This window comes from Prinia subflava, chromosome 4, assembly GCF_021018805.1.
Source record: "Prinia subflava isolate CZ2003 ecotype Zambia chromosome 4, Cam_Psub_1.2, whole genome shotgun sequence".
Taxonomy (NCBI): domain Eukaryota; kingdom Metazoa; phylum Chordata; class Aves; order Passeriformes; family Cisticolidae; genus Prinia; species Prinia subflava.
In genome coordinates, this window is record NC_086250.1 from 6,179,295 (window position 1) to 6,702,991 (window position 523,697).

Here is a 523,697-nt window from a genome sequence, read left to right on the forward strand (position 1 = left end):
GCAGTTCTGACATCTTTGTTTTTGCCATTGAAGAGGGGAACCAAATGATTTCCAGTCCACTGTTCCTCTACACAGTACAAAGGAACATTCACAGGTTCAACAGAGGGCTGTGTCCCACCAGCCAACTCCAAAACTTCCATCCACAGCCTGATCACCCTCACAGAGCACCCAAAAACTGGAAAATATTTGAGGGAAAAATGAGAATGTGAAATCTCCCAGCCAAAATGCAATGAAATAGATGTACCCTTGGTGTATATATATTTTTAGATAATCTACAGGCTTTGCCTATTGGCTTGTGGTTCTCACAGTGTTCATTCCTTCTCAGGGGTACAGATACAGGACAATACAGGAAAGAAATCTGAGGTAGTTGATGCAATCACAGCCAAACTGGCATGCCATTCATACCTTTCTGTGTCCTGGGAATACTTTTCTCATGAAGACGTGTCATCATTCTGTGGGATGGAGGCAGGCCGCCCATTCAGAAATCATCTGAATTTCAGCCAAGGCAGTAAACTTGAATTATTCATGAATGCCTGTTACCACACTTGCCTTTTGCCTTTTTTCTTTTTTTAAGACAAGTGGATAAAATCTCTTTGCTTTCTTCAGCACTCTAGCTCTGGACAGCTGGAAGTCTCCAGTGCAAATCAGCAATAATTATGCAAGTCACAGACTAGATAGATAATCATGTGAAATTTATCAGGTATATATGGGTGTCTATGGTCAGGGTGTCTTTGTGCTTTATACAGGAGTTTTTAGAATGTGCTTGGTCAGCAATAATGAACAGAAAAATCAGTCTGCAAAGAAAAAGGCATTTCTAGAAAATTGGGGTTTTTTAAATAAAAGAAAAAATGGCATATATTGCATGCAGGTGACCCATAAAACAGATATAGCCATTTACTTTTAATGCAATTCTTCTGAAATGCACTGGACCCATAATTATATATTTCAGTTTATAAGTTAATGACACGGGAATTTATCATCAATAATATGGATTTGTTATAACCATTATTTCTGTGACCCAAACCAAGGTATTTAATATTTTTATTATAAGTCACAGTCTCTATTAGTGTATTTGCTAGGTGTGTTGTAGCTCAGAGTGGCAGCCAAATGAATACAGGTTTGGATCACAGACTGCAGTTCAAAATCTGTGTATTGGTGAGTGTATGCATAAAGGCATCCCCACTCACCCTGCCAAATTAAAGCCTATCAGAGTTGCTATTCCTCAGCAGTTACATATTACTGTGACTATTTAATCTGTTTAATTGTTTCAATTTCATAGTGTGTTAAAACTCCTCCCTTTTAAAACATATTCGCATTTTACATGGGAGACATGCCTGTCTTTGAGTTGTCCCTGACAACCTATCTGCAGTCATTTCATTCTTTATTTCTTCATGATTACAGTTGTTATTCCAGTTTTCACTCTTTACTCACTGCTTTAATTTCATGCTCATCATTTAGGTATTGTTGATATCTAATAGCATGATCACTGCTCTGTTGTAAATAGGACAAGAAATATGAGACGTCTTAAGGAATTTATAATTGAAATTAGGTTGACAATCACAGTCACTGCACTGCATTCCAAAGTAATCCTCCCTGGCTCTGTTTTCTTTTTCCCCTTCTGGCTTCCAAATATTTCACAAACTGAATTCAATTTAGAGCTCTGGCTCTGTGGTTCATAGCTGCTCACCAGATCCCTTCTGCAGCTTTTGCAGCCTTGTCTTTGCTGGGTGTTGATGTAAAGAGTTGAATATCGCTACATGGAGACAAAAAAATGTGGTACCCAGGCCACATAATTCCCATTCCCTCCTGGATATCCACCTCTGATTTGATGTGCTGAGGGGAAGGGCAGCCTTGTCCTCCCAGGCCTCTCTACATCCCACGTGCTGGTCAGCAGCCTCACTGGCAGGACATCACCTCACTTATCTCAGAGACAGTGAGATTTTTTTTCTTGTTTCTGCAAACTGATCTGATTCAGCCCACGGCTGCAAAATCTGTATTAGATCCAATGAACGTAGTGGGAGAATATAGCCAAGGGAGGAGAGGAAAGGTGAGGAATAATATTAAACCACACCACTGAGTTGCACTGATATCATTAACATCATCAGTAGATTTAAAGGCAATTGTTCTGATGAGTTCCTCCTAAATCCTTGAATAGGAGACTAGAATATGGAAAAGTAATTAATAACAAGTGACTAATGTGCTTATTTACTTATTTGTAATAATTTTTTCCAGACTGCAAGTTCAAGTCAAAGATACAAGTAGACAATAAAAGGAAAGATTGTGTAAAGTGTATGCCATTTCTTTTGGAGAGCTCATTGTATGAAACACATATCTTTTATAATTTTAATTTCAAACAGGGAAAACAAGACTTTCCTCATTTTGTAAAAAGCAATCCTTTCTTTTGGCACTTTTGAAGGTTTTGTATCAGTCAGTATTCTTATTGCTATGTAGATTTCATTCATCTCACACTTGCCTCTCTTCAGGTAAGGAGGTATGTCCTCAGGTCACGTCTGCATCCCTAGCCATGAACAGTTCAGCTCTGCAAGCAGATCAGTATCAGTATTCCTATTCATGATAATATTTCTTCTTTGCTTTTCTCAGTTTGTGGAGGTTTTTTTGCATAATCTAATGATAAACAGCTTAGATGAAGAATTCGTTGACTTAGGAGAGTTTGAAGGACCCCTACATAAAGTGATGTAGGTCTCTTAAAAATATATATCCTGTTTCTTTCATCTGCAAATCTGTCTGAAAGAGGGCTGCCTCAGAGAATGTCTGTGAATAGAGCGAGAAGCAAAACCTGGCACATGTAAAGAACTAGTGAATGTGGCAAAGATTTAGCATTGTCACTTGCCATATGGGCATGCCAAGTAAAGAACTGCAGCAAAGTGTTTCTTTTGCTGTGGGGGAGGCTTAGGACAAAGACCTTAATTGGTTTCTCTTCTGTTGCATTTGAAGTTTCAAGCGTGAAGATCTGTTTATGTATTTATTTATTTGTGTTAGAAAATTATTTCTGAAGCCCACTGCCCTCACTCTTTACTTGTCTCCTTCTTTAAGTGAGAGAAAAGCAGGTAAATATGGATCAAATTATTATTTCACTGTGATATCATTAAAATTTCCACTCTGGCTGCAGATGGCTTAAGGTTTTGCAGCCTAATTTTTGGCAGCAAGAAAATGGATCAAAAGGCCCCTTTTTTCACATCCACAGGTAATGCTTCAATAATCTAAGCAGCTTCTCATGTAATCTTTTTTTTGTTTGTGATGAGCATCATATCCTCAGACTAGCAGAAGGAAAAAAGCCCTAGCAAACTGTCCTGTACATTCTACACAAATCTTTCTGAGGCCAAAGAGATGTAAAGATTAGACATATGTTAGGAATCCCAGTCAGGAATCTGTTTTCATCCTGTGCCCAGAATTGCCTGAAAAGAAATTAAATGGAACACCATAGCTTCTCTCTTCAACTTTTTCTTTGCTTGGAATTGTAAATGCAAGCAAATATTTTGCATTTTTAGTGTTTTTGTGCAGATTCCTGAAGAGGGAGAGGGTGTGGTGAAGTAAAAGCCCCTCAGAATCTGAGTTGAGGATTAAGGAATTTCAAGTGATGAGACAAGGTGAGATCTCAGTTAATGCCACAGTACATGGAGAAAGCTCCAGGAGAGCTGCACTCCTCAGTGCATCATTTTACTCCCCAAAAGGGGAAAGGCTTATCAAAGGAACAGTGTTTACCATCCCCTGGGCCCTGGACAAAGCCCTGTTTGGTTTACAGATATATTAGTATCTCTTGTAGCTACACCAGTCTTGGAACAAGATTTGTATATTTTTATACTAAGGTTTAATAAGTCTTTTATATTGGTATGATGTTCTTGCTTGTGTGTTTTACAGGGCCAAAATGCAAAGTCTGCAGCAGGTATTTTAACATTAAGTGAACCAGCTGACAGGAGCAAGGTGTGGAATGTGTAATGGAGTTATGTTCAGATTGCTACAATGCCCACCCTTAGAAAGATGAAAAGGTCTCTACTACTTGTACTCTTTGCCCTCAAAATTTTGACCTCAATTAATGATCAGGAGTTTGTGTCAATAAACAATAAATTGAACAAAATAAAAATCCCCTGTGTTGAGGCTTTTGCCACTGGTCTTACTGGAGGACCTGAATACTCAGATGAAAGAGAAGAACAAAGGGTCAAAAGAAAATGTTTGGATAAGAGATCCTGAGTCCCAACTAAAGAATAAGAGAGAGCAAGGAAATGTGGCAAGGATGGTTATGGGGTTTATTACTTTGTGTAGACCATGTATTTCTTGGCCAGAGTCAGGAAAAGCAGTACTTTTTCAAGGTTCACATGGCATTTTTGGGTGTGTACCTATGTGACTGCACACCTGTGTTTGTGCCTATAATGCATCCAAAAAGGTAAAAAAGCCAAACACAACAGTTGTGTGTCTGGGGCTGGAGTGTGTCTGGGTCACTGCAGAGCTGCACCTGGTGATGCCAGTGTAGTAGTTCCCTCACTGATCACCATTTTAATGGTGGGATACCTCAAAAAAAGAGATGTCTTTCATCTAGCTATGAACTTTTTCAACTTCCAGTCAATGCAGTTTGTAGAACTCTTTGCTACTGGGTTGATTATCCGTTTAGTATCACAGGTCTCCTCTGTTGCAGGCTGTTAGATCACTATCAGGTCTGCTCAAGTGCTTATCTTTTGTGATGGAATGAGGACAGGCTTTCCAGTCCTCAAGTCACACATTTCATTGTTAAACCTTATTGTGGCCTCTTTGAAACGTGGTCATGGGCAGATAAACTGCTGGATTGTAAATGGGAAAGTGGAAAGTTGAGAGACCATGATCTTTGACTATTTTCATTTTTGTTATTGAAGTTATCTTTTCCTGAAGTCTGTGTATTTAAAATACACAGACTTCAGGAAAAGACAACTCCAATAGCAAAAAATTTCAAAATATTGAAAATTTATATTTTCAGTAGAAAATACCTAAATTAGACTAGAAATATCCATGGTTCTTAGACTTGTGTCATACAATGTAGGCATGTTTTCCTATGAAGATTTTTAGAAGTGGGTAGGTTTTTTCCTACAAGAGCGAGGAGCTGTCTGGGTCTATTTAGTGCCTTAAAATTTCCTGGTCCTTCACAGCACTTTAGCTGAATGATTTTAGGAAAGTTTAATCAAATTGGCTGCTTTTAGCATGAAAAGTCAGTTTTTTGAGTCATCCCTTCCCCACCAGGAAATGCAGCCTCTGTTACTCACTAGCTGCATAGGCAGCATAAGCACTACTCCAAATAGGGAAGCAGCTTAAGCTGAATGTTTGAGGAAGCTGGTGTGAATTTTCCTTTCTGGATATGGCTGCATGGAATGGTGCAGTGCTGTGAAAAGATATTCTTTCAATGCAGAGTCTCACTGAAGGCAGTGGGTTTCTATTTACAGACTGTTTGAAACATCACGTCCACAGCTTTGGCTGTTAAAAACACAGATATTCACTATAGCCTAGGTTGAAGGAAGATTAATATTTTTTATATGCACACAGTAATGCAGCTGGACTTTATTATTCTGAATTATTCTACATGTACACGTTTCTCTGTCAATATGAACTACAACAGAAACCCACTGGAGCAACTGCAGAGCATGAAAATACTAGAAAAACATCAAACAATATATTTCTATCCTAAAGCTCTAATATGTTATGTGGTGTGTATTTGGAAAATGAGGTATTGCAATGTAAGGCCTATCCTGCTTAAGTCAAATTGCTGTGACAAAGAAGAAAAGAAGTGAGAATGAAGAATTAAAATTGGCTTTTCTGAAGCTCTTCTGAGCTGGAATGAGTATCAGCAATATGATACTTGAAAGTAGGGAACTGCCAGGGTCTGCCTTGTTGGAGTAGAGGAACTTCACAAAAAATCTCTCCTGAATGTCACAAAGTTGCATTTACTATTCTGGTATATTGTCATGAATGTGTCTTAGATGCAAAAATGTTATTTGTTCTCTCCATTTCCTCTGCAGAGTCACTGTGGTGGGAGTAGGATCAGGCATTCGTTAAATATTTTGTTCTGTGCTCTGCCTGCATCTCCCTCTCTCATGCTCCCTTTAATCTTTCTAGGCAATTTTCTCTTTTCTTACCGGGGTGACTGAAATGATCCTTTGAAGCAACCAGCTTTGACGTTTGGAAAAAAGAATTAAAAAACAAAAGAATGCTCTAATTAAGGAAAACATCAGTTAAAGCTGAGAAGAAACCTAAGATTTTGATCAGTTCTTTCAAGTGTACCTGACAACTGCACAGCATTAGCAGAGGGGCTCATTAGAGGGTGCTTACCCAAAGTCCAGATGAAGGAGCAGAAAGTGAGTGATATGCAGTGACTGCTGTGTGGAGGAAAATCAAATATTTGCCACCCTTTGCATAACACAGGTTGTGATCTACTGCCCAAAAAACTTTTCTAGTTCAGAAAAAGAGAACTTTGTTTACAGTGGGGCTATTTAACTCTATTTCAGAAGTGAAAATGGGCTCGAAAGGGTGTATGTTCTCCACAGTTGGTTTCACTGAGAATCAAATCCTCCGGGTCCACGTGCTGGCCCATAGGTGTGCTTAATTGTACTTGTAATTAAAATATGGCAAGATTAAGAGAAAGGGTTTTCAAGGCCATTTTCTACTTTATTCAAGTGCTTTGTTCTTCCCCAGTTTTATCCCTGTTGCAGGGCTAATACTGATACCTTGATGCTCACAGTGTGGAAGGCTGAGGAAATTCTGAGAGTACAGATTTCACCTCGTGTCCCCATGTTTTGTGGCCACCTGCTGCAAAGTGCTGAATTTGGATGTTGTGAGAGCTGAGTCAGCCCTTCTGCACTCAGGATTCCCCCAGCTCATTGTGGATAAGCAATTTCTTTTCTTACGAAAATTATACACATTGTAGTGAGATTTTGTGAAGGGTCTCTGCAGGGCTGGGGAGGATATCAGGGGCCAGCAGTGCCTCAGCCAGACAGTTCACAGAACCCATAGCAGTAGAGAGTTAAAAAATGAATAATTGTAGCATGCCCACACAGCCCTTTGAAAAGCTGCTGAACTGGAATTATATAAATCACTTGCATTGTTTTACTCGCTTTCCTTTTTTTTGCTGAGTGAGGAATAATTTTCTACAGTGAGGTTGTGTGCTGCTGAGGCTTTTTGCAGATACTTTCTTAATTAATTTAGTGGTTTTGGGTGAAAATGCTAGAAAGATGGGTGGAACTCACAGAAGCCCCTAGTTTCAGCCAATTTTGGGTGTATCCACTTCCTGGAATGAATGGTCTTCATTTAGTTATAGGGTTTCTTGCTCTGAGCCTGTAGACAGTTAATTAACTGCATCTTTAAAAATACAACCACAAGCCTTCCTACTGGAGATCTGCACGCCCACAGGAGGCACAGTGGATTAAATGAGCACAGAGGCAGAAGGTGACAGCACTTTGGTAGTCCCAGAAGTTTATTGACTGCATTTATAATGTGCCTGTGCTGGAGAAATAAATTTTGAGAAGTGATGGTGGGAAGACTTCTCCTGCAAGAATGCATGGGTTTTATCCTTCAGTGGCTGTCATCAAACACCATCCCAGGGAGCCAGGCAGCTTTTGCCTGGCTGATTCAGGTGTTTCTCCTCAGATACTGCTGCCCTTGCCTGGCTTACACGTGGTTTTAACACACTTTCTAATGGACTGCAGCAGGAGCCTCCTCAGTGTGGAAAGACTCCTGACTGTTTTGGGGGGGATTGATGGGTTCTGGTGTCTTCCTGCTCCCTCAAGGGCACCTTGCAGAAATTGCTGGTGCTGAGCAACAACCTTTTCCCCTGGGCAGAAAGATGTGTTTATGGACAATGTGTTTTTCTGAGGACAGCAGCTGAGACAATTCCTGACTACCATGGCCATCAGACACCACAGTGCTTGTGCAGGTGGAACAGCTTCTACCCACGTTGCAGTTATCATGGTGATGCTCCACAGATCTCCACAGCATAGCTGAGATGTGGATGCCTGTGTGACAATTATTTTCTCATGCACAAGTACAGCATAGGATAAATAAAGGTGCTTTCTGGAAAAAACGTGCTCTGAAGTACTGAAACCCTGAACTGTTAGCAGAACAAGGAAGAGACTGTTCTTTACTTCTTCAGTCATCAGGATTCTGCTGACAATTATTTTTGCATGCACAGCACACACACACACAGTGACTGACCATACATTTATGCAGCCTCCTGAAAAAATGAGGATTGTGCTGGTGTGTGATTCTGCAGCCCTATCTGATGCCCACCGTGACAGGAAATAAGATCTAATAGGGTATGTCTAGTTTTAGCTTTATAGCACACTCCCAGAACATTTACTGGCAGCAGATACAGTGATACCATTTTAAAGCTGACTCCTTTGATATCTTCCATCAGATCTGAAAAAGAAGTCTGTTCCCAACAGATATTTGTTGGGGCTTTTTGGCTGAAGCATCTTCCCAATCTTTTGACAAATTCAATGTCTCAACACTCTGAATCTAACACCCACCATCCCATAAATACTGTCAAAGCAAGTGGCTTTCTTTAGAAATGCCCTTTTTCCAAGTTTGGGATGCTGCAAATTCCTCTTTAGATGCATTAAGTCTAGCTTGTGGGAGGATCTGATGATGTCTTCACTTTTTATCTTCATCTGTGTCAGATCAATTGCTCCTGCCCTGTAGCCTTGAGAGCTGATCCCCTCTGCACACACCTCTGTGGCCTGCCTGTGGCTATTCATGAGGCTGGAAATTGAGTTTCTTGGTGCTGGTGCTGGTCCTGGAAGCTGTCACAAGCACAGGCTGGAAAGTGAAGTCATGTCACCATGTAGTGATCAGAGAGTAACAAATATTATTGCCACCTGCTGACTAAGAGTGACAGTTCTGTGTGACAGACAGTGTGCATTTAGATTGTCCTTGCTTTGTAGATTATCTCCCTGTAAGAGGAGAATAGATGGGTAAGAGGTCTCTTAAAAAAGAAAGGATGCTCCTGCCCTTAGGGGACAATTGAATCTGGCCAAGGGAGAGAGATTGATGGATCCTGGGGTAAACCAGAGGAAGCAACAGCAGCAAAGCAGCAATTTGCAGCACAGTGGGGAAATGAAAGGCTGCTGAGCAAAGCTGTGAGCACATTCCAAGCTCTGCTTATGTAAGAGAAAATCTCTTAGAGAGCTGAGTGTGCATAGCTGCAACCCATAAAAAACCCCTAAAAGACAGCTTGAGAGCAATGGTCTGCTTTTCTAGGACACAATGGGCAGGGAGAGATTTGTTTATAAACCTCTTAAATTATTCCTCTGTCCGAGTGAATCCTAGACACTTGTCATCATCTGATCTAGAAAATCAACAAGTCAGGTTTTTGGTGTAGGGAAGACTAAACTTGAACACCTTCTAGCTTGTCTTTGAGGAACTCCCTGTGAAAGAAAAGGTCAATGGATTTCTATAAAAGCTAGGTCTAGTCTGGAATTCCATCACACAGTCTGGTGGTTTTCATAAAATTAATTAGCAATCTGCCTGCATTGACAATAATTTTTAATAGTAAATGACACTTTGTTCTCATGTTACCAAAATTTTTGGGAAATCACGGGACTGAACCATCAGTTCACCATAAAGATAAGGTGCTTTTCCATCCTCTGTGCCTTGTCCCTGCAGGTCTGCCCTGAGGGCCTGGATCTTTGCACAGCACTTGACACCTGATCATCTCCTCCATCACGGTATTGTACACCTCAAACACTGAAATCCTGCTTAGCTAAGATGGTTTTTTTTTCTCATTTTGGAATATTTTGGGGTGGGTAATGCTTTCCTCTGTTCTGAGGGGTAGAAGGCACTGGCAAGTGCCTGGAGAAGTGGTTACAATTAAGTGTGTAAACCTTTCCTTGTATGGCTTTTGTCCTCTCCACCTCTGTTCCACTGGCATCTCTTGGGGCACAAACTGTTTTGCACTGTTAGAAGAAACCACAGAAAGGGGAAAATAGGTACTTCCCACAGGAAAAAAAAAACCAGACATTAATACTACACAGCTGAACCTGGAAAATGTATAACACTTTGAAACTCTTCAGTGGATTTGTAGCTGTTCTAACCAGTGTTCTACATCATGGAATCTTCTCCTACATATTATTCATTAAACAAAGGCATTTATTAGAGCAGCATGTGGCATAGATAACATCTCTAGAGCAGAGGAAAGAAGCTCAAACGAGTCTTTAGAACACACCTTGCTCTTGTGTGAATGGCAGGTACAACACAAGCCTGAGGCGTGGGTGCAGGATTCCCACCATGGGAGCTGGTAGGAGCCAGCAAATGCCCTTCATTTGCTCCCACCCACCTCATTCATCTCTGCCTGTTGCTCTTGCTTTTCTGCCTCATTTTTCTTGGATGCTGCATGCAGCAAATTTCCAGCTGCTCCTCGAGGGCAGCTTTTAAAATCCAAACCTTTCACTCTTTCCTTGGGGGCTCCTGAGTGTCTCTGATTTTCAGGGGTCCACCCCAAGGTACAAACACAAAAGCCATCCTGGCTGCTGGGTTTACATTCAGCATGTAGGAGACTGCAGAGTCACTTGGAAGACGTTTCAATTGCAAAGCTAAAAGTAGGTTGAAAAACCCAGTTTAGATAAGAGCAGGAAGGCTATACTTGTAATCTTGTGTGTTTTGGCTGCTGGGTAATGGTCATATTGGAGCAAAGGCCTTCTCCAAAGAAATCAAATCACACAGGCAGCATTTCTGATGACACACAGGCCTTTCCTGCAGTTATTTGGATAGGCTGTTCATTTTTCTGTACTGATAAGCATTTTTCTCTTTTAAATTTCTTTGAACTATCTGTCCTCAGGATATCAGCATAAAGAAGTGCCTTAATAACTGTACCTTGCTCCACAATCAAGGATGTTTCTCTCACACAGTGCTGTTCTTTGCAGATGTCCTGATGTTTTGACTAGGAAGCTGAGTTGCTCACGATGGCAAAGTTGTCCTTTAGGCAGGAATGCTACATTCCTGTCTATGTATGTACTTATCTGCATGGATATGACTTAGCCTTCTGAAAATATAAAACCTACACACTTTGGATCTTAATGGAGTATTAAGTTACCTACTGACATTCTGCTTTGTACATCTTCCAAAGTCTTCAGCTGCTTCCTGAAGGAACTAATGCTCATGAACAGCTGGAATTTTCTCAGTCTTCCATTACTGCTCCTCTCCCTCACAGTGAGTTGGTCAAAGGTGTCTGTGCTAATGCTTCACTGCTTTATGGAGCCAGTAGAGGCCAGCAGCCTAAGCCCAAAAAACTTCTAACCTTCAAATATGTAAGATTTGTATTTGCTGTTGGAGAAAGGTCAGCTACAAGGTGCTGCTGCAAACAAGTGTTATCCAAAGGATAAATGAGGTAGGACAGAACTGAACAGTTCTGGGCATCCAGTAATTATGGGAGCAATATATCTGGATACATTGAGAGATCTAACACGACGGGGTTTTTTTAATTTGGAAAAAGTAGTGGCTGTTCAACAACAAATAGGATATGCTGTTGAAGTCTTAGAGAAATTTCAGCTCTTTTGTGGTAATTTTTGGAAAGAATTGTTTCAACAAACAGCAAATATGTAAGGATTTATGACTGCATTGCTTTTAGTCTAGCATCAGAGTCATAATGTTATTTATTAAGGTCATTTTGGTGAATGGATTTTAAAGAAGATATTATCATTCCCTACACCATTACTAGTGTGCTGCTATTAATATTTAAAATCTATTACATAGGGCTACTGCAAGTTTGTTCTTCAGGGTATTAAAAATAGTACTTTAAAAAAAGCAGATTCCCTTAAGGAAGAGCCTCAGCAGCAATAAACAAATTGTTCAAAAAAACAAATTAAAAAATATAAACCAAAAAATATTAGAGTATTAAAGTGGTAATCCCTGCAAATGATACATGTGGGCTCTTTAGCCTAAGAGACCACTAGCACTTAAACTTTTAATGATATGAGATGTAATCAGGGTAATGCACCAAACACTGGCATGAAATGTGGCAACCCCTTAGTAGCAAGGCCAACAGCAGTCCAAATTTATTAATCACCTAAAATCTTAGAAAGATGCCCAGAGAAATCCTATAACCAATTCCCTGGACGTGAGTGAGTGACTGATTTGGAAGGGCAAGAGCATGACAGCAAGAAACCACCTGCATCAGGATGTGCAGCAGAGCACTGCAGAAACAGCTTTCACCTCCTGCAGCACTTCAAAACTCAAATGATTACCTTTTGTCTTTTTGATTTAGTTTCTTTTGTTGGTTTTTTTTTGGTTGGGTTTGGTTTGTTAGTTTGTTTTATTAGAGCTGCTCTGCTTTTGAGGAGGTCATGAGCCAGTGTCCTGGCTGGCAGAATGCCAGTAACTGCTGACTAGGGAGAGGCAGAACAATGTGGTCCTGTGTGGAACACGAGGGAGGTTTGGGAAATGAAAGGACAAGGGGACAGTGGTGTGTGCAGCCCTGCTGCAGGGTGAGGAAAAGTCACCCTCTCTCCACAGGCCCTGCCAGTGTGGGTGGGAATGGGGTGAGAGGGCAGCAAGAGCTTCTTTGGGAGATTCCTTCTGCTGGTGGAGCTTGTGCTAGGGGCTCACAGGATTCACCTTGTCACTGTGCAGTTTTCTCATGTCTAGCAGGAAGGTCATGAGGCAAGAGCCTGTTTGTCTGCCCAGTTCATAGTGAACAATTCACTCCAAAATTAATAGTTCCAAAGAAACGACAGATGGATCCCCCCTTAAGCAGCCAGTGACTGCTGTAGTTTTGTTCCTACAGATGCTGCGTGAGACCTGCCTGCAAATCCATCATTGCATCAAAGCAGGACTTTGGGTCCCTGGCATTCTGGACAAGCATTTCCAGCCCTCAGGTGCATTCTTTGTTCTTAGAGCAAACTCACTGACCGGGATCAAAAATTTCAGATCTTCCTAATGAATGCTTCACTCAAAAAATTACCCAATCCAGGTTAGTTTACAAGATGAAACACGGGAGGATCCTTCTGCCCCCTGTGGTTCACAGTCCACTCCTGTCTGGGATGGTGGGTTTGTGGCTGTGGGCCCCTGCCAGACTCCACTGTGTGGGTGAAGCAGCACCATGTGCAAAAGGAGCAGAGATCCCAACCAGCATCTCTGCAGAGTACTGCAGTGCTGATACTACGAGTTGTGCTCAGGCTGACACTGCCCTGAATGGCATTGTCAAAGCTGCTGGGTTTTGAAATGTCAGCTGAACCTCAGTTCCTTTTCCTCTTCTGCTGATTGTCAACTTGAAACTTCTGGCTTATTTCATATATCCTCCAACGCTGGCCAAAACAACTCCAAAATAAAAAGGGGTTCTAATGTTCAAATCTCCTTGTGCTGAACCTGTGGTGATGGCCACCTACTGCTGTACTTAGGTTTAACTTACCAGGACACCTGGAGATACCTTGATGCTGGGAAGTTCTTGGTCCTCTGAGAAGCAACAGGAGACGTGATAGAGGATGTTTCAGACACATCAGTGGTACATCACTGATTTATTACACATCCTTCAGCAACTCACACCACCTCTTTTGTTGTAAGTAAGCTTACATGCATTTTGATGTTTTAGCTATCGCAGCTTTTTTGCAAAATAGTTATCAGCATCTCAGCCAGATGCTATGATGGAGCCAATTAATTAACATTAGTGAAGCATTTGGTAGTCTTGGATAAAAGACACTACAGAAAAAAACAAATTATTATCCCTTTGCAAATCAAAATTCCACTCCATTCCTAAATACTTGTATTATCTTTGGCTGACAGCAAAAACCAAGACAGAGTTGCCTGAAGGCATCATCTGAAAATCAAAGATTTTTCCTTTTCAGATGAGAAAAAAAGAATTCCATAGTGAACAATTTTGCTAGCCAAGAAACAAGAGAGGTTTCCATGCTAAGGTGGCAATTACTTTGTGGCTAGAGAAGGGAAGAAGCCTGAGACAAGCACCCAACTTCTAAGCTATTCAGGCTATAGAGGAAACCAAAGTTCTCCATGAAGAACTAAAAGTTAGAGGTTTTTATCTCAGTTGTCTTACAGGTGAGAAAATTATTTAATCACTTATTTCTGCCTTGGTTGCCTCAGTGGGTTCCCTTTCCCACTCATTGTGACTGTACCTTTGTACTACAAGCTCAATTTAAAATTTGTGATCATAGATTGTCTTGACATCCCTTGAGCTTCTCATCTTCAACTTCCCTGACAACAATCACTAGATGCAACAGTAGGGACAAGTAGAACACTGTAACTGTGTCCAATATAGTAAATCTGGCCTTGTATTCATTTTAACCAGCTGGTGAAAACTGAGCTGTCTCTGCTCTTACTTCAAGAGCTTTTGAAAAATGACTGGTTGTGAGTTTTTGTTCTTGCAGATGGAGGGAAATAACTGCCTCCAGTAATACCTGTGGGATGAATTTGCCTGGACTGGGCATGCTATGTCTTAACCAAGGCCACTCTGGCAGTCATATTGTTCCACAGTGTGAGATGGCACTTTTCCACAGCCTTTACCCAGTATCAGGACATCAACCTTTTTCCATTAACTCATCCTTCCTGCAGCTCTGTGGTTTCCTGTGCTTGTTCTGGTGTGAATTTCCTTCCATCCACTACTTTGTTATGCAGCTTTTACTTCAGGAGGCAAGAGGTTTGCCTTTGTTTTGATAATTGGGACCTGCTAAGGACACAAAAATGCATTACCAGCTGTCACCCTTCATTTCCCAAAGCTCTACAAACTCTTTCTTCTGCCATAGCTGAGACATCTGAAAAATATGCATCTCAGCATAGAGGCATCAGTAAACGTTTGAATTAAAATTAACTTTACCAATCTCCTATCTCTGGCAGCCTGACAATATGAGCACCAACATGAGCACCAATATGAGCATGGATGACCATGTTTCTTGAAGACCTGCCTTGAGCTTGGCAGCCCAGCCCAGCATGACTTCTAGAGATGTTCTCACTGCTCACCTTGGACCTTACAGGCTGCCCTGGTCATTAACAGGGTTGGCAGGGGAAGAATGAATGCTTGGTTCCTATGTACAGATAACTCTCCACCAGGGAGTTTTGCTGTCCTGGGAACTGGGCCTGACTGCAGTTATAGCACTCCTAATCTGCTTCCTGATGCATTTATACCCATGTGGAAGTGACAGGGAGCAATAAAATCAGTTGATGCTTTCTCTGAACTATTTTTCTCTGTGTTAGAACTGTTTCCAGTGTAGCTGTGCTGTACTAAACTCTGCCCATCATCTCTTGCACTTACACTAGCAGGAAGGGTAAGTATGCAGATTAGACCCAAGCAGGAAGATGTTGCTAGTGATGATTTTTTTTCGAATGCAGCTGGATTCATTTGAGTGGTAGCAAAGTATTCTGACTGGTGTGACTCCACCTGGCACCAGGATTTATTTGAATTCTTTGATGTTTTTTCCTGACGTGAAAACGAAATATTTCTCACACCAAGATACCATATTGGGGTGGTATTTCACCAACCTAGCATAATCACAAATTAATCTAGCAAAGTGAGGCTCTGATCCCATAAGAGGTTCCTAACAGAAGTTTAGTGCCCATGCTAGTTTTGTTGGAAGCCAGCTGAGCTGAGGAGAGGTACAGAGCTCATTCAGCTCTAGCTATGATCCTGTAGTCATGACTAAAGTTCACTGTAAGTACCAATTTCTCTTGGGCTTTTGTTTACCTGTAGTTTTTGAAGCAAAGCTTTTGGAAAGCTTCCAGAGAGAATGTAACCTGTGCATTTTTGCTTTGTCAAATAAACAAATGAATGTTTTGGGGGCTTCTGATGACATATTCAGATACACGCTCCTACCAAAAAAGTATGGCCCAATAGGGATTCTGTAACATTTGCATCAAAGACACAACTCAGGTTCCTTTGCATCATACATAATTGTGTTTTGATCATTAGGTTTAGATTTTATAAAACAGAGACAACTTAAAAGAAAACAGACAGTGATGAAAATGTCTCTTGCACGGGCTTCAGCTTGTCCTAGGGACCTACTGTTTGATAAAAATGCCAGATTTGAAGAAGAAACTGCTTCTCAATTCTAAGACTAACTCTTCCTTGCGTTCAGGCACAAGGACAACCAGGGAAATTCCTCTCATTCCTCCACTGAAGATTTGGAAGGGCAAAGTTGTCTTCCTCAGATTTCTGGGTCATTTGAGGTGATGAAAAATCATGGCCTACTTTTATGCTGGATTGTAGCTTTATGGCTTACATGACTCTTGGACTGTTTAGTCATAAACTTGGTTGTTTCACCATTTAATCATGAAAGACGTCATTAATTTGGCTGGTATATATGATCACCCAATAACAACTCACACACTGCTGCTGTTTTCTTTGCAGGCAGGAAATAGAGAATTACTGCTTTTAAAGTGTAATAATTTGCCCTGGACATTGCCAAAGTGGACTGCTTTATATGATCCTTACTTCTCCTCTATTCGATTCCTTCATATATCATCACCATTTGAAGTTATTCTAGCTGAAGTGCAAACTGAACCGAATTGTTATGGTAAGAGGTGATGTCCAGCTTCCACTGGAAGACTGAGAAGCACAAGCAGTCCCTAAGACTAAGTAGGTTGAAACCTGTGGTACTGTGATGTGATATAGTGGCATTAACACGCAAATACAGCTGTCACTTGAACTTGCTTCTGGCGCTGTCATTTCCTCCAGCAGGACAGCTCTGAAGCAGGTATGAGACCAGTGCCTGCCAGTTCCCCAACCAAGCTATGATTGGATGCGGCTGAAAGTCAAGGTGAAATTCATTTTATAAAACTTACTTTGGTTTAAACGCTTGCAAGTTTAAAATCCCATAGCTCAGATCAACACTACCCCTTCCAGCCCTGGCGAAAGCACCAGTTTTGGATGATACAGGGCCCGTGAAGCACACCCCGGGCAGTGCCACGCTGCACTGTCTGCTCCAGTGGAACCCTGGCCGGGAGCGCTGCACACCCGGGTGTGTGTGCCACTGGAAGAAGGTGCGATGCTTCCTGGTGACCTCCCAGCTCCTGCAGCACTGGAGCCCCTGGAGCAGCATCATTTCTCCTTGACACGATGAACGCGCTGCCGCCCGCACCTGCACCTTCCTCCCAGGCACGGAGTGTCTGTGCGGCCGCTGCTCCCTTGTTCCTCTGCGCCTGCACGGGGAAGGGGCCATTGGCCGGGCTCGTTCCGCAGGACAAACCGGGGGCTGCACCACGAGCCCAGCGGTGCGCGGCCGGCCGTGGCACAAGACCCGCCGTGACCCGCTCCGGGGCTGCGGGGTGCCCGCGGCGGCCCTGCCCGGCCGGGGCTGGGCGGACCCGGCGGTTCCGAGCTCCCGGTGCATGGCCCGGTTCCTCCCGCCGCCCCTCCCGGCGGCGCGGGGCCGCCCCCCGGCCCGCCCGGGCCCGCCCCGCCGGCGTGGCCGCGCATTGTGCGCCCGCCGCTGCCCCGGGCGCAGCTCGGGGAGTGGTCGCGGCCCCTCAGGACCCCCGAGCCTCGCGGGCCGGGCCTCGCCTCCAGCTCTTCCCGCCGAGGCACCGAGCGGGGCCGGGCGCGGTGAGTGGGGGCCGTGCGGGAAGCGGGCGATGCCGCGGCGGGTCCGCCAAGCCGCGGCTCGCCCCGCAGAGCCGGGCGAAGGGGGAGCGGGGCTGTGCTCGGCCCCGCCGCGGCGGACGCGGGTGGCGGTGCCCGGGGCTCGGGGAGCGGCTCCGAGCAGCCCCGGGCCCGGCGGCGGAGGAAGGTCGGGGGCTCTCGGTGAGAGCAGTGGGCGCGGGGGGCTCCCGGCTTTGTGTGTGGCTGGGAGCTGCGGTGAGACACAGCCCGGCTGTCTTCGGGAAGGTCCCTGGGAATGCTGGAGCTCGGGCTCGCAGGTTTCGCTCCCTGCGTGAACATTCAGTGTTTGTGCAGACACTGCTCTCCTTCTCTTCCAGTCTGGAATAGCGATCTCAGGTAACTGGAGTTGGCTGTAGATGTGATTCCTGTGGTCTGTCTGCTGTAAGCTTTATTCACGCAAGAAAGATACGCATGCATGAGGAACATATTTTTTTGCAGAATGATTTTGCATGTTTCCACCCCGAAGTGCACAGGCTCCGATGGCTCCTGCAGGAGATGGGCTTGTCCCTTTCAGCGTGTGTGTGTCTGTGTGCGGTCGCTGTTAGTTTTGGCAGCTCCTGAGTGATCATTGGTAAAGGTCGGGTGTCTTCGTGTTCTTCAGGAATGCTTTAGGCTGGATGGGTGCCTGTGTTTTGATATCACAGAAGTAACAGGAGAGAACAGCCTTAAAAAGGGTTTAAGGAAATTGTCTAGCATTCCTAATGCTTATCATTTCCAGCTAGCATACTTGTAAGCAAGTCATGGTAAATTTCAGGAAACAATCAGGTTTTGCATTTACTAGCATGTTGATGAATAATAAAAGAGAGGTCTAAAGCTAAATTTTGGTACTTCATTTAAAATAAATTCTTGTCATTCCCTCTGTCTCTTGCACCTGTTACCTTTAAGGAAAAGATGATTATGAGGTGATGATTAGGCAGCTTTCTTACAACTTTAATTAAAGTAATAGTTCACTATAGGCCAGCTGTAGAATAATGGACCCATTGTCATCTAGTACGTATTTGAATGTAGAGCTGTGGTACTGCCTGGCAAAACTGTTCTTTGTCTGTAACTTCTCCCGTAGCCACAGCAGAGCAAAAACTTCATTCTAGTCAGGTGAATACAGTGTATAAATCTAGTTCCTTTTATTATGAAACATGTATTGACAGGGATTTCATATCTATAATATACATCGTTGATTCAATGACTTAATGCTTCATCTCACTGTTTCTTATTAATAATCTAATTAGGGGAAAACTCTGGAAGGAATATGGAATTAAGACACAGTCCCAGTGGAACTCGCTAAAAAAGACATTGCAGAGCAGACAGAGTGTAAGAGGAATTTCCAGAAGTACTTACTCATCACTCGAGACACAGCCAGATTTTGAACACTCCTAGCTTGCATTGAGGCTCCAGAGTTAATTCCTAGATTTTCAGGTCTTTCCAATGTTCGAACTTTTATATCCAGGGTGCTTTGGGAGCCAGTGAGGGAAATGCGTCTGTTGGAAGCGAAATTCTCAGTCTTCAATGCGTAAGAAAATCACACCCTGAGCACTTAAAAATACCTGATCCTTGAGTTGCAGTCATAACTCTTACCACTTCCATTCTGGAGGCACTTCCATTTAATTTTTACAACAGATAGAATTACAGCTGTAAAATCTAGCCACAATAAGACATGCCAGTAAAATTACTTTAATTATTTCTTTTTGTAATGCAGAAGTTGGGATTGAATAGCTCTGTAAATACAGCAGTAGAACGATATGTGGCACTTAACCTCTGAACAGAGGTAATAGGTGATGGTTAAAAATAGTATTTCCTCTTTCAACAGTAGAGTTAAATATGGATATTAACTGCAGCAAATAGATTGGTCCAGAGCTTGAGGCTCGGATCATTCATGCTTGCTGACCTGGCCTACTTCCTTCTTTTCCTTTAAAGTATCACTTTTGTATGTGCATTTGATAATAAATCACACATGCAAATCAAAAAGCTGTTCTTTAAAGTGCAAATTGGAGCTTGTTTTGCTGCACCATGAAGGAACATGAAGGTAATTTCCAGAATGTGTTTTTCTGGTGCCATGTAGCTCAGCACAAACTGCTGAGCCGTGTTGGGGTTGTGCCTCCATTTACGTGAGTGGCTGCTCTCACACGTGGATGACAACACCCTTGCACCAGGGGAGAACTGCTGGGTCTGGTTCTGATCATTTAACACTGATTGAAGTGGTTCAATGCACTGCTCAATAAATGCCTTCATAAAAAGGTCAGTGAAAAATTTGCCTCTCCAATAGCCCTGTCACAGCCTCTCAAGGAACTGTTGAATTATGAGAGCTGGTGATTATCTGACTGCATCTGTGGCCCAGGACTCATTGACACTGAGCATAAAGAAGAAAAAAAAATGACAAATGCTCGTCCAGAGGCACATCCTCTCAGAGGATTTGCTGTCCCCCAGTTTCATAGGATAAGACTGGTGAGTTTGAGGTGTGGCTGAAAGAGTGATTAATTAGCTGGTGCATATTTAGCCCTTGGAAGGTGGAAAATAATGTTTGATGATGATTTGAATTAAGTGCTATTATTCCCTGCTATTAAAGAAATTCCTTGCCTGCTCTATGTCTCGAGTTGGAGCTGTAGGCAATGTTAAAGCATTATTTGAGCTGTGGTTTAGTTTTGTTTAAAGAGAAGAGTGAGGGAAAGTCTTTTAAACAGGAAAAAATAGTAGGTAAAGATTTTCTTGTTTAAGCCTTTTTTTTAGTAGCAGCAAATCTGTATATATGGGAATGAGGAGAAGGGAGTGAAATGGAACCGAGCGAGGAGCTGTTGTGTGAGGTAAAATTTTGACATTGTTCTCTTACACCATCCTGGAAATACATTTGCATTTAAAATTTCCAGGCAAACCAAGCCGTAGGACCAGTGCAGAATGCCAAATGAAACCTGACAGCTAATTGAAAACGCCACACAGTGGTGCTGGGCATTCCTCTGCTCAGACAACTGAGTTGAAGATTGTTTCTTTTAATGATTACGGATCTGAAACGAAGACTGGTTCTGAAAACAAATGGCATGTCAATTTTATTCTACGATATTTTCACTTGAAAGATGTTTACTTTCTGTCACATTACCCACAGCTGCTTGAAAACTCATAGGAACTGTAAAGTCCAAATCCCTTTCTGCCCATCAGATAGCCACAATGTACTCCTTTGTGTCACTCAGGCTGAAATTCCATCTGCTTGGGAGGCTGCTGAGCAGATTGGGGCACGGTTGTGATCCCAAAGATACTGGGTATCACCACAGAGGTACCTTTATGTTGCTTGTGCAGGCAGACAGAACAGCAGCTCTTTTGGAGAATGTGGTGATGCATTTCCTGCTCAAGAGTAAAACTTGCTTCTGCTCAGGAGTAGTGAGATGTGGAAGCCAGGATGGCAACTGGGGAAGGAACGTCAAAGGAGCCATGAAAGGCATCAGAAGAGATGGGTGGGTTTTACCTTGTCATGTGCCAAACTTGGGTGCCTGCAGTTATTGGCAATAAACTGTCCTTGTGCAGACAGACCAACGATGCAGAACAATCTGAGGAGACTGAGGGCTGGAAAGAGAGAAGAAAATGATTGATAGGTTAATGTGTGTGTTGGGTGTGAAAGAGTACCTGCAGTCACAGGGCTGGAATAAATCTGGGGCCTGTGCTTGGCTGTGGACAGTACAGACAGCATGGTGGTCCACGATATCCCAGTTAGGAACAGAAGGACAACAGGCTTTGCATATGCAGTGTGGAGGCATTTGGCTCCCTGGCATAACTGTAAGGTGCTTGCCCTTGGAAAGTTTCTGAGGGAATGGAAAGAGCTGATTAGGAGAGCAAAGTGACTGATTTCTGAGGAATGAATAAAAATACTTAATCTAGATTATCTGAGAAGCAAAGACTCCATTGATTTCAGATATGATTACTCAAGAAACATAATCTCTTAGCCTTTGCAAGAGGTTGTGATTAGACGTAATGGGCTGCAAAATAGAAGGTAACTTGAACATCAAGAAAAGCTGTTTGCAATGAAGCTAAATAATCTTCCATGAAAAATGGTGGTAACTTTGGTGTTGTGTAACACTCACACAGAGCTGGGAAAAATGTTCTGCGGGGCTGGTCATTCGGAGTCACATCTTCCCTGGCTGAGCTGTGCCTGGGGATTAGGGTGGAGGTTTTGGAAACAAAGCTCTTTAGTCTGCCAGGTCAGCTCCTCTGTTGGGAGTTGGCTGCTAAGCCCCCCTCTGTAGTCTGCTAGAAGAGCAGTCATTCCCTGGTAGCTTGGATTTGTACGGATGAATTAATAGGTCTCATTCCATCTTTAGCCTCTGATCCAGGAAATACATGAGCATTTGCTGGCATCTGGCACGTCTGCTGTTATTCTGTAAAACAAACGCTGCAGCATCTTGAATTCTGTTCTGATCATGTGGTGAGGGAATATGGGAAGAGGCAAGTGATGGAAGGTGCTCCAGCAGTGAGCACAGCAGGCTGGGCCAGAAATATTGCTGGGTTTGCATTGACTTTGTTCATTTGTGTTCTTGGACCCATGCTGAATTCTCCTCTTAAAGAAAAGCTGAAAAGCAACAGGCTTGGGGTGTTTTCCTGTTTTAAGTTTCAGCCATTACTGGCAAAACCTCTAATGGATAGTCTTGGAGAGTAGTTGCCTCTTCCTTTTCCGAGCCTAGTAATAGGCACAACTTGTTGCTGTAATGTGAAGAGCCATTTCAGAGGGTTGTGCAGCTCTGGGTTTTATGGTGTTACTGCACAATCGTGATACTGTTCTGTTTCTCTCTTCAGATACAATCAGAAAAGTCTGATCAGACCATGGAACAGTACAGTGTATGATAACTTGTGTCTCCTGGGTGATTTGCTGTTGTAACAGGCAATCTCTCCTCCACTAAATTTCTTGTATCCCACAATAAACTAAGAGTTTATATAACTCAGACGTGCTCTTCCTGCAGAACTGGAGTTACAAGGGCTCCAAGATGGTATATTGCTGCTAGATAGGGAGGAGTATGTTTATTCTGATTCGTAGTGGCTTGATTTAAAAATTGACAGTTTATCTGTCTTCATCACAAATGATTTATTGAAGGGCAGGCAGGTAATACACGGACAAGCATTTACAATGCTGGTTTAAGGATGAGCCTCTTTCAATTAACTGTAACTTGAGTCACAAAAGTTCCTCATCTGGTAACTTGGTTTCAAGGGAAGATTTTCACTTCCTGAATTATCCATTTGTAGTGAAGATTTAGAAGAAAAGAAACTCTGAGATTTCATTGTCTTGGTTGCAAAGGAAATCAGAAAGCTGAGAGAAGTTAAGCCACTTCCAGAAACTGTGTTAACCCAGCTAGGATTTGCTCATCCAGCCCCTCCGAAAGCCAGTACTGCTGGTTTTCCTTTCAGCATTATATTAACTTTTCTTCTTGTAAAATACTCTGCTAAGGTTCTCTCCAGGAAGAGTGGAGGGCCACTTCTTTTCCTTTTTTTAAGTACTGTTTTTATCTAGAGAAATACCAGAAAACTGATTTGATTTGGTGATTATCAGGTAAAGAAATTTCACCTCCTAAATTCCCTTTAAAAGGAATACCCGTTGTTGTCTGCTTATGTATGCCTTGGGTCTATAGTAACAATTAGTTTTTAAAATATGGGCCCTAAGAACTTCAATGCAGAGTCTCCATGCACTCCTGACTCCTGCGCTGATGGTTACCATGACTTTGTTGGCATGGCTTTGCTTGTTTGCTTTGCTGGGTTTTGTGGTGTTTTGTTGGGGTTTTTTTAAAATATATTTTCATATTTGCTGTGGAGGACTAGGCAAAGGCTGCTGTCAGCAGGTTATCAGATGTAACAGATGATTTGTTTGGACTGGCACAACAAAGCCACTAAATAAGGTTCCTGGTATAAATTATCCTGTAGTGTATCCTATTGTTAAAGGGTAGGATTTTATTTATTATTATTATTATTCTTTCCTGGAATTTTGTCCCATTTATTGCCTAAGAGATGGTAATGACTGGTACTTAAGAGAGAGAAAAAGAAGTGGCCTGGGTGGGAGGAATGGTGCAGTAACTTCAGCAACTCTTGCAGCTGAAGAGTTTTCTCTTGTAAGGGCAGAGATCCCAGAGATTTTGGCTGGGGGGCTCGGCTCCTTGCGCCCTCACTCTCGGATTGGAGGGGAAATGGCCGGTCTGTGGTTGCTGTGGGAAGAATTTGCTGTCACCGTGGAGCTCTGTCTTTTACTGCTTCTGGAGTGAGGCTTTGCTTGTAGGAGCAGCCAGTGAACTGGGGCCTTATCGAACACCCAACTGCACTGGGAAAGACCCTCACCATCCACTCGGGTGCCTCAGGGGACCCTGAGCCCTTGGAGGGAGCCTCTCCCGCCGTGCTCAGGAGCGCGGCTGCCGCTGCCCAGCCCCGCCGCTTCTCTGCCACCGCTCCGGGATTGTCCCCCACGGTGACCCCACACGCTGCCTGCGGGGACACCGCGGCTCCTGCTACAGCCGCGCAGTTTCTGACACGTTTCCTGGGCTCTGCTCGTCCCTGCCGTTGCAGCCGCCGCTCAGGGGTTCCTGCTGCAGCCGTGCCGCCGTCCGGAGGGGCGCTGGGCGCTGCCCCGGGGCTTTGTGAGGGAAGCGCCTTTCCCGCCCCGCCCGCCATCGCCCCCTGCAGGCCGGGGAGCAGCGCAGCCCTGCCCGGCCGGGAGCCGGCAGCGCCCCTGGCGGCCGAGAGCGGAACTGCGCCCATGGGGAGAGCGCGGGGCTGGGTTTGTGTGCTGTGTTTGCCTTGGCGTGCACACACACACCAGGGAAGAACTGGCATTCCTTGTCCCAATCCTTGCCTGAAAGCCCCTTCATCTCAAAGTCATAATAATTCAGAGGGAAGGGGGTCACATTTTCCATTCCAAGGGAGGTTCCCACCTTCCTTGGCAGATACCTGGCCTTTAAACCGGGACACCCATCAGTGAAGTCTGAATCAGTCCAGTTCACAGTGCCAGGAATAATACATTCTTGTGGTAATTCTTGCATCCCTGACAACAGAAAGTATTGGAAAATTTGAGAGAGACTTTGTTCTTATAAAATATCCAAGCCAGTTTTGTGTAACTGAGCAGGAGCTTGGAAAGTTCAGATAAGAAGCCAGATGTTGGCCCAAATTATTGAGATCTGCTTGCTTGAATCAAATTTGGCATTACAGCATGCTTCCCAAATTAATTTTGTCATGTATAATTCCAGTGTGAATTGATTTTCTATTTTATTCTGCATGACTTCTGTTCATTTATCATTATTAAGTTATTTCCTGGAGATACTCAGGCTTAAGTATGTGCTTGTATGACTACTATAATTGTCTGCAGTTACACAGACAGAAAATATTAATCCAGGTTAAAAGGTACATTTTTCCCATCTAGTGTATACTGTCTTTCAGTCACTGTTTCTCAGTTTACCTGAATATTTGATTTGAAGAATTATCCCAGCCACGAATAAGATACAAGGTTTAGCTTGTATCTTATTCTCATGTACAGTAAATTCTTTCTTTTGCTGTTTTTAACATTGGTAATACACTCCTGGCATGATCTCTTTTAAAATTTTTTTGCTGGGAAAAGAGTATGCAAAAGAATATTTATTAGCTGATTTAAATTCAATTAACTTCATTTCCCTTTCATGGAGTTTTTAACAATGCTTAATTAGAGATGTAACTGAATTGCAGAGCTATTACTTCCCTCATCGAGATCTTTCCTGAATTCTCATGAAGGTTTCTTGATCATTCACACTTTAATCCCAGCCTTTGTAATTATTTTGTAGCATATGGCAAGTCCCATAGATGCAAATTCTATTAATCTTTGTCATGCTTATTTAACAAATCGTTCCAGTTCCTCATTTATCTGCCTTGGTATCTATTGTTTATTGGTGATTTTTTTCTGCCTTTAAATTCCTGGGTTGAGGCTTTAAGACCACCCTGCGCTAGGCAGAGTATAAACACAAAGCAAAGTGCATTCCCTGCACATTAACACTTTGGTTTTATGGCTAAATGAGGGAGATTCCTCATGACTGCCTTGTACTCAGACCTCTACAGACACTCAATTGCCACTTCAGCAGCATTTAGAAAGTAAATTAGGAAAAAAAAATTAAAATTGAGCATCACTGTTGCTGAAAAAATTCTTGTGCTTGTTAGAAGATGCAAGAATTTAAGTTTATAAAGGCTACCTATCATCTGCCTGCATAGACAAAAATCTGATGGTCTTGCCTCTCTTCTCTTCCTTGGTTTTCCTCTCATTTAAGCAAATGGGCTGATAAATGCTTGGAAGTTGTGCATCCCTCCTATTAGCCTCCTTGTTTGTTTGCCTTCTTTCAACAGCTTCTCCATTCACAGTGTTAAGCAACTACTCCATTCAAAGTGTTAAGCCCAGGAGAAGAAAAACACTTAAAATTTGAAAATACTCTAACCTCATGTAATCCTGTGAAGAGGGGTGTCCTGCTTCCATCACAGATAGTCAAACTAGAAAGGTTCCTATCTTGTCCTAAAGTCTGTTATAGCAAGATGAATGATAGAAGTACACTGAAATTGCAAATTATTGCATTGCTGAACACAAACTCCTGTGTGTGGAGCACTCTGAACCCTTTGAAGACTTGAGCCTGGGCTGTGATTTTGTGGGCAGCAGGGGTTCAGAGGCAGAGCTTGTGGGTGTCAGAGTGGATAACTGAGCTAGGCTCTTCCCTAAGCATTTCTTAAGCATTCCTTGGTTTTGCTTTGGTTTTCCACGTGAAGGCACAGATGTACATGGATAAACGTGCAGACACACGGCGTTTACAGAGTGAGCATGACAGCTGAGCCACTGCCCTCAAACCAGCAGCCACCGCTCTGCTGGGCGTGCAGCGTGCCCTCCCTAGGGCCTGGTGTAACCTTGGCTGGGGAATTGAGTGGGATACACTCCCAGGAGCACACATTTTGTACCTAGATGATGTATTTCTTGTACTGACACAGCTGGTGGAAAATGTGTATGAGGCTTGCCATTTGTTCTGGCCAGGAGAAGGCCAGGAGAGGGCAGGTCCAGCCAGACCCTGGGTGGCCTTTCTGTGGTGATCCCATCAGCTGCTGGGAAGATTGGATGCAGCTTTAAATTCTGACACATACACTTGGGTGCTGCTTGCTTCGTGCTGTTACAGGGAATGCAGAGAATGCTGCATGGCTGTGAAGGCCAGTGGAATAGCTGCCACATCTCTTGGGATTCCTGCTCCATCCACCTGAGCTTTACAAACCCTGGTGAGATGGATCTGGCAGAGCCTTGAGGAGCTCACAATGGCTTTCTGTCCACAAGCCCTGCTGAACAATATGTACATAACTTGGGGTGGTGATCTTTGGGTATGACCCAACTCCTTGTGTCTGGGCTGTGGTTTGGGTTAGCCACAGTGATTTAGGAGACCTCCTGGAGGGGCGTGAAGGAGCTGAGGTAGCTCAGTCATTGCTACTCTTTTGGCTGGCTGCAGTGCTCTGTGCATGCATTCAAAGATCCCAGAAATAAGCAAGTAAAAGCCTTAGCTTTGGTTCCCCTTTATTATTTTTTTTTTAACTCCTGCATCTGTTATGATGCACAATCTTCTGCTGCCTCTACACATGAGACAGCAGTGGAGCAGATTTTTTAAGCTGATAAAGAACAGGAAAAAACTGTGGATTTAGTGAAATTTGAAGACAGTTCATACCACTGAGCAGCACAGTGTGCTGTGCTGGAATAAAGTGCTGCAAGATGGTGCCCTTGGTCAGGATTTGCAAAGTCATAGGGGATATTTGAAGCTGTTTAAGAGAGACTTGCTTTGATTATGCTTTTAAAACACTTTCTTCTGCTGACTACAGCAAAGCCCTTATCTTCCTACCTTGGGAACAGAAATCTTTAGGATGTGAGTGCTGCAGATCCTGCTCAGACCAATATTCAGTTTTGTTCTTGATTTATGATGGTTTTGGCTTACTGTGAGGAAGTTAAATGGGTTGTGGCTCTTTGGGTGGTGACAGGAGGTGTCTGGGAGTAGTGACTCCAGCCCCGATGCAAACAGATCTCAGTGTTCAAGTCTTGTTTTGCAGCTGCTGAGGGGGTGCAGTGGACCAGGGCTTGCACTGTCCTTTTCCTTGGGTGAATTCTGGAGGAAACTGGGTAAGAAATCAGTGAGTGTGGGGAAGTGGAGTGATGCCTTTGCATCTAGAATAGCCAAAGGTGTTGATTGTTCAGCACTGAGTTTGTGGGTACAGCAGCACCATGTGCCCTCTCCTTTGGAGCTTTTCCGTGTCGACAGTGCTATCTTGTGCTGTAGCTGAATCCTGCAGCACTGACAACCATGCCTTAACTGTCCTGCTTCCCATCTCTCCTTCTTCCCCACTCTCTCACATTGCATTTCAGTTTCTGCCATGTAAGAACCTGTAGTGGTTTCATGTTCTCCAATTTCTGTTTCCCAAAATTAGTGTAGTGGTCTGAGTGCCCATTAGAATTATTTACTCTTTTTCTGCTGTGAGATAGGATTAGGAGAAAAGCAAAGCAAGCTCAAAACTTAAAAAGTATAAAGACAGGTTTATTAACAAAACTACAGGAAAGAAAAAAATACACATTTAAACATGTGTATGCCCAGAGGTGTGTCAACTTTCTACTGCTTTAACTAGATATCAATATTCAACCCTAGTTACTGATTAGGTGTTGTTATAACTTCCTAGAAAAGTCACTGCCTGGCAAAACCACCACAGAACTGTAAATTACTACAGTAAACCTATTACTCTTTCAGGTTATATTTGTCTGTTGCCCATTTTAATAAATGGAACTGTGCGACAGCCTAAAAGATAAAAACATTTGAATTAAAGTACTGGCTCGTGTTGGAGGCTTTTACTTTGTACTAAATATAAGAGCAAATATTGCAAACCTGAAGAAATACAAGGGAAATATTTACTGCATCCTTTATGCATGGAATAACTCAGGGAAGGCTGCAGATTGGCCAGCCCTGCTGAACCTCACCTGGATAAAGTGCAGTGCAGCTCTCTGGTACCTCAGTGAACGATGGATTCTGGCACAGCACAGCTGGATGCAGCTGGGACCTTGTCCCAGTGAGGGACAGTGGCAGCAGGAGACAAGGACAGAAAGGATTCCCAAGAAAACCTGGGTCTTCTGAAGTCAACATGAAGCTAAAGCAGTTTCAAAACTCACCAATTGAATCCACCACTACACATCACTTAGATATGACTCAAACCAGAATCTACTCTGTGAATTTGGTTTTTTGTGCTTTTCTAGGGAAAGGGAAGAGAGAACTTTGATTTTTTTTTTTTTTTACTAGTCTCCTTTTAAAAGCTCATGTTTCTTGTGTTTGGGAAGACTCAGTAGCCCAATTTCCTTCCAGTACTCTAAGATCTCACCACAAACTGTGTGTGTACACATATGGATATACACGCACACACAAATATTTACATTTAAGCCAGACATTACAATATTTGAAGCTGATTTACAGGATGTCTTCAGAGTATTGAAAAGAACATGGGAATATTCTTGATTTCCCATAATGACATGGTTCTTATTCAGCCTTCTCTGAGGGTAGGGTTGGAGAGTGGGGGAAGCAGCTGGGTGGAGATAGCAGCAGCTTTTTAGTACGTGCTACCAAAAATAAATTAGGATTTTCTTTACATGGAGACACAGTGCTTAAAAAAAGAAATAAATCCATGCATTTTGTTTCTCTTCAAGTTCTCTGCCTGAAAATAGTTTGACTAAACCTTTGGGGTGTAGATGTGGTATTTCTTTTCAATCTCCTCTTGTGCTTTTTCTTCTCGCTTGAGGGTTCATTGAAACGGAGAACAGAAATATGGCCTTTATTTCAGTTATTTCTGGTTCAGCCACCAAAACGCCTTCGTGTTTGGGCCTGAAGCCAGTCTGGCTAATGCCATCTTGGGGAAAGAGCCTTCCTCTTGTGGGAATACCAGGCCTGGAGGTCTTCTGGTTCCACAGAGAATATCTGTGCTCAGACAGAAACAAGCAGAGCTTTTTACTGAATCAAAACCCCTTGACTCTCTCTGGTGTGTGTGCCTACTGCCTCCTGCAGTCTGCTCTTAGCTGTGCTTTCCTGGCTCCCTGGCAGTGTCTCTCCTGTCACATTTCCATGAGCACAAAGGCTTCTGTGTTCATCTCTCATTTTGCAGGTGATTTCACATTCTCTTCCAGCCTTTATCTGCCTCCTTTTTCTCAGTTTTGTCCCAAGGTGAAAGTCAAATTTGGTAAAGATGAGAAACAAATATGTATAAGAGAGATTGACCCAAGTTTTCAAGGCTCAAAGATTACTATGAAGGGAAATAAAAATGCACTTTCACCCTTCTTTAATTTTCTTGTATTTTTTTTAATACCATGCCAGATCCAGCCCAACCTGTTTCTGTTACTGTAGTAGGACAGGCAAGGCAAGAGGGCCTCTTGCATTTTTTTTCTTTAGCAAAACTTGAAGATGTCAAATCCCACTGCCTTAGGTAGCTAGCATATTAAATCAGCTCTTGAAGCCCTGCCTACAGAATGCTCCAGCCCTGAAGAAAATGGACTTGGAGGGCTGGGAGGGAGGGAGTGTTCCCTTTGTTTTGATTTGTCTTTCACTTTTGAGGGCTCCTTTAGTTTTGCCTGTTTTTTTTTTTTCATTTCCTTGGGTATCACTGTCATGACAGAAATGTAACCTTTTAGAAAGACTGTCTCTCTTCTGCCCTTAAATTAGCAAGTGAGAGCTACCAAACATCATCCCATCAGTATTTCTGCAAAATCAGGATATTTCTGGTGTGTATATAAAATAAACAAATGGAAGGAAACCCCAGGATTTAATTGCAGTCATACAGTATTCATAGTAGTCTTTCAGCTTCTTCTGGGGCCTCAGAATTAATTTTGAGGCAGGGAACTAATTTTTTAATTACCTTTAAGTAAAGTGCTGCTGAGGAGTAAAAAAAGCTGCTTTGGTATTTAGTGAGATGCTGACTCAGCATGGCATAAATGGAGTCCACCAGCCTTTTGTGACGTCTTGTAATGTCTTTTTCTCCCTCATTGTTTGAAAATGAAGGGATATAGGAGTTTTGAGGTTTGTTTTTGAGTCATCTGGCTTCCTGCTGTGAGATTTTGTGGGAACGCTTTCGCTGTTCTTTAGTTACCCATAAATGATTGTGCGTAGAATGTGTCCTGGGAGAACACGTGCTTCTCTTTTTGCTTAATGCTTAATTATCTTTCTTTGTGCTGCCTTCCCACAGCATCTACCTCTGTCACATTTTGGTCTGCGAGTCTGTGACTGAGGTTCCACAGTTTGAGAATAATGCAAAAAAACCCCAATAAATAAGAATTCTAAATCTTTCAATACAACTGCTTTTATGCTGTTTGGAAAATGCTTAGGGGCCTGTTCAATAAAACCTGGGGAAAAAATTGCCTGGCTTGCAGTTAATTTTTACTGAGGTGTGATTGTCCTTGAAGGTCAGAGAGTTTTCCCTGAATTAAAAGTCTAAGAAATGGTTCTTAGGTTTGTGCAGGCTTTTGAGCACCTTTCAGATTTGGGGTTACTTTTGGGGGGGTTTCCCCTCTTAGTTTGCTTTGTCTGGACCCTTGGCAGCTTCCCAGCATTGTTCCCTGACCTACTGGGAAGGAGTGGAGATAATGCAACAGAGATTGGGCAATAGCATTTTGTGAAGGGTAGAGCTCTTAGTGGTTGGTATTGTCCACCATCACAGATTCAACAGGCTCCCCAGTATGCCCCGATACCCAGCTTCTTCCTCCTCTTCTAATTTTTTACTATTATAATTCTGTAAGATTTTTCAGAGTTTGGTTTCATATGTAGCTAAATCTTCTGGTTGGGTTGTGCCACTGGATCTAAAATCTGAATTGTGTTGTTCTTTAGTTACTTGTCATGTTGGATCTCTGGTGTTTCCTCTGTTTTCATGGAAGATTGGAAACTCTTCAACTGTATGTATCATCTTTTGCTGAAGAAGCAGTTTTGTTGAGACTTTAAATTACTTCTACTACTCTCACAGGGTTGTCCTGCTTGCAGCAGGGCAGTGGAACTAGTGTTTAAAAAGCTCATGGGTTTGTGTTCTTCTTGCCCCATCAGAAAATTGCTTTGAGGCTTTTGATGGATGACTCAGATAAGGCACTGCAAAGGTGCTGCTCTGCCATTGACTTTGCAAACTGCTGCTTCCAGTTAAAATATGGAGAGGCCCTTTTGCCGTGGCTGTTGGTGGTGCCCCTCTGCCAGCAGTTAGTCTGGCATGTGTCTGCTTGGCAGGACAGAGCCAGCTGAGGTAAAATCAAAAAGCTCAGGTTAACCTGTGGATAGGAGAGGCTTCAGTGAGGGTGGCTGGTTTTGTTCTGCTGTGGCTGCTCCTCTTCTGGCCAGGCAGGAGGGATCCCTGGGGTGGTGACTGCTTTAACCCTCCTGCTTGCACAGGGTGACAGTGTCCAAGCAGAAGCTTAGACTGGTTTAGAGAAATCCATTTAACTGTTCTGGCAGAGCTGGAGGGTTCCTGTGAGCTTGGATAATTTGTTAGTGTGCAAAATGTTCACCTTTACATTCCTCTCCAAATGGTATTGTTTTTCTGTCAGCTCTTTTCCTCTCTTTTGCCTGGTGAGAGGCTGATGCTTGAGGCTGAGTGTTGTTTTTGTCCATGTGCCTTCCTACAGGCTCACAAAGCTCACAGAGTGGTGTGTTACTTGCTGGAGGCCTGTGTTCTCTCAGGAGGTCGTGACTCTGCTGGAAACACAATTCACCCATCCATTCGTGTGTGAGAATTTCAATGGTCTTGGAAATTTTGGTAGAAATGACAACATGACAGTGAAAGTCTCTGAGGCCAACCTGGCAAATGAAAATGGGGAAGCAGAAGACACCACCACACAGACAGAAAAGGGTTTTATTTTAAAAAGGTTGAAGCTGTGTAGAAGTTCAGCCAAGCTGGCAACCTGTTGGGTGGTTCAAGATAAGTTGTTGCTTTATCAAATGAAGGAGAATAGGGAAGAAGTCTTAGGTTGTTCTATATTAATGAATTTGGGTTCCTTTTATTACCCTCTTTCTCCGGTAAGGTAATGTATCTTTAATTCATCCAATACCAGTCTTGTCCTCAAGATGATCCTGAGGCATTTGTGTTTGTGTGCCCACAGCCATGGCAGCTAGATGCCAGTGAGGATCTGAGAGCTTCCTTCAGTCCTCCAATAAATGCCCAGTGCCAACTGGCACGATCCAAGGATTAGTGGACTTGTCCATTAGGCTTTTCTCTGATGAACCACAGTCACTCTGCAGGAACAGCTCCCAAATCACACTGCCCTCTGCAACAAACAGGGATTTCTCCCTTGATTTCTTTGTGACCAGCATCACACCTGCCCTGCCATTTGTCTGCTGGTGCCAGAGCAGCTGTGCAGCAGCAGCTGCTTTCTGTCTGGGCTGAGGACAGACTGCTGCTACAGAGACTGAGGGAACAACTGGACCAAAAACATCATTTGCTCTTTAAGCACACTGAGGTCCAAGTAGATCTCCTTCCCCCCACTGAAAGAACTGAGGGGGAGAGGGGGGTCTGGATAAAATAAGATGATGGGAGGGAAGTAAAGGGAGGAGAGAATTGAGCTGCATCCTCGCCATCTGTCTGCTTGGAGTGGTGCAGCTGCTCTGCAATTTGACAGGTTGCTGTCTCTCCACTCAGTGCAGACAGCCAAATGACTTGTATTGTGAACACAAATAGCTGAAGATTAATACCACTAAATAGCCTGGTCACAAAATCTGCCCCGAGGCAAAGCCTCTGGCTGCTTGAAAACCTTAAGAATCCTCTCCCTCTCGATTCGATTCGCACTTCACTTCAGAGACTTACACAATTTGGGAGCCAAACATTTCATCACACATGCTTTTTTTCTGCATCAAATCCTGTGTCTTTGTAGCACAGTCAGTTTTGGAACATTGGTAGGTTACCTAGAAACAAAGGGGAATGGCCAGTTGGAGTTACAGTGGTACTACTGCTGTGCTTAAAATTAGTTAAGGATGTGTTTAAATGCTTCATTAGCTCCGGGTCTGTCTGCTACCCAGGGCTGCACAGTTCCTGACAGTCCCAGCTCCAGAGATATGTGGAAGATGCTCTCCTTTTCATTGTGAAGGAAATGCTCTTTGCATGAAGTGCTGTGGAAAACAGGCAAGCTTGAACTGCAAGGTAACAGACACAAAACTACACAAAAATTTGAAAGGTATAGTGTGCTCTTTGGCTGTAAATACCTGTGTTGAAATATCAACTGGGCACTCAAGAGGTATCTGAGGGATTCACCCAGGGCAAGGAATGAGGAATTCACCCAGGGGTTTACTTGTCCTCTCCCAGAGCCACAGGCTCTTTGAGGTGGTCTCATGACAACCTGGGTCCCGATCCAGTACTGTTGACATCCATAGAAGAATACTTTGTGTACCCAAGCTAAAAAAAAAAAAAAATCCAGCACAGCACAATTTTGGATACTTCTCTCCTGGTGTTATTAATGATGATAAAGATTTTCCAGAGATGAGTCACTGGCAAGTGTCCCTTCCTGAGCCTGAAGGACCATTCAGGTAGTTGTTAATCCCTGAGAATAGCTCTGCTACTGAGTCATTACAGGAAATATGAATATGGTTTAGGGGCTCAAGGTGTCTCTCATAACTGTTCAGAGAGATCATGATGGGATGGCAGTCTTTACATCACATATGTTTGCAGTGTAGGACTATAAATTAGTGATGGTAGGAGCACAAAAAGATAGCTAACTTGAATTTAAGTGCTTTTTGTGATGGCTGTGTAATTGCTGCTACTTCTCTTCAGCTTTTTTTTTTTTTTAGTTTATTTCCCACAAAACCATTCCCTACACACTGCCTCCAGCACACCAAGTCCTAATTTTGGTGCTTATCCAGCCTCTGGCTGGTTTCAGTTATGGAGAATCAGTGGAGCCATGAACTTGCTGACCTCTGTGTAAGTCCAAGCCCTGTACTCACACCAGCCCAGACTTTGTGAACTAAGAGATTTAAAAGATGAGAGACCTGCTCTGTCTCCTCTCAGTCATTTGTTCTCTGATGTCCAGGCATATCATCCTCACTGGAGAGGAGGCAAAAGCTTCTTTTATATCCTTTTCTCCTGTTATTCTCAAGGGGTTCTCAAGTGTGTGCTCTGAGAACGGCAGCAGATGCAGGCTGTGTTCTCATATTTCTGGGTTTCCTGGGGAAACTTTTGACTAAGCAGCTGCCATCTCATGCAGAGTCAGAATCTGAGTCTCAGAATGTGGTAGAAATGTCAGAGGAAATATAAGAAGTTGCTGCCCCCAGCTATTTGCTGCCTTTCTTCAAAATCTGCAAGGCTGCTGGAGCAGAAAGTATCTTACTATTACATCTGGCAGCTTCAGCGAAGCTTCACCTCCCTTGGCAGCAGAGCTGATACCACTGGATTCTCACAGCGACAGTAAAACACAGCCCCTCAACCATCCTTGCTTTGGTAGGGCAGGAGGAGGGGCAGAAGGGATAGTAGTGGCATCAATTTTTAAAATTCTCTTTGCAGACTTGAAAGCCATCTCTGATGAGCTTAGCATGAAGTGCCCACTTAATATTCTTACTCGATTTTTCCTGTTTCTCTCATGCTATTAAATGCAAGTGACAATTACTTCTGTTTTCAGGATTCATGATGGTAGAGTACTGTCCATGTAAGGATTGAACTCTTTTTATTTTTCCTTTTTTTTTTTTTTTTTTTTTTTTTTTTTTTTTTTTTTTTTTTTTTTTTTTTTTTTTTAAGTTTCCCTGTACTCATAGTAGCCCTGGAAATTGAGAATTACAATGTTTTCCTTTCCTTTTGCCCAATCCCTGCCATCCACTCAGAGTTTTTGTTTGCTGCTGGGGTCTTCTGAGCATCTCTTGTAAAACTCTACTGCAGATTCTGCATATGCCTCTATTTGGTGCCATTGCTGGCATTGTCAGGCTCTGTGATCCCCACCATGGAAATAAGCAAGCCCATCTCTGCTCTGAAAATAGAGCAACGTGAGAGGTGAATTCCTGAAAGGTGGTGTGGCAGAAGCCTGGTGGTTTGGGTAGAGATGTTTGTGATAACCTTGGTGAGCCTTAGAGCATGTTCAGCAAAGTCTATGGAAGTGTGAAAAGAGACAGATAAAGTTGTCAAGGGGGTTTGTGGGTTGTGACTTAGTAATTCCTTTTTGCCGTGCAACTCTAAATTCCTGCTGCACTGGAGGCCACTCCTGGCTCTGCTCTGCTGTCAGATGCCTCTCTCCCCATCTCCTCATGCTCCTTCCAAAGCTTGCTTGCTGCTGGCCGTGCCAGGAGCAGTGGCTGGGATGAGATGGGTGAGGTTTGTTTCTCTGAACTGTCTGTGAGTCCAAGCTGCCCAGAATCCATCACTGTCAGTCTCCTTAGAGGGTTGCCATTGTTCCTAATAGGAAGCTGCTGTTCCTGAAGATGTTTTCCACATGGGCTCTGACTCCTTGGCAGACAGGCTGGGCTCACTGGGTGAGGATGACTCCGGGCAGGACCTCCCCACCGTGCGGGAACTGCTTATAAATGGGAGGACAAATTGACATATTCCCTTTTTCTTTTCCCACCTCCCACAGCTCTTGGGAATGAGGAAGGAAGCCAATAAAAATGTTGATGTTGGCATTTTAGTCAAAGGAAGATGAAGTGAAATGACATTGGGGGGGGTTAGTTTGTTTTTTAGTTTGTTTGTTTGTTTTTAGGTTTTCGTTTTGCTTTGTTTTTTGTGGTGGGCAAGGAAATATTGCTGCAGAGGTAGTGCTAGGCTGCTCACAAAAAAATCCTGCCTGGATTTGTTCAGTTTTCAAATTCAGAGGAAAAAACAGTTGACAGGTTTTGTCTCTGAGATTCCTAAAGTGACTGAGCCAGCTAAGGAGACCCAGCGGGTTCTCAAGTGAAATTCTTACAAAATGACCTCGTTTACACTCACTGCATCCTCTAGCAGTAAAACCCTTTAAATTCTATTTCAAAAATTCATGAGTTCAAGTGCTTTCATGGAAGCAAAAGAGGAGAGACCTCTCTGTTTTGTCCTGAAAGAGCTCATGGAGAGTTCAAAGGGAACTTTTAGTGTCTACTTATGCTGCACTCACCCATCCAAGAGAACTTCTCCTTGAGTTAACCTGAAGCTTTAATGTTTTATTGATATCACTGTGGGATGTTGACTTTAATGTGAGACCTGTAAATGGGCAGCCTGTAAACCAAGGCACTAATACATCAAAGGTGAATTTAACTTCAAATTATGCACACTGTAAGTAGGATTTTCTAGCCTTTTCCTGCTGAAATTGTTCAATATTTTTCTATGATTTTCATTAAGGCCGAGCTAAGGCAGTGCAGAAAGATTTAAAAATCTGAGTCTATAAAGACATTTGTGAATTTGAGGAACATTACCACCATGGGTTTTTTACCTGTTTTGTTGAATTGTAGCTCACCCCTTGAAAAATGTGTTACTCTTGTACCTCTGGGATTAAATTCACAGCCTGCTTGCAGTGTGAAAATGCTGGCAGTGATGCAGTTGCCTTTGGGAGCTTTGCTTGTGAGGTGTTTTCACTTAGCTGAATGTGAATTAAACTTGGGGTGCTGTGAAATGCAGCTCACTTGGTGCTCTCTGCAGAGTGGAACATCACTGCTCTCCCCCACGTCAGCAGGGATCTGTGCATCATTGTCCTGTGATCAGTTAGTCCTTAAGGTTTAAGAGTCAGTCTATGGGAAGTGAAGAGTGAGAGAGATTCTAAATATGAAATCCTGGAGCTGTGAGTGTGAAGAGAGCTTTTAAGTAGGAACCTTGAGTATTGAAAAAGTCATCATCTGAGATAAGATGGGGGATATTTTGATGGTTTTATCTGTATTAATATTAATCTTGTAATCAGCCCCATAAATTTTCATTTTTGTTTTTAGTACGTTCTAGCTTTCTTTGTCTCCAGAGTTAATTTTGACACTTTTTAACGCAGAGCTTGCTATAACTTTTTCATCTGGCTTCTTTAAGAGTAGCACAAAGGATTTTCAGAATTACTTCCTTTAGGTTTTGATCTTCATTAGTTTATGTCCTCAGAGATATAAAAGCAGATTGTGTCACTAATGCAACACAAAAGAAAGTCAAAATACATGCAACAGAATACATGCAACACAAACAGGCTGTGAGCAAAAAGAATCTGCTGTGAAATGTCAGCCTAATTATTTGTCTGAGGTACCATGTTGCCCTAGGGAAAGTCAACAGGGGCTTTTCTATCTTCTCTAGCAGAACTCATCAGAATCCATCCTTTAGTTGTAATTTGAATTTTTAGTAAGGACTTTAATTTCATTGAAGTAAAGTATTGTTTCGAAGGAGAAAGGTCAAGGATGTAAAGCCCAAAGACATACTGTCATCTTTTTATCTCTGGTAAAAAAAGAGAAGGAAAAGTCTTTCATAGGTTTGAAAGAAGAGTGAACCATGGTGCTTGGGAGGCCAAGCATAGGCTGAACCATGTGGTTCTTTTTGTTGGTACCAGTTGTAGTTACATGGTAAGGGAGGAGAACACCAGGAGTACAAATGGCCATTGAAATAAAGCTCAGTTAACTCGAAGGAAAATCTACATGCATGTAACTTGAAGAATAAAGCCAAGAGTGTGAATGGTGCAATTTATACTGACGATTTTATATTTATATTCACTCTTCCCATGTTCTTTTATCCACACTTGTGGTCGATTGAGCTGAGCTGGCAAAATTTTTTAAGTAGTGACCAAGGCCTTCTCAGTCCCCAGCCATTGATACACTGCCCTGCCACTGCAGCCCCAAATTAAAATTCTGTAGTAGGAAAAGGTCCATAATAGAGCCACAGTGGGTTTTAACATAACAGACCCTAATCACATCACCCTGCCAGGCTGATTAGAGTTTAATTGCAATCACCATTTGCAGCCAGAGCACACTTCCCAGCCAGCAGGGGCCAGGGCTTGGCCAAAATCTCCTACAACCAAGTCTGTGTTCACGTCAGTTGGGAACATTTCTTAAAATGCTCCATTTCTTGCAGAAGGGTTATGTGGAAGTGTCTACAGCAGTTGGTGTTGAACAGATAGCACAAGCACCTCAGTCATCTGTTTTTAGCTGAACAATACTGATGGTGTCAGTCTCATATTGCCCAGAGTCCATATTGTGAATCAGCTGTGGCTGAGGCCTGCTGCCCAGGCCTGAGCATCCCTGGTGTGGGATTTCTCACACCATCAGAGCAGTTTTAACATACTCATGCAATGTCCAGCGGTGTCCACAGGAATTGTTGTGGCGTGGCTGTGTTTGTACTCTGTGTTTTTGCACCACATCCCTCACGTTGGTTTTGTTCATGTGTTATGTCCCACATGCTGCTGGGAGTTTGCCTTCCCTGCCTTGGCCCAGTGCTCAGGACACCAGTTCAGGGCTCTCCTAGCTGAGAGTGATTTCTGCAGTTCTGCAGCTCTCTGCTGAGCTGCTCGTGTCTGTGCTCCTGAATGCATGGCAGGCAAAATGCACTGACTTTGCTCAATGTTCTGACTTCAGCTAACACCTCTAAGTGTGCCTAAAATAAGTGGTAACAGGATGAAGCTGATCCCCGTGGAGCAGACAAAGGGGGGACTATAATGGGATTATTCCATTCTCTCAAGTGCAGGAAGATTAATTTGAAAATACATATTTTAAACACATGCAGTCACATCCTTGCAAAGTGAGTATGAAATGTCAAAAAACAAAAGCAAGAGTGGTTTGTACCCAGGATGAACTAAGCCAAAAAGGACATAAATATATTTGTAGTTAAATTTAGCAGTGTGTTAGAGTTGGTACTAATGACTGTGCAAAGTGCAAGACATGAAGGACTGTACTCAGAATGTGGATGCATGTGAATACCACTGTGTTTATGGTATATGTATGTATGTACATATATGTACACACATATCTATGTATGTATGTGTTTATATATACACATATACATACGTACATACATATATGAATTTCCTAATAGTGTTCTATATTTATTGACCAGTTACTTGCCAAAATAATCTTTAAATTACGAAGCTGTTTATGTTGGGGTTAGAAGTCACCTAATTCTTAATTCTGTGCTTCACCTGTTTATCGACTCTGAGGTTGTTAACTGTGTTAATAGTTACCTCAGAGGGACACTTTAAGACCAGCTCAGGGCTGGCAGTGATACTGTACCCAGTGATACTGAAGCCCTAAAGAAAGAATTCCCAATATTTCTAAATTATGCTTTTAAGACTTTCTTTGGCTTTTCAGCACATCTGCTCTGCAAAGCTGATCACAGCAGATCATGCAGCATATTTCAATCCTTTTTCTGTCACCTCCTTAATGTTGGGACACAGAACTGCTTGCACTGTCTGTGCCCTTGGAAGCTCTCCTGCCTTCTTTAGAGATACGTGTAGCTTTTAATGTTAGTGCCAATTAATTCCTCCCTGTGAACAAAATAAAACAGAAAAGGGAAAAGTGCAAGAAGAATTGAGTCAGCAGTGAGCTAGAACAGCACTGATTATTGTGCTTATTTTACTTCTGTGTGTGTCATTATGGGTTTATTAGGGCACTCTTGAAACATATTGTTGCAGAGCAATATTTACAATACTGATCTTTTGTTCATCTTTTGTTGCAGAGGTGACTTTTTTGCAAGGCCCTGACTTTTGTCAACCAGTTTGTATTGCCTGTCAAGAATTTTCATGTTGACTCTTGGAAACCTGCTGCAGAGTCTTCCCTGTTTACTATTCAGTCCTGTTCTCTTCTTCCTTTAGCAGGTAAGCACATGTTTCTGCAATACTAATTCCAACTGGAAAATGTTTCCAAACTCAGACACCTGGAGAGTTCAGTTTGTGGGACTCAGTAGGGTTAACATCTCTCCTCCAAAATTTCTGCCACAGGAAAATACCTGAATAATAATGCAGTACTTTGGTGTCTTTAGCATCAGTGCATGTCAGTCTGCTTCCATCTAGCTTTAATGCAACTCAAAAAATGCCATGTGTGAACTTTCAGCTGGGAATCCATTTACAGCTGAATCAGGATTGTGAGCGAGCAGTACAGAAAATTGCTTGAATTGTTGCTATCTGAGAGGAGCCTCTAAATAACTCTGTGTCCTTGAGGGAAAAAGCCCTGAAGAGGAGAGCCAGAGTGGGTGATGGAGAAGCTGGGGTGTCACCCACCACAGCAGCCTCAAGCTGGATGAGAGCATTCAGCTGCTGTTCACCCAGATCACAGTCAATGCTGCAGAAACAGATTTAGAAACTGCCCTGGCTGGCTGTGCACTAAAGCAACAAGGGATTCTCAAATGACCCATATATGATTTTTATATATATATATATTTACATGGGTGTTGCAAGAAGGGACACTGAACAGCTGAGCTGTAGGAATGTCTTACACAGCTGCAGCTTTTCTGCAGGGGGACCTGACCAAACCCTTAATATTCATTGTTAGAATTGGATTTGTGTTGAAGATTCAAGGTTTTTAGGAAGAAAAGCATTTTTAATGATTTCTTGGAATCGCTTTTGTTAAATGCTAGTCATCAAAGGAGAGTGTGTATGGTGGTGTGCAAGTGCATTTATGTGAAAGGAAAGTAAATGTGCTTACTCTGTCTTTGATGTTGTCCTGTTTTCCTTTTAACATTATCATCACATGTGGAAACTCTTGTTTTTTTCAAAACAACTTAGAAATTTTCCCAGAAAACAATTGTCGGTTTCCTCCTGCAAAAGGATTTTCTTTCTGAATGTATAGAGATTTATTTACTTCATCACTAAATTGCAGAATCTAACCTCTGCCATGGCTTCGGCTTTTTTCCTGTGTTTTTAAAGGAATGAAGTCTTTTCGAAAGGGTTGGCTTTTGAAAACTTTTATTTTGATTTACTTGGTGGTAATGTATGCTTTCTTCTCACTCTGTATGGAGTGGGAATGGTGGGAATTCCTGTTCTGTGCTGCTTTATTGCAGTGCTAGCTCAATTTTCCTACAGTGTTACTTGGTCTCATCCCAGGAAGGGACTTGAGGATCATCTTGTTCCAATCCCCCTGCCATGGGCAGGGACACCTTCCACTAGAGCAGGTTGCTCCAAGCCGTGTCCAGCCTGGCTTGGAACACTTCCAGGGATGTGAAACCTGTGTGACAGCTTTCAGAGCTGCAGCAGAATTTATCTTGTTCTGTAAACTGGGCACAGATGTTTCAAACTGAGAGAAAAATGAGCCCACTCACTTTTACTTGTGCTGCACTTTTTGTCCCTTAGGATTTCGAGGGTGCTGTCAGGTACTGCACCTGGATTCCCTGACATGTGAGTTGAGGATGTCACTAGCAGAGAGGGGGCATTGTACAATGGAAGCTTGATAGTCCCAAGTCATGAGGAGTCTGGGCATTGCTTTTCTCTTCAGAAGTGATTCACCTGGAAAAGTGAGGAAAGGATTACTCAGGCAGGAAGTCCCTGCTTCCTCTGCCTGCGTTATTTCAAGCATACCCAGAAAGTTTCTGCTCCTGAACTTTACAACCCTCCCTAAAACAAATGCCCACATCTGCTCTTAGCTAAATTAACAGTCTACTGACTAATCTGCTACCAAACGTGAGTTCTGTCAGCTGCAACTCCAAATACAGCTCCTAGGAAGATTCAGCCACTGCCAGCAGAATTAAAAGCTGCTTTCATGCTTCACTGAAATATTTTAAGTGTTCGCTGTGTAAAATCTGTCTTTGGTTTGTTCATTGTTAAACTTTTCATTCTTGGTATTCTAAATAACTCAGAGTAAACAGAGACACATGTGTGAGCCCTCTGTTCTTAGTGCAGCATTTGCAAACTATCCTATTATAAACTGTTTATAGATTGCCATGTAGTCTGTAACCTTACTGTGATGGACGTTTCCACCATGTGAGGAGACATTCTTAAGCATTATGCCTTGAGCAACTCACCAGCACCCTGACAGAGAGTTTGCTGACTGGAAATATCAATGTCTTTTGAAAAATCCCTGCCTTCCCACTGCAAATCCAGTACTTTATAACCACTTGGGTTATTTTCTTTGCAAATATGCATTACTTGGCTGGCAATATAGTAAACTTTAGGTGATGCTACAGTTTTATTGTATTCAAATTTTATATTCCAACATACTATTAGAGTTGTAAGTGTTACTTGCTCTTCATTGTGATATGCTATAATTTAAATATCTTAGGAGTCTGGCTGTACTGTAACAGGAGTAATAAAAATAGGTATTGAAGGCTTCAGGCCCCCATTAGTTCACATCTGCAGGCCACAGCCTTTGTAAGTGTTTGTACATGGGCAGTATATGTACATAGGTTTGTACATCACTTTCTGGATGTGTCTTGTGTTGTTTCATGGAAATGTCACAGGTTTCAAATCCAGCACGTGCAGAAGCCTTGGCATGTCAGGGTCAGTCAGAAATGGGGAAGTGACACATTTGCTCTCCTCATGAGGAGACAGAAGTCAGCAGGAGAGTGTTGAGATAATAAAGGAGGTTAGAAGGGTTCACTGTGTCACAGCAGAGGAGCACTCATTTTTACAGTAATTAGTATTATGGGAAATTCCTGGCAAAATTGTAACTGCTCCCTTTTTCGCCTCCTTCAAATACAAAGAGGAGAGCCCAGCAGTAATTTCATTTATTGTTTGATTGTTGTTCACTGATGGAGGGTGTAACTTGAGCTGAAGTCTCCTTAAAATTCCATTTGATTCCCTAGCCAGAAGATGTTCTTAGCCAGTCCTTCTGTTGAGGTCATGTAAGCCTTTGTCCTTTTTCTCTCAATGCCTTTGGTCAGCAGCAGATTCTCCTAGAAATACTAATTTAATATCTCCCAACTTGAAATACCAGCTGAGCTTGTACCAGTGGTAGCTCTCAAAGATTTCTTCATCCAGGGTCAGAGCATGTACTTGAGGAAATTAAACATTCATTAATTGGATGCCAGATTATTTACACTTGCATTATGATCAATCAGGCAAAAAAGACACATTCATGTCATCTAATTTTGGTATTTACAGCTTGGAATACCATATCTACATCTGAAGTACTCACATTATAATCTCTCTGTAACTGGTGGAGAGAACAGGCACATACCCAGCATGACTTTCCTGACCAGGCTGAAATATCCTTTAAAGGATGCAATGCATTGCACCCTGAATGTGCCCAGTTTTCTCCAGCAGTTACAGAATGAGATCTGGGTTTTCCTGTACATTTTCAAATAGCTAGAGCTGAATGAGCTTAAAAAAAATGAAGACCAAACTGGAATGACAGAACTTTACCTCAAGAGTGTCTTAAATGCACCTTCCAGTTCTGACCTCCCAGGCCACTTCACTGCTGTTGCTGTGGTCATGAGTGTCTTGTCTTTCCTCATAGCTCTTACGGAGAATTTAACCAAAAGGAAGAAAGTAATTTAAATGCTGTTTCCAGTTTTCATCCCTTTACTTATTTGCCATCTCATGAATACAGGTAGTAGTAAAGTGTAGGTACAAGCATAAATATTCTGTCTATAGATCTACCTGTTAATACTGTGTAAAATAATTCTACTATATTACAGCTTAAGTCTTACTTTTGTTACATTGAATTTTGCAGTAAGTAAAGAAAGGTGAAAGTAGTACCTTTTATTCCTCTTCCGTTTTCTCCAGGAGGACAGGTCATGTCACTGAGGTCTGAACAATCCTCCACAAGTTAAATAATGAGGATTACTGAAATAGGGCTTCAAAAAAATGTGATATGGGCTGGAAAATTGTTTGGGTTTTTTATAATGTCTTTAGAACTTGTGTTCTGAATTTGAACTGAAACTTCTAGCTGTTTAAATGCCTGGCATTGATAACAAGATAGCATTTCTTGATAAAGGTATTAAGAAAAGTGTGAAATGCAAGTGAGTCCTGGTTCTATTTTCATTAAACCTCTCAACTAGGTCTTAAAGCATCTAATAGTTTTGGATGCTTTGGTTTTGACTTCAAAGTTTAGTCCCTATCATAGGGAAGGAGAGTTATACACTCTTAATAATTCAGCCTTTAAAATTAAGGCTTCTATGCTGTTTATTGGTTTGTTGTTGGGAGTTTTTTTTAAACACTACTGTGTTCCAGCAATAAGTTGGAAAGCCCTTTGCCTTTAAAAAGAATTCTTGAAAACATTTGAACCAAGAAGATATTTTTGTTGAAAGCATTAGATAGGAAACAATACACTACAGTAAAACACCACTCAAACTTTCTATTTTATTCCAGCAGAATAAGTTTAGATGTGTTTACATTTCAACTGACACGCTAAATTCTTTTACAAAACAAGAATTCAGTCAATGAATCAAAAACCTGGATTCAAATTCTTTGGGCCACTTGTAATCAAAAGTTCAGTTCTGGATACTCTCCTTCCTCAGAGAGTTCAGATCCAGATCCAAAACTGTCTCTTGGAACTAATCTCTGTAACAGATGACTAACAAAACCAACATAATGACATGCACATAAATACATGTACATATGTCCTTTTTAACATGTGGAGGATTAGATGAGGGCCAGGATTGTTTTAGATTTATTTAATGAAAAAGTGATTTGAGTGCTTCCCCTGTCCTCCTCCCTGACTCCTCCAGTGTGCTCAAATATTTGTGCAGCACAGACAAACATTGCAGAAAGCAAGACTGTTTTATTTATTTTTAGCAAGAAGATAAAAGTTTTGGTTTAATTTCTTCCTCCTGTGTTCATCAATCAAATTAAACAGATGACCTAACAATTGATGCAAACAAATGGCATCCAAAATTGCACACAGCTATGATTATAATCCCACAGAAGGTACTTTTGCATTTTCTTTTCTTTCCATATGCTGGTGATTGACTCCTTAGAAGGGATTCACCCCTTTCAGGAGAGAGAGAATTGACTGGTTTCCTGAGCTTTTAATTCTGCGAGTAGAAATGTGTTAACTCAATTGGAAAAATATGAACCATGCCAAAACATTACACAGGATGAAATTAATTCCAATTCTGACCATTCTGAGACTGAGGGACGAAAAAAAGGAAACTTTCCCCCCTCCCCCTTTTCTGTCTTTTGACTGATGCCCATCACTGCCCCTTCCATGCCAGCTGGAAAACCCAAAGAGGGGCATCTTTTATTAAAAACCTCACATGATGGACAGCCGTTGATTTATAAACCTTTGGGAGAGTTAAGCTGTTTTCCCCTGTGAGAGGCTCATCAAAGAGTTAAAATGCAGTTAGAAGCAGTATCCTAGGGAGCACGTGTTCACAGACAGGTACATGTTTTACTGGGGATTTTTGTATTTTACATGACTTTTTCAGGGCTCTGTCCCCGCTCACCTGAGGGGACACAGCCCCAGCCCAGCTGCCCTTCCAGGTGCCTCATCAACTCAGGTCTCACTGTGTTCCAACCTTGCACAGATGGGCCTGGAATGAAATTTTAGAAAAAGTAGGCTGACACAAATGGTTTTGCCAGATTTTAAGAGTCAGGGTGAGCAAAGGCTGCAGTTTTTCCACAGGACCGAGCTTTGTCCATCCTCCCGTGATCCTCCCCTCACCGTGAAATGCCAAGTTGGTGAAGTTTGGTGTAAACCTCTTTGTAGAGACCAAAGTATCTCAAAAGGACTTGAAACAGAGATTTGAATGTGGAGATTACCACACTCCAGGCTTTGCCACTCATAAAAGGTTTTCAGTATATTTCTTTTTTCTGATGATATTCCCAAAATGGAGCATGATCCATGGGAAGCAGTTCAAATAAATGCTGCCTGCAAGTCTGAGGCTATCTGGCCTATAACTGTTTGTATGGAGGAGTTGTGCATTCTAAAAACATTGCTTTTTGTACCAGGATCCCAGCAGAACATCCAGGAGCCTTGCTTAAGTTAAGTCCTTCAGCTTTTCTGTTTCAGAGTGTGGGAGCTCAGTCTGAGTGATCTTTAAAACTGCTGGCCCTAGAGCAGCCACCCTGGAAGACCCTGGACGGCTCAGAGCTCCCAGTGCCATGAGGCCTGAAATGTTTATGGTCCCAGCAGTTTTCTGAGGGGCACCCAAAAAAAGAAGAAAAGGGCATGCCTTTAGAGAGCTTGAACTGTTTTGCAATGTAAAGTTACTATAGCCCAAATTTGGAGAAGAGATCATTTGAAATGATGCCTGGTGAACTCAATAGCAGGACTCATCAGGAGAGAGAAACAAAGGACATATCATAACACAGGTGGAAACACAAAGATCTTCCAAATCACGCTTCTGTTCTTCCACTGCATCCCCCAGTAGCTTCAGGGGGCTGGTGTTTATGCTGACTTTTGAGAAGGAGGAGTACCTCAATTAAGTATCTAGTTGTTGCTACCTTATGGGGAAAAAATGTTTTCTGTAAGGAAATGTAATGGAATGTGCTTTACCTCCTCGATAATGAGGCTTTCCTCCTAGGTGATAACTCAGATGTTGATAGCATGTTGTGTCTGATTGAAGGCTGAGACTGGCTAATGAGCTGCAGTGACAGTGAAGAGTTTTTCCAAACCTTGCTGTGGAGTCTAAAAAATTCCATCACTCTGCCATTTGAGATAGATTATTTCCCAGAGCGTCCTGAGAAAACACTCAGAATGTGATAAAACTTGGGAGGTCGTAGTACTGGACCTGCTGACCTGGTGAAATGAAGATTTAAAGGTACAAGTGTAAAATAATTTGTGCAATTAAGGCGCTTTATACTCTGGCTGTTTCCACTGCCCAGTATCTCAGTCTGCAGGGACTGTCTCAGCATAGAAAGTGTGAAGGATGTGTGTGTGAAGGATGGCAAGAAGTCCCCGTTTTTAGGTTCCTGTGAAAGTTCCATCATACTGAGTGCTGCAGAGTCCAAGTGCACAGATAGATGTTGCAATTTTGGATTGTCTTTTAAATCTCTCTGGTGATTTTTCCATTCAGGATGATATCCTTGTGAGGCAAAGGGAGAATGACAAATTCTCTAAAAGAACCCATTTGTATTGAACACCAGGCTTTTGTTGATTCTTGCAGGACTACAGGATTTGTTCCAAAGACCTACAGTACCATGCAAATAACAGCAGTGTAATACCACCAAAGATTCCCCCAGTTTGCAGAGCTGGCTCTTGTATTGCTCAGGTATTAAGTAACCTCCCTGATGTAGGCACAGGAGGGGACAGTAATCTCAGGGCACAGTTCATGTTTCTAGCCATGCTCAGGGAGAACATTACACAAGCAATAAATACAATGGCTTGGAGAGAAATACAGTTTATTACTTGTAACTAACAGCTGCCCACCAGTACAATTCATTAGAAACTCAGTGAGTTGCCCAAGTGGGTTCTTTATCTTGGTGACCTTCCAAGGCAATCAGAGCCTTCTTGGAAGACCTTGAATCATAAATGTTTGGATATAAGAAAATAGCACTGTGCAGCACATGCTTCTGATCTCTCAGGGTTCACAGATTTGGAAGGCACGGTACCATATATAACTGTAGAAGACAGCACTGAGACACTGTAGCTGCTGCATCAAGGTCGTGGTGTTCTGGGAACCAATTAAAATTATGCAAGATAGGCACTTTAGGAAAGAATACACATAGAGCTCAGGAAGGCGAAAAATTATATGTATTATGAGCTCAGATACTTTGTAAGATTAATTCTCCACTATCTTGTGATCTTGTAATAAGAGCAAAAAGCATTTTAAGTGTTTGATTTAGTTATTGATCAGAACTCTTGAGACCTTACTTTCTAAATCAAAATTTAACGTCTGACTTCCATTTAAGAGCAAAGTTTTGACCTGTTTGGAGTATACACTGGTTACAATGGGTTGTTAATTCACTGAGTGGGCAACAGTAATACCTGAAACAGGTACATTTTCACTCAGACCACATCACCTTTCCTGGGGGCATGTGAGTGGAAGGTGGTAATGCCAGAGGTCATGTAATCCAGAGCGTTGGTCCTCACTTTCTCCAGCAGAAACATTGCATTTATTTGGACCACTGCACTGTCTTTAATTCCCTTTACAGAGAGAATACTACAAGCCAGGAGAATTGATTTATCATGGAAAGCTTGATCTTTTGGACGGGGGTGTAACAGGCCTATTCCTGTCCTAACTCTCTCCTAGTGCCTTTATCCTGAAGAACAAGACAAAAAAGATTTAGCTGTCTGCTGTATTTTAAGATCTGCTTGTATTGCTATGCTCTGTAGAACCAAAAACTGCTGACAAAGGTGCTGGGATTTTATGGATGCTTTCAGCAGGTGCGGCTCAATTCACAACCTGTGTTAGATTATGGGACTGGGGTCTATATCTGAGCTCAGGGCCCTGTTTTGGTGGCTGAAGAGCAGAGTGAACCCCCCAAGTGAACAGGTTAAAGAAGAGCTCACACTCCAAACAGGTGCACTGAAGCCTTGCTTCCCTGAGAGCCAGGTGAAGAGCGGTTCAGAAATACTGTGTTAGTACCAACTAACTATTTTCCTTTCCCTTTACATTTAAAAACTGCCTGAGGAAGAATTAGCTAGCCAAGAAAGACAAAAAACAAAGAGGGAGTACAAAAGCAAAGGGTGAAGGAGAAGCAGGAAGGGAGCAAGGTGGGAAGGCTGAGGAGCTCAGTGTACAGGTAATAAATGTCATCCATCAGCAGACTGGGAAAAGAAACTAGAAATGGATGGTTGGTGCAGTCTGGATGGTTCTTTGCTCAGATGCAGGCCTCTCTGCTGAGAAAACCTCCTTGGCACACTCATGCTGCTCTGCCTCACACTGAGAAACTTCTGGAAGGGAAGGTCCAGGAAATGGGCGCAGGTTGTCTGCAGGTTGCCGTGGCATGGGTGGCCGTGTTTGGGGAAGCCAGTGTGTCCCTGAGGCAGGCAGGGGACCTGCAGCAGCCGTGGGTTGCCTGAAGGTCAGGTGTGGAGCTTTGCAGAATGGACTGTTCCCTGCAGAAGCAGCAACAGGGGCAGAGCATCCCTTCCTAGCCTAGTCAAAGGGCTCTTCTTGGAAGGAGATACTGTCACGAGCATTCCTTTGTCACAACCTAAAAGACAATTCCTCCATGAATCCCACATGGAGGAGAGGGGGCAGAAAGCCCAAGTCTGTCCAAAGGGAGACAGCTGTGGTCATGCAGGCATGGTGGGTCACAGAAGTACAGGAGGTGTTCCAAAGGTTGGGAAGATGTCTAAGTAAGGCCAAGTCCTCTCTTACAAATCAGTGCTTGGCTGTGCTGATGGCAGAAATAAGATAAAGGACTAGCAAAACCAAGACTGTCCTAGGAATAACCTCGATAAACAAAAAGGTGACCTTGAGAATGCCTTTATCGCCAGAGGTTGCAGAGAGCCAGTGGGATGGAGGAAGAAGGATGTAAATAGACCCTGTTTGGTTTCATACTTTCTTTACTCTCTTTATTCTTTGTTTTCTGATGATAAAGGTACTTCATGTAAAAAAGGAATTGATGAGTCATAAGGTTTACAACTTCATTTCCTCCTGGCTCTTTTTATTTTTTCCTGATGCTCACATCTCCTTCCTTTCTGCCTCACCCCTTGTCCGCCAGCATGGCAGGATGTGCTGTGCCTTTAAGAAGGCTGTGCTGTTGTGTCAGAAGATTAATTCCTGAGCTTTGGCATGTGTCAAGACATGCCTTAAGTTTTGTGGTGTAGTTTGTGAAAAACTCAAATGGGTTTTTCTAGGGAGATTTTTAACTCCTTTCTGCCACAGAGACACTTTACCATTCCCTTCTTTGGTTGTGAAGTGTACAGCACTCAGCATCACTATAGGAAGTTCTGGGAGATAAAGCGAGGTAGTGGGCTGCTTTTTTTCTTTTCCAGTTATTATTTATCGAGTTGTTTTGTTTCTTGGCAAAGCTCTGAATGGTAAATAAAGCTGAGATGGCAAATTCTCTTACTGTTTATATCCTCCCATTGGTACTGATACCACTGCAATGCTCACCTGTCATTGCAGTAGCAGAGTGGTGTAATCTAAAACTCATTGACCCAAAGCAGTCACAGCTTTATTATGAATTTCATATATTGTGAATTTCTTAATGTTTCCCATTGTGAACATTACTTTTTGCCTTTTTTGCCCTCTCATCATGGTCAAAAAGAAACTTGTAAGTAGACAGTACAATTAAACTGTAAAAATTAACATAATATTATGTAAATGAAATGTAAGTTTCTTTTAAGGTTCTTTTTCTTTTTTTTTTTTTAGCAAATCTCATTCTTTTGAAACGAAGTGTATACTTGGGGAGGACTGCCTGGATTTTTTTTTTCTGATGTTTGCTAGGCACAGCAATACGGTCTTTAAACCACAGGTCCCAGCAAGAATGTTGCAGACATAACTGACATATCAGGAGGTAACTGTGGAGTAACCCTTGAGATTTTAAAAGAAGTGTTTGATATACGGTCCTGGATCTGTATGTCAGCATGGTTTTCTAGTAAAAGCATAAATCCTCTTGAAGTTCCAGCTTGTGTTTATCTACCTCTATATTGTTTTAGGCCCTGAAATAGAAGTAAGTCCAGGTAAGCAGAAATTCCCCCACGACTCTGGCGGGTGTGGGACTTGCTGTGCAGTCACTCGCAGGATGTGGGCCCCACAGATCAAAGATTTCTTTCTAGTAAAGACAGGCCTGTTCTTACAAGGAGAAATGTTGGAGGGGAGGAGAAGGAGCTAGGGCTGCAGTGCCTTCCTCACTGAGGTGGTTGTGTGGCTCTGATTAAACTACTTAACCTTTGAGCTGCAGGTTTTGTGTGAGCTGAATGGTGGTATTAGTGCCACGTACAGCATGCTGGGTTTAAATGAATTAACCTACCAGTACTTTACAGTCTCGGCTCTGTGATTGTGCTGAGTGCAGTTGTTCTATTTAAGAAGCTTGTAGGGCTCCTTACTGAGCCTTTGGGCTCCTTCCAGTCCTCCCAGTATGTCTGACAGTGCTCTCATCCCTCTCCATGGCCAGTGGTGAGCAATCTGAGCCGCTCTGGAAGCGGTGCTGGATTGACAGCACTTCACCAGGGGCTGCAGGAGCACAGCTGCAGCACAAGCCCTTCCCAGGAGTTGTCTCCTGCATTGCTCTCCGGCCACCTGAGCCCCAGAAATCCCCAGCTGCTGTTCCCTGCAGCATCCACTCATTGCTCTGCTGGAAACAGAGGTCCAGATCTCCTGATGTCTCTGCCACCTGCTTGTGGGGTGGCCTGGGCAAGTCACACCACCCACCTCTCCCTTCCTCACTCGCTGAAGTGCAGATTTTATCTTCTCCCTTCATACCCAAGAACTGCTAAGGCCAGGTTAATGAATGACATGAAATCAAGCGTGTCCGTGAACTCACAGCATGGTATAAATATGAAATATTACTCTGCGATTATGGGTGGAGGTAGCCCTTGTTGAAAATCATTTATTTTATCATAAATCAACATTTGGTCAGGTGTAATCATAGAAAGGAGAATGGAGTGTAGACAAAGCCTGTCTCCTGTTACAAAATTTTCAGGAGATTGGAATGCTGGCTCACTTGTGGTTTTGGTACATGTGTTGACTCTGTGTCTAGTACTGGTTACTGAGATTGATGGAGTGACTTATAAATAGAATGTCTTCTACAGGTGTAGTATTTCATCATACAGACAGAATCAAAGAGTTAAAAAATCCAAGGATTTAATCCAGTATAATCACATCTTACAAATCTGTCAAATTCACAGAAAGCGAGAAGCACAAAAGCAAATGAGCTAGGTAGAAGAGGAAATTAGAGGGAATTACATTGCCGCTTGTTTATCTAAGTAGTTGTTTCACTTCACAGGGCAGACAAACATTTTTTCTGAGCCCATAGCAGAAGCTTAGGCTGGGTTATGTTCCCCTGCTCTCCCCAGCCATATTGTCCACAGAGATGGAGAGCCCTTCATCCATCCTTTATTTTAATAAAGCAGCCTTCTGCTGGAGCTGTGCTTGCTCCATCATTTGTAGGCTGTAGAAGACATCTCATCCCTTAGAATATGGAGATAGATATATATATATTTATATAGTTGTATGTGTTTTCCTTTTGCTGCCATATACATAATGAATTGTTGTTTGTTGGAAGGATTTAAACATCAGGAAGAGACTGGGGATAGTAATGCTTTTGTCCATAGGTTACATGTGGGGCTGCAGGTCCCTTCCAAAGTGAAATGTTACATGACATCTACTATGATGCTCGTTTGTATACTTGAGAATTTTGGTATAGGAAAGGCAATTAATACAATGCAAATTCAAGCAGCTGGATGAAACCACTATGGCTAAAACTGGCACAAGATAAAAACAGATTTATTTCTCTAAGTAGTTCTGCAATTGGTTCCCATGGAGCTAACACCAAATACACATTTTGGAAGTAAATATTTATATACAATAATCTTATCTGACTTTGGTTGAATAGTGAGAGGAATTGGTTTTTTACTAAAATGTATCAATATGTGATTTACATAGGGCAGAGCTCTCTGTGAGAAATTGAGTTTTCCTGTAATGTCAGTTGTGTCCTGTTATTTGGACACCAACAAATCTGGTTGTAGCCCGAATCTAGACAATAGGCTATCACGGATGAAAAGAGTAAGTAGAAAACAGCAAGAAAGAAAAAAAAAAAAAGAAAGGATAAGTTCTTCTCTTGCAGCCCTTTTGCAGTGAGGTTGAGGTTACTCTGCAAAGAGCTTTTATGGCTTTTACCAGACTGCAGATCAATGCTGTAGCAACAGAAGAGCAGTTCTTATGTTCTGTCTCAGTCTGTTGCAAACTATCCCAGAAGATTAGCCAGGCACTCCTGGAAATTACCCAACTGCACATGAGTGACAGTGAACCAAGCGTGGGGTGGAGCCTTGTAGCAGCATATCCTTCAGCTCCACTGCTGCAATCAGAGAGAGATTTTTCCTTTGAAGAGAAGACACCTGGAGCTTTTGTAGAAACTTAGTGCAGCTGTTACCGCAATTTAAAAATAAAACAAAACCAATGAAAGGCAGAGACAGGCGAAGCATCTGGCTCTGCTGTGCGCCACCAAAAATTCCTCCAAATGCTAAACCCCAGACCATCACTTTCATCGTGCAGTTGTGTTGCTTGTGAACCCCTTGTGTGTGGCTTTGAGCCAGAGCAGCCTCTGAGGGCGTGGATGTGGAGCTATGAGTGAGAGTGTGAGTGTTCAGTGTCGTAATGTGCCAGGGCACAGGCGATTATGAAACTTCTCAGTAAAGTCTCAGTGCGTCACTATTGGCTGCTTGGCTTTGGGTTTTGTTTTTTCTTTTTTTTTCCTGTCTGTTGTCCTCCAGTTTCGTTTCCGTTTGTGAGTGCAGGAAGAGGGGGAGAGGTTGGGAAATGCTGCGAGACCCCCCCAGGCTGCTGGAGAAGCAGAGCAGTTCCCGTGACAGGTGGAGCAGCGCAGTGCTGAGCGAGATTCCTGGGACATGGTGCCCGGGGCCACGGGGAAGGGAAGCCTTCACACTTGGGACAGCTGTGGTTGCGAGGGGCCCCTTCAGTGTGCTGTAGCAGCAGCCAGAAGTTTGCCTTATTTTTTGAAAGGACTGGAGAAATTATTAACCACAGTTGATGACGTCAGAGTTGATCTGATTAAAGGTTTGTTTTCTTGCTGGCAGAGGTGTGCTCCGTAGAGACTGGTTCTCTCTTCTTTTTTTTTTAAGTTTCTTTTTTGAACAGCAAACGGAGGGAAGCGCTCGCACTGCCGCTGCTGCCGCTGCTCCAGCCGCGCGTGTGTGTGTGTAAACAGGATGGTGTATCTGTAGCTGCCACACGCAAACACACATTTGACCATGAGGACTCTTCGCAGGTTGAAGTTCATGAGTTCGCCCAGCCTCAGTGATCTGGGCAAGAGAGAGCAGGCAGCCTTGGATGAGCGGGGGACCCAGCAGCGCCGGGCCTGCTCCAACGCTACCTGGAACAGGTAAGGTCACACAGCTGGCTGTGTCCTGGCACTGTCCCCGTGCTCAGTGGCTGCTCCGTGGGTGCAGGCTGGGCTCCTGGTGCACACACTGCAGCTCCCACTCAGATCAGCACAGGACTGCCTTTTTTCCCCTTGCTCCTAATCTTTCTCTGAAGGCTGGTACCAAAGAGACCCTGCCTTCCCCTCAGCCTTTGTGACAGAGAGTGACTTGTTTCACAGGGTCCAGCTACAAACACATCTTTGTGTCTGTCTACATATTCTCATTCAAAGCTTATTTGGCTTAAGTTTATTTTTTTTTAATTAATATGCACAACTATTAAAACACTTTTTATTTGCGTATCTATGGCTGTTGATGGTAGTTGATATAGTTATGACAAAGTCTACTAAGTTTACTCATCTTAGTACAAATAGCTGTGTGCGTGTATGTACACATGCAAGCACCTGCACTTTGGACAGGGAAAATAAGCCCTGATTGTTTTGTTTATTGTGTTTATACATTTTAATTCTTTGGCTGTTTTACAAGAAAACCTATGCAAACTTTATGCTGTGAATGTATCAATTAGCTCAGCTATTCAGAAAGCATCTTAATGTCCATTTTGGTGACAATCTTAAATGATGAATCTAAGTCTCTAAATTGTTAGGAATTAAATTATCAGGTCATTAATGAAGATGAAATGTCACCTTCTGGATCACAGCTTGGAGAGTGTCATCTGTAGTATTTTATAATTGTATGGTAGTACAACTGTAGGAAGAAAAACACCAGTGATCTACAGACACATTTGCTAAAATTCTGAGAAAAATAAAATATAAAAAATATCCTATCTTCTGTCCTTCTCACCACTCAATTTGTGGTTTCATGTCTGTACTAAGAATTAATTGTTGAATGCCAGCGGTGCACTAAACTCTGAAACCGTGCTGATCACAAAAGAGACTGAGTTTCTTCTCATATATTGTGCTGTTTGTTGGACCCTGGGCTGATGTGTGGGTGGACAGTGATGGCAGTTCAAGGCTAGACTGGGCCATCTAGAGTTGTGCCTGCTGGGACTTTATTTGGCCAGTAACCCTAAGGGAAGCAGCAGAGAGTAAGAGTCTCTTGGGTGGGGATCAAGGTGACAGAACAGAGTCCCCAGAGCCTTTTTGAGATGGTGTGCTTCCAGAGGTTGTTGGCAGGGGTTAGCTTTTCCAGGTCTTGCATGTGGGGAGGGAGCTGTGGAGGCAGATGTGAATGGAGAGCAGGTCAGGCACCTGCCTTGCTGGGAGGCAGAGAGTTCCAGGCTTGGGGCTGCTGATATTCAGACTAGAGGATTTTGCTAGTTGAGATGAAGCAAGAGTTTGTTACTTTCAATTTGGACAGGGCAGGTACAGCTCTGGCTAGAAGAACTTGCCAGTCAAGGAGCTGGACACCTCCCCATTTAATCCAAACAATTGCACAACTGTCCCATTGCCTGTTCTCTAATAGGTGTCTGTGAGTTGTCCTGTCACTGCTTTGCATGAACTCAAACCCAACCATGCTCTCCACCCCTGGGCTGCCTTTTCCCAGTGTGTGGATGTCCAGGCTGTCCCTTTGGCGTTGTGCTCCCCTGAAATGCCTGGGAGCACCAGTGGGGTTGTTGTGGAGGTGTAAATCAAGTGGGCATTGTCATGTGCCTGCACCAGCAGCTGCCTGGAGCTAGGGCAGGTATTGCAGAGAGGAGCCACTCGCACTCCATGGGCAAAGGGAAGGCTCTTTATTTCTTACTTAGTGCAAGGCTTTCTTCTGAGTGAAAGAGGGAGTGAGGGTAATTCTTCTTTCAGGCTCAAAAAGACTTGTATCATCTCTTGCTTTTAGTAAACTCAGATATTCTACAGGCTGTAAAACCGGGTCTGTATCCTGAGAAGGTCAGGTCTTAAATGATACTGAATTAGATGGATTAAGACATTATCCACTGTAGCCTCTGCCTATCACCAGTGCATGCCCATCTTGACATGTCTATCAGGGTCTGGTCTTGAGGGAATCTGTGTTCATCTCTCCTGGGGAGACTGTAATGTTCATGGACATCTAAAGTTTGACTCACCAGAAATCTGGTCTGGGTTTTTAAAATCTTGGGCTGTGGAATTTGTTTTATTTCTCTGCTGCAAAATTGAAACAACCCAACACAGGACACTTTGCATACGTTGGTTTACAGGAATATTTTCCCTTCCAAATTAAATGATTGCTTGTGTTGTTTCATTCTGTGTAAGCCTAAGAGCTTGCTGATCAAGGAAGCACCATCAGAGCTTTCCCCTCTCACCAAGCCTGGCTGTTCTATATTTAAGTGTCTGCTGTTTTCTTGCCTAATGTTAGCAGCTGTGCCTGGGTGTGGCATGTGTGTATCTGCTTTTCAAAGGAGCTGTGATTCAAGTTCAGGAGAACTGAAGTGGGGAGAGTTGAAGCACAGCACACGTCGGGTTGGGCTCTGCACAGACTGGCTGATCCCGTGCTGAAAGGCAGATCTTTGAGGCAGAGCAAGGATGCTGCCCCTGGCCATGCCAGCGATGGAGAAGCTGAAGTGCTGCTAGTGAGGTCTTCTGCAGGACAGCAGCTTCTGGAGGAGGGGCTGCCCTTTGGCCCTTGTTCTGTGTGTGGCCACCGTGGTCCAGTGATGTCCCCTCTGCCACCTCCGCCCCCTTCACAGCAGTCTCAGCTCAGGCTGTTCATACCTGAGAATTCTTTCTGCATTTTGACACCGGGGAGGACAACCTGAGGGAGCCTAATTCAGCTTACTGGGGGAATGTGGCACTGTGGTGGTAAGGAAGATCAGAATGAAAATGCAGTGAAACTTCTCAGCACTGTTACATCAAAGGGAAATTGGTGCCAAGCTGCTGTCTGCTATTAGGCAAATGAGACTTTATACCGTGGCTTTTTCCGAGCTTGCTTTCCCATGAACCCCAGATCTGTGCAGCAAAACACAGTCGGTGCAGTTAACTAGCAACCAACAGCAACACAGCGGAGCAGTACACTTCATTACAGCTCACAGAATTTGCATTGGATTAAAATAGTTCAGATTTTTTCACTAGCACTGTCTTCAGTTCCTGTTCTCCCCCTCAACCCCCATTTCTGCTTCAGGCAAAAAATGAGGGCTGAATGCTGACTAAACCAATTGGACTGAGAAACCCCTGAGTCTGAATCCTGAGCTCACACACCAGGGGGCCCACTCAGGCCAAATAAAATCCGCGGCAGCGTTTTCATTCTGACTGAGCTAGCACAGACTGCCTAATCAGGAGCTGATACTGTCTGAGTTGTGCTCTGGGAAAGCCTCCAGTCAAAGGCTCTTAGATCCTCTTTGATGTAAGAAAATACGGAAAATTCACAGAGACATGAAGGAATAGGAGATGGCAAAGAAAAGGGGAAGAAACAGGTATGTTGCTTGTGACATTGGTGAGATCAGCAGTAAATCTGAGGAGACATACCAAATTAGAAAGGATTTTATTGCCTGGGCTAATTTTTTACAGCGTTGTAATAAGCACAACAGCTTGCTGTAAAATAACTTTTACAGCCATGAAAACCGTATTTCGTCTCCTAATTTAAGATGAATGTTTTTCAGATCACAGGAAGGCTTTTCCAGTGGAGAAAATATTCCAGACCAGCATTTTTTTCTCTTTCTTCTGTTATTCAGTTTTTATTTAGAAATATTTTAAAATATTTCTGCCTGTCTAAGGATCACCCTTTTTTCCCTGACCCTTTGTTTGAAGCCCTCTGTGGAGTGTTTGGTGCTCTGTGTGCATGGGGGGCAGACAGAATCTCACTGTGGGGTGGTGAAGGAGCCCAGCCACCACTGCTTTCCATAGAGCATTTTCCAGCCATGACTGCAATAACAGAAGGTGGTGGCAGCTAATTGCTGCTGCCTGTAGTCCTCCAGAATAATTTATAACTCCCTGAATGCAGGAAATCAGTCTTCTTCATCCTCTAGTCCATAGAGATATTAACTCTTAGCAACAGCTCTGGGAAATCCCCTCACCTGTCTGTCTAAATTTCTTGGTTTGTAAGAGCAGTGATTATAGTTGGTGAGGTGAGTCAGCTAATGGCTCCTTAACTCTTGGAAGAGGGAGTTTTCCAGACCAGCTTATTTTCACTTGTATGACCAAGTGCTTAATTGCAGCCTATCCCTCTTTGCAGGTTGCCTTACCTTGGGTAGAAATTCCTGGAACAAGTGAATTAGCATCTGCAGGCTTATTTTGGAAGGGTCAAGGCCTCATGGAAAGCTGGTGGAGTTGCAGCTGGACTGAAGCTGTGCTGAAAATGGGCTCTTCCCAATTGGATTGAGCTAATTCAGAAAAATGGTGTTTTACTCTGGAGCAAGGGTGTCTTCAAAGAAGGTTTTGATGCAAGCATATCAGGTTAATTATTGTTAATTAGCTGTTCATGTAACTGTGCAGAGGAAATTTGCCCTGACTAATTTAGTCCCTTTTGAAAGTGAAAATGTTGTCTTTAACTGCCTGGTAGTCAGAGGGTGTGATTATTCACACAGCATTGTTTTTTCTTCTGGGCTTCACCTGGAGCACTGGGAAGGGAAGAATTTGCAAACACTGCATAAAAATCACTGTGGTATTTTCACCTGTGCTGTTTGCACACAAAGGCAGTGACTGCTTTAGAGAACTAAAATTATCTGTGTGATGTTTATGGGATGTTGACGTTGGCCAGTCCTGCTGCTTTGCCAGGAAATGCCAAGCTGGGGGGGCCATGGCCACGGTTGAAACACACAGGAGATCAGGACTTAAAAGAGTTGCAAGCCCAGCTTCAGAGTTGTTCCTCATATTAGTTGTTCCTCATATCTTCCTGTTTCTGACCTGGTAGAAAACTATTTTAATTGCAATAGTTTTTTCCATCTTGGCTTTCAGATGTCAGTGAAAGAAAAATTGTGGGTGGTACTGGAGGGAGCCAGGCTCGGACCCCAGTGGTGTCTGGATGGACAAATAGCAGCTCAGGGGAGATGCATGGAGGGATGTTTTGGTGGTATTGAGCTCTGTAGGCAGTAGCCTGTAATTGATGGATACTATGCAAAAATCAGAATAATCCACCCCACTCTGCCCACCTTGACCCTGCCTCTGTTTGGCTGGCTGGGAGTGCCATCAGCCAGCATGCAGCTCTGTGCTCCAGGGATTTACACCTTCCAGATCCCTTCATGGTGAAGCTAAGGGTGGGGAAGTCTGTGCTGTGTGTGCTGGAGCTGCCATTCCCAATGTTTTGGTCAGCTAGAGCCACCTCCTCCTCTGGAGGTTCAGTCAAATGTGGAATGAGTTCTCTTTCGAAAGGGATGAAGTTGCTTAGGCTGCTGAGTTGATTTTTGTGGCTGTGAGTTGTAGGTAATTTTCTTTGGTAATCCGTAGCTACTGTGGGATAGATAAGTACAACACTGCTGGAGCCATCTGACATTTTGTCATTCTAAAGGCAACCCCCCAAAAAAACCTGGTCTCTTCAGTTTTCACATCCTATTTCCCCTCCTCCACCGAGCCTGCTCTGTAGAGCTTTTTGGGCTCTACTGGACTCTTTTTTGTTTCCTGCAGTAGAGTGTTCCTGTGCACACACTTACACACAAAGCAACTACAGAGAAGGTGTTCACAGTAATATTACTGCATGAGTGTACCCATTATTAACTTTCATGTTGTAAAAGAATTACAGAAGAGAGTTCACAAGGCATTTTGAGTTCAGGTTAACTATTGCAATATAAGTTTAATTATGTACATTACTGACTAAAGCCTCAATGAAAGCTGGTTGCAGGCACAGGTGAAGTGATCCACCCACTTCAAGCATCTTGCAGGACTTTTGTGTGTAAGCAACAGCTCAGATTTTCTTTACACCAAAAGGTTGAACCATTCTGACCAAATCTTTTTAAACAATCACTTGTTATAGAAACCCCCTGATTTAAGCAAGGTCTGGGTTTGCTTTTTTTCATTAGCAAGACTTGTTTTCCAGACAAGGATATTGACCCTCACTACAAGGGAGATCCAAGGCAGATTAAAAGTTCACTGCTAAGATGTTTTGTGTAGATGCTATATGTATTAGCATATATATATGTGTCTGCTATACAGACCATGAGTTAAATGCTCACAACCTGTCCTCTTTAATTCTGGTTTAAAAAGCTTGTTCTCTCTTACTCCTTTGAGGAATAATAATGGACCTGTTAAGCTGGAGAGAGAAGACCTCTCCCTCAGAAAGAGATAGAGCATGTTGCTTTTTAGTAGAGATGTTTAGTCATTCTTCCCTGCAGAAGTCTGGCAAGGAACATTGCAAAGTTCATTTCTGAACCAGAAGAGCGTGTAAAGACTGCTTGTTTTATTCACTACATTAATCCTACTTCCCATATTACTCATAATATTAAAAGAGCCAAGTCACTTCACTGTATACCAGAGACATTTATCTGCCAATTTTCAAGTAATCATAAATTGAGTGTGTCTGTATGAGCCAGCCAAAATAATCTGGGTTAGATAGTGAATGTATGTCTGTGCTTGTGGGTGTGGGGTGAAAGAGGGACTGCTGTGGCAGCAGTCGTGTGTAAGGCCTTGGAAACCTCTTCAAAGGAGCAAAAGCGAGAAGAGGATCACAGTTCTCACATCTCTCTGCACCTGTGTTTGTCCACAGCGGGTCAGACCCTTCACCTGTCACTTTTAGTTTCCTTTTTCCTTAGATGAGGTGGCTGAGCTTTTCTGATGGTGCAGCTGTTGCTGTTGCATGCCTGTATTTTGAACCTCTCAGTGAAGTGTTGAGTTTACCTCCCAACCAGTCCTCTGCTCCCAGCTGTCCTGTCCTGGGCCTGGGAGAGTTTAACGTGGACACTGACATTCCTGAGGCACTCTCTGCTGCTGGCACAGCTCCTGCAGTGACATCTCCTTGCACAGGGAGCAGCCCTGGGCAACTGGATGTGGCCCTGGGTGAGGCCAGAGCTGACCAAGTCTTACAGCACCTGAAGGGAGCCTAGAGGAAAGGAGAGAGACTTTACAAGGACATGTGGAGACAGGACAAGGGGGAACAGCTTCAGATTGACAGAGAGTACGTTTAGATTGGATGTTAGGAAGGAATTCCTCCCTGTGAGGGTGGTGAGGCCCTGGCACAGGGTGCCCAGAGAAGCTGTGGCTGCTTCATCCCTGGACACATTCAAAGCCAGGCTGGATGGGTCTTGGAGCAATCTGCTCTTGTGGAAGGTGTCCCTGCCTATGGCAGGGGGTGGGACAGGATGATCTTTAAGTCTTTTCCAACCCAGAGCATCTGTGATTCTTTGATAGGCTCTTCCACCAGTAGGAATCAAGCTTCCTCCCCCTGGAGACTTTAGGAACAGATACTGACCACCTTTAGCTCCTCTTCACAAGACACAGCAACCCTACACCCTTGTACCTCCAGGATAGGCAGATCTGGTCCCTGTCCTGCTTTCCAGAGCTCTAAAGCTGATTGCTGCTGCCTTGCACACACTCCAGGGCAATGGAAGCTGTTAATTGTCTCTGCAGTGAGCCATAGAGATAAAAACTATACTCTCAAATTCTTCAAATGCACTTAATATGTGAATGTGTTAAAAGTTATAGTTGACATAATTAAAGTACTTCAAAATATTGGCCTAAGTTTTTGAAATCACTGATTTTAAATGTGCAGCTGTTGAAGTCACTGAGTTGGAACAAATCAGAAAGAACTGATTTTCAAAGATGTTATCTATTTTCTAGGCAGTAATTTCCTTTTAAGCATCAGGGATGGGTAGAGTACCAAAAGGTCCTGAAGTGTCTCAACAGAAATGCTAGGATAATTGTGGAGGTGATGCCCTTCTCGAATCTTACTGGGTGCTAATGACTCATCCTGTCCTCTTGCAGCATCCACAATGGAGTGATTGCAGTATTCCAGCGTAAGGGTCTCCCAGACCATGAACTTTACAACCTCAATGAAGGAGTCAGGTAAGAGACTCGCTGTGCAGGATGTTCTCAGCACATGCTCAGCACTGTTTGCCAGCCCTGGCACTTTACAGCTTCTGCAGAGTGTTAAGGTTTTCCTCCCAGTGGCAGTTTTGACCAGCACAGTCCATTTTACCTCAGTAATCGCTGCTGCTGCTGTGTGTCAACATCTCACTGTGGGCCAGAGCTGATCCCTCCTTCTGCAGAATGAATTCAGCCCTGAGCAGAGGGGTTTATTTCAGAGTCCCTCTTGAAGTGCTGGTTTCAAACTAAGCAAGGGAAAACCTGCACCCCTCTAGTGATTCAGCCCTGTTGCAGGGCAGTGATGCTGCCATATCCAGAAGTGCTGCTCTCAGGTGCTTCCCTTGCATCCGTGGAGGAGATGAAACCTCCAAGCACTCAGTGAGACATGGCAAGGAAAGATGTCCTGCCTGGTGGTCCCTTAGATCTACTGCTCCTTCCTCACAGCATGGAAGTGTGTGAAGTGACAAAGCTGTCCTGTCAAACACCATGGCCTGAGCAGCACTGTTGATGTTTCCAACTTCTTTCCCATATTCTGATGATACTGTCTGCAACAGCCTGTCAGCCAGTGAGATGTGTAATGGGAACTTTCTTCCCTTTAAAAAAAAGTGAAAATCCTACCATTTGAGTTAAGTTACAGCTGAAAAGAAAATTTATCAAGTTGATATCTGAATTTACAGCACTTCACATTTTACTACTTTCTCAGCACTTATTATTACTTATCAAACTCTCTGAATGGCAAGGGCAAGGTAGCAGATCTCCTTAACAGAAATTTGTCCAATGTTTTATAAAATAAATGGTGGAAAAGAATCTGCATTTATGAAAGACAGCTTATTACATTCCCTAGCTGTATTCAGATATGATCCTTAGTTATTCCCTTTCCCTTGCTGCTTATTGCTACTCTGTGTGGACACTGGAGTCTGACTCTGCAGTGTGTTCCCCAGAATATCTAGATATTCTGGGTTTATCTGTCCCAGTCTGATTCCCAGTCTGGGATAGTTGGCCTAGTCTGGTTCCTTTAATTGTGAAAATATTTTGAGAAAAGTCCAGCCAGATGCTATTTGGCCTGTGTTTGCTCTTTTTGAAATTAAAATATACTTACTCTTCAGTTATTTCTTATTTGGCTGCTGAGAAAATGACATACAAAAAATAGCTTTTCTATGATGTCTGTCAGTTAGCATGATCTATCAATCATGTTGAGTTACTTACTGGAATAATGGTTAATCATTATTATTGTGAGTGCTGTTAGGATTCTTCAGCTGTATCTGAGTGACAAAAAATGGAACTTCTGGACTGAGATTTCTTGGCCCAATGGTTTTTATTAAAGGAAATGGATCAAGGATGAAAAAGAAAGTGCAAGTCATGTCTTGGATCCAGTTTTGTTGTGGGTCTCTTTTAAATGAATATATCCAAGGAATATCAAACACCAGTGTTGTGATCTGGCCTGAGGGCCACTAGAAATCACTATTTCCCTAGAAATTAATTAAGTAGCTTGGAGTATCTGTATTATTAGGGATTCAAAAAGCAAGATGCATGAATTGTGCTGTCAGTTCTTCTGCCCTGTAAACAGAGATGCTAATGTAGGCATGGAGCTGCCTGGTGTGGTGCACTCCAGTGCATACAATTACCCACGAGCTGGTTGCTTGATTTCAGTTGAAAAGTGGAAATGTGGTGGATTCTTCTTTTGTCACAGAGCTGGGTATTGGATAAATAGAGCACACATTTTTATTTCTTGACCTAAATACCAGAATTTATCAATAGAACCTAAAATGCTAAAGGAGAAGGCAGTTGCACATCACCTCTTCAAGACTGTGAGGAATCCATCTGGAGCTGCTATCTTGAGGAGAGGATAGAAAATAAAGCAAAATCTGTCAGCATAAAGTAACATTATTTTCTTTGAAACAGTGGCACAAAGAGATACATGAGAACAAATTGTCACTCTCATAGGAAAATTCAAATCTGCAACTTTCTTGTTAGTTCAAAAATGGTGTAGCTGTGTTCAAAGTAAGATGAATTGGCGTCATCACTTGTGATCTAGAAAAATTTCACCTCACAGGACAGCAAATCTCCACTTGGAGTGAACCTGCTGCAATTTGGCTGTCACAGCCTTGTTCTCCCTGACTTCTCCTAAGGCACTGGAGCCTGAGCAGCCTCTGAGTGAGGAGGGTTTACCCCCTGCCAGGGGCTTGCAGTGTCACTGGTGAGAGCAGAGTCTCAGGGCACTGCTGGACCTGTCCTCTCCCCACGCTGCAGCCACCGAGGGGGTCTGGTGGTCCTACAGTCCTTCATGCCAACAGCAGACCTATGGATGATGCCTCAGCTGGCTTTCAGAACTTTTGTCCATAAATAGTTTGTCCAAATTAATCAAGTTTCTGGCTGAAAAGGACTTTGATGCTTAGGAGCATCTGAAAATGCCCTTCCTTCTGTTTATTTTTTATTTAATTTCTGCCTAGACTTTCCAGAGCTGTGAGGTCAGTGTGGACATGTGCTTAAGGATAAATAAACCATATTTCAGCCTCCTCAGGACTGACATGCTCCTCTCTTCCCTGATCTTTCAGGTGTTTTCAAGAGGCTGTGCTGAAGCATGTGTTGTAAAAACATCAGAATCAAGTCCTGTAGACTTTCACAGAATATAGGGATATGCTGGGTTTGGTTTGATGTCTCTTTGTTTACTATTTAAATAATTTGATTAATCAGTTGTCAGTTAAAGATATAACACAAAGGGATAGACAACGTGCTGTTGAATATGTAATTCACATAATTACCCTAACTGAAGTGGTGTTTAGATTTTAAGTCACATTTGACATCAGTTCTTCATGAGACCTGACACGGTCACACAGGTTTTCAAAAGAGATTTGTTCAGAAAACCCAGCTGGGACAATGTTTCTGTAAGGTCTGAGCTGTTGTTTATGCACCTCAATAGTGACCTGACTGAAGAGAAGTATTATTTAGCATCCAGCATGTGAGATTTAAATAACACAGCTTTCTAGCCATGTGGTGAATTCTACCTGGATACAAGCAGGCTTATGGACCGAGCTGAATTCAGTTTCTGAATTTGAGAGTTTGTGGGATTTTGTTTCCATAGGAGTCAGTTGCTCTCTGGAATTGCTTTGTAGGTTTTAGTGGAGAGGAATTGTGAAAGGCAGAGATAAACTATTAAATTCCTACCTGCCCTTTCATTGAAAACATATAAAACTTCAGCTGTCTTGAGTCTCCTGAGTGGATGTAGGATGGAAAGCATCCTCTTTTCATCAGATCTTATTTTCCTTTCATATATGCAATTGGGGCATCTAAAATGACAGCAAATATTTTTCAACACTCAAAAACGCTGGTTTGAGTCAGTATTGTTGACCTTGTTTGCTCTCTTTGTAGTCCTTAATGACAGTCTCTATGCTCATACTAAAGTAATTTGCTTTTAGTGACTTCCCCCTCATTCATGCAGTGCACAGCTAATGTGATTTGCTGATAACACAGATCCTTTTCTTGCTCTTTTTAATACAGGCAATTACTGAAAACAGAACTGGGATCATTTTTCACTGAGTATCTGCAGGTAGGCCTGTGTTTTCTTTATTTAAATCCAACTCTGTTTTATGCTACTGAGAAAAATAATTTTGCTCACTCTTAGTGATGACCTGGAGACCCTTGAAACCATTCAGAGATCTCCACTGACTTCTCTGTGTTTTTGAAATTAACAGATGAATGAGATTTGGATTTTATATACATACATAGAGTTAGATAGTGGAAGCCCAACCTGTCACTGTGTTTCTGTAGGTCATTGCTGTCTTTCTCGAGGTTTCAGACTTTGTTTCAGACATTGTTTTTAGCTTAAAATTGAGGTCCTTGAGTAAACCAGTGAAGTTCATTGCGGTTACTAGGAAAGACTTTCAGAAGTAAGTACTACTGTCTGTTGAAGCAATATTCTTTCTGCTTCCTTAAGTATGTGTTTTGTAGGTCAGTCATTTGAAGTTTGAGAAGCACCCTGTACTGCACAAAATACATCCTTTGTCCTGAAAACAGCAGGTGATTATAGCATCATTTCACAAGTGTCCCAAGTGATTTAAGTAAGATGGACACAGCAAGAGTCCTTTGATGGTTAATTTTTAAAATAAAAGACCCCTTTCACTGTCTAAAATTAAGGATGAACAAAATGTGAAGGATGATGGCTGAAGGGAAGTACAGAACTGAGTAAATGTAGTCTGTATTTTATTTACAGAATCAGCTGCTCACAAAAGGCATGGTGATCCTACGGGACAAGATCCGGTTTTATGAAGGTAACTTGGCTTTTATCGTGGCTGTGTTTGTCACAGTTTCAAATGCACTCTGGAGGCACTGGATGCTTTCCAGTATCTTCCTGGGACTGTGGGTTAGCATGTCCCAGTCCATCCCTACAGTTTGCTGTTGGGTCCTGCCTTGGTGCTCTCATTAACCTTCATAAAGGGGAGGTGATTGCCTAGAGCAGCATTGAGGGGGTCAGGGAAGGGTTGCCTCCAGCAAGGACACTTCCTTCTCCTTCAGTTATATCCTGCTCAGGGAAACTGAAAATAGCCTGAGATAGGTAATAAACAAAAAACTAAGCATAAAGATCCCAGTTAGTTTAAGTAGCTAAGTCTAAAATAATGCTGTAGCTTGTTTTAAGAGTAATTCTGGAGTCATGCTGCCATAAATGAGGTCAGGCACTGGTACAGCCTGGCCAGAGCTTCTCCAGATTCCACTGGGGAGGATTCCAGACGGCTCCAGCTGGGGAAGGAGTGGACATGGAGGTGGCTTTGTTGTGAGGACCACAGGGAACTCTCCCCATAGCAAATTCTAACTGCACTGCTTGAAAGTTAGAGTAAAAATTAGAGCCTTAACATGATTTTTCTTTCCCATAGATCTTGGATGAGTTTTTCTATGTAAGTGGGAAAGGGAACAGTGGAAAAGCTACAAGGGATCAGTTTGAGGGGATGCTTTATTGAGCATCTCCACAGATGTGGTTTGCAGCTTGAAAGGCAGGAGGGAGCACCTTTGGGTGGGGTAAACTCCTCTGCAGGAGTGCTTCCACATTTAACCTGGTGTGTCCTCCCCTTGCTCTCCTCCACAGCCCTGTCCAGCAAGTTTTACTGCAAGAGGAGGATGTAACCTGGGCTATTTTACTCTTCCGTCTTCACAGGGTTTTCCTAAGTAACCTCAGACTCTTGAGTTCATTAACACCATTAGATGAGTCACCTGAAAAGACACAAACACAGAAGGATGTGATACACCAGAATGGAAAGCTGATTCCATGCTGCTAATAGTAGCTGCTACATGATTCATCTTAGCATACAGTAGCAGATTCACATTGTTTCCTGCATGTTTTACTTTTTGCACCTGGCTGATTACAACCAAAACTCTTCACTAGTTTGTTTTGTGTTTTTGCAGGGCAGAAACTACTGGATACCTTAGCTGAAACCTGGGATTTTTTCTTCAGTGATGTCCTGCCCATGCTGCAGGCTATTTTCTATCCTGTGCAGGTGAAAAAATTACTGTATTATCATAGAATCTTGAAAAACTGGAAAAAGCAGCTGTACAGGTTCATCAGCAGACTGATGCAATCCTTAATTCTCTCTCCTTGGACCAACCTCCCAGTGCAGCTGTTCTCTTTATTCATGCAAATAAGTTACTTATGCAAATGGTTTGAAGTGCTTGGGTGGAAACGATGAAGGAGAACTTTGAAAACGAAAGTGGAGTGCAGGGAGGGCTGGTTATTCCATCTGCCAATCACACTGAAAGTCAAAAAAGGTTATGAATGATAAACTGAAGGGTTGCACAGTGAAATACGTGCAGTTGTGTTGATTTAAATATATGCATCTCCTTCTCTGCAATGTGAACTTTGTCTTTGAAGTATCTCTGCTTTTGAAAAGGAATTGTATTTCTGAGATCAAATTCTATGCTGTGGTAAGTGGACAGCAAAAGTCAGTGGAGTTTGACCAGTTTAGATGAGCACAGATTTTGACTCCAGTAATTTTAATTTTAAATACACAGTAGGTACTTGATCTTCTAATGTAGTGATAACCAGAGAGAATTGTTTATCACTGAAGTCTCAAGAAAATCTGTACCAGACAGGTTTAAGTCATCTTTGCAGTTGCTAATAGATGCCTACAGATTTTAGTGGGAACTTGATGCCTGAATATATTTGGAGAAACTTTGGAAACCTTCTCCCATTCTTTCAAGTGGACTTTATGCCTAAAATGATTGCCCAAATGTTAATGATATTACCATCTGCATCTTCAGACAGTTACAGGTATGAAATCTGGGTTTAGAGGAAAAGCTGCTATTTCACACTGAATTTTATTGTGAAAGGGAAGAGCTGAGAAAACACACAGGGCTGCTTCACCCAATGTGTCACCAGTAGAAACTCTAAAACAGTAGAAATAAGATGTTATTGAACACATACTAGAACACAATGGGAGATTTTTCCATGTGCCCTGTAATTTAAATTCAAGATATTTGGACACTTAGAGGTATAGATAGGCTCTAAACCTCTCTTTATGAAGCACTTGATTAAATTAGAACTTGTTAAGTTGTTTTTGAAAATTGCACCAAACATCCCTATTAGCTGTTGTGTTTCTGAAGCCTTTGAAAATATTTTGGTAACACAAGTCTTATTCCCCATCAGATGGAAATAATTACTTGAATTTCCAAAGGAACTTTGAGGGTTTAAGAGTCCAGTGTAAATTCAAATAGATCTAGTTGCTCATATTCTAAGGTTTCTTCCAAAAGCCCAACTGGTGCTTATGTGCTCTTGTTAATTCTATTAATTAGCAGCTGAAGCAGATTTGGGGCCTCCTTTACTTCAGTTTAAATAATTTAGAAAGTGAAATGGAATGTGTAGGGTTGGGCCAGGCTTCTTTATTCCAGACTTCAGTCAACACCAGTTGAATACCAAACCTTCCATGTGTACGGTCATGTCTACCCAAGGAAAAAACCCTAATGCCAGAAAGAGAATGAATTTCACACCTCTACGTTAATCTCTGTAGACAGAGCTGGAGTTGTATCCTTCAGCTGGGAGTTGTCCTCAGTGAGAAGTTATTGTTGAACTGAGAACAGATGGCTTTGGAAATGCAGTGTGAAACTACAGCTCTGCTCCTGCCTTAAGTGAAGTCTCTTCAAATTGTATAGAGGGGAGGATCCACAGGTGGGCTGAGTCAGCATTCCTGCCAAATTTGAAGACAGTAAACAGGGAGTACTCAAAATCTTACAAAATAATGGAAATTCAACCAATCTGCAGCCCTGTTTTTTTTTAAACTTATGATACATTTAATTTGTGATGTAAAATAATTTAAAATACAAAACACTCATATCTCATCCAGCTCTCATCCCACCCCAACCCTTCATCCTCTGCACACACATTCAGACCATCCGTAGAGTTCATTACTGCCAAATCAGATTTACTGTGCAGACTTGGGGATGCTCTCTGTCCTTTGTTATGTTTCCTTTGTGTTTCATTTAGGTTTACCCTTCTTGTAATCCCTCAGGAGTGGAGGAAGGAATGTGAACAGAGGATTTTGAAACTCATTTTCACACCGCTCATGATCTGTCTTGATTCCTTTGTGTTTCCAAGGGAAAGGAGCCCTCGGTTCGGCAATTGGCTCTTCTGCATTTTAGGAATATAATTACCCTCAATATCAAATTGGAAGATGCATTATCCCGTTCCAGAGCCAGAGTTCCACCATCCATTATTCAGATGCTGTTAATACTTCAGGTAAATTGGTCACTTTTCTCAGCCTGTCTTTCTGTTCTGCATTGCTGAAGTCTTCCTAAACAGTCTCTGATTTTGCTCATTCATTGAAAACTTCTTACCCAGAGTGCCAGAGCTTCTGTGCTCCTGTGGTCATAATATCTAAGTCCTAATATTCTAGTGTCTAAATATCCTAATGCCTAGTGTCTAAAAAATCTTACAAACCTAATACCTAAATTATCAAATAGTAGAATAATAATATTATACTCTGTATTAATATAGAGTCATATAGTATATGTCATATATATGTAATGTAGTATAGAAGATCTAATAATATAATATAATGATAAATAATGTGACATAATAGTATAATAAAATATAATAATTGTAATGTAATAATTAAACTATCTAATTATCTAATATCTGAACATCCTAATATCTAAAAGTAAAGATGCTGTAAGATCAAGAGAGTGTGAGAGAACAGACTTGTTTTGCAACTAGGCCTTGAAACATGAAGTTTTGCAAGCTGACAAGTGTGTGGTGATGTGATTTCCATTAGATGCTGTGTGCTGCTGGATTAGCAGGTCAGGATATGAAGCTTCACATCTGGAATAGGCCTCAATGTGAATATACAATTAATACAATAATGGGTGCATCGTGGTCATACTTGGTCACTGGAACCAAATCCTAACGAAATTGGTGATACAGAAACATTAGGACACATGCTGGTGTTTGCCTTCAGTGTTAGATTTTTTCTGTCTGTGTGTGTGTAGTAGAAGTAGGAGAAACAAAATGAAAAATTCAAGGCAAGAGACAATTTTAAGATATTTTATTTGCTTAATTAAAGAAAAACATAAGGTATGGTGGAGAAGAGGAATGAGGCAGAAGAGAAAGAGAGAACCAGGGGTGAATTTTTAAAGGGTGAGGAAATTGAGATTTTCATGACTTCTGGTGTTTTTATAAATGTTTCTTTGCTCTTCATTGCGGTATGAATTAGTTCTGTATCTGAAATTGTTTTGAAGAGTAGGATAATCTAATGAGGCCAGTTTTGAAAATGGAGGAAAGGAGTAAGATTCTGTCTGCTGGGTCAAGAAATGGGATTTCACCTCTCAGTGAAATCAGTGATATCTCAGCCATCTCAGTGTCCATTTACTGGAGTGTTTAATGGTGGGTTTAACCTGATCATCTCAGAAAAAGATCTTTATCATACAGGAACGTCTGCTTGGTCTTGTGTCCCTTCTCATGGCCCCCACCTTCCAGAGGCTTCTGGAAACCGCTGGCTGATTGTGACACAATCAGCAGTATGGGAATCTCATGGAATCTGGTGTCTGGAGAGAGGAGAGGAGCCTCAGGGAAAAGCTGGAGCAGGCACATAAATGTGTAATGATGCATCAAGGAATTCACATTCCATGAACCCAGCTGGGTTAGCAGACACCAGACACTCCACAGAGAGAGCACCACTGCAAAAACCTTCTTCACAGGAATGTTCTTAGGGGTGAGGTAAACTGCCCATTCTAGATCAGGCTTCAGCAGCATTGCTGCTGACAGGTCTGCAAGCTTTTTGTGATTACTTCAGGAAGTCTGTGTTGACTCCAGCAGGATCTGCTTTGAATGGATCCAGTGGTAAGCTGGCAACGTGCTGATTTTTTCTTTGCAAATCTGCTTTTTTCAGCAGCCCAAAGTGTTAACAGTGTGGATGCCTGTTCAGGGCAAAGGGTCAAATCCATTCTTGCTGCAAAGCTGTTCATGGAAATCAATAACCAAGTGAGAGGGAATTTGCCCCTGGGTGTTTATTTCTGCATGCTTGGCCTATGGTTGTGTGCTGGGGATGGTGAAAGTCTTTTCTCAGCAATAGTTCTGCTAATCTTGTGGTTTAAAATCTAATGGGAGTTGTGGGAAAAGGTCAGAAGAAAATCTGGGAATTAGCTATTTACATACTTAGTGGTGTTAGTCAGTAGTCAGAATTCAGAGCAAAGACTTTTTTCTGAACTTGAATGTCATGTTAAACAAAAGCAAATTTTATACATTAGTGACATAATGGAATTTTGTCAATTTAGTTGAACTCCATGTGTTAATAGGGTTGGAAGAGAACAATTCAGCTGTCCAGCTTGCACATGGTGGTCTTGTGGGCTTTGATTTCCTGGATTGAGATACGATGTCTTGATGGGGATGTTGTCTAATCCTGATTTGTGTCCCCTGTGAATACTCTTCCATAAGAAACTTGGTGACTGGAGCAGACTCCCATGGATAGAAGATGATGCCAGTGATGTTGGCTCCGAACTGAGTGTCAAACTTAGTGCTGAAATTTCCTGTTTCTGTCCTTGACAGCCTCATGCAGCTGTGTGATGTAACTGAGGAATAGCTCATGTTCTTTAAGACAGCACTTGAAATGCCAGAGGTTGAAATGCACCACTCTGTTCTGTTAGACTGGATTAAAGTGGCAGAGCTTTGGGAACTGATGCAGAGTGTGTCTGGTATTATGTTTTAGCTTCTCATGGTGTAAGGGAAAGCTCTGTTACTTTGTCAAGAGAAGACACTTTCCTTATTGTACAGAAAGGGAAATTTTTTAAAGACTGCTCCATTTAAAGGAGCAGAGATCAGTCCTCAGGTTAATTATTAAATTTGGGTTCTTCAGTTCAACAGAGCTGCTTCTCACCTGGTGTATAACCTGGTGTAATGACAAACCAGCAATCTTTCAGGAAAGAGAGAACTCTGGGAGGAATGAGCTTGCTGTTCTGTCAGTCAGTGATAGTTCTATCACAGCTCAGAAAAAGGGCCTTACCTCAGTCAAACCTCAGTCAAACCAAGTTGCCAGGGTAGCCTGGCTCAGTTACAAAGCACAAACTGCAATGTTAATCCTTTGTGGCTGTCCACAGGCAGCTCAAGCTGCAGTGCCTCCAGGATGCTCCTCTTTAAGTTGCAGGGAATTCAACAGCAGAGTTATGGGTGAAGGAAATAAAAGAGCTAAAACTGCTTTTCAGCACAGAATGATGCACAGGAGCTCAGTTTGGGTGAAATGAGGGTACTGGAGGGAGAGGGGTAAACAGAGGAAGAGTTTAGAAAAGAACTTTCTGAACCAAAGGCAAAACTACCACTATCTGACTTGCTTCCCAAAGTATGTTGTCCGAGATTACTATGGCTGCTGAAATTGGAACATCTTACCTCCAGGTATCTCTCCTGAGGTCTGAGAAAGCCGAAAGAGAAGAATTAAAGTGTGTTCATCTGCATTTTTCAGTTAACATCAGGATTATCTGAATTCACAGAATCCCTCAGGGTGACCTGACATATTTGAAAAACTGAGAAGAGCCCAACACAGGATCTGTTGTGCTGAGGGAGGAGGCCTCACAAAACATAACACAATATCTCTCATGCTGGGGGATGAGGCCTCACTCAATAAAAGTTCTGAAGAAAAAACTAAAACCTGTGGTTTCCTCTCTGGCTCCCTGTGCTTCGCTTGAACTCTCTTGCCTGTTGTCTCTCTCTCTGTTAAGGAAGACAAAACAAATACATAAAGCTGCCCAGGGTGACCTTTTTGTTATTTTTGCAAAGTTCCTTCCATTTTAAAGGAGTGGAAAAGTACATTGCCAGATCTGAAAGTAAAATGCAGAGAGTGCTCTTTTTCCATCTCAGCAGCCACACATCAACCTAAGGACAGCAGAGTGGTTAAAAACAAAACCTTTGCTATCAGAAAGCTGCAGCTGTAGAGGTGCTGTAACACTGTGATGCCACTTGCAGTCAATTCTTTATGGCCACGGGTCTTCATAAGTGGTGCTTGCTTTTGGGAGGTTTTCTTACTAATTTTCTTAGAACTGAAGCACACGTTGAACAAAGTGGTGTGGGTGTGAGGTTTCCACATGCTTTTAGTTTCTCTTTACCTTTGTCTGAGTTCTTGGTTTAGAAGACACAAAAAGAGGAAACCAATAAATAAATGTATTGTAGAGTTTATTTAAATATAAATCACCATAACAAAAACCTATGCTTTCTCTGGGTTGTGCATAAATTTGGATATTTCTTCCTTCCTGCTGAAAGGGTGCTATGTTTGTGTTGTTTACATCAGCCCCATAAAGAGTCAGGGAAGAAATCTTGCAGCCAGGACACAAAGGGAAGAGCCCTCTGTTCTTTGTGTTCACACATGCAAAACTGAGAATCTGGCCCTCAAGATTCACACTTCAGAGTGTTTTGTAAATACGTTTGTTTTTGTGCAATATTCTCTTTTTCTAGTTTATTTATTGCCTCTATCAGCAAGTGCAGTTTGCAGTAATTAAATTGACACAGGTTTGTTACCCTGGAATGAATTTGTCTTGCTGGGATTTTTAACAGGGCATATAGCATCTGATGAGGAGCGCTTGTCATATTTAATTTTGAATTTCTTCATACTGTTGTGTCTCTAGGGGCAGGGGTTGGGGAGCAGTGGTGGTTACTCCAAACCATTCCTGACTGGCAGGGGCTTGTTCAGTAGTAACTGCAGCACAGCCTGTGCTTCTGCATCACAGAGCTCAGGAGTTCTACACACATCCTTTCTAACTAAGGGCAGTGGAAGTCAATGGCCACCTGAAAAGAGATTTTCTTTTCAAATCGAGTACTCTCCAAGACCAGCTCTCAACATACCTGACAACACCATGTGTTGCCAGTTTTGTAAACTTAAGCAGTGGTAAAACAGGAAAGCAACATAAAATGGTACAGTTTTCCTTTGTTATATGTGAACCTGTCTCATGAACACCATGTCATAGTAATTGAAATGTGCATCTTGTCCCCCATCTTCAGCAGAAGGATGGGTTTTTTGGAACACAACCATAACTTTGTCCATACCAATTAAACACAATTATTTTTGAAGGCAGTTTGCATTGTGCAGATTCCCTTTGGGTGTTACACTCACGGTGCATTTTAAAAGTACCTATAATGAGGTTAAGTGTCAGTTCTATGAAGGATACCAGTTACTTAACCAAAGCCATGTCTTCAGGCAGAGGTGGTTAAACTAAAGTAAATGTCTCCTGGAGTTTGCCCCTAGTGATGAAAGCAATCTATTAAAACCACTACAAGTACACTGCTAGGCAAACCTTTAATCCTTACCAAAATAGAGTGAAATCAGTAAAATCATTCTTAACTTGAATTAGCATGTAATTCCAGACCCTACAACTTTGCTGAGTAAAAGAGGGAGAAGGTTTTAACTAATGGCATTCATCTGTACAGATGTCTTGTGGACATTTGGGCTAGTAGACTAAATCTGGCATAAAAGATAACATAGAAATTTTAGCTGTTGAAAAACTCTGAGCAGGGAGTGCTCCCACAGTGCAGGAATCCTTTGAGTCAGGGTGCTTTAATACTGTAATTCATGAGTTGTCTACAGGAGCAATAGAAGAAAATTAATTAAGCCTCATTAGAAGTCTGTATGGGCACTCATTCTGAGAATTAAAGGAGTAGGAATGGAGGCAATTAATGATGCTTCAATTCTCCATCAGAGCCTAAGCATAATTTATCTTAACAGATTTCTGGTTTTAATTCAGTTAGTATAATTTCATTTCCCTGAATGACCCCTGGTAGACAAAGGCACAAGGGAACAGTGGCTTTTGAATTGCCCAGGGCACGACAGGTGGGATCCTCAGGAGGCAGCAGCACTTTTGGACTGTTATCACAGACCACGGAGCTTTGAGCCGTCCCAGGTGCCACCAGCACCTGGTTGTTGTAAGAATTCTGAATGCTGCTGAATTTTGCCAGAGTGTGGCGTTGCCACGTCCTTGGCAGGTGATGGACAAGGGCGGGTCAGCCCTTCAGAGCCACTCCTGATGGCTAATCCTAATCCACAGACTGTTTGTGTTTGGGGGGTGCACGGCTGTGAACTCAGATTTTGTGTGCTGCTTTTGTTTGCTTTCTCCACACATGGGGTTGCTGAGAAAGTCCAGATCCCATCAGTTCCTTCCCAAGTATTTTGAACTGGCAAAGATTTTCTAATTGAAATGGAATTGTTATGCAGGAATGTGCTGCTTTCAGCAAAGCTTTTGCAACAAGCAAGGAGGGCTGCCTCAGGCCCAGGCTTCCAGGCTCCAGGATTCCTAAATTTGTGTTCTGGGATTGATGGAAGCTCAGTCTCCTCAAGAGTAACTGCAAAGTGTCAGGGTAGACAGCTGATCTGCTGCTTTCTGGCTCACAGGGATGAGTTCTGGTGATGAAAATGGTGTTGCTACCAGAAATAGCAAAATTTTTAAAAAATCCAGAAGGCACAGCTGACATGTCTGCTCAGTCTATTCAAGTGTATTTCAGAAAAGAAGAAAATTCTTGGAGTAGGTTCAGTCACCTTGGAAGGGTGAAGCACCTTGGAGGATGTTGATTAATGATTTAAAAGGGGAATGTGACTGAAAGGCAATGTCAGAAATCCTCACAAGTGGGTAATCCTCACAGTCAAGGTAATGTTTGTGACTCTTCAAAAGCTTTACTTGGATGTCTCTTGAAAACAGTCTGGATGTACTGAGGGAGGGCTATGCCATCCTTTTTTCTCTTTGAGTAGCTGCCTGAAAATAAACGTATGATGGATTTTCTTAAAATAAATGAGAAAACACACAAGGCTGGGTAAAAGTCTTGAATGCTCAGCCTTAAAAGTAATCAATTCCCCAGCAGTGTTAGATGAGCCTAAAGTGTATAGATCAGCAACAGCTTCAGGAGGGAGCCTAAAAACACGGGAAGATTTATTCTCTTGGACATTCAACATCACATCTTATTCTTTGGCAACTCATATGTGATCTCTGCATGGGGCTGCACATGCATTTCCATGCATGTCTGTATTTGCCTGTGAGTGCAGATAAACAAAGTCCAGCTCAAATGTAAACAGCTCTTCAGGTACACTCCTCTTCGTGTTGATTCATTTGTTCAGTTGTTGGAAAGTCAGTATACAAACAGACCAAAACTTATAAAAGTGTGAGACCTCGTGACCGGTCGTCCATTCCGTGACCATTTTGGGTCCATCTTGGCTGTAGCCCTGGCCAGGCTCTTGTGTTGCCCAAGGTGGATCCTTAAAGGCCTTTCAATAAATACCTACTTTATTCTCTTAGCTCTGTCTAGTCTCTGTTCCAGGCCAGCCTTCCCAAGGCATCACTTTTCAGTGCTTTGTTCCATAAAGATGTTTAGTTCCTTTTCTCACGAGTACAGGCTGACCAAGCCAAGGTCAGGGTTTGGGGAATTTGGCAGTATTGTGAGATGATTCAGTGTGTACAGAGCTTTGGCCACCTACTCTGCGAGGTTTCACCACACACACAACAGATACTATTCTGTGTCTGCCTTGTGATTTTTAATTTCAGTTTTCTCTGGGAGTGGTTGGGCAGCGATCGTTATCCAGTATGTGTCAGGTTATCACCATTGCCTGTGTGTTGCTTTCTGTCATAGTGAGCTTTCCTTTTCTCCAAGGAATCTGCTGCTTTTGAGCAGAAAACAGTTACATTTCTCAGCTGTTTGCCTGTGTGGTTAAGCCAGGGCAGTACAGGAGGGCAGGACCTCACTTTGCTTTCAGAACTGATCCTGTAAATGCTTCTGGCAGTGTTTCCTTTCATGTAGCACCAGGTCAGGACTGTTTCAGCATTTTGTTGGTAGACAAGGGTGAGCCCAGCCAGCAGGGGCTCCCCTGGTGTCCCCATATGGAGGATTCTCCAGCAGACTGAAATCCAGAGTGTTTTATGTGGCCATGAGCTGAGCCACACACAGTCACTTCTTGTCCATGGGCAGAGGACTTTGCTCTTCTGTTCCATTAAGTCACCAAGAGTGATCACTGCTGAAATGACTTGGTTAAATAATCCAGAAGTCTGCCTTTTCCTCCTTTCTTTCCTGAGCTCAGAAGCTGGTAACCTAAGCACCAGGACACGCTGTGCATCCCTTAGTGCTGTGTCTGTTACTGGCAGGGCCTGGGGCTTGGGTCCAGAAGGTCTGGTTTGTTTATTCCCCTGGGTCTGGAGGAACACAGATTTTATTTATGTTTTATTTTATTCTTTTTATTTTTCATTTAAAAGCTATCCAGCAGTTTGTCAGTTGAAGCAGAAGACAGTCCTTTGCACCAATACTTACTCATGTACACATGCTGAGCAGCTGAAGTGTTAAAGCTCAAGGTGAGTGCTCCAGCCTTTAATCAATGACCAGTCATTGATTTAGCACATCCATGAGTTTTAGATGGGCATGAAGTACTTCCTTCATTGTGTCCAGTTTTTAGGGTACCTTTAGACACTAGAGATACTTTTCAATGTGTAGTTTTTTAGGTAAATAGTCTTCTAATAGTCTGTGCTAAAGAGGAAAGTGAAAAGCAGCTGAGCAATACTGCCATTTCTATGTGTTACAAGTGGTGGATACTATTAGTCAGAACTGGAAAACACAGAACTGTGACCTTTTATAAGTACTCAGTGAAACACTGAGTTACTGCTGGTCAATTGAAAGCAGTTTGTGTTTACAGTAGTTGTTTATGGTGAGTTTCATACGCAGATGAGTGAGGAGTTACTTGAGACAATGTGTGTGCAGCTGTCCAGCCAGAACTGAAGCAGCCTCTGGTGAAGGTGAATGCAGAGAGGCTTGTGCAGCAGAGGAGCTCAGCAGATGACTGGGGGCTTGCAATGGACTGAAAGAGGAGCTCGGGATGGATGTGGGGTACTATGAAACAGCAGATGTCAAAGGGGTGAAGCAAAGGCTTCAAATGGAAGGGATCAGGCATGAGAGGTTCCTGATGTGATGGCTGGATGGAGATCCAGCTAAGGCCCTGAAGTGGAGTTACATAAGTCAAACATCAATGGAAAGCAGCTGGGTAGCAAGAACAGACAGCAGCCAGATTTGTTTCTGGTCTCTTGCCATATATGAGACATCCCTTTGAGGTGTGCCTGATGGCCAGAGGATGTGATAGCTTTAGCTGTACCCCTTTTGTCTCCAGCTGTTGTGTGTCCTGTGCTCAGTTCTCTGGTCTGGTGCATTGCAGGATTTTTAGGGTAAATCATTTTTCTGTCAGTGTAACCCACCAATTGCCAAGATTTCAAGGCAGTTGGATGGGATGGTGAATGTACCATTCTTCTGCCTGTGACCACCAGAAATACTTAAGAAAAAAATTTCATCTTTGTTCTACATAGTGCTGTGCTAGCAAGTACTTGTGAACAGGCTGCAATTCCCAGAGCCTGGAACACCTTCTCCCCCTCCTTCCTCACTGACCTTGGTGTCTGCACTGTTGTTCCTCTCACATCTTCTCACCTCGTTCTTCTCTGGCCACAATTATAACCGTGCAATGACCTTTCCGTTTTTCTTGCTTCCTAAATACCTTATCACAGAGGTGTCACCACCATTTCTAATTGTCCCAGCCTTGACCAGTGGTGTGTCCACCTTTGGAGCTGCCAGGGACTGGCTGTGCCAGACATGGAGGGAGCTTCCAGCAGCTTCTCACAGAAACCACCCCTGGGATACCCACCCTGTTACCAAAGCCTGGCCATGCAAACCCAATACTGCTGTATTTTTTTATTGGTCTGTCTGCACAGGCTATCAATGGTGGGCATTTGCCATCTCTTTGCTCCCTAATACAGGTAGAAAGGAGATCTGCAGCTTCACATCCAGTTTTTGGGGTGTAAAAAGAGAGAGAAATAAGCAGCAAAGGATGCACAAACCCAACTCTCATTCTTCCATGTGCCATGTTTCCATGAGACAGGAACATAACACACCCCACCTCTGCTCAGAAGAGTGTGGGATGCCTAAAATTCTGTATCCTAATTTAGTCAGGCTGTCTAATGACATGTACTGAACTATCAGCAGCCTAAATAGTTTTTCATGGCTGTCATTGTCTTTGGTGATTGTTTCATGTCTGGGTTTCTTACCAGAAAAACTTTTATTGCAGTGCCACCCTCAAGTGTAGCAGTGGGGCCCATGCACGTGGCCGGTTCAGCAGATGGGGCAGTGCCTTCATAAAGCAGACACATAAATAACCTGTGGTCTTTAAGGATGTGGCCCTTCTGGGAGTGCTTGCATGTTTACATATCAAAACCAGTCACACACAGGGCCCCTTTAATGCATTTAAACTACTACAGAATTTTTTTGATTTCAAAACCATTTAATTAAGGTTAATGAGGTTTAAGACTTGGGTACTGTATTTCTTGCAGTAATACATGTCTCTGTTCTTGATAAATGTCTTCCATTTGCAACAGTAGTTAGATATTCAGGACTCAAATCCCCATTACCCCCATGCCTTCACAGGAGGGCAGACTTGTGTCATAATATTGCATTATAATCCCTTCCAAATGGAGACATAATGAGGTGATTCTTGTTGCATTTGAAGCAGTGTGACCAACGTGAGGATTTGATCCAGCAGTGCCACTCTTCCAAAAGTACTAAGGTGCTTGCAGATATTTGATATTGAGTTATTTTGGCCCTCAACTGCAAAATAAATAGGTCAGCCAAGGCCTTTGAAAGGAATTTAATAGATACATCTCACACTCACAGAGAAGCATGAAACTCTGCTGCTGAAATGAGATTGGGTTCATGAAAGATCACAGTTATCTTTTAAAGCAAGTTTTTGCAGGTCTGCAGAGCAAATATTGCATTAAAGATACTGGTAGAATCTCTGTATTACTGATAATGCTCCAAGTTTTCCTTTTTTCTCCAATTTGTGATGGAGCTTCTTGTAAGCTAAGCAGTCAGCCTTATGACTTTTGCTTTCTTGCTTCATAGTGACATACTGAACTAGTAAGGCATTGAGCAGTATGCACAAGAGGCATAAGCTGCCAAAATAATAGGAAAATATTTATTATTATTATTTTATTGGTGACTTTTAAGTTCTGTCATCATTTTTTCAGAAACTGTTGTGACACATATAACCATCCGAGTTGGCTTAACTCTAAAGCTTGCTTAGTTTGCTTAGTTTGCCTTTATAAGCATAAATAACTTAGAAATTTGGGGAAGGGTCTAAAAAGGACTTCATATACATACTAATGTAGGTGGTTGTACAGATGTCTATACATACTTATCCATCTATTAATCAATCTTTACGTACAGATATATGAAACATTTATAATAACTGTACTTTCCTCCATTCCTGAACTTCTAGCAGAAGTGCCTTTCTACTGAATTTGGTGTTATACAAACAGTTCATTGCACATGTGGCACAGGAGATGGGTTAGAAACCTCTGCTGGGGAGTCAGGAGTTTAAATGCTCCCTTGGGCCTGGCATCTAAATCAAAACAAGTTTCTTCCAGGCTCCTAAAGCTTGCTCTGAGCCTGCACACATTTCTCTAGTGTTCAGTTCTCAAGGCTACCTGGGCTGGGGTGATTCATAAATAAGTGACAGTGTCATTAGATCATATCCAAATCTTAGATTGGGAAGGCTGAAATTGTCCTTCCTGAACTTTGGGATTTACTTGTTGTTTTTGGTTACCAATAAACAGTTCTCAGATACAAGGTTGTCTCTTGACCTAGTTTCATTCTAGAGCTTCTGTTTTTAAAAGAACTCCTCGCAGTTCCCCACAGTGGAACATGACAGGGTTCTTTCTCCACAGCTGATACTTAGCTACGTGTCTTTCACAAGCATAAAAAATGCTAAAATGGTAGAAAAGCAAACAAAGCTCTACAGCAAAGCCCGGGCATGTGCAATGCTACATATCACTGGTTTCTGCTCATGTATGTCACGTTTAGGAGACCAGTTCCAGAGGTGTTTAGTGTGGGAGCCTGGAGCAGGATGTCCTAAGCCCTGGCCTTTGTGTGATGGGATTGTGAATATGTAGTAAGGTAGCAGGCGTATTCCCTTTCTGAGGGCTTGACTAAATCCCAGCAAGAAACCCTGGAACAGATCTCAATAGGCCAGTAATGACTTGGAAATAATATGTGCACCTTCATTAAGTCTTCTGAATTATTCCAGTGTTATTTTTGTCTGGTGCTATAGCTGTGGGCTCATTCTGCTGTTCCTTGGATGCTTTCAGATCCACTGGCTATGCCTTTGTGTTCAAATTTGTATTTGTGGCTGTCCGAAAGTCTTTCAGGACATAGCACATCACTGAAGATTGTTATTTGTTGTTTAAAAACTGCTGGACTGGAATTCAAATTCTACCCAAATTCAAATTCTGTCCCAATTTGAATTCTCTGTTGGCCATAATAAATTTTCCATTCATAAACTTTTATCAAGTGATGAGGCAGCACTGAGGCAGTGCAGCAGCCAGGGGGTGGAGTCAGCCATTCAGAAACACATCGAGAGTCACCCTAGACTGTGGGTGGTGAGTGGTACTGAGCTGTGAACACATCCTGAACCTCAGGATCCTTTCACATGCGGAAGGAAGTGTTGCAGTTCTGCTCATCTGATCTTTATATTGCTCTCCAGAGGCTTTCAATGAGTTTCTGTTTATAATAACTCAGGAATACATCATAAAATCTAAACTCTGGCAGAGTTCTTGCTGAGTATGGCATTTAGGATCTTAATTCTGTGACATGATGTGTCGGGCACGTGGAAAATGTGGATTTCCTCTATATTGTGAGAGGTATCCTACTCACAGGTGTATGGGGCTGTGCTCAGACCATGCAGGAGCATGCACTCTGCAGTGGTAGGATGAAGGGAAGATACAACTCTGCAAGGTTTTTCAGTCACCTCTGCAGCCTGACAAGTCTGCTTGTGGGTGGAAGTGCAGAGTTAACAGCTAAAGGCTAAACATTTTGCCTGTGAATGACTCTTTACCATGCTAATTATAATGTGACTTTTACCTGTAAAATGATAGGAGCCAGGGGAGGCATGAGGAAAGAGAACAAACTTCTTTACTGTGAATATTGGTTGTTGCAAATATCCTGGAAGAAATATTTCTGAGGGTCTCAGTTCCACCTTTTTTCTTGATGCTGTTGGTATTGGTGAGCTGGCAGTGACACCCTGTGGTACCAGATGCTACCATTCAGAAAGTCACTGTAAGACTGCAATAGCAGAAAGTCCAGGGGTGTTTTTAATTCCTCTTCACAGATCGTGTCCTCTATGCTTCCCTGAGTGCTGTGCACTGAGTGGGATGTACTTTCCTGGATCTAAATGTCCTGGAAGTAGCTCTGGTCTGATTCACATCTCTTGGCTTTACAGAAGAGGAATCAGCTGTACCAGCAAACCAGGATCACATTGCAGGGCACCTTTGCTTTCACTCAGTGAAAATGCTTGTTCTCTGCTTGCCCTGGTGAGCCAGGATTGGAGGGGGCAATGCTCATCCTGGGTATTTCCTCTTTTTCAGGGGGTTCATGAGTCGAAGGGTGTGACTGAAGACTATTTGAAACTGGAATCCCTGATCCAGAAAGTTGTTTCTCCTTACCTGGGCACGTACGGTCTGTACTCCAGTGACGGACCCTTCACGCACTCTGCCTGTATCTTGGGTAAGAACAGCACAGCACAGAGGACTCCCCAAAGCCTTGCTCCATGCAGGGCCTGCACAAGAGGTGACTGCCAGTGCTTACATAAGCACATCAGGCTTCTTTTCTACAGCCATGCTCTTTGCAAGGTGCAAGTGAAACTTGCAGTGGCAAAAGATGAAAACAGATCTTCATAAGGGTGCTCAGTTATAAAAATCAGTACAATTAATCTAGAATGTGTTTAGCATTTCTATTCTACCTTTTAACAAGAGAGCCTTAACACAGGATGCTTTATGGACAGTGAGAGGAATAAGCAAGAAGCCACTTCCAAAGTACTTAACAGTTCATTTTCATTAGTGTTCATTAGTACACAAAGATCGTACAAGGCTGTTAAAATTAGGGAAGAGCATAGGAATTTGTCTTAGAGAAGACTAACACATAAGCCTTCAAGCATATAAAAGCTTTCTGCAGAGTAGAAGGTAGTAAGCTGTTCTCCATCCCAATGGAGATAAGAAATACAGAGTGGGCCTCACATAGCAGGGAGAATTAATATTATGTGGAAGGAAAAATCTCTAATTTCACATTAATTGCCTCTGGAGGTTATTGAATCTTCACTGCTGAGACACTTTTTACCCATCACGTACATCAGCATCCATTAGGAGCAAGGGGGAAATGTGGGCTGGCCTGGTCACAGCTTGAGTTCCCTTCAGCTTAATTTCTGATTCCTGGAGCTCTGAAGCCCTTGGTGATTTCTGTGAAGGCAAGATTTAGCCAGGATGAAGGTGGAATATCCTACATAGCAAAGCAATCTGTTGAAAATACAAGGGGGATACTACCAGTGTAAATGAGAAAGGAACTGTGGTAGTACCTGAGTATTACAGTATAAATACTGGGATGGCCTGATAGAATAGAGCAGACAGGAGGGAAAATAAGTTCAACTGTGCAGTTTCATTGTAGCAAATTCAATCCATTTGCTTGTCAGAAATGGTCAATAAAGTAGTTGATTTTCCATTGAAGCTGAATGGCAAAATGGTTGTGTTGCAGGAGTTGTTTAAGAAACAAATGAGTTTTACATGAATAAACAGAGGCTGGTTATTTATGGAAAATGGTTCAGGATTACTGCTTTGTATTCATTGTTTGCCATTAAAAGGCCATAAGCCTTTTTAATTTAAATGGAGCGCCAAATTGACATTTTCTAAACACAAGCTTTTGTATGTCAAGATAGAAAAAATTCACCCAAAGAGAATAAAGCACCAGTGAAACAAATTGTTAGTAAATAAATGTCTTACTACATGACTGCAGAAGACAGGAATGTTTTGGTGGGCTGGGCACATCCTTTTGCTGCAGTCTGGGTTGTAGATGTAGCAATACTCCTGAAATGGGTCTTAGTGTAGTCACAAGGGAGCTCAGTGTGTCAGTGGCTGCTTCTTTTAAACTAATGCATCTAATTCTCTTCAACTATTTTGCTAGCATGTTGCATGTTGTGACCAGAGTTCATAGCTCCTGGAACCTTTTCTGTTTGCCAGCTCCAACTCCTAACAAAGAAAAAGTCCAAAAATGGACTTGGATCAGATGATTTCACTGCTGAGGCAGACACAACTGCAAAATACAAGCTTAAATACAGAAATTGGCTTTTTTAGTAGTACAGCATATGATTGGAATTCCAGATAAGCAGATAATTTCACAATAGCATAATTTTAAGAGATTGGAATATGTAGAGGAAATTGCAGAGTTTGCAGGGAACATATACCAGCATCCTGATTTAAAGCAGACAGTTTAGTTGCAGTGGCTCTGGTTGACTTCTAGAGGAGAATTTGATCCCCTGCTCCAGTCGTGCCTCTTTCATGGGATGGCAAACTGAGAGTAACAGAAAGAAAGCTTCAAAAGTGAGACTTGTTATTCACACCACTTTTTCTACTAATAGCACAAGAAAGTCTGAGCACTGAGGCCTGCACAGAGTTTGAGTGGTGGTCGTTTTGCTCATGGTGGTCATTTTATTCACATTCCAGGACTAAACCACTGCCAGAGAGGAAGCTCTGTGCTCACTTGCTGCCATCTGCTGCTTATTTTTTGGGAAAATCCCACTTGATTGATAGCATTCAGGCAATCACTGCTGGACTGAATGCAGATTTGCTCCCCCAAAAAGAGGTTTCGGTGGGCTGTACCTCTAGTTAACATTTTCAAACACTCTTGATGCTCTCCTGGGTGTAGTCTCTGAACAATACTTTGAAAGTTTTTCCAGAATTAGTAGAAAAACTGCATGTCTTAATCCTCATGCTCCAAATTTGAAGGGAGCATTTATTTTGCTCCCTTTTGCTCCCTATTCATAATTCATAAATCATGAATTTATTTTCCCAGGATGGATAGAAAAGTTAAAATTCGGCTACTAGAAATGAGTAATTACTTTTGTAGGCTGAAAAAGAACAAAATTGCACTTTCTGTTCTTGTCTAAAGGAAGTCTTTACAACTGTATATCAACTCTCCCACTGTATTTACTGATTTACTTCAGCTTCTGAAGATGTGTGAATATAAGAGACTCTTAGTTATTATTTTTAAAGATAGATTTGGAGTCTTCAGTGCGCTAAAGAAAATCAGTGAATCTATAAAACCAGCAAAATGTCTTCTAGAAAAGTTTCATTTAAGAAAAGCTTATGCCTATTGAGGCCCTCACATTTCTTTTGAGCACTCAGAGTTACCAGTACTGTAAGAGGAGAGTTTGCAGTTGAGGAATTCACATTTCTTTTGAGCACTCAAGAGTTACCAGTACCATAACAGGAGAGTTTGCAGTTGAAGACCTCACATTTCTTTTGAGCATTCATAGTTACCAGTACCATAACAGGAGAGTTTACAGTTGAGGAATTCACATTTCTTTTGAGCACTCAAGAGTTACCAGTACCATAACAGGAGAGTTTGCAGTTGAGGAATTCACATTTCTTTTGAGCATTCATAGTTACCAGTACCATAACAGGAGAGTTTACAGTTGAGGAATTCACATTTCTTTTGAGCACTCAAGAGTTACCAGTACCATAACAGGAGAGTTTGCAGTTGAGGAATTCACATTTCTTTTGAGCATTCACAGTTACCAGTACCGTAAGAGGAGAGTTTGCAGTTGAGGCCCTCACATTTCTTTTGAGCACTCATAGTTACCAGTACCGTAAGAGGAGAGTTTGCAGACCCTGCTGTGGCTGTTTGTTTGCAGAGAAGCGGTTCTTCCGGCGCTCCAGGTCGGGTGACATCCTCGCCAAGAACCCCGTGGTGCGGTCCAAGAGTTACAACAACCCGCTGCTGACGCCCGTGGCCGAGTACGAGGCCGAGAGCATGGCTGCCAACGGCACCGGCATCCGCAGGCACTCCGTCTCGGAAATGACCTCCTGCCTGGAGCTCCAGGGCTACTCCAACCTCACCACCATCATGGACAACGGTTCCAAGGGCTCCGTGACAGCCATGAAGAGCTCCCTGCCCGGAGACCAGGAGAGGCCCGGCGCTGGGAACGTTTGCTCCAGCAAACTCAGCTCAGCTGAGCAGCAGAAAGGACTCTTCCACTCCATCGGCGACCCACACAGGGCTTTTGAGCTAGACAGAGACACTTCCTTACTTCCAGCTCCCTCTTCCAGCCCTGAGAACATAGTGGATCAGATTTTGGAGTCCATCGACTCTGATTCTGAAGGCATTTTCATTGATTTTGGCCGAGGCTGTTCCAATTCATCGGCATACAACGTGGATGTGAACAGACAGAGCATCGTGTGAAGGGTATTAGGAGACAGACTGGGGTTTGATACTATATATGAAAGTTACTGAGGCTGTGAGTCGGACTATGGGCAAGCTGTGTGTGCCTGGGCAGAACCTCTGCCAGGTCATCATAGCTGTACTGAGCAGACACAAGTTCTTAGCAGGTGGGAATCTGCTGAGGGGGAAGCAACTCCAACCACTTCTCCCCATCCCTGTCACCGTGCAGGTGGATTTCCTATTTCTTTATAAACTTAAGGGTTCACAAACTCACAAGTGTCTGGTAAAATACTGTTAGTGCAGCTGGCAGTGTTTGTTCAGGAAAACAGCTCTGCAAATAGCTGTGCTCACTTCTAATTTTTAAAGAGATTTCCTGCAGATGATGGGTTGTTCTCTGAACTGTAACACCTCAGCCAGAGTAGAAACATATCCTTTAAAAAACAAACAAGCAAATACAAAAGGCTGTGGGCTTTCATGCCACAGAATACAATAATAAAGAAGTCTTTTAATCTTTTTCTTGTACATCCTGTATGCACTCCTTTGCCTAATGATGAGGTAGAGTTCTTGAAGAAAGGCAAATAAACAGAAATATGCTTCCTGATGTGACACAATGCCTGGTGTCTCATTTTCTGTTTCACTGTTTCCTCAGCCAGTACCTTATGTCTGGGACAGTTGTCTCGAAATCAGCTTTCAAGGCTGTATTAATTTGCTCTGAATGTGGCACTTCTGAGAAATCTGTACTGTCAGCTCCTGAAGCACCTGTTGTATGGAGAGATTCCATCATAATTCAACTCACTTGTTTCCTAAATAAATGAAAATATGGCCTTTCAGGGGAAGTCCTCATTACATATTTTTATTTCTGTAGAAATACAATAATGCATTTGCTGTCAGCTATGGTTTTGGGCAGTGTGAACCTTGCAGCTCTCCTTACCCTGAGCACACCCAGCTCTTTGATTTTCCCTCACCATAACATGGTGGTGCAAGAGCTGGATCAGTAGTTTTGCAGAGGATTGATGCATGTGACACTAAGGTGCAGCAGAAATCCTGCTGCACAGTACAGTTTTGATCAGGGGTTTTGCAGTGAAGGCTGTTCCATTTTATGTCTGTGCTTTGATGGAAGGAGTCAGTTCATATCTCCTTGTCTGCACAGCAGACACTGCTCTGGTCTTGCCAGTGCCTGGTGCTTTGCTCAGGGACTGTCCAGCTTTGCTCTGTACTTGCACTGCTGACCCCAGCATTTGCCACTCTCTTCCCCAGGCTTTGATAATGTTTCTAGACTCAAAGCTGTACTTCTGACACAGTTTCCTTTGGCCTCACTGTGTGTTAGCTCAGTCTTTTGCTACCACCCTTAATGGCTTGCTTGCACTGAAGAACAAATTTGGTATTTCACTTTTTGCATTTTCCAAAAGTTGTTTCTTAACTTTTGTGTGTGGGCAGGGGTTCTTGGATGGTAATGCTGCAATTTTAGTGTATTGTTTCAAATGCAGCAGATGTGTCAGTCTTAGTTTGGGTTGTAGGAGTATTCAGATACAGCCCCAAGTCACTGCTAAACAGTTGCATATATAGGAAGATAAGGTTGGGTTTTTTTTCCTTATCCTTGAAATAGTCATATATTTTCCTCCTACATGTTACGCAGAGTTCAGGAATTCATGTGTGGAGCGTGGGGGGGTTTTTTAACTGATTTTTTTCACAGATGATACTTTAAATCAAACCTGTACTCTTTCTTCTCTTCTCTTGGCATGCACCAGAGTTATTCCTCTGGCTTTTCTAATATAGATGACTATACTGTTTTTATTTCTTCTGCTGTACAGTAACCCTGCTAGCCAGCTCATTGGGACACTCGGTGACACAAGCTGGCTTTATGGAGATGCTCCCTCAGAAGTGTGTCAGTGGCCAGGCTGCATATGCTTAAGAAGTGAGACACGGGGCTGACTCAAATGGGCTATGCAGTTTGGTCTTTCCATTGGAATTTCTTTTTTCCCTTATTAATCTAGCTGCTGTTGCCTTTTTGACCAACCTTGTTGACCCTACGAGCTACAAAGAAAGACCTCCACCATAATATTGATGGGGTTTGGGATCTGTTTCTTGGGCTCATTTTTGCATGGCCAAGAACTGTGGGAGGTGAATATGGGAAGGAGATGATCCCAGAGTTGAGCATTTCCTTGGATATACTTTGCAGAAGACAATTTCCCATCCCATACAGTCAAAAGCGTTTATCAGCTTCCTTCAGCAACACCTTGTACCCCTTGTCTCCAGACTGAACCATATGTAAGTACTACACAGAGTAAGGTAATTCCTGCATGCTTCTCCTCACAGCAGAGATTTTTCAGGAGCACCAGGTAAGGTTTGCTCAAGTCAGTGCCACAAGATGATGCTTTCCCAGAGTGGGAGCCCAAAGGTAATTCTCAGTTATGAGATCCTTCTCCATCCTTCACTGGGTAAGTCAGGCTTCAGAATAGGATTTTCAACATTCTGTATCTGTGGGATTTCTATGGCCTCACCTCTGTGATTCCTTGTATGGGCAGTGGTAACAAGCCTATACCATTTCCTATTGGGATGAGAATCCTGCAGGTCCAATTTGCATCTCTCCATGTGCTCTCCAGGCCAAAATGCCTATTAGTAGCAAAGCTAATACATCCACATTACAGCCTCCAGAATCTAGCCCTCAGAAAATTAACATATTTTAAATGTTGATTTGTTACTGATGGTGGCAATGCTAAATGCCTTTTAGAGGGTGAGTCCCTCCTCGCTGAAGAGCTGCTGTGGAAGTAGTGTGCTCCCTGGTCTTGGGTGGTTCTCTTCTGGGACTTGTTTGCTGCTCCAGAGCAATGTGCTGCTGGTCCTGGTGCCAGTGTGCTCGGCACCACAGAGATATCAGACTCAGACAGATATTGGCAAGGGTTGTACAGTTCTATGAGGAGCTATTGCACCTCATGGAATTGATTGATTCCAACAACCCAGTCCTGAGCCTCTCTAATCAAAAAACCCATGGATCTTTTATGCATCTCTTTAAGATCACTCATCCATAGACATTACTGCTTCTCTGCAGACTGTGGCATTTTAGGCTCTTTTTAGCCTAAAATGCTCCATTTTAAGCTCCTTTTAGGTGCTTCCTGGTTTTGCAGTGGATTAGTTTGTACAGTATCACTATGTTACTATCCAAACCAGCCACTGGACTGCACCATTGCTCCAAATAATGCATCTGGAAGCAATGCAGCTCCTGTGAGCAGAGGAGCCAGGTCTTTATGTAAAACACCTTTGTATTCTTGCTTTCCAAAGCCCCTCTGATGAACTGCAGCAACATGCTGAGCCTGCTACAAGAAAATCAGTCCTTGGTCAAGCTTGTGTCTTCATTTGTGGGCTGATGGAGACAAAACACACAACCACCTTAGCACCCTTTGATTTCATCAGGCATTGATTCCTGTGGCATTAATTGCTCATTTGAAGGACCCTGGTGGGAGGAACAAACAGCAGAGGGGCAGTACGGAAAGGCAGAGTCCTGGCTGCCCAACACACCTATCACAGCAGGGCCATCTCCTGAGGTGTTGGGAGTGGGGGTGTGGAAGGCCCCTTTAATGAACTGGAGGAAATAATTCTTGCAATAGTTGTCGTGCTCCCACCCCACACACCGCCCCTCTCACTCCGAGTGTGCCTGGAGCTGCTGATGCCTTCCCTGGCCCAGCCCAGGAGCTGAGCTGGGCACTGCTGGAGCTCAGGAACAGAAATCCCTTTCTGCAGGGAGATCCCTTTCCCCAGGGAGATCCCTTTCCGCAGAGAGATCCCTTTCCGCAGGGAGATCCCTTTCCGCAGGGAGATCCCTTTCCGCAGGGAGATCCCTTTCCGCAGGGAGATCCCTTTCTGCAGAGAGATCCCTTTCCGCAGGGAGATCCCTTTCCGCAGGGAGATCCCTTTCTGCAGAGAGATCCCTTTCCACAGGGAGATCCCTTTCACAGAGAGATCCCTTTCCACAGGGAGATCCCTTTCCACAGGGAGATCCCTTTCCACGGGGAGATCCCTTTCCATGGGGAGATCCCTTTCCACGGGGAGATCCCTTTCCACAGAGAGTTTCGATGATCCCCCTGAAGATTCTGACTGGGGCTCCCACATGTGGCCTCTGCCTCAGGCCATGAGCAAGGCAAGGCCTCTACAATCAGTGCTCAGGTCCACCAGTGGGTCTCCTCTGGAGTGTGGCAGAGACTGAAATATTATAGTTTATGACTTAAACATTTGCATGAAGGACTTTTAAAGCTGTGTTACAAAAGCTGCAGAGAAGACCACCGCACCCTGGGCAGCCCTCCTGACTGAGGCCTACCCTGCTGGCTGGTGAAGGTAAGATAAAGTCACAGCTCAGGCCTCACAAAGCACAGCCTAACACCTTCAGGGAGGAGACCACAGCCCCAGGGCTATCAGCTGCCAGGCTGGAACAGGCCCTTGCACCAAAGGGTGGGGGGAAAAGTCCTTGGGTGTGTGTTGGAAAACCTCTGGCCAGAGGCAGTGGCTGCCCATCCTGCGCTGCGCAGAGGAGCCCAGCTGAGGGGCCCTTCACAATTATGTATTTGCCATTTAGTCTTTCATTTCTATCCAGCAACTTCACAAGAGCTGGAAATTTCTATTCTCTGTGTTAATCATCAGGTGCTGTGCCTCATGCTCTGTGTGGTGAGCAATCAAAGCATCCCTGCACACCATGCTCATGTAGAGAGCTTCCCCCTGTTCTGGGCTCTCAGTGCCACAGCTCTGTGCTGATTTCAGCTCCAGACAATGCCCCGGTGTTTCTAACTTGGATGATGCTGCCTTGTGCCCAGCACACTGAGCACCCTGGTGCTTGTCCGTGTCAGTTTGCCTGTGCAAAATAAAGATTAGTGTGTGGAGATAACACAGGCTGCACAGAGGGGGAGAGATCAATGCTTGATTCCCTTTTAGATTCTCTCCTGTGATGTGCTACACGGCCCTTCCTCCAGCCCTTTAAATCAAAGTACTGAGTGTTGGGATTATCCTTGTGTGAGGCCATTTCTTCTATACAGGCTCTTTTGAATTGATAGAAGACATGGTAAAAATGTCTTAGTGCCTTTGGACAATGACAGGGGAGGGGAAAATATTTTCTGTCAGTATTACAGTGTATGTCAAGTAACAAACTCAAAGAATTTGCTGACAACTCATCACTTGGAGGATTTGTGTTGGGTTTTTTCTCGGTGTGAACTGGGAGGAAGGAGCAAATGCAATTCCTATCCAGAGAAGAAAAGCAGAACAGCAATTGCCCGAATTATAATTGGTCTAACATGGTACAAATGACCTGTATTTCCTTTGGCCTTCCTACTGAAGAGGCTCCAGTAGCTGTTGGTTGTCATTCTTCAAGTACAAATTACAGTCTTCTGGTACTGGATTGATGCAAAAGAGACTGTATTCAATCTGTTTTAATTATCCAGTTCATATCGTACTGTTTCCTTACGTAGCCCATTAGCCAAAGCTGTTGGATGCTGCAGCTGACTTGGCTTTTGGAGGTGAGGCAAGTGACTCTTGCTTATGGAAACAATAAATTGATTTACCAGTGTTCAGCTATGTTCAGAATTTTGTAGGGTGATCTGTGCCCTCAGTAATCTCTCTGGCTCATGAAAGGAAATGGGTAAAGGCTCTAAATTGAAAGAGGGGTGGTAAAATATCTGTGCTCAGTTTATGGGAAGCACAAAGATGAATATATACTTATATACCAGACTACAGACAGGCAGGAAGGCTAAAAATGCAACAGAAAAAAAAAAGGGAAGAAAATTAAGACAGAAGGATCCAGGGTTACATATTTATGAACTGGATGGTATTATTTAATTTAAATAGTTTTTTACCACTTGAGAGAATCTCATTTATGTTCTTGTCTTGCAATGATACTTCCTTCACACTCCTGCAAGATTTTTTCCTCTCCAAAACCACAGTGCCAGTGACCTTGCATTCAGGAAATACCAGCTGAGCCTTTTTTAGCCCAGTGTATATAGCTGAATTCAGTGCTCCTAATTTTTTTTCAGCTTTGTTTTACAAGGTTTACAGACATTGAAATGTTACAGCGTATTTAAACACTGAGATCAGTTCAATTGTCCTTACCCTTTTTTAACACAGTGTAAATTCTGCTTTGTCAGGCTGGGGTATGTGAATGTGTGTGCGTGAGAGGAAATTCAATCAGCTTCAGTGCTGAGAGCAGCAGATTATTTTTTGCTCTTCTCAAAGCAAGTAGCTGTGGTTACAGTTCATACACACACACACAAAAAAAAAACAAACCCCCAAAAAAAACCGAGTACAAGCCCTTAATATGTGTCAGGCTCTGGATTTCCAGATTTCTGCTTTGACATCTAACATGGACAGAACTGTGTGGTGTTTTTAAATCTGTATCTTGGATTTTTGTGTGACATTTCCAGCCACAGATATGGTCTCTGGGTGGTACTGGTTGCTAGCAGCTCACTTTACATTCACCAAGTGGATCTTGCACGGCAGCATTTTTAATGAAGAAAAACAAAATCTGTCTCAAAATGCTGTAGCAAAATTTTGTGTACTGAAACCATCCCAGACCACATATAATTTGATACATATGAATTGAGAAAAAGAATCTTCAATTAATGTACATATTTTCTGAAATAGATAGTAATGACAGGGAACAAACTGTACTTTTGAGACATTATAATTTTAGGATTCTAAATGTTCATTTTTAAATCTTGAAACATAAGGGGCAGTACAAATGTTATTACTTCTTTATTTTTTGCTGACAGTATGAGGTTTTATGGGGAACATAGCCAGAAAATGGAGATGGGGTTGAATTACAGGGCTTGCCTACTAGAAGAAGCTCAGGACCTTTAATTCCCATTCCTGGAAATGCATGCATTAGCTTCCTAATTCAGTTATCTATTTGCCATCACCTTGCCTTGCCTGTTTAGCCCACAGGTTATTTAGGTTATAAATGTTCTCTGCCAAGTACTTTGCATGGTGAGGATCTGTCCCTGAGTGCTTGTTAGGTGCTGCTGTCCTGATGTTCATTGAAAACCTTATGTCAGCTGAGGATGTAGTTATTAGCACTAATTAGTGTAGCTAGGCTTGCTTCACTTGATCAACAGTCTCCAGTGTTCAAGAATCACTTTATTTGTAACAACACTTTGTGCAACATCTTTGTACAACCTCTGACATCTGCCTGAGGCATTTGCAATGTCATCAAAAAGCCACCTCTAACTTTTGATCACCCTGATGATGCACTATGAGTTCCAGCAAAGAAATTTAGTTTTCCTAAAATTAAATTTTTAACTAACTTTTAGGTTTCAGAATAATGCTACCTTTCATGGCATTAAAATTACTTTGCTTCAACAAATATTCCTGGAACAGCAATATGTGAGCAGAGATTAATGCTTTGCATAGTGGGACAAGTAATTTCAAGTCTGCCCATGTCTTGCCAAAAATAACAAAGCTAAATGAAATTGATAGTCTGGAAATGACAGCACTCTCTTCACTTGCTAAATGCTTTTTCCTAGCTCTGAATGCCCTCTCCCACAAGCCACGGAGTCCTCAGCGAGTCACATTTCATCTTTTGCAAGGAAAAAAAGATTCAGAGACATGCAGGCTGGTCCTTTTAAACCATTAATGAGAGACAAAGTGTTAGCATAAATGAATGGGACAAACCCAGTATTTCACAAGGGCCTATCAAGAATAGATACGCTTCAGGTTTAAATAATTACAGACCCTTTTCTGTTCATAGTTACTTAAATTACTTGAAAGATGGGGGAATTCAGCACAGGAGGCTCTGTCTAAATATAATTGATGATGAGTTACTTAAATAGGCTTTAGGTCTGTTCTTCAGTTTTCAGTGCATTTCTCAAGGTGACTGATGGTAATTTACAGGGGTAGCAGCAATTCCTCAAAAGCTGGAAGCACCATTGATTTTGACTTCAGTTTTCGAGTAGGGAATTGCCCATCTCATCTCTGAAGTTTTCAGCTGCTGGGTCTTCACTTTGAGATGGCAAGATAGTCAATGACTCAATCTCTTTTTGATAAAGCTGCTGGGCAGGAGCTGCTGTAGCACTATTTCTAGAAGTGGGGATTTTCAGATATCTCAGATATAATGATTTTCCCATGCAGAGGACTTAATATGCATGTCTTATTTAGCACCAATATCCAAGTGGCAGCAGATCCAATAGACACCAATAGAGGGTCTTGGCCAGGATGGATCAAATGTAAAGTCACACAAGGAAAAATATCAAAGCCTACAAGGCAAATCTTGAATGAAAAGCTGATTGGAATTCACCATGGATTAGCTGTGTAGGCTTAGGTATTTTAGCACCAAGTGGAAGGTTTATTTGCACAAGTTTGGAGACTTGATCTCTGTTTTGGCCTTTGTTGCTGGGTGCTGAGGAATTTACCTATTTTACAGTTTCTAAGGACACTGTAAGGGTATGGTAAATAAGAAAAGCCTTAAAGAATGAGGACCCTTTCCACCTTTGTTAAATCCTCTTCTGTTCACTTTCGTTCACCAAAAAGCTCTCTGGGAAGGGTTCAGCTACAGGCTGGATGGCTGGAGAGTGGGGTGGTGGCTCCTGGCGTGTGAGGCAGTGTTTGGCTGGGGCGGTGCAGGGACACCGCCTGGTCAGAGCTGTTGGGTAAAGGGATGTGTGAGCAGTGACACCGCAGTGGCAGACAGCCAATGTGTGCTTGTTCTCGTTAAGTTTTGGTTAAGTTTTGGTTAAGGTTAGTGTAGACAGTGATTTCCCCAGGGAAGAGGAAAACCTCGGCTTAAAGCCCTGGGAAATCCCTTTCTAAGTACAGTAAGCAAGAGGCTTACTCCCATGTTCCCTCAGTTCAAGTATGCAAATTGCTGCTAGAAGGTTCCTAGTTCGTTGTGTCACCATAGGTTGATTTTTGGTGCAGGGATTTTAATATTCCTAATCGTTCTCCCCTATTGGAGCCTTCCCTCAGACCCCACCTTAACTTCTCCCCACACCAGGATGTGTAAATACGCCTGTCTGACCCTGGACCCTGCCTTTTACTCTTGTTACTGCCTTTTTCCAGTTCTCTCCAAACGTAGTGTACGCCTTATTGTTTGTTATTTTGGCATTATTAAAATTCCATTTCTGGACATCTGGATCAAGGCTGCCTCTCTCTATAAAGTCGCTGAGAGCTGAGTCTTGAGGAAACCTAAAGGGCTCAGACCCCTGGAGGTTTCATGTCAGAATATAAAAAGTCTCAGTTCATTACAATAAATGATCTTCGTTGGGGCAACCAAGGAAGTCTCTGTGTTTGTTCCTCTTTGCTATGTAAGGGGTTCTAAAACCACCCCTAGCTGCAGTAAGCAGATCTGCAAAATCCATTCTCTTCAGTGCAATGATGTTTATCACATGTACTGTTCAATTGCTTCACAGTGTACCAACTACAAAGCTATTTGTTGTTATCTGCTATCACTGGCAATCCCAGCTATCTTTATTGGAAACTCCAGGTATCTTTATTGCTGGAATCAACCTTAGGGAAAAAAAATTGTTACCGTACAGAAAAATGCAGGCAGACATACAGGATAGGGAATATTAATGGCACACAGATGAGCCTTCCTTGAAGCCAAAAAGCTTTTTACAAGTTACTTATCATAACTGTATTGAATTGGAGATTTTTGGTAGGATGAGCTGGAAAATAGTACTTGACCTGCACTCTCTGGAAGACCGTCTAGTAAAATAACATAACTCATTGCTGCCTCTGCCATGCTGCTTTATTTCTGCATGTTTCTTGGACTGTGCTTTCTTGGGCTCCTGGTTTTCTTCTCTTCTGCATTTGTGAAGATCCCAGCAGAGAAAAGCTGAAGGCTTGAGTTCCTCCAGTGCATATAAAGAAATAAAAGACTATAGCCCAGAGACTAATACCATCTACAGAATATGTAGAATTTTCCTTGTAGTTTTGGGACTCTCTGAAGAAAGTTTCTGCATAAGTAGAGAGATTTCCAAAGAATTTCTAAGCACTATGCACCTTTCTTTTAATTCTTCCAGCTTTATTTCCAAAGGCTTTTGGCTTTTTCATGTGCAGTGGTTGCTCATAGTAATAACCCCTAAGAGAAAAGGCAGCATAAAAGTATATTTTTATTCTGAAAGTATAACAGATGCTTGTAATATCATTGCCCTCTCTACAGGGACTTCTGTACGCTGATTCCTTGCTACTCTCAGCATGTTAACATCCAGGAGCAGAACGTTGTTTATGGAATTTATAATGGAACCAGGGATTCCAAAAATTGATCCACAGGGTCTTATAACTACAGGAGCTCCAAACTCTACGTTATCCATCTGCCTTGACTTTGCTGGTTTTCAAACTCTGTTTGCACTTACAGCCTATTTGGAATAATTTTCACTTGGTACATCCTTACAAAGAGACTGTGGAGAAGAATTACTATTTGCCAAGCACTGATGTGTTTGGGAATATTCAGCACAAGCTTTTGTGTGGTATTTAAATGAATGAGTTCTTTTGTCACCCTTGAAATATGCATCCTCGCTTTGGCAACCTCTGTGTGGTGGAAGGTGTGCAGTGCAATGAGATGCACGAGGAACAAGAGGCAGGCAGCAGGGCATACATGATGAATGAGAAAAGTAAGTCATTAGGAAAGCCTGGAGTAAAATCAGGAGGGGCAAAAAGAAAAATCTCACATGGTTGAGGAAGGAAAATGGGGTTGGTTTCATTTTCTTCTGTCTTGGCAGATGTCTGGGACTGCTTGCAAAGGCTTAGAGGGAAAATGTGCATGCAAAATGCAGAAATTCATGAAAAAGCATGAACTTCTCATTTCCAGTGTTCAGTTCTTTTATGACATTATTTTATCTTCTCCGGCTCCCTGTTATTTTCCACTGATTTCTCAATCCTTCCTATAAATAAAATGTACCAACCCCATATTCACACCACCCTTCTGCCAGGCTCTGTAGCTACAATTATTTTGCTCCTTCTTCCCCATGAGCTCTTTGGCTATAAAAGATGATTTTCAGTCACAGAATCTCTCTCCCTATATTCCTCGTTACAGAGAAGAAGTAATAATTTTGCTTTGTGTTTGGAAAGGCAAAAGCCAGCCATCATGTTACAAAGTAGATTGCATAAACTGGTTGACTTTCAAAGCCTCTTTCTCCATAACATTTTACGAAGAGGAAAAGATTTCTCGTGTCACACCACAGTTTAATTGACACAGACCACATCTTAGGCAAAGTCCCTGACCATTCAATTACCATATAAATAAGAATGTGCATATCTCCCCTCATATCAGTATCTTGCTTTTTTGTTGTTAACAAAAATATGTTAATAACCAAGAGCAGGTTTTCATTTGAATAAGGACATAACGCTTCTGTGAATTTCAGATGGTGGAATAAGGCCTTTTTTAAAAAGTTTACAATTTCCCTGGAGATCACAAACTATCAAGGGAAAAAAAAAAGGCAAGTGGGAGACTTCAAACCTCAGCACCTGATGGGTGCTGCTGTGGTTTACAAATCTGTTTAGGGAGATGAAACATTCAAGTCCTCTGCTGTCTTTTGTTCAGAAGCCTGTCATTGATGGGAGAGAGGAAAAGGCCCAGGGGTGTGTGATTTAGTATAGATCAGGCTCGTTTTTCCTGCCTTCTCCAGCTGCAGGTGATCCTTGGCAAAAGGCCAGAAGCAAGAGAGGTTTTCCCAAGATTTGTTCATGTTTAAATGAGATTTCCCAGAGGCGTGTTCAGCTTTCTTGAGTGGATTACCAGGGTGTCAATATTCAAAACCAGCCAGCTGAGTGGTTCCTCCATGCCCAGAGGAAGCTGCCAAGGTCCCCACAGGGAACCACTTCTGCAGCTCCTGGACCCCCTCCGCAAGTAAAAAACAAACTACGTTAAACCACGACACTCCTGCGAGAGGCTTTGTTGTCTCGCTTCATTCTTCAGCAGTAGTAGTAAAACCCATTTGCTAGATAGTCAGTGAATTCCAAAATATCCTGCTGCACACCGGACATCAAAATGGCTTTGACCCAGCTAAAAGATCAGTAACACTGCAGTCAAAATGAGAATAACAGTGGGCAACAGCATTAAAGCAATCGAGAGAGGTCTCTGATAGTGTGTGGTGTGGTTCAGTAGCAGCCCCTAGGCTCTTCCCCTGTTCTTAAGGGAAGCTCCCCATTTAAATAGGATTTGCAGTTCAAATCACATTTCCTATTTTAGAATGCAATATGAAGGCAGTAGTATGCTCCCCACACCTCATTTCTGAAATAATTTAGATTTGAACACTGACTGCTTATCAGGAGTTTTGAGCATGACAGGGAAGGTGAGAGAGTGGTTTGAGGCTGGACTGTGTCTCAGGGCAGCATCCCAGCCTGTGTTTCTGTACTGAGGAGCACAGAAGGGCTCTGTCAGTGGTGCCTGGAGACAGAGCTTGCTGTTAAAACTGCAGACAGTTCTGAATCAGCTGTTAAAAAATCAGCTTCCACTAGGTGGGAGGCTCTCCATTCTGTTTGCTCCTCATCTCTTTGCCCACCTCTCTGAGTCTGGGACCTGAAAGCCACTGGGCTTTGAGTGCACCCCCATGTCACCTGGAAAAGCATTGCATCAACAATTCACTCTGCAAAAGAGCATCTTCTCCATCTGATTTTCTAAAGGGATACTTTGCACACCTGTCTGAAAAATCCAAACTGTTAATTCTTGCCTCCAAATAATATATATGTTGAAGCCGAAAGCAAGAAAAGGATCAGGCTTTTCTCAATAATGATTTGTTTGTCCCAAGTGAATTCCTCAAAGTATCTATGTCTTTCTATCCCTTTCACTGTAAAATAAGAATCTAACACCATTTGTCTTGCTGGAGAGGAAAATAATGTATGTTGTATATACAATTGCAGTGGTGCTGATAGAGGAATGTGTAAATAGATATGCTTGTATTTGCTGCCATCAGCCTTTGTGCAATAAAATATGCAATTTTCTAAGTTGTGGTGTAACAAAAATACCTGCTTCATTAGACTGGAAGGTTTTCTTGTTAGTGGAATAAGGTTTAGCTTAACCATCTTTATCAAATTGAAAAAATTAAGTTAAGCGAGCATGACATTGATATAGAAGTAAAAAATCACGTTAAGAAAATCCAGTTTGAGTTCTCTGTATATACCTTGTGGGATTCCTAATTAAATACATCATTTTGAAAAGCAGAACACATTATTACATAATAGTGTACAGAGAAGTTTCAGTGTCACAGATAGAAGTCAACAGAAGCCATATGGAAAATGAATGGGATTGTCTCGCTTTGTTGCCCATTATCATCTTGTTCAAGTTCCATATGGTGATTGAGCTCTATTTACATAACTTTTATGTGTAGGCAACTATGTTATTTGAGCTGTTAACCAATTAATAAAAACCTACTGCCATATGTGCTGATTCTACTGTTCACTGTTGTATTTGCATTGGAAACTGATCTGCGAACTTTTGTTCTCTGTTCTCTTCTCCCTCTGGGTGCTCAGGGTGCAGCGTGGACCAGGATGCGCTACCTTGTTGCTTTTGTTGATTAGTGTTTTGCTACCTTGAAGCAAGAAGTTGGGGTTTTTTCCCTTCCCCTATCCTGGATGCTGTACCTGGAATCCCCTTGGCAGGTTTTATTTTGTCTTCTTGTTGTTGTTTTATTATTCCCTTGAACTTTTTTGGCTTTGGGTTTTTTTCAGTCTGTCTGGGGAGTCGCTGGGGGGCTGCCCCAAACCCAAGAAGCTGAACCAACATGAGAAAGGACACGAAAACCCCCCAGTGCCTCCCCTCCCTGAGACAGAGCAGCCATCATCACTGCCTCCTGGCCATACAGTCTGGTGAGGGGTTAAGGTTTTGGAATTTCAGTATCTAGCATTTATTCTGTCCTTTTCTGTGCCTTGTGGGCACCCTTTTGTTTGTTTGTTTGTATATGGTTTGGGGGTTTTTTCACTTTCACGCACTGGTATTTGTTTCTCATTGGCAAAAGGGATTACTGGGGTCCTTTTCTTTAGAGGAAACACTTATTTCAGAGTGTTTTCTGCTAAATTTGTCTCCAAACCGAGACACTTGCATATAGAAACTGCATTCACAGTCATGCTTCTAAATTGTCCTTATTGAGAAGGAGCTCTTGATACAAACAGATGCAAAACTTTGGTAGAAATTCAAGTGGAACCTGAAACAGGCTGGTTCTCCTCTGTCCATAACATGGGAATAAATTCTCATTAATGAACTCAGGTCAGAAAGCAAAGTTTAAGTCAGTGCCTTACAAGTAATTCTGGTAAAGATGAGGCAGGAAGAAACTGATGAAAAGTTTCTGGACAAGGGCTGATGAAAATGGTGAAAAGAACCTTGAGATTGTTTGTCACTTGTTAAAACAAAGGGATTTAAGTTTCACAGTTTGGTTGAAGACCAGATCTTTTATGAGTTCCATTAAGATCCTCCTGAGGTTTTGAACAGGTTTTGAAATGTCTCCCTTCAAGGAAACGTGGCTTTTTGGACACATCTGGTGTGCATCCAGAGGCTGGGAGTGTTGCTTTGGGCCAGTAGGCTTCTTTCTGAAGCCTGTGCTTGCAGAAGGTATTTCTCAGAAAAATCTGTAATCTTTCTCCATTCATCCTTATTTATCTATGCACTCCTGGAATTACAGCCATGTCTGCCAAAGCAGCAAAGGTATTTGTAGAGCAGTGCTTCCTGTGGGTCATACCACACACCTTTGCAGTTATTCTGTGCCTCATAATTAGCATGTTTGAAATGACAATGTGGGTGATTTGCCAGAGTAAATTGTCTTGCTGCTAAATTCAGTGATGCTAAGCAAGTAAATGAGGATTTGGCCCATATTAGCATTTATTTCTTTTAAGAGGGAATGACTTTGAAAAGAGCCTGTGGTTTCACAGGACTGCTATTAACACGGCTCACTAATGATAATTACTGTGGAATTTCCTCTTTGAGGAAATCCAACTGTGAGTTCATAAACGTGTCAAAGCAATGGGGAGGAAAAACAAAATTCAAACAACTTTTCAGTCCCTTAAACTTTGCTTTTGATTTACAACTTTTCTTCAGTGTTCATTTTTATTTTGTAACAATGAAAGTTGCCTGAATGGGGGAAGTATTACACAAATAAGCCCAGAAATGAAGCAGTTCTACCTCATCTGTAGTGATGTATATTATTTTTTACTCTAAGTGGTGAAACGGGATTTTTTTTTCTCCTTTTAAATTAATGTTTTTGCTTTATTGCCCATACAGTAGTAATGCACTGCCATTTTAGAAATTTGAGGTGCATTGAAAGAGTACTGGAGGTTCCACTGGATCTGTGTGTTTATGTTGCTGATACATTATGCATTGTTAATAAAAAAGACACAGTGATCCATTCTAGGTCATTTTGCATTAGAGGGGTCTCATTCACAACTTTAGAGAAAGTAACTTTTAGCAATAGTGAATTATGTTCCTTTTTATGAATTGTAGCTTTAGGGATGCCAAATAGCATGCATTTGGTTCTGGTTAATTTGAAATGAAAAGCTTGAATATCTGCACAGTGTAGGTCAAAAGAGGTAAACCCTCCCATATAGTACTCTTTTATTTTGAACAAAAATAAAAACTGTGTGATTTCCTAAGCCTAACCTAGTGCGATGTCCCAGCCTTACTCACAAATATAACCTTGCTGTTTGCATGAAGTCAGCTGGCCTCACTGCTGTCTCAGAGATGGCACTGTGCAAACTTACTGTACCTTGAGAGGAAGCAGAGGTGATCTTTTACCAGGTAAAACCCTGCAGCCTGATGCCATCTCACTGTTTTTTCAGTAAAACTTGCTTTTAGTGTCCACAGTCTAGTCTATACTTAGCTTTACATCCTACCTACAGAATCCTGATCATCTGTCAGCACAGTTAAAAACTAACACAAGTGGTACACATCTTGCACAGACATTGTGCCAAAAGATGAACAGCTGAGTTGGCACTGACATCCTCTAGCAACAACCCTACAGCTCTTAGAGTCATTGCTGCCCTGATTTGAATGAGACCAGGAGCTCCCTCTTCCAAATTTCTAGATAATCTCCTTTTAAAAACTGAGCTCACTACCACAGTATGCAGTTCACGTAAAGCCACCTTTAACAAGCTGTTTACTCAGACATACAAATGGGTGCAGAGGAGATGAGGTGCAAAAGGGAGAGTTTCATGCTGCCTGAAGATTGTAGAAGTACCTTGGTCCAGCTAAAAATCTGGACTTGCCTTCCCCCCCTCCCATTTGTGCTATTGCTCTGAGGAATTAAATGTCACTCTCAGTAAGGATCTCACCATGGTCTTCATCTGAAAGTAAGCAGCCTGGAGTCTCACATCATTTGGGGGCTAATTAAGGAAGTGGCAAAGTCCATGGAAAGAAATCTTTTTAAAGACCAAACCAATGCTAGAGAAAAAAAAAAAAAAAAAAAAGAAGAGCTCTCTCTGTGTTCTGTAGGATGAACTTTAACACTTTATTCAGCCATGAACATCTACATTTCTGTTTTGAGGTGGCAGTTGGGTGCAACTGGAGATGAGCAAAATGATTTTATTTTAAATCAGTAAGATTTATTCTAAGTCCATTCACTGGACATGTTCATGAAGAGGAGAGAAGCAGCAGCATTCTTCAATTGCACTTTTTAAATTGCAAAGTGTTAATACAATAAAAATGAAAGCTTAAAGAAATGCATTTAAAATGGAAAAGGTCTTTGCAAAGCAAGGCCAGAGCATTCAGGTTGGATACAAATATCTCAAAGGCATGGTTGTAAGGGAAACTGGGAACTAGGCAATCTGTGTGGTTTTGCAGAAGAAACCAGTGAGGTGAACTTTGAAATAAAAGCCACACATTTGGCTTTCTGGCCTAAGGGGTTAGTCTAAAATAAACCACAGGCATGCTGGGCTTTAATTTCAGGTCAGACCTAGTGGCCACAGCGGCCCAAGAAACACTGGAAAGTGTAGAGGTTTTGTGTGGGACATGTATGAGGTGAGATGTGGACTGATCCAAGCAGTTACAGCCTCTTTTTCTGACCTCATTAGTACACAAAGCTTTAGAGCAAATGCTGAAGGAAAACTGATTAAAGATGTGGAAATACATGAAAACCTAGTTAAAATGCAGCAGTACTTTCACTAAGATAGAACATACCAGACTAGGCCAGTATGATAAAGTCTGATAAACCATTCTCTTAGACAATGTAAATACAGTAGATGAAAGCTATCTGGGCTTCAATAAAACATATGAGAGGTTGCCACATGAGAAAACATTAATTAAGATGGAGAGATGTGGATGAATGTAAGAAATGAAAAGTGAGGATAATAGCATGTGCTGAAAGAAGTGTCTTGGTGGAAGGAGGTTACTAATGTGGTTCCATAGGGACCAATCTCAGAACTAATCTTGGTTAAAATTTTATTAGTGACCTTGGCAAAAAACATGTGTTTGCTAATGAAATTTGCTGACAACATAAACCCAAGAGCTGCTGTTACAACAGATAAGGATTGGAATACCTCATGGAAAGAATTGGATGAGTCTGCAGAAAGAGAAGCTACATGCAATTTAATGGAAGAAATGCAAAGTCGTGCCCCTAGGAGAAATTCCTTTTAATTTTAGTGAAGTGGGGTGAAGAGAACAGACAGAAGAAAGAAAAAGCATTGCACAAACTAATTGCTCAGTCTGCAGTGCCAGTTCTATCAGATGGGCACAGGGAACTGTCTGGGTGGTCACACTGCAGCCACAGCCTCCTTTTCTGACAGCTGCCACCAGCAGAAGCCGGGGGATGTAAGTTTGGCAGGATTTTCCTGGAGCAGTGGAAGCAGCTGACATTCCTGATGTGGTGGTGCCGTGGCCTTGTGCCTCTAATTGTAGGGGTTTATTCCCTTCCCATTGATTTATCTCAGCTGATTTCCCATTCTTTTACAGGCAATTTCTGAGTGTGAAAGTGAGTCCCAGGGAGTGTAAAGAAAACAGCATCATACTGGTGAAAGTGTGGGACAGAAGAAAAACTTGGGGAGTCTTTTGTCAGGATGATGATGATGCTTTGGACCTGCCCTAACTGTGGGGGGACATGAGTAGACCTGGAGAAGCTACTGGTGTCACTCACCGACACAGAATGAGACACGGAAAAGGGTAAATGTCCTTTTTTTTTGGCACAGGCTGGCAACCGCTCCCCGGGCAGACGGGGCAGTGCCAGCTCTCCCTGCAGCCCCGAGTGCCCTCCTGGGACGAGTGACCCACGGTGGGTGCCCGGGGCTCCGCACCGCCGTGCTCATCTCCCCGCTGCAGTCTGGTGGCGATGCTGCAAAAATCGCTACGTGATTTATTCCCCCACCCCCGAACAACCGAGAGGCAGCAAGAGGAGATCAATCCCCACACCCTGCTCTCGGGTTTCCCGGCCGCAGGCGCTCGGAGGGCGGGGGACCGAGCCCCGCCGCCTTCCGCCGCCGCCCCGGGAAGCGAAAGCGAAAGGCTGGGCCGGGCTCTGCTCCGGCTGTCGCTGCGCAAGCCGCACCTCTGTGAAAGGTAAAAGGCAAAAGGCAAGAGCCGACGGGCTTCCTAGAGGGAGAGGGGCTGGGAGGGGCGCGGGGGCGGTGGGACCCTGGGGGCTCCTCCAGAGAGCGCTTCGGACACGGGTGTGGATACCTGGATCTCCATAGGGATGCGTCGAACCAAGCACTTGGTACTTCTCGTCTGGGCAACCTGCGGCTGCCCTTTTACCCTAACGCACTTTTTTTTTTTTTTTTTCTTTTTTTTCTTTTTTTTCTTTTTTTCTTTTTTTTTTTGGATGTGAAGTGCCCTCTCTAAAAGCGAACTAACCATTTGGGTGGGCTGGGATCCGAGCCCACCCTTTGCCCCGTGGAGCAGCGGCTGCACCCGGCGGTGGCACAGCCGGGCTTTCGGTGCCTTCCTTCTGCAGGACACCTGATTCCTGTTATGACCTTTGAACCCTATTATTGTGGGCCACAGTAAAGATCAATGCTGTAGTAGATGGTATATGAGGCTGTTACTTCACACCGATGGTTTCATTTGTGCTTGAGAACGGAGTTGTGGTTATTTGCTCAAGAATACGACAGCTGAACAGGATTCTGTACACTGAGAACATGTTTGGTGGGTTTGATTGTGGGTAGGTGAATTTGCACTCTTGTGGATATTCCCACTTTGCAGGACAGCTCTGTGGGACAAAAAGTTTCTGCGTATTATTCCTCTTGCAGAATTTGAGCTTGTGTTATTACTCTGACAAGGGACAGGGAATGGAGTGACAATTGCAGTAAGCATTCCATGGTTGTCTGGATGTGGTACAGGTTGTGCATCATGAGACTGAACATTCTAAGCCATAAAATAGCTCTTGAAGGATATCTCCAGCAATGTATTGATATGCTGTGCTTTTGGGGTTCTGTTTCCTCCTCGTTGTTGATAAGTCCCTTGAAAATTATTTCTCTTCACCCCCACTATAATGGATATTTATATATAGTTATTGCACTTTTCAGCACTCTGTATGTGTGGATCATATATTTGGCGTGTAGTTAAAATCCATATTGTTGTGTGTATGCATAAGGAGCTGAATTTATGTTGTATGTGGAACATTTCCAGATGTCTGAGCAGTGACTCCGCTGTTTTGTCACAAGTTTTCCAGGCAGAAGGTGACACAAAGTTTAGTTAAGGCTGATTTAATTCCTGGGGGAGCTGTGGTAGGCTCTGAGTACACACTAAAACCGGTTCCTCTTGTTTGCTGCCTTAGCATTCCTGCAATTCCTGCCATCCAGCCCCCTTCCCGAGACACCCTGGCAGAAATCCACCAAGGGCTGAAACCGTTCAGGCCGGACAAAAGAGATCAAGCCTCTCTTCCCACTCCTTCCCGGCAGGGAAGCAGCCCATTCCCGGTAGGATGCCTTTTCCCTTCCCGCAAGGGTAGCCGAAGGGACAGCCAGGATTCCCGTCCAGGCTGCAGTATTTTGTATTGATGTCTTTGCTGGCGATTTAGCTTTCCTTTTCTTTTTAACACCGGTAAAGCTCTTGGCCTCTCACTCTCTGAGCTCAGTGATGGCTCAGCTTCTCCTCAGCACTTGAGTAAGTCCAGCCTGGATGGGCACAGAAGTAAAGCTCCTCGTGGAGCAGGAGTCAGGGCCACTGAAAGGAGGAGCCTTATTTCAGACACCAAAGCCATTCCCAAGCAGGTGTGACCCCTGATTCTTGGAACTGTTTTGTCATCTAAGTGTGATATTTGCCACTGAGGTGTTACAGACCTTCAGGATGCTGTCTAAAGAGGCTATTTTAGCCTCTAATCGAGGAGTTTGGTAAGAGTTCTCTGAGTAGATTGGAGTCGGTCACTGATGTTTCTGTAACCAAATCAATTACTTTTTAAAGTTGCTTTGACACAGGTAAGTTATTCCAATATCTTCAGACAAAAATACACGGTAATGCTAGGTGTAACTTTATTAAGTGAAATGAAACAGAGTTTCTTGTATGATTTTTTTAATTGTTAGAGCAGGAATTCAAAAAGTAAATAAGCATGAGGAGATACAAGCTATATTTTTGGTTCTCCTGGGCTGAATAATTGTTTGATAGTAGTATTGCCAGAGGAAATTTCTAAACAGTATTTTTTTACTCCCCTATGAACTTTAAACAATTAAAAAAACCCAAAACAATATGCAGAGAGACATGAAGTCATTGTCTTCAAAGCTGACTGAGTATTGTTTTTTATAGGTTTTAAATTTAAGAGATTTTTTTTTCAGATAAATTGTTCAGTGATTGTATTTCACTAGTTTTTTTATATCTTTGAAATTAACCCTGTAGAAGACTTTGGGCTGCCTCTTCCATATGGGTCACAAAAACCTCAGGGAATACTTGGCATGATGCTGCAGGATCATGATGATAAAGGTGAATATCAGAGCTTCAGGAAGGACTTAGTTGTTCTGTGACACAGGGTGACATCCCCTGACACAGTGAGACATGGTGACAGCATAGCCCACTGAAGATAACATGTAACAATTTACATCATATTCCAAGTCTATGCAGAGGGACTCTTCACAACCACCCCCCAAAATCTGAACTAAACCTTAAGCTCCTTAGAGAATTCTCAGCTGGAATTTTACTGAGCCATCCCAGGCTCACTCTGATGAGTATGGAGGCTTGAACTAAGTGTGAAAATGGATGCACAGGAAAAAGTTTAAAGGTTATTTACGAGGAAATTGGGTTTTTTCCCCTGTTTTTCCTGTTGCTGCCCTATCACACACACGTTTACTAAAATTTTTCCAGAGATGCCTACCATCTGAAAAGCTGTAGAGAAACCTCTGTATGAATGTTAAAGAAAACTGGTTACGTATAATTTGTTAGACCACTGACTGTAAGGTCTATAAATGCACAATAATGTGCACGTTGAGAATCCAGTGTATTGGATGCTCCATCTTGAAATACTCCATGGGGTCTTTTGTTACATCACTAAGAACTAGAGAAGATTCACAATATAAATGTAACGAGTCTGTTCTTAATTTTAAGAAGGCATTGAATTATTATGAATAATAATAGTGTATTACCTGCCATACAGATAAAGAAGCCAGAACGAAAGTGTTTTTGTTCACAAAGTCTGCACGTCTTTCCTGTCATTGTTCACTATTTAAATGTGTCACATGAGGCAGAAGAAAAGCACAAAATTATTATGTTTGCTATATACATAATCTTTCATGTGTTTACACGTACTAAATATATAGAAGAATTGAAGAAATAGGAAAAGTCAGGAGTTTCATGGGATTCTTTATCTCAGTCTTACTCTCTGTTTTGGTCAATGTTACTAATGAAAGTCTGTAATGTCAGGTGAGCTTCCAATTTAGAAGCTGTCCCAAACTGTGGAAGCCTCTTGCTTGTGAAATCCCACCCACAGAGCTGTGTCCAGCTCTGGGGTCCCAGCACAGGAGGGATGTGGAGCTGCTGGAGTGAGTCCAGAGGAGGCACCAAGTTGATCCAAGGGGTGGAGCAGCTCTCCCATGGGGAAAGGCTGAGGAAATTTGGTTTGTTCAGCCTGGAGAAGAAAAGTTTTGGGATGAAGTTATTGTGGCCTTCCAGTACCTGAAGGAAGCAAAAAGAAAGATAGAGACTATTTAAAAGGGCCTGGAGTGACAAGGCAAGAGAGGAATGTGTTCAGCCTGATGGAGAGTAGGTTTAGATTGGATGTTAAGAAGTTTTTTCCTGTGAGGGTGGTGAGGCCTTGTCACAGGTTACCCAGAGAAGCTGTGTCTGCCCCACCTCTGGAAGTGTTAAATGGTCCAAGTGTTGGACAGGGCTTGGAGCAACCTGGTCAGGTGCCCTGGCCATGGCAGAGGGTGGGATGAGATGAGCTCTAATGTCCTTTCCAACCCAAGCCATTCTGGCATTCTGTGATTCTGTGAAATGTAAAATTGTTTTTGAATTTTTCTTTGGTTGTAATTTCAAGGCATCTATTAAAACCTAGTAGGGGATGTGATTTGAAATGCCAAGATTCTGAGGATGGGATGCACTGGTGTGAGTAGAGTGGAAAATTGAGGTGGACTGCATTATGGGAGGATTTGGTTTCAGAGTTAAAGTTGAGGCAGCAGTTGTTGCTGCTGGATTATATGGCAGGTATTGAAGAAATGAACTGGTTTGGGCCCTCCTGAGCTCTTTGACCCTGACAGAACAATCACTGAGTTATTTGGAACACTCACTGGCTGCCTTGTCAGCTCAATGGACACTGTCCATGGAACTCTTTTAATAAAGCATTCCCATGCTTTACAGCATGACATTTCCTGCACAGTAAGTTATAATAACAAACTGTCCAGCTTGCAAATATTTCATCTTAATACTTGTGAGTTAATGGAGAAATAATGGCTTTGGGCAAACCAACAGCTAGCTGGGTCTTCAGTGCCTTGGTTTAGAAACAGTCTAGTGCAAAAGAAGGATGACAGGTGTTGTTATCATCATTTAGATTGATTTTTGAATTGAGATTTATAGCTAAACATGGGCTGTATGATCACCATATAAAATGGCTTTTGGAACTCTGGTACTTTACATTACTGTTTTGTTTTGTGCAGCTGGTAGGTGGAAGGGATGCTGGTAAGCTTGGGTATTTTGGCAAGAACTAGAAACCTGGATCTGTGTTGCATAAATATAAGAAGAATGGGAATTTATTTTAAAAGCCCTAATTTATTCCACCCAGAGGAATCCCCAGTGAACAATTATGCAATTAGAAGAACCCTTTTTATCACAATACACCAACCCTTTGTCCAGTAACTTGTCAGAGGAATTCAATTAAAACCCACAATCTTAAAAATATACTTGTCTGCAACTGAAAGTACGTAATCCCCTGAGATGGAAGCTAGTTAAACAGGAGTTCAGCCCAACATAATTCTGCCACATTAGTGTGTACTACAGTATATTAATTTGGAGAGCAAGTTCCATAGATGACTGATCATTAGTGTTTATTATGATTACATTATAGTAATTTTGTTTAGTCAATAAGCAGTTATGCTGAATCCAAAAAATGGTGTCATGTGTTTATTGCAACAATTTATCCATGTTCAGATAATTTTGTCCTAATGATAGAGCAAGTTTACATAAGGCTTTCTGTCAACTGGTTATACATCAGGCACTTCTTTTTTTTTACCTCATGTGCTTGTACTGTGCCAGATGAACAAGTGTATGTGATAAAAAAAATCTGCACTGTTTCAGACAACAAAAAAGTATTTCCTAAACCTTTTTGCTAGTAATGGCTGGAAACAGTCCCTTTACTTTAGTCCTTTCAGAATTCATATTCATTGAATATGAATTCAATCCAGATTGACATATGAATGCAAATTGACATGTTAATTTAAGTTTTTTTGCCTTTTTCTCTTACATTTAGACATAATATTTTTTCATGATAGCCTTTAAACCAGGAAAGTTCTTGTATTATTTCTGTGACATTGTAGTGATACTACATAGCACAGTATTATTTTTTATGGAGAACTGGCAGTTTTAACAAATATGGTTTTTTTACTGATTTTAATAATTCTGAAAGAACAGAGGTGTCAGTATAATGTGTAAGAACCCAAACAGTGTTAAATTTTATGCACATGATAAATGCTAACCAGTTGCAGGAATATTTCTAAATATTTTGCTCTAAACATTACCATGACATTTTTCTTTGCTCGGTGATAAGGTCATCAATTTATATAGTTCCAGTGAAGAATACCTATTATACTTTTAAATTTGATTGAAACACCCTTGCACAGTAGTATAAACTTTTGTAAATGTCTTACTTTGGAAGACAGGTGTCCGCCAAGGAAAGCAGGAATGGAGAATATGACCCCCTCCTCCCTCCAAATTATTATAACTTTGAAATTAATTAACATGGGCTTTCAGGCAAAGACATCGAAAAAGATCTAAGTTATTTTACTAGTATTTGTATGTGTAATGAGGCAAAGAAACAACAACGGCAGCACCAATTAACACGAGCAGAGAACCCAATGAAGTCTCTTAAGCGCTCTCCCCGCGGGTGCAGTTCCGCTCTCGGCCGCCAGGGGCGCTGCCGGCTCCGGGCCGGGCAGGGCTGCGCTGCTCCCCGGCCTGCAGGGGGCGCTGTGGGCGGCGCTGAGGGGGCGCGGCAATGGCGGCTTGGCTGGAGCGGGACGGGAAAGGGCCCTGCTTCACAAACCCCTCAGGGACAGCCGATCCCGCTGCCACAGCAGCACTCTCGGAAGTGGCAAGCTGGAACGGCAGGAATGAGCAAAATGCCCGGGTGGTAGGTGAGATTTGTCAGAAACTCCACAGCTTTAGCTGGAACTGCAGGATGTCCAGGCAGGCAGGGGGTGCGGGGGCTTCAGTGTAGTGAAAAACCCGGAGCAGTGCCAAAGAAATGGCGGGGCTGGGCAGTGGCAGCCCAGTTCCTGAACACGGCAGAGAGAGGCTCCCTTGGAGAGAGGGGAAAGGGGCTGGGGGATCCCGGGGTTTTCCCCGAGGTACCCGAGCAGATGGTGAGGGGTCCTTCGGTGAGGTCGGGTGTTAGTAAGGCCCGGTACAAGGGCCGCTCTGCTCAGGATAAAACAAAGGCAGCAGGAGATGGAACCCCGCAGTGGTGGCGAATTGTCCCCACAGCGATCGCAGCATCTCCCCTCTCCCACTGCTGGCAGCTGCACCCAGCCCCTTTCCCCCAGCTCTTCCCAGAGAAACCCCCAGGTAAAAAGAGAGAGTAGCCAGCTGCATCCCTCCCCTAAGCTGTGGCAACTCTTTTGTCTCTCTTAAGTACCCGGTTATTGTCTCCTAGCAACACGTATGGGGGGAAATTCCCTGAGAGAAATGAGCAAAAGGAAGAATCCTAAACCCCGACAGTAAACTTGCATTGAACTTTTCAAAATAGTAATCCTTTCATTTTAAATATTGATTTCCCAACCTGCGCAGCATCAACGTTCAAATTCTTTGGGTTTTTTTTTTAAGTTGTCAAATTATTTCAGCAGAGAGAGGCCAAAAGAACCAGAGATCTGTGTGTGCTTCCGCTGTCAGTCTCGGTGTCTATTTGCTGATTTTCACCCATATATTGCCAGCAAAGAATGACAAGGCAGTAAAGAATATGAAAAGAAACTATGCCAAATAGCTGAAACCAGCTGATAATGAGAAACACAGACTTGGGGTTTGGTAGACATTGGGTAGGAAATACACTGAGGAAAAACACTATTTAGGGCAGAAAACCTAGGGGAAGACAAGGAGAATGTTTTGAAAACATTTTTCATGAGTGCATTATGCACTCAGCTCATGTATTGCTGTGTTTATAGATTCTGTAGCAAATTTCCTGCAGTATTATAAATAATAAAATAATCTCCTGAAAGCCCTTTACCTGGTTTTGTATCTGATACCCCTTAGCAGATACTGGCTTTACACACAATTCTCATCCTATCAAAATGTAAATTGCAGACTGATGTTACACGGTGAGCTGTGTCAAGCCAGTAACAAAGAATATCAGTGAAAGGCAAGAACATCGCGGGGAAAATGAAGAGAAACCACACTATTTACATTTGAAGAAGAACATATCTGACAGCTGAGTGAACAAAGAGAATAGGCATTAAAGACGCCTATGCTTTGACAAATGTTGGAGGAATCTCTTGCCTTTGTTTGGACTCGCTGTAGATGGGAGTTCATTACCAGGCAGTTCTGTGTGCGGCTGCCTTCATTTCCGCTGAAGTAACAATCCTTTAGGGATGTCAGTAAGTAATAACCTTGCCTCTGGAGGAATACGGTCTGCAATATTTTGTAAAATACTTCCAAATTTCTATTATTAATAACAGCTTTGTAGTTTGGGTCTTTTCAGGATTTTTTTTTTTAATTGCCTTTCTGGTGGGATGTGGTTGGGAAGGCGCTAAATCACTTCAGTAGAGACAGTGATAGGTGGCATGGAACACTGTTAAGGAGATTATGTTATCTCCCAGGAACAGAGAATGCTGCGGTCAACAGGACACCAGTTTCTGAGGGTGTCAGAAACTAAGTTTGCCTCCTAACTGGAACCTTTCTAATTGTCACCCCAAGGGAACAGTAACCTGAAAACCAGGCAGATGGCTTCTTCCCCATTTCCCTTATTTTTTGACTCCATGTAAATAGTTGCCAGTTTCACAGTAACTTTTTGTGTTAAACATTTGTACATGTTTTAACACTATTATAGTTGCTCTCACTTGTACAGTAACTTTGCTGTTCCAAAGCCAGATGTTTTTCAGCAGCTTTCAGGGGAGATTTAAATCTGCCCCCTCTAGACTGAGCCACTACTAACTATAGCATTAGCAATTAGTATGAAGGAGAAATTGTGTTTTTTCCTGTGCTATGCATTGAAGGATTGTATTTATTTGTTTTCCTTCGAGCAGCGGCTGAAGGAGATGGCTTTTTTTCCCTTTCTTCTGTAAATTTGTTGTGTCTAGGTAAAGCCTTACAAAACAAGGACCTTGTTACCCGTGTAAAAGCATGGCTCAGGCGTGTCACTGTTTACCTTGACTTTGATAAGGCTTTCTGTTCTCTTGGGAAAGGTGCATGCTAGAGGAATGACTAGAGCCATAAACACCATGTGTCAGTGTTTTTTCCTTCCCAGAACGCTGGGAGGTGGCACCTTGGAGTGAAGGGTGATAAGGGCAGAAACTCTGCTCTAGTGAGTGCTTGGTGGTGTGGCTGTTTTGTCTTTCCTCCTGTGCATTCCCAAGACTTTCCTTAGACTTTCCCATACTAGAAACATGCAAATACTGGAGTATGTGTAATAAAGATGGATCCTGCTGGAAGAAGCAATGGTCTCTGTTTTTTTTCCAAGCTGCTGCAATAAAATTCATTGAGACCTTCATTTCTCACATCATCTGACAAGCATTCTTGTGTCAAAGATACAGCCTAAATTTTATGACTTATGATGCCATTTATGGTTTATGGTTTAAATCCAGTGGACTGGAAAGGCCTGGTATAAATAGGTCCTTCAGAAGGAAGGTAAAGCCCCATTTCCTTGTAAGAGCTTTTGGAAACACTTGGTTGGGATGATGTCCATGAAGCTCAGATATATTGAACATGGACTTTGTTCTGAAAGTACGAATTCACAGGTCCTTGAAAACTTCTCAAAGTCCTTAAATTCCTGCAAAATGTAAACATTCTGTTTAGAAAAAAATGAGAAAATGTTCAGATAAGATAGAAAAAGTCCAATTTCCTTATTTTATCCTTACTTCCTTATTTTGTAGCTTGTCTTCATAAACAGTTTTAAACTTTGCTTATTCAAAGTAGATATTTATGTCCCATTTATTCCTGACCATCACAGATGCAGATAAACAGATAATAAACCACGTACTTATGAGCAAACCATCTCACTTACTAAATCCTCTACAATACCTGCTACAGATTAGTTGCCAAAAAAAAATACATTATCACACCAATTCCTAACTGTTAGTCTTGGAAATACCTAAATATCAATATCAATAATAAACATTAAGTACTCATTGAAGTATCAATCACTGTGCATTTTTAATAATAATACAAGTCTGATCCAGATTTGCTTTATTTTTAAGAATATCATTGCTCACTGAAAAATGGAATAATGTTCTTTCTATATCATCATCTACATCAAGACATAAAAAGTTTTGTTTTTAGGAGTGAATTAGTTGGAAATTCTGATATTTGTCATTAAAGGTGTGTAATACAGAACAAATCCCCCGGAATGAGAAGGGATCAGTTTATTCAAACTCTTTATTTTTATTAATAGCTTTTATTTTTTTAGACTACAGTTTAAAAATAGTTTTATAGCACTCTTGTAGTAAGAAAATGGTAGCCAAATGTCAAAGAGGTTTTTCCTCTACAACAGCTGGGCAGTAGGATTTCTGGGGCACATTTTTTGTTTTCTTTTGCTGTTTGTGTAGTGTATAAAATTTGCAACGTTGTGATGATAACTTCCTTTGTTTATATTTGCAGGGCTGACCCAAGGATCATTTCGTCCTCCAAGAATCTGTTTGCAAAGTTTGCGTGGATTTGTTCCTAAGGGGAAACATGTCTGAGCTTGACTATGAGAAATTAGCTGAAATAGGTAAATATTTTTATATTTCAAACTGCATCTGTGTAGAGTTACAAGTGATTTAATAGAGTATCTTCATTAAATGAGAGTCTTCTCCCACATTCTGTAGTGTTTCTTGGAGCAGTCCAGTATCAGTTCCAGCTTCTGTACTGATGTGTGCCCTATCAAAGCCATTAGGGTGGAAGGTTTAATACATAATTCACTTTTGTGAATTGCTGTAGCTGTTCCTAGTGCAACTCCAGGCTGTTGGAACATCACCATTGTCACATGTTGTGGCACAAATGGGAGCCATTACTCCAAGCAGACAAAAATGGAATGAGTACAGAGCATTCCATGTTACTTCCAGTGATGTTAATAGTGTGGAACAATGGGAACCAAGGCATTGGGGGAATCATTTGGAATTGTTTTTCCCTTGAATTTTTGAAGTTGCCAGGCTGAAGCCCAGAGCTAGGGTCTTCCAGATGTTGCCCAGCCTGCCTTGATCTCAGCCTCCCTTTCCCCATCCCTTCCCTTTGCTCTGATTTTACCACTTTGTGGCTTCCAGGAGCAGCCAGCTGACATTTGTACTTCTAGGGACCGAGACTAAATCCATGGAAAGCAATTTTCATCCTCAAACTTGCCAAGCTGTGGCTCAGGCTCCTCACACTAAGCTGGGTTGAACAGCACTCTGATGGTGTGAGTAGTAACAGAGCCTGTGGAGCAATGAACTCCTCTGTCATTTGCAGGAGGAAAATAGAGCTGAGGTCTCCCTCAGTGTGAAACATTGAATCTTCTTTTTTTTTTCTGATGTTTATAATAAAAAGTCTTTTGAGCTCCACTCCCCTTGTTCAAACAGAGGGGGAAAAAAGAAAAAAAAGGAAAGAAAAATAATATATAAAGAATTATCTCACTAAGTTAGGGCTATCTAGCTTTTCAGCAGGTATGGTTAATATTGGGATTTCTGCAGACTGTGAATAAATGTAGTACAAATAGGTGTGCATGTTTACTTTGCTTCTCTGGATCTTTGGAACATCTCAAAGTCAGATTCATTCTTTCTTTCATATTTTTGAACATGCACTCCATGTTTAATAACACAGCTCCCACTTCCCATCCCCACAGATGAGCAGCTACTATTTATTTTTCTCTTTTCTCTTTGAAACTTTCTTGCCTTAGGTGGTTACAGTGCCCAGGTATGAAGGGAAAAAAAAAACTTAATAAACAAAATAGTGCTTTACTTAAATATTTTTATGAAGAAAAAATTGTGGAATTTATCTACTGTATTATGTTTGTATTATTATTCTTCCCAGCTCTTGGGAAAAAAAAATTCAGTAAAGTGAAAGACTACTTTGCCCGTTAAGGTTAGTGTAGCTTTTTATATATGATAAGCTTTTAAAGGTAGGAAAACAGACATTTTGTAGATAATAGGAGTTTAAACATTTTTGTGTATTTGAGGAGAACTCTAATGGTGTCTCTCTAAATGCAGATTTTTTTCCTTGTAGGACTGCTGATTTATTTTCTGAGAAGGCTTTTGTGTGAATTCAGACAAGGAAATTTAAAAGTAGTACACATGTTGCTGACTCCTTTGTGTTTTGGAGATGCCACTAGTAGCATTTTTCATCCTTGTGAAAAGCATTTTTGGTACAAATCATGTTAAAAATGAGACAATAAAGCTCTCATATGGCTGTTTGCAGGACAGAAAGATACTGAGAAATTGTGAGTGGAAAGCATTCCAAAATATTTAATACGAGTTTTTCTCTAACACTTGCTAGCTACTGGCACATAAATCTGGCTGAAATCATTATTTATTTTCTCTGCCCTAGTGTGCCTTGCTTGCTGGTCAAGGAACATGAAATATGCAGATGATGAGAAGACAAAATGTTCTAGTACTTTTTAACGTGACACTAATAATGTTGTAGATCATAGAATAATGGAATGCCAGATTGGAAGGGGACGTTAAGGATAATGTGGTCCAACCTTCCTTAGCAAAGGCACAGAGACAAAATGGCCCAGCACCATATCCAGTTGACTCTTTAAAGTGTTCACACTGATAGGTAAAAATGTTAATTGTACCTTGATAAACCTGCAGGATAAAAAGAGGTGGATGATATATAGGTGGTGCACCATAAAAAATTAGTTTTTCTCTTTACCTGTGTCTTCTGTTAAGCCACCAAGACACTTGTGTATTAGTTATTATTACTTATCCCAGATTCTGTTCCTTTGGATATGTACTTAGTATGAGCTTTTTTGAACCTTATAACAGTTTGGCAAAAACTTGGGTGTGAAAAAAACCCAACCAAACAAACCTGAAAAAGATTGATTAACACTGTGCCGCTCTTTTCAGTATTGAGTAGATTTTAATTGCACTATCTAGTCCAGAATCTCCTGAAGATGGGAGAAGGCTGCCCATTTTACTGGGATTCTACTGGGCTTTTAAGCAGAAATTTACACCCTTGCTTGGCCTCTAGCTGGAGTATATACTGGATGGACATTTGGCTGAAAGTTGAAAGTTAAAAGCATTTCAGGAGGACAGTGGATTTTGGGGGAGGCGAGATGCAGATTTGTTTGCAGTTTGCCACCTTTGTGCAAGCTGTGACTCTGCTCTGGAGAGTGTTCACGTGAGGTGTTAGTGTGGAGTGGCTGTCAGTGTATGGCAGCACGCTGAAGCTTCAGCTTCTCTGCTTGGGCAGCCTTGAAATAAAAGGCAGGAAATTGTAGATGGATCCACGCAGATTAAGGGAGTGTAAAAAATGATCACACACCACCAGCAGTCATGGATAGCAAGGTCTCAGCATGCCAGCTGTCCATTCATAGAGATTTTTGTGAGCATCAGAGGAGATACTAATCTTAAGGAGTGTATGAAGGTAGAAATGGGGAATTGATGAGTTTCTTTTCCCACACAAGAGAAAGCATAAAGAACAAGAAACTGATTTGTGACTGCAATGAGTAGTAATAAAGGCCTGTGGTTTTGTCAAACTGAGCGAAAATTCAACCATTCAATAACGTGTCAGAGGCAGAAGTTTTTCTCTGTTCATGAGCACTGAAGTGTGGTCTTGCTTGCTCCCTTAGAACTGCAGAAAGATGAGATGGAGGATACACGCTCAGAACAGGGAGAAACATTTCTGCCTCCAGCACCCGAGGATCCTGAGCTGAATATCAATCACCCGTACTACGATGTTGCAAGACACGGCATCATCCAGCTGGCAGGTATGTTTGGAAACTCCTGTGTTTTATCTTACCACACACACTATCACCTTTTTCTTACTGTACTCAGGCTGATACATAGGAATCATGTCCATGCTTTCAGCTTTCACCCTGAAAACAGCTGACTACTAATGTGTGAACTTAGTGCACTCATCTGTAGATGAATTATGAGCAGGTATTTGAAATTAAACTTGCTTTAAAATATAACTTTAATAATATCTTATGATCTAAGGCCTAACCGTGACTGTAACACCTCTGTACTTAATTTGTGATAAGCTGTTTTGTTTGCTTAGTCATCTGAAGAGTTGTGCAGGCACACTTAATCATTTTTGTTGTCTGCCCTGCAAATGCTGTACAACCAAAGAGATATCGGTTAAATATGTAAAAACTAACAAAAGGCAGAAGGGAAACAGTTGATATAAATTTTAACTGCATTTATCACCTGGATTTCTGTTGTGATTTGGAGAGAAGTTATGGATACATAGCATATTTCAATATTGAATCCTTTAATGTTTACAGTCACTATTTTTAAAATATTCTGGCACCTCTTTAAAGTGTGCATTGCCTATGTTTTTTTTCCTTTTGGCTTAATTTTGATATAAATATGCTTGATAAAATAGCATTAATAACCACAATCCTAAATGAAAGAAATTAATACAATAAGAAATAAATAGTGATATTTAATCTTCATCCTAATGATGTCTAACACGGTGTTATATTGTATACACATTTTGTATTTTATACTTTAGGTTCATAAGCCTAGGTTAGGATTTTTCAGGAAGATGATGAACCCAGGTTATAATATATAGATACCTTGCAGATATTGAGCCATAAACAGGATGACTCAGGTAAACATCAATTTTAGCAAAAGCAGTGCTCTAGGGCAGTGAAATCTGTGGTAATTTGACTTGTGACTGAGAATGGGAAGAGGATTTTACCCATAATTAAGTCCAAACCTTTGGTGTACTTCTGCTTTAATTTCACTGGTGCAAATTTTGCCTGAAATGTTGGATTACCTCAGATGGTTTTGTCCTTAGCACTGCAATCTTTTGTAGAGAAAGAAAATTCCCTGGCCATGTTTAAGCCCTCAGAAGGGTTGATCTTACCTGTAATTTCAGCCAGAAACAGTTGATGGGGGTTTGCCAGTCTGCTGAACAAATAAATGCAAAGCACAAGCCAGTGCTGTGCTTCAGACTCATGTGGCTGCAGCCTCCAAAGTATGTGGTATGGAAAAAAACCCTTTGAGGAAGATAATAAAAATAAGTAGCCAGCCAGAAAAAAGAACAGGAGAAAAGAGTTGGCCAGCAAAGAAGTCTATGTTTTGTCTAAAACTATAGGACTGGAGTAATAAATACCAAAATTCAAGCTGAGATAAATATTTAGAGGATGGTAAAGCAAATAGGAAAAGGTTCTTAGGTTTTTAAACTTAAAAAAAAGAAGTGATCTGTGAAATAAGAGTGGTGTGGCTATCAGAGATAATCCAGCGTAGCTGTCAAGCTAAATTATTTCTTTATCATTTTTTCTCAGTAAAGACAATAATGTGGATATCATTAGGAAAGCTTTTGAAGTCCCCTGTGTGATGTTCATCTGAAATTTTACAATATAATTCTTGTCACTTGGGAAAGACATGTCCAGGTTGGAGCAAAATAGAGAACACCAATGTCAGGGGACAGACAGAAGGAGTGACCTGTGTAGAAGAGTAGAGCAGGGGCTGGGAGGGAATGTGGTTATTGCCTGGAGTCCTTTGGGATGATACATGGTGCTGAAGGAGAAGCACTGCTGCAGCTGAGTGATGTTGTCGCAAGAACAAATTCGTGCAAATTGAAAATGGCTTTCAGACTGGAATTGAGAAAATGGGTTGCTAGTTGTCAAATCAGGGAGCAGGAGGAGCATGAAACAGAAAAAACCTAACTGGTTTTTAAGCTAAAGCTTGACAAATCAGTGGAAGGATTATCTAGTGCACTTCCTTGTGATTACAGAGGATTGGAATAGATAATGCAGAAGATGTCTCCCTGTCCATGTCCATATGTGAAAAGTAATTGCTAATCTCATCTCTTTGCTCTCCTCCTTTGGCACCTAAATAGATGCTGTGCTGTCATGACTGTTGAACTGGACAAGGCAAATACAGGAATTTTTTTTTAGTGTGAAATATGTCAGGTGAGAACAGCCATCTCTTCTGAGTTGAATGATGGAAAATGTGTGTTTGCAGTGCTGGAAAGTGTTTTGTTTGTGCAGATCAAGTAGTTTAATCACTAGTACAAGTTAGCATGGTTAACATGTCTGAAGCTGTTCTACCCAGTGGTCATAAAAATGCTCATATGATTTTATGGATTCATTAATTGATTCTGTTGCAGTTTAACTTCCCCCATTTTGCTCTTTTTTATTTGTTTATTCATTACAGCTACTTAATTGGAGGTGAAAGGGGAAGAACAGAACTATAAATAATAACCCCAGTTCTTGACTTTCTTGTACTCCTACTGATACCAAAGCCAAACTTCAATGTTTCAGTGGTAAAAGAAGCAAGATATTAAATATCCTTTACTTGGAACATGGAAATTAGACCAAGAATGTATCAAACGTGATTAATTCAGGCTAACTGTTTTCTGGAATGTTTCTGTATTCCTCTAAAAGGAATGGTGTCATTAATGGAGATACAAGTTAAAATCTTAACAGTTCACTGTCTTCAGTGCCAAGTGACCTTTAGTATGAGCATGACATAGCCTCTGTTTGGCTTCCTATATATGGAAACTTTCCATATGGAACTCGGCTGTGGGGTGGGCATGGCACAAACACCAGCCGTGTGTGTACAGTGTGGGTGAAGCTGTCATGAGTCAGAGAGCAAATGAACTTGAGTGCAGCAATACGTGCTTTATCAGAGGGGCTAAGGGATGTGCACCTACAGATCTTTAGGTTGGGCAAATCATTCTTGTGTGCCTTGTGTGTTGTGTTTTAGTGTGATCTTAGTGTAGTAGTGCTTCTCAAAGGGACTATCTAAGAAAGTTGGTTAATAATATCCAACATATGTGTGTGACAAAGCACATGCTCAAAGTGCTTGTGTTCTAATAAATTCCAAAAATAAAGCAGGAGGAGTTTGAAAATGTAATTTCCAAGACTACTAGGGAAAGCAGGCCTGTTTTCTTCCACAGCTGAGTGCTCCAGGAGGACCCAAGTGTTCCCAGTCTGGAGCTGAGCAGCACCACCACCACTGGCATAGGACTTTCTGAGCTTTGCCTTGTCATTGCCCAGCTTTCTGCAGGTAACGTGACTGGGCAGTGAAGTCTCACAGGATGTTCTGGGTAGTAACAGGAGAGAGAGGGAGCCTCAAATATCACAAGATCCACACCATTCTTTCAGATACCTGAGGTCCCACAAGTAACTGAGTATTGTCTTTACTGACTGTTTTGTTCACCAGGTGATGACAATTCTGGAAGGAAGGTGATTACTTTCAGTTGCTGCCGCATGCCCCCGTCCCACCAGCTCAACCACACAAGGTTGCTTGAGTAAGTTGCTTTTAATCCCCTGCATGGACTGCTTTACACTTTATATAAGAATTTCTGTTAGCTTGCTTCCAGGGGAATGAGCTTTCAGGGAAGAGAAGCAATAGGCAAGGAGTGAAATCAAAAAAAGGATGTAAGACCTACTAGTGTTAATATTAAGTGAATGAGATGTGGATTAAACTGCCAGGTAACTCACCTGGAGTGTCTACAGGAAGAATCAATTCACTGTGTACTTGCTGTCTTGATTTTATTGACAAATTCTTGCTGTAGTTAAAAAATATAATTCATTATGTGGACCAATGAAAGAGGAATTCTAGTAATTTAGTGCTGTGCACATATGTCTTCATCTATAGCTGTGTTTGCTTTGATTTGCTATACTTTACCTAAATCACTCAGGAAGAGTGTTGTTTAGTTATTTGCATCTTAGTGGGTTTTCTGTTTTATAAAATTACCTGCATTACGTTCAGTACATAGTGCTTAGCATTTTTATATGTAATTTTTGGGGTTTTGTGTTAAAAGGGGTTGCGAATATGTAAATTAACAACATTCTTCCTTAAAAAATGGCTGCAGCAAGGTACCAGGACATGTTTGTCACTGCAAGGAGATCTGTTTTGTCCTGAGAGTCCTGTCCTTATTAAGCATTTTAAACCTATTTGGAGTTCTTGTACAGCCTCTATTGCCAAAATGTTTGAGTGCCTTTCAAACACCACCATTGGAAAGGACAAAACGCTGTTGTTTAAACTTCTCAGAATTGGAGAGGGATTAAAAGACAGGTTACTTAAGAAATATTTTTGGGAGCGTGTTGCTTCATTTTTTATGCTCTTCACAGCACATTTTCCTGTGTCTCAACCCACATCAAGTTCACTTGGAAAATCTGTCCTAAGAGAGAACTGAAGGCAGGTATTGAATGTGAAGGCAGCAATACAGCTATCAAGTGATCTGGTTTTAAGTTATTATATTCAGATGTTGAATTCTGAGAAAAAGCTGAAAAAGCTGTAGGAAAAGAGTAGGCCCTGATTGCTGGGTATTTTGTGATGAAGTCACTTAAAGAATTGATTTGGTAAAGCTTTTATAATGTCCCTGCAATTTTGTTACAGCCTTGGAACAGGTAATTGACTGTAGAAAAATACTGGTTATTGTATGCTCCCAAAACACTCTGTTATTTTTAAAAATGCATGTTTTCTGGATGAAATGTAACAAGGGATTTACATACTGCAAAATAAAACACAAGGCACTCTGTAACAGTATCCCTTTAGGTATATTTTAATTTCAAACTCTTAAAAATAAGTCTTGATTGACTGTCACTACTATTTTTTCCATTAAAATACCACTAATACTTAAATCACGGATCAAAACAGCATTATATTAATTGCAGTGGCAATCCTTTTTGCAAGATACTTGCAGTCTAAGATTTACACTGAGGGAAGAAGATAAATGAGACTGTGGGAGTACAGGGTAAGAAGTGAAGAGCTTTTCTATGCAAAGGGAGATACTCAGAGTGTTCTTCATATTTGCAGATAGTCACAGCCCAGTAAATGGCACCTGGAACTATCTCCTTCATTAAATGAAAATCACTCAAATACAATTAAGAGCAATAGTTGGGGCTGTTGCAGAATAAGAAGACAGCACTGAGAGTACCATGAGAAATTTGAAATCTGACACAGCAAGAAATGAGGCTAGATTGCACTTCTTCATCATTGCTTTATTTGAGTCACTGAGCTGTGTAATAGGCCATCCTGTGTTCTCAATTGTAGAAGAAAGGGAATGAAAATAAACTATACTGAAAAAGAATGAATACACAGCAATCTGCTTATAAAATGTGCAGTATGATTTCAAGATGGGATAAATAGTGTAGTTCTTTAAATTAATTTTAAGGGATTTAAATTAAATTTAAGGGAAATGGTGTACAAGCTCAGCCCTCACAATGCAAACAAGGGAAAGACAAATACATTCAGGAAGAGCAGTTTAATTAGGTGTAATGGATTTTTCAAGGATTTAGAAAATTTAAATTGAGAGGAAAGCCCAAAATGTATTCTTTATTGTTTTGAAAATGCAAAGTGACATTGTTTGTCTAAAAGGAAGGACTTTACAAAGGCTGAGTAAAGCAAAATGAAAGTAGCTTTTAGTTAAAATGCATCTCTTAAAACATTTCTTGGCAAACACAGTTCCATATTGTCTTCATTTTTAAGTGATTCATGAGCACTGTAGTTTTTGTAACTAAATATTTTGTTTAAAATTTCAAGTATTGATATGATGTGGAACTACTTACCACTAGAGCAAGATTAACTTCTTAGATAAATATTTTGAAACATGAATTTGCAGTCACGAGCATTCTGTGCAAAAACAGCACATTTTCTTTCCCAGTTACTGCTTCAAAAATCTCATCCAGTAAACTGTCTTAAAAGCAAAATGTTATCTTTCTCCTCAGGTACCTAAAGTATACTCTGGACCAGTATGTAGAGAATGATTATACGGTTGTCTACTTTCACTATGGCCTGAAGAGTCTGAATAAACCATCTCTGAAATGGTTACAAACAGCCTACAAGGAATTTGACAGGAAGTAAGTCTCTAAAAGACTTGATTTACTCTCTATAAAAGATTGTGTAATGTCTATAAACTAACTTCCATGGAGGATCTGCCCTGATCCACCCACAATTAACTGAGTTTACTTTGCCATTGCAAATTCTTAAAATTTTGTCAGTGCTGTTGGTTCTTTTGTTAAGTGTCTGCCAAAGGTATGAAAAGCCATGGGAACAAAACCAACACCTGTGGCTGGATGTACCTGAGCTTTGGAGTACTAATGGCTACAGTTCAGGACTTCATGAAGTAGTTGGTTTGGGTATAGTTGAGGCCAAAGCTCTTGGATAAATTGCATTTTAATAGTGGAGACCAGAATTGTGATGTGTGTTCCCTGAATGTGTGAAGTTACCAATGGAGCTGTCAGTCCCTGTTGAAGTCAATTCAATACTTTTGAATTTTACTTGTCAAAAGTAAAGTCTTTTACTTGTCTCCATGTTGTAACTTGTTTGTAAATTGGCCTCAGGAAGGCAACATGGCTGAATATGGGCAGTACAATGTATCTGTCCTTTCTGGGACTGGGTAAGGGAGAGGAAAGATCTGTTATATTTTGTCTTTGACAAGAGGTTTGGACTGCAGTACTGGGTTTTGACATGCACTAACAATTCCAGAACATTGCACTGTTCTCCTTTTGGGAGATTCTTAAGCTAAATTTAGAGTTGTGTTATGGGGAGAAGCAGTACAAGATCAGTGTCTTTTTTGTTGGTTTTTCTGTTGCCTACAAGTGCATGGTGAGACTCTCATTTATTGCAAAATTCTGTCTCTATTCCCCCACCCTGACCCAGAAAACTGAACCAATGGAACACAGAGGCTCAGGTCACCAGACAGAACCTGTCATTTTATTAATAGCTGGAACTTCTTGGCATACTGGCATTGACAACTCAAAGCAAAATTCCCAACCCTACATGTATGGGGTACTGTACTGGCCAGAGGGAAAAAACCCTACACAAAAATAGCCCTTTTCCCACTTCTGGGGTCAAAGGAAAGGGAGGACAGATGAGAGTACAAAGGATGAGAGTAATTAGCCAGCAGCATGAAAGCAAATGTTGAATAGGAGTGGTTTCAAAAGAATAGGTCGTGCTTTGAAGGTTCACAGCAGAGGCTCAGTAAAGTCTTCTGGATGTTGTAATCTAGGAAACTGAAGAAGATAAACTTCAAGGTGCTTCAAGGTGCAAAACAAAACAGAAATGTTAGTAAAGCAGCTCAGGTGTTTTGCTTGTTGGTTTTTATTGTGGATTTTGGGCTCTTAGGCACAGTAGTGCCAGCTGCACAGGGATAGTTGTTTGCTTGTGTGTGGCAGTGGCTTTGTGAGCACACAGAGTGCCTGTTTTGTTCACAAGTGTAGAGGCCCTATTAAAAGCCAAAAGGAAAAATTCATGTAATTCCTGAGCTTCCTGATTCCCTTTTCTCCCTCTTAGCATAACCTGTTACAGGAAGATTTTTCTTAGGAGTTCATGATCATATTTTTCCCTGATAATTGTCCCTACTGGGAAGCAAACTTGGCAAAGTAATAAGCAAAAATCTATATATAAAAGCAGGATATTTCAATTTCATTTTGCAATACTATTGAATAAAAGAGTCTTTTTGTGCCCCCTGGTTTCCATTTCAGTTTCAGCCAACTAGATTCTATTGTTTAGGTATCATGACATGGCACTGTAGAAGCAAGCAAAACAATAATGAAGGAAAGTTTTGTTTCATACAAAAGGGACAGTGCAATAGCAAACAACTAGCAGTTGGCTTCACCTTTAGTAATTACTAGCAAAGCAGGACAAAATTAGTGGTAAAATTAAAGAATTAGGTATGAATTCTGTATCTGAAAATTTAAATTTTTTTTCCAACACGAAAGTCCTGCAAGCAGAAAAGGATATGAAAAAAGTAACATTTTTAATCAAAGAATTTTTTATAGATTCTTCATTCTCCTATCAGTATTTTTTTCAAATTGCCTGATTTCTATTCTGTCTCCCTGATATTAAATCTGTGAGGCAGCAGACAATGGTTAGGAACATAATAGTTAATTTGGCTTATTGTCAAAACTGACCACTGTTTAAAATTGACTTTTGGTTGGTTGATTTGGGTTTTTTTCCTTTTACATTCAATTTCTTCTGAATTAGTTCTTTTTCATGTACTTGAAAAGAATACTGTGTAATATGCCTGTAATAATAACTTCCCATTCAATTGCAGCTATTCAGTTCTACCATCTCCAGCATTTAACATTTTTCTAACAATTTCATTTTCTTTTCCTAGGTATAAGAAAAATCTCAAAGCACTCTATGTTGTCCATCCAACCAACTTCATAAAAATTCTGTGGAATATCTTTAAACCTCTTATAAGGTACTTGGCATTCATTGAACACATTATTCCCATTTAGTTCAAGGATGGTTTGTTCTCTAATAAGTTGCTTTTAAAAAGGCTTGAAGTAAAATATGTCAGGTAACAGCCCAATAGCCATTTAAACTCTTGAACTAACAAGCAAGGTGAACTTAAGCTTGGAAATGAATAGGGCTGAGTTATTTTCTTTCTAAGAAAAGGGAGCCTAAATTCCTAGTAGTTTTACTGGTATGTTAAAGTAAATATCACTTTGAAAGCATGGTTATTGTGTGGACTATGAATGACTTTTTGTGTTTGACAGCACTTAGGGAAATGGAACTGTGTGCATGACTGGAGTTACTGGGTGATGCAGTAAAGTGCATGATGAATGATTAACTTTTGGGCTGATCAGAAGTGTTGGGATGAATAGGACTGACACTACTTGTGTTCTCAGAGATAGTGGATAATCCCTGAAGTGCCCACAGGAATTTGAAAAGGAGGATGTAATGGTAAAGGTGAGGTATTTTACTGGGTATTCTTTTCCTTTGCCTGGTAAAAATTGGTGCTACCTCCAAGGAACCACCAGCAACAGGCAGACACTACTAAGTGCAAGAATGGTGGTGCTTGCTCAGCTTCTGTGTCTCAACTTTTGTCACTTTCAAAGAAATTCTGACATTTTTCAGATCATATTATGAATATTCTTGGGGCTACAGGATGGAAACAACCAATCTTGAGAAGCCAGGATGAACCAGCCAAAAATTTCCACTAGAGTAACTTGCAATCGATTCAGTTTCTGAGTGCTAGAAAGCAAATTAAATTGAAAGGGGAAATTTAACTTCTAGACAGATCAGGACAACTAAGGGGCATGTGAAAATTTTTTAAAAGTAATTATAGCTAAAAATCATTTCAGAATGTGCTGTTCTTGCAATAATAAGACCAACACTGTGTCTTTATTTTAACTGGCAGTAAAATAAACGTCACTGATCCAGGACACAGAGCAGTGGTGGGAAAAGTGTGGCAGAAGCAGGATGTCCAGTACCTGATTGTGTCTCAGGAATGGAGATTTATTTTTGTTATTGGTTTGTTTATTCCTGATTTGCTTTAGGATGGATATGGAAACTTCCTAGGAAAAAAAAAAAAACCCAAAAATTAACAAAACCCAACAATTAACCCAGAAAAATTCTTGGTGGACATGACAATACTCTGGTGAAACCATTTTCTTTCTCAGAGTTAGCTGAGAGCTCCTTAGGATCATCTCCAAGCAGATGCTTTTGGGGCACCAGTGATTTTCAGCCTGTGCACGGTAATTCCCTCAGTGGAGCCACAGGTGGACAACAGTGGTGCTGTTTGACTTCCAGCAATAATTGCCTGCTAATTCTTAAAAAATATGAGTTTACAAGTGCCCATTGCAAATACTCGTTTACCCTGGATCTTACTGTGTCTAAGAGCTTTTTTTTTCTTGGGAAGTATGACACACTGGCAGCTGAAAAATGAGTGATCCTGATACATTTAAACATTCATATCTAGCACAAATAATTCATACCAATGCCTGTCATCTTAGACGTGTCCTCATCTTGATCTTCAGATCCCCCTGTTTTCATCACAATTGGTTGTTTGTGTTTGTACTGGACTTTTGCCACTGTGTACCTGGATACTTGTTCTGAGTGTAACTTAGTAACACTCTACTCTCTGTTGTATAAATCTGTGACCAACAGCAATAAAGCTGTTTGTACGCTGGGACTGACAAAATAACTAAAAGTATGAGTAAACTCTGAAAAGATCCGCAAGCCAGAAAGCAGGAATCAGCTGAAGCTAGGGAAAAACCTTCTTTACTACTTAAAATGATTTAATAGCCAACCATGCCTTTGCTTTTCAGGTTGACTGTAGTTTGAATTTGTCAAAAAAGTTTGGGTTACTAAGTGTGAAACAGCCTGTGTACAATTTGGCTAAATTATACTTTCATCCAAGACTAAAACTTATTTCTATTGTTAATTTACTAGAGTAGTACAATTTAAAAATTTTTTGTAGTACCTTTTCATTCCAGTTTAGACTAATCTTGTCTTGGCAAATCATTATGGTTAGTGTCAATATTAATCCAGTTCACAAAAATAAGGGAGAAAAATCATCTAGACTTTCTGTTTCCTAGATTTGCTGAATTGTAGCCCAGACTCATTTGTAGATAGTGTTGCCAATAAAAATAGCAGATGTAAAATAGATTTTCTTTTTAAGAGGCATGCAATTATTTTTCAGTGGTCTGTTAGTACATTTGGTACCTGTTAGCACATGGCCTCTACTTTTACATGACAATGTATTTGCTAACAACTGGACAAATGATAGAGTCATTTGAAGGAAATATTTTGGCATACCTTCATTTTTGTAGTATTTAAGATAATGTAAACTTGAAATTTTTCAAGTTCCTGAAGTTGATTGATCTTCTTTCCAGTCCTAAAAGAAACGAACAAGAAGGTAATGTGTTAAGTCAAGGGTATTTTCTCCGAAGTGCAGGATAACTGTAAGAAGACCATATTTGTGTGAGCTAACAGAACCTGTTATGAAAATAATATAAATTCGGGTGGCAGTGTTGCTGTAGCATTTTTAAGGAGCAGCACTTATTCCTAATTGCCCATGACTTTTTTGCATATTGTGGGTTCTGTGCCATGTCCTCTATTACCAGAGGTGATTAGTTACAGAGCTGTGTGCTCAGCTGGGGCTTAGAGAGGATGTTGGAAGTTTGGGCTCTTTTGGATAAAACACACTCTGGGTAGCTCTGAAATTGTGCAAGCCTAGAGTGAAATTCCTCCTGTGTTCCAAACTTCGTGTTAGCAAAATTCAGAGGAGTGACTCTTTGTTCCATGTACCGCTAGAGGGAGCCTGTGCATGCGGGTTGGACAATCCAGGGATAAATTCATCCATGACAGAGTTTTTCCCCCAGTTTTACTATGAAAGGAAGTTGCAGCAAAGTACACTTTTTACCATCAGCACCTGCTATTTTTCTGGACACTACATTGCAGTCCAAATATTTTGTGTTGTGGAAAAATAAGACTTTAATTTAGATCATATGTATAAACACGTCCCTGACTCTTGTTGGAACACCTTGGCCCGTATGGTCGTGTATTCTGGCTGAAAGTCAAAACCTAACTGATGATACTTGGAGCTTCAAATTCAGAAGTCTGTTTTGTACAACTTGTAAAAAAAAAATACTGTTCCTGGTGTTTCATAGAAGCTGTCCAGCCCATTTCAAAAGTGGTAAAGCTGATGGCCCAGCACTTCAAGGGTATACACTATCAATGCTTTGAAAATTTTACCTGTTGCTTAACTACTCTGTAGTTTACTTCTGCAGCCCCGTTATTTTGTCTTTTTGCAGAGTGGAATACCTACACAATACAAGCATGTTGTTCTGTTGGCTGGGTAACATTCTCAAAGGTTAACAGTTCTTTTAGTGAGCTTTCTAATGCTGTGTGAAACCTAGTTTCCAGTGCCTTTTAAAGAGATGTTTTTCATATCTGTGCAAATCACAAAACATTCAGATGAAAGTCAGTTATTTTTATTCAAATCAGACTCTCAGGCATGCACTGTATGTGTTTGATCATATGAAATGAAATATATCTTATGTCTCCTGCTGCTTCAATTACAATCCAATTTTGAGTTGCATCAGCACTTACATTTTTGTAGAATTAGAAATGAAACCCTTTATAAATCTTCCTCCCATGCCAATTTTTATATTACTGTGTGATTTTTTTAATTTTTTTTTTTAGCCACAAGTTTGGGAAAAAGATCACCTACTTGAACTATTTACATGACCTGGGACAACATCTCAAATATGACCAGTTAAATATCCCTCAAGAAGTCATCCGGTACGTGGCAAATTTAATATACATTGCCTCACTTTTTTTCTCAGGTGGAGCTGCATCCTGATCACTGTATTCAAAAAAAACCCCTATTTCTTCAGTGATTAAAAATGTCATTTACCTGTTTATGCTGGGTTGGATTTCAGAATTGAAAGCTGCGTTGCCATCTCAGACGTACTGAAGTGCATTAGGCATTTAGTTTTCTGTAGATTTGGAAAAACTCCATCTCTGTCATGGAGCATTTTCTTAATATGATTGCTACTTCTTTTGGGAGTGTTAGCAAAACCAATCTATGTCATTGCTGCTTGTGAGTATCATGCCATTTTCTTGGGCAACACTGTAACCCTGACTTCTTTCCTTACATATTGCAACAGACTGACTTCCTTTTATGAAGGGCATTCCCAGCCATCAAAGTGTTGATTGATTTTAAACTTTATGGATGTATCTGTTGTTAGTGGATCCATTATGTTTCTGTGGTGTGTATTAGGGAGAGGTATTTGAGGGTGGATGGGAGATGAAAAGGAAAAGAACTGCACAGGGCTGGCATAGTCAGGCACCAGTATTAGTATCAATAAGTCTTTCTAACATGGTGCTTTACATGGAAATGCTTTGATGTACTGACAGAAAGTGATTTTATGTCACTGCTGAATGAAAGTAACTGGAAGCTTTGATTATGATTGTTACTGATGCCTGGTGGCTTTTTACACACCTTTTGTGTAAATAAGGGATAACAGAAAATACCTTAGAGCTCTGAGGTTATAAATTGGATGGCATGGTTGCCAAAGAAAAGAGAGTTGTAATTTGAGGAGCCAAAAATGTTTTTGCTGTTAAATTATAGTGTGATTCTATTTTTTTGACACATTTATTATTATCCTCCGCTGGCTGAAGCAAAAAGACTCTTCTATATCTTGTTTAAGTATTCCACCACAAATACCACTTAAAAAATTCCTCATGCTGAAATTCTGTAAGACAAGGTTCTGTAAGAGCTGCAGCATGTACACTCTTGTCAGGAGATCAGCATCATGAGCAATACTTGCAGCTGTTCACATATACAGTCTGTCACCTGCAGTGCACAGAATGTCACTGAAATCTCGCTTTTTTTGCAGACATGATGAAAATCTTTGGAGGAAACACAAGGGAAAACCTCCACCTGTGGTTAAGGTTCCTCCACCACGACCACCTCTACCTACCCAGCAATTTGGAGTCAGCCTGCAATAGTAAGCCATAAGATTCCTAAAATAGGTGATTTCTGTACCCTGTAGCTTCCTGTAATGTACCAGAATATTCACCAGACAGACTGCCTGCAAATAATTTTTTATCTGTTTAGTTTCTCCTTCTCTTTAAAAAGACACTAAACTATGAGGCCAGACAACAAGTTTTATGAATTCAGGACAGATCTCACAGTCCTTGACCTGTCTGATTTTCATGTTACAGTATCTTTAGGGTAGTCAATGCTGTCATGTTTGCACAACTTTCTCTGGTTAATCCAAAACTTTTCTTCCCTGTGTTACCCCCATCCACTCAGGATGCAAAATCTAAATTTAAAATGGCTGCATTTGCTGTCTTTAAACCCATAGAATCACCCTCAGCTGTTTGTGGACAGCAAAAAACAAACACACACCAAATTGATTTAATCTTATGTGTCTATCCATCTTTACTTGCATTTGCTTGTCTGGGATTTAAACGTGTACTTTGTATTAGGCACAGATGTGAAGTGGAAAACCTTCCTCATTGTGAGCTTCTGTGAGGACTCAGTAATTTGGTCTTTGCAGCTTGAATGTGGTAACAAGTTGTCCTGAAACTTCCACTGAAACTTCACTAATTCCAACAATAAGTGAGCTTAGTAAAGGCATTTAAATCATCCAAAGTTGCCTTATAGGACAACTTCAAAATAAGGCATGGGGGACCAAAACAGGTTATCTGTTACTCTATTTTAATTCTCTATGCCTACAGGTATAGACCTGACTTGCCCAGTTTGCTGAATGACAGTCTTCCTATAGCATTTTGGAGTGGCTTGCCTGTTTGCCAAATTGCGCCTTTGAAGGTTTGATCTCACCTTAAAAACAGTGGGATTTCCTTAAAAACATAAAATAAGACAACAGAAATTTATGTTCATCTTCGTGGGATTATCAGACAAAACAATCCTCCTGAGGAAGTTATGTCCACACTGAATTTTTTGCTTACGGTGACACGGGAATCCTGCTCAGGTTTGGTGTGTGCTGGTGAATGTGTCACACTGAGTGGGTGGGATGGCTTTGCACATTTGCTGCTCATTGTGTCCTGCTCTAACTGGCCAATACAAGCTTCTTATGTGCAGATAGGGAGGGGAGCAGCAACCACAGTGAGGTAGCTGAAAGGTTAATCAAGCCTCACCCCCAGTCTTGAGCAGGGGGAAATGGCAGGGAATAGCATGGAAACACAGGAGGATTCCTTCTGTGAGGCACAGAAAGATTCCTCCTTGTTTGTAGGTCCCAGCTTGTAGTGATCAGAGACTTTCAGAGAGAGTACTACAGCACTATGGAAATGACTCTGTTACTCACCAGTAGATCCTGCTTTCATAAACCCAGACATTTCAATGTTCATGCACTGTGTTGCTACAGCAAGACTAGTTTCCTGCTTTGTCTTCACACAAAAAAAATGCAGAGCAGGAGGAATTAGCTATTCAGAATCCATCTACTTCTGTTTGCTCTGCATGTCAAGGTGAAAAATAGGATTTTTCTTTTAAAAGCCATTAGTAAAGATTTTATGTTTAAAAAGGCAAGGAAATGATTAGAGGACCCTCTGCCTTTGTAGATCAGATAAGTACAGTTTAAATGTATGAATGAACTGTCCTATATTCCAACAAAGAAATTAATCATTGGCTCTATAGGCCAAGCAGCGTCATTGTCCTGTGCTGGATGTTCAGCAAGCACTAAACCCCTGTTGCTGCACCTGATTGCCTCTCTCATCAAGGAAGGTCACAGCTGAGCTCAAATACAGCCCACAGAGTTGACCTTGACTAGCTATTGACATTGTTCTGTTTTATCTGGTTAGCTTTTAAATCTAAAATTAAATATCATTTGTGAGAAGAAAGGAAATGTTTTGTTTTTCTTTTTAATGCCATGGATGGGGGAAAGGGGACAGAGAAAATGTTCAAAATTGCCACAACTGTACAGCTTTTGCGTGTTAAATTGTTATCATAAACATTTCCAAGTGCTTTCTTTTTGGTCATAATCTCTCTGCTTGTCCATGCTGTGTATGCATGACCAGGGAGGAGAAATGCATTCTAAAGCAAACCTCCATGGGCCTCAGTGTCGCGGTGCCGTTACTAAAGCCCCTTGGCTTCACCCCGAGCCAGCCCAGGCACCGGAGCAAGCGGAATCCGAGCCGCCCCTCAGCGGAACGAAGGGGTCAGCCCTGTGGGTTCTTGTCCCTGGGAGAGGCCGGAACGGCAGTAGGATAACTGAAGCGACGCGCTAAGAGCGAGAAAGGAGGATCCAGCCAGCCAGACAGAGGAACCACAACTTTAATCCAACATAGCACTGTCCAGACCGAAGTGGAACCAGGCTGAACTGGAACTGGATCCCGAACAAAGAAATGCACCAGCTTATATGCTTTCGGGGTAGGGGAGGAGAAATGGGAGTCCCTCTTTGCGGCAACCAATGGAACCTTGACACTTGGGAGATAAGGGGAAGGGTTGCAAGCCTTGAACCAATTAGGGGATAGGGGAGGGATAACACAGTGGCGGGAAGAGGGGAAAAGGTAACATGTGACCAAAGGGGAACTTATGAATTTCAATTAAGGGGGGGTGTACAGAACATACAGCATTGTACAGAACATACAATATAGGACCCACCAGCCTTTCATCTTTTCCACATATCTAAATCCTTCCTACTTGGTAAACCACCCATATATCTTTCAACTTCTCTCTGCCTCAAAACCCTCTTTCCTATATCCTTCTTTCAGCACCCTCTCCTTCTTCCTTAAGTCTCTCTCTTTAAATCCTCTCCCTCGTCTGTCCTTCTTTTCCCTGTCACAGTCCTTCACAGCACCTGCTTGTTTCTGCTTACACTGTCCCAACTTTCTTTGTGGAGTCCAACTGAGGTTTAACATACTGAAATGGGGAAAGTCCAACCATCCACACCACCACATCTCCCCCTTTTCTTTTATTTTTGACCCTGTGAGTCCTATCCCAGATATCCGAATTGAGGGGGGTCCACCAGGTGTTCAGAACGTGGGTATGATTCTGCAAACCACTGCTGTTGAGTAGGCCATTGTTCTCGAGGAAAGCTGCGCACTTCTTCCACGATGATTTCAAGCTGTTCAGCCTGCTCGTCCTCATCAACGAAGCTTTCCTCCTCCTCCTTGAACACTTCTGGGCCTACTTCAACGGCTACTCGGTGGACTTCAGCTTTGAGTGGTGATGTGGAGGAAGAAATCAAATTCTGCAACATCTTTTTCATTAGTCCAAGGCTGGCAATAGCAACAAAAAGCACAAAAACAATTAACAGAACAGTTCTAAGAATCGATCCCGTCCAACCCGAGATCCCCCATCCCTTGAATAAATTACTGAGCCAGTCCCCGTATTCTTGTTTGATGTCTCCTATCATGTTTTCCATTTGTTTGAGTGCCTCGCGAGTCCCCTTGGCCCTAGATGTCAAATTAAAGCAGCAGAGCCCCTCAAACTCCTCACACGAGTGACCGTGGAGGAGCAGGAGGTAATCGATGGCTGCACGATTCTGGAGGGTTGCCTGCCTCGTAATTTCCTCATCTTTCAGGAGGTTTGATAGGGCCCTAGAAGTCAAACGGGATTGCTTAGCTACCCAACATTCCAAATGGCCTAATTCTCCGAGGGTCTTAGCAATGGCGACCCACGGCGCAAATACTGTGATTGCGATGCCTTTAGATCTGCTCCAATGGATAATTTCCTCATCGCAATCGTCTGCCAATTTTTTGAGAGAGTAGTCTTCTCTCTTCTTTCTAGAGTGTGCCAATAGATGTGCACCATTTGTAGAATTTTGTGTAACCCAATCCAAAATTTGTGATTTGTTGGGTGAAAACAATCCGAGGGTCCCAAAGGTGCACGGGCCTCCGGAGAGGTGAGAGGGGATACCTGCCCATGCGTGGTCTCCGCAAATCAAGAATGTTCCCCTGGGAAGTTGGCGGGGATGGGCAAAGACTTGGGCTGATTTTTGGGGAGGGATTGGAGGATAACTAAAGGACACAGCGTTACACCAATGAGTATTAAAATGGGCTTTGGAGGAGACAAAATGACGGTGGTGACGCTGGACGTGGTCGTTACGGATATGAAAACAAGATTCGGCTCTGGCGGAACCTAGAAGCTCCAGCTCCTGAGGCTCGTTTTCTAACTTTGGAAGACTTTTAATATAATTGTACCACGCGACGATGTAATGGGCATGCTTTAGGTTATGCTCCATTTTAGCAGCTTCTTGTCTAAGTTTTTGAGCATAACCTAGAAGCATCTTGGGCATCTCACGATCTTTAAATGGGATCCCCACGAGGCAGGATGCCATGGGATTCGCGGCACTCGCTTGGTTGAGACATATGTGGTCTTGGCCCAGTGATTTGGCCAAGACAGCCCAGACGTTCTGTTGCGGCTGGGGGACAAGCCACGCCTGGGCGATGGTCAGGAGACTGGCAAAGAGGACGGCTGAACTGATGGCAGTCTTGGCGCTCATGGTTGGACGGATCTAAACAGAAACTCAGAAAAACAAATCGTTACAAAGTGGGAAATCACAGAAAAAGGGGTCCTCCCAGCCTTCTGACTGCTCCTCCTCTTCCTCTGAGTCACTGGACTCACGCCTTCTGCGGCGGAGAGCCGCGGAGGCGACTTGAGGCTTTTCGTTTTCTCGGACTTTTGTTTTTCTTTCGATATAAGGCTTTACCCATCTGGAGGGTATCCACTTCGGCCCGGCATCAGTGGAGACGCAGGCGTACCCGCGCCCCCACGTCAAAAGCGTCAGTGGACCCTCCACTTTCCCTGTTTCGGGAAACCTTACGGTCACCGGCGGATGCTGCTCACTCAGGTCCCAGTCGCGGTTGCTATTGAAATGCCGCACAACGGGCGGATCTGGTTTTTCATAAGAACAATTTAGGAAATTTAACACATAAAGTGCCCTTGCCAATCTGATTGATGGAGTTTCAACCTTCAGGACTGGTCTTTGCTGTTGAAGGACCCGTTTGACGTTCTGATGGGTCCTTTCAACAATGGCCTGACCCGTGGGGGAGTGAGGGATGCCCGTTTTATGCTCAACTCCCCATTGCTGCAGGAAATCTGCAAGCTCCCTGGAAGTATACGCAGGGCCATTATCTGTTTTAATTTCCTTGGGGATGCCCATGAAAGAGAAGGCCTGAATGAGGTGTTGGATGACGTGGGAGGCCTTCTCCCCTGCGTGTGCGGAGGCATAGACTACACCCGAGAAGGTGTCAACGGACACATGCACGTACCGGAGTCTCCCGAACGCCGCCACATGGGTGACGTCGGTCTGCCAGATTTCACAACTTCCCAGCCCTCTGGGATTGACTCCGGCGTGCATGGTCGGCACGGAGTGGGATTGACACGATGGGCACGAAGCCACAATCGCCCTGGCCTGTTGCCGGGTGATACGAAATCGGCGGACCAGGGCTGGTGCATTCTGATGGAACAAAGCATGGCTGAGCTGTGCCTGTTGAAATATGTCAGGCAGTGGGGTCTTTGTCACAGGAGCAGCGAGAGCATCTGCTCTCCTGTTGCCCTCTGCAACAAACCCTGGCAAATCGGTGTGCGATCTTGTGTGCATCACGTAGAAGGGGTGCTCTCGGTGGGACACAAGCTTTATAAGCTTCGAGAGCTGCGCATAAAGCGCGTCGTTGGAAACCTGCTGTAATACTGCCTGATCAGCTCTGGACACTACCCCTGTAACATAGGCAGAGTCGGTAACTATGTTTAGCGGTCCGGGAAATCTCTCCAATGCCCTGACGACTGCGGCCAACTCAGCGACTTGAGGCGAACCCTCAACGATTTCAACATCACTGTCCCACTGCTGAGTTTCGGGATCCTCCCAGGTCATCACTGACCTGTGAGAAGCTCCGGACGCGTCTGTAAAAACGGTCAAGGCCTGGAGTGGTTTTACACTTCGGACACTCCTCAATGCCAATTCAAAATTTCCATCCAGATTGAACAATTTGTGGGCCGGCCGATGAATTGAAATTTGGCCCGTAAAAGAGTCTAGAGCGAATTGTAGAGCTTCATTATTTTGAAGCAGAGTTTCCAACATGGGTTTGGTGATCTGGCCCGAGGATAATTTGATGGGGAGATGGATGCACTCAAAGTCACAACCGGCCAACTCGCAAAGGCGCGTACGTGCCTTGCGGATCAGCTCAGCCATGATTTCTTGTGGCCTCGTAAGTCTCTTGGGCCGGTGGTGGCTAAGAAAGACCCACTCTATGATCAGCAGTGGATCTCTCCCCCCGTGGCCCTTGGTGTCATGCTGTGTGGTGTTCGAATCCCACTGAAAAATGACCCCAAAAAGATGCGGGAGCTTACCCAGCACCACGAACCGAAAGGGTAAGCCGGGGTCACATCTGTGCGCCTGGCGTGATGACAACGCCTGTTGTACCTTCTCCAGTGCTTTCCTTGCCTCCGCGGTGAGCGCCCTGGGAGAGCTAAGCTCATCTCCCCCCTTCAATAAATCGAAGAGGGGTGCTAGATCCTCCGTGGAGAGACCCAGCCAGGGCCTCACCCAATTCAACTCTCCGCAGAGTCGATGGACATCCGCAAGGGTCCGGACTGATGTCCGGATAGCCAATTTTTGGGGAACAATGGTCCGCCGTCCGATTTCCAGCCCCAGGTATTTCCAGGGTGGCATCCGCTGAATCTTCTCTGCTTGCAGCTCAAACCCTGCAGCAACTAACAAATCTGTTACGCGTGTGAGGACTCTATCCAGTTCGCTTGTTGTTGGGGCGCAAATGAGGATATCATCCATGTAATGGTGGATGATAACCTCCTCCGCGGCTGCGCGCACAGGACGCAGCAAGGAAGAGACGTACAGCTGGCACATCACTGGGGAGTTCTTCATACCTTGGGGAAGAGCCCTCCAGTGATACCTCTTCCTTGGGGCCGCTCGGTTGATGGTAGGCACCGAGAAGGCAAAACGCGGTGCGTCATCCGGATGTAGGGGAATTTGGAAGAAGCAATCCTTCAGATCAATAACTGCCAGATTCCAATTTCGGGGCAGCATGGCAGGGGATGGCATTCCTGGTTGGAGGGATCCCATGTCCTCTATAACGTTATTAATTTGTCGAAGGTCGTGAAGGAGGCGCCAGCGCCTTCCGTCACTCTTTCGAATGACGAAGACGGGCGAGTTCCAGGGGGAATTCGTTTCCACGATATTACCCTTCTGTAACTGCTCCTCCACGAGCTCCTCGAGCGCCTTTAATTTCTCCTTGGATAGCGGCCACTGGTCAACCCACACTGGATTATCCGTTTTCCAATTCAGTTTGAGGATTGGGCGCTCCTCAGTGACCGCTAGGCAAAAAACCTGAGGGGGGTCTGGGATACTAATTGTGACCCCCCATTGGGACATGAGCTCCCTACCAAGCAGGGGCCGTTCATATTTGCAAACGAAAGGGCGCGTATATGCCAATTGCCCTTTCGGCCCCGTGAATTTCACCATGCGCGCTGATCTCTTAGCCGATTGAAAACCCCCTACTCCGGAGATATTCGCCGGCGCGTCCTCCAAGGCCCAATGTGACGGCCACTCCCGGGTGGGAATGACCGTGACATCCGCTCCTGTGTCAAAAAGAAGACCTTTATTAACGGACTCATCCCCAATGGACATCGTACATTGTATTATAGGTTTTTCTTCTGTGATCCGATGCACTGCGTTGACTGAAAGTGGCCTTTCCTCAGGGTAAACCTGATACTGATCTGGCCTGGTGTGTGGAATTGCCTGGGCCACTATTTGTCCCTTTGGGTGGAAAGCTGGGGGATGAGTGGAACGCAGCCAGACATTGAGGAACCTGGGGTCACCCTTATAGGTCCCCGGGTATACCTCAATGTCTTGCGGAGTGTATTTACAGTCCCCAACAACAATGAACTTACCTTTCCTTTGAAACGGCCAGTCCAGAAGGTCTTCGCAATCCACGCGAACTGGGTACCAGCTGGTATCTCTGAGGTGCGCACTGTGAGTGAGCCTCAACCTGTAAGGTTTACAAAATGGTGTTAACGTCAAGTCCGGGAAAGTTCCCTCCTGGGAAGGGTAAAGGAAATGCCAGTCCGAGATAGTTGTCTTGGTCCAGTGACCCCCGAAGGCGTTGACTGCCTTCTCTTCTGCACTGCCCACCCTGTTGGGGTCATCATGCCGGGTGGGCCCGCACTCCCCCCCTAGTTTTTTGAATTGTGTTGGGAGTCCTCCTGCTGCGGCCGAGGCTTTGCCAGCAAGTTATGCGGGCATTGGCTCACAAAATGCCCTTTTTCATGGCAGAGGTAGCACTCGACCCGTGCTCTGGCTGGGTTCGACGCTGCCGGCTTGCGGGCCTGTGGGCGACGAAGAGTCGCATCTTCCGCAGCATGCACCTGCCGAGTTCCCTGCTTGCTTGCGGTGGTCATATGTTGAAGCAGGAAAGGGACCTTTTGCTGGCAAACTTGCAGCATCACCTGTAGAGTCCGTGGGGGTTCTGGAGGGAGACTTAAAATCGCTTGTTTGCACACATTATTCGCATTAGCAAAAACAATCTCCTCCAAAATTCTCTTACGGGCAAGCCCGTCCGTCACTTGTATTTCTAAAGCCCTAGTCATCTTGTCCACGAAATCTACAAATGATTCTGTGTCCCCTTGCCTAATCTGGGTGAACGGCGGCAGGGGTGCACGAGGCTGCATCGTGAAAAAGGCTTTGCAGGCCAGGTCTCGCACCCTAGGCAAAACTGCTGGTGGAATGAGCAGTGCCTGAATTTGAGGGGACTCGAAGGAACCTTCTCCTCCCAGCAATTCAACAGTAAGGGGATTACCTCCTTCATCAATTGCTGGGAGTGGCAGGTGCGGCAGCTCTTCCCGCAGGGCTTGCCTAAATGCAGCAAGCCATAATTCAAATTCAGCCGGTGTCATCAGGCAAGAAAATAATTGCTTTAAGTCTGCAGGAAGGGTTGTCGCAGCTGCTAAGTCTGCCTGAAGGAGGCCGCGGAAGTACGGGCTCTCTCTCCCAAATTCTTTGTGCGCCTTACATAAATCTCGAATTATAGTTTGTGAAAATGGCTGCCAATTCGGTTTAGGTTCGCCACCCCCGCGAGCCTTTCGGTAGGTGACAGGCGCAGCTGAGAGATGCACTTCCTGGTTTCCATCGCTGTTGTCTTCCGGTTCCCTACCGTGGGAACCGGAAGAGGCAGCGTGGGAACTACCATTCCAAGATGGCCTCCTTCCGGGGTGGGGAGAAGTGCCTGGCTCCGCCCCTAGGGCGGGCCAGGGGGCAGGAGTGGGAGGAGTGTCAGCGTGGGAAAAGGGAGGGACCGAAGGCGGGGTTTGGGCGGCCACAAAGGGAGGAGACATCGGGTATGTGGGAGGAGCCATGGGTGGAGCAAGGGAGGGAACAGAGGGGGCGGGTGTGGGAGGGACCAAGGGGTAAAATGGGTTGGGCAGATAAAAGGGGTTGGGCGGGTATGAAGGGGTTGGGTCAAGGAAGGGATTGAATTTCGGGGGAGGGGGACGCGGGGGAGGGGTAGGAGAACGGCGCGAACGGGCGCCATCTTGTGTGTCGCAGGCGCCATCTTGTGGCTCCTGTGACGCAGCAAGATTAAATCTAACTTTTGGTCGATAACGTAGGGAGACAGGGGAAGGGCTGCGTCCCCGGGCCGCTTGTCCAGGGCGACCCGAGGATTCCTCAGCAGTCCGGACAAGACTGCTGAGGCTGGGGGACCGGGAGTTCTGGCGAGAGCCTGGGCTGGCAGACCTAGGGTCTGCGGCTCTCCTCAGAATTCCCTTCCGAGGAACACGGGGATTGGGAGAAGGGGAACGGGAAACTGGGGCGGGCGGTCGCGTTGGCTTTTCATGCAGGGGAGAGCTGTTAGCGATCGTTTTAAATTTGACAATCAAAAACATAAAATCTTGGGGACATTTATCCGAATTGGCCGCTTTTTTTTCGATCGCCTCCCAGTAACGGGGGTTCCTCACAAGCTCCTCAGACGTGTTACTGAACTGCACGGAAAGCCACCGCACCAGCCTTTTTAACGAACCGCGGGAGAACTGAACCTTGTTCTCCTCCAAAACTCTAACAAGAACATAATAAACTCCTTTCTGGGTGGTCGAAAGCGAGGCACCCATCTCGCCGGTGTTGAAAAACCACCCTCACCCAAGACCGGACCAACTAAATCTCAAACAGAAAACCGTAACTGCCGCAACTTAAAAACCGGGCAACCCTGCACTCGCTAAAGCCACCGATCCTCCCGGCGCGCGGCACACGCAACGTCCCCAAAAATCCGACTCTCCCCCAGCTCCGAGCCTCCCTCGAGAGCTGGCAGGAGTACTCGAACGAAACAAACCCGAACGAAAAGAACTAAAAACCGCCTGGGCACGACCAAACCGGGAGCGAAAACGAAAGCGTTAACCCCCCGGTCCTGCGCAGACTTCTCCTCGGAGCCCTCCCCCGTGGCTTGGAGAGGGGGTCCTGATCGCGCGCCCCCGACGGAGGGTACTTACCTGCGGTCTTGGGGAACCCTCAGCGCACAGAAGACTTCGCCGGGAGTGCTGCCGACGAAGCTGCCTCCTGGATCTGCGAGGAGCGCTCCTCCGAAGAGGCTGCTCGACTCGCAGCGGTGGGACCGCCCTGGATCTGAAACTCTTCGGTGCTCGCGCCTGGTGCGAGCACCGCCAATCCTTCCGGGGACCACAAAGAGGGAAGACAAGAGCCTCCACGGAAACTCAAGGCTTCTCCTCAGGGTCCCATCTGGGTCGCCAGCCACCTGTCGCGGTGCCGTTACTAAAGCCCCTTGGCTTCACCCCGAGCCAGCCCAGGCACCGGAGCAAGCGGAATCCGAGCCGCCCCTCAGCGGAACGAAGGGGTCAGCCCTGTGGGTTCTTGTCCCTGGGAGAGGCCGGAACGGCAGTAGGATAACTGAAGCGACGCGCTAAGAGCGAGAAAGGAGGATCCAGCCAGCCAGACAGAGGAACCACAACTTTAATCCAACATAGCACTGTCCAGACCGAAGTGGAACCAGGCTGAACTGGAACTGGATCCCGAACAAAGAAATGCACCAGCTTATATGCTTTCGGGGTAGGGGAGGAGAAATGGGAGTCCCTCTTTGCGGCAACCAATGGAACCTTGACACTTGGGAGATAAGGGGAAGGGTTGCAAGCCTTGAACCAATTAGGGGATAGGGGAGGGATAACACAGTGGCGGGAAGAGGGGAAAAGGTAACATGTGACCAAAGGGGAACTTATGAATTTCAATTAAGGGGGGGTGTACAGAACATACAGCATTGTACAGAACATACAATATAGGACCCACCAGCCTTTCATCTTTTCCACATATCTAAATCCTTCCTACTTGGTAAACCACCCATATATCTTTCAACTTCTCTCTGCCTCAAAACCCTCTTTCCTATATCCTTCTTTCAGCACCCTCTCCTTCTTCCTTAAGTCTCTCTCTTTAAATCCTCTCCCTCGTCTGTCCTTCTTTTCCCTGTCACAGTCCTTCACAGCACCTGCTTGTTTCTGCTTACACTGTCCCAACTTTCTTTGTGGAGTCCAACTGAGGTTTAACATACTGAAATGGGGAAAGTCCAACCATCCACACCACCACACCTCAGCAGAGAGAAAATGAAAGGGAGAGGAAAAGCAAAGGGAGAGACATCAGCCAAGAACACCTAATGACATTTCAGTACTGTGTGTGAAGGCCTTGTGTGGGACACTGTCTGCTGTCTAGAAATGAGTCACTGGGTGTGTAACATGTTCAGTAACTGATCATGGATCCTACAGTGAGATCTCCTCCCTGGCACTGTGTTTACTAGAATAGATCTCTCAGGAATCTGACATTGCTGTGATACAACTGAGATCGGTGAATCATTTCCAGAAGCTGTGCTGAGCACTGTAGAAAAGCTCTGTTATGTTCATCACTTAAGCAGAAAGTAAGAAAATAGCTCATAGCACTGCCCCATCCCCAGTGACAGTTTGTGTTCTCCAGCTCATCCCACCGACCTGGACAAGGCAGGAGAAACATGGATTGCAGGATCCAAAAGTAGAGGACAGAGGTGTCATTTCATTGATCTTTGAGCTGATTAACATTAACTGAAGGAATGTCCCAGTCATTTTATGTCACTTTAGGTCCAGTGAAGTGAAAGCTGTGTCCCACAGTGTGAAATGCTCTGAAAATACAAATCCCAGCTCACCCCAGTGCTGCAGGAACGGAGCAATCCTTTGCATGTGACTGTCAGGGAATATCCTGTTCTATTTTAAAATACCATTTTTCTTGAGATCCTTGTTCATTTCACTGAGAACAGAACCTTTCCTTCAAGGGAAACTGGAATCACGTAGAAAATGGTAGAAGTGCAGAAGCTGTGCAACTGTACCTTTTCTTTTTCCTAGAAAAAAGAAATATGATGTGTAGGGTTTACTATTACAAATTATAGTCTAGTTATTTATTGTACCTTTCTGACAGATATACTAGTTCTCAACAGGAGCAAGTGCTGTAAATAATCAGTTTACTATTTATACTCTGAAACAGGAAACACATTTATGGGTAACAATAATAATTAGAGAACATTTTTAAAAAGCTGCTGGGTTGCTATTTGGTTCCTCTGGAGTGAGCAGCTGTAAGAAAGCAAATGCAATCAGTGCAGCTTTAGAGAGGCTGAGAATGGGTTCCATGAGCTTAAATTGTCAATAATAAAGATGTAACAGCTTCCATGCACATTAAAGTCTTGATGATGTTCCCATTTAAGTGAGTTAGGCTTTTGCCTAATTTTAATAAAAGCTGCTCTGAGTGTTTAGGGTTTAAATACATGAAATAAAATCCTTTGACACACAAGCAGTATGTCAGAACTCTCCTTTTAGAAAAGCTAAAATTTATGTGCATTTTTCCCCCTTACCTTGATTTGCTGCAGGCTTTTCCTCACTGACATCCAGAATGTTGGCCTCAGTACTGATCTCATCTCCCACCCCTGCTCTTCTTTAGTCCCTTACTGGGAGATATAATTTCACTGGGGGTTTTTCAACTTTGCTTGCTGTGCAAAGAGACCCTAGAACTTCCTTCCTGGTGTGGTTTATTAGCAAGACTCGTTTATTAATGGGGCTGCACAGTCACTGCGTGTTTTGTTCCACGTTGCTTCTCCGAGGATTGGGTCATGAACTTGTCCTGGTGGCAGGAGCTTCTCTCATGAGTTAGGTTTTTTGTGGAGTACTCACAGCCTCAGGTTCAGCTCTCAGAGGTCTGTGATGATGGGGAATGCTGAGGTGGGACTTGGTCTTACAGGTCAGGTCAGAAACATTTCTTCTGGCCATTATCATGTTATCATGATGCTGCAGAGAATCATTGCTGCAGCAGGTCTGGAACTGTTTTGTATTGAAATTAATGGTGCCTTGCCAATGTGTAAGAACAAGAAGTTGGATCATTTCATCTAAATATTACACTTGCAAGCAGCAGCAAATAATTATAATTTCTAATGTATGAAAGACCATACTTTAGGATTATCCAAATTAAATTAATTCCTTGGCTGTTAGTCTTTTCTTTCCTGCAAGTGTGTTGCATACATTGTAGAATTTATTTGGTCAAATGTCTGAGATTGTCACATTGTGAACGTGGTTTGTGAAATTTGGCTATATTTTTAAAGCAAAATTTCTGTGTTTGTTTACAGCAAGGAAAATTCCCCTTTCCTAAACAGTTACATGTAGATACAGCAGTGTCCACAAAGTGATATTAACCCACACACAGAGCATCATTGAATTTTATACACTTTAGATTCTGATATGGGTATTTTGTTGAAAAAGAGCAGTTAGTGGACTGATTTTTAAAAAGGTTCACAGAAGAGCTTTGAGTTTATGTCATCCAAACTTGACAGAGGAGTAGAGCTTTCCCAAATACTGCCGGATTTTAAAAATCATTGCTTGAAAGAATAGAAGACATTCAGTTTTGTCTTGCCTTTGGTATGCTGGTGCAGTTAGTGTTTAGGTGATTAGTTATGAGCTACTCCTTACCTTATGAGGAAATATGGGACAGAGTGGTGAGGGGAGGATATGCAAACACTCTGTAGGGGAAGTGAGGTTGTAGTTGGTATAAGGAAATAATCTTTGATTACCAAGAGTGGAAAGAGGTAGGACATAGGATAGAAATCCACAGCAGCGAAGAACTTCATTAGTTCTGCAGCTTCCTTTTAAACAGCAGATTGGTCTAATATTTGAAATAGTAGAGAGAGCTCTGGGAGGTGTATCAACGTGTTTATAACAATCACAAAGCAGCTTGCAGTGTTTTCTGTAGCATATGGGGCAGTGATGCACAAACTGTAGTATGGGAGAATCTGGATAGCAAAATAGAGATACAGGCTTTAGTGCCTGGGAAGAGGCTGGAAAAGGAAGAGGAGGAAAAAGGAAGGGTAGGATTGGGTGGGCAGTGAAACTGGGAATGGGAGAGACTGTACTGGTTGGTGACAGCATTGTCTCCCTGGAGTGATGAATGGAACCAAAATATTTGATGGCTTAATCACCAAATAGCATGAAGTGAATTCCTGTGTCAGTTTATGAGTAAGAGGCAAAACCACAGAGAGATTCAGTATCCAAGGCATGATCTTGCTCTGAGTCTTCTTGTTGGAGGATCCCCTGTATGCAAAGCTGGGAGTGACCAACCTCTTGAGATGGAGACCCAAAGTTAACCAATCTACTTATCTTAACTCTTGACAAGCATGGGGAAAAAACCAAATGCACGAAAGAGAGATTTGACAATTTCCCTATCCCTCCATGCTGACTTAGTTGCTGTAACATTCCTTTTGAAGTAGTTTTTACATGTAGTATAAACACAAAACGTAATACTAGATTGCTCTTTCCTTGCAATGATGTTATAGAAGTTGTATCAAATACATAATATCAATTAGTTTATATTGATAAAGTAATTAGTTAGCCTAGACAGAAAGAGAAGAAATCACAGTACTTGGAAAAGAAAAAGGCCTTAAGAAGCATTATTTTCTGCAGGTGCAACTTCAGCTGGTAGCACAAAGTCTACTTTAAAATCTGAGGTTGGTCAGCTATTTTGTTGTTGATTACTATAAAGTGTAGCAGAATGCTCAGCAGATACTGACCCTCTCTTTTGCCAAACTGCCAAAACCCTTTTTTTTTTTTTTAATAAGGAAGATAATTACAGAATTTTCTGTTATCTAGATCCAAAAAATGCTTGATATTTTTGCCTCAACTGTTCACTTACGAAAGAGAAAGAAACCTAATTTCAAATAATTAAAAGCATTCATAATCTCACTGCATCGCTTTGCCTTCAAAATAAACAGTAGAATATCCTTTTAATTATACATACATTGTGGCTTAAATAGAAACAATGACAGAGAAAAATCTGCATGATGAAAGTTTCCTAAACTTGCAGCATCCCTTGACCAAGACTTAACGTGAAGCATTTGCTGTGAACTCCTTCCTTGCCTGGAAACTCCTTCCACCAACAGTGTCCAAGCAAATCCAATGAGAGGTGCCCCCATCAGCCTGCTGAGCTTAAACACAGCTCAGCTGGGACATGCCAAGGCCAGGGAACTAAATTAAGCAAAACCAGTCTCAAGCAGGGAGAAAGTTAGCTTGGAATATCACTCTGCTGCTCTGTCCTTGCTTCCCTTTCAGCCCAGCAAGTAGCACTTATTTATTTCTGGGCACAGGGGCAGTTACACAGCTTTCCTGGCATGAAATAAGTGTTTAGGAATGGCTCTTTGGATAGAAATCCAAGTCACTTGTCTCAGTTTTTGAGTTTTATTCAGTGCCTGTTAGAGTTCTGAAGAAATCTCTTCTCTGGTACAGATGCCTTCACTTGTGAAATTTAAAATTAAATGTATATGTGCTCTTAGATTTCTCTCAGGTTTTTGCTCAGACTGTTCTGTCTTTTGTGTCTTTGTCTATAAATGCCATTTAAAGGGTGTTACTTTTTCTTTTTTTTTTCCTCCCTGACAGTATAAAGGACAAAAATAAAGGCGAACTAATCCCCCCAGTAATGAAGGAAACTGTATCCTATCTAAAAAGTAAAGGTGAGTTCTGTGTCAAAGGAGAATGGGTTTTTCTGAGCAAGAACAATAGTATGAAAATATGTAACACTCTGTGCCTGAACAGCAAGGATTGCAATCGCAAATGTTATAATATGCAACATATATGTAACATATAACATATGCTAATGATATGTTTATATCCTGAGAACTGCAGTGGCAATTGGGTGCTGCCATGAGAGGATGGAAAATAATGATTATCAGATTATTGTATGATTAAAAAAAAGTCTGATACTGTCTTCTTAAAAACTATAAACTCAAACCAAACACTAAACAAGTTTTTTTTTCTCTTAGGATTAGTTAGGAAACAGCAAATCTGAGTGTCTTGAAATATGCATCATAAACCCATATAATAATGTTTGAATTAAGTAGAATCTCCAATAAAAATCAATGTATTCTAGTTTTTGCTTTCAGTATTCAAACTATGTGTGTTTTAATATGGGTTCATTTTAACTATTTCCACCAGGGTTTGGTCTGAGTTTCAGTTTATTTAAGTGATAAGTTACAAACATTTTTAAAAACTTGCACTGAATAGGCTTCACAATTGTGAACACAAAAGGAGGCAGGCAAAAAATCACATTGCAGCTCAGCTTTATTGCTGATTTTCAAGGGAAATCCTGGCTTCCATTAGGTCAGTGTGAGATAATACGTATATAATTGAGGACAGACTAGATTGATATTTGCCCTCATTGCTAGGCTATGCTCTTTTGTGTTTTAGTTTATCTCAGGGTAAATAAGAACATTAAAAAACTGATCACTTTATTTTGTTGTGTATTTCACATCTTAAATGAACCCTATCAGTGATGGATATGGGAGAATAAGGGAGATATCCACTGCACCTTAGAGTGTGCAAGTAGTGGAGCATCTTTGGGGATGCTTGTGTACAAAACAGCTGGCTCCTTGCCCCTAAAAATTGCTGATTTAACTTTAAAATACCTTCAGCAGCCAAGGCCAAGTGCTGCAGTGGGGCCAGTTCTGCTGTTAATGGTGAAGAGTTCTGCAGTAGGCAGAGAGTTCCTGATAGACCTTTTGTAATACCTCAGGGTCCAAATTCAGGATTTCCACTCAGACCCATAAAGTTCTTTGGATGTGCTGTTTCCAGAGTGTGCTGATTATGAAAACTTTGCAGAGATATCTTATACCACATTTTATGGTTGAATACAGGGAATGTAAATAATTCACCATTAAGAATGTTGAACGTGAGTGAGTAGCTTTGCTGTAATTATAATAGTAAGAGGATAATTAGAGTTTGTGTAGCATATCAGTGCATGTCCCATCTGCAGATGAAAGCCAGATTTTTTTGTGTGTTTTAAATTGTTATGAAACAATCATCCTTCCATACATTTAGTTTATCTTAATAGGCAAATACCTTTTCCTTACTAATCACAGGAGTCAAGAGAGCTATAATGAGGATGAGCATGGCATTAACATTATTACCTCTTACATCTGTTATTACCTAGAAACTGAGTGAGAAATAGCCACTAAAATGTTAATTAAGTTAAACTTTTGCCTGTGTATACTTGTACTTTCTTGGGCCCATTTAAAGATTTTAAAGAAACAGGAAGTTTATGACCATCATTATGTTGTGTTAGTGGCCAATAACTATTTATTCTTGCATTGATCTGCCATAAAATCTGTATGTCTTGCTTTTGTTCTTTCTGGGTGTTCTGTCTCATCACTGCTGCACCACTTTCATACTCTTCTCCCTGAACAATTGCTGAGCCAGCTCAGATACCCACAGTTTTCTGAAGCAGCACCACCAAATGAGCAGAAGAGAAAAAAAAAACCAACACAAGTTATGATGGTTATTTGTAAAAAAAACTCATCTTCATCACTGCAGAATTTCTCCTAGATGAAACATTTGCCATTCTGAAAGCAGCAGTCATCCTTGAGTTTTCTCCAAACCTTGTCCACCTTTGGCTAAAATTTCATCTATTCAGTGCAGCATCAGCACAGCCTGGAAGGGATGGACTCCAGTATGATGAGACTTCTTGTCCTACCTTGTGCATCTTCAGAAATCAGTGGCATAGTAATGCTGCCCACCAATACATTCAAGCACTTCTTAGCTGAACTATTTTTTTCCCCAGCTCTCAATCCCTCTGTGTCCTTAGGAAGGAGGGTCCAGGGCTCTATCAATGTTATTTTCCAGCCAAGCCCAGGTTTGCTCAGAGCTGTGATAGATCCTATGATAAAGAGATTTCCACAAACCACATTTCTGAAGAGAGATTCCTTGTCAGATAGAGTGTTTTTTGACATTCTCAGCCAGCTGATGCTTGAAAGCCAAGTACCTGCCATGCCAAGGTGATAGACATGCATTTTTGCACTTGATTGTAGGTGTGCAGGTATCTGTTGTACCTGCTGTCTGCTGTGATTTGAACTCTTCTGTGAATCTGGAATATCTCAGTTGTGCCATCTCCATTGAGTGCTGGCCCTGTGGGTTGCTGACAGCCCTGGGAGGGTGACTGGCAGCATTCTTTGCACTCCAGACGTGGCCGTAAGCACAGTGAAAGCTTCGCCTCGTCTTCTGGAAGTGACAAAAATTCACTGTCATTGCCCTGGTTCATTTGATTTTGGCAGAGTTTTCAGCCTTGCAGAGTTAGCAGGAAGTGGGATTTGGTTTTCACCCAAGGTGCAGTAGTTCCATGCAGTAGTTCCACTCTTTCTTCCATTGCTACATTTTCACATCTGTGTACTTGAAATAAGTTTTGGAAACTCTGAGTTAGATCACAGAATCCTGCTTCTGCAAAATCCTGCTCCATCAGCACAGTTAGGATTTTGTGAAATATCCGTGACCCTGTGGCATCTCTTCAGCCCATTCTCCACTCTTACTTCTTGAGCAGCTCTGGTGCAGGAGCTGTGCTGCTATTCAGGATAGGCACCTGCAGTGACAGAAGGAATTCAGATGCTCACTCTTTGCCATTTCCCTTCTGAAAGCAGACAAATTAACAAAGGTTTTTGATGCCAGCAACCCTCAAATCAAGGATGATTGAAAGAATAAGAATGTAATTTTCTTGTCTGCCATTCTTTGACAAGTTTCCAACAATGTGACAGCATGTGTTTCTTTAATTTATCTTTATCAGTTTTGATTTTCTGTGTCTTTTTTTTGTGGGACAACAAAAAAGGGGGGCAAGTAGGAGGAGAGCTAAGCATTTTTAGCAACAGTAAATAAATGCAGAGTGTGACACAGTTGTGTCACAGCGCTGTGAAATTTCATCTACTGTGGTGAAAGCCATCTTATTTCAATGTGGAATGAAGTGCGTGCCTGTTCATTTATGATTACTAACATTTAAATAATTACTTTCAATTGCATTCTCAATCGCAGTATCACTTTATTGAATATAGATGGCTTCTTCACTAGTCATATACTGCATTTTTCTGTATGGCACTTAATATTTAGAATAAAATTTCACTCTTTTTGATCTGAGGAGTTTAGTGCAGGGTAGTAAAAGTCCATTGCTCTCTGTATCTGTTTTTCTGGTGAAGGGCAGGGGGCAGTTTGTGTGATCACCTCACCACAGGCTCTGCAGTGTGACAGAATCTGGTGACACGCACTGTTCATCAGAACTCCTGTCCCTCATCCCCTCGCAGTGCTCTGGCACTGCTACTCCAGGGTGGATATTCTGCAGGGACTGTGTTATTCGTGCTATTCATGGCAAACCAGCTCAACTTGTACACACAGAAGAAAAAGTCTTTTTCCAGAGACAGCTGTTAGGGATCATGCTGTAAACAGGTTTTGATCGAAGAACACTGCTAACAAAAGTTGAGTGCTTCAAAATTATTTCTTGATGGGACAAAAATGAATGCTTTGATTGGATTGCCTTCAGGCAATTTTGTTTTCTCATCCCGTGACTCAGGTGGGTTTAGCATGCATTTTGTCTGCAAAAAAGAAGACACAGTGATTAATTTTGTTTTAGTCTGTGTGAGTTGTGTTGGCTTAATTAGGGTAGTTCTAAGGTCTGGGTTGTTTTTCCCCCAGTGTCTGAAAAGGGAGATTCAGGGTTGGAGAAGGTGTTTCCAGGCTTGTAAGGCTGTGTACTTTTTCCAAGCTTGTAAGACTGTGTTCTATTCTACCCATCACATTGGAATATCCAATGAGAGGCCTCAGGTCCCTTTCTTCCTTTTTGCCTTGGGGTGACTTTATGATACTGTATCCCCTCTTGTCTGCTTTATGCCTAGAAATGGGTCCCATAACTTTAGGCTAGGGCTGGGAGAGGGTGGGGAGGCAGGAGAATTCTTTTGGTGGTCTGTGCTCAAACACAGAGATTCCCCCACACTCACTCTCGGTCTTTCTCAGGAGAGGGACAGAGAGAACACAGGCTTTGCTTTTAGCTAGCTTCTTTTTGTTAGCTGAGGCAAGAAGTTTTCCCTGGGACTGTGGCTTCTTCTTCTGGAAGAGTTCAGCTTAGTCTGATGCAGAATCCCAGAACACCACCGGGAGCTCCACACCGCAGCTCAGGGAGGCTGCAGGGACACCACATCCAGCTCCAGACCTCAGGAGAAGCTGAGCAGAACTCCAGACTCTGCCAGCTTTCTCCACAGGGAGGAGGTTTTACTATCTAACATTATTCATTCTTGTCCCCGTGCACACTCTCACTTTCCACCAAGAAATTCTTGTCACAGTGGTGGGGGAAGGGTATGGCTAAACCTATTTCTCCAGAGGAGACACCACTTTCAGGATGTTTCCTCCCAACCTGTCTCAAACTGAGACCTTTCCCATCGCTTGTTATGAGACCCTTGTTGGGGGCATATTCTAAAGCTGTTTTCATGTTGTGTGACAAATGCCTTCTCTCAAAGGGAAGCTTTCCTGTGACCAGCATAAACACAGAGAGCACTAAGAGCAATGAAGAGATTTACAAACTTCTAAAGCAAAGTGTCCTTTTCAGTTCATGTTTTTCCCAGTTCATCAGTGCACCCAGGGTCATTGTTTTCCCCCATCAAGAGCATAATTGCTGTTTACTTATAGTTCTATTTAATAGAGACTTGAAGTTAGGACCTGGATTGATTTAAGAATTGCTCTAATTTCTTATTTCCTGGTCTGAGCATCTTATAGGCAAAAAAAGAAAAAGAAAAAAAGAAAGAAAGAAAAAGAAAGAAGAAAAAGATGTGACCCTTGCTGTTGCAATTCATTAACTGTAGAAGAAGATGGCTTTTTCTTTTTCCCTGAGAATAGCACTAACCTACATTTAATTATTTGTGCTGTCATTTAGCTGGGTTGCCCACAAATGTAAAAAGCACTGGGTATATTTACTTTGGTAGCTGGCTTGTTGCCACGTGTGATCAAACAAATTGCTGTGTATTGATTCAGTTTCACCTGGCATGGTAAATGCAGATATTGCCTGTATCCCAGCTTTTTGCAGATGAAGATAAAAGTTGCTTTTCTCTCTCCAAAAACATAACCAGCAAGAGCTTAGTGTTATGTACCATTACAGTAACGTTGATGGGATGCAGAGCCAGACAAGTACAGCTGCTGTCTGTGCTACAAATAAATGTCTTTAATAAGACTCTTGAAAGCTTAGCCAATAAAGGCATAAACCTGTTAATAATTGATATTTATTACACTGTAGTCCTTACAGCGAGATTCACATCAGATAAAAACATTAATTATTAACCCAGTTCCTGCAAACCAAATTGGAAGTATTTATGGATATCCATTTTCTGAAAGAGTTGTTTGTACAGAACACCTCTAGTCCACTGACAACCAGCATAAAATTCTGCAGATTCTCAGGAAACAATTGCTGAGGACAGCGCCTTGACAAGCTGGCAGTTCCCAGCTGCTGCTTCCCAAACTGTGTTTTTAGACAGGGTGTACTATAAATTTAATGAAACAGTTTTACTACAGTGATGTTATTTGCTGTAACTTTATTTAAGTGAAATACAATCTGATGGAGAATAAAGCCAGGGGTCAAATATATCATACTCGGTTCCTTTAGTAACCACACATGTTAAAAAGCTTAGATATGGGAGTTTGAGATGTCATACTCCTTCCAGAACTGAGGGCATGGGCTAAAATTTTAATACTCAATTCAGCAGGCAAGGGCATATATTCCTAGGAAGTAACTAGGGGCTGTGTTCAGCTGAACTCCAGCCAAACCTCTAAATCTGGTCAGTGGAGTGCTTTCAAACAGAGCTTGAGGTCCTTGGCAAAAGTGCCTGAAACTTGTCTGTGAAAATGTACTTCAGTGGTATGATATCAGTTCTTTTAGTTTACTGACCTAAATTCATGTGAACAATACTAGAGGATGGGTTCATTAAGGAGTTTTGTTAAAATTTACTGATTTTTCATGTATGAAGTGAGTGAATTTACAAGAATGATTGCGTATCCTTCATTAATGTATAACTCAATTTTTCTAGAACACAGTAAAGATTCTTGATCATGCAAACAACCCCATGTGCACTTTAATTGAAATACTTGAATATTTCAGTCTGGCTAACCACCTGCATGAAAAAATAAAAAAAATCAATCTGGTCTTCCTCACTTATATAGAAACATAGAGTAGTGCCTCCAAGGCTGTGGGTAGTCTGCCAACCTTCTCAAAACTGCAATTTTATGTTTTGTCAGACCAGAATAGATTAATATTTTAGATGACTCTGCTTCCAGTAGGAATTTCCAGTTCAGGCAACATGTGAGTGAAATTACATTATGTGTTGGTGTGAGAAACAGTGTAAACTGGAAAGAAGGAAAGGGAGAGGGAAATGAGAGTTTTATCCAACTCAAAATCAAGAAGTACCACAAGACTCAAGAAAAGTGGCAGTTCTTGGCCCCATTCCATTTTGCATCATAATTGAGATAAATAATTTACCTTGAAAACTGAGGTCCAGACGAGATCTTTTTTCAACATTTTCTTCTCTAGATGAAGTCAGATTTCAGTTAGTCCACAATGTTAGACAGACATCTTTCAGGATATTAATAAATAATTCAGAACTGCCTCAAGACTAGAACCAGGTATTTCAAAATACCATGGACAGGCAGAGCGTTGAGTCCCAATGGCTTCCAGGGAGGTGGAAGGAGCAATGGTCTGCACCAAAATACCTTAAACCAGTTTCTTTTTAAAATTTGTTTTACAGTTGTTTAATTTTTAAATTATTTTTCAGGACTGCAAGTGGAGGGCCTCTTCAGGAGGTCAGCCAGCATCCAGACTATCAAAGATGTGCAGAAACTCTACAACCAGGGTAAGCTGCCATCATACCACTGCCAGTAGCAGTGTGAGTGCTTTGTTCATCCTGCTTTTGTTGGTGAAGCAGAAATGCAATTTCTTGCAATTAATTCATCAAAGCCATTTCTAACATAAAACAATAAGAGCACTAGTAGGGAAATCTGTAGTAGAGAATACTAGTAGTGAGTAGGCACTTAATGCTTACTGAATAACAAGTCATCTCTTGATGACATACCAGAGCTGTATGAATATCTGTAACACCTAATGAGGTTTGAGTCAAAAAAGATATATTTTTTCACAAAAAGTATAAAAAATATTGAGTCTATGTACTTTATTGTAGTTACAAAGTGAAGAGTCTCTGTGTCATCTTGCCTCTGGTTATGGAGAAGAGATACAATTTTACCTAATAATTTATGAAATAATAGTGAAGTAATTTTGAAAGTCACTGACTTCCCTGTGAAATCGTTTTATGAATTGCCTTTATGAGGAGAACCTCTTTCAGGAAAATTAATAAAACTGTACGCAAAGGAAAAATGCAAAAAATAAAATATCAGGAGTTAGCAGCAGCAGAAGGCCAAGAGATTTTCTGTTCAAAATGTTCTGTGAAACAGTTTTCAAGGAATAGTTTGAAGACAAAGTAAAACATACCATTAAACACCCTTTTTTGCTTCTTCTCCTTTTAGGCAAGTCCGTGAATTTTGATGATTATCATGACATCCATATTCCTGCTGTTATCCTGAAGACTTTCCTTAGGGAACTCCCTCAGCCATTGCTAACATTTGACTGTTATGATCATATCCTTGAAATCACCAGTGAGTGTATATATGTTTGTTTGGTTGGTTGGTTGGTTTTGTTTTTGTTTGGTTTGGGTTTGGATTTGGTTGTGGGTTTTTTGTTGTTTGATTTGGTTTGTTTTTTCCATGCAACTATTCCCATAAGATAACATCCTTGGGAATAAAGAATCTAAAGCTATGAATTATAAAACTTTATTTATGTAGCCTTTGTCAGGGAGTAAGAGTTTATAATGCCAGTTTATAATGCCCTTTAATGCATGGGGCTGCAACACCTGAGATGCCAGAGTATCTGGGAGTTAGTACCTACTTAGAGAGAATGAGATTTTGCTATCCAGGCTATAGCCAAGCTATCAGGGAACCCAGAGGGCTTCCAGTCACAAGAATGCATTTTCCAAATCAAGGATTCATCTGCCCACACAACATCTCAGGCCATTCTGAAGAACAGGTCTGTTCACAGGAAGGTGGTGGAAATTGAGGGACTAAGGATTATCACTCAGAACTGAAAAGAATAGGGGAAATTTGGAAAACAGATGTATAAATATTAATTTTTACTGAGTTAATCTTGTCCTGACTTTCTGGATGTGACATTTTTACTTTGTGAGAGAGTAAAAAATGTGAACAAGTCTGAAAATAATCTGAGGGCAGTCCATTGTCTAGGAACACCGGAAGATTTGGCTTGGCAAAGTGCCTGTGAAACATTCATCCCTTCTACTTGCATTTTCAGTTTTGACAAAATATTTTAAGAAGTGAAGTTTAAAAGAACTACTCCTTGGGCTTTCCTATGTGCATGCAGTATGATGTTTGCTGTATTGTACTGATGCTGTAGTGATATCCCAATTTTAACAGATTTTAAGCTTGGGAGCCAAAGCTGGACCACAGCAAAGGCACCTTCACAGTGAGTAGAGTGCAGAAGGCAGTTTTGAAGAGGTGTGATCACAGACAGCTGTCTTGGGATGATTTGAAATTCTCATTCTGTCTTCTGGAAGTGTGTGTGTGTCTGTGTGTGATGGATCTATTACATATCTTAACCTGAAAGCCCAGAAATACAATATTCTGCTTTACAGCAGTCTGAAGTGATAGTGAAACTTTACTCTTTATTGTCTCGTTTGATTCTTTTAAAGTGTTATTGATGGGAGCTGCAAAATAAATTAGCTGAGTGACAGACTTAAAAATTAATAAAACCTTAAAGTTTATAAAAAGATTATAAGTATAAAAGTATGTATAAGTATATATATAGTATGTGTAAGTATATATAGGTATATAAGCAAAAAAGAGTGTAAGTTTGTAAACTTATAAATATAATAAATTATAAATACAATAAATATAATAAACATAAAAAGTTTATAAACTTATATTAGAAGTTTATAAACATAAAGAAGTTTATAAAAGTGTCATGACTTTTGCTCATGGAAACTGCAAGCAAGATTTCTTCTGCCCAGGATTGCTACACTTTATTCAATCTGCAGAAGGCTGACAAAAATCCTTCTTGGGACACAGACTAGTGCGTTTTATGGGAACTGATAATTTTGCAATAGGGAAAATGTCACCACAGTTTATCACAGTAAAGTTTCATGCCCTTGCTTTAAGAGCACTTAGCACGCTGAAATTCTGTGCATACGCACACGTCCATGTGCAGAACTCTCAGGGAGAGAAAGAGAAATACAACAGAAGCAGAAACAGCATCAGCAAAAATGGTCTGCTTTAGGTTAGGCATGATTGGCATCATTAGATCTTTCTCGAAATCGATGTTAAACTTATAGTACTAAAATAATTACAGTATCCCAGGGGATAAAAAAAGAGTAACTTGGTACAGTATTTGAAATGTGAGTGGCAGTGTAATCCTCACCTGGACAGCCTAGAGGATGGTAGAAATTTGGGGTCCAGTTCTGGTTTTGCCCATCTGTAGAAATGAACCTACTTAGGTTCACCTCTAGAAAATTCTCAGCCACTCAGATGTCCATCTCATAAAAATTTTGCCAAGACAAAAGAATTTCTTGCAGAGTGACAAAAGTGGGTTTTTTCAGTTAGCAGATTACCAAAATAGCATTTTGAGCAGGACTATGTCTCAGCAAGAATAAAATCACAGAATGAAAAGTAGATGTCTCAATTCAGTGCATGGAGAGAAAATGAGATTCAAATCAAGACCTTTTCTGTATAGAAAAAAAATTATTTTGGCTGTTATTTTTGCTGCATTGAGAAAATACTCTGGGCATCTGCCTTAGCCTTAGCCAGATATATGATAATACAAAATATGACAGAGGCATTCAAAGGAGTAGCCCTCACTATCACAGTGGTCGTGGTTAGTAGAGCTGAATCTTGGGTTCAGTTTCAGAGATGGTTATAAAGTAATTCCAGCAGAAATAAATAAGGTATTATTTCTTGGTAATATTGTGATGCTTCAGAGTTAAGAATGACCTTGACATTGCAGGTGTGGAGAGCTGTTTACGAGTCACCAGATGCAAACAAATCATTCAAGGACTCCCTGACCACAACTATGTTGTTCTGAAATATCTGATGTGCTTTCTCCACATGGTGAGTATGGGCAAAATTCTCTAAATTCTCAAAATTTCTAAATCTGCTCTTGTAAATTCAAAATCTAACATCTCCACAGAAGGAAAAACAGAATAGTTTAAATAGTCTGGTGAAGTGGTAGTGCAGTACTTAAGATTTACTTCCCTAAACCAAATTTGGGTACAGAACCCTCCAGCTGGGGTACGAATCAGTGCTCAGCTCATCCCTTTGCCATGAAATTCTTTAGATGTCATGAAAACTACTGTGCACATTGAAATTAACTGTGCAGGCACAAGTCCTGTTCTTCCACTTCACATTCACAACATTTGGTTTTTTAAAATTTTGTTTTTTGGGGTTTTTTTCCCCTATTTTGGAGTGAAGAAAAGCATGAAAATAGTGGTTGTATAATATTAGGTGCTGGAGAAAACATAGGTGAAATCACTGGTTTTTCCTGTAGTATAGATCTTGGGCAACTAAAACATCAAGTAAATTAGTGTTATTTTAGAAAATTATATAATATTATTAAGTTTTAGAACAACCACCAGAAAAATATCTCATATTAAATCTTTAAAATAGCATTTTCCTGCTTAAAATAGCCATTCATTACTAGTGTTAAATGAAAAATTTAGAATGCGAGGATTTTGCAAGGAATTTTTTTTATGTTTCAGAATAAATTAAGTCACAAGTCTTCTGTCCTACTTTTTTGATTTGCTGATTTCTTTTAACTGATTTCTGGAAAACCCATGAGGGTGAGGGTTTGGGAAACATCAGCTCTGAATAGTTCCACATTCAGCCTTGTGGCACAGCTTGGCAGTGCAGAAAAGGACAGTCACAGGGCTGTGCATTTCCCTCCCTCCTACCTTATCCACTGCATTGCCTTTTTCAGACCAGTTTTCATTTATTTTAGGTGCCTAAAATAAGGGTCATGGTGTAGCTGGCACCTAAAGCAAGTGATCTCTCCTTCAAAAGCCCTAAGAGCCACCACAGCAGTCATGTCTGGGAATGATGCTGATTTTCACTAGTGAGGAAATTGGCCCTCAGTAGCTCCTCTTGGGCTACAGTCATGTTGGCCATATTTTAGCCAACAGTGTGTTTCAGAAACAAGGGCATTTAATCCCTTTTTCTGTCAAAATACTAACAAAAAGCAAGATTAAAGGATAAACACATCAATACAATCAGCTGTTGCTATAATAGCCACATGTTCATTTACTTTTGCCTAGCTGAACTTTAAAGCTAGCAAGGAAATCTTCATGTCATTTACTATTATTTTAGCAACTGATGTCTCTCCTCAATGTTATGAAACGTGTGACTTTGTTCCAGTAATAGATGCATCATCTTAATGCACTTCTTAGAGCTGAGCACTTGATGTGTTAATGAGGTGTGCAAAAGTACCACACACTATTTTCTATAATTGGGCAACAGAATATAACATTATTTTTGAGTAGGCCTTATTATGTCAAGCACAGCATCAAGTGATACTAGTGCTCACATCTGCAATTTTTGCTGATCCATAGTTTTCTTCCTTAATGTCTCAGGGAATATTTGCATTTGGAAAGGTCAAGGGAACATGAAACATTCTCTGAGCTAGAGATTTCTATTCATTGCAGACTGGTGTGCTGCACAAGCCTCCACAATTCATGCTTTAACAATAATCTTAGTTTTTACCTGCAAGCATCAACCTTCTGCCGTATATATAAAAGGCAATTTAATTCTTCCATGAGCTGAGTTTTGAGTAGTGCAAGAGGTACTTGTAGCAATTTCCTGAAGTGGGGTGAATTGTAATCACTAGATACAGGTTTTGAACACTCCAAGTTTGAAAAAGGCTTGTGAAAGAAGAAAAAATATCCCCATTTTCTCTGCAGTCTCAAGCACCTTGCTTCCTTCTAGTCCAAGAGTGCTACAGCAAGACAGCACAACTTGTACACAGTAACAGATTTGAATTTCAAAAGGTCCAAGCTCTTTAACTGTAGATTAGTAGTGATTTTGCCAGTAATGAGCCCAGTGGTGAAAGGTATGAATCAGCCAGCCCATCCCTACCTTGCAGTCCATGTGGCTGCTAGGGAAGGATTTGCAGGGTCTTCTTCAAGCTGGAGTGGACTGAGGCAGAAATGGGCAACCAGGAGCAAGAGGAAAAACAAAGAGCTGCTGCCTGTGAAGCGTGTGTGTGCTTGCTCAGCTGATTACAGGAGAGAGGAGTGTGCAGAAGTGCTCGTGTTGCACTGGCAGTGGAGTACATTTGTCAATGCACATGCAAACTTAGAGGGCTCAAAGAAGTCTCCTTGCAAAGAAGATTAATTGGCAAAGCACTCTGACAGCTACAGGTACCCAATGCTGAAGCAAAAAAAACATTTAGTAGGAAACTCTAGTTGTATTTTTTCATGACAGTCTGAGGCTAAAGAAGCAGGAGAATCCCTAGAGGCTTTCTCTACCTGCTGCTGAGTTCTGTCCCTGCAATCATGCCTGATGTGGGGGAAGGATGGATGACTTCCCTGAAAGAACCATTGCAAAAACTTGCTGAATTCAAATTGTCAAACCTGGACCACCTAGAAAATGGACAAGGTTTGGGGCCCGTGAGCTGTGCTTCTGCAACCAAAGGAGCAAATTTCAAACCAAATGCAAGCTGTAATAAATTGCTCTGAATTATTGTTTTGTCTCAGCTATTTGTCCAATTGAAAAGTGTAATTACCTACAGTAAAGCTTGGGGGTAGCTGGGGCACCTTGGGCAGGATCAGATGACTAAGCCTCACAGAGCAGATAGAAGAAGGTGGCACATTTGCAAAGTAGCTGACAGTGGGTAGTAGAAACTTGAATTTCAGTCAGTTGGTGGGGGTGTTTTAATATCTAGTAATTTTCTTTCGAAAGTGTTTTGCAGAGTTCCTTTCAGCATTGTGATTGAGAAACCAAAGAGATAATGATGCTGTATTTTTAAAACACAGCAACAATTGGCTGTTTCTATCCTCTGTATTTAGCAGTTTAAGTTCATTAGGTGGTGTAGTGGCTGCTTCACTCCTCTGGGAGCTCTAGGCTACCTTGTCAGCCCTGAGGTTAAGAAACCAGTGCTGTACCCATGGCTCTACTGCCTTCATTGGTTCCTCCTCAGTATAGGATCATGTCTTGTGTCTTGTCTCCTGTCTGCATTCATGCCTGTGTGTTGCCAGGTTTCACAGGAGAGCATCTACAACAGAATGACAGCATCCAGCCTGGCCTGTGTGTTCGGTCTGAATCTGATCCGGCCCCCGCAAGGAGCCGCCTCCCTGAGTGCTCTGGTGCCTGTGAATCTCTTCACTGAACTGCTGATAGATTTCTACACCAATATATTCAACTCCAGAACAGTGCCTGGTGAGGTCTTACCTTAACGCTCTCAGAAGGGAAAGTGGAATAAGGCTGCCTGAGGGAAAGGTCTCTTGGATGGGACCTTTATGTTTAGGGCTCTCCTGTGATAAAAAAAATCAACACAGAGTAAAGTTTCTATATCTTTCCAAATACCAAAGATGCTGGGAGAAGACTGGTGCCCTGTATATTGCCATCACATGGGGAGAATATGAACATTCAAAGACCAATAGATCAAAGTGAATCCCCTTATTAAACTTGAGCAGCTGACAAAAACTGATCTGTTAAAAAAGCCCATGACACAGCATGCCAGTCTGTCCTTTCTTTGGGGATCTGGAGACTTTATTCTGTGACATTATTTTCTGCAAGGGCAGAGGTAATTTCTGAACCACTCCTGAATGTACATCTTCCTTTTGTTTTTTATGTTTTTTCTACTTTTTATTTGAATAAAAATTTATTAGGAATGACCCTAATTACCCTATTAAGTTAATAAAGGTGGAATCAATTTTTAAGATATGAATGTTTTTGAACTATTTTTCCATATACTTAAGTATCTTCTTCTACACAAAGAGATGTGGGCAATTGTGGCACATCAGGTTCACGAGTACTATTAAGAATAAAATGTTTCCTGTGTAATTTGAATTGTGCAGACAACTGACTAATTATGCTTCCAAATATCTAATATAGGCACACTATATTAGATATTTGGAATATATATCACTATAGCTGCACATGCAAAATTTGTCAAAACATTTTTGTTGTAAGTTCAAATGAGGAACAACAATCCTCTAAATTGTTGGAGTTTTCCTCTAAAATCTTGGAATTTTAATTGATGGAATTTTATTGGTGAGTGCATAATACAGAATATAGACTAACCTTGAGTACCTCCAGTGTTTGGACTGCATTGTTTTTGCAGACTGAGTTGGTAGAAATCTCAAATTTCTTTAGAAAGCAGTAAGAACAACAACTTGGATAATATACCTAATATCATTTTTACACATTGAAAATCTGTTATTAGTCCCAATGTGAATAATTAGCCAGCATAAAGGGAGAAATTTCAGTGTTTTCTTTCTGAATATGCTGTGAATATTGCTTGTGTTTGCTGAACTCTAACAACCTACTGTTTCATTGTTTAACACAGGCAATGGCATGTGTTAAACAAGTTATCATCATAGTTGCCTGTAGAGCAAAAGATAATTAGCCAATGTTAAAAAGGTAAGTGGTGTTTTCCCTATTGCTCTAGCCCTCCTGCTTCTGTACAGAGCAAATGAAACAGGGAATATTTAGATTGCAATAAAATAGTCTCAGGAGGACCTTCTCCTCTGCCAGCACAGCCACTCTTTATCCCACAGGTGAGTTGAGGATTTGTGCTTCTGTCCTTCCAATTGGCAGCTGGAAATTCCCAGCCTGTGTGAAGAGTGCAACAAAATCTTGTTGCAGAGGGTGAAGAGGATTTGTTCCTGTCTCAGGAAATAACCTGAAATAATATTCAGGAGGCTGTGAAATGCTGGGTGTGCCAGGCCTCCATTTGCCCAGTAGGTGTCATCTATAGCATTTGGCAGTGATTAAAATTTGAAAAATGGAGGCTTTAGAACAAGATGAGTTAGGACCAACTTCTGATGGCACAGCTGCATGTTTTCTCCTATTCCTCAAGTGTCATAAAGACAACATGTGGCTTTTGAATATCTGTAAGTAATAACCACCTATGGCTCCCATTTAAATATAAAATATGGCACATTACACAGAGAATAATTAACAAGAATTCAGGACTGTTGCAGTTCAGCAAAATGAAATTGCCAAGGACAAAACTATCATCATTTCATATTGCAACTTACCAGCTTTACATCTGTGTGAGAGCCTCCAGGCTTTGTTGTATTGAAACTCAGACATAGTTACACTCAGCATTGCTCAGCAGCTTGATTCTGTACATCAGCATCCTGTTTTGATAGGGGAGGAATTTGGCTCTGGGAATTAACAAAACCACAGTATTTTACCACCCTCTAACTTTGGTCAAAATACATACACGTTCATTTCACTGTCTGTAAAAAAAATACAGGAACACCTGGCATTAGAAGAGTTCTTTGGGATTAAATACTGGTAAGGCCTATCAAAGGGTTGTTTTCCATTTCCTCATGTCCTTTCTTTAAAATCCAGCAACACCAAAGGGCTTTTGGTCTGCAGGCTGTGTTGTGTGATGGGAATGGGAGTCCTGGACATCTTTAGCACAGTAACAGAGCAGAGCCCTGTGGGTTGAAATCCTGAGTGCATGGAAGTCAGCTTTGCTCAAAACGTCCCCAGAGGCAGGTAGGGGCTCCCACATAGATTGAGTTTTCCCACTCATCCTAGGTTTGGAGACAACAGCAATTTGCCAGCTGCAGTTGTCAGAACACAGTTGTCTCTGACCCCTTCACTTTTACAAAGAACAAGTACAAGCTGCAAGCATCCCTTCAGCTGATTTGCCTGTCTGTGGACACTTGAGGTGATGGTTAAAACCAGACTCCCTCTTTCAGTATTGGTCACATGCTAAACTCCATTATTCCTCTTAGTACTTTGTAAACTAGCATTTCCTAGTGATTTATAGCTCCTCTCATTTAGTGAATGAAGAACAAAATGGTGCCTTTCCTGTCAAGGTACCTTTTCAAAGAACAGGTAACACCTGTTAGTAAGGGTCATTTGGTGCTGCTTAGGAAGACCAGAAGCTCTGGTTCTGCCATTGGCTGTGCTGGGGACAGAGTGAGGGGGGATGTGACACAATCTTACCTGAGGCCAGCCTGAAATGAGCCCCACAAAGATGTATCGAGCTGGGAGGGCTGGCCTGCAACTCCTCAGAAATGGCTTAAGGAGATTTGTGAGATGGCTCTTCAGGTGTGTTTTGTAAAGCAAATGTTTTAATAGAAGAGAAAATAACAAACAATACAAAAACAAAACAACAAAAGCCGTGCACAGTGCAGAGAAACCTCTAGCACCTGCTGAGACACCACAAAAACCCAGAACACTTCTGTGCTCCTTTTATGTATACAACGATCAAGGAGGGACAATTTTGCTTGCTGCCCAATAGAAACAGCCACAGGTTTTGAGAAACATTCCAAAGATCCAATGGGTGCCCGTGTGCTGGCACTGAGCCAACCACAGTGAGGGAGCACAGAAGGCTCTGGTGCTTCTCCCTTAGAAGTCCAGAGGTGAACTGAACCCCCATCCCTACATGGAAAGCATCTCCCTGGTTGTAGGAATGCGGTGCAGCAGGGCTGGGGCTCCTGCTCCCCTTTGCCTTGCTACCCCAGCAGGCAGCCTGGGGAGGGACTCACCTCCACCCCAGCCTTTCCCTACAGGCTGCTGATCACGGGGAATGGACTCTCCCAAACTAAAGGTACCTGGCTACAAATCCCTGGTGATGAGACCCCAGCTCTGTCCCCAGCCCTTGAGGAATTGGTGAAATTCTGCATTTCTGGCAGAATCCCCCCGATCTCTGTCCTGAGTGCCAGACTTAACTAAGGCATTAAATCAGCTCACATGAATTATTCAGGAGGGTTTGGAGTGAAATTCATGTTAGAGAAATATATGTTTCAAATTTCCTGACTCTAAGAGGAGTCCTGGAGGTGTCCCCTGCAGTTACTTTGATAACAGTTTCTCTTTACAAATGATAATTGCACGATTCAAGCTTTTGTACAGTGTGGCCTTGTGAACTCTTCTCTCGTATCAAAGAACAATTTTCAGATCATTTCCATAGCAAAAAGAAAGTGATTATGGAGATAATCTGTTGAAAACACACATGCTGGATTTCAGTTGAAAACAATAAAATGCAGCCATGAAATGAGAAATCAAGTGTTACCTAGCTGACAATATATAGAGAATAAATTGCCTAAGCATTTTAGTTTACTGAGCTGTTTAGTTTACTGAGCTAGGAATTGAAAATTGGTCCCAAGATTAGTCTCATTATCAGGACACCTCTAGCAACAAGCACCAAAAGGGAAGGGGAATACTTTTCTATCCTGAATCTGTGAAGAAACGAAAGAAGATTGAACAATGTCATTAACCGAGGGGGCCCTTTGCAGTTCTTACAAAAAAAGTTCCATAAATGGATGTCACTTACGTGTGTGCAGATGATCTGTCTGGGTGTGCTGCAGTCCTCGAGCAGCATTCATCACAGAATCTCGCAGAGCCTTATTAACTTTAATATATTCATCCACCCATGAGCAGACTAATAATGGAAAAGCTCCCGATATTTTATTCGCATGATCAGTGTGTACTTAGGTAGTAAGTTGAACTTTTAATGGAACTGATGGTACAATCACACATTCCCCCCTTTTGTTTCCTGACTAGTGTGTATTCCCAGCTGTGGAAAGTGTAGGTTTGCCAACACTGTCACTTTTGGAGGGCCCATGGGGGTGTTGGATCATGGGGGAAGAAGGTGAGGGAGAGTTACTGCCAGCACCTCACCTTCCAAAAGGTAAGAGCACAATAGCCTTAATTAAATGCTTCATCCCTGCTCCTTGCAGCTGTGATGGGAGGGAGTCCCACCACCCTGTGCACCCTGCCCTGCTCCCAGCTGGCCCTTGCAATGCTATTTCCAATGAACTAATTACTCGTGTCCCTCATTAAGTGAGCTTTTGACTGAGGAAAGCAATTTGATGTGATAAAGATGAGGTGATAAAGAAAACCAGGCAAAGCACCTCTCGTGAAAGCCCAGCAGTCCCCACCTTCATCTGGAGGGAAGGGAGACTCACACAGACTGAGCTCCACAAGAGTTGTGCCCACCCCATGGCTTGGTGTGACTCAGAGCACAGTTTATTTATAAACTTTGTAAACCCTTTCTTGCCTAATACAGAGCCCATAAGGGTTTGTGTTAGTATTTTACCATGGAAATAAATGCTTGTGTTACCTGATAGTAATTCATCTTACCAGTATGCAGAACCTTGGTGGCATTTATGCAGGGATTTATTTGCATTTACAAGTGTACAGCACTTAATAGGTGCTAAAGCCTTACTCAGCTCTGCAGTGCTGTTCAGTTTCTCTGTGTGGCTTTGCCACAGCAAAACCTGCTGCTACTATTACGTCGTTGGTCTGTGGTGTTGAAAACAAATGTGGGGAGTAAATTCAAATCAGGGAGCTCTGAGTTGAGACCCCTGGAGGCAGTGACATCTGCCTGTCTTTGATAAGAATTTCTGAGAGTGAGAGCAAAGTACTTAGAGTAAAATTAAAAGCTTTGATGTGGTTTTTTTTTTGTTTCATCATTAGTTCATGTTTGAGTCCTTTACATGTGCCTTTCAGTTCTTCATTAGGCTGCAGTTTTTAGTTACCACTCCAGCACAGGGCAGACACCTGGCAGCCACCCAGCAGGGCAGTGCTGGCTCCAGCCTGAGCCCACTCAAATGAAACAGGTGACAGACACACCCAGAGTAACATTAACTCAAAGAAAGTGACCCTCTGACCCAGCACACGGGGGCAGCCCCAAACACCCAGGGCACACAGCAGAGGGAGAACTATTTAGGTTGGAAAAGAACTTTGAGTCCAATAACTAACTTAGAAATGCCATGTCCTCAAGCGCCACATTTACAAGTCTTTTAAATATTTTCAGAGATGCTGTCACTTGTTTCCTAGGAGCAAAGCCTGACCCCCACCTCGCTGGGAATTGTAGAGAGCAAGAAGGTTCCCCTTGAGCCTCTTTTTTTCCAGGCTAAGCCTCCTCAGATCCCTCATCTTCTCCTGTGCTCCAGACCCTTCCCTAGCAGCGATTCCTTCTCTGGATGTGCTCCAGCCCTTCAGTGTCTGCCTCGTCGTGGGGGGCTCAGAACTGGACACTGCACTCAAGGAGTGGCCTCAGCAGTGCCCAGCACAGGGGACAGTCACTGCTCTGGTCCTGCTGGACACATTATTCCTGATCCAGGCCAGGTGTCTTTGGCTTCTTGCCCACCTGGGCACACCTGGGCTCATGTTCAGCTGTTGCCAACCAGCAGCTTTACAGCCACTCTGTGCCAAGCCACTTTCACCAGATGGCTGATGTCAAATCCAGTCTCAACCCAGATGAATTTGCACAGCCTTCACTTGGCTGGTTGTGTCTCTCTCTTCCACACAACTCTGGCTGGATGAGGCTCTGGAGCCCCTCAGGACAGGGAGAGGGGAAGGGCAGCTGGGGTAGAAGCAACCAGTGGCCACCTTGGCAACTGGATGAGCGTCAACTGCAACTGGACTGCCATCAGCTGTGTTTCTAGCAGGAATGTTGGGGGGAAAGGTGATTTATTGCAGCATTTTAAACCCAAAGGTGAAATGCAAAAGTGAACTGCTCAAAGGTTGGAGTGCAGTATTTCTGCCACATTTAAACAGCAAAGAATCATCTGCAATTTGCCAGCGCAAATGCAAACAAGAACTTCAAAGGGCAGTGGCATCTTTTTTGTTGTTTTTCCTTCTCCTTGGCTAGAATGTATTATAGTAAGCTTGTGTATGCTTTGTAGTATTTTTTCCTGTCATGAGAATTTAGTTTTTGTTTGTTTTTTAAGGGAGGGAAAAAATCCCAACTCTTGCTTTAATGATCTTCACCATGGTGAACTTAAAAGTGCCTTACAGCAGGGAAGTCTGGCATTTTTTGTTTGCATCAGTCAGTCGCTAGTGATTGATCTTAGAAGCCAGGCTTCATTTTCTAAGCAAAATAGGCTGCAGTTGGAAAAACCTGATTAAAGTGAGTAGAGTTTTATCTGATGTGGCTATTGCCACTCATTTCAGCGTAATTACTTCCTTTCCAGCTACAGATGACACGCAGAACACAGAACAAAAAGTACGTATCAGTTTATAATGCATTCTTCTTAAAGTTTAAGTGATCTTAATAGGCCATCAAACTGCTGGAGAAGGGCTTGGCATGAGGAATGAACTCCTGATGCAGCTGCTGTAGTCTGTGTTGCCATCCTTGCACAGAAGTCTGCCATGAGAGAAGCTGATTGCTGGGCTGACGTTGTTATGAAATCACCTTGCAATATCTCACAAAAATTGCTGCTGTGATTGTAAACTAAATACTAAAAAAAATTCAGTGGTCTTGACTTCGCTTCCTGACTTCTGAGCACTCAGGTTCTAGTGGCCTCTCCCTCCAAAGGATATGAAACCTTGAAACAGCTGAGATCCTGACACAAAAAATGCTCTTTCTGGCATTGCTCTGTGTTACTTTCCAACACAGAGAAGCGTTCCTTTTCCTCTCACTTCTGCGAGACAAGAGACAGTGGGCAGGAAGAATTGGTGAAATTACATTTGGAGAGGTGCAAATACAAAACCGACAGGCTCGGAGACGATGCGCTTCATTCAGATGGCTGTTTGCAGAGCAGATCCTCTGCAAGATAACTTAGGGCACGTGAAAAGGTCCTGTGCACAGAAACCAGTCTGTCAGGGTAAAATGAAGAGCCCTGAAGCTGTGAAGTGTGGCATAGCTGTAAAAATAACTTTCAGTTGGGAGGGGAGGCTGGGAACCCTGCAGCTCCTGATTCTTTTCAAAGACAATGCCCATAACACAGCAAGGAACACAGAGCCTGGCGTGACTCCTGCAAATCTCCACCAAAACCTCCATTTAAAATACTATCAAAGATTAAAGGCTGCACTCTCTTGCAACTGCATTAATTATTAAGGCAGCATGCAGAGCTCTGTAAATGGCTCCTTTCTGTTAGCACAGCACTGAGTTTAAAGGTGGCAAACAGATGATGATGATGATGCTGACATACAATTTGGGGAGTTTTCTGGCGTGGGGGAGAGTTGTTCTAATACTGGAAGCAATGGGAGGAAAAATGAGCCTGCCTTCCATGTGGCTGGGAGAGAGGAGGGGGCAGCTGAGCTGTAGAGGAAGCAGGAGGGCAGTGCTGAGCTCCCTTGCCTATTGCAGCCTGAAATTAAACACTAAAACTGCCAGGAGGTGAAGACAAGGCAACACACTCCCAGACAAAAAAATACCCTTTCCTTTACCTCTGACAAGAAAACCCCAACCCTGTTTCTGCTCTGCATAAGCACTAGCCACTGTGGCAGGCTTTGTGCAGCGGTGACAGTGTTTTGCTTTAATTTGATTAATTTTATTGGGAAGAAGTTCCATCCCTTCCACCAACCAGAAACCAGCCACCCACAAATGTGTGGTAGTCACCACACATTTGAAGAGCACCTCAGAGTGCAGGTATGAAAGCAAAGCCCAGGGGTGTGGAGGATTGGCAATTATTCCAAGAGGTGGGAAGCCAAGCACAGGACTGGACAGGTGCCTCTGCCTGGGAGACACAGAGGCCTCAAGGAAGAGGCCACCTTCTGGCAGAAAGCAAGCAGAAAGCCCTGTACTCATTCTTGCAGCACTCAAGTTAGAAAAAGGAACACAGGGGTGGAGAAATCAACACTCCTGTTCTTCAAGTCATTTCTCTTGCCCCAGGGAGAGCCAGGCCAGGGAGGGGTCCCTGCACAGGCCCTGGGCTGGCCATGTGTGACCCTCGGCAGCAGAGACCACCACAACAATGCCAGGAAATTGTCAGTCAAGTTTAATGCATCATAAAGAAGTAAAACTACATTGGCATATTTAAGACAAACACTTTTTTTTTTTCTATGCACACTATCCACTGGACAGCCCCCTTTTCAAAATAACTACTTTTAACAGTTGAAGACAGTTCTTCAGAAATTCTTCACATATTCAACCTTCCACACTTTTCCTTTTTTTTTTTAAATTTGTCCGAGAAGGAAAAAAAAATCATGAAACCTGAAAACATCTACATTGCAAGCCACTCAGAATGCATAATTGCATACATTAACCAATGTATAACAACTGTGTTTTACTTAGTTCATTTTGTTCATCAATAAAAGAATATAAAAATCTTGTTCAATCGAGTGTTGTGTATTAAAATAGATTTGTATAGTACTGCACAGTTTCTCCCGGAGTTGTGAAAATGGTTGAAGGGACCACGCGCTGCCTAGTGATGGGCAACAGAAAAAGCCAGTCCCTCACATGTTTATTTTTTCAAATTAAAAAACAGAAAAGGCTATTCGGCACCGTGTGATACGCTGATGTGAGAGACTGACCTTGTGTCCTGCTCTGGTGGCTTTCCAGAAGTTCCTGCTGTGCTAAGATGGAGAACTCGTGAGGACAGGGACAGTGTGACAGAGAAACGGCAGCCGCAGGGGACAGCCCGCGCCAGGCACAACCTTCAGCGTCAGGAAGACCAGCAAGTAAAACAGGCAGGTGCACTGGGATGTTCTCAGGCTAATGCTGAACACCTCCCAAATATGCTAAAATCCAACAAAATGTTAAAAAGGAGTCAAGTTGCCAAAAAGCAAATCCTCCAAACCCTTTTCATTCTCCATGCCCTGTCCCCCCCCTTAGAAGTCTTGAGTTCGAGTCTCCAGTTTGAGAAACAATCCCTTGAGGCAGTTTTTTTTTTCCTGTACCATTTCAGCAGATATTTCTACCAAAAAAAACCCAATAAAAACCCAAACTCAAACAAACAAACAAACCCCAACCAAACGAAACAAAAAAAAATCATGTTAAATATCTTTAACAATAAAAATGCAGTACAAAAATGTAAAGTTATCTTTTTTTGGCATATTATCTGTACTGACAAAAAACAAACCCCAGAATATTTATTTGCTTTTTTTTCTTTAAAAAAGAATCCAAAATTAACAAAAAGACAGAAACGCACAAAATAATCTCTTTAAAAATGAAACCCATACTGTCAAAGTTATCCACTCTTATGGTTGATGCTAAACCTTGCACAAAAACTCCATGAGAAAAATACACTGATAGCAAAATAAGTAAAAAGGACCTGCAAAAGGAGTTTTACAGTCGTATTTTTTAAATATTTCAGAACGCATATACAGAAGCATCAGCATGAAAATACTTCAATATTTTACTAGAAATGCTAACTTCATACAGTTTCTTTATTTAAATATCTGCAATTCTCAAGTCTAATAATATGGAAAAAAAAAAGATCTTTTGTTTCCAAGGCTCTGTGAGTGTCCGTGATGCTGTTGTGGTCACAAGGACCCCATTTCCAGGTCACCTGAATCAAACTGTTCCTCTGAAAACAACCCATGGCAAGTGCTAAGCAGCTCACTGCTTATCTCACCAATTCCCCCCCACACAGCTTTCAGCCCCACTACTTCTCTAATACCTCACTAACTCCTCTCCCCTTAGAGCAGAAAGCCTGTCTGCCACCAAAAAAGGCTCTCCTGCTTCCTATCAGCCACGCTTTTCCTCTTCATCCTCGGTCATCAATACTTTAAGGCCAACATAACAAAACAAAATGTCCTAAGCACTGAAGGTCTTGGCAAATACGAAACGGCAGCACAGCCCACTCTGTGAGAACCTGCTGCCACAGTGACCTGCAGACTGGGCTGACTGCTCTGCAGGTCTCTGAGGGCAGCAAAACCGAGCCTGCTCCCTCTGTCCTTCGTTCCAGGTTCAGCTCTGCTCTGCTCTCGTGCATAAAGTTTCTCATGGCCCCTTGCTCAGACCTGCCACGGCCGACTCCTGTCAGTTGTTGCCCTGCGATGGCTGCAGGGCTTTGTGCATGGCAGCAGAGGCAGCAGAGGGTTTGATCCAGGGGATGGAGAGCAGGGAGGTGGTGGTGGTGGTCGTCATGGTAACCTGAATCATCTGCTCGTTTTGTATCAGTCTAATGAGGGTTTTGAGACGTTCCAGTGATGACTGAGTCCCTTTCTGCTGGGCCATCAGGCTGGTTTTTAGCTCTAAGCATTTCTGTCAAATAAAGAGAAGGGGAGAGAGGAGGAATGACTGAGAATCCATTCAAAGTGGTGTCAAACATCTCTCCGAACATCCTTTGTTGCCTTGGGTGCGTGTTCTGCTCAAATGAAGTATGTTCTCCTTTGGGGAAAGCAAAACCAGCTTAACAAATGGAGGAATCAGCAGTGCTGCACACATTGCAGCAGCTGTCTGAGGGAACGATGTTCTTCCCAGACAAATGCATTGGGAGAGTGTTTGTGACTCCATCCTGCAGACAGCCTGGCAGGAACCTTTCTGCACCCCACAGAGATGCTGGCACACGAGTGCAGGAGCTGTTACTGAAATGGAGCAGCAGCACTCAGGCCTCTCCCTCTTACCAAAGGACCCTATAAATGCTTGGTGGGTGAACCTCACCAGGGGGCATCTCATATGTGCCACACATTTCAGGGAATAGGCACTGTGAGGATACATTAATCTCACTGAACACGATATCAATATTTTTCTGGCAGAAAACTTTGCTCCAAGACACAACTGTTACACCAGAGCACTCACAGGAAAGCTTTCATCCCTCAGGGTGACCAAACTGCACCCTGTGATGGCTTGAAATAAAAACCTCCATGCAAATGGGCACGAGAGCAGGAGCTAAAAAAAGGCATCCCAAATCCTCCATTTCTCCAAGAAGAGATAGGAAGAGTCAGAAATTCTCCTTTCCCTCCCCAGACATGGACTGCTGCATCCAGCACCCCGTTCTTCTGTGAGGGACAGACCCACACCCTGAGTCTGTCTGCAGGATGGAAGGGGACAGCAGCCTCTAATACCTGAACCCTGTTTTCTTTCTCCCAGTGTGCCAGGATTGCCCACACTGATCACTTGTCTGCAGATTGCTCCCCTTTGGCTATGGTCCAGACTGCCCAGGGGTGGGGATTCTCCAGTCCTGGGGAGCTGGGAAATGCTCACATGGAAATCAACTTGTTTGGAAAGCAACTGTGTGGAGCTGCTCAGAGGCTGGTTAAGAGAGATGAAATTATGTCCTGTTTTTACCATTGCAGCTGTGGGGTGTATAAGAGTGTTCTTTTTCATATAAATCTCTGTTAAAATGTCAGAAGGAAATTGCTCTGTGCTGGGACATCCTTAATTTATTTTCTCCTTTCAAGTGGATACATTTCCAATAAATATAATCATTGGCTGATATTACCATTTAAATAAGACAGTGTTCCCCACTGAAAGAACCTGATTCTGCTTAGGTAGAAATCTTACTGGTTTTGACAGCCATGACACACACCTGAGAGCTGACAGCTTTTTTTTATCCAAATTCCTCAGCCCACTGCACTCCCCTGCCTGCTACACAGATGTGTGGTTCCATTAGTGCTACACACATGTACAGGGAATATACGGTGATGTCTTTTAATAAGTTATTGCTTTTCCTTCCACTCTGTTTTACGTGATAAATATTTTACCATGCCTCCCCTGGATAACTGCAGTGGTAAAACAAGCAGTGACCAATTACTCCTGCAGCTGCCACTTTGATTTTTCCAGGGTAAGGAAGTGTCTAATATTTATTGAGGCTGCCATGCAAGCTAACAGCGACCTCTTAGGAGGGAGGTAGCTCCAGACAGTTCCTTCAGCCATGAAGGGCAGGAATTAAGCTTTGAATTCAACCTGTTCAGCCAGAGACTGCTCCTCGTAGCACAGTATGTGTGGAAGACACCTCCAGACAACATTTAGCTTTAAAACTACTTTGGAGAGACAAAACAGTCCATGTCTAGTCATGGAGGGATGCTACAATATTCAGTAAAGTGGTTATTTCTACTTAATATCAAGAGGTTTGAGCTAATGGACAAGCAGCAACCACCAAAGGACACGCCTGTGACTGAACTTTTCACCTAGAGGATGGAAGTGCCTTGGGTAGCTCAGAGCTGTGGATGCAGCTACAAGGAAGGCAGCCATGGCTGTTTGTGGAGTTTTGTTTGTGTGTGTTTTGCCACAGGAATTCAAGGGATTTCTCCTCCTCAGCCTGCCAGAGTGGCTTTGCTTTTGTGCATAAAGAATATGCACATGTACTTCCTCAGAGGGAAACACATTTACACTTGAAAATCTATTTCTTGGGAGCTTGAATAATTTTCTAGCCACAAAATACCTTTTTTGGGCTTAAATTCTTTATAAACATCTCTTCAGGAGACTCTGTGTCCCCATCAGGTGTCCTACCTTCACTGCACTGTTGAGAAGTCGATCTTTTTCTTCTAACTGTCTATGCTCACTCTTCAGCTCACTGCTTCTCTTTAATAACTTTCTCTTCTCTTCTTCTTTGACTGTGGAACAATAAGATTAAGGATGCAGAGGTTAGGGATGTACTGTGCACTTGGGGACAGAAAGCAGAAGCAGATATTTTGCATGGTGAGTTTAAGGTCTCATTGGCCTTTGTCAGCAGGTACAGCCAAAGAAATCTGGAGTTTCTGCTTGCAGGCATTTCTTCACCAGAAGGGTGGTCGGGCACTGGCAGGGGCTGCCCAGGGAGGTGGTGGAGTCCCCATCCCTGGAGGTGTCCGTGGAACAACTGGACGTGGCACTCAGTGCCCTGGGCTGGGTGACAAGGTGGGGATCAGGCACAGGGACTCGATAACCTTGGAGGTCTTTTCCAGCCTGAATGGATCTGGGTTCTATGCCTGTGCCAATGGTTAGCACACAGGAGGACAACCCTGAAGGTACAGTGCACCTTTAAGGTGAATTAAAGTTCATCCTTAGAGCACATGTGATCCTGGAGGTCTCCAAGAAAGAGGTGAACAGTATTTAGGAAGAGGCCAGCCCCTTGGAATGGCAATAGTTATGACCCTGGCAGAGAAGCACAGTTATAACTGTGCCAGACCTCCAGAAAGGTCCTTACAGATATGATCTAATGCCTCAAACAGCCAATTGTAAGAGTGCAACAGTGAGTTAAAACAGAATAATTCTCCATGCACAGCTGTCACACAGCATACGACTCAAGTGGCTGCCATATCACGTGACAGTGAAACAATTGGAAGCTGGCATTGCTGTGGTGTCTGGGACAATAGCCTGGCACTGTCCTACACACCCACGTACATGGCTCTGCTTAGCCTGGCTGCCTCACAATGATTCTGCCCCAAATCCTGTTTGCAGCCCTGTTCCAGGGAAGGCACCACTTTGATGATGGCTTCCTCCAGAGAGTGAAGTTCCTGAGAGATCACTCCCAACTTCCTTACGGAGAGAAGATGGCAAAGGAGCAGAGCAAGGGGAAGGGGAGAGAAAAGGTCTGCTCTGCCCAGTCACTTATGGCCCTGTGGCTTACACCAGCAGCCCTGGCAGCATTGTAACACTATGCAGTATTTCAGCTGGGGACTCCAATGGCACTGCCTGCCGTGAGCAGGGAGTCCCTTGTCAGGGCTGAGTTAATCCCTACCTGTTTTGTGAGTAACATAGGAGTGAACAATAGCCAGAGTTCCAGTCCATGGCACATTGTCATCTTTCTTTAACACCTGTGAGCCCGGGAAACAATAAATAGTTAGGATTCCACAAAATGACACATTAATGTTTGCTCCAGCCCTACAGTTTGGCAGGACCAGAACTTGGGTCCTTGTCTCAGAACATAAAAGTGATCTCAAGGGTAAGCACAAGGAACTCTATGGCACAGAATCTACACTTTACTGCCTTAATAATGTTTTTCTTACTTGTGCAATCAGCATCATTCACAGCAACTAGACAGTTTGGCATGTCTCACATAACTCTGGTGAACAGTTGTGTGTAAAAAACGTGATTTAAGGAAAAGGAAGTTTTCCCCTCACACCTTTCAGATCCACTGGTGAACAGTGTCTTCTTCTAACACTGCCTTCCTCACCTCTAAGATTTACATTCTTTGTCTAGCTAAATGCTGCTGGCATTGCTGTAAAGAAAGGAGCTGAAGGAACTGAAGAGGCATTTTAAGAGGACAATTCTTAGCAATTACAAGCAAGCTGCAGCCCTCCATGTATGTTCTAACTCTAGGATGGTGCAAAAGACCAGAAATGAATACTGCAAACTGCACTAAAAGCCTCTCAGTACTTCTTTATCTAATGTAGTCCACTGAGCTACGACCATAGGTTAGAATTGTTCAGGGGTACACAAATTGGAGGTGTCTCCCCTTTTCCCTTCTGTCATACCATGCTCCATGTAGCTCACCTTCTGTTGGCACTTTGGGCAGACCCAGAGGCCTTTGGGGGCAGTTTTGAGGGGTGGCTCCAAGCAGTTGAGGTGATACGCTCTGGGACACGTGCCACAGGGCTGCAGGTTAACCCCACGCTTGCACGCAGTGCAGTGTTCATCGTGATGGATCTCGCTCTGCAAGAGAAGGGTGCCCTGGGTAAAGCAAACCCACTGAGAACTTCCCTCTCTGCAGCATTCAAAGCCTCTGCTGCAGCAGACAGGCTCCTTCAAACACGAAATCTAATTGTCAAAAGGACCCTGACAGACACAGAAGACAGAAATAATAGATACATGATAGCAACAAATACAAACAACAAATGAGCTAGAAGAAAGTGCCATAAATTGAAACAGAGACATAAAACTCAAGTAATGAAACACAGCAGAGAGTTGACTAATTACAGCCAGATTGTGACATAGGAATTATTTCACTTTTTTCTTTGCCAGTGTGTTACTACAACAGATGTATCCCCGTGCACGGCTCTGTCCTGGATCAGAGTTAACATCACTTCTCCTAACTGCCCAAAGCAGAAGGAAGCAAACAAGAAAAGGCTTCTGGGGAAGCACAGTTCCATGTTTCATGCCTGCCCCAAAGGGCAGCTGGGGAACAGGGGGCTGGAGCACAGCCTTGGGCTATACACCCTCTTCTCTGAACCCCTCTGGCCTCTGTCTCCCTGGCAGTGATTGTTCTCTGCTCAGACTGCCTCTGACAACCTTTCTCCAACAAGACTGATTAGTGCTTTGTCTGAAGCAATACAAAACATGACCTAAGACTCATCAACAAAGCCACAATGTCATGTAGTAGATTGCTATGCTAATCTGGTGGCAACATTAATTACTCTCTGTAATAAAGGAGACACTGCTTTTGAAACTCTCATGCCTTGTGAATCATTACAAAAAATCAAAAATTTCCCACTGGCTTTCCAGGAAGTAGAATAGTAATTTCATGTTTTTTAATTCCAAAAGCATGTTTTCATTTTTAGGAACAGTAATTAAAAATTTCATGGCGGCTTTAGTCAGGCTTGTATCTTGAATTCTAAACCAGTCCTGTCAAAAAAAATCACTCTGCAAAATATTCCTCTTTATAAACTGCCTGCTCAAAGAATCTTAATTTTAACTGCAATGTAAAGAGATTTAATCTTTACAAACTGGAATGGTTACTCATTTCTCTTATAAAATTTTCATTAAACTCATAAATCTGGACTAGCAATTTCTCAATCAGTGGAGTCAACAAAGGGACTAAACTCAAGCCTTGCATGTGAAAGCCCAAGAGTTCATCCCTTTGAAATTCTAGCTTAAGAAATCAAGGATTTAGTTAAGTGGGAGAAGAGAATACTGCAATTAGGTACCTTGGAGTGACTACAATAATCAGAAGCAAGCACTGAATGCACAGTGATGAGAACGATACCTGCTGATACACAAACTTTGCCACACATACCTTCCAGAATGGATCCTCATTTGCTAGCATATAAAAGAAGGGCAGAAAACAGATTAGTGGAAAATACTTTGCTGCAGCGATTGCCAGTTCTCAGCTTTGGGAGTAATTTTAATCAAGATGTAGCATAGGGGATCAGGACATTGCCAAAATTAATGCAGGCAGGAAAGAATGTGACAGCAAGCAGTGGAATTAGCATTTGAGATTTTAAAATGTGCATTGCAGGAATCCCATGTCCAAAGGGCTGATGCTAAAAGGTCATAGTGGTTGAAATTTTCAGGAATTTTCATGCAGAGCTCCTCTCCACGTGCTAGTGGTCACAAAGCCTTCCTGAAGAAGCTCAGCATGCTCAGTGTTGGAAAGGCTGGCCCTGAACCAGCAATGCACTTAATGTGGAGTATGAAATGGGTGCCTCCAACTAATCATTAAACACAGATTTAAATATTCAGCTGATTCCCGGACAAAATGGTCAGCTCCTGTGGGAGTGAGCCTGATACTGTCATCAACTCCTTCTCATCAAACTGCCCCCACCCAGAACACCAGTGACCTTTGGGTGAACTGAGTCTGCAGTGATTGTATTCACAACCTGATAGGAACAAGAACCAACAGAGCTCACTGGAAAGCACGCCAGGCCTTCCATGAAAAAAATAAACTGTGGAATTCGACACACATTGGTCCAAAAGTAAAAAACCAGAAAAAAATTAAGAGCTTTATGGAAACAACACAGTGTGTTGCAATTTTGGCTGCTGATTTCACAGAATCACCTAAGCTGGAAGGACCCATCAGGATGATTGAGTCCAAGCCCTGGCCCTGCACAGACACCCCTCAATCCCACCCTGTGCATCCCTGAGAGCGTTGTCCAAACGCTCCCGGAGCTCTGGCAGCCTTGGGGCCGTGACCATTCCCTGGGGAGCCTGGGCAGTGCCCCACACCCTCTGGGGAAGAACCTTTCCCTGAGACTCAGCCATTCACTTGGGTTCTTGCAAGGGGCTGGAGCACACTGTCCCAGTGAAAAACCCTTAATGGACAGGCCTTTCTTTGGATTAAAGGGGAGACAACTGAACTGAACTTTCTCTCCTGTGCTCCTTCAGCTCCCTCTCTGACCAGAGTGGCAACAGAGCTGTCCCACTGTGATCCCTCATATCAGACCCCCTGTTGGTCCCCTCCTGCTGTTACACTGGTTTTACACACTGGTGTGTGCATACATGTGAAGATGCACACATGAGCCTCACTCACATGGAGGAAGAGGAACTCGAGATGAAGGAACAGCTTCACCTAACCTGGACCACAGGCTGTAAATGCCCGTCTCCTTTGCTAGCAGCAGACAGTGCAGCCAGCCCTGCACAGTGCAAGGACAGGCCAAACACTGAGTGAATCCATCCTTCTGATGATGGCAGTTTATGAGCTTCCCTACCCTGAGCTTGCATCTTGGTTTTTATATTTAACAGCCTGTGATAGATTTTTTCATCCATAAATTTCTCTACTTTTCCCAAGAATTGTAGTATCCTTTGGCAATGTGTTCCATAAATAATCACAGACTTATAAAATGTGTAGGTGTTACTTCATATCCAAAAATACACGCACAAAGATCCTGTATGACACCATGATTACTCAGGGGATATAAATGTTATTCAGATAAACCAAGCCTTGATAATTGATGAATCTTTTGTACAAATGATACATGTCAGGGGATGTGACCTCATTTCAGATAAGACATTTTCATATAAATGAATCCTGATTAATTAACATTTTGATCAAAATTTACAAGAATTGTCCTCTCCCGTGTTTCCAGAAATGACAGCTGTTTCCTGGACATCATGGGGATTTTTTCCTAGTTTGTTTTTTTGTATTTTCAGCTCACTTTTGCTACAAAGTTTTAAACTTCTTAAAACATGTCCACTTCCCTCTTCTGGTTGCTGAAAAATTAAACTGAGGACAATATTTTAAAGGAGGACTTTATAAGAGAAGGGGCAGCCATCTCTGCTCTGAAGCTGGGGAACTGCATCACTGCAGAGCCAAAGCAGTCTGGGACAGCACCTGCCTTCTGTTCAGTGCCTGCAGCACCCAGCAGAACAGTGCTGGTGCCAAAAATAATCCTTGCAGAGGTGGGGAATTCTGCTGTAATGAAGTCCATTTCAGCATTCTCAGAATATGCAGAACTCCAGCACATATTCTGGATTCTGGAAAAGCCAAAGATCCAGGACTCCAAGAGGAAATAATGATTAAGGAGAAAGGTTGCTGATTTCCAGGAAGCTCCAAGACAGCTGCATCACTAGGGCTCTGTCACCTGCCTACTTCCTTGCAAATAAAATGAGCAACATGCCATGAAAGGAAGGTCAGAGATATCAAACCCTAACTAAACCCACCAAGGGGCTGGCAGCACAACTTGCTAACCAATGCCATTCCGCCCTGATTTCTCACATGTGTTTACATGGGAAAAACAAGTGCTATGATAAGACAAACAACAAATTACAATGTTAATTTTGAAGATAAAACTAAGCCAGGAATAACGCTCTTTCCACTGGGGCTCACATGAGCCTGGCTTCCTGCTAAGAGGCTGTTTCCTGCAATAACCTCTCCTGTCCTCTGAGGCCAAATGCATCACAGGCTTGTGATAAGCAGGCCAAGTGAAGGTTTGAAGGCAGAGCAGCACTGCTGCCTTTCAGTCACTGCTCCTGTGGTGCAGGAGGTCAGGGCAGAGGCAGAAGGGGGAATCTCAGGCACTAAACATGACACTTGGCAGGGAGATGAAGCAAATGCTGAAAAGCTGTCAAAACTTCTTGTCTCAATTATAATTATCCCTGCAAATGCTCCTAATACTGAAATAATATTTAACTTAGAGAAAGGTCTCTCTTCCTTTACCTCTAATGCATCTCAGTAGAGAATAAGTTATAAAGGCAGAACAAGGGCAAGGACAGAATCAAATTTCTCTACTGGCTTTGTCCCCTCTTCTGAAATACAAGCTTCTCACTTTCTTCCTTAAAACACTACACTATACTCAACATTCTCTGTGCTTCACCTCACATGTCCCAACCCTCTGTGAGAAATGCAACCCCTCTGTGTTGCACATTTTTTCCTGCAATGCACTTCTTCCCATGAGCAAATCATCAGCATCCCCAAATGGCTCCTCTGAGCTATTAATTCTCACATTTAATATTGAGTTTCAGATTTGAAGTTCTTATAAATACAAGACTGGAAGGGATCTTCAAGGTCATCAGGTCTAGATCTATGGCTCTACCTCTTGGAATCAGAAAAACTGGTTTTCAGCCCTTGTTGTTGAAGCAAAAGTTGAGGGAAAGTTCTAGTGCTTGAGGATGGAGAGCAGTTTCTTAAAGCTGGTGGAAAGAGGCAAATGAAAAGCTGAAAATAGTAATTATTTTTCAATACATATTTTTAAGTACTTGGGGTTGGCAATACTACTTTATTCAATCAGTTCTCTCACTGCATGGTGCATAAAGTGCCAGAGATCAGAATTTCCACTGATTGCAGAGGCTTTGGATCCATTTCTACACAACTGTGACCCTCAGCCTGATCATTCCATTGTTTTTCCAGAAAAGCAATCTATTTTCACTCCACATTAAAAAATACAGGGACATCACACAAACTAAGGCCCCATGGTATCCTAACAGTAACTCACAGGAAATCCTACCAGTGAATTTTTAACATGTCATTAGAATAGCAGTATACTCATTTAAAAATGTGCTTACCTCTCGTTGAAAGGAACAAGGGGTTATTCAAATAATTCGATGCGAGGCGCTTCCGCTGCAAGGGAAAAGAAACCAACCCCATGTCACTGCAAAGGGCTCTGGCTGCCTCTTACAGTTCAGATTATCAATCTCCACGGGCTTACTTTGTATCTAACCAGCTCTCCAAAAGCTGCTTAGACTGACCACGGACACAGCCAGACAAACAGCTGCATAATTTACCCTTCTAACAGGTTTTTCATAGAACAGCTTGTTGTGCATTAGATTTTATTAAGAAGAGAGAAATACAAGTTGTAAATGTTATTGCATGTTTTACCCTTCTAACAGGTTTTTCATAGAACAGCTTGTTGTGCATTAGATTTTATTAAGAAGAGAGAAATACAAGTTGTAAATGTTATTGATGGGGTTGCAGGATATGTTGCATGGGCTGGTTAGAGTAAGACTACAGCAAAACTGACTCCAAGCCCAACAATGTCGATAGCTTTGTTTGGTGTGGTGGTTTCATGTTCACCAGTTTCTATTTTCCAAATTTAGTGTAGTGGTCTGAGTGTCTCCTAGAATTATTATTCTTTTTTGCACATATAGAAATGGTGAGGAATTTCTCACCTGCAGGAAAAACACTGTGACACTGTGGCAGGAAACCTTTGTGACACCTGCCTGCAGTTCAGAGGAACATACTGCATCTGCAAGCAATGGGTGAGGGCCTTAGCAAAATATTTCCCTTTCAGAAGTGAATGTGCAGGGCTTTGAGGAGCTGGCAGTGATTTCAATCTGCTGAGATCACCAGATTTACAAAGAGAGCACTGCAAACCTGTCTGAGATGTTTGACTCATCTAACACAGCCCATGCAGCCTTGTCTGATGGCTCAAGCTGTGGTCAACAGCAAGCCAGGCTTCATTAATTGTCTGGACAACCCCAAGTTGTTCCTCTGAGCCATCCAATACTTGTACAGCAGGACTGGAAACAGCACCATTTTCCTTCATTAGATGTTAGATTCTGCTTGGAAGAAAATTAGAGGAGTTTTTGCTAGTAAATTATTTATTCTGTGGTGAACGAACTATTCTCTTATAGACAGGTGCCTGCCAGTCTGTTAATGAATTTTGAAAAGATGTTTCTTTCTTCAAAAAATTACCAGCCCAAAATGCAACCCTTTCCTATGAAAAAAAGGCTACTGAGGGTAGGAATTTAAAATGGTATCTCATTTTTTTAAGAACAAATCTTTGAAAAGAAAAAGCACACCATTCAAGTGAAGACATGAGACCGTGATCACGTTTTTGCAAAGTCAGTATCACCACTACAAATGCTGAGCTCCTGCCATTTTGAGGGGCGTTGGCAAATAAAAAGTCTAATTTGTATGCAATTTCAATTTAAACAATCATGAATTAAAGATCATTCAGCAGACTAAATTAAACTGCACCAAAATGCCCGAAATGCCACAAATACCTCAACTCACTGATTAGCAAATCAGTCTGAGCAGCTAATTGATCAGAGAAAAACCATCTGCCTCCATTTTACTGGAATGACATTCCCCATGGTCAGTACTTAATGACAGCTCCTAATGAGGACACAGCTGATCAGCCACAGGAGCCTTCCACAGACATTTCTTTCTCCGTGCCATCCTTCATTTCAGCATATGCTTTTGAGAATGGAGATGATGAGAAGTGTGAACTCGGGGTGCAGCAGACCTAGGCCACCTTCCCTTCCACCCCTGCTCCAAGGTAATAGAGTTTGTCACAAACACCCATCTGGCTACAGCCACAAAACACTGCTGCAGGTATTTTAATTATCAGGACAAAAACATCTAAGGAGCTACAGATTTAATGCTAGCAAGGCTAAAGTTCCTGCTGTGTTAAATACTGCATGTGTGGACATCAGTATTTGCACTGAAGAAAATAGTTGAGGAATTCTGAAGAACTCAAGTGCCCAGAGCTGCTGTGGAGTATAAAAATCCCCAGCTTTCAAAAAAAGATCAATCAAGCAACTCAGCACTCTGATTGCAGTGGTGGGTTTGTTCTTAGCCTCATCTGTTTGCTATCTGCCAAAAAGACAGAAATCTGAAATACTGGCATACCAGAAATTCTGCATTACTTATGCCTAAATAAAGAACAGTCACTTTCTTTTGTCTTAGAAAACTCAAACACAGAGAAGCTTTGCTTAAATAGAGAGCTGGCTGCAATTAAGTTTCATTTCAGTAGAAAGTTCAGACAGTAAACCCAAACTGTGCTGAAACCTTATAGGTGGAATTTGAATTAGCTGAATAAATGCATATGTTTTAGTTTAGAAACAAAGAAAAAAATTCAGACAAAGTTAAGCCTATTTATATGCTGCTTTTACACCTGGTTTGCAATCCAGTATTACACAGGACCAAATTCTGATACCACCATAAATGCAACAGTGAAGGTGTAACAGGCAACAGAGATTATCCAGAGCAGTTTATTTTTAATGATGCATTATTATATTTATTATGCAGACTTCTATACCCCTTGCAGACCACACTGATTCCTAAACCAACACACCCCTTTTATGAATGTCACCAATAAAAAAGCAAATATCTCCATTTATTATTTGGCTCATAAGAAAAGAGAAATAGCAATGAACATTTGAACATAATGCAGCACTTCTGTTCTCCAGTTATGGTCTAAAGGGACTGCCTTTGTCGATGAGAGAGTAATTAGGTCCCACATTAATTTAGTCATTTTGGCCTTTATTAAAACTAAGATGAATTCTAGTTTGGAGCAAGTGATGTTGTGGGGTGAAAACCTGTTGCTTAGCCACTGAGATATTTTCTTTTTTTTCTACATCAGTATCTGTTTATAAGTGTCTGTGGTTCTGCATTTGTAGACATTATTGTAGTAAGAAACACTTAGACATTTTATTGATATGACATAGAACTGTGGCAAAAAAAGTGAGTGATAAAGTACCTCTGTTTCCAAGAGTCCACTGTAGGCTGGATTTGCTGTGCTTCTTCTTTTTCTTTCCTGACGCTTGCTCTGGATTTCTGTAACCATGGAAAGGAACATGAGCCGTGCATTTCTCATTCATCAGGGAAAAAATGTAGATATAACTTGTTAAGCAAGATGATCTTAGCCTCAGCCCCCTGAGCTTTGTGCTCTGTTTCAGTTTCCAAAGCATAATTGGGTTGCATCAGCATTGATATTTGCTGCAGTTCAAGGTTTGACATTAATAGGCTTTTCCATGTGAGATTCACAGGCATTTTTTATTTTTTCCTTCCTTCAAGGTAGACTTCTGCTGCCCTACAAGAATTTTACTATGATCCCTTCAGACACATATTCAGCAAGCATCATCAGAGTGCCTTCAAAGTACTCTTGATGTCTGCTATTAACAGAAGAGAAGCATTTAAAGCAATTAAGCCTTTGCTTCATATCATGTGAAAGCACAGAGAACCTTCTAAATTCCACTGACATTACTTTTCCTCCACGGAGGCTAGAAAAAGCATTGTTGAAACAGCACAGCTGGATTCAGTTCTAACCAGGGTGTGATGATTTATCCACCCAGGAGCACACAGCTCCATAATCTGAGCTTGCACAATGTCATTGTGAGTCGTGTGTGTGTCTGTGTGCCACTGCAAACACCAGCACACAGACGGGCCCTTTGGACTGCAGCCCATTTCTCCCCTCCACTAAATGGTGACACCCACTGAAGATGGCACACGCTGAGGACTCTGTTTAGCAACCACTAGCCATGTGCTCAACTCTGTAAACACAGAGAGAGGGAGCAGATTACTCAGCCACAGAAATCTGTAGGCTTGATGCTGCTTTGATCTGAGCTAGAATTGCATTTACATCGTATGGAATTTCTTTTTCCAGCTCTTGACGTCAGTTCAGAATGCTGAGATTATTACAAGCATGTCTTTTAGAGCCTATTATTTTGGTTATAAAGCCCAGACACACTTCAGCAAGGAGAGCCATCCCACGACATGAAGTGAGTGCTGTATTCCAAAATATTTCCTATGTAAATATTGCAAGGTAAAGTTCAGAGTCTGCTCTGACGTTCCAGAGGGATCTTGTCACTCTAAATGGTGGTGACACCTCCATTCTGGCTTGCTCTGTCTCAGAAGGAGAGGAACTGGCAGGAGCATGTTCTTCAGCCCAGAGGCCCAAAGCACACCCAACAGAAACTCAGGACATGGTCTGATCATGCAGGAGCTCTGGTGTCCTCCCTCAATGTCTGAGCTACAGAGGTCTGTCTCAGAATACCCCCAGCACCAGAGGATGGCCTCCAGGGTATTGAGCAAGGTCTCTGTAACCCAACAGGAGGATACAGCTGAGCTTTCAGGGTGTTTGTGACACTTGGGAACTGCATCTCCAGCACTCACTTCTGGTTTGCAGCACCCTATTCAAGTGTTGATCGTTCCCGCGTGCCATTTTAAGCACTGGACAAACATTTGACAAAGATGAATGAATTTGAAGATAGTTTTATGTGGGAGGCCAAACTCCAGAGAGCTGCTGCCTTCACCCATGAACACCCTGCATGGTCGTTCTGTGAGGGATGCACATTTATCTCCAGGGAAAGCTGTAGCTGGCACTGCCAGCCAGGAAAGCAGCTGTGTTCATTTACTGGGGAGGCTGCCTCACCCTCAGGCTCTGCAGGACAGAGCTCTTTTCCCAGGCAGGGGATGCTCCTGTGGAGCTGAGGTGAAAAACTTCTAGGCAGATAGGGAAATCCACATATTTCGATCACAGCCCTTCATCAGAGAATTAATGAGTAACATTAAGAAAAAGAGTAACACTGTGAATTAAAGATACCAAATGAATAAGCCTTTAATGATCCAATCTCAACAGAGTTAAATTCCAAAAATGGGAAATTGAGAAATAATTAGGAGTTTTAAAATAAACTGAACTGTGTAATGAAACTGCTTCCTGATAAATAGCAATGACTGATAACTGTAAACATGACAGAGCAGTAAAATAATAACCTTTAGCATGTGAAAGCTATAAGGACATTTTTGACAGTTGTAACCACCAATTGTGATGAAAAAATACCCTTTCCATAGTAAACAGCTCTTGGTCAGAACCATTTATTTAATGCTAGTAGGATATTAAAAGTGAATTTGTCTTCAAGAATTGATTCTACATGGTGAGTGTTTAGCAGTTTGGTTTAAAATGTGCATCTCCACACTTGGTGTAGAACAGAGTACAGCACTGCTTGGCATTTTAAACATAAGCAATAAATCCTCACAAAGAATTTATTAGTTCCAATAAAATCAAAGGGTTTAGAATTATTCAAAATTAGGTCCTCTCTGTTGTAAGCATAATTTGTACATCTGCATAACTTCAAATGTTGTCCTGTTTTCCTTAGACAAACAAAACAAGAACCAGTCATCATTTGTGCTTTTTGGATTATAACTCTGCTCCCCAAACTGTTGTAGCTTTTTGATTTCCATTTCAATCCATTACCATTAAGGGATTAAAAATTACAAAGGCTTAAAATTTCTTTAAACTGCTTTCAAATTCTCAGTCACTGGGACATTAAATGTTTGGGGGTTTTTTAATGCAGATTTAAAGAGGAAAAACACTGAAAACCAGCAACAAGACCCACAGGAAACCTGCAGCATATACTGAGGAGACATTAAAATTTAGATGTATTTTCTCACTAATTCACAACTTGTCTTAAAACCAAAGATCTGGAAATATTAGTAAAAAGAAGTCAAGCTAAAAATGGTAGATACCTTGAGACAGCGAGGTAGCTAAGCATGCTCCTAAGTTTAAAGCACATAAAACTTAAACTCAGTGCACTGGAAATTCCCAAGTATTTTGCTAATGATGGTCCATGGGATGGGTGGTAAACATCAATTGCCATTAACACTTTTTGTGATCAAGAATCACTGTCAGCTGACACAGATACCAACTTTCTCTCCTTTTACTGGTGGAATCACAACAACTTGTTGTAGCTGAGGTTATAACTAAAACCATCAGGGTCCAGAACTTTTCTTAAAAATACCTGCACCATCTCTCTCCATGAGAACTATTCTGCCATCCCATCTTGTCTCACACCACTGGCAAATTTGCTAAACAAACCCTTTCCCCCCCCTCTCATCTATAATTTCAGAACAACAAAGCTGGGACAAAGAAAGATACAAATCTGCTAACTTTTGCAAGCTATGTTTGGAAGGTTGGAGAAGAGACTAAAAACTGTGTGATACTGCATTTATCTTATGTGCAATATTTGTTTGAAGTCATAGTCAGGAGCCTGGGAAGACATGCTAGAGGCTCTCGTGTAAGCACAGGGTTAATTGAGAAGTTTCAGTTAAGTTTTTGGCTAAGTGGGGAAAATGGAGGGAAGGAATTCTTTGTGAGAAGTAGCCTTAAGTAAGTAAAATCTTATGAAACAAATGCCACTATTTTACACATTATTCTGTGGAACTCTAGAGATGGCAGACAATCAGCTCAAGAACTGGAAGTCCATCTCACACGGGAGACAGCAGAGGGCACTTGCTGCTTATCTGCACACATCTCTGAACCTCACAGATCCATCAGCCAGATCAGTGGTGGTCAGAGCCTCTGCAGGGTTTTTGTTTGGCTGTTTCCTCCAGCTGTTAACATCTTTTAAAGGACCAAACACAGCCTGTGTCAGGCATGCTGGTGGCTGGCTGCAGAGCCAGCCCTCATGGCCCTTGAGCTGTGCCCGGGGTGGGAGGCAGGGCTAGGTAAGGTCACCCACTACTGTGAGACTGAAAGGCAAAGGTAATATTTCACCTGATTTTTTCATTTTTTTTCAGTTTTCATGCCCTTCAGAGGATGGGGGAAGGAAACATTGAGTGGGAATCTTGTTGATGTGTATAAATGTCTGCAGGCAGGGGTCAGAGCATGGACGGGCTGTGCTCCATGGTGCCCAGCAGCAGGACAAGAGGCAACCTGTAGAAACTGGTGCCCAGGAAGTTCCCCCTGAACATGGAAGAACTTCTTTTCCAGAAGGGTAACAGAGCACTGAACAGACTGCCCAGAGAGGCAGTGGAATCTCCTTCTCTGGAGAGATTCAAAAGCCAGCTGAACACGATCCTCAGTAACGTGCTCTGGCAGAAAAAGCAACAGAAAAGATTTCACTCAAAAACTGAACAGTAAATCAACATATGCCATCTTACCTTCCAAATGTTCTGTTGTAACCAGTCCTAGTGCTACCATGAAGGCAATTTTCTAAGGAAAAAATACATGGGATAGATTTTTTACTATAATAATCATGGTAAGAAAATAAATAAAATTAGCATTGACAGAGTAAACCCAGTACAAGTCTTTTAGAAATGTATCTTACCTGAATGCATAGTAATGTAAAGAACTTTAAATGATTCTCCCTGTATTGGCTATATAAACTCTAGCAGTTCAAAGATGTCTGAAGTCAATGCTAAATGTCTGCTGATCTTACACAGCACATGACCAATATTCAGTCAATTCAATCAGTTCAATTTCACATTGCTAGCTGGGTTGTTACTCCAATTCTTCAGTGAAGTAATTTTGTATTATTTTTACATTCTGGACATGGCAGAATTTTATTTTTATTGGATATGAGCAAGTGCATGAAGTGAAACAAGTATGAACTGTACAACACTAAACAAGAGATCAGAAGCATATTGAAAGTCCCCTCCCATCAAAAAAAAAAACAAAAAAAAAAACCAAAACAAAACAAAAAAAAAACACAAAAAACAAAAAAAAAAAACATCGTGTGCATGGACTGTGAAGATATATACTGATCCAACATTTTTCCTCAAAGGGGAGTGAACAAGCATCTCCCACTGACACTGGTGAACTCATTTTGCAGCCAGGAATCTGATCTAAAATATTACCCACAGCTCTTCTAAGCTATATATGCACAAAACATATCTTCATAATAAAAAATCTCCAGAACATGCTGATGCAGTGATAGGAGAAGTATTAGAGCAGATTCTAAATCTTCTGTTGGTGATTTCTCACTGGAAAATTTTTCCTTGCAGAAAGGTTTTGCTGAAGTTTTCATTGCATGTTTTTATTGAAAACTGAAATCACGCTGTGTTGTTCCAAGCCCAAACTGAACTCAACTCCCTGGTTTTCAGTCACATTTGTGGTACTCGTGGGGCTTTGGGAGCCTCCTCTTTCTGCTGTGCTGAAGGATCTTGTTGAGTCAGGTTACCCAGGGGGCATTTTCAGGAATTTCAATTCCACAGGAGAGACAATCTGACTATGAAACTGAAGCTCTTGGGAAATCTGAGCAAGCAAAGCCCACAGCCCAAATCTGAAGAAGTGCACGAAGACCATAGGAAGATGCAATTATCATACCTCAAATAAAATGTTTAGACTGAGGTCCAAATAAAACAGTGTTTAAGCTGTAGAAGGTCAAAACATTCTGTTTCATTTAAAGAGTGTCAGGAGAACGTGTTTCAACACCTCTAAGTCAAAATTAGTCTGACCTTTTTGTTTTGTGAAAAGCCTGATGATTCAACATTTCATTTCAGTTCAGGATAAAATCAACTAGTAAGTCACCAGAACTACAACTTCCTTTGCAGTTCTGACTTTCACTTAGTGAAATTGTGACAGCAAAACCAATACTCATTTTAGATAATATCTAACTATTGGGTGGGTTCACCAAAATGAGAGGGTCAGGACTGGACATCTCTACCACTCGTGCATCTGTGAAAATACCTGTGTCAAACAGATGAGCTAACATCCATGTAAGACAGGAATACTTCCTCTCCACAGCCTTGGGAGAGCCCTACTCTCCAGGTAGATCAAAAATTGGTGGTGTAGAATTTCCTCACTGGCAATTTAGATGTATTCACACTGTATTTCTGCAGTCCATATCTGTGGTAATTACATACAAGTGTTCATTTGCATGTCAGACCTTGATTTCAGCAATGTTCCCTCCTTACATGCCTGAAGCACCAGCCAGGCACAGTGGGGGCCCCACACCTGAGGGAAAAGATGAATGTTTGATCCACTGTGCAGATCTGAGATGAAAATCAGTCAACTGAGTCGGATTACAAGCTTCACCTGAGACCCCTCAGAAAGTAACTGTGAGCAAAAGTAATAACAATGTTCCAAGAAGCTGGAATGGTCAATGTGTGTTTTCTCAATGGAGTGCAGAATTCCTGCATTACCTCAACACTAAACTGTAGGGAAAGCAGACATTTTCTGATGCCTCAACTGAAATTTTTCGTGTACTGCACTGTTTGCTAAAGTTTCCTATCTTCATGTTGAAATTGTTTGAATACGTATCTAACTAAATGTAATGACAACCTACTTGCTTAAAATATGAAGATCCATCACAAGGGGACTTGATAATTATCTCATGATTAAATACAGAAGTGTTAGCTTTTATAGGGACTTGAAAGATGGTTCCTTTAAAAAAAACCAGTACAAGCTGTGTTCTTTTGAACAAGCATATTATTTTAATAGCCTATTTGTTTTAATGGGTTTTGCTGTTTCACACCCCTGTAGCTCATTGGATTCAACTCCAAATCTGACTTCCACTGCAAAGCTTTCCTTTCAAATATCACAGGGTCTCTTGTTTCTCTTCTGTATAGGAAGCTTGCAAAACCACTTCATTTTCTCCAGGATTTCAATCCAGGCTTAACATTAGCATTTAGTTCACAATTGCCATGTGTCTCTCTTGTGCTTAGGAAGGATTAGAACTAACAGTAACTAAATAACCAGCACTTATGGCAGTAATTTTTATTTTAGATAAAAACATGTTAGAATGAAAATGTTGCCAGATAGTTTGCTAATATGAATTTTTAAATGATCAAAACGTTTTTGGCAGAATTCTGTTTCTTTCTGTGCTGAACTCAGGTCTCTTCAAGAAAAAAAGAAAATATTAAACCCACCACCTTCTCCCCACCCCTCAAACAATCCCTCCCCAAACAAAGGACAAAAAAACCCCAAAAAGCAATATTTAGGGCGTTTTCTCCCCAGAGGAGCAGCTCCCTTTTGTAATTCACTGTAATACACAGTATGTCTTTTCATGAAGCAAAACAAAGATTTTCATAAAAGGATTTTGTTTTGTAATTACGTGTTCTATTTATGTCATTACATGTATTTATACTAATTATGATGTTAGTTCTAATTACACTAATTGCATAAATACATGATAATCAACTAAAGTTTACTTTCAAAGAACAAAAGAAATTAACTCTAGACCTACCTATTTATGGCTGCACAAACAAATCTATTAAAAGAACTGTCATACTTCAGGGCACAGCAGCAGCACCCTACCCAGAAAATTAAGGTTTCTGAGACCTCCAGTAAATAGGGTAGGAATAGTGTCTGCGTTTAGCAAAAGGTCCTGGAGCTATTCTAGTTACATTTCATTACATTGTGGCAATGCAATGAAAATCTTACATTTTTGAACCTTGTATCAAAAGCGTGCCCAGTCCAATTGCCTCCTCCTGTATCTCTCTGGAAGGCTTTTATTCAATCTTTTTTTCCATGGAGGCAAAGAAAAATTGATGTTTTTTCCTAACATTCTGCTTCTAAGCAGGGCCTACTGGCCTTTCTGCCCATAAGGTGCTACAAAATAAATAAGTTTTTGGAAATACATGTTAAACAAAACAGGGCTCTACAGTGCCATCATTCAGTGGTAATTAAGATCCATGTTAGGGTCAGGTTTTAAACTTGAGAGGTTTCCCAAGCATAGTTTTGCAGAGCTTCTACACAGAGCTGTGATATTTTGGGCTAATATATTTATCCTTAATGCTGTTTTAACTATGTGAACCTCTTAAAATGGTAAAACAAATAACCACCCACATGCCTCAAGTAACATAGATTTATATTGTAATAATCCTCTTAAACCTACAGCTCCAAGGATGCTTTTATTAGAGTAGTGAGGTTTAAGAGTTCACAGGAGCTGAGCATTTCCACATAAGAAGTAGATTTAGTTTGTGTAACTTCTCAAACTGCCCTAAAATTACACCCAATCTATTGTGAACACAGCCAGTCACAACCCAAAATGTCTGTTAGAGAAACCCCATTCCTGGAAGGACTTGCAGTTTATATTTCTAGTTTAAATCAAAAGTATAATTCACAAAGGAGATTTAGTCTCATTACCTGCTTTCTACTCTTACTCAGTTTAAAGGATTTTAATATATTTCAGACTAGAATCTGTGTACATGTGAGAAGACATGTAATAGCAAATGCAGGAAATACTAATACAATCTAAAAATTGCAAGATTCATTACAAAGAAGATGTTAAAAGCTCAGCTTACAAAAGAAATGTTAATTCCACCTCATACGCAGCCTCTAAATCTGATGCTATATGTTTGATAACATAAAAGAAAATATCTGAAGCTTGTACACACCTTTCACAGGAAATCCAGATACACCCATGGGGTGCCTAGATTATTATGAGACCTCCAGATATTATGAGACCTCCAAATCTTACATTTTGTGCCAGTGGAAGGTTTGAATGGTGAAACCAAATTTGCCAGGGCACTTGCTGGCAGGGAAATTACCCTGACTGCAGAGGCTGAGAGGAGGGATGAACAGCTGGCAGAACCATAAGCATAAGTAAAGTAATTGCATATGCACACAGAGGAATTTTTCAATTTGGCCCCCATGACTTAACCATATTGTAGCTCCTTTATTAAAAATAAAAAATAAAAAAATCACCTCTGGATTTTCCTCCTTTTTCTTTCTGGTAGCAGGCAGTCCCTGAGCTGACTCTTCAGGAGGTTTCTTTGTCTCCACTTTACTTTCTGTCTGGGTTTGGACTTGAGGTTGAATAATGATAACCTGAAAAACAATGTACAAATAAGATAATTCACTATATGAAACTGGGTTTTTCTGCCTGAGACCTTTGAGTCCTCTTTGAAGGGTTACTAGATACCCCACAAATAAGAAATGTAAGTCCCAAGGCAAAAGCATGAAACAACAGGATACCTAGGTTAAGGTCCTAAATCCATACTTAAGTTTCTAAAAATCAATTCTTAATGGTGCATTATAAACCTGCTGCAGCCTAAGTCACTTGAGAAGTGCCTCTGAAAATTGGGACATTTTCTATTTGGAGGACTTGTGAAGGTGGCTGAGAAGCCTTGCTTTAGCACTTGTGGTGTTGGTGATTTTAAGGTCTTTCCTTTGAATTTGTTTTATGTGCAAAGAGAAGAGATGGGCTTACTAAACTTTCAAGCCCAGTTTGATCTCAGTTGTTCCAGTGTTATTTCAGAGTAAGTACACTGAGATGGGAAAGAAGGTACTCCTCATGCAGCTGAGATCAGACTCCATTCCTCAGCCTTTACATGGTGAAAGCAGTGGGTGTCCAGTTTTCTGTAAACTAAATAAACCTATATGAGTTTTAAATTAAAATTAGGTCTTGTTTAGAGCCTATAGGAATTAGGACACAGATCTCATACACATGTTTATGGTAGTATTTCCAGCTGCTCATATTTGAATGACCATGAAGATTGACACGATGTAGGTGACATTATCTAGAAGCTATTAAATTAAAAAGAATGAATTTCTGCCCACAGAACTACACAGATGACTTTATACCTATAATCAAAAGGACTGTGGAAGCTTCCAAAGGACTTCCCAAAGACTTCTAGATAAAGATTATTAGATTTGAACAGGCCTTTTCCATCTACTTCATTGCTAATTTTCAATCAGTGTAATTTAAGATTTAGAGATGTTAACTCAGTCACTCTAGAAGATTCAAGAGCATAAAAAAGGATGGTTTCCTGAGCCAGCAGCCATTTTAAGTAAGAGAAAAATAATTTATGTCAAAGAAATGGGGAAGAGATGTCAGCTTTTATTTGCCTCAAAAGCCATCCTACATCCTATATATATATTTTTAGCGCCGTGTGAGAACCTGTGCTGCCAACAAGACCAAAAGGAGCAAGATCTTAATAGTAAAATAACAAAGAAATAGTAATCCTAATAGTAAATAGTAAATAATAAAATCCTAAATACTACCAAAATAGTAAATTACAGTGAATGTCTGGTGGGTACATTAGCAGCCTGTATGGAATCTATCTCTGGTATGAGAGTGGTGAAGTTCTTGCGTTCCAATACAAAGATGAAACAAGTCATAACTTGAATTATTTTCTTTCTACTGATTCATCTCCTGGTCAGTTCTGAAAGCCTGAGCTCTCATTTCATTTGGTCTTCACCTGGAAGAGCAGAAGGGAATCTCTGATTATTTCATGCACTCCCTGGGGTCAGTCAACAGATCTAGTATCATTGTATCATTGAAGAGGGAGTCTATAGGAAATCTGAGCCTGTACAGAATTCGGGGATTTCATTAGCGAGGATTGGCTTAAGGACAGAGAAGTTCAAGTGGTCCTGTTCATGCCAGTCTACATGAGGATGCGTTTTGCTCCCAGTAGAAAACAGGCTTGTCCACCAAAGCCTGCCCGCCTGGCTGCGTCCCTGTAAGAGCTTCCCCGTTGCTCTGTGGGTCCCTGTAAGAGCTTTCCCGTTGCTCTGTGGGTCCCTGTAAGAGCTTCCCCGTTGCTCTGTGGGTCCCTGTAAGAGCTTTCCCGTTGCTCTGTGGGTCCCTGTAAGAGCTTTCCCGTTGCTCTGTGGGTCCCTGTAAGAGCTTTCCCGTTGCTCTGTGGCTCTTTCCTCGGGGAAGCCGCGCTGTGCCACGGCCCCGCGGAGCTCACCTTGCTGTCGGCACTGATGAGCAGCGGCTGCACCTTGATGCTGTCGTTGACCACCGAGACCGCGGCGCTGGAGCCGAGGGCAGCGGCATTGCTGGGCGAGGTGGAGATGATGGCGTAGGCCACGCCGGCGCCGCTCAGAGGGGACGAGAGCGCGGCGGGCTCGGCGGCGCCCTGCGGCTGCCCGCTGCCGTGCGGCGGGACATGGCTGACGGTGTTGTTGGCGGTCGGGAGGGCAGGGCTGGGGTTCTTGATGCTCACGATGGTTGCTTTCTGGAAGGTGGGAGGCTGCTTGGAAGGTTGGTCTCTGCACGGGGAGATCGGGAGGCTGTCTGGAATCAGGGTCTTTGGCCTAACCTGCAAGCAGAGGGTCAGGCGTTATTAGGCGTCAGAACAAACACTGCACACGTGCATTCTCCCAGCAGAACCTCTCATTGCATTAACCATGGACCAGAGTGTCTAGAAAAACAGAATGTACCAACTGCAAGTAGCCAAATCTCTCATTCTGTTAACCATGGACCAGAGCGTCTAGAAAAACAGAATGTACCAACTGCAAGTAGCCAAATCTCTCACTGCGTTAACCATGGACCAGAGCGTCTAGAAAAATAGAATGTACCAACTGCAAGTAGCCAACCGTTCACTTGTAGATGTATTCCCAGCACTTCTCAGTGGGGTCATTTTGAAGTTCTTAACTCACTGCAATGCTAAACAATAAGTGAGAAGAAAGTCAAACCCCTGTTTTGATTAGCGCACTTCCATACAAATGCCAGTCAGGTCACGTCCAGTTCTCAGTAGAGATGTAGAAGCCAAAGCCTTTGCAAATAGTGGAAAACCCAGACGCAAAAATTTCCTGTTCTGAAGGACACAACACTTTTGCTATGAATTAAGGAGAGGGTGCTGAGTCATTAAGGGAGTTGTGGGAAGGCATTTACAGGGACAGTAAGGTGTATGCTTTTATACTGGTGGATTCGTCAAGGAACATCCTCACATGTTTAAGACATGCCATGTCAAATGGAGAGGAGATAAGTCACATAATCACTTATCTTACCAAAAATAAATAAAATAGAGGGATACACGAAACTCACAATCACCAAGCATCATATTTTGTTGCAGTAATCAAAGAGCTAATTTGCAGCTGTGGGTGGATGCAGGAGGAACTTCCATGAATGGAAGAGGACACTTTGCCCAGCTTTGCAACAGCTGGGGCTGTACCCAGAGCCCTGAATGATAGCTGCAATCAATTGTTTTCAGCTATTGTGATGTGTTTCCAGTGGTGTCATTAACATCACCCTGTCAACAGGGCTCTGCCTCAACAACATGTTAAGTACAGTTCCAGGATTGAAAATAAATAATTTAAACTGCTTCACATGGAGTTAACTTCACTCCCAGCTTATTCGTTAACACAGCCAGATAAAGCAGTCAGTTCCCTCTGTGCTTATTTAGTCCTGTCACTTCTGGCACCTTCCATACTGTGAAACAAAATGACAAGCTCTAACAGACAGACACGGAAACAGCTGCCTGTGTCACCACGCCGGAGCCTACAGGAGCCCTTCAAATGGTGCCAACTTCAATCTTGAGCCTAAGTAAGCAATTTAATGGGAACACAGGGCTTTACCAGTGTGCAGAAAACCATCTCTCAAGGCTGGCCATCCCCCCCATGGTGGCAAGCAGGAACCATACCCTTTTGTCCCCACAGCAAATACTAAGTGCAGCAACACACATGTTGAGAGCTCTCTGTGTCTCGGTAACTTGTCCCTCAAACTTGTCGATAGGACCCCAACACTCATGAGCAGTGCAAAACTGGTATCAGAGGCAAGTCCTGCTCGGGACATTCACATTTCCAGCAGTCATGGTAGATGGAAAGGTGAAGAGGAGGTTTGCCCAAGGTCCCGCAGACTCGTGCAGTGCCAGGAAGCCGCTGTGTTCAGCTCACAGTTTCAGGGTGACACGGGAAAGCCTCAGAGAGCTGCTGTGAAATGATGCAAAACCACACAGAACTCCAACAGACCACAGTCAAAATACCCTGACAGCAACTGAAGGGTTCTTTGCTCATTTTCTTTATGCAATCACTTTGTGTAACAGTTATTTGACTGGCTTCATTCAAATACCAGACAAACACCTTGGTCAGGTAGTTTAAGGGAGGACTCTGTAATTAGCTTCATATCCACGATTAGTTAAGGGTCTTATTTTCAGAAGTAGTGCACAAAGCATTGGTTTAAAGCCATGAGTTCAGGAGTTTTTCTAGCCAAAAATTGTCAAGTAGTCTACCAAAATCTACTGTATCTGTCACTCTTAATTGCACTTTTATGTGTAATCAAAAGCCTAATTAAAACTAAATGCCTACATATATTCCAGCTATATCATTATCTTCTCTACTGCATGATGTAATACCTCAGTGAATCCCACACACCCCCATAATACACAAGCTGTGGATGGACATGTATTACTTCTGTGTAAAATAAACTCTTCCTGCACAGATAAATAAACAAACCTAATTTTCCAAAATACTAAATTCTTTATAAAGTGCTGCAGATTGAAATTATCTGGTAGGACTTACCAAAGTGGTACAGCACGGAGCATATGCTGGGCACTTTCTGCCACCGTGTGATACAGAAGAGGAATAGCTGTTTTCCCGGGCTAAGCCTTTGCAAATTCCCTGCCAAGTCTACCTAACCTTGGGAGACCATATTTATTTGCAATTACAGAACAATAAAAAGGGTTGACTACAGAAACAAAAGTTTCAGGTGCTTCTGAGTTAAAGTTACAGTAATTTAAAGTGAAAATCACATTTATTTCTGTAAGTGTGAATCCCAAACAAAGCAAACATAGAAGCCTCTTGTGCTCCAACCCCTCTGAATATTCCCCTCAAAATATAAACACTAAATGTAAACATTTAATAAACAGCGACATGAAAGACCTTTGGCAGGGTGTCACCTAAAACCCCAAACTGCTACAGTTATTTGTGAAGATAAATGGTGTCAGCTAGGAAGAGAAAAAATACGAAGGAAAAAGATAGCATAAATTCCTTTCCCTCAGGGCAAAACCATAGCTTAAATTTGGGAGATGAAAGGGGGACAGTGGCACTACCAAAAGTTTGGAAGCTGGCAATCACTGAGGAAGAGGTAGAATAAAACTAGGGCAGGACAGGGACTGCACTGCACACACACGGTATCAAAAAGTAATTTTCTACTGAAAGTGGCACAAGTTGGATGACACCAGTGCCTGTCACAAGAGTTACAGAAATAACAGTCACCAACCTTTCCCCGAATATCTTTCATTTAACTTCTGACAGCTGTCAAAACAAAATGTGATCCTACCAGGGCTCAAAATGCAGAAGAGAGAGCCGCTTCTGAATATAATGATTTTGTAAATTCTTGAGTTGTTCTTGAGTTTCTGCAATATCCACAACAACAGAAACACTTCATTTCCTGTGGCAATGTTCAGACTGGTACTTCTCAGATAGCTGCAGGTGAGCACGTTTTTCAAGGAGATATTCTCAAATCTGAGCATTTACTAGGTGGGGGCTGTCTGCTTTTCAGACATGAAAATAAGAGAGGGCCCAATCCTGTGAGATGTACAGAGTGCTCTTTTGTCCAACCACCTCTAATTTATTTTAAAGGGTTTCAGATCAGGAAGGAATCATCTCCTGTGACCAACGTGGCTTCTTGTATATCCCATATCATTAAGCTCCATCCAGATGTCCCTATATGAAGCTCAGAAGCTTCCATTTCACCAAAACGTCATTCAAGCTCTGAAGAGCACAAATTGCTGAATACTGCAAGGTGAATGAATTGCTGAGTGGTGGAGGTGGGAGAGCCTGAAGTATGTCACCACTGACAAAGGAAAATGTGATCATGGGCAGTCTGTTTCCTGAGGTACATCCCAACAGGTTGAGCCACTCACCTCCTGTAGCAAAGAAAAATAAGGCAAGAAAGAAAACCTCTTACAAAAGAAGTCTTCAAGACCCACCCCAAGCAAGCATAGGGAGAAAGGAGAAGAGAAGAAAGTCATACAGTTCCTCCAGTCTCTGTGGGCAATGCTGTGTAGTCCTAAAGGACAGGATTTAATTAGAACAGTTACATCTGTGAAGATGTGCAGGTATTATGAGAATTGTAAAGGGCATTTCTGGCAAATGTGTTCTCCTTCAGGCCTAGGAAAGAAGGGAAGTTAATACAGTGTACTCTAATCACAAACCCAAAAGGGATCACTGTCATCCTCCAGCTCACAGGCTGGCCATATAATTTCTCCCAGAAACTGAAGACTGATTTTAAAAGAAAATACTAAAGATTTCTTAATGAGGTGCTCCGGTAAATTGTTAAAATGGTTTTTTATGCTCACGATTGGCATTTTATTGCAAATAGCTGAATTTGCCTAACTTCAGCTTCCAGTTCTTGGATCTTGTTGTAGCTTTGTCAGCAGCACTGAGGAGCCCTCCCCTTCCTCTGTATCAGATATCAGCTGGATCATGCTCAGCATCCATCAGCCCTTCGTTCTAGCAGGGCTGATCTGTATGAAAGGAAGTTTTCCAGCTCAACGCAGTATCACATTGCCTTTGAGAGAAAGACCATTATTCACACTTTATTTTCACTTCACTCTTGTATTCAGAGCTTAAAAACAAAAACTCAAAATGAATTTGGCACAATTCATATGTCACAGAGGCAAAGTGCTGGGAGCAGCAGCCAGAGCTTTCATTCTTGAAAACGTTAGAGGATTACACAGAAAACATTAGCAATGGCTGATGAAATGAGTGCAGTATGGGGTAATCATATCCTTCACCAGAATGAACAGATGCACACTGACTTCAGTAAAGCTGTGTCTATTTATGCCAGCTGAGGACTGACTCCCTGCCTCTTTTTTTTTAATCAGCAAAAATTATGCAAAAAAAAAAAAATCTGCTTAACTTTACAGCAATGACACTCCCTAAAATCCAGGTTGCCCCACTCACTCAAATACAAGTATTTGCAGCTTGGTTCATTTTTAGTTCCTTTCCTGATAAGCTCCTATTATCTTCAGCCTGGTCTAAGACCACTGTCAAGATAAACATAGTTTATTTTTTTTCCACAGGGAAAATTTCTTTCCTTTCTTCCTTCCCCTTGATGGGGCTACACGAAAAAAGAAGTTATTCTTCATTGCAGAAAGCCCAGGCAAGATGACCCAGAATCAGTGAATCCCATACAACATAACCCTCTCTTTAGCATATCCCTGGAATATTAGCCTGTGAACCTACAGAAGGACAGTGTGAAATGCAGGGCAAAACCCAAGGAGCTGCTCCAGCACACATTTTCAATCCTGCCACTCTGGATGGAACAGAGCAGGGAAAAAACCTTAATCTGATCAAAACCAATATCAAAACTGAGCAGACTTCAGCAAGGCCAGAACTGCAACAAGCCCCTCGAAACAAGCCCTGGTCTCTCAGCTTACACACAGCACAGCCCAGGAGTCACTGTTGTGACTTTGACATGTGTTCAAATTGCACACACTCCATCAGGCATCTCCCAGGTGCTGTGAACCTGCCATGATTTGGTATTTCAATTGCTAGTCATGGACAGCTAACTTCAGTGTAAAGGTGACACACAGCTAATAGAACTCCTGGGCGGTTTTCAAGAACAAAACAATTTAATTTAGTTTTTCTTCTCCTTCAGCTTTGCTTGATACTACAGAAATGGAAGTTTTGAGTGGGAATCTGCCAGCTCTGCTTTTTGTGGATGTTGGCATACGGCAGTCAGGTGGGAGTTCTTTATTAAAAACGTTATCAATGCTTTGAACACTGTGTTGGTTTTGCATGGCTTGATTTTTTGGTGAGCAGGGAAGAATCCAGCCACGAAAGTGATTTTTCTGTGGGAAGCTGCTAGAAGCTTCCTCCATGCCTGGCAAAACCAATCGCAGGCTGGCTCTGAAAACAGACATGCTGCTAAGCCAGTTAACATAGTTAGTGAGGCCTCTGTGGTGACACATTTAAGAAAGAAAAAGCGTGTACAATTCCTCTTTCTTCATTTGAGGAGTGGGGAGACGGCTGCCGCGGGGCCAGGAGCTGCCACGCCATCTCAGCATGGCTTGCAGAGAATTCTGCTTGCTTAGCCACGCTCAGCCAGCTGTGCTGACAACAGAAGAGCAGCAGCAGCAGCAGCTTTTCCTTTTCAGCACCCTGCATGAAGAGAGGCACTGAAGGATGCCTGCCATGAGCACCACAGCAATGAGTGTGTCCCAGTGTGGAGCCCACACTCAATCAGCCTTTCAGCACTGCAAAACCCTGTGAGACCTTCTCAACTGATAGACCTTGAGAACAAACCTACGGACACCAATTCTCTCCCAAATCTGAGAAAATGAAAAGGTGAGGAGAACAACATGGTGACACTCAGGTCGGTGAAAAGAGGGAGAGGGATGAGGTGCTCCCATGTTGGAGCTGAAATTCCACTGCAAGCTGTGGTGAGGACTGTAATACAACAAATTGTTTTTTCCCTGTAATTCATGAAGGGCATGGGGGGATGCAGAGGTCCCGCAGCCTGTGAGGAAAGGTGCTCGTGCTGGAGCACGTGGATGCTGAAAAGCTGTGATTTAGTGGGAAACTTGAACAGAGAGAGAGAAGATAGAGAAAGAGAATCCTTGCTGCCAAATTAGAACAACTCATCCTTAAAAAACAACACCCCATGAACTGAAATGACGCATCCCTGTAGTTCAGGAAGACTGTTTTGCCCGTGGGAGGGACTCAGGTTACAGCAGGTTGGGTGGGACTGCTACTTGTGAAAATTAGAACCATGCTGGAGAAGTTCACAGAGAACTGTCTCCCGTGAGAAGGATCCCATGACATAACAGAAGAGACTCTTCTCCCTAAGTGAACTCAAGAAAGATTTTAGAAGTGACAAACTGACTAAAACCCCATGTTTTCTCTCCCTGCACTGTCAGTGGGAAGGAAAGAAGGGCTGGGGATGGAGTGGAAAAGGTGTTCTAAAGGTTTATTTTAGTTCTCATTATCCTCTTTTGATTCTGTTAATATTTTTTTTCTTTATATCTTTAAAGTTTTGAGCCTGTTTTGCTCTCAAAGTGTTTTTGCCTAATCCTAATTGCACCCCAAAACCAAAAGCCTTTTGGTTTTTCTTTCCCCCTCCTCTGCCAACTATAGCAGTCAAAACCCAACAAACACAAAAATGTATTTTTTCAGGAACTTCACTGGTTTTTGCTGGATTGTGTATTTTCTGCCTATATTTTTTGGTTTGGCACTGCCACTATTGAATCGATTCATTAAGTGGATCTTTTCCATTTGCAAAGGGGGGAGACTACCATTAAACCAGCAAATAAAAATCAGTATTATTCAAAAAATAAGTAGAGGTTGAAGATGACAAGGATTTTAATTTTTTTTACCTTCTGCACAACAATTCTGTCCTTGAACATGCAGTTATCTTTGTCCCTCTGAGGAAAAAAATTAATCCTTATTGTTTAGGATTACAAAGGGAATATAAAAGATAGGCTGTGATTATATGAACCAGTCAATAACTTACTTCCATTTCCACTCTTTTCAGCATTACAAGTTAGCTTGCTTCTCTCACAGATACTCATCTATGATTAACTTCCTTCAATTTAGTGTCCATGAACCCTTAGGCACAAATAAGAGAAGAGCTGTCTGCTTTCCTCCTGTCCATACTCTTCCTTAGGCAAGCTCTGAACTAATCCACACAGCTGGAATTCACTGGACTCAAAGTCTGGTGTCACATTAGAGACCATGGATATCACTCCCTTGTACTGTCCATGGCTTTAAGAGCTTTTCCTGCTTCTAGACAATAATAACATCACACTATGATGATTTGACCAGCCCCAACTCATTTACTGGCTAAAATCAAAAAAGAAAGACAATAATAATAATAATAAAAGTAAGGACAAAAATAATTTCTGTCTGCTGACAGCATAAGCAAGATGGAAGCACACAAAATGCTGAGATACGAGGAGATGAAAACGAAGGCTCAGACAGCAGCATAGCTAGCTACTCTGAGCCTTTACTGAAATCATGCAAAAAAGGAAAGCCTTCCTGCCCACTGCTATTCACCCAGAGTTCTAATGCAAGCTTGTACAACTGGCCTTGAGGCTCAGAGACACAGCATAGCCCAGATCCAGGCCAGACATGGATCAGAAGTCACACCTTTCACATGGATACAAATGGCAGCACTGGAGAGAGGGGAGATTTCTTACCCTCTCATTTGCTGCTACTCCACAAAGCAGCATTTGACATGGAGTAACATAAGTTTTCAACAAAACAAGAGGTTTATTTTAATATCTTTACCTTTTCATTTAAAATTTTCCTGTTGAAGAACAGAAAATAATGCTTCACGTGTACCTCCAGGTGGCTACAGTGCAACTTATATTTGTCTGTAAACCAGTTCAAAATAGAGAGAATATTTGCTCTGCAGCTGGAAATTGAAACTCAACCTGACAGAATGCCAACCCCTCCTTAGAGCAGATGGTGCCATAAAGAAGAGGAATAGCTCAGGAGTACTACAGTGTTTAAGCAGAGGACCTCTAGGATTTTCTTCTTAGAGTGCAGTGGAGAGTCTGCAGCTTCAAAGCATCTCACTCAGCTGGAAACCTCAAAGACCAAAGTAAGAAGAGGAAGACTATCTGGAATTAGCTTCTCAAACATCACAGCTCATTTATTTGATGAAAGCAAAAATAACTTCATATTCTGGGAAGAAAAAAAATACGAAGAACAAATGTCTGCTAAAGAAGCTTGTTTTGGCAAATAATGAATGCCTGAAAAATATTGTTTGTATTGTGCAAAGAACTTGTAAGTAATGTTTGTTTGCTCACCACTTAATTAGCAGTTCTAAGTGATGGAATTTTGCTGCCATTTGTGAATGTGCAAATTTTGAAACTTTGTTCCCCAGATGGAAAAGCTCCCAGGGGGTCGTATCATAAACCCATTCAAATGAACAAAACAAATGACAAGTATCTGTACAAGTGTGGAAAATGAGGGAGCTGTATGCATTATCTTATGTAACTCTTGTTAAATGCCTTGGTTTACTAGTGTGGTATGGTTTTGCTTGACTGCATAGGGGTAAATCAAAAGAGGCTTTCAAGATGAGGAGCACAAAAGTGTCAAGTATATCAAACCCCTGTAGACATGATGAGGACCCTCAAAATGGAGGAGTCCCCTCTTTCTGTCCAGCCAGCCTGGTAATATATATGCCTACCTGTAAATCTAAAGGGAATCTGAAATCCCAAAGAAATAATGAGACTGGCCAAAATGAGAAATGCCAGCAAGCAGTTGGTGTGCTGCCAGGAATGCAGACACTGACTTGGATTTTTCCCAGTTATCTACGTGCACCTGAGACAGAAGTGCAATCTGTCCACCTTAGAGGAAAGCCACTCCCAGAGGATGAATCCCACATAAGTAGGTTCCTAAAATGGCAGGAATCCCAAAGGGGCTCCACCCACGCCTCCCACTCCTCCAGAGGCCTGCAGAGAAGCTGTCTATGCAGCCCAAAAGATTGGGAGAGTGCAGCTGTAGCTGCCACTGCACTTGGACTACCCCTGGACACACCTGCTTGAATAAAAGCACTGCTGGGGCACAGAAGCCTCTGCTGCTCTGGTTTTGTCATTGTCACAACTGGGCAGAGCTGGAGATCAGGGAAGGTTCCATCCCTTCCAGAACAAGACTGAGCCACAGATAACATCTGAGTCTGGACACAGCACTGCTTTCATTCCCTGTGAAATACTCCAAATTCTTGGTAGAGGAGGGATGAATATGGTTCTGCTGTCTGAGCAATTTGCTGCTACATGGGCAAACAAAGGAAAGGTTTTAGCAGATGCCAAACCCAGCTGGACTCAAACTTTTTGGTAGGCTTGGGAGACGGGAATTTCCCTCTCCAAAAGTCAGTGCTAGAATGGCAGGATTGTGCCAGTAACTCAGAGCAGGGTATGGGGCCTTGCCTGTCACCCACGGGGACAAAAGGAGGTCAGTGGCCAGCCTGGTCTGTGACCAAGCCTGATGAAAAAACAGCTGAGGACATGGACTGTGACAGGATTTAATTATGCATGATTTCCACCTCCTACTGGAAGATAATATACACCTCCTAATTTCCAAAATAATTAGGTGCTTGTTTTCACAACACTACAAGGAAGAAGCAGGAGATGGTTTTTACCATAACACCTGCATGGTATCCACATGGCCTTGCTTCCTGGAATTTTTATATTTCCATCTGAAGTTTCCAGTTTTCCTGGATCTGTGCACTCACCCTACAGTTCTCACAAAGGACAGCCCTCACAGTGACACGGTGCTGCAGACTTACAGTGGCCTCCCAGGTCACCTGCATCCAGCTAATGAGCTTTGCACCCCTCTGCTCCATGGCTACATTAAATCTATTTTCAAGACATCTGATGGCTTAATTAGGAGCCAAACTTTCCCCATGTAGAAAACCTGGTACCTCTGAAGACACTGAGCACAAAGGAGGGGTGTTTGATGGATGGAGAGAGTTCCCCACTAGGAAACTATATGGAAATTTTTAATTTCTCTGTGAGCCTGGAGGGGGAGAGGAACATGTGGACCATGGAGAAGCACAAAGGAGGACTGGCATGGAAATGGGACAGGCTGTTGCTGAAGAAGCTGCCCCATTGCAGGCCTGTGAAAAAGCCAGAAAAAACTCAGGGCATAAGACATACCCGAGATAATATGGTCGTACATACAGCTGCCTACTTCATTTCTAGTTTTTCAGAGGTGAGATTGCTAGGCAGTTATTGCCCATTCTACCTATATGAAATATTCACTAAGTAGAAAAGTCAGTGAACAGGGCAGCCAAGAAAGCACTGGTAGCTCATTAGTATTAAATATGATTGCATAAGCAGCTCTGCAATGGAAGCTGTACCAGGAAGGGAGTGAAACAAAGTGGAATACAAACAAAAATACTGCCATGACCTAAACAGCAAGACAGAAAGGATGTGTTCCCTTCAAAAAGCTGAGGAAATCAGCTTCCTTTGCTTTTTTCAATTCTTCAAATTTTAATCTAGCACTGAATGAAAGTTTTTCTATTTAACAAAAGCATAGGGCATTGGTACTTCTCGAAGTGCAGCATTTGCAATGCCAGCACCACTGCTGAAACACAACCTGAATGATAATTTAGGCCCTGTTACAGGTCTTTCAGCTGCTCTTGAACCTCATCTATTTTCAGGAGCAATCTGCTCATCTTTCACACCCTAAAATGGCAGAAATCAAAATGTTATTATGTTGTAAGAACAACTGAAAAGCAAAGTCTTGAACTTGATAAGAAAACTATAACCTCACTTTATGTTCACAACTCTGCCTTCCACGAAATGTAATTTAAAGAGGGAATTTAAGAACTTTGTATTGGAAATATTTCTTCCTCCAAGTAAATTTAGTTCACAGATTTTCTACTAGATTCTGCCACTAAAAATAAATTTAAAAAAATAAAGGAACAATAGGAAGAATATGTATCATCAACTTCAGCACTTTTCTAGTGTTCATATATGAAAAATAGAGTTCTAAGGGCCACAATGAGAGAAATATATTAATACTTAATAATCATTCATGTGAAGAGCAAATCATAGAATTGCAGCAAAACACTTGTTGAAAATAACATCCAAAAGTTTTGAGAAAGAGGGCTGAAATGGGGAATAAAGTGCATAGTTATAGAAACAGTGAAGGGTGTTCAGAAAAGAAGATAATTTTAAACATTTTAAAAACCAGTGAGTGCAACTTTCCTTTCACTCTTACCCAGAGAATCTTTCCTCGGTCTGGCACCTGGGTCAGCTGGGCCAAAATTTTATATTGGGTAGACAAGGCAAATAAGTCAGTGAAACAGAACATGGGGTTAAATCTTGAACAGGAAGGTTAACACTTCCACCCGTTCTTTTAATTACAGAATTATAGATTTTCACTTCTGTGATTTGTGATTCAACTTTAAAGCACAAAGTTCCATTCCACCATATGTATTTTGTTCTTCCACAATGAATCTACGTGACATTTTATAGCTTTTCATTGTGATATCAATATGCTCCCAGAAGAAATCTTTTTTTCATGAACTGAAGAAAAACCCATCAGTGTGCACCCAGGCCTGGGCAGTAGACAGGAGCAGAGAATATGTACAAAATGACACAACCCCCTCTTTGGAACCGTATTTTGTACCTGAGGTAGCACTGCTGGTCCTTGTCCTGCCAACCTCTGCAAGGAGCTGACCTGAGGAACCTTAATGGGCACTGCAGTGAGAGTTCCCAAAGTCTGTGGGAAGAAAAACATTTGAACACAGCTTAAAACAATTGCAAAGCTTTCCCAGACAGAATCTCTCCGAGCCAGCAGCTCCCTTCCAGCTCCTTCTCCCTTCCCAGCTGCCGTGGCACCAGGCTGTTTTCAGAAGAGATCTGAAATGCAGCTCAGTGATGTGCATTGGTACAATGATGCATTTCATGGTGGCCAGGGTCACAAAGAGATATTTGCTGTGCCTCAGGAAATAGTAAATACTGAATTATTAAAATGGAAAACTGCCTATAAATCTACTAGAGCACACTGCCACACCACATTCAGCTGACACCCATTTGGCCAACACAACATCTATTACTACCCATGTTTATTATTGTTACTCACCCTTTCCTTAGTTGTGTACCAAATTTATTCAAAGTTTATTTAAGATAGGACGGGATAAACAGATAGCTTATAAATTTATGATTGGGTCATGTGTGGAAAGAAGACAGCTAACTTTTCCCATTCAACATCTTTCATCCCCGATTTCAATTCACAGAATCGTGGAATGGCTTGGATTGGAAGGGACTTTAAAGATCACCCAATTTCACCCCCCAGCACGGGCAGGGACACTTTCCACCAGACCAGGTTGCTCCAAGCCCCATCCATTATGGCCTTGGACACTTCCAGAGATGGGGAAGCCACAGCTTCCAAACAGAAGTTCCTACTTTGGTTAACTGGCCAATATTCTTAAGGCAAGGTTTTGTAACTTCAATCTAGCACTTTGTTATTGCTGTTGGGATGACACAGCAATGTGAGTGAGCAGATGATTGTCATTATAACAGCAAGAGACACTTAGTCACCGAACACAAAATCTTATCAGGCTGTTAGAAATAGCTAGTATGGAGAAAAATATAGATTCAACTGAATTCCTCTAAATTTAACTCTGCTCTAAACCAAGGGTTTGGATCACAGCCAGCAAGATAAAATATGCCATTATTACCCCAATCTGGTAATGAAATTTGTCAGTAGAAAGGAAAGTATAACATAATCAGCTCAAGGAAAGTGAAACTGTGTCACATCCACGCTGGTATGTTCTCCTCAGACCTCACCCAGAGTGGCAAAACAGTCTATTTCATTCTGTCTCCAGTGTTTGATAAGAAATAACAAGTGTATTCAAGCAGAATATTCTTAATAAACTTCTCCTACAGCAGTTATATTTTTACCTCTGCTACTCCTGTCAGAGACATTTGGGGGTGTGATGTTGCATATTCAGCAAAGATTAACATTTGAAAAAGATTTGCCTGACTGAAACAAGGAGAGCTGAACAGTTATAAACATGCAAGACAATTTTTCTTGAGTGCTCATGGATTACCAGTACCCTGGATTATCCATGGAAAAATAGACTCCATTAAAATTCTGTCTCAAGCCAAGAGAATAGGGAAAGGGGGCAGAGAGAGCAGCATTTTCATCCATGGATGATAAAACAAGTAAATTACACTTTCCTTTAGAAATAAAGGTTCTGGCAGCAGGGTGAGGGGCAGAAGGGGGGATTTCTGCCACAGTTTCCTTACAGGGTGACACATGGACTAAAAACATTGGGAAGGATCTGCCTGAACAACTTCATTCCCTGTCTGCCCTATCACAGCCTCACACATGGGCAAAAATAACATGAACTACTGCAGTCTGGGGAGAAGGAGGAATGGAGCTGCCACCTGCTGCTGTGGGCATTTATTAGACTTATCATAGCTTCTGCTTAATATTAGCATGAGCTGTAATCAATTCAGCCCAGAATCGGATTTTTTAGGGTAAATACCAAAGTGAACTTTCCAACTCATGCTACAGAAAGCTTATCACAAGTAAGATCTATATTTTCCTACTGTCCTAAATGAGATTTCTTTCACCACACAGTGAAGTCCAAGGTATTTATCCATGGACTCTTTTTTCTTTTCTCCTTCTTTTCCAGTTTATCCAAAGAGGAAGCTGGTTCTTATAAACCTCTAATTAACAAGCTGAAAAGATATTTTTCTGGCAATGTTTGACCTTTAAGCATTTTGTATGAATTTATTGATACAAGCAGAAACAATAATTTAAAAGATTATATTATGAGTGCTGAATAGCAGCACTTTTGTAGAGATAAATGAGTTTCTTATTTCTACATTTACAGCTCCAAGCATTTTAATGAGAAAGGACCATAAAAGTCAAAGAAGCCCCCAAGAGGACATAGTTGCATTAAAAGCAAAAAGAAGAAAGAAAAAAGGAAAGGGAAAGAAACCTCTAAAATAAACAAACAATCAAAAACAAACCAGTTCATCCCATTCGACCAAAAGAAAATGAAAAATGTAGGAGATATTGCCAAGTGCAGTTTAAAAAGATCACTTATTGCCATCATTTCTATTAATGCCTTGCATTGTAACTACAGGAGTAACCAACAGGAGTTGGATTCACTGATTGATCCTTGTGGGTCCCTTCCAACTCAGCATATTCTGTGAACCTCCTATGATTAATAAATAAACCAACACCATCCCTGGATAAAGGCTCTCAAAGACAACTGAGGGGTGGAAGTGTGTGGGGAGAGCAGCAAGTGGAAGACATAAAAAGTGACACAAAGAAGCATGGCATGGACAGAGGATAAGAATTCAAAGGATGAAGTGTAGAGATGGTCAGAGGACAAAAGGATGCTGCAGCAGAAACCAAGTCCTACATTATCAGTGATCAGAGTAAGGGCTGTCCATTCAGTTCCCAGCGTTATGTTATGAGTTATTTAGTCAATGCCCGAGTTTTTAAATCTAGGACTATTTGTGATTTAAGTAAGCTTCTGCCTTTCAGTCCTGAATGAATACACACACACATACATATGTATGTATCTAGATCTTGTATCTCATTGAAAAATATTTGCATTTTACTCAGCTTGGGTACATACCTTTGTCAAACCATTGCTGTGTTCACTTTGAATTATAAATTGCTTTCCCCCCTCCTTTAGGTGTACTAACAAATGCTTAAAGACTTATTGCTATGATCCATTATCTGTACAAACTCATTGCAGAACTTGTGTCCATGAGCAGTTTAAGATTAGATCAGAGATGTAAAGCTGTTAGGGGACATAACTGTCCTCCCATTCCAGAATTACACCAGGACAAGTAAAATCACTCCAGTCAATCACTGAAGAGAATCAGACTCAACCAGTAACAGAAGGTTAAAGAGACACACAGTTCTATAGCACGTTACCAAAATAAGAGTTTAACTCGGGAACATATGGGTTTGTTGTATCTCAGCTGAACAGTTCAATTATTTGAGCTCAACTGACACTGCATTGCTGGATTATTTGCAAATTATTTTATACTGACATCAACACTGCAGCACAAATATTGTGTTCCTGCAATGAATTATGGAAATACTAATCTTCTTTTTAAAGAATGTATACATCTTTTTAAGATCTAGGTCTTCTTCGTGTTGAACCTAAGCTATTAAAAAAATGTTTTTGTCTGTTATGTGTTCAATATTGGCAACAACAGTTTTACAGAATGGATTTTTAATGTGGTAGTGACAGGGGAACAGATTGCTATGGCAACAGCAAAGATGAAAATTCTTAACCTGAATGGATCATCGCTGAAGTAATTGCAGGGGTTTTTTACCCATTCTACATTCATTTTACAACTTGAATGCTGCATTCAGCCTTGAGCTTGCTTTATATAAATGCCACGCACTATATGCAGCCTCCAAATTGATTTGACCTAAAACTTGCTGCCCCTTCCCACACAAATCCTGGAGAACTGCTGTTCTCTAGCTCACCAGAACATCTGAATACTATCATTTTTCCCTAGAGTCCACCAAAAAAAGCACCAGGACTTGGGACATAGCTTTGAGGCTCCTGTAAGGCATGTTCAGGTACATATTTTTTCTTTCCTTCTAGACTTTACTTGCATAAAAAACAATGGAAATCATTCTTCATTTTCAAAAATATGGTGAAATCACTGTGCATGGTATTTCCAATCAGCTGATGGAATAAGGTATCAGGTTCACATTTCATTGTATTCCAAAGAGGCTGTTATTTCAGACACATATTTTGTGTAAACAGCAATTTAATTAGACTTTCATAGAAATATAAAGGTTTATTTTACAGGTTTTAAAAGTGTTCTCCCCAGATCCTCTCCCTTTACTCAGAATTCATTAATCATGCTTTCATATGGAATTTATGATTGTTATGAAGTAGACAATTGGGAATACATGTTCTGTTGCCTTTTCAAAAAACCAATATTTTTGAAACCATCCTTTCTTTGGGCACAAAAATACAATTCAAAACAACCCTCCTTATAGCCAATTAACAAAGGACTTGAACATTTGTCCTGGAACAGCTCTCTCTGCACAGGGGTAGCCACGAGCAGTGGGAGGCAAAGTAGCACCTTAAATTCCACAGCTGCTTTGAAAACCAAATTCTTAGCTGCTGCTGAGGTTTTTGTACTCATCCCTTTCATCACCACTCATTTGCAAGGAAGCCCAAGGTGGTATCACAGCTCATGCAGGTATCAGAAGAGAATATGCAGAGATGAAGTGAGCAATGTTCTGCTTTTCCTGTGGCTCTCAGGCTTTTCAATTTTATCTCTGCTTTTACCATAAGATTTTCAGAGCACTATCTTTACTTCTTGCACTTGCATGTTGCCATCTGGATGCACTAAAAAATACAAACTCTGGACACACTGTAGGTATGTATTCTGGCAAAGGGAAAACACAATGAATACAGTCCCACATTCTTCCCCATTTCAGAAAACTCTCTTATTACTTACACAAGGAGAAAGCTGTGCCAAATGCCTATTCCTAAACACTATTTGCACCATATTATTTACTGGTCAGTAGGGGTTTTTTTAATGCATCATTTTTTAAAATCATTTTTTAAATCATTTTTTGACAAAAGAATTACAAATTATTTTTACATGTTATAAAAATAAATGTATATATTTACATATAAAATTATTTTAATTGGGATTTTTTCCACAGGCATTAGATCACACTCTAAATTTCTGAATCGAAATAAAATAAAACAGAAAATGAAATTTGGGTATGCCAAATGCATTAGCACACACTTACCTGTTCTGTGATTTGTAGCCTTTTTTTAGAAACCACATTGAACTAATTAAGTCTCCACCTCCTGCACAAATGAGCATGATGCCAATGAGTTGCAGCAAGACTCAGCAGCTGTGATCACACCTATAGTCTCTTGCTCAGATGATTCATAAAAGGTTTGCTGTTTAACTACTCAACTGCTCCAGGTTGAGGTGGTTTTTAATGACTAATGTTTTCAAATTACTTGGTCTGTGTTCACAGATTGCAGAAATATTCCTGAGTACAGGGGAAATGCATGGAGAGTGTCACACAAAGCAGTTTCACACCTCTCCCTCGAGTGAGCTCAGGCAGGATTGAAAACCTTCACCAGACCCAGCAGCCACTGTCCTACCACAGCTGCAGGATATGAAGATTACAGCATGAAAAGGGAAGGCAAGGGGATCAAAAATAAAGGAGGAAATGATCACCATCCCTTAGTGATTTAGGAATCCTCACCTATCAGAATGGCCTGTGCAGCCTACTAGCAGCTACTGAAAAATCACAATTCCATGTGATTCCACTGGGCTCAGAGCTGCTTTTGCACTCTTTGCTCTGAGTGTTAGGTGCTGTCCTGTCACCCAGAAGAACTGGAAAACATGAGGGAAGTGACAACATGAGGGGACAAAACTGCTTGCTGCCAGACAGTGCCTTTTGTCAGGCCTGAGCTAAGCTAATCCAATTAGCTAAAGAAAGTTGGATTTGCTTAGGAAAGTATCCAACAAACAACAGAATAAAGAGAAGGGGAAAAGCAATGTTTCTTAGCTAAGGTGGCAGAGAAAAGCTGGGGGTGGGGGAGAAGACAAAACCCACAAAGAAAACGGAATGACAATTCCAATCCTTTTTGACAAAAGAAGCTATTGTATCAGTTCAGCCATAATAACCAGATGTTGGTACCAAAAGTTACTTCCTTGAGAATAGAACTTGGGGAAAGTACAATAAAATTTTGCCTATAAACTGGTCTTAAAATTATGCAGTTAATATAGTTTGTTAGGATAAAAAAAAAAGGAAGCAGCAACTTTCTTAGCAAATGTTAACTTGGATGTGCAGTACATCCCATAAGCATGCATTATATACTTTTTAGGCAGACTTGCTCAGCAATATTAAGCTACTTATCCCTCAACAAAACCCAATGGAAAAATTGCTTTACCACAATATGGTGGAGTTATCATGAGTATTGAATTCCTAACTTTGGTATTGCATAGTTCTAGGGCTGCAGCTGTGAAAAATCATTGCAGATATTGCTGTGTAGATGCTGTCTTCTCATAAAAGAAAATAGCCATATTTAGTTTTGGAGGGTGATAAACTCTATAGTATTCACTTACAAATGTAACTGGTTCTTTGATAATCCAAATAAAAAGGCTGTTCTTTTATGTTCAGATAGTAAAAGGATTTGGTAAATTTATGCTCATATAAATAAATTCATAAATATATACAGATATATTTATATATGTGTATATATGTGACTACATAAGCATGCTTTTCAGAACACAATATATTACACATAATACTTTTCCAGAGTTATAATACACTAAAGTGAGCACCAGTGCTTCCCTTCAATGATAGAACCAGGAAATTTTAGCACTAGTAAGTAGAAAACCTCGTTTCCTTCCTGAGATGCTGCACTGATGTGTTTTGCTGCACTACTGATTCCATGTGTTTGTACTTTGCTCTGAAAGAGGAGACCTGCTTCATTCCCACTGAGTTTCACCTCCCAGACCCCTGGAGACCAATCTGTGGTTAACCAGTTTCATTCAGAACACACTCCATGAAAGCTGTGCTTTCCTTTCCTTCTCCTTCCCATCTCTTCCTCCAACCAGTGTCTTGGGAGTCCAACCACCTACTCCAGAGTAGGAAGATTTCAGATCCTACACTCACACATGGCTCTGTGAATCATTTAACTATCAGAACATGCTTGGGAGAAAGACTCTTCTTCCAGGATTTTCTGCTAAATTAGTCAGTGACAGAAGAAAGGATGTTGTTTTGTGGCCCAATGGCTTAGAGAACACTTGGGAGAAAAGAGAACAAACAATTCCAATCAATGCTCTGGTCACCTTGTTGTTCACCCTTGTTCACATGACAGCAGTTCCTACAACGCCCCAGGGCAAACATTTTTTTGGAATATGACTGGTAGAGATAGAGGTGTCCCCAAATTTCACCTGGGCCCAGGCCTGAATGCTACTGAGCAGAGACTGGGGATCTTTGAGCTCCAGGAAGCCAGATGCACTTCAGCACTCAAGTTCTTCCAAAGATCTAGTCTAAATCCCTCTTGCTAGGAATAAAAGACAGAGAGAGGAAATGCGTCATGTTTTGAGTTTGCCTACTGTGCAGATCGGCACAACAATAAAGAATCCATGGAGGCAGAGCCATGGACCATTATGAGTCTTGGGCCAATGAAAGGCTGAGTGTGTATCTGTAGGGATACCATTGGGACTTCAATCACGTCATTCCCAGAGATAAAATGGAGGAGATTCTTTTATTTATTTATTTATTTATTTGGGTTTTTTTAATGGACAATCACAGAATCATAGAATGGTTTGGGTTGGAAGGGACCTTGTTGATCATCCCATTCCACCCCCTGCCATGTTCAGGGACACCTTCCACTAGACCACATTGCTCCAAGCCCCATCCAACCTGGCTTTGGACACTTCTGGGGATGGGCATCCACAGATTCTCTGGGCAACCTGGGCCAGTGCTCACCACCCTCACAGGGAAGAATTTCCTCCCAATATCCCACCCAACTCTGCCCTCTGTCAGGTTGAAGCCGTTCTCCCTTGTCTAGTCACTATATGACCTTGTAAAAAGTTTCACTCCATCTTTCTTAAAAAGATATCCTAAACCCAAAATGATTGCCAGGAAGCTACAAAGAGAATTCTTCTAGCATGAAATGGTTAATACTTTTTTAGACTGAGTGGCTCTTACTCAAACAGGGTTATTTATACCATGCCATTGGTCACAAAAGCTGAATGTTGGTAAGGAAAGCTACTCAGTTATCTTCTGCATGCAGACATGAAAGTTCTGCACACTCTACACCCTCATACTGCAAACTGAAAAAATGTAAAAATTAGGATGAACGTGTCAAAAAACTGGGGGGTTTTTCTTTTTATTAAACATCACTTTTCAAAGAAAATGCAATAGTAATAACAATAAAAACAAAAATCACTAATAGCTTGCCAAGCCTATTGTACCATCATTAAGAAAATTGTTAAAGACATGCTAGTGATGCATCTTGTAGATTAATCCTTCTGGTCAAATAAAGCTTCTCTAGACCTGAATTCAGTGAATATTTTCCAAACTCACACATTTGACAATGCTCATAGAACTTGCTGAGAAATACTTTATTATCAAGACTTATAAACTTTACCTTTCTGAAGCATAAACACATCACAATACACCAAGATATAAATCAATTCTGGTTCTATGTAATAACTTCTAATTCAAAACTAACTTCTGGATTCAGGCTAGAAGAATGAGAGTTAGTCCTATTGCTCAAGATTTGACAATTCTGAGCCATCATAGTGATGGTTCAAAGCCACTTACTCTGGCTTTGAAATCCACTTAAGAATACACATATAGCAGAAACCTGAACCTTTTTATCTTCTCATACTTATCAGGGAGGTTGGGCTGTCCTTTTCTAGCAATAATAACAAATGCAATATCTAATTTCCCATATTACAGGAAAGGTTAAAAATTACACATGTCGACAGAATATAGATGATTGGCTTGTATTTTGAAAAGACAAGTGTGAGGGAAAATGAATATAGTAATGCTTCACTCTAAAGAAAATGTGAAATCAGCACATTGGGTTGTGAAGTTTCATTAAAGCAAATGTTAACTAATTACCATATACAGTCTTCTAAAATCATAGTATCCATGTAGCATCCCTGCCAAATTTCTACAGTGTTCTTATTACTACTATGCTACAATATCTTTCTTTAAAAAATATCTTAGTGTACTAAGATATTATTCAAAGAAAAATTAATATTATATTAGAATTAAACAATGCTGACTTGTGGGTTTATTTCACACACAGAAGGATTGTAAACATTTAAGGTAAGACCCTTAAATCATCACTACAACAAACTAGAGGAAACACAAAGTTGCTTAAATCCTATCAAAGCTGTCATGCACATTCTGATATTACCTATTCAGTCACTGCTGTTGCAGTGATCCTGCAAATAAATATGAACATATCTCCAACCCAGCCACTCTCATTGTTTGATTCAGTGAGGGATGCAACAATCAAATTGTTTGTAATATCACAATCCATCACTACACGTGCAAATTTGATGACACAAGTCACTGAACTGGGCTCCTAATAAAATAAAACAAGAAAAAGAGGCTGAACAGAGGTCTATAATAAAGATCTCACTGAGAAAACCCCCCAAACAAACAGTCATACCCATTAACAAAATGCCTTGCACAAAAGCAGTGGGGACATGGTCTTGCTTTCAGTGGTCAAATCTCCAAGGACTATATTTGGCCAAAGAATTAGAACAGTCAAAAAGATTAAGACTCTCACACAGAAAAGCAGGTAAGTGCAAACGGATACATGGATATGATTAATTCTGTTGAAGAGATGGGAATTATATACGTGTTAACTCAGAGTTATGATCAAATGGAGGATAAATTTGAAACTGTTCTCTGAAATTATTGATATTGAAGCCTGATTGTAAGAGCAGCAAAAAGAATTTTGGTTTGTCTTACCTTGCCTGGTGCCTGCCTTATTTCAAAAGGGTCTATATTTCAGTTTTCGTAATGATAAAAATCCAAGTCCAATGCAAGTCTTTCTACTCAAGAGGGCAAAAACATGACTCAAGACCACAGCTCACCATCTGCACAAGAATTATCTGCACGGAAGAAACATCAAGCCCAAGAGCAATTTAAAAGCAGCCAAAGAAGAAACAGGCTCATGATAAGTAAAAGTAACCAGTCTTTTCCCACCCATACACACATATATGAGTATCAAAAACACACGCTATAGCTGTTAACAGGCATCCGCCAACACTCTGTCCTTGTCACTGATGGAAATTGAAATATATCTGTCTTGCCATTCAGCTATTCTCTAAATTTGGAGATGAACAAAGTTGGTTAAATTTGGATCAGGCACTTTCTGACTCACATTATCCTCCAAGCTGGCAATCCTTCACATGTCACACAAAGAGGCCACTGAACATAGTGCACAATCTCACTCCTGGAGAGGCACTGCCCACAGTCAAAGCAAGGGATGTACAAACACCCCGTTAAAAGGCAGGAAACCCGTGCAAACCACACTGATATGAACAGCAAAACAGGGCCTGTGGCTTGAAATAGGCATTCAAAGAGCCAAATCTTTAACTAGTGCAAACACAACTCCATCATTTGAGCACAACTCTCTAGATTCCTAGTCAGGAAGGGTCTGTCCTTCTCCATAGGAACATCTCCACACACAGATTACTTTCTTCTCTTTCACACACACAAACACTTTTATTTGCTTATTGTGTAGCAATTTAACTTGAACTTTTATAAAATGGCTGTGATGTGAGGAAAAGAGAACAACTAAACCCTAACATCAATACATACTAATAAATATTAATATAACATAAACGCCACTTATACTGCAATGTGAAACAAGTTTATTATCCACAGATGAAATGAAATTGCTGCCTTTATTACTGTCAGGAATGACTTCTAAGATATTTCTATTTACTACTCGAGTATCCATCAGCACTCTGTGTTTACAGCATCTACTCTCTCTCCCATTTCTCTCACCAAGCCCTCCACATTTATTCATGTAGTTGAAGATCAGTATTTCCTCATACAGTTTTCCAATCATTTTCAAGATACACAAATGCACATCGTGAGACTAGCAGCAGACCAGTTGCCAAATCCTGATACAGTTAGAACACCAACAGGAAATCTTACCATGCCTGTATTTGCAATATGAACATTGAAAGAAGATAAATACAGAGTTTGCAGTCTGGTATCAAACAGATTCCTGCAAATTATTCAACTATCCCACAAACTCTGTAGATAATGAGAAAAACACACCTTTAGACAACAAATGGAGCTAAGACATTTGGCAATATTCCAAACCCTTTCATTTCCTAAAGTGGTGCCTCTTATTAAAGTAACAGCACATGTAGAATGAGAAGACCTGTTTATGCATCCTATAATTTAGAAAAAGACCTAGGAGATGATTTCGCCAGCCCCAAAGTTGATCATCTCTCACTATTACAAACTGCACTTCAAATGTGAATCACACAGCCCTCAAATTTTCTATCCATCCACTCACATTCTTGTTCCCTCATTTTAAATAGAACTAACTTGAAAATTCTGACATTTTCGGGAATGCTTGCCCGGTAATTTCTGTGAAGCACAGACAGCCTCCAATTACAATGAAATAGCTACAGTGTATTATCATTTTTAGAGTGTTCTTTGCTTTTCTGAAGTGAATCAAAGCTCTCCACGGGAGCTGCTCTGATTAACGTCAAAACAATAATGTGCTAAAAACTCTCAGCATTAGAACAAGGGACTCAGAACTTTGTTTGTGTGGGTAATATATAAGGATGTATGAAAATACCACAGAAACTTCCATAAGGGGAATGCCTATATATTCATAGAATCACAGAATTCCAGAAAGGCTTGGGTTGGAAAAGACTTTAAAGCTCATCCTGTCCTACCCCCTGCCATGGGCAGGGACACCTTCCACCATCCCAGGTTGCTCTAAACCCCATCCAGCCTGGCCTGGGACACTTCCAGGGAGGAGGCAGCCACAGCTTCTCTGGGCAACATTGGCCAGTGCCCCACCCACCCTTACAGGGAAAAACTTCTTCCCAATATCTCATCTAAGCCTGCCCCCTGTCAGTTTGAAGCCATTCTCCCTTGTCCTGTCACTCCAGACCCTTGTCCAAACTCTGTCTTCACCTTCCTTGTTGGGTCTTTCAGACAACTAAGTCACCCCAAAGCTTCTCTTCTCCAGGCTGAGCAATCTGAATTCTTCCAGCCTCTCCTCACAGCAGAGCTGCTCCATCCCTCTGATCATCTTGGTGATTCATCTAAACTCTCTCCAGCAGCTCCCTGTCCTTCCTGTGCTGGGACCCCAGGCCTGGCTCTGCAGGTGGGGTCTCACCTGAGTGGGGCAGAGGGGCAGAATCCCCCCCTCCCCTGCTGCCCACACATCTAAATTTTTATATTCCTGAACTGCAAGTCTTTCTTCTATAGGCTGTTAAAATTGCTCCCAAGAAATGCATGAAATTGGAGCAATTGCATTTCCTTCCTTTAACCTGGTCTCTTCTGTTTGGTTCTCTATAGACAGAACAATGAAGTACTTCTGGCTGTAAGGACCAGACATACAAATGTGCTGATAGCTCCATCATTCTTCTGCAGGACCAGGAATCACTGACAAAACTAAAGTAGTTTTCAGTTAATCTCCTTGTGCTTGTGTTCCTCAGCAGAGACACTTCCCAGACACTCACAGAAAGAAAATTCATTCCATAAATACTTGAGCAGGATGTCCATTCCTATCCCCCACTGCACATGGACCTGCAGATGGGATGTTCAGTGACACAAATGCTGCAGACAACAACCATGGTCTGGTCTCCAAAAACTGGGACTCACAACATTCCCTGGTCATTAATTTTCTTCCAGTGGGGTGTTTGTTTGCCAGTTCCCACAGAAACAAATTTGGAAACGTTGCTCTTAGATTTTTACAACAAAATATCAGACAGCCCACTTTTACTTCTCCTTTCCTGCTGAATATTCTGCTGCCTTCACCGGAAATTTTTGTCTGTGTAAGGAATACCCTATAGGGCCTAATGGGGTTTTATTGAGTTCCTGAGAGTCTTTATTCAATCTTTGGGTGTCTGAACCCTAATGTAAACCCAAATGGAAATGCAGATTGAGCAGAGCAGAAATCTACATGCTTTAGATGCATTGACCATATATGTATATCTGGGATATTTAAAAGGAAGCCATTTATCATCAGGAAGCAAAAGTGCTTATTGTGAATCTGACATTTAAATATACCATCAACAGCAACCAGCATTGAGAAATGGTTTAATTAACCTGAAAGGGTGTAATTTTGTGCTATTTAGTAAGAAATACAAATTTTAAAGTGCTTTTACACTGTGTATATCAGAGTAGTAAGGCCGAATCCTGCTCTTAGAGACCCATATTTAAATATGGAGTAAATTCATGAACCTCCCTTAATAAACCTGCAACTAAGAGGGTGCAGATATACCAGAATCTGTTACACACACTCTATAACTCATTTCCTAAAATTACCATGTTCTTTACAACATTCTAATGGTAGAGTTAAAACTTAAGCCTCAATGGCAAGAATTGATCACTGGATGGTGATTGGAGTGGTGAATCCTCGGGGTTCCTACTGTCTGAGTGCTTTTCTTTATTATTATTCTTAATTTAACTTGGCCAAGTCACCTGTTCTATTCTATATTTTCACAAATCTCCTGAAGGTACACTCCAATAGGACCATACCTTTCAGAATTCCTGTGTTTACAGCAGCTCTGGTGTATGAAGCTGTGGCCATGATGGCATGGTCAGTACTTACCTGTTCAAAATCTCCACACTACTGGCTTTCTGTGGAGTTTTCTCCTCTGCTGTTATTTTGAACAGAACACTGTAACCACGCCAGGTTGCTCTCACAGACCAGCAAAAGCAGAAAGCTCAGAGCCCTAATCAGGCCCCAGCAGGAAACCCAGCCTGTTTCACATTTGAGGAAACCATAAAAACCAGAACAATTTAGGGAAAGTCGATAGGAACTGTTACCCACACAGAGCAATGATTGCTCTGTTCCTCCAGGACAGACATCCAGAAACCAACACAGTGACCAATAAAACAAAGCTCAAGTAAGCCCTCAACAAATCTCTTCAATGTCTTGAAATGCATCAGCCATCACTGACCAATGCAGATCTGAAGGAAAATACAACTGAACACCAATTGTAATAAACAGTAAGAGTGGGAGCCACAGCCTCTGGAAACACCACAATTTTTGGCAATCACAGACAACCTGGCACCTCCCTGATGCCAGTGGGATGCTGGTGCTCTGGCAATGGCCAACATGACCAAGGCTGCCATAACCCACAGAAAAATGTCTTTATTTTCCCTCTCCCCTAGATCTGTGTGGAGCCTCTGGACCTTTCTTTTGTCCTTACTTGTATCCACTCATTATCCTTTCCACCTGCATTTCAGCACATGGATGAGGAAGAAGCAGATGCACAAAGAGCAGCAGCAAAGGCTAAGGGGGCCATGGAATGACCCAAGGACTTGTTGGACAGTTCTCATTCCCAAGGATGCTGTGTGCAGCATGGACATGTCTGACAAATTCTCAAAATTACCAAAAAAAGGCCTGTGGTGTGGCTGCCAATACAGGGTCCTGCCTAAGGCAGCCCTTGTGAGCTTCCTATGGAGAAGCACAAAGGGATCAGTGTAAGTGGATCCTTTCTTTCTCAATTTTCCCACAGCAAAACATGGAAAAATAACAACTCCATATTGTAAGGATAAATTAACTATTGCCATATTTTCAGGCACTGTAGTAACATGGATTCTAGGAAAAAAAAAGTGCTATATATAGCCACATAACCAATACAGGTAAATACCTCTATAAATAAAACCTGTAAGTACTGCTGCAACACAAATAATAAATAAAAACCAAAAAAGGCTTAGTCATATGCACAGGCAGATTCCCAGTTATGGAGGAAGTACTTTTGCAAAGAGCATAGTGAAGCACATAAAGCAGGATGGTGAAGAGAAAGGTAATAAATCATTCTACAAATACATTATTCTGAAAAATGGCCATCGTAGGCAAAAGTATGTTCCTGAAGTTCCAGGATGCATTTTTTTTCTGGTAAATTGAATATACAGATAACTAACAGGTATATAGAAGCATCCTCCTACATGCATAAAAGCCATGTTTCCTGAAAAAATAAATGGATACCTGTGTTGTCTGCTCAGTCTAAACAGGGACACGGGTAGTTTCGTGAGTGAGGAGTTAATGAAGCATTTGTGGGCAACAAAGTTTACTACCTTGCCAAGAGTTTATAGCACTATAAATCCTCAAACTGTATTTTGCTTTGAAAGGACCCCTCTGTATAGAAAAGTCCTGGGATGCAAGAGTACATGTGTGTGGGGAAGCTGCCAAATTTTCTCCAGCTGACCCAAGAAATAGATGTGTGGGAAGGGAAGCACAGAGAGGGGCAGGAGGTGGGTTAGGTGCTGTTTGTGGGGTCATGATGGACAGGGAGTCAGGGCCTTGCTTAAGGTGTTCTGTAAGAGTTGCACAGAGATGTCAGAGAGTTGCAGACACTCTGTGTGTGTCCTGGTGCTCCATGGCCCAGTGCTGACATGCCCCTCCAGCACTTTTATCTTTCGCTACAGATCTCAGAGGGCAGCCAAGGGGTCTGAGGGCAGTGTTCCCCCCCTCTGCTTGTGCTCCCAGTACTGCCCGATCCAGCTGTCTCCCCAAGAGCCAAAAGGCTTTGTGATTTCCCCAAGCTAGACCCTGGGATGACTGCTGGCCCACAGTTTTGCTAGTTAGAAGAGAATGGGGAGGCAGCAGAGGGACATTTTCTTTACAGGGTAATTCTTCCAGCACAGCAGATGGGACTTTGTCCTTCAGCAAAGCAATCTCAGGTCTTGCTTTCTGTCAGGAAATGGTGGTGAGGATAGGAAAGGGTAATAGCACATAAATACCATTACAATAAAAATGAAATTTGAGAGGCTTATATAGAAATCTCTTTATACCAAAGTATGTTGTGGGTACAGGCATACTGTTGCCTACCCAGTAGCCCCAAGGCATTCTCTCTACACAACACCACCAGCAATCCTCTGAAGGCAAGGCACACCTACCAAATGTACCTCATGTGCCAGCAAAATTCAGCTTATGCCAGTAAAATTCTGCTTTAGCCAACACAACTTGCTCCAGATCATCCAAATGAAGCTCTAGGCTTCATTTCTTGAAGTGGGAGCAAGATCTCCACTGATGATTTCCCTGTCTGTACCTTGAATCAGTGTAGCTCCATCAGTCATGTCTCACACATGGGATTGGCACTGAAAGGCTGCCAGGGAGCAGTGCGGACCCAGCACGGATTCCTGCAGCTCACCATTTCCAGTGCTTACACATTTCAATCCTTTTTAATCTCACAATATAACCTGCTTCTAATAAACCATGTGATATGTACCTAAACTATCCCTTAGCATCTGGTATGCACTTATTTACTTAGATACTTTTTCTAATGCAGACATGGCTTCCATTAAGTCAACAACATTTCAAAATCACTTTAAAAATCTGCTGGGTAAACAACAGCCTGAAATGAAAGTGCTGACTTGCAGCTGCCCAAATGAAATCTTTGTAACAAACTTATATTTAATCCTATCTGTATTTGATAGTTCTGTATTTAGATAGTGTTTGATGCCCTATTTTTTTCTGCTGAGTTTCATTTAGCATTTCATTCTTCTTGCTAGATATCACATGAGATGACGACCATATACACATCCTGATACTCCAAATACTTTCAAGCAGAAATCACTGCTCAGACACTTGCAACATTACATTTCATGCCTGCACCCTTTCCCTCACTTTGCAGATGCAGAGGGAGAGGCTACACTACACCAGTAATCCCATTTAAACTGTCAGCTTGCCATTTTAGCCCAGTTTGCAGAGATCTATTATCCTCCATCTTACAGACTACATACATTTCTGGAGAAAAAAAAACCTATATAACTTTACTGAGTAGTAACAACACTCCAAAAAAACCCCAAAAAGAAGACATAGTAAACGCTTATTAATAAATGTCAGCAATGAAATTTCCCTCCAACACTACAATGCTTGTAGCTAAGGTGTTATTATTATTGATTCATGATTAACAATCAAGAATACTGAGCAGGAAGCAAGAACAGATTTTTTTTTAGTTTTCCCAGAAAAATAAATCTTGCAAAACAAGTTTAATTTTGGTAGAGGAGTGATAATTCACATGCAATCTGGCACTAAGCTTGATGACAGTGTAGGACCAATGGTCAGGTTGCATTTTCTATTTTTGTAATTCAGTATTTCTTGTTGTTTCTATCCATGCTTGACTGTTCTCAAAAAGATAAAACTACTACCAGTCCTCTGGTTTAGAAACTTGCCATTCCTCAGCTTCTTCCTTCATAAATTACAAACATAATCAGAGATACTAAATCACAACACTACAGTTGTTGAAAACTTGCAATGTGAAGACACCTCTAAATAAAAACACTAGACCTTTTCCTCTAGCAAAACCAAAGCAAACCCCAAATGCTGGTCAACATTCCCATGCTATTCCAACAACAGCTTGAAATGAAGCTGCTCCTTGCAAGGAAAAGTTGCAATCAGGACAAAAAGGACAAATACTGCTTCAGGTTTGAGAGCATATAAAGTAAAAACCCTCAGGAGCATCATTGCTTGGCTCCAGCAGGCTGCAATACACCACACCATGCATGGGCATGTGGAAGGTGGGACTGGGACACATTTGCCTTTTAAAAAGGATAAATGGCAAGGAGCACATTCAACACCACAGCAGGTTAGAAAGTCTTCCCCCAACAGCACTTGAAGAAGTGGAAAGTTTGCAGGCAAATGCTCTAACTCATATTGCTCTCCAGCACCTGGGACTGTTGCTTCACTATTTGGTCTAAACACATTAAATCATATTTCGAGCTTCTTCCCTCACTGATGTATTCTTTTCTTCCAGTGGCTCCTGACAGTGACAGCAAAAGATCCCTCACAAAATGATAGACCGTTGTAATATAGAAACTTTTATCTTTCATAATATTATCATTTATATAGTTATTTCCCAGGATTCTAAGAAATATCTACTAGGATACCATCAAGTATATTTTCAATAAAGCATAAACAATACCTTCTAAAAAGGAAATTACCCAGCATGAAATACAAAATGGATATTCAAAATCCAATTCCCCAGACAGATACTTGAGTGTAACAGCTAAACAGAACACAGTTTCTCCAGAAACACTGACAGGACAATTTGGTTTCCAAAGGGGTTGGATGTGCTTCCCATATGTTAGTGGATGCAGTAGGTGACGGTCATGCCCCACATGGTTTTTAGGAAGGCGCTTCCTGGGTATTAAAAAGCCTCATGCATTCTAACATAACCTTGACTTACAAAAATCTTCAGGCATAGTTTGCCTGTTGCCTTTGTCCATATCAGGTTCTCCTTTCCTGATTATTAGAGATTCATATCCTTAGCCTGTGGAGGGGAATCAGAGTACAAAAAACCCCTTGCAGACTAACACAGCCCCTATGTGCAGAAAGCAGAAAAGAAATCCACATTTCCCATGTGAGCAATCATACATTACACGCTCTTCTACAAAGTTTTGGAAAGGCTTTGTCACTTTCTTCACGTTTCACCTTCACCAGCATCACCTCCCTCTCCTCACACACAGCACGACTGGAGTCAAATCTTCTTTGTTAATGAACTGCACAAAACATGGTGTGCAGCAAATGAACAGCACCCCTTCCCCTTCTGACCTCCTTCCACAAAGTCCGTTTATTTAATATTTTAAGTACCATGAACATTAACATTAAACGTGTGAGTGCATCTGGAGCAGGAGGAGCAGCCTGCCCGCGCCGCTGTGCCTAAGCCAGGGCAGGTTCCAGCACCGTCCTGCGGGGACCTGACACACCAGCGCAGCCAGGAGCTCCTCCAGCCCGAAGCACCGCTCCACGTAAACTCTGGGAGGTTTAAGAACCGCTTCCGAACCAGAGACACGGCCACGGAAGGTGCGGAAACTGAGGACGAGCCACATGAGGTTCCCAAATACCCGGCGCTCAGCAGCGCAGCAGGAGCCCTCCCCTCGCAGGAGGGCTCCGGGACAGAGGGACAGAAGTGTCCTTGCTCCTGCACCCCGACAGCTCTGGAATGGAGGGACAGGTCTCCCCCGGCCCGGAGCCCCCTCACACCCCTCAGCCCAGCGGCCACGCACCCGCGCCCCGTCCCCAGCAGCGCACGCAGCGCCGCCTCGCTCCCGCCCGGCGCCCGTCCCTCCCTGCCTCCTTCCCTTCCCTCCCTCCCTCCCTCCCGCCTTCCCTGCCTCCCTGCCCGGCCCTACCTGGGCACCCACAGCTCGGGCCGTGCTCTGCAGAGCGCTCCGCGCCCGTCCCGCCGCGCAGGGCCGTGACCATGGCGAGGGGCGCCGGGGCGGGCAGCGCGGGCTGAGCCCGGGGCCGCCGCCGTCCGGAGCCCTCAGGAGCGCCGGGACCGCGCCGGGCTCGGCTCCGCTGCCCGCCGGCACCGCCAGCTCCTGCCGGGAGAGGGGGAGAGAGCAGCGGCATCGTCACCGCGGGGCTGCGGACGGCCCCCGGGCAGCGCGGATTTGGGGTTATTTCCCTCTCCTTTGGTAGGGTTTGCAGTTTTCTTCCTGGCAGGGGAAGGGCTGGGTTTCCCCTCTTTGCTCGGGAACTCCTGGGTTGCACTCTGGGCTTCCAAAGTTGGGGGGTTTAGGTTGGATTTTATTCCCTTTGGGTTTTGCTTCGAACTAATATCCTAGTATAAACGAACTAATATCCTAGTATAATATATCCTAATATAAATCTAGGTAATGCTGCTGCTTCAATTAATAATAAAAGGCTTAAAGAATGTTATTCTTAACTTTCTCTTCCGCTGGTCTGAATATCCATTCCACGTGCCCACCGCACCCCTGTGTTCTTTCACCATGACTGACTTTGGAGTTGGATTGCTGCTTTCCCTTTCAGGTTTTCTTTTCCTCACAAAATTCCACTGTTTTTCCAGGGGTGTTAATTACAATAATTATGATTAATATTATCATTATCATCTAATTTTTCTCCATAGCACCACTTTAACTCCTAATTCTCTGTTTTCCTTAACAGTTGTTCTTTTATATTGCTGCAGAGTGGCTATTCCATCATCTGTAATAGGAATATTTTGATTACGACCTTGTTATAGGATCTCTGACAAGATTTGTGTTTGAGATTTCTGTACATACTGTGAAGATGCATACAGTGAATAATAGTGTGTGCATAAAATGCTCGCTTTTGAAAAGGACAAAAAGCTTCTATAAAGTTGTTGTGCTTTGAGTTATCTTGGGAGCTATTCTTATTAATGCCATTTAGGCACGTTAGGTATATGTGGAAAAAATATGACAGTTCAAGCCTCTTTTGATACTTTTAATTATTAAACATCTTGTTTTTACTAGAGCTGACATCAAAGGCACTTAATCCTGCAAACAGTTCTGCCCATGTTTAACTTTATACACTGACTATAACTCTGGACTCAAATGCAATTATATGTAATGTTCAGCCTTTGGTAAACTGCTGTTCTACTGCTAAAACCCATAAAAGTTTTGTTGTCAACTTTTTTTGTTTAAAATATGATGTGTGTATAGAAGTGTGTGTGTATAAAGTTACAGAAATTCTTAGTCTTTCCAGATTCAAGGCTGAAAACCTCACTACTGGGCACAAAGTGGAAGCCTTGTAAAACAAAACTTCATTGACTTCTAGGAGAATACATTCCTTTTTACCTTTAAACCCATCATACACTTTAAGGCTGGAAAGGCTTAGTGGAAATGTGTTTGCTCCAGGAACTGTAGTTTTTGTGTTTATATGAAATCACAAGCATATGCTTTAGCAGAGATATTTGCTTCAGATTTTAATATACAGAAATTACTTCTTTTTGGTCAAAGGTTGGACTCAGTGATCTCTGGGGTCTTTTCCAACTTTATTGAATCTGTGGTTCTGTGATTCTAATGTCAGTACTACTCTAGTAATCGTGACTTTGTATAAACTGTTTTGAGCTTTCTTCATTTTTGTCTTTACCTTTCATTCTGCATTACCCTGACAATCATCCCAAGGAAACATAGGCAATATTCTCCTTATTTTCTATGCTGTTGTGTGTCAGAAAAGTTTTGAAGAGAAAAGAGCTTTCTCTTCAAAACAGAAATATACCTGTCTGACAGTTTAAGAGTGCTCAAGTGAAAGACAAGAAGGTCAGTTACATGTTTTATGTAGGGGCGAAAAGTTGCTTATGAAAAAATTCCATAAAACCCTTTCTCTGGTTTGTTGTAGCACAGTTTATCACTGGTGTTCCTTGCACTGATTCCATGCCCCATGGTACGCTGCTGCAGATGCCAAAGAGAATTGGGACAGCATGTGGGAGAGCTGACCTCCTCTCCTGCTCTACAGAATATTTCCTTACAACACACCTTATTAACCCTTACAGTGACATAAAGCTCTCAGACTAAAAGTTCAGCCCTGTGGTTGTATTTTTGCTTTATGTCCTGTGAAGAATGCAAGCTCACAGACTGTCTGAAATGCTGTACTTGCTTACAGTGCTAGAAATCCACTGCCTAACTGGAGTTAGTCCAGGAGGGAAATCCTAGCTCTGCTGCAGACAACCAGAGGTTTGCTGCTGACACCAGCAGCATTGGGTGGGGATTCTCTTTTGTGACCCTAGGAGCATTTGCTATTCCTGATAGATCACTGTACTGAAGTGTCTCTTAATGTTTGTCCTCAGACATGAACGTGTGGGTTACTGAATGAAAAAACTTCTTACAGAAACACTCAGCACTACTCTGATTTCATATTTTCACTTAAATGTCTAATAAGCAATATTCTAGTGGTATTAGTACAGCTTTACTTTGTTCTCAGACAGCTCAGCAACAGAAAACATCTAAGCAAATAAAACTTCTTGACTCCAAACAATAGGCGATCCTTGGTAGCTTAGTGGAAAGAAAAAGTAAATTAAGTAGAAGTAGATTAACTTTCTTGACTAACTTCAATAGCAACTAATTGCTTTTTGTCTTGTTTCAAAGAAGCAAAATAGCTGAGAAGTACAAAACCAGAAATTTTGTAAACAAACAAAAAATTTTCACTACTCAAACTACCACTCATCCCTTACCCACTTGTTCTCCCTACAAGTGTTAACAGTGAGTCAGTTTTGGGTCTTGCATGTGATACATGTTAACATTTTTCCTAATAACCTCACAATCCTGTCTATTCATGTGTATGCAACCAAAAGAGCAAAGGAAATAAAGATCACTGCTTGTTTCAGTCTAAGTAGTGATAAATATGAAATGCTTGTAAAACTGGAAAACTTTCATTTGATTATAGGTTTTGTGGCTTTTCTAAGTAAACTCAGGGAAAACATTACGTCCTTGGGATAGGCTTGCAAAGACCAATTGGCCCACGTCTGTCACCTCCTGAGGGTACAATGTTATACTAAGTTTATTTAAATAACTGAAGATTTTAGAAACTTATTATGGAAGTATATACAAAGGATCAGGTGCTTGATTAGCTTCCAAAATAGAGGTACAGCAAAGTTGTCTATTTAGGGAAAAGCAGCAACAGCATCTCTTCTGTGTCTCCTTTATTAATTTTCTAAAATGTACCTATCAAAACTTTAAAAATAGACCCTTTAATCAAACTGTGTTAATTAAGAGTTGAGCTATTCTCATCTTTGTGGTTTTTTTCTTTGCAACAGCCATTTTTACTGAGAAGACATTGGTAAAAGAGTGTTGACAGAAACAAAGATTATGATATGAGATTAAAATAATCCTCAACAAAACCTACATCTGCTGTATTCTATTTCTGCCAGATTAATTAAAAGAATAATCTTAGTTTTTAAAGAGAAAGAAAATCTGCATTTTGACAATCAGTCAGCATAACATACTATCAGCTACTTTTGGAATAATGAACAATAAGACACTAAGCAAGCTTTGGACACTGCAGCAGAAAACGTGCTGATACAATGGAAGAGCCAAAAGAGAGGAAAAGAAGAAAAAAAAAATTGGCTTTAAATGCTGGAAAGCAGGTCTCTGCTTCTCATCCACAGCATAATAGCACACACAACACACCAATTTTGAAACAGCGCCTTTTCAATAGCAACACGACTTTCATTTTCACTGCAGGATGCCACAGGCAGTCCAGAGTTTGAAATATGTATGCTGGTCACACGCAAACATGCCACAGTGTGCTGGAAATCTGCCACTTGTTTATGATTTCCCATCTTGTACGTGGCACGGTCTCAACTATTTAAAGCAGAGTTAATCTTTTTTTCCATATGTATCAAAATAACTCTGGCCTTCCTATTTATTAGTGCATGTAAGGCTTCTCCCCATCCCCTCCTTTCCAGCAAGGTTTGCAGGTAAGAAGGCGGCCATCCAATAGTTTTAGCCTCAAATTTGATTACTCAAATGCTACTTCTGCCATCACAAAGCACAAATCATTCTGTTTAGTGAATAAAGCAATGGAAAGAGCAAAGGAGAAAGTATTTGGAGGTGGCTGTTCTGTTGTGATGCACACGCTGAGCAGTGGGGCACACGCAGGCTCCACGCACACAGCACTGCTTCTGGTGCAAGGCTTTGTCTGCCTCATTGTCACCCTGCTGCAGTTTACATCATCTCCTCACATCCTTACTGATCTGATGTCAACATTACTTCACACATGCATCTCAAATAAGAACGTGGCCATGCTCTACAAGGGAGGAATTCTCAGCTCCTGGATGCTGCCTGCCACAGCAGTGATTTAAAACAGACACACGCCTTTCAGCAAACCTTCATGTTTTCCTAGGAAAATATGAGATCTGTTTAAAAAGGACTTAAAATTCCCTGTCCATCACATTTATATTTTAACACCTACACACTGTGGATAGAGACCTCAGTCCATTAATCTTTCCAGAATGATGCTCTGACAAAGCAGTTCGGTTGGGAAAAACTGCAACTGTTTACAGAGCAATATCAGGTTTTTTCCTTAGCAGCCCCATGCCTGCAAGAAAACATTTGGCATAACCCTGAGAGTTTTATTTAGCTTGCAGAGCACTGGCAATCCACTTTCAAACCACAATGATGTCTTTGTCAATAAATAATATAACATTCCGCACTAATCTAATGCCACGCATGCAAACCAGCTGAACAGACTTCTCCAGCAATGAGAGCCATGGCCTCTCTTCATTTACCCAACAGCCACAATAAAATTCTCCTAAACAACAGCATATTTAATATTCAGAGAGTGACAACACACAAATGCACTGTAAACATAGGCACCAGCTATGGCACTTTAGTAGACTGCTTTAGGATTTTGGTTCAATCCTACTATGAATTTCCATGTATTTCCCCTATATTTCCAAGTTGCTACTTATATACACAGCTGATCCTGCCTGATCTGAGCCTTAAGTCACAGCCAACCCTCCTCAGAACTCCACACACCGAAACAAAGAAATGAGCAGGGCTTCAGCCAAGCACACGTGTACACACAGGCACCCAGAGGAGTTTGGTGGAGGCTTACGGAGGCAAAAGGCTTTTGGTAGTCTGTATTTTATCCCTGCACTCCCATAAAAAATGCTTCCCTTTGCTTACAGGCCCTGGGCACCAGGTTACCTGTGCCCAAAGAGAAGGCATTAAAGCAGGTTCTCATATAAACAAAGATGAGGACCGTGGCATGGGAAGGTTTTATGCGCTGTTTCCAAAAATATTGTATTTCATGGAAAAGTGTTCAAAGCGTGCAACCGAGGGGGAGGAGGAAGAGGAGGAAGAGGAGGAAGAGGAGGTGGAGGAGAAGGGTTTTAAAGAAGGCTGGGGTAGTTCCTCCTGCCAATTGCTCGGTAAATGACCTGTCAGTTTGATGCAAACGCTCCCCCTGCTACGCCCCAGCTTGGGCGGGGGCAGGGATGGGGAGAAAGGAGGGGAGGGAGCAGAAATTGCTCGACAGAAGTATTTTTAATGACCCCTAGGGAGAGGTCACCGTGGCGCAGGCTGACGTGAGGTACCCGGGGGCAGGCAGCCTTCCTCCTCCTCCTCCTCCCCCTCCTCCCTTCCCCTCCCCAGTACGCTGCTCCCATCCCCCTGCCCTTTCCTCAAGGAAGCCTCCAAAAGCACGATTAATAAACAAGGAGGCAGAGACTGCCCGACTAGGTACAACTCGAGTGATAGTTTTTGTAAGAAGAATTAAAAAAATAGCTGAAGAAAATCTGGGACTCAATGGAAACAGCCTTTCCAGGGGCGGACTGTCAGCCAAAGGAAGATGAGTGTGAAACACGGGCAGGAAGGTTTACGTGTGCTGAAGTACAATCTCAGCATTAGTTGGTTGGGGGTTTTTTACGGCTTCTTTTGTCTGTTGGTTTTCTTTTTCTTTTTCTTTTTCTTTTTCTTTTTCTTTTTCTTTTTCTTTTTCTTTTTCTTTCTCTTTCTCTTTCTCTTTCTCTTTTTCTTTTTCTTTTTCTTTTTCTTTTTCTTTTTCTTTTTCTTTTTCTTTTTCTTTTTCTTTTTCTTTTTCTTTTTCTTTTTCTTTTTCTTTTTCTTTTTCTTTTTCTTTCTCTTTTTCTTTCTCTTTTTCTTTCTCTTTTCTTTCTCTTTTCCCTTCTTCTTTCTCTTTCTCTTTCTCTTTTCCCTTCTTCTTTCTCTTTCCCTTTTTCTTTCTCTTTTTCTTTCTCTTTTTCTTTCTTTTTCTCTTTCTCTCTTTCTCTTTTTCTTTTTCTTTCTCTTTTTATTGACAACTCCCTGCCTGCCTGTCATTAGAAGTAAGAATGTATTTCTTTGTCTCTATCAGATCTTAGTTAATTAGCCATCGCTGCAGCAGGCTCAAGGATTTAAATTCAAAGTGAAACTCGTTCTAATCAAAACTGCAGCAAACTGGGGGTTTTGTTTGACTTTAACTTGAGAGTCAGTTCTTGTATCACTGATGTACATACTGCATTACCAGCTGAGTGCTTTCAGCATCCCTCTATCAGTGTGAAATATTTAATCGGCACAAGGATCCAATCAGCACAGCAGAGGGGAAGCCAGTGTGTGCATTAATTTACTTCAGTTGAAAAGCAGTAAAGCAGGTCAGAAACATATAACCTTCTCCCTTTCCCCCTCCTCCTTCCCCTCCCAAACAAACACACAGCACATCAGAAGAGTTTTGGCGGGGGAGGGGGAGCGATTGAAAGCCACCCCGTATGAATCCAAATAGGATAGTCAGACAATAAATTAGTCACTCCTGCCAAGGAATGACAAACACTGCCTGAAACAGGGGAGGGGAACGAAGGACAACACCACCACCACCCCCAGACATGCCCCCCAAAATTCCTTCTCCAATTAATTACATTGTGTAATCGTTTGGTTTTTAATGTTTGACTCTTTTAAAGCTGGAAAGACGGCTGAATGATTACCCCTTCTGTGTCTGACATTAATTAGAAGGAAAGCACATGCCAGGAAATATTGAAACAGTCTTTCTATTAAGGTGCAAAATGGCTTTTGATTTTCTAACCTGCCACATTCTCCAGGAAAGGCTTCCATTAATATTATTGGTATTTAAAATCTGGTTTAGAAGCATTCACAAGCTCTTCTGCACATCAGCAATTTTATATCCAGCAGCACACAACAGCTAAACTTTTTCTGCTTCTAATTCTGCCCTTGTATTTCTCGCTTATTCTCCAAAGACAGTCAAGTTCCTTGTCTCCCTGGTACCGTAATGAGAATACCAACAAGCCATTTTCTTTCACAAGGGATCATATACAACCTGAATGAACAAATTTCTTCAATCCTCCAAGCAAAACCATCGCGCAGAAATGTGACGACAGACGATGATTAAAGTCACATCAAAAAACCCAGATTCTCAGTGAGTGACCAAACTCTCAACGTGGCTGCTCTCCAGGACAGGGCAGCAATAAAGAATTAACAGATTTGTGTAAAGAGAGAATTTTCCAAACTGGTAAATACTCCAGCAATGGGCTTAGATATACTCGTATTCAGTCAAGTGCAATTAGCCTTTCATTTCTGAACCCATTAAACATCTTGCTGACTGCAAAAACCAATGTGTTTTAAATGGTATTGCTAACTGGCAATCCACTGGTCAAAGCTTGGAATTAGCTGCTTAGTGAGGTGTAAGCAGCACTTTTTAACTAACGCGGAGCAGGGAGGAAGAGGATGCTATTTAATGAGGAAAGTCAGATTGATATCATGGAACATTCTGGTAGTGCCTGTGCATCTTGAAGAGGAGGAGGAGGGGGAACTGGGGTTGGGTTTTTTTAATAACCTCACAAATAATCCCTTCTCCTTTCTCTCTCTCAAACCATGCCAATGATCAAGGAAATGAGAACAAGGCGCTTGATTCACAGCTGACTCTCTCTTCTTGTTACATCAGATCAAGAAGGAGCAGTGTAACAGGGAGGGGGGAGCTGATTTCTGCCGAGGAAACAAATCTACAAGCTGGCATTTTGTCTCCTACTCCTATTAATTAGACCAGTTTTCTGTCAGAAACAGAGCTTTTAAAACTTGCAATGGAGTTACATGTGTGCCCACTCACACACATGCTGCATACATGCATCCAGAAAATTAAGTATTATGTGTGGGATAAACTCCTCCCCAAAAAAATCTTCAAGGCAAGAATAGTTGGTTTCCCATTTTATTTGATGGATGGATCTCCATTCTTTCCCTAATCCCAAGTTTAAAATGTCCAACGAGCTGCTCATGGTAAGACAGCCTGTGCTGAAGCCCCCAGTACTGACAGCCTTTAGATAGGGGACTCTGTTCTGGAGCAGGTCTGCACGGCTCTGACACGCTTCTTTTAAACCCAAACTTACCCCAGAGGAAACCTTCGGCCTGATCTCACTGTAAATAAAGCAGAAAGCACACAGGCTTCCTCTTGGCAGGTCAGAGCAGGGCTCCCTGCTGTGTGACACGGGTTCTCCCAAAGCCACAGTCCTACTTTCCATTAGCAGCTCAAAATTTACACTTTTGCTGCTGCCAGCTTTAGTTTCTCACGATTTGCCTCATCCCATGCATTCAAGAGGACTGCATTCATGTGGCTTATTTGCTGGTGAAAAACAAACCAACTCTCTACAAACAAACACACAAAAACACGCTGGGTGTACACCATCTAAACACTCATGTACTTCTAATTTAAGTTTTGAGAAAACAAAGGCAGAGTGATTAAGGGCCAGGAACATGCAGCCAGCATACGGAGACTGAGTAAGTGCCCTAGAACAAGCTGAATGCTTCCATTGTGTGAAATTCATTCATTAGAGCTGTAAGATACAGGGCAGACATTTGCATTTCTAGAGTGGCATCTTGTAATTTTTAGATAAATCATGGGATCCAGACCCTTTCTAAATTGCATCAAGCTCACATTTCTTGATAATCTGCCTCTCTTTGTTTCAGTACTCTGCCTCTTTTCTTCTCCTCTCCATAAATGCCAATAAAGTTGGTATTCTATGTATCTAGAACTCAGGAGCTTCTAATTTTTGCTTAAAAAGGCACTGCTTCCTATGACCAAGCACAGCAAAAAGAGATGCAACTGCACGCAATCAGAAAAACCAACAATAAATTAGAGTAATTTATTGCATGCAGTTCCAAAGCTGCTACCTCCTAATTCACATTCCCTGTCCCCCATTCCTCCCGCCAGCCCCAACCCAACCCCCACCCCAACCTGATAATCACTTCTTTGATTTCTCCCTCCTTCACCTCAACTTAAAATCACATTTGAAAATGCACATCTTCTTTGGAGTGGCAGGAAGAACCCGCAGAACAATAAACCAAACCAAATCCTTTTCCCCCCTGCTTTTTTCCTAGATAACACAGAATCCTCCCGAAATGAACAAATGTAACTGTGAACAGATACAGACTTCCCATGGGATCAAACCATCAGTTCCTCAGTACACACAGACAGAAGATAGAAGTTAAATGGTTGCACTTCCCCCAAGGGAAGGCAGATCTTCCCAAGGTAAAGTATTCCCACAAGAAATTCTGGATAAGTTGCAAAGAAAAGAAAAAAAAATCCCTGCCTTCTCTCCAGACCTAGTGTAGACATTTCTGCAGCAATTCTACATACACATATTTCATCCCAACAGCAAGAGCTTTTAGGGTGACTCTGAAGTGATTAGTGTTTTTCAAGTGCAGGCATGTTTGCATGGTACACGTGAAACTGCTCGGAGCAACCTTTTAATTTCCCATCACTCCCAAGTACCTTTTGGGAGTGATGGAAAATTTCATCTTTCACGGTTTTGGTGAAAAACAAAACAAAGCAGGAGGGGAAATGAAGAGCCCAACTGAGTGCTTACATGCAGGCACTTCCTCATTCCAAATCCAGGCTCGTGGACCACTGCCAACAGGCACGAGGGCAGAGCAGCCAGAGGAGCAGTCACCCCATGCTCCTGCCCCCGAGCCCAGGGGGAGCCCACCCTTTTTGGCAAGGGGATGTCAGTGTATGAAGGGAGCTGATTTTGTCATGGAAGCTGAAGAGTGAAACTTTGTTCAGAGGACAAAGATGAAGGCAACTTTATGAACAGGTTTTTTGCAAAAGCCATCAGCTGTTAGCACACCTTACTAATGAAAAACCCTGTGGGTTGGCAGCACAACCAGCAGGATCCTTCTGTCCCAGCCTCTGAGTCTGCTTCTGGCTAAGCACACCAGGACTGAGGAGAAATCAGAGCTGTCTTTCAAGATCTAGATAAATCCCTTTGCCTTTGTTTCCCAGCTTGATAACATGTTTTCCTTGCTGAGGTATTTGTGAAAATGAGCTTGTTAGCATCCATTAAATGCTGTTTATTTATATTTTAAAGACAAGTTAAATCATGTGATTTTATCTTGACCCTACAGGATTATGGCTGTCAAATGAAAGGTATGAACTATCAGCCTGTTTATCTAATTTTGCCTGAAATATTTTCTCATGTCCTCCAAAGGAAACCTTGTGGAGATGAAGATGAGGCTTCACAAGTCCAAGCATTTTCCTGGGTGTATGTGGGCTTGGCCATGAAAACAGCTATGCAGAACGCAGAAACTTAATTTCATGTATTTTCCTTTCCACAGATTGCATAAAAGCAATCTACAGAGCAAAAAATGTAGTAAAGCCCATGACCAGAGATAGGAAACACACAACAGGTAACTGCACCTTAAAGAGAAGTGCTACATGTCTCAAGAAGAAAAGTGTTCAAAGTAGCTGGAAGGAACAGCAGAGGAGACATACAAATTTCTCACAACAGCACTCTTGTCATTCTGATGTCAATGCAGAGAAAATAGTTGAAGTAGAATACCTCTGAGAGATTCTCCTCCTCCATCATAAAATAAAACTGTTTATTACAAACTATGGGATGAGAATGATGAACTGTTGTGCAGGTGTTTGCAGAAGTAAAGGGCGCAGAAGGATGAGTTGACAATGGACTTCCATCTCAAGACTCCCTACTTTCTCATATATAATGTATAAAGTTTGACAATCTCAATGATTTTCTCTGTCCCTTTCCAGGATGTCTGAGCATCTGTACATCATTCAGAGAAATTCCTATGATCCAGTGAAACCATTCCAGAGGCAGGAACTCTGAGCATACATGTGGAAGAAAGCTGCAGGAGATAAACTGATGTCACAGAAACACATTCACATGATGTATCAAGTAAAAGCTGGAAACTGAACTTCTACATCACAAACACCAAATTTTAGTTATTGAGAGAGCCCCTTCACTCCTCATTAATTTTTCCCTCAGTTGCACCACTTCCTTTGCCATGTGGAAAATATAACCGTGAATGATCACATTTCTCTCTTTATCCAACCTGAGGGCTGACTGTGCAGGCAGGCTGGCTGCCACAGCACTCAGGCAGGAACGGCACTGCAGGGGTTTTCTGCCTTTCAAGGGAGTGTTTTTCCCTTTTCAGAGAGTGTTCAAAGAGGTAGGTTATCAAATACTGTCTTAACAAAAACATAAGATAATGTTCAAAACCTGGCTGAATGATTACTGCCTGATCAAATATAACTTCCTACAGAAGTTCTCTCCAATTTCAGGGAGAAACTGAAATTGGGAACTCCAAGCCCTCTGTCTATGCTCAGACCACTATACAATACATTTTTTTTAAAAAAATTGGGGTATATGTAATGGCCTAGTTCCTCTAGAGACATGGGTGGTTTAGACAGATTTAAAAAAAATTAACTTCCCCTCCCTAGTCCTCCCCTTCATTACAAAGAATGCTGTGTGAGTACACACAAGTGAAAAATCAAAAGCCAGCTTAGACAGTTTGAGAATCCCAAGGAATATCACTTGACTAGATACAGATAATTGATCAGTCAAAATAAGAGGAGGATACAGCATGTAATATTTTTCTGTTAATGAGACTTCAGAGAATGCATGAAAAAACTATTTAGAGTGACTGAACTGTACAAATACATTAGCAGATGTAGAAAATACTGTGTAAATTGAAGAAACAAGGGAATTATATGCTTTCACTCTAACTTAATGGAAATGCAAATGATAAGACAATGCTTAAAGAGAAAGAAAGGTATGCAGCAGTGTTGGGAAAGAATATTAAAGAGATAAAAGAGCTGCTAATGAAGGACTGTGTGGATCCTTGAAACTAAGACAGTGCACAACCATAATTGTAGAGGCCAAAGAAAGAGCAAGAATCAATAAATAAAACAGATTGTGCCAGTGACAGTAAATAAAATGGAATGTAGAAGAGAGAAGGAGAGAGAACAGACTGGGACCACTTCAAAACAACAGCAGAAGAGGAGCACAATGGCTTAGGAGAAAGCAATGACACACTACACTGCCACTGCCTTCACACATCAATATGGAAATGATTATTTAACATACATATAAAATGGAAATTATCCACAAAATTTAGTCCCTAGTCTTCAGTTGTGTCTGAACTAGTTTCTAAACTACTCCCATGAACAGGAGAAAGGAAGACATTTGTATGTTGAATTTTTCCTATTGTAGTGGCAAACACTTGGATACTTTAGCCATGAGAACTCTACAGTGAGCTGCAGAGTGGCACTGATCTGTGAACATACTCAAAAAGGATTCAAGGATACAAAAGAAAGGTGAGAAGCGATCAAGAGAAGCGTCAGCAAACTTCCCCCCTAACTTTTTTACACTTCAGAATCAGAATAAACATTTCCCATTGAGTGAAAAAACATCACAAACACTTAAACACCAACCTCCATCAGTCAACCAGATCTTTTCCCTGGAACATTTATCCCAGCTGACAGCTTTTCTTCTGATAAAAGTCATTTTGCAAAGATGCTGAGTACAAAAAATGGCTAGGTGGTCAGAAAGAACTGATGCTCTAGCTCTCCAGTTCTGTAGTGCACCCAATTTTTTTACATTCCCATTTGAGTTAACTTTTTCCTCTGCAAGAGTGGAACATCCTTCAGAGCACAAGGCAAGGATTAGGTGGCAGGTTCATGCGGCAGCCTCCAATGATATAAGTTCAAATACAGAACAAATCATAAGTAGGAACGAAAAAGAAAGTCCTTTTTCAAGTTCAAAAATCATTTGTGGTGTAAACCCCAACTTGGAACAAGACTGGGCTGCAATTTTGTGAACTGTAATGACACGATGTAGAAAAAGAATGGGACAAATAAGTGGCAATATCAAGTTTGTTCATTCCAGTGGATTCCAGCTGAGCAAGAGGTGTTAACAACACCCAGTGTGGAAACAGTAGCTCTCTACACACCTTCTCTATAGATACTGTGACTACAGCCACTCCTCTATCATTTCACTCCTGCTTTTCCCTGCTTTTATTTATTTTTTTTTTTCCCTAAAGAATCAAAGCCTTTAAAAGGCATTGTGGAAAAACAAAATAGAGTTTAGTAATGATGGCCCTCTCCAGGAGGTGAGGGAAACAGGTCATGTTTTACAGAAGACAATATGCCAATATGAATTCCATGTTCTTCCAAGAGTAGCCATCTCCCAGTCCCTTAATCCTCCTCCTGTGACACACTGACTAATGTGACTGCACCAGCATTCAGATATCTGTGCAATAAACCAGTAGCTCTATTAATTAACGCTAACCTGTCAAAGGAAAAAACCCCTAGTTTTTTATACAGATGAATTTCCCACTTCAGATCACATCTTTGCTGCAAAAACAACAGGGCCTAAGTGGTAGAAGGAAGCACGAGGGAAAGGGGAAAATGCCGTTCCAGGAGAGTGCTGCCATGGTGTTGGGAAAGACACAGGCACAGGCTTGGCAAGTCCACAACAAATTGTGAGGAAAGTGGGAAACACAAAAGAGGGGATTAAAGAATAAAGGAAAGAACATATGCAAGAACCCATGAGGACAATGCACTTTGGCCAAAGGAAACAAGTAAAGAGCCACTGTGCCTTTCACTGCTAGGCCAACAAGTTTAGTAACAGTACTTCCAGCAGTAATCAACACTCGCTTTTTCCAGTTGTGTGTCGAGCAGCCTGTGTGGAAACGTGTTCATTTCCAGCAGACTGCTGCCAATGATAATATGCAGACTCAGCACAGAGGCTAAAGGCTGCATGGACACAATGAATAAATCACCCTCTCAACCCTCAGAAGATTATAGGTCTCTGTCAAGTCATTTAGATCTAAAATCTGACCTGCCTTAGAGCATTTATAGCTTGTCAGGGAATATGTTCTGTATATTCAACAGTCATTTCAAGGAAAATAAATCCCTTCACTACAAAAATTATTGTATTTTTATACTTAATAATTCTACTAACAATTTCTTCCTACAAACAACCTTCACCAAAAGGGCTTATGCACTACAGGTTCACATCTCAGCTAAACAGACACTAACATCCCCACATAGGCACATCCACCTACCCAACACTACTCCCAGTCTTTTGCTGACATGATGAATAAGAAATAAATCACAGGAATAGGAGTCATCAAAAAAAGCAACTCAACAGAAATTATTAAAAAAGAAATCAGTCAAATGCAGAGGGAGAGAGAGAGAGCAAGGGAGAAACAGGATATCGAGAGTAAGGCATTTGAAATTCCATCTTTCTTGACAGCATTCTTGCCAAAAATCAAAAGCAGGCTGGGCTGGAATGCAGTGCTCTGGTAAAGACAGATGCATTCAGTTTTCTTAACTAAAAGTTTCAGGAAAAAGTAACTACAGCATCAGAGATGCTTTCTTAATGTGAAGGTAGACAAACCAGCGAGAGACAAAGACTGCTGAATTCAGCAGTAGCTCTAGACTATAAATGGGCTAAGCAATCTGTAAATGGAAACTTTCCCAAGCTGAAATGAAAGTGAAGCTCCTCAGTATTTTAGCAGTGAGCATGATTGAATCTCCTGCTACGCATTATATCAGTATCATCCATTAACATCATTGCACTTCAGGGCTTATTAGCATTTCCACTCTACAACGTGATAGAAGTTTATTTGTTGATTGTTTATCTGGGGAGGGTGTGGATGAATAGAAGACAGTACATATGTTGAAACGGCGCAAATGTTCTCAGCTGAGAGGTTTGGTTTATTGTTTTTTGATGCTCTCCAAGACATGTGACCAAAGAGAGTTTGCTGGTTACCATGTAGTCTGTGAGTGTAAGGACTTGCAGTGCCACCTATGCATAAGCTGCAGAAAACAGGGCAAGTCCAGTCTGGAGTGACTGGAAAGAGCAACTCTAGGTCTGAGGAAAACTAAACCCAACTGTTTTAGACTGGCACATGTACATGTCCAGATGAGCCTTGCTGCTGGCATAAAGGGGAGCTGAGGTGTCCACTGTCAGAGCAAGATGGCTGTTGGGCCAAGGAGAGGAAAACATGTCTTCAGATTTTGAGATATTTACTCATCATCCAAGATTTATGCCTCTCTAGTTCCCCATTTGCTGAATTCAGTAACTGCAGATCTGTAACTGGCACACCTCCAGCTCAGGGCACTTCTGGGCTACAGAGTCAGAAGCAACTTCTTGTCTTGGTTTGAAATACAGGTATCTGCCAAGGAATGTGAGAACCTCCCTTGGAATGGAAAATGTGACCCCCTTCCCTCCAAATTATTATGACTTTGAGATGAAGGGGCTTTCAGGCAAGGATTGGGACAAGGAATGCCAGTTCTTCCCTGGTGTGTGTGTGCACGCCAAGGCAAACACACAGCACACAAACCCAGCCCCGCGCTCTCCCCGCGGGCGCAGTTCCCTCTCGGCCGCCAGGGGCGCTGCCGGCTCCCGGCCGGGCAGGGCTGCGCTGCTCCCCGGCCTGCAGGGGGCGATGGCGGGCGGGGCGGGAAAGGCGCTTCCCTCACAAAGCCCCGGGGCAGCGCCCAGCGCCCCTCCGGACGGCGGCACGGCTGCAGCAGGAACCCCCGAGCGGCGGCTGCAACGGCAGGGACGAGCAGAGCCCAGGAAACGTGTCAGAAACTGCGCGGCTGTAGCAGGAGCCGCGGTGTCCCGGCAGGCAGCGTGTGGGGTCACCGTGGGGGACAATCCTGGAGCGGTGGCAGAGAAGCGGCGGGGCTGGGCAGCGGCAGCCGCGCTCCTGAGCACGGCAGGAGAGGCTCCCTCCAAGGGCTCAGGGTCTGGGTTTTCCCCTGAGGCACCCGAGTGGATGGTGAGGGTCTTTCCCAGTGAGGTACGGTGTTAATAAGGTCTCAGTCCAATGGCCACTCCTACGAGCAGAGCTTCACTCACGGTAGAAGACGACAGCAGGAGATGGAACCCAGCAGTGCTGGTGAATTCTTCCCACATTAACTGCAGTCTCCCCTCCAATGTCAAGAATGAGAGAGATCAAGAGGAGCCAAGGCCAGCCCCTCAGCCCCCACCAAAACCTCACAGTATCTCTGCCCTTCCAAAGAAACTTCCCCAGGTAAGAGAGTAGCCAGCTGCATCCTTCCTCCACCTTGGTCTCTTCTTTTGTCTCTTCAGTACCAGTGGTTATTGTCTCTTAGCAACAGATTGGACAAAATTCCAGGAGAGAAAGTAACAAAAAAGAAAAATCCTAACTCCCAACACTTCTCCTTCAGTTTATCTACTCACTGAACTTTATTCTCCTCTCCTACAGCCTATCACCTATCACAACACCTATCGGCTTCAGCAGAATTAGTCTTGGTTCAGACTGGTGTAAAAGCAGGAAGAAATCCCACGGAATGTATTTAAATGATTCTGCTATTTTCTCTTTGCTCTAATTTTCATACAGAGTAAATACAAATAAGCCAGACCAGCCCCATGGTGTTCTCTGCAAAGTCAATTGTCAGAACTAACTCAAATGGATTAAAGCATGAGGATCTTTGCTCACCTTGTGAGGGCCCTACAATCTCCCTGGGAATGTCCTACAAGTGCCTTTACATGGAAAGACACAGAGGGAAACATCATCCCACCTGATCAGTGGACTCTCCCCTGAGGAAGTCTGTTCTCTTCACTGCCACTGGGAATGTTGGCCTCTAAATTAAATATCTCTTCTGAATGATGAAATTTGGAGAATTCGAGCCCAGAAAATTAAACAGTGAAATGTTTAGTCATGCAAGTGCACCGTTCTTTATGTTGAAACATGTGTTTGGATAAAATTGCAATGTCTCAGTGGGGAGTTATCCCAGTTTTAGGACCGTGGGATAAGAATGATGAGTGAGCTGCAGGAATTATGTTCCTAAACCACAAAATGGGCTCACCTTGCCTTAGCCCAGGCCTTTATGCCTTAGATATTGAACACCTCCTGATGTTCAGAGAGAATTCTTGAACAGCTGCTGTTAGCATTTAATTTGGCTTCAAACATGTTAATGTTAAGTCTGAATGACAAAACCAGGAAAGTTTGTGTATTCATCTCAGGAACTGTCCATTTAAGTAGAGACATCTCCCTCCAGTTGTTCAGGACCCAGGCAGACACAGTCAGGATGGTCATAGCTTGCCATTTGACAAAATATCCTGCCTGCAATATTTGACAAAATATCCCTAAACAGGGTGTGCTGTAGCAACCACCTTCCCCCCACCGACAGGCTGCTGACTGGCCAGGGTTCCCCAAAGCAGGCACCATTGCCTCCCCTTCCCCCTTTCCAGGACTGCCAGGTAGTTGCTCCTGCGTTTAAATTAAAGCCAGCTCCTAATACAAGCTCTCCTTGGTACACTGGCAACACACACAGTCTTTTTGGCACAGCCTGGCATGGAAATCCTCCTGCCATGGAAGGTTCTGCCTTCCCCTGAGGGACTGTAATGCAATGTAAGAGCAGTTTTGGCTAGGGAGGAGGCTGATACTGATAAGGTCCCTCATGCTGGGCAACAAAGCTTGGATGTGACCTTATCAGCATGGATTTTTACAGCTATGCAGGAGACAAAGCAAAATGACCTGGGCAAACTCAGTGTCCTGGCAAAGAGCACAAGAACAAGCAAAAATTGACTCACAGCAGTAGAAATCTACCCTCATATCATCGTGACTGAACTATAATTAGACAGCTCCATTTTTTAAAATCACTCGTGATTCTTTTTAAGGGCCAGCAAAAGGAGTGAAAATTTCCTACAGTTTCATGCAGAAATATTTTAAAGTGACTTTTAAACTGTTTTCATGTGGAAGTAAAAAAAAGGTCTCACAATGCCTGGTTTCTTTCAACTGGCCAATAACTGAAAAGACAGGAGCTGATAATATCACTAACTGATAGGACAGTACAGGAAAAAAAAGGTAAGTGAGGTTTAGGACAATCACTCTACATTGTGTTATATTAAAATATCAAGAGGCATGTGTCAGCTGAGCCACAAGCAACCATGAAAAATACATTGTTTATGAAAAAGACAAGCCCTTCAAGGGCATTTACAAAGTTTCCACAGCATCAGCAGGAAAAGGGATGTATTTAACCACTGACTGCCACCCTGCCTGACTTCCAACAATAGAATGCTACAAGAGCATTTGTATTTTCCTCAGTCTTTTGCTGTTTCTTCACACATGGGCAAGAACAAATGAGGGCTGCACATCTTCACTAGCACCTTGAGGAATTGCTGTCCCTGAAAAGCAGTTACATTTACCTCGGAGACTGGCCCAGGCACTCCAAGCCTGGTTCCATTTTTCTGTGGACAGGCTCCTCTGAAAAAGCATTTGCAATCACTGCTAGAGGAAGCCTGTCAGATCTGTAGGGCAGCTCCATCAGTGCCTCAAGCCACAGGGTATGAATCAAGTTCCAGCCCAAAGCTGCTTAACCAGACATGCACAGTAATTCAGGCCTACCAGAAAATCTGTGCAGGGATACACCAAAATTCCTTTGGACAAACAACTGGCTTCCACCTCACAGGCTGTCACATCCTGCTGGCTGTCACAGACTGTCAGCAGAGCTAAATGTTTTAAGTCAGCTCTAGGATTATGTGACTACTGGATCACATTTCACCATTCAGAAAACCTAATTCAGGAATACTTGCATTGTTTATCATTTATTCTGAGAAGCCATTCTGAAGCTGAAGTGAAACCTCAATTTAAGTATCTCAGGTAATAGCCCCTACTATTTTACTAGGTTCATGGCTTTCAGTCTTGAAAATCCTCATCTTATTTCCAGCTTTAGCTTCCAGCCACTTACACCTTTTTCCCAGCCACACAGAAAAGCTGCCTGCTAACTCAGATGTTCCTTTCCTGAAAGACAGGGACAATGATTCTGGTTTTCTCCATACCCATAGTGGGCACTAAGCTTGGGGTAGAATATAAGGGAGCACTTCTGACAGCCTCAAAATATGTCTTGGGCCAAACCAGCTTCTCATGTTCCTGGGAAAGTCAGTGCTTGTTCTATTCATCCCTGAATCCAGCTCAATACTAGGCCAAAAATGAACAGGGCCAGAGAATCCACAAGAAATTTATAGTTTACCTTCTGGATTTTGTGCACTGAACCCAAATTATCTTGATTCAGGTTAGGGGATTTTCCCAGGACACAGTTGCCTCACATAAAATTAACCCCTTACATTAACTAATGGTGTGTAAATAAAACCCATTTCAGTTACACCTAATCTATATTCAAAGAACTGTTATTTTTAATAAAGACCTGATTCAGAGGGAAGGCTACCTATGGCACTACATTAAACTTCCAGTAAGATGCAATGCCCTTTGGTTAAATACCTTTGCAAACTCTTTTATCACTGGTTCTGCTTTCAAACCTTGTAAGGTGATAGTAATAACCAGAAGTAAATGAAAAGAACATAAACATTTCAACCAGGTACCTGTAACACCACAGTCTGCAGGTGTGATGGCTCAGCAGTGCACTGAGATGAAATGGGCAAGCAAAGACCCAGGAGCAGCACTAGTACAGCTGAAGGGAGGAATACCCCACACACTGACACTCATCCTCAGGTTCCAAAGGATGGTGCAGTTCACCTAATCTGACATCTCATAGAACACCACTAATTAGACACTAATTAGAGACTAATAACTTATTTTCAGGTAAAGGCTGACCTTCCAGAGAAGGTATCCTGCTCTGGGATGCGGCTTCCATGAAAATCCTGTTTCCTTTGGTCAGCCCTTTGAAGAGTTAAATCTCCTCACCTCTCCTTAATGCCTTCAGCCTGTTGTGACTTGAATTGCCCAGGAGTTTCACCTGCAGCTGTAACCAGGCTTGCAAGGGGCTCTGACACAGCCAGAATTTCTGATAGGCGCCTCGTTATTGTAGGATTTCTGTATTTCAATCAGATTTGGGGAGCCAAACCGGGCTGAGTGTGCAGGAGCATGTGGCATTCGTGTGCAATGCAGCATGCAATCCAGTCTTTCGTCCTCCCAGCTCCCAGCCATTCACATTCTGGAAACATCTCACTTGAAGTCCCCAAATACCCCCAGCCCAACAAAGAACAAATACCAGCTTCTCGGAAGCCACAGCAGAGAGAAAATGGCAGCAAAAAAAATGTATATGGCCAACTTCAAAGTTGTTGAATTTGGTGCTGGGGCTTTGAAAAACCTGTCATTTGGGAGGAAGGGTGGGAGGCTGCTCTTTCCCCCTCCTTTTCATTAAACAGCTTTTCAGAACTTGGGAGAGCTACAGCTCTCATTATGCATTCCTCCTTCTGGAAATAAATACTTGTGTGGGTTGTCACATTAGTCAGTAGATAGGTGACAAAAACAAATTACTGCCTGGCACGGAGCCACGCATTGTGTGTGTGTGTTGCAACAGAGTATCTGCTGTTAGGAAGGTGGTTGGTTCTGCGTGTCAGAGGGTGAATCTCTCCCAGGAGCACAAGTCCTGTAATGAGGGACTTTCCAAAGAAGCAGCAGAGAACCATGACTGTGTTTCATTCCTTTCCCCTCCAGGAGATGTTACACAAACTCCCCATATGGCTCATTGCTGCACAGAGAAATCCTTCTCCTTCAATGCTTCTCCCAGCTCTCTGAAGTCAAAAACAAGCTAAGCAGTCCCACAGCTCGCTTCAGCCTCTAAATAAGCTGGGGCTCCCCAGAGGGATGGGAACCAAAAATTTACTTGTCTTTTCAAGGTCCACAGAATTTGTCGCCTCTTTCTCTCTCATTGTACATGTTTCAATCAGATTTGGTGTCAGTTACTATGCCCAAATCAAGTTCTTTTTCAAAAAATGTGCCCAGTGTCCAACCCTCACTGTGAACAGTACCAGTAATATAATTTTTCAAATATTTCTGAACAGTTCACTGAATGCAAATGAACAAAATTTAAAACCCAATAAATCTCAAAAAGCCTTTTACCATTTACATTCAGAATATTGACAAAAGTAATGTATTCAAATGCTGTATCCCCAACTAATCACAGAAACAACTTAAAAATATGGGACTTTATAAAAGCAATAAATTGTGGGGGTTTGTCTCCTTTAATAATTGTGTAGGAGTGGTGTGGTCAAACTTCCAGAAATAATCACTAGAAATTCAATTATTTGTACAAATTAAAGTGGAAAATTTATGCAATCACATGATTCCTACAGCTAGGGCTTTAAAAAGAAAGTCAAGCATTGTATGACACACAATGTCCCTGCTAGGGTTGGCAGTGCTCCATTTATGTGCTATAAACTCAAACTGGGCAATGAAAATAAATTTCCCAGCACCATTTTACCTTCTGCTGCTGTTCAAAGCTCACATTTCAGTCCTTACTCATTCTTGGTGAGTCACAAGCTTTTCTATCTTCTAACATTTGTGTATCAAACCAGGCCAGAACTTCAATTACTGTCAGCAGTGACAAGGCATCCACGTTCCTGTGAATCACCATTACCACACCCATGTTTGAAGAACCCTGCACAAGGGTTAAGGACTAAATGTGAATATCCAGGTGAAATAAGCACACTGAAGCCAATTTTGCACCTCCTAAGGATCCATACTCATACACTATTTGTGATTTTAGAGACTATCTTGGTGATGTTTTTCAGCTTATGCCAAGGACATTGTGTTCGGGATCCACATTGATGGCATCTGGAATGCCAAAGTCCTAAATGACTCTGGGCCCAAGTTTTCTTATAGTGCTTAAAACAGACAATTATGTGTTAGTGCTGTTATAAAATACTCGCATTATATGATTAAAAACCCCTCAGTTTAAATCACCTCTTTGCTATGAGACACCCACACAGCACTGCACCAGCAGCTCAGAGTAACACAGGGTACAGTTATTTACTAGAGGGGGTTTGCTGGTTTGTTTGAACAGAACTGCAACAATAGAAGAAAACATAGGCAGTAATGATCTTTTGTTTACAAAGATATAATATGGCTAGATTTTATGCTTTACAGGATTTTGCTAACTGTAGCAGAACTCAGAAATAATACCCAACAGTTTTTAAAATTCCTCTACAAGAAAACAATAACATCCACAACAGGGAACTTGGAGACACTGGGTAGGAAAGTATCTGGTTTGTTCCTGATATTTTATTTTATTTTATTTTATTTTATTTTATTTTATTTTATTTTATTTTATTTTATTTTATTTTATTTTATTTTATTTTATTTTATTTTATTTTATTTTATTTTATTTTATTTTATTTTATTTACAGGCCATTGCTAACACAAGCATACCCAAACACATGTTTATTAAGTGCCCTTGATGGCAGCCATGTAGCTCTTTCTGTCTTAATGATCAGTCTGTAATGAAATATTTGAAGGCACTGGGCTGCTTCACAATACACTTCACACATAAATGCAAATCAATAAGAAATATGAGCACTGTTTTTCAGACAGCTTCAAGTCACTGTAAGTCTCTTGTATTTTGTTTTGTTTGGGTTTTTCTTTAATAGTAGTTAAGGATGACTACTTACAGCAGACTGGTAATGATTTTCAAGCTCTCTCTTTTCTCCTCACTATATCCATTTCAAAGGCTCTAGACTAAATTAATCTATATTCTTAAATTATATGAGTACACTGGTGAATTGTAGCATTCAGTGTTATCCTTCCAGAGGACAGAACTGCAGGAATATTTTTCTGTGTGTCTTTCAGCCACCAGGGACAATTGCTGGGACTGAAGTGCCCCAATGCCACAGAATCACAGAATCAGTAATGTTGGAAAAGACCTCTGGGCACCCTGAATCCAGCTGTTAAATTCTGAATATCAAATCAGATTAGGGGGTCTGGAATACAGTGAATCAGATCTCTCACAACATCATACCTGAAAAGGTATCAATGCTGGAATCAGGTGGAAGAGTGAAAGTCTCACTATATCTGGTTTAATAATATTTTGGGTTCTAGATTTTCCTTCTCAGCTTCGCATTTATCAAAAACAGTATCAGGTCCTGAACTATAAAATCAGGGAAGTGGCTGCTCTGCTTCTGTTGGGAACCCTCCAAGTGCTGTTCTAAATAAAACAGCATCAGTGCTGAATAGTCAGCCTCAGTGCTCAAGACCAGGCTTAATGAGAAATGCTGAATCAGTTAATAAATAGCACAGGGAGTTTTTGGGTTGAATGACAGGCTCTCAACACTTTTCAGAAAAAAAACTGGACAAGTACAAAATAAATTAAAGCAGAGTGGATAATTTAGATAGTCTTCTCTGGACAGGATCTATCTCTGCTCTGAATCATTTTCCAAGTATTAAAATGTGGGTGTTTGAAAGTTGTATGAGGAGGAAGAAAAGTTCAGTCCTTGCTGATGATTAAAAAATAAAATCAAAATATTTTAGGAGTCAACGGAACAATAGCTGCAATTTTCAGAAAGGTTTATTTCTGATTATGGTCAATCAGAAAAAAAAAATCAATGAATAGTTTTCTTTTTAAGGAATACCTTTGTCTTTTGATTAATTTAATCCCATTTGAAAACTCTTTCCCTTTCATGCAAATGCTGAGTTATCTACATTTTATCTCATTGGTTACTATGCTGCTTTCAGCCTAACCTCAGTGAGCAGAGCTGAAGAAAATTTAAAACAGCAAAAGAGTCTGGCAGGGGACTGAACTGCTCTCTCATCACCTGCTTTCTGAACTGAGGGTGTGAAAGTAGCTGTAAGCTGGCAAAAATGTTGAAGCCATTCTGCATCTTCAGCAGCCTGGGGCCAATGTTTTCTCTCCTACCTGACTGGGAGAAACTGAAGTGAAAAGCATAGGGGGCTGTCCTTGAGAACAAATAAACTGAATGTCCTTTCAGGACTATGAATTTGGGGGATCAGCTACCTTCCTCATTGAAATTGGGCTTAAATGACACGGTGCAGGTGGAGTGTGGTAATTTTGTAACTGCACAGGAAATGGTAACATTTCCTGTACAACATCTACCTTTGAATACTCCATTTTTCCTCCTTTTTTTCCATTTCTTCCCCAGGTGAATGCGAGCAACATTCTACTTGCTCAAATGCTAACAAGAGTGTCAAGAAGCCAAACCCCTCTACTCCTGCACACATTTAAACAAATTAAATCAAGCTCAGGGAAGACAGCAGTGTTTCACTTTTGCTGAATTGGGAGGTTGTAATCAATTAAAGCTCTGGGTATATCTTATATCCTCCTGCAGGACTGCTGAATTCTGTTGAAGTCAGAATTCAGTCAATAACTGCTATCAGATAGGAAACTCACATAGAGTAATTCACATGATCATTCAATGGCCAGGCTCAGCTATTCTGCACCATGGTGGTTAAAAATCTAACACTTCAGGGTCAGCCTTTACTCCATGAAAAAGTTAATAAATAAGTTTTTATTAGGTTGGAATATTCCACGTGAAACAACATATGGATGTTATCCCTAGAGTGTTGGCTAGTAGTTAAATACTCTCAAAATCATGTGTTTTTAGGCAATGTTATCATTAACAGCCATGAAGAGACAATCTGGCAGCATCTGCTGTGCTTATCTGATGTAGTCACATCAAACATCAGCACATACCTGTGAGGTAAAATGACTTTGAGAAAGTGGAAGAATAGAAAGTCATGGAAAAGTGTGAAAAAGTTTGCATCATGTTTCTCATCACATCTCTCCTGTAGATTTGTCTACACTGGTAACCACTCCAGTTATCTGGGACAACTTAAACTGATATTCTTATTTACTTCTACAGGTGTACACAAGATGTGACAGACACCAATAATGAAATCAAGGAGACAACTGCACACACATATATATGAGACCACACAAATTTTGATATAATCAGGTGTATGTATGTATATACATAAATGCTAAAATGAACCACTTAGCTGATGTGTACTACGATAGGGATTGCTTTTTTATTATTTTAAGTACTTTTTATTCTACTATATTACAAGCAATTTGTACAATGGAGCTTGACATGTTAAGTATCATTTCAGTAATTAGGTAATAACTGCACCAGTTCCCCAACAAATGTCTCTTCAGCTTGTCTTTGGCTGATTTCCTGATATTAATTTCTTCCTCAAGCACTTTAAATAGAATTCATATGAAAGGAAACTGAAAGCAAACAAAAACTTGGTCTTCAAATAAAAACTTTTTTTCCCTAGTTTACTCTTCTAGAAGTACAATGTTTGGATCTGTGGAATAAACCAGTGAGACTCATGGAAGAAAAATTTCATATTTCTATGTATGTCTCCACAAGAAAATCACAAAAAATAGATAAACAAACTCTTGACTTTTCCTCTTTACCACTTTTCTAAAGGGCCCAATGTATATGTTATTTCCAATTCAGATCTTCTGCAGTGTTTTGAAACTGGACTGCACATTTGAATCATAAGAATATTCCAATTCAGGAAAACAACTGGCACAAAAATAGGAAATGCAGTATGTCATGATACTTCCCAGTCTTCCTTTGGATACTGCTGCTAGTGTATCTAGCTACAGGGATTGATTTTAAAGAATGACAGTGTCCCTCTGCTCTTTAAATCTCTCCTTGGCCATGCATTCATGTAAATGTAGCGACAAAGGGGAGGGAAAGTGGGGGAAAGTATCCTCCAAATGTCATATCAAGAAAAATACCAAGTTCATGTACAACAGTTTTGCAAAGGCAGCTGCAGTGTCAGGGCAGTCACACACAAGCCCTTTGCCTTCCTCCTCCAGCATTCACCCATTATTTTAAGCTTTACCCCATGAAAAGGCACGAGCTCATTTACGAGGCCACACTAAACTTTTGTTGAGCCACGAATCCAGCTATATAACCAGTTTCAAGCAGCTTTCACTGAAGTTACAGAGTAGCAGGAGTTGTGCATGAAGCCAACTCCTGGCCAAGTGGGACCAAACATTGTTTTTCTCCAAGTCTGTATTTTTAGAAAGAACAATGTCTTACTGAAATCTGTAGTAAGCTGAAAATCATCTTCATATTCATAGATAAAAAAAATTACAATGTGAAACATAGTTAAAGATTACTTTTACAGTTTCAGTTCTCCTGAAAGAAACACCTTGGTTTTCCCTCTGCCAGAATGAATTCATTGGGCATGTTCTCCAGGGAGACATAGAGCTGCAATGGGTGAGTCTTGACTCTTTTCAAATACTGCATAGGAATGTCATTGAGGAACTTTCCTAAAACTTTATGAGAAAAAATTCACACCACTGTGCTAGAGGTACAAACAGAGAATTCAGTAATTGATATACTGATTAAAAGATTCCCTGTGGATTTTTTTAAGCTCTAGACTTGAATCTGTTCCTTCCACTCTGGAGACCAACAAGATTTCCTGTGTGTATTATTCATGTTTATTGTTCCAGATGCATCCATCCAGTGAGACAGTGTGTTTTGCAAGTGATGCAATATACAGACTTCACTTTTCAGCCTTATTTAGACAAAAATTAATGTAACTTCTAATTTTCTCATCTCGTGCAGAATGTCACTTTGCCCTGTGCTCCAGAGCCCAGATTATACTCACACTTTAAATCTCACTATCTGATCTCCCGCTGGAGAAACCTGCACTAGAATTGGAAATTGTTTCACAATTTCAGTGTGCTGTGTTCCTCTAATGACACTATCAGAGACTATTTTAACACCCTCATTTTCTGCCTTTTAGCCTCACTTTGACACCAAGTAATCAAAAAAGTACATGAGTTGGGGACAATACTAAATTAGTGGCAACTGATCCAAACCAAAGAATGAAAAAAGCCCTGCTGACTCTGGATCACAATTCACTCAGGCGTGCAAGGTAACAACAGATTGATTACTTTTCGGCCTCTTGGCACATTTACAGTTAAATTGCTTCATTTGTAATGGAATCAATATTTCTAATTATGTAAATTATAGTATTAAAGATATAATGATCTAGAGTGGAAGCGAAACAAGGATATAACCCAGTATTCTGGATCTGTTCCAGTACAGTTTTCAGCTCAAAATACATTCTTTATGCAAATAAAGAAATAGAAGCACAACAGTGTTGGGTCCTAGGGACCTTGGGCAGCCATCTCACTCCAGCTGAGAGGCAGGCTCAAATCCATTCTAGAATATCCAGACATGCCCAACATCTGTACTGACACTTTTTAATTTTCATTAAAGTAAATCCACCACCTTTTCCACCTCTGCTTCTTTCCCATGTTCTAGAAAGGCTGTTCTTTGAGGTGATCTTGCACAGCAGCCTTTTTTAATTGCTGTGACTGAAGAAGCCCTTCATTTCTAAACACAAAAATGCCCAGAATCATTTGCTGTGCATGATGAAGCAGGAGATGGCTATGGAGAACTCTCAGCTCCATCATGGCATTGCTGTGTCACACAGCACCTTGGTGTAGTGCTGACAGTATTTTTTTAATGTGTCTTCCAACCTGCAGGCAATAAACACATCTTGATGGATCCACCCAAAGCAGTTTGACTGTAGGTCATGCATGGCCAAGGACTGAGAAAATCAGCTTGGCCACACAGTATCTGCAGAGGATTGACTGAAGGAGTTGGTTCAGGAGCTGTCTATAGCCTTCCCAGAAAGTAAGGAAGCAGTGTAAAAGCTGGAGTTCAGAAAATCAGCCTGAGAAGCACACGTAGCACAAGCATATTGTGGAGCAAGGCCGTGGTGCCAGAACCAGAGAAATTGCAGATACAGGTGAAGAAAAAGCCATCAGAGAGCAGCCACACTGAGGCACAGGGATCCCTTACTTGCTAAGTAACATCCAAGAGCAGAAGGAGAACTGAACCAGGGGGAAAACAATTGTAAGTATTCATTATTTTGCCAAAACCCATTGTATTTCTACAAGGAGTTAAAAGATAAATGCATTTGTGATCCTTAAAAAATTGTAGGTACTGCTTTTTACAATGACAAATTCCCTAAAAGAGATATAGTAAACAAAGTGTTCAATGCCCACAACTCTCCTGGAAGCAGAGATAGGAAATATATGCACTCAGCACTGAAGAAAATTAAAACATACTTATGTAATGGTAATGGAATTTACCAGTCTGCTGGGAAAAAATGGGTATTCATTTGTAAAACTTTCCTCTGCCCAGCCCAGTGCTTTTTCAGTCCTGCAGCATTTTGATTATGGATTACAAGGATGGGCTGATTGTGGAAATGCAGCCCCATAAACCCAAAGTTGGTAAGTTCTGTGCCCCTTACAATTGTGGAGGAGAGCAGCTACACACTGGATTTAGTGTCACACCCACACCTGGCTCACTGATGCCCCACACTCCATATCTGCATTGCTAGAATTCCAAATGAAGATCCATCCAAGGGACTGATCCCAGAGAGCCTGATGGGGAAACACTTGGCTTGGCATAATTATTTTCACAATATATAGATTAATCTGAGTACTTAAATTCCGCTTGCGAGCTCCTAACTAACATTACTCGACTGCAGAATTTCTAATTACAAGTATTACCATTTCTAATCTCCTGAAGCTCTGCCTGCTGTGTCTGCATCTCAGTCATCACATTAAAGGCCCTCTGTTTCCTCACTGCATTCTTCTCAGGCCTTCAAATGTTAATAAACTAGAATAACAAAACTGGAGGATAACAGGTCTGAGCAGGGTGATGATTTCAAGTTAAATTTAAGGCTTTCTAGTAGTGGGGGATGCCTGAGAACTATTTTGGAGTTCACATAGGCAGCTCTCTGAAAATACTGAGATTTTCTGATCACACCACAAAGAACCTGAGCTGGAGGACAGAAAGAGAAAGATCTGCCTGTAAGATCTAACATTGTTGTAGGCATATAATATAACATATTACAGTTCATGCAAACAAAAGCAGCACAAAGAACACAAAGAAGGAGTAGACAGAAGTTTTGAATCATAATTCACAAATAACACTAACAAATCATCTTCCAAATGAGCTTGATTTTTACCAGCACTTTGGTTGCCTATTATGCCAGGTGAAATTTTGGGGTTTTGTCCTCCAGTTGTTACTAGGGCGTCAGATGGACACTGCTGTTCAACATTTGCACTGCATTGTCCTCCCCTGATATATTCCTCTTCCTTCTCTCTGTCCCACTTCATGTCACTCTTTGTTCTGCCTGTGCCCAGGGCCCAGGCACACAAAGACCCAGTGGGACATGCCTGGAGGCAATCAGGATGGCAGTAAAGCAGCAGGGCAGTAAAGTCTGTTGCAAAGTCTATTGCTTACCCAGATTGGCTCAGATTGGATTGGCTCAGAGAATTCCTCTCTCATCCTTAAGAAACCTCACTGAAGACTGAGCCACCTGGCCCCCAGGAAGCTCCCAAAACTCACCCGCGGCAGCTTTGGACTGAAATTTGATGGAATTTGCTTTGATAATGAAAAGAGGCTTGAACTGCAGTGTAACAGTCTTTCAATAGGGTTTGAAGACTCTGATCATTTACAGAGGGGTGTAAAGCAGCCCTTTGTATAAAAGAAACACCTTTTCTAAGTGCCCAGTTCTAACTAACAGTGCCTGCCATACCACCACTTGCTCTAAAACCTTAATTCAAAGCAATAGAACTTCTCATGTTTGTGCAGTCCTCAAATTTTCCCATGTAAACTGTGAATAACAGGACTATAAATTTGAGCACAGCAATAATACAACTTCTTCAGACCTTCTGAGCCTTTTGTTACCTCTCCCAGATCCCTCAGGTCACGCTGAAAGCCACTGACCTGGTCACATTCTTTTCCATGGAGAAGTGGAAGCACTGGTCACCATAAAGCACCAGTAATAAACTGAGTCCTAATGATGCTCATTTTTTCCTCGAATCCCAAAGAATTCCTGAACCACTAATGAATTATATCACACCTCTTCCTTTACAAAGTACCCAGGTATTACTGTGATTGTTACTTCTGTGGATGACACAGACAGCTGGGCTTGGGAATACCAACAGAGACAATGCATAGGCTAAGGTGTTTGTCCTTGACAAAACACGTCCCGAACAGCCACTGGGATCAAGAAGGATTTGGCACTGTGGAGCCATACAGGTGCTTTCCAACCTAGCAGAAAAAGTTGGTGTCAGAGGCAGGAACTGAGCCAAGACTAGTGAGAAGATAATTTATATGAAATGCACTATAGACAATGGATCTGTAAAACACATATCCAGCAGAAAACACTATTGAATGAAGGATACTTTTGCAAGACTCATAGACTTTGATTTCACTCACAGACTTTGACTTTCACTCATATACTAGAATGGATTTGAGTGAGACTTTGTTTCACTCATTGATTTGGGAATTACAAAACTCTTCAAGTTAAGTGAACGGCTGGAGCTGTGTCACAGGAAGGTCAGGCTGGATCTCAGGGAAAGGTTCTTCCCCCAGAGGGTGTGGGGCACTGCCCAGGCTCCCCAGGATGGTCACAGCCCCAAGGCTGCCAGAGCTCCGGGAGCATTTCGACATCGGTCTCAGGCATACAGTGGGGTTGTTGGGGTGTCCTGAGCTGGGCCAGGAACTGGACTCAGTGATTTTGATGGGTCTCTTCCAGTTCAGGATGTTCTGTGATTCTATAATTTTAATAAATCTTAGGTGGGATAAATTCTGCCAATGTATTTTAACTAAGGCAAAGGATCAGAAGAAGTAAACTAAAATTCACTCCAACTTCTTTTCTACGCACTTTACAATTATTTATATATTGTCCTGAAAGGATCTTTAAATATCTGTGCTTTCCCTGCCTTAGGCCAGGAAGGCTAATGAGTGAAAGCTGATTTTTCTGTCATGCCAAATCAGAAATGATTTTGGACTCTAGCTGGAGATACAAGTGTGTGAATTACAACAGTCCCATTCTCATTCACATGCATAACAACACAGCTCCTATTAACATCACTGGAAAGACAAATGAGCTTGGAAAAGGAGCATTTTCCTCAGCCAAAATAAGATCATGTAAATCTACTGCCTCGAATAGCTATAAGCAAAGCAACAGCAGTGGAGGATCTTTTACTTTAGATGTTCAAAATGACAACTGAAACAATACCTGCACAGCCATTTTAAAGAGTAAAATATCTTACATGATTTTGAAGCTGTTTTTTCTGCTTGCTCCTTGCTGTCTAAAAGGTGTAGCTACATTGCCCTGACCATCTTTGAGATGCTCCATGGCTACACTCAATTTTCACATTTGGAGCTAAAGACACAGCAGCACACGCTGGACCTCTTTGATTCCCCCTGTCAGACTTTCAAAACTTAGCCATGTTAATTTCTGCTAGTTAAACTGGAATATTTAACAAAACCTGAGCTAGCAGCTGTAAAGGCTCTGTGCTGAGGGGGGGAGGAGAGGCTTGTTGGCAGCTGGCACTTTTATTCCAAGGCATTCAAAAAGCCAGATAATACACTTTCCTAAGACACTGTGAACCACATGCCTTCAGAAGGAATTGTAATAGCTGGTGAGGTTTGGGGTTGCTTGCACATTATATTCTCTGCTTTTCAGGGAGATGGATGCAGCATTTGATATATCCCCTTTGTGCAATATGAATTCAGATGGTGGCTGACAGGGTAGATTTAGAAGTAAGATTTATCTCAAAGCATGTTTCCATGTTTACACACTCAGCATCATTTTTCACATCCACCTTTAACCATTATTCCTCTTTGGCAGTAGAAGTCGGGTTCCTAATTATATGAAATTTTTCATTGTAATGAAAGGAAACATAAAGAGCCTTGTGAATACACTCACATTTATAACTTATTTACAATGTGTTTTCAGAGTTCCAATAATTCATGGTGCTAGCAGTGGAAGACTCCACACACTAGCTATAGTATTAATCCTTTGAAAAATTATTAGCCAAACTAGGAATTTTATTAGTCAGCTTTTCATGTTAGGTGTGCTCTGCTGGGATTTCACTATATCAATGCTAACTCCATGTTCTGACAATTTTTCTAACTAGCCTAAGATATTATTGTATTAGATGATGATTTACTCATTCTATTAAGCCTTGACATTAAATGCATTTAATGCTAAATTAGTTCTTCCTTAAAAAGACTTTCCTCCTGATAGAGGAAAAAAAACCCTGTTCCAATTAAGAGACAAAAGATCTGAAGGAGAATATATGTATTAATTGTCTAGCTTTTTCATGAGAAAATGGAAAATGGAAATATAAAGGAACTTTACTTTTTTAATATGATGACAAACTGCTTTTGAGGAAAAACTCACAACAGAATCAATGGATCTGTAAGTTTTCCTGCCAAACAGCATGATGTTGCAGGAAAGTCTAAGTGCCTCTTTTGGGTTTTGTTTCTAATGTAAAAAGGATCAGTTGTGCTGTTAGCAAGGCCATAAGAAGTTAGAATTCAAACTCTTCACATCCTGGGCAAGCTATCAGGTCCAGATTTGCACTGGACTCAAGGCTGTGCTATAAAACCTGGGTTTTTGTGCACAGCAAACCTTGTTCGAGTCTCACAATGAACCAAGGCCCTAACATGCAGAAAGAGGGGTGGAGCTCAGCTGTGGTGTCAGTGACAGGCAGGATTCTGAACACATTCTCAAAGACAGGGGCTTTAGCAAGCAGAGATCTAACGAAAACACTATTGCCAATCACTCTACTCTTTTTTAAAAGAAAAGCACCTCACTGCCATTGAGAACTTGCCTTGGTGTGAATGAATGGACTCATGAATGTTGATCACACTGCTGCAGCCAGGTCCATTTGTGCTATAACTAAATACATGCTCTGTAATGAAATCAGTCAAAATCACAATTATTTGTAAACTGTTTTCCTAAGTGACAGAAATAAGCGGCTGCTTCAATTGCATTAATTGCATCACTTTCATGAGGAAAGTATTACTGACTTCTTATTTCAGACTAGTGGCATGTAAATTCACATTTCTTCTTATCAAATAAAATAAGGGTCAATAACTGTTTTAATCTAAAAAAAACAGAGAATGCTATGAAGCCTCTGGCGAAGTATTCATCTTCCTATGAAACTAAGATTTGGAAAGGAGGATTTCACATCCTGCTGTATAATTTCTACTTTTGAGTGATAGCTACCCAACAATAGATATCTGACCCTTCTCTTCATTGGTTGATGAAGTAAAACAATGCTGCCAGACTGCTTGTATAATGAGGTTTTATTTGAACACTGTATTTCTGAAGACCTAAGGACTCGCTTCCTCTTCAGCATATTTTGGCATGAACGCCTCAAAGTCAAGCACAAGAAACACAGATCTCTTGTTCTTTGTATCCTCAGATGGGATAGACACACCTGCAGCCATGCCAAAGTAAGGGTAATAAGATCTGATTTATATGAAGTCAGTTGTACTATCAGAGAACAGAATCACATTTTCAGCATTTAAGGATACTTGGAGAGCCCCTTGCTACTGCCCTCAACTTGAATAAATCAGTACAACTCCACTGATACACTAATTTACGCCTGTCAATGCCCTGTTTATTCTCTTTTGATCAATTATGTCACAGAAACTTCTCACCTATAATTCTTGCCTCTGATCCTGTTTTATCCTCACAACCATGAACATTTGCTAATGCATGCTGACTAGATCAACAAGTACTTTCAGCGCTTTATGATGAATGTTAGTCTGGTCTACACACACAGAAATGACATCTATTTAATTCTAATTTGATTTCTAATTCGATTTAGTTAAATTGGAGCAACTTCCAAGCAAGAACACATAGATTGGTTTAAGAATAGTTAATATCCTGTTAGCTTCATTCAGTTTAAAGAACGTCTGCACAACAGGATTGCAATGAGTTTATTAAATTGATTTAGAAGCCAATTTATTTCAACCAGTACTATTTGTGTGTAGGCCAGGCTGCAGAGACAAGTGCAAACTGCAAAATGCAACACTAATTGTCAGTATTACTGCTCCCAGAAAGTAAAGAAGTAATTGCTTTGAATAAAGTTTTCATTTGTTAATGAACAGCATGCATGCAACAATAAAGCTAACAAACAGTGTTTTGTTTACATGATAGTTTTCCCCAGGCAGCTGTTATGCCTTTAGTGATGAAATGTCATTGTTGCATTACAGTCATAGTGTGAAAATGTTAAAATGTAAATATATTAAACATCTTGGGGATGTTGTGACTATTGCTAATTTTTACTTCTTTACAACACGGATAGAAACAAAACCCTTCACTTTCCATTTGCCACCTTTTTCCCCCCCTTTCTTTCATTTCCAGCTTTTAAGTGCCTGAAGAATTTAATGCTTACTTATGTAGATAGGCATGCTAAGAAAGGAGTCCTTTATTTTCAATATAAAACCTACAGATTGGTAAATTCTGTGGTGATAAAAGATTGAGATGACTCCCCTTCCATCCCAATCATCCACAACCAGCTAAAGGCATCTGAGTAGAGGTTGAAGATGTGTGTAAACTGAATGACATTCAAAAGTTTCCAGTGCTAATTCCCAGGCAAAAGGCAGAACCCAAGTTTCCTGACATAAAGGCAGTCCCCTCAGTAAGAATGACCAGAGTTTGAAGAGAGGGAAAATGCTTTTTGATCTGGAGGATATCAGAAAATAGCCAGATTAGAAAGCCCCTTTCTTTTCTTTTGGTCACTGGGATTTAACCATGATGTCATCTATGAGTGAGAAGACATTTCTGTGAAACACTGCTCCACTCTCCCCAGGCCTTCAAATAATTTCTTACCAGGAAATTGGAAGTGATTGCTGAAAAACTAATTTGGTACCTCTTTCTCCATAATATACAGGAAATCACTGAACAGTGATGATCAGGGGCCACTGAAGTGTAAATGTCACCTGAATAGCCTGGACAGATGTGTCTTTCATGGAGAGATTAAACTATTTGTGTCCTGGGGAGGGAGGTGGCCAGGAGTGGTGAGCACACACAATGTCTCTGGGTTCAGAGAGAGAAGTGGCTCTTGTTCCTTGCTCAAGGTTCTCACCTCCCTTGCAGGAACATTTTTTTGACTGCCATATTCAGAAAATGCAACGCTTTCTCAACAAGCTCTAGGACAGTCTTGGAGAGGAACAGCTCTTCCCATCAGTCACAACACTGCCTCTCTCCTTTCCACCTGGCTCTCTTCTTCCTCCTCTCAGGCACTGTATTTTTCCCCAAATTCCTTCCAGTGCAAGACAGGTCCCCAGGCTGTCCCCTCCATCCCCCACATCTCTCAGCTCTAATCCCAGGAGCTGCAGGGTTTGTGGCTGCCATGTGTCTCCAATGCTTAACACACTCTGCTGTCTTGCTGCTTTTCAAGGAGCTGATGAATTACTTAAAGATTACAAAGCACCTCGAGGATGAAAGGAACTCTAATATCAATGGTAAGTACCATGGTTATTTACTTCTCTGGCTTTCCTCTCTTTGTGCTCATAGACAGAAATTGGTGGCCACCTGGATTTTGATCTACAAACAAAAAACTGCATTTGGCCTGAGGAATTCAGCAGAATGGGACACACACACGGAGGGTACTGTCACACTGAGGAGGCTCACATTTAGTTTCTGCCATCATATTCTCATGTGGTGGCCAAGACTATTTCCAGATAGGCATAACATTTCAGTGACGAGAATTTCACAACAAAACGCTGCTGGTTTTACAGCTATTGTTTTCACACTTGACTGAGGACAAGAATTAATTCCATGCTCTTAAAGGGCTGGTTGAGGAGGACACATAGTCCCCACCAGCACACCAAAGCAATTCTTGGTCCAAACAGGCTTCAAAGCAACTGAAACAATCTGAAAGACTCAGGGATGAGTCAGGGAGGTAGAACGCCGATATACCATCACCAAGAACAAGACACAAAACAATGTGAAAAGCAAAGGAAGAACTTTCAAGAAAACTTAGAGAAACTCTCATTTCTCTGTGAACACTTTGTCCTAGGAAGGGCAGCTGAGGGGATTCAAAAGATTCCTACCCAAAAATGCAGTGTCCTCATCAGAATAAGACAATGTGGTTTATTTTTGCTGCTTAATTCTTGTTCCCTTGAAGACCACCTGCAATCCATATGTGAAACACCAAAGCAACAGAAATTTTTCTATGATTGCCATGATGACTTTAACTTACTTGGGAATTACACTTTTACACCAAAATTACACTTTTACCCTGAAAAGAAAGTTTACATTTCACAGCATTTAGTACAGAGAATATGTAATTCACTTCAACTAAGAAATACCCTTTCTCTAAATTTGTCTTACTCCAAGGCTTTCCAAAGATAGATATAACTCCTTGCAAAATAAACTCTTACTTTGAGGCTATAAATGAGAATTTCCTTAAATCAACTTGCCTTTGAGCTTCCCAGGTGGTCTGGCAAAGTTTCCTGATAGCTACTGAATGAGTGGGAAAATGTCAACTTTCAATAAAAGAAAAAGAAAACAATAACAAGTGGATCCTAAATACACAGCAGACTGCAACACAGGTGCCAACATTAGCAATAAGTGAATGAACTGCTGCTTTTACATCTCAAGGAACTGTCTGCTACAGCTTTACTGGAAATGTAAGATGTGATCAGCAGGTAGGGCTGCTCTTGCTGAGTTCAATTATTAGAAAAACCTGGTGGATACAGAAATAAGTTTGGTATTACTGCACATGCAATGCACACTCTGCTTGCTCAGAGCCCAAAGCCTTACCTGTTTGAGCCATAAATCACTCCCCTGGCACCATACTTAGACCCAGGGCTGTGAAAATATTCACAGACAGTCCTTGATTACCTCTAAGATGTTTCACAATTTAAGTTCTGCAAGAGTTTCAGTCAGTAGTATTCCAGAATAAGCTCTTCTGGATCAGATGGGAAGCCATGTTCCAAATGTATCTTTAAAGAACCCAGTTAAAGCTCCTGCTGCGGGAGAGTTGACATTTTGCACCATTAAACACATTTGTCTTTTAAGAACTTCCAGGTAACACAGACGAAATTCAGATTCTATCTGCATGAGGGCAAGGAGGATGCAGGCATTTAGGGGACTTTTCTGTTTGATTATGAGCACTGTGCAGTTCCTAAATGGGAAGTGCTTGTGGATTTGTCATGTAGAGTTGCATCTGTCCTTGGTAACTGGGAGCAGAAGTCCATCTGCCAGAAGGGTTTGGTGAATCCCTTTGCTGCCATTTCGTGAGCAAGGACATACACAGCCCCCTCAGTGACCCCTCCCTAGAACCATCTGTAGAACCTTCCAGCTGTTCCTTTCTCTGACTCATCCTCCAGTTACCCTTAAGGAGACAGTGGAACAAAGGAGAAAATCCCTGTACATACCTACACATATATGTATGTATGCTTAATTTTTAATTTTTTTTTTATGTGCAGCCATGAGGAAGATGGGGGGGCCAAGAAAGCATCCCTTTAACAAAGCAACCTGGCCTTGTTCTGGTGAAGAAATGTCCAGGCAGCAAATTCCCACCTGCCACTGCTGCAGCAGCAGCACATCCAGCAGTCTGCCTTTCCCCCCTATGCTTCCCTTCCCTCTTCACTTCATTCCTTCTAGAGCTGTCCAGATTGAGAATTCCTCCTCGGGGCTGAAGAAGGATAAAATGCATGAAGGAAAGTAAAAGACAAAAGACCTCAGTGAACCAATTTCCAAGAATACATTGGTGCAAAATTCCGCTCTTAATTATGTTAATATTAAAGGGCACACTGGAAGATACCACACAGGGACTCAGAGATGTCCAAGCAGGAAAGAAGGGGAAGAACTTTACTTTCTTTCATATTTATACATTTTTGGCACCAGTTGTGGATTGGAGGATGGGATCACAATCCCTCCAACAACACTGGTCAAACAGACAGTCAATCAACTTTTCTCCTTCTATAGAAAGGAATGCAAACAAGAAACAACCCTTACATAAACAGAGCTTTATTTACATTTAGAGACTGTTAGAATCGTGAGAAGCTGACTCCAGGAAGGTAAACAATCAGAAGGCTAAGAAAATTCCAAAAGAACAGGGAGACAACACTACAGGAACAATTCTTTCTGAACAATTCCATAAATGAGCATGGCTTTCCTTTTCCCACTTCAGAGTGATCTTCATTAACTTTTTAAACATTTTAATTGTTTCTAATGTTTCATCTAAGAGGAATCTTACAGTGGAGAAAAACTGTTGGGCTGAATTTTCCTTGAGTAATTCTCTATGGAAATTCTCATTAGAGATCTGACCTTACATTTACAGAACTGCAAGGGGGAACAAAGTAGAATGAATTAGTCACATTATTTTTCCTCCAGTGTATTCTAAAAATTAGCAACTGGAGAATGAAGGAGATGGGGGCTCCTGCAGCCCATCCACACAATAGCTGTTGCAGTAATGACTCTGGGAATGCAGACAAGGAGAGCAGGATCAGTGTAAGACAAGCATAAGCCAGGCCTGAGGAGGCACTGACCAAGCCTCTTGCTGTTGTATCCTGAGCACTCATTCCTCAGTCAAGGGGAAGAATTGAGGCAGTTTATAGGTACCAGATTGAACTGTTTGATATCACCTTCCACATATTTCACCACAATCTATGTATTTCAGACTAATGACAAAACTCAGCAGTCTTACTTTATGCAAATTAAGACAGTAAATGTATTTAATTGTGTTCTAATTGTATGGTAAATTCATGTTTTTAGTGGGGTTTTTTTTTCCATATTCACTTTCATTTCCTTTTAGCTGATCTAATTTATTAATTTATCAGCTGTCTTGAAATATAATGCAGCCACAGTGAATTTCATTTAATGCAATTAAAACCCCTGAATGTTTTCTGGAGGGAATGTTTCTCAAATGGAGTAGATCTTCCCTCTGGGATTTGCTGAACAATTTGGAGGAATGCAATCCAGAGAAGACCAGTCTTACTGATGGGTAATTTTGTTTGTCAATACTTTTCCCATACAGAAATTCTTTTCTGGGCAAGACAAAATTCTAAAATCTTTACTCAGTCATTGAGTAAATCTTTCACTCAACTAGTTCCCCAAAGTCCTCAGTCTGTTGTTGCTTTCTCAATTTGTACTCAAACAAATTCTCAAGGATTTCAAAGGCATTTCAGATAAATAGGGAAGGAGTGAAATTCAGCACATGCAGGAGGCCAGCACTCAGCCTGATTCACTATGTCAGTCCACTTCCAGCCCTCAAATTCTATCTTAAATTGAAACTGAGTGGTGGATTTGAGGCCTGTATTAAAGACATAACAAACAAATATCATTAGGTTAACTTAAGTGAGGGACCATGATCAAATGAAACTTTAAAAAGATCATTTATCCAGACAAAGCCCCTGACTTTTGAGATACTCATCAGTACAGCAGAACACTGCAATATCACATCTACCTAAAGAGTTCAGATTATGCCACAAACAGCAGGTTTGGGCCTCAGTTGTATAATAATAAACATCAGGATTGAGTTGTGAAGTACAGAAGGGAAAGAAGACAAGACAAAAGATAAAGATGCACTGGGTACATTTGTTTTGTCTCTGGCTTCACCATCATGAGTCACCAGGTAGCTTCAGATATAATTGTCAGAGCACAGCTCTAGCTGACCTGTGGCTACCAGCACACTCATAGACTGCAGCAACCAGAAGGCCCAACCCTGCTTTTATTAAAATGGGGACTTTTTTTTTGTCCAAGATCATGAATTGACCAATAAAAATAAAACCTCTTGTACCAACGTGCAGAAATCTACACTTTCAAAGCTTTTCAATTTGCTGCTCCAAATCAGGGCCTGCACAGAACCTTACTTACACTGCAAACAGAGATTTGACAGAGTCACACTTTGTTTCTTGTCAGGCAGTAGCTGAAGTGATTTAAAAGTGATCTTTTCGTTCCCAGGCATCACTAAGTCTCAGAGTGGCTGCTTTTGAAATTCCTTTACATTGTTTCATAGATATTATCTGTCCTAGACAAGGAAGGCACATTCTAGATTACCACAGGTATGATTAGCATATTTTTCTTTAGCCACTCAATTTTCAAGCTACCATTTTCTCTACAGAAGCTGGATTATCATGTTGAAAAAAAATCAAATTGTGGCAATGTGGTCAAACTCAAAAGTCCAACATGCAGAAGATTCACTTAGAGTTGCTAAATATGGGGTAGGGGGACAGTCTGATCCATCTTTGCATAGATGCATGAAGCAATTATTTACCTGTTACACTTGTGAGCTTTCCATCTCTCTATTTTATTCCTGCAGTTGTCACTAAGATCCACTTAAATTGGAGCTGTCATTTCTAATGCCTACCTTTGCAAACATAATTAATTTAATTAGCAAATTATCTACTGGGGCTTTTCAAACTTTTTATCTCTCTAGGCTTATTAAACATTTGCCAGGAGCAGCTTTACAGAAAGCACATCACGTAGATGACAGTTATTTGAAGATCTCAGATTCCCATTCCTTATTTCACAACCCACCTGGGTGAGCAAAGCCAGGGAAAGCAGAAGTGCAGACTTCATTTGGCACCTTTGCTCACAGACAGGGATGGGGTTCCCACACTGGACACTTCAGTTCACTCAACTGAATGTGCAAAACTTCACAGCATGGTACCTTCACGATGAACACATTAATTTAATCGACACAAGGAGATCGTGTTAAATATTTCACAGTTTTAACTAGCACATGTCACAGAATCATATAATCACAGAACTATATGTGTTGGAAAAGACCTCCAAGACCACTGTGCCCGATCCCCACCGTGTCACCCAGCCCAGAGCACTGAGTGCCACATCCAGTTGTTCCACGGACACCTCCAGGAATGGGGACTCCACCACATCCCTGGGCAGCCCCTGCCAATTCCCAACAAGCCTTCTCATGAAGAAATTCCTCCTGATGTCCAACCTGAAGCTTGAGGCCATTTCCTCTCATCCTGTCTCTTGTTCTTTGTTCCCTATGAGCAGAGCCTGATCCCCACCTGGCTGGACCCACCTGGCATAAGATCGAGTGGCTATTTTCATAAAAAATGTCCTTTGCTGTCCCTTAGAAATCCAACAATTCTGAAAGAGCAGAAGCTGGGAAATGATTGTGAATGTGGCTTGCTAAATAGTGCTGAGCACCTAAAATGCCACTGATTTCACTGGAAGATGAAAGGCTCAGAACTGCAGGGGAACTAGGCTTTTTCCTTTTTAAACAAGAGACCACTTCCCAAGAAACAACAAAGATTTCTGCTAAGGAGGTGATGGGTTTAATGGAGTTGGCAAAATAAGACGCAAAACGGAAGAAGAGAAGACACTGTGCATATCTCAGCTGCCAAACATTTCCCAGGGAAAACCAACAGGGCCTGTAACTTTCTAAGCTAAGCTTGAGAAGACAACATGGTCAATGGGAGCTCCACCTGGCCCTTGGCACAGCTGTCCTGTGGCAGAGCACGGGCTCCTGAAAAAGCACCCATTCCCTTGGCTAGCTCACACAAATATTTCTGCTAAAAGAGTCAGGTTGGATGTCATGTAGACAGACAAGTGAGGAACCCAAATCCTGCCATGTTACCAGGGAGGCAAGCTTGCAACAACAGCTGTTCCCAACAGCTTTGTTATAAATTTATGAGGTAGAAGTCCTGACACGGAAACCCAAGATGAAGTCAACTCCCTTATTCTGTCAAGTGGATATTTTTCTCATTATTCAACACTTAACAGGGATGACAAGATTAAATAGTCACTCATATTCTGTGCCATTATACCTCCTGCATGATTGCTTCAAATTAAATCTAACGGTCAATGAAATAGTCAATATTTAATTTTCTCATTGCAGGTGGCGATTTAGCTCCTGTTATGATACCATTTAGTGACAGAAATATCAGTATTTATCAGTTTTTATGACTCTTCAGAAGATGTGGGGTCCCTTCATTAGGCAAAATGTCCATGCAGCTTTAAGTCATATGTCACTCTCAGAGTGGATTTTGAACACCAGGGGCCAGTTCCTTTTCCCTGCTTTCCTGGGTGCTCGCTATCAGGGAAGAGGCACAAGAGGACTCTGTGAGTTTCCAGAGAACCAGTAAGGCAACTGAGACACCTCTGCTCCTACAGGAGTACCCACTGGTGCTGCAGAACATTTGGATTTGGGAGAACCTGATGTACCAGTGACAGTCAGGGCAATGAGGGTTAATTCCCACTCCTTTGACCTCGCTGGCTTACTTACATAAAATATATGCACAGGTAGAGAGGGGCCAACCAGAAACATTTTGTTGACATTCATTTCTGCCTTTTTTACCCCCCAAGAGTTCATCAACTGAAGACAGATAATTTTTACCCTGTTTCTAGAGGAGAAAACAAGCAGCAACGCTATTGCTCCCTTTTAATGATCATGCTACAATCTTTTGCTTTTTGTTATCACTGTTTGGACTGAACAAAAATATGCACTTCAATTCCCTGATGAGAGAGACTTCACATTGAAACCCCTTCCCCCTGAAAAATAGGGCTTCTCCATATAGCAGCAGTTACTGAAATATAGGAGACCTCATTACTGTCCTGCCGTGGACAGCTCAGCTTTCACTTAAAGGTCAGAAATCAGAAAGAAAAGGCATCACTAGGCTGATAGTATTCAACTATCTGTCATCCCCTCTCATGCTGAGAGGGAACTGGGGGCCAAGCCTGCCTTACTCACCACACAGCTCAAAGGAATACTTGCTTGTATAGAGACTGGCATTGAAGTGACTCCCCAGGAGGTGAGTGAGGAAGTGTTTGCAGGAGAGGGAGAGGCAAGCAAGCTCCCACTGAAAGCTGGAACAGAGCATCAGCAGGTGAGCACAAAGCCTTCAGCCCTTCTCCCCATGAAAAGCTACTGAAACTCATCTGTGGTTCGGGGCCAAGGCAGCCTCTGGATGGCTTCTTGCACTCCTTACTTTGCTGGGAATTTCTGCCTGCAGAAAAATGCAGCACAGTTGTTCCTCCATTGCCCTGCTTAGGGTTGTGCTCTGCACATCCCTCCCTCCTTGCTCCCCCCTGACTGCAACCACAGCTTCCAAACAGAGATGTGAACACACAAAAAAGTGTCCCCTCTACCCAGCTCAGCCCCAAGAGAACAGTACATGTGCAATTACACAGTGGATACAGAAAGTTTTATGAAATGCACTTTTGTTTCCCATAAGTGGTTTAGTGAAAAATCTGCTTTCGGATTAATTTGGGTAACAATCTGCTTTGTTAATCATGTGTTTGAGTATACTTGTTTGGAAATCCATGTGTTGTGTATGTCATTGCAGAGCACACAGTTAGCATACTTTGCTGTCTATTAATGTGTAAAGATCTGGTTGAAAAACAGGCACACTTAACAAAAATAGCTCTGAAAATTTTGTCTCCATTTTCCATCACAATCACTACAATCCATTGGTCCTGTCACAGGCATTTGTGTCAAACAAAAAACTTTTCTGGCCTTCATTTAGATATTTCTCTCTTCACATTTTTGAACCAGACCAAAATTATTTCTAATCTCTACTAAATTGACATAGTGGAATAACAAGCCTTATACTACAAAGATTTTATGCTTCACAACACCAGAGATTTCTAATAGTTTTTATGGTGCATTGAATTTCCAGGTCTAAACACAAAGGGGGGAGGGGGGCAGGCGGTACTGCAGAATAAGGGAGAAAGAGATTTCATAGCCATATGCTTATCCTCAGAAAGCTAAACAGTCAGTTAATGAGTAATTTCATATTTGTAGATATTTGAAAATAAGATTGTGCCCATGCCTGAAGAGCCTTCTTTCTAAATAAAAATCAATTTTTATTTACCTGCACTTTGAATGCAAGTCCCTATAAATCCTGGGTCTGTTGTTTGCATTTATGCGTGTGTTAATGATCCCATGTGGAAAGCCCAGCTCTGACAATGGAGAGCCAGATTGGATCTTTGCCCCAAGCACCGTGGATACTCCTCAGCATCAGTGTTGGAGGAGAATCAAATCTCAGCCTCCCCTTTGCTGCTGGTAATCTGCTGCTGATCCACGGCAGCAGTAAATCACAGCGCACCAGCCCCGCTCCCTGAGCACCTCGGGTGACCCAGGAAAGCCCCACTCCTCCATCCATCTGCTCATGGCCATGGGAGGAGGCAGGAGGAGGTGCACCACACCTAAAGAAGTGTTACTCCAGGGATCTGTAGGTCAAGTGATGATTTAGGAAGGGTTTGCTCTACATTTCTCATGTCTGCGTTTCCATCCTGACCCGGTGCTGCCCACGGGTTGTGTGCATGTTGACACTCACTGTACCTCTGGCTGTTCTGCCACCTCACACTGCTCCAAGAGACACCCGTGCTTTGCAAATGGTTGGAAAATCCCTCAGGAAGTCCATGAACATAACACAGAAGTGTAGGAGACGTGAAAATAGTTGGGCAAAAGTGTGATTTGAGGATGGTGAGCCGAAATGTGTCAGCCAGCTCTTCCAAGCTTCTAGCAACAGACGACAAGAGAAGTCTCACTGTGAGGAGAGCACAAGTTCCTGTGCAGGAAGATTGTGACTGTGGTTGGGAAAAGCATGAGGGCTGGAGAGCAGCAGCAGTGAGAGGTCCCCTGCTCTGTGTGGGTCCATCCCACATGGGCTTTATTCCATCTGCCTTCAGCTCCCTCGCCCCACTCTGCCACCCATCCTCATCACACAACGTGGGGCTCATTGGAAGAGGGCAAAGAGCACGAGAAATGACTCCTGAGCATCTGCCAGGGCTCCTCAGCCTGCAAACACACAGGCTAGGCCTTCAGAAACCCCTCCCTAAGAGTCTAAGGCAGATTTTTAAAAAGGCTTCACAAGTGGGCACTGAGCTGCTTAGAAAATCCAACCATCCTCTTCAGTGTGAGCTTTGAGTATTCAGTGCTTTGGAAAATCTGGCTGTACATCCACAGTCCACTCCTTTTGCTCCATTAATTGGCTGTGGGGTTTGATTTCTTCATCTCACTTTCTCCCCTCATGTGTAATACTATGATGAAGGCAGCAGATACAGGTTCATGTTTCTGAGCAGAATTCATTTTGCTACCTGTGGTGATTCACACTTAGAAATATATTCTGAGTTATCCCTGACCTCCAATACAAATATGCCTCCAAAATTATTTCAAGTCCAAGCAGGCAAATGATTACTTAAATTTTAAATAAAGGCATTGCTAAGGACTAGTACAGAGATGTTAAAGAAAGGAAATCCCTGAGCCACAAACTGTGGGAGACTGAGTGGAGTTTCCCTGTTTCCCTGCCCTGCTCTAATGCCTTTCCCCTGTACCTGTTATGGGCCACTCCACTCTCAAATTCTTAAGAATAGTTTTGCATTTAAGAAGTCAGCACCAGTAGGAAGTGAGGATTGAAAAATTTCATCCTCAATACTGTTTCAGGTTACCATCACCACAATAAAAACTACCAACTTGTCAAGAACATTATGAACTCTGGCAAAGTTCCCACCTGACTGGCACCAGAAAGAATGCCTCACCTTGACTTTCCAATATTTCCTAGCATTTCCAGAGACAGAATCACTGCAGATACTACAAAGGGTACTCTGGAAATTACATCTTAAAACCAGTTTATTTCTCCAAACATCACAGGCAAAAATAGCAAGCTGGATGTAGTAAATTGCTATGGCTGCGACTGCAACTTGAAAATAAAAAGTTCATGTCTCACTAACTTACTTCCACTTCAGGGAAGCCTTCAGAAAAGACAATATAGATGATTCTAAATTCTTTCAGGGATTTGAGAAACTTTTCTTTCCCTTCAAAAGAATCTTACCCCTTACACTGCTTCCAAAGGAATCATCACATGGGCTGTGAAGGCACAAGCTGGTATGAAGATAGAGATCAAATTTTGAAAGGTGCTTGTCCTCACTTTGATTTCATTGAGTTAAAAGCCTAAAAACCTCAGATTAGTCTTGCAGTAGTATATAAAAAGCAACACTGGCAGCTCCAAACATTCAGAAATGCAAGGCCAAGCCCCTTCCCACACACACAGGAACAGAGATGAGCTTGAAAACTGTAAGATGTGTGCAAAATACTTACAGGGGGGCTTCTGTAAAGGAATTGAGTTTTTGAGCTTCTCTCCACCATTAGACAAGCTAAAAACTTCTCTTTGTTTAAAATGAAAGTTAATGTTTGCTGACAAAAGCTGAGCCTTAATCTGAAACGTATTCACCATTGTAAGATCTGTGATAAAACCATGATGGCCAGTGATAAAAGCCTTAGAGTCACAGCATTTTAAATAAGGGCTTTGGTCTGGCTATGACACTTGGGTTAAATCACAAGCAGTAAAATACTTATTTCATCTCATCCTCATCCCTGTTTGTCGACAGAGAATCACAGAATCATCAAGGCTGGAAGGGATCATCCAGTCCCTGGATCCAGTCCCCAGTGATCAACCCACTGTAACCCATAAATCACTAAACCATATCACCCAAAACATAGTGGGACAACTTGGAATATCTCCCCAAGCAACTTCTGGAATTGCAATAACAGGATGTCTGAGTTCACATCAGCCCAGGACAGAACACTTGCTGGACATACAGCCATGTCCAAAGTAAATGTGACTTTTTCACTAATTCACTTCAACAACCAAGAGACCTTACAATGCAAACAAAACTAAAAAGCAAAATTTAAAAAAAAATCCAGAAGGTCTTGTTGATGTCTGTAAACTATAGCAGGAAAAACCATGGGGCAAATATCTGAAAATGAAAGGCTGTGGGTGTGCACAACAAGAACCCCAGCACTGCCCAGTCACTCCAGCAGCTGACCCTGAGGTCACACTGTCCCTTTGTAGCTGGGCAGCTCTGCCACAGAACGGGGTGGGGAGTGAGGGGAGTCACGGGGGAGCCACCCCCGTGACAAACACAAGCCAAAATTCCTCCAAATGAATTTGAGGTGATCAATGAACCATGGCAGAATTTTTTCTGTTCCTAGTCCTGCCAAAAACTCAGATTAGAGATGCTCACTACTGGAACTGACCCTGAAAGTCCAGAGAGAAGCAAAAGGTGATTCTATTCTCACCATCACCAACCTCTCGCTCATGCCCTTATATCTCATCAGAATCCCCAGTAATTCTGCTACTCATGCCAGTAGGACAGAGGATAGTAATTCCACAGGAGTGTCTCCAAAAGTAAACAATAAATTTGGTAGAAAGAATGACTAAACTCAGTATGATTAACAACACATTAAATTCTAATGATCAAGTAGCTTGGACCAATATTTACCAGCACCTGCTGTTGAGTTTATCAGAACACAGAACTCTTTGTGCATGGAGGAGATAGTCTGTTATCACACTGCAGCTTGTCTTTCACACCACACGCACCACTTACTACACAACTGAAGCACAGCTTCGCAATTTTATTCAGCTGGTCTGCCACAAAAATTCAATTTAAAGACTGCATTATTGTAACTTGTGGGTATGGATCCCTTGCCACTTCACAAATATAAGCACCATTTCTTCATATTTAAGGTACAATTTTAGTAGGTGCTTTCCTTTTCTCCCCGCCCCCCCAACCCCTTCTCTCTCCTGTGTTATTTTGATCTGACTAAAGTTTTCCTATCTGCTTCTCTGTACTTTCGTCATCCTTCTGGCATTCTAAGACAGGTTGTAGATTTTTAGAACCTGCTCAGTCACTGGAGAGGCACATCCTTGCTTAATATGAAGGAAAGCAGGGAAGAATCGCTTCAGGTACCACGGAAGGGATTTAAAGACATTTTGTTGCTTTTCCTGATTCTCCATTACTCAACAATATAGCACGAACACTAAATAGAAACTTCAAAACCCGGCTTTCTAAGGCCCTCAGTTCCAGACAGATAATTTCATACCATCAGAGGGTGAGACATAAGCTTCCTCGAGCATGGAGTATCCTCCCCAGTGAGGAGGTGTTTATACCTTGCTGGTTCCCACACCCTCCTGTTCCCTCTGCTCCCCTACTCATCTATCCAGTCCTTTTTGTAAGAGCTAAAGCTCAACTCCATGCTAAAGCCGTTGTCAAAACTCTGCCAGCCTTTCCCTTCCAAACTTTTTTTCCAAACCTGAAAGTTCTGTTTCAGCTGATTTAAAAACAGACTTCTCAGAGCTGAAAACATGGAAAGCATTAGCGAACCTGTGATACTTCCACCAAATATTAACTTATTTTGTCTTTTGAAAAATGCACTTCATCACAGTTCCAGCTCATACATACACTCAGCAAGGCAGAGTCTGTGCCTTTTTCAGTGTCCAGCTGGGACAGTGGCCTGAAGGCTGCCTGAACTTGCACCGCAGCCTGAAAGCCAGGGAGAAGTAGAGTGTCAAGCTGACCTACATTTTTGTCACAGCTCCTTAGCTTGACAGAGAATCAGCCAGTCTTGAGGCAGCATCTCAAAATCCTCTGACTTCATTCTGTGCTCTCAGAGAACCACAATGCTGAGTGGAGAATAATAAATCAGCAAGATGCTCTGATAAGGGATGTCCCAGCAGGCAGATTGCACAGGCTGGAGAGTTTGTGTCAAGGGCAAGACTCGGTGCCAGATGGGACTTGGTCCCTTCTAGGATGCTGTTGGCATTTTTACAGGATAGGTATGAAACTAAAAATAATGGAGTAACACATGTATTTCTTTGTCATATAAGATTACATTTGCAAAACAAATACTGTTCACTGAAAGCTGTGTGGTTATGGGGAATGCCTCATTCATCCTAACACCCTGTCTAATGCAGCAAGGCCAATAAGAATCAATTTTCAGTCAATAATATTCATTCTTCCTACCATTTGCTTCTATTTCACTCAGTTCAAGCACCAACAAATCAATTTCCAGTTACTGACATGCTGTCATAATGCTGCTGGACACTGGAAGACAGCACTAAAGCCATGTGAAGACATGCCAGTTCTGGTAGTTAGCGACATTTCAGTTCCAAAAGATCATGATATAAGATAAAGGGCAAACAAAGTCTTGACTCTAAACATTCAATCACTTTGAAATTATTTGAGTAATACCTACCTACATCTCACTCATGCCCATTTTTGAGGACTTCGCTCAAGAAGGAATTCTGAGATTGCTGACCCAGATTTTCTCCCCTAGCATTTGGTTTGCATGGGTAAAAATTTGTGTTGTCAACAGGGCCATTCCCAATTTAATAAAACTGAAAACAGAGCCATGCATTCTGTTATGGTCCTAAGAAAACTATGCTTAAGCAGTGGTCACATATGGTGTGTGGCAAACTGCAAAAAAAGGACAAAGCCAACTCTTAATTGTTAAAGAACATGAAATCATGCCAGCATGTATTTATAATTGGTGATGGCACTGAAGAGCTCCTGAAGATCTGCACTGACCTTTGACAGGTGACTTTGAGGGCTTCAAAGTCCAGAGGTTATTCAGTTACTACAGTTATTCACAAGAGCACAGCTGGACTTTTATTTGCCCAAGCATCACAGCCAACACACAGCAGCTTTCTACATTTGTAACACAGACAAGTCACAGCTTCCAAATTGCTGATGTGACTACCTGAGTGCCTTAATTAAAACTTCAACTGGCTGGAGCAGCACACCTCAGTTTTGAGAGGCAGAAAATGCAGAAAACACCAACTACTGTGACACACTGTTCTAGGGAACCCCTTTCTTCTCATGTCTTTGATCCCTCAGAAATATAAATTAGTCCTTTCAGCACTTGGGATCCTTCTTTAAAAATGCCAATGAACAGAATGATGCAGTCAAAGCCATATGTGACTTCTTGCTGAAGATTAAGAGAATGCCTTCTCCAAGAATCAGATAATGACCACAGTGAAAAACACGAGGCTGCAGGAAGAATCCAAGAGTCCTGGTTCCCACCCCACACTCTACTGCTTAAGCAGCATTTTCCATCAGCAATTGTGAACAGAAGATTTAAAGCATTCCAGCTGCAGGTCTATAAGCACAAACCCTGGTTAGAATAGAAAGTAAAATCAGTTAACAGCAAAACATTGCAAATCTGAATCTCCCAGCAAAGTCCTCATCTCAGCCTCATGGTTGTATTTCCTTGACATTTAAGAGGTTACTTTCACATGGGATGACTAAGGGAAAATAATATTCTGTGGAACAGAATTTGTAAAATCAAGATTATTGATCCCAAAACGCTCTCAAGCAAATCAAATGGGCTTCTAAGTGATTGTCAACTCCTGGAACACTACACCTCACAATGCTTGCAGGATTCCTTACAGTTTACAAAAACTCCTGCAGCTGTTGACCATCGTGATGAAGCATCAAGGTCTCCAGTATATCTGCTCAAGTCCTTCTACTACCAGTCTGCTTGGAATAAACTGCACACCCAACAGTGGTAATTATCAGTGATACATGTACATAGTTGTCTTACTCCACACAATTTACCAAGTGTCTCGTGTTGAAACAAAAAAATTCTCTTTCTTGAACCTAATTTGCTCATTTAATGATCAGCAGTAGGTGAGATTAGGTGTTTTCTTAAAAGACAAGAAAAAAAGACATTGTAGTACTTTTAAAAAGAAACAATCAGCTCTAAAAGACGCTATTTGAGCATAAATATTTCTTTTTGCATAGTAAGAACTGCTTTGATGTCTTTGCTACAGTTAATTGATACATTTTGTTATGTCTGAGCAGGAAGGAGTGTGGAGGGAAGGAAGAATCAAAAATAAAAGACAAAACTGCCTGAAATTTTAACGAAGGCCTCAGAAAACCATTTCTTCTTCTACATCCTGTACTTATTCTTTCCACATTGGTCCTGAAAACAAACCCCCAATTTTCAAGGCAAAGGGCACCTAAGGGCACTTTAGAAGCAAACTATTTATCTTCTTGAAGTCCCTTTTCACAGCATTAAACCAATGTGTATTATTAATTAGGCCACACAAACCCCCTCCATATCTATTCCCCTCATCAAACCACTACAAAAATGAACCATTGGTGTGTTCCACTAATATTTGTGAATGTACACAAAAGGGCTGAGCCTTGATACGAAGTTTGCTGAGATTTTCCCCATGTAAAAATTGCAGGGCTGGAGCCTCAGTTGCCAGTGAAAATGCAGTTTGGAAGTTAAGGACGTGCAGATTCGGGCTCCCGGAGGGAACATGGCCCAGCAATCAGCCTAAAGAACTGCCAGGGCAGATAGATTGCTCAGCCACTGAATCTATTTAGCAGTTCTACCCCAGCCTTTCTCTCCACTGAGACAGTTCAGAAAAGGAAAGCTCTGTTTTAATAATCCTAATGCTCTGGGCAGTGAAGAGGATGCATAAAAATATTGCTCTTTATAGAAAAGTTAGAGATTCTTTTAATTTGGCTATTAATTAAAGGAAGAGAGAGTGTTAGATGGGAATGAAGCAAGCCTGTGGGGATATGATTGGGAAGTTGGCATCTTCCATGCACCCAGGCAGTGGATGGACCATGACCACTGGGATGCTGCAGCACTGGCCTGATTTACTCTGGCTTCTGCTTCAAGTGGTCGTCAAAGCAAGTTCAGGCACGGTACATCATTATTATTTCATCAATTAAATGCACATGCTCAGCTGGCAGCCAGTGAAGTCAGCTGTCACAGATGCATCCAAATCCAGGTCAGAGGGGGTCTTTGTTCTTAAAAAAAAAAAATCCACTGTGGAATGAGATGTTCCATACTAATCAAAACAGAAATGGTGGAAAAACCAAAACCTTTCAGATCTAGCAGAAGTTGACCGAGGGGAAAAAATAGCTTGCTTTTGTCTCTCTTGTTATTTACTGGACACACTTTATCTTCTTGGATTCGAGGAAACTTCCATTAGGCAAAAATTCAATACTCAGCACCACTTCAGCAAAATGCCCTTGTTGCAAAAGGCTCTGAAAAAATCCCAGGCATTTGAGGAATTTTTTTCTTCTCCAGAAATCTTATTGTTTTGTTTTGAATGCAGGAGACAAAGGAACAATACTGCCCAGTCACTGGAATGCCCTCTAAACTTCCAAAGCCACTGCTCCCAGCAGCTTTGCTCTCCCAGGGTGCTGATGGAGCTGCAGTGACCGCAGCAAACTCAGATCACACGGGTTTCCTTCTCTGAAACAGCCACCCACAAAATTCCTTCACGACCCATATCACCACAACTGAAGAGTGAGTTGGACTTTGCTGCTGTTTTTCAAACACACCTTTCCTTTACTCCCCAATCTGTTTGTAAACAACCTTGATCTTACAGATGTGTTGTGCTCGGTACTGCCAGCTGTTGAAATCACAGAGATTTTTCAGAGGAGTTTTGTGTATTTTGTATCTCAGTTCTGTTAGCTCATACCATGATACTCTCTTTTGTTCCAAGTCATAATATGCATGGCCTTATACAGCATTGATTGTAGGGGTGAGTGACAAATATGTTTTCTTTTCAGCAGTTATCAGCTGACAAATAACAACCATTAATCTTGGCTCTCCGTCTAAGATATCGGGATTTAGCCCCATGTCTTTCAGAAATTTATATTGGGAAGCAGTTCAGAAAAGAAATGGGTGTATCTTTTCTGGAATGACAGCCAATGAACTCAGAGGCCATGCAGGAGGTGGAAAGCACATCCAGCAGCACTGAACTGAAAGCCCAACCCACACAGCGGGCAGGGCTCCATTTCATCGTGAGAAGCAGCTCACTCTTCCCTGCAGAAGCAGAGGCAGCCCAGAGGCTCTGCTCAGCATTCCTGAGGAGCCTCTGGACTGTTTTTTTCCCAAGTAGTAAGATAATCAATACTGAAAATGACAACAATCAATAACAGTTGCAAACCTAATTACAAGCCATTCTCCATTCATACTGAACTGTCAGGATCATTAATAAAAGCATAAGTGCTCTGACCTAGCTCCCCTTTCAATCAATAGATTCCCAGCCATAACATGGTCTTCATCCTTTATTTCTCTTCTTTTGTATAAGAGATGGAATTGACTACCTTCAGGAAAGGTGTGCCCACAAAAGCTTGTGATACACAAGGCATCTCCCATGTTTATAAAGGGAAAGTGGAGCATGCTATAACAACTAGGGTGGAAGCCCTTCCTGTGCAAGCATCTCAAAGCATTTGCACACTACCACATGAAAGCAGAGCTCCGCTATCCTCAGCAGCAGATGGGGACACAGAGGCCAGAGACATTTGCCCACAGTTCTTGACAAGAAAATGGAAGCTGGACACGGTGTTTGGCTGTACACTGTTTTGCTTGTGGTATTCTTTGAACCACAAGAGTCACTGGAGAGCCCCACCTTCCACATGCATACATACAATACACATTTGTCTTCATGCTTAAGCAAAATATTAACGTGAGCTTTGCTCACAAAATTTGAGCATGACCCCTCTAGTAATGATGTATGTGAAATCAGCATCTTCTCTTACTTTGCATTGCACAGAATAAGGAATTATTCTACGAAGAGAAGAGAAGAGAGGAGAGGAGAGGAGAGGAGAGGAGAGGAGAGGAGAGGAGAGGAGAGGAGAGGAGAGGAGAGGAGAGGAGAGGAGAGGAGAGGAGAGGAGAGGAGAGGAGAGGAGAGGAGAGGAGAGGAGAGGAGAGGAGAGGAGAGGAGAGGAGAGGAGAGGAGAGGAGAGGAGAGGAGAGGAGAGGAGAGGAGAGGAGAGGAGAGGAGAGGAGAGGAGAGGAGAGGAGAGGAGAGGAGAGGAGAGGAGAGGAGAGGAGAGGAGAGGAGAGGAGAGGAGAGGAGAGAGGAGAATATTATTTTTTGTTGTTGAAAGGAACTTTTCACAGTGATCAAGTTCCACTACCTGACCACTTCAGGGCTGACCAACACTTAAAGCACGTTATGAAGGATGTTGTCCTGCTGAGCACCCCTGTGCCACCACTGTGCCACCTTGGTCCTGCCAGGACCAGGAGGGCCTGGGGAGCTGTGCCTGAGCCTGGGGGTGGCCCCACACACTGCATCTAGGAGACCTCAACTGAGAACCAGCCCCACATCAGAGACACTGCACAAACTCAGCACCAGGCAGTCCATTGTCCCAGGGCCCTCCTTAGTAAAACAAAACAGGCTACTCAGGAGAGATGATGCACAGGCAGGACAACACACTTGAGGGCACACTAACTGGAGAGGCACTGAAATGACAGCATCCTGACTGGATTCTCCTTCCTCAGGAGTTTTAGCCACTAACTGATTCCTCATGCCTGTTCACCTGCCATCCAATGGCTCTGAGCTGAACCTGCTGGTACAATTTACAGCTCTCTCCCTGCTTTCCCCTTAAAGCAGCGGCTCTTTCAAAAGTTGTACTTCCTTGTGCACTTACACAATAATACACCGCTGAAAACCTCCTGTGGCTATTGCAGCTGGAGAATTTCAGCCCTGAGGCCCAGAGCCTCTCCTCTTCCTCCTCCCTCTCCACTGTCCTTGGTGTTTCCATGCTGTTCTCCTCAGCATCTTCACCTTCTTCTTTTCTCTGACTCAGGAGAGAACTGGTGTCTGTAGGCTGGTGTGTTTTCAAGCTCTATTCATTGGAAAGGCTTTGCAGAGCTCTGCAGAGCTGGAAAGGTTAATCTGCCCCGGTCTTTGCATGGGGAGTGGCCTCTCCCCCGATCCCTGCTGGGCACTGGGGTGGCTCCCAGCTCGCAGCACGGGATGGCTTTTCCAGCAGCAGGATCTCAGCCTGGGCTGCGCCTCCAAGGCAGGACAAGAAGAACTTCCCGTGGTTTCTTCGCTCTTAAATCTGATTCACAGAGGCATGTCTAGCCCTCCTGACTGGTTAGCAGTGCACCCATCCTCAGAGCTCACCAGCTGCTGGTCTTGCCAGGCACGGGGGAAGTTGCCAGCACTTCTCACAGAAAAATCACTTCTGTGGCTGATTTTTTCCCTCTTCACCAAAAATCCATTATTGCTAAACCAGCACATCAAGGCTGTAATGGAGTTTCAGTACTGGCGTTTCACAATTGCAAATAACACAGTTCGCTTTCCTTAATTTAAAATTAATTTTATTGTTCATTAAAAAATATATTATCACACTTGTCTAGAAGTCAGCTCCTTCTAAAAGTACCTCATTGCATTATTTCAGGTGAAAATACCCCTGCATGCTGATTTTTATTATAAATTAAGGTAACTTAGACTGTAAGATCTTGGGACTGGATACATCCTTTTTTGATCTGCATTTCTGCAAAAAGCAGGAGAAAGAATCCCGAGCTGTGACTGACATCCATAGGAATTGTCACAATTGCTAGGAAGTTACCAAAGAGGGTAGTGATTTTGTGTTCCCATTATTTGTCTTTAAAAGCCACAGCCAATGCTATCATAGCTGTTGCAGGCAGTACAACCCCTCTTGAACATTTTAGCATGGTGTGTGATGAAAATCAGGTTATCTTGGTTCCATCCTGAACTGAGAGCACAAACACAAGTATAAAAATAAGAAAGGACAAAAGCCCCTCTGTGTTTTGAAACAAACTAGATCAATCAAAACAAGAGCTGCAAACAGGAAACAAGAAATCCCAGCTGGATTGCTAAGGCCAGACATGGCTTGAATAGAGTTAAATGTAGCTAAATGTTGCAATCCATATTAAGACATTCTCGATACACTTCCAAACTTTAATATTTTGACTCTATTTCTGTATATGCATAATAGCTATTTCTGGGATAATTACAAGCACCCTGTAATGAACTTGAACTGCAAAATACTAACATAATTAATCTGCATCAATACACTGAACACTGTGACATTTAATAGACACCCTAACCTCTAGCATTAGTTGAGTAGCTGTACACATGCACTCAAGATGGTGAAGGATGATAACAAAAGTATCTTGTCAGTGCCGCATTTGGTTTTTGTCTAGAAAAAGAAATATCTGCTGGCTCAGAGTTTAACTGCTCTATATTTTTCGAATTTCACAACAAACTATGCAAATTAGTCTCAAATCAGAATATTCCGTCTTTTCTCAAATTATTCAAACTCCTCACATATTCTTTTTTAACATATATGGATTGCCTAGTGCCCAATAATTTTTTCAAAAGTAAAACAAAATTGAAACTCAATTTCAAAAAGAGCTGTTCCAAACTTTTAAAAGAAGCAGATATATAATACATATAGAAACTGAAATATTGCATATTAAACACAGAACTGGAATAAAAATGCACACTAAATGTTCAACAAAATGGCTTCAAGGAAGCAACTTTCTCTCCTGGGTGAGGATACTCAGGTGACTACATTTAGTTAGGGACTTCTGTGGGTTTCCTGGGCAAATAATGAGCTCTAATCTCAGTTATTCATGATGAAAAGAAGGCAAAGGCGTAATATGGCATTAAAGGCACATTATCTGCCAATACAGCCCGCTCTGAATGTGATTATTACTTGTAGAACATCAGCTTTAACAAGAAATCCATTTGAAATCACTAGATTTTTTTTCATTAGTGTTTGTTCTGGGCTAAGTCCTGTGATTCCTGCATCTCTCTTGCTCTTAATAGCATCAGAAAGGCGGCTGTGGAAGAGGAGACGTGAGTGTTGCAATCCCTGACAAATGGCTTGGGTGATCCATGGGGTTCCATTAATGCATGGGAAGAGCTTTCCTGAAGATGGGTCAAATTAAAGACTAATTCAAAAGTGCCTGTTACTTACCAGAGAAGTGTCTTAGATATAAAAAGGCACTTTAAAAAAAAATTCAAGAGCATTCATTTATCGATCTTCCATATACTTATATAAATATATAATTTTAGTATTTTTGTAGTTATTTACATGTTTACAGGTGTATATATATTTTTTTTTCCAAGGAGCTCTCTCTATATTGTTTCCCAGCACTGCAATCAGTCTCCCTTATGCCCACCAGACAGGAAAGATGCATAACTGCAAAAGCTGGGGCTACTAAAAGCCAGTGCTTCTGCAGATCATCCTCAAACCATGCTGCTGGCAGAACCTGAAGGCAATAACACAGCGATTATAACATTTCAGCCACTGAAACATAGTTTGTTCATTTCTTTCCAAAATCCAAAGGGCCAGTAGACACTACAATGGGCTGAATGCTTCCCAATACAGCACAGACAAGTTTTTGCAGCTGTGCACACAAAGAAAGATGTGAGAAGCACTCAGGTGCTGACAGACTTGGCTGTAACAGTGACTGCATAAAGACAACCCTGCATTAACAAGGAATTCAGAGTTCTGGAAGCTGACAAAGGACCTAGAGCACCAGAAGAACTCTGACTAGCCCATGCCACTTTGGGAAGAGGGGGATTGTTGGCTCGGGTTTACTGAATGACACCCGTGGGTGCAATGGCACCCAAGCACTAACCTTGCCAGCAAATTCCAGGAGCTGGTCTCTGCTTACTTGACAGCAGAAATATCCTGGGTCTTAGTGACACAACTGAATTCCTAAAATAAAAAGCAGTCTGCATGGTTACATTTTGGAAAAAGACACAGGGTTTGGGATGGTTGCTGTTACTCCTCTGCTAAATTTTCACTTTTGCCAAAACAAAAAGACAAAACACAAAATGCTGCCATGACATGACAGTGTGGCTCTTACTTGCTCCTTTGCAGCTGGTACTAGTCAAAGAGGTGGAATAGGAGCTGCTGTCAGTAAATAAAAGCAATATCTACTGAGCCAATAATCCTGCATCAGGACTGGATTATTTTAATGAAACAAGGCTCACATAGAAAAAGGTCCCTAATGACTACACTCCTCATGTCTCAGTGCTGCCTTAGAGCAGATGAAACTCTGAAGGAAGTTTAGAGGGTTTCACATAGGATCCTCAAGCACTTTCTCCTCCTACACACTGCAAACAGCAAAGGGAGAGATGCAGTCTGTGGGAAAGGAACGCAGGCACCAGTGCACTACTCTGTACTGACACCGGGGTTACTGTCACTTTAACAAGCTTCTACTACAGTGCTATTATCATTCAAAGCTCCTTATCATGCCAAGTGCAAATATTATGACTGGCTGAACATCTAGAGCAATCATTGCCGTAACTGTGTACGTGTACTTGTGTTTAATATTGAGGGCTGTTGCTGTCACCAGGCTATAAAAGCCAAACTGGCATTAACAGCAGGGCTGAGGATTTGCATACAGCTGACAGGGACAGAGCCTGGCACACTGCTGGTGTGCACCATGCAGGCACTGCCAAGGGAATTCTGTCCAACTCCAGCCAGGACACACGGCTCCTCAGCTGCCACTGCCACAGCCAGTGCAGCAAAGGGGGACACAGCAAACAGGAGCTGCTGCCTCCACAAAGCTGGAAACTGGCTTGTGGTTGCCCCACCCAACAGAATCCAAGCTGAGGCTCCAGCATGTCTGGGGCTCTTCCAGGTGGGAAGCAAGGACCCTTTGAGGGTGGGCTCACATCAGATCACACCTACAGCTAACACTGCCTGGGAAGACCTGAGACAACACACAGCCAGCAGCCAGATGCTCGAAGGTGAAGTGCAGGTTCTTATTTTCTTGGAAAGACCTACAATTGGACTTTGGTAGATTTTCACAGCATGAAAGCTTTCAGGTTGTACTTAGTCACAGCAAACTGACACTGGTTCACCTTTGTGAGGTCACTCTGGGACCCCAGACAAAGGGTGCTGTGCTTGCTTCTGACACAAACTTCATCTTCCAGAGTGGCCAAGGGTTCCCACTGCCAAGAGCAGGGGAAAGCACTGGGCATTCCTGAAAACCTCTCTATTGATTTCTCAGTGCCTCGGTGTGTAAAATAGTAACACCTTACTGCCTGGGAGTCTGCAGGGTTCAGACAAGGCAGAAAAGGAGAAGAGGTACAGTAAATGCAGTGGTCCCCAACTATTTCTGTAACAAAAGCAGTGCAAAACTGTCCTAAACATGCAGAGGTCTTGTTATTACTGTTCAAATGGTGAAGTATTGCAAAGCCTTGTGACAAACTGATGGCAGAGTTAAATGCACCAACTTACCTCACAGGCAAACCCACTGTCTTTAACTAGGCTCTGCTCACAAATTTGGATTGCTGCAGTTCCAATTTCTTACAGAACAAAGGAAGCAGAATGTTTAGTAGGATCCCCCAAAACTATATAATGGGCTCGTGATCACTTGAGGAACACCTTCCATTACTGACAGCAGTGTGTAAAATCCACATGGATTTTCAGGAAGTTGCTCTTCAGAAGGAAAAGGGCACACAGTGAAAGAGTTGGGCTGGAACAGGGAGGAAGGAGCATGTGCACCCTGGGTATCTCTAACAGAATACAGGCTCTGCCACAGAAACACTTGTTTTTGCTGGATTGTTTCAATCTCGCTTTTCACTGGCACTAAATTCATCAATCTGAATGGACAAAGTCAAGAGCCCTCAGCAGCAGCACTAATTAATTTTTTTTCAGAGATATTAAATCCTAAATCAGATTTTTCAAATTGCTACTTGGATCACTTGTGCTGGTACCAAACAATCTGAATTATTCATAACAATGGCGCTAATCAAATTCTGAAAACCCTGGTGACCCCCTGCTCTTGCCTGATAACTGGGAAGCAGTACTAGAGAGGGCAGGAGGTTGCAAGATTAAAGTTAAAGAGGTTCAGGAGGAAATTGAAGCCAGTGATGCTTTTTGTGGCTACATTGTGCTAAGAAAGTAAGCCAGCAGATAGGCTCTCCTACAAAAGGAGAGGGAATTTGCAGAAGTTTCCAGTGCACAGTATCCAGAAAGGAACTGCTATAAAAACACAGTTATATTTTGCTAACATTTTTATATAGACAAATCTTTGGGGTGTGTAGTTGGATATTCACAGTGCTAAAACACAACTGCATTATTTCCAATGACTTTGGACATGTAATTCTGAGCACAGCAGTAACAAGTTCTAAAAAACAATCACCATTGGTATATTCCCTATCCATGAACAGTAGCAAATGTCTACTCCAAGGGGTAAGGTCAGGCACCTCCAGGGAATTTTTCATTTGCAAATGGACAGACAAAGCTGCATTGACTACAAGCCCCTTTCAATTCCCTAATACAGCTGCACACAGGCCCCACACTGTACCTGGCTGCACCCCTTCGTGTCCGTGGTCATTGATCTGTCATGGCACACAGGGTGACCTAGCAGAGGACACCGGGTATCAAACAAAACTAGAAAGTGCCAGAGAAAGAAAACTGACTCTTTTAAATACAGGCAACATTCCATTCTACCTAGAAGGGCACTTCAAATCAAATTTCCTAACTATGATAATAATTGAAATTCAACAGGGTAAGTATTATATAGTGAACACCACTAAGTATGTTTTATATAAAGATTAGATCTAATAAGACACTTGTCATATATTTCACAACCACCACATGATTTTTCAAAACAGATTTATTGAGGGTGACCAGCTGTATAAGAGACAGTGTGACCTGTAATACTGTAGTTAAAGAAACATTATCAGCTTCAAAAACCAGTGAAATTACTGTATCTATTATGGGTACAAATGGTGACTAACTATTATAACTGAACTATAGCATCAGAGGGAAAACTGTTCCTTTGTAAAGTGAGCTTTGCTGTACATTTGACAGCATCTTTTGTCTAGATGGGTTGAGAATTTTGCTTTTGATTAGCTGTCTCAGGCAGCAGCAGCTATCTGGGGTAGTTATGCTCATATCCATTTACTTCCTCTTGGTGGAAGAGTTGGAAGCATCAGTGGGGATGTAGAATAAAGATTTTATACTTTAAAATTACATATTTTAAAATAACTCGGGGTCTCTGTTTTAAGGATGTTCTGTAAGTCAGTTTCAAAGACAAAAATTTGCAGGGATGCAAAAGCTCTGTTGTGCTTACGCTGAAATTGCACACATATATACGTAGAGATTACATACCAATATACACACGTGTATACACAGAAATTAATAATCAAACTACAAAGTGCAGTCTAAATTCAGACTTTGGTTGTTAAGATACCATCCTGAGTGCTGGAGGTACTGTCATTTGGCCGAGTAACTAAGAAAAGATGTAGCTGTGAGGTTGGGCTCTGAGCTGATTTGGTTTCTCCAGGCTTTCTGACCGCCTTCTGACAGGCCCTTACTGCATCATTGTGACCCGTGCAGGAAACCAAGTAATGGTTCCTAAAAACACAGGTTTTAATAGCTTGGTATAAAGCTGTCCTAATTTAATTTTTAGGCATGTCTCTAATTTTTTTTTTCATTAATGAAAATTCATGGTCTTAGGTTTCATAGCTTTCAAAAAAACAGTTGCCAGCATTGATCACTATAAATGTACACTGTCAGCATGATACCATTATCACCTTTTCTTAAATTAATATTAGGTGGTTTACTCCATCTCCAGCATATATCTCAAGACAATCAGTTTAATGGCCTATGCAGGTGACCCGCCAAAAATCAAGACAAATTGAGCATGACAGCCAGAAGGTTACCTTATGTCTCTTCTAAAACCTTTTTTTAAGTTACATTTAATTCTGAAAATCCAATTTTTCCATATACAAAGCCCTTCATGGCATGATTAATTTCACCTACGCTTTTTCTCCTTCACTTAATTTCCTGTTTAAGCTGACCAATAAATTTGCCACTTTCTGTAATTCCAGTCAGTAAAGGAAGTTTTCTGTGGACTGTTGCCATGACGTTGTAGTTTACATACAAATGCTCTGAGGAAGCCATGCATTCACAGATGGCTTTCCACTCATTATGACAACCAGCTCACTTTATAAGCTTGTAAGGCTCAAGCTAAAGAAAAGTATTCCATTTGCACTGGGAACATGCAGACCTCACATACTATTTAAAGAGATACTGTGCAGTTCCTTTTTGCTACAGCTGCAAAACCACATGGGCATAATTATTTCAGTGAAACGTCTTCTGCTGACTAGGTAGATACCACAAAGACAGTGCAGCTGTTCAGAATAAGGTCCAGATCCATAAACATATCTATAAGCTTTTGATTTTAAGGGGCTATTAACTGCAAAAAGTCCCTGTGAGTCTGCACACCAGGAAAAAGATCTCTTCCCACTCCTGCCACAAACGCTTATCGTGACTTTTGTCACAAGCCCCATACTATTCCTCACCCATGTGTGAACAGAGGAAAAGGGGACAAGCCTTATCTGCAACAAGGGCCTGGGGAATTTGGTATTAATTTGTGCTTGTTAATTGCTTGGAGAGCTAAGGAAGAGAGGGAAATGCAAAAGCAAAGTCTTTTTATTAAAGGAAGTTGGATGACAAGAGGTGGGACACCTTCTGTAATCCCGAAGGAGGGCTCCCAGCTGGGAAGGGTGTTCAGAGGGAGGCAGCACCCATGGGAGGCAGAGCCTTGGTGGAGCTGCCATCAGGCTTGTAAGTACTCAGCCTCCTCCATTCTCGCCTTCTGCACAGTCCCCCACCTCTCTTTCTTATGTATTCCTCAAATCTATTTCATTTGACATTCTTGCCTCAGCCTCTGTGATCCTTCTCTTGACTCTGCTCACTGCAAGCTCTGGGCTCTGTCCTGACACAGGCTGAGCTCCCCTGTAAAACCAACCCAGGTTATCTGGAGGGCAGAATCCCACCAGAGAAAAAAACTCAGCAAACAAATCTCTCCCAACATTCCTTCACAAGCTAGGTCAGCTGATCCTTCCCTACAGTTCACCCTGATTCTACACTGCAAGCTAACTACAAGCCCTAAGAACTGTACAAGATATCACTGTAACACAGGGATCCCCAGGACATCACAACACAGGAAAACCCTTCAGTGCTCAGTATTATCAGAGCAGTGACTAAGGACAGGTGATCTGCCAAAAGAAACATCCAGAAATACAGCCTTACTGGCAGAGCACATAAACATCTCATCTCTAGAATAATAAGTCAGACTCTACATTTTATCTTTCCTATATAAGTTTGCCTCATAGCTTCATCCAGCTGGAAATATGCACATATTTCTAGAAGAGTTGATGGCCATGAAGTGCCTGCTCATGTACTATTTGCATCCAAGACCTTTCTAACAGAGTTAGCTGTCCAGCAATCTTCAAATGTTTTCCATGGGCAATCCCAAATGTTTAACCTCTGGCTTTCTCTGCCGTACTAACAAGTAACTGTGTCACACATTTAAATGATCCCTTTTTCTTTGACCTATCATGTCTGCCTAGTGATAGAAGCACTTGGTAGAGTCTGTGAGCCACTATTTTGAAGCAACAAGCAAAACACATGTACATTAATGTAAGATGTATGTTTTGGAGGAACACGGAAAACATTTGGCTTGCACAAATTCATATTTTAGCTTATCTGTCCCCAAATAGCTCACAGATCGTGCATACATCTATATTAATACATACCATAATGCACTTTATTCTGGATGACTGATAATGGGATTATTGCTCATACACCAAGAGCAAGACATCCAAAATTGTACCCATTTATTCCTAAGGAACAGAATGATTGTCAGAGCCTAATGTGTTTATCAACATGAGGCTAAGCCAGTGAGGTTAGCTTGAAATAGTTCCTGGAGAATATGATTATGTCAAATGATCCAGAGTCAGCATTCCACAGAGCAACTGTCTATAAAAGGGACACCCAGTGTGAGAGGTGATTCTCTTTGAAGCAGCACATGCAATTCACAGGGATGTTTCAGGACCTTGTGATTAAGAGAGCAGCGAATCAGACATGGGTTATAGACCATGAACTGTAGCTCCAGAATGCTTCTTCTCCTTCCTGCTTGCTCCTCAGTCAGACAGCAGCAATCAGGTTTATGTTTCCCTGCCACAGGTGGGCCTGGGTGAGCCACAGAAGGGGCTGTTTCTCCCTGTGGGATGCAGTCCCCTCAAAGGGTTTTATTCTCCCACATCTGATCCCAAGGAGCCTCTCTGCTGCAAATCCTGACACTGGCAGTCCCTCCTGCGTGTTACAGAGACCGAGGGCTGAGCAGGCAGGGAAGACAGATTCCTCTGTCCAGTGAAGGCATCTGATCCAAAGTCTTCTCCAGACAAAGAAGCAGCTCTTGTGGGATTTCACAAGGGTTTGGATCAGACTCAAAGGACAGGGCTGATGGGCAGTAGCGGGGATGATGGGCTGGGCTGTGACCATTTCCATGGAAAACAAGAGGCCTTCTCTAGGACTGTTAAGTATCAATATGAGCACATGCATCACTATTTTCCAGTTTAAAGTTTCCTTTTAAAGGAGTATTTGTATTTGCCAAGCCACGAACTGCAGTAGCCACAGTGGAGATCTCGTCAGCAGACACTGACAAGACGAAGATACCACGAGAAGGAAGGCCAAAAACCACCACGAGGGTAAAGCACGCTCCTCTTTCAATAGTGCACACAGAAACACATCTGTCAAACAGTATTGCGGTCTGAAGTAATCAGTGCAACTAATTATCACTAATTGTAATATAGTTTCTGTCTTGCTGCTAATACATTTAGACTTGCTAATCAAATCAAACTATTCCAACTTGCTGTGCTGCTTCCAAATAAATATTTCATCAAGGATAAAAAATGTAAAAAATTAGGCTTTGTTCTTCCTTTTTTTTGTGTGGTGGTGGTTTTTTTTGTGGGTTTTTTGTTTGTTTGTTTGGGTTTGTTTTTTGTTTGTTTTTTGGTTTTTGTGGGTTTTTTGGTTTGGTTTTTTTGGGGTTTTTTTGGGGAGTTGTTTTGTTTGTTTGTGGGTCTTGTTGTTGTTATGGCTGTTTGGAGAAGCCAGTGGCCTTTTTTTTTCGTTTATTTCACACTGCAACAAAACTAGTAGAAAATGCCATCAGGAAGACTACATGGCACTCTGAATGTTTTCATTTAGGATCCAGGGCATGCTCACATCCCTCCCAGAAGTGTAGAAGAGCAGTACCTTTACAGGATGCCCATGTGGGTAAACTGATAAACTACACACAGAAGCCCTGGATTCAGTTTCCAGCTCTGCTGCAAACTTCCCAGCACAACCTTGGCTGCCTTGTTAAATACCTCTGAGCCTCAGCTGCCACTCTGTGGAAGTGGAACTATAACCTGTCTTTCTCTAAACTGAAAGCTCTTCAGGCAGAAGCTCTCCCCTGCATCTCTGTGCCTGGGTTAACACCAAGAGACTCCTAAAAGGTTTCTGGAAGCTCCTTTAATAGAAAATAATTGACAGGTGGTTTCGAAAGCTGTAATTACATTTGCAAATATACGATTTTCCTTTACACAGAAAAAAAGAGGAAGTAATGGAACTTCTTCCTTTAACAAAGCACTGTTCTATACATTTTTAATAAGTTCCCTTCTACTGGAGACCTTCATGTGTGCCAGAGATCTGTGTGCTCTGGAAAGGAGTTTCAGGCAGGTGAACAGGCAGTTCCAGAGTACTGATGCTGTTGGACTGAAGTGAACTTAAACGATTGCACCCAGAGTCCTGCACAACACAGGAAAATTTGCTACAGGCACACACTGAACAGTGACATAAGGTTGGAGTTTATTCCCCAAATTAGCGATATAGCCCTTGGAAATCTTTAAAATTCCTGAAAGATCAGACTCTAAGACCTTTCCTTGTTTTTGAGGACTCTCTCACATCCTAAACCAAATCACTTCCATGTATGCAGCCAACCGTCTTCTGAGGGGAAACCAAGAGCCAGTACTTTGTCTTGTGTCACAACAGAAACAAGTCCTCAAAATGCCATCAGTCAGTCCTGCTCCAAAACCTTAGCCACTGTTTTTACAAATTCAAACCCAGAAAAGACCACAGTTAATGTAACAATGGAACAGGATTTCAATATTTAGCGGTGCCTAAAAACCAATAACCAAATTAACTGGCAGCTACAGCTTAGCACAAACATTTGACATTCCTAACAAAAAAGAAAGAAAACAACTGAATATTTTATACCAAAGAGGGCCTCAGATTTTAATTAATTTTTATACTTTGAACTTTGCAAACAGCTACTTGTAACACAGTTTACCAAGGCCATTGAAAATTGTGATGTTGATGTAGAAATCAATATACTTTCACAAAAGGCAACTCATTAGCAGTAAACATTCATAACTGCCAGGTTTTCCACATACAACAAGAAGCACCTGGAGGCTACTGAAGCAAACAGTAATCACAGAGATTTAAAATTGAGACAAGATTATCAAACGTAGCTCAATATAGTAATATTAATAATTTTTAAAAATCTGACCTTCTTAAGACTTCAGTATGCCCAGAAATCACAGCCTGATCTATTCTCCCCTAAACTAATTTAAAACAGTTGCTTTGGGATGTGAAATCTCTGAGGAAGCCTGAGTGTGCTTGAGAGGCACTGGACGGAGCAGAAACTGCTGATAAGCTGCAGCCAGTTCTGCAGGGCTTCTGCAGGCACTGCCCAAGAGCTGCTCCGCATCCCCAGCTCCCTGCAGGCCACAGAAGTCTGGGGATGTGATCATCTTCCTGATGCCTGACATGGAAAATACCAACCCTGGGGCAGTGGACAGACCTATCCTGCACTTTGGAGTGCCAGACTAAGCACCCATTTGGAGGTGCAGGGTGTGTGTATTTTAAGTCTTTCTTAAGTGTCACATTAGTTGAGTGCACAGCTCAACACTGCAAGTGTGCTTAGCTGCTGGCTCCAGCTAGGAAGCAGAAAATTTCTTCTGCTACCAGAATATGCTTAGGAAGGAACTGAAGCTCAGAGAGGGACTTGGGTGTGTGGTCAGTGCCACACACCCAAGTACCAGTGCCAGAACTATTGAGATACAGACAAAACTTCACAGGACACATTCATTAGGACTCAGTCCTTGCTTCCAGCCCACCACAGCCAAATAAAGTCTATGAAATAAGTTGCAACTGCAATATTACACTTGAGCAAATCACACAACTTCCAGCAAATTAATATTTTTTACATAGATTCTATATCTTAACAGCACCTAAGTGTGCAGGGTTGAGATTCAAGAAGTTTATCAAGGAACCCTTTCAACTATGTAAATCGGAGCCAAATCAAAAACAAAAACCAAACTTCATCTGGTGGACAATCATGCATTCCATCAGGAATGAGATTAACCTTGTGAGAAACAACTGGAAGTGTTCTGGCTTTGAGGACGAACCAAAGCTGTGGAGAGTTCACAAATGAGTGGGTACAAAGAAACTGAGTGGGAAGGAACAAGAGCTTTGCACAGCACACATCTGTCAGCTCTATCAGACTTCAGCTACAGCTCCAGCATCAGTAGATACCCCATGGATTTTGCATGACTTGCTGAAGGTCTTTGCAACTCTAAATTACCACACTGATGGTACCAATGTATACATAAAAATCCCTATTTCTGGGCGACAGAATATGAATAATACTCCTAATTTGATTTTTTTTTTGTGATTATTCATGTAAAAATTGAAGTGCAATTTAATATTAGTTACTAACACAGTTAAAAATAGTCAACTGCTACAGAACACTGTGTGAAAGAAAGCAACCAAATAGAAAGATTTTATGTGACAGATCTGTGGGATTTATCCATTCTGCAGCACGCTGCAAACTTATCAGGATGTCAGGTGTTTGCTGGTTGTAACAAAGCTGCCACTGCATTACATGGGGCATTGCTGATCTGTGCACCTTATGCTGCAAAATAATAGTGCCCAGTTCTGCTTTCCTAAAGAATTGTTTGGCATGAATGAAAGCCCTTATCCTGCACAGGGCTCTGACTTGCCAATCCATAGCCTAAGGGAACAAACAACTCCTTTTGTGAAGTTAGCTTCGGGTGACTCAGCTCCCTAAGCCAGCTCATCCATTTAAAAACGAGAAAGGAGGCTGAGGTGCCTTAGGCAGCCATCTGAAGTACACATAGCATGAAACCACCAAGACAATGAAGAGATTTTACATCTCCAAAGACTCAAGCCAGCAACCAGAATATTCTTTCCAAGTCACATCAACACTGAGGCCTTTCTATACCTTGTTCCTCCCTTTCTTTGTCATTGTCACAATTAAATTAAGCTTTTGCATAGCTACCAAGTGGTCAATTGCTCTGCTGCCCTTACTCAGAGTCAGTAGCCAGAGGGAGGACAGAGACAGTAAACTTGATGAGAACAGTATTTCAGACCTGTATCTGCGGCATGCTGTACCTGTGGCCTTGACCTGGGCTGCCAAATCACTCTGCATGTAAACACTAACCCAACCAAAATCCCGCAGGTTCCAGAAAACATTCATGAGGTTCTCAGAGTGGCTTCCTCCAAGAAGCAAAGTCAGCCTGGAGCTTTGGAGGGGAGGAAAGTGGGGTGCTTGGCTCAGTGGAGATGATGGGGTTCCCATTGCCACTGTTACCCAGACACTGGGGGGCATTTAAAAACCTGGCCTATTTCAAAATTCTATCACCCTCTGCTAATTACAGTCTAGAATGCAAAATACAGTTTTACAATACCTTTGTGTGTTACTTTGAATCTTTGCAATTTCAACCGAACTGGACAGAAGGGTTGATATCCTGAGGATATTAAGTTATCGGCAAGCTTCACAAAAATGTGAGGGTCACTATTTGAATTAACTGAAGCTCAGGCACCACAGACAACTTCCCAACAAGCTCTAGAGAATTAATGTTTGAGAGCACCTTTGTATGCCCCTGTCTCTGCAAAAGTTGAAGCAGAGTGTGCCTCTTCCTGAAGCATCAATATAAGGCACAAACCCATCACACTCTAGTGTTCACAAGGTTCATGCTCACAGAATAATGTTTATAAGAAAGTAAAAATGACACAGGAACATAAGGCCTAAGTATCAACTGCTCTGCATTTGCAGCAAGTTGACACCCACACCATTTTGGCAGCCTAACTTAACTGAGCCATGTCTCTAAAATGTTTTGAAGGTCAACAACAAGGAAAAATTTCTGCAATTTCTATTTTAAAAAGCAGAACAACACCTATTATAATTCAATTTCCACACATGCTTAACTTGGCCTTGGAAATGTCTATTTACAGAATTAATTCTGACTCCAAGTTCCCAATCAGATGAAACATCTCTGCTTCCCTTTGCTTTGCAGCACCAATGTTTCACCCTCATCTGACACTCTGAGGTCACTATTTGACCTTTGGCTTTACCATTGGGAGTTTTCTTAATGTGAGTGAAACTCTTTTGTAAGTTTGAGGATCGTCCAGACTGGATGCAAAGACATTTTCCCATTTTAAACCCATGCTGTCTCAGCTGTCAAGGACTGATCTGTAGCCCAATGAAGGCAGTGAGAGCTAAGCTGACTGGTAAGGAAATCCAGTCAAATCCAGCCAGATCCAGGCTGCATGCCTGGGACCTTTCATTGACTTGAGATGGCTTTCGATCTGGCCCTTTCCTTTACTGGTGACAACAACACTGACTAAATCTGAAAAGGAAAGAGGAACAGGCTGAAGGTAATGGGGGGAAAAAAAGTCACTTCTAAATATGTTCCTTGGGCAGCTTCTACAAATTTATTGAATTTTAATGGCCACCTGTCCTACTGTCTGTTGTCCCTTCCCCAACCAGAAAACCCTAGGGCCTGCTGGACTAAGGCCAACCCTGGGGACAGGAACCTCCCTGACCAAGGACGTGGGGACAGGGGCCAGACACGCTGTGTGATCATTCCCTTCTGGGACAAGAGCCACATGGGATCGTAGTTACAGACAGGTTTCAACAGGAGCTTTGTCTGCTTTGTCAGAAAGCTCTTGAAAACCCAATTCTGCATCATTTGCTCCACGGCAAAATGCAGATGTGTTGAACCAGAGCAGTGTGGCTGACACTCCTCTGAGCAGAACTGCACCTCACAGAACTGCTCCTTATGCCACAAGAAGCACAGCAATGAGCACCCTGGAGAGACAGGGCACCCACAGATGTGGAGCTGCACTGAAACCCTGGTGCCCTGCATGCCTTACAAGCCTCTGACTGTAATCCTGTAATGTTAGCTTTATATATGCACAGCATTTACCACCCCCTGCTGTGGTTACTGGAGTTTCAGCTTGAAAATTCATTTTGTTGCATCATCTATAACTTTTTATACTTCGAAGTATCCCATCTCCAAAGCCATTCACATCATACTGCACAGATAAAAAATTCCAGAATGATGGAACAGAATGTTTACTTCTAACTACTAACTAGTCTAATAAAGCCAGATGGAAAAAAAAGGAAAAAAAATATCTGGTGCAAACCTTCCTTCAGTTCTTTCAGACTGTTAAAGGAGTGAACTGAGTTCTGTTAAAATCCCACCTGTACTCATGCTGAACCAAGTTCTCCATGAGCATAAATGTACAGACTTCTCAAGATTTTAAACATGCAGAAAATATGACCCATCCCTGAGATGTCTTTGTGGATTCAGATGTCCCATTGGTAAAAACAACATTACAGGATGGCAAAGAGCAAATTTCAAGTACCCTCGATCCCAGTAAATATTGTGGTCAGCCTAAAAGCAGTTCCCCATTACAGCACTCTGCCAACTTCTGCAGAGTTTTCCTGCCATACATCAGAATCAGTCTCTATATTAAGCTCTTTGCCTCAAAAATTCACAAAAGACCAAGTCACAGAGCTAACTCTGTCCTTAAAAAGGCAATGCCTGTGCCTGGATAGTCAATGGAAAAAAACAAAACAAAACCAAAACCACCAGCAAAAATCAAAGCAATTGTGTGCTATAAACCCTATCCAAACAGTTCTGTGAATTTTACAATGCAGTGTCAGTGAACAAGAAACAATTGAATGTGGCACTTGGTGCCATGGTCGTGTTGACAAGTCATGATAATCTTGGAGCTGCTTTCCAACCTATGCTGTGATTCTATGATTTTATGATTATCAGCCAAAGCATGTCACACGCTGAAACAATTATGGTAGGGGACATAGTTTCAAGTGATTCTTCCCCTGTGCTAATTATTTTTTTAACAAATAATTTTTAACATTTTTGTAGTTCTTCACACTTTGGAAGCCTAGAGAAATATTAACCACTTAGTCCACAATCTCAAACTACTCCACTGAGGCACCCTTTCATTAAACTGATAAAAACCTTCAGCAGTTTCACCTGCAAGAAAGAAAACTTCAGATCCAGTAAATGATGGGAGGCTGGGCAGAGCCTGCTGGTCCTGCAGAATCCCACAAGGACAGCTTTTAAAATACACTCCTACTTCTTCCAGCATTAGGAAAGTTAATTTGAAATATCTTTAAATCCTGAATCTCCAAAGCTAGCAGACTCTGGCACTCCAGTTCAGAGGGTAAAACAGCATCTCACTACCCTGTGGTCAAATTTTTTCTGGGAACTGAGAGGGGAGAACAGGAATGTAAGAGGGATAAGTCTGGGCTCTCAGGCTTGAACTGACAGACACATAGAGTTTCTGTGAAAGAAAGTTTTTCATCCAAATTATTGAGGGGAGGTGTCATCTTTTTCAGTTACCATCAAGACCTCTTTTTGTCAGGCTGATCTTTCAGTGTATGTTACACAGAGATTACATCACGCTTTCTTTTCCACTTTTCCCCTCCCATTTTCTGTGCCACCAAACTCAGAGAAGGATAGAAAGACAGACAGACAGACAGACAGAGAGATTCACAGATAGATAAGCTGGACTTTACTACTGTCATTACTGGCAGAAAGAAGAAATGAGGATTAAAATACTGCACGTTGCTGCTTTTCTTTGCGACAGTGTTAAACACTCTATGCAAGATTATTAATAGCAGTTTCACAAGCTCACTCATTCCCTTTCCAGCACGCATCTGTACAAACCATGCCATCTTCTGGTGCTTCCTGGCAGTTAAAAAAGAAATACCAATGTCAGAACTTAAACTGTCACCTCTGTCTCCAGACAGGGAGTCCTCTCCTTATGATCCTGTATCTGAGCGGGGCGCTGGACTCTGCAAAAATGTTTCATGGCTCTTTCAGGTACCACAATCCAAATGAAAATGAAGTGCCAGAAACAGTATGATTTACCGTGAAATAACAACTCTATCCTACAAACTGAGCAATCTGTGCCTTGAAAGTCTCTATATTCAACTTATTACAGAAACACTCCTATGACTGATGCCATAAGAACTAGAACAGAAAGTAATTTTGAAATCAGTTTCTTAATAGGACAAAAGCATCAGTACATCAAGAAGTTTATGACAGCTGGAACCAACTCCTCACATGACATAAAATAGATTGGCTAACATGTTGAGCTGCCCTTTCAGTCCTTAACATTTTTTTCCTGTATCCTGCAGAAATAGTTCCAAACATTATGGCCCACAGACAAGTAGCTGCTATGTATTTCCTACTCCTGCCAGGGTTCCTCAACATCTTGGCATGCCATAAATTCCCCTGAATAATAAAATTGGTTGTTTGCTTCCACTTTCTCTATTGGAAAGTTGTTCCAGAACCTCATTCTTCTTGTCACTTTGAGACTAACACAATGTCCAGACTTCATTTCAACTGTATTTGCAGTAAGAGGACCACTGCATAATGTACTTTTACACACCTTGTACCTCTCAAGTTTTAAAGAAATATTTGTTAGTCCACAAGAACCCCACTACACACAAATCCCTCAGCATCCACAGTTCTCCATTAATTCTGTGATGTAGCCATGTGTTTCTGTGCAGACTCTTTACCATGGAGAAAGTGTCATGCCACTGAAAAACATCCGGACAGAAGGAAATCATGACTGTGTGTCAGGCAAGAATTGTACAAGATCAGCTACACCTGCAGCAACTGAGGAATTGCTGGGTAAAAACCAGTCACTTATATTAACATAGAATCACAGAATGGGCTGGGTTGGAAGGGACCTCAAAGATCATCTTGTCCCACCTTCTTCCATAGGTGGGGACACCTTCCACTATCCCAGGTTGCTCCAAGACCCATCCAACCTGGCCTTGGGCACTGCCAGGGATGGGGCAGCCACAGCTTCTCTGGGCAACCTGTGCCAGGGCCTCATGACTCTCACAGCCGAGAATTTCCTCCTAACATGTAATCTAAGCCTTCTTTCTCTCCGTATTAAGCCTTTTTCCTTGTGCTGTCACACCAAGCCCTTGTAAGTCTCTCAATCTTTCTTGCAGGTTCCCTTTAGGTGGAAGGCCACAACGGGGTAACCCTGCAGCTTCTGTTCTCCAGGATGAACAATCCCAGTTCTCCCATCCTTCCCTCACAGAGCTGCTCCAGCCCTCTGTTCATCTTGTGCCTCCTCTGGACTCTCTCCAGCAGCTCCCTGTCCTTCCTGTGCTGGGACCCCAGGGCTGGAGGCAGCCCTGCAGGTGGGGTCTCACCTGAGCAGGGCAGAGGGGCAGAATCCCGCACTCCTGGCTGCTCATGGCACAAATCCTGCACCATTAGGTCACAACCCAACCCAGCCTGGTGGGAGGAAGCTCCACTGGCATTTTGATCCTTACCCAGCTCCTTGTGGCACTGAAGGTCAGCAGTGGTAAAGTACTGGATGAAAAAATGCTGCTGGCTTTTTAAAGAGAAGGTTGGGAGACCACTCACTTGTTCCCTTGTTTTGTAATAGCCAATATTATTTAACATTAAAAATTGGCACTACTATGCTTTCTTTCAGTTACATTTGCTGACTTTTCCATAGTGAGCAAAGCATTCAGAGTAAAATAGGTCAAGTAAGTTTCAACTGCGTTTATGAACCTCATTGATTTTTGGGGTCTTGTGTAATGGATAATACTACAAACAATTAGGAATCTGAAAGGAAAGGAAATAATTCCCACTGAAAAAGGGGAGGGGTGGCATTTTCTTAAGAAATATAAGGAATTCCAAAGTGCTCCTCCAATGTTCTGTTCAAGCAGATATCAAAATCAATGGACACTAACTTCTGTTAACACAGACAAACTACTGCAGACTGCAACCCAAAATATTATAATGCTGTGGAAGAGGCTTTAACCTTGAGGGTCCCTGCTCCCAGCCACAGTGGGATATAGGTCTTACATCCAAAATAAGAAAATAAAAGCTTTAAGTAGGATTCCAGAATTCCATTAGACCTGAAATGGGCCAGATCTTAGGGATATAAAACATTTCTAGCCCTCAGAATAACGTGGTTAAAGATAATAGGGGTTGGTTCTTCATTGCCATTATGGAGAATACAGAGGAATGCACTTGATATATCCATGCCCACAAGCTGGGGAACTGCCTTCCTCCCTCTCCTCTGTTCATAGCCTGGGATATTATGATAAAGGCAGAAGGGCCAGAGATGAGCAGGGCAGTTTTAAGTGTCAGAGGAATCCACCAGCAAGGAACACATATTGGGTAAATCCACATTAATCACTGCTTCCTGTCAGGAGCTCATTTCTGAAGCAGCTCACCCTGTGGTCTGATAAAAGTAGATCTTTTATTTGTTTCACAGTGCAAAGTAATTCAGGAGTGCACCAAGTGGGCTCTGTTGGGATTAGACTCAACAGCAGAGCGCCCTTCTGGAGCACACATAAGGTTCCACACAATGACATCCATCCATCCTTGGGATCAGACAGGGACGGTTCGCCTGAACCTCTGGGATGGCTGCAGTGCCCTCAGCACCCACAGCTCTGCTCTCCAGAACTGCACTGAACAGTGGCACAACAACCACCTTCCTATGAACTCCAAAAGCCCACAGAAAACATCTCTTTGTGTTTCAGTCCAAAAATCCTTCAGGGTGGAAGAGCCAAAGGCACACAGCAAAGACAGAAGCCCGAGGGGAGCGAGTACAACTACCAGTGACTGGCAGAACTTCAGCTTTCACTGTACAGCTACTGGTCCTACTCAGCACCACATCAGAAACTGATCATCTTAGTCCTAAGGGACTGACACCATCAGATGTCACCATCTCTCAGCACTTTGTATTTTCCTCCTTGCCCAGCTGAGGTGGGTCTACCTGCCTAAACAAACAGAGAGGTTCCCTCATGCATTTTGCTAGATCAGCTTTATGTTACAGCTCCTGCAACACAAGTGAGGGAAGCAAAGTCACACATCCATTCTGGGAATTAGAAGTAAATGATTTCAATATTGAAATTTTTGAGCTTAAAAATACCACTCTGAGGTGGGACATCATCACTCTAAATAGAGGGTTATTCAAACATTTTAATGTGGACAACTGAATACAGAAATGCTAGTAATGACACTCCAGTAGAGGAAAATCAATCACACCTCCAGTTACAGCTGGTAATTAAAAATAGATGTGGTATATTAACCTTGAGAAATAAAAATGCACAGCATTTTGGCAACTACTGATTTGATATTACTGATTGACATTTTGACATTACTGATTTGAATCACATTAAAACTCAGCTTCCTGCACATTTCCTGGGTACACATTTAGCAAAGGCTTGTTCCAGGAAAGATTGTATCAACTTCAAGTAAATAAACAAAGAAAGAGTGAAAAGTGTGCACAGGAGTATCACTCCTTGTCTTAACACCCTTTCTAGCATCAAACTTGCAGAAGAGAATTCCTGCCCGTCATTGTTAGCTAATTAATCTTAAAATGGTCTCTTCTATTTCTCCTGGGAAAGAAGGAAATGTGGGAAAAGGAGACTGCTCAGACCTATGCCAGTTGTGGGTATCCCCAAAGTCACAGTGTGCCTGCCAGCAATTCCTGCACAGAGGCTCCACAGCCTCCCCTTTGCCAGGAATTAGGAAGTAGAATCATCTTCCCATCTCAGGCTTGGACCCATCCCTCTCTATTTCTCATCCAAATCAGGGACCTCCCTGCTGGGTTCACAAAGAACCTGTAAGTTTCACTTTTAATCCCTTTGCTCTAGATTTCACCTCAAAGTCATTTTCTCAAGCTCTTTGTGTGTTTTGACGTCTGTACACATTGTACAACTCTTCTACAAGGTGGAGGGGATTTTTCTCCAAAATATGAAGGGTGCTTCTGCCAACACCCTTAAGTTTGGCAAAATCTGGCCCTTGAAACACAAATCCCTGTGTGTGCTTTGTCTTCTAAGCCATTTCTACTAAAAACATTTGGGATGCTCTTAGACAACAGTCAGTTCCCTCAGAACAGCCTTGGACAGGCATGTAAAGCGACTGAATTATTTTTGTTTAAGGCTGATTCATTGCACATTCAACACAGCAAATCAAATTCCCACAGAAGTCCAGCATCCACTGATTCGAATTTCAAGATTTTTTAAGTTGAAAATAGTGCAATGACTCGGGAGGAACTGCACCTACACAGAAGATCCTTAACCCGAGAAGGTAAAATTCCTTCAGTGGATAATAACTCAATGGACTACAAGAGTGCTGAGTTCAGTCAGGTCAAGAAACTGCATTTTAATAAACCTCAGGTCCCCTACATGTCTACTCTGCTGAGAACTGTGCATTTTGAAAACTTTATGTAGTTATATGATGGCTTGGAACAGCCCAGCTGATGGATACATGACTATCTGATGATCAAAAGATTTTTTTCAAGGAACAGTGAATCATTAAGTAAATATGTAGCAATTTTCAGAATTATTATTCAGACTTTGTTCTGGAATAACATTTTTTAAACTCTTTTTTGACACCAAAATCTAAAGGTTAGCCACAGCCTTTAGAGAAAGTCCATCAGCAAAACAGTGGCTGATTCTAACCTAAACTGAAGCCAGCTTGATGAAAGAGCAAGAACCTGGGAGATCAAGACAAATGTTGTACCAGTGATTGGCAAATTTTGTAGTTTGGGGATGGTGAAGGAACTTAAGTCCACCTGGCCCAGGTTTTTGGGAATTATAAACAGGTACAGCTCAACTGAACCCAAGGGAACTCCAAAATTTAACATGAAGATCTCAGACTTTTTGCTGTTGTTGTTGTTTTTGTTATTGTTTTTGTTTTGTTTTGTTTGTTTGTTTTTCCCAAACAGTGAAGCAAAATAGAATCTATCAGAAATTGTAATTACAGCCAGGTCTTATGCATGCCACTTTGCCTAGCTACCACCAGTAGAACTAACAGGGGCCACACACTAGGAAGATCTTTAGCAAAGACATCAGTCCAGCTTCCAGGACACTGGATCATCTCACAAAATCTATCATTAGCATTTGACAGCACTCAGTTTAACAGGAGCCAATTTCAAAGAGCAACCAGGGACTGAACTGCAAAATAACCCAACAACTCAACTTTGAGAGAACCACAGAAACACAGCACGGCTTAGGTTGGAAAGAACATCTTGCTCATAACTATGTGCCACTTTTCTATAAAATAGGAAAACAAGTTCCTAACAGTGGGTGAAATAAACCACTTCAGGCAGCCCAGGCCAGGAAATTTCCAGCTTACTGGCTCTGTATGTGTAACAGAATCCAAAGTCACTCCAAGATGAGTTTTAGGGAAAGTTTATTCTTCCGCTGTGTATGGAAAACATCAGCTACTCCTGCCTTCACTGTTTGCATCACCTTATGGTCTGTGAATCCTGGAGGAGAATCTCATTAAGGCAAACCCTAAATACACACAGGATAAAGACAGACCAAGACCTAAAGAGCTTCAGCATATTTAGGAAAATTACTTTAATTAAGAAAGTGCAAGAGGAAAAAAAGATAAAAATAACCAACTATGGCCAAAAGGCCTGAAATCCAGAGCTTAAATCCAGATACAGTCTCATAAACTCCCAAAGTTTGGCATACAAAAATCACGAGCTTTTCACAGTCCTCAGTTATATTATTCATGCAGAATGCACTCAGAATTCTATTGTTCCTGCTCTCATTGTTTATAAAGAAGTCTTTGCTTCATCTGGGGATGGAAGTTCCTTTAAGTTTCCTTTACTAAAATACTTCTGTAATGAGGTACAGTGCTAGCACTCAGAGGGTTAAAGAAGTTTCTGAAAATTTTTGTGTTTCTGGAATGAAAAGTTCCTTTATTGAAGGAAAAATGAAACACTGGATCTTGCTGATTTTTTAGCCAATCTGACACACAGGTTCCTAATTCCTTCCTAAATGTTTCAGAAAATAATTAAGTTCTTCATTTTGTTCTCTCTTACTGTAACATTTCTGAAGGAAATTTCTTAGTATGTTCAGATTTTTGGTTTTATACCTCACCTAAATATTCCCAGCTCTATCACATTAAAAATTAACCCAAGACATTGTCTTCAAATGCTGTGCCTGGCATAAATACTATTTCTCATGACAGAACATGAATTGTTCCAGTAATGGCAAATCCCTTTTGTTAGGGACCTACAGCTACAAAAAAAAGATATAAGCCTTTGTCTAGCAATATTGCAAATTTCATGATTTAGTTTGTTTGACAGTTCAGGCTGCTGTCATTCATGCTGGTGATTGTGCAAGATTCTAGTGCATTCCCCCAGCCTAGAGTTTTTTCAGTCCAAATTGAGTTAATTAACAGTGGGCTGAATTGTGAAAGAAAAAGTAAGTTAATCACATGGCAACTGAGTCACTTCTGGCTCCAGAGGACATCCTTCTGTTTTAAACCAGTATCACCATGTTTTAAAGGGGCGTGGGACTACTGCACCCTTTACCTCTCCTTTTTTTACCTCTCTTACTGCTTTTAAAGTTTAAAGGATTTCTTTATGCTGCTACTAAGGCTGAGATATTGCAGATGCAAAAGGGACAAGAGGCAGGTTGTCACCTGACATACTGAAACCAGAAAACTGGAGAGATCCATCCATCTATATTTGGAGTGAAAGGAAACTGGGTTTTTTGAACTAAGGACTCGAGAAATGTAATAGTTGCCAGTTAATGGAAATGCATTTATAATTCACTAATTTGAAGCAGAGAAACAATTCCATCTCTTTCAAAAACCATCTCTTGTCTGCTTGCAAATATCAATGAACTTTATGAAGTGGATAGGTTTTGTCTTTTTAATATCAACCCCTAATACATTAGCACTTAACTGAAGTTTAATGAAGCCATCCCCAAGAGCAGCATCTTTAAGCCAACAATCTCCATCTTCTGTGGGTTATCCTAATATTCTGGACTGCCTTCATCTGCCCTCTCCCCTACTCACCTGATTCTCTCCCTCTGGAGATTTTTATCTGATTTTTATCTGAGATTCTGATTTTTATCACACCAGTGCAAACTCTGGGTAACTCCAATGAACTCCAGGGAAATATATTTCTGGACTTACACCTGCCTAGCCTGCACAAAATGTAAATTGAGCTGAATAGTATTTCGTTTGCTCGTTAAAGGCATTTTCCCCTTTAATTTATAAGAAAAAAATAATAAAGTCTAGATTGCATTGCTCATACTCATCTTCAATAACACCACATTCCTCCAAAGACCCTGTTGAAAAAAACTACTCACATACTTCTTCACTCAAAACATATGAGGAGAACTTGGTCTGCAATTAGTAGTGGAGAGAACAAAAAGTATTTCTTTCAACAAAGATAAGCCCTGTAGGTCATTTGAAGGAGGGACAGTAGTGCAGAATTTCAATTGGCTTTTCAAACAGCAGCTTTTTTTTTTTTTTTAATATATTTGCAGTTTAAGTGCCAGGTTTTGTCTAAGAAGACAAAAAAAGAGATTGCAAACGCTTCTGTCACTACTGTATTTCAATTAGTTTTGCAGGGGTGAAAGATAAGAGATTAAAACAATTCCATGTAACATGGAGAGTAAATAACCTCCAAATCTGGAAACTCGTTGTGTGTGCACTGAGGACGAGTGCCAAGTGCAACACATCCATGGAGAAAAAGTGCCCTGAAAAAAGCTGGGGTTGTTTTCCATTTAAACCCATGCCTATTCAAAACAGACATATCTGAATTTCTAAGAGCACGCAAAATCAGTATGCATTTACCATAATAGATGCCTTTTTCATCAACTAACAAAACAGAACAGATACAAATGAACCAATCAGGGATTTCAAGTGAGCTATCAGTGATAGAAAAGCTACTCTGCACATTCCAGTTGAGTCACCACAGAGGAGAAAAAAAAAAGGGGGAAAAGGGGGGAAATAAATTACTGTGTGCAACTCCATCTGCAAACTGCTTCTCCCGCACTGGTATGTAATAAAACGTGTTGCTAAGATACAAGCTGCTAAAGAAGTTCATTAAAGGACACTTTAAACAAAGCTGCCAGACTCTTTTCCTTTTAAAGACTGCTTATTTGGTTCTGTCCCTTATGTTTATAATTAGATCCTCTGTATGAGAGATTGTGTTCCATTCAAGCCACTCAGCAAAGAATGTTAATAAAATAATGTAAATAAGGCACTGGCTTAGGTTGTATATATTTATGGGCTGCGGAGCTGCTGATAGAAATGCATCTGGACTCCACCTATATTTTTAAATGCAAAATAAATGCTTTTGCAAGTAGTTTCTCCCTAAGCTGGAGAGCAGAATCATTAGCTTCTGCACCCAGCACTCTGACTTAACTTTTAGAAAATACTTTCAAGCAAAGAAAACTGGCTTCTTGCCTAAAGTTTGGAGTTTCTGAGGTGGCTCTCATATAGGCTTTTATGTGAGAGCCTTTGTTATCTACACTGAAATAAAGGACAAAATTGCTTATGTCTACCCCCTGGCAATCCTTCTCTTTTTCCATCTGTATACAAGTTCCTAGATGCGTGTTAATGATTTGCAGAATCCCCTTGATCTAATATATTCACAAGTAAGTCTGTTTTGTCACATTTTATTGCCAGGAAAGATATGTTAGCAAATAGGTCTTTATCTGACCTTATGTAAAATACTTTTAGTCTCCGTAGTAACACTTGCATGGTAGGTGTATTTTGGCTTTTGTTTTGGCTGAAGGGAAGAGAATGGATGAGATGTACTTTGCTTTCAGTCATGGTGGTGAAATGATATCTAAAGAAATAATTTCAGCATTTATCTGTTTGCCACTTAATAACACACAAGATGCATAAATCACAGATGAGAGTTAGTACCAGTGATTATATAGGAAATGTTACTTGCCACTTTATAACCTGCATCTCATACTAAATTCTGTACTGCAGTCCCCAGTATGTATATATTTTTAATTACATTTTCAGGCTCATTTACATGCGCATATTGGCTTTCTGCCTGAATGATATCAAAGAGAAAGACCTTATGCTCACACCCAACCACACACATACACACACACAGAGACACAGAAGCAAATTTATACACAGAGACACCCAAGTCTGTACATTTCTGAGAATGGAAGCTTCTCTTCCTCATTCTTAGAAAAGCTTCCACTCACCAATAAATCTTTAGGCAATCTTAGCTGATTTGAAGCACTTTAGAAAAACAGAACGTTATAGAAAATGTAGGTTAATCACTGCTGCATGTCAAAAGTATCAGTGATTCTCACTTGACTCAATTATTTGAAATGTAATATACAATTTCACTTTCTGTAACCTTATAAGATTTGTCATCAAGAGCTGACTTGCACAGAAAGGCAATTCCACTCCTTCTCCCTGGATAATATGTAAGCTACATCAAAAAGTACCAATAGGATCAAGCTAAATCAATGTGGAAACAAAAATAACTTATACAGAATATAGACTTAACTTCTGTTTCAAGACCAATTATATGTTTCTCTCAATTAAACCCAAGCAATCAGACCAACCTTCAGATGAACATACTATCCTGGCCAGAACCTCAATGCCCCGGCTCTTAAAACTGAATTATAACTCTGAAAATAAGATTGTCTCTCAAAAGCCTAAATTAACACCACCCATTGTATCTACAGAGTTCTCAGGTACTTATTGTTTTGAATTTACTGCAGCTGCACTTATGGTCAGTTCTCTGGTTTACTTTAATTCTGTCAAAGGATTGCTTTACAGTTTAAACTTGGGCATGCATTTAAGTTCTCCATGGGTTAAAAAAAGGCAAATATGTGCTTCTTCTTCCTCATCCTGTGTCCATTAAGCAGAAGGGTCTGCCTGTACATGTGCAGAAAGCCCTGTGGTACATATTAGATTTCAATAGACGCCTGCTATTGGCAGTTGCAGGTTGGAGCGAGAACTAAGCCGCATCAGCAATTTCATATGACACTCTGGAAATTGCTACTGCATAACAATAAGCAGCTGATTCAAAAAAGAGAGAGGTGGGGGAGAAAACATTTTTCATGAAGTGCATTTTAACTCAACAAGAACAATTCCAAATAAAATGTAGTGCCACCTTAAGTTTAAACAAAATAAAATAAAAAACTATATAAAATATATGTTTATCCAGACATGGAAGAGAAGTGTGTGCTGAGGATTGGCTAGACCAAATATGAGTCTATGACACTGAAATAACTGTCTGCTTTAAAGGCAGAATGACAAATTTGCACTTCAATTAGTCCAATTCTGGTTCTTTTTTGTTCTTCTTTGTTCTTATCTTAAACTTGCAGCCTATTTTCATACTTCCCTTGCCTCCAACTCCTCTGCATGTACCAGTTGCCCTCCTTGACACTGTGGCCACACATGCACCATTTACCATGGCCTTGTCTTACCAATTTGCAAATTTCTATCCTTTATTGCTTAAAAATTTTGCTGGTGCTTCAGATTTTGTTTTGGGGGTAGAGGGGAGAGGGAGGCATCATTTTATAATCAAGTATAAAAATGCTGCATATTTGATCTTTGATCACAAAGAGAAAGGCATAGAAGGAAAAGTTAAAAGTAACTTGGTATGAACATGTCTTTATATACCTTCATGCTTTCAACTTGAAAATCAAATCTGCAATGAGATGAAAAGGGATTTTCTCTACTTGAACACAGCAGAAGTGTTCAGACTGATGCAGCATCCCATTGGAAATGACATTTAAAACGACCATTCAAAACTCTTCTCTAGCATCATGCTATGGAAAGAAGACATTCCCCTTTGCTTCCACAGATACAAGGAGTGTGTGCACCAGATCCTGAAACAATGTCTGATGTCCTGGTTCAGACATCTGCAGTGACATACTGTTCTGGATGAGCCACACACAGCAGAAACCAGAAGAGATTTGGTTCCATCCAACCAGAGCTCCTGACAAAGACTCCTGTAGAAGCTCCACTTAACATCTACCCAAGTCTCTACTCAAAAATTAAAACAAATTCTAACTCCAGGATGCAGAGTTCCTACATAGAACTAAAGTTTCTTTAAAAGAGTCTCCCTACTAAAGTATTGTGTACATCTGAACAAATACCTGTTTGCTGCAAGTATAAATGAGATATTTTAGTGCGTAACAGGTAGCAAGTGTCGTTAGTGTAAAACCAGAAATGAAATAAAATGGTATTGTTGGCATAGTTCCTTTTTCTGAATAGACAAAGGCATTGTAAGGAAAAAATTGCTAAATCACAGGGATAATCATCATAGCCAGCTCCTCTAATGAAGCATCATGGGATTACTGGAGTTATTATAAGAGTCATCTTATTGAAGAAATTCAAAGTTAATTGAAATCAATTGTACTGTTCTGACAGCAGGTGTTTAAGTGGGTAAAATATCAAAGTGAACTCTTTAAAATGGTTAGAATGAATGTAACATTCTCTTTTGAACAGTTAGCCCTGCCAAGTGATACACTGTACAAGTAGAGAAAAGTGTACAGTCAAAGAAAAATGCTGGAATGAAATAGCATTTCCCATGCCAGTCCAGCTACCAAACAAAATGGGATTCTAAACCTTCTAGTACAATTTTTTTTGTTACAGATGTGCAAATTCCATGTATCTTTATAAGGGCAACCTAATGACAGGCTGAAAGCCATATTTCCATTCCTGCATGAAAATGTCCTTTATTACCCTTTTTCTCCACTACAACATGGGAATCTCAGTATGCTGTTACTGAAAGCACAAACAGACTGCTAAGATTATCATGATGTAAACTATATTCCTAAGTTTCTCCTCCAAGGAGCTGAAGGTAAATCCTTCCCTAGTTTTTTTCCCCTCTTTCTACAGATGGCAAAACAAGCAATACATTGCCACCTGATTTTTGCAGTTAAAAACAACAACAAAAAACAAGCAAACAAACAAAAGACAACTGGAGCTTCCTGGGAACTGGAGCTTTCTGAATTACAATCCAGAACTAATCTTTACTCTGATCCAGTGAGTTCATTTCATTCTGCAGTTGTTCAGGATTCCCAGCAAAGTCAGCAGAACCTCAACATGCAGAAGAATGGCAAAGCTAAGCTTGTATTTAATACCTGTTGTCTTTGTGTTTACAGACTCAGTGCAGTGATAAAAGAGTTTAACACTGCCCCTGGAGCCCATCACCTTCCTCCCCTGACATCCAGAGCCAGACATGGGTGCAATTCTTGCCACAGCAATGGGGAGGGCTGTGCATGCCTTGGGTCAGAGTTTGACATCACGTTCAACTCAACCTGGAAATGCCTTTCAGGTTTTACCTGAGCTTTCACTGAAGCTTATAACTCTTATTTTACCTTAATCATTTTGGAAGAACCCACCCATATGAAAAACTGAGCTTTGGCAATATCAATAATTTACTCTTTAACTCATGTAAACAATACTGCTGTGTGCAGGCACAGCCCAGCATGAACTTCAACAAACCCAAACCCCACTTCCTTCTCTTCCCCAAGACAGAGACAACATCAGCACAATGAGACATCTTGAGCTGAACCATCTCCAGCAACTTGCACAAGAACTGTACTTCAGTTTTAAGTAGTCTAACACTTTCCACAAACTGGCTTTGCTGGTGATTACCACAGGCAAAATATAGTCAGTGATTTCATTTCAGATATACTACCCAAAAAACCCCAAACCAGCAATAACACAGGCTGGGAAAGTCTGCCTGAAACTGATGTTGATTTTCCTCATAGATACTAAATTATGGTAAAGAAATGAGGCAGCACACAAGTGAATGGCATGATGTCTTTCAGGAAGGCATATTTTTATTACTGTGCTCCAGGACAGGCTATCTGAATTCAGAGTTCATCACGGTCAGAAATGTAGTGGCCCACACATGTTCATTGTTAAAGACCTGGCTTGCCACCCAACATGTCAGTAAGGAGAAACAAGTAAAAGGAACTTCCAGTGGAGGTTAGATTTATTTTTTTTATCCTGATCTATTAATTAATAGGAGACAACTTTCTAGAATTAAAAGACCCTTAAAAACTCTTTAAGGATATAAAGAGCAAGAAACACATGCAGCAGAGCACCTCTGGTGTGCTATTAAGGCCAACGCTAGCTCTTATGATGGCTCTTTTATTTACATATAAATGCTTGTTGCTTGACAATTTAGATAAAATTGTTACTGCTGCTCTGCATGTGCTGTAGATTGAAGGTGTAAAACCACTGGACTAACTAATGGAGTCTTCACACATCCTATCTTGTTAAAGAAGAGGTAACCCACTCTCAAATGTGAGGACAATTAATCAAAACTGCAGCATCTGAAGGATGTACTTGTGGCAGAAGTCTAACTTGTCTTTCTGACTTGGATGGCAAACTAAGAACTGATTGAAGCTGTTGCCTTCCAGTAACGAAAATTATGGATCTACAGTACTTATTTGAAGACACAGAAAAATACTAAAACTATGCTAAATTCTCAATTTCTCTAACCCACCAACATAAAAGAAACATCGATGATTAGCCAGGGATCCTTCATTAGGATGCAGCTTTAAATGAAGCTGCACACAGAAATCTACTTCATAAATTTCCCTCAAAAGTTGAGTTTGTTGTTCAGTTCTTCCTTGTCTTCATCTGTAACTTTCAAGAAAAGTACACATTGCCACAAATACACATTGTAGCCATCCACGATGAAAAGTGATGAATAGGGGCACTGAGAGATAACACTCACTCCTGCTATGTTCCTAACAGGTGTAGGTGGGGGGGTTGTTTGTTTGTTTTACTGTTTCATCATTAACATGTGCAGTTAAATTGAAATGCAATTTTAGGGTCTTTTGTATTCAGTGCATGCACAATCAAAGGTATACATTATTGAATTATGAATTAGTTGTGCCTAAACAAATCTTTGGGGGGATAACAGAGGAAGGAATGTAAATACCTGTGTAAAAATAACCCTCCTACTTGAACTGCCTATTTAATTTACACTGGTGTTTCCATGAAAGTGAGGGCTTGAAACCATCAAACAGCTCCACCATTAGCCCATCTGTGGTCTCAGGGGTCCTCACTGCTCCTTCTCTATACCCTCAAGGACGCAGAGTTCATTTACAAGACATTACCTAAGGAGCAACTACTAATTATAGCAAGTCTGCAAAGTTACACAATGAGTTTGTGACTTGGTCACAAGCTAAGACCTCCAAACTCATTTCACTTGTGACCCGAGAAAGATTTCAGTGTAGACCTCTGGGGGTGGCAGCCTGGAGCACAAGGACACCACACCACCAGCCAGGCTCCTAATTATGAGCTCTTGTTGCACAGGATGTTGAAAACAGTAACATAAATCTAGAGTTTTGCTTAAAAATAGAAGGTCTCCTGCTAGGCCAAATTTCCTGTTTACAGAATTTAGGTATTTTATGTTTAATCACTTCATGGTCTATAGATTTATTTACAAGATTATGAGAATGGCAAGTCATAAATATACAAGGATTGTTTACTAGTTAGTTTGGATTATACGTAAATATGCTGTGCAAGCTTAGCAAAAACCATTTTCCCCAAGCTGAATCAGAATGTTCAAACTGAATTTTCAAATGTGTCTCTCTGCCTTATCTAAATTCCAACACCACATATAATAAATAGCTTCTCATTTACTACGATCATAAAAATTTAAACAGCCTTGAAATAGTTGCTACAATATAGGGGGAAATGATCAAATCTATGTTCCAAATACCCACTTAGAACAGTAAAACTATTTTGATATTTAAGAAACAACACATAAAGATGCATTGTTGCAGGAAAGGCTTTTACCTTATTAAAAAAATATATATATTAAAAAAAACCCCAACAAGGTTCTACCCAGTAGTGTTAGAGTCAACAATTTGCTGTTTTACACTGCAAAACAAGGACTAACAGCCCTTACATATCATGTAGTGTCAGATTTGCTTTAAAAAAGAAACTATCTGATTTGATTCTATACAGTGATTAAACATCTTTGTGCTCTGCTGAGTAGGGTATTCTCTCCCCTCCCCCCTCCAAAAATGGCATCAAAGCAATCAAAATGGTAATGTTCAGCATGAATGGGGCCCCATCCCCCACCGGCAAACTCCGCAGACTTTTCTCCATGTTAGGAGGAACCAACACCCCTTCCTCACAAAATGGAAGCTTCCACTACCAAACTGAGAGTGCTGACCAATTCTCATTACAATAAACTGGGAGAAAAAGGGTGGCGTGCAGCCATCGCCGGCAGGCACGCATCGCACAGGCACTTTGCAACTTTAACCACAACTCCAGCAAAACAAAACACACACATACAAAAAAAAAAAAAAATTTAAAAAAATTTTAAAAAAGAGGACGGGGGAAAGCGGGGTAGGGAACACGTGTCCCCTTTCCCTGCGCCCTCGGCGGGAGGGAGAGCGGGCAGGGCCGGCTTTGGGCGGGCGGGCGCTGTCCCCAGCCGCGGTGCTGAACGGAGGGGCCGCGCCGGAGGCCGGGAGCGGCGGGCACAGCAGCCCGTCCCCGCCGCGGAGGGCCCGGGGGCGGCCCGGAAAGTTGAGCCGCGGGATGGAGACCGGGGCTCCGGCCGCCGGGTCTCCCGCTGCCCTTCCCGAGTGCCTTTCCCGCGCTGGAAGTGCCGGCAGCGGGCCGGGGGGAGCCGGGCGAGCGGGGAGCGAGCGGCGCTGTCCGCGGTGCTGAGCCCCCGCCGCCCCCGCCCCGAACTTTCCCTGCGGCTCCTCCCGGGCACAGCGCGGCCCGGGGTCACCCGGCACAAAAACAGCCACGAGAAACTTTGGGAAGGGCGGGGGGAGCGGGAAGGGGAGGAGGCAGGGGGGAAGGTTCCTGGTTTGTTTTGTTTCTCTCCTCCGTTTTGTTGGGGTTTTTTTTTTCTCTCCCCCCCGCACCCCCCTCCCTGGCAGCTGAAACAGGTTAATCTGTTTTTATTCGCATTTTTGGAAGGGGTAGAAAAAAGTGAAAGTGCCTAAGTGAACTCGAATCAAAAGCCAACACGTCAGATCAGACCAAGGGAAGAGAAAGGCAAGTGGGGAGGGAGGGAGGAAAAAAAAAAAAAAAAAAAAAAAAAAGAAGAAGAAGAAGAAGACGAAAAGAAAGAAAGTGATCAATAAAAATCAGTTTTGTAATTAAAGCCAGAAATGGCTCCAAACGGAGCTCCAGCCTCCTCCTTCCCAACTCTTGCTCTGCACGTTACACAGAAGTGCACAAAGTAGCCCAAGACAGGAGAATTTTCCATATTCCTAAAACATGTCGACCAACTCAAAATGGACGCCTTTTTTTTTCTTACGTTTTAACTACTGCTTATCTTTTTACTACTAGTACTGAAACAATTCTTTCCCCCGGCAAGACATCAGAGAATCCGACCTCATTACGAAAACATGCATTTTCTGACTCTATGCAAAAGAAAATAGATGTTATATCCCCTGCCGCCAGTATTTTTCAGCTAACACAGACACTTTTCGGATGTTTAGATAGTGCATCGTAAAAACAAGTAGAAAAACCAAACACAACTGAATCGATCTGTTCCTTACTTGTTTCTCATTAAGAGCTGCTATTCTTGATTGCCTTTCATGGATTTGTTTCTTAAGATCCCCGTTCTGCAAAAACGGCAACAAGACGCATATTAAAGGCAAAGTGCAAACTAACCCCTGTAATGAATAAACTTGCGAGCTAGAAATTGTTCAAAGGCAAAACCATTCCACCGAAGCCGTACAGAAGCATGCACACACAAAACACCCTCCTTAGCAAGAAAACTCAGTGCAGACTACAAAATGAGATCTCTTACTGATAAAGTTTCTCATCCTGCTGTCCCAGCACAACTGCGCTTATTACGGCAGGGATAAAATACTGAAGAAGAGAAAAAAAAAAAAAGGATCTGCATTTACCTGTGGATCTTGCTTCATCTGTGCAACTAGTTTCTATTAAAAAAAAAAATCACCCCCAAAAAAGGAGGAATTAGAAACTGTTTCAAGTTTAATGGATTTTTTTAAATGTATGTATGTGTGTGGACGGGGGAGGGAGGGGGGTAAGGAACAAAGAGGCAAGTAAACACTGCGAGTCAGTTTCAAGCAAAGCTCATAAATATTCAAGTCTCGTCCTAATCTCTCCAACACACACACACACACACACACACTCACACTCACGCACACTCACACTAGCACCGACTGCAGTTGACTCGGCATCTCCACAGCACGCACACACACAAAATAAACTCCGCCAAAGAAGCCGCCAAAGTACTTTGGGGAAGTGCTCGCCATTGCGGCGGGGGGCCGGGGGTCCCCGCCGCGCCCCCCCGCGCCCCCTCCCCTGGCCGCTGCGGCACCGAGGCTCTCCGAACATGCAACGCCGGTCCTGCGAGCCCCGAGCGGAGGCCGAGCACGGCTGGCTGCCTCAGCATTTCATTCTTTTACCTGCTGACATTGGATTTCCACTTTTAACGCCTCCTGCAAGCTGTGTAGCTCCATCCCTGCAACTTGCCAGGCACTTTCCTGCCACTTTCAGATCCGAGTGAAGTTTTTTTTGTTTGTTTGTTTGCTTTGGGTTTTGGTTTGGTTTTGTTTGGCTTTTTTTTTTCCTGCCTTTCTTTTCTTTTTCTCTTTTTTTTTTTTGGCTTTTTTGTTTTGTTTTTGTTTTTTCTCTCTCGCTTTTTGCAACAGACCCGCCAGCCAGCCAGGCAGCCACCCCTCCCTCCGCCGAAAAATGGAAGATTTTTAAAGTAACTAAAAAAAAAAAAAGAAAATAATAAGGGAAAGCCAGGAAAATTAAAAAAAAAAAAAAAAGAAAAGGAGTGGCGGCACCGAGAACAACAATACTGAGGCAAAGCGGCAGGACAGCCGGCAGGCACAAGTACTCGGTGTGCACGGCAAGTTCCTCGCCTCTTCGCTGGGGACACGGACTCATTACTCACTTTCCGCCGCTCTGAGGGGGGGCCCCTCCCCGCGCGCCCCCGCCCGCGCGCCCCCCCCGCGCGCCCCCCGCCGCCCCCGCCCCGCCCCGCGCGCGCCCCGCCGCCCCCCGGCGGCCCCCGCGGGCCGCTCCGGCGGGGCCGGGCCGGGCCGGGCCCGGGCAGGGACTATATTTCCTGGGAGAGCGCGCGCGCCGGGATCCGCCGCGCGGGGGGGGACAGAGTCGTGACACGGCTTTGGCGCGCGCGCGGGTGCCCGGATGGAGCGGGGGGCGGTGGTGGGATGGGGGGAGGGGTCTCGCGGCCCCGCGCGTGCGCGGAGCGGCTCCTGCTGCCACCGGCGCCGCCACAACAAAGTGGCGAGGGAGGGCACGGGGCGGGGCCGAGGAGAGGGGCGGGGCCGAAGAGAGGGGCGGGGCTGCGCGAGGGGGCGGGGCCAGGGCGGGGCCATGGTTCGGGAGAGCGATAGGGATAGGGTTAGGAGACCGGGATAGCTGATAGGGACAGGGACAAGAGAGGGGGATAGGGAGAGAAGAGATGGATAGGGATAGGAGAGATGGGGAGAGGAATAGGGAGAAGGAGAGAAGAGAGATAGAGCATAGAGACAAGGATAGCGATAGATGAGAGGGATAGGAGACAGGGAAAGGGACAGAGGATACAGAGGGATAAAGGATAGGGATATAGATAGGGGATATGGGCAGGGGTAGGGACAGGGACAAATACAGGGATCGGGATGGGGATAGGGACAGGTACAGAAACAGGGATAAGGACAGGGACAGGGATAGGGCCAGGCAGGGTCTGGTACAGGAATAAGGACAGGGACAGGGGGAAAGGACAGAGGAAAGGACGGGAGCAGGGACAGGGGATTCGGCTTCCTTTCCTTCCCCTTTCCTGCCCGCCCCGAGCGTGTCCCCCGGGGCCTGCCCTGGGGTGAGGGAGGGACCCCCTCCCAGTTTCACCCCCTCTGCTCCACCCGCTCCCAGCCAGCCTGACCCACGTTCCCCGTCTCCAGCCCCGGATCTCCTCTGCCCTTGCCCGGCGCTGCCCGCACGGGGGGAGCAGCGGGGCAGCCGCGCCTCGCCCCGTCCCGGCCCTGCCTCCCCCATCCCGTGAGGGGCCGTGCTCGTCCCAGGGAATCCCCCAGCCGCCCGGGCTGGGCCATCCCGAGGATCCCGGGTAGTGTCACCTGCTTCAGGCAGAGATCCAGGCACTGGAGAGTCGCAGGGTCTGGAGGGTCACAGGGCAGCGCATCCAGCGGTTCCTCGCTCACCCCATCCACCTGCTCCTCAGCAGGACGAGCTGCTGTACCCCGCTGCCGCTGTCCTCGCACCCCAGAGTGGGATGGCAAACCTGAGACACATTAAAAAGCAAAATGTAACTTGGGGAGGTAAAGTCTTGTGGCAGACGAGATACTTTCAGATCTGCAGCTAAGGGAGAGCACAAACGGGCTCGAGGGGAAAGGGATGGGAGTGCGGGACATTTGGACGCGGGACCCGCTCAAATAAACCTGCTGCTGAGGGATGGCGATGCGGATCCTCTGACTCTTATTTAGTTAATAAATAACATCAGTGACACTTTAAACTGGCGCAGAAGGGTTGACTCCAGCGGATGCTCCAGTCCAGCCAAGCCATGGTTGCAGCCATTAGTAAGGGACCCGAGTGCCACCAGGTCACCCTGCACCACAGATGTGCTCCAGAGCGCGAGTGGACAGAGACACATCACCCTAATGTCACTTCTCTTCCATGAGCGTGTGACAAGGCTCCAGGTCCTAGGGACAGACCCCGCCTGACGCAGCACCAAGACAGCAGCAGGGATGTGTGTGGAGTCAGTGTTTCACCAGGCAGCTGCAGTATTTTCCATGCAGGAATGGCAGCTGTGCAGTTAGATTTACTGTTGGCTTGATGCATGGCTGGAATAGGATTGGAAACCAAAAACAACGCTCAGAATAATTTTATTGATGACAGTCAAACTTTAGGGCACTTTTTGCAAGCAGTTAGCTGATGGAGTGCTAGAGACCAGAATTTGGGTGTATACATACTCCTACTCCTGCACTGATTGAACACTGATATTTTATTCAGTCTGCACTAAAACACAAAGCTGAGCCTAAAAGATTAGTTAGTATTTAAAACACTGCTGTACTGCAATTGTGCTTGGATAACAATTCTAGTAACTAAGTTTATCCCAAAACAGTTAAAGACACCAATATATACCTAAACCAACCTACATCAACTATACTCTAATTAAAATGGATTGAGATACAATGTGTTGTGAGTCCAAAATAATGTGCCCAATTTCCAGCAAACTTCTCAAATGTATTCTCTTCAAGCATAGCACAACTTCTTACACTGAAATAATATGAAGATTCACGGTGAAATATTCTTAGCCTGCCAAAATTAGGCGTAAAGTCTAAACAGAAATTTTCTATTAACCTTACAATGAAATAATGATTTTGGAAGAGCCTTATTTGACTTAGTGAGATTTGTTAAGGTAATGGGTTACACTCACAGTGTTTGTTTGTGCTGACACAGCTTGAACAGGTGAAAGCAGGAAATTTCACACTTTCTCTCAAGATAATATCTAGGTCAGTTTGTTTTTCACAGTGTACTTGATGACTAGATTTAAAATATCAAAGAGATTTTTAATTGTCAAACAATAAAATGGCTGAGCTGATGGGGGAATTTTAAAATCTAAATTCTACTCACATTTGTAAAGACAAATCAGTCAATCCTGCAGATACTGATAAGCATGCAAATCTTTCAATATCAAAGCAATATTACTTCTCATGTGTTCTGTACACAGGTATTTTGTAGTGTTATACACAACAAAAGCAGGGCTTTGCCAAGTGATTTTGTAAATTGTGAGGGCTACCTTTGTAACCTCTGGTTATAGCAGAGCAAAGCTTCTGTGAGTTCAGCCATCTAGTAAAGTATGATTTCTTTATGTGTTAGTGGTTAATTCATTGACATTATGCTGGTTGATTTGTTTTAATGCATATTCCATTGGCAAAGAGCCTTTTTCTTACCATGGTAAAATAGTCACTTGCTGACCAGAACAAAACTAGTGATTCCTGTAAGCCTGACTTCCTGCAAAGATGTGTGTGGGTTCATGAAGCAGACAATTTGACTTAAACTGCATGGGGTGAGGATTATCATTTCATCCTCCCCACAGCACGGTGATGTCAACAGGAAAAGTTTAGAAATTTGTTTAACCTGCCCACCATTCAAAAATTGGTTTCTACATTTTCAATGCTGCTATGATGGGCCACAAATTTTAATATAAATATAAATTATCAGTTAAAATTATAACTCACAATGAAGTGCATTGCTTTTCATTTATTGATGCTCAGAATATTGTTTTCTAGAGAGGTTGTGTAAAATACATTAATCTGACAAATACATTTAAGAGATAATATTATGCAGTCACCTAGGAAAATATTAACAGCTTTATGCAATTTACTTAAGGACTATGATGGCAAAAATCTGCTTGCAAAAGCTCAGTGGATTTCCATCTATTCCTCTGTACAAGGAACAGCTACAGTTTAGCTGGGAAATGCAAAGTGAGTTTGGGGGCTGAGTAGGATGGCTGGCAGTGTTGTAGGTGGCTTTGCTTAAGCATAGAAATTTATGGTCAGTGCTAAACAAAAAAAGATAATTTTGAATGAAATGTCATATGTCATGTGATTAAACACATTTTTCATCACCTCCTGAAAAGATTATCTTGGCTCTTAGAACTTGTGGGACTCCAGAGGTCTTCCAGAATGAACTGCACCCCTTCTTTCTTCTGGAGTGGTGGAGAGATACAATTCAGAGCCTCTAAAGGGACTTTTACAAACAAAACTACTCTGCAGTGCTGGAGGAAAGATGTGTATTCTACAGCAAAATATAAACATAGCTTTTTTGTTGCCAGAAGGTATTTTAGTTTCTGTATTACATTGTTTGGATGAGAATAAATAGGCCAATTTTACAAGCACTTCCACACTTGAGAAGTTTAATGCATATGTATCACTTTCCCAGTCCTTGATAATAAAGTTACTTATGTGCACCAACATTTTTAAATCAGAACCATTATCTGCTAAAAGTTACTGCAGAAATGTTTTGACAGATTGACCTGTCTGATGAGATTGCCTAAAAAGGCACAGGACAGTATCAATAGAAGACCAATAAACAACATTAGTAACAATATTTCCTGCATACAGAGACTCAGGACCAATTGTTGTATCAAGAACACAAGACACCAAAAACCCTTTTCTTCCCAAGCATCTAATTATAGGTAGCCAGGAATCCAACATCTGGGAGTCGAATCTCTCATTTCAAGGCCCCACAAAAGCTAATGATGTTCCCCCCTTATGAGATACTATAACTTATTCAGAATAAGGCTTGCAAATTTACAGAGGAGAGCAAGGCACTAAATTCTTTTTGGTAATACTTGCATTACAGTTACCTTGGAAATTCACATTCCCACATATCATTGTGCAATATTCTCACTTTCGTACAGAAAGTGCTACAAAGACATGGAGGAATTAGGCACTGAAAGGCAACTAATGAATTAATGGCATTGCAAATTCTGTGGACTTCAAATCCTCTTCCCAAACTGTCATGGAAAAGGGTCTGAAAACAGTAAAATCATGAGAAGCTGAGAAAGAAGGGAATATCTGCTTGATACAGGCTGCCCTGGGCAAGCCCTTGGAGTGACTAGCAATGTACCACAGAACCTTGTCTTCATACAAGCCACTGCAAGAGCAGGGGCCCTTTCTACAAGTGGAAGCCAGTAAAAAGCTTCAGAATCAGCAAGGTGAGAAGAAAACTAGGGCAGAGCTTGAAGCCCCACTGAGGGGCTTAAGGCTATCCAATCTGTCCAAGACGTGGAGTTTGCCCTGCATTTTCTGGATACCTCCACCCTGCAATACATTTCTTCCCCTTTTAGGATCATCTCTCCACCTTAACTGAGAAGATACTTTAGAGAACAGGAATTATTTCATGGAAGTAACTTCTTCCTGTTCTCAAAAGGTTTATCTGGAGACTAGAGACAGTGGTTAGTCATCTTGGTGAGACTGAGAGATGTAGCCAGCTCTGGCGGAAAAAACTCTGTGAGAGGCAAAACGAGTCAGAAAATTCATTAATTGCCTGTGATTATCAGAGAGGGGATATGAACAACAATGGAATGCTGAAGTCTAAGGTATGCAGGAGGCTGAAACATTTGTCTAAAGATCTGATCCTCTGGGTTCTCTTCTAAGTCTTTGGCACCTTCACTGTCTCATTAATTACCATGAGTGCCCATATTCCCACAGCCCCTTCACCAGAACTGTGAACCAGCTTTTCTTCACAGGTTTATAAGGTAGAGCTTAGCATTGTGTTCTTTCCCCTCCCTTACTGGAGTAAAATCAGGGTCACAGAAGCAGAATTTGTTCTCCTTGGATCATTTCTGCATTGTGCATTTGAATGCTCAGAGGACCCCAGCTATTAATGACACATTGCTAGGCAAAAACAAGAACAGACTGCATTGCAATTCCTTTGGAAATTCAGTGTGGGAGAAGAGAGCTTATCCTCTCAGCCATGAAAAACAATCTCTGCTGAATTTTGGCAATCCCCTCTTAACAGGAATTCTTTAAACTATTATTCCTTAAGTGCAACTATCTTCCAAGTGTAAACCAACTTAAAAGAAGTTCAAGACACTGCTTTAAAGAAGTATCAATTTTTTTTCTGAACATGTTTATCTTCTTGCTCTACTTCTTCCACATCCACCAAAATGATTCACACATACTGACTTATCAGAAATACTCTTAGTATCAGTCAGGACAAGCACAAGATCCTTCCTAACTTGTAGACTCTAAAGAGATGTAAACACACTGTCCTGGCTTTCTTCAGGGGAAAAGGATTACACTGAAAACTGCAGAAGCTGAACTGCCAATTGCTGTTCTAGGATATTGTCATAATGTAAAAGCAGGTACAGATTTTAGAGTGCAATCAAAAGACTCACTTCAGCCTGTCTCTAAAACTTACTTCTGCAAAACTGGCATTTATAACAGACCATCTTGAGACTTTTCTGCAGTCTTCATTCTGTCATTATTAAAGGCAAATTTCCTTCTCTCTGTTCTAGTAAGACATTCAGGATTTGACTCATGGGACTTTTCTGTCATTCTACCTTCATTTACATCAGCTGCAGCCCAGCTCTGGAACACAGATTTCCTCAACACTGAAGGTTTGAGAGCCTTAGTACTAATTTTGTAAAAATATTTATCCCTCTGACTGAATCCCAAACAACTTTTGAGATCCGACTTGTCCTCAAAACATAATTTTTTTTTGATTTCAGGAGGTGTTAGGTGCCTGTACAGGCTTACATTCTGGCTTTTCTCTTGAGGTAGGAGCTCTTCTGCTGGTGGTCTCAAGTCCACTGTCTGCAATTAAATTGTTTCCTTTCCATTGCCAGCTCTGAGCATTTCTCTAATTATAACCATCTCCCTTGTTTTCTCATTGTGTTATAAGAACATTCCTGTTCTGCCTTTCATCCTGTCCTTTCATCTCTCTATTTCCCCTGATTTTCCCAGCCATCTCATTTTAGCCTTCTGTCTGAATCACAGAATCAGACCCCCAAGCAGACTCTGAACCTCAAGATGGACAAAATTCTGTTCTATGTATTAACAACTCTTATCGACTTCAGTGGAGGATGCCTGATTCCATCTGCTGAAAAGATTTGGCCCTTTAAATGCAAAATGCTCCCAGCATTTTCGTGCATTTGACAAACTTCCAGAGGGTTACGTGCCAGTGTAAACCATCAGCTGGGCTTTGGCTTTCATTTTAGACTTTGAAAAATCCCTCCCTTGGTTGTCATACCCACAGGTAAAAGGACTTCTGCAAAATGCAGACATGCCAAAGCAAGGAAAAAAAAATCTGTTCATATCAAATATTTTGGCACATTTGGAGGCCCAGCAGCACTGCCTCCATGCTGGTTTCTTTGAAAAACAGCTGCATCAGTATGTATAATGTAGAGCTTCAGTTAAAAGGGACACAAAATTCATTCCACTCCAGTCAAGGGCGAACGTGAAGGATTGACTGAAGTTCTTTTACTCATCCCCCATACCCAAATGCTAGATACACAGACCTTATTTGGGGGCAAAGAAGCAAAGTCACCTCCATTCCCTACCCAATTTATTTTTATTCTAAACACCAAACTTAGTTTTTGTGTGCTGCTGCTCACATATCACCTACTCCACAGTGTCAAGCAAAGTGAATGAGCTGCTTTTTGGAAGCATGATGCACTACAGGGGATTTTTGTGTTCATTTTCCCTGGGAAGAGTTAAACAAAAGAGTTTTCTTCTAAATCAATTATTTTTGTTTTGAAAAACAATTTTGAATCTCTCTAAACACACTTGTAAATCCAAGTAAATGACATACAAAATGTGGTCCTGTGGAAAACCCAAATTCTAGTATGGTCCGCATATGACAGGGCAGCCTGCATGGAAAAAGAGCTAAACTCCACATAGTCTTAGATATTTGGGAAAAGCTCCTCAAGAAAATGCTTCTTTCTGGAAAAGGCTCCAACTATTTCTGCACAGTCAGTGCAGGGAGAGCTCCTGCACTTTACTCCAGGCAGGAGCTGTGCCTGGGTTGAAGCCAGTCCTGAGAGTGTAACCCAGCCCTGATCCACATCTGTGATGTTCCTACAGGGCAATCACTGCCCGTGAGACCCAAATCAATGCAGTGATTTCCTAAAGCTCTCATGTTGGGCTAGCATCACTAATTTTGATGAGAGGAGTAAAATTCAAATGAGACATAATAATGCTGAACACTTCTGAAAATCCTGCCAACGACCTTGACACTCAAGGAATATTGTTAAATATGATCAGCAAATTCTGGATGTTTCTCTTCTCACATTGGAAAGGGTGCTAACATTTTTTTCTGGAGAATCAAATAAATTTCAGATGTAAGTTACACACATGAAAACAAAGAGTAGTAGACAAATTCATCTTCCTTCCTTCCTTCCTTCCTTCCTTCCTTCCTTCCTTCCTTCCTTCCTTCCTTCCTTCCTTCCTTCCTTCCTTCCTTCCTTCCTTCCTTCCTTCCTTCCTTCCTTCCTTCCTTCCTTCCTTCCTTCCTTCCTTCCTTCCTTCCTTCCTTCCTTCCTTCCTTCCTTCCTTCCTTCCTTCCTTCCTTCCTTCCTTCCTTCCTTCCTTCCTTCCTTCCTTCCTTCCTTCCTTCCTTCCTTCCTCCCTCCCTTCCTCCCTTCCTCCCTTCCTCCCTTCCTCCCTTCCTCCCTTCCTCCCTTCCTCCCTTCCTCCCTTCCTCCCTTCCTCCCTTCCTCCCTTCCTCCCTTCCTCCCTCTCTTCTTTTCCTCCCTTCCTCCCTTCCTCCCTCTCTTCTTTTCCTCCCTTCCTCCCTTCCTCCCTTCCTCCCTTCCTCCCTTCCTCCCTTCCTCCCTCCCTTCCTCCCTTCCTCCCTTCCTCCCTTCCTCCCTTCCTCCCTCTCTTCTTTTCCTCCCTTTCTCCCTCCTTCCTTTTCTCCCTCTTTTTAATTTAGGGTAGAAGCATAAGAACAGGGGTATATAGGTAATACAGTATAATGTGGTGTCAAAGTGTAAAAGGTTCAGAAAAGAAGCACATATCCTCCAAGTGAATCACTCACTTGGATTTGCAATGCTTCAACCCTTCCAGGATGTGTGCACTCATACTTGAGCCCCCCTGACTCCTTGAAACTGGGCTGCTCATCTCCTTTGAGAAAAGAATCCTGTCTCATCTGAACATCACTTATTCCCAGGCATTTCATGTTAATGAAGAATTTATCAGGATATTGAAGTGCATAGCAAGTTTCCTCCTTCTCTGACTCCTCCCTCAGAGATGAGCAGTCCATCCCTTCCAGCATCACTTTCCAGAGCACGCCTTCACCTCCTTTTCAGGCAGGAGGCAATGAGCCACCTGTTTGTACAGAATGCTTTCTGAACAGTTCCATCTCCCTATGGGCCCTGGGAAAACATGGGCAGATTTGATAGACCAACCTGGCTAAAAGTCACAGTGATATAAAAAATGTCTCATGCTAGGCCTAAGGTTTCCCAAGCTGCCAAGGAGATTTAGAAGCCCCTTTCAAAAAAGAGTTATGAATTTGAATCTCTTTAACAGTCTGGAAAATACTTTATTTAAGCTTTTTAGTCAGGAAAGGTAGGAAAGAGTAAGCAGCTATCAGCCCAAGCCTGATTCACAATTCAACCACACTGTTATGGACCAGGTGGGCACCTGTGCCACTAATGCCATCACCAAATAATTCATCTGTCATGGAGGAAATCTGTGTTTGTCCTACTGCTCTAAAACCCAGGCCTGGCTCTGGCAGAGGCCACAAATTTTCTGTTCTCTCTCGCATCTCCTTATGGTCAAGTGAAGAAGAAGCAGTGACACCTGTCCCTTGGCTTCATCACAATTGACTCAGCTGCCTCGTGCCACATTTTGCTCTTTCACAAAGTTCATGCACATCTGTTCCCAAGGTTTTGTTCTCGCATGCGGGATTTAACCCAAACCCATTTTTGCTCCAAAGGAAACGATTAAATTAATTTCTGTGGCAGAAAGCAACAGGGCTTTGTAGTGCCGTGAACAGACAGCGACCCAGCAGGGAGCAAGAGGAATGCTACAATGAAGCCTTCACCTCTCTTTGGCTCTATGCAAAATTTCCCAGCAGTTCTGAGACATATTTTCACAGGACAGTTAAATTTCTGCTGAATGAGATGAAAAGATGAAGCAGCCCATTCCACTGCATTCAGCAGGCTCCTGCGCACCGAAGTCCTGCTTAACATTTCTGCTGAACAAAGCCCTAGGGCAGAAAATACATTGAACTCCCATAGTGGAGTCCCAGCAATGGCTTTTTGAAACTATATCAATTTGTATCATTTGCAGAGCACAGATATTTAATATCATTTCAATTACAGAAACTTCCTAGATACTGTATTTCTTTTCTCTCTTAATCCCCACCCTCTTTCTCAATTTTGTTGTTGCTGCTGTTGTCCTTCAATTCCAGCCTCACTGTCTTGCAAGGCGGATGCAGTCCCCAGAATCCTTTTATCACTCTGCTTTGAAGAAGAGAATTGAATTTCTTTTGTACACTGAGGTGAATTTGTACATAACACTCGTTCAACAAATTTTGCTCCAAGGATCACTCTGGGAATATATTCAGATCAATACCATTCCTGTTAATATCACTGGAAAGCAACAGTGCAGAGCACCACAGAGTGAGGCTGTGGGAATATCATCTTCTAAAAAGAGGATCTGAGAAAGTCAAATGCGAAGTGTTGAGCAACAGGATATTGTTCATGCAGTCCATGCACTCATTCTCTGGAGCAGGGTACACTAATTATCTCCTGTTATTGCAGCAGCATACACATAGGGTCCCCAGTATGACAACTGTGCTATGAGCTGTACAAGCTGAGGCTAAAAAAATTAAATAATGAAATGAAATGAAACAAAATACTTATGATAGAAAGTCTCCATGTTCAATGCAATTATTGGTTGTGTCTTAACATGTAATCATGGGGAACAGCTCCAAAGAACACTAAAAAATACATTCTGAGTTCTCACAGGTTGTTTCTCTTCTTTAAATAAACATAGTGAGGTTCTTTAAATAGTCCTCTCTGCACTAAGCATAAGTGCAACGAAAGATGTGCAAAGACAAAACACAACAGGCCATCAGAAAAAACAGATTAAACCCTTGTGTGAATGAGGTTGCTCTCCTAACTACCAATACTCTAGTAAGGCACTAAACTGTTCTCACTTCACTTGTGAACTCTCTCCCAAAAGATGGTAAAGCAGAAGGCTTCTGAGTGCTTTCCAGAAGTTGCCAGGGCTGTCAAAATAAAGGAGGGAGATGGACACTGGGCATACAAACACTGTGCTCCTGCTCCTTCCCCAGGTAAACACAGAAACTCATCACCTGTAGTGGTGTCTCCCACGGGAGATTCTCTGCCTCAGCCACGGCCACACTGCCTCGGTCAGAACAAGCAGATTGAGTGACCCACAGACCAAAAATGGATGCAAATCTCTAAGCTACAGCTCATGCAAGTTAGCCAAAAAGGCTGCTGATGTCCTGATACTTCCTGTTTTCCACACTAAATTCCCAACCTAAATGCTTTCCCTGTCTTTTTCTGGGCTAAACATCAGCCTCCCTGTCCTTGCCCCAGTTAAATACTAGGTGAGTTATGTAAGGATGCCAAGCAATTCATCCTACTATGTTCTGTGATGCCTGTTTTACTCTCTTCATGTCTCTGCAAAAACCTTTTTTACACATTGGCTCATTCTTGCAAGACTAGCATTTGGCTCGCTTTTCAAATGCCCTTTGCTTGGGACTTAAATCCCTTTCTAGTCCTTTTATCTATGGGGAAAAACTTGCAAACATATCCTAGGCACAGGACAAAACCGGAATCCAAGGGCAAACAAAAGGAAGCCCAAATTTGCTTTGAGAACAGCTCATGATTTTTTTTTATTCAGTCTCATGACTAGCCAGGAACAGGCTGACTCATGGCATTTGAGTGCCCTGGCTCAGCAATCCTGAGTTTGCTGTTGGAATGTCTGTGTCCTCTAGTCCTCATGCTTCTTCATCTCACCCTTGGCTGATTTGCATTGCTGGGGGAATACATGACTACAAAAGTTAAAGGTGAAAAATAATTAAAAATAACTTGGACCTAAATAACACAACTTGGAAAGGTGTCTCCTGTACTGCCTGCTTCTGTTCCTAAAGGTTTTCCTTCAAATTCCCAGTTGCAAATATATACCGTAAAAATATATCACAAAAATAAATGTGATCTTATTAAAAGGGCTGGTCCAGCAACTTTCTGTCCTCACTTTCCTTCAGTGATGAGTCCCTTTAGGATCACTCTGCAGCAACCAAGCTAAACAAGCTATCAAGTTTTAGTGAGATCCAAGTTTTCCCTTCCTTGATTCTACAGGATTGGAAGTGAGCCCATGGATCTTTTCCTTCTATTTCTTATCTTTTGTCAAACTGTTATGATGTCACAGTGCTTTAGGTTAATCTTTTTTTCTTCACTTTTTTATGTTAGGCTCTGAAACATGACTGACTTTGCTGAAAGCATTCCACACTCCTTTGCTCAAATGCCGTAAGAAATTACAAAATGTATTTGCCATTAACAATGTTTTTGTATCTACCTGATGTAAAACATCCTCAGTGACTGGTTCAAATGCTATACCTAAAACACTAAAAGGAATCCAGCAGTAATCATCAGCAGAATAGCAACCAGAGATCTTGCTTCAGGTCTGGGCATCTGTTTTACAGTATGAAATAGCATCAGTTTTGAAACAGGATTCTGCAGCCAACAAGAAAGATGAAGAGACACAAGGGCCTGGAGTAACAGGACAAGGAGAAGTGGCTTAATACTGAGAGAGAAGAAGGTTAATTTATTTATTCCCTGTGAGGCCCTGGCACAGGTTGCCCAGAGAAGCTGTGGCTGCCCCATCCCTGGAAGTGTCCAAGGCCAGGTTGGATAGGGCTTGGAGCAACCTGATCTAGTAGAAGATGTTTCAGCATCTAGGAATGGCTGAAAAATATCCTTTATCTGGCTCTAATCCATAGTTCCTCTCCCAGAGCTGCAGAAGCCCTTGAGCCTGTCCAAGAGCAAGGTTGTATTTAACGATTAAAAAATGGAGTATAAAGAACCACTGTCCCAGCAAAGGTCCTGACAGAGCTTTGTTTAGATGACCAGACTGTGACTGATACGACAGCTCAGCCACAGAAATCTGAGCAAACCCAAGGCACACACACAAAACACACCAGAGCTTGGAATTCAAAAAGGAAACAGGAAGACCAGAAATTTCTTCACTGAAACGGGTGGAAAGGTGAGGATGGAGACAACCTGCTACCATCCCTTCACCACTCAATGGACAGTGCCAGGAGGTGTTTGGAAAAGGAAAGAGGTAGCAAAATGTCATTGGGAGTAAATGAGCACTTATTCTTAGGAACAGCATGGATCTGGGAAGAAAATATGACTCCAAAGAGGCCCATCTGAGTCTTAGTGCCTCCTTAACACCTCTTCCTTATGACTGGGGCTTGAAGTCACAAATCTGACTCAAAACTCTGTTATACAACATGTAATAAAAATATAACAATCATCTAAGCCCTATTTAGTTGATACAAAACTATCACTTTGATATCATTTTTAATTTCAGTGAAAACAACACTGATTGTTAGCAGATTTTAGCAATTCTCAGAAAGGTTGAAGCCCAGACTTTAGAGATGGAAGTGATGGTATAATGGAGTGGAAGAGCTTGGACTGTTATGTTTGTTACAATTCAAAAAGGAACAGAAAGCAATTAATGTAAAACTTAGAGATTTAAAACTACTCTCTCCAGAATGGTTATACTACCAACAGCACAGGTCAATATTTTTTTAATATGAACATGTAAAGATCTTTAAAATAAAATAATCATGGCAAAGTATCCTAGGACACCAAGGACAAATATTGTGACGGAGTCTGCAGTGGAACAATAACAATTTGCTCTGCCAAATCAGCCAGAGACGTTAATCCAATTTACAATTTAAAATAAAGTTCAATCCTATATATTGACATTGTATTTGTCTCTTATCACACAGGCAATTGTGCATACTGACATGATATCACACAGACAATTGTTACACAGTGGATATGTGGTATTTATAAAGCTATTTATGCCTACATACATACAGAAATACCTAGAAACTCACATACATGCCCAAACCCACATGTCTGAGTGCAAATTCTCCTCCTCAGCTTGCTTTAGTCATTCAAATGTGGTTTCCAAACACATGCACATAGGGCAGCCTCAGTGTGAGAGTGGAACCATCTCTCTGAGGAGCAGAGGCTTGGCATGCTGCTCCCAGAGTTCATTACAAGCATCACTTCCAAGCTCCTCTTGAAGAGAAACTCTCTTGCTGGGATTCTTTAGAAACCTGAGACTGTTGCCTCTTAATTTAAACAAGCATTGTTTTCCTGAAATCAAAAGAATAACTAAGAGAACAGTGCTTATAGGGAGACCACTTACAACCTGCAATTCTAATTCTAAAAGACCTGATAAGGTTTCAGCTTCCAGTGTTAACATTAATCACTTTTTTACCAGTGATATCAATTAAACAAATTTCTTTATCCCTAGCATTAAAACATAGGGACTAAAAATAAATCTGTTACAAAATATGCACTTTGTTTATACATATTTACACAGACCTCAGATCTGCATATATGCAGTTCCAGAAGGATAAAATCATCTGATGCAGAAGATCAGCAAAGCAATCTGTAGGCTCTACAGGGGCTAGAAAAGAAATATTTGTATGGTGGCAAACAACATTATGCAAGACATGCATGTGCTTGAGCTTGTGATGGAGAAACAGTTGCATAAGTTGTATATCCAGAGAGACTGGCAGCCATCGGTCCTGCACACAAAAGAAAAAACTCTCTCCTCTATGTATTTATTAAGATTTCAAAGCTCAAGGCTACATCCTTCCCACTTCAGGATTTAACTGACTTCTGGCAGCCTTGCACCTCTTGTCTCCTCGAAGCACATGATGTGTCAGCAAAGTGAGTATGGTTTTTTTTTTCATCTCACTGAGGAAGGATGCAATGGGGGAGGAAAAAGGGTAGAAAAGCCTTTCTCCCCCCCTTCCCCAGTGCAGCCTGCTGGGAGATGTAGTCACACCGCAACTGCCATGGAACAAAGGAGCGCAGGGGCTGCAGGAAGGGGCCACAGCAGCGAGACCCTCCCTGGGTAACCTGCACAGGGCAACTTCCAAGGGCATCATGGCAAGGGTGAGGCTGGGGGGAAAGAGGATCCCACAGGAGAGCTCGCTCCTGAAAATCCCCTTGGCTTCATTGCTCTTGGGCATTGGCCAACTTTGTGGAAAAGCCTTGTCCGCATGTGCTGTGAGATGAGCTGGGACAGGGAGAGGTCATGTCACCCCTCTCTGTGCACCAGGGCTCGGGCAGTGGGAATTGTGGCTCCTGAGCCTTGGGTTGCCACGCTGGAAAACTTCTGCCCTGCTTCGTGTTTGTATTGGAGGTCGTGAAACGGGAGTGGGAAAAATCATTCCTTGGATTTGATACTGTTCAACGTCACAACTCGTGAGGACAACACAACATTCTTCTCAACATCTAACACATTCATTTTAATATTTCTAAATGAAAAATTAAGGGGTGTTCTTTCTCCAGTGGTGTTGGCATTTTTAACCCACACCCTGATGCACAATTGCCCCCTGCACCTCTACTGCCACTCCTTAGCTCCTTATTTCTGTATTTGTATTCTAACTAGGGGGAAAGAAAAAGTGAAATTGTTTCTTCCTTTCAGCCTCCTGGGCAAGCAACTGTGGGAATAGAAAGTGCAAATTCTTGGAAATCTTCCGGGGGTTGTTTGTTTGTTTGTGGGTTTGGGTTTTTTTTGTTGATGTTGTTGGGTTTTAGTTTTTTGGGTTTTTTTTTCTTTTTTAACTAAATCAGGTGCTCAGCCTTCTCTAAATTTAGTGCTTCTAAAAGTAGAGATGAAGTGGCTCTCGACCACACAAAGGCTTTTGCCAATGTTTGCCAGTTTTCCTGGTGATTCTTTCCAAACTATGGCAGCACAAGGCAATAGCCTGGATCTCTTTCTTTCGCTCTCTCCTTTTCCTGGGTAATTACTTTAAGTTCCAACTCTCCCCTCCCGCACCGTTAACCTTGGATCCATAGCTCCCGGTGACGATTCTCCAGCACACCAGCTGTTACTTCTCATTTCATGGCTCACTGGTGAAACTCCTGAGCTCTTTTTCTCTTTACATGTCCAACCTGTTTCTTCCCCGCATGCTTCTGACTTTCCTCAAGACCTCCTCTTTAATCACTTTAAAGCCGCTGGGCGTGCGTATTTCAGCGGGGTGAGAGTAGGAGGTAGAGGAGGAGGAGGAAGGACAGCCAGCGTGTCCAGCCAGAGGGGGATGCCAGGGAAGCGGCCGGAGGAAGGGGAGGGATGCTCCAGCTTCTCTCCTTGCCGTGCTGCGTGATGGGGGAGCAGGACGGGGCTTCGTCCTACACCCGAGGCCAGCAAATTGCTCCCAAGATCAGCCCCCTTTACGCACCGGCACCTCAGCCCTGGGCTCGCACAGGAGTCATGCGGCTCAAAGAAAGCGGAGAAAAGCAAACTCCACCTCCTCGCAGCTCCGCAGCAATCTCGTACACCACTCGCCTCTCCATCTCCGCGTCTCCGCCGGGGCCAGCACACCCTGCCCGGCCACGAACGTCCAGGAACGCGGGACAGCCACTGCGGGGTTTGAGGGCGCTTTTGGTGGGTTTGCTTGTTTGTTTGCTTTTGGTTGGTTGGTTGGTTTGGTGTGTGGGGTTTTTTTCTTTCTGTCTCTCTTTTTATTTAATTTTAGTAGCCGAAGCAGCAACCGGCAGAGCCTACGTGAAAGGACTGATCAGCAGGCACCCCTCGTCACGGTACCAGGCGGGGGAAGGGAGCCACATCCGGCTGATTTAATGACTGCCTGGGCAAAACCGGCTTTGCCTGGGGAAAGAATCTGTTCGGGGGGCAGGGAGAAAGGGGAAGGGTTAAGGAAGGAGCATCTGCCGAGCTGAAAGGCAGCCTTGGAAAGGCGGCTGTGCCCTGTGCTCCCTCAATGGAGCCGAACGAGCACCGCCCGCAGCTCAGCCCCGCGGGCTCTGCAGCCCACAGCCCCGGGGGCTCCGTGCGGGCTCCCACCGACTCTGTCCCCCAGAGCCCCACTCAGAGCTCCCCAGAGCATCCAGCAGCCTGCCCTGGCTGTGTGGGACCAACATCTGCCCCCGTTCCAGCTCTGCCCGGTTTTTACGGGAATTAAGGGGAAGGGCTCCTCTCCCTGCACAACAGAAGAAAGCCTTGGGTGACACACTGACCAAAACCTCCACACTCTGTCTCACTGCTCTGTCTGTGGAAAGAAGGAAGGAGCTGGGAGAAGAAAAGGTGTTTTTAGGGGCTTATTTTATTTCTCATTATCGTCCTCTAATTTTGTTAGTAATAAATTCACTTAATATCTCAAGTTGAGCCTGTTTTGCCCTTGAGTTTTTTCCTGGTCCTTAACTCCTGAACCGTTCCTTAAATTTTTCTCTCCTCTGTCCAGCTGTAGCAGGGAAGGGTGAGCGAGCAGCTTCCACTGGTGCCTTTGGCCAGTGTCAAACCACAACAGTTTGTTAACCCAGCATAAAAGGCTGAATATTCCCCTCAGTACTGGGCCTGCATAAATGAGGAATGGCTGCACTTCACATCAGAGAGCCCATTCCACCACAGAGATGATGCTGGAACTTCCATGCTCTGCTTTTTCTCCTGCTTCCCTTCACACCCCCTGTTCCCCACCACACCTTCTCTGCAGCAGTGGCACTCACAGCTACATGTCTGGCCAAGTCAGAAATGGATCCAGTTGACCACTACCCCTTCAGAAAAATAAATTGCTTTTAAAAGCAGATTTTTTTCCTCTCCCATATTTCCCATACCTTTAAGTCCTTAACATTACCACTAGCCATGGAAAGGTGGTTTCTGGGGAGTCACCAGCTACAGTAAGAAATTACCCGTTTTATCAAGGATGACCTTTCCCCTGTTAACATTAAAAGAATTTCAATCTCCTTTTTGTTGGTTCCTGTTATCCAGATGTGTAAAGTTGAACATTTCCACATGCCAAGGTGCTGCTGAGTGTAATGTGTATTAGCAACCCACAGTACCTCATTATACATTATTCTAATTCTGTACCACCTTCAAGATACAGCTGTACTTTCATGACAAAAATAAAAATTTCTGAAGTGTTCAGTACAAACTACAGCATTCCAAATGGTGACAGCAAGTGCAACCTCTTAGCTGAAATAAGTGATATGAAAAACAGACTCCTCATGATTATAACTTAGAGTTAAAAGTAACAAGATTGAATCCACTTGTCAAGTGGGTCCAATAAAGAGTCTGTTATATTTTTTTAAGGGGCAAACCCTCATCTTTTACCTATAGACCAGCCCCCTGCATGCTCTGGAAATTAGTGTGTATATGACAGATCTAGAAACAGCTGTCAGGGTAAGGGATACCCAGAATAACTTGTTACCCTCTCTGCCTTCCTCCAAATCTCCCACTTACTGATCCCATCCTGGATTTCCCTGCGTGCACAACTGGATCCTAAAGGGTGACACACTGGCAGCGAGCCTGGACTGCTGAAATGAACTGTGTGTGAGCTGTCTGTGCAGAGATAAATCAGACTGGCACAGCAGCCAAGGCTGCTCTGCTCGCTGAGCACTTGGTGGCAGCAGAATTGCTGGAGCCCAGGTCAGGCTGACCAGCCAGGACAAGGAGCATGTGCTGTGGAAACTGGGGTGAGGAAACAATGGAACAGAGCATAAGCTTTCCTCCAGCAGTCCTAAGAAAACATCTCCCCTATGCCAAGACAAACTTCAAAGTGTAATTTTTGCATTTTCTTAAAAAATCATCCAACTCCTACTTCTCTCTCTCTTTTAAGGACATCAGTATTTTTGAGTCATAAAAGAGTCTGTAATGTATTCATTTTGTGAGTCCTTTTGTTACCTCCATATAATTCTCCCAGACAATTATTACCCCAGCCATTGTTACACAATCTAGTTAAAGTAGTTCTTCCGTGCCTCTCTCCTGCTACAAAATGAAATGTTTGAATGAAGAGCTACATTTCTCAAGAAAATGAGCTCTCCAAAAGGAAGGTAATGGAAAGTACATACTAATTAACAATGCTAAATTGTGTGCTGGTATTTATATCACATTGACAGACTCAGAATGGAGAAAGAGTTTATTTTCTCTGGCACAGGCCGTGCTATTAACATAAAATAAAAATAGAAAAAAAGCCACCCCAACTAGGAATTTACAACCCATTTCTCTTATTCATTTCCTCTGCAGAAATGAGGGAATGAGTATTTCCTGCCAACTGATTACTCCCCAGAGCATGCTGCATCCCTGACCCCCAACAAGTGAGAAATTCCCAAACCCTCTCCTCAGAATATCATCATCTCCTACCAAAGACATCTTACTTTGGTTTCTGCATCACTGGAACAGGCAGGAGAATTACAAAAGCTTTCCTGCATGTCAGTTTGAGACAACCCAGTCTGCTGTGGTTAGCCTGGCAGGGGCAGAAGGCTCCCTCTACCTTTGGGCACTGCACCACACAAAGGGAGGCCATGGAGCACAGCCAGGTGGAAGCACAAGCCTTTTCAAAATGTATTAGCTATTCCTGCCATTTTCACTCCACATTTGTCCAGTTTCACAGAAAGTCAGATGTTTCCCAGCTGGCAAAACATCTTTCTGTGAGAGGATTGGTCTCTTCAAGGAGAATGTGAAGGGCATTTCAGGCTCTGACCCAAAAAAGGCAGCCAACACAACCCAAGTGTGCTTCTTGCTCCCAGCAGCTTCTGCCAGCTTGTGCCCTTCAGGAGTGAGGGCCCAGCAGCCCCTGTGGCCCTGCAGTCCTGCTGCCTGGGATACAACAAACCGTCATAACATTTTTACACAAAAGAAATACTTAAGACTTCAGATGAAAAATTGATCAGATCACTCAGGTGTCAGCACAGTGAGAGGTCACTGTGAGAACTGCTCAGGAGCCCCAGAGCCAAGGCATGGGCACCACCCCAGCACTGTCTGCCCTTCTAGCACCTCACGCCCAGAGCCCAAAATCAGCATTAACCGGGTCAAGTGCGGGCACTGCAGGTGGGACTCGGCTCAAAAGCATGGACAACAAAAGCAGAGCTTCCAAAGGTATCTGGAACACTCTCAGGAGGTACAAAGGAAAGTTCTCCATAGCCTGGGAAAGTCCCCAATGGTTTCAGTAAGAATCAACAAAAATCAGATGTGTTACAGAGTAAAGCACTTAGGATGTGATTTAAAGGTTTTGGAAATCAGTGCAAGAATTCCAATTTATTTGAATACCTCTGGATCAGGCCCTAGACACCACAGAGGAAGATCCTTTAAGACTCAGTGGAGAATTCACAAGTGAAATTTGACCTTAAGATATTTAGGAGAATATTCACATCTCAGCAACTCCTTATGTTTCCCATAAGGCAACCATACTTCTACCAGCACTGAAGGCAATAAAGATGCTGTGTTTTCTATAAAACCTTACGTTTTCAAATGCTCAAATCTTTACCAAACCCTGCCTTTTACAGTCTAACATAACAGAAATGGCCCTTGGCCCACAGCTGAATTTGAGTTGCTTTTAAAGAAACATTACTACATTATTAAACACTAAAGCATGAGCTTGTTTTAATTGTGGTGACCTTTTCCCCTCTCCTCTTGCTCCTGCAAAAATAGTCCTCAAAGGATGGCATCCATTGGATCACAAAAATGATAAAAATTCTGCTTTGGAACAAGGAAATCCACAGAATTTGTCATTTGTTAAAGATGCAAAAGAGCCTGCATTCTAGAAAACTACAGACATAAGCACACACAGCTGGCTCAGGGAAGCTCATGCATTTATATTACGACACTTCAATAAAATTAAGCACTTTGCACAAATCTAAATTTTGATTGTGTGAGTCTCTTCAAAAGGCACTATTGTTCACAAAATAAACTGTTGACCCATAATAAGGTCTCTATGGCTGCTGGATCACCAAGCCATCCTTAAAGGGTCTCTACTTTATAATCCCATTACTTAAAGACTTGACATCTGATTTCTTTAAGTACCTTCATGCCTTAACTCCTATTAAGCATTATGAAAAATCCATCTGCTTATTAAAGCAACAACTTAAAATGAGCAGTTACACTGAAACTGGGGAAATGTGGCCTGCTGAGTCTGTTAGTGCTACCTGCTTCACGTGGTGTTGGCAAAGAGAAGGAGGTGTCGCCCAGTCTTCTGTTTCATCTAACAGAGAAAATTATCTTTGCTGACTCAATATCCTGTCTTGTGCTTCTGCTCTTCAAAAGAAACAGGCAAACAAAAAATGATGGAAAGTGGAAGAAAAAAAACTTGGCAAGTTTTTGCTTTTCTTAAGAGAAGCTGGGCTCGACTGCTTGCTTCTTGAGGCACACACACCATTTGCTCCTTACTCCCTTCAGCTGCACACCTGAGGAACTCAACTTGTTCTACAGCCATTGAAGGTGCAACATTGCAAACTCCAAATGTACAAAGACTCATTAACTGGATCCACAGAAGAACCCAAAATGGTTTACCAAGGGCAGGATAAAAGAAAGGGATAGTAAAAAAGTGATCAAATGCACATTCATGTTCTCTACCTCCTCAGTACTGACTTTGGGCTCACTTTTCATGTCCTGGAGTTTGGATATTGGCAAGGAACAATCTTACAGCAAGCACTTCGGTGACTGAGAGGCCAAAAATCCCACCAGCTTTTGATAAACTCAGCATTGCTTGGAATCTTTCTAAAATTCTTAAGGAAAAAAACCCCAACATCAGAAATACCCTACAGAGTTTCAGAAAAAGTGAGAATGCAGTCCTGTAACTGCCAGGTGCATTGGAGCTGCATTTTAATAACAGCATTGCACTCGTGACTGAACACGCAGTACATGCACGATGAAGATATTTTAGAAACTGTGAAATTAGGCTCAGCTATTGAAGTAAAGAATTGTTTAATCTTTTGTCTCCCTGGCAAGAGTACAACAGCAGCACAAATCTCCACTGGGCTTATCTACTTGGCCACATTTTTTCACCAACATTGACAGTTCACCTCTACCCACATTAAAACACTCAGCACACACGTTCCCTTCGTCAGCTCCCTCAATGGTCTTTGTGCTTCTTCACAAAATAAACTTCCTGCACTGTCACATTATGTTGATAAGGTAGCTGTTTCCTAATGAATATGTGCCTCCAGTGTGGATTCTGTAATACCTTCTGAAAAGTTTATAATGCCAGCTCTCTGAGCACAGCAGATGACAAAGTTCAAAGGTATCATCTTTGAGAGGAAAATGGGCTTTAAACGAAGGCCTCACAATGGAAATAATAATTAATTTTGGTAATTTACCAAACAAGGGAATAGAGGGAAGGGAGTATTTTAAGTTAATATGAAACACTTTTTGTTGATCAATTGGTTTTTCAACGGAGAAGTAGAGAAACTGCATATGGTGATCAAGTGAAAGCTGCTGTCCAAACTCTACGGTTTTAAGCTTTTAAAATTATATGTGTCAAAACATTTAGAGCATGTCAAAACAAAACCTTTTGGATTTTAAAGCTAATTTCTTTGGAGGATAAAACAATTTGATAAATTCAGCACTAACCCAGAGATTTTAAATGCTACATCAGTAAACACAAAACCTCCCATCACAGAACTCCAATTAAGGGAATGAGCATTATTGATTGATAAAAGCTGTACAACAAAACAGAACCAGCAGTGAGAAGTGCTGAGCCAGCAGGGCACATCTGCCATGAGGGGAACATCCTCCAGTCCTGGAAAGGGCTGCCTACTGGAACATGTATAATTCAGCAAAGGTTGTAAAACTAAATAACTATTCTGAATAGAGGAGCTGCCAAGTAAGGGATTGAGAGTGTGGGGTCTGGTGCATGAATCCAGCAGGCAGTGCAGTGGGTGAAAGGGCCATGGCCAGGCTGGAGGCAGGGCTGCTGCAGGGGAACAGACTCCTGCCATTGCTGAAATACTACTAAAAGCAAAAAGATTATCTTGTAACTGTGATTAAGTGCACATGCTTCATTTATCCTGTTTTAGAAACAAGGCTGTTTTCATTTCTCTCAGCTGAAGCTGTTATTTCTAGTCAATGTGTACTTAGAACAAAGATGCCAACATGAACAAAACCTTTCCTTTTAGAAGAGAGCTTCGTTCTGTTGTTTCATTTACGTGATTTTGACGTTGTTGTGGAACATGAAGTTGATCTCTCAAAGGTACTTGGAGAAATATTTTCTCCAAGTCTTACCACAGCGTTCATTTTAAAATAGAAGTCAACTGAGAACTTTAAAAGAAATGAATGCTATGATATGGTTTGTGAGCTGCTATCTTTTCCACTGTTTTCTCAGATAGCATGGTAGGTAGAGTGTATCAGCTCACCCTCTTTCCAGAACTTTCATAATAACTACAAGACAAAAATCCTGTTCAGTTTCCTCCAGGTCCACAAGGGCTCATTTGCCCATACAGTTCACACCTTACACCTTTTCTACCACAGTATTTCTTTATTTACCTCCCTCCAAAAATCAGTATTAGAATTTTACTAGCAAAGTGCATCACATTTTCATCTGTCCCCTAAAAGTAAAGCCTTAAAGACAAAGAATGCTGTGGGGGTTTTCATTGCCCATACAAAATTTTAGACGAGCTACAACCTGAGCATTTTGGTGGTTAGAGACTCAGTTGCTGGAATCAGGTGATTATGAAAGATTCACAGCTTTCATTTCCTGTCCTAAATTCACATTTTTCCTATACCATTGTTGTTAGTAAGCTCCAGAAGCTTACAACTTGAGACAAAAAACCCAACCTTTTTTTAATACAACACAATCTAAACTAATCATTTCACTTCAAGTGCTCCTAAAATTGTGTTTGTTTCTGGTTGAAGATTACTATATACAAGTTAGGAAAAAATTGGTAGGAGTTCCCCATTTTATCTCAGTTTATTCAGCTGGATGCAGCAAGAATAATTATTTGTTGCCTACCTGGCATTTTGAGATACTGCATTCCTACATCCCCAGGCTTCTCTTTTGAAACAGCTCTGATCATTTCCATTGTCATAGGGCAACTTCCATTTATTCTAAGTATGCCCTCACACTAAGCAGTTCCAAGAGAGCTTACAACTGTAAGTTATAAGTTATTTTCACTTGAAAGCCCCACAGCAAATGGACAGGAACAGAATCTGTCTCACTCTTGTCAAAGAGGTCTGGAAATAAAGGTGAGAAGTCTCATATCCTCAAACAGTTCAGGTTTACTTCCAAGTCAAATTCAAATGAACATTTTCAGTGTTAAACCTTCTGTGTGTTTTGTGGCCTGGCTGCTGGGATACACAGCCTAAACATGTGCCCTCTACCAAACCTACTGGTACAAGGGAGCTTGAGCTGGGACCTCATCCCAGAGACATGGATTTAAAAAAAATTGTGCTCTAACTACATTATTTAAATGAGTGTGATTACACACAGAGTTGTCTTTCCTGTGCACTACGCATTTTAAGCTGCTTAAAGAGCTGTTAGGGCGGTCAGCCAATTTCATGTACAGTCAGTGGAGGTCACACACAAGGTCCCCATCACAAGCTCATAGTGTGCACAGGCATTAATGTCCAGCTGCATTTTCACAGCCTGCTCTGAGCCCATTCCCACAATTTTAATCACTTCTAGCTGGTTTAAAGTTGGCATATCCATGATGTTAGTGGTTGGTTTGCTTGGCATCACATCCATGCTTCCATGACAGGCACAAGGACAAGTGCAACCCTGCTATCAACAGAGGGTCATAGAGCAAAGGCATCCCAGGAGACAGCACCTGGAGAGACTCCTTCAGCAAAGCCATCCCTCAACACCCCACACTCGGCAGCAGAGATGGAAAACGTCCTGTCTGTTCCTAAACACCTGCAGGATTGGGACAGCCCAGCCACTGACTCACATCCAGCCTTTCTACTTATAAAAAAACATAAACAACTCATCACACTTTTCCAAAATTGGCGTTTTTAAAAATATCCAAGACAGATGCTTTGTCTGTTCTGCAGCAGTGTCACCCAGCTTATGTAAGCGGGCAGAAATGGCAGAATTAGAAATTTCCAAACAAAGGCCCTTTTGGGGCCAATGTCACTCAGATATTTCCCTCTTTCCTCACACTTTATATAGGTTTTTACATTTTCTGGTTTAATTTGGGTGAACTGCAAGAAGAGGTGTGAACTATCTTACAGTGCCATGCTCAAGTCCTGTTTTGAAAGGGCCAAAGTGACCATCTGTGAGATCTTGAGGGACCAGGAGGAGCAGATTCACCTCAAAATTAAGGGTCTCCTTCTGTGTGGGAAATAATAACACCTTTCAAAGCAGCCAGCTAAGGCTTAATGAACACTCAGAAGCCAGCAGAAACTTATAAGCCTGAACTGACAAAGACAATCACAAAAGAGAAAGTTCTGCTTCTGTGGTGAGATGAACCTGGCTGTGATCACCACAGCAGCAGTAGCAGGGAAACCTCTCCCCAAAGCATCCCATGGGCTGCAGGAGAACCTCACAGCTCTGCAGAGCTACAAGCTCCTTCCTCAAAAGGGCAAAAAACAGATTGTACTTATCCAGCTGACACTTAATGCCCACCCAAGTGAGAACCAGAGCTTACCTGAGTTCACAGCTCAGGTAATGAAGTTCAGGCTTCTACCAAAAGTATTCCCCAGAATAATACCTGGAGCCCTGCCACTCGACAGTCCTCAGGTGCACACTCCAGTGAAAATAATTTGAGGATATAAAGGAAGAGGGAAAAGAGGAAATGTCTTCATAATATTATGTTTTAAGTGTTTTCTTATTTTAAATTGATCTGGTTCCCAAACAGGCAAGGATTCAAATAAAAGAATAAATCAATAGTCCATCAAAAATAACAGTGTGATTAGATCTCCCTGACTTTTGTTTTTCTGTTTGTCTTACTGGAGGCCTGTTCAGCTCCATGACTTTGTCTTGCTGTCCTCTGGCAAGGTGTGGGAAGAAATGCCTTGGAGAGGAATCTTCCTCCTCACTAATGCAGGCAAGGCTCTGGTGAGAAAGTTTTCAAATCTTGGGCATGGGAGAGGGAATTTCAAAGCAGTGATCAGCAGTTTGTGACATTGACTCTTTTTGCATTGAATTTTCTCTGAATGCTGCCCACGTACTGGAATATGTTCCCAAAGCTGCTAACAGCAAGATGGTTCCTCACAACATGGAGCATTGACATAGAGTAACTGCAGCAATGCAAATCATTTTGTCTTGTCCTATATAAATTCCTCCATCACAAATAAATTTTTATATCTTTGCATGCTTGATTCCTTCACCTCAAACTTCTTCTCACAGCCAAAGCCAAATACATTTGAAATTTTCCTTAGGGATCAGAATTTATTCTCTCTTTCAATTCACACCAAAAATATAGCTGACCCAGTTACCACTGAGATGCTCAGTCAGAAATCAGCTGGGGAAAGCAGGATGAATGACATTCTGGATCAAATGCATAATTAAGGCTAAATACAGCTGGCCATAATTTTTCAAAGGAAGAGGATTTTATATAGCTTTTTATAAATCAACATCTCTCAGTATTTTTTATGTTGTCAAAATTTTTGTGTTTCTTACTGATTCACATATTTTGAATATAGTAATTTCTACCAAAGCAGCTAGGAACTCTTAAGAAAAAAAAATAATCAAAGCAAGTTTTCAACAATAAATTTGTTTCCAAGTACAATTTTTTTTGCGGACCCCTCTCCCCTGGAATTACAACTTTATCAAAAATGGAAACATTGAATTTTTCTCTGAAAACTTTTACTTAAACTTATTTGCTTTTTCCCTCCTATTTTTAATCTCAAAAATGTCTTTAAAGTAATAATTATTTTTCTGATTAGATCAACAATCTCTGCTTAAGTGACATCTGCTTTCAAGGAGGTTATTTACAATTTTGAGGTGATTATCATTTCCCCAAAACTCTACATTAATCTCTTCTGAAAACTCTTCAGAAGTTTCCCTTGCCCCCCTTTATTGTATGGGTGATATTTGGTCATGTTTTGTCATTTGATTGCAACATGAACAGAGTAGATTATTTTTATTAATTCTTCAGGCAAGAAACAGAAGTTCACATTGACTGAAATGCTGATTACAATTAAGTTGTTTCAGTCAGAAGAAATTTCAAATAGAACTTCCTTTAATCAGTTCAGACTGGCCTTAGAATTTTGTTGGAAGCTAATTTAATCATGAAGGCATGAAGTCACATAAAAATGTTTTCTATTGTTTTAACTAAAGCATCTCTTTTTAGTGCCATCTTGACATAAACATAGTTTGATTCCTTTGACTCCAAATTATTCTTTTTTATAGCTTGTTTCACTTGGAGAAGGAAACTAGTTATTTAGAGATAAATAAACTACACGTGCCTTTGTAGCGTGTGTGTGTGTGTGCATGTCTGTGTGTTAATCCACAAATTTTCACCTCCTCTGAGACACTGATCTTGGACCAAATCACAGGAATGCTCATGGCTGGGTACATGGCAATTATGTTCCTGCTAAGCTTCAAATTCATTTAGATTGGAAAGATTCCTCCATCATTATATATTTTGTGTCATAGGAAAAGAGTTGACTTGTCCCACCCAGGACAGGACAGCATTTAGATCTAAACCTTATGAATAAATTTAGTCCAGTAGGATGGGAGATATTAAATATTGTATTACCTTTATGTGTTTTATGGTCTTCCATCATAGCTTTATTTCACCATGAATTTATAGAAATTGTTTAAACTTTGCAATTTTCTTATTATTGAATATGACAAGCTACAAATTTTACTGTAGAGAATTCAGATTCTCACACTATCAGTCTTGCTGCAGCCCATGCTGGGAATTAGTAACATCTGAAAGAAACAAAAGTGGGACTTACAGTCTCAGATAAATTAGAACAAAATTGCATGAGATTGATATTCAAACTAAACTTTTCCAGAGGACATGGAAAACCCTACTCATTTCTGTTTTCACCTCTCCTGGGTGCAGAATAAACAAACTTCAGCAGTTGATACGAGAGAGAATCTGCTCAGATGCTCCTTTGGTGAGCAGAGAGCAGCAGAGTTATGGAAATTAAAGCATTTTGCTAGTGCTCCAAAATGCATTGAGAAGGAATTTGGGAAACAGAACGCTTGGAAGCAGAATAAGGGGACAGACAGGCTAAAGAAATGAAGTTATCAAAACATGACAGAACAGAAACAAGAGGGATATACACTAAGCTGATGAAAAGCAAATGAAAAGCACAGAAATAGGAATGAAAGCTGCTTGTCAAACTTAACTACTCAGTGGGCAAGCGTTTGGGTGGAGCAGAACTACATCCCCACACAGCTTAACTGTGGCTGCAAGAAAAATGGAAGGCTGTCCTTCATAAATCTATTGAACTGCAGGAAAGTCTGGCTTGTGCTCATTTTGTGAACTTTAGGATGAATATTTCTAGCTCTACACCTACATATGTTCCCACACAAAATACTGTACTAATTTACAGTAAAAGAATACAAAGGGTTGTATCCTGACTAAGACTCCACCTAAAACACAATAGAAATTGTAATAATCAGAGATGCAGAAAATGCAGAGTGAAAAGGTACATTGCGGAGAAGGAATAAATTCATAAAATTGACTAAAAATTTGGTTTGTGAGGGGAGTTTCAGTTCTGTTGCTGCAGCTAGAAAGGGGAATGGACAAAGGAGAGCCACACTTCATGATATGGCCAAATCTTAGTTAACATAAATCAGAATTAAGACTGATATGCAAATATAACTTTCCTTACAGATTTATATCTGATTGTCTTGATTTGAAATATTATATAAAATGTAGAAAATGTTGGTGATAAAGATTATGTAGGATTTTTCCATCATTTCACTGTGGGCTTTTTTTGTTCACAGTGCAGCACCAATTTCTGATTATTTTTGGGTTACTATTTCCATTCTTCACTTTTTGGAGAGCAAATTCCAGTTTCATTATGATGCTTAGGTAAAAAAAGGAATTTTGAAAGAGCATTCTCTAGGGCATCTGCATTTTTGCATCCTGTGCTGCATGTCTAAAGCCAGTAGTAGGCTGAAAGGAGATAGTAGGAATTTTTCCACTTACATTAGTTACAATACTGCCTCCAGCCAATGGCACACACCAAAACCTCAGAGACATGGCAGCTGGGTCTCCCCATTTCACTATCTTTTATGGGATTCAAAGGATTTTTACCTTCATTTTTCACAGATCTGTCACAGATAGGCAGGAAGGCTTTGAAGAAGCCTCATCACTGGGAAATCCTAATTTACTGAATGCAAATACTTCCTTCATGTGCTGGAGTCCTGCAGGAAAAGCCACAACAATAAACACACAACCTGTTGCTACAATGAGAAGAAATTTTCTATGCACAGCTGTTGGCTACAAGAAACATCAGAAAATCTTACTGGCTGTATCTCACTGTCCCAGTTAAGACTCTCCAATATCCATGCACTTAGTTATGCTAGTTCTGAAAAATAAAAAAGCAGCAAGGCAGTGACTTTGGTCTTCTACACCTAGATCAAACCACCACTGCTACATAACTCAAAATTCTGTCCTAGTGTAAGTTCACTCTCTGATTTTACATATGTTCAGGAAGCACTGCCAACAGAGCACAGTCCAGGCAGGGTTTTATCCTACAGCAAGTATTCTCTGTCCTCCTGCAGCTGGGGCAAAGCTCTGGAATGAGCTGCTCTGGCTAATCTGATGGAAATAAAGTGATATTTGTTTAGGAACCTGCACATGTTCTGGACCTCAGTGTGCTGCAGGTGACCCAGTCAGGCACAGACCCAGTTCCAGCTCCTGTAGCACAAACACCCTGTGCAGTGTAACCTCTGCAAGGACACACCTGGTTTGATATCTGCATGTTACAGGGGCCCGTGATAAGGTTCACTGCCCACAACACTCAGGATAAACCAAATCTTAGCACTTGCAATGCCACTGAATGAAACCAGGATCAAATGGATCATCATGCTGGATTTGCTGCAGGCTCCAATAAGACTGTTCTCCAACCCCACTGAACATGACTTTTTGGCTTGAGAGGCTCAGCTGTACCACATAGTCAGAGTGAACTTGTAAAGAAAAGACAAAAATGCCAGACAGGTTTTCCCAGGATACCAAGAGCTGCACATTTCTGCTCCCTGTAAAACTGCTTTCCCTGTAGCCATCTAGTGGAACACAACCAGAATGTTCCCAATCAGGGAAAAATGAAAAGAGGGTTATTGCAGGCATTCAGAAAATCTCAGTACAAACAGAAATGAATCAGGCAGCAACCTTGCTGAAAATCTTCCTGAAGCATCAATTTTCAGCTACACAGCAGCAATTTTATTAGGCAAACTCCTCTCTTAAAGAAAAGATAACATCCCAAATGTAATAAGGCTGGCTTCTCCTATCCACTTGGCTCTACTTTGACATAACTCTGTTCTGCTTTAATGAGCTTGTTTCTGATTACATATAAGTAAATGAGGTGGGAACAGGGCATATTATGTGTATATTGAGCTGCTTTCCTAAGCAATCTTTTTTTTCAGACCCAGAGACTGTCTATTTGAGATAGGAGTAAACAACTAATAGAAAAACTAATTCAGTGCTTGATGAACCCTGGGTTTGTTCCTGGCATTAGCACAGCCACAGGTGGCCCCAAAGGACTGAAATTTCCCTGTAGTGTGAGTAGGTGTGTACTGATCCATCCAGGAAAATCCCTGCTCTCTCAGAAGGGCAAAGGAAATGCACCAAGTACTATACCAAATTAATAAGGAAATCATGAGGAACAAGTAGGACATTGTTTTTAGCTAGTTGTAATAACTGAGTGAGGGGACAAGCAAATATCTCTTTTTCCCCACATACTAATGAAACAAGAATGCAGAGCTGCACTACCTGTCCTTTTCCCTGGCTCCTTCTTCACTCCAGTACTTCCATTTTAATTGCCAGCAGGTTCACCAGAAATAAGTAATGTTCCTCCCACAGTTCTTCCACCTTTAAAACAAGAAATGGCAGGATAAAAAACTACTAGAAGTTGGAATTCTTTTACTGTAAGATTGGTCTCATCATGTAAATTTTGACATGAACAGTATTGTCCTGCTGAAATACTTCTTCACAAAGTAAACACTAACAAGTAATCACCTCTTTGTGGCTTTGTCCAATTTACAAGTGCTGTGACCTCTGATGGTTTCACACCCAGGTCTGGGTTATGCCAAAGCATTAAATGACAAGAAAATATGGTTGAATATTTGAAAAGCCTTTTGAGGATAAAAGACACCCATAAACTGCAAAATGAGTGTTACTGAATCTGTGCAGAGCTGAACTGGAAAGGTGAAAATACCTTTCAGTACATAATACATTTTTACCTGAAAGTCTTACTAGTACTTACAGATCATTGAAATTGCACATTGAATTAAAATTCATCATTTCAACACGATTCCTCATGCTGAAAACTATATTTCTGCATGACACCAACAGAGCAAGAGGACAACTCTGCACAGGAAACGTGTATGAAGGTTTCCAACTGGGAAGGAGGTTGATACTGCTTTATTCTGAGTTCCCTTTTACTCCACAAAAATCTGGGATAACTGGACAGACTTAGATTGTCTGAAGAGCAAGTTACTCTCTGGGCAAAGCTAGCACTGTAGAATTTGTTGTTAAGTGGGTGACTTTTATTTACACTTGGAACTCTTTTTCCCATCCAAGATTGTCCCATAATAGAACCAATTACAGATTCTCAGTTATTCGAGGCTTTTGGTTGCTAGAAACACAAAGGTCTCGGGTTTTATTTTTCTGAATTCCCAGGGTTTACTTGCACAATTCCCATTAATATTGATGTGAGTAAAATACCTTAAAAATCCCAATGAACACAAAAAAAGAATAGACTCCTAAGTGAATGTCTATTATCAAATGACAAAGAGCTGTAGTCTTTGCAAAAGCCAGCAAAGAGTATTCTGTTTAATGCCTAATAAGTGTCCTATTATCCATTTAGTTCAATTGCACTGAATGAGTCTGGCTTTTCCAAAGCCTTTCACTTTGTCACAGTGAGTATGGGAGGCTGACAAGAAAGATGAGCCACTGTGAGCTCTTGGGTTGTTGCACTGATCTCTCCTGCACCTCAGTGAGAGCTGGGTCCACTCATTAGCAGAAAGGAAACGGGATGACAATGGTCCCCAGTAGAGCCCTTGAGGTACCGATCTGACAATGATCCCATTGTAACCCTCCTGCCATCAAAATGTTTTTATTCTCATCCATTACTCAATCTTCAGGGACTCAGGAAACAAGGAGGAAATGGCTCCCTCCTGAACTGCTCTGAGGAATGTAAGACAGTACTGGAAATTTAAGCCAGGAGCTACATGTTTTTTATATGCTGCTTAATTGTCAGAAATTTGTCTTGCTGTTTCTCCACAATTCTCCACAAAGGCACAATTGTGCCTTTTTCTTTTACGAGACATTGCTTGTCTTCCTAGGACAAGCCCTCCGTGGTGCCTCAGAATGGACACAAACACACAGTGCTGTCCAGCAGAGAACACAAACACACAGTGCTTCCCATCCAGAGATCTCTCAAGCACCAGTGACACCATCACAAGTTAGTTAATCTTGTCCTACCAGGAGGGTCAGTATTTGAAAAGAGGGAATGCAAAACAGTTACTGATTTCAAATGTATTTCATAGTATTTTAGTATAAGCTAAAAGGTGGAGAGTAGGGGCAGAGTTCTGTTTTATCACACCTCATTTTTCATATTTCAAGTGCTAGCAATTCATCCAGCATGCAGAAGACCAGAACAATAGAACGATTATTACAGACATTCTGCACTAGAAGGGACTCACAAGGATCATCAAGTCCAACTCTGACCAGTAGCAGCAATCTCACATAGACATTTTTTCCATTCAGCAAATCATCCAGTTTCTTTAACTATTGAAACCCATACGTACGCAGTGGAGTATCACTGGTCTTTAGAAGCCCTCTCAATATATTGGATAATATATTTTAAAAATTTGCTGTCTTTTTTTTTTAATGATGTACCATAACAGTTACTTCTGAGACATTACATCATCTCTGGTAAACCCCAAGAAATGAAAAAATTACATTGGTAAACACACACATGCATAAAGATATGACCTACATATATGTATATAAACACTTACATACCTGATATGGATATTTGACTTTATTTCAGGGATTGGATTAAAAGGTGGTGCCCTATCTTACATACAGTTACTCTGACACACCAACTCTTCTCCCAAGTACTACTGTTGTAATAAGCCTTATTTGAGAAGCCACAATTCATTTTAATACAAACAAATATTCAATAAATCAACCCCAAAACCACTTCTGTGGAGGTACTCCAAGTGTGCAGGTTTCTTTTGCTCATTAGAGCCAAGCATTGTCCATGTATTCTCATACAAGGAATTGTATATTTGTCACCCTGCTCCCAGCACAAAATCCACCCTGCAGCCTGCACACAGGGTCCTTCTTGACTTCCCTCATGAGAAGGGTTCAGCACTCTCCTCTGCCCTCTCCATTGCCTTTAAAACCCTTTTCAGTATCCAGTGATTCAGACCAACTCTTGTCTTTATGCATATGATAATAATCTAAAAGCTAGAGACTCCAAAAAAGTTTAAACTTTTGAAATAAATTAGTTTATCGGTGAGGACTAAAACAATACACAGAAGTATAACACGATCGAGACAAACAAAACCCCCTCCCCAAAAACAAAACCCAAAAACAATCAGCAGAATTTCAAACACAGTTCCAACTCTGGATAGCTATAACACCTCAAAGACAGCAGCAAATCTGGACAAAAACAATGTGTCAGGCCAGATTTATGAGTCAAAAAGGTCCTGCTGCTTAGGAGGCTGAACTTCCTAAATATTGAAATAAATGCAAAGATTACCACTGTCATCAGTGGGAATTGTATTGATCTGAAAGTTAATGGCTGTCTCATGGTTGTGTATTTAAAGGTTTATCCTTCCCAATATGTATTGGCCATGTTAAAATACTGATTTTTGGAATAAATATTCTTGCCTAGATTCACACTCCTTTTACTTTTTAATTAGTGCCTACTAAAAAGAAACTACACTTTCCTGTAACACATTCTTCACAATACTTATAGCTGATCAAAGGAAAGAAATAAGGCTTAAATAACTATGTCAATAAAATCAGAAGACTGAAGTCCCATGGTCATATCAGCCTGGACAAAGATTATCAAGCAATAACTGACATTGGCTAGATTGAATTTATATTTATATGTGTTTGGATTAAAACTTTGAATTTCCTTTTCTATCTTTCCTCTGCCAGGAGTGACTGTACCACTGGTGTTTATTATCAGCAAGTTGTGAACAAATATCTAAAGTATTTCAGGAATATATACTGAAACCAGGATTCATTTTGTTCCTTTGAAACCACATTTTCTTCCACTCTTCCACAAAAGTTTCAACAGTCCACGAGGAGAGCAAAAGTAAATCAAACACAGACTGGGCTTCTTAATACACATCAAAGAAGGCAATCAAGGATGCAACTTTCCAGTGACCCTTGATTTGACATGAATTTGAAAAAAAAGGACTCAGACAATTTTGGATAACAAATAGGAAGAGAACCACAACATATTTTTGAACAAAATTCTAACATAATAAAGGTAAATGACCTCCCAGAAGTATTTTTCAAAACTCTAGTTCATCGGGGGTTAGATGCAGAGAAAATTGCTTTGATCAAACTGCAGCACACTTCCCAGCATGACTTGAGTACATTATTTTCTGAAGGAAACAGAGATCCACAAATTAAATTCCAGATCTCAAACTGGACTGAAATTAAAAACAAGCAAACAAACAGGAACTGAGGAAAGCTTACAGAAGTAGGTGTAAACTGTTTAGAAACAGATGTAACGATTTAACACCCCTGGTACTCCACGCCAGTTTTCCAGGAGGCTTTAGAGAACAAGCAGAAGTAAAGGTTTACTCATACATAGTCTTGCAAAAAACAATGCCTGACCCAGTTTGCTGTTCCCTAAAAAACTGTCTAACAGCCGAAAATGGCAAAATCAACTGTTTATAGCCCATTGTTTTCTTTTCTGGAGGCTACAATTGGGTACTTATTAGAACATTCCTTACTGTCAGCACTTGAAAGGAATAAAGGACCAGGTGGGAGTGTTTACCTGAGCACCATTTATTGATCAGTTGGCTTCCAACTCTCCTTCAATATGCAGCTGAACATTAGTTACTTTGGCAAATAACTACACACAAGCCCCTCCTGGCTATTCCTGAGGAACCTGGAGGTTTCACAGCACTTGGAATTTCTTTTGAGTAGGATTTGGAAGCCTGTATTGCTATGGTCAGAATTGTATCACAGGTTTGATAGAATTTAGAGCTTTAGCACTCCAACTGACAGAGGCTATGATCCACACAGATCCTGCAGTCCCAGTCTTGTGAAAGTTATTTGTGTGTCATGAATGCTCATACTGAGCACATAATTCATGACAATTCTGGCTGAAGACAATAATGAGAATTCCACCCATGAGAGAATTTCTGGCTGAACAGAATTACAAGAATTTCAGCCATATGAGAATTTTTGGCTGAACAGAGGAACATGGAGGTCCTCTGGAAGGTGCATCACAACTGTCCAGCAGACTCCAGCTTGCAATCTACTCTTGGTGCTTCCCCTTATTCTAGAACTGCAAATGCTAAAAGAAATGAGCTTGTAACTTTTCTTTTTGCCATTCCAATGAAAGATGCATGCATTGCTGTCTGGCTTGTTGAAGGACAAGGTTTGTATTTCAGAAATCAGCCCACCAACCTCATGCTGTGGTACAGGAGTTGCCATGGGAGGTGCTTGTTATAGCAAATCCTTCCACCCAAGTGCCAACAGCACAAAACTGATTTACGCCAAAGATCTTACCAACTTTTTGAAAGAAATAAACCAAACCTCTCTCAAAGTAACATGAATAACACAGTATTACAGAAAAGCAATAGAAAAAAAGCAATAGAAAGCAGTAGAAAAAAAATTGAATTAGAGTCATGGGATATTTGAATCATTCTTTTCATCTGTTCCCAGGGCAGTTGTGTGAAAAGCTGCAGAAAATGGCCATTCCTCAACCAGTGAAATTGCTTTTCTTTGGTTAATTAATGAAATCACAAGTTTACTTGGGAAATTCCTTTTGTATTATTTCACAAGGGCAGTTACTGCATGGTTATACTGAGGATACGAAGAGAGAGACTGGGCTTTCTAAAATAAATGTACTTGGTTTTCAGACAAGGGAAAATAACTTTGCTCTGCTAAGAGGCAACATAATGTAATTCATAAATCTCTTCACTTTATGGGCAAAGGACTCAGCTGTGAGCTAGGCTGCAGATACTTTCCATCAAAGGAGCACCCAGAAAATTGGCAATCATACACTGAAAATCTTGTCTTTAAACCTTTCAGGATAGGAAAAAAGAAAAAGAAAAGAAAATAGAAAGAAAACAGCATTTCATAAATTTCATGTCATGATTATATCATCACTTAATCTCTGTACAGGTACATAGATGGCCATCTCATCCTTTATATCCTACCAGAAAAAAATTACCACCACAGTATCAGGTGATGAAATGGCCAGGACGCAGTTCAATACCTTGTGTACTGAAACTTGCTCCTTAACCAAGACAAAAGCCAGCAGAAATGCCACTCTACTAATGTAGCAAGTGATGAACTCTTTTACTGCATTAAAACACCTTTCTCTTGTGTTCTGCTCTCTTCTGGCTACAAAGATTAGGTTGGTTTAAGGAAGCTCCTGGGCACTCCAGCACAAACTCTGGCAGGTTTCTGATCCAGAGGCTGCTGAACTCGGAGAGGATGGGAATTAGCAGAGTCCACACTTTAACATGCAGTGCTCTCTTCACCCCAAGGATGTGTGCAGACAGCAATGCTAAACCAAATGAAAGTGTGTATTTCAGCAATGCTTAATACAGACTTAATTAGTGCCCCAGCACTAATGATCCCTTCAGTTAACATTAAATTCTCCTTTTATCCTCACAAATACACTGCAAATCCAAAGCATTTGCCATTCCAGGTGCACTGCACACAGTATTTTGAGGAAGATTATTTAAGTTGCTGTGCACTTGGCACAGGGATGGCTGACCCAAGTGCATCAGCTGGCAGAGGCTGGCTGGAGAAGGTGCTTCCCATGGAAAAATAGGCACAACTGGCACATTAGCCAGGAGCAGCTGCTAACACCCAGACCAACACTCTCTTCAGGAAAAAAGCACCACCAGGAGTCCTTCAAAATAAGAACATTACAGGACTGATGTAGTCACATTAATAATGGACAACACAGCTAAGAAGAGGCCATTTATTAAAGCCTGTTATTTGGGTTAGTGAAAATAATAGCTTAACTGCTGCTAAGTCTTTTTCTTACCTCTAAAGCATATTATTTCAAGTATTTATAGATGTGAAATGAGGGCTTTATTATCTTGGGTTATGAAAAATAAAGTAAAATATGAGAGAAAATCATAATGTTTCCTGACTTTTTTTTTTATAATTGAATCACAAGGACTTAGAAAATATCTTGTACAATAGCTATAAATACCATTTTCTTGGAATATTTGATTGTGACAACAGCAAATAGCAGTTTCAAATAATTCAGATCCCTTAAACACTGATCTCCTTAGAGTCCTCATTTTAACATCTATTTCAGAGTTATTTTCTAAAAATGCTTGTTCTCCTTTTCTCAAGAATTCTGAAGTTTATAATTTGTCTGATTTCTGACGTGTATTAGTTATGAGCACTATGTTGAATCTCCAGAACTGAACTGTTTGGCTGCCAGAAGAGCATCTCTCCTCTCCTGGGGCAAGGATAGAATCCCATTTTCTCTACAGAGCTGTAGAAGTGCCTCACCTGTGTGGATGATGGATGGAGAAACAGGTGACAGAGTTTGCAGCAGACCTTATCTTAATTACCCCTAATTCAAATAAAGTCCATTCATAGTGTAGCTCATGATTATTGAGATGAGAAGACAAATGGAATGGCTGCAAACTGAGCAAAGCAAAGACAGCACCAGACTTTCTTCCTAGCTGGTGTTAGATGAGCAGTGGAAAGATCCAGTTAGTTTTGTTTTTAAGAAAGACCATACACCACATTTCATGAATATACATTATATAAACTCCCTCAAATTTTGTGTTTAAAAATCTCTGATAGTAAGGAGAAAGTTACTCTTTGGATTAGGGTGATTGCCAGGAACAAGGCATAAGTTGGTTATTCTTTTCCCTAATGACAGCACATCAAACTTTCTGTTGTCTGTATAAGGGAGATGTGCAATGGCACCTCCTTGCTAAAGAGACAAACAAGCAGAGAAGCCAGCAAAGCAGTATTCCACTACTTTTACCAGACAAAACAACAATCAAAATACATCTCTTACTAAAACAAGACTTAAGCATCTTGTTTTTCTCAGACAGCTGTTCAACTACCCAAGGGGCTTTCACCCTTTTAATTCTGCAATAATGTATCCATGATTCGACTCTACCCAGTTGTCAGTGGTCCCTAGGAAGGTCCCTTCCCCTTTGGCTGGAGCCGAGAGCTTCCCCAGCCTTTCAAACAGCCCCAGGCTCCTGCCTGGAAATGCTGTGCTGCTGTGTCCAATCCCATCGGGCTGGAAATCCCCACTGCTACCTACAAATCCTGTAAGGTTTTATTAAGAAAAAGGAGCTAATTATTCAAATCAATCCCCCCTTTTACCTGTGTGTTTCCTGGCATATGTGGTAGGGCAGGGTCAACGAAATAACAGCTCTTAGAGGCTTATTTTGCTGGTGCCCCACAGCTGAATTCTCATTTCAAGGAACAGGTAAAACCTGGAACCAGGTCAAGAAGGGTTTTTCCAGAAAAATGTTTCATTTGCTCCCTCTACCCCAGTAACAAGTGAGGCTGAAAGGTGTTTGGTTTGATGACTCTGGGGCTGATTCTGTGGATGTGTAATTAGGTTACTGTGGGGAAAATATGTTACTCTCAGACAACAGAGAAAATATTGAATGCTATGTAGAACTTGAGTTTTAAGGCTCAGAGATATCCAAACCACCTTAGTAAATAAATATCACAATTTCTGCAGAGTAAAGTGAGGACAAAAATAAACATTCATTTGCAAAAAGCTTAACACTTTGATTCTTTTAAAAGCTTGTTACCTTTTAAAAATCTATGTATTCTTGCTGTCACAGCTTTGGAAGAGGTTTTCCTTAATACTGACTGAAAATCCCCAATTAATTTCTTAGATATTCCTTAAGCTCAGTAATTCACTTTCCCTATATATTACTTTGTTCAACTGCTTCTTTTATAATCTATTAAAAGCAAAAATACAATTTCTCAGGGAAAAATACCATTATGCCAACCCTTGATTCCTGGGAAAAAGAAAAAGTCAAAGAGATATAATTGATCAAAGTCAAAATGTCAAATAATTGATCAGGATCAATTATTTCTATAACTGACTTGCATTTTGGCTTTTCCCAGCCCTCTTGGACTAGACAGGATTTTGAATTAGTGCAATGAGGAAACAAAATAATCTTGGTGGTGTCACAATATTTTGAAAGCTGGGTGCCTCGACCACCAGGTTAAATCACCAGCTATCCACAGCACCTCCTGCACAGTGCCTTGAGTTTTTTGGCTCAGAACTGGCAGCAAATGCTGCCTAGAAAAAGCTGGTTTCTGTTGATTTCAGTGAATAGCAGATGGACTTTCAGTTTTCTCACAAAGACTATAGGCTTAGAATAACAACTCTTACATTTCCAAAAGAGACGATGGCAACAACAGAAACAATTTCAAAGCCCCACACAAACATTGTGGCCATCTGGCCACTGAAGGCAGATCTGAAGCTCCACAGAGGCTCTGGGAGAGTCAGGCACTGCATCTCTACCATCCCTCAGCTGGAGATCACAACATAACCTGATATTCAAATGTCCTAGAAAATGTTAATAAACCCCATGGCTTCCTAAAAGTTTATGGACACACAGGCAAAATGATGGCATCTGTTTCTGAAGTGAGGAAATGCTTACACGTGAAAAACAGTTCAAGTAATTAGTATTTTTAAAATTAAGACATTAATTTAAATTACTTCTGGAAAGAGCTGAAAGCTCAGTACAAACTGATCTTTTACTTGAAGTCTGGGAGAGCAGAATTCACATGACAGACAGAGAATGAGAAAAACTGACAGTCCTGACCTATTTTGCCACTGAGACTGAGTGGAATGGTGCTGTAAGCACTTTTGGGCTGCTGAGACATGTTACTATGACAAAATAATCCTCTCTTTCAGAACAAGATTCACCTTAAAACTGTATTTGTGTGTGGATTTGGTTTATTTGTAAATATGAATTAGGGCTAATGACCCCACTTTGTAGTGAGTAATTACTACTGCAATGATGATAAAGCTGAGTTGTAATAATGTACACAATAATCTTGAAAATGGCATCAAAGAAATCTCTTTTCACAGGTATTTTTCCAACTGAGCTAGCAGAAACCAAACTGTACAGATATATCCCTGACCTGGAATTTTAACTTGGAACTGTGGCTTCTTTGGACCAATGTGTATTCTCTATTTAGTGATTATGTATTAATTGAGGAATGTTTTACTGAATTTTTACTACCTCCTCAGTATAGGGAAGAATGCAGAAAAATGCTACATTTTCCTTTCTTTTCCCCGGTTTTCTAAAAGAAGAATTAAAACACACCCCTCCTCCAAAAAAAAAAAAAAAAAAAAAGGAAACATTTAGTTTAATTTTGGACAAATCTTGTCAACTTGTCCTCAATTTGTAATCTCTGCCTTTCTTTGCCAACAAAAACCTTTAAAGTTAATATGAAATTTTAATTTTTAGAATATTTTAGGGAAGAAACCATTAATAATTTGCATAGATCCTCCTCTGTACTGACCCTAAGTGCTGTGGAGATGTGTTTCCTCAGGGAAATTGGGCGCATGTCTTCCAGAGCTCTCTGATGCCTGGAGATGAACCTTCCTTCTGCATCATACCTGCAAACCCTCTATAAATATTCTAATTAAATTAGACAGCCACCTTTGGCCACTGTTGTGCTATCAGAAATAGTTTATGGCAAGGACAATCCTATTAAGAGACAACAAAAATGACAGCTGTGCTGGTTGCTTCAATGAGTATTAAAAAATGGGAGTTCTGATACATTTTCCAACATCCTCCTCACTGGGGAGAACAGCTCTGTTTGAGGCACGTTGATTTTAGCAGAATTGGAGAAAATAAATTGAAAATACAGGAAAGAGGTGTCATGCCTAACTTTACATAAATTAATAGATAACAACTGGAGTCAACACATCTTATAGACCACTAGGAGAAATTTTTCCCTTTTTAACCCATATTAATCAAAAAGTTTATTTTTAATGCAAACATTAATCCTTTTCTAAGAACTGCATTTGCTATTATTTCCATCAACTTTCAAATTTCTAAGTCAGTTGATACTTTGAAGTGCAGCTTTTCTAAAAGTTCTCCCACACAACCTCTGACTTTGCAATTGTGATTTTTGCTTTAAGGACAATTTGGTTTTGTTATTTAAGAAAAAACTCCATTTCATTTCAACTCATACTCTTTCCCACTGAGGACCAAGAGACAACATGGTATTTTGAGGGGCTAATTAAGAGATTGGTGGTGGCATTTTAGCAAATCCAATTCCCTGCTGGGAAATATTAATTCTCTCTTTTGTAATTTTAGGGCAAGACCCAAAAAGCCAGGGAAACAAAGGCTTTTAAATAGTTAGTTTTATAGTTATTTTTTATAGTTATTTTTTATAGTTTTAATAGTTATTTTGAGTCACTTGGGTTTTTAACAGTTGATAGGTAAATACCACAAGCAAGAGACAATGACAACAGGAAAACCTCTAACAAAACTCCAACTCTGGATGAACACAGAGTTTGTCACCTGGTACCTGCCAACAGAAAGAGGTGCCTACCTCATATTACCATGCAGGGCTGAATATTTCAAATCATCAAGTTCTTTTGCTTAGTGTGGATCAGGAGTCCTTATACAACAGAACAGCCACGTTCCCAGTCAAAATACTTTGCAGGAATTCCTCAGAAACCTTCCAAGCAACTGCACAAACATAAAAAATATCAGTGGGGAAATGCCTGGAATCCTAATAAGTGACCCTGGGAAACTCCTTATTCAAAGAACAATTTACAAATGGACTTTCCCTTCAGCACTGTGAATGCCTTACTTACAATAAATAAGAGTTGACAGATAAAGCAATTTAAAAAGCCACACTTCTGGAATAAAAAAAAATGTGCAAACAACGGAGAAAATGCTTAGTTAAATTAAAAAAAATGGATTTTGAAAGAGAAGACCCTTTTCTTTTCCTGCTTCTTACATTTCACATAATATCTGTATTGGACTTTCTTGGTTCTTTTACCCTTGGCATGGCTCACCCTTGGTAAAAGCAGCGGCCCCTCAGAGCCCCGCACCTCCAGCGGCCGCGGGGATGCAATCACACGGGCAGTGACCTTTTCAGCTCAAATCCAGGCAGGGAAACGCTGGATCCTTCCTCCAGCTGCTCTTTGCTGTTCTCTGCCCCCCACTGGGACAAAATCACCGTCTTTATTTTCAGCATTCGGGCCGAGGGGAGGTGCACAGACCCCCCCTGTCTGCGGGTGACTGTGGACGTGGAGCTATTTCCGATGGCCATCGGAACAAGGCACCATTTAGCAGCTTTCTGGACTGTGCTTTCCTACAGGTGTAGCGCACACACTAGCACACTGCTTGTAAATTATATCCTGATTAGTATTAATTAAAACAATTATTAAAAATTAACGAGAAAATTGAACCAGCGGCAGCAGGATAGCCCGTGACAACCCAGGGCACGGCCGCCCCTCAGGGACCCAGCCGCCCTGAGGCGCCTCCCCTGTTGGAAATGACGAATTATATAATTTCGTAACAGTGAACATTAATTTGATAAGAATGTATAAACAGGCGAGAAAGTTTTTTATCAGCTTCTGTGTGGAGGCCGAATTTTGCCGGGCACGCACAGAGGGATCGCGGCCAAGGATGAAGTGACGCAGACCCTCAGACACCGCACGCCCTCAGGGTTTGTTTTTCCCGACGTTTCGGGCGCGTTTGCCGAGACCGCGGCTGCCGCCGGAAGTCACGTGAGCCGCGCCGCCAACGGCGCCCCCTGCGGCCGCGGGCGGGACCGCAGCCCCGCCCCCGGCCCCGCCCCGGCCCCGCCCCGCTGCCCGCCGCGCGCACGCGCGGTGCGGGCGGGCGCGGGCCGGCGGCGGACGCGGCGTTCCCGGCTTGGGCAGCACGGAGCCGCGTCTCCCGGCGGACACGGAGCGAGAGCGGCCGGGCCGGGCGGCATCGCGGATTGCGGGGCTGCAGCGGGGGATGCTGAGCGCGCCCCGGGGCCGGGAAGCCTGCGAGGAGACCCCGCCTGCCGCCCGCCGCAGCGTGGGCCCCGCAGCGCAGCGCGGCGGGAGAGAACCGCCCGCCCGAGCGAGTGAGTGCGGCGGGTCCCGCACGCGGGGGGTGCGAGGGTGGCCGGGCACGGCGGGGCGGGCGCGGATGGAGGCGGCGGGGCTGCGAGGGGGCCGCGGCGGGGCGGGTTCGTGCGGTGCGGAACGCGCCGATGGCGGTGTGAGGTGTGCGGGGAACGCGCGGCGTCCCCGGGACGGAGCGAGCGGAGCCGGGAGTGGAAGCGGAACGGCGGCTCCGCGGGGACGGGGCCGCGGGGTGGCCCCGGCGGCATCCGGCTTCCGCTTCCTCCCGCCGGGACCCGCAGCGACACCGCAGCGACACCGCCGGGCCCGGCAGCCGGCTCCGCTCCCTCCGGCCCCTCGGGACTCGGCTGAGGCTGCTCCCTGCAAGGCTCCGGCGAAGCCTCGCCTGAGCACGGCTGCGCTAAAGGGAGCAGTGGCGCTCCTGGGCGCATCTCTGTGGGCCAGCAAAGCATCTGCGTTGTGTTATTTTAAAACAAGAAGAGCCTGTTAATCGAACAAGAGTTAGGCTGGATCTCAGGGAAAGGTTCTTCCCCAGAGGGTGTGGGGCACTGCCCAGGCTCCCCAGGGAATGGTCACGGCCCCAAGGCTGCCAGAGCTCCGGGAGCGTTTGGACAACGCTCTCAGGGATGCACAGGGTGGGATTGAGGGGTGTCTGTGCAGGGACAGGGCTTGGACTCAGTGATCCCTGTGGGTCCCTCCCAGCTCAGGATATTCTGGAATTCTTTGATATATTTCTCAAAATACTTCTATCTCAGCCTGTTCAGAAAATGCGCTCCTAAAACTTGGTGAAGTTTGCGAGCACCAGCCAGATGTAGGCTTGTGTTGGTTCTTGTTTCACGGGGTAGAATAGACACTTCAGGCTCTCTGTTAGATTCGTGTTAGATTATTGTGTGTCAGACCCTCTGCAGTGCTTTTGAAGAGGAACTGTAAACACAGCCTGGAGGCCAAGTTGAGGAGGTTTTTCCCTCTTGTGGTGGGGGACAGGCTTTGTAGTTAATGTGCTCGTTCAATAACTTAAATACTTAATGTAATAATCAAACGAATACATTTAAATAATATTATAGTATATGCATAATGTGAATATATGTAGAATATAGATACAGAACGCTTTTATTTATTATAAATTAAAAACTAAAATTTAAATATATTACATAATATAATACAGTCTATATTAAAATACAGCAGTGAAAGAATAATTTAAAAAAAAGGTGACTTTAAAATAACTTATTTTTTAGCTTTTCAATGGGTCAGATTGAAATAGTCTCCCAGGGATCAAGCAAGGATGTCTGCTTTCAGGACAGTGTTGATTAGGGCATTTAAATATGTATATATACAGGCCAATCTTTACTTAGCAGATGCTCTGGTAACTTGACCTTATTTGTGATATGTGTCAGAAAAAATTCAGGACTTGCACATGTAATCTCCACTACTGTTGTGTTGCTGGATTTACTGTTCTAAAACGTTTCAATATATAAACAAGACACCCTGTAACAATGTGGTGTTACAATTTCTAGTTCTGTAATTCAGCTATTTGAGGAATTGTTTTTTCTTCTTTTATTCTAGGCAGGTCTTAATCACAAACCCAAGGGAGTTTTTGGAAGAGTTTTAATTTTTTGGGCTTGCTTGAGATTTAAATTGCAACAAAACTACATATTTCCTTTGGAAAGTTTTCATATTTAGTGTCAGAAGATATAACCATAGTTAGTAAAAACTCTCTTTTTTCACGTAAAATTCCAGTAGTGTGATTACTTGCCAGGGTTTCCAGGTTGAATCCAGCTAGCACATTTTCTTGCTTTGGTTTTGTACACAGTTTATAAGTTGTACTCTAATAAAAGGGGACTCAGAACAGTTACAGACATTCCTTCTGCAAAGCTGATTTTGCTTTACATCACAGAGATAACCAGAAAAATGATGATTTCTCTACTTACAGTAATTGCTCTAAAATCCATGGCATGCCTTATGTGTCCTTTGTAGGAAAGCTAATCTCATTTATCTGTATTTTTTTTTTCAAATTAGTAATGGCCTACCAATCCATTTTTTTTAAAGGAGACAGACCATTGTCTTCTCTGCTCAGTTGATTCAGTGGGTCCTCATTAGTATTTGTTTTAGGTGTCATAAAGCAATTTGCTTTTTTCTTGCTGCTTACATGGCTATCCTGAGGCAGCAATGGGGAGTGGAATATGGAAAGTTTTAGAGCTTTGGGGTTTTTGTAGCCCTTTAGAATGAGAGTAGATGGGTTACAGTTCTGAAAGGAATTTTTCCAGCTGCTAAAGAAAGTGTATCCCATAACTGAACTGTACATTTCTACTGTTACTTTAATTTATGATTGAATATGGCTGATCACCACAACTTTAACCTCAAGTGCTGTTGATTGTTTTTGCCACAACACTTAGTTTTCAATTGTCGTTCCAATCTTGACCTGCTTCTACATGAGCTGCAATTCCTGGGTTTTTTTTTGTTCCAAGAATACAAATTGAAGATTGCTGCTACTTAGAATTTAATTTCTGTGCAATTCTTTCAAGGATTTTTTTGTTTCTTCCACGCAGGTGTGGAAAAATGGCAAAGAGAATTGCAGAGAAGGAACTGACGGACCGAAACTGGGACCAGGAGGATGAAGCTGAAGAGGTAAAACACACATTAGTTACCTCCCTGTGCACCCCTGCAGGTAGCAGAGTAGCTGTTTACATTTGCTGTGCATCTTGTGCACAAAACATACAGTAGAACTGGTTAAAATGGTAGCAATTAAATACAATTTTGTAGAAGTGGATTTTTAAAAATTATTTGTATAAAGCTTCCAATTATGCAGACCGTATAGCAAAGCAGCTTTTAGGAATTAAACTTACATCAGTGGTTCTGAGGAAAGGAACTTCATGTTCCTAGAGGGAACCCCAGGCTTGTTAAAATGCTCTTCAAATGTGTGATAGGTATTTATTGAATTGTCAGGAAAAGCAGATTTGATTTCTGGAGATAAATGCTCTTTATGCCTCCGGTATTTTTTTTTTGAGGGTCAGTAAGAGTTAATTTCAGAACTGTGTTAATTTTAGCTCAATGTCCCCACACTGCCAGAGGAATTAGGCAAATAGTTCAAGTGGTATGTTTCACCTGATTGTAAAAAGAGATTTTCACCTTTAATGTCTCACACTTCCTTGTGGCTCATGTTTAAACAATCTGGTTCAGTTTTTGTCCAACTAAAAGTATTAAATGCTTAGGCCTGTAAATGCAAGAAAGAAAACTGACTCTTGCAGGAATTTGAATGTAAGAAACCTTCATTTCCTCATTTATTGCAGGGCAGTACTGAGCCATTAGCTGTCCTTGCTAGTGTTTGAACTACAGGAGGTTGCCTTAGAGCCTGGATCTCCATATATCTGCTCCAAACTGGATTACTGACAGATTCCCTTCAGCAGAGAGAGCTTAGAGCTGTGTTTTAAAAAAGCAAAGCAAAATTTACATTTTTTGTTGTAATAAAACAGGGATAGCACAAAGAGAAAAAATGTAGTGCAGAACCAGAAAGAGTTTTCCAAGTATCAACTCAAGTTCAGGTAGCTGGCAAGCTAATGACAGTTGGTTTTATCTTCTTCCCTTGTTTGTTTGGTAGCAGTTGTGTTCAAACCCTGACCCCGGTGTCAGGTTTTGTGTTTTGAGTATTCCACTAATGATCCCATGCTTCTTCCTCAAGGTGGGAACATTCTCAGTGGCGAGTGAGGAGGTCCTGAAGAACAGAGCAATTAAAAAAGCGAAGCGCAGGAACGTTGGCTCAGAGGTAATGCAGTCACTGAACATCAGTGCTGGGGTTTTACTCAGTTACAAAAATACAACAGCATGCTCAGGTTTTTACTTCCTTGGGTTTGTAAGTGATGCTGAATAAAGTCATCGTTTCAACTCACCAGCTCATAGGTGCACAGGAATTTTGGCTTTAGTGTTCCATGCTAAGGCAAAAAAAGGGTAACCCTAGTGTGACTGGGTGAGGAGGGTGTTCTTGCATATTTTTGAAGTAAAAATAGGGAGTGTTTCAGACACAATGTGGTTTGTAAATGGGTAAAACTTCAATTTTTTGCAGAGATGAAAATATGGAAAAGCAATGTTATTGCTTAGCCATACTGAAGGGCTGCGGGAAGTCAGAAGCTATATTAGAAAACACCCAAGTACTAAACTGCTCTGAGCATGAAAAACATGTCTTTTGTTAAGAATGCTGATGCTTTTTTTTTCTCCCTCCCTGTCAAGAGCTTTAGTGCCATCTACTCTTTGCAGTAACAAATTGGAAATTGAAAGGAGGTTGGCCTTTAGCCAGGTTTAGTCCCAGTGAAAGTATTAACCCAGTCCAGTCAAATCGTTGTCCTTTCAGAAATGTTTGACAGATTCCTTGTTGTTTCTATATTTTTCCCAGACATCCTTTGAACAGGGCATGCATCATGTTAGAAATAGGCCTGGAGCTTTACCTGTTGCACAGATTGCTCTAGGATTGGATGGGACTAAGCACAGTGAGGAGCTGCACACCCTTCTCCTGTGCTTTTGATTTTCCTTCTGCAGTCCAGGCACTGTCAATGAGGAAGCTGTCTTAGCCCACTAATGCCTTGAGTAGTTTTAGCCACAAATGTGGTAGAGAGGATGCAGTTAAATAAAGGATTGTACTGGAAAGAGGGGATGCAAAACATAAACTACAGCTTGAGCAGGAGAGATTCAGGGGCAAATGGAACAGGGAAAACAGAATGATAAAGGGGACCAAAGGGGTTGCAGCAGTCAGGAGCCTGGGAGCAGGCTGCTAGAGCTCACAGAAGGGCTGGTGTACTGCAACCCCAGCTGACAGCTAAGGACCATGCAGGCCCTCACTCTTCCTCCTGTGGGATGAGGAGGAGAATTGGAAAAAAGGATAAAACCCCTGGGTTGAGATAAGAACACTTTAATGACTGAGATACCATGATGATGATAAGGGATCCAACAAAATGAAAGAAATAAACCCCAGGGAAAGTCAGTGATGCACAGGACAGCTGCTCAGTACCCACAGAACTCAGCCCATCCCTGAGCAGCAATTAGCTGCTCCCAGGCACCTCTCTCCAGTTTCTGTGCTGGCCATGCCATTCTGTGTTCAGGGCTCTGCCCTGGCCGTGCTCCCTCTCAGCTCCTGTGTCCTGCTCGCTGGCACAGCATGAGACACTGAGAAGGCCTTGATTGCAGTGAGCACTGCTCAGTGCCAACTAAAACATCCTTGTGTTATCAACATTCTTCTCACCCTGAACCCAAACCACACCACTGGACCAGATACTGGGGAGAAAATTAACTCTGTCCCAGCCAAAACCAGGACAACAGGCTGGGATAGAGTTAATTCAAAGTCTAAAACACAGAACAGGTGACAGGACAGCTGGAGTTGTGTAAGAAACCTGTGAAATATTTACAAAAAGGTAAACTTGAAACTTATTGATGTTCCTACATGGAGCAAGCAGAATGCTGCAGTGGAAAAGAGCAGTTTAACTGGAATGTCCAGAGACAAAGGGGAGACTGATCAGAGAGAAACAAAATAAGAATGCCTACCTAGGAATGAGAAGCAGAGCACTGCACTGGAAAAGACAGCACAGTTCCAGTAGTAAAAGTTCATGACCTCCAAAGACCTAGAAGCTGCAGTGCTTTATTTGCATGTTAATCATACTTTGTCTTTTAGAAACGTGTAAGAATCTATACCATAAAATAATATGGTTGCAAAGACAGTGATCAGAACTGGGTAAGGAAAAGGTTGCAGAGACAGATGTTCTGTGGTGAGGTACAGTCTTTACCCCAAATATTGGAATATTTGGGGTAAATCACAAGAGATTTCATAGGTGACTCCAGAGTGATGAGTGGATTAAAGTATTGGGCTCATGGTTGCCATTGTAAATGCTAAAAGTGTTTGAAAATAAACCAGAAATTATATAATCCTGTGTAATTCTTTAAAGAAAACAGGATGCTGTGAATGTCTAATAGGCAGCAAACACATCCACAGCTCTGAACAGCTTCCAAGTATCCACATCCTAGACCCAGTTTATTTTCATACCAAACATCTGAGTCGTTTAAAAACAGTAGCAGAGTGTGTCATAAAGGAAGCTGTTAATTTTGTTTGCATAGCTGACACAGTAATGCCTGGAATGACAATGCTGAACTCGGGAAAAATAAACCAAGGATATCAGGAACATTAAGTGAGGATATGACCTGTGTGGAGAAGATGTATGTAAATGGTTGTGTCTCTTTTTTTCTCTCCCCAGTCTGAAAGTGGAGGAGCTTTTAAAGGGTTTAAAGGCTTTATGTTGCCCTCTGGAAAAGGTGGAGGTGGCTTCAGTGGATTTGGGAATGGTGCAGGAGTGAAGCCTTTGGAAGGGCTGTCCAATGGAAGCAGCAGTGTCTCGAGTACTCCTCCTTTCAGCAGTTTGAAGAGCACCTCTGAAACACAGTCAGCATTTGGTAAGTTTTAAATAAGCATAGATATTTATCAACACCTTCAGTCGTAAAATCTAAAAATTCAGTCATAAAATCTTATTTTGGTAGTGAAAAAACAAATTTAGACCATCTTATAGTTGTGTTTTAAGGTTTTGAGACTTTATACCTCTTTGTAAGATTTCTTAATATTACAGAGTGCTGGAGGGACAAGTTTTCACATGCATGCAATTTAAAGAGGTGGCAACTAAATTCATATTTCTAATACTGGAGGTAAAAGTTTTCTAGGCACAGATGGAAATGGAAGGCAATCTTTAAAAGGTATAAAGCATCTGGTAACATGTCCCAGTTCCTTGAATTTAAATCCAAAATGCATGCTGCATAGCTAAAGTCTCCATCTTTTTTTCCTTGTATATCTGATGTTGCAAACAGTCTTACTATAATTTTATCTGTTTTAATTAAGACATTTGAAATACTTTGGCAAGTTGAGCTCTCATGCTTTGGAATTCCCTGAGCAATATTAATTCTGTCCCTTTGTGCTGGAGATGCAGAAATGTTGACCCTGCCACCACAGAATTTTGGAGTCACTATGCCATAGAATAGAAATGGTGGAGTTGGAAGTTTAGAGTAACTTTGATTTCAGTGAGCTTGAATGAATTAAGGAAAACTGAAATATTCAATGAGAATTTTTCTAGTTTGCTTCTTAGGGTTTTTTATACAGAAGTGCTCAAAAGCTTGTAAAATTATGGGTTAGTGCACTCAGGGTGGTTTAAAGCACAAATGGAAAGAGATAAGTTGAGTATTTTGGTTTAATAAGTGTTACAGCTTGCTAAAGTTAGATTTTTGTAGGATTTTGGAGATTTTGGCAATATATAAAACGTGGGGTTTTTAATGTGGTGTACAAGATGTCTTTGGATTTTTTTTATACACCAGTGTGCTTCATCTACTTTGTCTATCCCTAACCTACTTGTCTAAATTAAAACTTGGGTCTGCTCACTGGCATGGCAGTACCTGAGGCACAGTGTGGTGACCCAAAAGAAGGAGCTCAGCTGACTAAGGATGAGTGATTTCATTAAGAAATATTGAGCATGTTAGTTAGGCTTTTAAGAGAGCTGTGCTTTCTGGGGAAAAAAGGGTTCTAAGCCACATTTCTCACTAGGTCAGCAAAGCATCTGCGCTGTGTTATTTTAAAACAAGAAGAGCTTGTTAATAGAACAAGAGTTAGGTTGGTTATCAGGGAAAGGTTCTTCCCCAGAGGGTGTGGGGCACTGCCCAGGCTCCCCAGGGAATGGTCACGGCCCCAAGGCTGCCAGAGCTCCGGGAGCGTTTGGACAACGCTCTGAGGCACAGGGTGGGATTGTTGGGGTGTCTGTGCAGGGCCAGGGCTTGGACTGGATGATCCTGGTGGGTCCCTCCCAGCTCAGGAAATTGTGTAATTGTGATTTTCCTTGTAACAGGCGCCCCAGTGTCCAATGGCCCCACTGCCCCTGTGTTTGCTGATAAAAAGGTGGCGAGCCCGAGAGCCAACGGTGGCGGCCAGCCCTGCTCCTCCGGCAGTGCCGCGGGCGCAGCGCCCGCCTCGGGCGCCTACCACAAGCAGCTGGCAGCTCTCAACTGCTCCGTGCGGGACTGGATCGTGAAGCACGTGAACAGCAACCCCCTGTGCGACCTGAGCCCCATCTTCAGGGACTACGAGCAGTACCTGGCCAGCATCGAGCAGCAGCACGCAGCCAGCAGCGACAGCGGCTCCGAGAACGAGAGCGCCAAGACCCCCGGCCCGCGCGCCGCCCCCGTCTTTGGGAGCTCAAAGCCTCAGCAAGGCCCCACGTTTTTGTTCAACAGCAAAACTGAGGACACCTCCGACAAAAAACCAGAAGCTGCGTCAGAAAAAAGAGACCCATTGTTAGGATCTACATCAACTGTCTCGTTTAATTTTGGCAAGAGCGTTGACAGTTCTGTTCTGGGTTCCCTTGGTTCAGGAACACTTAGTAATTTCTCATTTTCTCCTGGGAATTCAGGTTTGTTTGGAAAAGATGCAAACCAGGCTAAGTCTGTCGCTGCAGCATCCACCAGTGTATTGGAAGCTCAGACAGATGGTGGCAATAGCGATGACAAAGGTAAATTCTGTGTATTTCTATTTATAGTTATTTTCATGGTCGCCTGTGAGTTTATGTGACTTAAGAATACTAAAAAAATGCAATATTAAGTTCACTGAGATGATAGCATGATGTAGTGGCAGAGGAGGTTTAGGTTGGATCTCAGGGAAAGGTTCTTCCCCAGAGGGTGTGGGGCACTGCCCAGGCTCCCCAGGGAATGGTCACGGCCCCAAGGCTGCCAGAGCTCCGGGAGCGTTTGGACAACGCTCTCAGGGATGCACAGGGTGGGATTGAGGGGTGTCTGTGCAGGGACAGGGGTTGGACTGGATGATGTTGGTGGGTCCTTTCCAGCTCAGGAAATTCTGTATTGTGTGATCATCATCATTCTTGAATTTGAAAGTGCAGAATTATACCCCTAATTGGGAGAACCCAGCCTTATGTAAGCAGCACCAGAAGTATGTGCTTATCCAGACTTACATACTTCTGTCAGATTTATACTTTATGTAAAATAATATATAATATAATCTTTTATCTGAGGACAGGACTTGAACTGATGAAATTTCAAGCAGCTGGTATGTTCACCTTTGAGCCTGCTGGACTTCTCAATCCCACTACTTTTCCTTGTAGGTTTATCAAGGATCCCTGCAGTAAAAACCTTGCAATACAGAACAATTTAGTCCATTTTACTTAATAGATTGTAAAGCCAACAGTTACAGAGTGCCTGGGACAATAGGCTGATAGAAATCCCAGCAGCTGAAGGGGCTGGAAAGGCATCATCTGCCACTATCTCTTATCTGTCATTCTGCAATTAATTGCCTTCCCCCAAATTAAACCTGGCTCTTACAAGTATTTATTGTGCTTTATTTGAACCCATTTGTGGAGCACAGTCTTTGAAATGGGAGAACTGTTTCCATTCAAACAGAAGGTTTTGACTCACTAAACTTTGTATTGTTGGGGTTTGCTTGTTTGGTATGGATTGGGTATTTTCATCCCCCTTAAACTGAAGGTGAGGATGAAGTTGCTTTAAGAGCTGAATGAAAAGCAAGCAACACTTTTTTCTGTAGCTGAAGCTGCTGCAGAGTACACATGGACTGAAAAGTTCTGGCTGTCACTGACCAGCCACGTGTCCATGTCAACCATGGTGGGCATAAGGGACTTCCAATACAGTGCCAAAATCTGTGCTCACAAAGTTAACATGTTAAAACTTTCTATTTAAAGGAGGGGAGGAGGAGGAAGAAGAGCCACCAAAAGTCATTGTTAATGAAATAAAAGAAGATGATGCTTTCTACTCCAAGAAGTAAGTGAGTTTAACTTGGAAAATAAAATTAATACCTACATGTTGCTGTTCTTCACCACTGCAGTGCATAATTAATGACATGTTCCTGACTTCCTAATTAATAAAGCTTGTTAGGAATCCACATAGGATATGAACCTGTAAAAAAATTTATTTACATGCAGGAGTGTGTAAGATCTTACTAAAATTCTTCTGTATCTTGAATACAACCCTAATAGTTTGTGTTGTACATGTGATCAGCTTTTTTACAAGTCAAGATATTTCTGCCTTCATCAGGTTTGTCCAGTTAAATTGCAGGACCTTGGGCCTTTACCACAGGAATCATATACAGTACTGCTGGAAAATCCACCAGGTGGATTTGCTTAGCTTTAAATAAGACACTTCAGTTGGAAAATGCTGATTATTATTATTATATAAAGGAGAGAACAAGTTGTGCTTTTAAGCTCAAAATGAAACTGGCTCTACTAGAAGCAGTTTTTCAAAGTATGTTCAGTAGTCCAGCTAATTGCATGTCTGCTTGACACTCAGCACAGAACTTGTCCTACAAAAAGCCATTAGCTGTATCTGAAAGAAGGTGTGTGCTACTTTATTAAAATGGCTTTAGGTTTATTAGAGTTTCACTTAAAAATGTTTATATATTGTACATTATAGTCCTTTTATAACTGCAGAATGATACAGCAAGTTCTTATGGCTTTCTAATTAGTGTATTTTAAAAGCAGCCTACATTTATTGCTCCTCACAGACCCTGAGGTTGCTGTGCCTTATACTTTTCCCTGGAAGTAACACATTTATCATTTCAGTACTGAAAGAAATAATTCTCTTTGATCTGCAAGTGCTGTCCATTAGCACATGAAGCAAGGTCAGGAATAATAAAGATTTAAGGTTACCCACAGCATGTTAAATCCTGATTACTGTTACTGTGAGTCAGATGGATGCACGTGCCTGGGAGATATCTTTGTATTTCATCTCCACATGGCTGCACAAACAAGGATTGGGATTTATTTTTTTTTCTCCACAGGTGCAAACTGTTCTACAAAAAGGATAATGAATTTAAAGAAAAAGGTGTAGGAACATTACATTTAAAACCAGCAGGAAATGAAAAAACTCAACTCTTAGTACGAGCAGATACCAATTTAGGTAAGTACATTTATCCCAGTAACGAGTCCTGATGTCAAAGTTCCTTGCTGAGCATTAGGATCTTTTTGGTCTTTTTTACACAGCATTAACAGATACAATTAGTGAAAACCTTTCTACTTTTTTTTTTCCCCTAAATCATTTAAAATACTGACAAACACTTGGATCCTCTAGTGAGCATTACAAAAGAGAGCACCTGAAGCAGTGCAGGAAGTAAAAGGTTTTAATGCTTGCTTGGGGATACAAAATGCCTGTTTTACCCTGGTTTGTCCAAATTAACATGTCTGTCTGTGTCAGAACATTTTGCTTCTGCATATGAACTGCCTCTGGTGGTCAGAATGAGTAATTTGGCATTAACTAAGCACTGGGAATGGATTTCTCATTTGCTGCTTTCCCCTTGCCCCCTTCCCTTTCCCTTGTGTCCCTACCATCCTTTAATATCAGGTTCCTCCATTTAAAAAAGGAGGATGCAGTATTTGCAGAGATTTTCTCATTTCTAGTGAGGAAAGAAATCTGAGAACAATGGCCATGTACAGATGCTTAGGGAAAAAGAAGACAAACACACATGATGTTTGTGAATTGCCTTCCTTCCAAACACCACCCTAAATCTCTAATTACTACCTATATTAACCCTGTATTACAGTAACAGCTAGAAAATGGCTAATCATAATTTTTCCCCTCCTCAAATGCAGGAAATATACTGTTGAATGTTCTAATTCCACCCAAGATGCCATGCACAAGAACGGGAAAAAACAACGTCCTTATAGTTTGTGTTCCTAATCCACCCATCGACGAGAAGAACCCAGCTGTCCCTGTCACTATGCTAATAAGAGTGAAAACAAGTGAGGATGCAGATGAGTTGCACAAAATCTTACTGGAGAAAAAGGAGGCTTAAAGAAGTTGCAGTGGGTAATTTGAGGAATTATTGCCAAACTGCTGCTGCTCTTTTTTTCTTCCCTAACTTCACTTGAACATTTAATTCTTTACTCTGATATTAAGAACTGTTATAGGAATTCTGGAAAAATGATGTGAGGAAAAGCTAAACTAGCTAATAAAAGCTTTAATAGAACACAAGTCTTGGACTGTTCTCCCTCATTTTCAGTATCTAAATGCCGGACTTCTCTGGATAAAGCACATGGATGTAAATCCAAGCATCTTTTTTTAGCACCAGTCGACCAAATGGACAGAAATGTACAAAAACATGGTACCAGAGCTTCCTCACAGACTGTAATACAATGCAACTGTCTCCTGTTTTGGGAAGGGAGGATGTTCAAGTTTACCTGTTGCAACTGTTTCTAGGCTGCAGATTTTGAATTGGTGTGTTGTATTCTGGTAAGAGTGACTTTTTAGACTCTGGCAGTTCTGCACCCCACCAGTGATGATCTCCACTGTGCTGGAGAGCCACGTGCTTTCAGGACTCAGAGACTGCAGATACCTAAAAGAGAATTTGCTTGTGTAGTCTTGTTGACAGGAGTGGTTCCTCCAGAGGAACTGTCAGTTCTGTTCCTACTGTAGCAACAAGAGAATGATGTGCAATAGTGTAAAGCAGACAACTGGAAGCCAGTTTTATCTTGGACACACTGGCATCCCCTGGCTTCTGACAGGTCAGAGGCAGAGGGCTGCACTTCCACGTGGCCCTTCCCAGGTGTTTGTCCCTAGTCCTGAGACCCAGCTTTTCTCCTGCTGCTGGTACTTGGCTGAAGAGAGCTCTCCCCACCACCAAACTTCAGGAGTTCTAAAGACCTTTCTGTTGCCTGTGGCCCTGCCAGGAGATACATGCACAAGGGTGTGTGTCAGGATGGATTTTTCCATGTGATAAAAGCATTAAGTAAAGCAGCAGAGTGCAGCCTTGGCAGAAGCTTTCTGTTGCATGTGGGGAGCATGGGGTAACTTGTAACCGTAGTTTTCAGCTGTGATAAAACTAACCAAGTGGCAATAATTTGGGGATCAGAGCGTTCGTTCTGGTCTTGGTTTCCCTCTCAGCTTTGTCAGACTGTTTCGGTGGTTTAATCCTTTCCTTTTTTTCAAATGTTTGCTGGAAACTCCTTCCCTAGTAACTTTTTCTACTTTGCTTCCAACTCTGGGACTTCTCCAAGAGCTTGACGTTAATATGAAACTTGAACTGCTCTTAGCTGTGTCACCCTGACCAGCTCTGGCGAGATGGAACAAACACGCTTTGCCTCTGGCTAACGTGGCACAGAGGGAAAACCCCTTTCCCTAAAAACAGCCAGTGTGACAATTCCTACAGGGGACCTGGAAATGCAGCAGAGTGGCACCCTGTGGGCAGGAACAAGGAGTAACACTTTAATGAGGTGCAGCACATCTCCCTTGCACCCCTGCTCTGGGGGGAGCAAATAGCTGCCTCTAGGCCTAATTCACTGCACAATTCAGGTTATGGCCTTCTTACCCTCTTCAGTAAAAGGAGGAAAATCTTGATTTTACCTATAGCCCTGTTTACCAAAGTTCCAAAACAAAGGCCTTTGCTCACATGTCAGCCACGCTTAGCCTACAAGAATTGCATTTTTAACACTAGAGTGGGAAGGGAGCTTAGATGCCATTGGAGATATTTGAAAAATAAACTGGTGCCTTTTGGGATTTCTTTTTGCATCTGGCTAAGTATTTAAACCATTAAAAGTCAGTGACATTGCTTTCCTCAAAATAAGGCTTTTTTAAAAAAAAAAGTCTTGCTGCTACCTAAATTGGAGGCCCAAAGCTGCCAGGGTGTGTCTAAATGTGTATGAATGAAAAGCAGAACGTTGCCTAACAGTTTAGTCCAGGCTCTGGTCCAAGGGCTCAGTTAATTTTGCATTTGTCTTTTGACTGTAGTGTCTTAACCCCATCTCTGTACAGAAGGGTTTATAGACAGAGCTCTGGCTGTACATCCCATAAAGAACAGCTCTGGCCATAAAAGCTTGGCCTTGTCTTTGCTTACTTCCAAAAGCCCATGGACTTGGAACTGTTCCTCCATCCTTAGAAACGTGGACCAACAAACTGAACTTAACACTTCTTTCCTTATGCTTTGCTTCTGAAGAGGGCCAATTGTGGGGTTTGGCACACGTGGATGTGGCCCAGTTCTGACAGTACATCTCTGGCCTGTTTCCAAGCAGAGGGCACAGAGTGAATGGAAAAATAAGTAAAATAATAATGAATTGTTTTGGAAAGAATTGAACATTACCCTAGCCATCGTAGCAAGTAAAACCTGAATTCTTCTGTGGATGTATTTAATCAGTAAAGCCAGGGGAACAAAAAAATTGGGATGTCACCTTCATTAGAATGTCAAATATATGCATAAACCTACAATTTTGAACATTTTACATGGGGAAAAATGCCTCTGAAAGAACAGGGAAGAATTTCCCTGCAAAGTAGATTTTAAGCAAAATCAATTCATGGTGACTGTACCATTATGTGGATCATGAAGCAGGAAAAGTCAGTCACACACTGACAAACTTGGTGCTCAGGTATAAAGCACAGCCCTTTTCCAGCACTGTTAGAAATTTTTGATGATGCTTCAGTTTCTGGTTAAGAAATACTAAAATACAGAAATGCTGTAAAAGGCCAGAGATTGTTACATAGAAATAAAGGCCTTAAATGAAAAAGCAAATTTGGAGAGCACAGACATCAGTGTACTGCTGCCTTCATAACAAACTGGCACCTGCTATCCAAGGAAAGAATTTTGATCAGAATTCCAGCTCAAGGAGGCATTCCTGTGTCTTGGTTGGTAATGGATTTAACAGCTGGATATCAGACACCTGATACTAAAATGCAAGTTTCTGCCCCAATTTGCATTAATGCCTTCACTGTTCCAGCTGTGTGTAGATGTTGGAGTGTCTTATCCATTCTGCCTCCTCTAATTTTGAAGTTTCAGCTGGAAAATAAACCTCTCTGCTTCTTTTAATTCTCAGAATAATTTCTAAGGGAGATTATTACAGTTGGCTTGAATTTTATTTTAAAATATGAAATTGCAATATGCAAGGTTTAGTTTTTGGGGGGTTGTTTTGTGTTTTTTTTGTTTGGGTGGGGCTTTTTTTCGTAATGTATTCAAAATTATCTATTTGGGAGGGCAACACTGTGTTCCTTTAATCCCTTTTGGTTGATGGATGTGAAAGTTTAAATTAAATTTACAGTTCAAATGAACATACTGTAGAACATAAACCAATCAGGAGGTTTGCTTTGCTATTAAAACTGAAGTTCAGCTCCCTTTGCAGCACTGTAACATTTAAACTGTTGTTAAAGACTTCCTTTCTGATGCCTTAACTTATTTGCATTTGATAAAATTTTGTAGCTGGTGCGTGTGTGCAGAAATTACCTGACATTAAACAATCTAAAGTGGCATGAGCTAGTCTAAATCCAATGAAGATGCTGAATGTGATGATTTGTTAGTTGTTAGTAGATTTCAAAATGCTCTGAATTTTTCAGTGGAAACTTAAATTTTACATAACATGTATGTTAATGTTTTCATTAGTTCTGCTACAATGAGGACATGTACAAAAATCCATGGACAATGTGAATAAATGAATGGAAGATTCATTTGTCTGGTGTGAATCACTTTCATTTTGAGTGTAGAACGTCACATTAATAAAATTAATTGTACAACCAGTTGCTTGCAGCAGCAGCCCCCTCTGCTGATCACTGGATCTCATACTTACCTCTGTGAGGAACCAAGCTGGGGACAGAGTTTGAATGAACTCGTATTTTCCTTGATGTATTTTAATGTTTTCTTAACTAAGGAGCATCAGCTCCTCCCAAATTCTCATCTACACTGTTAATGGAAAATCAGACCCATATTCTTCCTTCATTTTACTCCTTTGCTTTCTGCAATTCAATCACAAGTTTCAGGAACAACTCTTCTGAGAAGAGTACACAAGTAACTGCTAACATAGATGCCTAGTTTTCCTTTAATCTCCAAAGTGGGATTTTACTCTGGATAATCAGACCTTGATGGTAAACTTGTGTGCCAAGCAATATTAGAGTATTTCTTGGGAGGATCTCTCCAGGTGTGGCCAGGCAGAACACAACAGTCCAGGACAAAAGAACATGAGTTAACTTGGCTGCCCAAAGCAGGAGCACCACAGGGTACAGTACAAAATGTACTGCCACACTGCTAGTCCCGTATTTGTCTTTTAGTATATTCAAAAAATTAATTCAGTAAAGGTGGGAAAGCTTTTCAATATGTACATGACAGTGTTTTCTTCTCAGCATTTGGATTAAAAACTAAACCCAAACCAGCAAATCTTTTCCTGTCCAAACTCCTGAATGACTAACCAAGCAGGGGAGGTTTATTACCACCACTTGTGAGGTTCTGCTGCTCTTTACCTTTTGCACTGATTTAAATAATGTATCTCCGTTATGGCTGCTTATGAAACCTTTCAACTTAAAGCATTCAGGGAAAACAAAAAAAATCACAGTTTGTTTCAAAGCCACATTTTAGTATTTCCCAGCCAGCTAAGATTCCTGCCCAGTTGCATGAGCAGTCACAAAACAACACTGCCAACAATCTGCTCAAATATCCATGTAAAGAACTGAGACATCCTGTTCTCCTTAAGCTCTGTGTTTTAATTCTCCCTAATATGCCACACGTCTCTGAGCTATCACACATGGCTTAGGATAAATGTTGTTACATTCCACATGGATTCATAAAACATCCTGCTCTGGGATTCTTTGAAATGAAATCAACAGCATGGACATAGTTGGTAACATTTGTTCAAGGAGTGTTCAACTAATTTAGACAGAAAAATCCCCTGAAGGTTTCTTCTACTGTGAAATGTTAGTCACAAAAATCAAGTGGAGAGGGAGGATTCATGTCTTTAAATCAAGGCAGATCCCTGCTAGTGCACACAGTTCAAGGCAGTGTAAGCAGTGCAGATCTAAACACAATCTCATTTTTGGGACAATGCACAAGCCCACATTGAAGTTCTTCCTGAATTCATCAGGAAGAAACCATTACAGCCAACAGTCCTCACTATTATATACTGCACAAACATGAATATTCATGACTACATAATCAAGTTTAGAGCAAACCACAGGTCAGTTTAGAAGGGCTGTTCTAAAGGCAAGAACGAAAACCTTTTGTAAAGCAATTCAGGACTACAGTGACTTTTACCTTCTTCCCCCTTCTCAGAGGTTCTGTGGCAGAACCAGAAGTTGGGCTTTGCTCCAAGTGCAAACAAAGCGCAGTGAGGCCACTGTGCCACACGAGTCCCCATGTGGCAAAGCCCATGCAAGTGCCACGGAGCACTGCTCCACCACTGGTGCCTGCCACACATCCAAACTCCAACACCACCAGCACAGCAGAGAGAAAACACCACTGACAGAGCTCATGGTCATTAAAGAGGTCTGTTTATTTGCTGCAGGGTCCAACACTTTCTTCACTGCTGCCATAAGCACAGTCAACTTTATTTTTGGTGCACAACGTTCTCCTTGCTCTTTGTTCAAATGGCTCAGTACAGTGCCAGCACAATTTTCAACCCATCACCTTTTAAGCAACACCAATGATCGATGAGGCAAATAAAACCCAAACCATGCAACATGTGTTAGGCTGATAAAATTAGGCTGAGAATATTTATATATTTACACAGAGAACGTTCAACATTGCAACCTGCTTGCAGACTTGTACCATCTCGACCAAGCATCCAAACAGCTACATTCTGGTGTAAAATACTCTTTTGTTTAAGGTTTGGTGTAAAAGTTACTTACTTCACAATGCCTTTAACTGGATTCTACCGTACCTATTTTAGACACAGAGTTTCTACACAGCAGCACCACACACTTGCAGTCATACCTTGCAGAATGTGTAAGGCATTTGCAGACATCTGATTGCTGTGACCACAGGAAATCCACTTTACAGAGCTTTTAGCCATGACCTTTGGAAACCATGAGAGTCTTTCAAACACAAAGGGTCAGTTCATATGAGAGACACTGTTCATCCAAGAACTATAAACTTGTCATTTCTTGACACTGCTACATACAACACAGATAGAATTTAAGACTAATAAATTCTTTTCCTAAATAAAAATTTGTTCTTAAACCCCACTGGGTAACAACAGGGCTTAGGCACTTCTGAAGATTTTATCTTACATCTGTCTTTAATATGGAAGCTTCAGACTACAAAATACAGGACAAGAATCATCTCAGAAAGGAAAAGTTAATGACTGGCAGGAAGCAGATCAATAGTCTAAGAGTAGTCTATTTCCCTGGATTCCACATCCATACAGAACTTCAGTGACCAGATGGGATTCTGTACATGAGGGCCTGCTGAAAGAAATCTTTCTGCAGAGCCAAAGACTTCACTGTCTAAATAATGAACATCATTTGGGAAAAACATATTACCATGAAAAGCCACCTGTGCAAACAATTCTCTTTTCTGGAAAGCACATCATGCCCAGAAATAGAAAACTATAAAAATAGTAACAGCAATCCAGAGCCTAACATGCCCAAGCCTTGTAAACAATGAAGACCAGGAGAATAAAAAGAGAAGGAACAGGAACCCCCACAAACTGGGTTAGCCAAGACAGCTGAAAGACTCATAGAGTTTCTAAAAGCATCTTCTTTTAAAAGGAGATTTGGAATCTGCCTTGTCCTGGCCAGCAGTAGGAGAACATAATTTCACATACATGGTGGTCTCTAAGGCAGAGCAATAATCAGCTAACACAAAATAATTGATTTAAGAGCTTTCTTTAAAAAAAAGAAAAACAAAGCTTTTTATACTGGTTAAATTGATAGAGTGAAAAATTTGTCATGGTGAAAATATCCACATCCTTGTATTTGACATCTATCAATAATCAATATACAACATTGATGAAGAGCTCAATGGGTAAGCCTTGATCTCCAGGGGGAGTGAACGGGCAGAAGGATGGAAGGACTTAACTCAGCAATGAGGTATGGCAGAATTCCAAAAAGAAAGAGAGCTGTTCTGCAAGGTTCCCCAAATTTGTAAACGGCTGCATCTTCAAACATCAGCACTGATGAAATCCACTGTGCTCCAAGCATTAAGACACTGAGAGCCAAACAGCCTTCGAGACACTGCAGGACACGCCAGCTCCATCTGCAGCCATTGCTTCAAAGGCCAACAGGGGCTGAACCCAGTTTACTGCTTAGGAGCTACAGAATGAAACCTCCTCCACATTAACAGGGTGAGAGGCTCTTACTAACATTCACTTTTCTTTTTTGATGTAGTGCAATAGCATGCTGAGGGTCCAGCTGTGTCATCCTGACCCAAAATACCCTTTTTGATAGAATTCCCTGTCAGTCTGTCCACACAAGGACAAACAAGTATAATTTTCAGGGTTTGTTTAAAAGCAGAACAAAATGTGGAGTTTGATAATAAAAAGTGGGAAACACTGACTACACATAAGAAGTCTAAGACAGTTTAAAGAAGGAATGACTGAGAATCTTTGCTTCCAAAAAGCACTATTGACATTCAGTAGACTTTTTGACCTCTTATTTTCCATGGATGTCCATGAGGGCATACTTGTAGTCCTTTTCTACTAGAAAAGGTGAGTCTTCAATGTACCTATAGCATATCCCACTAGCAAGATACAAGAAATAAATTTACTTTTTTCAGGACATTACAGTCCTTCAAACACTAGACATCAAAATCCAACCACATACATGTAACAAAGCAGATGATACCTCCTGAAACACAGACGTAGGATCTAAACTGTACCTTCCATAGCACTGCTTTTAAACTGAAAATTTGCCTTGAAATCTTACACAGCAAGATTTTCTCAGTCTCTCGAATCACAAAGTTAAGCCACCTAAACATAATACACAACATCAAGGGAGCATTACAAATCCCTGTCCACTGAGAAGTGTTCAGGCACCTACCACCGAGGCTCCTATCTGGATACATTTCCTTTTTACATTGTTCCTCTGGCTGCCTGACTGAAAGGTGTCAATTATCACGATTAGCACAAATGTGACCCTCTCTCCCTTCCCTCTGCAATGAACATTTGAAGGAAAACCAAGCACTGATTTGCCCGGTCCAGCAGTATGAAAGCGCAGAGTAAGGAGCACATTGAGAGGCTCGTTTGCTAGCTGAGGAGAGGTTTGATCCTCAGCATGGGCAAAGACAGAATATTTGCACTGACTGATGCCAGGAACAGCACAGTGGGAGCTCAGGTACCTGCCCAGGCTGCCTGGCAAGTTCCTTGAGAGGGCACTTCAGCTGCTGAGTGAGGACTCCACCTCTCCCCGGGCTCAGGGGGAAAGCCTGGGGCAGCCAGGTTGGATGGTGGAAACACCCTCACATCCACACAGACCACAGGCAACATTCCCAGGTTGCAGCATGAAAGGTGGGTGTGCTGGTAATGACAAAGGGAACATTTTTCTAACGCCTTGCAACACATTTGAAGCCAACTGGAAACTGGTCAGCTGTCCCTGTCATACACTCATGCTGTCAGTGTAAGAAAGGCTGCCATGCTGTGCTAAAGTGACAGGTTCCAGGCCTGGCCTCAAATACAGACAGACCTCCTTACCATGCTGGAGTCATCAGGTTGGGCTGAAGGGCAAATTTGGTCTGCCTTTATGCTGAAGTAGAGCTATTTCCATGGAATCTAGCCTGAGGAAAAAAAGCAGAAAGTCCTATTTGAGAGTTTTAGTCATTAGATGCTACTGCGAGAGTAACAACAAAGCACTTGGGAAAGACCAGGTATGAGGGAGACAAAGGTCCAGGCTCAGAGCACGTGCCACAGCATCAGGTTTAGGTGCTCAGAGTCTGCAAAGTGACAAAAATGGCATCTCTGCTCTCCCTTTGTGCATGCACTGGAGTCTCACGTGCCCCAAGGGACATGCCACCCCTCCCACTGCTGTGCGGTCCTAAACAAACCCAAGTATGTAGTGGCTCTCATCGAAATAGTCAGCCAAAGCACAGTAACCTCAGCATTCAATCATTTTGTTTTCAAATGTCAAGGACAGCAGTTTTGCTGTTTAGAGAGAGCTGAATTTCATGTGTAAACATAAGGCTGTTTTCCTGAGAGCTCCTGACACACCATTTTCAGACCTCCCACTATGCAAGTTTTACTCAGTTTTCAGAAGAGAATTGTGTTTCCACCTTTTGTATTTCAAGAAAGCTCTCTGTGCTTCAGCATGTAACAACCAAAGATGAAAAATTCGGGCAAGCTGCCTGACCATAAAGCAGCTCCCATGCCCTCCTTGGCTACAAAGGGTACTGCAAGGAAAACTACAAACTCTCCAGTCCAGTGCATGCAGGAGGATGGGTTACTGGTAAGGGTTTAGGCCTTTGGAGAACGAATTACAGTCTCCCTTTTTTTCACTTTAGACTCAAACTGGTATTGACTCAGCTGAGAGAAAGACAAGCAGCATTAGTACTGATGAACCTCAGCTTTACTATAGCAGCACATTTTAGCCTTCTTTTAACTGGCTCATTTTCTCAGCCAGTTCTTGAGGATAAAACTGTTGCTGTTCTTTGGTAGATACGGAAATCTGTCAGCAGAGTTCACCCGTCCTAACACTGACACATGGAAAATGGGAACATTTCAAGCCTCTTTTAAGCTGTGACCTGACCTGCTGCACATACCAAAACAGCAATGTATGTTTTTCCTTTTGTTCCCTTAGCAGGAAGCTGCTCTCTCCCCAAACACACACACACACACACACGCACACACACGCACACACACGCTCGATCAGACGAGGAGAGGGTATGGCCAGAGTCTATGGAGCAATGTCCAATAGCACATTGTTATGAAATTCTTAGAATGTTTCCCCCAAAGAGTATAAAGTTTAACACATTCTGTACATGTTGTTGGCTTCTTAGTTATAAAGTAAACACAGTAGCAAACTGTCCATAAAGTGTTGACTCGGTTTAAACGCAGCCCCTTCTCATTTTATCTTGCTGAAAGTCCTCTTCCAGTCAGAAACACTCCAGTGATGTGGGCATTCGGTGTGTGACAGCAGAGGAAGGAAGAAAGAGGCACTTTTGATCGGCTGGTATTCCTGGACTTCCCTGTTTCCTGCGGAGGTCTCCGCTGCTGACACTAGGTGGTAGTGTTAGCACGGAGAACCGCTGTGGATAGGCACTTGGCAACAAGGCTCCAAGGCAGTGCCCGCTCTCTGCTATGTCATCAGGATTGGTTTCTGCCGCACTTCCAGGATATCTGGGCAGGGGAGAGAAACAAAGAGACACAGCCAACTTAAGAGGCTCTTGGAAGCAGCCACAGTGCCAGGAAGGAAGAAATGAAGACATCAGTGTGGACTGTGGCACAGCCCACCAGGAATCTAAAACACGACGAATACACAGCTTTGCCTGTTCAAATCTGAGTTAACCAGGGTGCAGCTGGGAGGAACTGGAAAATTATAAACTGCAAATATATCCCATCATGTGGAGAGGACACCTGATCTACTGTCATTTACACTGGGATGAAACAACATCAGGAGTGGCAATTTTTTCCAGGGAAACAAGTGCAAGTGCCATTAACAAGAGATGCCAAGGCATTTCCCACTCCTGAAGGGCCAAATGGAACATCCCCAAGTCCCTTAAGGAAACTTCTGTGGGTACAAATAATTCAAATTTTTCATTCATTCTACAGTCCAAACCCTGCATTTCTGCACTCAAAAAGCTGCCACAAAGAAAATTTCATCTTTTTGGCTCCTCAATTCCATATTGTCCAAGTGGGACAGAATTTGAACCTTAAAACTTCTGTTGTAATCATGGGCATCATTTTAAACATAGGCAGTAAAACCAACATGGCAGGGCACTATGCAGAAATATCTGGACACTGGGCTGTGATGTCCTTTTCAAGGCTACACAAAGAACAAGGAACATGGGAAAAGGGAGTGTACAATTAAAAGGCTGATCAAACACAACTGCACAAAGAGCAGGACATGAGCTAAAGTTGATCCCCAGTTCCAGAGGGCTCCAGCCACACCTGTAAAGAATTAGCACAGTGGAGGGAGTCCAGTGAAGGCAACAGAGATGACTGAGGAACTGGATCAGCTGACATATGAGGAGAAGGTGACAGAATTGTGATTATCCAGTGTGGACAGAAGAGTCAGAGTGAAGTCTTATCAATAAACTCAAGACATTTTAAAAATACTTTGATCACTGTTGCTGGGATTTTAATATGTTAGTACAGGTTTCCTGAACTACCCAAGAGAAATGAGCACCCTTCCCACTTCACCCTGCCCCACATGTAACGCTCCTGCTATCTGGAAAGCTGCCACTGACACAAATACATTAATTACAAAAAAGCCTTGGAAACAGGGCCTACACAGTATGTCAAGCTAAAACAAATGTGAGTAGGGAAAAAAGGCAGATGAAAATTCTGCCTTACATCCCAGAAATTTCATGCCCTACTTCTGCATATCTCAATCTATACCCCAATTCCTGCAACCGTATGTTCAACAAATAAAGTCTCAGAAAAGATGTTCAAGCTCAAAGCCAGTATCTCAGCATGGAGGATTTGTGCCACCCTCTTGAGCAGATATTAAATGCCAGCAGAAACAATACATCTTCTGTGAATTCCAAAATGCCTGTGGTGGGAGAGAGAGTAAGCTTGGAACTTCAGCTAACTTGTTGTAAGACTATCAACACAAAGATCATAAGGAATAATTACGTATTTTGCTGAAACACTGTTCAAAATCCATCCTTATTTACAAATGACTGATTTTTTACTGGAATCTGTACTTTCTTCTAAATTGAAATCAATTCCTATTTACAACAGCATTACAGAGAAACACTTGCTCCTCTGTCTTAACAGCAGAATCCCCCAACATGGTAGGCTGTGCACCATGCATGCCAAAACCTCACCTGTTAAAATTCGATGCAATGGCAAAGTGATGTATGTTAAGTGTGCATAGAGTAGAAAGTTCTCATCTGTTCTGTTCAGCTTCAGCCATGAGCCCACCAGCGAGCGCCCTGTCCCGGACAGGGAGCGCGAGCGGAGATTGGTGGCGTTGTGCAGATCTGCAAAGGCAGCAAGAGACAGCAAACCTCAGGGGGTTGTACTTTACTAGAACACTTCTGAAACTCAAAAAAAAAAAGGAAAGCCTCCTATTCATTGTTTGGAGACAAATCACATGCAGAAATTCACCAAACAGAAAACTACTCCTTGTAGAAAACTCATCTTTGAATAAATTAGGCTTCCTAGCATAAGCTGTTAAAATATTCCTCCATTTATTTTTCAGATGAGGAACAATAAGGTCAAAACACTTAGAAACCATTTTTTGGTATTTTAAATGAATGCTATAAAATATCTGAAAAACCTAGAATTTTACTTCCATAAATATATTAGAAGGAAAAGGACATAAAAATAAAAAGAATGCCTATCATTATCATTAAATATTCTAGGATCAGACCCTGCAAGACAACCCTGAGCAGGCACTGCACAACCCATGAGGGCTGCCAGAGAAACACCTGGAACTCTGTTCTGTCCTGGGCAATCTCCAAAACATAGAAACCAAAACCAGGACTACATGTGGAGAAAGCTGCCCTTCTCCCCACACTATCCTGTGCCTGGTAAAACATACTAAAACATATCTCATCTGAAATAACATATGTTCTGATTAGGCAAATAAGGGAAAAGAAGATGAGCAAAGGTTTTTACTGATAGAACCCTGAATTAGCTACCATCAGTTTAAGCTGCCACACAATCTGCACTGAACACTGTCACTTCAGCTTGTTTTTTTAATGTGCAATTCTTGATTAGCTAAGGTGGCTGCTGATAGGCAATATCTTCACTACTTCAAACAGAACATGTAATCTGGAAATTATCTTTGGGTTTATGTGTCACAATGCTAACAGACAGATTTGTTGACTGAATTGTTTTTAAACATATGAAAAGCAGTTTGACATTTTTGAGTTTCCTGCCTCACAAGGCTGTGGTGTGATTGGGATTTATATACTATATTCTGAGTCAGGCTCCATCTTGCCAGTTGTTTCCTGCTGAGTAACTAGAATTTAAAGGAAGAGTTTCACAAGGCATTAGACTGTTATACAGACAAACTCATTAGGTTTTCCTTTGTAAAGTTCAGAACTGATTCAAAGCCAGTTGAAGTAAATGCCTTTTCAGCATCTTTAACCAACTCTGGATCAAATCAGAATTCAAAGAACTTGTTACTGAGAACATGCCCTGTCCCACTGTAGCTGGAGAAGTGTCCCCAGAGGCTGTGGCATCTGGGAAAGGGAGAGGATCTCCTCTGCTCCAGTTTCTCTCAAACGGGACCACATAAAAGAAATAAGTTTTAATATATTCAGGAGCTGTGGGCTCCAGCCCTCAAGAGATGCTTAAGCCTGTGAAAAATCTCACTTTCAGAGAGGTACTGGCTGCATGTGGAGCTCTTGTTTTTCCACTCTGCAAACCTTCTTGGAAACCCTGGGATCCCTTTCCACAGCTCTATGCCCTCTCCAGACAGGTCTGTTTAGCTTTCAACACTTCCCTCACCTCCAGCATCATCATCTCTGAAGAACTCCTCGCTGTCGTTTGCTGAATGGGACTTTTTCATCTCAGCAATTCGATTTCGGGGCACTTTTCTCTTGAGGGACGGGGAGAAGAAGGACGGGCGGTTGTTACGTTCTGGGGTTGGTGGTGTGCTGAAAGAAGTAACCTGAAAGGGAAATGGAAGAAATGCTGGAGAAAGTCTTGGTTTTCCCTCCATGAGCCACAAGGCAATCACATGTGTAAAAATCAGAATGATGACAGGTATCCAGCTCCATTTTATCAGAGTGGCTGGAGAATTTAAACTGAACAATCAGCTCAAGATGCTCATCGAGGGGAAAATATTTTGATATATCATAACCCTCAACTGTTACATGAATAATGAAAAACCTCTCTCCTCAGATGACCACTTTTAACAGGGATTTACAGCCATAATGGCACAAAATTAGTAATTTAGACACCAAGAATACCAATCTTATTTTTGCACATTGAAATGCAGGAGATTTAATACGTGTCAAGAACATACTCAACACTCAACTCATACTCAACTCATTTTGAACACTCAAAATGTGCATCTTCATTTCTCAGGCATGCACAAGGCAGCAGTTTCCTACTGGGGAGGCTGTCCCCTGGGATCCCTGTGGATGTCAATGTCCCTGGGGAGCAGGGTCACAAATGCCTGAGCCCAGCACACTGAGGCAGAAGTGAAGTCAGTGCTCTCTTTCATGTGTGTCATGTTTCAATACTGGAAGGAGAAAGTGAAGCTGTGGTGCCTCAGAAGATTTGGTTAGCCCAAATGACAAACACGGGGATGGGACTGTCCGTGGTGAAACTCAAGTGAGGGACAAAACTATGGAGCCACCCTTCCTTCAGAGCAGTAGTTGCCATTGAGTAAACTACAATTAAAGCCAAGGACACCTGTTTTGGAGAGAACTGAAATGTAGTGCTGATGTACTGGCTTTGATGGCAGCATTTTAATAGTTTCATTTCAAAGGGAAGAAAACAGGGATAACTACTTTGTTAATGGATGTGAGTAACTTTTATCTTATCCTTCCTTCCTTCTTCACACAGTCAATTTAACAATCCCATAACTCTCCCTGAGCTGGCACATGACACTGCTCATGTCTGTCCAAAGAAATGCAGAGGGAGGTGACATGGAGTGATGATGGCAGTCAGGCCAGGCTGAGTGCAGAAACACTCCACGTTGTCCCTCTATCACTAATATTAAAAAAAAATGAAAGAAGGGCATTGTAACACCCAACTGATCCTCTTCCCAGCACACTTCATTTCTAATCTGTGCTTGTCTCTGTTTTTAATTTGGGAGTAATTTCATATCACACTGTGGGGGGAACCAGAAACAGACATATCAGTGCTAAAACCATTAGCAAAAAGCAGTGGTAACACATTATCCAATCTAATTTGACATTTTCCAGCTGACACTGGAAGCCTTGGAGACAAGAGTTCATGTTGTCCCTCCAGCCTGATTTCTTCAGGCTGTGTTTCTGTGGTAGAGAGCAAGAACACCCAATTAATGAGTTCTGTGCTGGTAGCTCACGTTGCTTTTTACCAAGTCATAAACAAAACCCACAATGCCTGCATGGATGGAGACCTCTAGAAGCTGTTCTGCAGATCTTTAAATGATACAGGTTAGCTGCACTGCACAGAAAACCATGCAAGACTCCAGAAGGTCTGTGCAGGGATTTTGAAGACAGGTTGCCTAATCCCCATTAACCAGGTAAAAGGTGTTAATGGAAAATAAGGCTAGGATTGAATAAAGGCCAAATCAGCATCTGTGGTGTGATTCTATTGGCATTTTACTGCACTTGCATTAAAATTAAGCATATGTATGAACACTCTGCTGCATCTGGATCCGTGATCTTTGCTTTAGCATTAGACAGGCCTCATGTTGGCAGTATTCCTCAGTGGCAAAACCTAAAAGCACCACTCCCTGTGAGGGTTAGTAACAACCTACATAATACACAAATTCCACGTTTCTAGGTAAATCCCGTTTTGCACACAAGTGGAATCTACTTTTTTTTTAATAACAAACAGGCAGAACCATTGGTTTCCCTGGCATCAAGATTGCTGTTGTTTCAACAAAACACTCCTCCAGAAGCATGAATCATCCAGTCATCTCTGTACTCAGGGTTTGCTCAGGGGAAACTGCTAAAGAATCCATCTCACATACTGAGTACAACCAAATTACACATAGGCAGAACTTCAATGGGAGTTAACCCCAGCTTCAGCCTGCCTTTGGAGCAAAGCATGCTCATGCTTCCCCTTGAGAGGGTATTTCTGTCTGCTACTTACTCTCTCATGCACAGGGGAGTCTGGATTTGAATCCTCTTCTGTCCCATAGGGTGAAGTGTCACCAGTGGAAACTCTACTCACTGCCATCTCTGCGTGTCCTTTTCCCTGTGGTCCTTTCATTCGGACAAACTCCATGTTGTTGTATTTATAAAAGCCAAAAGACATCCTTTGAGCCATCTTAGCTGCAACACTCACCTACAATGCATCAAGACAGGAGAGAAAAACATGTAAGAAAGCTCTACAATTTGAAAATAAAATCCTCTGAAAGTAGTTATCTAAGAAGAAGTCAGAACCACAGGGGATAATGATTCCTAAGAAACATTTAAAGCTAAAATCTGAAGTGATCTCCAAAGGGAAAGTAATTTTACAGTGGCAAAGACAGGTTCTGAGAAGAACCAACTCCTTCAGCCATCCAAAAGGCAGAGTTAGCAGTGACACACTGAGAGAAAACTAAAGGTTTTTATCCAGCCCATACACTATGGCACAGGCAGGCACATGCACAGCTCGATGCAGCCTGTGCTGGGGCACTCATTTGAGTGCAAAAAGCATTAAACACACACACACAAGATCCCTCAAACCAGCAAACACACCCCACAACCGGGTCACTACTTTGTGCCAAGTCATTTCTGACATTTTTATGTCCACACTGTCAAGGCCAAAATATAAGGAACCAGGCCCATGCTCAGCTAACCTGCACTGCAGTGCTCACCAAGACACCCTGACAGCTTTAAACCCCCTCAACAGACACAGGGGCTCAATTCCCAGTCAGCACAACTGAACTGAAAATGGAACTGAGAACTGGAAAAAGGAACACACCAATATGAAAACAGTCAAGGTTTTGCTAAGTGAAAATGATGCATTAAGTTTTCAGCTTTTATCTCTAAGTTTAAGTGATTTAGTGCAATTTTCATCAGTTTATGAAAAGGCCAAGATGCTCATCAGCTTGTAGTATACTGAGAATTACAGAATCCTAGAATAATTTAGGTTAGAAACAACCAAATGCTACCAAGCCCACCACTAAATCATGTCCTTACATGTCACATCTACACATCTGTTAAATATCTCAAGGGCTCAGGACTACACCACTTCCCTAGGCAGCGTGTTCCAGTGCTTGACAACTCTTCCAGTAGAGGAATTTCTCCTAATATTCAATCTAAACCTTCCCTGAAACAACTGAAATCAAGTGATCTTCAAAAGCATAGAGATTACTCCTGTTCTGTAAAAAGAATGGTAAAATTTCGAGTTTTGCCTCTGGCCATAATGAAATATTTGAAGAGTTAATTTTACTTCATATAATAAAATAATGTCAAGTAGTAGCTGTGTGGTCAGTCAGGACATTCCTAGGCTATGAGATGACTTTACCACATCAAATCTTATCTTTAAATTGCAAGGCTTTCTTTTTGTGTTGTCTTCAGTGATTCTGCATTCCCATTTATTTTAATAACCCAGCTGCTGACAGTGTAAGGCCACAAGATAATGGTGGGAGAGAAACAACTTTTGTTTCATGTTTTCTCAGACACCTGCTGGAAGAGTGTAATGACTCACATTAAAAATAAGGAGAAGAGCAATTATTCAGGACTTCTCTTGACAAGGGTAGAAACAAAGAGAAATTTAGAGACACAGGAGATATTGTGAGAATTTCTTCTGTTTGTTTCTAAAAGCCTCTCAGGATTGTCTTCATAATAGACCATTTGAGAAGTTTATTTATTATATTTAACTCTTGATTTCAGCACTAAGTACTGAATTTGAAGGTGAAAGTGCTGGTATTTCATTATTTCTGTAGAAAGCAAAGAAAGCTTCTCTCAGTGGCAGTGAGACTACAGGGGTCTTTTGAAAACAGCCATGAGTGCAAAATATAATGATGAAAAATACACTTAATTACAAGGTAGTTACCAGAGTTTAAAATCTCCCAGGAAATCATACCTTCTCTGAATACAGAAATACCTATGACTTTTCAAGAAAATGAAGGGGCTCCAAGAACTGTTGTTCAGGTCCATTCCTGTGCCATGCTCTTGACTCTGTACCCCTACATTCCCTGCTTATGCCAAACAGCAAAGGAATACATCCCAGCCTGAATACCTTCAGTTATCTGAGCCCAAACCAGCAGCTTTCAGCTAACCTTCAAAGCCAAAAAAGACAGCCTATGGTGCAGCTGATCTAACAGGACAAAAAGCTGACAGCCTCAGCCACAAAAATCTAGTCAGAGCACCATTGCTCCAAAGGACGTTGTCTTTCAGAAGCTCCTTACCCTGTTGTCATAGACCTTCTTGAGTGCTTCATAGCGGATGGACCCCTGGAAAATCACCCCTTGGAAGGTGTTGCTTTTATCACTGGCCACGAGCTCCACACAGACCATTTCTCCTTCTCCCACAGTCATGTCACTGAAAACCTGCCAAAGATGCAAGATAAAACACTTCGATGCAAAGTTGTTCAAGTCAAAATATGTTCAGATTTCCATGGCTGTCCTTTATGCCCAAGGAAGTTCCAATATAAATTGAAAGGGAGCAGAATGTTCCACCCCAGCCTTTCAAAAAAACCAACTCCAGGCAGTGCACACTGCAAATCACTTGTTGAGATGAGCAGCTCTCACATCAGCCTGCCATGCTTCAGCCCATCATAGATACTGATGCCAAAATCCACCTTCAAGATCAGATTTCAAACATCAAAGAGAAAGGAAGGTTAAATAAAATAAGATCTAGCAGAAGATGACCCTCAATGGCCAAGAACATTTGTTCAAAATGTACAAGAAAACAGCTAATCAGGCTAGAATAAGACAGAACTTGCTGCTGCAGCAAGGAACTCACCTCCTCAAAACTGTCAATCATGAAGAATATATTGGGGTAGCTGATCTTTGACTCCTCTCCTTTACTGTCCATCGGGTGCTTGCTCGGAGATGCAAACACTTGCTGAGAAAGATGCAAAAAAAGACCACTTCTCAGTTAAATGTGCTTGGGAACAGGCACACCAAACACAAGGCAAGTCATTACAAAACACCTCAGACTGGCACTTACATTAGAGATGCTGGACATCCTGCAAGCACAGCTCAGCTGGTTTCTGACTAAAGCCGGATTTGCAATAATGACACTTGAGAAATCCTTGGTTTTCACATGCAATTAATCAAAAACTCATTGCTTCATAGTAAATGCCCTGTGTGTACTTGACCTCTCACCATACTACAGTACCATCATATGTTTTCATCACCACTTTCAGGTGCCTTTAAGTTGCTGCAATGCGCTGCAAAGTGAAATGCCACAGTGCAAGAAAGTTACCATGAAGCAGCTCACCCAACACCTTCACTTTAATTTGTTATTGTTCACTCAGTCCCACACTAAGATCAACCTCAGTGAGGGTAGCTGTGGCTGGCCTGGGATGATTCATAATGGTTATTTTAATCCATGTCTACCTGCATTCAAAAACTGTTACTGTACCTTTACAACCCTACCGCCGCAGACCTTGTGTGTGTGTGTGGAGTGCTATTGCAATTTTGAAATTGAATTTTGAAAGCAGTGTGGAGGCAGTTTCTGGACTTTTGCCTGTGTAGTATTCACCTTGCAGGCTATTTGGTCTTTGTTCAGGCAAAGACTTTGCTTCTCGTTTTTTGTTTTCTCTTAATTTCTTTTTTTATTTCCCCTTGTCTAGGGGAAACTGCAGTTAGCGATTTTGGGCTGTCTGGGGACAAATTCCACAGGTGCCCACCTGTAGCAGCCCTTGCTCCAGTCCAAGCCGTTCCAGGAGAGAAAACTAAGGACAGTCTCTCTCTTTTGTGGCAGCTTTGAGTTTGCAACTGTAGCTACTTGGAGAAACTACATTTGCAACTAGAAACTGTTTCAAAGTGAACTTTGCAACTCTGCCCACAGGCAGAAAAAAAGCGGGCGAGTTCCTGGGGCCGGGCCAGGCTGTGGCGGTGCCCTCAGGCCGCTCCTTCCCCACAGCCCCGGCAGCAGCAGCAGAGCCCATGAAGGGCAGACCCCACACAGGCCGGGGAGGTTCCATCTTCCTCTAGAACTCCTCCTGCCCTCCTGGAGGGGTTGCCACCATCTTGTCACTTTGTTCCTGGGGACACAGGGTCACCCCTCACCTCACAGGGAGGTGCCAGCTGGGAAGGGATCAGTGTGTCATCTTCCCTTGTCCCCCGGCAGCATGGCCGCCTCCTGCAGGCGCCATTTTGGGAACAGGTGTTTCTGCCATTTTGGGTCTCTCCTTGTCCCACGGAGTTCTGAGTTATAACACTTGGGTATCCAGCAATTATTTACTTTTTCTCCCCGACTGTTGGTGTCTGTTTGATAATAAAATGTCATTTTTTCACTTAAATCTGCTCGCATTTCATTCCTTATTGGGGAAAGGGATTGGTTGGAACTCAGGGGGAGGTTACTCATTTCACAGTGCCCATCTCTTTAAACTGTCTCGAACTGTTGGAAATTATACCAAGTTTAAATTTTTTTTATATAGCTTTAGTCAGTGGTTTTGTTCGCCTTTGTCCCGGGAGAAAGGGAATTGAAGCTTCTTTTCAAGGGACTGTTTCATCAATCCAGGCCTGATGAGCTTAACATCTCAACAGACTGGGAGCAACCCAGAAGATACATAAAATATAACAACCATTAACAAACATCAACTCCAATCATCACCCCTGGCAGGAGAAACCTGGTCTGGGAGAGGAGAGATAAGAGAACAAAGAATGAGAACCTAATTAACATCTAAGGTGAAGAGATTGATAACCAATAGGAAACCAAATACTAAGAACTGTGTAATCTGTGACCAATGAACACTGAACCAATGAATTTCTATGGGTTTTGACTGTATAAGTATGTGAAAAATCCAGTAAAAAATGTGTGATGGAATGATTTTCTCTGCACAACCCAGGCAATATGTGAGTGAAATGATTTCTGTTGCACATCCTGGCCAGAATAAAGTAATGTTTTGATTCTCTCACACTAGAAAAGTTTTTGAAGTTTTTGCTTTTCCCACAGCTTCAGTGACAAAACCAAGACAATGGCTCCCAGGAGGACAAGCACTTGGTTTCTCATCCGCATCTTGTGCTTCTGTTTCTTTCCCTATCACTGTGCTTCCTCTTGCACATTTCTCCCTCCCAAGCAGTTCCTGAACTCCTTTGGACTTTGTTTAAATAGCTAAAGGCTTTAGATTTTATCATTCCAAAAAGATGAATGAGTAGGTCAGGAGGGATGAGGAATTCATACTAAGCAGCTTTCTTTGCTTCCACATTTGTTTACAAACAAAGCCTTGAATTAAAGAAACTTGTTAAATCTTAGCCACTGTGTACACGCTGAAAGCTATGGATCTGACCAGGCTGTCAAGCTCATGACATTCTTGCTACAAACCATTCAACACAGAATCTAATTAAGGATAGGATATTAGATATTCATGAGAGGGTTGCTTTTCCTTATTTGTACTTATGCAGCCTTTATGCACATTGAATAGAATTAAAAAGAAATGTTGCTTCAAGACAGAAACATCATTAGAAAGCAATCAGACGCCTCAAAAATGCTACTTGCACCAATGCCTGAAACAAGGATCTCTTCCAGGCATCCTTGCTCTCATGCCAGCCAATGAACAACAAAACACCCTCCCAAATTCATCTCTAGTCGGGCACACCCGAGGAAATACAGTTTGTGGAGATCTTATTGTCAAGCCAGCAGTTTGCAAAATAAATCTTTTTCATACTGGCTTCACACGCCTTAGGCACTCACTTGTGTGAGCAGAGTAGATTTGTCATAGGTTTTGAATAGGACAGCAAATCTTAGACCATCAACATCTGGCTGCACATGGGCAGGAGAAGACATTTTCTAAAGCAAGAACCATCAGAGCAGCAATGTAGATCCAAACCAGCTGGATTTTCTTCATTTAAAACCAACAGCCTCAGTAGAGGATGTGACAATGAAATGCCCAACTGCAAACATGCTTTCACAGCATGTGGAATTGCCTTTGCTCTCTCTATAGACCAATGCAATGATGCTGAAATGTTACTGGTATTACTGGTAAGTTTAATGTGGAAAAGGGAAGACAATAGATCAATGCCATGATGCTGAAATGTTACTGGTATTACTGGTAAGTTTAATGCGGAAAAGGGAAGACAACAATTTACAAGCAGTCCCACAGCAGGATCCTCTAGAAAGGAGGAACAAAAAACTTCCTCTTCATTCTAAATATTGCTAACATGCAGTAAGGGTATATCCCTCATCTTCTCCTTCATAGTTTTCAAATCTGCAAATAATGCTTACAGATTTTTCTCAAAAACATTTGCAGAAGTCATCTTGGGGTGAAATTTGGACTAGCCAAAAGAGAAAAAAGCAGTAAGAAATAACAGGCTTAAATCAGCACTGCAGTGTGGCATCTCAACAGCACCTAAAGAAAAAATTGTTCTTAATCAATGTAAATCACAGAGCTAATGATCAGCATTGTTAGTTCTGTTTGTAGGCAAAGTAAAAGTTCTTTTAAAGTGGTTAAACATAATTAAAAACTAAAGAGCACTGGTTTATTTAAGTAAAGTCACTGCAAGCAGCTGCATTAACTAAGGGAATGGAAAGGCCTGGGAGTGACAGCCATTTAAATGCAAGAGGAGCCTTCTAAAAGAAGAATTTCTGCTAACTAGGAGAAGTTGTTGCAAGATCTACATTGCAAATCGAAACTGAGTGGGGAAGCCTCAGGTTTTTTGTTCCTATCCCCTTTATGCATATTATTAAGTATCTTCCACTATACTAAACCCTGGATTAACTGCACACAAAATATAAAAGCCTATGGTGTGGACATGAAAGGAATGAGCAGTTTAAGAGACTAAGAATCGTGTAAAATAGTAAAAATATAAATTGATCATCAGTAAATTGTCTGCCATTTAGCAACTCCACATTAGAAACTTACCCTGAAGGCTCTTCATAATCTAGATCTCATAGAATTTCAGGTTTAATCTCAGACTGGGGAACATCTGGGCATCATATTCCCTCCTCCCCCTGGCACCTTCCCTCTCTCCCCTAAATCCAGCAGGCAAAGATATACACCCTGAAGCATGCAGGGGTCTTTGCAATTCTTTGAGAGGGGCTATAAAGGACATTTAGATCTCACATCTAGGTAACTGGCAAGAAATGTCACAATACAAAGACTTGAGATGCTTCACAAGGACGAATCTGTCAGTCCACAGCCTGAGAACCACTGCCCCAGTTTTGAAGCAGTTTTTAGGATTTGGTAATACTGGATACCAACCTCTGATCCAAAGCACTAAAAGTGGAAGCTCACCTGAGATTTCTTTTTGTGAATATGAATATCTCCTCCATCAGAGCGTGTGCACACAGCACAGGTCACCACATAATCCAGCTGGAACAGAGCACCAGACAGAGAAATTAACATTTAGAGTTGGGAAAATAAAACATTCATCTGCATGAAGCAGAACACATTCTGTCTCATTTTTTTTCAGCTGTCTGTATAAAAAGTAAGATATTTTGGTGTTGCCATTTTCTTTACTCTCTTTACTATACTGAACTGTTTACAATTTTTAAGCTTGTGTTTGTTCATTAACTCAGTGACATTGAAATCTCTTGTACAGCTTCTTGTTGAGGTGACACCGAATGGGTAAGGAAAGTTTTGCCAATATTCTTTAACACGAGCTTAATTTCAGCTGGGGGAATAAGCAGCACACACACCCACACCCACACACACCCCCTTAAGCACATTTTAGGATAGAAATGGAAAATATTTCCTCTCTTTGAACAGGAAAAAAGAGACACTAATGAACACCAGTGACATGTTAGAGAGGTGAGAAAACACTAGCACAGTGTTCCAAACAACCTGAAAAAACTTATAAGGAGCAAGTTCAATAGCTCTGGACAGCAACACCCAGCTGTAATAACATCTCTGAATTCTGACTATGGCAAATGTATCCTGGTTTTATTGAGCATCACATAAAGGCAAAACCCGCTCTCTGCAGAGAAGTTCTGCAAAGAGACTTCTGGGAGGAAGGAGAGAGAATGAAAACAATTTATTTTCCAGGATGTATGCCTGAGCCAACAGTTTCCCATTCTGAGATCATAATGAGCAAAACTTTTAAGGGATCTCAAATGATTACAGTAATATTCAGCTTTCCTAAGCACAAACGTAACACACACAACAACCAAACAACCTATGAGTCAATTAAAGAAGTAATTCATTCTGGCTTCATGTTCCTACCACCTTTTTATTAAAGTTCTGTTGTCAAGAGCAGTAATCCCTCAGCACAATTTATGATACTGCATTTACACTCTTCTCTCTTAGCAGCACTATAAACTCAAATGGAAATGCTTCTTTTCTAAGTCTAATTCATTCTCAAAAAACATTAAACTGGATGAAGCCTTCCTTTTGCAAAACTTTGTTCCAGAGCATAAAACTCAGCCTAGCTCACTGCATACAGTTGAAGTTTTTTTAGAAAGCTATTAGGACTCTATTGAAAAATAATAAACAGCTTATGTTCATTTAGATTCTGAGAAGCAAAACTGCATAAACAGAAAAATAAATAGAAAATCAGATAAACATCACTGTTACCTTCTGCAGGATGAGGTTCAGGTAGACACTCTCTTCCCAGTCAATGTCAGGGTCTCCCAGGCCAGGAAGCTTCTTAGAATCTCTCCGGTAAACTTCAACTTCAACCTGCTAAGAAAATACCACATCTCTTTGAAAATTCTTACTTAGAGGCACCTATTTCCAAACATAAAAGTGGTATCAGAAGCTGCATATCACAAATCTTCCCCATTTTCTGTCAGGGTCAGATTTTGCTGATGATGCAAGGCTTTGTGTGGAAATGAACTGTGGAAACATGGGATGTACAGGCAAACAGGGAAGAAAGGCAGGAGAATCTCTCTGTGCAGAAGAATCTCAGTGAGCTTCATTTATTTCTTGTAACAGGTATGTTTCAGCAAAAATGAAATTAATAAAACCAGAAATTAATAAAATAATTTATTAAATTAAATTTAATAAGATAAAATTAATGAACTCTTAACCATTAATTTTTAAACTTAGAAATATTTTTAAAGGTGTATAGACATAATTCTTTTGGTTTGTTCTTTTTTCCTTTCAAGGTTCCCATCCCTGATTTTTTATTGACAATATAATTACACAAACTAACAACAGTTACTGCAAAAAACAAAAGATGTGAGCAGATGAGGGAAACAATCTAATTTAGATTAATCTCCAAACAAAGGTAATATTTGCACTTCTGTGCCTAAAAGCACAGAAACATGACATGAACAAAATATCAGAAATATCCTGTGGAACAAAGCCATCCTGCCTCTGAAGGAAAGAAGCAGTGAGAAAACAAGGTGAAGGCAGGACTGAGTAATGGCAGGGTAAAACTCCAGCTCTAAGTAACACCAGGGAAAGCAAAACCAAGTGCAGAGCAGACACTGCTTCAGTCTCTCCTGCCTCTGTATCCATGGAGCCTTTATTTTAAGCCAAGTAGTAGTTAATCATCTCATAACACTGATGTTTAAACCTCCCTCTGCAGAAGTCAGCCACTAATTCTTTCTGCTGGTGGAATTCACTCACACATGAACAACTTCTCCCCAGCAATTACAATGCCAGTGCTCAACAACCCTTTCATGGAATGCCTGGCAAGTCTGTCACAGATATTGACAGGAAATAAGGCTTTCTTTAACCATTTTTCCCCTGTGCACTAATTCAGGGTAGGATTCCTTGGTGTACAACCTGTGGGTCAGGGCAGAGCGGATCTCTGTGAATCACAGCTCTCCACAGACTGGAGCACGTGCTGGATTTCAGACAGCTGAGTCCTCCCAGGAAAACAAATCTGTCCCAGCCAGGCATCCAGGAGACACTGGGTCTTTTCCAGCTCTGCTACTGACTCACTTGGCTACTTTGTGCTTGTTTACCTGGCTCTAGATCAGATGTACCCTCCTGCAAGCATGAGAAGTTATTAATAGAAACAACTATGTAAATACTAATTATTTATGTCCAGTGAAATCCAAAAGCCAAGCTAGATACTTGCTCAATCAAGTAACCCTTGATTGAGCGACCCTTCAGGAGCTGAAATCTATGATGCCACCTTTGTATCAGGTTTTCACAGGGTTCCTGAGCCACAGCTGCAAAGGAGAAGGGCTTCAGCCACATGCTACAGATATTTTACCACATTACTTCCTCATAAACCCCAGTTAAACAACCTTTGACTAGACAGTACCTGGGAAAATACCTTGCTTTCAGAACTCATTCCAATGATTAATAATCCTCTTGGCTCTAAGTGTGCAACTTCATTTAATTCGGCTGCTTTGCTTTTGCCAGCCTCTGGATCTTGTCATGCCAATTTATCTATTTATATATATATATATATATGTATGAAGACCATCTTGAATACATCTATTTTTCCCCAATGTACACAAGGACAGCAATTCTCACCCCAAACCTCAGCTCTGCAGTACCCTTATAATGTAGTATCTCCAATGGATTCTCAAAACTCATGGATTTCTGCAGCATCACCAAGACTATCACTGATAGAATGTGCTTTGGAGGTGCTTCAAGCTATAAGAAATTCCTGGAATGCTTAGAAGAGTCCTAAAAAAGGGTCTGATAACCTCAGATAGCAGTGTACCTCCATTGGAATGTAAATAATAAAGGGCCTTCAGTTTCTTTACTTTTACCATAGTTCCCAAACACTTCAAATCCAAGTAGGCTTGCTCCTAACAAAGTGAACTAAAAGAATAAAATACATATGCACACCCTTATAAGTTTCAAAATATTATTTTGGCTAGAGATGTGGAGACCCTAAGGTTCAAATCAGCCTCATAAATGTTTTAAGCTAATTTAATACACTAGTAATGGGGAAAGGATGGGTTATATCAATTTCTGCAATTTAAAAAATTGAAAAAAATTAGTAAGCCGTGTGACCCTGATTTAATGCAGAGCACTCTTCCTAGGTTGAATGTTTCATGGTGTTTTTAAAGCAGATGCCTAGTTTGAGATTAGCAGAAGGTAGATTCAGTTTGGGTTTGTGTGCAGTGATTCCTGCTCTTCTGGCTCTTGAGGAGAAGGTGCAGGTAATTCATTAAAAAAAGGAACTACTGCACATAAGAGTGTCTGAAACCAGCAGCAATGCAGGTCTGTGTGCCAAACAATGCAAACTTTGCAATGTCACTCTCTAGCTGTAGCACTTCCTTCAGCTTTGGCAAGCTTGGTTACACAGACAGTGACTTACCAAAAGTCACCAAAACACGTCCAGACTTTCCCTGCAGCACCAAGCTTTTTTTTTTGGCAAAACCCCCACCACCAGACATAGACACACCAGTCACTCCTGGCTTCCCTCTCTATACACATCAACAGCATGATGCAATTCAGGAGAAAAAATACTGTCTCAGGAGCCTGGACCCTTTGGCACTGGAAAAGGGCATTTTCTCAGACCAAAAAACCACCACAAATGGGGGTTTTAGGTTTAATATCCCAGGACTTGTGCTCCCTGTGTTTTAAAAAGCTGGGAAGCCCCAGATGAGCAGAGCCACGTTCAGTGCCTGGAGAACAGATACTCAACAGGACACAAGCTGGGCTGGCCAGTTGGCCACGAACACCCATCTGCTCATACATCTGCTCGCCAGTGACAGCCCTGTCTCTGCTAAACGGGAAGGAAACCAAAGGAGCCTGCTGTTTTCTGGAGAAGCCCTGTGGGAAGGGTGCACTCCCAGTCCTGTCACACAGGGAAGCTGATGTTACAAGCCTCCACTAGAATATTTATATCCAAGATAATATTTAAAAGGGGACAACAAACATATTCAACAATGCAACAATGTCCTAAAATGAAAGATTCTTTCAGCTGTTATATGGAGAAGCTTTCTTAGGATTATGGCTGCTGAAATTTTCACAGGTGGTAACAGTAGAGGAGAGTGTAAAGAATACTCCAAGACAAAATTCCTATTCCCTTTTTCTGGATACTATCAATTATTCAGAAGTTGCACCTGATCCTCCCAGAACACACTCTGGAGCCCACATAAAGGTAGCATAATGCCCAGTAGCTATGGCAACTCGACACCCACCATAGCTGTAAAGCTGAAACAAAACCCACTGCAATAAAGCAACTGCAAACTGTGTAAGAAGAGAAGTTCAGCTGCAGACAAACCGCCCAGTTTGAAAAACTTGCTTCTGTGTCAATTACTGGAATTCTGTGCCCACAACCCCTTTGTACACCCAAATGATCACAAACTTGGGGAACTTTTCCTTGTGTTAGTGTCTCAGTTTAGAGAAAAGTTTAGGAGAACAAGTGTTTCCTCTAACAAAAAAGGGGTTCCAACAATCCCTTTCTGCCAATGAGAAATTAACACTAGGGGATGAAAATGAAAAGAATCCAACTGTTTATTGACAGTGCCAACATGGCACAGGAAAATACGGTGAATACATGTTAGATACTGGACTGTCAAGAATGACTTGGCTTTGGGATCCTGACAAAGTTATCTTTGCTGCTGCCTCACACTTGTACTATGTAAATCCCACTGACTTTCACGCCTCAAATGCTCCATGGATCTGTTAAATCACCTTCCCAAAATGAAACTAAGAGATACCTCTGTGACCATTTAAGCATTATCAAATGTGGTCCCAGATCACAGAATAACCTGTGTTTTCAGGTGTTACAAGTTGTTTGCAGTTTCCTTATTCCCCTGTACTGTTATTTTCCAGCCTTTCTGAAGCTCCTAGAGATACACAAGTACCTGAAGCAACACACAGGTACTTGTGCTTGTGCATATCCAGTCAGCAGGGTTCAGGAAGATATGCTACATCCACAGACAGCAGACAGCCATGGGATACAGAGCATTACAGAATAATAAATAATAATAAATCAGGTAATAAATCAGGTAATAAATCAGTGTGTTTCAAACCATCTCTGTTGAATACTGAAATGCATAATCTGGGTTAGTGACCAGAAGACAGAGTAAGGGAAAACCCTGGTGCAGACATCAGACATTTAAGTGCTAATTACCAATGTTACTACAAATGTGGTGACGATATTCCAGAGCTCCAATTCAATTGCATATTAATTTCAACTGAACCCAGACCCTCCCATACCTCTAATAAGCAAGTTGACCAGCCTGTAACCCACAGATCAAACCCACTGAGTGCTCTGATGAACCAGTGGCTTCATGAGGCTTTTGGGGAGCTCCAAGCAGAAACTTTTAGCTTTTCCAGGATGCAAGCCCAGCCTAGCAGTGCTCTTCTGTCCCTCCACTCCCCAGTGACTCAGACAGATATGATGCATTTCTGATACTGAATTATTCAGCACAATTCATCAGATAAGAAAACTGGGTCTGGGCTTCTTCCCTTCCCAGTGAAGCTGCTCTCTGCAGCAGAGAACAGAGCATCTTCTTGGCTGCCACATTTCAGTGCCATTCATATTAAAATCACATCTGATTCTGGCTTCCTTGTCACCCTGTGTGACTGCTTAAGAAGAGTTCTTCAGAGACTGGAAGCAATATAAAGCAATTCATTAAAAATGCCCCTGCAGCCCACACCCCTTCCCGAGTCTGGAATTTCGTGACTGTGATACTGTCAAAGTATTTCAGCTGTACACTTGCTTTGTCTCAGACAGGAATTTACTCTGGAAATAGGGCAGAAGATGAGAGCATTGCCACCCTGACTGGCGTTAGTCTGCCACGTGTGTCACAAGCACAGTGCAGGTCACAGACAGGATCATTCTGTGTGGAAAAGATGTTTCTGTCACACTCATCACAGAATTTTCTTCCCCTGGCTTTTTTTTCCAAGCAGTCTGCTACAGCACACAGAAGAAATGGAGATGGCCTTGATGACCTTAAAGGTCTCTTCCAACCTGGATGATTTTATAAGTACATCATGAATAGAGGCTGTCAGTAGCAGCTCCTTTATGCTCACATATTTAGACAATCGAACTAACATGACAAAGCACAGGGATTTCTGTGAAGGAGAACTGCAAAAGAAAGGTCTTTACACCAAAGATATTGAGCTCCTTACAAAAAAAATCAGAGCATCAATCTGATAATGTCAGGGTTCCTTTTTTATGTTCCAAAATGAAAGCATCAGTGCTGAACCCTGCAGGAGCCAATATTCCCGCTCACAGCAACACCTTACAAGTTCAGCACAATGGAAGAGCTGAGGCACAACAGCCAATTCTGTATCAGCTTGGATGTGTTGCAATCATTGTTTCTTCCCACATATTACCCATGAACAAGGAGAAAATTTATCCAGCAAAAGAAGATGCAATTTTTGGCCATTTGTTTCTCTTCAGCATTTGGGTGGTGGCATGGGACTGCCATGAAGTATAGCATAGGGCTCTTCTGGAGACATCCTATTTGCTTGCTGAAAAAAAAACCCAACACTGGAACAGAGTCAGCAATGAAAGATTCTTAAAACTCGAATTATTATTATTATTAGATGCTGAGTTGAGGTTGTTGAATCTTCCAGACAGTGACAGTGAATTCCGGATTCAGTCAGGAAAATCTTGTGATTTTCTGTGTGTGTCATGTGCCTGAAGTAATTCAGGTTTGGAAACTGACTGGTCACACCACAAGCAGTATTTGTGGAGTCACAGGTCCAGATGCACACGAACATGTAAACCACGGCTCTGTTCAGTTCTCTCTCTGATGCTGCAGTCTCAACATCAGTAGCTTATGCTTTTTCAGCAACTCTACTCCTCCACATTCATAGGACGCTGAAGAAAATAGGAACTACTCCAATATCCAGGCAAGCTCAGAACATATGCCCAGGGTATCTCACATTTATCTTTTTTATTGCTTTGTCCTATAGATATTGCACCTTTTCAGGTGACAAAGCACGATGAAAGGCAGAATACAACCTGCTGGTCTGTCACTGAAGTTTGTCTTTGTTTCCCAGCTGTGTAACACTATATACTTGCATCTTCTGGCTTCCCAGGAGAAAGTAAAGCTGCTCTCTACAGAAAGAGCAGAGATACTCAATCTTGACCTAACAACATTTTAAAATCATAATCCTAAATCCAACCATGTTAACTTTTCAAACCTGCAATGTCCAAGACCCTTTGGAAGTGAGGATCAGGGCTTGCATTTTCCAGTAGGTCACATCAGCTGGCATGAGAGGCAGCAGCAAAGTGGTTTTTGAGTCTTGACCTAATAAAGAGTGACAAGTCAAAGGGATTTCACTTTACAAAACTCTGCCAAATTCCTTAACCTCGGGAAAAGCTACACTCCACAGTGCCTTGGTATGCACAGAACCTGATACAGGGGGTCTGTGGTTTTGCTTAAAGACACCAATAGAAGATGTATCTTCGAAACTTGGCAAGAAAAGCTGCAAGAGCGTTATTGTGACACCCAAGGAAAGACAGAATTAAATGTACTTCTCTGGGATCCAAGAGTCTGTGCAGTGGGTATAGCCCAGAAGTCAATATGGCAGTTCTGCCCTGGCATTCACATATTAGGAGCTTAATTGCTGTTTCACCCATCTATGCTCAGTTTAGAAACTGGTGGGAAGAAAAAGAGAAGCAAATGGAAAGTCACTTACACCAGGCAGAGTGCAAAGCAGATAATTTAAAAGGCCTTTTAAAATAAAATTTATGATGGTAAAGACGTTTACCACCAGCATCTACTGGACACACCAAATGGTACAATTTATTACTTCAAGCTGTCGTGACTAAGCTGCACCCAAAGCCCTTCTCATTCAGTCTTAAAACTGAGCAGAACCTCTAATCTCAATCCTATCAGCTTTTTTCTGCTCATCCTCTGCTACACTTCAATTTAAAATCAAATGTTATTGCCAACACTCTTCAGCTCCAGTAAGCACAGAAAGCCCCTAACCCACAAGCAGGAACTACTTTTAATCACACAGGACAGGCACCAAAGCCTGGGAATCACCAGATCCATTGACTCTTGTTTCCCACTGACACATCCCATCACTCCAGGGCATGGAAAGGACACAAACAAACACCACCATTGTCAGCATTCACACAAACAGCCCCTCCCCACCCAGCCCCTTCTGCCGTTGTCATCAATACGATGATTGCCATCCTCAAAGCTGAACAGATCTTATTTTCATGAACACAAACTAATGTTCTGAGCTGACACAGGACATCGAGTCACCTCTGCCAGCACTGTTCAGCCAAACCTGCAGCAGCCAGCTAAGCACAGAGCACATACATAGTAGTGTTTGTGGAAGAACTCCAATGAACCTGCTTCACAGTGCACCCAGACTACAAAGTCATGTTCAATGCTCTCCTCCTCATTTGCCTTCTCAGTCTACCCCTGGAAATCTAAATGAGAGCACAGTTTGGTGGGTGGCAGGGAGGCTTGCACTTCTATCCAGCTTCCACAGACACCAGCCTCCATCTCCCTCCCCTTTAACAGTATGACTTTGGCATTTTGGCATCAGTTTTCAAGAAAGAATGTCCAAAACTATGAAGTATATTAAAAACCCATGAGGTCATAATGCAAAGTGTAGGAGTAGTGTCTCACTGCACTGGACAGGCTCAAAAATCAGATAAAAGAAGAAATGGAACTACAAAGCAGACAAGGGAAATCAAACAGGAGGACAGCTGAACAAGTACAAATCACCAACAATGAAGTTTCACAGAGCAATTGAAGTACTCCAAAGCCACAGGAAAGGCTCAGTTCTCAGAAGCCTTGCAAAATACAGCCAACCATGGGAGAGCTACAAAATGCTGTGTTTGCTTTAAGGCCCCCTCCTCATCCCAGCTGTTACCACACATGATTAACTAACGCTGATTTTGTAGTAACCACCACTTATGCAACCTCCTCACAAATAAAAATTATTTATGGTGCTTTTAGAAAGCTTAAATAACGCTCTGAGAGCAAATACAAGAGTTTATGGCACTGCTTCCTATCCACAAGAGGCTCAAACACTCTAAGCTAATGAATCAGTTAAACAGATTGATCAGGGGTCTGTGAATGGATTCAAGCAATCTCTGTCTGAGATTCACTTTGCCTGTTGAGAAGGACAAAAGGTTAAACAACTCATGCTTTTACCAGGCTGAACAAAGCCATAATATCATTTGATGTGAAACAGGGATGCTTTCATAGTCACTTAAACAACAATCAGGATGGAAGTTTCCCCCACAAGTCTTAAAGCTCCAAATACACTAGCTGAAGACTAAACCACTCATCTGATAGAGAAAGAACCATATTTTGCCATCTTCTCCTTAGTGGTTGTCATGATGGAAGTCAGAGGGCCAGGGAGAAGGGAGAAGATAATTTTCTGTATTTTCCATTTTCTGTATCTTCAGCAAAAGTGTGGGAAAACCTTCTGGAATCTTTTTCTCAAGGGAGAGCTGACAACTGTGGTTCTTTACACCACCACATTTGAACCCAGAGAACTCTCATACAGCTGGTTACAAACACTTTCTCATACACCATACACAAATACTTGATTTAACAACAGTGTAAATTATTTACATGTGTCAGGAAATTAATCCCCATCTTTCCCTCCTCCATTTATCTTCCTGCAGCCACCAATCTTAATTCCCAATAAAACCATTGTACCTCTTGCTTCTATTTCCCCCAGCTAAGATAAAGGCTGCCATGGAATGCTAAGAAGTTTCTCAGATCTTTAATGGGGAAATGTGCAGCAGCACATTAGTCAGGATATGTGACTATGTTTGAAAAGAACTATAGTTCTTTATGAGGGGCATATTGTCTTAAATGTAGACTGTGAGAATACAGTAGTTTCTCTGCTGTTTGTCATTGCTGCACACCAGCCCAGGAGGCTGCTTGTATTCTGCTACTGAGTACACCCAAGAGGTGTTCATTCCTGATGCTCTGGCAATCTCAGCCAGTTTTCTTCTAGAAATACCAGTATGACCATCTTCCTTCTTTTTTTCTCCTTTCCTACAGATTTATGCTCTGAGTTTACAAAGCATCATCACTGAAAAGCAAACCAAAACTCAGCTTTCCAAAAAGGCAGGCAAGCTTTCTGATTTTCTCAAGCCTAGGATAGTGCACCTCATTTACACTGCTGCTGATGTTACAGAATCACAGAATCATTAGGGTTGGAAGAAACCTCTGGAGATCATCCAATCCAGCTCCCCTGCCAAGGCAGGGTCACGTGGAGTTCACAACCTTAACCATGGGATCAATTTTGTATAACATCTTGTGGTGAGCAGAGCTGGAAATTCCTTATCCTTGGCTCACAATTCTGCAGATGTGAATTCTTCAGGTACTCCACAACACCAAATCCGAGGTTCCCTCAATCTCCTCAGGCTGAAACACCTCAGAACTGACCTTTTTGCCCTCCGTGCTGTCCCCGCTGCCGTAGGCCAGCTTGCGGCGCACGTAGAAGAGCATGTCATCCTGCCGCGGCGCCCACTTCTCCATGAAGTACGTGGAGAACATCCAGGTCCAGAACACGATCCGGTCATCTTTGAAACACCCTAGACAGGCACAAAAGAAGGGAGAGTGAGGGTTGTGGATGGGCTGTCACTTTTGCTTGTGCTAATCACAACACCAGAGCTGCAGCTCTACGTTCTCCTGCGGTGCAGGAAGCAGCTGTCACTTGGCCTGAGGCCACAGCCCGCCTCGGGCCATTGTCACACACATGCCAGCAGCCATTGTCCCCCTGCCCCACAGCAGGGAGCAGACCCTGCCTCTGCCTGTGCCATGAGGAGCTGCAGGGCCACTGCTCTGTGGGAGAACACTGCAAAGCCACACTCCAGCACTTTCAAAGACACGTGGTGACAGGACACGCTCCAGTTAATGACCTGGAGCCACAAGGTGCCAACAGGTTTTTTGTGGGGTCTTGGGGATTAGAGCCAGTCCTTCAGGAACTACCAGTTGATGCCTTCCTTAAACCAATACACAGGAACAAGAATGTACCTGTGCAGGGATGACTGCAATTCACCTTCTCTCTGACAAAGAAAATCCATCTCAAGGAAACGAGGAGTTCACAAGCCTTGAATCTCAATTACACAATAAAAAGTGGGAGGAAAAGGGCAAAAATGGGAAGAGGAAGACACCACAAAGTCTCTTTCAAGGAGACTAATGACATCAGAATCAGCAATAGCACTGCAGTTGGGCCTCTCCCCAAGAGAAGGAGGCACAGCAGAGGTGACATCTCATTTTGTGGAACTCTTCAAAGCACTTAGCTGTAATAAAACAGCAAAGGGTGCTGCACCCTCTGTATTGTTAAAGGTAAGAAGAGAAAGCAGCACTGTGCCTGGTGATAGGGGAGCTGATTACCACTCCATGGACTGATTGCATCCCCTCCCCAAAGCCCTGCTGAGAGAAAACTGCCTGCTACAATCAAGCTGTTTTAAACATGTGAGGAGCAAAACCCTGAAAAAAATACAAATAATTATATTGCTGACTAACAACAAAAACCTAAAATGGATAGTGAGGATGATGGATGGTTATTATGTACAAGACAACAAGACAGGTGGAGCTGTGTGTGCAACTGCCAAGCCCTCCTCCAGAACATCTACCCTTTACAGGACATCCTCAGCACATTTTCCTACTTCACTCCATGTGCAGTATTCGCCAGACAAATCTTTCTTCCAATCTTTAATTACTGAGGTGGGCAGGAGATTAGACTTTCAAATTTTGGGAGACAGATGTGTGACTGTAAGAAAAATATGAAGTGTCTCCAAACTAAATTAAAAAGTAATATTGAAACCACAAAAAAATCCACTGATGGACCATGCACAGAATACGTTAATCAACACCAAGCAGGACAGTATTTGAAAATATGTAAATAGCTGATTAAAAAAAAAAAAGAACTGAAAGGCTGAAGAAGAACAGAAAAAGGCTGAGTAGTTTTTTCCCAGTGCAGGTTAATTCCAGGCCAGTCTGCAATTACTTTATTTGCATGACTGTAGTGAAGTAGTTTCAATTACTTAAGGCAGCATGGAACATAAAGTGTAATCTGAATAAAATCTGCACTAAACACTTGAGTAGTTAAGGACTATCCATTTTTTTACAGTGGACAAATGGAATCAAGTGCTGGAGAGATCAGATATGGGATTCCGGGCATGTTCATCATGGGAATGTCTCCTCAGGGCACAGATGAACGGGACTGTGTATAGCAAACAGTTACATCCAAGGCCATTTCATGCAAGAGTGGATTCCAGGGTGTTCAGACTCACAAAACCAGTCTGAAAAAGAGCAGGATTATCACTGCTCTGTACATTCACAAAGGAACATCAAGAAGAGAAAAAGAACTATTGAGGTTTAAGGATAAACCTCGCTGACACATGGACAAATGGCTCTAAACTACCCACTGACACATCTGCAGCTGGAAATTCAAAGCTGATTCCTAAGCATTCAAGCCACGAAGTTCAGGAGCAGCTCCCTCAGCTGGAATGGTGAAGGTAAAAATCCCAACAGCTAAGACAGAGCTCAACTTGGTTAAGAAAGTTCCTGTGGTACCCGTGACAGCCGAGGACAGCACGACCCAGTCCTGCCTCTATATTTAGCAAAGAGCAGAAAATGGCACACATTCATCGTGATGAACTAATAGGCTCAAAGACACTTATTAAATCTCATGGGGTTAGAGCACCTGAATTCCCAGCCTTAATTAGATGGGGAGAGGGGAGGAAAGAAGGGAAGAGGATTGCCCGAGTTCCTTTGAAGTTCTAAGAAAGACGAAGGAAAAACTAAAAAAGAATGTATGTTCTGTAAGAACCATCTCTGAAAGTGCCCTGCTGTTCAGAAATACATTGTTTGGTTTGCTCCACAGACAAGGAAATAACTCCAGGCAAGGCACTCCTAAATTTATAGTGCAAAATCAAGTTATCCAAACCCAGCATTATAAAAAAGGGTTTATTAATCACTTCTAGATTCTTGCAGTACATGCAGAACTCTGAGAAACTGTCCATGAGCTGCTGACACCATCAGGTGTGTTTTAGGCTATAAACACAGGAATTACTATGCTCACCTAAGTATTTAGGGGTGGTTATAGCATACATATTTAGCATATGTATATATAGCATATACATTTGTGGGTGGTTATACCTGCAGGAGAACAACAGAACTGGGTAGGATACCAGGACTTTGTGTGTGATTTTACCCTTGCTGGGTAAAATCAGGACAAACTCATTCTACCTTAGTCAAAAGAGAAAACCTGGGGACAAAAGTGCTGCAGCACTGAACTTATTCAGCACTGCAGCACAATGCAGGGGAAAAACCCTGGAAACCCTTAGAGCCACGTTGGATCACTGTCAATTCCAGTCCCACCTGCAGCTAAAGAGATGTAAAACTCCTCTCCATGCTTCAGGGATGCTGGCAGATTTTGCAGTAATTAAAACCAGCCTAAGGATGCTGAGACTGTTGTGCCTGCAGTGGCTAAAGGACTCATCTTGAAGCCAAAAAGAGCCAAACCACAGCAAAACTGCAGCTTTTATTCTGTTCTAGTAGAGGCAGAGAGGATGTGCAACAGCACACAAGAAGACATAGCCTTTAAAAACCTACTATTAAATTGCATTAGCTTGCAAAGGAGACAGCAACATTTTTATTTGTAACTAGAACTTCTTAAATCTTGAGAGGGAGAAAATCTATTACAATTTAAAGCCAGAAACTGTCAGATCCAGTATGTCCACTCAGAAATGCCTTCAACTATTAGATCCCCACATTCCAGTAATGTTGGTCATTTACAGCATCTCACTGGAAACCTTCCAGCTTTGCCAAGAAGAAAATTGGAAACATCTAGTTGAGAGTGTGTAGCAAGTCATTCCTGAAAATGCTCCTCCCTAGAAAATCTGGCTTCTAAAGGAATAAAATGGAATTAAGAGTTCAGACTGTAAATCTTAATAAACCCAAAGCTGGTTATATAATTATGAGACCTTTGTCATGAACAAATCCTAACTACAATAATTACTGTAATTATTCATTTACATGTATTTTATCCTCATTAGAAGCCAAATTTATGCCAACTGCTATGTAATAAATGTCTTTCTTCTTACCTATTATTTTACACTGAACATTCTTTTCAGGGAACTGACTCCATATCCACACAGGAAAATGCGAATTTTTTTTTTATGCTTTCCAAAATCATTGGATAAAGGGAAGTGTCAGGTTATTATTTTGCTTCAAAGGAAAGGAAGAAAAGACCTCCCATTCAGTGGATAATCATTTTTTCAGCATGTACCACTCAGAGCTTAGAAGAACAAAAATTTCATCTAGACAGGGTTGCTTCCTATGCTTTTATTCCTTTAGTCTGCTAGGAGATACTCCTCACCATGAAACATTCTAAAACTCATTACATCCAACACTGCCACAGTGATCATCTGTAAAACAACCATCCTTAGATGTTTAGGGGTTAATGAAACACTAATGAAGATCTTTGCAACCCCAGCATGGTGATGAAATGAGAGCTGTAAGCAATTCACACTATACTTCATTTTTGGTTTGAGTTTAGCCAAGTGTTCTGCAAGGACAATATAAGAAGTGCTTCACATATATTAAAAATACCTTTGATGTTATAAGGTGCTTGAAATCAGAATGGATGTTCCCTCTCTAGAGATAGTTGCCAGCTAACCAGATCATCAGAAATCCAAAGTTCAGGCTCCTTCCCATGACTGTGTACAGGGACACCACTTTATCCCTTCAGCTTGATTTATAAAAACAGGACTCCAGTGAACTTCCAAAAGTTCAGTGGCAAGCAATAGTTGGAAGGCAGGTGACACAGAAAGAATCAATTTTACTGGCAGAACTTTGGCTAAAAAAGGAAAGCATCATGATAACAGCAGCAACAGGAGCAAGACAGATGCCACAGACACAATCCTTCTCCTTATTTTAGGGCCCAAAAGTTTATTTACTTTCTCAGCAACAAAAGGGTGTGAGGCACAACACTTCTGCACACTTCAGTCATCAGAGAAAGAGAATCTAATCAGAAAGAGATATAACAGTGAGAGCAGAGTCAGATTGCTCTCACCACAGCACCTGCCCATTTTGAAGATCTTTCACGTATTTAGACACTGAATTCAAAAAAGAAGCACTCATAAATGATCCAGGTTGTACAGAAGGCACAAAAATTCAAGTCAAAAAGCCATCAGAAGAGGGTTGTCTGCCCCGTCACAAGTTCCTTTGGTTTGAGTCACTTAGCAGCCCTGCCTGACTATTCCATTTGTCAGGATAAAGCAATATTGTCATCCTGTCACAGAGATAGATCAGTTTAATAAATAAATACCTTCCAAATATTTCATTTGTACTTAAGGAGAAACATGCTTTAAGCTACTCTTTGTCAAAAATGCTCTCAGATACGTAGATTATGACTCTAAAGTAAAGTAAGCAGAGATGAGCCTAAGAGCATTTACTCCTCAGGGAAGCACCAGAGGAATCACCTTGTTGTGGCTTTTACAATAAATTACTGCAGAAAAGCTGCTGTGCTTCAGAGCTGGCCTAACTGGGGATTTAGTGCAGGTGTAAACATTCTCCTTCAACAGAGGCAACCCCACTGGATGCAGACACTTTAAATCCACTGAAAGAGGGACAAATTCTTACATGTTTCCTGCTGCTGCCTCCAGGATTACCCAGCAAAAGTTCCAAAATTTCCAAGACCAGGATCCAACCTGGAAAGGTCACTGGGCAACATACAAAGCATGCTGACACTGCTGGAGTGCAGAAACCTGTCTGTAACAGTACAAAAGTGTGTTTTCACTGCTAAAATACTGCTATTTTTGTTCTCTGCCAAAGCAAGCCCTCTGATCAGACACTGCTACTTCTGTAAATTTATGACATCCAAGGTCCCTACTTTCACACTTAATAAATACCACTGCCAAAGCCCTATCTGAGAGACTACTGTGGGAGATCGGGTAAAAGCAGCAAATTGTATTTTAAAAGTATTCCAGCCTTGCAAAACTACCAAGACTGTGGTTATTACTGATAATTCTATGTATGCACCTCCCCCAGTACCTTATCTTTGCCCAGGCTGTAGTTAGCAACTTGCTGTCAAGGCAGAAGGAAGGAGTAGTTATCACAACTGCAGTTTGCAGAGAAGCAGAGTTATTTCCTGCCCATACTTACTATCACAGGCTGGTATTTTCCAAATTCAGTTTCTCTTCTGGTTAGAAACATGGACAGCATCTTTCTGAGTGAGCACTTGGCAGCTTTACAGTGAAAGCCATAATTCTCACTTACCTTCCACACCACAAACCCACTCACTTGTAGAAGTTGACAACCAACACTTTCACCTATCTTGCAGCCAAGATTTAAAAAAAACAACTTGTTTGACACTGCCATCTCTCAGCTGGGTGTCCAATCTGACATGCACATATGAGACAACCAGTCTAAAGAAGGATGTATTTCTTTAAAAAAACCCAAAAAACCAAACCTTTAAAAATCACACTTTGGGTTGTTCAGGGTTGGGTTGTCCAACAAACTGAGTGTCTGTACCAGCACCCAGATATTTCAGCTAGTTAGGCAGCACTCCCTTTAGCACTGACATTAATGCAGGTTTCTAAGACAACAAATACAGCTATTTAGCTAGAAATAAAAGTGAACTGCCTGCCCACTCACCTACATCCCAGTGAAATCTTCTCCTATGGCAAACACAGGCCACTCTCTTTAAACAAATCTCAGTCATGCATGTGGGAAAAATGTTTCTTCTAACAGCTGATCACTGTGAAACCATCAAATTGCCAAGGAAGCATGCCCAGGCTGTCCTGCAGGCAGTGCAGGGTTGGAGACCATCAGCACCCTGGGTTTTCATGCTGCAGGCACCTCATGCATGTGAGGAAAGGGATGGTTCCTTGACAGTCCCAAGAATTTTAGTCCACAACCAAACAACTGGAAACAAGAAAAAATCTGGCTCTCTGTGGAAATGCTCATTATTGATGAGGAGAGAATTTCATTAACAGACATGACATACTACCTTCAGTCAGACAGAATCCAAAAAACTGCCCTAAAGCCAGCACCCTACTCCTAAAGGGAGAGCAACTACTGCAAAGTTGCTGCTGTATTTCATGAGCAGAGGTTTAGTCTTCCATCAGTATTTTAGCTACTGAAACATGCCATCCCTTTCCATTGGTCACCAGCATCACTGCTCCACTTTCTCCTCCAAAAGAGAGACTTGCACAGCTACAACCCCCTGCAGACCTGGAATGCTTATACATGGGTGTATTACAGCAACTTGGCCAAGGGAACAAAATACAAAACAGAATAAGGGCTAAAGAGTTAAGAGACTCTGAAGCTTTTTGCCTCCAACCTGAAAAATGATTATTGTTTGGCACTTCAGCTCTGCTTCTTTTGCCCTCCTTCCCTCCCTGGGTCTCCCACCCTCCACAGTCACTCACTCTCTCCAGGCTAAAAAGAGTTACAAAAATGGTTATAAACAACCAGAGAAAGTCATAACCTTTATCTACTGAGAAATCACTTCTATCCCATGACAGTTACAAGGTCTCAAGTGGGAACATGTGAGCTGAAAAGGAAAGGTCTTCCTTAGGAAATTCCTAGGCACAAGCATCACAAGGCAATGTCTTTTACTGCCTTTGCCCACCACTGGGCTTACAAACATCCTTCTCCAAAATTTTGATTACAGTTTACTGTCTTTTGATGTTGCAACTACAGTTTAGAAGAAGATAAATCTTAATATTCTTCTATTCAGTCATTAAAGCACTGAAGCATAGATCTGCATTTGAAGAGACACACCAAAACTTCAGATACAGCCACTGTAACTCGAATTTCCCCCTATCCTTTTGTTTTCTGTCAATTTTAGGAAATGCCCTCAACCTCAGGTTTCATAGACAGTGACAAGCAAATACAAGGTAAGCATTACATTTTTTACTTGCTGCATTCTTCACAGCATTTTGCTGAAGAAACATTTGTGATTCCTTTCAAAGTTTCTTACCAGAAAAGGAGACGGAGGAAGGACTTGATTTTCCCTTTTGCCCCATTCAGAATGCAATAGGGTGAAAAATTCAAGCCTGGAGTTTTCTTCACTTCTGGCAGTTGTAGAAAATAATTCAAATTGGAGAGGAACTCAGAATTCGAGTTTTGCCGCAAGAAATCGCAGACAATTCTGTGTTTATGTTTCTTTGTTAATAAAGCAGAATTTATGCTATTTACAGGCCAGGTGGTGCTCCTGGCCGTGTCACAGGAAGGCACAGAAGACAGCACAGCTTCCAGGAACGGGACACCAGCCTGCTCTGAGAGCAACTCTGACACTGCTGGCACCAGCTACAGCAGCCCCAGAGCAAAACATTAGAGTGAGCTTCAACGCAGCCAGTCTAACTTTTCAGTCTCTTTATTTTGGAGATACCTAGAAATGTTTTCAGAAATGAATTCAAGACAGCAAAATTGTAAAAGTGCCAAACAGCGTACTTGGGATCTTACACTTTGCCTGCCTTTCCACTTTTCCATTGGAAACTCACAACCACATTTTCCCTACCGGCTTCTAGGAGCAATTAGATGAACTCAAGTGTAGAATAACAACTGCAAAAGGACCATTCTTCCATTCAAAAATACTTCTGTTGTGTCACAGGAATAATGCATGGTATTAAATATACACACATACGACTACTCAGATATCTACCACCCAATGAGTTAGTCTGACAGGTGTTGAACAGAAGAAGAAAAATCTCCTAAGAATTATTCTGATCCTATAACATTTTTAAAGCACCTAATGCAAACCTTTAACTCTTTGTTCCTTTGTTAACTGGAAGAAAAGAAAAACCACTGATGAAGAACAATCCAGAATGAATCTGAAGAGTCAGAGCAAAGAACTCAGCATAACAATCTATGCTTTTGATTTCAAAGATCCAAGAGGATGAAATCAGTTCCCCTTTAATCATGTAATACATGGGCTACTAAAAATTCAAATGATGCTTTGAGAAGAGTTTAGACAACCTTGTTATGAAAAACATACTATTTACTCAGAATTCATTATTTAGGCAGAATTAAACTACTCATTAGAAACAAACAAACAAAAAAAAGGTACTTTGACATTCCTACAAAGTATATAAAAAGCTGGATCATCACTATTCAAAAAGACACCTGGGTTTACAGAGCTTTATCTCCAAGTTGTACTGCCATGAACTTGCTGCTTTCCTTCTCAAAGGATGAGATCAGGCAATTGCTAAGCAGGAGTGACCTCCATGAGACAATGAACTCATCTCCTCAAGAATGATTATTTCACTCATACTGAACACCCTGTGTATCACCACAGAGCACCGAGTTTGAAATGTGGAACCCACCTCTCAGGGTCCTTTAAAGCAGGTAAGTAAACAGATCCCTTTTTGGAAATGTAACACTGCTAAACATTCAAGATCTCCTGCATCTGCTCTCCAACAAGGCAGAGGAATAAATTTCCAGTGAAATCCTTCACAGCTCTCAGCAGAATGTTGTAAATCCATTTCAGCACACTTCCCTCGTCTTGATGGTGTTTCAGCATCTAATCAATTAAATCAAGCTCTTGCAAAGACACCTCAAACTTCACTGGCCTTCTAATCCATTTCTCAAGTTCCTGCTGATCACACAAAGCCCTGCAAGGTAGGACCAAGAACTCCCAATACACTTCTGCCTTTTATCCAAGCTTGGAAGTTAGAGTAAACACAGGTTGCAAGAGAGTTGCAACTCTGCAAACAGAATTTGGAGCTAAAACTGCCTCCCTAACTTCCAGGCACAGATAATCACAAGTAACCTATCTTCCACCTCCATGTGCTCAAAGGAAACCCCACCTAAGAGTTCACCCATACTCCTACAGAAGCCCTGACAGGATGCAGCACCAACAGACTGATAAACGGGAGCAACACCTAAAACAATATTCCTGACCTTGAATTCACTCTGGGTGTAGTGACAGGGCAATTCCTGACATGGGGCCTTTGCATGAAGAGCTGGGTCACTATTGAGCCATAAAGATTTTCAACACAAACAGCAAAGCCAGGGGCAATCTCAGCCTGACTCACTGAGCACATCTTGCCTAATAAAGGAGGAAAAAAAAAAATCCCAATGATGTCATTTTCCAGAGGGAAGCACAACAAAGTTCAACAGACCAGGTCACCTCAAATGCACTTCTGCACATGCAGCACACTGTTGTACCTGGAAACAACCCAGAATGCTTCAAATGTGAAGGACTGATGACTGCCTGCCATCTGCTCTGCTTTCTGACATAAGAGAGAAAATCATGCAAAAAATACTCTGAAACACCAAATGCAGCCTCAATACCAGCACCAGTAGCGGTTTCCACACTGCTGTGGCAGGACAGATATGGCTCCAAAATGAAATGCTCTTCAAAACACATTACCTGCCTCCAAAATACTACACTCACCTAAAGGGATTTAACTTGTGGCCCCTAAGGAAATATGTCTAGAGAACCCCCAGAGCAGGAAGATAAAGAATATTACTGTTTTCAGGGTTCAATTTCTGCATGGTACTAGCACACTGTCTGTGCTAGAGACCAGACAAACCAATACAACAAAAACTTCAGTTTTAAAGCCTTGAAATTGCCAAAAACCTTATAAATCTTCACACATATAATTTGTGCCTTAAACAGTAAGAATTCAGGGGGAAAAATTACTTAGGACTGTTGGTGCATCTGATTAATTTCAGCCAACAGAACCCTGCTGCAGTGTGCCCAGGTGACCACAGCTCCACAGCAGCAGCAGCATTGATTCTGTATCTGCTGCTCCTCTATCCTGACTGCATTTTATTTCCTGCACAGAGAAAGGTAATCAAAACCCTCTTTATGATGACACACTTCCAAAAAAGAGAGCAACCCTGACTCCCTGAAAGTCACCCTGTTTAACCCAAGGGACTGCAGAGAGACCAAACCCAGCTTGTTTCACACACTTTTCAAGACTCTGCAGAGAGCAGCTTCACTATTCAGTGGGCTCCTGACACCATGAATTGATTTTGTGCAGAATTTCTCCTTCTACCTTACTGTTCACTTCCCAGTAATACTTAAAATGTTAATGAGCTGCTACCTGATCCTCCTGAGTCAGTTTACAAGGATAAGTAGATGCAGCAATCATTACTAACTATTTAACTGCAGGGTTTTGATTTTCCAGGAATGTAGCTGGACATAAGACACTCTGTGTTTCAGCTACTGAAAAGTGCATTCTCTGAGCTTTTTCTGTTGATCAGCACCCTGAACACTAACACTTATAGGGGAGATCAGCACACTTCCCTCTCCAGGAAATTCCAGTTTTTGTTCCTTGAAAAGAATTCAAACAGATAGAATGTTAAATCTTTAAAAGATCCATCCTGAACCTTATAGGGAAGATGTGTCCTAATCCCTAAGACAAACCTCCCGCCCATCTTAAATTCCAAAACAGAACTCAGACTTCCAAATGGATTTATGACTTAGTACTTTGCTAAAGATTTAGAGCACACTACTAGAACAATAAAACTAAACAGCTAAGGTTACTAGAGCTACAGTATTACATAAATAAGAGATGGGTGTTCTCAAATACCCTGACTGTTGCCATTATCAGGCTTATGGATTCATAATTCTGCCCAGAGGGACAATAATTTAAAAAAAAAAAAAAAAAGGCAGCAGGGGGGATCCAGCAACTTTTGCTAGCATGCAAAAATGAGCAGCAGCATGCCATGCCTTAGAGACTCAGCTGCTCATTTTGGTAGGGCCACAATGTTCTGGAAGGTATTTTGTGGGGATATTTTTTGGGGGTGGTGGTATTGGGTTTTTTTCCTAGTTTTTTTAAAAATTTTGCCTATTTACTTCAGCATCTCTGGTCTGACTTTGATAATTTGAGCATGTACACTCGGGAGCAGGACATGAAAAATCCCATAAGGTTTCATCTCTATTAAAACGAAAGAACAAACTAATAACCCAACTCTTAAAAAAGGGATATGAAAGCTGTAATAAAAGAGAGTCTGTTATATTATGGATGTGGCATGGAATATCTGTCACAGTCCAGACAGAGGCCAGCCTTCCACATGACAAATCCCTGAGCACACCAGTGAGGGATGACAGGCCATTAGTGACATCAGCATGAGCAAGGTTCTGTGGAACAATCGAAACAGAATTTTAAATGAATCACCTTTAAAAGACAAACAAAACAAAACAAAAAACCCCACAAAAAAAGGAATTAACCCTGGAGGGCTGCAGCCCAAGAGTTTAGCCCCAGATTGCCATTCCCCACACTTGACTGTGGAAGTGACAAGATGGGATCCCAGGACACAAAGCCCTTGGAGAAGCAGAAATGCATTCACATCCCCTGGACAAAGCCACTGGGTCTAAGAGCTTGTTCCGTCTGTGGTTTCTCCCACACCACCCCATCCAAGCACTCAACTACACCTCAAATGTCTCCGTGTATTTGATTGCAGAAATGTCTTCCAGGCATTTTTCAATGGCAGGCAAAAAAAAAAAAAAAAAAAGTAGTTTTAAAATCATCTTTCACACTAGAATGTCTTTGCTATTTGCTCATATTTATCAAACTACAAATCTGAGGTTCAATACCTCAGGGTATTTACCTGAGGGTAAACTGGTTAAATCACTTTAACTTCAAAGTATCTACTTTAACTCTGATTTAAATAATCTCTTCTGATCTTGCATTGTATTTGCACTTTCTAGAGCTTTTACTGAAAAGAAACACAGATTCTTCCTGGCTGGAATGTTGGAGGGAGTATTTTTGGTTTTGACTGGTTAGGAAACCACTCTATAAACACTTTTTTATTTTACTACTTGTAAGTTTCTTACATTAGTATCTTAATTTTCTCTTCAGTATTTGACTATACATTTTTTAGTGAACATTTCATATTCATTAGCTGCAAAACACTTCATAAATAGGGCAAAAGAAATTGTGTGAAAAATAAGGTTAAAGTAATAAAAATGTATTTTTAAACTGAAATCAAATTGTTCTAAATTAAACAAACTCATTACAGGCCATATTACCCATAGCTGGTGAATTTGGTTGTATACATCCGTCAAGTTTTTGTTAGGACAGATATGATTTTCATACCTTCTTGTTACTGACAGATCAAAAGAAGAAAAAGCTTTGCCGCTTTTGTAGTTTCTCACCTCTGACTCCCCAACTCCCTGATCTAACTCCAAGAAGAACCACAAATGAAGAATGTTTTGTGTCTGCTGGAAAGTGACTCCTGTCAAACCAGTTCTGTCCTGCAGTAACTTCTCTGCTGACACTTCCACCTACTCTGTGGATACAATTTCTTTAAAGTTACAGATGCAAATATATCCTCCTTGAATATTATAATTTAATTAAAAGTTACTACACTATGAAAAAGGTAAGGCCTGAACCTAGTACTTTCAAATCCAAATTAATTCTCCTTTTAAGTTTTCATTTGAACCTCTTTGGTTTTCCAAAAAACTTCTTCTCCCGTTCTTCACCCTTTCCCCATATTGTGTGTCCATCACAGGGACCAGCATTCACTGTGTGCCACCTCAGCTCCCCTTCTCTCAGGAGGGCTAAAGAATCTTTTCCAGGTCTTATTCATCAAGGCAACGTGTTCCATGAATCACGCTACAGCCCTTCCTCACATGATGAGCCCCGAGGTTTGCGCACTGCTGCACAAACAAGTCCAGGCAGCCCTCTGGCTCTGAGGATGAACATTCCTGCTCCTGTTGCCCCCATGCCGAGTACACCCTGCTCTCCTCAACAGCTGCTCAGGAAAACAAGCACAAGGAACTCTTCACAGCAGCCAAGAGCACGGGAACTCTCTGCTGGCACCTGGTTCCTGTTACATCAATTTTCAGCTGCTTGTTAAAGCCCCAGGTGCTGCACTCCACAGGGTGGAGTCACCTTCTTTTCAGGATTTCTACAGCTTCTCCATTCTTCACCCACTACACATTTCCATTACAGACTAACCACAGTTCAAGAGATGGTTCAGACTTACCTATTTATTTTTTATTACTCATTCTAACTTCCAGTATTAATAAAGTCACGCTCCATCCAAACCCACTCTACTACTCTAAAAGCGGGGCAAATCATCACTGAAAGACAGAAGGACAAGGAAATTAAGTATATGAAAATATTACACAGTAGTATCAGGAACCAGCAAAAATAAAACATTCCCCAGTTCAGAGCTTTGGCCAAAAGGTAACCTCAGAGCTTTACATGCAGCCTGGCTGAGGAGACACACAGCACCTCTGTCACTCCCTCAGGAGGAGAAATATTTTGCCACAGAAATGTTGCAACCAACAGCATTTCAGAGGGACCTTAGCCCACAACACCAGAGCAGTACTGTCCAACTGGGTGACACAAACATCCAGCCAAGAGCTCTTAGAGAGACATCACCCTTCCCAGCTTGGTAAATAATGACATGAGTCATTATTTTCAAGTGCTACCTTTTGTACATTACACAAACAGGACATTACAGAAAATCCCACCACACAAGGGGGTTTACATTTTTGAACAAAGTCTGTCCAAATGCTTACGTGACATTCTTGAAACAAAGCAATTCCTCTCACCAAACATCAGTATCAGCCAAAAATGCAATTATCTCCTCCTTGGGCTCACTTCTAGGAAATACACAAAAGGAGAGAGGATGGCCAAGTCATGACCCAGTGAGTCCCATTTTATTGTTGAGGCATTAGCAGCACTCAGGGATAAGACACTGTTGGGGAACTGAAAAACAACAGGTTTCACCTGCTGATACAGCTCAAAAGGATATGGCCACTACAAAAAAAACCCACCATGAATATAAAACCGGAGTGGGTGTGCAGGTCCTGAAGGTGGCACACCTAGGCACAAAAGGCAGACAAAATCTCTGTGTTAACCACCTGAACCCAGACAGGACTGTGAGTACTTCTATGACTTCTGAACTTGAGGAAAATCCTTTACATCTGCTGAGCTGCCAGAGCCCAGCCCACTCCAGAGCAGCCCAGGCTATTCCAGCTGTGCTGCATTCACCAGTACAGAGCAGACACACACAAGTGTAAGCCACAGAATTACACCTTGGGTTCATCGACCAAGCACCACTCCAAAGGCTCAGTGTTTTTCCTAAGGGAGGTATTTAAACAATTTACTAACCTGGCAAGAAATCACAGCACAGGGCAAAGAGCTCTCTCTCATTAACTGGGAATGACAATGTTATGGATCAGAGAACACTGCAAAATGCACATCTCCACACTGGGACAGACAAACATGACACAGCCACGAGCAGCCTGCAGTGCCACCAGCTATACAGCTCTCCTGAGATTTACCTTCCAAATCTTCACCTCCTGGAAAAGAGGTGCACTGTCCCATTCCTTGTGTGACTGTCCCAAAGCCACTCAGCAGGACTTCCCATGATGGGCTGTTGTGGATGTGTGCTCAAAGACAAGCAGGGAAGAAGTATCTGCATGGTCTTACCAGCTACCACAGTGTTTCCCTTGCCCAATTTTAGCAAAAGAAAGTGATGGGGATATTTCTCTTCCTGGCAGTCTTTATCTCACATTCACACATGAGGTGGCCAAACAGGACCTGACAGCAACTTTCCAATGAATGCAATCTCACAGGAATTTAGATTTTGTGGGCTTTCCCCTATTTTGTTTGCCACAACATTTTACCTACTTTATTAGGCCCTGTAACATTTCAACACTACATTACAGCCCAGAGAGCCAATTCTATTAGAAAAAGGCATAAAGAACCAAGAATCATTTCACTTTGTTCATACAGGATTTCACTCAGTGGCAAAGCAGAAGGAAAGAATGGAGAGGCCATTCCTTCCCAGGGAGAGCACACCAAGCACTGGCAGACAGAGTGATGCACAGAGGCAGAGAACCAGAGATTCCCCACGTCAATCCAAACCTCACAGCCTGTAAAACCTGAATAAGAACTTATTCTAAGCTTTGAACAAAGACTCAAAAATGGACGAGACTTTTGAGGCCTTATAAACAAGCTGAGGAGGGAGGAGTCATTCCTAAAGGCACCATGGAAGAAACAAGTGTTGTACATCACTTTCCATCATTTGAAGCACTGCTCCTGCAAAAACTTCTGAATATTCAGCCCCTTAAACCCAGGTCCAGTCCTGGCTATAAAAACGTTTTGAAAAAGGAAGGCAAAAATTTTGGATGTGAAGAACGATTTCCATGACATTTACTGCTGGATATAAAAATTAGTAACTGCCATACCATTCTGTTGCCTAAAGTCGACTGAATTTCAACCTGAAACTTCTGTTTTACAGTGCATGAGCTTTGCCAAAAGCTAAATAAAGACGTGCCACGTGAAATCTGCATCAACCGAGATGAAAACAAACAAGACAGAAAGCTTAAGAAACCCTCCACGGTTTCAGAAATTAACTGACCTGCAGCAGGCACAACACCCTGCGCTCACTAGACCGCGGCAAGCGGCGTGAAGTCATTTAACCAGAGAAGGGAGGTGTCAGGCTCGGAATCTCTAGAGAGCGTCTGAGAGCCGCACAAGAGCCAGCATCGGCAAGAGGCACCAAAAATCGGTTCCGCTTGCATCCCAAAACACACGGTGCGCAGCTCACACTTCAAAAATACAGCACGGTCCGATGTGCGCGGTGCCCGCTGGCCATTTCTCTCCAAGGGCGTTACAGACAATGGAGCAGGGGATGAGCCCCAGAGGGGCCGGGGCGGGCACGGAGCCCGCGGAACACAACAGGTGCCGGTGTCGGTGTTGTTGTTGTTGCCAGCCAAGCGGGCCGGGGCTGCCGCTGCCGCTCCCCCCGGGGCTCCCGGCCCCGCTGCCGCCCGCCCCGCCCGACTCACCGAGGCCGCTGATGTCGTGCCGGAGGCCGGCGCGGCTCCGCTCCTCCGCTATCGCCCGCAGCATGTGCCGCAGGGAGCGGTCGGGCTCGCCGTCCGCCTCGCCGTCCCTCCGGGCGCAGGCCATGCCGCCGCCGATGAGCTCATGTCAGGCCGCCGCGGAGGCGGCACCCGGCGCTCCCGACACGGGAATGACCGGCAGCGCTCCCGGGCCTGCCGCCCCGGCCGCTTCCCCCTCGGGGCGTTTCCCGGGCGTCGCCGCCGGCCCCTCCCGGGACACCGCGACCGCTCCCGCCGGCGCTGCCCGGCCGCGCTCCGCCGCTTCCTGCTGCTGCTGCGGCCGCCGGGAGGGACCGGCAGGGCCGGGACCCGCCCGGACACGCCCACAGGGCGGATCTGCCACCCACCGTCATCCCGGGCAACCCATCCTGCATCCCTGACATCAGCCAGCATCCTGGGAAAGCCATCCTGCATCCCTGACCGTCCATCCTGCATCCCGGGAAACCCATCCTGCATCCCTGACATCAGCCAGCATCGTGGGAAAGCCATCCTGCATCCCCAACATCAGCCAGCATCCTGGAAAAGCCATCCTGCATCCCTGACATCAGCCAGCATCCTGGAAAAGCCATCCTGCATCCCTGACATCAGCCAGCATCCTGGGAAAGCCATCCTGCATCCCTGACATCAGCCAGCATCCTGGGAAAGCCATCCTGCATCCCTGACCGTCCATCCTGCATCCCGGGAAACCCATCCTGCATCCCTGACCGTCCATCCTGCATCCTGGGAAAGCCATCCTGCATCCCGGGAAACCCATCCTGCCTCCCCAACATCAGCCAGCATCCTGGGAAAGCCATCCTGCATCCCTGACATTAGCCAGCACCCTGGGAAAGCCATCCTGGATCCCTGACATCAGCCAGCACCCTGGGAAAGCCATCCTGGATCCCTGACAATCCATCCTGCATCCTAGGAAACCCATCCTGCATCCCTGACATCAGCCAGCATCGTGGGAAAGCCATCCTGCATCCCTGACCATCCATCCTGCATCCCTGGTATCTTATGACTGTTTCTGGCCAGGCTTTCTGGACACCTTCTTCGTTATCCTTCCTTCTCACAGTGTCCCACAGCTCTGCCTACTGTCCCTGCAGGCAGATCTCTCCTGCCCACCCCCCTGATGTCACAGACAAGCTGCTGCTTCCTTCCTGCTCTCCTGTTCCCATGTGTATCATGTGGGGGCAAAACCCAAGCTAAGGTGTCTGCTGAAGTCTCTACAAGATCTGTCACCTCTTAGCATTAGCATCTCTTGTTGTGAAAATCAGGGATTGGTGATCTCAGGGAATAACTCCAAAATTGGATCCCACGTCCTCCTGCTGCTGCTGGTGGTTGTCCACAGCAGATTCCAACAATGGCCAAAACTTCCTCGGAAATTTATGATTTTCTAAGCCACAGCTGGAGAGCAATACCACCACCTGCTCAGTTCTCCTGCAACCAATTTGCTCAACATATTTTGTTTATAATATTTCTTTAACCTTTCTTTAGTTCCTAATAATACTTTTTAAAGGCTTAGGCAGACTATTCTTCTCTCTGAAGCCCCATTTGAAAGCTGGTAGGCCTTGCAAGTGGTGGTGAAGAGAAACAAAAGGGTCAGAGGACTTCAAATGTGAGTTGACAGCACTTGAGAGTTGGGCCTTTTGCTACGGCATAATAAGAAAAAAAAGTTTTCAAATACTGCATGTCCATTCTCCACAATGGCATACATTTACCCCATGTTGCCAATTTCAGTTTCATGTCAGCTTTTGACACCAATAAATTAACAATCAGACACCTGCTGAATGCAATTTACAGTCACGCACTCATTTCCCATCACACAAATATAGAAGAGTATTTTATGGCCCTTATGCTGCATTGGACAGAGGAGAGAAATTTGAAGTTCATGCAGCATTTTGCTAGTAAAATATCTAGTTCTTTCACAAAGCAAGAGAAACAGGGACACACAATCTCAGGATTTAAGCACCTCTTCCCTTGTTAAATCTGATAGTTCTTTTTGTTGGAGAGAATGAAGTTTGCAGTCACATGTTAGCCCTGTAAATGCATCCATGAGAGTTATTTAGCCCATGGGGAAGAGCAGCAGACGACTGTCCTGTACTGTTACCCTCCAAGTTGTTCCTGACATTGCCAGGAGGAGCTGCAGTCTCACTTCCCTCACATCCTGCTGTACTCACTGAGGACTGGATGTCTTTCCCCTGCAGATTGATTCTGGATCCCAGCAGCACTGTCATGTTGGGAGCACACAGAACACTCGTGTCACCTGCCAGCAGCCAACCTTGCAGCAGTTTCACCGGAGTCTCCAGGATTTCAGCCTCTCTGCTCTGCCCTGAGCACTATCCAGAAAGTTCCAGCCACCCTGGTTTAAAAAAACAACCAAGGAAACCTGCTTGCGGCCTGTCCAGGCCTTTTATAAAAAGAAAAAGTGTTCTTTTCCCTTCTTAGCTCCTCACCCTACCTCTGCTTTCTCTGGCTTCTGTCAAAGACACCCATGGGCAAAAAAATGCAGCTGTTTTCCTTCTTGTAGGCATCCCTAGCCAAACACACCTCCTACTAGATCACAGCACCTAATCAAAAACACAGGAATAAAGTTTGTTTTCTTAAAGGGACTACTAATTAAATACCCTTAGAATCAGTTAGAATCCTAGAATGCCTTAGGGTGTCTGTTTTCTACAGCAGAAAGGTAAATACAAAGGCCTTAGGCTTATTAAAAATATGTGACTGGCTTAATGTTGTGGGGTGTGCCTTTTGCACCAGTCAATAGCAACCACCTTTGCTATGTGAAAGTCACGCAAGTTATCCACATGAGGTTGTATTTTTCTTACTATATTTATTTTAGTAGTAGCTAATAGTGATAGCCTGCAGTGTGTGCTGATAAGGCCACATGGGGTGTGAATATCTAATGGTGAAAATGAGTTCTCAAGTTAGCAAATATGAGCTTATTGAATGCATTTGAGTGTCTGTCTAATGGCTGAGTCCTAGATTACACATACCTGACAGTCCTGACCCTGCCAAACCTGTGTGGCTGCTTACAGCCTGTCAGAGGCCAGCATTGCCTGAGCACTTCATGCTCTCTATGTGCATAAACTACTGCAGGAACAGACTTTGTAACTCTGAAGCTTTGGAAGTTCTATTCAACCCACTATAAATGTGTAAAATACCCCCATTTTTCTCATCTGTTCCTTTATTGATAACAAGAAATTAAGATTAGTAACAGCTATATGTGGCAAATGAATGTTATATTTAGTTTGAAGACATAGGGCATGAAATGCAGATTTTTGAGGAAGAGATTAAGCAATTTAATAATTCAAATCCTATTTTACTCTTAAATTGGGATATTGCCATCTTTGGCAGTCTGATGTTCTGCTGAGGGCTTGCCTATAGGTCAGTGGCCTGCCAGGCAGTTTATATGCAAAAAGGAATTCTGCAGTCTTTACTTAATTGCCTCTCTAACTGCATCAAAGCATTCTGACTTAGAACATGGCAGTTTAGGGCCTCCCATTACAAACTGTGTTAAATTGACCAGCTTGAAAGATAACTCAAAGTTACTTCTAGAACTTCCTCATGTTCAGCACAGGCCTGATTTTGCTCCCAAGATTAAACATACAAGCTACATACTTAGAAAAGTTTTATGTACAGAATGTTACAAGATCTTTTTTTCAGCTAAAATGATGCTTTGGAATTAGATCTCTGAAAGCACAGCAGAATACTTAAGGTTGTGCAGTTTTGAAGTTAGAGGTGTTCTACGTGTTCCGTTTTGTTTTGCTCTTCCCCCTTTCTTTGTACCAGTTTTGTTACCCCTGCTCCTGCTTTCATCTGCTAATTGCCATGGGTTATACTGAATGAAAGCCAGAAAAGCTCAGCCTTGCACTGTAGGAATAGGAACACATCTGAACTTGTATGCAGAGCTGTCAGCCCAGACTGATCCCTCTCCTCTTCAGCCAAAACCACTGAGTCTTCTGCCTCTGAGCCTTTTATCCCAGGCTGTTCCTGTGCCGTTCCTGTCAGGCTAATTATCTCAATAGCAGTGACATATGAACCGTAACCTTTGTGGAAACAGACTTCTGAGATTTACGAGCCACTTACACAGAATCCATGGCTCATTGTTTTTCTTGAGCTGAACTTGTGCCCAGAAACCCTCAACACTTACAAACCTGCTCAAAGCTCTTCACCAGCTCAGCAAGTCTGAAATCCATGTAGGAACTATTTTTTCACATAGCTAAGCTCTTGGATAAGAGGGAAAGAGGCAGCCCCTTGACAAAGGCAAGCTCCTTGCAGGAAAGAAGCCCCTGCCAGGCTAGGTAGGGATTTTCATTCAGGGCATGGGATTCTGCTGAAAAAACTGAACTGGCTGGAAGCCACCTCAGGGAGCAGTGGTGATCAGGGCTTTGACAGGCCAAGTATCTGCTGACAAGTCTGTCCCAGGGAGTGACACAGCACTGCTTTCCAGGGGAATCTTACTCGATGCCAGATATTGCTAAATTCCTTGACATGTAACCTTATCTGTGTCTCACCTTTATGTGCCTGCACTCTTGAGCCTCTGCGTGTCACAGGCTTTGAGTCCACAGGCAGCAGTTGCTAAACCTCTTTGACACAAAGGATTTCAGAACTGTGAGGGTGTAAGTCTGCCTGGGTATTACCTGTGTCCTTTGAGAGGACAAATCTGATGGAGAAGGATTGGGTGAGGCCACAGGGCTGGGAGCTGTCCTGGTGCCACACCGAGCTGCCAGGAAAGTGCCTGTCTGCCACCCACTTCAGGTGGTGCTCAGAGCTTGTGCAAGACCTGTTTGTAAGCACAAAGAACAGGTTTCAGCCTGCCTTAAAGAGAAAGGCAGTAACAGAGGGTTTAAAAATCCACTACAAAGCCCAACAGGCAGTAACAGAGGGTATAAAAACACATTACTCCAAGAGAAGTGATCAAATCATACACAGTTTATAAATAATGCAGTGATTAAGTCAATTCTTTTGGGGAAAAGATATGTGATCACTTTCTGAAAATGAACTGGTATTTCAGAATTAATTTCTAAATAATTATGTTGTAATTTGGAAATGAGCTTTTTTAACTCCTGAGTTAGTGTCTATACTTCTAGAAGTATAGGGGCAAATCAAATCTGAGTATGAGTAGCAATACTATGAATGCAACTAGTAATGATGTAGTCTTTTTTTTTTCTTTTTAGAAATGTCTGAACAATAGAAATATCTAGGTATTTTACAAATACCTAACCAAAAAGGTGTTTGAAAAGTTCACAAATTTGATAAGAGTGTGATTTTACTTTAGTGGTTAGTAGATTCAAGATAAATAAGATGAAGAACATCAATCTGAATTTCACAGCTTTAATGGCTTATAGAACACTGAGGATTACTTGATTCCACGAATTTAGGCAGAAACTTTTCCCTCTTGTGACATGAATTTGGTTGCTAAGGCCAAAAGAAATTCTGTATTGCAAACATCTCTTCCTCCTTCACAGCTGTCCCTGCCAATCCACCCAAAGTGTGGTTGTCAGGAAAATCCTTGCTGTAGTCAGTGCTGCATGTCAGGAGTGCCAAGGGTGCTGCCTTGCCTGCTGTGAGCTGAAGTGCTCACCAATGCACACACCCAATCCTGCCTGCTACAGGGACTCTTGAAGCTTTATGCACATCAGATGCCGAATTCTAAACATTTTTTTCTTGCATCTTACCAGTTCTTTGTGGAAACATTAAGGGAGAAAAGCAATCTGCTGTCAGGAAGGTCTAAAGTTTGTCCATGTAAGCACCAAGTGCCTGCAGGGCAGGGGTTTCACGTGCTGGATCTCTGAGCCAGGCACAATCCAGCAAATGGGAAGACTTGTGAAGGAATTAGTGATTGTTTCCTTCTCTGTCCATGGGTGCTTGGCTGTGTGTTAGCCCTGATTGTGCTTTCATTCACAGTGTCATGGACAGCTGCCAGAGATTCTCTTGATGAGCTAGTTTGATGTCATGCTTTGTTCCAAAGGAACAGCAGATATGTTTTTTCTTAGTCTCTATGCTGTAATATACTCAAGTATTTCATTAGAATTATGAAATAAATCAAAGAATTGCTAACAGCTTCCATTAGGTAAATCTTATGTGAAGATTGTAGCAAATCTAATAAAATAAAATGGATATAATCAGAAGCAAAATGAAAGAAAAATGTTTCCTTCCTCATGGTAGACTGTTGTGTGTAGTGGAATCTCTGCTGAAGACAAGCTGGGTGGATTGTAGAAATGTTAAGACACTTTATAACAGAGTCTATAAAAAATAGCCATCAAAGTCAGCAGGATGCTTGGGGAAATATTGATAAGAGCATGAGGATACATGGAGAGGCACATTTGATGTTCTTCTTGATCACAGAAATAGTCAATTATTGTTCCTCTCAGACCATTACATGCATTTTTATGAATGAACAAAATTCTTTAAAAGAAATATACATTCCTTATGACATCAGTATTTGAGCCAAATAGAAATAAACCCACAACTCTGAATTTTGGCTATTTGGGAGATAGTAATTTCCTGTATATTGAGAGACAAATGTATACTTGTTTGTGGTTTCCAAACAAGTGAAATAAATTACAGCGTAGAATTTCCATCTCTGTGCATATTTTTTGTTAAGAAAGGCTGACAGAAAATAACAACAAATAAAAATAGCTGTAATATTTACTTGGCACTGGTCAAGTAACTGCATAAGAACAGTGCTGGATCTGGCTTGATAATTCTAGCTCCAAGAATTCCCTGTGTGTACAGTGTGTAATGGGTAGAAATATCACAGGTACCTCAAAGTAAGCTGGTTCACATTTGATGGCACCTCAGGAAACTCTACCTAGGCAAGTTCAGCTGAACCTGTGCTTGGCTGGAAGCTGCTCTGCAGATGCCACTGGAAAATGTAGCTCAGCCTGTGCAACTGAGAACTCCTCAGACTTGGACAGTATTTATTTTGCTGAAGAGAATAATGACTGCACATTTTGTCATATTAGCTGCTTATAAATCCAGAATTTACAGCAACACCAAGGACTGAGATCAGGACTTGACCAAAGTTATTACGTGGGTAAGTAGATTTTAAAAGGAGAATTTTAATATTTTTATATTCTGTAAAAATCAAAGCAAGCTGAATTTAACATGCTCTCTTTGTATTGATGCTGAAATGAGAAGGCAGGGAACCAGTCATGCTGGGCTTTGGGTTTGTGTTGCTCTTTTTAATTTCTGTGTATGCAACAAAATGAACCTTAACCAAAAAAACCCCAGACATATTAAAATTATTTTAATTTTAGATGTATTACACTGTTTCAATGGAGAGACCTTCTTGTTATTGACATGTGTTTTAAGTCAATGTCTTAGCTGGACAGCAAAAAATGCAATGCCACCATGTCTTTGAAATTATTTCTTCAAAGTTATCATGCATTTGTAGAGTGATTAGTCTTTAGGAAAAGTCAGTGAAAAGATATCAAAATCTTCTAAACATTCAGACATATACATGCCCACTCATCCCTTTTTATTACTCAGTTGATTTAGGATTGTGTAGAGAACTAACTTGAAAGAATATCTCTGGTTTAGAAACCGGGTGTGTATCTGGTAAACATCTTCCAGGAAAAAAACTCATCTGAAACAAGTCTGGAATTTTGTGCCTGGACAAATTACCAAAAAATATAATAGATATGAAAAATGTTTAGTTCTTGCTTTATTACACAGATATTCCAGATGAGTGCAAATTTTTTGTGAGACTTTCTGTGCCTCAGCCTTTCAACAATCAAATGAGTAAAGGCTTTGACGGCTGCATTTCCAGCTGGGATGTATTGGCTATGTACCAATGGAGCTGTGCAAGCCTAAAGTGCTAAGGATATGGCCATGTGTTAGTAAATATCATAAATCTTTAATATAACCACCTTGTACAGATATATTAGTCATACACTATCTGCTTTTCATGGCATGCAGTGTGCTTGGGTTTTGGCTGTTAATGAAAGTGAAGTGAAATTTCACAGCTGAATTTCTAAGAGGCTCATGAAAGTGAAACCTGAAAGGACAGCTATAGAACAAAACATTATTTCTGGAATGAAATTCGCATTCTATTGTAGTCACACTCTTCATTTTGTGGTTCTCTGATCTATGTCATTCCCAGCAGGAACCACCACACTGTAACAGTGTACTGCAGAGCCCTGTCTGTACCACAGTAAAGCTCAGCAAATACATTAATAAATCAAAATAACATCAGCTGTGGACTCCACATCTGTATACACACACAACAGGTTCAAAACACAGGTGAGCTCATTTCTCTCAGCCACTTCCTTGCTTTACATTTCCCCTGAAGGTGATGCAGGACTAGGGACAGCCAGGTCAGGGGCAGCTTGTCCCTCTGGTTATTCATCCACAGGGCACAGCTGAATGGACACAGGAATGGGGCCTCTGAGCAGGGAGCAGTTTGGGCCTGAGCTGATTTGTGACCAGGGAGCTGCACAGATCCCTTCTGGTCTGTGCGAGGTCCCAGCAGCCCAGCACAACATCCTTGTGCTGTGCTCTCTCGTTGTTACAGTCCTGGCTCATTAATGACCATGAAATGCTTCCTTACAGTTGTCCCCTTCATGGCTCCTCATGGCTCAGGGAACCCATGGCTAAAAGAGACGGGGACCAGACCTGAGGCACTTAACACCACAGCAGTGCTTCATCTTCTCACCCCTTTACTCCATGAGTAAAAACTTTCAGACTTTCAACACACCTCACTCCCCTTCAGTCCTGCTTACACCAAGAGTTAAAATCCTCTTTGAAACCTTTGAACTGGCATGAGGAGCACAAGGCTCCAGTGAACAGCCTGCTGACCTGAACTCTGGCCAACACTGAAGGAATATGGCCAACTAATTTCACTCTCTGCGAGTTTCTCCTCTGCTAGACAAACCTCCAGTGTAGGAAACCAGTCAAAGGCAAACTTCAAAACATATCCAGTTTTTCTAGAACTAGGAGACACAAGAAGAGCTGACTGTAGTGTGACTTATGTAAGCAACACAAGGTACAGAACAGTCAGAACAAAGTGATGTCACTCAGCTTGCACAGTGTGTGGTTAAATGTAGGCACTGCACTGATTTATGGCTGTACCTGCTGGACTCTAAATTTAGAGTACATTCTTGGGGTGTTTATAGGGGGGCAAACCATGGCTGCAAACATGTCCTGTGATCTTGTCATCACTCGTGCAGGAATTCTGATTCTGGCCTCTGCCTGTTCAACCCACAAATGATTCAGCCTGCATGTCTGTCTCTGTGTGTGCAAGAGTTTGTGTGTGCTTGCATGGGGGGCAAGGTCTATTTTATGAACAATATTCACTCTTTCTCTTAAGTGCCTGGATGATACTGCACAGTTTTTGGACAGGATGATTTTTTAATGTGAGATTTATTGCTTTATCTTTATAAATATTAATTGCTCTATCACTGCATCAGATTGTTCTGTCCAGATGAGATTCAAAGTGCTATGATATTTCTCATCATACCCAGTGGAAAATGAAGGATCTGGTTTTCACCTTCCCAGTTGTAAAGATGGAGTTAAATGACTGGAGAAGTAATAACATAAAACCAGTCAAACCCCTCAATTCTTGCCAAGAAATAAAAGCAGTGTCTAAGAATCATATTTCAAGATAAGAGCTGGCTGGGTATGTGCTCCCTTTTTTATTTAGAAAGAAATTCCCAGATAGTGCTGTTTTTATGCAGCTTGAGAAACGTGCTCAGCCTGCTGCTGTGCAGCTTTTGGATGATTTCAGTTTCTATAAAAAGCAGGTGATCTCATCCTCACTGCTTAAAGATGCATCACCATATCTTTTCCCCTTGGCCCAGCACAAAGGAGAATTTGAATTTATGGAGCCTAAAGTGACTATTAAAGAATTGACCTGACTGACAAAGGCATTAGTGTTAACCCCTTCACTTCCAGCCTGTCCAGACTCGTGTCCTGGCACCAAGAGCAGCTGGGAATTGAGATCCATGCAGGGCAGGTGTGGTGCAGCAGAGATGCTTCATTCTCTCTGAGTTTGGGAATCACTCGTGTGTGGCAATACCTGGGGGCAGACAGTGAGTACATGCTCAGCTCTAGGAGAAGTGACGGGGATAGACCACCCCATGCAATCCCTGGTGAGACTTAGAGAGGACTGGTAGCCCCACAGAAGGGAGAAATCCATATTGCAGGCATTTATCAGCATATTTACCAATAGCAGAATAGAGTTTGAACCCTGAATTATATTTTGGCATGCCCACCAGGATTTGGTTTTCAGAAGCACGTATTTAGGTATGCGAGAAATGCTTCAGTCAAGCTATTCATTAGGGGCAAAATATTAAAAGTTCTTTAGGCTCCAGAAACTTCTTGTTGCCAAAATTAATTTGAGAATTTCAGAATTAAACTCAAAGCATTTGCCCTGAGGTTCCTTTCTTTTGCCCATGTGTATGCAACAAGGCAGACTGGTGATAATCTGTTTCACTTTAGCTACCTGCTTGCATTTTCAAAACCTGAGAGTGGTTTTTTTGCAGGGTCATTTAGTAAACCTAGCCTAATCCCTAAGAGGTTTTTTTAAACTAGAAGGGACACATACTGTATTGAAAAAAAAAAAGTGCAGAATGGTGCATTTGATGTATAGATCTTTGTGTGTTCCACAAATTTTTGTCATTAAGCCAAAGCTGAAGAGGAGGTGGACTGGAATGCAGAAATGGTCAACAGAGCTGTACTCACAGCATTTCATAGATAAACAAAAATGCAACACAGCCACATATTTACATTTCAATCCCTTCTATTGCATTTCTTCTTAAGAAACTCCTTAACTTCATCCAGTAGTTTTAAAATAAGCTATGACAGATGACAAGTTGTCCTGAGCACAATAGGTGTCCTAACAAGAAAGAAAGATTTCAAAGTACTTCCAGTGCCTTATAGAGTGGTATTACAGAATTGTTTGGGTTGGAAGGGACCTTAAAGATCATCTAGATTCAAATCCCTGTTATAGCAGAGGGCAGGGACAGCTTTCTATTTTTTTTACCTTTTTTTTTTAAAGCATGACTCTTTTGGACTGATTCTAATCAATGCAGTTTAGGCATCTCAATTTCACTCAGCCAGCATTATTCTTGGAAAGGTTGCTCTATATCAAAATTAATTTTCTCCTGCCTTTAAGGTCAGGCTCAGATCTTACTGCCAGGTTCAGCACTTCTCATTGCAGGTATCACTGCTTATGCATTACATCAGAAAGGAAATCTGACATGGAAGATGATTTCAAAAGAAATTATTTTATACTGTGATTAGTACATGCTGATGTTATGATTTTGTTCTGAAGGGAAGAGAGAAGCTGTGGATCACTTTTGTACGAAGCCTCTTTTCTCTCAGGTTTCTCATTACTCATTCCTCACAGAGTTCAGAAGCTTTCCAAGCACTCCCTAAAAGATGGGATTTCACATAGTAGTGAAAAAACCTGAGCAATTAAAAGGTACTCAAACAAAAATTACAAATAAAAATAGTTCACATGTGAAAAATGTCTTTCAACCAAATCTTTCCAAACTCCTTTTTTTTAACATCAACAAGATCTCAAATATTTCTTAAAGGGAGATGAACAGTGTCCCAAGTCTGATATTTACTGGTAAAATACAGCTGCTTTCAGGGTGCAAAACCCAGCTGGACAGTATCTTCCTGTAAGATTACAGTTTAGAAAGGAAGCCATGAGGATTCTGCAAGTTAAAACACAGGCTAGATGCTGAGAGTAAAACTCTGAATGGTCTCAGCTCAAAGTTGGCCAGTGTTCAACAAATTACAGCTCTGAGAAGTCTTCAGTGACACCAGGGACACCTTCCACTATCCCAGGTTTCTTCCAGCCCATCCAGCCTGGCCTTGGACACTTCCAGGGTTTGGGCAGCCACAGCTTCTCTAGGCAACCTGTGTCTTTCTCACAGGTTTTTTACTTTTGCTACAAGCATTGAAAGCTAAATTAAAAGTGGATTCTTACCCTCCACCAGTCACCCCATTTCCCACATCTGAGGTAGTTTGTTTCGGGGGTTGCTGGCAAAAAAAAATTACAAAGAAACAAACTTTGAAGCAGCAAACTCTGTTCAAGTTTGGAAATAAAAATAAAAATATATAGAAAGAAGTGAAAGAACCAAGTCAAACCATAGTCAAAAGTTCAATTTCCAACAGAGTGGCCACATTAGAATGCCATATTACTGAAATGTGTCTTGTTGAATGCTGTTTTGTCTAGAGACATTTTGACCTATGAAGAACTGGGACTTCTCCTTTTATGCTAAAGCAAAACCTCTCTTCAGAGCACTTGGCATTTATGGATTGTTGAAAACCTGGATGCAGGTATCTTGAGACAGGATGCCTCTTAAAACTGGCATCCCGTTTTACTGTACAAATGAAATGCTGTAATGCTGTGCTGCCTGAAATGACAGCAAACCAGGTACACAATAAAAGCTCCTCCTCCCCTTTATCATGTGATTTATAAAACAGTGTAAGTCTCTTACTCAAAAGACTTATGACAAGAAAAGATAGATATGAGCAGAGGAATGAGTTTCCTGAATGGGTTGTCTACCCTTCAAAGCAGTCATTCTCAGGTAAGCTTTAGAGATCTCTGAGGTGCCTAAGGCAGGACCTCAGAGAGATCCTCTGAAAATAGGAGAGGTCCTCTGAAAATAGGAGAGGGCCTCTGAAAATAGGAGAGGTCCTCTGAAAATTGAGGAGATTTGTGGTCGACTGAGAAGCTTCATTGACATTCAAGAAAAATTTGAAACCTGAGATATAAATAGAGATGGGAAGGTAGCCTTGGGCACTACCAAAGCCCAAGGCTATGCATACTCTAAGTCCATGGTTCTTGCTTTTATTTCCATTTGAAATGAAAGCATAACTCTGTTTGACTAAAACATGTTTTTTTAATTTTGAAGGGTTTTTTTGCCATTTAAAATTAATTCCACAGAGCCTGAAAATTAGGAATACTATCAGTTTCTCTGGAGGTACATACTCAAAGCCAAAGCAGTGCTGCAGATAAAGCAGGTGGGTGTTAGGGGAATGGGAGGTTATCTTCTCCAGAACTGAAATGCCAGTGTGAATCAGGGATTGTCAAGTGCCAGAGGGCAGAAGCCATCCCGATGAATTAGGAGAAACACAATCAACCACTTCACAAAATCTCAGCTTATTGCAGCCTGCAGCAGACCCTGAATCAGCAATACTATTAGCTGCAGTATGTTTGCCATGAGCACAAGAAAAAAGTATTTTCTTTTCCCCTGCTTTTCACAGCTTTTCCTCCTTTATCACACAAAAAAAAGAATCACATTGATGATGCATTTTTGGAAGTTCTTATTAGCTTGTAAGTCAGAATCCCTGAGACTCCTGAAATACACAGCCTAAGGATCAATGAACTAAAGCAGAAGACACCAATACTGAGCTATTCAAATTACACTTTAGTGGCAGCAGTTTTCTCTAATTGCAGAATCTCTAGAATACATTATCATTACTGTATCATTATGTTACATTACCTGAATAACGATTTTTTAAAATAATTGTGAGTCACATCCTAAAAATATGAATCTATAATAGGTCTGTTCAGTTGTCAGCTGAACAGAGAGCATGCAATGGCATAAAGGACACCTGAATTTTGTGACTGATTTTTTTTTTAGAGTTTTTCCTCTTTGCCTGGAACTACAGTGGTTTTACAGTGTATAAAGCTTTTTCACAGCTTTGTTTGTGATGTGAAATGATTCAGGCTTTGGCTAGGACTGCTGACTGACAGCATCACTGGTTTTCCATGCTGCTTGCTAGTGTTCCATCTCTTAAGCAGGATTTGTCCACAGGCTTTTTTTTTCTGTTTGTAAATTTTTATTCTGTTTATTTGTAATAGGTCATCCAGTTGATATAAACTTGGCACTCAGAATTTTGCTTTTCTTAATTAAGTGATTCACACTGTGGCTTTCAGAAACCTTTTCAGTCTCTGTGATAGTGTTGACTCACATTTTTGCTCGTTTCTTCCAATTTTTTCCCCAGTGTATGCTCTTGACACTGCAGTGTGAGCATTAAGTGAGGAGGGCAGTGCCTGTGGCAGAAACACCTCCCTGCAATGACAGAGTGCTCCATCACCCACTTCAGAGAGCAGAGGACAAGAACAGCTTGGCAAGGCACACACACAGAGCAACCACCAAGTGCTGACTCTGCCGTGAAAACAAGGCAAAAAACCCCTCCCTGAATTATTTCAGAGAAGCTGACAGGAAACGGCTGTTTTGAACAACAGCTCAGCCCTCCAGCTGTGCCAGAAATACGTGTCTCCATAACGAGACATGAAAGGGATGGGATGTTCCACTACTGAGATTCCAATTAGCTAAAATGGGGACAAAATTGGCTAATACTTAAGCTGATTCAATCAGCTGTCTTTAAATTTAAATGCCAGACTAGTAATCATTTCAAGCATGTTCTCAGCCAGGCAGTTGTGACAGCCTGAGGATGAGCCAATTCAGAAGATGCATCCAGTGAAGCTGATCCAAAGCTGGTTGACATCACTTGATTTCTATCTTTTTTTTCTTCTCTCTTTTTTGTCAATCACTTGTGTGTTGAGAATTCGCAGCAATTTACCCATCAATGCCAAGACTAACTACAATTAACACACATAAAGATATTTCTTACACACCAATAGCAAAATCTTTTTATTTGTATTTTCCTAGAATTCTAGGCATGTGACCTCTCTGCTAGTTTTTGTAGCTAGCTCACTGTGGTTATGAACTCACAGAGCTGGAATTGTCCACTCAGTTCACACCATGAGTCACCTTAGTTATTTAGTGTGGCTATACTGGACCAGCCTGGAAGAACTGGGAGAAGCTCACTAAAAAAATTACAAAAAACCTGCCAATAGTAAGACTCTCTCTCTAAACCAGCTAGTTATTAACTGCTTTGTATTCTTCACCTTTCAACAACTACTGCAGTTTCACTGTACAGTTTGTAGCCATGAAGGGGGAGGGGGAAGAATAAAATCTGTAGCCCGACAAAACAGTCTCTTCATATCTAAAATATTAGAAATCTCCCTTTTCAAAATGTCCCTTAGCTGCTTACCACAGGGTTTTGTACATGAGAAGATGTGCTGTGTACCCAGGAATATCTTTGAGCTCTTCCTGTGGCTGGCATCTGTGTTTAACTTTTGAACCGACTGATGTTTTATAGAAATGCACTGAATCTTCTGAATGTGCCATTACCACTGAGAAATATTTCATGTTTATTGGTACCCATCCAAATTAAGCTTTGAGTACTCATTAGAGGTATGATGTTTTAGTTTGTTGTCCAATTCCTCAGCACCTATTCTTTACTCACCTGCAATCATGGCACACTGTGACACATGCCTACCTGTTCCAGAAGCTATTAGAGCTATTTTAAGAGGTATGTATGTTATTTTTTTGAGACATGCAAAGCACCAGCTATTATGTTTCGACTGATATTTTCAATGATGTCCTCATTTACATATTCATTCTGAGGGTTGAAACCCATGAGTGAGGTCCCTGTGGTGTTGCACAGTACTCTCAAACACAAACCAAGTAGCTTTCATTCGACATTATCTGATTGTTCTCCAGTACATCTTCCTAAATTCCCTTTAAACTACAAAGTGACAAGTACAACCAGGAAGATGAATGTTCTCTCTGTCTGCTAGAGTACAATTCCTTAGGGCAGATCACTTAGCAAAAGCCATTTACTGGGGTTTTGTCATTAATTATATTTGCTTTCTATATGAAAATAGGATAAAATATCCCATTTTTAAGAGCTACCCAGAGCAGTGCAGAGCAGAAGATACTTTGCTGGAGGGTCTGCAATTCCAGGATTTGACTCTTCTACTGACTTCCCCTGTCTGTTGGGATTTTGTTTTTCTTTTTAGGTCTTACTGAGACACTTTCTTCCACCACTTTCTCTCTGCAATCTCAGTTCAAACTGTGAATTAGATCAGATTCTTAATCTGGCAAGAGATAATTAAAATAGGTTCTTGGAAAGTGAAGGGCAAAAATGATCTTTACATACCCAGAAAGACAGGAGAGCATAAGCAGGACTACACCACATCACCATGTAAAATCTGGCTGCTCTGTTTCCTCTTCAACCCTCCAAGGAATCCTGTGGCACACACAAACAGGATTTAATTTTATTGCAGAAATCTACCAAGCCTGACTTGCATTAATAGATGTTGTTGTCATGGGAGAAAAATCTGGACACTATCCACTTCTGTTAGTTTCTTCGGTGTTTTGCTCTTAAAAGATTTCTCCATGTCAGAAATAGGACTACAACTTTTCAGATGTAATTGAGCAGCCCTTCTGCATTTTCCTGAAATATTCTTGAACATTTTATTAGGTGAAATTACACTAAAATGTATGTTTTGTCCTAACCCAGATGCTTCACGTTATCATGTGACTTCTGGGAGAAACAGCTTGGTAAGTGTCAGGGCTGAGTAAGTACATCTGAAAACAAAGGGCTAAAAATAAAGCAGAAGAGGAAGAAAACCAGGAGGGGAAGAAAATAGAAAACATCTACAAATAAGAAGAAAATACTCGATCTTTTTAATCACAAAGAAAGAAAATGCAAAGTAATACAACAATGACCACGAATTCACCATGATCTGCAAGTTAACCATATTACAAACAATTTTGAGTTGTAAAACTTGATATAGTTCTATCAGCTAAAGTGCCAGTCAAAACCAGCAAGCTCTGAGAAAGCATTCAAGATTACTTTGAAGCTGAATCTGAATGAACAACTAGTCTTCCCCAAACTATGTTACCTCTAGTCATTCCTATTGGAATTAAATTCCAAGATGATGAGTTCTTAACTCAAAATCGAAATTCTTCCATCACCATTACTCCTAGGCCATGCTTTGCATATTTTCTACATTAAAACAATAGAGTTTCCTTTCCTCAGTATTGTTCAGCAGTGGGATTCTTTTAATTGACTTTTTTTTTAATTGACTTTTTTCTCTTGATGCTTAAGACTGCTCACTGACATGTTTGTCACAGCAGATACTTGGGCTTCACCTCTTTGTATCTCATGTACTTCAAACAAAGTTTATTCAAAAAGCAAAAAGCCCTCCTGTCGAGTCACAAGGTGCACAAAAAGACCTCCTTGCTTTCTAAACTTCTTCTCAGAAAGAGAAGGCCAGGATCCAATCCTAGCCCTGGACTTCGTAAATGGTTTAAGTTTTAGAATTTTGTTCCACACCTTTTAATGATATCAAATTAGATACATTTATATAAAAGTTAATTATTTATTATGCTAAATATTAGAAAATAAAAATTAGACAAAAATTGTACTATTTTATCTTAACTTCTAGAGTTTGAAAAAGTGTTAGCTATATTAAAATCATACATTATATTTTTATGTACAAAATTATTATAAAAATCAGTCAGAAGTTAGTTAACAATATTAAGCCGAGCACAATATTGAATTAGATATTGATTCTGGAAAGAAAAATTGTTATTATTTAATTTATGTATGTCTGGAATGGCTAATATCCTTGTTTGTTGTATGAGGTACCACACCATTTTATATATATACATATATATATACAAACAATGACAACTATATTGTAAGAACAGAGTATAACATTAAACTCAGAATTCCTCCTGAGGCTGGAAACCATCCAAACAAGTAAATCAGGATGTTCCCCATCCCATTATTACATCCCCACCTTATTACAAAGGTATAGACACACCCTGGGAAAGGGGGAATGTCAGCATGTACCATGGGAAAGTGCCATTCAGTAATGGCACATAACATAATAGTGTTCAGTAACATAATAGTCTGGTTGCTTCAGGGGGATCAAAGATATAACAAAACTCCCATATTATTCCAGTCAGGTGTTGGAAACTGAAATGTTATGGTTTATGGCTTAAAGTTCTGCCTGTTACAGCAAAACTGTAACAAAAGCTGCAGAAGGACCCCCAAGCCCTGAAGGGGCCTCCTGAGTGAGCCCTGGATTGCAGGTTGAGGTCTGGGCTGGGGAAGAAGAATATTTCCACAGAAGGATTAAGCCCAGCACCCTCAGGGTGGAGGCTGCTGTTGCTTTTTATCTTCTTTTCTGTCAGAGTCAGAGTTAAAGGTTTGAGACAGTATTTTGTGTTCGGACTCAGATGTTCATTAATTCTTATCTATATTACAGTCTCACAAGCTGTGAGTTCTACCACACTTCTAGCTAACAAAGTAAAAAATGGCTCCTCTCTCTTTCTCTACAAGGCCTTTGAAGGATAAACAGTCCGGTTAAGAAATGACACCTAAATTATTTTTACTTTAAACCAAATAACCAACCACCCATGGCCCGCACTGGGGATTTTTCTATCCAATATAAAATACCACACAGACCCATGAAGAAGAAGGTGAAAAACGACTGGCCTCCATCCCAAAACCTCCATCTTGCTGTATATATATTACTATAATCTAAACCCCAAACTCTAAGTTTTCCATGCTGTGATATCACACACTTCTATTCAAATTGCACACCATAATGCCAGAGCTGTCACTCAATTTTGGAAGCTTTTCCCAAGGCCTCAAGTCAATGCAGTGTTTTCTTGAGGGTCAGTGCCTGGCAGCACAGAAAGTCTGAAATTCTCAGTGCCCAGGGTTCCAACAGGCTACAGCCCTGGCTGATCAGCTGCCAGGCTCCCACAGACCCCACACCAAAGTGGGGAGGAGGAGAGGTTTGGGTGTGTGCCACAGCCTCTGCTCATGGGCACTGCTCGCCCATCCTCCCTTGCTCAGACTGCTGCAGGGCCTCCCACCCAGGGAAAGCCACCTCTATGGGACTGCCACCTCTATGGGACAGCCACCTCTATGGGACAGCCACCTCTATGGGACTGCCACCTCTATGGGACAGCCACCGGAGGGGCAGCACAGGGGTGACATGTCCCACCCCCCTGAAGGGTCCCCAGACCCTGCACCAGAGCACTGCCTGTTATGCAGAATGATGGAACCCACCCAGAGCCTTGCAATATTCAGTGCCAAACTGGCCCTCCCCAGGGGAGCACTGCCCATTCCCACCTGCCCAGAGGTACATTAATCCTTTGGATTCCAGATTTTTTGGTGGGGGACCTCATCACCAGGGAGATCAGATGGAAGGAAACAATGAGACATTGGGACCCACAGAGAGATGATATGTTTTCTACTTAACCTGTCTCTGTCATTGTCCCTTCCCCACCCCCTCATTTTTCCATTTCTTTCTTTTCTTCCTTTTTCCTCTTTCTCTCTCTTTGCTTCTTTTAGTGTTAAACTTTTTTTTTTTTTTTTTTTTGATATTGACATTTAGCCATGTTTGGTTTCAATCATGTTTTGGGGAATATTTCGAACCTCAGGATTTGTAATCCACAGACAGCTCACTTGCTCCTCTGTAATTAAAGCAGATTGTAACAATTGGGACCAAATACTTTACTAAACCCTTTATTTGTTTCCCAAACATGAAATGTTCTCTTCTGTTCTGTCACTTTGACTTATGCCTTGCCTTCTTCACCTACAGCCAGGGAAAACTCCTCAGCTCCTCTGTCATCCCTTGTTCTGCACAATCATGCTTTCCACATCACTTGTTATTACCACATCCTCTTCCTGCAGCACAGTAACAGATCTGATTTCATAATCAGATGAAATCCTCTGTGAGCTCCAAAATTAAGTTCAGGGAGGAACCTTTTCCTTCTGCTGTGGCAAACATAAAAAAACCCCAAACCTCTCTGCCTTTATGATTACTGTTTTCAGATCTAATTTCAGTTTCTCATTACATCTGCTATAATTTATCTCCACTTGTTCACATTGCTTTTCTTTATATTCCTAAAAACTCACAAGAATTAGTTCTGATTCTACCACATACAGCCTCAGTTTTTAATTCCTTTTTTATTTTCTTTTTCCACCCAAGAGGGGATAATGTGTAGGCGCAATTCTAGGATTTGACATTTGTGGCTATCCTAACAATGTTTTTCAGATTATACATTAAAAGTGACTCCCCATTTTAGCTTGTATAACTGAGACAAATAGGTAAAATACCATTGTAAATGTCAAATGGCATTATCTCCCCACTGAATTTTTATATCCCACTTTCCATATAAAACTGATATAGAACCAAGGTATCAGAATAGCTGTCATTATAAAAAGATCTACATATATTTTCAAATGTGTTGTCAGTATTTCAATTTTTAGTCCTCAATACAACCTGTAAAACTGATAATAATGGGAAAATTCTATTTTGAAACCTGTGATATCAGAATGAAATATTTTTCCAGGCGGCTGCAAGCATGTATAAAAAATTCTTGTTATTTCACACTACCAAGACTTTTTAATGTATATGTCAGATAGCAAAAAATAAAAAACTTTAGTACTTGTATGTACTTGACCATCATATTAATAAAACCTAATTCCCTTTTATAAAATTCCACTGACAAAAGCAGAGGACTGCATCCAACATAATTATTGCAAAAAAAATCCAGTATTTGTTAAAGAGCGTGTTGAATATCATCCAATCCCATGGGATACAGATGCAACTATTAGAGCTAGTTATATATGCTTATTTTAAAATAATAAAAGCATGACAGCAAAATAGAGCCTTCCACTGTGGAAGGACATGCTCAGTATCTCCACAATAACACACAAGGTTTAGATTTTCTTTGTTCAAGAAATGCCTAAAGGATCTAAGGAAACGTGAAGTGCATATGTGTAAAATCAATGTTCCTCCATGAATGCTTCTCTCCCAGCCATTCAATTTGCACAAATAATACCACATAACCCACCAAACATCAGATTTGTTTAAAAACTTTTTGCAGTTCTTTGATGCTGTATGTAATGAGTTTGCAGAATATCAGTGCAGTTATTTGTGTTTGTGTTTTCAGGCTACATGGAATGCAAAAGATCTATGCAAATACATCCTCTGGCTGCACCTGATGTGGGAAAAGAAAAAAACTATAAGCAAGATAAGAAAATTTGCTTTGATGATTTCTCATTAGAAGTTTTTCTTACTTAACTGTCCCATCTCATCATCCTCCTGGTCTTACTGGTGGTGTCACAATGCTGACTCAGGTGCATGTGCCCCAGATTCTCACGGAGCTCCTGACACATCCTTGCCTGCTTTGCTTCCATCCTAGAGTTCCAGTTAGAGTTCCAGTGTTACTCAGCACCTCTCTCACAGTGTGACAAAAATGTTGGAGGAATGCAAAGTACAAGAATTCTCAGCACAGCAAGTCTGCAGACCCACAGGGATGAGCAAAGCAGAGCCAGTACCACCCCTCATCCTTGCTGCTCTGGTGCCCTCTGCTGCAGTAGCCAGAGGCTACTGAGTCCACCTGGGCAGGGACAAGAGCCTCTGCCAAGTGCCACATGTTGCCACCTCTTTATCTTGCTGTATTTCCATTTCTATTCTGTCTAAACAGAAAGGCAGAGTATGACCCTTTACCTCCTTTCCGTCCTGCAGTTGTACTTAGACTTTGTTCTTTTTGAAATTTATTCTTTTCATTCGTAGCATTTCTGCACCACATTTTACATCAGCCTTATACTGAGCTTCAGAAGATCACATGTGAGTTGAGATGATAACAACTATGAGAACTACATTTTATAAGAATTCCTCTATGTGTGTGTGTACAAAAGCATTAATCACTTAAATTTGTAAGGTAATTTTGGTTCTTTTCTGGAAGATTTCCTCACGTGCTGTAAGAATGGGGGAAAAAAAGAGACAAGTAAGGCAACTCCCTACCATTCTGATGAGAATTTCCTCTTCTAAATTTATTTTCATCCCAATATTTTCAGTTGCATCTCTCTCTCATTACTGTACTGGTAGAAAGTGGTCACACACCATTCCAGCATTCAATTTCAGCAGGAAACACCTGTAATTTGTGAATTGCAAATGTACATTATAATTTGTTCCTGTTGTGTATGATCTTCTGGTTTTGATAAATTTTCACCAAGAGCGACATCATTAATCCTAAAACTTAGATCACTTTTTTAAATTTGACATTTCAACCACTAATTTCATTTTCCAGCTTGCTTAAGAAGAACATAAGTTTTGCGAAAAAGATGTTATCTTTTATTGTTAATTTTGTTCAAGCTTGCTTGAAGGCTTTAATAATCTGACATGCCATATGATACTGCCTATCCTTCTTTGATTCCAGCAGGTGAAGGAGGCAGCAATTACAGAAAAACAAAAAGGAAAATCCCTAAAAGGAATCAGTAAGTTGAGTGAAAATTAGTAACTACTGCAGGAATTAGCTCTTATTACCAGGCAGAAAGAGATAATCTTTGTGGCTTTGCTAGTTAACTATTTTTGAGGTTATTTTTCTACATAAGCTACTGACATAATTGCTAAAGAAACAAAAGTGAAAGGATCAGAACATCCTGTGAGCACAGATGGAGCTTACATTGTGTATATATTTTTAAGATATTAAGTTAATTTAATTTTAGCAGGAGTGTCATCAATTTTTCAGAGATGAATAGATATTTTTTACATGCTCACTGAGGTACATAGAAAGCTGTGGTATTAGGCACAAGTTTTTGGCCTGTTAACAAACCTCAACTATGTTGAGAAGCACATTTTTTGTCCTGTTAGGAAAGTTTCTTATTCTAACACGTAAGGCCACAGCATCTCCAGTTTGTTTGTCCTCAGTGTTTTTGTCCTCACCTTGCTTTTGGTGTTCTGGTGACTTTGCTGGGCAAATGTGCTTCCTGCATGAAAAATATGAGCCATAAAATAAGTTTTGTAAGGCTGTAAGGGGAAAGTGAATGGCAGTGATTGTGGTGCAAAGGAAGTTTTCAATTATCAGGAGGAAGATCAGTGTGAACTGCAGCTGGATACTCTTTGATTTAGATTAGATATCAGAACGTGATCGTGTCAGAATGTGATGGTACATACATAGAAGTGAGAAGAAAAGTCTACAGTACCTGTGTGTTTGCTGTAGTTTTATCCTGGGTTAGCCCAAAATGTTATTCCACATGTATCTGTGCCCAAAATTTGTTGTTGTCTCCTCAAGACCCTGAGGGCAGGAAGCTCAGGGGAGGCAGGGTGCTGTGGAGGGCACTTTTTAAATCAGTGCTCTCAGGCAGTCCGGCCCTTTTTTCTGCGTGGCTCTGGCTTCACTGGTCTTTGCTGAAGCAGAGGCTTTTATCCCTTTCTGGATTCTCTTTTATATATATATATATATATTTTTTTTTTTTTCTGTCTCAGCGAGTGCAGCCAGCAGTTTTGAGCTGCCTTAGGGCGAATTGCTCCGGTTGCCTCAGGTGGCGCCGCTCCAGAGAAGCGGGTCAGGTCCTGGCTGAGGCGGGAGCTCCGCTTCGAGGCAGGAGGCGGGAGCTTCTCTTCGAATGTGCTTGTTTTGTCTTTGCAAGTGTAGCCACACATAATGACGGCATTTTGCAACGAGAAACTGTTTCGAAGTGAACTTGGCGAACTCTGCAAAAAAAAAAAAAAAAAAAGCGAGCGAGTTCCTGGGCCCAAGGCGCGCTGTGGGGGCGCCCTCAGGCCGCTCCTTTCCCGCTCCTCTCCCGCTCCTTCCCGCTCCCCTCAGGCGGGTGCAGCCCCTGCAGCGGCAGTTCAGCTTTAAACTCTACCTGATAACGTTATGTGATTGCTGAAAAGAAAAATGCACAACAGCAGTCTGTTCGGTGTGGTTTATAGGCCACGAGGGGAATGTGCAGGCCAGCTGTGGGATTTTGTTCTTACGCCATTCCTATGGGAGCAGCAGATGGATGTTTTAAGGTTTGAAAGTGGCTCTGTGAGGGTGAAAAAACGAGATAGTACCTGTAGCTGAGGGGGAAGGTGCAAGGTCCTAGTGTGAGGTATGTGTGTGAATTGTGGCCTTGAGAAATAATTATCCTTCTATTGTGGCCCAATATTTTGTTCAGTTACATGAACAAGTTGGTCTCAGCTTAGCTGAGAGTGATAATGGTGCATTATGGATGAGTAGGAAAGTGCAGAGCAGCATAGTGTAAGGGCAATTCCACCAGCTGCAAAGGGAAAGTGACTGTCAGTGTATTGTGATGAAAATAAAAGCTTCTAAACCTAAGGCCCAAGTGACCTCTCTGTCCTGGCCCTTTCATCTGTGTGAGTTACAGCTGGAAACTTTACAGCTTAGATTCAGAAACTGCAAGAGTCTGATCGTATGAGTACCTGAGAAAGAAAGTGCATAGCAGCGGTGTGTTTTGTGTAGTTTATAGCAGCAGGGGATGGAAAAAGCAGGTTTTTTGTTGTAGTACCTCTTCTTTAATGGGAACATCTGTGGGATGTTTTATGATTTGAAACTGGGATCTAACAGTGAAAAAATATGATGGTACACACAGCTGAGAAAGAAGGTGCATAAGCCCAGTGTGTGGTATATTCATGAAAGGCTGCAAGGCAAAGGGGAAATTGAGCAACTGTGTGTGCTGGCACATTTTCCTGTGAGAGAAGTGTGTCAGACTCTGCAAGACTGAAAATACATAGCTGGTACATAGCTGAGGAAGCTGTGCAGAAAGCACCATGGTGTCTGTGGAGTTTACAGCTTGTAAAGGGAAGAAAATTGCCATTTGATGGAGGATTGAATTCAGGTTTCCAAATGTAAGGTCTGAAAAAACATTTTGTTCTGTAGAGTGGGTTTACCCCAGCTGGATGCCAAGCACCCACCAAAGCTCCTCTCTCACTCGCTTCCACAGCTGGACAAGAGAGAGAAAATATAATGAAGGATTCATGAGTTGAGATAAAGACCAGGAGAGATCACTCATCAAATACCTTCACAGGCAAAACAGGATTGAAATTAGAGATGTAACTTAAATTTATTACTAACAAAATCAGAGCAGAATAATGACAAGTAAAATAAAACCTTAAAAACACCTTCCTCACACCCCCCTCTTTCCCAGCTCTGTCTCGTACCCCAGTGGTGAAGGGATCAGGGAATGGGGGTTATGGTCAGTTCGTCACCTCTGTTTCTCCCACTGCTCAGGGAAAGGAGTTGTTCCCCTGCTGCACCACGGGGTCCCTCCCATGGGAGACAGTTCTCCATGAACTTCTCCAACGTGAGTCCACCTCACAGGCAGCAGATCCTGCAAACTGCTGCCCTGTGAGTCCATCCCATGGGCTAAAGTCCCATCAAACTGCTGCAGCGTGGGTCACCCCACCATGGGCACAGTCTTTCAGGGACAGGCTGCTCCAGCGTGGGCCCCTCGTCCCACAGGCCTCCCCTGGGGTCACAGCCTCCTCTCAGGCACCCCCTGCTCTGGCACGGGTCTCCTCCATGGGCTGTGGGGGGATCTCTGCAGGGCACAGCTGCCTCACCATGGGCTGCCCCACGGGCTGCAGAGGGATCCCAGAGCCTGGAACACCTCCCTCCTCCCCCTCCTTCCTCACTGACCCTGGTGTCTGCACTGTTGTTCCTCTCACATCTTCTCACCCCACTCTGGCCACAATTACAACCGTGCAAGGACTTATTTTCTCATTTTTTCTGAAATACCTTATCACAGAGGTGTCACCACCATTTCTAATTGTCCCAGCCTTGGCCAGTGGTGTGTCCACCTTTGGAGCTGCCAGGGACTGGCTGTGCCAGACATGGAGGGAGCTTCCAGCAGCTTCTCACAGAAGCCACCCCTGGGATCCCCACCCTGCTACCAAATCCTGGCCACACAAACCCAATACACCAGCACCTTTGTCTATGTGAGATGCAGATGGAAACTTTTTAGTTTCGGTTCAGACTGCAAGAGTGGCAGAATGTGATGGTATGAGTGGCTGAGAAGGAAAGTGCATAGCACTGGCATGTTTTGACAGAAGCAATTTGATAGACTGTTCAACACTGATGCATTTTCCTCAACAAGAAGTAGATTTCAGACAGTAGAAGGACATTTTGGACTCTGCAGAGACTGATGCTACATACAGCTGAGCCTGGAAGTGCAGTGCACCACACTTGTGTGTGCAGTTGACAGGCTGCAAGGAAAAGTAACTGAGAATACATGTTTTCAAATGGAAGGGAAAGTAATTGAAATCTTTCTATTCTAGCAAATTTTCTTTGAGATAAATGGATTTAGGATCCTCACAGTTGATGGTTGGGAGGTTGCCATGGTGCACTCACGCCTCTGTCAAGCACACACCGCCATCAAGTGGACGCTCCCCCTGTCGCCATTCAACAGCTCCACTAGACAGTGCTGTGTACACACCAAAAACCCGAAGTGTAGCCCCAAAGGTGGAGACACCGAGTCACTGTCCCCAAAAAATATGTGTCAGGACAGAAGGATTTTGCTGACCTTCCGCTCTCTGTAGGAACTCCTCTTTGCACCACATTCAAACTCCCTCTCACTTACGTATGCTAATAAGTCCTATCACAGTCAAAGAGTCCAGATTCAAACTTGAAAGCATCTGACAAAAATAAAACTTACAAATCTGCCAGGTGAGGAAGCATTGCAGTCAATCCATCCATGGGCTGCTCTAAGAGACAAGACAGGTATTTCTGGACTTTACCTGTCCTTGCCACACTGCTCAGTGCAGCAGCCTCTTTGTGTTGTATTTCACATTCATATAAAACTGCAGCTATTGTACCAAAGTTCATCTGAGTCCCAAAGACATTAAACTGCCCTCATGAAGTGATATTTCAGGACTGTAGAAGATTCAGAAATGTATTCCAACCCCAAAAATCATTGTGAGGAAAGATCCTAGTCTCCAGCTATTACAGATACAAATCCCAGTCCTCAAATATTAGTAAAGTTTTGCATCATTAAAATTTCCTCTTGCTTGCAAACCCAGAAAGCTGTATGTTGTCTACCTAGCAAAAATAAATTTAAAGGGCTCCATTACACAAATATACAAAAAGCAACCTGAGGTCAAAGGTGAGGGATTACAGCCACCACTTAGGGAGGCCTGATTCCTCACATCAGCCAGGGAAGGGGTCATTGCACTGACCCACATCAGGCCAGCACAGTCAAGTTACCTCTGCACAAACCCTGCAGAAACTGCAGCCTAGGGAATATAACCAGGACAAGAAGTTTAACAGGCCAAGAGGATTCACTCCATCCCCCACCTTTCCTTAGTTCTTCATCAAAAAACATTATTTTGGTTATAGCTAAAATATGCAATTATCCAACCTCTCTGAATTACCAAAGACATTTTCTCTTCTTCTTTTTCTGCAGCAAAATGCAGAAATCCTAAATAGTAGCTGATATTTAGAACAAGCCCTTCAGCCAACACTGGATTCACCGAAGCAGGAAGATGCTACCATTTTCTAAGTGAAGAAATGTGAGTCCAATCTCTGTTGACTTGCCTACCACAAATGATCCTTCAGAAGGAGCAGTTCTGAGGCAGCAGCAAATGGTCTTGCTTTTATTGGAGATATTCAGACTATCACGTAAGCCCAGGGCTTTCATAAAAAGAAGTACTTAGTGGTTATTAGCAGTATGAGATTGAAGTTAAAGCAGGTAAATGCAGACAGTAAGGCATTCCCTCAGTAAAGAAAGCAGTGACTTATTTGTAATAAAGAGCTTTTTATTTTAGCCTCTGGCTTCTATCAGCTTTGGATGTTCTGCAGTTGTTTGGAGTTTACTGCAGTGATAAGATTTGATATGTGATTTCTGAGGGGAATGCAAGGAGCAGCAGTTCTTGTGTCTGTAAGAGATGTACCTCAATGGAGCCAGGCCAATTTATATTAAACAATTACGTGGCCATGATTTCCCAAGGAGAAAGTTATTTTTCCATGTCCTGATGTTTCCACTGGGTGCTCACAGGACTCCTCACTCCTCAGATGATTCAGCCAAGGCTTATCTGAAGGCTCTGAGACCTTAGAGCAGGCCCAAGGATGAGAGGGGAGTGTGTGCATGCACCCCCACACCTCTAAATACTTGTGTACCTGTGTATTTAGAGCAAGTTAACTTCTCTCTAATTGTCACTTAGGTGACAAAGGTCCTTGAATTGCCTCTAAAGTCTCCTGCCCTAAAAACACAGAATGGAATTTCTTCTGTTTGTCTTGCATAAACCTCACCTTACACTTGCAGCAGTGTTAAAAGAATGCTGTGGCTGCAAAGCCAAGTTAGTTAAGAGTAGAAATCCATATTACAGATATTTCTGAATATTCATGTAGCACGTTATAGGTGTTATGGTACTGTCTTGAATTACAAAGTTACAAATTATTTCTTCTGTGTCTTTCTGTCTCTGCTGATCAATCAAATCTGTGTGCCAGATGACACTGCTGCCAATAAGGAATGAAAAATAAATGACAGTCTTAAAGTTTAGGCTATCTAACCCTCCTTGGGAGGTAGACTTGGTCTCTCCACTTAGCGTAGAGTTCTTCTGCTACTCTGGACAAAAACACCTGCACAGATTTTTTTTTTTTTTTTTTTTTTTTTTGTGATAGGCAGTGCTTTGTTCTTTGTTATCTGGATTCAAAGTCTGAGGATACAGCTCTGATTTGGAGAAACAATTAAGACAGCTACTGCTGTAATCAGTGAGAAGTACCCTGAGTATTTAGGGTACTATAACATGCAAAGTAGTGTAAAACAGACTTTAGCAAATAGGCAACCAAATTAAGAAATTATCTTTCTTTTAATTCCTGCATGGATCATTTCCTCTTATCTCACAGGAAGTTTAAAATAAATGGCTTAATAGATTTCCTTGCAAATAAATAAGTAGCTTCATCTCCAGCAATGGTTTAGAGAATATGCACTATTTTAAGCACAAAAGTTATACATTTGACATAATGAGAAATTTTTTTTAGAGCAAGCACCATCCATCCTGTGTACTAAAAACAAAACAGTAGGATGGGGGAAAAATATGTGTGTTCCTATGAAGTCATATCAAAGTGCAAATCTGTGGTGAAGCAAACCAGGGCTGAACAGATAATGCTGACTTTTCTATCTCCGGTCTTCTTAGTATCTGAGCTGGAGCCTCCCTGTAATGTTCTTGTGAGCCTTTTGCAAAGGACTTTTTAAAATTAGCTTACATTAACATAGAAACCTTGCAGTGGATTTCTCCAAGACAGTCTGTTCTTCAGCCTCTAGTTAAACCATTTATTCTCACTCACATTCAGTAACTTATAATAAATTACCTTTTTTTTTTATTAATCTTAGGTATATTTACATAAATGCTCTCATTCAGAGGCATTTAAATCAGACAGTGACTGCTGTACTAAACTCAGCTCCTTGTTGTTTAACAATACAGCTAAAATATAGAATGGGACTTGTAAATCCAATTCTTTGTAAACATGCACAGGAATTCTTCTGACTGTGGTGTGCAGTGCTTTTGTTTGCTCCAGCTAACAGGTGAGGAGAAACTGAGTGAAAAGGAACAATTAGCCAGAAAGAGATTGAAACCTTGGGAAGTTTCTGTTAGTCAAACCTTCTTTACTATCCTATCTCTCCACAAAAATCAGGACTAACACTTAGGTGAAACTACCTATAGGTATCTGAACTTCCTGCAAAAGAAACTTTTCACCCAGAACACAGTGCAAAGCTAAATTGGTTTGTTTTGTTACTTGGTTTCATCTCTGCTGCTATGAGTCACTGTAGGGATGTAGCAGGAGGAGGCAGCAATGTATTAGAAAGCTGACTTTTAAAAGCTACCCACAAACTCACTAGCATTTTCTATAATCACGATTGCATTAGCAGAATAAATCTGATTTTACTTTTATTGTTTCTTATCAGGAATGGGGAATTTGAGAGAGATCCACATTGCAATATGAGTCAGCATTGGAGGTGGAACGCCCAGATTTTAAAATATAAAACACAAGGTGGGTGTCCAATTATCTCTGTGCAGGAATCTGTAATATTTAATGGAATGACAGCATATGTTATTGGAAACTACTTTGTTACAACATGCACTAAAAGAGATTGTAACAGAGATCTCACACCACAAACCATGTACAATACATAATCTGGCTCTCAGCTGTTGGTGATGTTAATCCAAGCAAGCATGATGTAAATGGGGTACAATGCTTCATGTCTCTTTAGGCATGCTGGGGGGCACAGGGCACAGCAGCGGGCTGGATACAGAGAACTTCCCTTCTGAAGTAAAATTTCTTTTGGGTTACATCCCTGGCTCCAGGGCTACACTCACATCTTCCCTTTAGGCTGGATGCTGACTCCACAGGGACTACAAAGACAGCTAGACCCCACATCAGGAGTCTGTAGAACTATTTAAGCTACATTAGCAACCATGTCCAAGCAAAGGTTTGTTTACTGGAAAACTGATGAGTCTTGGCCATTCAATAACTTTATTCTGCAGTTGCCCAGTGACCATCAGCACACTGAGTCAGCCAGCCAGACTGACTGACCTTCACACAGGGTCACAGGTTCCTGTCCTCAGGGCTCCCTTGTGCTGCAGTTTCAGAGAATTCCAAGATCTTAACCTCTGTCTCTGCACCACGTTCTGCACTCATGTGCTCGTTCCTGTCCACATGAGCTCTCAGCTGCTGATCTGTAGCTGTGCTCTAAGCTTGTTAAATTCATGCCTGGGTAGAAGAAGCCACTGCACCACAAAAACCCACCAAGCAGGAAAAAACACACCTCATTTCTTAATACCACAACTGATCTCTTCTAACAGAGCAGAGAAACACCTCTGCTTTTGTCCCTCATTTATACAGATTTTATTTATGAAATTATTTTGGCCAACACTTCAAATTTCTGATTTTTGACAAACAGAAAAGAGCTTTCTTTCAGTTCAACAAGTTCATACAGTAATATTCCCAAGGTTCATTTCCCTGACCTAGCTAAGTTCTTTAACAATAGCAACATTTTCAAGCAGAATTTGGGTATTTGCAACTTCCTGTCTGGCTTTCTCTCTCCCCATTCTTTAATTTTTAAAGAAAAAAAAGAAAGTTTAAATCCATTCCTTCCAGGCCTCAGAATGTTTTATTTCCATTTACCTTCTTTATCTCTCTCTCTTTTTAAAAATTTTTTTGTGGCTGTCTTCTCTTTGGTTTTGTTTTGCTCCCTTCTTCCATTACAGTTCTGCCTCTCTACAGTGGTTTTCCTCCCTTTCCCACTGGTGCTGTTCAGAACAGATAAGGACCTTGTGACAGAGCTTCTTTGTTGTTTTGTTGTTTGGTTTTTATGCTCAGAAAAATGCACAATACAAACTCTTTAATCAAAGGACACCCCATTTAGCTACACTCCTTAGTTTTTCAAAGCAAACTCGTGTATTCAGACTTTTTTATAAACAAGTTCAAACTAAAGTCAAGGTCAGAAAGGGGGCAGTTAGCAGAGTTTGTTTCCCCTCTCATTTACCCTTTTAATATGCACTTTTTTTGTGACTGTACTGGAATGATCACACGTTCCATGTTGCTAATAGAAGGCAAGTGTGAGAGAGAGAGGTGCAAAGTAATGCAAAACTCGATGGCAATTACACCCTGTTAGGTAAGAGCTGACCTAGGGAGACCCTGCTGGTGCAGATGTGCTTAACAGTGGGCAGCTTTAAAAATACACCTGCAGTTACATCCAGAGTTATTTTACAGATCATGTCATTCTGCAGGCCATACACACAGGTAGTGCTGCCAGTCACAGGTTATCTCAGAAAATTAATCTTGGGTAAGCTCTAAGTGAACTGACACTGGCTGTTGAAAACATACTTTGAATTTCTGACAGTATTGTTCTTCTTCACAGTGTTTTATAAACTATTCTGTTGACCAAGATGACAAAGTAATAAAATCCAGTCAGCTCCAAGTTAGAAAAGAGTAATCCCCTAACAGGGAGGAACTGGCAGTTCCATTGTGTAAGGAATTTTATCTCAATCAACAGGGACAGGTTGGCTGCCTGCTATGGACAAAAATAAGGCACAAGTTAGTTGATGTCTTAAAGATACTTTTAAGCAAGCTCAATAAGCTTTTATGATGAGTTTTGCTTGGTTTCTCTCAAACCAGCAGGTTCTGGCATAATGTAGGCTTGGATTTACTTTATTGTAACTTCTCAAAGAGCAAGATGTCGAACATGTAATATAACCAACATTAACCCTCAGTTCATAGACCCACAGCTGAATAATCAGATGCATTGCTGCTTGTGGCCAAAACCAAGCAGCTGCATTTCTCAGCCTGATGACATCCTTTCAACTTTATTTCCAAAGCTGGCAACAAACCTCCAAACATGCAATTGACTTAATGTGTTGTTCAGCACACTTGCATAAACAGAATTACTATGAGAGATAAATCTGAGGTTGAATCAAGTGTTGGACTAGTGTAGTTATTTAAGTGTGTTTTACCTCTCAGAGATCCTCAATTTCCTTTGCTGCTTCTCAAGAGAAACTCCTTCATTTTTCAAAGTTTGTGGGTTTCAACTCACTTAAAAATTCTTTTTTCACTGGGACTTTTGCTCCCGAACTTTCTGCCCATCTTCTCATAATGGTGTTGGCCTGTCACTGTCATATTTATTTGTTCACATTTTAAAATAATAGCATGGAAATATAATGGATAATAATAACATATTGTTAGTTCTTATTGTACATTTGGAAAAGTATCTGAGTCTCCTTTTGATTGTACTTTATGTCATTACTTTTGTACTTGGTCGTTTACTTTGTACTTTTGTGTTTGGTTGGAAAGTATTGGTATTCTTTGTCCTTAGTAACTTTCCAGCTCCTTGCAGGGGAATCCAGAGGTTATGAAATGCACTGTTGTTGTGATTGCTCTTGGGGTTTTAAAATAATAATATAGTTTAAGGATAGGAAAGGAGCAAGGCTTACAGGAAAAGATAATAACACCAGATTAATTGATTCAGATTGAAAAATAGAAAGGCCTTTCTTCATAAAAATTTCCTCTCACATTTCTTTCTAAATGAATGTGAAATAAAGAATATTAGGCATTGTAAATCTACAGGATGGGCCAGACGTTGAGTCTCATGCTCAGGCAAATATTTAGCAAGTCTTTGTAATTCCTATCTACAGCTGAAAAAATATTCTAAGATACACAACAAATTCTTTACTAATACATTCCAGCATTAGTACAATACAGTGTCAAATAGCGTTCCAAACTGGATTTCATACATAGTTGCTGGGTTTAGGGAGAAGACTATCACTTAGTTCTTTTAAAACACAGTGTCTTTGACCTTCAGGTTTAGAGCACCCTCGGTATCAGCATGTTGAAATTCCTTGCTGCTTGACTGGCAGCAGTGAAGGGTGAAAGGCAAAGAGCTGCAAACGCTGCAGAGCTTCCCCAGCTCAAGCACGTGTCAGATTTCAGGAATGCTACCTGCATTCCTCCTGCTCCCTCCCTGTGCTCGCTGATCCTGCCCTCCTCCTTCCTTGTCTGAGGATTCTCCAAAGATTTGTTAAGCCTTTCGAGAGGCTGCAATAGAGTAAGATAAGAAAAATAACACGCAAGAAGTGGTGTCTAGGGAATATAGCAGAGACAGTTCATGAGGACACAGTGTTCTTACACAGGCTGAAAGTCAGTGATTGCACAGCGGTCAACACAACTGTTCTTGCCAAAACACTGGATATGGAGTAAAGACTGTGCTTATGTGTCATTTTCAAAACTGGCTACAATTACCAAAATTCTCCCTAAATCCACACCAGAATATCAATACAACTCTGGCATTTCACGAACATAACAGAATGGTCAAATCTATCACATGGACATGCAAAACCTGTGAGTCCTGACTGTGCCCAAAGCCAGTAGAAATGCCTGACTAGAGAAACAAAGGAAAGGGGGAAGCTTATGCCAAGAGGTCTTCAAAAGTCTATAAAATGAGTAGAATCACAGAATCACAGATTGGTTTGGATTGGAAAGGACTTTAAAGCTCATCCTGTTCCACTGCCTGCCATGGGCAGGGACACCTTCCACTATCCCCAGTTGCTCCAAGCCCTGTCCTTGGACGCTTCCAGGCTTGGGGCAGCCACAGCTTCTTGGACAACCTGTGTCAGGGCCTCACACCCTCACAGCAGGGAACTCCTTATGCACACAGCTTTGCAAACTGCAGTTATGGATTTAAAACCAGAGAATTACACATTTTCAACACAGTTCTGCAACTGGAATTTGGGGGTACGGGTCTGTAACAGCCTCCTTTGGCACAACTACAGCCTTTACCCAAATAAACCTCCATGCTGGAGGACCTGGAAGTTTTCACACTCTGGCTGTAAGTTACTAAAAGCTTAAAAAAAAAAAAAAAAAAAAAAAAAAAAAAAAAAAAAAAAAAAAAAAAAAAAAGGTTCGAGGGGAGGAGGCGCTGTGGGTGTTGCGATGTGGCTGTGACTGTTCGCAGAGGCAGCTGTGTGTGTGCAGCGCAGGGCTCCGCTGGCCCTGCAGGTGGCCGTGCCCCGGTGCCCTGTGCCAGCTGCTGTCACCGCATCGCCCCTCACGATGCCTCGGCCGCCCCCGCCAGCCCCGCCGTGCCTTCAGTAGAGCCGCCCGAGGTAACGCTGCCGTCTCTTCCTTATTATTGTTTGTTTGTTTTGCATTCTCCTCGCCGTGATGTTTTTCCATCTGTCACCAGGCCGTTCTCAGAGCACGAACCGCTCACTACGCGCGTTAGCCGGTTGCTTTCCCTGTACCGGGGAGCTGGAGCTGGCTGCTGTGTGTCACAGACCCGCGGGTGTGCTCTTGCCTCTCAGGGGTTTCTAGGCAGCCGGAGCCTTGGGGACAGAGCCCTTCCCCTCCCCGCCGCCACCCGCCGGGGGTGTGAGCGGAACGGCCGCGGTTTGGGAGCAGACTGGAGTTGGGCTCTGCATTTCGGAGCTGCCCGGAACGTCGGCGGCGGGGCGGCTGTTTCCGGGGGAAGGCTCGGCTCCGCGCCCTCCGGGTCGCTGCCGGAAGCGGGCCGGGAATGGGCAGCGGCGGGAGCGGCGGTCCCGCCCCGGCTCCCGCTCCCGCTCCTATTCCCGCTCCTGCACCCGCTCCCGCTCCCACCTTGGTTTTTCTCCGAGGAAATTGGCGGGCTCGGGACGGGGCATTCCCTTTCCCGCGGCTGCCTTTGGGTTGAACGCTTCAGGCTGTTTTCAGCTATAAAAGTGCCTGGCAACACTCGCTCCGTCCATCAGCGCGGTGAGCTGAGTTGCAGTCGGTGACTGGAGCTCTTATTTCGCTGATGAAAACGGAGTGTGCTGAGCAGGGACGATGTGAGATTAGAGGTGTTTCCGATGTCCCCCCGCTGTGCTGGGAGTAAGGAGCCGGCTCCCGTCGCGGCTGCGGGGCGTGCCTGGATCCCTGCGGGCTCCCCCTGCCGGGCTGCCCCGAGGAGCCCCTGTGGAACTCCCGGAGGATGCTCCGCAGCAGCGCCCCGAACTCGGACCGCGGGCGGCTTTGACCTCCATCGCTGATCGCAGCCATTCCTCGGTGAGGATTGGGGATCTTGCTCCCGCTTCCTTGCACGGCTGCGCCTCCCAGGAGGCAGCTTTAGGAGCTAAAAGGAGCCAGCGAGGTGTGGAATGTTGGTATTGGCAGCAGCCCGTGGTGAGATGCTTTTATTAAATTCGGGGAGTTGTAACTAATAAAGCTTTCTTGAATGGGGTTATAAAACAAGAACTGTCTTTTCCACAAAAGTAAGTTGCTCTTCCTTCCTCTGTTGCTCTTGCATTGTGCTCTCACAATGTTCCCATGTATGAAGGAGTGTCGGGACGTGTTTTAGGGGTGGTTATGGTGATGCTGGCGTGGTGGCCTCGATGATCTGGAAGGTTCCTGCCAGCCTTGATGGTGCTGTGTGATTTTGAAGTGCTTTGCCCTGGACAGATTATTGTCCTGAATTTTGGATGTGCCAGTGATGACAGCGGGGCACCTCCATTGGTCAGGGAAGGGAGTACAGAGAAAATAAATATTACAACAAGAAAAGGCTTTTCTGCCTTAAAAGACACCCTGAGTGCATTTGCTGAAGACATCTGTGGGGTTTTTTGGTTAGGGTTTGTTTGTTTGTTTGGGGGGGTTTGTTTTGGCCATCTTTTGGGTTGGAGTTGGTTGGTTGGGAGTTTTTTGAGGATTTAAAGTTTTGTTGGTTTTTTTTTTTTTTGTCTTTTTCTTTGGTTTGGATATTTTGTTAGCCAAATAATCTCCAAACTTAGAGCCTCCTGCTTCCAAATTAGCTTCCAGCACATAAATACAAGAGCTGGCAACTACCTTAGGAGCCCTGGGCTCTGGCACAATGTTTATTTGAGGGATTGGGGGCTGCAGTTTGCTATCACCACCACCAAAACCTGTGTCCCAAAGCCAAACAAAAAATACATCCTTATCAAAAAATAAACCCATGTAATGAAACTTGGGGGTTTCTAAATAATGATCCCATAGCCAGTTCTGCCCAGATGGAGGCTTTCTTGTACTTCAGACTTAATAGATGATACAGAAATAAGTTTTTTCTTTTTCTCAGCAAGTATTTTAAATAAAATCTGACCTACCCTGCAGTCTGGTCATGTAGGCAGGTGGCTCTCAGGGCTTCTTGTGAGCAGGATGTCATGTGGAAGTCTGGCTTCCACCAACTGGATGGAATAAACTCCTTATTATGAAATAAAATCAAGAAGCTCATTAATTGACTTGAAATGACTCATTAGTTTTAGTGGGTGTAATAAATCTTATCTTGAATTTAGACACTGGTGTTTTTTAGCTGCATGAGCAGCTGCATCTCTGTTATCTCAGTCCTGTGGCATTTGGAGGCTTTACCTGGAGCTGTGCTGGGTTTGCACACTTGTCCTTTGGCAGGTTTGTTTCCATTGGTGCCTTGCTTCACTGGGATGTGACACAGGGAGCCTTGGTATTAAAATAATTGCTAGGAATAAAGGGAAAAAAGTCAACAGGAATACATCTGATTTTGGTTTTGGCTTTTACTAAGGTAGGAGCATTAAGAATTATTTTGCTTTTTTGTTTTATTCAGGGCTCAGAGATGGATTCACCAGAAGGGGCCACAGTTAGAAGTGAGCAGAAATTCAGGTAACTTGTATTAGAGTTGATACAAAACTGTCTCTTGATGAAAACCTGAAACCACAGTGGGAATAAACTACTGAATATTGAATACAAGAACAACATCATGCCTGAACACTTGAAATTATCCCAGAATCTGGTTTCTTCACTGACCAAGTACTTGATGCTCACTCAAGTTGTTTATGGGGAATAAATAATGAGAGGAAACAATTTGGGCTAAATGTAGCAGGAAGGCATGGGGGTCATCAAATATATTTTATTTGTAGGCACTGGCTGGCAACCATACCTGCATGTTTATTGCTTTGCCTGAGGCCATTTCAAGTTGAACATTGTAGTCTGACCTAGGCAGTTTCAGGTGATTGTGAAATAAGAGGTGTAAATCATCTTTATTGCCATGTTACCAGGAACTGAAAATCTGTAAGGATAGTTTGGGAAGTCAGGGGAGTTCTGAGGTTCTGGACTGCTGAAATCCTTGTTTGTACAGCAGTGATTTTGCTGGATGGTTTGTGTGCATTTTCACTTCTTTGCTGAGTTGTCACAAAAGATTTTCCTCACAGTTCCCTGTGCTGGTTTGTGCAGAGAGTATGGAGGTAACACCAACACACCCCTGAGAGGGATCTGTGGGCAGTAATGTCTGAATAGTGAGTTGGATGAACCCCTGATCTGAACCACCATGACTGCTATGTTCACATATCCTACTGTGATCATAAATGAGAATAAATATTCCACTTTTTCCCAGAAAAAAACCCCAAAAGTTAGTTTTCTTGGAATATTGTGACTTGTCCTTTTGAAATAGTTCTACTTCTTTCTATCACACATGTATTAGTTCAGTCACTGGACAATCTTTTGCCTACTTTTTCCAAATGTCATTGGAAATGGTGTTTGGCTTGCCCAGTGGCCTGGAAGTTGGCAGCTGTCAGTTTGGATCTCAGAGACAGAGTGGTTTGAGGTTGTTGCCTTTTTTTGGCTGGCATTAACCATGCATTGTGTGAAATGGCAGAAAGGCTTCAAGGGTGCTGTTGGTTTGGGGGAGGCCGTGGGCTGGTGTGGCTGCCCGTCTCATCCTGTTGTGCAGGGATGGAGAACTCTGTTCCTGCTGCTGGTTGCTGTTTTGCAGAAGCTTTTAAGGCTCAGGTGAACTCCTGGGCTCAGTCCCTGAGCCCTTCAGGCAAGCCAGCAAACGCGCCGTGAACAACGAACGCTTTTGTTTTGTGTGTTCAAGAAAATTCCTGAAAAGCCTCATCAGAAAGCAGCCTCGGGACCTTCTGCTGGTGATTGGGACGGGGGTGAGCGCTGCAGTGGCCCCGGGGATCCCCGCCCTCTGCTCCTGGAGGAGCTGCATTGAGGCTGTGCTTGGGGCAGCCGAGCAGCTGGAGGTGCTGCACCCCGGGGATGTGGCTGAGTTCCGCAACAAAGTCAGCAAAGAGAGAGACCTGCTGGTGGTTGCACACGATCTCATCAGGAAGATGTCACCAGTGAGTGTGGTTTGTAACCTCTGGTCATTTCTGAACCTGCTATGTACTTCTGTTCTGTTGTAAGGAAACACTGCTTCCAAAAAGTTGAGTTTTTTCTGAGGTTTTTTTGAGGTTTTTTTGAGTGTGTTCTGAGTGTGTTCTGAGTGTGTTCTGAGTGTGTTCTGAGTGTGTTCTGAGTGTGTTCTGAGTGTGTTCTGAGTCTGAGTCTTTTCATTTTTTACAAATGGAAATTTTGTGAGTAATCGTACAGCACATTGTACATTTTGGGGAGGCTAAAAAATCCCTGAGTTTTAGTATAAGTTAGCATTCATCAGAATTACTGCAAACAAGAGTCCTGAGTATTAAATCCTTGCTGTAATGTTTCTGAGAAGTGAAAGAGGAATTTGTAGGTCTGTGGCTATAACTGGAGAGACCCTGAGAGTACAGGTAAGCCTTGAGGCTGCTGATGGCCTTGGGCCACACGTTGTGATCTCCAGTGCAGCTCCCACTTCCCTGAGGACAGAGCACAGCCCGTGCATGCCCAGTCTCAGGCATCTGAGTTTCCAGAGGTTTTCAAACTGTGTTAAGACCTTTCCAAGTCTTCCTTTGAGCTGAAATAATCTGGGTGACAGACACAGAGCTAGGTGTAGGCTGGGGGGAGCCTCTCAGCAGGCCCAGTGTGACAGTAAGTCTGCATGTGTTCATAGCAGATTTAATCGTTAATAAATGAAAAAACAGAACTCAACCAGGAATGAAAAAACAGAACTCCCCTCCCCTCCTTTGATAGTATATCCAGGATATACTGAGTAGCTGAATACTGATAAAAGACTGCTATGTCTGAATGCAGGGTAAGCTGATGTTAGTGTTGTTTTATTTCTTGAGAAACCCAGACAATTGCTTGGAGCTGCACTGTACAGGCAAGCGCAGTGGAACAAATTGAGGTCTGTTCTGGGTGGTTTTGGCTGGTGGGCTGTTCAGGCCCTCTTTTACAGGGATGCTGTGGCATTGAGTGGCCAGATGGAGCGGGTTCCTGCCTGATGGAGTGTCCCTCTCCTCTTTCCTCAGCGTACCGGCGACACGAAGCCCAACTTCTTCCAGGACTGCTTGATGGAGGTGTTTGATAATTTAGAGCAGCACATTCAGAACCCTGTGGTTCTGCAATCCATCCTGAGGCTCATGGAGAGAGGCACAATGGTTCTGACTACGAACTATGATAATTTGCTTGAAATATTTGGTCAGCAGCAGGGTAAACCTATGGAATCTTTAGACCTCAAAAATAAGGATAAGGTACGATGAGAGCACTAAAATTATTAGACCTAATATATGACAAGTCAGTGCATAAGCTGCATTGAAATATGTTTTAGTGTTTAAAGTTGTTAAAGCATGTCTATAAGCTACAGCAGATGCCCAGACATTTCTTTTACATATCTCTTTATCCTGAATAATCTGGTAACAGTTACCAAGGAGAATTTCAGTGACTTGTTTGTTAAGCAGTTCCTTGTCATTTACTGGAAAAAAACCCACAGATTATTAATTTTTATGTAAAGTCATTGTTAAAATTCCAAATGGAATTTCACCTGGCTGGTAGTTAATTTGCTGTTCATACCTTTTCTGTCAGTGCTGCTGGAATTTGCTTCTTGGTTGACTGGCTGTTTAACCCCAAAAGCCAGAGACAGCTGCAGTATCAGCTATCACCTCTTTGTTAGGATTTAAAGGGAGCTGTGTAATTACTTATCACAATCTCTTGCTGTAGTAGTGTGCAAAAGGAGTTGTTTCTGCTGTAAGTGGTTTATGAGCCAGTTCAGCTGGGTAGTTTTGCAGATTCATGGTGAGTGTGGTGTATTTTAACAAAAGGATGTATCGTGCTTTAGGTCCTGCAGTGGGCAAGAGGCCATGTCAAGTATGGAGTTCTTCATATTCACGGCTTATATACAGATCCCTGTGGAATGGTGCTGGATCCCTCGGGATATAAAGATGTTACTCAAGATCCTGAAGTCATGGTTTGTGTGATCTTTAACATTTTGACTGTTTTGCCTAACAGCTTTCTTGTAATCACTACAGACAAGATACCCAAGACTCTGTGGGATCATATAAATTCAATACCTGGGGACCAGAGGAATTACGCAGAATTATTCAGAATTATTCAGAAAGGTGGCTCTGTTGCAAGGGCAGTCTGTGCCCTTGGGTACTGTGGCTGTGTAAATCACAACTGAACCCCTCAGCTGGATATCACAGTTTATCTTTGGAAAGAACAGGAGCCTCAAAATACTGGACACCAGGACAAGGATTCATCATTATATGATTGCTGGATTTCTTAGCTCTGGATCCTGGGCTTAATGTCATCTTAGCTGTCATAAGAAGTCAAACATTTGGTCAAGATTTTCCTTATTTAGAGACTGACCTAACAGGAAAACAATATTCTGTCACCCTAATTTTTTCAATTTAAATTCCCTTATGGCAACGCTTATGTGCCTATTTAAATACCATGGAATGGCTTGGTTGGAAGAGATCTTAAAAGATTACCTTGTTCCAACTCCCATATTTGTATGATTTTTTTGTTTATTTTTGTTTTTGTGTAGGAACAATGGTTACGAAATATCAGTTTGGCCTGGTCCTAAAACATTTGCATTTTTCAGGTGACTAGTGAGGTTTTCCTCTGCTGGTCCTTTTCTGGCTGATGTATTTTACAAGTTGTGACCTTGGCTTTTGTGTGCTGAAGTAAATGTGGCTTCTTTTTTATGTTTCTTCACAGGAGGTTCTTCAGAACTTGTACCGAACCAAGTCTTTTTTGTTTCTGGGTTGTGGAGAGACTCTGCGTGATCAGATATTCCAGGCTCTTTTTCTTTACACAGTAAAGAACAAAGTGGACCTAGAACATTACATGTTGGTGCTGAAAGAAAATGAAGACCACTTTTTTAAGCTCCAGGCAGATATGCTGCTGCATGGAATAAAAGTGGTGTCCTATGGGGACTGCTTCCAGCAATTCCCAGAGTATGTCCAGGATCTGACTGCTCAAATCTGCAAGCAGAGAAGTCCAGGTAATGTGGCCTCTTCAACAGCACAATCTGTTGTGGTGGATTCTTGCAAAATTTAATCTTGAATTCCAGATTTGTCTCTTTGTTAGCATTTGGTAAAGATGTTTATTGCTTAGCATGTATTTATGATGTGAACTGCTTCAGCTTGTTGAGTATTACATTATCAGAAATCTGACTTGTCAGGAAGAGAGACTGAGAGAGTTGAAGGGATTAACTGGTGGGATAAGCTGGGTGAGCCACAGTATCTGACTGAGCATAGAATGGAAATTAAATCAGTGTATTCAATAAGCTCAGTACTCTTAGGGTAGTGAAGAGAACAAAGAGAAACAATAACTGTATGTCTGAGGAAAGAGATTTCTTTAATGTTTTCCAAACAAGGACAGTTCTGATTTTGGTTTATCCAGAGAACAGAGGAAAATCACTAAATGACCTTAGAAGAACTGCTATTTGATTTTTTATCACTTCAGTGAAACTGTTTTGTCTAAAATTATTCCCAAGTGGTGCACAGCAAGAACCTTTCCCTGAAAAGTGCATTCCCAAATTAATATCCTGGTTTTTGTGATGTGATGAATATTCCAATTAGACTGCATTATGTTTTTCTTTTCATGAAGGCTAGAAAAAAATATTTATCATACCACTGAGATTTCAGGAAGATGGTCCGCAGTCTGATTTACATCAGACTTCCAGGAGGGACCTTACTCAGATGTGAAAATCTCATGATCTCATTTACAAGTCAAGATCCCAAACAAAAGCATTTTCAGGTGTGCAGAACTGCTCTGTGCATCACCAAACTGTCGGGGTTTGGGGTTTTGTGTCCATTTACAAACTCTCTTGTAAAATGTATCAGGGGGAGTTTGCTAAAAGGGTTATACTAAAGAACTGAGAAATGCAAAACCAAAATAAGCCTGATGCAGGCTGGGGACACTCACTGGAAAAGGAACACAGCAAACCACAAGCGGTCCAGGAATCCTGGAATGCCGTGAGGACCACTTTCCAGGAGAGGTGATGGAGAGCCCAACAGAGAGGCCCAGCTGGACCTGAAGTTAGGGTTGGTGGTAGCCTGGGCTGGGGTAATCCTGTCTTGGTGGAATTCCCAATCTGCTAAACCATGATGAAGTTGCTTAGCTGTATTACTGAAAAATTGTGTCAACTGGGGAAGTTCCCACTGCCTGGAAAAGAGGAAACGTAACCCCCACTTTTAAAAATGGAAAAAGGAAGACTGGGAGGATGTGAGTAAAACATGGGCTGGATGGTCACACTCAGGGCTGTGGTCAGTGCCTCTAGGTGTGGATGGAACTGATGGAAGCTGTGTCCTGCAGGAGCCTGTGTTGGCAGCAGGACCATGTGGTGGCTTTGGTGGGGACAGTGAGCCTGAGTGTGTCCTCAGCAGGTGACAGCAGGCTGAGGGCTGTGCTTGTAGGGAAGGAGTCACAGCCAGACAGAGCTGGCCGGGCTGGGCACGTGGGGCTGGGCAGTCACCGAGTTCAGCAAGGCCAAGGCCCTGCAGCTGGGTCAGGGCAATCCAGGCACAGATCCAAGCTCAGGATGAGCAGATGGAGGAGCTGGGGAGGACCTGGGGGTGCCGGTGGGTGAGAGCTGGACATGCCCCATCCCAGAGACCCCCCTGTGCTGGGCTGAGCCCCCAGCATGGGCAGCAGGGGAGGGAGACTCTGCCCCTCTGCCCTGCTTGGATGAGACCCCAGAGCTGCCTTGAGCCTGGGGGTCCCCAGCGTCAGAAGGACATGGAGCTGCTGGAAGTGGGTCCAGAGGTGAGCAACAAAGATGATCAGGGGCTGGAGTGCCTCTGCTTTGGGCAGGCTGTGAGAACTGAGGGTGTTCAGCCTGGGGAGGCTCTAGGGGAGATCTTAGAGCAGCCTTCCAGTGCCTAAAGGGGGTCCCAGGGAGCTGCAGAGGGACTTTGGACAAGGGCACATGGAGATAAGACAAGGGCAAATGGCTTCACACTGAAAAGGCATAGATTTAGATTAGAGAGGACATGATTTTATGATCAGAATGGTGGGGCCCTGGCACAGGTTGCCCTGAGCAGCTGTGGCTGTCCCATCCCTGGAAGTGTTCCAGGCCAGGCTGGATGGGGCTTGGAGCAACCTGGGACAGTGGAAGGTGTCCCTGCCCATGGCAGGAGGGTGCAACTGGATGAGCTTTAACATCCTTCCAACCCAGACCATTTTGGGATTCTGAACACAACCTTGCTGTTTTGGGATGGTGCATTAAAGAACAAAAACTTTCTGGATGCTCATGCGTGTTCCTGATGTCTCTCACACTTCTCTAGATGCTGAACGGGTGGACAGCACAACACTGTTGGGTAAGTAACATTTTTATTTTCACAGTTCCATCATCCTACCAACACAGGAAAAATACTCCTTATTTCCAAAGTAATAAAGTAATTAAGTAATTACTGTGCAAAGCTCTGAGTTAGCTCTGAAAGTTTGCTGAACACTCTTTTTTTACACTTCGGTTTCCTTTCTGCCTAACAGCAGGTAAGTGATGGCCTATTCAGGTCTATCAAGTGACAAATGATAGTATTACCTCAGAATACTCTGGTGAATGTTAATTTTAATATACCTTTTCCGGAGCTTTTACGTGCTAACATCAATGAGATTTTTGGCTTAGATTTCCAAATACAGGTTTCTGTTCCAAAAGTATTCCTTAAGGGGTCAGGAAGAGTGAATCTCAAGGGTGTGGTACTGAAGATGATTTTCCAGCTGAGCTGTTCAGGTTGCTTTGTGGTATTTCTATGAATAACCCAAGCACTAATACATTCCAATTGATGGAAAAAATATAGCAAAACTTAACAACTTAAGAAGATTCCACTCCTGAGAGATCTGTGCTGCTACATGCAGCCAGCAAAAAAATTGTCATTGGGTACTGCATGTAAGGGCCTTTGGCAGTGCAGGTGAAACCCCTACACCTTCCCAATCAAAAAGCACACAAGCTCCAAGACACTTGTGTGCAGCTGTCAAGTCAGAGATGAATTTTGTAATTCCAGTGGGATTTTAAACTTCCCTTTCTCTCAACTGAGTTCCTAAATCCTATTTTCAATAAAGTACTATTGGGTGGAAGAGAAAACAAAAACCTTGAGTACAATTTATTCCAGTCCCTCTTAACAGTTCTCCTTTACTGTTAGCACCACCTTTAGGTAGCTTTAGCACCTGTTTGTGTGCAGTTCAGAATACAGACCGAGGAAAAAACCCAAGAGGATTGTTGTGTGTAATACCCCACAAAATCTGAGTGAATGTTCTGGTTTTGAAGGAGTTTCTGTTCCGTTCATGTTACTCTGCAGTTATGGTGTTTATACACTTCCAACAGCAGCTTACACCAAGGATTTCTGTTGCAGACTTCAGGAATGGTTCAGGCTGGGACCACTGGTGTAATCTATTTAAGCCCTGAATCAGGGGTCCAGACTCACCTGTGAGCTCCAGAGGTGTTGAAGTAGCTTTGGTAAAGGGCAGCTGAATCCTGAGCTGAGTCCTGCTGTTTGTGTCAGTACTGGAGATCAATTCTGGGGCAGAGCTTGAGCCCAGCCCTTTAGCAGGGTTAACATTGCATGTAATTCAGAATCCAAACAGGAGAACCTCAGGGGACCAGGACTGTGTTTATCTTGCTAGCTGGTGCTTATAATAAAAAGTACACCACGCTCATGGATGTAGCAATATTAATTTGTTTTCTTTCCCCTCTCTCACCCCAGGAACTTCCTGCGTGGACTGTGCTAAAAGGAAGCTAGGAGAAAGCGGCACTGATTCTCCCAAGAGGATCAAGCAGTCAGATAATGATATACCCACTCTTGAATGAAAAAACCCAACCACCCCAGCAGCTTTTTAACAGCAGTGTTTTACATCTGCTGCATGGAAAGTTTTGAGCTGGTATTTCCATGATTGTTAAGTGGAATAAAATTGTACATACTAGCTTTCTCTTTTCTAAAGCCATCAATGTGTCATGTGGTAAAGCATGAAAGTCAAATGAGCCTGCACCCCTGGCACTGCCAGACCCCTCAGGCAGGACCTGCGGGGTCAGACAGAAGCAAATGCAGCTTCTCTTGGTGTCTGTGTGAAGGCACCGGGACCAAACTCTTCCCCAGGTGAAGCCACACAATGCTGGAATCTGTCAAAAGTGCCTCTTGGCACAGCTGCCCTTTGAGATACAGGCTGTTCAGTTCTACCATCAGCTGAACTGCAGGTGGGTTTCTGGATTCTTCAGGCGTCCTGCAGGCTTCAGTCTCCGATCCCCAAATCCTGAAGAACAGTGCTGTTCCACATTTATGGAACCCACAGCTTGGTGACCCACCTGCTTTCCACTTTTGGCACGAGGATTTGTTTTCTCCTGTGTCCAGTGAGGCACAAGATCACTTGGAAGGCCAGGCTGGAACAATGCTGCAGGGCAGGCACTGCCTGAGCTCTGCAGTGCTTCCTGTGGAAGTGTTTAAATCCTGCTACATCAGGCTCTGCTGCCTGCACAGCAGGTAACAGTCCTGCAGTGGAGTGAAGCCCAGTCAGTATCAGAGGATCCAGCTGCAGGTAAGGCCTGTGTGTAAGTTTGCCTTTGGCTGAGCTGCTCCAAGGGTGAAGGTGAGGCCCAGCAGGGCCTGGTACTTCCCACACCTGCAGCGTCTTGGCACCAGACCAACTCCCAGTGCAGCTGCCAGCACTGTGATCTGTGCAGGTTTGCAGTCAGCTGGCTCTCACCTCACTCTGCAGGAGAGCAAGTCCAGGGCTGTTCTTTGTGCTGATGCCAGCACAGGGGGACCTGGAGGGCTGCAGGATTGCTCCTGTCAGGATCCCCTGTGGCTGCTTCCTAAGGATTTCTGTTAGGCCTTCTGAGAGCAGGTCACATTGTACAGGGGTTTTACAGGGAGGGCAAGGGCTGGGGCTGGCGGTGGCCTTTCTGACTGTGCTTTCGCAGGTCTGTAAGGAGTAACCCTTGTTGCACAACCCACTCCTGCAATTCCCTGGGACAAAAGGCTCCAGTGAGGTGCACTGTGAGGATGCTGCTGTGCTCTGCAGGCCTTCAGGCAGCTCACAGCTGCCCTGTGCCTCTCAGAGGGTCTATTTACACCAAGATCACTTCTGAGGACTGTCTTTCAGCATCACAGAGCATCATCTGTGAGACTTCCCTCCAACATAAGCTTCTGCAGTCAGCATGAATGGGCTGCTGTGGAAAGTGACTGGTCAGGCTCTCGTGAATCCTGATAATCAGCTCACAACACTTCACATGTTGCTTCAAGCTGAAGCAAAATCCATCACTTGCATTGAGGTATTTGACTGCAGTGACCCTGATTACTACCACTAATTAAACCCTGAAGTCCTGCAGCTCCTTATCATGTGCTTGAAGTCCCACCCCTCCCCTTGGATCAGCTTGCACCCTGCACTGGCGATGGTTCCCTTGCAGACACCGCTGAACTGCAGCTGTCCAGCAGCCTCTCCTCTCGGGGGGCATCCACTGCATCCTCAAAAGCAGAGGAGTGAGGGGTATTTTATCTCCTAACACATCTGTTACTGGATCCTGAATGAAGGTGCTGATGCTGACTCATGCCTCAGAGTAAATTATTTTATTTTATTCAGTGAAGTGTAGCAATAACAAATCCTTGATGAACATCTGTATTCCCCTGAAACATGTTACACTCCCGCTCAACCTTCCTCCCTGAGGCAGGACCCCCACGGGCCCAGCCCAGCTCAGGGCTCACAGCCCATGACAAGGCAGGTACGTGTAAGGAACCCACAGAACGAAAGGAACCTGCTCTGTGAACACAACATAGAATTATTATGAACAACCACAAACCAAGGGAAGCTCTTCAGCACACACAGAGGTGGAACATAAGCCAGATAAAGTGATTCCAGCTTTCAGTTTTCTGAAACTTCATTAACTTAGATAATAAGTTCATTAACTTTCATCTGCTTAGATGAAAAATGGCCAGCAAAGTGACTCCAGTGTACTGGGACAGCTGCATAATAACAAACCAATACGTTTTTCTATTTCATTTGCCTCTATAGCATCTGACACATTCTTTCCACTTCTGTAGGAGGTGAAATAGCTCAGAGGTGGAATTTTTCAAGGTTACAACACAGCTCTAGAGCTGCATGGCAAGTTTTTGTACAGTTAACTAATACTTGTGTAAGGTTACAGTGGAATACTGAAGTCTTCCTGGTTATCACAGAAGTCACCCAAGATAATGAGCATATTCCAGTAGCTTACTGTTTAGGAAAAGAGGAAATAATCCTGTCTGAAGACAAACAGATGCAACTACAACACAAAAGGTCCTGACTGGAGTAGTGAGCACCTGAAGAGTGTGCTGGCACTATGGACTTTTCCTAAGAAAAGCAGGAGGCTGCTTCTTTAGGATATTACACTTACGGAACTGAACCTGCAGCCCTTCTTCGTACAGCCAGAATATTTGGAATGAAAGCTTTTGGTGCCAGTGTGCACACCTCAGAAACAGCCTGGGGCTCTCACTCCTTAACAAAACTGCAGCAAGGTGTAGCAGTTGATTCCTTTAACATTTTGCAAAACTGTTTCACTTGAAAAGTGACCATTTCCCTGCCAACCTCTCACAGCCACATTTGAACTCAGGTCTGCAGGAGTCAGTTTGTTCCTGCTGTCTCCCGGCCCTGATGCCATCGGCGCTATTGGAAGAGAGACCCGCGGCTGGGCCTCTCTGGCGTGTCCTGCTCCTCCCCCTCGGGGTACTCGGTGAGATCCAGGGTCAGGACTTGGCTGAACATGACATCGTCGTACTGGAAGAGGGAGGATCACACCGTGTGACACCTCTGGCACTTAAACAAGCCTGTCACAACTGAGATTCAATCAAGCCCGAGTTCCCCGAGGAGGCTCCCTGGGGCCGGTGCCTGCAGAGCAGGACACGCCAGCACGCCCTGTGTGTGACTCACTGGAGAACACCTCAGCAGTGACCCCGCACTGCAACAACCCCACGGGCTTTACTGAACCGTGATTAATTCTTACCTCAGGACACACGCCAATCAACGCATCTGCCTTGCAGTAGAACTCCTCCTTCAGGGAAATAACTATCATTTGGAACTGTTCATGTGCCTGCTCCCTAATGAAACTTGAGACCTTTGGAAAGAAACCAAGTATTTCAGTTAGTTCTGGCAACCTGAAACGATGCTGTGATGAGGGAATGGTGAAGGAAGAACTGAACTGTGCTAGCTGCAGAATTCCTTCATGAACTCAGATTGCTGAAATGAGAAATAAACCAGTTTTAAAAGCCAGGTATTCTGCATGGTTTTAACGCAACCTCTTAGGTGTGCTGCTTTTTGAAAATAATTAAAGAGAATAATGTTTCATTCTAATGAATAAAGGTCTAAAAAGACACCAGTGCCGATGAATGACAATTTTACTTTATATAACTAGAAAGGAAGGTGGAAATTCCTAAAGAAGTTTTTTTTAAAAGTGTGAGAAGTTCGCTACTGGCTGTATAATAATTTTAAATTAGTTCACTGCAGACAGCAGCCAAACCCTAAAGCTTCCTTAGGGATCTTCATTGTAGCCCACTACATCCCATCTGACACTGCTGAAACACACTGCACAAATTAAAACAACCTCAGGGCCTGGGTAATCCTTGTGGACTTGCATCCCAAGGATTATTTATGGAATTCAGGTTCAGGAACCTCTCACAGTGAGTCAGTAATCTCCAAGAAGGAACTGAATTCTGTCTGGAAGGCACAAAGGGTAGAGCTTCCCAGCTATCTGTTCCAGAGGTACTGGATCTCCAAGCAAACTCTGGGGTTCTTGGCACATCACAGTTAATGCCACTGGGAGAAAACCCAACGTGTCTGGTGTTTAAACAACTGCTTCTGTTGGGCTCTACCAAGACTGACATTAGCAGGAATGCTAATAGAAATACTGTTCTCAAAAAAAGTTTCCACAGAAGAAAATCCAGGCTTATGTGGGGAGCTGTAGGATTCCTCCCCACAAACAATGCCCCTGTTCTGAGCTCCCCCTCCCTGGGGCTGCCACCCACAGCTGCAATCTCTGCTGTTTTGGTTCTTGTTACACTGAACAGTTATTGGCAAAAAAAAGGAATGAGAAACTGAGAGGGCAGGAAGGTGTTTTAATCAAGAAAAGTCACGTGGCTTTCATAAAATGACTGCAGCAACAGCTTAATTGGTATTAATGCAAAAATAGTTACTAAGGCAAATATATGAAACACTCCAGTGACAGAATGGCTTGGTTTCCACAGGCAGACTCTCCCTGCTGCTTCTTGGAGCCAAGGGAACTCCAAGGCCTTCCCAATTCCAAGCACCACAATTCCCAGGTGCCCTCCAGGTCAGACTGTGCCCCATGGGGTTACACGACACCTGCACACCTTCACACTCCTCACACCTTCACAATTCAGAGACCACTCAAACACACTCGGATCAAGGAATTTAAATTTTCCCCTATCTCACCAAGTCATTACTTCAGCCCTAAATCCAATCTGATTTCAAACAGGTTCAGCCAGGCTAATCCATCTCTGTATCCCAACACCCTGCAATGGAAGTAGCCACCCTTCCACAAAATCTTGCAGATATTGTTGGTAAAAGAGCAACTTACTTTATCAATGTTTGTGTTGTCCAGTGCAGCATCTATCTCATCCAAAATAAAAAAAGGAGCTGGACGAAAGCTGCAGAAGACAAGACAGTATTTTGCATTGAGATACCAAAATGTTAATCAACAATCTAATTACTTACTCCATAAATAAAGTTAATATAATAATAATAATACTGCAAAATAGTATCTATTTTAATTAAATAATTAGGTAAATTTTAACATTTAATATTAAATAATAAACAGGAAATTAATGAACAGTTAATGTTTTAATCTATATGAAATTCTATATTGAATGTATAAAGCCATGACAGATAAAGAATAAGGACTTCAGCAATGCTGAAAAATTTTTTTAGCAGAATTTTTTTAACGTGTGTAAGTGTAACGCTGTCTCTTTCTCTCACCTGCTTGGCTAGATACTTGGAAAATACCTTAACACTTTTTTTTGTTCCCTGGATATTCCCAGAACAGTTCTTTTACCTGTGTATGGCAAACACAAGAGCCAGGGCTGCCACTGTTTTTTCCCCTCCTGACAGACTGTCCATGGGCATAAAGCGCTTGCCCGGAGCCACGCAGTTGAAGCCAATCCCTTCCAGATAGGGCTCCTCGGGATTTTCAGGACTGAGGAATGCCTGGAAACAAACACATTTAATTGTTAATAGTGAGATTTATCAAATTACTTAGATAGGTCTTTTTTAGGTTTAAATACTGCCTGAGCTAGTGAGGAAACCAGTGAGTTTGCTTCACTTTTAGGGAGCCTGTTCATCCACTCTGGGAGCACCAGTGTCTGGAGAATATGGTTTTTTAACAAAGCAGGAACCACAAGGCTCAGTAACAAAACCAGTATGGGAATGGCACCACGTATTTGTTATTTCCAAACTCTCAGCTACTGAAAAAAATTGATTTTATCACCTTTCATGTAACTGCTTTGCTTTTTTTAATTATTAAAATGCTAGACTTCAAAAGCAGATTTCTTTTTTTTTGGCCTGGAAGACAATATATTAGGAAAATTGCCTTTTTTGGTGAAAGGTCAGCTTTACAGAACCTGGCTTTGAGCTGAACAAAGACTGCTTGTATTAAAATCTTTTTCTGCACTTGGAATCCCTGTTCCCAGGGACAAAACTTAAAAGCTTTATTTTAAAGGAACCACCATTTTTCCTAACCACTAAAGGTATGATGGGTTTTTTATGATGGCTTCTTTGCTAGATGGTTTATTTTTCTCTTTAATAGAAGAGACAATGAAATAATAGACTCTTTCCCTCTGCACAAGGGAACAATTTCCTTATTTAACCCTCATTTCAAATGTCTCCTCTCAGATCACAGACATCATGGAGGAAAACCAAACCAACACACAACATGCTGAAGGGAAAACACAAAATCTAAAGACAGAAGACAGTCCAATCCTTTAAACATTCCACAGTCTATGGAATTTAACATAACCAAATTTAGGAGTTACCTCTTGACTCTTGGTATTCATACAGGAAGAGGAACAAAGGTAACAAAAGGTGAGACAATTTTTCAACATGTTTCTTAAAAGTTGCGAACGTATTATGTCTGATAATGTTTCCTAAATATTTAAGTAGAAGGTACTTCAAGACCTTGTACAAAACACTAGCACTGATTTATGATGTTCAGTTGTCTGTACTAATGATTATTATTTGTATAACTTGATGTGTAAACCAATGCTATTTTTAAATGAAGTACTCAATTACATTCCACATTTGTGTTCTGATAATTTACAAACCTGCTAAAAGGAAAGATTAAAACCAAGCCAGGCTGAATAGTTCCTAATTTTGCTCACAGATTAGCTTTCTCTGTCTAATGTCAGGCATACTCTGGCTTATTGCCCATTCCTTCCCTGACCCTGAACTTCTGTAGTCTTTATTTCTGTCATTTTCTTTTTAAGGACTGGACTGTTCTTGGAAACCACAAGTGCTGCTTTATTCTAGGTCTCAAAGCATCCAGTAGGGCCTTTAAGGCAAAGCACACAAACCTGAGCACTGCTGTTCCTGCACAGCTTCTTGTAGATCCTGTCAATGGCTATGGAGGCATGCTCAAAGCACTGGCTGAACAGCTCGTATCTCCTTTTTTTCACCTCTTCAAATTCCTGCTTGCATTTTCTGGCCTCCTTTCTGCTGCTCTCAAAAGCTATAGAAAGAAAGTAAAATCATATGAATTCCTCCTTAAGAAGTCTTTGAGCAAATACACAGAACAAGTAACAACAAAGAACAAACTGGGTACCATGAGCAGCATCACAGACAATACTTATTGCAGAAAAAGAACATGCCAATTTAGTGTGAGTTTCCTTCCAGATTTCAAACAGAGAACCCACAAACCAGCAAAGTTGTAATGTATTCAATCTGCTCTGAGCCACATTTGTCTGGAGCGAGGTATTAATTTTTTATTCTTCAATATCAACATTCTTCTCCTAATTCCTTCTGGGAGCCAGGCAGCCCTGAGCAGCACCAGCACTGACCTGGTCCAGCTCCAGAACCAGGTCTGAAGTTTCTTACATTGTTAATGTCTTCAAAACTCTCTGAAGATACTACTCATTATTTTGCAGAAATGCTTGTGTCTGAGTTTTGGCCAATATACACAGTTCCTTCAGTTATGTAAGAAAAATTTAAGCAATTTTAACATTAAAGTAAGTACTTCTCAGAAAGCAAGTAAAAACACTTTATGATGTCATATGGGGAACAAATCTTCCCAATCATTCAAGCTGTGTTTCAATAAACTGCTGCACACTCAAGTGTATGTTAATGAACTGTTTACATACAATTAAAAAGATAACTGAGGATAAACACTTAAGCACAAAAAAACCCTTAATATCTGAAAGGGGCACAGCTAGCAGGACCAACCCCAAGGAGAGGAATTTCAGTTAGGGTGGAATCACAAAAGAAAGAGTCAGTGTTACCATCTATTGATTCTTGGAACTTGTTCCGAGCCAGCTGTAACTTCTCTCCTGCTCTCAGGTTTGGAGCAGCTGTCTTCATTAATTTGACCTCTTTAGATTTGATTTCCTGCTGCATTTGCTGTGCATGATCCTCTATGTCTTTATCAGATTCTAGTTCCTAAAGAAAAAAAACCCAATAGAGCAATTTAATTTGCTTTTAAGCCAAGACATTTCAATGCACACAGCAAGCACTCATGGTTCCTGAAACCATTAATAGCTCATTAATAGCTTTAACTTGAAACACAACTGAAAATGCCACCCAAGGTCTTGGTTCTTGCCATGAATCTACCAGACCCTCACTCTCCTTTCCCAAGACCTTTAAAAACAGAGAGCCAATTATTTTCCTTTTTAAAAATACAACATAGGAGCAGGATTAGTGCTTCACTCCTTGATTTTTAAAGAAGAGGTTCTCAGTGAATTCTTCGAGATAAGTTCTGCTGATGACAGATTCATCCTTTGCTCTGTGCTTAGCTTCTGACATTTAACTATTTTCCTCAAGATTAAAAAGGAACAAAAAACTACAAAACCTGCTGAGAAAATGTGACCTAATGTGCTGTTAGACAGGGAAGGATGCAAAGCCTTGGTCTCTGCAAACAGAAGGTAAACAACCCCCCACGGCCATCCTTGGGCTCTAGAGTTTTGAGCCTTAACATATAAAATTGGAATTCAAGGCAGAAAGTAAAGGAGGAAGGGAAAAAAACAATTAAGGTTATATCAAGTCTCTCAATTCCATTTCTGTGGTTCAGGTAAGCTGTAAGTTAAAGCCCAACTGACCTATCTGGAGATCCCACACATCAACGCTATGTCATGAGTACAAAACCAGGGCACAGACAGGCACTTCAGCTTGGCAGTGGTTTCACCAAGTGTCACTTAAAGACCGGGGTGAGGAACAAAAACAACAAATAAAATATCTTCCACAAAAATAAAAATCAAACACTCCATCTGTAATGATTTCAGGCAGAGAAAATTACCTTTAGGTCGACTTCTAGGGGGCTGTAGTCTATCTGAATCCCCTCTTCCCTTTCATAGATCCCTGACAGAGTCTGGGTACCTTCTACTTCAGTTCCTAGCTGTAAGATGAATGACATTCCAGTTCAGAAATACAACAGTTAACTTGAAAACTGTGAAACCAATCCATTAAAAGGTTTTAAAATTAAGAGACAGTGGTAACATGGTATGAGGTAAACTTAATCCATGGCTCGTCCCCTGGCCCAAATGGAGTGAACAGTTAAGATCTCATGAGCCTAACTAACACACACACCTATTAAATGGAGATGAAAACACTTACTAAACTCAACTTCAAGCTCTGTTAAAAAAGCAGTAGCAATCTGTTTATTACATATTTACAACCTGTGCATACTGTAAATCCCCTGATTGGAAAGATGTACACTCCCTGATACCTCAATCCCCTCCAAGAGAAGGCTGAAGTGTGTTAGCTGAGGCATTTCTTCCGCTCAAATTCAAAATAATTGAGGAGCTTCAGCTCTGTAGGGCATCAGCAGAGTATCTTCTGCACTCTGTAGCCTGAATTTCAGTCACTTTCCCTCAAATGAAACCTGTGCTGTCTCTCATTATTAAGAGCCCTTTCCCACCAAGATTCTTTCTTGGAACCAAATCGTGCTGGTCCTCTCAGTTAGGTTAATTAAGAATCCACATTGTTATTCCTTCTGCTCCCCTCCTTGTTTCCTCTCTTCCTTTTTCAGAAACAGTGAGAGCTGAGTTCCTGCACATCTGATCACGAGCAGCTCTTGCTCCTTCCCTTCACAGACTGCCCACCCCACCTCACTGCCTGCATTCTGTCTGCTGCCCAGCTCACACCTATCCTCCTGCAAAAACACTGTTCTAAGGAATGGGTTCCACAAGGCTCCTTCCAAATTCACACACTTGTTTTAAGTTCTTTAAAACCCACAGATCATTTCTTTTGTAACAGTGCAGAAAGTTTATTTCTCCTCACAAAAGGTATGTTGGAAAAAGAGGGAAGGTGAAGAAAAATAGTAAGAGGCAGTCATCAGATAGAAGGAATATTTCTATTTTAGCCTATCCCTGATTTCTGTGAGTATCTACATGTATTGAACACAAAAAGGATGGTTTTATACAGGGCATTTATATTATGGACGTTAGACCAAATATGATCTCAACCGTTGCACATGCTGTATTTATTTACATTTCTGAACTGACCCCTATGTATCCTCTTACTTCTCTTCATACCAATTTTCTTGTACCACAAGATTTTATGTATTTCACAAGAGTATGTTTCAAGCACAATCAAGAATACTTGCAAACAATATTTCTGTCTACAAAAATAAAAATAAATCCTTTGAATGAAAGAGACCTGATCACACGAATAGAGTATATTGGTTTGAACATTACTATGTGAGAAAAAGTGTCCTGTAAGGAAAGAAAGGATCTTTAAATTCATGAGTAAGTGCTCCTCCATGATCTCTATTTCTGTAAGTACCTCTGCCTCACTGATGTCATCCAGTGATCCAAAGAGTAACTTGATTTTCAAGTCCTGCACTTTGCATTCCAGCAGCAGATTGTGCCGCCTCAATCTCTTTGCCTCCAGAGAGGTTTCTAGAGCTGTAGCTTCCCTCTGCAACTTTGTGGCTTCTCTACAAGCACAAATGGGACAACTCAAGAGTGGAAACATCACTGCTAACAACATCCACAGAAAAACAGCACGATAAATACAGTGTGGAAAACAGATTCCAGGCCCCAAGAGGGCTGTTTCCTCTGCAATAACATAAAGGAGAATGGTACTGTACTTCTGCCATCCCCTCCATTCTCCCAAATTACTCCAGAGGGAGCCTCAGCCTCAGTACATTGCCAAGGTCACTTAAAAGGCACATTCAAATACCCATCTTTCCTAATTACAGCCTAACTCTGCTCAGCTCTAGTGAACATGGATGGAGAGTTGATCCCTTAACATGTAATCAAATATCTTTTATCATTACTCTCCTTTAAACAGCTCGATTCTTTGCAACCAATTCCTCTGATAGCAGCAAGGCTCCACCAGTTTACCCAGCCATACTGTGCCAACATGATGGGGTTTTTAAACACAGAGATGACTCCTGATTAAGGGACATCAATAATAAGAAAGTACAACAGAACTGAGGCATAAACTGCCCACAAAGGAGTTGATTTAATATAACAGTAGGACAAAATAATGACCTGAAGTCAGTATTAGTTTAAGGTATCCAACACATGAAAAGTTTGGAAAAATAACAATGAAATTGGAAAGTAACAGTGTTCCCATTGATCAGCCCCACTGTACAACTCAAACTAAACTGTGAAACTTCAGGGAACTTCACGTGTCCCCAGGCAAGCTGTAAGCAACTACACACTCACCACAAGAGATGAGAGATCTGTGGTCAGAGATCACAGTGAGACCTAAACTAGGTAGATAATAAAATAATCCTGTATGGTTTATGGGATGGCTCTCTTGAATTCATCTCCTTCACACATTGAGTTAGAAAAACACTGTTAAACTAAGGCACACTGTAGATGCAAATCACTATGTCTCTAAAAATTCTTTCACAAGAAAACAAAACAAGAGAAATTCAAACATATGATCAGTAAATCCCTTCTAGATATTATCCCTTTAATCATCTTCCCAGCAGTAGAAGTAGGAATTACCTATTAAGAGTTAACATCATCTTTCTGAACTCTTCAACTTCATTTTGGCTTTTTGTAAGCTCAGATTTATGAGCACTTAATCTATCCTTAAGGTGTTGCTGCTCCTCCAAAAGTTCATTCACTTTTTTTAGAAGCTTTTCCTCATCCTGCATAGAAATATTAAAATTTTTAACCCCCCACCAAGAATCTAGATCTGGAACCTCTACTATACAGAAAGGAGTTAAAGTTTAAACCTGTCACATTCAAATGTTTTACAGCACAAGATCTGAAAGGCACTGGGAAGGGGGGGTTTCCCCCACTTTGTGGCAGTTTTACATATTTCACTTTTTTGGTTTTTTTGTTCAAAGCATATATGTTCTCCTTCTCTTTTCTGTGAACAAGCACAAGCTTGTTTCTTTAACAAGCACCATCAGCACAATACAGGATAAAGAACCCTGTGAAGGATGAACCCATACATATTACTTCAACTAAAAATCTAATTGGTTTCATAGGATTATTTTAAATGTATTAGTGGCTGTAAAGCAGATTAGAGATGTCAAGCATCAGAGTTGGTTGCTCTTATTCATAAACTTCTGCTGAATATGAGCCACATGCTGCTGGTTTTACCTCTAGTTGTATGTTGCCTTTTCGTATCAACTGAACACATTAACTGAACAAAATCTAAAATAATACTGTAAAGACAGTAATCCAAAACTTAATTTTTAGTAAGCTTATTTTTAATAATAAATAAGCATCCAAATATGGCAGTTTATTCCAAGGTTAAAATGCAATATGCATCTGCATTTTTCTAAGCAATCACAAAGTCAACATTGAATTAACACCTTGAAAAATTAATCCACAGCATCAACTATATTTATCCAAAATTGGAACTGAGAGGAAAGAATGCACTGAATTACAGAGACAGAAACTGATTTTATTATTACCTTCTGTAGCTTGCTAATCTCAGCTTCATCTTTATGAACTGTCTCCCTCAGCTTGGTGACTGAGTTTGTTGATTTTTGTAGATGGTCACGATTATACTCCAGCTGAATGTTCAGTCGTGTCCTCTGATTTTCAAACTCAAGTCTAGTCAAAGTACAGCATTTAAAACCAGTTCTTACCAAGCAGGCTATTAACTGTGATTGGACTCTAATTAGATACCACTGCTGTATCTTCTGGGTGAACACAAAAATCTGCATTACATTGATTCTACTACACCACATCCCATGGATATATGGGAAATCACAAAAATATAGTGATATTACTCAAAGAAATTCAATATATAATATAGCCACACCATGGAAAGTGACACCTGAACTTCAATCAGTGCATTTTAACATTTTAAGATACAAATCTGTGGTGCAGTGACATGTGTCCATGAGAGAAACACTAGCTGAAAAACTCAAGAACCTGTTTTCCTTTTAAGAGTATGTTCCTATACCAAACACCTGCATGCACACCCAGTTTTCCTTAAGATTTTTCACACACAAGCAACTCTTCATACTATTCTCAATCTGCGAATAGTGCCTGTTTTTCAGTGTGGGTATTAGAAAATTCTTTTTTTTTTTTTACAATAGTGTTACCAAAATAGTAAATGTTACCTTTCAAATTTGTTATAAGCTGTCACTGACTGTCTAAAACCCAAACCATAACAGTGACCTAACTAATCTACAGCAGTGGCCTAACTAATCCTTACAGTGACAAGGGGAACCTTCCACATTCTCCTAAGCCTTTGTGTTATTTCCTGTGAGGGAGATTCTCAAGCACCAGTGTGCCCAATGTAATGCCAGCCACTGGTTTACATTTCAGTGCCATACACCACCTTCTCTTATCGATCTCCTCTTGCTGTCTCACGTGTTCTTGTTCATACACACGAATATTTTCTATACCAATTTCTTCACAGAATTCCCGGAAAACAACATCTTCAACCTTTGAAAACAGAGAGAAATGGAACAAGAAATGATTATACTATTTTGCAACTCACAGATGTAAAATATTCAATCACTTCATGCTACAGACCAGATTTTTAAGGTACTTCAAGGAAAGAGCTAACAACTACTGAGAAGTAATTTGTACTTGAAATTTTCAAATTACATTTTCAGTCCAAATGCCAGACATAAGGCACATATGCCTGTGGTCTACCAAGTGCAACTCCAGTCTAAGCTCTTCTTGATCATGACAGAAGTCACCACAGTGTAACCAGCTTCCCTGGTTTTGCCTTTTGTTCACAGACAGCTGAAGAAGAGAAAGCTGGACAGGGCACTAATCAGATACACCAGATTTCTTTGAGTTGTAGGTCAGTTCTTTATTTGAATCCTTTCAAGAGGTCCATAAATATTAATTACTGTGCTCTATTTATAGAAAAGTCATAGCACAAACTCTCCCGTGGAATATCTCATTTCCTAATGATACAGTAGATACTAACAAAAGCATCAGTCAAAACCAATTCTATAATTTTTATGAAAAATTTAAGCAGGCAAATACTAGGTACAGTGTATATGGCTGGCCTGAGGGAAGAAACAGCAACAGCCTATTTAAAAGAAAACCAAATGGACTGAGCAAAATTTTAAGAGAACTCTACAGATCAAAGCCTGATATTGTTTATATTGTTTTAGTATTCAGGCTTTTTTAGCCAGGTATCAAATACTACATCAAACCAAGTTATACCCAGTTGCACCACTCTTTGGAAACCAATGATTGGTGCCAAATGATAGCCTCTGTTTTTGTTTTTTCAGAACAAACAAAGGAAAGTTCCTGTATCTGGAATTCTTACACAGTTAACCATCAATGATTTTCTCATCTCAGTTTGCAGATGACAGACATCTGCATTCCCTCATGCCTGCACCCCAATCCAGACAGAGAACAGGCAGCAATTTTGGCTTGTTCTTACACGTAGAATTCCAGTCATGGATTAATCCCAGACTGACTGATGAGAGTGGGTCAGAAGCCAGGAACAAAATTAGAGATGTATGATATAGCCTGAGTTACTGCAGACAGTGGTGAGGAATCTCTCCTTCCCCAACAATATACATTTACACCAGCATCTAAATCCTGGGCTGGGAACTTTCCAGATAAAATTCAGTACTGTTTTTCCACAGATTATGCCAGATTTCTTTGTTTGACAAGGGTAGGAACAAAGGCAGCTTCAAGACACAGGCAGGGATGAAGCACCTATTTCCCCAAGTGGTCAGTTACTGCCTACACTCACAGAACACAGCAGGAAACCCCTCCTGCCATCCCCTTAGGCTTTTACTAACATTCCCTTCACTGAATGCCTTTAGTCTCTTCACGACAACCCTGCTCTGCCATCTGCCCATGTCTGTATGAATTATCCTGGGGACCACTGGAAGATTAGCTAATGATAGGGAAACTGAGGGATCAGATGGCAGAAGTGTCTACACAAAAGAAACCTAAATGGTGGAGCACATATAACAGAGAACTGCTCCTGTTACTGATAGGAAGCAGACAGGAGCAGATTCTACAAGTTTATGATTCAGTACCATTAACAGGTAAAGAATTTGGACAGGTGAGTATGGAACAAGATCTCCAAGTTCTCCATCACCTACATCTCAAAAGAGAGGGTGAGCAAAGAACACTGAGTTGTATCACAGGCTAGTTCCATCTTCCAGGAATGGATTTGAATACAACCCTTTAAAAAAAACCCCAAAAACCAACAAAATACTAAAACAAGCCTCAGAAACCACAACATGAAAAACCCTGAAAGGGTTCTTCCAACCAGCAAGGAAAACCTCTACAGAAACAAACAAAACCCCCAAAACAGTGAAACAGAATTTGCTGACAATCATCACGCACCCCTCAGCCATTCCCCCAGGGGAATCAGAGCTGAGAAAAATCAAGAATACTGGCCACTTCCCAAGAGAAAGGAAGCTTCAGATCATGCTATTTTTCATCTACTTTCCAAGCAGACAGGCCATCCTCCGTCGGTGTGCTCACAGAAAGCCAACGGGCTCTGTCGCGGCTAGCCCATACACAGCGACAGGCGTCGTAGGCGGGTCAGTCTGCCAGCAATGCGGGCAGAACTGACCCCGTGGGTTCTTTGCCTGGCAGAGGCTTATGCGAGCGATGGAGATTCGACAGGCAGTGGAAAGAAAGGAGGAAACAATTTCAGACGAACAGAGGGTTTATTGCAAACACCTCCTCAGCCCGAAACTGCTCAGGGGGAGAGGGGTGCCGGGGGTTTTTGTCCGAAGGATTCGGAGGGGGGGCAAAGGGGGTGGCCAGCCACTGCCAGCCAACCGGGGCAGGTTGCCAGGGGATACAGGTGTAATAGAACATCGCTTGGGCAAATCAGGGAAAAATAGGTGGGACACTGCAAAGGCGGGAGAAATGACAGGCAGCTAACCGTATGTCGCATGACAGGTGCAGGAGTCATGTGAGTTAAACAAAGGAACAATCGAGGGGTGGGGTACAAAGAGCCCAACAAGTACAAAAATATACAAAGCATCACCGATTAAATTAACACACTGCCACACCATCCCTCAGACATGTAGAGTTTAGAACAAAGCTTTATCACAGTGCTGAGGACTGTTTTCAGCTCTGTATACATTAAGCAAAGCTTTACCTGTTTGAGACGTAGATGGATTTGGTTGGTTGGATTTGTGTTTAGCACTTGACAGGCACAGAACTTTGACTCTAAGGAAACTGATTTACAAAACTATGACTCATTTACACATTCTCTGTTCACAGTTACCTTGGTAAGAAGGTAGAGGATGTGGAGAGGCTGCTGGAATAATGTACAAGCCTTGTTGCCAAAGCAGTTTACAAGGTTAAAAGTTGTCTAAGTATAAACATGAGTAAAATATAAGTTTTCTGTAGCTCAATAACATGAGCTCTCAAAGCTCTGACAGAAGGCATTACCTCGTTAATTTTTTTCTCAAATTCTTTTATTTTTTCTTTTCTTTGTGCTATTCCTTCATTCAGCATATCATGCTGAGCCTCAACATTTACCAGTTCACTTTCCAGTTTTGATTTTTCCTAGATAGAAAAGAAAAATATGGTTATTTTTCTTAACAGGATGACCAACTTTCTAGAAATTAAGAGACAGCTCTGTTCCAGGTTAACTGGTTTCTCTGATTAAAAACATGAAATATTTTCTTCTCAAATGCCATTTAACCACTATTATTGCCAATCTGCATGCAACAATTACAGTTTTAACGAGCAGAAAAGCTAACTAATTACCACATAAAGTGCAGACTTACAGAGTTCTGAAGGTTACTAAATGATAAACCAAGCTCACCAGAAATCCAAGTTTTAAAGCCACAATAGAAAAAGCCTCATGTAAAGTACTCTGCAATCTTAGTTTTTTATATTTTATCAATTCCTTGGTTGTAACTGCTGTATGTAAAACTTTAACTGAATCAAAATATTATACAAGGAAGCAGCATTACTTGATCAGTAATTGCAGTTTAAAATGATACAATTATTAAACATGAATATTATAAAGACTTAGTATTATACCATGGAGAGATTAGCAAGTTGTTTCTTTTTAATAAGGTCTAATTCACTCTGTGAATATTTAAGTCGTGTCTGAGTTCCCTGGCACTGAGCACGCAATTGCTTCAAGTCAGCCTCCTTCCGCCTGGTCTTCATCAAGTCCTGGGAAAGGGTATGGTGGGAGAAACAGCTTTTTAAACAAAAGGTGAACTAGTTGAAAATTATTTGTTTTTCAGATTTTAAAGCTAGCCTCACTGATGTAGGCCTCATTCAAGGTAAAGGCTGATAAGCACAGGTGATATTCAATATTAATATTGTAACAGATTTATTTCTCCCAAGAAAGTATCTGCTTGCAGATTACAATACAACTCTATCCCTCTTAAAAAGCCAACACTAAAAGTATGACAAATCATTTTACACTGGCAGGTTTGGGTTCATGCAAACATTCCCATGTTGACACAATTATATTGCCATTTTCACTACAAGTTTTCAGGTACTCTTAACATTTCCCTGGAGAATGCTTGGACCAAGAGTGCTGTCCTGCATTTCCCCCTGCGAGCTGAGAACCACAGCTAAGAACTGAGATGCAAAATTCATTATTAACTAGAAGAGGATGAACAGCTAGTATGTCCTGTCTGCATCTTCTAGAAGCTTTGCAAATTACATTTTTAGAAAATCACCTTCCCACAGCTGAATTAAGTCAGACACAGCATGACTTCTGCAGTTTGGTGATTTTAAGAGACCTACCTTTAACTCATTAATCAAACTATCTCTTCTTTCTTTCATTTTACTCATTTCTTTCTCATCCCAAATTCTAGCTTTAAATCTTAAATCACTTGATCCTCCAGAAATCACTCCAGATTTCAAAAATAAAGTTCCATCAAGAGCCACTGTCTGGAAGAAAATAAATTATATCCAAATAAATCTGAAAAAAAACAACCAAAATAGCCCATGCACTAGCACCCAAGACATGACAGTCAAACAAGTAACAACCACATTTGAGTTGGACTCAAATTTTTCTTTTCTCTTCCAAACCTGCTAACTTGAGACATTTAAAGCAAATAAAGGCTGTTGTTTCTTACCAGTAATCACATTTTGGTATTATTACAACTGATCAGAAAATAAAATGAATTGTATCATTTCCATGCATATAGCCCCTATGTATGCACTTGCATTTAAAAGGTGCAGAACAGACACCTTTTAAACTTGGTAGAACAGACCAAGCCACATGGTAACAGAGTAAAGGCAAACACCTTGTTTGTAGAGTGAAAGTGTAAATTTTAGCAAAGAACATGGGTGGTTTTGTGACTTTATTTCAAGTAAAGATGACCTCACACTCACCTTCAACTTAAAGCTGTCTTAATCAAAATTTTAGAAGGTTTATCAAGTGAGTAAAATACTGTCTGCAACAACAGAGACCAGAATAAGAAGAACTTCAGGAAGTGACAGAAGCTTCCAGTCCTTAAAATCCATATCTACAACCAAGAGGTTCTGGCAGATATTTTAAAAATTTTTGAAAGCATTTCTTCAAAGAAAATCTTGCAAGATAAGGTCTGTATTTTTAAATCAGACAGTTTTAGAAGGATTATCCATCCCTCCTACTCCTCATCACAAGGACCATACCAAGAATCATATTTGGACACTATCCATCCTTTCATCTGCCTCCTCCTTTTCCCAAGAAACCGCTTCAACTTCCTGTCAGAGGAAAACACTGCCATGTGAAGTATCCAGTAATTTGTTTCTGTGGGATTAGACAGCATAGTACCAACTCTGGGTTTATCTGCAATACTCCAGCATGTTCACAGAGAATTATTTAATGCCATCAAACATGTAACTGCAATGAAAAATGTATGCAATAAACTTTGGCATCTTACTTTCAGTCTCACTGGTCCATCAAATGCAATGTGTTTTGCTTCCTTAACTGTTTCACAGATCAAGGCATTCCCACTCACAAACTGAATCACTTTTTTCAGTGGAACAAATTGAGTTTGTACAACATCCACCAACATTTTAGCTCCTTTTATCTCCCTCAGCTTCTCATTAATTGGTTTAACCTGTAAAGCAAACAAGCAGTGTTTCCAATCTATGTTGTTAGAGCAAAGCATGTCCAAATCTGAGTACTCTGGGGACGGGATGTACAGATCAATCAACAGGGAGCTCAATCATTGCAAGAGTAGAAGAGATCTGGGGTGTTCTCTGTCCTTCAGTCTGTGTAACCTATTGCATTACCATTTATGGTGGCATTAAGATCCTATTGTATAACCTTTGCATCAAATCAAAGGACGTCAATGCACGCAAAATAAACAAGGGGAAAACAAGTGTCACTCCTGTGCTCCAAACTGGGCAAGGAGGAGGACCTAAGGAGCTACAGGATGGTCAACTCACGTTGATCATGGAAAAGGTGATAGAATAACTTCTCCTAGAAATGAGTTTCAGGCATACAAACACAAAATCTTGGAGAAGTAGTCAGCATGGATTCACCAAGTCAGTCACAATAGAAATGACTGGCCTGGCAGACCAGGGCAGAACAGTGAGTATTACCTATCTGAATTTCAGAGAGGCTTTTAACACTGCCTCCCTAAGAGCACCATTGAGAAGCTGATGAAATAGGGTCTGGATGAAGAGTGAGGTGAACTGAGAAGTGTCTGAACAGACCAGCCCACAGGGTGGTGACTGCTAGCACAAAGTCCAGTGGGAGGCCAGTAGGGAGCCATGTCAATACTGGGACTGATCCTGTTTAACATCTTCATTAATTATCTGGATGATGGGGAAGAATCAGCATCTGCTCATCACAAAGAACTGGGAGGAATGGCTGATACGGTCATGCTGCCACACAGAGGGACCTAATCAAAACCTCACAAAATTCACTTCCAAGGTCCTGTGCCTTAACACTTAAGCTCATTCTAGTTAAACTTAAATAAGCCAGTATCAAGCCTTACAAGTGTATTAGCTTGCTGATGACAGGAGAAAGAAAAACACACTTACATCAAGGTAATCCAACGCAAGGAAAGTTTCAGGTTCAGCTCGTTCTTGTTTTAGGAAGCGAATGCAATCTCTTGCTGTTTTCTCAGTGGCAACAACAATAGCAGTCATGTATTTGCTGAATACCTTGGTAACTGCAAGCTGGTATTTTTTATGAATAGGATGACACAGGTCAAGCAATCTTCCAAACTGAAGATTAAAATACAGACAAATATTAATATTTCAGATATCAAAAATGGTTTTGCATATAAGATATATTTTACTGCTTCATATTACGTATCTACCTGCACTCTCTCATCACGGCTGTACATCACAAAAAAACCAGAAATCATAGCAGTCATTAACCCAAGTTATTAAGTATGCCTTCAGAATTGAAAGGGTCTCATTTTATTTCTCTAAGGTTACAGGTACATATCAATGTTTTACAGAGAATCTCTTTCATACAATTCCAGAAGCACGACAGAATGACAAAGTTAGCTAAGCATGCTTTTTGGAGAGTAAGAAAGTATCTAACACCTAAGTAAGATCTTAAAATGACAACAACATCTTAAATAAATAGACCAGTTACCTGCAAAATGGCAGCAAGAGGTACCATTCCAGTTTCAACCCAAAAATGAAGAAGCATGAAAAGAATAAAAACTACTTTTCTTGTACTACACAGTCCAAATAATCAAGCCTCTTTTGCCATGTGCTGAAGTAACACCTCTAGAGAGAAAATTATAGTTCTTTGTTGTACATGCTCCCTAAAGATTATTTCTCTTCCATAATTATAGGCAGTTGAGCTTTTTCTGAATGATCAAGCCTACTGATGCACATACTGAACATTATTACTTGTGAATTCATGCAAAAACGATTTTCCTGCTTCTTGACATGTAGCTACTCATCTCTTCTTGCATATCCACAGTTTTATTCTTATCAAATTCAGTACCTGCAGTGCTCACCCACCATCATAAGCATGTTTTAACAGAAGCTCTAAGGTGGATGTAAGATGAATAAGCTGAACATTTAGAAGCTGTCTGACACTTTTGACCATGAAATCCAGAAGACCAACACAGATTTCCTTCAGTTCTGCCAGCAGACCAGAAGACAAAATGTGTCTTGACCCTTCTGTCCTAAAACTGTGATTTAGGTTGTGTTCACTCATCTGGAATTAGCACACTCAAGCAATAAGGAGCACTTCAGAATGAATTCTGCTGCCTCAATATGCTGGTGTCACATAAACCACTGCAGGAAGAAAAAGGTAACTGAAGCAGGCAGCACTAACACTGTAACAGTTCATGTTTGTTAGAAGCCATCCCATCCCTAAGTACTCTTGAATTTGCAGCTCCTACAGGAAAATCACAGAATATTCCTCAACACCAACCTTCCCTAAGCCAGTAAGGCATCACCTCTGATCCAGTTCTTTTCAAACAGAGATATAAAACAAAGTGAGCAAAAACAGATAAGCCAATTAAGTCTTATTTTTTTGCACCACCTTGCTAACTTGGATGAAAAAATTTTGAAGAGCAGCTGAAAAGCTAATTTCTGAAGAGCAGGTGAAAAGCTAATTTCTTACTCTCTGGAGAAAACAGCAGGATCAGATGTTTTCCATATTCTGAGGAGGTTTTTGTAAAAGACCAAAAAGCAAAAAAACAACTGAAAATGTTTTAGTTTTTATGTTCTAAAGGCAACACTGGAAAGCTGAGTAAACATTAAAAACCAAGATTTGCCAGCTTGTATATCTCAAATGACTGTGTATATCAAAAGGGACCAATTACACTGAGTCATAATCAGATGCCAACAATTTAACTGATTCTATTTATTAAGAATTTCATATTTGAAATGGCTTCCAGTGTTAGAGGCTATCTTTTTAATGTCACTAAAAAGATGTAAAGATGCTTCATAAACCCAGTTAATGTCTGCTGACAATTCAGAATCACTAGACAAAACCCTAAAATGGCATTACTGAAGCATAATTTACGGAAAATATGTAAAACATCCTAACATATAAGTGAAGAGAGACCATTTGATAATATAAATATTGTCCTTCAGAAGCAGTATTTGTTCCAGAATACATGGTCTCATGGCTAACCTTCCTATTCATTTGTTCAAAATAATGAAGTCAAAATGGAGGCTACAAGAACACAAAACCAAATACGGAAAAAATGAAATAGTTAAACACCACTAAATCACACAAGAGATCAAAATTACTATTTGATGCAAGCAGTAATCCCTTTATTTTTGGAACCTGTGAAAAATACATTCAAGCAAGAACAAAATTTAGAAGGATATTCTACTGTCCAATTTACTCCTGCTTACTCAGTCTAATGCAGAACTTTTAAGTCTTACTCTAAAAAAATCATTTAAATGAGGCCACTGCATTACCACAGAATCTGGATACAGCCTTTTCAGACTTTCCAGGATCTCTGCTCTCATCTGCTCACGCCTTCCCTCGTGGTAATCAATCCTGGCATTCTGCAGCTCATCAACTATTTTGCTCAAGTCTTCGTTCACTTCAGCCATTCGAATTGTTGCATTCTCAACTTCCTTAGCCAGCACCTCCTCCTGCTGTTTTTTTTCTGTTAATGATGCACTTTGAACAGAAGCAAAAATAAAATGCAATTCACAATTTCATATATACACACTTGCAGTATAAATTAAGGTCATTCTGCTGTCATTTAACTTCAGAAGGAATAAATATCAGGCAGAAGACAAGACCCAGGAGGCAAGAACCAAGCTGTGCCAATACACCATGTAAATATTAATGCTTTCTAGAGCAGCACAACTACAAAACTGTCCTGTTCCCTGGCTCAGAATTTGTCCAATAATAGCTCCATACCTACAGTAGTAACTTGGGAGAAATTAATATTATAGAACCGATTCAAACAAAATATGGATCATCGTAGTTCCTACTTTATTTTGACAGCTAAAGTGACTGAAATATTAAGTAAAATTAGTAAGAATTAGTAGTAATTCTACTTCTTATTAAAGTTTCAAATAAAATAATTAGAAGGAAACAGAAACATGCTATATTTTGAAAATTATTAATACCCAAGAAATCCAGTTAGCTTTTAATTTTTTACACATACATGCATATTTTAGCATATTCTTCCAACTTCTCTATGCGTTTTTCATGCTCTTCTACCTGTTCCACGGTCTGTTTTATGGTTTCCTATGCAGTCACAAATAGAATGTGTTAAAAATAAACCAGAGCAAAATGACAGTTTTAAGATATACAGCTCTACATTCAGAACAAGTACTGAGATAGAGCTTTTCTTCCTTATTTCTATTTCATGGTGAAGTAACAGCATCTCTTCTGCAACAGCAGGTGCCAAGGGAATTATAGGTCTTGATACAGAAGAGATGCTATTCCTGGCCCTAGATCAATAGCTTTTTTTAAAAAAGTTGACAGAGTTTCCAAGCTGACACAAAACATTGTAGTAAAAAAACCTCACCAATGGTAAAACAAGAATTTTTATTTACTCAAATTTATTAAAAACACATTAACTGAAGTAAGTGGAGTGGAAAAAAAATATACTGCTATCTACACAGTTTATTAAGCCTTAATTTAACTCCTGAACTCCTTGTGACCTTTTAAATAGTTCTAGGGATGGAGAGTTAACCTCTTCTTGCACCCACTACATTTGCATACTCATATTTCATGCACTTTTAAGTATTCCTTATTCCCTTCTCAACAGCACAACTGGACTTGCTCAGTTTAAGAAGCACAGGCAATGGAATTTATTTACTAAATACATTTTCCTGATAACTAGTAATTCAAAAAGAAGTAATTTTTTTAATTTTATGAAGAAAAAATGGATGTATGAATATTACATCAAAGCACTGAGCACGTTTATATAGACAGTTATATCAGAGGGAATGGCAGAGAAACATTTTTCTCCTAAAAATCTAATTCTAGTTTGATACAGAAACCTCAATTTCATTTTTCTTCCTGCGATTAAGTTTCAGCCTTTCTTGATCTCCTTTATCCTCCCAACGAAGTTTTTCTAGCTGCTGGGCCAGTATGGCTACTTTCTTTCTTGCCAGTTCCTTTAGCTCTTTGTAGCGCTCCAGCTGAAGAAATAAAAAAATTTCACTTCTTGGAAAGTGAGAAGCCTCACATTGTTACAGCCTTAAGTTACTTTGCCTACCTAAACTTTATCAAAACTACCTAATTCTCCAGAAGACTCTTCTAAATACTGACTGCATTATAACAAGCTCTATTTTTTTTTAGAGTAAGATTCAATCCAAAGCTTACACCTAACAGTTCTCACCTACAGTTTTTTGTTAGCCTTTTTTATTACTCTTACTGTTCAGGGAAGCTTACAGTATTTCCCATTCACTCTGAGGGTTAGCACTAAGTTTTTGCACAACAAAATTAGTGCTGTATTTTCAGCATTCTTATGGTATTAAAAAATTTCATATAGTAGGTAAATTATAAATATTTTAAACAAATCTCCTAAGTGATGACTGACTGAATGACTGTAAAGTGCAGTGCAGGAAGATTCACAAACTAAGGTAACAACCCTGCAGGTTCTTCATTAATATTAATTGATCAGAAACTACTTTAAGGAGGAGACAGCAGAAAAAAAGCTGTCACAGTTTTACAATCATCATGGCCATACAAGCAAAGACAGCTTCTTCCAAAGTGAATTTTCTACCAAGGGATGTAGCCCTTTCCCTCCCAAATGAGCTACCCCAGTTTCAGACTCAGACTCTCAGCAGATGATATGTATACTATCAGGTCTGGTTTACCTTTTTATCTTCATTTGTTTCCCCTAATTGATACAATAGATGAAAAGCCAGCTCTCAAAAATTACTCACCCTGAGACCCTCACAAACATTTTTTGTCCTATCCTCCCATAATGTACCATGTGTCTAAATAAAACTTAGAATTCTGGTTTTGTTTGAGTTCAAGGGAAAAAGATCACTAAAAATCCCAGGTCATTGGTGAAATAACAGTTTGTTATTTTTAGACTTCTCTAGTAAAAGTACTTTTGGGTCTCCTGTTTTACCTGACTTTCTTCCAGCTCAATATCTGCTGCTCTCTCCATTCTCTCTTCTGCAGTTTTCTCCTCAAACGCTCTCCATGCCTTCTCAACATCATTCAATTCCATCTGCAGTTCTTCTATGTTCTGCTTTTCCTTATCACAGGATTTCTCCTTTTCCCTTAGAGATTTTTTCAACGTTTCTACTTTCTTGATTTGATAGGATGTGTTTTCCTTTGCTTTTATATAGAGGGGTCTCTGCTGGATCAGTGATGCTTCCAGAGTCCTAGAAAACAAACCCAGGAACAACCCCAAAACAACCAACCACCACAAGACACGAGACACAGCCAAAACAAGAAAAGCCCCAAGAAATAATAATGTAATAATATAATAATGTAATAATATAATAATGTAAGAAGTGAAATAAGAACAATAATGTAAGAAGTGAAAAATGGCCTCCTAAAATTTAATAGCAAACAAGTATTTATATAATGACATATGCACCTAGGCATGGTAGAGGAGGTAAAAAACCATTTCTGGATTTTACTTCAGAGAACTGCTGGGAACTGATTTCCACAGCAGTGGGCTAGCACTCACATTTTTACCAGGAAATGCACACCTGCCAAGCAACTCCCAGGGCAGATAATGCTTTATTCCACTATCACACAATCTGATTGGAAAACTTACTTCATTTCTTTTTCCATATGCTGATGGTCCCTGTTTAATATCCCAAACATTTTTTTCTTGGCTTTAAATGATTCTTCTGCTGCAGAAAGAGACTCTTTCTTGATGTAGGCCTCCATATTCTTTTCATCCAAATTGTTTTTCAGAAAGTCAATTTGTTTTTCATTGTGATAAAGCTGAAAAAGCTGCAGCTGTATCCTTTCTTCCTCCAGTTCCTTGATTAGCATCTGGTAATGCTCTGCCTACCAATATTAAAATTGAATTTATAGTTTATAAATATTATTTTCCATCATTAGCAGTCTAATTTCAAGGCCAAAGTGATGTAAGATGATGTACAAGTAGCTTCAATACCAGTAATGGTCACTAATCATAAAAACTCAAATATTTAAGTCAATACTTTAATTAATTAAATTATACTGGCAAGCCTATACTTTCTTTTACTTAGATTACATGTATTCGTCTACCTTTTCAAATGATACTACATTATTATATAGTATGCCATACTGAAAAAAACTACTAGACTAAAACCAACAGAAGTTTGTGGGTTTGTTGGGCTTTTTTAAACCCTACTGAATTTCACAAGAAATGCAAAATCTGGCAACTTAAGATGAAAAAATGGAGTAACTTGAAGTTACCTCCTCTTTTTCCATCTTTGCTTGTTTGCGTTCTGCTGCCACACTTTTTTTCTTGTTATAATTAAACTGTGCATCCTGTTCTGCTTGCTGCATTTTCTTCTTCTTTCGCTCATAGTCTTCAGCATATTCCCATGAATTACTAATTTGTTCAAAAAGTTGAGCTCTCTCCTTCGGCTTCTTCAATGCGATTGATTCTACTGTGCCCTAAACCGAAATTGAAAATAAATAAATTATGCAGCACTGTAGATCATTCTGATGCTTTACAAATTTCATATAGTACAGACTGACCTCTGTATATATTTACAGTGAACAGAGTTGGTGGAAATGCCTCTAGATTCAAACCCAAGGAGAAGTTTAGTGCCAAAATGAGCATCACCTAGCCACTAAAAATATTTCTGTAAAAGGGAAAAATCCATTCTCCCTTAGGAATTTTTGTCAGCAACTCTAAGGAAGATGATTTTGTGAAATGTGTTATTCATGAAAAGCTTGAGGCCTGTGTCACTAAAATCTTGGAAACTTACAGCTGAAGAAAATTTTCAACCCCTCAATCTCAACAAAAATTCCTTTACATTTTCATGCATCTTTACTAACAGGAGTGTTTTAAGATGAAAATACTTTTTTCCTAGCACTCCTACAACTAAATACACTAAGCATTTATACAGACCAATACTTTTTTATATATTGTGAGTAACAGAAGCATTCAGCTTCTTCCAGTTAGCTTCTTTCTTACTACTGTATGCATGTACATACAAACCCCACTAGGTGTATTTTGCAGTCCTGTAGTTCTTGGCAAGGTCAGGAAAAAATATATTGCCTTGTAGCTGACAAAGGGGGCTCTCATTTCTAAACAATACTTAACTGTGTATTCTATGAAATAACCTAAGAACTTTTTGTTTTCTAAGTACCTTGAATGCTCACCTGAAAAATAAGGCAATTCCTGGCCTTGACAAGAATGCCTACTTTTTCAAGCTCAGATACGTATGCAGATCGGCTGACAGTCTTGTCATTGAAAAGAAACTCAGAACAAGTACCTAAAGGAGGAAAGGAAAAAAAATTACTGCTGAAAATGGCTACAACAAAAAAAAATCTACTGGAAAATAATTAAACTAGTGAAATAATCTAACTGAGCATATTTCTCAAAGATGACAACAGATTTCCATTACTCATTTATTCCTTTCAGAAACTTATGTTTTGTTTGAAAACTTTACTAATTCTAGTACTTTCTAAAGGAACTGATATGCTTATGGTGCTCACACCTGCAGGAAGGTGTCAGATCCCATTCCCTAGAGCCTACATCATCTACAGATCCCAAGGAAATCTAAACAGATATTGAGCAAAGAACATGTAATAACTTAATTTTTTAACTGATTAACCCATATATATCTCATTTACATCCCTACTAAAATGCTATCTGAAGGACTATACTAATCTGCCCAACTATAAAGTAATATTTGGTGTCTGAAATTCCAAGTTTGGTATTTTTGGTCTTCATTTCTTTATACATCAGACAATAGACAGTACAAGCAGAATATTCCACCTACCACGGATGACTCTTGAAAATGTTTTTTCTTCCCCATCTTCCTCACAATATACTATCTTCACACTAGCTGTAGAAGAAACGGGTTTTCCAACATGCGCTCCATGAATAAGTTCTTGAATACTTTTAACTCGCAAATTTGATGTCTTTTCACACATCACAAAGCTGACAGCATCCATTATGTTAGATTTTCCTTCAAAAGTTAAAAAAAAAAAAAGACATTTTTGACATGACATAAATGGAAGCATTTTATTAAGAATTAAAAAATCTGGAGAACTGCCAAATTCTTTAAAAATTCTATTTCTAATTATGTATTTTTTATTCTTTTAGGAAGAAATTCTTCCCTGTGAGGGTGGTGAGATAGTGGCACAAGTTGCTCAGAGAAGCTGTGGATGTCCCATTCCTGGAAGTGGTCAAGGCCAGGCTGGATGGGGCTTGGAGCAACTTGGGACAGTGGAAGGTGTCCCTGCCCATGGCAGGGGATTGGGACTAGATGAGATAGGAGGTCCCTTCCTACCTAAACCATTCTATGATTTTGTGATTTTACTGAGGAAAAGCTGTTGCACATAATAAACTCATTTTTAAGATGTAACACCCTGGCAGCAGAATATAAGCCTGTCTGTAATAAAATTTATGACAAAACTGATTTATTTTTTCAGCTTTATTGAAGAAGTCTTGTTTTTTTACACAGGCTTCTTTAGAGGAGAGCGTGCCACACCACCCTCCTTCCTTGGCAGTGTGCTTTCTGGAGTGAAGTGAGGGAGGTTGATTGCATGAGCACTCCATCCCCAACTTTTCCACTGCAATTCCAGTCTCCTGAAGAATAGTGGCACTTTCTGAGATCCATTCACTACAGCAACAAAGCTATCTGGTCATAGTCCTTTGACAGTAATCTTCATAATGGAATCTTCTTTTGGTTTTATCCCTTTAGTCTTGAGTATTTCTGCTGACAGCTTAGTTATTTTCAGCCTTCAAACTTACTACTTTGACAATACTTTGACTTACTCTCAAAAGTATCAGAAAAAGAAAGAACACTAGGAGAAAAACAGAGAAATATAAATACTCAATTCAGGGATTACAAAATATTCACACCTTTTTTTTTTCCTGGACTCATCTATAAAATGTACTCTGATTTAACTGAAAAGAGCACCTGGAAAAAGTATCATAATTCGGAGACTTTACAATATAGAGCAGTGGGGATATGATGATAAAGAACATGGTAACAATGCTAACTATATTCAACTTACATAGATCTTACTTCAATCAGGTAAGTGAGGAAAACACAGGGTCTAAAAATCTGAATTATAAATGAAATCATTAGAAGACTGGGGAAACTGAAATTTTAAATGCATCCTTGCTGCTCTGTTAAGACAGCCTTCACCTCCCATCACTTTGACAGACATAAAATCGCCGTTGTTGAACGGATCTTTTGGAAGCAGAGATCAAATCTGACGAAGTTCCAGCACACTGTGATCACTTTGCGGAGCCGCGGCTCCCGAGCCCCGCTCGGTGGGCCCGGCCTCACGGCAGCCGCCATTTTGCAGAGCCGCTCTCCCCGTCCCGGGGGAAGCGCAGTCAAACCCACAGGCTCCCATCGAGCAGGTTTCCACCGCTACGGCCCGGAGTATTAAAATAAAACTATCTTTGTGTGATCTTTGTAAGATGGGATGGCCAGGACAAGGTGTGCTGTTTACAAACTAGGCTTTCTGCTTAAGCTGGAAAGCATCAAGTTAACTCGAAATAAAAATTCCATCAACCGCCTCTCTCCCCCTAGCCTGCTCCTGCCCTTCCATGCTAGAAAACCCTACACTTTCAACTAAGAATTACAGAGCAGGTACTTCCAAGACTTAATTTGTACTGCCACCCTTTCAGGTGCACATAAGCAGATTTTCAGCAGGTCCCACCAAACTGAGCTTTCAATGTTGACAGCTCACGGAGCAGCTGCCCCCTACCCACACACCCACCCACACTACCTGATCCATTGGGCCCGATGACGCAGTTGAACCTCATGAAGGGGCCGATAACCTGCTGCCCCCTCCACGACTTGAAATCCTTCACCACTAACAGCTTCAGGTAACCCATCCCCGCGGGGAGCAGGAGCTCTTGAGCTCAACTCCCTCAAGGACTCGACAAAGCTATTCCACTACTTGGTCTACTGGCACAAAGACACCCCCAAACCAACGCGCCTGCTCCACAACTTTATCGCCCCAAAGGGACGGGCGGCGCCGCCCCGCCCTCACAGCCAGCGCGCCTCGTGCTGCGGCCGTGCTGCGGCCCCGCCCCGCGGTGCCACCGCCCCCGTTCCCATCGCGACGTTCGGCTTGGGTCCCGGCCGGCCACCGCCGCTCCGGCTCCCATCGCCACGGTGCGCCTTGTGTCCCGGCCAGCCACCGCCGCTCCGGCTCCCATCGCCACGGTGCGCCTTGTGTCCCGGCCGGCCGGCCACCGCCGCTCCCGTTCCCATCGCGACGGTTCGCGTGTGTCCCGGCTGGACGCCGCCGCTGCTCCCGGCCACCGCTCTCACCGCAGCCCTGCCGTCCCGCTGTTCCCTCCCGGCGCCATGAGCGGGCTGGCGCAGCAGCGGGAACAGCAGGAGGCGGCCGCCCTGGAGCGCCGGCGGCGGCGGGAGCTGCTGCGGCGGGACCGCATCTTCAACCCACGGATCCGCACCATAGGGGTGAGGGCGGGCAGGAAGGGAGGGAAGGCGCCGTGTTCCCCCGCCGCTCCCAGGAGTTCTGAGGAGAACGGCTTCACTCGGGGGCGACCCTCAGGGCGGGGCAGGCGGGAAGGGGCGGCTGAGCCGCTCTGGGCGGGAGCGGGACTCCAGTGACCCCTCCTCAGGTCTGTGCGTGAGGGGGAGCAAGAAGGAGGCGAGGGCCCAGAGGCAACTTTTAGAGTCGCGTTTAAAGAAAGTGAAAGAAATCACAGAATATTTAGGGTTGGAAGGGACTCCTAAATATCATCCACTACAACCCCCCTGCCAAGGCAGGGTCACCCCGAGCAGGTGACACAGGAACATGTCCAGGTAACTTTGGAATATCCTCAGGGAGAAAGAATCTGTGGCCTCCCTGAGCAGCTGTTCGGTGCTCTGCCACCCTCGATGGAAAGAGGTTCTTCCTCATGTTGAGGCAAAACTTCATATGTTTTACTCTATGGCCATTGCTTCTCATGTGTACCTGTGCCTCACTGCTCTGGATTCAAGGGCAGGGTGTCATTGTCCCCTAAGAGCACAGAGAAATCAAGCCCTGTGTTGTGTCTCTGTGCAAGAGTACTTGGAGGGAGGCCAAGAGCTTCCAGAGTTAGCTCATGTAATGTGGCTGAAACAAGTAATTGTTTTTTACCTCTCTGCTCCGCGATCCTGCCCTTGTCTGCTTGGACCTCGCTAGAATTTATGCTTTAGATTTACTGCTATAAGTGTCCAGCAATTAGCCCACATTTTGCATCAGACGAAACAGGGCAGATCCATCCTTGCCTATGTATATGTAATTAATTGTTGTGTCTGATTTTTCTTAGCGTGGATGTGTGAATGTGAACACCCTTCAGACAGGTGGATTTTCTCCCGAGTTTACTCTGCAGTTTGCATACTGAACATCAGGGAATAATGTGCTCTATACCTATTCTACTTTGGAGGCAACAGTATGAACACAAAGAGTCTCCCTGTGATATGTCCAAAGGCCCACATTAAGATTTTGTGATCATGCATGGATGGAAGAGTGCTGTGAGAGGATTTCATTGGTAGAGTTGTAACAGATGTCAATTTGATTCTCTTTTCTTAGGTACAGAAACGTGTCCCAGTGGAAAGAAATCTTCACCTTATCTCTGACAGGGCCTTGAATTTATTCTTGTCACTCTTTTGCAAGAGTCATTGTAGCTGCAGAGTAATTAGCAGTTTCCACTTAATGAACATGACAGGTGTATCCACCTGGTACAGCATCCTGACACACACCAACAATATACTTAAATACCCAACAATATACCTAAGTGGAAGAAGCTAATAACATTTTTTAGCAGTTATGGGATGGGTTAAGATACTTGAAATTTCTTAATCAGAAACACATACTTTCTCTTTAAACTGGCTTTTCTAGAGCCTTAAAAATGAAGTGCAAACCATATATCCTCAGTTAACGAAATAGCTGACAACTAACATATCCTAGTGCATTTTATTGAGCCATACTGGAGTACACTACACTATGGTTTTACCCAAATACTTTTGTAGACTTGACTTGTTTTGTAGAACTGACTCAGGCAGGTTTTGATAAATCTGTTTACATGAGACAAACATCTAAAATGAAGGAGAGCTTGTCTGGGGAATTTTGGTTAACAGTTTATTTTGATTTAACATCATTCAATGTACCTGAACAACGATACTAACAGAAGGGACTGTTCTTATGCTTTGGAGTTAGGCCAGGTCTGAACCATAAACAGCCAGGAAATCCATACAGAGATATTCTATATCAGTATTTCTGTGTGGTTTTAAGGTTCTTTGCTTCTGTTCTCTGACCAGTTTACCTGAGTGGCGGTCGCTGAGAAAATTTAAAAATCAAGACAATATTTGATTTAGAAACCAGAAATCCTAAAGCAGGGTCTGAATATTGTAAAAACATGGAGGTAATATACTGGAAAGCAGAATGGGAACACAGATTTTACATTTTTTTTCCTTGATTATTACTAACTTTATTATTACTTCGAATCCTGTATCTGTTTTTTCATCTGAGTAAGATAATGCCCTCTTCACTTACAGATTGAAGAATTTATCCTCACTAAATCACTGATTTTTCTAAACAGTTCAGATGAGTAATCCAAATGAAAAATTACTTTCTATTTACATGTAAACTTTATACATAAATAGAACTAGTTTAGATATTAGCTGCCTCAAACTGTTCATAGATTTCTTATTTAAGCACTTAGAAGTGAAACCTTTGTTGTTATGTGACTGGGAATGTCTGTCTTAGGGATGTTTTTGTATCGAGTGAAAGCGTTTTGAAGAGGACAGAGCCAATAGTGTAACACAAATCGATACACCGACCTGCCTCAATTATTGCCAGAGAACTAAGATGTATTGAATTTCTCCTAACAGGATTTCCTGTAATTGTATTGTTAGCTTGGCTTTCCAAATGAGCCCTCTGAAAGAGTTCATATTTAGTGTCCACAGCACCATTGTTTATGGAGGATAGAATTCTTGATGGTTTTACCCTTGCTACAAAATTACCTCTTTGCCTGATTGCTATTGTCAGTTGTCCTTTACAGCACTAACCATGTGTGTGTTCAGCCATAATCTGTTTCTGTCTTCATCTGAATTGGTTTTAGACAAAGACTATTAAAATTATTTACCAGATTATTGAAGATTTGTCATTGTATTTTTGACAAAATTTTAAAGATATTAAGTGACTTGACAGAAAAAAAAAAAAAAAAAAAGAAAATAAGTAAAATCCACTTTCCTGCCTATTAATTTCCCACCATCTGCCAACAAAGCTTTTTTTGCCTAAAATGGAGGCGTGTGCTCCCATTTGATGGTGTGGCCTATATTATCCTTTGCTGAGGTCCCACTTGCCATGGATGTGGATGTTCTGTACCATATCTGTCAGCCCATCACAGATCATGCACCCTGTACTGCATTTTGGCAACCATGTGGAGCTCTCTGATAAGACTGGAAATGTTTCCTTTCCATCCTTATAGTGAACTTTCTGTATTTTTTTCAAATATGAACTATTACAACTTCTTGTCATCTTTATTATTAAAATACTTACCTGCTTTATAAATGAAAGCAGAACAATAAAATAAAATTGCCAACTGTTATGGGGAAAATATATTCTGTGTAATGCAGCTGAAAATATTTATAGCTGTATGTGTCATGTAAATGTGGTGTTTTCATCTGATCAGGTGCAAGAGCATAGTTATCATTATTAAAACAAACAAGAATATTTCTGTTTCTGGATTTTGTTTTACCTACATTAGTAATGTGTATATATTGTGTTGCTGGGGAAGTTATATCTAACTTGTACGACTGTGAGTCAATGTAGCTTCACAATACCTGTTTTAATTGTTCAAACACAGTATCTCCTAAAGAGTTGCTTTTTTTTTTCATTTTTATAGATTGATAAAGATGCATTGGATTTGCAGGTCAAGGAGAGGAAAATGCAGGAAGCAGCTGAAAAAGCACAACATGAAAGATTTGGTATATTCCTGGATACTGTGATATTTCTGTGAATGGTTAAATGGTTAATCTGTTTCCTGCTTTCTTTTATCCCTTAATATATTCTCTAAATTCAGTCATCCAATTTACATCCTATTTATGTTCATATGTCTACATTGGCACAGTATGTATTCTCCTTGCTATCTTAAGATCTGTATTGACATGATTAAACTGGGATACATTGCCTAATAGGCCACAATTTTCACTGTTTTCTTTTAAAAGGTATTGAAAAATTTCTTTATTTTAGTTGCTTTCTTGTAGAGTGAGCTCATCTTCTGTCCATCCATTCTTCCATAGAATATATGGATTCTGTAGAATCCTCTCTGGATTATTGTTGCTGGAAGCATGAGTCATGTACAGTAAGGCAATAAGAGGAGCTATTTTTCTTTTCTAACAAATTATTTTAAATAACTAAAATGGCTAGTTGGATGGTAGTTTGTTGTTTGTTTTTTCTTAAAAATGCTGTAATTTATTTAGTTTCAATTAAATGAGCAGAAGCTCTTAAGCTGTTCAAAACTTAATGCCAGCCAATGATTTTATTGCTATGGTTAGAAAAATCATTGGAACTGTGATATATTCCTATATTCCTTTCAGTTACAGCCCAGTTTTGGTTTGCTTTCTCACAAGCAGCAATGTATTTCAGCTGTAGCTGTAAATGAAGAGTAAATGGAAACAACTGGTTTACTGTACATTTCTTGTGTTTCTGCAGGTTTTCACCAAATGAAACCTCATAGTTCTAGTATTTATTATTGTATTTGTTTCACATGCATATATTTCATTGTAACGTTAATAAAAATAATTTATATGTAAAAAGCTGAAAATATTTCTTAAGAATATTAAGTAAATATTACTAACATTAGAGTGTTTACTGGGCTGGTACTTATGGATCAAATACTCTCCTAAGGCATAACAGTTTGAAGACTTATATTCTGTTTATTCACCTTGAAAATTTTATTTTGACCTTATGTGTGCACTCCAATGACTCATGCACCTCTAAGAGTTGTGGTTTCATTGTATTCATTTTTGTCCAGCTCATGACATGAACAAAAATGACAAGCTCATGTGTCTGCTAGAAGAACGACAGAAAAATGAAATCAAGGACATTCATAGGGCTCTCAATGAATTTCAGAAGAATTTTCAGGGGCCGGAGACAAGACGTGAGTTTGACCTGAATGATCCACAAGCCCTGAAGAAAGACAGACCTGCTCGAGTTTCAGACGATGATCCTCGGTGTACTATATCTGGCATGCAGAAGTTCATGGGGGAAGACTTAAACCATGACCAGAGGATGAAGTTTCAAAAGGAGCAGATAAGGGAGTGGTCTCTTCAGCAACAGAAAGACTGGAAAAATGCATTAGCTGACCAAAAATTGGCAGGTAATGTAGTTTTGATCTTCTTTCTCTGAAGTTGTGATGTATCTGATGAAAATATGGCATACTCTATTGTTAAATATACTGCTCTAGAAATACTAGATCAGTTTTTACTTTATAAGCTCTAATGTAGTCACTATTTCTCTTAGGAAATCTCTATTTCATAACATGTGATTGTAATATCACCCAGGTTTCATTTCTGGTTTATGCCTCCAGTTGCTATGCTTACTTCATCAGGCCAACCTGTCCAATCCGTACTGTCCTAGAGCAGAAAAAATAATACTGATTTTTCTCTCCCAGCTTGCCATGAAACATTATTTTCTGCAGTACTTAACATACTTATTTCATTTTAACACTTACTGTTTAGACAAAATATGTTACATATTAAACTAATAAGTAATTCATCTGAAATCCTTTGATGGTAGGATTTGGAAATAGTTATTCAGCCTACTGTATCTGTAGCTCCCCCCTGCCTATTCCCCTGGTTAACTCATCATGTCCATGAATATTGACTAAATTTCATTTGAATCTAATTTAGACGATCTTTATGACAAGGTTAGGATTGAACTTGATCGAAAGATTATGGAGGAACAAAGGAAAGAAGAGGAAAGCAGGCGTAATGTTTGTGCAGCTACTAAAACTTTCAATAGAATCCAGGTAAATAATTATTAAGTTGGTTTGTTTGTTTTTTAGAAAACATGGAGAGAGAGAAGGAAAATGAGATGCACAAAATCAGAATGAATAGTGATGTTTTTGCTGGGGTTTCTTAGCAGCTGACTTCCAAAGTTTTTGGAGCTTGGAAAAAGATAAATTTTATACACTTCACCAAGTGAACAAAGGATCCAAGGATCTAGATGTCCTCTATTTAGTTACTGTCCCTGTTGGTTCTCTCTTTTCTAAAAATACATCAGCATCAAAAGAAAGGCAAGGAGAATCTCTATCCTTTGTTTGGGGCTAAACATAGCAATAGAGCATAAGGAGAAGACTGAGGTACTTAATATCTTCTCTGCTTTGGTCTTCAGCCCCCTGAGCTGGAAGGCAGGGACAGGGACCAGAACGAAGCTTCCATGTGCATTTTTCATCCCTTAGTTCATATTTCTCTTGGAAAAAACATCACTTTTCTCTTTCCACTGAATTTAGGCTGCTGAAGTAGATCATAAAAATGAATTGGAGAAGGCTCAAAAAATGAAAGATGACATGGATGAAATTACCTGCCTCCTTCGAGGAGACTTCCTTTCTGAAAACCCTGACCAAGCAATCGGTCCCTGGAGTAAACATCCTGTCCTGGTGGATCGATGGAAGGGAATGAATCAGGAGCAGCTCATGGCAATCCGTCAGTTCCAAAAGGAACAAGTTCTGGAGAAACAGGTATTTAAGCTCACAAATGTTTTCATGCATTTTCTGTTTTCTTGGTTGTGATAATACTACAGACTACTGATGTTTGTAGAAGAAAAATACCATTGTTTGCCCTGGACATGCCAATATGAGACTGTGTTTTCCATTGGTCTGCATTTTACCCAAACTTTAATCAGTCTCACTGAACACAGAACCTCTGAAGCACCTGGGAGATGTCATGGAGTAGGCTGGAGCCCTGGAGCTGGGCTGGGAGGAAGGCTGCTGAAGAGCCCAGGGGAGCTTAGGGCATGGCCCATGGGGGTCCAGCTGAGCAGCAAAATTCTGCCCAGCCTGGCACCCAGGCTTCATGGTGCAGTTCAGGACCTGAGAGAGCCCAAGCTGCCTGCAAGGAGTGGGCTGCTCCCTGGGGAAGAAGATCTGGGAGCTGAAGGTGAAAGCAGGGCAGGCCAAATCAGTGTTCTCATGCTCAAGGGTATCCAAGCAAGGCAAATAGAGAGGTCCAGTGACCTTACTCATGCATATTTCAGAGGCCTAGAAGTTCATGAATGTAAGAATGTGATGGAGTTTCATTTCTATTATCCCACCCAACTATGAGCTGTGGTGTAAAATAGAATTTCAATGGTAATAGTTGCTGCTCTGGAGGTGTATAGAGGCAGGCAGTCAAAATGAAGATACCTAGTGTCCTATGAAGTCAAGAGTGTTCAGGCCTAGATATTGTGAAGTAGGAAATGACTTGCCTCCCTCAGTGCAGAGGCTGCATTTATGACAGCTAAGGCATAGTGGTTTATTTTATCTTTTAGTCCTTTCAGGACCATAGGTTATACTATATTTTACCTAGTACTGTTATTAAAGCTGAAGGTAGAATTGTCATTTTCCTGCCTCTCCTGTTATTCTGAAATGAACCCATTCAAGTCATTAAGCTGGCTGAAAAGGGGTACAACCAAGGAAAGTAAGTTCTTTGGAGGCCTGATTTTTTGATTCTGTTCAATGGGGTGTCAGACAAGAAGTGAGGCAGAGGAAAAAAACAGTTTCTGTCTACTCATGTGCTGTTCATGGCTCTCCTATTACACCAAATTAGCCATATTATAAGCCATACTGCTGTCTATGCACTTCTTGCCTCAAGAAGTTTCAAACTCTTGCTAACAAGAATAAGAATAAAAAAATCTGTCTTGCTGCTCTGGGTTTTTACAGAGGGAGAAGAATAGCTCTTTCACTGGCCGTGTCTTGCTCCTGCCTGGTTTAGAAATCCTTGCTCCCTTCTCCCCATTTCAAATACAACCCCTAGTGTTCAGTGAAGCAAGTCTGTTTGGATGAACGTACCCACGAGACTTCACGTATACATTTCCACCTTTGAAAGAGAGAACGAGGCGTTTTTCTCGCTGCTGCAGAGAGCGAGAGAGCAGGAGCGCCGCAGGGACGCTGAGTGGGACCGGCAGCGCCTGCAGGCGGCCAGAGCGCAGCTGCTCTGCGAGCGGCACCGGCAGCGGCAGAACCGGCTGCAGCGCCAGGATCTGGATGTCAGGAACGCAGAGCTCTCTCAGGAGCAAAGAGCAAAGTAAGTACCAAACAGCCGTGTTCAAATAAAAAACCTTTTTGTCATTAGTAACCCAAGAGCTCGGCTTTTAAAGAGCTTTTTTACGTGTTCTGTTTGTAACTTTTTAAATACACTTGTCAGAAGTTTATGCTTTTTAAAAAAATCAACAATTCATCTGGAGTGGGTTTTCCAGTATTACTTAATTGATCTTCAAAGAGTAGGTTTTGAGTGTCACTGATTGAGATGAATGAATAAGGATCTGGAATTATTAAAAGCATTCCACTGACAACTGTTTATATAGATGGCAAAATATAGAATAAATATAATTATCTATGCAGGAAATTATATTATCAGGTGAAAACCAGTACATGTTTCTTTAATTTATCTTAGTTTTCTGAAACAAAAATGGATGAACTACCAGTAGAGCTGCCAGTTTGTGATAGCTCAGGGTTAAGCTAGCAACACAACCAGCATTTCCATTATGTATGACAGAACTAGATGATTCTTTAACTAAATACTGGATGTCTTGATGGGCAGTTCTTATGTCTGCTCCTGTGGGAAAGGAGGAAGATAATACATGCAGGAAAAAAACCCCAAAAATAATGATTTGGTGTTCTGTTTTTCCAGTTCCTTTTTTTTTCTTTTCTTTTTTTCTGGGGGGAATGGGGTGGGGCATGAATACAGAATCACAGAATAGTCAAAGTTGGAAGGGACCTAGAAGTGTCATCAAGTCCAGCTCTTAAATGAAAGGCCCATATGGGGATTAAACCCGTGACATTATTAGCACCATGATCTGACCAACTTAGCCAATCTCAGGTTCATTCATACAATGAAATGCAAATGAATTTCCAATACATGATGCCTTCTTACTATGAAAACAAAAGTTTGGAATTGTGTTCATTCAGACTTTTTTACTGTTGAGATTTTTGGAGGGATATTTCAGGAAGAAGAAACTTAAGTTTGCTATACTGAGGTGTGGCATGTATTTTGCAGAACAAGTTCTAGTCACATAAAATTCCATTTCTAAGAGTTTATAAACATTTACGGGTGTTAATGCATTACATCTTTTTTAGGTTTCTCAGGCAACTTCTGTATAATAGTAAGAAAACATTTATTAATGGCTTTAAAAAAAAATTATTTATTTCTAGGAACGATTACCTTAAAGAGGAAGAGTATTCAAATATTCCAACAGAAGAGTTTTATGCACAGTTTAATACAACCACCCGGTGAGGATCTGGATAAATCAACCTGAATTATACAGAAGTATGTAGACACATTAAAATTTTCAGTGGAGCAATCCCATGTTTTATTGTTTTTATCTGTTCCCTGCCCTGTTCAAATACTGGACTCAAACTAAAGGACAGTCTGCTAGGCCAAATCTGTTCTAAGAAAAGGAAAATGTTGTAATAATTTTTAAAATGATTGTTGTTCTGAAAGGACTAGTAGATTCAGTAGTAGGTTGTTTGACTCTTTGACTCAGGCTTAGCTGTAATATTTACATTATTCATGCCTATAATAATCAATTTCTGGAAAGAAATCTGAATTTAAACTACGGTGATATTTTATGCAACTTGGCCAGAGGGGAATGCTGCCTCCTGTGGACCACAAGTTATGCCCTTCTATGGGAGAGAAGAAAGATGACCTAGGCAGAAAATTTTGGGTTGATTTGTTTGTGGTTTGGTTTTGGGTTTTTTATTTTGGATTTTCTTAAAGCAAAAAAACCAGCCAGACACAAAGGCAAGAAAAAACGAAGAAGTGGTCAAGTTGGTCAGAAATATTGCTTTTATTTTGTGAACAGTGGGAATGAGGAGATAAGAGTTCATAGTCATCGAGGTGATTAGTGCACTGAGGCATGGCACTGAAACAGAATGTGTGTTAGTGTGGAAAAGCAGGGGGAAAGTATTCCTACATACACACAGCCTCACCTTTGGAAATAATGGAGGAGGTTTCAGGTAATGTGCTGCTGAAGGAGAGTGGGACAATTCACAGGTGTGATGAGGAGGGGTGAAAAAGCTGCTGTGCACCAAACAAAGTCAAGGAGAAAAATCTCAGCTTGTGCAGGGTGATTCAGGGAACCTGTGTGCTTCTGTCTTCATGGTGACAGTATTGACTTAGCAGTTAGAGCCAGTCACTGACATTTGAAACATGGGTGAGCACAACACAGAGGAAGAAAATACGGAGAAGCAATGTAGGAAACGGCATAAGGAAAATGGATGGTGGAGCTAACAAGGAAATGAAATCCAGAAGAGAAAGAGCTGACATGGAAAGGACTGCAAAAAGGGTTACACAACCAACCCTAGGAGTCAGAAGATCTGAAAGAAGAGAAGAAATGAGAGTCAGATGAGAGATTCAGCTAAGAATCCAAGACCTCTAATATTGTGAACCTTTAATAAAAATAGAGCACATTTCTGGGAATAGATCTTGAACTGTAACTTACCAGCATATGGGACATAAATCTGAGGTGGAAACATCCTGATGATGTGGGCTTGGAGTCCACTGATTGTTCTTTGTCTCAGCAATAATGGTAATGTTGAATGAACTTTGTGGTGAAGCAGGTTGAAGATGCTTCCACCAAGCAAAGGAGGAAAAATACTTAAACCCCAAGGGCTGAGGTAAACTTGAATGAGTTATTCTTATCCCTGTGAAAATAATGAAGAATGGTTCTTCATATATTAGCAGGAGGATTTTAAGATGTTTGAAAGGAGCATTTCTTGAAGGGGACTGTTCAAACACATCTGTTTGCTCAGCTGAAGTAGTGCCCTGTAGGATCACACTGATAAAATCTTGCTACCTTATTCAAAATGCTGATTAAAGAGGAGTTGGGAAAAGAACCATCATGTTAATGTCTTTAGACAGAGAGATGAAAGAAAATCAAGAACATTCAAATGGCTAAAAAGTGCCTTTCAACATGATCTTATTGAGCAAAAAGATTTGTCCCAATTTTAGTACATTGGTACAATTGGAACTAATTGTAGTACAGATAGAAGCTAAGTAGAAAAGCAGTGTGGCTGAAATACGGGAACTGAGGAAAGCTGGAAAATGAAATTGAGAGGGGATCACACTTGCCCTGTTAATAATGAGCTGGTCTACAGAGAAGTAGGAAGGCATGATATTCAAGGGATTGCAATGGGATAGCATTAGAGATCCATTTGTCAGACTGGGATTCACATATGGCTGGATCTCTTTGGAGTATCACCCAATACTGTATTCAACTGACAGCCTCAGGAGTGAAGGTATTTGTCTTAGAATAGACAGGTCATCAAATGGGATGGGTGGATTAACATGCCTTCTCTAGTAGTTCTCATGTCACTAAAATTGGGTTTTATCTGTGTTGAATATCTCAATCTTTGACTTTTCTCTTTTTTACATAGAATTTTAGTTACCTGACAGAAAAAATGAATAAAGCATATTCTGAAAAGTTCATGAAGTTGTCTTCATTTGTCCAACTCGTGTGAGTAGATGCTTGCAGACTTTACGACAGCTCTACCATTTAACTAAATGATGCTGGACCTCATCAGATGGTGTTTGCTTTTCCTTCAGGAAGGATTATGTGTTCAAAGCCTTTTTGCATGACCTAATTGTTTGCTTGGAAACATTTTATATGAAGTGAGAGAATGACAGGTTCCTCAGCTGTACTCTGAATAAGCCTTTAGATGGAAATTCAAGTAAGACTGACAGTTCAATAATTGGGTAGGATGAGGCATCACTGAATTTCCTACAAAACTTTCAACATCATCAATTGTATTTGCAAAACCAGCCACATTCTGGTCTACATGTTGAATAGAATAGAAATATCAGAGTGTAAAAACTGAAATTTATTTTGTAAAAACTGAAATTTATTTTGTGTTAAAAAAGAAGCACAATCAAGCTGTAGATAACATGATTAATGTAAAGGGGAAAAGATCTGATTCACTGTTATTGATATTTTGTACTAACTTTTATCTTGCACTGAAACAAGCCATATTTTCAGTAGGGATTGTCACCTGAGCAGGTGATAATAAAGAATTGAAGTGCAAGAACTCCTCAAGCCTGTGTGGATTTGTAACAAACAAGCTGTGAGTGGTATATTCACCTCTTGAAACATCACTCTCTTTTACTGAGTTTTTGCTGAGTTTTGAAATAAGTAGGGAAGATCCATTTAAAAGAGCCTTAGCTGATTGTAGGTGCTGTTTGAAAATGTTGGTTTCCATTACTGAGATAATCTATTTTTTGTGATACTTGTAGAAATTTCTATTAGATACAGCAGTGGAAAAGACTATCTTCTGTATGATGATGTGATCAGCTAACTGGAATGAGTACAAATCACAGCTGCTGGGAATAGAGGAATAGCAATCATCTCTTCCTAAATAAACTTACATATATTTTCCATTTCTTAAGAAAGACTTTTTAAAAACTGTGAGTATTGCATAAAAAGTTTCAAACACTTATCAGTTCTTATAATGGTCCTTAGAAATAAGCAGAATTAATTAGAGGAAATGGTCTTCATGAAGCTTCACTGAAATAATTTGGGTAAGATGCATGTGCTAGGACCTGATTTCAGAGAGGAAAATGATGATCAGTACCTATCATCTTTAAATTTGTGGGTTATATTCACACAGTTTTCCACACTTCTTTGGATCAAGAATTAGGGAAAAGCCTAGGTATTTAAAGTTTAAAAAAGAAGTTACAGGGGTTGACCTGAATCCAGTATTGTACTTTCTCTTGGAACTATTACGTCCAGAGCTATGATAGGTGGTTGCTAATGCAACCATTAACCATGATAGAACCCCTTTGCTTTTTGAACCCAGGTAAAGGAACCAGCCAAGATGTATTTCTGCAGACTCACCTTCTGCTTGTTTGATTTTGAACATGACATCTTTGAGCTTCACTTGCTTCTTGTTAATCATTTTATGAAAATGTTTTTAAAAGTTTAAAGTTGTTAATTTGTCAGTTGTTAGTGTAAATTAACAGTTAAATTATCTGTTGTTAATGTAAAGTTGTTAATGTCATATTTTTAAAGTTGTTCTAGACTACTGTGACCATTTAATCTTCCCTTTTTGTAGGCTGTAGTATCCTAAGTTTGTTCTCTTTTTCCTCAGTAGAAGTTATCACACAGGTGTCTCAGTCCTTTTTACTGACTTCTGTACTTTTAAAATTTTGACTACATAATGTTTTTGAGATGAGGGGTTTAGGAGATTGTGTAATAATGATATTTTCTGATTTATTCTGTATTTTCCATAATGCAAATATGTGTATATTTTATAGAATCCTAACTTTGGGGGTTTTGGCCATTGTTTACCCCTGAGAGGCATTTTCCTAGAAGTCTGTAGTATCTCAAAATATCTCAAAGATGTTTTTTTCTTCAGTTGTATCAACTAGTTTAGGTCCCCTTAAACTTAGGAGGGGGTTGTTTCTTGGCACGTGTCACTTTGGGTTTTCCTTTATCAAGCTTCACCTAACATTTTATCTCCCCATCATCCTTTTGCTACACAGAGTGGGTTGTAGGATCAGGAAAGTATGTGATCACAAGATTTACTTCCCTTTTCAGGATGTTGAACAGCATTTTACCCAGGGCTCATGGCACTTAACAATTTCCCTCCAAAGCACAGAAATATTCTGTATGAATTAGGGAGAAAATTCATGTTAAGTCTGTTCCAGTGAATTTTATGTGTCATTTCTGTCACACCTTGTTGCAATTATTAATGAAATTAAATGCTTTTCAGATGGCAGCATGGGAAAATTGGATATCTACTAGACATTCTACTCAAAGGCTGATGATACAATGGGAGTATGAGGAATACTTCAGGTGATCATTTAATCAGGATAGATACTACTTTTTGAAGGCAGAGTTTTATCTAAATATGATTTTTTAAAAGTTTCACTTAGCTTACTGGTTTTAGTTAACTTCATTAAATTGATTATCATTACTCTTCTGTTGCTAGAGATGTCTATGTATATATATATATATATCTGTGTCCATTTTAAATGAATCTTTAAACACTTTTTTAGGACTTCAGCATACTTGCTGTTGGTTTAAATAGTTTTCCAAATATACTGCCCTTTTCTAGATTTATTACAAGAGTTATGAAATGAGGACATTTTTACCATTAGAACGTTTCTTGCTATTGATGCTCTAACCCAGAAATGTCATGCTGCTTAGCAGAATTGTAGTGAACTCTCACCCTGAGAAATTTAATTCCTATGGCTTCTCATTAGCAATCCTGGCTCTTCACAGAAGAAACCACAAAAATCTTGCCCACAGAAGAAACCACAGAAAATAAGCAGCAGCCTCTAGATGTCATAGTAGAAATTGCACAATTGCTGTTCACACAGCAAAAAATACTCATGCTGAGCTCCTTAGAAAATGGGGATAAGGGTAATTTTCTTTTTTTAAAATAATACAAGGTCTAATCTAACCGTGCCATTTTGCAATAATACAAGAGAGTAGAAATGCTGAGGGTCCAGATGCATCACTGTCATACCAACTGGAATAAAACATTGCTCCAGTGTGTGCCATGTCTTTTCTAATAGAATATTTGCTATTGTAATGGTGGTTTAAATACACTAAAAAAGAGTACTCACAGTACTCTGTAAATACTCAGTAAATACTGTGAGTGTTTGATACAGCATATAAAAATGAAAATTATTTACCTTTAAGCTTTATTAGATTTCCAATGAACTTTATCCATCAATAAAATTGAAGAGTTAAATTAAATTTAAATCAAGTTCCTTGTTCAAAAATGCTAGAAAGGAAGTGAGGATTTAAAAATAGAGCGTATACAGAAAAAATTGGCAAAAAGTAACAGCCAGCTATATAAAGATGTTATTATTTTAAAACCAAAATATCTAATTGATAATATTAAGATATTAGTTGCTAGTTTAATGCTGTCACTGGCAATTAAGTGATGTTTAAACATGAATGTCTTGAAAATTGGTTAAAATGTATGAAACCAATGACACTGCTCTGCAATCAGGATGAGTGGAGAAATTAGTGCAAAAATAGATGAAAAAACAGTACAACTGCTCAACAGTTTAATAGTATAGTATATGAGAAAACTCAGTTAAAAGGACGTATAATAATTAGGGTTTGTTGAGTAGCAAAATGGGTAAAATAGTCAGTCTCAAGCAAACCTAACTGTAAAATACTGTTTGTCTTTTCACACACAGAAGGATCCACAGTCATTCCCTGAGTTCATGCTTCTGCTGGAATAACAGCCAGTGTGGAACAGTGACAGTTTTGAGTTGTGAGTTCTTGGGAGATGCAGGTCTCACTGCATCTGTAGTTACCTAAGCTGAGCTCAGAGATCCAAGTACCAGGCCTAGACTCAGATAACTGAAATTGCAGTGGATGGATGTTTTTAAAGCCTCCCACAATATATGTGAGCATGTAATGTGGAAGTAGAGATGTGTGCACATACACAGAAATGAAAGTGCAATTTTCAAAACCATCTGTTCAGCTCCTGCTGGCTTAAAAAAAAAGAAAGATAAAATAGTAGTTTTTTGGAAGGATGGCCAGGGCCAGAGTTCATTCCAACAGAGATCATAAGCTTATTTCTACAAAGAAAATGTTTTTCCCTGGAAGCTTAAAGCACTGAAGAATGAGAGGTTCTGCCAAGGCTAGCCAGGTGTTATCCAGCTGGTGTAGAGCTGGGAAATAGCTTACTGCTTTGATGAACTGCATTAAGGCATGGTCTACAGGCTTTTCACTTTTCTATTTTTGAGACCTTAGTGGGATGTGTAACAGTTCTTCCAGAAGTGAGAGCATGAGTCGTGTATGGCACAAAGAAGTGAGCTCTGGTGGGGTGTGCACCTTTGTGTGCTTACAAAGTACACAACCTGTGTAAACACAGCCCCTGAGGGGAAACAGAATTTCATCCCTTATCTCTCCCTGTTGGTTTTTGGTTTGGCAAGCTATTGTTAGCATCCCACAGGGAATAAAGCTGTAGTTTTTCTGTAAGGTGATGGGATAGAATTTCGCTGGTACAAAGGTTAGTGGCAAGTTTTATCTTAGCCAAGGGAAATAGATTTTGTGCTGGTTAACTGAATCATCTGTGTTTTCAGATATCTAATCAAGAAACAAAATGAAAAAACAACAAAAAAGCAGAAAAATAATGACGTAAAATATGGATGAAAAGTCAGAAACACTAAAGCATGGCTGAATAAAAATCTGAGTAAATTTTGAAAGTAATATTTCATGCTTGGAATTTTTGCACTTTTGAGCCTCTTAAAAGGTAATTTATGAAAAAAAAAATAGAGCAGAGGTCACTGAGGTTCTGGTCAGGATTATGGACACTGTTGGCTGCAGCCATGATTTGAAAGTTGAGGTGTGTACAGCTATGTGACCACTCTGCCACAACATGGGAAGCAGCATGTACTGAGCTCAGGAAAATGGAAGGTGGCAGCTTCTGTAAAGCCTCTTCCACTCTGAAGTAAGTCTGCCCTTCTTAATCTGTAGTTTACAATATGTATTGATGCATTAGTATTCTGCAAGCAGGTCATGGTTTACCACATACCTGTTAGAATCTTTTCTTTGCACATTTCTGATTTAGTTGTTTATAGTTTGACAAGAAATTGCACATTCTACACAGGCTTCATTAATGCAGAAGGATACTTGAGAGACTTGGTCCTCTTACAGTCTGGATACCTTTTTGAAACATGGAACAGAAAAGTTTGAGTTTCTTCTTGCATGATTGTAATCAAGGTTGCATAGAGATAGAAAAATCTCAGGCTACCACATGGGTGTGTATTTACAGTTGCATTCCATGTTGAAAAAAGTGAAGCACAGAAAGGGACTATTATAGAAACAGGGAGGCTCTCACAGCAATGCTCTCCTGGCTTGGGATTTTCTTTCCTCCCTTCCTTGTAAAACTCAAATTGTTAATTGTATGCATCGAAGAAGAAAATGATTTTGCATCCTCACTGAAGACAAAAACCCTTACTGTGTTAAATCTGGAATACAGCATCAGTTTTCAATTTGACCTGTATATAAATAAGCCACAGAACTGTGACATAATGCAGTTTATGAGGAAATGCATCAGGGTGGAGCAGAAAAAAGCCTTCTGTTAGACATAAGTAAGGCTGAAAAGATTTTAAAGAAACAGTACTTTTTTTTTTTTTTCCTGGAAATGTGACTTGTGCTAAAGAAAGTACATTTTTCTTTTCTGTAAGATAAACCCCATGTGCCCCGAAGTTACCAATTACACTAAAGGCTTGGGGAAAAAGAAATGCCTCAATCTTCTCCTTCAGGGCCTTCCTAAGTACTAGAAAACTGTTTTATTGTCACATTTCTGTACAAAAGATCAGCTTATTAGAAAAAGTTGAACAATAAATGAGTATATGAACAATAAATGAGTATAACAAGTTTGGCCATCACAGCAAATTACTTCTATTTATTCTAGAGTTATCTGTTAATAAGATGAACTCTTAGATACCTGTATAACAATCATTGTCCCAGGGCCTCCAGACCTGCCTTACTATGAATTTAAATGTTTATTCAGTTCTGCTGTGTGTATTAATTCATATTTCAGTTTACTGGAAAATTTTGTAGTTTGTAACTAGCTGCTGTAGGATTGGATTGATGATGTTCTCATGAAGGTAAATATCAAGAGAAAATGCTCAGTGATGCCAACATCTCTACTAAAGAAAATTACTTTGTACCATTGGTCTCTGGCACATGAGACTTACTGTATTCTGATGTTATGATGCATTTATAGAAAAACCTTAAGTCGTAAATGACGTAGTGGTATTTTAACTTATTCTTGATGATGCCATTGTGCAGTAAAATTCTCAGTCTCCCTCCTGTGTCAGCTGAGCACAAACTGCTTTGTTCAGACCTGCAGCTGTGCTGCCTGACAAGCTCGAAGCCACATGAACAGAGGTATTGAACTGCTGTGTCCTTTCCCTAAACAGGTCAGTAAGCAGCATGATAATACCTTAAACATAGTGGAAGACAATGGCTGCTAAAAATAATAATGACACCTATTAAATAGAAATTGTAGCCACTGAAGAAAAAGAGCTAAGACAAGTGCAGGGGGAAAGTTTATAACCAGTTTGTCACAGCCCCAAACCCCAAACTTATTAAGAAATGACATAACGTGGTAACATGATCCAATACCTTATGCTTGGCTGTGATTGTCCTCTGCCAAAAAATTCTGAAGTATGATGGGAAGCATTTTGGAGATGAGAAAGAAAAAGAAGTTTGAATCTCAGAATCAGTTTGTACAATAGTTCAGAACATTGGAGACCATGATTGCGTAGCCTTGGTCTGCCACATGTCATGTCTGACCAGGAGAATTTTAAGCTTTCTCCAGTTTAATTTCTAGTCTGAAAATGAGAATAATTCCAATAGCAAATAGTATAAGCAAATATGTAGATTAGAACTATTTTCTATGCTCACTTCAAATTTGAAGCAGCTATTTCACAGCACTACAGTCAAATGATAAAGTTAAAAAATGGCATTAAATTATAAGGACAGATAAAGCAGAAGAACTGACTAGAACAAAAAGCAACAAATATACCAAAGATTTTATGTCACTGGACAGAGATATAAAAATCCATAAGACAAACTGATAGGTAAAATAGATGTCGAGTTCTACTGGGCAACTGGTAGGTCTGAATATCTCAGCAAATACCCACATACATGGAGCCATTAGAGGTCTCATTTTTACTTACTAGTTTTGCAGTTCTCATGGGCATCCTCAGGTTTTAAGTGATTTTTGTTTAACTGCCCTCTGTGCCACATTATAACACCAACTGCTCCTGAAATGTAGCCAGCCACGAGAGCAGAGCATTTGTGCAGATTTGCAATCCAAATTAGGTGTGGTTTTGGTTAGCTCAGGTGTCTCAGCCACTTGAGCTGTGCACAAATACTACAGCTGAGAACACAGTGAATGGGCTGTCTTATTGAGCCTCTAATAATGGAAGACAATGAAAATGGATGGCAATATGCTTACCATTGCAGAAGGAAATGTTTGAAAGCATCAGTTGGAAAAGTAAGGAAGTAGAGCCTTTGAGCGGGTTTAATAAAATTAACAATTTTCTTATATGTTTATTGAGAATCTATTGAACCACTTCGGGCATGTTGTGAAAATGATGATGTGAACAGCCATGTTCAGGGCTTAAGCAAATTATTAAGGACCACTGTGTGATAAATCATTAAAGCAAGTTAGGAACATGCATTGTTTCATTCAAGGCAGTGGAACTGTTCGCAGTCAAAGATAAAATGTACATCAGTGCTCCACTGGCTCAGAAGCTCATAGTTTGGTGGTAGAAGCTCAGCTATCTTCTTTTGAAGGTGTCTGTTATGCCTTTCTCTTACTTCCCTCTAATAATGCATGCATAAGTTACTATCAAAGGCAGGATATGATGATAGATGGGCAACTGGTCTCATCCAATAAGTTGTTCATGTTTTTATATTTTCCTGTCAAGAGCCAATTGTTTGACATTTTGTTTTCCTTTCTCTGTAGTGCATTGAGGAAAAAGGAATTATGAGCCCTATCTTGTGCATGGTCTGTTTGACCTCTCCGAAAACAGAGGATTTGTTCCTACTGGGAAATGTCAATTACTGGTCATGTATATCCTAGGAACAGACACTTTTAAAAATGCTATATAGTATCCAGGTTTTTTAAGTAGCCAGGAAAATAATTTCATTCTTCAGCAATGATGTCACTGAGCTTGTAGTCCAAATGGTGTTCTCATTCTTGGCAAGGAACATTAAACAAAGAATGTATGGTTTTCAAATGCTACTCAGATTCAGTAAAAAGCATTTACGCAAACAAAAGATGTTGTTTTGTCTAGAAACTCTTGTTTATCTTTAGAATGGAGCCATGTTAATAGTTTTAATATGCTGAAATGTGAGGTCCTAGATGCATAGAATAATCAAATTCTGTTCATCTGCCTAAAAGCACTGTCATCCTGTGACCTGACTTAGGACTGTGCTGAAGCCTTAGGCCCTGAGTAATCTGTGCACAAACTAAATATCACAGAAGGGTTTTTTCATTCTTACTTTCTATGGAAAGTATAGTTGTCCTTATCAGTATTAACTGTTTTTTCTTTTTTTTTTTTTTTTTTAATGTCTAGAGAAAAATATATGTATAATAATTGTCATCACGCTGCATCAATATACAAATTTACTGATGTCTTTTTTTTCTGGAATCTTGAGGCAGATTTACATTGAAGAGACACTGTGAGTTTTGGTTTGAAGTGGCTTATTTGCACATCCAAAAGTATTAAAGTCAGCAGTGGGATCTCAGTACTTTTGGTATCCTCTGTTTTCTTATCAAGTGCTTACAATTTAATCAAAGGATATGATGGTATTGAGTGTGAACATGTAGGGTTATCTTCATGTTCATGTCACAGAAAACAAACAGAGATTGAAACTTTTGGTTGAGAGTATTATCCCTAGTAGGTAAGAATACACAAATAGATATGAAATAAAATGAACAATTGTGATGATTTACTTGACTGCCAATGTGAATTTTCAGTTTTAGCTTTTCTGGGTTTTTTTCTAAACATTTATATTTCATAATACGACAGAGTGCGGTGCCGCTTTTGCATGGAGCTGTGCTTTTGTACTTGGAAGTCATTCCCAGGAGAATGATAGAACACTCTAACAGATTGCCCAGAAAAGATGAGTCTTGATTCTCAGAGATACTCAAAATTCATCTGGATACCGCCCTGAGTGATCAGCTCTAAGTGGCTCTGTTTGGCTGAGGGAGCCTCCACATGATTTCCAGAGGCTGCTTCCAAATATAACTATTCTGTAATTTTGTGATTTCATTTCTTGCCTCTAAAAAAATGAAAGGAATATATTTTTTCTTCATTTAAAATATATCTCTGTGTATCTAGGTGTCTTTTATCTCAATATCACTGTGACATTGAGAGGAACAGAGAAGAAATATCTGTATGTCAGCTATGTACCAGACAGTTCTAAAGCACAACCTCAGGGCCGTTTGGATAACTGTGTAATTTAGCAAGGCAAGTGAGACTCTATAAACCATTTCTGTAGTAATATACAAGCAAAATAGATTGTTGGTTTCCATAGCTTGGTTTCTCCTTGCTTTCATTTGTTCTTCCATGTTACTAAATGAGTCTCAAAAGATCTCGGAGAGAGAAATGAGAAAGGAAATACAAAAAATAACAAAAAGGAGGAGAAGGAAAAAAAGGAAGTAAAATGAAAGAAAGGTTAATTTAATGCTGTAATAAACGTAGTGTTGTCCACTGAGACAGCACCAACAGACTACAATTGAAGCAGTCCTATGAGACAGAGAAGGAAAGGTACCAGTGCTTGGGAGGCAGGGAAGGTGGTTTTTTGTCCTCTCCTGCTGTGAGATACTGTTCCCCTCCAGCTGAGGTAGAATATTCCCAATTATTTTAGAATATAAAGAGCAAATCTGTAACCCTGTGGATCCCCATCTTCTTGAGAGTATGGAAACTGTATCACTTACAATTTGAGTAGCCATGAAGTATATTGTGTACAACTTGCGGTTTAAAACTGTGAGAACAAAAAAAATCCATTTTCTTCCATCTTTTCAACTTGTGCAAGATCTAGTTACTTATTTTCAGTTGTTATAATAGGCCTCTTAAACAAAAATGTCAATTTGTCCATGTCACATTCCAGTCCACAGAGTCTTCCCAGTGATTAGGAAATAATAAACTTTCCTAGAGCATGATACATAATCTTTTCATCATCTATAATGCAATCTTCCCCATATAAATCTGAATCTTCTTTTTCTGAGAATTTGAGGCAATTGTGTATGATAATTTTGGAGTTTGCAATGCCAGTTCCTAATTTAGCACTAATATTTTTTGGAAAAAGTGCAAAATAACAAGCTTGCTTTATATGTATTTATATCTCAGATTTGGAGTCTTGGTTTTGCCCAGGGTTATTCTTTCTCTCACTGGCTCCCTGTCCTGTAATAATTCTCTGTCATCTAATTAAGTAATAACCTGAGATCAAATAAGTCCACTCAATGTGTCTACTGAATTTGGCCCAGTCTGTGAAAAGAATGTACGAGAGAGAGAGAAATGTGTGAAAACACTAGGAGCAATTTAATTTAGTTTTAAAATGTATTTTAGACAATCTAGCTTCCTTTTTCTCTGTTTCTTTATCTTTTAGCCTTTAATGTTTGCCCTAGACGAAGACTTGATCTACAAAGATTAAACCAGTTCAACTATAAATCACTCAGCAGAGTTCAATGTAAAAGGAAGTTGGAGTAACACAGAGCAGGCATGGATAATTTTGACATGCCAAGGTAAAAACCAGTTTGCAAACGTGACAGTGTGCTGAACACAGAAATATCTGACACATTCCCCTGGCACTGGCTCCCCGGGATGGAACAAAGTGCAGGAGCATCACCGGGGATTATTTGCTGCTCATTGGTAAGGCACATCAGGTTTTCTATTGTGCAGAGTACAGTCGTTATCTGATGGTGAGGTGTGGCATTTGTACTTGGAGTTACAGTGTTTGGGTAGAGAAAGGAGGGATTTCTAATGGGATTCTTCACTTACAGAAGTTCCTTCTCAGGAAGATTCTTGTGTTTTGGAAAATTCTTTCATCCTGTATTGTGTGATGCACTGAAGAGGCAGGTAAACTGAATTTCAAATGTGCACTGGAGGGAAATAAGCCTTCATTATCAGAGACACTAAGTGTTCCTAATGCAGCAGTTTAGTTGAAGCATAACTGGTGCAGAATTGAGGCTTAGGCTTTGTGCTTAGGGTTTGTGCTCAGGCTTTGTCTTTCCACACTCAGTTCTTACATCTGGGTATAAAATGCTATGGAGAACTGAGTATCTACTTCCTGTACAAAGAGCAAATAGATTGGGTGAAGAACAGACAATGGCATGGCTATTGATTTATTTGAATTATACTGAATGGATGTTGGGTTTTGCTAATATTTTAGACCAAAAATATTTTTTGATAAAGATATTTTTTGTTTGAGACACCCTGCAAACACATCAAGTCTTTGACTCACTGCAGCCTCAAATGATTACAACAAATTTTAAGTTAGAAAAAACAAGTAAAAAACAAACACATTTTTTTCTATGGTATAGTGTTCAATTATGTTATTATTTTAACTCCTAAAGGCCAAAATGTTCTTCGCTCGTGCACAGCTTTTATTGACAGAGCCCCAGCAACTGCTCCTAAAGTATTCTGATTTTCAGCCTGTTGCTTTTCATCCTGCCTTGCATCCGTGCCGACTGGACTTACAGTGTGGATGCTGTAATTGGAACATGCTCCTCGCTGTCTTGAGTAGTTTTCAGAGCAGTATTTTCCAAGTGTTTGTGACACTTACCATATGGTTTCCAACTTCAGTGCTGGCCAAAGCCTGGCTGTCACCAACAGACATGAACAGCACAGCTTCAGAAACTCACGTTCTTTATTCCTTGTGTCTTGCTTCAGTTCCCTTTTGCAAAAACTCAGCTCTGAACTACACTTCATTAAAAGAGGAGAAATTGAAATCAAGTGTTCTATATACGTAAAATGCTGCCCACACACAGGAGAATGACCTGCATATTCTCTACCAGCACTGTTTGTCCTTTTACACCCCTTGGATTTACTTTACTGTTCTTTTGATGAATGACTTAGGAGTGATATTGATAAATGAATGAAAAACTGAAGATACTAAGAGGGAGTAAGTGGCTCAGCTACTATTATAAACGAGACAACTTAATTCTCTGAATATTGCCATCTTTCTGTTAGCCTGTGCTCCATTTGTGTGTTTACCTCTCACTGTAGTTTTCTGTCCTAAATTTTAATTGGCAATATTTTGGCCCATGTATACTTTTGGCCTGTAAAAGGAATTCTGTTTCTCATTTTGTCCTACATGGTGGAGTTTTAAATATATTTAGGTGCTGATTCATGTTGAATGCAGAAAGAATTAAATGCCTTTATAAATATAGAGACTCAGTATAAAAAATAATTAGAAATTTATCTAAGACATTTGGAATAGCATGACCCAGACAGTATTTTTTTACTCATTGATTTTGCACCATAGGGAGCTTTCATAGATGGGCCTATGAGACTTGATGTCTTTTAGATAGTAGAAAAATAGCATCTGTTTGGGTCCTGCATTCAGGTGACTATGAGCCAGTGTTGCATGGAGAGGATACAGAAGAGTGCAGCTGACTGAGTATCACTTTAAAAAGGTAACTGCAATGAATGCAGTTATTTTTAAATCAAATTCTTTCATAGGGGAGGAAAATATTCACAGTTAAATGCTGTGTTTTTCCTTGAAGGTTTTTGCAAGGGCTTTTTTTTATTTATCTAGAAAGGATTCAAATAATGGTATCAGTTTTCTTCCTAGACAACTTTACTTTTCCGGTTTCTAGGTTTTCTCAAAGGATTAATCAGTCCTTTTTCTTCTATGAATTAAAGAAAAAGAATTATGTTTTTGGTAAAACCTGTGATTTTGGCTTACAGAATGGTACATTCCAGTGAAAGTAAAAGCCAAGCAATGCAGTTTACCACTGATGTAAATAAAATCATTAAGATTGGAAAAGGTCTCCAAGATCATCAAGTCCAAATCAAGGCAGCTTCATAGGATCATGGGATTGTAGAATCTTAAGGAGTTGGAATGCAGCTTAAAGACCATATAGTCCCAGCCTTCCCTACCATGTGCAGGGACACCTCTCACTAGACCAGGTTACTCAAGGCTTTGTCAAAACAAACAAACCTGGCTTTGAACACTTCCAGGGATGGGACAGCCAAACCTCCCTGAGCAACTGCCTTTCTTTCTTTGCCATGCTGCCCCACTTTTGTAAAACAGTACCTGTTTGGGTTTGGAAATACTAATTTGTTCCTGTTTATAATGTGTTATAAACAGTTATCTGTTCCATGCAGAAATCAGTTATAAATTCATAATAAAAATTAAAATGGGGAAACCTAACTCAGTATGATCTGTGTAAGAGAATCAAGAGACTTTTGCCTTATGGACCTCTGGGTGATCTTTCGGAGGATCAGTGCAGTTGTGGACCCTGTTGTTTCCTGCATTTTGGCCACAATAACCCCCTGCAATGCTCTATGCTGGGGACGGTGTGGCTGGACAGTGCCCAGGCAGAAAGGGACCTGTGGGTTATTGGTGGCAGCAGCTGAACATGAGCCAGCAGTGTGCCCTGGTGGCCAAGAAGGCCAATAGCTCCTGGCCTGGATCAGGAATGGTGTGGGCAGCAGGAGCAGGAAGGTCATTCTTCCCCTGTACATGGCACTGGTGAGGCCACACCTTGAGTGCTGTGTCGAGCTCTGGCCCCTCAGTTCAGGAAGGACATTGAGTGCTGTGTCCAGCTGTGTCCCCTCAATTTAGGAAGGACATTGGGTGGTGTACCCAGTTCTGGCCCCTCAGTTTAGGAAGGACATTGAGACACTTGAGTGCATCCAGAGGAGGCAGCGAGGCTGCTGAGGGGCTTGGAATACAAAGCCTGTGAGGAACGGCTGAGGGAGCTGGGGTTGTTTAGCCTGGAGAAAAGGAGATTCAGAGGTGACCTTATCACTCCCTATAACTTCCTGAAGGATGGTTGTATCAGGTGGGAGTTGGTGTCTTTCTCCAGGCAACAACCGACAGAAAGAGAGGACACAGCCTTCAGCTGCACCAAGGGACATACAGGTTGGACATTAGGTAAAGGTTTTTTTACAGAAAGAGTGATAAAGTACTGGAATTGTCTGCCCGGGGAGATGGTGGAGTCACCATCTCTGGATATGTTTAAAAAATGACTGGATGTGGCACTTGGTGCCATGGTTTAGTTGAGGTGTTAGGGCTGGGTTGGACTTGGTGATCTTGAGGGTCTCTTCCAAACTAGTAATTCTGTGATCTGTGTTATTTCAGGCCATAGTCTATGTAGATATGCAGTGCATTTAAAGAGGTCTGTCCCTGAGAGCTTTTAAGAAAATTGATCAGCACAGACCAAAAAGGAAGGTCCTTGCTTAGCTAAACAGTCACCGAAAATATTGACTAAGGAGGATAAGTCTAAAATGTCGTTTTTACAATGAACGGTCATTTGCAAATTTCAGGAGTAGTCTGTGCTAAGATCTACTCTCTTCAATGTACTCGTAAATAACCCAGAAGCAGATGTGAACATTGAGATTAAAAGTTTGGAAGATATGAAGTTTTTCAGGATAGAGAGAAGAAGAGAAGATGGTAAAGAAGAGCTTATAGACCAAGCAAAAAGAAGAGCTTAAATGACCAAGTAATAAAATGGCAGCTGAAATTCAGGGTAAATAAATGTGAAATCAAACACATGGCAAAAACAACTCTGGAGTCACATAAAACTGAGCCAGCTGTTCCCACTCAAGAGCAAGATTCTGAGGTTATGATCTTTAGTTTCATAAAACATTGATTCATTGCTCAGTGACAGTCATAAAACCAAATCAACTGTTAGGCATTTTCAGGACTGAAAACAAAACAGAGAACACCATTAGGCCACCATGTACCTTTATAGTTCCATCATGGTTTTTTGGATATTGTGCAAGTTCTGATCCCTTGATCTGAAAAAGGAATGTATTAAAACTTGAAAATATTCAGAGAGGCATAAAAGGTAGCAAGAGTTTCTCTAGAAAGTATGGATTCCTATGCTAGCCATTTTTTACTCAGGAAAGGGTGATTTAGAGGGCTGATAAGAAATCCACAGGGTCCTGGCTTTCACAGGGATAGTTGATGCAGGTCAGCTCTTCACTGTTTCTTTTCATAAAAAAACTAAGGCCCATCAAAGGAAGCTGGCTTCAGAACAAATACAATAGGGCAGTTCTTTATGCAAAGAGTAGTGGCCCCTTGGAACTGCTCACCAGGAGGCATTGCAGATGCTCATATTCATGTGGATTTTAGGGGGAAGTGGACAAACACTTAGAAGAAGAGTCCACTAAAGGTTACTAAACAAAAAAATCCAGGAAGTTTAGGAAATGATGTGACCTGCATTTAACTGGAAACTGAGGGACTTGTGAAGAAAAAGTTTGTTTTTTCTCTATTGCTCTTCACTGAGTATTCACTTGTGGCTACTGGTAGAAAAAAGATACCAGTCTAAACAGCCCCCTGGCTTGAATTCTTGTTCCTAAGGAATGCAAATGAAGTTGTTCTTTTTTAAAAACAATGAAGACCGAAATGACACAATTCAAGACCAAAATCACCTGTTAGGGGCATGTGATGTGTTATATAATTACACTGTTTAGATATCCAAGCAAGAATCTAGAGCTAATATTTTCATAAAATACAAAGGGTCTTAATGACTTTCAAAATTACTTAAAGGGACTTAATGGCTTCCAAATCTGACCAAACTGCAGTCTGGTTTAGACATTTCATTGTATTTCTTGTTCTTGAAAACTGGGGCATAAAAAAATATATGGACAATATCAGAGAGTACTGATCATAGTAAAAATTATATTAACTTTGGCACTTTAATTAGGGATTTCTAATTCTGTTCTGTTATTTTTTAAGGTTATTGATCTGCCATACATATTTTCAATATAGCG

The 523,697-nt window shown here is 41.7% G+C and overlaps 8 protein-coding genes and 3 long non-coding RNA genes across 21 annotated transcripts; 7 read left to right on the forward strand and 4 right to left on the reverse strand.

The window, feature by feature from the left end:
• The first annotated feature begins 17,360 nt into the window (after positions 1 to 17,360).
• On the forward strand, positions 17,361 to 87,515 carry PRR5 (proline rich 5). Of its 5 annotated transcripts, none has more exons than XM_063395276.1 (10): positions 17,361 to 17,512; positions 40,118 to 40,256; positions 54,156 to 54,269; positions 62,082 to 62,162; positions 65,682 to 65,730; positions 66,394 to 66,451; positions 67,578 to 67,669; positions 69,760 to 69,900; positions 83,064 to 83,265; positions 86,378 to 87,515. In XM_063395276.1, the coding sequence occupies exons 3-10, from the start codon at positions 54,166 to 54,168 to the stop codon at positions 86,923 to 86,925; spliced, it is 1,275 nt and encodes a 424-aa protein (XP_063251346.1). In that variant the 5' UTR covers positions 17,361 to 17,512; positions 40,118 to 40,256; positions 54,156 to 54,165; the 3' UTR covers positions 86,926 to 87,515. The 5 variants fall into 5 exon arrangements, with proteins under 5 accessions (XP_063251346.1, XP_063251350.1, XP_063251349.1 ...); XM_063395279.1 differs by having other exon boundaries at positions 17,365 to 17,512; positions 54,010 to 54,269; positions 83,064 to 83,202; XM_063395277.1 differs by lacking the exon at positions 17,361 to 17,512 and adding an exon at positions 17,885 to 17,905.
• Positions 87,516 to 104,781: 17,266 nt separating this feature from the next.
• Positions 104,782 to 162,233, forward strand: ARHGAP8 (Rho GTPase activating protein 8). Of its 2 annotated transcripts, XM_063395275.1 has the most exons (14): positions 104,782 to 105,343; positions 106,560 to 106,701; positions 115,226 to 115,337; positions 118,371 to 118,508; positions 121,918 to 122,005; positions 124,431 to 124,562; positions 126,824 to 126,910; positions 130,642 to 130,740; positions 131,841 to 131,951; positions 147,851 to 147,924; positions 155,032 to 155,109; positions 155,777 to 155,905; positions 158,316 to 158,419; positions 161,557 to 162,233. In XM_063395275.1, exons 3-14 carry the CDS (start codon positions 115,301 to 115,303, stop codon positions 161,752 to 161,754), a joined length of 1,275 nt encoding a protein of 424 aa, XP_063251345.1. In that variant the 5' UTR covers positions 104,782 to 105,343; positions 106,560 to 106,701; positions 115,226 to 115,300; the 3' UTR covers positions 161,755 to 162,233. The 2 variants fall into 2 exon arrangements, with proteins under 2 accessions (XP_063251345.1, XP_063251344.1); XM_063395274.1 differs by lacking the exon at positions 106,560 to 106,701 and having other exon boundaries at positions 104,787 to 105,343; positions 161,557 to 162,232.
• A 614-nt stretch (positions 162,234 to 162,847) lies between these two features.
• Positions 162,848 to 316,041, reverse strand: PHF21B (PHD finger protein 21B). Its single transcript, XM_063395272.1, has 14 exons — positions 315,519 to 316,041; positions 314,994 to 315,026; positions 314,640 to 314,705; positions 207,446 to 207,538; positions 195,322 to 195,675; positions 193,331 to 193,453; positions 188,842 to 188,893; positions 184,661 to 184,737; positions 181,743 to 181,797; positions 178,039 to 178,061; positions 176,580 to 176,738; positions 175,825 to 175,900; positions 174,615 to 174,718; positions 162,848 to 172,424 (listed from the first exon to the last, which is right to left on the reverse strand). Exons 1-14 carry the CDS (start codon positions 315,570 to 315,572, stop codon positions 172,200 to 172,202), a joined length of 1,494 nt encoding a protein of 497 aa, XP_063251342.1. The 5' UTR covers positions 315,573 to 316,041; the 3' UTR covers positions 162,848 to 172,199.
• On the forward strand, positions 226,663 to 228,833 carry LOC134549577 (uncharacterized). The gene is made up of 2 exons (XR_010080139.1): positions 226,663 to 226,966; positions 228,651 to 228,833. It is a non-coding gene; the product is annotated as an uncharacterized LOC134549577 (long non-coding RNA).
• Positions 316,042 to 330,393: 14,352 nt separating the features above from the next.
• LOC134549302 (uncharacterized) lies at positions 330,394 to 333,008 on the forward strand. The gene is made up of 2 exons (XR_010080054.1): positions 330,394 to 332,270; positions 332,362 to 333,008. It is a non-coding gene; the product is annotated as an uncharacterized LOC134549302 (long non-coding RNA).
• Positions 333,009 to 358,738: 25,730 nt separating this feature from the next.
• On the forward strand, positions 358,739 to 371,006 carry NUP50 (nucleoporin 50). The gene is made up of 8 exons (XM_063395281.1): positions 358,739 to 359,008; positions 361,556 to 361,634; positions 362,686 to 362,769; positions 365,240 to 365,435; positions 366,866 to 367,525; positions 368,723 to 368,801; positions 369,817 to 369,935; positions 370,625 to 371,006. Exons 2-8 carry the CDS (start codon positions 361,566 to 361,568, stop codon positions 370,825 to 370,827), a joined length of 1,410 nt encoding a protein of 469 aa, XP_063251351.1. The 5' UTR covers positions 358,739 to 359,008; positions 361,556 to 361,565; the 3' UTR covers positions 370,828 to 371,006.
• A 5,245-nt stretch (positions 371,007 to 376,251) lies between these two features.
• KIAA0930 (KIAA0930 ortholog) lies at positions 376,252 to 421,537 on the reverse strand. 2 transcript variants are annotated; one of them, XM_063395284.1, is made up of 10 exons: positions 421,172 to 421,537; positions 404,833 to 404,981; positions 395,156 to 395,260; positions 393,878 to 393,955; positions 389,437 to 389,538; positions 388,881 to 389,021; positions 386,633 to 386,827; positions 384,329 to 384,491; positions 382,696 to 382,851; positions 376,252 to 381,043 (listed from the first exon to the last, which is right to left on the reverse strand). In XM_063395284.1, the coding sequence occupies exons 1-10, from the start codon at positions 421,293 to 421,295 to the stop codon at positions 381,003 to 381,005; spliced, it is 1,254 nt and encodes a 417-aa protein (XP_063251354.1). In that variant the 5' UTR covers positions 421,296 to 421,537; the 3' UTR covers positions 376,252 to 381,002. The 2 variants fall into 2 exon arrangements, with proteins under 2 accessions (XP_063251354.1, XP_063251353.1); XM_063395283.1 differs by having other exon boundaries at positions 395,156 to 395,263.
• Positions 421,538 to 430,613: 9,076 nt separating this feature from the next.
• On the reverse strand, positions 430,614 to 444,558 carry LOC134549303 (uncharacterized). Its single transcript, XR_010080055.1, has 3 exons — positions 444,050 to 444,558; positions 437,186 to 437,275; positions 430,614 to 431,231 (listed from the first exon to the last, which is right to left on the reverse strand). It is a non-coding gene; the product is annotated as an uncharacterized LOC134549303 (long non-coding RNA).
• A 10,691-nt stretch (positions 444,559 to 455,249) lies between these two features.
• FAM118A (family with sequence similarity 118 member A) lies at positions 455,250 to 466,371 on the forward strand. Of its 3 annotated transcripts, none has more exons than XM_063395287.1 (8): positions 455,250 to 455,450; positions 457,892 to 457,947; positions 459,161 to 459,413; positions 460,458 to 460,679; positions 461,264 to 461,392; positions 462,145 to 462,430; positions 464,718 to 464,750; positions 466,134 to 466,371. In XM_063395287.1, the coding sequence occupies exons 2-8, from the start codon at positions 457,901 to 457,903 to the stop codon at positions 466,235 to 466,237; spliced, it is 1,074 nt and encodes a 357-aa protein (XP_063251357.1). In that variant the 5' UTR covers positions 455,250 to 455,450; positions 457,892 to 457,900; the 3' UTR covers positions 466,238 to 466,371. The 3 variants fall into 3 exon arrangements, with proteins under 3 accessions (XP_063251357.1, XP_063251355.1, XP_063251356.1); XM_063395285.1 differs by lacking the exon at positions 455,250 to 455,450 and adding an exon at positions 455,531 to 456,369; XM_063395286.1 differs by lacking the exon at positions 455,250 to 455,450 and adding an exon at positions 456,170 to 456,486.
• A 145-nt stretch (positions 466,372 to 466,516) lies between these two features.
• On the reverse strand, positions 466,517 to 494,571 carry SMC1B (structural maintenance of chromosomes 1B). The gene is made up of 24 exons (XM_063395288.1): positions 493,815 to 494,571; positions 493,192 to 493,304; positions 492,274 to 492,477; positions 491,642 to 491,880; positions 490,982 to 491,240; positions 489,900 to 490,040; positions 489,056 to 489,138; positions 488,352 to 488,559; positions 485,991 to 486,176; positions 484,880 to 485,059; positions 483,753 to 483,899; positions 483,030 to 483,167; positions 482,430 to 482,546; positions 479,374 to 479,480; positions 478,496 to 478,637; positions 477,573 to 477,718; positions 476,395 to 476,548; positions 474,908 to 475,006; positions 473,898 to 474,054; positions 472,977 to 473,131; positions 471,464 to 471,615; positions 470,990 to 471,059; positions 469,400 to 469,510; positions 466,517 to 469,173 (listed from the first exon to the last, which is right to left on the reverse strand). Exons 1-24 carry the CDS (start codon positions 494,056 to 494,058, stop codon positions 469,063 to 469,065), a joined length of 3,663 nt encoding a protein of 1,220 aa, XP_063251358.1. The 5' UTR covers positions 494,059 to 494,571; the 3' UTR covers positions 466,517 to 469,062.
• Positions 494,572 to 496,008: 1,437 nt separating this feature from the next.
• RIBC2 (RIB43A domain with coiled-coils 2) lies at positions 496,009 to 507,686 on the forward strand. 3 transcript variants are annotated; one of them, XM_063395289.1, is made up of 7 exons: positions 496,101 to 496,487; positions 499,904 to 499,985; positions 501,035 to 501,379; positions 501,912 to 502,030; positions 502,514 to 502,741; positions 504,118 to 504,284; positions 505,412 to 507,686. In XM_063395289.1, the coding sequence occupies exons 1-7, from the start codon at positions 496,371 to 496,373 to the stop codon at positions 505,491 to 505,493; spliced, it is 1,140 nt and encodes a 379-aa protein (XP_063251359.1). In that variant the 5' UTR covers positions 496,101 to 496,370; the 3' UTR covers positions 505,494 to 507,686. The 3 variants fall into 3 exon arrangements, with proteins under 3 accessions (XP_063251361.1, XP_063251360.1, XP_063251359.1); XM_063395291.1 differs by lacking the exon at positions 505,412 to 507,686 and having other exon boundaries at positions 496,009 to 496,487; positions 504,087 to 504,279; XM_063395290.1 differs by lacking the exon at positions 505,412 to 507,686 and having other exon boundaries at positions 496,009 to 496,487; positions 504,015 to 504,125.
• The last annotated feature ends 16,011 nt before the right edge of the window (positions 507,687 to 523,697 follow it).

Excerpts from the sequence above, each read along its gene's own strand:
- PRR5 (XM_063395276.1), top strand. The coding sequence starts at position 54,166 with ATGAGTTCGCCCAGCCTCAGTGATCTGGGCAAGAGAGAGCAGGCAGCC. Across the intron at positions 62,163-65,681 it reads AACCTCAATGAAGGAGTCAG|GCAATTACTGAAAACAGAAC; the intron begins GTAAGAGACTCG and ends TTTTTAATACAG. Across the intron at positions 67,670-69,759 it reads CTATTTTCTATCCTGTGCAG|GGAAAGGAGCCCTCGGTTCG; the intron begins GTGAAAAAATTA and ends TGTGTTTCCAAG.
- ARHGAP8 (XM_063395275.1), top strand. The coding sequence starts at position 115,301 with ATGTCTGAGCTTGACTATGAGAAATTAGCTGAAATAG. Across the intron at positions 147,925-155,031 it reads ATCCTATCTAAAAAGTAAAG|GACTGCAAGTGGAGGGCCTC; the intron begins GTGAGTTCTGTG and ends ATTATTTTTCAG. Across the intron at positions 155,906-158,315 it reads TCATATCCTTGAAATCACCA|GTGTGGAGAGCTGTTTACGA; the intron begins GTGAGTGTATAT and ends TTGACATTGCAG.
- PHF21B (XM_063395272.1), bottom strand. The coding sequence starts at position 315,572 with ATGGAGCTACACAGCTTGCAGGAGGCGTTAAAAGTGGAAATCCAATGT. Across the intron at positions 315,027-315,518 it reads TGGAAATCCAATGTCAGCAG|AAACTAGTTGCACAGATGAA; the intron begins GTAAAAGAATGA and ends TTTTTTTAATAG. Across the intron at positions 174,719-175,824 it reads CTATGTTACTCACAAAACAG|TCAAAGAAGAAGAGAAGAGA; the intron begins GTAGGGATTAAC and ends ATTGTTCCACAG.
- NUP50 (XM_063395281.1), top strand. The coding sequence starts at position 361,566 with ATGGCAAAGAGAATTGCAGAGAAGGAACTGACGGACCGAAACTGGGAC. Across the intron at positions 367,526-368,722 it reads TGGCAATAGCGATGACAAAG|GAGGGGAGGAGGAGGAAGAA; the intron begins GTAAATTCTGTG and ends TTCTATTTAAAG. Across the intron at positions 368,802-369,816 it reads GATGCTTTCTACTCCAAGAA|GTGCAAACTGTTCTACAAAA; the intron begins GTAAGTGAGTTT and ends TTTTCTCCACAG.
- KIAA0930 (XM_063395283.1), bottom strand. The coding sequence starts at position 421,295 with ATGGCCTGCGCCCGGAGGGACGGCGAGGCGGACGGCGAGCCCGACCGC. Across the intron at positions 382,852-384,328 it reads CAGAGATGATGATGCTGGAG|ATCTGCACAACGCCACCAAT; the intron begins GTGAGGGAAGTG and ends CTGCCTTTGCAG. Across the intron at positions 381,044-382,695 it reads ATTGCATCGAATTTTAACAG|ATATCCTGGAAGTGCGGCAG; the intron begins GTGAGGTTTTGG and ends TCCCCTGCCCAG.
- FAM118A (XM_063395287.1), top strand. The coding sequence starts at position 457,901 with ATGGATTCACCAGAAGGGGCCACAGTTAGAAGTGAGCAGAAATTCAG. Across the intron at positions 462,431-464,717 it reads CTGCAAGCAGAGAAGTCCAG|ATGCTGAACGGGTGGACAGC; the intron begins GTAATGTGGCCT and ends ACACTTCTCTAG. Across the intron at positions 464,751-466,133 it reads GGACAGCACAACACTGTTGG|GAACTTCCTGCGTGGACTGT; the intron begins GTAAGTAACATT and ends CTCTCACCCCAG.
- SMC1B (XM_063395288.1), bottom strand. The coding sequence starts at position 494,058 with ATGCTTCCATTTATGTCATGTCAAAAATGTCTTTTTTTTTTTTTAACT. Across the intron at positions 485,060-485,990 it reads TTGCGTTGGATTACCTTGAT|GTTAAACCAATTAATGAGAA; the intron begins GTAAGTGTGTTT and ends TTTGCTTTACAG. Across the intron at positions 469,511-470,989 it reads ACAACACAAACATTGATAAA|GTCTCAAGTTTCATTAGGGA; the intron begins GTAAGTTGCTCT and ends TTCTTTCCAAAG.
- RIBC2 (XM_063395289.1), top strand. The coding sequence starts at position 496,371 with ATGAGCGGGCTGGCGCAGCAGCGGGAACAGCAGGAGGCGGCCGCCCTG. Across the intron at positions 496,488-499,903 it reads CACGGATCCGCACCATAGGG|ATTGATAAAGATGCATTGGA; the intron begins GTGAGGGCGGGC and ends TCATTTTTATAG. Across the intron at positions 501,380-501,911 it reads AGCTGACCAAAAATTGGCAG|ACGATCTTTATGACAAGGTT; the intron begins GTAATGTAGTTT and ends AATCTAATTTAG.